The sequence below is a fragment of the Cardiocondyla obscurior genome, linkage group LG06 (assembly GCF_019399895.1).
Source record: "Cardiocondyla obscurior isolate alpha-2009 linkage group LG06, Cobs3.1, whole genome shotgun sequence".
NCBI lineage: Eukaryota > Metazoa > Arthropoda > Insecta > Hymenoptera > Formicidae > Cardiocondyla > Cardiocondyla obscurior.
The window spans coordinates 3,929,407-4,418,183 of record NC_091869.1 but is presented as its reverse complement, the minus strand read 5'-3'; the positions used below and the strand labels follow the sequence as shown (position 1 = coordinate 4,418,183).

At 43.1% G+C, this 488,777-nt stretch overlaps 35 protein-coding genes, 5 long non-coding RNA genes and 1 other non-coding gene across 74 annotated transcripts; 22 read left to right on the top strand and 19 right to left on the bottom strand.

Annotated features, from left to right (window-relative positions):
* Positions 1 to 19,278: 19,278 nt before the first annotated feature.
* On the bottom strand, positions 19,279 to 24,011 carry LOC139103602 (putative glutathione-specific gamma-glutamylcyclotransferase 2). The gene is made up of 4 exons (XM_070658446.1): positions 22,682 to 24,011; positions 20,697 to 20,732; positions 20,344 to 20,609; positions 19,279 to 20,232 (listed from the first exon to the last, which is right to left on the bottom strand). The coding sequence occupies exons 1-4, from the start codon at positions 22,838 to 22,840 to the stop codon at positions 19,977 to 19,979; spliced, it is 717 nt and encodes a 238-aa protein (XP_070514547.1). The 5' UTR covers positions 22,841 to 24,011; the 3' UTR covers positions 19,279 to 19,976.
* Positions 24,012 to 24,235: 224 nt separating this feature from the next.
* LOC139103601 (hsp70-binding protein 1) lies at positions 24,236 to 28,584 on the bottom strand. Of its 2 annotated transcripts, XM_070658445.1 has the most exons (7): positions 28,383 to 28,584; positions 28,076 to 28,256; positions 25,720 to 25,872; positions 25,399 to 25,624; positions 24,899 to 25,301; positions 24,583 to 24,820; positions 24,236 to 24,500 (listed from the first exon to the last, which is right to left on the bottom strand). In XM_070658445.1, exons 3-7 carry the CDS (start codon positions 25,761 to 25,763, stop codon positions 24,290 to 24,292), a joined length of 1,122 nt encoding a protein of 373 aa, XP_070514546.1. In that variant the 5' UTR covers positions 25,764 to 25,872; positions 28,076 to 28,256; positions 28,383 to 28,584; the 3' UTR covers positions 24,236 to 24,289. The 2 variants fall into 2 exon arrangements, with proteins under 2 accessions (XP_070514546.1, XP_070514545.1); XM_070658444.1 differs by lacking the exons at positions 28,076 to 28,256; positions 28,383 to 28,584 and having other exon boundaries at positions 25,720 to 25,906.
* Pll (pelle-like serine/threonine-protein kinase pik-1) lies at positions 25,850 to 28,057 on the top strand. Its single transcript, XM_070658441.1, has 5 exons — positions 25,850 to 25,931; positions 26,113 to 26,238; positions 26,348 to 26,932; positions 27,013 to 27,452; positions 27,520 to 28,057. The coding sequence occupies exons 2-5, from the start codon at positions 26,133 to 26,135 to the stop codon at positions 27,859 to 27,861; spliced, it is 1,473 nt and encodes a 490-aa protein (XP_070514542.1). The 5' UTR covers positions 25,850 to 25,931; positions 26,113 to 26,132; the 3' UTR covers positions 27,862 to 28,057.
* Positions 28,585 to 28,819: 235 nt separating the features above from the next.
* On the top strand, positions 28,820 to 33,323 carry Rbpn-5 (Rab GTPase-binding effector protein rabaptin-5). 3 transcript variants are annotated; one of them, XR_011545917.1, is made up of 9 exons: positions 28,820 to 29,327; positions 29,500 to 29,607; positions 29,690 to 30,135; positions 30,332 to 30,828; positions 30,952 to 31,233; positions 31,316 to 31,535; positions 31,605 to 31,715; positions 31,798 to 32,023; positions 32,100 to 33,323. XR_011545917.1 is itself a non-coding variant. In XM_070658438.1 (8 exons), exons 1-8 carry the CDS (start codon positions 29,285 to 29,287, stop codon positions 31,963 to 31,965), a joined length of 1,875 nt encoding a protein of 624 aa, XP_070514539.1. In that variant the 5' UTR covers positions 28,820 to 29,284; the 3' UTR covers positions 31,966 to 32,075. The 3 variants fall into 3 exon arrangements, 2 of the variants coding, with proteins under 2 accessions (XP_070514539.1, XP_070514540.1); XM_070658438.1 differs by lacking the exon at positions 32,100 to 33,323 and having other exon boundaries at positions 31,798 to 32,075; XM_070658439.1 differs by lacking the exon at positions 32,100 to 33,323 and having other exon boundaries at positions 28,822 to 29,327; positions 29,690 to 30,123; positions 31,798 to 32,075.
* Positions 33,324 to 33,558: 235 nt separating this feature from the next.
* Positions 33,559 to 37,636, bottom strand: Pat1 (Protein interacting with APP tail-1). The gene is made up of 9 exons (XM_070658440.1): positions 37,395 to 37,636; positions 36,887 to 37,000; positions 36,337 to 36,593; positions 35,905 to 36,084; positions 35,564 to 35,819; positions 35,356 to 35,480; positions 35,012 to 35,291; positions 34,771 to 34,936; positions 33,559 to 34,697 (listed from the first exon to the last, which is right to left on the bottom strand). The coding sequence occupies exons 1-9, from the start codon at positions 37,536 to 37,538 to the stop codon at positions 34,468 to 34,470; spliced, it is 1,752 nt and encodes a 583-aa protein (XP_070514541.1). The 5' UTR covers positions 37,539 to 37,636; the 3' UTR covers positions 33,559 to 34,467.
* Positions 37,637 to 38,288: 652 nt separating this feature from the next.
* Positions 38,289 to 40,244, top strand: LOC139103603 (ras-related protein Rab-18-B). The gene is made up of 4 exons (XM_070658447.1): positions 38,289 to 38,550; positions 38,623 to 38,740; positions 38,827 to 39,144; positions 39,282 to 40,244. Exons 1-4 carry the CDS (start codon positions 38,480 to 38,482, stop codon positions 39,441 to 39,443), a joined length of 669 nt encoding a protein of 222 aa, XP_070514548.1. The 5' UTR covers positions 38,289 to 38,479; the 3' UTR covers positions 39,444 to 40,244.
* Positions 40,245 to 40,533: 289 nt separating this feature from the next.
* Positions 40,534 to 44,102, bottom strand: LOC139103600 (protein RCC2 homolog). The gene is made up of 4 exons (XM_070658443.1): positions 43,720 to 44,102; positions 43,076 to 43,316; positions 42,025 to 42,872; positions 40,534 to 41,961 (listed from the first exon to the last, which is right to left on the bottom strand). The coding sequence occupies exons 1-4, from the start codon at positions 43,921 to 43,923 to the stop codon at positions 41,791 to 41,793; spliced, it is 1,464 nt and encodes a 487-aa protein (XP_070514544.1). The 5' UTR covers positions 43,924 to 44,102; the 3' UTR covers positions 40,534 to 41,790.
* An 834-nt stretch (positions 44,103 to 44,936) lies between these two features.
* Positions 44,937 to 46,808, top strand: Rps3a (ribosomal protein S3A). Its single transcript, XM_070658431.1, has 5 exons — positions 44,937 to 45,087; positions 45,580 to 45,683; positions 45,797 to 46,119; positions 46,357 to 46,518; positions 46,603 to 46,808. Exons 1-5 carry the CDS (start codon positions 45,026 to 45,028, stop codon positions 46,753 to 46,755), a joined length of 804 nt encoding a protein of 267 aa, XP_070514532.1. The 5' UTR covers positions 44,937 to 45,025; the 3' UTR covers positions 46,756 to 46,808.
* A 97-nt stretch (positions 46,809 to 46,905) lies between these two features.
* On the bottom strand, positions 46,906 to 53,352 carry LOC139103576 (putative fatty acyl-CoA reductase CG5065). Of its 2 annotated transcripts, none has more exons than XM_070658413.1 (9): positions 53,220 to 53,352; positions 51,394 to 51,627; positions 49,175 to 49,338; positions 48,419 to 48,554; positions 48,133 to 48,332; positions 47,800 to 48,052; positions 47,537 to 47,727; positions 47,198 to 47,455; positions 46,906 to 47,134 (listed from the first exon to the last, which is right to left on the bottom strand). In XM_070658413.1, exons 2-9 carry the CDS (start codon positions 51,610 to 51,612, stop codon positions 46,996 to 46,998), a joined length of 1,560 nt encoding a protein of 519 aa, XP_070514514.1. In that variant the 5' UTR covers positions 51,613 to 51,627; positions 53,220 to 53,352; the 3' UTR covers positions 46,906 to 46,995. The 2 variants fall into 2 exon arrangements, with proteins under 2 accessions (XP_070514514.1, XP_070514512.1); XM_070658411.1 differs by having other exon boundaries at positions 51,394 to 51,630; positions 53,220 to 53,351.
* Positions 51,527 to 57,816, top strand: LOC139103594 (uncharacterized). Its single transcript, XR_011545915.1, has 3 exons — positions 51,527 to 51,618; positions 53,810 to 53,974; positions 57,703 to 57,816. It is a non-coding gene; the product is annotated as an uncharacterized lncRNA (long non-coding RNA).
* LOC139103580 (putative fatty acyl-CoA reductase CG5065) lies at positions 56,729 to 63,128 on the bottom strand. The gene is made up of 7 exons (XM_070658420.1): positions 62,935 to 63,128; positions 62,398 to 62,597; positions 59,523 to 59,762; positions 58,517 to 58,781; positions 58,038 to 58,340; positions 57,754 to 57,961; positions 56,729 to 57,539 (listed from the first exon to the last, which is right to left on the bottom strand). The coding sequence occupies exons 2-7, from the start codon at positions 62,584 to 62,586 to the stop codon at positions 57,239 to 57,241; spliced, it is 1,506 nt and encodes a 501-aa protein (XP_070514521.1). The 5' UTR covers positions 62,587 to 62,597; positions 62,935 to 63,128; the 3' UTR covers positions 56,729 to 57,238.
* On the top strand, positions 58,666 to 64,425 carry LOC139103592 (uncharacterized). 2 transcript variants are annotated; one of them, XR_011545913.1, is made up of 4 exons: positions 58,666 to 59,056; positions 59,438 to 60,555; positions 62,034 to 62,633; positions 63,121 to 64,425. It is a non-coding gene; the product is annotated as an uncharacterized lncRNA (long non-coding RNA). The 2 variants fall into 2 exon arrangements; XR_011545912.1 differs by having other exon boundaries at positions 59,438 to 62,633.
* Positions 64,426 to 65,706: 1,281 nt separating this feature from the next.
* Positions 65,707 to 69,141, bottom strand: LOC139103579 (putative fatty acyl-CoA reductase CG8306). Its single transcript, XM_070658419.1, has 7 exons — positions 68,799 to 69,141; positions 67,875 to 68,126; positions 67,505 to 67,754; positions 67,235 to 67,427; positions 66,882 to 67,121; positions 66,543 to 66,800; positions 65,707 to 66,461 (listed from the first exon to the last, which is right to left on the bottom strand). Exons 1-7 carry the CDS (start codon positions 68,988 to 68,990, stop codon positions 66,323 to 66,325), a joined length of 1,524 nt encoding a protein of 507 aa, XP_070514520.1. The 5' UTR covers positions 68,991 to 69,141; the 3' UTR covers positions 65,707 to 66,322.
* Positions 69,142 to 69,191: 50 nt separating this feature from the next.
* Positions 69,192 to 72,856, top strand: LOC139103593 (uncharacterized). The gene is made up of 5 exons (XR_011545914.1): positions 69,192 to 69,293; positions 69,374 to 69,924; positions 70,302 to 70,526; positions 70,595 to 70,741; positions 72,325 to 72,856. It is a non-coding gene; the product is annotated as an uncharacterized lncRNA (long non-coding RNA).
* A 1,061-nt stretch (positions 72,857 to 73,917) lies between these two features.
* On the top strand, positions 73,918 to 89,292 carry Far1 (fatty acyl-CoA reductase 1). 5 transcript variants are annotated; one of them, XM_070658415.1, is made up of 8 exons: positions 73,918 to 74,093; positions 83,503 to 83,737; positions 84,218 to 84,303; positions 84,445 to 84,685; positions 84,771 to 85,019; positions 86,015 to 86,364; positions 86,520 to 87,116; positions 87,256 to 89,292. In XM_070658415.1, the coding sequence occupies exons 4-8, from the start codon at positions 84,473 to 84,475 to the stop codon at positions 87,395 to 87,397; spliced, it is 1,551 nt and encodes a 516-aa protein (XP_070514516.1). In that variant the 5' UTR covers positions 73,918 to 74,093; positions 83,503 to 83,737; positions 84,218 to 84,303; positions 84,445 to 84,472; the 3' UTR covers positions 87,398 to 89,292. The 5 variants fall into 5 exon arrangements, with proteins under 5 accessions (XP_070514516.1, XP_070514519.1, XP_070514518.1 ...); XM_070658418.1 differs by lacking the exon at positions 73,918 to 74,093 and adding an exon at positions 74,849 to 75,124; XM_070658417.1 differs by lacking the exon at positions 73,918 to 74,093 and adding an exon at positions 77,298 to 77,686.
* Positions 89,293 to 90,199: 907 nt separating this feature from the next.
* On the top strand, positions 90,200 to 95,405 carry LOC139103575 (protein jim lovell). 3 transcript variants are annotated; one of them, XM_070658410.1, is made up of 5 exons: positions 90,200 to 90,445; positions 92,323 to 92,813; positions 92,885 to 93,159; positions 93,257 to 93,607; positions 93,691 to 95,405. In XM_070658410.1, exons 2-5 carry the CDS (start codon positions 92,447 to 92,449, stop codon positions 94,303 to 94,305), a joined length of 1,608 nt encoding a protein of 535 aa, XP_070514511.1. In that variant the 5' UTR covers positions 90,200 to 90,445; positions 92,323 to 92,446; the 3' UTR covers positions 94,306 to 95,405. The 3 variants fall into 3 exon arrangements, with proteins under 3 accessions (XP_070514511.1, XP_070514510.1, XP_070514509.1); XM_070658409.1 differs by lacking the exon at positions 90,200 to 90,445 and adding an exon at positions 90,479 to 90,649; XM_070658408.1 differs by lacking the exon at positions 90,200 to 90,445 and adding an exon at positions 91,020 to 91,861.
* LOC139103595 (uncharacterized) lies at positions 91,757 to 95,984 on the bottom strand. Its single transcript, XR_011545916.1, has 3 exons — positions 95,563 to 95,984; positions 91,988 to 92,155; positions 91,757 to 91,871 (listed from the first exon to the last, which is right to left on the bottom strand). It is a non-coding gene; the product is annotated as an uncharacterized lncRNA (long non-coding RNA).
* A 5-nt stretch (positions 95,985 to 95,989) lies between these two features.
* Positions 95,990 to 100,018, top strand: LOC139103585 (CUE domain-containing protein 2). 3 transcript variants are annotated; one of them, XM_070658430.1, is made up of 6 exons: positions 95,990 to 96,114; positions 96,603 to 96,692; positions 96,804 to 97,143; positions 97,215 to 97,388; positions 97,466 to 97,603; positions 98,073 to 100,018. In XM_070658430.1, the coding sequence occupies exons 2-6, from the start codon at positions 96,604 to 96,606 to the stop codon at positions 98,112 to 98,114; spliced, it is 783 nt and encodes a 260-aa protein (XP_070514531.1). In that variant the 5' UTR covers positions 95,990 to 96,114; position 96,603; the 3' UTR covers positions 98,115 to 100,018. The 3 variants fall into 3 exon arrangements, with proteins under 3 accessions (XP_070514531.1, XP_070514530.1, XP_070514529.1); XM_070658429.1 differs by having other exon boundaries at positions 97,233 to 97,388; positions 97,466 to 100,018; XM_070658428.1 differs by having other exon boundaries at positions 97,466 to 100,018.
* On the bottom strand, positions 99,112 to 105,416 carry Iswi (Imitation SWI). The gene is made up of 2 exons (XM_070658396.1): positions 105,297 to 105,416; positions 99,112 to 105,212 (listed from the first exon to the last, which is right to left on the bottom strand). The coding sequence occupies exon 2, from the start codon at positions 105,153 to 105,155 to the stop codon at positions 102,129 to 102,131; it is 3,027 nt and encodes a 1,008-aa protein (XP_070514497.1). The 5' UTR covers positions 105,156 to 105,212; positions 105,297 to 105,416; the 3' UTR covers positions 99,112 to 102,128.
* Positions 105,417 to 105,913: 497 nt separating this feature from the next.
* On the top strand, positions 105,914 to 108,713 carry LOC139103583 (uncharacterized). The gene is made up of 7 exons (XM_070658423.1): positions 105,914 to 106,129; positions 106,352 to 106,776; positions 106,863 to 107,121; positions 107,211 to 107,389; positions 107,490 to 107,705; positions 107,809 to 108,001; positions 108,163 to 108,713. Exons 2-6 carry the CDS (start codon positions 106,380 to 106,382, stop codon positions 107,958 to 107,960), a joined length of 1,203 nt encoding a protein of 400 aa, XP_070514524.1. The 5' UTR covers positions 105,914 to 106,129; positions 106,352 to 106,379; the 3' UTR covers positions 107,961 to 108,001; positions 108,163 to 108,713.
* Gnptab (N-acetylglucosamine-1-phosphate transferase subunits alpha and beta) lies at positions 108,003 to 111,247 on the bottom strand. Its single transcript, XM_070658399.1, has 7 exons — positions 111,016 to 111,247; positions 110,389 to 110,810; positions 110,101 to 110,312; positions 109,247 to 110,018; positions 109,001 to 109,172; positions 108,717 to 108,904; positions 108,003 to 108,634 (listed from the first exon to the last, which is right to left on the bottom strand). The coding sequence occupies exons 1-7, from the start codon at positions 111,166 to 111,168 to the stop codon at positions 108,325 to 108,327; spliced, it is 2,229 nt and encodes a 742-aa protein (XP_070514500.1). The 5' UTR covers positions 111,169 to 111,247; the 3' UTR covers positions 108,003 to 108,324.
* Positions 111,248 to 111,347: 100 nt separating this feature from the next.
* Positions 111,348 to 143,060, bottom strand: LOC139103573 (putative fatty acyl-CoA reductase CG5065). Of its 2 annotated transcripts, none has more exons than XM_070658407.1 (8): positions 142,957 to 143,060; positions 116,220 to 116,490; positions 115,233 to 115,549; positions 114,115 to 114,362; positions 113,698 to 113,884; positions 113,385 to 113,570; positions 113,052 to 113,312; positions 111,348 to 112,960 (listed from the first exon to the last, which is right to left on the bottom strand). In XM_070658407.1, exons 2-8 carry the CDS (start codon positions 116,460 to 116,462, stop codon positions 112,882 to 112,884), a joined length of 1,521 nt encoding a protein of 506 aa, XP_070514508.1. In that variant the 5' UTR covers positions 116,463 to 116,490; positions 142,957 to 143,060; the 3' UTR covers positions 111,348 to 112,881. The 2 variants fall into 2 exon arrangements, with proteins under 2 accessions (XP_070514508.1, XP_070514507.1); XM_070658406.1 differs by lacking the exon at positions 142,957 to 143,060 and adding an exon at positions 119,979 to 120,404.
* On the top strand, positions 132,273 to 138,959 carry LOC139103591 (uncharacterized). Its single transcript, XM_070658437.1, has 4 exons — positions 132,273 to 132,784; positions 133,487 to 133,603; positions 136,332 to 136,446; positions 137,121 to 138,959. The coding sequence occupies exons 1-4, from the start codon at positions 132,690 to 132,692 to the stop codon at positions 137,151 to 137,153; spliced, it is 360 nt and encodes a 119-aa protein (XP_070514538.1). The 5' UTR covers positions 132,273 to 132,689; the 3' UTR covers positions 137,154 to 138,959.
* Positions 142,345 to 145,114, top strand: LOC139103590 (uncharacterized). Its single transcript, XM_070658436.1, has 5 exons — positions 142,345 to 143,081; positions 143,516 to 143,629; positions 143,706 to 143,828; positions 143,933 to 144,028; positions 144,728 to 145,114. Exons 1-5 carry the CDS (start codon positions 142,990 to 142,992, stop codon positions 144,729 to 144,731), a joined length of 429 nt encoding a protein of 142 aa, XP_070514537.1. The 5' UTR covers positions 142,345 to 142,989; the 3' UTR covers positions 144,732 to 145,114.
* Positions 145,115 to 145,398: 284 nt separating this feature from the next.
* Positions 145,399 to 154,766, top strand: LOC139103568 (RNA-binding protein 33). Its single transcript, XM_070658395.1, has 11 exons — positions 145,399 to 145,535; positions 145,780 to 145,879; positions 148,715 to 149,295; positions 149,409 to 150,280; positions 150,369 to 150,526; positions 150,599 to 150,772; positions 150,848 to 151,147; positions 151,216 to 151,375; positions 151,487 to 151,617; positions 152,418 to 153,029; positions 154,153 to 154,766. The coding sequence occupies exons 1-11, from the start codon at positions 145,525 to 145,527 to the stop codon at positions 154,327 to 154,329; spliced, it is 3,276 nt and encodes a 1,091-aa protein (XP_070514496.1). The 5' UTR covers positions 145,399 to 145,524; the 3' UTR covers positions 154,330 to 154,766.
* A 686-nt stretch (positions 154,767 to 155,452) lies between these two features.
* Positions 155,453 to 157,194, top strand: Gos28 (golgi SNAP receptor complex member Gos28). Its single transcript, XM_070658432.1, has 5 exons — positions 155,453 to 155,610; positions 155,897 to 156,072; positions 156,144 to 156,325; positions 156,475 to 156,543; positions 156,629 to 157,194. Exons 1-5 carry the CDS (start codon positions 155,577 to 155,579, stop codon positions 156,864 to 156,866), a joined length of 699 nt encoding a protein of 232 aa, XP_070514533.1. The 5' UTR covers positions 155,453 to 155,576; the 3' UTR covers positions 156,867 to 157,194.
* A 1,417-nt stretch (positions 157,195 to 158,611) lies between these two features.
* On the bottom strand, positions 158,612 to 167,895 carry Sno (strawberry notch). Of its 2 annotated transcripts, none has more exons than XM_070658394.1 (17): positions 167,744 to 167,895; positions 166,104 to 166,194; positions 165,883 to 165,990; positions 165,573 to 165,803; positions 165,215 to 165,337; positions 164,988 to 165,125; positions 164,549 to 164,916; positions 164,146 to 164,398; positions 163,732 to 164,057; positions 163,375 to 163,655; positions 162,936 to 163,300; positions 162,396 to 162,840; positions 161,861 to 162,244; positions 161,210 to 161,776; positions 160,809 to 161,122; positions 160,533 to 160,657; positions 158,612 to 160,473 (listed from the first exon to the last, which is right to left on the bottom strand). In XM_070658394.1, the coding sequence occupies exons 1-16, from the start codon at positions 167,744 to 167,746 to the stop codon at positions 160,551 to 160,553; spliced, it is 4,104 nt and encodes a 1,367-aa protein (XP_070514495.1). In that variant the 5' UTR covers positions 167,747 to 167,895; the 3' UTR covers positions 158,612 to 160,473; positions 160,533 to 160,550. The 2 variants fall into 2 exon arrangements, with proteins under 2 accessions (XP_070514495.1, XP_070514494.1); XM_070658393.1 differs by lacking the exon at positions 167,744 to 167,895 and adding an exon at positions 166,740 to 167,174.
* An 829-nt stretch (positions 167,896 to 168,724) lies between these two features.
* On the top strand, positions 168,725 to 172,319 carry Set8 (SET domain containing 8). 3 transcript variants are annotated; one of them, XM_070658426.1, is made up of 6 exons: positions 168,725 to 169,039; positions 169,771 to 169,970; positions 170,094 to 170,223; positions 170,302 to 170,651; positions 170,743 to 170,933; positions 171,048 to 172,319. In XM_070658426.1, exons 1-6 carry the CDS (start codon positions 168,997 to 168,999, stop codon positions 171,256 to 171,258), a joined length of 1,125 nt encoding a protein of 374 aa, XP_070514527.1. In that variant the 5' UTR covers positions 168,725 to 168,996; the 3' UTR covers positions 171,259 to 172,319. The 3 variants fall into 3 exon arrangements, with proteins under 3 accessions (XP_070514527.1, XP_070514525.1, XP_070514528.1); XM_070658424.1 differs by having other exon boundaries at positions 168,728 to 169,048; XM_070658427.1 differs by lacking the exon at positions 168,725 to 169,039 and adding an exon at positions 169,056 to 169,449.
* Positions 172,320 to 172,518: 199 nt separating this feature from the next.
* Positions 172,519 to 175,636, top strand: LOC139103582 (tubulin epsilon chain). 2 transcript variants are annotated; one of them, XM_070658422.1, is made up of 10 exons: positions 172,519 to 173,167; positions 173,285 to 173,403; positions 173,500 to 173,732; positions 173,805 to 173,920; positions 174,132 to 174,320; positions 174,425 to 174,676; positions 174,739 to 174,885; positions 174,950 to 175,099; positions 175,164 to 175,338; positions 175,490 to 175,636. In XM_070658422.1, the coding sequence occupies exons 2-10, from the start codon at positions 173,379 to 173,381 to the stop codon at positions 175,634 to 175,636; spliced, it is 1,434 nt and encodes a 477-aa protein (XP_070514523.1). In that variant the 5' UTR covers positions 172,519 to 173,167; positions 173,285 to 173,378. The 2 variants fall into 2 exon arrangements, with proteins under 2 accessions (XP_070514523.1, XP_070514522.1); XM_070658421.1 differs by having other exon boundaries at positions 172,519 to 173,403.
* Positions 175,345 to 177,223, bottom strand: Vps60 (vacuolar protein sorting 60). Its single transcript, XM_070658435.1, has 4 exons — positions 176,935 to 177,223; positions 176,448 to 176,765; positions 176,138 to 176,365; positions 175,345 to 176,053 (listed from the first exon to the last, which is right to left on the bottom strand). Exons 1-4 carry the CDS (start codon positions 177,001 to 177,003, stop codon positions 176,003 to 176,005), a joined length of 666 nt encoding a protein of 221 aa, XP_070514536.1. The 5' UTR covers positions 177,004 to 177,223; the 3' UTR covers positions 175,345 to 176,002.
* A 2,680-nt stretch (positions 177,224 to 179,903) lies between these two features.
* On the top strand, positions 179,904 to 309,993 carry Orb2 (cytoplasmic polyadenylation element-binding protein orb2). The gene is made up of 8 exons (XM_070658397.1): positions 179,904 to 182,715; positions 194,764 to 194,875; positions 250,359 to 250,412; positions 290,022 to 290,282; positions 290,382 to 290,494; positions 290,588 to 290,980; positions 291,211 to 291,321; positions 291,487 to 309,993. The coding sequence occupies exons 1-8, from the start codon at positions 181,618 to 181,620 to the stop codon at positions 291,601 to 291,603; spliced, it is 2,259 nt and encodes a 752-aa protein (XP_070514498.1). The 5' UTR covers positions 179,904 to 181,617; the 3' UTR covers positions 291,604 to 309,993.
* A 480-nt stretch (positions 309,994 to 310,473) lies between these two features.
* Pex11c (Peroxin 11c) lies at positions 310,474 to 312,563 on the top strand. Its single transcript, XM_070658433.1, has 5 exons — positions 310,474 to 311,261; positions 311,334 to 311,615; positions 311,732 to 311,910; positions 312,004 to 312,072; positions 312,172 to 312,563. The coding sequence occupies exons 2-5, from the start codon at positions 311,385 to 311,387 to the stop codon at positions 312,377 to 312,379; spliced, it is 687 nt and encodes a 228-aa protein (XP_070514534.1). The 5' UTR covers positions 310,474 to 311,261; positions 311,334 to 311,384; the 3' UTR covers positions 312,380 to 312,563.
* A 1,378-nt stretch (positions 312,564 to 313,941) lies between these two features.
* On the bottom strand, positions 313,942 to 321,372 carry Orb (polyadenylation element binding protein orb). Of its 6 annotated transcripts, none has more exons than XM_070658400.1 (12): positions 321,123 to 321,372; positions 319,129 to 319,435; positions 318,796 to 318,938; positions 317,340 to 317,599; positions 317,079 to 317,208; positions 316,671 to 316,992; positions 316,310 to 316,539; positions 316,103 to 316,195; positions 315,833 to 315,998; positions 315,631 to 315,758; positions 315,481 to 315,561; positions 313,942 to 315,360 (listed from the first exon to the last, which is right to left on the bottom strand). In XM_070658400.1, exons 1-12 carry the CDS (start codon positions 321,141 to 321,143, stop codon positions 315,190 to 315,192), a joined length of 2,052 nt encoding a protein of 683 aa, XP_070514501.1. In that variant the 5' UTR covers positions 321,144 to 321,372; the 3' UTR covers positions 313,942 to 315,189. The 6 variants fall into 6 exon arrangements, with proteins under 6 accessions (XP_070514501.1, XP_070514502.1, XP_070514505.1 ...); XM_070658401.1 differs by having other exon boundaries at positions 317,079 to 317,196; XM_070658404.1 differs by having other exon boundaries at positions 316,671 to 316,848; positions 321,123 to 321,370.
* A 469-nt stretch (positions 321,373 to 321,841) lies between these two features.
* Cdc16 (cell division cycle protein 16) lies at positions 321,842 to 325,378 on the bottom strand. The gene is made up of 11 exons (XM_070657876.1): positions 325,168 to 325,378; positions 324,830 to 325,090; positions 324,611 to 324,763; positions 324,386 to 324,550; positions 324,109 to 324,268; positions 323,792 to 324,044; positions 323,634 to 323,713; positions 323,468 to 323,557; positions 323,012 to 323,321; positions 322,535 to 322,890; positions 321,842 to 322,355 (listed from the first exon to the last, which is right to left on the bottom strand). The coding sequence occupies exons 2-11, from the start codon at positions 324,932 to 324,934 to the stop codon at positions 322,051 to 322,053; spliced, it is 1,977 nt and encodes a 658-aa protein (XP_070513977.1). The 5' UTR covers positions 324,935 to 325,090; positions 325,168 to 325,378; the 3' UTR covers positions 321,842 to 322,050.
* A 118-nt stretch (positions 325,379 to 325,496) lies between these two features.
* Positions 325,497 to 336,738, bottom strand: LOC139103246 (ovochymase-1). Its single transcript, XM_070657722.1, has 12 exons — positions 336,142 to 336,738; positions 334,818 to 335,851; positions 334,547 to 334,703; positions 334,153 to 334,424; positions 333,838 to 334,055; positions 333,499 to 333,614; positions 332,189 to 332,288; positions 328,681 to 329,075; positions 326,979 to 327,293; positions 326,491 to 326,759; positions 326,177 to 326,340; positions 325,497 to 326,012 (listed from the first exon to the last, which is right to left on the bottom strand). Exons 1-12 carry the CDS (start codon positions 336,477 to 336,479, stop codon positions 325,809 to 325,811), a joined length of 3,582 nt encoding a protein of 1,193 aa, XP_070513823.1. The 5' UTR covers positions 336,480 to 336,738; the 3' UTR covers positions 325,497 to 325,808.
* Trnah-gug (transfer RNA histidin (anticodon GUG)) lies at positions 332,613 to 332,684 on the top strand. Its single transcript has one exon. It is a non-coding gene; the product is annotated as a tRNA-His (tRNA).
* Positions 336,739 to 338,221: 1,483 nt separating the features above from the next.
* On the top strand, positions 338,222 to 359,063 carry LOC139103330 (uncharacterized). Its single transcript, XR_011545856.1, has 3 exons — positions 338,222 to 338,311; positions 345,466 to 345,648; positions 357,366 to 359,063. It is a non-coding gene; the product is annotated as an uncharacterized lncRNA (long non-coding RNA).
* Nanos (protein nanos) lies at positions 338,734 to 344,722 on the bottom strand. 3 transcript variants are annotated; one of them, XM_070657883.1, is made up of 4 exons: positions 344,295 to 344,722; positions 341,744 to 341,966; positions 341,228 to 341,374; positions 338,734 to 340,927 (listed from the first exon to the last, which is right to left on the bottom strand). In XM_070657883.1, the coding sequence occupies exons 1-4, from the start codon at positions 344,410 to 344,412 to the stop codon at positions 340,903 to 340,905; spliced, it is 513 nt and encodes a 170-aa protein (XP_070513984.1). In that variant the 5' UTR covers positions 344,413 to 344,722; the 3' UTR covers positions 338,734 to 340,902. The 3 variants fall into 3 exon arrangements, with proteins under 3 accessions (XP_070513984.1, XP_070513985.1, XP_070513986.1); XM_070657884.1 differs by having other exon boundaries at positions 338,734 to 340,886; XM_070657885.1 differs by having other exon boundaries at positions 338,734 to 340,890; positions 344,295 to 344,721.
* On the bottom strand, positions 349,196 to 449,835 carry LOC139103327 (broad-complex core protein isoforms 1/2/3/4/5). Of its 6 annotated transcripts, none has more exons than XM_070657879.1 (10): positions 449,039 to 449,835; positions 447,306 to 447,596; positions 379,830 to 379,957; positions 378,536 to 378,884; positions 361,290 to 361,439; positions 354,120 to 354,392; positions 353,524 to 353,613; positions 353,287 to 353,329; positions 352,713 to 352,974; positions 349,196 to 352,573 (listed from the first exon to the last, which is right to left on the bottom strand). In XM_070657879.1, exons 4-10 carry the CDS (start codon positions 378,764 to 378,766, stop codon positions 351,973 to 351,975), a joined length of 1,650 nt encoding a protein of 549 aa, XP_070513980.1. In that variant the 5' UTR covers positions 378,767 to 378,884; positions 379,830 to 379,957; positions 447,306 to 447,596; positions 449,039 to 449,835; the 3' UTR covers positions 349,196 to 351,972. The 6 variants fall into 6 exon arrangements, with proteins under 6 accessions (XP_070513980.1, XP_070513981.1, XP_070513978.1 ...); XM_070657880.1 differs by lacking the exons at positions 447,306 to 447,596; positions 449,039 to 449,835 and adding exons at positions 415,985 to 416,222; positions 418,529 to 419,642; XM_070657877.1 differs by lacking the exons at positions 447,306 to 447,596; positions 449,039 to 449,835 and adding an exon at positions 441,823 to 443,361.
* A 345-nt stretch (positions 449,836 to 450,180) lies between these two features.
* Positions 450,181 to 454,230, top strand: Cog7 (conserved oligomeric Golgi complex subunit 7). Of its 2 annotated transcripts, none has more exons than XM_070657874.1 (11): positions 450,181 to 450,472; positions 450,730 to 450,819; positions 451,369 to 451,554; positions 451,625 to 451,756; positions 451,847 to 452,030; positions 452,104 to 452,297; positions 452,373 to 452,864; positions 452,950 to 453,070; positions 453,137 to 453,310; positions 453,379 to 453,837; positions 453,913 to 454,230. In XM_070657874.1, exons 1-11 carry the CDS (start codon positions 450,266 to 450,268, stop codon positions 454,074 to 454,076), a joined length of 2,403 nt encoding a protein of 800 aa, XP_070513975.1. In that variant the 5' UTR covers positions 450,181 to 450,265; the 3' UTR covers positions 454,077 to 454,230. The 2 variants fall into 2 exon arrangements, with proteins under 2 accessions (XP_070513975.1, XP_070513974.1); XM_070657873.1 differs by having other exon boundaries at positions 453,904 to 454,230.
* Positions 454,231 to 454,397: 167 nt separating this feature from the next.
* Positions 454,398 to 487,364, bottom strand: LOC139103323 (uncharacterized). 3 transcript variants are annotated; one of them, XM_070657872.1, is made up of 8 exons: positions 486,529 to 487,364; positions 465,403 to 465,555; positions 463,852 to 464,086; positions 459,710 to 459,827; positions 459,366 to 459,519; positions 459,129 to 459,288; positions 457,377 to 458,997; positions 454,398 to 456,944 (listed from the first exon to the last, which is right to left on the bottom strand). In XM_070657872.1, exons 1-7 carry the CDS (start codon positions 486,558 to 486,560, stop codon positions 457,576 to 457,578), a joined length of 2,274 nt encoding a protein of 757 aa, XP_070513973.1. In that variant the 5' UTR covers positions 486,561 to 487,364; the 3' UTR covers positions 454,398 to 456,944; positions 457,377 to 457,575. The 3 variants fall into 3 exon arrangements, with proteins under 3 accessions (XP_070513973.1, XP_070513971.1, XP_070513972.1); XM_070657870.1 differs by lacking the exon at positions 486,529 to 487,364 and adding an exon at positions 485,890 to 486,471 and having other exon boundaries at positions 465,403 to 465,948; XM_070657871.1 differs by lacking the exon at positions 486,529 to 487,364 and adding an exon at positions 468,846 to 469,870 and having other exon boundaries at positions 465,403 to 465,948.
* Positions 487,365 to 488,777: the final 1,413 nt, after the last annotated feature.

Genomic DNA, 488,777 nt, shown 5'->3' with positions numbered 1-488,777 from the left:
GTCTCGTTCGCGCGCGGTGGCGCAGGCAGGGTGGTTCTCGCGGTTTCTCGTTCGCTTACGCGGCCGTTCGTGATGAATTAATGACGCTTTGTTTCGGCCAGCCTTATCTAAGTGACACCCGCGGCTCGTTTCAAGAACCGCAACGATATCAGCTCCCTCCCGGACCCCACCTCCTCCACCTCGTCGAGTCCTTCGGGTCTCGCCATTGCGCGCGTACAGACTCCAAATTATAACGGAGCAACGCGTGCGTGTAAATGCGAGATTATATTGTACGAATTACGATGTGTAATAAAGCTGTTGTCATTTTTTGTACTTACACCCTCCCTCCCCCCCCTTCTCCCCGTCGCCCCATCCCTTCGAACGATTTGATACGTTTCGCTATCGTTGAACAGTCCCCGTTGTTCTCTGTCCCCACTTCCCAATAGATTACCTTTTCCCTCTCGGCGATGTTGCGAATTTTTAGACTTCCGGATTAGAATTTTTGTTTTTTCTCTTACCACCGGCGATGCGTATATGTTCGCGAGAAAAAGGAAAAATGTCGTTTCCCCGCTGATAGTGGCCTTTTGTTCGACGACGAGGCATTGACGAAGATTGTAAAGACTATCCTAGGCGTATTATACTTCGTTTTTTTTGTATAAAAATATATAATAATAAAAAAAAAGAAGAAGAGAGATGATAATATGCACACAGCGTATACATACACGACATACACGCAGCACATCTGTATATTTGTAGTAGGACTATACAATTGCGATTATTATTAATTATTAATATTATTATTATATGAAACGTGTAAATAGATGAATTGTCAATATAACGATGTCACGCAAAAGAAGTGGACGATTAATGATACATTAATTAAAAGTGAACTTGTGTTGTCTCATCTTTCTCACCTTTTTTTTCTAGCAACCAAAAGTAATTTTAATTTCTGTAAAATTAAAATTTTTATGACTCGCACAAGAAAGAAAAAAAAAAAAGAAAAAAATAGAAAAGAAGATCTTTAAGCTGCACTACTACGATGTCGCTCCCACGGGAAGCGCTCAATTTCGGGACGCTGTATTAGTCACCCATCGAGGGAGCTTTCGAGGCCAGACTGATACACGCTATTTCTGTATCCGTCGGTCGCCACGAGCCGCGTTTAAGGAGGCAGGATACGAAATGCAGAGACAACGACAAAGGCCCGCGCCGGCGAGAGTCACGCCGTGGAAAGCTCGAGCCGCCTTCCGTCGGGCTTGTGGAAAGATCGACGGGAGAAAGGAACCGGTCAAACGATGACGCCGTCGAACGGATCGAAGTCGCGGGGAGAAAATCGTGAAATGACGCGGGAGAGATAGCGGCGTGCAACTTTTATGATAAGCCGCCGCCGCGACTTTTATGTAACTTTATGCGAACCGTGCGTCCTCGCGTTTCTTCCGACCGCGAGAGGGATCAAAACTAGTTCCTTACGAGGCGTCTCCTCGAAAATCGACACGAAAAACGTCGGATCGAGAAAAAATTTATAGAGATAACGTCGCGAAATTCCCGAAATTATCTCTCCTCAAAAAAAAAAGAAAAGGAGAGCGTGAAAAAACTGAATTCACGTTAGAGGAAGCTTTAACAACGAGCTGGTACCGCTCCGTTTATGAGCACCGCGACGCATCGCCGCGATCATTACCTACTAATTGCGAAGCGTTGAAGCGTGTGTTTACACACGTGAGGATATATGTTGGCCAACGCGCTCGGAGGATTTTATTTTCTTTTTATCCTTCGCAATGGTAACGGGAATCCAAACTGTCGTAACGCTTCAGCTTCGGCAAATGAAGTGATTTTTATCTCGCGCCGCGACGCGTGGAAGTTTGCATCGGGTATAATTCTCGATATTACCTCACGTACCGTCGGCGCGGGGTATTTTAATTTAAAATAAATAATTACGTAATGATAAGAGGAGAGTTATGCGATCGCTTCGTATCGGAATGCCGGACTTTTTATCTCTCTCTTTCTCTCTTTCTCGGGAGCGATCTCGTTGCTCATCTTCGCGGTAAAAGGGCTCGGGCAATCAAGCTTGACGGGATCATCGTGCATTCGGTACGCTGCAGAAACCAGGGAACCTCGTGAAAGCCGCCGAGAGAAGTCCGAGAGCTACCCACGATTCTTCGTGTCGTTATGTGCGCGATGGTTATTACTACTGCCGCCGCCGCCGCTGCAAGCCCATTACGATTACCGTGGCATTCTTCGCGTTTGTCTTCTCTCCCTTTCTCTCCTACAGCCTCCGCCTCCTAGATCTACCTGCACACTCTCGTTCTGTCTCCCGACAACGCTCTATCCGACCGGACTCGTTTCAATCTCGTTCTCGTTGGTCTCACCCTTGCCCCGGCGGCGGATAAAGGTGACCGGACGTTCAAACGATCGAGATTCATCTCGCGAAATTGATCGTCGTTCGTTGTTCGCTCTAGAGATTATCGCATTAGCGCGAATGAATTTCTCTCTTATTTTTTTATTTTTTTAATTATTTTTTTTAATTTTAAGTTCGAGAAACATGACTAAGAAAATTATAAATGCGACGGCCGTGCGGTGTACACTTTTTCGAGTTTGCCTGGTAAGGGCGCGACGTCCCGTCCAATCTAGAAAATCAACGAGGCGAAAGCGCCGAATTATGGTAGGAAGAGAAAACCGACAGACCGTCGCAAACTGTCGCCATCGATCAGTGATAGGGTTACGACCGGCCCTTCGCAGTCCCCGTTGCGCTCCAACGGCCACGAAAACCGACCGCACCGACGGACATTATCCGTATCGTGGTACAGAATTCGGCGCCTCCGTCCGATCGGTCGCGCCGGATGCCGATCCGAAGCAGCGACCTGAAAAATTACTTCGTGTCGTACATAGTGATAGCTGTCAACGAGCATTACGGCTGCTGTCGAAAATAAGAGAAAAAAAAAAAAAAAAAAAGAAAAGGTGTTTTTCAGACGAGACAGTTCACGCGAATCTCTAACGTTTTTTTACATTTTTCTTCGATTATTAACCTTTGTTTCTTTTTTTATATTTATTTCATCGATTATAAAACTGCTAAAAGTGTAATTTAATAATAAAGTATCGGCGGAATATATATTCTCCAATTGGACGAATGTAAAAAAAATGTTGATTAATTTTTACAGCCGCGAGGGAAGTTTACGGTGTCTCAAGATATTTTTCTAACGTTGATTACTGGTTTCAGGTGCGCGCGGCTTCCTCATCAGCCAAACCCGGTTGAAATCCTCCGTTTCGCCGATGCATTCATTTGAGCGAAGATGAAGCAAGACGAGACTCGCAGACGGAGGAAAGAGGAGGATGTGCTTAGTGCCGCCTCACGTGCTCGTAAACTCGGCACTCGGCGATGTGCACCAAAGCGGTGGGCAAGTGAAAGTCCTTCGAAAGACATACAGAATCGAAGGAGAGAGAAAGAGATACGAGTTCATCGTACACGCGTGTGCGCGAGCGCGTGGCCTCTTACTTTTTCGCACTTGTGCATTACGCGTGTGCAGTGCACGTTGCGTTCTTCCGAGACTGCGTATAAAAAAAAAACTCCCGTAAAAAAACAACAAAAAGAAAGAAAGAAAGAACTGCTTGTTTCTTCCCCCCTCTCCCCAAGTAGCACAAGTTTAACAGCTGCCGTTTATCTTACAGCCCGCCAGAACAGCAACATATTAAATAATAAAAAAAAAATAAATAAATTATTATAAAATAAATTATAAACACATCGAGCGGAGCGCAACGCGAGTGGTCGTTTAACTTTGATATTTTCCTACCCACGGTTTCATGGGAATGTTCAGCTACCTGATGTGCGCCCCGGGGAGCGCGAGATTTTCTTATTGGGAAATATCAGATTGAATTTTCGCGCGTGGTAATAGCGGCGGCAGTCGAAAATTACTCGGCCGTCCCGTTAATCGGACTTTCGCTCTTTGAAGTCGCGGGCGGCGGCTCCTTAGACCCGCGGATCTTATTAACCGAGCGATTTCCTTGTCTAATCGCCAGCGGGATCGGCGCGATACACGTAACGCGCACGGGATGCGGCCCCGCATCTTCGCGCGGGTCGCGTTACGAGGCGCATCCCGCGGTATAATCGAGTTAAACGAGCGCGCGCGTAAAAAACAAAACGGGAGCACACCAGCCTCCTCTCTCTTCTCTTCTCTCGCTCGTCCGGCGGGTTCGGGAACGCCATGCGAAACTGTAGGGTCGGTACCGGCGAAAAAATTAATTGGGCGGATGTAATCCGACGATTCCCACGATTCGACTATGGTACCGGGCGGCAATCTCTCTCTCTCTCTCTCTCTCTCTCTCTCTCTCTCTCTCTCTCTCTCTCTCTCTCTGTCTTTCATTTTTTTTCCCCTCTCTATCGCTCTCTGGCAATGTGTGCAGGTGGCGGACGATGTAACATACGAATCGACGATCCGGTCCATTATCGTCACTCGCTCGTTCGCTCGCGCAAATCGCCTCTCCTCGGGTCTTTTTGAAGCCGATCGGGCCGGCCGCTCCGATTGTCTGTATGCTGTGTTTCGATCGACAAACGGAAATCCGCGCTGTCGCCGTCCCACGATACGCCGCGGTTACCTCAACCGTGATTTTGTAAACGAACAACGCGCGAGTGTCTTCCTGGCGTTCGAGTTATATTTTTTAATTAAATCCAGGACCAATTGTCGCTTGCTAATGCACGATAATATTCGATCGTTGAAAAAATCTATCGGTCAGCTTAGTCGCGAAAAAAATTAAAAAGAAGGGGAGATTAAAAAAGAATTTAAAAAATTAATTAAATAGAAATTAAAAAGGATTAAAAGAAAAAAAAGAATAAAACAAAGGGATAACGTCGAGGCAACGAATTAAAATCCCGCCGGAGGTGTATTGCGGCATCCTTCGCGTTTAATCGCTCCTCCGCGTCTCGTCTCGTCTTCTTACGGCGAGAGATCTCTCGGATCGCCGTAACAGTAATTCCTAGAAAATGATTATGGGCGAGCATCGCGCGTAGGTGGCTGGCGAAGGATTTTCCGAGAGGGTGAAGGCGCACATCTCGCGATGTAAACGTTCACTCGCGTCCGTTCTTGCGATCCTCCGCTGACATTTGGAACTCCGCACACCTTCGCGCCAAGTATGCACGACTCCGACCTCCTCCACCAAGTCGTCGGTCACCTCCGCCCCCGCTCCCATCTTCCTCCGTTCCTCTTTCTTGTCGTGTGTTTAAACGATCGGGTCTTAACGGTCTGCCATTGCCGCTGCCGGCTTTTACCTACATTCTGCGAGCGCGGCGTGTACGCCGCGACGCGTTAATGATACCTCCAGCGGGATGGCGGAACGTCTTCCTTTCGCGAGTACGCGATAAAATAGGACTTGATAACAACGTACCTCGCGCCGAAGGTTATACGAAGATAAATGTCCACGTGCAAAACTGCCGCGTATTTAATTAGCAGATGGCACGTACGTAAAAAAATTCAAAGTGCCTTAAAAATAAATTTAAATTTTCTTTTTTTTTTTAATTTTTAAAATAAGTTCGATCTTCGTCTTTTAGGATGATTTTAGATAAATACAAAAGATTTGTGGAAGAGAAATTCGCAAGAAGTCGAATCATTAACGACTCACACTGTACTTTACGGCGAAGAAGAGGAAAAGGGGGTTAAGGGGGAGGGGGCCTCCGGCACGTCAGAAACCACCGCGAGGCCAGCTCTCGAGGCCTCCGCACACCTTTTTACGACCGCGGTTAAAAGAACCCGCACCGGACCCGCCGGCGCTTCGCTACCTTTTGACCCCGCTCGGTGCCAGATGCGAGGAAATGGTATTTCGGCCGCGCTGGACGATGAGCGCGCAATCAGAAAAACCATCACAGCCGAACGACTACTAAAAGACTTGAGCTGCGCATTTACAAAATCGAAAGAATAAATCTTGCATAAAGAATAAAATAAAATAATATCAAAACCTTTCGCGTTATACGATTCAAGCAGCTCGTTACGTTCGCCGTTGCTTTGCATTTTAAGTTCAACGAATCCGGGTAACGTCTGCGTGCTTTACTCGTACCGGGTCCATTTCAATCGCTCGCACGTCGAGATCGACAACCTCCTCGGTATCATCCCGTCTCGTTCGCCTTTACAGTTATCCGCGCATTGCAATATCCCGCGTGCAACGAAATCGCAATCGCGCCGGCGATTTAGTCAACGTTTATTATATTCCACTCCCCCGCCCCGGCGATTTTTACCGCGCGCGGATATTGATTTTCGCGGCTTCTACCTGCAAAAGCGCGAGCCCGCTAATCCCGCCGTTATCGAAATTACTTCTATAAATTAGCATGATCTCCGACCGTTGGAAATCACGCGTGCTGCCGCGGGGTCGCGGCTCCCGGGACCTCTTGCCGCTTTTTCCGAAGCGAGAAACCAGCCCCGACCTCGGCGAGATGGTGCCTCGCTACCTTCTGACCTCTCCGTACCTCTGCCGATGCGCAAAGAGGAAAGTCGATTTTCCTCCTGCCTCCCGGCGGTCCGCGGAAGCGTATGGAAATACGTTTCGCGGGTATTACAAGCGGTTATTAAGTTTAGATTCCGACGCGTACGCGCGTTCACGTGTGCCGGCACATATGAAGATATATGATGGACACGGAAGCTGAATTTACAATTGCCCCGAACCTTTTTCCTCAATACTTGGCAAATTGAAAAAGCCAATCCGGCCCCGTATCATTTTCCTTGCGCGCGATTATAACATCGAGAGAAAAAGAGAAAAAAAAAAAAAGGGACAAAGTTGGTATCGTTCTTTTCATTCTTGTTATTATATTATATTTTGTTTTATTTTATTTTATTTTTTTTCTTTAATATAAACTGTGGATAGAAAAGAGGGAAATCCTTTTTACTCCCCGTGATATAATGGGGAACAATAATCTATTTATAAGTCCACGACTCCCCTTGCGCGTACGTATATAGATCCGATAATGCAAGAAGTATATCGCGCACGTAATTCCTTCTTATTTCTCCGTGTTTATTAAACGCAACGACTTTATTATTCCGTCGTGAATTACAGTATTAAAATTCAAGTCGTGCAGTTCGCGGTGCTCAGTTATCCGCCGGGGGGAGGGTAGGAATATATCGGATGCATATCTCGGGCTCTTTCTGGGCCTGCCGTTAATTAATCGGCGACACGCGCGAAGTTTCTCCCGCGGTACGTCGCGCGCGGATCGGGAGGATATATGTACCGCAGCATCCAAGTCTTCGGCGGAGGCCGAAGGTGTACGCGGTACGAAACGGTACGGCACGGTACATTCACCAATGACCGAGTGGCACGGATCCTCTCTCGCATCCTTACCTCGCCTCTCTCATCGCCGCCGCGCCGTGAATCGTGTGCACGTGAGACGAGACAAACGTGTGTTCGCCCGCACACACGCGTGCCCTACGCGAGAGCGCGGCGAGACGAGAGCTCGTTCCGCGGGTTCCGTGTACGTACATCGGCGAGAAGGCCTAGGCGTTCGGTATCGCCAGGTTTCCAGCCGAGCCGCCGTCGGGCGATACATTTATTAATAGTCGCCGCTTTGATGATGACGCTCTCCCGATTGGCCGGCGATGGCTCTTACTCTCCCCCTCGGCGTGCAGCGACCGAGGGTGGAATGATGCGGATACCGGTGACGCAAAGTGTATGTACACCGAGGCACATCACGTACCTCTTTGTATCGGGAGAAGGAGAGGAAAAGAGAAAGAGAGAAGTGCAGAGATGAACGTTTCGATCAGCCTAATATTGTGTCACCCGCGGTGTCTACTGAGAATTATATGAAATGATCGCCGGCTGAGTACGTCGCGCGGTGTCGAGTGGCCCATGTTCGGCCACAGTTGACATCACCACTGAGTTTAATTATCGAAACGTCTTTGTCGCATTATCGCTTCCTGGTTGCCCGCGGTGATGCGCCGAAGCACGCGGGAGCTCTCCGGATTCGATAATCGCGACGTATACCTTACGCATCCTCCTACCTTTCGCAGGAGCTCTCGCGCTTGATTTTTCCAACACGCGGGACGTAATACCGGCTTATTTCTGCCTCGTCCAGGCCCTCGTTAGGACCGCCGTTTCCTACGAAACGGCGGCGCGATTCGCGAAGCGGATTCGCAATCGCGGAAATCAAACGGAATTCCACTTGCATTGCGTTACGCCGCATTCTCTTTGATCGGAGCCTCCTTGTACTTTCTAATTATGCTCTCGCTTCTTGCACGCGCGTAGGTGCCTCGGTAACGAAGCGTCGGACGACGGCACGGCACCGTGATATATATGGATATATATATATTTTTTTCTTTTTCTTTCTTTTTTCGTAACATTATTTTCTCGAAAGCCCACTTCTCTCAACACCACTATGGCTTTTACGAGCCTGTTACACGAGACTCTTCCCCATGAATGTGGCTCGCTTCGCCCATCGTGATTCATTAATTTCACAATTCCATTGAAATTCCCGCCGGGATCTTCATCGAGGTATTATTAAGCGCATTACGTTATTTGAAAGTACATTGTGTTACGTGCGAAATTATATCACGAGGTATTTAGCCGAGTTGCACGTGCGAGTCTTGACAAAATTGGATATTAAAGATACCGCGATGAGGGAGAGAAAGAGATGGTAGCTGCCGTCGAGTTTAAGCGGATTGAAATTCGAATATGCGAACGAGGAGCATTTCGTGTTCTATTTAAAAAAGTAGCAGCACGTTAAATTTTTGTCATTTTTACTAATAAAATATATCTTTTTTCCACCGGGTTGTCTTCGATTTCGGCCCAAGAAATTGGCTAAGATGTAAAGCGAGGTCCTTTTAATTCTTCGGTCGATCCGAAATATTATAATTAAATCGAACAAAAAAAACGAATAGGTAGCCGGGAGGAGGGAAGGGGATGGGGTGATAAGCGAGCGCAAGCCTACGTGCCGCGCGCTAGGTATATTCCCCCACTACTCCCACTCCCGCTTTGTCCTTCTTCAGCGGTCGCGCGAAGTACACGTACGCACTACGCTCTCACAGCAACCGCGTGCTCGTGCCGAAAGTAATATTCATTTGCGTATTGCGTACAACGAAAACCGCCCAGTACGAGAATTATCCTCTTCTTCCTATTTTCCGTGTGAGAAGAGTACGTGCGATACTCCGTGTGAGGAGAGCACGTGTCGCAGCCGGTTTGTCGGTCGTTCCGGGAGTTTCGCAAAGTATTCGGGCGTAATTTTTTAGCTTTATTCTAAACGCGAATGTCGGACAGGAACGCGTGAAAGTGATGAATAATTTTCGCGATTGTAAAATCACGGTCGGGGTGTTCGCGAGTGACTTGTGCGCGGAAGGATGACTCGACACGTCCCATCTGAGAGGAGGAGCAGGCCCGGGACGGGCATCCTGCATCGGCGGAGCAACTTTTAGGTAAGAATAATTTTTTTAAATATAATCTTTAAAAAAAAGAATTTTTACCTTTTTTTTTTAATAATTTTATTAACCGTACTGGCATGTCTACATTAATATTTTTTTTGTATGTTACAGTCACCGGCAGAATTTCACAACTCCGCTGAAGCTCATGCAGATTGGTAAGTCGCATAATTTTGTTTTCCGTAGTTTGGAATTGAGGTCTCTTAGAAAAATAGTGCGCGCGTAGCGTATATTAAAAATTTTATTTAAATAATTATAACAATAGAAAATAAGATTGCATACAATCGAGGTTGTTTTACCGAGCTCGTTATTAAACGAAGTGGCCATCGCGCCGGAACTGATTACGGAATCGGCGATGCCTGTTACATGAATAAACTATCGTCGCGTCGTCGCGTTACGTAAGACTACCGATGCATAGGGACGCACGGAATCGCCAGGGCACGTTGATGACTACCTCGAGAGACAGTGACGACGATGACGATGCGGCAATTGAAGGTGAGGCGAGATTACTCCGCTGCCTTAACAGGATCCGTTAAACAAGCGAAAAAGCCAGCCGCCTCGAGCCGTAATTAGCCGCAATCAAATTATTTTGCAACTTATCTATCTCTCGTTCTCGGCGCGTTGATTCACCTCGTAAATCACGCGGTTATTATAAATAAATAACGCGGCGGCACTTAAATATGCGCAGCGCGAGCTGTTTAATTTATTGTTCGCCGAGGCCTTTTGTTTTCAATTCCAACTTCTCGTCGTTTAACCTTCGCGGATTTGATACGTCGTGACTGCAACGTGTGCTCGCGATCTATGCCGATTCCGCTTGGCGGAAAAACGAAACACGGTGCGCCTCCGGCGAGTCTGGACGCCGACGCCGAGGGTGGGCGCGAGCAAGGAACTCGCCGTCACGTCGTAATTCTCCACCTTCGACAGCGCGCCGTTATTGTCCGCGACTTCGCCTCTCGATGGCACCGATCGATTCCTCATCGTGCAACGTAATCGTCCGATTGTGACGGCGGCCGAGGCGACGGTACACACGTTCGCCACAATCCTTCGCTCGGATCTACGTCGCGTCTAACGTCTAGACTTCGCTCCGTTTGGCACGCGAAAATTATCAGGAGCTGTCGGGATTTTTTTTCTTTATTTTAGTCTTTAACTTTTTTAATTTTAAACAGCATCTGGTACAGAATCAAACATCCAGGAATGAAATTCAGTATTAAACTATGTAAAATAGCAATGATAAATCTCGATCCGCGACTTCCCGTTCACCGCGCGGAATTATTTTCTGCGCCTCGTATTCTTGTCCATGAGATTAGTCATAGCGCCGTAAATCTCGTTTGCGAAATCATTGAACAAGCGCGTATGCGTACGCGTGATTCGATCTGTCTGCTCAGGGACAACAATTGATTTTTATCTCCGGTCACCTCGTGCAACCGTGGTTTTTCCTCTCACGGTGGAAATCGATGATACGTAAAGGCGCGTCCTTCGTCCGCGCGGCGCAAAGGTAACAATATCGCGGGTGACGTCGTACGTATATCTCTTTCTCTTCCCGCGTTCCCTATATTAAAGACCACGCTCGTATTTATCCCACTCTCATTGTGTCCGCACGCTGCAATTTTCTTTCTCCCCACGGTGGAGTTTCCTTCTTGCGCTGTCGCGCGACTTAAGAGCGCGACGGGCTCATCCGGCTATTTTCCTTGGAAAAAATGCCGCGAGCGAATTTCTTCGCTCCGCGCGTTCGCCGCATCAGCCTTTTTGTCGTAATTTCATTTGACCGTATATATAATTTACATCCTTCTCACAGCCGCTGGAATTTACGTCGCCCGAACAAGCGTGAACGCAATTATTTCACGTGTCATTTGATTTAAGATATTAGAAAGCGCGAAACTTCCCGGCGTCGACGCAAAGAAAAATAATAATGATCGTCAGCAGCGCTTTATTCGTTCCCACTCAAACTGATTCAATAGCGCTCGAGTGGGCAGCGGAAAAATCCTTTATGTAACTCTTTATTAAACGAGGCACAGTACCCGCGCGTTGGTACTTGCCATTAAGCGGTCCTCGCTAATAGATAACGGCCAACATTTCTCTCCTGATAAGCCTCGCAAATTAACACGATTGAGCTTTGCCAATAACCCAGACGGGTTCCCGTCTCATCGCCACTCTCTCTGTCTCTTTGCCCCTTTTCCTTCTGTCTCTCTTTCGTCTCTCTCTCTCTCTCTCTTTCATCTTTCTCTCGGTCTGGTGAAATCTCGACTGGTAGCTGCTGTCTCTCGGACAAAGTAATCTAGAGGTTGTCTACTTTGGAATAGAAGAATTCACCTGACTAACTCCGTGACCCCGCAACGCTACAGGGAGAGAGCAGACCCGGATTTCCCATTAGGCTAATCATTAGGCTCCGCAGGCGCACGATCCTAGAGCATATACCTAATCTTCGTGAACACGCCGATTAAGGCGAAATTACCTCGTCCGCGAGACACGGCCCCGGGATTTTATATTCTGACAAAAAAATTTGCATCCCAGGGCGGAGCGTGTAATGCACGTGACACGATCGCGTACTGCGTTTACATTTCTTCTAAAGCATTTTCTTTTTTTTTCTCTCTATTTCTATTTTTTTATTTTTAATTATTTATTTATTTAATTACTTTTTTGGATCGAGATATTGAAAGATACGGAAGTATAGAAATAAAATGCATCTATTATGAACAGAATATTATTATCGATTTTTAGAAACACACGTGTTTTCTCGTGAATTAAAGAAATAACTCAAATGTTTTTTTTTTCAATCGGCGACTATTTTTTTTTTAAATTAATTTTTTTTCTTTTAACTAACTATTTTTAATTAACGTCGCAAAACGCGCGTAGGCGCAGAGAACTTTGCTCGTCGAAATCTCGATCGGTTCGGCACTCAAAATTCACCTGTTTGCGAGAACATCTGTTCGATCCTTTCGGGCCGCGAAGGGATTCTAATATCCGCCCGTTCATCCGGCTGTGCATGCGAGATCACGGATCGAGGGGAAGAGTCTACTTTGCGTAAGATAAAAAATGGTAAGCCAGGAGCGCGGAGATCCTCCTAATATAATAATTGACGATGCGTGTATAGGGTTCCTCGCCTCGTTCGTCTCCCTCTCGTACGGGCGAGAAGCGTTTATCGAGCGCCGAGAGAATTTAAACGCCGGAAGAAGAAGAAGAAGAAGAAGTATCCCGTGTTGCTTACGGTAGATATAATTGCTCCAATTGGGAGAGAATCTGACTCCGCTCTGCCTCTCGAATCTTTAGTCCCGTAGAAACGTAGGTTCGAAAGTTCCGTCCGAGAGAGATGTTCTCCAAGTGTTCTCCACGACGTTGTAGGTCGCAATGACGTGAAATAAAATTCAAGGTGTTCCATCGAATGAGGAAATGTGACGTTCTCCCTCGCAGTAGCACTCCAGGGAAGCTCGTCGCTGGCGATGTCGCGTGAAAGTTGCTCGCTTCCTCCTCCATCGTTTCTCGCGTTGGTACTGCGTTCACCACCACGTTCGCATGCAACGAGACCGTCGGCCGTACGATGCAGCGTTAGGTCCGCTCGGTTTGCCAATCGCCGGGATAGAACTACCACCGACACCGAGCAATGACCGACTTGACCGTGCTAGAAAGCCCGGCTGCGAATCCAAGCCGTAACCCTAGGGCCTAGGCCAATCCGTGACCATGTCACCTCCGTCTTGAACGTTCGCGTTAATCTTCTTGCCGTCGGCCGTCTCGATTTTCGCGAAAGATCGCACCTCGGTGCTCTTCCCAGACGTGCGGTGCAGCGTTCGTGCTCGCGCATACCTGTACTTATCTCCATGTAACGTCGACAGAGTTGATTTAACGAGCCGTTGGTAGTGACCACGGTTCAAGGGTCCGAATCGCCAAAGTTGATCAATTAAAATGTTTCAATCGGTTAAATACTGTGAAATAAATGTTACCCGAAATATTCACTCAATCCCTGTGACTTAAAGTCGGTTATATTTTTCTCTAACGCGAATATACGTAGCGTTGGCGTCTCGAGTGCTCGCTACTTCTCCCGACGAAGTAATTGTCGTGATTCATCAGAGTGTATTCAGCCTTGTGGAAGTCAACGTCGCTCGATAGGCAAGGCGATCGGCTTTTTTGGCGCGGATACGGGATTAATTAGAAGGATCATCGAGTCGCGGGGATTAGGCGCAGAAGCATCAGTTCCCGGAGCTCCTCGCAAGGAGCGGCGGCCACTTGAAACGGTACCGGACGCGGACACCGCGTGCGGCAGGTGGATGACGCAAGCAAGGATAACTCTTCTCATGGTTATCCCCTCTTGGGCCTTGTCTTTTCTTCCCGCGGAGGGACATCGCAGCTGACACTTCGCGTCTCTCCGTCTATCCGCCGGTTCCACTTGCCTCACGATCCGCGGACTATGGGTGTGGATTGAGGGAAAACACCCGCCGAACGTTGAAAATAAAAATAAACTCGGGGTATCGAAACTATCGGAAAAAATATCTCTCTGTCGACGTTCTAAAATCTCGAAGATAATCCGAGCTATTTCTTTAATTAATTTAATTTTTCAGAGCTCGCAAATAATTTTAATTACGCAAAACGCATATAATATATCTCGAGATAAGAGGCAGCGATAAAAGAAATTTTATTCTTAACACCAATTTTTTTAGACATAGAAATGCCGCATAGATGATGCACCATTCGGCACGCACGCGAGGCGAAACACCGGTGCGGAGATTATTACCAATTAACATTAACGCGGCTTCACGTGCGCCGAAAGGTTACCTATATAGCCAGTATGCAGAAAGTAATAAAACTCAATAATATTGATCGACGGAATAAGCCGTGCAATTATCCGTTAGTTCGAAGGCATATCCACGCCGAGGTCCGTCAAACGAAATATTTCGGAGAGCTCGCAAGGCAACGTCTTCTGCCTCGTTAATCAGCGGTGCTAAAAAGAACCGGCTAAAAGAAGCGGTTAAAAGTATATAATACTGCCGTGAGGGAAGGGCCCCCGCTTTCAATTAGTTAAATCGAGGCGTGTCGTAATTATCGGCGATTTCATATTGGACTGTCGCAATGAAGAAATACACATATTACGCGCAAACGCGCGCCCACGGAGCGAGGCGTACACGATCCACTTTGATAATCACGTAGCGTGTAAAACGATATCAAAGGGATAGAGTTTCACGAAGGTAGCAGGTGATAAGTGAAGTAAGTCCCCGTCCCGTGGATTTATACGCGACGCCTCGTGACGCAAGTTCCCACCCAGATAAGCTATTCGCTCGCGTGCATAAGGAGATTGCGTATTTTTAGCTTTTCTCTTAATTCTCCCGGTCGACGATCGGAATTCTCCGCTCCGCGATTCCTCGCCACTCGCATCAATGCCAACCCCCTCGCGAGTCTTTTCACCTTGGTTCTCCCCCGAGGCCTCAACGCAATCGGCCGCTCCGGAAACGGGCCTCGCTCTGCTTAACAAAACCGCGGATACGACTAATCTTCGCGAATCATCAGCTCGGCCCCGGCCGAGGTGTACGTCGATCATTAGGCGCGACACGCGAATCCGGAAGCGATCCAGTTCATACGATCGGACGTGATGACTTGTCCGCTCGCGTTATCGATCGTCCCAATTCAATCCGCCGTATAATTTCGGAGAAGAAACTCGCTCGCGCGCTCCAGACACAAAAACCTTTCGCCCTTTTTTTTTCTTTTCCTTCTCTCTCATCTCTGTTATCTGCGCGTATACGTATATACGTATATATGTACGTACGTACGTTCGTGTACGGCCCACAAGAGAGGCACGAATGCAGTTAATTGATGCACCGGCGCAGTAATGGCCGCCGTTAAATGATCGACGAGGTGCACCGCAGTCGCGGGATAATGACGGCGAGAATTTCAGCTAAATTAGGCACCTTTGTGCGACGACCGGGCCGAGCGCTTTTTCTTTCCCTTTGCCGCCACGGTGAAACATCCCGTACGTTTCGCGCCGCGACATTGAATTATTAATTAAGCCGTAGCGGCGGGCGTGATTAATGCGACGTTAAACACCTCGCGGATCGGACAAAATCGCAAGTCCGATTAATCGATGCGCCATTATGCGCGCATAAACGATACAAAAGACGTACCGGCGGGCGCCGATGCGTTAATTATGCACGCCGGAGGGGTGGTTTTCGCCCGGCAAGGGGGATCCGCGCGCTTTATTTGCACCGGCCGCATTAACGGGGACAAACAATTACGCGAAACGTCACATTAACGCGATTGCTACGCTTGCGACGGTGCCGTGGAAATTAATTTCGACAAATGGCCCGATAATAGGCAGCCCCGGTCTCTGTTTTCGTGCATTATCGACGTATCGCCCGGCAATTTATTTCCGCTCCGTGTATTTAAAAAATTAAAAAAAAGAAAACAAATTTATATTTAATCGCCGCAATAATTTTTAATTCCTCTTCGAATCGCAAAACCGGACACGATGCATGGGAAAAAGTCGCAAGCTGCAACGCGGCGCTCCGCGAAAATTGGTAGGAAATAAAAAAATACCTCGCGCGGCGAAAGTTTTACTCTGTTTTTTTCTCTCTCTCTCTTTCTCTCTGTTTTATTTTGCGACGTGTAATGATAAAGAAACGCGTGTAATTGCGGCGAGATGTATGTTAATGCACGGTTTGATTCGTGTATTTATGATCCGCGGGAACCCCGGCATTGTCTCGTGGCTGCACGTTTCTCAGAGAGATTTCTCTGAGACGCTCGCAACCGTTTGCGTTATATTTACAAAGCAGTGCAGTTACGATTAATTGCCAGCGGAGTGCTACCATTTAACCGCGCGCTTTGCATTATTCCCTGTTGCAATTAATTAATTAACTTGAAAGCGTTTTCCAGTTGAAGCTCCGAGTTGAACGATTACTTTAATCTTTGACTCGTATGTTTTTTTTTCTGATCTTTATGCTTGATAAAATATTTTCATACATTTTTATTTCAAATTTACGCAAAAATAATTTAAAAAAAAAAAAAAACATTTAAAATATTAGCTGAAATTACTGGCTGCCGTATTAAATTCATATTAGATAAGCCACTTTTTTTAATCAATGAGGAACAAGCGAGAATAAGGGAGATACAAGTTACAATAATAGGCTATTTGTTAGCACGTATTTTCATACTTGAAACGCGGAAAGACATTTTACTGATCGTACCAGTGAGCGATGGAAGTCGTCACGTTGCATAGTGGAACGTGCCACATTTTACGCTTCCTGAGCCGGTGCATGGCCTTAACGAAGTTTTTGCCGCCGCTGCCTATGCATTTTCATGCGCGGGCGCGATCGGCATTGCCGGATCGTTGGTTTGTCAATCGTTGACAAGCCGTTCGAAACCGACGGTGTAAAACCGATCGGTTTTATGTGTAGGACGTTTCTTGCGCGAGCCGAGCAATTCGCCGCGTAGCCCTTGAGGAGCCGTGGGTGTCAGCGTCGCGTGTGGCACCTAATCGCGGTGATTTTCCAAAGAACCCGACTCACTTTCCCAAAACGGCCCTCAATAATTGTAGGCACATAATCGACCAAAGTTTATCCCTGATTAAATCATACGACTTCGACTCTTCAAAGCCACTGCCGGGCGGCCTGGCGCGACTTTGACGTCATGCTTCTCGCATTCCACTGCGAGTAACCGAGCGGCACGCAGTTAGCGTACAAAATAATTAATAAAAATTCAGGTAATATTTATTTCTCGCGGCACAAAGTGGACCAGAGAGCGAATCGGCATCGCGAGAAAAAAGAAAAAAAAACAGCCTGAGCAACGATAAAGTCCTCGCGTCTCATTTTTTCTTTTAAACAAAGGATTATTTCAACTTTTTTTTTTGCGAAATTTAATACCAAGTCCGCCGAGTTGCGCGCAGTTTACGCGGCAAACTTTTTTGCAATTTTGGGTGAAAATGTAAAAGAAAGGAGAGCAAGAAATTCCTGCTTACACCGTGACGACACGGGCCGGGTCCGGGGGATCTTCGTTATTATTTCAGCGAAACGAAGCGTGTACACCGTGCACGCTCGAGTTGGCTCGTGTGCAAGTTGTTAACTTCTTCGTGCCAGCTATATCCAATTTGTTGCATGCGGCGTCGTCTTCATTCGCTTTTCACAGTAAATATCATTGCAACAAGAGGACAGGGACGTTACGTATAAATTTCTACGCGACACACGCGGCTGCCACTTCGGGGTATAACTTCTGATTAACGATATTTCATAAAGCGCGTGATTTTATAATTGTACTTATATGCGTCTATTATTAATTTGTAAAAAGTTTTCAATCGATTCGCTCGGTCCCTTCTCAATGGCAATTACAGGACAGTGGATGCACTGTGCTACCGAGTAACGTTATCCCTGAGATACCTGGCTGGTTCTAACATCACGATGCGTGACGGACGCCGGTACATGTCCATTCTGTAAAGACCGTGCGGGGCAAGTCGTTATTATTTGTCTGAGTCGCGGCTGGAAATAGCTTCAATAGCGCACAGGCGGATTTCTCTTTATCGTAAGAAATCGACGCGGCTAAAACAATGTTCGGCCTGACGTAATAGCTGAAGAATCGGATTATAAATTGACGTAACGCGCCTTCGTAAGAGGCCGGGGTGAATTAAAATCCGTTCAGAAAAAGATATTCAAATCGCTGTCGAAATCGTCGCCGATCCGCGCAAAGTCTTTGTCGTGATAAGCGAGAGAAAATCAAACGCGATTGTGCAAATTATATAAAACCAACGCGTAAGATTATTACTCGTGTTTCCAATTTATTTTTTATCGGGGGAGAAAAAAAGAAAAAGAAAAAAAAAAAAAGAAAACGCGTGAGACACAAACGTGACGCGTAAGATTTCTTCTGCGTTGCAAACGCGGGTCGCAGTATCCTTCCTTTTTTTCCGCGGTGTCGCATGAGAAATGTCTAAACCCGTTCTAAGTCAGACTGGTGCCCATGAACGTGTGACTTTGAGGTACACCAGAAACTTAAGTTGCAGCGATTAGATCTCATCTAAATTGTTGCCTTTTTTTCGCTCTTTTCTACGGATCGCACACGATTGAACGTTAAAACGATCAAAAGCAAAGTTATATTTCTCCGTTGTATCGCTTAACGATTTAAATTAATTGTCACAGATGAGATTACACCTAGGTACAGTCTGCGGATTTCGCGGGTTGCCTTCTCGGCGAGGCGCCCGGCGTCTTCGATAGATTCCAAATCGATAGCGCAATTATAGACGTATCGTTGAAAGAACGACGCGGGGCGGACACGGGCTGTTCCGTTAGAATACTGTTATCGAGCGTGTGCTCCAGGAAATCTCTTTCTAAAACCTGAATGTTCGAATTATTACGTAAAATAATGGTAGCTAAAATGCAACGCAACGTTCCGTAGGATGGTCAGTCTAATATTCATGGAGAGTCTAAGCGGCTGAATGAATGGCCGTTTCGCGTTACGATTTACCGTTCACAAAAATTTCTTCGCGGACGTTTTGAGAAAATCGAAATTTCGTCGATGCAAAATGCATCGTCGTCAATTGGTGTTACCAATTAGAAAACTCGAACGTAAAGTTTTTTTCTTAAATAATATCGAGATAGAATAATATTAATAATACAAATAATTAAAAAAATATGTTGTACATTGAACAAGATAAGTCACACGTAAAAAAAATTTAAACAATTGTTGCAATAATGTTAAAGAAGATAGTAATTTTATCGATGCTAAGATCGTAAGTTCCCTAACATATCAATCTATAGTTTATAATATTTTCTCTGATTTATCGACGTACGTTACAAAATTGGCCGAGTCTTTTATCTTACACAGGTATTATCTTCAATGAATTGATGTTCAAAAATAAATCGTGCAGGGATTATTAATAATTATTATTTACATATTCACAGAATTTAAAAGTTATTTGTTAAAAAACAATTTATATTAAAAAAATTAATATGTACAAACAATATAGAAAAGAATTCGATATATATTTACAACGGTACAGTAAGCAAATTACAAATTACAAATTCAAAGAGTCCAAAAAGAGTTTCAGAGTTATATGTTTAAAAAGGAAAAACGTAAACGGCTCATTAATATTTAACACCTGTGAGTATCTCTTCCTTTCTTCGCGTCTCAAGTTTAGGTAATTTTCGCAATCTTAAAGAAAGGATCGTTTCGCTATTTTTATTTACTTCGTGACCTCCCACGATTCTCAGCGTATTATTTTGGCAGGCGAGACAATATCGTCTCATATTTAATAATACATATTAGAGAGTAAAAGTGTTACAAAATAGCGAAGAAATTCGATCTAGGTGTGCACGTGTCCAGCACGTTGCGCGATACAAAATTAACACAGCCGCCTCGTAAGCTTCTCCTAAGGGAAATATATACCAGCGGTGAGATCACTCTCGAAAACCTTTTACAACTGGCTTTTTTTTTATATTTAGACGCTCTGTGGCTTCTTTTCCCTTACATCTCTCTTTCTCTTACCACTTGCCTTCTCGATATCTACGAGACCAGTGTTCTCCACAAAAGCGCAAGGTCACGCTCGCGCGTGCTACTGCGGGGATTTGTTCCCGAATCTCTTTCTCTCGTGCGAAAATAAGTTTTCTCTGCGTTTCTATCGCACGTTCAATTTGCGACCGACGAATACCGGATGCGGGGACGTTACATTTTCACGCAGCGTAAACTCTTGGACGGTATCCGCGCGCTGAACTGGAAGGAGTTCTCGCGAGGTCGGCCTTCCTCCGGCAGAACGGCCGGTTCCGCGTCCTCGTCGAGGTCGATGGCGAAGTCGCGATTTCCCATCAGCGTCGTAAGGCACAGGTTCCGCTCCTTGATATGCGAGCGCACCAGAATCTCCAGCGTGAAGAGGTGCTCGTCGTGCGCCTCCGGCAGATAACGGTGCATGAACTCCGCCAAGCTACGACAACCAGTCAGACACTCTCATTACATAATTTATAACGTTATCGGAGGCCCGCCGAACGACAATGAATACTGATTAGGCCGTCTGGTATTAACGAGCGTCTCTTACCGTAAAAGATATTCGGCGTTGTGTCCACTCGGACCGGAGCTTTCAATAATTTGATGCGCGATCGTCTGCAAGGACGCCTCGCCGAGCCACTGTTCGTTCTCGTTGGTGGCGATGTAAATCATTACAGGAAACTGCTTCTCCCCGTCCCGGCTGTGAAACGTCGCGATGGTCGACAGGTACCCACCCAAGGCGCACTCGCGGTTCTCCAGATAGGATAACGCGACGCTGTCCTGAAGCTGAAACGCCCGCCCGTAAACCGTAGTTTGCTAGCAAATAAAAAGGATCTACATTGCATGTGACTTCCATGACTCAAATCTTACAGAGGGGACATTGATTATGACCGAATTAAGTACCTCTTTGTCCTTGATCAGAGTTGCGACTCGTCCGGGCTGCAACAGAAGGGAAACGGTGATAATGGAGATATTAAATTATTTCGGGAGGGTTAGATTGTAGATTAAATTAGTACTTTATCGAAAACCTCGACGCTCAATGACTTCCGCTTGCAGGCCAATTTTTCGTACAGCAGACGGATCTTCTTTAGTATTTATTGACTGATTATATATACGTTTGTATATCACGTAATACAGACTTGTATGTAAGCAGAAAGCACGTATCGCGCTGTTGCGAAACGCGACATACGAAACAAAGAATAATCCGCGACACGAAGCTTATCTCTCATTGAAGATATCAGTTACTACTGGTTCTACGGCTATAGCCATATATACAATTTCACGTAATTTATACGTAAGTGTAATGCAAAACGCATTACCGCAACGTTCATCCCCTTCCTCTCTTTCCCGTAAAAGCAAATACAACTCTTGCAATTGTACTTCTTTACAGGAATATTTTTACCGAAATATTTTCTATAATTTCATGTGTTAATTAACTACTTTCTGCTAAATATCTACGCGCGATGCCGATCTCTAAATAATTAATTACTAATTATATCCGCAAATTAATAATAATTTTATAAATGCCAAAAGCAATGTTTCCGTCTCGCTTTTTCCGTTCGAAAAACTGAGACAGATGACTAAAACTTAAACGAAGTAACAAAAGAATTAACAAAGAGCTCGCTTAAAAAAAAAAAAAAAAAAAAAAAAAAGTAAAAGCATCCGAAATAAATAAATCTTGAGTGTGCTCCTTTTCATTTTTGCGCACGCTACGTTAAAATTCGGCGTCCTTCAGACTCGCCGCAATTTTATCGAAATCACGTACGTATATTAACACTCTTATCAGACAGACAAACGCGCTTGAATGATCAATGTCACAGTAAAATGTATCGCTCGTCTCGGAATTGTCCGCCTGGGCCAGGGCCAGAAAAAGAATACGCGCGTTGTACCCGACAAGCGCAATAAAATTCGGATATTAATAGAGTTCGCAAATCACTAAAAATAAAAATCACGTGCGAAATGTATGGGACATATTTTTATGCACAAAAATATATTGTTAACACTGAAATTCCACCCGTCAGAAGTAAAACGAACGTGGCAGATGTTAACGTTCATAACAAATTAAAAAAGAAAAAAAATTTGTTTGCGTATTAATGCAGCATACGATATAGAATCAATTAACATTTTCGATTTGTAAATGCAAAACAACGGCGGCGAATGCGAAATGCGTTTTTTTTTTTTTTCCTTGATAAAGTGCACATTTGATAATCATAAGTAATGATTAGATAGATCAGATTGCTCCTACTATTTTATTACAATGATAGGGTCGTTGCCACGCGGGTGTTTGCTTTATCCAAAGTCCGGACAGCTGCTCTGGTCTTTTATTATCACGTGAACCGAAGATGAGCAGCGTCAATACGCGAGAAAATGACGTAAAAAACGATATAAATGATAGAAAATATTAATAGAGAAGTCAAATTATATCTCGAAATTTCAACAGAACGCTTAACTGCATCGTATCGTAACACGTAGTAAAAGTTATACGAAATTTTAGCGTTTATTTTTTCAATTCCATTTATCGTACGTGAAGAGTAAACAATCATGTTTCGAGCCGCATAATTCATAATTTCACTTTCTACGATCGTGATGCACGCGACGATTTTCGAAATAAATTAATTTAATTTTTGATTACTTTTCAAGCGCGAAATTACGCCGTTCGGTAATCACGTCGATCGCGACGATCTTATCGTCGAAAAGAAAGGGACTGACAAGTGTGAGTCGTGTGTAAAAGACTGCGAAAATTTAGGCGCAGTTTTACGTCGCAAAATCGAGTTTGTTTCTTTGTCAACTTGCATATATTTGCATACAAATTTCTGGAATGTACTGCGAATAGTCATCGACAGTTTGTCGGTAATAATTAAAGACAGATTGAAGGAAGTTCAGCTTACCTTTTCGATCGTTCCACGATGCGTGGTGTTACCTTGCCAGAACCGCCTACTGAATCCCTTCACATAGCCGGTTGTGCTCTTAACGTATGAGAAACCAGGGTACCAACAGAGTGATCCGTATCCGAATATCCAAAGTTCGTTCCCTTGCGTGCTATTCATCTCTGCGTTTTCTTGGGGATAAAGAAAGAAGCCGAACAGCAAAACGGCTCTCTGCTTTCTTATTTCTTTCTTTGTCCTTTTATTTTTCGAAAACCGTGTTTCTTCCTTATTTTGCCTTGCTTTTTTCACCGTAGTCCCTTTATTTCATCCGTGACGCATTTCTGATAGGAAGCTCAGTGCTTCAACATTTTATATTCTCAATTTGTGATCAAAAGTTCATATGTGTCATGATAAGATTCATATATCTGCTTTTACTAAGATTATCTGCGAGCTCTTCTTGTAATTGCTTTTTTCATAACTACAAGACGTCAATACACGTTTCTCTAATGTCTTTTAATTCGCCATCTCTCCGTACCTCTCGATGAAAAATTCATTTTTATTTGAGGATTTGTTGTCCTTTCTTCTTCTAAATCAGTAATTTTCTTATTTTAAAACGGAGGTCAATTTTAAAATTTTATCCTAGTTTTGATCGCGTCAATCACCGACAGTTCTTCTTTCGGATCTCTATCGATCACCGACCGAGTTCCAGACGCATCGATGACGAGTTTCACTTTCGGTACGAAGATCGTCGAATGATCTTGATCATTGCTGGCGCACGGGTCTTCGGATCTCCGCAGGTAACTCACGGTGACTTTAATTTTCTAATTTATGAGATTGCTCGAATGATCGGTGGAATACCGTGGCTGTGAGATGCTCCTTTTTTGTTGTCATTCTTCCTGTCCACATATCTGTTCCACGGTGATGCGTTGGATCTTCAAGATCGATCTCGGGTAACTTCGGATCGAAATAATCGGTCTCTCAGCAACTGTTTCGTGATCTTGAACAGGTGTGCACTTAAGTGGTTCAAAGACATTTGGGAGATTCCAGAAGAAGAGCACTTGACAGACAAGATCCGTTGGGAGCTGTCGGTTGACTGTACTAGCCGGTTAACATTCGGTAAACTAGACTATACGCGCGCCGGCAGGAGGAAAGGAGAAAGACATCAAGAGAGAGCTCGGCGAACTGAGGGAAGACAGAGAAAAGTAGTGGAGCACACGCCAGTTGAGCTCGTGGTGGGGATGGATGATGAAACGAGCCGCCCGATTGACGCACCGGATGTGCGTGAGCATTCTGCAAATCGGATTAATCCAGAGGAACGTTACTTTGCACCGTCGAAATATGTGACGGACAATCGGTTCGTGCGCACGTGTTTAAAATGCAGAAAGTTACGCGCAACTCGAAACGTGAAACATTTGAAAAACAGACTCGTTTCGTCAATTTTAGCTTGGGATAAACATTCGTCTTCGCAACATCGACCTGCAGAATAAAATCTGGTCGAATCGTGCTTGGTACTTGTAATATAAATTAATTTTATTTGTGTTAAAATGTATATACCTGTTACGTATTCCTTCAGAGTTAATTAAAGACAGGTGTTTTGTTTATTTAGAAGAAAGTTGCAGTACAAGTTCGTTATCTTTCTTGATTTGTATCGGGTTCGGAAAATACTTTATCTAGGAGGTCAGCGCACATGTCTATCTCGTCCTGGTTTTCCATAGGTTTTAGTTCCGTTAGCAATTGCTCCAAGGTAGATCTTAAACATAATTGCGATCGGCGACATTCTTTCAACGCCGGCAGAAAGTTGTCGTTTACCATACCACTGAGCACTCTCAGCAATTGTTCCCTGCAATAAAAATATTTTATTTACATCGCAGGAAAAATGTTAGAGATTATTATATTCTCTGGAAATGTCACACGTGCGTTACCTAACTGTCGGCTGTAAATTTATTCTACCAAGCAGACCTGCTGCTTGCTCAATGAATCCCATTTTTATCAACGTATATTTAACGTCATTCGCATCGTCCCTACTGCACAAGCTAGAAAGCAAAAATGCGGACTTGATCTGCAGCTTTTCTACTGGACTTTGCATTGCTCGCAAAAGTACAGAGTAACCATCATTTGCATCCATAAACTTTAACGACGCTGGATGTCCTCTGACTATGCCTATGTTTGAAACATAATTAATTAATTAATTAATAATATAATTTTGAAAATTAAATCTTATGTCACTTCGTTACTTACATGATACTGCGTACAAAGCTTTGATTCTAGATTGTTCAGATGGATCTGTATCGATCATAGATAATAAAATGGGAAATACTCCAGCTTCTAGTAACTTGTTTTGACAGAAAGGATTATTTTGCGCTAACTCGGCGATAATATCGGCTACTCGCCATCTAATATTGCTGTGTGAAGAATTTAAGCATGGCTGAAATATTGAAAAGCCCCCAATTTTATAGAAATCATTGGCTATGTCAATATTGTCCACAAACTCTGCCATTCTTTCTAATGCATTTTCGTACTCGGACGAATCATCATCAGCTCGCAAATTGGTTACATTAGACAAGATTTGTACAGCTTTTTGCAATTCGTCTATTACATTCACTGTTAATGACGACAATGCCTCATTTAAAAATGTTTTTTTCTGCAAAATATAAATTTTAATATTAAAATATTAATTTTATTTCAAATACAAGCCACAAGCATATTGAAAACGCGTATAAATTTGAATTATATTTTACCTCTTCATCCAAGGGATAAACCGGTTTACTTTCCGAATTTTCTGACTGTGCTGCATCCATAGCATACTTAAGCAATCCTTGTAAATTAGTCGGTTGCCTCGGTTGATTTGGTAACGGTTGCGATGGGGTTTGCTCAGTACTACTAGAAGTTGATGGTCCTTGAATGGACAATGGTCTGGCATTGCTGTTCGACTGGCCTTGGCTGGCATCTTTTTTTGACTCACGACTGAAACAAAAGATCACGTGCATTTTACACATTTGTACGAAACACAAAAGGTTAAGTTCAGATTAATTGAAATAGCAAACAACGTTAATACATACTTGCTCATATTGACGTTACTCTGTTTAACGAATAATGTGCCCATTAACTGAGTAACACCGCTCAAAAATCAATTTCCTCGCGATCAGTTTTTACCTATTCGTTCTGATTCACCGCCTCTCTTTTTAAGGGAATACACATGTCGTTTCATATTCCTGTATCGTGAAAAAGAGACAAATGGAGACAAACGCAGTTTACTGTAATTTGGAGTAAAGTAAGTGGCGGCTCGCAACGGATTTTATTAGAACTAAAAAAAAATTAATAAGAGAGAGCTAGTGTTAAGGATATTTTATCTTTGTTTACCGCAAAATATCTTTTTTCTTTATTCGTCAACAATTATTCTAACCTACGAACAAAAGTTTTAAACATTACAAATTTTGTGATACACACAACAGGGATTTGACAAAATTGCGAAATGGCAACGACGGGAAACATTAAATACATTTATCATTTGCCGTTTTCCGAACGATCGGTATTCTGCAAAATTATGAATCAAAATGATAAGTGGGAGGAACTGGCTGGTAAGTCACAAAAAAATTAATTCGTATATTTAAACTTATGTTAAATATAAAACTTCTGTCTGTGATTGATATTTATAATTGCACTTTCATATTAATTTAATATTGGTAGGTACTTGGATGGGATATGATGTCTTAACAATACAGAGCTTGAGAAAAGAAAAAAATCCTACAGATGAACTCTTGACACTTTGGGGCCATCAAAATCACACCATAGCAGAATTATTTGTTTTATTATCTAGTATGCAGCATTATCAATCAATGGTACCATTATTACCTTTTGTTGAACAAAGATTTCATCCTCTTTTATACAATGGGGAAGGTAATTTTCAGCATATGTCACGTAAACAAATGGTTAACAAGAACACTAAAGATTTAAAAATTGGAATGCAAAATTTTAATCAGTGTGCACCACCACAGCAGAGTATTAACAAAATGCTAAATCAACCAACAGCTCGAGTAGGCATTAGCCCGAGCAACTCTAATAATTTGTTAGTAGTTTCACCCATAGTTGCAGCAGGTTTTTCACCATCTCCGCAAAATACTGCGAGTAATGAAAAAAAAATTAACGAATCACCGCTGCCAAAAACAGAAACTACTTTGCCACACGCAAGTTATAGTGAATTGGCTATTGCCACAGACGGATGGAATCAGCATAACATATTGGGAAAAGGTGGCTTTGGAACAGTATACAGAGGTATATTATTTAATATTTGGACGTAGATTATCGGAAATGTAAAAGATCCATTATTTAAGCTTTATTTATATATGTTATAGGTGTTTGGAAAAATACTGATGTTGCAATAAAAAAAATTCGACCGAAAGGATCGGATTCGGATGAAAGTTACATACTGCAACTCCAGCAGTCATTAAAAGAAATAAAGATTTTAAATTCTCGCGCTCACGAAAATATTTTACCTTTATATGCATATAGTTTAGGTGGAGAGGCACCGTGTTTGGTTTATCAGTTGATGAAGAATGGATCTTTAGAGGATAGATTATTATTAAGACAAAAGACTAAACCATTATCATGGATGCAAAGACACGAAATTGCTAAAGGTATAGCACGAGGGTTGCAATATTTGCACACCATTGGGGAAAAACCATTAATTCACGGTGATATTAAAAGTGCGAATATCTTGTTGGATAAAAATTTTGAACCTAGGATTGGCGATTTTGGATTAGCGCGAGAAGGTCCTGAAAGAGATAGTATGAAGGTAGGTAGTTGTATCACGATTGTAATATTGTTCTTTACTGGTAATGACAACTGTTAACAATTATTAGATCAGCAGAATTCACGGAACTCGGCCCTATTTACCAGAAGAATTTTTACGCGATAAAAAGTTGTCCACAAAAATAGACACTTATAGTTATGGCATAGTTTTATTTGAGATGGCAACTGGTCTTCGGGCTTACGACGAGTCGCGACCCGAAAAAAAATTGCTGGGAGATTTAATTGAAGCTTGGAAAGATCAAGATCTTTTCTTGCTAATGGACAAAAAGGGCGGGGAGGAAAACAGCCAAGTTTATAAGAATTTAATATCTATAGGAACATGGTGTGCCAACGGATTGGCACAAAATCGGCCCGAAATGGAACGCGTGTTTCAAACATTAAATGACTTATGAAACTTTGCAACGATTGCGCATATGGCACATTTTTAAAACGAATATACTTACGTATACTCTAATTGTTTATAACGATTAACATATTGTGATAAAATATTTACAATGGGATTACATGCATGCATATACGTATGTGGATAATGTTCATATAATTTTATATATTGTATACATATATTCAAAATATATTTTATGTTATATGTTAATAAATTATACTTACCCCGGTTCTCCTCCTCCTCTTAGAATGCTTTGGATGTCTTACTGATCCTACTTTGATGAGTGCCTTTGACTTGCTTAGATCCTTATCGAACATCGATGGTCTTTTCATCATTATTCGTCAAAGTGCCGATGTCCGTTAATATCACTCCTTCGTCTAATTGAGTAGTAAATTGCTGCAGATACTGTATATACAAGAAAAAATTAATTTTATTTACTTATTTTTTACTTTTACAGGTGTTATCTCTTTCATTGCGCGTTTATTTCTCTGGAATATTTTGTCAAAGACATTCTCGACTTCTGCAACTCACCATATCTGATCAGCTACGAGAATCGTCATTCTCTGAAACGCCAAACTCGAGCAAAAGACTGTCTTCCAACTGTTTACAACTCTTGCAGCAAGTTCTTATTCTCGCTAGTCTCGAAAATTAATGTCTCACGTCTCACGTCTCACGTTGTTCCTCAATATCTAGTTTTCAGTTTTTATTCTCCTTAATTTGTTTTATTTTTTCAGTCTTCCGTCGTGTGTGATGCGCGATCGCTTCTATACCATTCCATACGCCTCAAAATTCAAAACTCGAAACTCTCGATGGGTGGCTCTTAGGCGACACGCTATTCGTGCAATTTAGCCGAGGCTTCGATTCTCGAAAGTAATATGGCGGCCGTTATATACAGAGTTCACTGAGGTGCTGCTTGTCATGGTGGATCGAGGCGCACCTTCTGCACCTTCCCTACTTCCCTTCCCTTCGAGAGGAAGGGGGACGTTTCGAAGGGACCGCGGTCCGTATCTTTGGGGGGTAAGAGCTGAAGGAACAAAATCGCGAGCCATCGTGAGCGTAAGAGGTGCAACCGGGAGGAGCAGTTTCGCCGATTGTACGTAAGTGACGAACGTGTAAAACGCGTCGTCACCGAAGATTGCCGTTGGCAAAGTGGACGACCGTCTGTCGTCGGTAGTCATCAGGTCTTGATTTCGTCATCGGACATTTGGGATCCTTATTTTTGAACGAGCCTCTGTATTCCGAGCATCTAGTCCCGTTGAAGTCAATATGAGCCAGTGACATCGCTGGCCAACGATATGCCGTCGTCGTCGTCGTCGTCGAGAGGCGGCTACCAGTCCCAACTTGGTCTCGAGGTATGCTCACCGAACTCGCATCCGTGGCAGTGACCCATCCCGGCACAATTGTCGCCCTCGTTCACGTAAAGTAATCCAACGATGGAGAACCAGGACGAACAAGCGGTGAAAGCAAACGGAAACGGTAAGTTTAATTTCATAAAACTTCAGGTCTTGAGACACTGAAAGAAAAGAGAGATATTTAAGTGCGAGAGTTGAGTTTGTCAAGTTTTTTTTTTCTAAATGCTACATTTGTCAATGTCAGGACTTCCTTGTAGTGCAGTTTAATTTAATTAAGAGTGTTTGTTATTATTCAGAGGATTCACAGGCAAAGATCAGCCAATTGGAAGCAGAAAATGTTAAGATGCGAGAGGAATTTAATGTACAAAGGGCCAAGATGAAGGAGCTGTTCCTTCAGAAAGAGGGTATGTAGTATGTGTAGCTTGTAATTTTGAACAAGTACATCTTTAGCAATTATGATAATAAAAATTTAATATGTTTTTAAAGAGGAATTAAAACGAAGGTTGGAGGAAAATATGGGCCTGCAGAAGGAGAATCTGAGACTGAAAAATGAACTGGATGAAGCTAAGAGCCAACTAGTTGTTGCAGATCTTAAAGTACAGAACGATATAATGATAGAAAAAAGGAAAGCTCAGGAGGAAATAGCATCTTTACAACAGGTTATACATGAAACAGTAGAGGAATCTTCCTGTTCAAGAAAGCAATTGATCAATGAAGTGTCTAAATTGCAAGTGGCTCTTTCCAAGCTTCAAGAAGAGAATGCACTGCTAAAGACACATTTGCCGCGTGATCCGCCTGCAGATGGACCACAAATTTCGTTGTCTACAGTGACTAAAACATTAGCTAGAAAAGTTGTATCACAGTTAGGCGCAGATTCCTTGTCTTTAGGACCAGATAATTTAGAAGAAAGCATGCGGAAGGTAAAAAAATATGTACGTAAATCTAAAATTGCATGCTACACTTTTTTCTTTTCGCAATTGTTAATAAATTTATATTTGTCATAATATAATCGAGCGTTACTAACATTTTTTTTTTTGTACTAAACTAGCAATTACAGCAAGATTTGCTGTGATATTCGTAAAAAAAAAAAAAAAACAAAGTTTGTTTAAAAAATTACAAATTTTATAGGCGCAAGAAGACGCGGAGGTTTTACGTTCATTGGTTGTGCCACTCGAAGAGGAGATAAATGCTTTAAAAGAGAAACTAAGGTCAACAGATGACGAGTTACAAAAATGTAAAGAAGTTTTATTAAAGAGGCGGCAACAGGAACCTGGTTCTTTCGAGCCGTCGTGTGATATGTGCGCGAACTACGAAGCGCAATTAGTCAAAGTAGAAGCGACTGCCAAGGATTTAGAGAAGCAATTGTTAGATTCTCAGCGCATGCTGCAAGCTCAAAAAGAGGATTTGGCTAAAGAAGTTGAATTTCGAAAAGAGATGGAGGAGAAGTGGAATGAAAAGAAAGAACAGCATAAAATCAAAGTTGCGGAGCTCACCGTTACCTCGCAAACAGCACAGTTAAATTTATTAGAAATAAAGAAAACGTTTGAACAGGTTCAAAGGAGTGTATCGGAGGAACTTTGTAAATTGACACGAGGCAGAGAAGACGTACAGAGACATCTCATTGCGTAAGATAATTTTTTAAAATTATTTTAGAAATATTACATATGTATAAAAAATTAATTATTTAATTAATAATAAAAGTTGATTTTATAATGCATTATTAATGAAATTTATTTCGAATTTTGCAGACTTCAAATGGAAAATGAAAATCTTGTGGGTAAACATAGTAAACATTCACAACAGCTTCAAAGTGAGAGTATAAATATGCCAAATACTGTTGAAGAATTACATATGAGCCTTTTAAAAGTGCGCGAGGATTTAATTACAGCCAAAGTAGCTCAAGAGGTTGCACAAGAAAAAGAAGAGACACTGCGATATGAAGTTACTTTATTAAGAGAACAAATGGAGCAGGAGAGTCGGGTTAAGGAACAAGATAATGCTGTATTGAAAAATGAAATAAGCGGATTAAGGTAAGCGATACACAATAATTATATGTGCAAGAATAAAATGATATGTAATCGATTCATAATACCACGATATCGTATTTTACAGAACGCAGTTAGATAAATATATAAGAGATCATCGCGCACTCGCCGAGAAAGAAGAGAAACTTGATCGGTTAGAAAAACAGCTACTCGAAATACAAAAAGAGAAAAAAGATGCAGACTTAGCTATAACTGAATTGCGTCAAAGAGTTATGAGTTTACAACAAGAACTAGACACTAGCGAGGCCGTACAGAAAGACTTTGTTAGATTATCACAATCATTGCAGGTAATGGTAATAATATGAACAATAAATTTAATTGTAAAGATATAAAATATTAATTCAATGCTCTTACAGGTACAATTGGAAAGAATTAGACAAGCAGGTAGCGAAGTAAGATGGCAACACGAAGAAGATGTCGAAGAGTGTCCCAGTTGCCATACTTCGTTTTCAGTTACAAAAAAGAAGGTAAGATAAAAAAATGCAGAATAAATTATTACTGTCATATATTATACATAAAACAGTATTAAAGAAACATAATATCATGCAGGTACATTGTCGTCATTGTGGCCATATATTTTGTCAATCTTGTCTCTCACACGTTGTGAATAGTGGGCCGAAACAAAGACCATCCAGAGTCTGTGATGTTTGTCATACTTTACTAGTGCAAGATACCGCACCATATTTCAGCCAAGAACCTCCACATACACCTGATTAAAATGTTCTAAAATTACAGGATTGTAATGCAGTTTAATGAGATGTGCAATATCAGTCCGGTAATAAACTGATTAGTACGTCTCAAAAATATACTAATTATTGAGGTGATTAACAATGACTTTGCTTTATTTGTAGAGAGAAAGAAAAAGGGGGAAAAAAATTTAGAAATGTTGATAGCGTAAAAATGGAATTTAAATAATATTCCTATTACCTGAAAATCGGAGTGATACAACAGATATCGTGTAAATATTTGCATAATTATGTACTACCTAATGGTTACTGTAATTTAAACAGATTAAAGCTTTTGAATGTATGTGAATTATTCAGAAGAATCGTAAGTATTTATATTACATTATCTTATCTTTATTTAATTATGGATCTTTCGAATATTTAATTAAAAATTTTGCAAATTTATGGAATAGATATCCAACTTTTTTTTAATGGAAACATTTTTTGTTTCCTTAATTTATCTCTATATACTTTTTTTGTATATAAAATGAATTAAATTAGTATTTTTAATTGTTATTGAAGCAAAATATAATGTACAATTATTAAATTTTTTATCTTATGACAGCTAACTTAATACAATCATTAATAATGTAATGACAATACAAGGACAATAAGAACTTAAGGTGTAGTTGAAAGCGCGCATGTAATCTATTTAAGTTCTCTGAAATCACAATTTAAATTTATATATTATTACTAAATAGATTATACTTTGTCAACTATGCCTTGAGCGCCTGCTACCCCATGTATTGTCTAAATTTATCAAAGAGGCTTTATTATCTATTTAATTGTACAAGTTTACAGTGAGTGACTACTACCCTCATTTGATATCGATTCGAAGTGCCTGAATAATTTTTAAGATTAAAATTATACAAAATTGATGAACACTTGTAAATAATTAATGAGAGTGTGAAAAATTTATTATTTTCAAATAGAACAATTCAAGAACATGCGCGCGTTTATAGTTTTTAATTATCTATTCGTACAGAACAGCTGTATAAGTAATTATAATCGATAATCATGTTCTTGTCGATTACAAAAGTAATTGTAATCGTAATTGTAGGGACTACTTTTTTTTAGAGTTCTGGCATAGAAACAAAATGCTTAAAATTTAGGATATACATAAGATCTATTTTTAAATTTAAATGTCAAATTTTATGAGGTGAGAAGGTAACTTTATATAACAAAGCATCCGTTTCAACAAATTGTTCACCGAGTTTTAATAGCTTTAATACCTATCTTTTCAACTACATTACTGTTATAAACACAGGCGCATGTATTTCGAATATTTTTTGTTACTTAAAAAATATGATTATTGTACTCTTGAAATAAACAATGAATTAAACATATAAATGTGTTCGATAAGCAATTGTAACAAAAAATATTTTATATGAAACCTGAGCAATTTTCTTTAAAAATTAGAACTGTCAACAAATAGCGTAAAGTATATATATATATATATATATATATATATATATATATATATATATATATATATATATATATATATATATATATATATATATATAAATAAATCAGATTAAAACATTGACAAATTTATGTTAAAATGATATACGTAAATACAAAATATTTAAAAAAAGATATATTATTATAAGCAAAAATTTTTAATACATCGAGATAAAACGTAGATAAACATCGAATTTAATATAATTCAACATAAGCACAGTAACTCAAACTAAAAAAAAAAGAAGCTCTCAATGTTTACATTGCATTATCGTGACTAATAAAAATTTATAAATTAATTAACATTTTCAGCATTGCATAAATTCGAATTAAGGCTCCTGCTGATTAGATTATAAAATTTGCGTTGACGGTACAGCGTCATAAAAAGGTAAAATTATGAATTAAAAGGCACAAAAAAAAGAATTAAAAAATTATGAATAAAATAAATTTATTCTTGTGACTTACAATGATATTTTTTATTTTAGTGCAGTGTTTTTATATTAAAAATAATTACAGCATTGAAATATACCGAAGACTCTTTTGTTATAATTTAATACGTGAAAAAAAATACGTATTTCACTTTGTCAAACTTATTTTCTATTGATAAATATGCAATTATAAATCGGTTACTAAAACAAAAAGAAAGTTTTCGGTATATTTTACAAGTTTAATCCATCAATTACAAATTTTTTATTGAAAAACTTGTATTTTAATGTACGCCACAAGAATTTTTAAGACATATTTCCTCTCTTTTTACGTCGTCAATCCAAAATGGTTGAAGTTAACAGGAGCCTCAATATTCTTTGTTACGTGATAATGATACTACGCATATATTATAAAATATCAACATAAGATAAATAGAAGTATTATTCGTACGACCAGATCAGTTTACTTGTCAATTTAAGTTTTATGAGTTATAACGGCTTGTTTCCCTACTTTATCCCAAAGATATTTTGAAAACGCAACAAAGATCGGTAAATCGCTCAACATACAATGATGAATAAAATTTGAATTAAACACACTTATTGATATATCACATGGAAAAGAACACATTCATTACGTTTGTGATTGGCTGTGGACGTTTTTGTACATCAATCGGTGGTTCTTCAGATTGAGCGTGTTTATCTCTAAGCTCCTTCCAATGGTTCAATATGTCTGTGTATTCCAATATCTTTTCGTAATCGTCTAATTTATTGTACACGTGTAAAAGTCCTCGATAATCATATTCTAAACCACTATAACCCTTTCCGAATAATTTCAAGCCTATCAAAATAAAATTTTGCAAAATGTAGTTTCGTATTATGATAAATACAATTTAAAACACGTATATACTTACTGATTGCGATACTACGATGATAAAGCTTCTCGGCGTCTCTGTATCGACTCATATGGAAATTGTATAACGAAGCTAAATGTCCTATACTCAAACCTACTTCGTAATCATCAGGTCCTAATAATTCTTCTTTAATACCAATAGCCTTTAGATGCATTGCTTCTGCTTCCTAAAATAAAGTACACGAGTAAATAAATATATTGCGTGTAGATATACGTAATTTTTATCGTGTATATTAACACACCGGAAACTTCCTCATACTCTGATAAAGCCGACCCAAGTTTCCATAATGTTTCGCTGTTTGTACATTCCTTTCACCGAATGCGGTTTTCGACATTTCCAGAGCAGACAAATGAAGATTCTCGGACTTGAGTAAGAGATTCTGTTCCGACAATGGCGTAGACGCGTTATCTATAGCGATTTCCTCGAGGATAAGCGCTTTTATCCTTCTAGCGCTTGCAAGCATCAAGTGATTCGGAGGTAAATGTCTCTCCATTATGTCTATAGCTATACCAGCATGATCACTGCAAAACGAGAATTAGGTACAAAGTACAACACGATGGGTCAGATGTAATTCCAATGGGTTACCTTGCGTCGTCAAACCTGCCAGAGCTATATTCATGCACGTAGAGAGCGTAAGCTAAGTCTTCATGTGCCAAGGCAACATGAAGATTAGTTCTGCCGAAAATAGTTCTTCTAATATCTAACGCAGTCTAAAACACAAGAAGGTACCGCTTTTACAATCTCCTACGTAGAGGTTTATAATAATATGAAAGAGATATCGAGCATTAAATACCTTGTATATAGTTACACTATTGCTGATGCTATCAAAGTTTAGTAAGAAAAAGCCGTAGTCGATAAGAACGTCGCTATACTTTGGATGATCCGTATCGAATATTTCTCTTGCAAGGTACACGGCTTCCTTAATCAGTAAACCTGCTTTTTGGAACTCTCGTTTTACTACACACGATTTCGCAGCCTGCCGTAAAACGTCGACGATAACCCCCGCGGGAAGCGAAGGTTTTAACTGTTTTAACGCTTCTACACTCCATCTAAGTAATAATAAGTAAGATTAACGTCAAAAATAAAAATTGTTCTAACTAAATAAAAAAATTAAAATTTTAGGTAAATGTGCACCTGTAAGCTTCGTCATATTCACTGCGTATGTAGAATAGTACGCTGAACTCAGCAAATAGGGCAGCGTGATTACTATTATTATACTGCTTGCTTTTTAACTTTTCTATCGTTTCCAAAGCAAGCTGGTGAGTCTCCGCAGCTCCGTCGAAGTCACAGTACGCCGCTTGTGCATGTAACAGTCTAAAATAAGGCAACGCAATATATTAGATCTTTCAAACAATTTTTTTTTTAATGAATAACAACTGCTGATTTTCAGCGTCGCGTCTTTTTTCGTAAAATTTTATAATTTTGAAAAAATAATTAAACAAAAAATAATAAAAATAAAAACATTTAATTCGATAAAATAATCCCGAAAACGCGTGCAAAATAAAAATATGTTTCATGATACTTGCAGATGTCAATTGAAAATTAATACATATCGACGGGCCTTACTTGTGACAACACTCCAACGTTCTGCACCAATCTTTTGGGGTTTGATTGTGATCCAAGCATAACTGCTTGCAAGTTAACAGTACTTCTTCACTCTCCGAGTACCAGCCAGCGTCGCTAAGAAACCCGCCGAGTCTGAGACCTAGATTTATTAATTTGTGAATTTCTTGTGATATCTGGCTCTCTCTCGCTTGAAAACAGCACATGTTGTAACTGATAACCAGATGCTTCGCTATCCTTATCTTATGGTCCATCGGTGCCTTTAATTACGAGAACACACGAAATGTAAATACTTTTCAAACTTCAAGAAATACGAATACAATCCATTGAAGATGACATCAACCACACTCAGATTAACATTAGAAATAAATTGACTGAATAATACCTGTACTTAGTGCAAACGCGAGTGATTTTCTATTTAACATATGGAAAAGAAGACTGGGTTAGGAATTGACATTTTACTTCAGGTAACTCCAGTTAATCTAATGATTGATTAAAGAGATCCAAGTCTGGTTCATGTCATCCTTGAGAATTTCCACGTGGTGCTGCTCACCTGGAATATTCTCAGGAGGTGTAGCCGCCGATTGGTGACCTTGAGCATCTTGGAGAAAGTCTCCAGATCGCTTAATTCCGCTCCCAATATACATAGTCTCCTCTCTCTGTACAGCTAAAAGATATCAATGAGATCAGATCAGTGAGAGATAAATGGAATTGTCAAACGTTAGGCATGCACAGTGATATCAATCGGAGCCAACGAAAGACTGTCGTTTTAAGGCAGTCGGCTAAGACCAAGCGTGTCAAAGCTGGCTCGCGCCGTCAAGCGGGTTCTCGGCGACTCGCGAGGGCTCGCGGAGACGAGCGATCGCGCGTCGCCGTCGGGAAGCCCGGGTGGCCCAGGAACAATGGCACCCCCGTGGCCGTTGAGGGTGGCAAACCGAGACGCAAAAGCGTGACTGTCATCGCGGTCGGGTCCGATTGTCTCTTCCTCCCCCCCGCCCAGTCCCTGCGCCCGTCACCGTCGCCGCCGGAGACGACGGTACGGCACCTCGACGTCTTCTTACCTGGTAGTAAAGATCGAACCGCACGCTCTTGGGCAGGTCGACGAGATATGGCTTGTAGATGCGGAACTTGTCGACCACCGCGGACACGCACAACTGGTAGAGGCTGCGCGTGGAAAACAACCGTGGCTCGCGTCCATCGGCCATTTTCGCGAACGGCCTTTTTTTGATTAATCACCAACACAATCTCGACGTTGTAGCACCGCGCCGTGCCGCGCACCGTTGTCGCCCACCGCTGTCGAGTAGCGCGCGCGCGTGCTTCATGCGCTACACGCGTGAAGCGTGGTCACGCGCGTGTGTGCGTACGCGACTCCAAGCGCGCGACGGTACGTCCGTACACTGTGTTACACTTGCACGCAGTAATTCGCCAGGTCATAGCGGCAGCTTATCCGGCTGATTTTGATCCTCGCTGATCGCGCGAACACCCGAGCCGCTCGTTAAAGCGATCGGGATAAGCTAATAACGCGAGCGACACGAGAATCGTTTAGAAAATGAATATGTAAAACGTAAAGCACCAATTTTGTCTTTTATAATGGTTTTTGTTATCTATTTCCCACGACAAATACGTTTTCTTTGCAGCAAATTAATCGAAGTGTTAATTCTAAAACATATTTTATCATCAGAATTTCCTTTTAATTTTAAGAAAACCTGTTACGATCCGCCACCGTCGCCACCGCCGGTAGTACGAGTCGACAACGAGTCAGATCGACGTTATTTTCAGCAATTTTTAGTAATACATCTCAATGAGTGGGTATGTAATTTCTTTTTATTTTAATTATTTAATTTTAAGTAATAATTAAAGAAATTTAGATTTTAGAAAATTCGCCGCCAGTCGGCGACTGTCGTCGCTCATAAATCGAGTAGTACGAATCAACGGTTGGTCGTAATCATATGAGAATACATATATGTATACAGCATTTATACATGTGTGCCTGTCATGTATGTACGTAGCGCAACACAGTGGTCAATGCCGTCAATGGTGTTTAACGTGCGCAACGTCGACGACGTTACGAAGTGTTCGAAGAAGCAGTGTCTCCTTTTTTTTGCGCTAGATTAATATCAGCTGATTTATCTAAAGACAAACCATCATGGATCAAGAGGACTACCTGACGATACTGAAAATTCTCATGATAGGCGAGTCCAACGTAGGAAAATCGAGGTAATTCGCGAAAGGCGACTCAGTCCCGTGTACGTATGATGAAACGCTAATTCGTTATAATATCGTTTCCAGCATACTTCTGAGGTTCACCGAAAATGAATTCTACGAGAACATGCAAAGTACGGTCGGCATGGACTACAAAACCAAGCAGGTTACCATCGACGGCAACGTGGTGAAGCTTGCGATTTGGGTTTGTAATTACGCCTTTGTTCACGATGCGAATATAATGTAATCTACGTGACGTATTGCAGCTTTATCAAGTTGTTCTGTTTACAGGATACCGCTGGTCAAGAGCGATTTCGCACTTTAACCCCCAGTTATTACAGAGACGGCCAAGGTGCTATCTTAATGTATGATGTTACAGATCGGAATACCTTTGTGAAACTAGAGACATGGCTTAATGAATTGAATACATATTGCAATAAAACTGATATTGTCAAAATGGTAGTGGGCAACAAGATAGACCTGCCAAACAGAGAAGTAAGCACAGAGGAAGGCCTACAATTTGCCAGAAGGCACCAGACTTTATATATTGAAAGCAGTGCTAAAACAGCAGATGGTGTAAAATGTTGTTTTGAAGAACTTGTACAAAAGGTATACATAGAATTTATAATTTCATATATTTTTAAGAAAGATTATAATTATATTATTTATAATTGTTAGAAGATTGTACTTATAATTGATATTTTTGCTCATTTATGTTATGTGTGATATATTATTTTATGTAATAGATCATACAAACACCTGGTCTTTGGGATTCTCATTCTTTGCAATCCTACAACAATGGTACTATGAGTGGTGCAAGACATCGAATGGGCAAACGAGGCATGCAATTAACTAATGATTATCAACAACAGGATGCATATTCAAATTGTTACTGTAGTATGCTGTAATGGACTGTGGAAAAGTACATGTGCTGCAACAATAGTGTATATTCATGTGTTAAGTTTGAAGATCTTGTCTGAGAAGTAGATATTGAGGGAGGTGGAGTATATCAAGAGGGTCAACTAATAAGTCACTTCTTTATACATATTGTATATTTAAATTATACAAAAATGATTTTAAAAAGACAGCACTTATGTACACACTTTAACATATAAATTATCCTTGAAGATTAAGTTAAATTTTACATAAAAGTCTACAATGTCGAGCAAAATTTTGTGTTTATGTAAAATACATAATTTACAAAGACTAAGAAAACACTGATAGATATATAAGATATTTATATGGATTATAATCGGTAGTATCTATCGACTAGATTTTGTACAAATAAATTCAAACACTTTTATAGTCTCTTTTGATTGTGCTTGTCGTTTTACATTTTGCACAGTTTGTGTGTTTAACGCATATCGTTGTACATTTTTAAAAATGTGTATTATATTGTAAAAATGTATTTAGAGATGTTATTTCCTTACTTTGTTGATTGTGTTAATTCCTAGGTGTTATTATATATACATGTCTTTAAAAAAATTATATATTACACCGAGAAATTAACGAGTATATATTTTACAAATATTTCAATATCACTACAACTAATTGTAGTGATAATATATGCCAAAATTTGTGCGTCTTGGTTGCACAATGTGATTTTTTGTCAAAAAAAAAAAACTTTGTAAAGCATAGACGAAAAAAAAAGCTGTATCACGTACCAGTTATGAAATCTTTAGCAATAATAAAATTGTGTATTCTGCTTACATCATCACTGATTCATAGGCATAATTTTAACGTGCTTATTCATGACGCTAAATTGCTTTTATTAAAAAACTATTACTTGATTACAGTTTTGCCAAAGAAAAGAGGGTTACTTCTTTTGATACAAAATATTATAATGTGCATACTGTAAGGGCAAGTTCGAGAAATATAATCTATGTATAATTTATTCATTTGTAATTAAAATAATTTTTCTGTGTGTGATATAATTATAACGTAAAATATAAAAAACTATAAAATTTAATTTTTTTAATTGATAAATGTTGAAACAATTTTCTTAAAAATTAATAGGGCAGAAACTTCCAACCCAATTTTTTAAAAAATTTGTTTATTTCATATTTGGACTTGTACATTTATCGCAAGTTTATCAGAAGAATATTTCGGTGCAGAAATCGCACGAGAGTATTATGTGGAACGGAATGGAATGAATATCTGAACATCACAATAAAAGATGTTGATAATACATCTTGGCAGTGATTGGAGTTGTAAGTATATTAATATATATATATTTATATATATTTATATATATTGTTACTAAACGCACTTTCTGATTCGTTATGCTTTATTGCGTACTCGACCAAACAATTTTTAACCTATCTACGATAATTGTACACAAAAAATGTCTCACGAGTTATTTCAGATTAAAAAAAATTACAATTTTTTATTATAAAATATGCATAACTATGTAAATTTACCAAACTTTTCGTTAAGTTTAAATTAAGAAATTTATGACTTTTCCAATTCTTTTTTAGTTCATAGAATATTTTTTTTTTTTTTTAATCTTTCATTCATAAAATACTTTTTTAATAATATAATATTCATATTACGTTCAAAAATAAAATTAAATATATGTGCTTGTTTTAACATAAGCAATATTTTACATAAAAATACTTATTAAATTATTTTCCTAAGTTGTTAATAAAACGCAAAATTTTAATTCATATACAACCGTTAAAATACCTAATTGAATTGTTCACTCGCATTAATCCTATTCAGAGATTTATCTCTGTACTTGTATTGTAAAAAACGATTCCTGCAGATGTAATGATTCAGGTACTACTGTGATGAATCAATGATATAAACTATTTGAATCGATTAAGAAAGCGATAAAAATGAAGGCAGTTACTGCTGAATTCAATCAGTTCTCTTTCCAATTCTTCAGCTTCTCAATAAATAGCTATCTCCATTCCGATGAAAATTGCAGCAAACTTCAATAAAATAGCAACGTATCAAAATATATTTTTGCATCTATCTTGTTTGGTCTATTATCCTGAGCTGCTAACAGAATGGGTTTCAAATGTCATACAGATCGACTTTTATTCGCGCGTTAAGTAAAAACTGGAAGTACAAAGTAGAGTAATATCTAATATTATAGTTCTTTTCTGGACGTTTCGTGGCGACCTATTGTTATTCTCGAATACGTTATTAAAACTCGTCAAAACTGCTGTGGCTTGTTGAAGGAACTTTCCTTCTGGCTCAATTTATATAGCGACGTAATAGAGACCCGTTTATGCAGTCGAAGAATACATTTTAAACCGAGTATACTTGGAGCTTATTAATTTTGGCCCTTTCTTCCTCGGTATCGTCTCGGCAGATCATAAGCGTATGAGACAGACCACACGTAACGGCAGTAATGTATAAACCTTCCAAAGCTTTTACCTCCATCGGAGTTGTCGACGACTTTCGCATTTCACCAAAACCCTAAAAAAAAAAAAAAAAAAAATCGTAATAATTTATACGTTAAATAAAGTATAGATATCTTACCAATTCTCCAAATGTAGGACTGGCGCCCCAAGCGATAACAGAATCATCGGCTGCGACCACCACGCTTGTTTGCGAACAACCGACGCATCGAATCTCCCAACCAGATAGGTCTTGAATAGGCTTGGGATACATGTTGGCTTCGCCGGTGCGTTTAGTCTGACCAAACATCAAGGCAGAGCCGTGTATGTTAATCGCGATACTGTATGTGCTGCCACAATGTACCGCACGGACACCGCGGTTGGGTGGCTCCAAAAACTTAATCAGACGTGGTACCAATTCGTCGCGTTGCTCATTGTGGCCTAGACGGCCAATCCCGCCGAATCCCCAGGAGAAAGCGCGGTTCTTGCTGTCAATTGCAACAGTGTGATAGTGACCGCAGCTAAAGTCCGTGATCTCAACACGGTCCATCGGTGTCGCATGGCCGTCTTTACCCTTCTCCACGTACAAAACAATTCGCTTAGGCACTTTCTCATAATGAAATGCCATTTTTGTATTTGTGATAAAGTATTTGCCGTCGGTGTTATGACCCAAGGCGCCGTACTCCGGGCATCCGAAGGAATGCATGCCACCTTTGATGTCCAGAATCATTGAAAATTCAGCGCCGCATCCTACTTTAACTATCGGTGGTCCGGAATACTTTACTTTGGTGGCGGTCACAATACAAGGATCATTCTTGCCGACCCCGCATTGGCCCAGTTTATTGTCGCCAGCGGCAAAAACTAAACCACGGCTTGTTAAAAATAAAGTGTGATTGCGTCCACAGGATGCCCCTATTACTGTATGTCCTTTTAAAGCTTCGACTTCGGTAGGCTCGTCGCGACGCTTTGTGTCTCCAACACCCAATTGACCTATGCAAATCGTGTAGTTTCGATAATAGTCGAATAAATGCAATGGAATAAATTGCAACAATTGCATATTTAAATACAATTAAATGCTAATATATTCAACAGATGCTAATATATCTATTTTAAATTAACTTCTAGAATACTGAACGTAAAAGTTTATTACTGTTCTAAACATTTTTTTTTATGCCGCGTTCTATAGACATTACCTTTATCATTTCTACCAAAAGTCAAGCATCTGTTATCCTCAGTAACGACAATGCTGTGGGATGCAGCGGGACCAGATGCAATTAATCGTACTCTCGCGTTGTTCAAGTTTTTAAAGGTGTGCGGCGTCCACAGGCTACGTCCCACATTAGCCTTTACACCTTTAGGCGGTGCCTTGCGACCAGCCATCTCCCAATTAGTAAGGCCACACATGAGCAATGTTCCAGGCTTGCCCCAGCCACCCTAAAGGTAAAAAAATTTCACATTTTCTCTACATACCTTTAATACTATTAACATATTTCGATTAATCTATGAGCTAAATTTATAATTAACGACTGGAATCAAATCGACTATATTCGAGAATAATTTATAAAGCGATGCCTAAGTATGTATCAAACTTGTTGAACACAAATTAATATATTCTAGATAATTAAATATTACTATATAATTAATAATTCTAAATAAAAAAAAGAAATAATTAACAAAAACTAGTGGTTCCCAGATTAACTTGATAACGCTAGGCAATCGGATTTCAATCGGCGCGGCCGTTCGCGTCGCGTCGTGTCGCGGGACCGGGCGCGTCGCTCGACCGCGGGCGGGGGGACGCGTGAGAGCGAAAGAGGGAGGAAAACGAGGGCATTATCACCTCTGGAGCCGGCAGCTCGGGCATGTCTGAGACGTCTGCGAGGGGATCCTCGGCTGCGGCGTCCTCGCCGTCGATGTTGGATCCGGCCTCGGCATCTTCGGCTTCGGAGTCGTGCTCGCTGGAGATGTCCTCTTCGTCGTACTCCACCTTGCGCACCTTCGCGCGGCTCTTCGCCTTGCTTGTACTTTTTCGCTTGGTCGACATAGTTTCGCGGCCGAGACGGCGCTCTGGAGAACGGGGCGTCGCGCGATCCTCGGTGGCCTCCTTTTCCGGGCCTGCTTTTTTTTCCTGGTGCGAACGGGCGATCGGGACCAGGTGGACGGTGCTCGGCGGCGTCTCACGCTCGCGGCCGCCGCGGTGACATTTATCGATGTAATGGCGCTGAGGGAGCCGCGCCGCGTCGCACCGCGCCGCCGATGGCGGATCGACAACAAAAACGCAGCCACCTGGTGCTCAAAAATCATAATAAAACCATGCTCCCGCGATAAGTATATACATATACGCGTATATACATGCACGCGCGCGACACCGCAGTTTATGATTGTAAATCGCGTTCCAACCGTTTCAAACCGTTCCGGAAGATTGGAACGCCCGGGACGCCATGAAACTGGATCGTTGTAAAGCGGGAAAGTTCGATCCTGACGGTTTTCAGCCTGTCGCGTCTTCCCGAGGTCGCAGCCGAGGTTTCCTGGACAAGAGTCACCCGTCGCCAACGTTCGAGAAGTAGGAAACTCGAGCGGAGCGAGCGGGTATGTCGATCAAGGCCCATTATTGTAGAGGTTAGGTTCGTGTGCGCAACAGGTTACGCCGTTATGCGAGAGCGCTTATGGCATGCGCTTATGGAACACGGTTCTCGCTCTGTTTCAGGTTAATTCGCGCACCGGCGAAAATCTAGCTTTGAATCTATATTTCTGCGGTAAGGAACATTTTCAGCTCTTTTACGGTGCTTAAAAATTGTTTTACAAGTTGTTTGATTTATAATTATACATTATTTTTACAGATAAAACTGAAAAAGTTCATAGAAATTTAATGAACCAGTGAGTTAATGCTCCGGTAATAATACATAATATAATATATAATATTTATTTTTACTACATTTATAATATATGTATAATCGATATAATACTTATGTATTTTGCTGATAATATAGGAGAGTTGGAAACGTCGACTGCTCTAATCATGTGAACGTCACGCAGCGACGCCGACTGCGCCGACATTTCTTTTCACTTGAGTGGTGACTTCCGATTTCAAGCTCCCATTCGTGTTCCGTCAGGAGAACGTTTCTTTTCGTCTGTGACACGGAATCATGGCGGTCGGCAAGAACAAGGGACTTTCGAAGGGTGGCAAGAAGGGCGTGAAGAAGAAGATGTAAGTAAATAATGCATCGCGAATGTAGCCTGTCGTCTCGCGCTTACGATGGGCTTTTCGTCGCGTTATCGTTTTGTATGATGTCCTTGGTTATGTCTGATCTTTCGCGTGCCCGGTGCATATGTGTCGACATAGAGAATGCTGTCGTTTGTAAATGTAACGTGATGACACGACAAACAATCGCATCTTATCTTGATCGCAGTCAAATGCGATGAGAATTAATTGTTCTAAATCGATTCCGTGTTTAAGGATCACGCCAAGTAAAACCTAGCCTAACTACTGCATTACGTACTTATTGGTAGCTTGTGATATCGATATTACAGTTAATTAAATAGAGACATTAATTTACATTAAATATAATGCACTGCTTTATTTCAGAAACGTGAAAAATAAAGGTGTAGATTAAAAAAAAAATGGAAAAGTTTAAGTTTGACTATTAATATATTGTATGTTATACATATATTTTTTCTCACACAAATTTCGTTATTTTAGTGTCGATCCTTTCACTCGCAAGGACTGGTACGATGTTAAAGCACCATCTATGTTCGCTAACCGACAGGTTGGGAAAACTTTGGTTAACAGGACTCAAGGAACAAGTAAGATTTTATTTGAGCTTTATAATTAAATCTGAATATATTTTGTTAAATTATATAATGCATAATTATATGTAAAATAATGTTTGTTAAAATTTATTAATTTTATTTTCCAGAGATTGCCTCTGAAGGATTGAAATTCCGCGTGTTTGAAGTGTCCCTGGCTGATTTGCAAAGCGATCAGGATGCAGAGAGGTCTTTTCGAAAGTTCAGATTGATCGCCGAGGATGTCCAAGGTCGCAATGTATTAACCAATTTTCACGGTATGGATTTAACAACAGATAAACTTAGATCAATGGTGAAAAAATGGCAGACCTTGATTGAGGCCAATGTAGATGTGAAGACCACTGATGGCTATCTGCTTAGAGTTTTCTGCATTGGTTTTACAAATAAAGATCAGCTCAGCACAAGGAAGACATGTTATGCTCAACATGCTCAGGTTTGTATTCTGATGAATTATTTGTTATGTTTTATGCAATTCCCTATCTATTTAATTTTTTAATAATTAAATAGTAGGAGATATTGCGTATATTAATGCTGTTACTTACCACGCTACTTCCAATTTGGCAAGTAGTGAAATTTAAACATGCTACAATAATATTATAATAATGTATATTGGATACTTTTAATTAGTTTTTTAATTTAATTAATTTTATAATGTATAAATTATTTTTAGGTTAAGAAAATCAGGCAGAAGATGGTTGAAACGATTACAGAAGACGTCACTAAAACAGATTTGAAAGGTGTTGTTAGTAAATTGCTTCCGGATGCCACGGCTAAGGACATCGAAAAAGCTTCGCAGGGAATTTATCCTTTGCACGATGTCTACATTCGTAAGGTAAGAATGCAATTATAGTTGCATCAGAATGATTTAACGCTTCTTTAAAAAGTAAAAAGTAACTAATAAAAAATAATTTTTCAGGTAAAGGTATTGAAAAAGCCGCGCTTCGAACTCAGCAAACTATTGGAGTTGCACGGAGATGGTGGTGGTAACAAGAGCGAGGAGACTGGCGAAACTGGTTCCAAAATCGACAGACCGGAAGGTTATGAACCACCAGTACAAGAGTCCGTTTAGGATGGATGTTTGAAACTTTCATAAAAATAAAAACCAGACGTTTGTGTAAATAACACCTTTATTCATACATATATATTTTTTACCCGTATTTAGTGCACGCCGTACACTAGCGTGCACTACAAGGTACCGCTATTAACCCATCGTGTCCTTGAGATTAAAAAAAAATTGCACGATCGATAATTGGATCGAATTTGAAATAAGTTCCATATAACGATGAAAGATATTCCTAATTTGTATAAATTACGAACTATTCATTAATTTTGAAATATACGTCACGCCGGTTGTGAGCAATGTTCTAAAAGTTTCACTCCAGGACGCTAGCAAGTAGATTATGAGCAAGAAGAAGAGTATCTTCGTGATTACGTCCACCCAGTACATGCTATAACAAGAAAGAGCCATTTTTAGACCGATACATATAAGAATGCGTTATTTTTAAACTTACACTCGTAAATGTCGACGAGCAGCCGGCAGAGTATGCTCGGGCTCTTTCAGGACGTAAATCCTAGCTGCTCGAATACAATCTGAGAAGTATGCATCTATATCGAGATCATTGCCATGCACTTGATATTTTTCATATTCTACATTATTTACTCTTGCCCTCAGATCTTCCACATATGAGTTCTCGAAGTCCCACTGGTTATTGGCGTAATATTCAAAAACTTCAAATCCCTTATTTATACGACGTTGCACATGGCACATACTGCAAGATAAAAATAAAATTAATAAATGTAAGCACTTTGCACATATCGATTTATACATTTAAGGTTTCGCGACGACTTACATCGGTTTATAGCCCGCCAAGAAGAGGAGCGCATCGATAATATAGGCCGGAATCATGTGGAAGAGCAATATACAAATATTGTGCATGAGTCGCGACGACTTCAAGCTACCACCTGGATACCAGACGACTCCATTAAGAGGGATCTTTTCTGTTATTTTTCGGCCGCGTTCTATTATTTCTCGCCAGGTAACCTGCGAATAACGGCGGATCTCATATCGATACTGTTAAAAGATACGCACGCCAATATATTAATTTTTATCTACCTTAAACTCGTTACTACTTGTCATATTATAAACACGTTTGTCATAATCCTTGAAATAAATATAGTTCCACACGGCTAAGAGAAGACCATTAACGGCAATGTCGACGGGCAAATAATCAGCGTAACCATTTTCGTTACAATACATCGTCCTGATTACTCCCTTCCCGGCTCCGATCAGAAGTCCTGTTGGTCCGTTGATATTATCCGTCCATCCAGGTATTGGTTCTTTATAGATGGGAATAATTACGCTCGGCCTAACGGAATGCATTATATAATGAAAGTATTTAACATATTCTAACATTTCAGCATCTGCGAATGAGACGTTCTCCCGTACCTCATAATTAAACATGGGATATGTGGCATGGCTTCTTCGACGATGCTCTCCGATAAGGCTTTCGTGAAAGCGTACGTATTGGGCAGCTTACCCAAGATTTTATCCGTCATAGCTTCAACCACGTCATCGTCCATCCATTCAACGCACTTAATTACTTGATGAGGATCCGCGGGCGGGGGATACGTTCTCTCGCGCAAGATCTACGAGAATTAATAATTGTTCAGTTTATCTGGAAATACATAAATTTTTCTGGATATACAAATACATCCAGGAAATATATACTCACTTTTTCTTCGAGATGGCAGTAGGCCGTGCTTATATGAACAAACAGAATTAAGTGTTTCATTTCTTTGGCCAGCTCTATCATTTGCTTCGTGCCACGTGTATTTAGCAGCACCGCTCTCTTCAATAATTCGTCGAATCTGAAAGGTTGGTAATTAAGTGAAAAAAATTTAATTAATTATTAAGAATCGCATTTGTAGATTTATTGATGCGGGATAGCGAGATAACGCTATTTTTTAAATTTATGAATTGAGAACATAAAACATTCTTAAATATATTAAAATAGAGCTACAACTAGGTAATGAGATTCTTCGAAGTGTTTTTATAATTGTGCAACCACAAGATTTATAAATAGTTATGCAAGGTGAAAGAACAAAAAAAAAAGATTACGTATAGCTATTTCGAGAATAGATCTTGAATAACCGGCGGCTGTAAATTTTGTCGACGAGACGTCAACGAAATATGACTGAATGAGATGGCAGGTTGCCTGTAAAAATTTACCGGGCTCCTGCCGATCCTCTGTAGATCCTCTACCATTTCGTAATCCAAGTGAAATATGTCACTTAAATCATTACGAAATGACAGATTCTGTTCGATTTTCTCTGTCAAGTTACATCTGTTTGAATACGTATAAACTTTCAATGCAAATTAGTTCGCCGCGATGCTCGACAAGTTACAAGTAACATTGTTTGAATTTCAAAACAGTTCAGCGTCAGCTCAGGTGTAGCAAGTTTTCTTTTTTATAATTCATTAATTATACCTAACGGTAGCCGCTGCGTGGTACACGAGAGTAACGTTCTCGATAAGCATTTTTCTATCTTCCGGGGACAGCCCAAGTCCTGGAGCAGCCACATCACCGCTGATAGCTGTTACTGTTTTTTCCAGTTCCGGCAGGCCCCGCTGAGTCTTGACTTTCTCGAAGAGCTGCAATTTTAATTTCAAGTGAATCGTTCGTACGCGCCGGTCGTATGAGGGTCGCATAATCGTGCATTATACAAGAGCAAGGTGAGAGCGGGATAATTGCGGACTGGCGAAGAGATAAGAAAAAAAGTCTTCGAGGATGTGAGTATAATCATATTATATCATTATCACGCATCGTTCCTAGAATATGGTGGTTACGGATAAATTGTAATCAAATCGATCCTTGAATATTTTTTTCGCCGCTGGTAATTGAGATAATATGTTAGATTTTCCTTTGCATAACGATATAGAAACCACGTGCGATTTTTATGTGTGGCATATCAATTAGATCGTTATTGTGCGACATGTGGTTTTTAATGTCACATGATTTTTAATGCCACGTCGATTTTTTCACAGTATAATGGAATATATTATATAAGTCAATTATATAATATAAGAATATGAAGATAAAAAACGACATTATTTGGACGCTGCAGTTTCCTATTGTAAATTGAATACTTCCTTGAATGTAATTTTGTTTTTTTTATACTAATCAAAATACTCTGAGAAGTGTTTTAAAAGTGTTCTTGTATAAACAAGAGGAAGATTACAAGTGTAAAAAAATTTAAAAGTGAAGTTAATTACTTATTAGTTAAGCGCCAGAGTAAAGTATGAATTGTGAAACTTTAATCGATATAATTTTCAACAATTCTACTTTATTACTTTTATATATGCAAAGGATCAATTAGTCGGATAAACGGAATTATGTTAAGCAGTCTGTGCGTTGTGTGTATAACAGTTTTTATCATACTCATTTACAGGTTTTATGCATGCTAATGCATGATTGTCTGAAAAAACGCGTAGTTATATATATTAATAATTTATCTGATCGTAACAATACGTGTACGAAACGTCTCACAGTTTGCTACGCTTTTTCTTGATGATAAGCGAACCAGAAAGCAATTTTTCAATGAACACGTAATGAAATTCTCAAGTTTCACCCTGAAGCGGTATGTGAAAATTATTCCGTACTACCTTGGCATACGTTAATGATGTTTACCGAGATTTCATATCGCTGGGAATATGACAATGATAATGACAATCGCAAATGAATAGTGATTCCACAGATTTTCTGCACAATTGAAAGTTACAATGTCTCATTAATTTACCGCGGTAATTGTGTCATGCGACACCGTCGAGTGAGTTATTTAATAGCTCCAATAGATCGAGTTTTGAATGGAAAGACGACGCAAAGTGTTGCCGTGGGTCGGATCAAAATTTTAATATTTTTTTTTTTTTTTTTTTTTCAGACAAAGCCACGCAACGATTGTCTCGCCGATACAGTTGAAGGGAGCGAATAAAATCCGGCCGGGGCGCAACGCTTTTCGCCGTTTTTCCTAGTGAGAACAGGTACATGCGGGAAAGCCATATTCTAATGACGTCTAATTTGCAGGAATTTCATCGCACGAGCGCGTATAAGGCGGCGTGTTTACGGTATTGCGTTAAAATTCGAAAGACGTGACATAACGCGCGTCGCGCAATCCGCACTTTCACCGTGGCCGACGGGAGCCGATACCAATAATCGCCATCTCTTCCCTCGCTCGTATTTTTCAACGAGACGGAGGCCTTGACTTGGTTTCTTTCGTCATGCAAACGGCCCGGTTGCTGCGCTGCTGATGGTCCGGCCCGGTCCGGTTAGCTGCACTTTCACCGGCGAATTTTATTCCGCGAAATATCCAAAGCGCGCGCGAGAGGAAACGCCGTTTCACAGACCTCTCAGCTGCACCACGCGCGATCGTAAGGCAACAATGATGCAACCCGCGGCGCAATAGCAAAGTCATAGTCACGCACTTTCTCTTTTTGGCGCTCGGTCGCGCGGCCGAGGTACGGGACCAAGGTAAAATGTGAAAATTTTTCCGGGCTACGGGATGACGTAAAAGTACCCACGCACGGCCGTTAAACAATTAATTCACCGGCTAGAAGTTAATCGTACGTACGGCAGCGCGGTATTTTCCATTGCGTTCTTTTTAGAAAGCGTCGTGGCATCTTTTTGAAAGCGCGAGGGAGATACAAACTCACCGGGGAATTGAACAGGTCTTCCAGCCGATGCTTGGGATCCTTGCCCTTCTTCGTTCGGATGATTATGTAGATCTGTCCGACGTCAGGTATGCACCGCAGTATCTTCTCGATTAACACTTTTCCGAGGAATCCCGTGCCGCCTGTCACCAGAATTTTCTGCCCGGCGAAAGTCTCGGCCACTCTGTCCGGCGCTACGCCGTCCGTTTTGCTCGGCTCCATCGCGAGGTAAGGGTCCTTCTTTAAGACACAGAAAGCGTACCGCGAATAATCGTATCTGAAATTATTATCGTGGTGCCGCGCGCTTCAAAGTGCCCCGGGAATCCCCGGCGACGTGTTTGCCCGAAGAAAGATGATTATATTCAGTTTTATGCGGAACGGAAAGTGTTATCTGGGGCGTATTGCGCGATGCATAATTAGCACGTGCACGGTGCCTGTACCAGCGACAGACGCGCTCGTTTTGCTTTACGGGGTAATTAAGTATTGCGCGACCGTGCACAATCAAGTCGAAGGGAAGTATCGTAGTTATTGAAATTGGATCGCGTTATATAGTTTTGCAATTGTAACCTGGTGCCCGTGTCGCGTTGAATATTCACGTGAAAGAACAATGGAGTGATTGCCATGACAAAGTAGTAAAGACTAATCGAGGTTCCTTTCCGAACTGATATCTGAATGCGCTTTATTGTTCGCGAAACTTGGTATACAAAGAGATGAAACCGCGTCTGTCGATTAGCGTAATTTTGATTGTCACACTGAGAAACAAATTATGTTAAAATAAACCTTTCAACTAACCCAGATTTAGTTAATACAATAAAATGTTTAACAAACCAAAGTAAATTGTGGTCTGCATGGACAACAATTAATTCGGTTAAATAATAATTTTGTTGTATTAACTTATTCTGGGTTTAGTTGATAGGTTTAGTCTGTTTAACGAAATTTCTTTCTCAGCGTAGGTAAACCAGCGTGATAATCAAGTGGCTGATAAATCTCTGAAAATTGGTGGTACAAAAAGTATTTAGTATTAAATATATGCCACATGAAAAAGTATATCGTAGAAACAGTTTTTTTTTCTTTTTTTTTTTTTTTAAAGAAAAGTGTAGCATTTAAATTAATTTTATTTCTTTAATGAATTAAATAACTATTAATTAAAATATATAATATATTTTTGAAACGACGTTTTTATATTATCAGATTTTTATTTGAGGATCTGCGTAAGATGATTTTAAAGTAGAACTAGAAGAACAAAGAATCGACCTGCTTTGTTTTCTCGCTACGTATTATGAAAATAGTTGCGACTTTGATAGTTTGCGTTATGAATAATTTAAGCGCTATAAGCGACATGTACACGATACGTCATAACAACGCAAGCAGTTTCCACGTATAATCTTTTTTTTTTCTTTTTTTTTCTTTCTTTAATCCCGTGGACTTAGCGTTGAAACTTCTGGATTTCGATCGCATATCCGACTATAGAATACTAATTGTACAACAAACTAATGTACAACCACGCAATGGCGTAAATTTAATTATACGTTTATTCTCGCTCGCATTTTAATTAAACGTGAAAGCGATCTCGGGCTAACGAAAGCGTCTCTAGAAAGCATGAAAGGATTTTCCTGGATTTTTACCGAGCGGCTGAAAGGTTGTTATCGCTTCTGATTAATTACTATTAACAACGTGCAAAACCGTCCCCCGTTTGCATCCCCTCGTCGCTTTATAAAAATAAAAAAAAAAAAAAACCCCGTAGGGCACGTTTCCCAGCAGGACAAAAGTTATCAGCTCGATCTCTCAGCTTGTTCCTCGGCGAACTGCGTATGTTTGGCACTCCTTACCGTGAAAACGTTCTTCAATTGTGCGTGGTATGCACGTCGGCGACCGCACGCGCACTCACCCGCGGATCGAGGGATACTAGAGACTCAAAGCCGCGGCCGAGTGTGGCGAACACGATACGCGATCGGATCGAAGACCACGGGGGTTTATTAGCTTCGTTGCCGTGCACGCAGCACTCACCGCGAGAAGAAACGGTCGGCGAACGAATGCGACTTGGGCACGCGGCTGGAACTGTTCCAGGCCTCCGCGGCCTCGGATTCGGCGGCCATGCTCGGCCGGGTGGTGCGAACCGGTCGTCGTAGACTGGGAAAGTATCACGTTGATTCGACTTGATGCTTTCGCATTTATTTTCATAGCGAATCGCACACCATACGGCTTAGGTACACGCACGGCCTCGCGCGTGCACGCACACACTTGCACACCTCGCCCGCAGATCTATCTCTTCTTATGTAACGCACGTTTACATTCGCGAATATCGTTCGGCAGCCTTACAAACCGGATCCCTCGTTTATTTCCAAACGTGGCCTCTAAAGAGGAAAACGAAAGGAGCGTCTTGTCTCGCCTGATTATTTATTAATTTGTTTAATTTTAGGAACCTGCTGACGTTGAAATCACCGAATCCCGCTGCTCAGTCTAAGAGAAGACGGAGATGGACTTCGCGACGATAGATTTCGCGCCCGACGCCTTTCGATCTCCTCCAAGTTGCTGCGCGCAACATTCTTTCCCGTGGCACGGGATTACGAAATAGATTACCGAGGTATGTAAGTATGATACAACCGCTTTTTACGCGCGGGGAAAGAAGAAAACGATCGTTTGGACCAAAAACGGGTCAGTGGCGCACAATATCGCGGATTACGGTGGAGTGCTTTAGTAAAAAACACCCTTTGTGTCAAGGTAAAATCGTCATATGCACTTGAACCAATTTGCTTTTGCAATTTTACCCCGAGGCTCTTTGAAGAACTCGGCGAGCCGAATTCGCTATTAAATAACAATTAGCTGGATAAAGATCTAACGAGATTTTTTTTATAATTATTGCAAATATTAATGACGCTGTTCGTTATCAAATTTTTTTTGAATATAAAAACGAAATTAATAATTACGTAATTTTCTAGACGCTGATTACGATTAAATTACTTTATTTTATAATAAAAAAAATAAAATATATACATATATGACGTTGCAATAAAGATAATGTATTTTAATATACTTTAGAATATTACAATAGATAATTTGTTAGAAAAAGAAAATTTTTTGCGGACAAAATCAAACAGTCAGGCGAATCTTTCAGCCATTTGGTCTCTCGTTTAAACAGCGTAATTGCTCGTACCAATTTAGCAAAGGAGTTCGCAAATAAAATAAAAAAAATGGAAGAGGGTCCGCGAGAAACCGTGTGTTTGAATATCGTAATGACGAGCATGACAGATTAAATTTCGCGAAGAGGTGAGAAACGGTGCCGCGAGTTAAAGGCTTTCCTCAAGTTATGTCATCACCACACCGATATCTCTTTCCCTTTCTTTCGTCTCTTTTTTTTCTTTTTTTCTCTCTCTTTTTCTCCCTCTTTATCTTTTCCTCTTGCATTGTTTATACGTAGGTACTCGAACACACGGGAATCGTATTAAAGATATTTAAATATACGACAGAAACTCCTTTTCGCAACTACATCTCTCCATCCTTGCTTTCCCAATGCCGTTGAAAAAGTACACGCGAGTCGTGACGAAAGTTTCTTTACGAGCGGTCACGTCATTTGTAGTAAAGGCTATTTTATTTATGCCGCGACCTGTATATCATTTTCCACCACCATATTAATATGTGCGAAAAGTGAAAATCATACGCACGCAGTCGGATCGGAAACGAAAAACCGCAGAGTGATCGAACCGTGATTTATTTCACCGATTTGTTATAATTTTTTTTTTTTTCTATATTTTACTAAGAATTACTCTTTTTATATGAATAAGCATTGCGCGGCAAAATTTTCGTCATCGGATGATTGAAGTCGATTCTGTATGCTTTTTTTTTATTCAGGAAATGTTTACTTTATTTATAAATGATCACGTTTGAGATAATATTTATTATTATTTATAAAAAAACTTAAATAAAATGATTTATACATACGTTATAAAATTAATCGGCACATGACGTATGCTATGACATTGCATTCATTAGCTTAGAATTTCGATGAAATAAAATAAAAAGGAAAATTATATTAAAATTACTTAATTAGTTTAGGTGTAGCAAAGTTGGAAGATATTAATATTAGTATCGGCATATTAAGCAAAATAATAAGAAAATACAAAACGGTTTGAGAAAAATAATACAATTCTATCGCAAAATAATATTGTATGAAACATATATATTGTATAAAACATCCAGATTGAACTGAATCCGAATGACGAAGCGGGCGTACGTTCTCATATAAAGCACCTGTTTCTTTTTTTTTTTTTTTTAATGCTTGTTTCAACTTGGAGAAAGTATTTGATTGAGCCATAAGGCTCGTTAAATTTTTGTTACATTACTCTCAGTTATTACGTTGCATTGATCTTTTCGCAGTCTACTGTTTAGTCGTCGAGAGATTAAAAAAAAAAAGAAAGAAAAATGTTTAGATTACGTGTGCGCTGTTAGCATTTTCTAAGTGATACTTTGTACGTTTTTTAATTACTTTCCCGTGTTGTTTGATTTATAATTAATTCCATTGTTCTCTGAGAGAGATGTTTAACGATACGCATATAACGATACGCAGCACATAATTTAATTGACGAGACGTTGTCGAGTTCGCAGCGGATATAGTAGCGTATTGATAGCGTATTACGAAATTTGATTAGAAACTACTGGCAAATTGGCACTACTTGAGTATGCATTAAGCTCGTGTTTTATCGATGGTGCCCGCTAAACATAATCTGACAGCAAATTGACGGCGGAAACCGAGAACGCAGGTTTTGCTCCACTTCTGCGTGAAATTGTCGTCGAGTATATTAAAGACTTACATTTCTGTCAACGTTCTATAAACACATTCTACGTACGTACACACTGCGTGCTCGAGTTTGCGATTTCCTTGGTAAAATTTACGAGCAAACGTTTTACAATTAAAGAGAATTTGTTTTTCGCGGACCTTTGAGTCCAGCACGGATTTTAAACACACGACGATGTAGATATAACTTTTTTTTTTAATTTTTTAACCCTTTGCCGTTTGAAAAAATATCTTGTTTCATATTAATTATATGTATATTAACTACTTCAACAAGCCACATACTTGAACAACAGCTCAAGGCTGTGTCTTAACGTCATTCAACGTATTCGAGGTATTTCGTTAAATACTTATTAACAAGCTGTATAGATATATAATATGCAAACTTTATTAGCGATTGTAAAATTACATTACAAAAACAAAAAAAAAACAAAAAAAAAGAGAGAGAGAGAGAGAGTGAGTCTTTCGTTTTTCAGGTTTTCTTGTTGCGGTATTATGCGTATATAATTGCGAGTGTTTCGTTTTTTTATTATTATTATAGTTATCGTAGCGTGTAAGATATAATTTTCAAGTATTGGCACGTTCTTCATTGTTGGTGAATTACACATGAATATTTCATGCAACGTAATTATCACCGTAAGATAAAATCGATTAGACGTAGAAGTGCAAAAAAGAATGTTTATATTCTTTCGAATTTCACTCGAGGAATAATTTTTCAAACTTGATGTTTGCATTATGTTCTATTTATTTAAAAAAAAAGTTTAAATAAAAGTTTTCGTCATTAAACTAAAAATTCAAGGAAGCATTTTGTAATACAGACTGAGAATTATTTTTTTTTTTGCACAACTATGTTTAATTGCATATCAAATACAATTATTATTCTTAATCCTTTACGGTTCAAACTATTTCTCGCAAACGAGCTGGGATTTCAAAGATTTTGTTTCTAATTTCACTCGGAGTTCTTAAAAAAATCTAGTTTAATTGTAATATAGCGTGTGGATTTAAAAGCTTGGAGAATTGCGTCACCATAAAGGATTAAGCAAGTTTTGTACTATATGCTTAGTCAGTCGACGGGACTAGCATCGCTATAATGGGCTTAGCAGAGATTGTCCAGGTGTACATTATCCAGATGAAGAAAATCCCAAATATCAGTTTCAACATACAGTCCGCGAAGTATAGATACTTAAAAACCCGTCTCGCACGCGGTAGCGTCGAAAGGTCATCTTTTAGATAATATTTTCTTGTACCTAAAATATACGCTAACAAATATTCGTTCCAACGAATAAGCTTCGTGTCCATGTAAAATGTCTCTTTATCGGAAGGACACAGTTGATCTTGAAGATCACGCAGATTGTCATTGCTGCAATTAAATTTAAGAAAGGATAAATTATTAGTTAAATTGTAACAGAACGATTAAAACAGAAAAAGTACGTTCTGACGAGATAGATAGATTTTAATTTAATTTTCGAAAATTGTTAGCTCAATTTTGTGAAAATCTCACGTATTCTTTTTTTATTTTTCAGGTGCAATTGTTCCAGCGAGTCAGTGAATGTTTAAGGAATTCAGCTTCTTACCAAAAGATCCACTCTTTCATGGTGTAGTACTGGAGCAACTCCAATCCCGAGTTCACTCTGTTTTGTACTCGAACTAGAAAAGGCTTGTTTCCGGTGACGATTAATAGAACGTCCAACAAGTAAGCGGGTATAATTTGAAAGAATGTTACGGCGATCCAGTGCAAAACTTTGGAGGAAGTCAATCTTCCGCCCGGATACCAAAGTGGCTCTGAAAAAAAAGTTACATCGTTACGCGTTAGATGCACCTCACCTGCAGCTGTAAATTAATGGTAATGCTTCTTTACGCGAGAATGGATTCTCGAGTACGTGCTTCTTCCCGATTTTTAAAGCGTCGCCCCAGGAAATCGGATTCTCCGGATTCACCGTGGCGTTTAAGAATATCGGCTTCGTGGACTTTTTCGTTCCGACTAGCCAAGACAGAGCAATTGTCGCGTTTACGGCCATGTCGCAGGGTATTATGTCGCTCATGTAATTTTCGTTGCAAAGCATGGATCGTATCACCCCTTTACCCGCCCCGATCATTAAGCCGGTCGGCCCGTTCATATTGTCCACCCAGCCGGGTACTGGTTCCTTATAAGACGCAGTTACTGCAATTAAGACGTTAACATTTTATTATAAATACAATATAAAAAGTAAGTGTTTGGTAAGGAAAGAAAAATATTTTATCGTTTATCCGTGCAAGGTTCTCTTAAATATTGATGTAAAAATTGTTTTATGAAACATACTCAGTTTGTGAAAACGTTTTTAGAGGAAGAAGTCTTACCTATCGACGGACGCACAACTCCTACGGGTAGGCCACATCTCGACACGAAGTCCTCGCTGAGTGCTTTACTGTAGGCGTACGTGTTCGGTTGTTCGCCTAACAGTTTCAGTCTCATTGCCTCCAGGGTATCGTTCGTCATTGTATTAACCATGCAAATTACATTTTCCGGAGAAATACTGGTTCGGTAAGGTCGTTCCTCCAGCACAGACTCGCCGCATTGACAGAAAGACGTCGAGATATGAATAAACGACTCGAGTAGGGGCATCTGAAAGGAAATTGCGCTGTACTTTTTTACCGTGTCATCTTTATAGTCTCCTTCTTTTTAATATCAAGTTTTATTTGCAGCTGTAGATGTTGCATGATTTTTTTTTTCTTCTGCAATAAGCGATGGATTATTTTACCGCAACAAGATTGTGCCCTTTGACTGAGAGACTCAATTTTACTATCAGACTGACTGATGTTAATAAATTTAAATATATAGGACCAAAGATCTGACTAATTACTTTGTGGAAACATGTAGGACGCCCTAGAATTCATGTGGTATGTGGTGCAATTTCTTGTATTAAAAAAAAGTCACTTTTTTTTTTGTAAAACCGCGTTTGAGCAATCGCTAATGAATGCAATTAAGACCCAACGAATGTTATTTGTGCATTAGGTGCGGTGCATATTTGTAACGCGTTGTCTGGCTTTTATTTCGAAGGTCATCTCTTTTAACTTCAAATTACGCTTGTTAAACAATTAGCATTCATACGCAATTAATTTTATTTTCTTTTATTTTACTTTTTGAAAAAAATGACTTACTTAGAAATTTTGCTCAGGTTACAAATAACTTTAACTTTAATTACACGTAGAACTTCTTTTTTACGATAGACATTAATTTAAGCCTTTTTGCAATTAAAATTATATATTTTTTTGTTGCAGTGTCGTGTCTATGTGACTATGTGGCTATACAACTTCGCTTTGAGCACTGGATCGGTTTCTACTTTTAATTAACGGATAATCTTACCTGTTTCGCTAACGTGATGACGTTCACGGTGCTCACGGTGTTACTCTTGACGGCGTTTTTCAATGGTAGATCGAATCTGACGTTAGCGGCCATATGAAAGACGACGGAGACCGTGCTGATGAGTCGTTCTTTATCTGCGATATTCAAAGCGAGCCCTTCGTCGGTTATATCCCCGAAAACGACCACCAGCTTCTTCAGCCGTTCTGGATACCGTTCCTTGAGAATTCTGAACGGCTCTTGCTGCGAATGCAATTACGATTTAGTGAAAGAACTTTTTTCCACTAAACTATTCTCACTTGCGATAATTTATACGCAATGCGTAACCGATAATTAGCGCGATTGACTCGACAATTAACTCAAAACAGCCGGGCAAAATGAGCAGACGGCAAAGACCGATCGAGCGACGGCAATTTTGTGCAATCTATGTAAATCGCGTCTGCGCTTGTTGCAAGTATGTAAATATCCAAATAATATTAAAATGCTATTCGGAGTACGACTTAGTCGTGGAAGAATGTTTCCCGTCGACATTATCGAAAGTGAAATTAATCGGTGGAAAACACACGTGCGCGGTGGGGAGATCAGAATCCCGAACGCTGCCAAGTATCTTAATCAACGTCACTCGATCGGGGTTTCAGGGTCGCGAGCATCGTCGAATAACAACGTTTTTTACTGTTCCAGAACCGCTCTCCAGAGAAAGGAAAAATTGGAAAAAAAAATGAAAGAAAAGAAAAAAAAGGAGCTTTGACGCACCTCTTCTCCTTTTCCTTTCGAGAGACCGCTCGAAGGAAACGATTCAAACGTGACGTTGGAAACGTTCATCGATTTCGCACGTGATTCAAGGATACAAAGTTCTTACCAAACTTTTGTCTTCACACTTCGATGACGGGCGCTCGAAACGGCGATAGATGACGAAAGAATTTGGAAAATTCCTAACGAGAGGATCTATGTCAAGGGGATCCGCAAGGATGCACTTCGGTTCACCAAGGAACACGATGCGCTTATTACTTCTTGTCGGCGTTTCAAATTCGTCCAGGTAAATTGTAACATCCCTTACTAATGTCGCCTTTGCGAGAAATCGTCGCGTAAAAAGGAAGTGAAAGGCCTTCGGGGATCACAATGCATAGTTACAGCTTCACGCGAGATTAAAAAGTTGACGCGGACAGCCGCGCAGTGACATTCCTCGATTACCACACGTAAGTCAGTAAGGCGAATGCCTCTCTTTATTCCAATCGGCGGTTCATTAAAGTTTAGAAGAAGCGATTACTCTTAGCGTTTTTTTTGCGGCTCGCGCGCCACGCAATCGCTGGACCTTCGTCGTCCTTAAACGGCGAATTGTCGTAAAAAGCCGGGTGAGCAGTTTGTGAAAGCTCGAGCATGCGATGAGGGGCATTAGAATTATAATAAATCTCAGGTGGGAATAATCGTGCGATCGGGAGAAGTATGTTGCGCCGCGCATTGCTTCACCGATCGGTCGAAGCTATTTTAACGACGATGCACGCGCATCCGAAGAGAGATCAAGACGCGGAGCCCGTTCAATTATCCGATGTTAGACGCGTATATCTGCGGCCGGGATGTCTTCACTTGCGCCGGTAATTGTCCCTTTCTCTCCCCTCGCGACCCCGAGCGCCAGCCAGGTTGCATTTACATACTATGCACTTACACAAGATACACCGCAAATCGGCTATTTATTTCTTTTCTCGAAGTGCATGCGCATAATACTTGCTCGAAAGACCATCCTTTTCGAATTATCGGCCATTAAGTCCCGCGAGACGAAACGCCGAGGGGGAATTTCTGCGATCGCGGATGTTTATTCACTTTGGCGTGAGCTAACTTTTGTAACTGTAGAACACGCGGTTTTTTTTTATATATATTTTTTTAGGAGGTCTGCCATTGACCGGCAAACTCCATTAGCCGCGAATCGAAAAGTTTCAAGTCATTTCCTGCATGAAATCACTTAGTGCTTGCTAATTGAGAATTTCGAGGAACGTCCGAGTACATTTTTCAGAGACCGGAAAAGGTAATAATGAAGATGAAAGATCTTTGTTCGCGTCGCGATCAAATTTGGATTAGTTTGTAGACTTTGATGCAACGTTCGTTGAAGGCTTAATATACAAATAGATTTAAAATGTAGTAAAGAATAAAAAATAAATGTCGGGATTTCTTTACGACGGTTGAACTAGAGTTTAGCTTAATAATAAAGCTTGATAAAATTTTTCTTTAACCGTGCAAAGTAACACACGTGTGACGACGACAGATCTGAAGAATTTCTATAATTTTCACATTGGCATACCATCGGCGGTATTATGATATTAAAAAAAAAAAGAGTTGTACGATCCGTTCACACGTGCAGTATCGCTCGTCAGAGGTAAAAGATGAATAACAAAGGTGAATGGAACATCTTGAAGAAACCCCGGGATTTATAATAATCAATATTTAATTAAACTAAAAGTTTAGGAAAAAAAGAATTTTTTTTTTTAATTTTTGTAATAAAAATTTATTTTGAAATTTTAGCGGCGAGCCAAGAAGTAAAAATCAATTAGATAATATAGATTGACACCTTTGTTTAAAAAATTATCACAATGAAGTTATTTATACGCGATGATGTAGGCATATTTGTTCTATTAGCTGAAACGGCGATTACTACACCTTATGACAATATTTAATTTGTTACGATCTTACGTTTGCTATTTAATTGACCAATTTTAACCGATTATTTTCGTAAAAAATAAGTATTACATTCTTCTTTTGTAATAATAGAAAAAAAACTTCCACTAATAGTAAACTCGTTCAATCTTATGTCTAAATTATTTTAAATTAAACGCAATTTTTTTAAATTAATTTTTTTTTATTAAATGAATGAAATTGTACACGTTACCTGTAATATGAGTTGCAGTCTAGCTTGTGGATCGCAGCCCTTTTTCTTTCTAATTAGTAAATAGATATCGCCGATATCGGGACAGCTAAGTAGAAGTTTGGAGACTAAAACCTTCCCCATGAAGCCAGTGCTTCCAGTGATGAGAATGCTTTTGCTGGCAAACCATTCTGGAATTGATTTTGTGGTCATCTTCGAAAAACCTGGGAAAGTGAAAACGTGAAAAAGAAGGCACGAAGGTAACGTACTACTTCCTGTTTTATTTATAATAATTATTATATATAATTTTATTATAACAAAGACGTAGGGAAATATAATTTCTGAGGATACATAATTATATGTCGGAATATTTAAAAGAAAGAATTTTTTTTTTTTTTAATAAAAGTTGCGAGATTATTTTTTAGAAGATGCTACAGAATTTTTTTTTCGTTCTTCAGCTTGAAAGATGTGTAATACCGTATCATATTTGTATAATATGACTATGTTTCATATATATCTGTCACATCACACAAATTCATCAAATACATGTCGAATAAATACCTTAATAAAGCACCTAAGGCCTCGACAAACTTTTTGGTCAGGTTGTACAGAAAATGCAGCTGTGTACGATCGTTTCGGATATCGCACTTCGTCCGCGAAATAGACCGTGCACACTAAACTAGCAATCAAAACTTGAAAGTCACTTTAAAAAATCCCCGCGTTCTTATCGTTCGTTCTATGTCGTAGGGACTGTTCGCGCGGACTGATGCAGATAGACCATCGACGACGGCTTTATCCCTGCATGGCTGGCCGCTCCGTCATACCCGAGCCTTTCTTGATCTCGCCTTCGTCCAGTGCTAGTGTCCGGTCGACGGAAGGCTTGAGGGCGGCAGCGAGTTTTTCCAAGGTCTCGCGTTCTCTCTTTTACTTCCCCGCCAGATGTTCCAGCGATGGGACCAAACGAATCTTCTGATTTGCTTTTCGTTCACGTACTTAAAAAATTTGCATAACGTGCGTGCAATAGTTCCCACGATCGGCAGGCTGGTCCCATCCTCCCTGGTTCACCCTGGCTGGAGAACGCGGTGGTGCTGCTATGTCGCGCATTCAAGTCCGGCGGGGAGTGATTTGAATTCTACAGGTGATCCGCGATATCGCTAGATCACATAAAAGACGCACAAAGTACTTTGGGACTTCCCCACCTTGAGACTGCGACCTTGCGGCTGTGTACGGGATAACACATAGCGATTAACGTTTATGCCATTTTTGCGGTCTTGCGGATAAAAAAAGGTGCTTGTCTTCTTGATTTCGACAGGTACCATTTGAGATTTGTCTCGTTGCGTTGCGAGATGTTCTTTTTTTTATTGGGAACATTTTATTTAAATTCTCTTACAGATGTTAAACGTCGAAAAGAATAATTACGCTTATGTGAAAAAAAATATATCTGTATTTTTGTACCGACCATACGGACGGTGATTGATGAAGTAAAGTTTTAGTTGGACCGTCATTGCGGCAGGAATAACGAATCGTCATATAGTAATGTTACTCTTGTAGCGCGCAAAATTGCGGTTAAATTTACGTAGTGTTAATTTTTTTTTGTATCGATTCATTAAAATTCAAGATAAATCAGTAAGGTAATTAGCAAAAATTGTTAAAAGTGAGATTGAAGCATGGAAAAGTATTGTCATGAGGAGCGTATCTTTTGGAAGATGTACAAGTGAGGAAAAAAAAAATTTCAATTCAAGAATCTAATTCTGTATTAAATCAATCGAAAACTTTACAGGAGATCAAAGTTCACACACACATCGTTGCGAACTGGTCCCAACCGTATAATTATGCTGCTTATAATCTTTTCCACGCTTCTGTTACTCTATTTCAACTGGTGTCTATTAGTCGACCAGTTTTTTTCAGGTCATTACGCATTATTACGTGCCATTACATGGATTTTAAATCATGATGAAATTGAAAAGAGTGATATTAAATTTTACTTGCACTTTCATATCGCGAGCTTTATTTATAAAGAGATTAAAAGAATTAAAAAAAAAAAAGAAAAAAGTCTCAGCTGATTGTGCATACTTTTCGAAGTAGATATAGCACGTAATAGTAATAATATTAAATAATAAACAATAAAATTGAGCAATAATCCAAATAAAATTAAAAAAAAATTAATTACAAATTTTAATTGTTTTTAATTCTTTTTTAATTTTTTTTAAATAATAGAGGTCGACAAAATGCGTAAAAAAAATTTTTTTTATAGCTATTTTGTGTTAGGTAGATATGCGCAAATGTGGCGCAGTAGTAAGTTTACAATTCTACATTCTTAAGGCGAAGGAACCGCGGTTGATCGAATTTCGAAAGCAGTGGCTCTTAACATGAAAAGTATGTGTGTTCACATAATATATCTTATTAATTTATGCAACATGAGCGGCTCGGGAAAACATTAATTTATTCCGACGTACAGTCAATTTCTCATTTCAAAGGAAGTAAACGTATATAATAACCACTTATGCGCGTGATAGCCGCTCGAATGGAGCCGTTTAATTAACGATTCGGAAAAGAATTTCCGTGCCTCTCAGATTATCATTAATTTATATCATCCAGCGCATTATGGTATGGAGAAAAAAAGTTAGCATGCTTTTATATATAATATAGTGAAAGGAAAATCCCGTATATCTCGTCTCTGACGTCATGTGCTACACTGACGAGCATAAATGCCTTGATCATCTTCGTATGAGGGAAGAAAAAGGAGGAAGTATAAACGAATAATAAATATTAAACGTTACGCTTCACGTGGCTGCACGAACAATTCGACATTAAATGATATTATATCAGGTCTGAAATTTACAACTCAGGCAAACATTTATTCTATATGAGATTTACTTGTACGTTTCTTTTTCTTTTTTTTAAATAAGTTTGCTTAATTTTTTTTTAAACATTTTGAAAATTGAGCGTTTATTCATCAATATGATAACAAAAGAGATAATTATCTCCTGTATATTAAACAAATTTATTCATGTGAGTAATTTCTTAGCATAATACTAATTCTCATGCGCATGGATTTAAATAATTAGATGTTGATTTAATCGTATCTTATTGAACTGGGTATATTGTGCGGAAAAAAGAACCGATGATCAAAGATTAATTTACACAGTAGCCACTCGTTGACACGTATGTATTGGAACCCTTCTTGTGATGACGTTATTAAATGACGCGATAATAAAATTTACGGTAAAACGAAGAAAAGTTTGGAAAGCCATTTGAAACAGTCTTTAAATATCTCGGAAAGAAGTAAGAATACGATATAAATTATAGTGTAAAAAAATGAAAACTTATCGATTATAAATTTATTAAATTTTTATTAACAATGTTTGCATGTTGAATTTGTGACAATCACGTGCAATTTGAAATTTCGCAGTACTATAAAAATTCAAGTGGTTCAATATTCATACCCATTACCAGTTACATTAAAGTTTTTTATTTTTAATAACAAACCAATTTAAATATAAAGAAAAATTTTCCTCCCCCAAAACATGAAGAAATTTTATAGAGGTACTGTTAATAAATGTGTTTTAAACCCAGAAAGACCAACGAACAAAAAAAAATGATTACAACAAATGAACAATAACTTGTAAATGAGTAATTCTCTCTTTCTCTTATTTACGAATCATCTTTTCAACTAAAGTAGAAATCTATATTGTGCAATTGCATTTAGAATATTGAGACTTAAGTTACATATAGCGAATAATAACATATCAGGAATATTCAATATAAAAATATGCTATGTTTCGTCTTCTCGTCCTCCCCCTTTAAGATGTAACAAGTCTACATGTAAGAAGTATATAACGTATGTACGTGCAAGCATATTCATAAAAAATAATCTGTACGTGTAAGTATTCTGTATATAATTAAAAAAAATTAATGTAGCGTTTTAAATTTAAGTATAGAATTAAGTTTATAACGAATCGAAAAGTAAATATGTTACTGGTACAACTAAACTCGTTTTTGTCCACGTTGTAGCGAATAAAACTTTGACCAGCCACCAGATCAAGCCTAACAAAGCAGCTTGTAAACCCAAATTAGCGATCATAAGTCTGAAACAAAAGGATTTTTGTGTTAATACATAACTGTAATGCTTAATTAAATATTAATTGATGTATAAATAACATACGTACATTTTATCTTTAGATCGTGCTTTCGGCAAAGATTTTGGAGATTCATTATGAAGGTACGTTCTGACACCTTGTATCAAGTTTGTGAAATATTCTTTCCAAACTAACGGTCTAATATCGAGCGTGAATATTTTTTGATCCTCTAATGACAATGACTCGTGTAATTGCAGCAAACGTGGATTGTTAAATCTCCATTCTTGGAAGATAAACTTCTCAAGACGCCCCAGCGACTTATTAACATTTGTATGTAAACGAACCAGACTAAAAGTAAGTAAAGACATTTGTTAAAAAGACATTTTGTGACAAATTAACGTATATTTTTTATAAAATATTTGACCCTACATAGGACGGCCACCGCATAATCTTGTGATTGTATCCAAAATATAAGCGGGAATAAAGTGTACAAAGATGGCCGAGATTCTGAACAGCAAGAGCGACGGCAGAAACTTCAGATATGGATACCAAACGGCACTCCGTAACGGATACTTATGTAAATAGTTATTAATGTCATTTTCTATGAGCTCCCACTTGAAAGCTTTACACGTGCTAGACGTGCAATGGTACACCTTTAACGCTTTGTCGCTAAAATTACAAATTATGTTATAAAATTTAAGTATTCGAAGAAAGCGAGTATCTTTTATCTTTTAAAAAGTAAAATATATATTATAATATAAAAATTCTTTTTTCAGAGTTACCTGTCACGATCGACATTATAAGCTGCGACAATCAGACTGTTCACTACTACATCGACTGGAATGTAATCGTAAATAAGATGCTTTGCAACTGGCAGTCTTCTCACAATACCCTTACTGGCACCTAATATGAAACCCTGTGGTCCGTTCTTTGATATCGTCCATCCAGGAACTGGCTCTTTCCATGCACCTGTTACTAAATAGGTAAATATGTACGAGTTAGTCATATACAACAGTCATGTAGCTATGTTTAGTAATTATATATAAACTTACTCATTGAAGGACGGACGATAGTCGCTGGAAGACCTCCGTTTACTATTTCGTGTTCGGCTAAATGCTTGGTGAATGTGTAAGGATTTGCATGATTATTTAATATTTCTGGCGTTTTGGAATTTAAAGTAGCGTCATCCAACGTGTCAATTAGATTGAGAAATGTTTTTACGTCCGCTGGTGCTGGGTAGACGATCTCGTCGACATCGTGCAATACTGAATTAACATAAGCACTGGAAACATGAACCAATGCCTGAAAAAATAAATGTCATAAGTTGCAATATTAATACGATCATCAATTATTTACAAAAATATGCGTTTAAAAAATGCAATTAATAATAAATGCAAATTTTCTTTCAGAATACTGGTTAACCTTAAGATTTTTAATTTCTTGGCAGAGTTGAACGATTTTGCGGGTGCCTAATAAGTTAATATTTGTTGTGCTTCTTAAGTCAGCTTCAAAGTCCAACGTAGCAGCCGAATGGAAAACAATTTCCACCTTATTTATTAAGGTTGCTCGATCTTCCAAAGACAATCCCAAATTTTCCTCACCAACATCTCCAGCAACTGCGATAAGCTTTTTAAATAAATCCGTTTGCTTATCTTCCTTCAATCTGTTAAAAACCTGCAAGAAAAGAAAATTATGATTCGGTAAGAAAAATTTTCCTAGAATAACCACCAAATTGGTAGCAAATTTGATCAGAAATTGCTAGTAAATTGATGGTAATTTAGTTTATTGACAAAGTTTGTATAATATAACTCGAAAATAAATTGATAACAGAAATGTAGAGCACAAATTCCATTTTATTTACATATTTAGATATTTTCTGTCACTATTGAACACTTATATAATATGTGCATAGATTACCAATTTTGGCAGTGAATTTTAAAATGCCTATACAACAAATACATTAAATTAATTTAATTGCTGCTAACAGTTTGTCATTTTATTAAATTTGCAGCTTGATGACAAATCATTACACTTTCACAGTGCCCTCAAAACAGTACAATAGCTGAATCTAAAAACAAATCCGAAAAGTAGCAGTAAATTTTATAAATGTAATGCAAATAGAAAACTATTGAAGTGTCTTAATGGAAAAATAATGGCTGAATAGAGAAGGTGAGCAGGTTCTGTAGTTTCATAACCACTTAATAAATAATGTGTTCCACTTAAGTGCTGCCGGATCTTTTTTTTCGTAGACTTTTTGTTGGTAGAGCTAACAGTGAACGTCGCGCGCTCACCAAACTTCGGAAAACGCGAGAGAGATCGCGATTCACGACGTCCAGCCAGACTTACAGAATTCTTCGTCAGTTCCTCCAGCCTTTCCGTGATCTGCTTTCCTTTCTTCGGGCGCATCAGCAGGTAGAGGTTCCCGATGTCAGGGCAGCATCGTAGGAGCTTCTCAATTAGGCAGACGCCGACGAAGCCGGTGCCGCCGGTGATAAAAACGGACTTGCCGTTATAGAACTCCGTTACTCGGCTTGTCATTGTTGAAGACGCCAAAGCTGGTCGATCAAAATTAATTGTTTGTTGACGATGGAGGTGTTACCGGTGCCTTACGTGTGCTCGCAGAGGCACGGCTGATTCACTCGGACCTGGGACAAGAGGATTAGATAAACAGGGGGCAACGTACGCGGCACTACCTGTTACACGAAAATCGGTTTCGACCGCTCGGCGCTGCGTCAAGTCGTCAACTCCGGTAAACGACTCACTTCTACCTTCTACCAGTCCAGTCGATGCGCCAGCCGCCACGCTAGAACCTGCGCGTGGAGCGGGAAGGAGAAATCATCAGTTAGTTTTTTGCTTCTCGGAGTATATTTCCGCAGACGAGAATTAGCTTCCGTCCAATTTACATATTTGATTCTTTTTAGGTTTCTTTGACCTAAAAAATGAAGAAAGAAAAAATATATAAAAGGGAGAAAAGGTAGAAAGCATGAGTCGCTTTTTTCTTTCAAAAATAAAAGCAAGCGAGATTAAGGTTATCTGTGTCTTGATAATGATGCAAATTTAAACAACAGGTGGTGTAGGAAATTCGAACGAGTTCTTTTGGAATTTTTCAACCTCTTTTTAATTATTTAATTAGAAAATGAATTGCTTTCCTTGTATATTTTTAAGGTTAAAATTTTAAATAATTTTTATTTGAAATTTGTACTTTAAAAAAAATATATATGTATATATAAAATACGTCTATTTCAGTTATCGAATTTAATTATTTGTTTATTGAAACATTTTTCTTTTTTATTTCCGTTTGAGATGAACGAAGTGCGAAGTCCTTAAATCCTGTAATAATGAACGATCTTTGCAATTCTCGTCGAGAATTGCTGCGGAGATATAGCCTTTCTTCAAACACCTGGCGTAAAAAAGTAGACAATAATTATGCTGAGGCTTGAGGTGGTTTCAAACCAGCTTGATTTTGTGTCATGTAAGTATTTGCATGTGCGGCAATTCTCGCTTCTTTTTTTTTTTTTTGCGCGGACTTGCAATACTCGCGGAAGTAAAGGTAAATGAATTTGCACAACGTGCAGTTTTCATTAGCGTCTTTTACGACATACCAAAAAGGAGGGAAAACAGAAATCAATGCTCGTCTTCGTGGACTCGAAGATTCCGCGCATTGCGGCGACACAAGAAATGTCACAGCTAGATATATTAATTTTTATTCAATATTATGTTAATATATTAACATACATATGCATATATATAATTTTAATATTTTTGTTATTTAAATTTTATATTTATTAATATTTACTTTAAAGCTTGACACTTGTATTTATGTAACATAATTTTTTCTGTATCTTTCAGGTTGCCTTTTGCGTCTTTATTTCACGGAGTATCAAATTATATCTACATCATCACAAACAGAATTATCTGTATAATTTTCCCACAAATCGATCTACCGTACATTTTTCTGTCTTCCACTACATTTCGTTGGACACTTTCACGTATAATGACGGGAAATTATCTGCTTTCGCCGTGAAACTGAGGAGAAACAACGATTCGTAAAAATATCGATGTCACCTCGGACTGGTAAGTCATTGTTTTTACAGATTGGCACGAAAATAAATGAATTATTAAAGTGACATTTAATATTACAGGTTCGGAATTATTAGTCTTACGATTATATTGTGTAGAGAGAAAGAAAGAAGTTACATGTCGCAACGCTTAAACGACTACAAGTTGCGTGGCAAAAATACAGAATTCATCAAAATTACAGAGGCGTAATATGTGAAAGCGTGTTCCACGTATGTATATATACATATATATATATAAAAAATTAGAAAACGGTATATAAAATAGCAAATAGGGAATTTATCTTTTTTATTTTCGCGCCGCTATGAAAACGTAAATGTAATTTATCTGCATTTATCGACTGTGTTTAGTAACATGTAACGTGCATTCGTTTACACAGAAATTGCTGCAGATGTCGCAACATATCGTTCGTTTACTCAAACTGCAAAAGTCTTTATATTCTCAATTTAAAAAAATTAATTAATAAATTGTAAAAGTGACTGCGAGGCTGTTTGTCATTCGTGGTCATTGTACAATACATATGTCTTATTTGCACAGCCATTTTACAATCAGAGGTCCTGCTCTGGATCATTTGGATGCTCTGCTAGCAGTTCTGCGTATACGAACGACTAATAGCCAATGGTATATCATTTAATAATAATATTTCTTTGTTAGAATTGTTTGATCATAAATCAGAACTGAATTAACTGTTACCAATTATAATTAATTAATTTATATCATTGATAACATTAAATTATTATTATTTTAAAATATATGTATATACAATATATAATATTACTGAGTAAACGAATGCACTCTGCACATCTTAAGGGCTTTATCCATACAAACTTGGGTAGGTGCATAAGCATATGCAAAAAAAAAAATTAAATATGATTGATCTATTGTTAAATACATAAAACAATTAATAAATCAATTTTTTTTAGATTTTTTTTAATGCACAAATTTATGTACTTATGCAAGTTTGTTTAGATAGGCCCTTAAGCTGCACATACATATCAGTCGTATACGATTAATTGCAAATAATTCGTTTTTTCTTTGTTTTACACACGAGCATGTGCGTAGTTTTAATTGCGTTATTAAGTATGGCTATTAAGATATGTAATGGCGGTATTATAGATATTGAAAAACGTAATTCAGTCGTAAATGCAGATAAATTAAAATTGCAAACTTAAGCTAAGTATAAAAAAAAAACCTTCAACAATGTGCTAAGTCATGATTACATTATCTGTCAAAAAAAAAAGTCTTTTACATTAGTATCTAATTACAGGTATTGATCTATAAATAAATGATATTAAACCTTTTTTCTTATTTTACATGAATATGTTTTAAAAGATTGTAGAATACAGGTAAGCGCATTAAATGCAGATAAATTAAAACTGCAAACTTAAGCTAAGTATAAAGAAAAACCTTCAACAATGTGCTAAGTCATGATTACATTATCTGTCAAGAAAAAAAGTCTTTTACATTAGTATCTAATTACAGGTATTGATTTATAAATAAATGATATTAAACCTTTTTTCTTATTTTACATGAATATGTTTTAAAAGATTGTAGAATACAGGTAAGCGCATTAAATTGATTAGATACGATTAACTTTATAAATATTAGAACAAACTTTGCACACATTTTTTTCTTTGAAAAATTTAATTGCAAACTGTACTGCATCGTAACATTTTTTTTCTTTTTGATAACTGATACAAGAAGTGAATTAAAAAGCGAGATAACCAATTAATATCAAGATAGAAGAATAATAATGAATTTGATTTTATTTTTGCTATTATTTTGTTTTTTTTAGATTGGATATGCATATGGAACTAATGGAAAAAAAACAGCATGCATCATGGCAAAAACAGAGACTTCGGTATACAATATTATGACTTCCACGGAATGTAAGTATAATTTACATAATTACACATACTTACGTAGATTAACACATTGTCATATCTTAAAAATATATACTATATGTGCCCTCATATTGCACGTGTGAACTGCACAATTCACATTTATTTTAATTGCTAAAAGGCTTAATTATTTTACATAAAGTAACTATAAGTTAACTTACTATGACTAAAACTGTTATGTAAAGTTTTTACTAACAGGCCTTGAAACTTATAATTTTGAAATAATTATGACTTATTTGCTTACCGAATTGTTTGATGAGTGTTTCGGCAATTTTATTCTATGCATCTTATCAATCTTCGATTCTTGCACTCATCGAGATATTCGAAAAAGACCGGATAAAAATGAATTATTGATTTCAATTTTCTTGAAATTGAAATTTCGTATTTTTCAGTTTGAGGAATCACAGTTACGCATTTGTTTTGCAGCATTGTTGATAAGAATATTAAAATTTTATTTTTAATGTAATGTAATTATTGAAATTAACTGAAGTAATTATTTACGTACAAGAATAAACGCAAAGAGCTTAATATTTGGATTAAATATTGTGTGTATAATAATTGGATTAAAATAATACTTTATAGGAATTCATATGTATGTATCAGTGCACATACATATAAATTTTTTTGTTCTTATATTGTAAGTTTTGTAAAAAATATTTTACATTAATTTCTTACGTTGACAATTTGCGAAAAGAAATGTGACACTTTAAAAATTCATTTTTGATGGACTTGAAAGCGAGTTCAAGATTTATAATTTTATTCGATTAAGCAAACGTTATTCTGCAATTGCAAAGACTGTAATTCAAAACAGGTAATGATAAATAGTGCACGTCCGCATCGCGAGTTTTTTTTTTTTTAATATGCCTAGCCTTGTGGAATGAGGAAAATTCCCTTTTTTTTTTTATTTTTTTACGCGATTAACAAAGAATTAACGCTGAGAATGTTTAAATAGTTGTATATTCTTGAGAAATAAGTATTATAAAATATAAAATGCGAAAAACTTTGTAAAATGTCATACAAAGACGGTGCTTGTTCACAGAACATAATAGCGGATTGTAGCAAAAAGTGAGTATGGTTTCTGTTATTCTACGACAATTTTTGAGCAAGTGTGTCCACTTTTTAATAATGCTTTTGCCATACGTATTCTCGTAGTTTGACTTGAATTATTCTTATACAGATTTTTCTACAGATTTAAATAATACGCGCCAATGGAATGAGACTGAGAGATCGGACATTGACCTTCGGCTGCTGTTCTAATTGCCGCAGTGAGTTGAAATTACAATAATAGAATTTAATTCCGATTAATATTTCGGACAATTAATTGGATTAAACAGCTCGATTACACGACGAGATGGAGTGGAAATAGAAACGATGGCGCCAGGAGAAAAGGGCGAGATATCGCACGCGCGCGCCCGCTCGCGGTGCGAGATGCGCGGAAAGCGTGGCTACCTTTAGGCGGCGCGCAGCGGTTGGCCGGCCTGATTGAGGGGTATTTGGCAGTTGATCGAAGATGGCGGACGTGATTGGCACGCGAGGGGCGCCAGCTGAAGTGCCGCGAGTACGCGATAAATCGACGATTCTGTGTTAAAACGGCACTGCCAGCGGTAGACGTGCACGCTGTGGCCGCCGCGAAGCTCGTCGAGTGTGGCTCGCGACCGACCAGGTAAGCCGCAACGTTTGATTCCCTCGCGACGGCCTGGCGGAGAAACGTGCGAAATCGCCGCCGCGCCGGCCGCGCCTACTGTATCATCTACTACTTATCCGCCTTCGCGGTCTATTTCTCCTTGGCCCGTCTACGCGCGGAGAGCACTCCGTGAGCTTTCACGGCGCGCGAGGTGCTGCGGTACGCCGCTCGCGCGGCGGCCGCGGGGTGGCTCACTTCCTGGATCGACCGAGGGCTAAGAGAGATGAGCAGCCGCTCCCCGCCCCGCGAGAAATGGCCACCCGGTTGGACTCTCCACGAGGTCCGTGCGCGCTCCGTCGGTCGCGTCGCGACGACGACGACGACGACGACGACGACGACGACGACGACGACGACGACGACGACGACGGGAATCGCAGCAGCGGTAATAGACGCGCGCGGCCGCGCCTCTCGTCGCGCCGGTTTTCGCCTCGCCCTCGCCGCGGTCGTCGCTGCCTCGCCGTCGCCCTCTCCCCCGTTCCTCTCCTCCCGTCGAGCGTTATCGCAGCCTGACGCCTTATCTCAACGAGGTGCGATCGACCCTTCCCCCTTTGCTTTTCGTATCTCGTTGAAAGTCTCACCCTGAACCGCGTTTGGCCACGTCGGCTCGGTTCGCGGTTTCAGTACGAAATTGGATGTAAACAATATTAAATGCCACTCGAAACGGTCTAGTGAAGGTGCGAGCGCCGGGTGGGCGGAGGAGGAGTTGGGGGAGGGAGACGAAGGGAGAAAGAAAAATAACAGAATTGCGGCATTTGGAGCGCTTTGGCCGCAGCCTATCGACTTTGTCGCGTGGCTCCGATAGTCCGTCAAGCCTTCGTGTCTCCGTGCGCTCTTATCGCACGATTGTTTGATCGAGAAGAGGGTTTCTAACCCTTTCGCCATGGCGGAGCTGCCTGTCGCCACTGGGATCTCGCGAGGCATTTACCGCGCGGCTGCTCCACTTCGAGCTGCTCTGTGCAAATAAATCCCAATTTACCGTCTTATCGCGTGGAAAAGAAAAATAATGAAGGGTGAGCTTAATCTTTATCCAAGTTAATTTGCATTTAATGAAGACAAACGTCCGATATTTCCTTCGTTTTTTATTATTAAAATTTTTTTTTTTTTTACAAATATTTTTTTTTGTAACCAAAATGTAGCTGTTGCTGTTTTTTTTTATTTTATTTCGCAAAACCTACAGCTGTATAATTGGAGTTGAATTTAGCAAAAGGGTTAATTGCCGACCTAGTAATGTTCCGGTAGAAGAGCGGGGGATGATGACGAGGAACTTGAGCCGCGATTCAGTTGATTCCCGTATAAGTTTGCAGCCTCCTCTCGTCTCCCTTGGGTGCCCTCGCTGCGGTCGTTCCTCGCGAGATCTTGCGGTTAAGGAAATTTTTTATCTCCGGGCCGAGTAAGTCCGCAGGGAAACCTAATCGATACATGGCGCGTCACTTCCACGCAACCCTCCGTGACAAGCCGAAATCTCGGGCTGCGAGGCCTACATTCTATTAGATTAGCGTAATCATAAATATTGAATAAAATTAAGTAAATTTATGTAATAAACCGATTTGTATACCTGCGGTTTTTTTGCATCGTATATAATTAATAATTATTTGCGGTTGTTTAATTTAATTATGATTCAATAAGAAAATTAACACAACCGCGAACGCGAACGCGTAAGATTAGTCCAACGTATAAAAAATAATCTATGACGTCAACTCCGTAATGTAGATTTTTAATTAATTCTCGCGATTATTTTTTGTTGCGGTGGTCAATTAATTGAATTTAGTATCGGGAGATGGCATGTATACAAGATGCAGAAATAATTCAGTCTCAATTTAGTGTGACCGCACAGTTATAAGATACAGATAGAAATTTTATTATTTTATATTATTTTATTATTAATTGAATTTATCTCGCGGGGACACTTTTCGTTAAGACTCTACTTTAAAAAGCGCGTAATTAGCACTTGATCTTAAAAATTAATTTATTTAACATGTTTCTTAGCAATTTTATGCAATTTTTTTTTGTCACGTACGCACTGTGCATATTTCGAATACTCTCCAGATTCAAGAAAACATTCGTATTGTCATAAATTTCGTATAGAACAATTTACTTTTAATTATATCTTACACTTTCACGTATTAACGAAACACGTATACTACTTGTAAGAATTATGAAAGATTTTGGTGCATTTCATAGTTATGCGCAATAGTGACGTGATGCAAGGGTTTCGCAGCAGGTAAAACTGAACAGTGACGTCGACAGGTATAGGGAAAAGACCAAGAGGATAATCAGACGGGTTTAATAGTGTTGAATCATATAGCTATACACTTCCACATTTAATGAACCATGTATACACTCATAAGAACTACGTCAGATTTTCTTGCGTTTAATAATTGCGTAGCAGTGACGTAGATGCACTAGATTAAGGAATTTGTAGCAGGTAAAACTGAACGATGACGTCGACAGGTGTAGAGAAAAGTCCATGAGGAAAATCAGACGAGTTTGATAGTGTTGAGTCATATAATTTACACTATCACATTTAATGAAACGCTTATACACGCGTAAGAACTACGTAAGATTTTTTTGCATCTAATAATTATGTGCAGCAATGACGTGAACGCACTACGCACTAGATTAAGGGTTTCGTAGCAGGTAAAACTGGACGATGACGTTGGCAGGTAAACGGAAAGTCCGAGAGGATAACTAGACGAGTTTGGTAGTGTTGATTCATATAGCTTACACTTCCACATGTTAACGAAAGGTGTATGCACTCATAAGAATAACATAAGATTTTTTTGAACTTAATAATTCTGTACGGCAGTGACGTAAATGCACTGGATGAAGGGTTTCGCAGCAGGTGAAACTGGACGATGACGTCAACAAGGTATAGGGAAAGACCCAAAAAGATAATTAAACGAGTTTGATGGTGTTGAGTCCTGTAGCTTATACTTCCACATATTAACGAAACGTGCACGCACTCATAAGAACTACATAAGATTTTTTTGCATTCATCAAGTCTGTGGCAGTAGTGACGTAAATGCACTGAATTAAGGGTTTCGTAGCAAGTAAGACTGGAAGATGATGTCGGCAGGTACAGAAAAAGATCTAAAAGGATAATCAAACGAGTTTGATAGTGTTGAGTCGTATATCTTACACTTCCATATATCAACGTAATATATATGCACTTGTTAGAACTGTGATGTAAAAATTTTATGACGTGTATTAGTAATAGGCGTATTTTATAGTTTCAAAGCAGGTAAAACCAGTAGACAAATTTTCCTTCGCGATTTTTACGTTGTTTATTCCTTCTATTCGGATTCTACGTCGATATGTGTTTCAAAGTAAAGGAAGAGGGGGAGAGAGAGCTTACTTATAAAAGACGCGGGTTAGTTTCACGTGCTCAGTATACGTCTCATTGCTCGTCTCTAACTCGAGAAAACTCGACTCATCGCGTGTCTTATTTTATTTTCTGATAAAAAAAAATTGCATTTTTATTCCGTTTTGTGCGTTCGTTTACGTGGCAATTGTCCGAGGTCCGACACAGTTCTTAACTATCACGGATGTTCTGGAGATAATGCGACAGCCGGGTAAGCAAAGACATTATTTCAACGTTGACGTGGCTCCGATAAGATTCGCAATGACAGAAGTACTTCGACAATTTTAATAATTGATTGCAAAGTGAGCTGCGAGCGGCCGGTAAATTTGTCACGACGTTTAGATAGAGCGATAAATGATGTCTTATTACATGTGCGCGAGTTGGAACATGACACACATACCGCTCATTATCGCGCAGGCGGATGAGTAATATTCCGCCTGCCGCCTAATATATCGCTGATCAAATAATTGATCGTTCTCGTTGATAGAATTGTCTGCACGTAATCAGCCGGGACGTTCTACTTCCCGAAATTACGTTTTGCATCGCTTCTCGAAAGCGTTTGAACACCTGTCGGTCGCCGTCGCGTTGTATCAGATTAATCAGATCGTCTCGGAATCAAATCAACCTGGACTTTATCGCGGTATCGTGTTTTTCGACGGAGGGGAAGGGAAGGAAGAAAGCTCCGCGGCACGTTCGTGGAATTCTCGTCTTGCCAAGCCGGTCGAAATCTTGGACCAGCGCGAACGTCTCGAGACTTGACGTGGGTCAGGAACGCTGACCGCGATTTTCACCGAGTATATGTCCCGTGCACCTTCACGTCTTCGCGATTGCCGGCAGCGGTGGTATCGCATCTGCGATGCTGCGGCTCGAGAAAAAGAGAAAGAGGAAAGAGAGAGAGAAAGATCGCATGTTCCGTCACCGTCGTTTTTTTTTAATGTTTCAACTTTTACGTTCGCGTGACACATGTTTTTTACGTTTGCAAAACACACGTTCGCTCGGACGCGCAAAAGAACGATGAGTTCTATAGGAAATCCTGTACGCGATTTATTAGGTGTCTTCGTCAAACTGGTACGCGAAGAAATATATTGTTCCCGCGTATCTGCCGGATCGAAAATGATTTACGTTAAGATAATGTACGCGTCTGTTTAGAAATTTGTGAGATAATCGTGATGTATATCTTATAATCGTATTTACAAGAAGCATACCGTTATCGCGCCGTTTGCTCATATTTATGATAATATGTGTACTTCAGGATAAATTCGCAGACCGTGTAATCCGATGTCAAAGTCTAAATAAGAAATCATGATCGAGAAGTATATCGTTTACACTTTGGGAACGGAACTGGAGACTGATTCCTATCGCAAGCGCGCGTGTCGCATCGAAAGAAAGTCGCCCTTAGCGTGCCGCACGATGCCCGCGGTCGTTTTTCTAATCGCCAATTAGATAAGGATGTCTTTCCAGTCACGTCTTAGCCACGCTCGGACGCGTTTTGGTAGCCGGCGCGTCCCGCTAACACACTTCGAGCGCGGCCGGATGCCAGACTTGTGCTATTGGCCGTTATTAAATGCGTAGCTGCCGTGCGGCCGGCAATTCCCAACAATTCGCGAGGAGAATTCGGATGCACCGCGACGCTGCTGAGACCATTAGCGGGATACCGTTATCGGCGCGCTTTGATTCGCTAAGTCGGTTATCAAAGAGCGTGAAGTAAAGCAAATACACCGAGATAACTCGCGCGCTTCCTTCTAGTCGTCGTTTGAGAAGAGCGCGCAACACCTGCCCAGACGGAAGCCGTAGTTTTTCGCCGCGTTTACCAGCCTTGGTAATAACGTTTCACGACGATCTTTGCTCGCTCGTTGACCTCCGTGTAAACTAAACTTCCTCGACGGGACGTTCTGACACTCTGGTAAAACCGTATACGAAAAATTATACTTTTATACGTAGCCTTCATGTATGGATCCATTTTTATGTGGGATACCTATTGTGTAGACTAATGAAGTAGCGCGCGGCTTGATATTGTACGCTGATTAATTAAGAATCAGAGTCTTGGCGACGCGAAATATTGTGAAAGGTGATTTACAACTCGGTGAACGAGAAGGTAATTGAAAACTCGTTGCTCGTCTGTGCGAATCTTCCACGGCTGTTCGCTCACACGCTCACATTTTTACGAAAATTATTTTATTTCAATATATATATATATATATATATATATATACATACACAATTTTATTTGCCAACTTATATCATATATAACGATACAAGTTGGGAAATAAAAATGAAAACGCACACGATCATCCGCTCACACTCGCACAAAATATACCCGAACTAATATAATAATTCTAAGAACCTGTAAAAAGAAAACGGCCAGGAGCGTTACGAATAGTCGCAAGTGTATCGCGTTTTACGAAATTCTGAAAAGGTTAAAAATTACATTAACTTTCTATAAATTTTCGGGCGCAGCCAACCGCGGTTTGCGTACCTTTGCTACACCTACGTCTTTAGTTTTTGTATCTAAAATTACGCGTCAGAGTTTATTATACATATAAATCATACTACATCAAAGTAATCGATTTAATTCACATTATTTTTATTTTTTTTTCCCATACAAAACCATTACGTACTTATAATCACAAAAAAAAAATTGAATACATATTTTATAACGTTTTATAACGTTACGAGTTGGATTGCGCGGAATCGATCATTATTCATAAGCGACTACAAAAAAGAAAAGCAATTCTTATGAATATTAGGAATATTATGAATAATTTGTCGTGATTAGCAAGTGACAATTTATCTCGATTCTTTAACTATCTGACAAATCAACATACTTCTATCGTTTAAATACAAATTCTTATCTGTCGTATGTTAAATCTTTCTAAAACCGATCAAGTGTCCACCTGCTTAAACTCCAATAATTTGCACAACTTTCCAAAATGCCAGTATATTATTAAATTAATCTTATCACAAAGATACAAAGTATCAAATAGCGCACTTCAAATGTATCTTCCTTAATTATTATTCCTCGTATAAATTACTCGAGCCGTGCCTTTCAAACGGCGTATAGAAATAAAAAAAGCTTCGGCAAATGTATGCAATTGTGAAATAAATCAGGTGTTCGATCAGGTGTTCGCGTGAAAGTTCGGGAACCGCGATTACGAATTCGAGGAAGAGCGTGCGCGACGGGGCCGGGTGTTGATCCCGCTGGTCGTTGTCGGGGCCATCGGGAAGGGCAGGGACGTCAGGGAAAGTGATCGCCGAAAAGAAATGAAGCGAATCTCGAGTGGCCCGATCGGTTTCGCGGTCGCGGCTACGATCGTGACCATGGTTGTGATCACGCTCGCGCTCGTCCACTCCTCGCATAACGGGTTTCCGTGTAACGGGCCGGCCGGACGCTCGGTTTCTCCCGGTTGCATCGCCTCGGTGTCAGGACAGTGACCTAGAATTCCTCTCGCCTGCATCCGCCTGCATCTGCCTCTACACCGCCGCCTGTTCGCGCGCTCTTTCTTCTTCTTTCTCTTTCTCTCGGCGAAATTCGCCCACTGTCGTCGCGCCCGACCGTTTTATTGAACGTTGTATTAAATATAATACCTTCCCGATGACGAAAATCGTTAAGCGGCGAGGAGCAAAACGTATTGAGATTACATGAGCTGATAACTGTGTATGACATCAATCACGTCACCGCGTCTGGTTATTTTTTTTTTTCTTCTCTAATTAAAGTATTAAGATTTTTATCGTTTTTTAAAATTTTTTCTTTTTTTGTTTAATTAACCGTGTAATTAAGACTCGTTTAAAGTGTGCATTTCTCTGCACATGTGTATAAGATAATAATTTGTCATCGCGTTTTCTTTTTTTCTTATTCTTCTTCTATATAAATATATTTTTTTTAGTGAAATTTGTTCATATTGTCCGGTGGAGAAAATTATAAAAATGACTGATATGTAGTATTATTATGTAATATTACTATATATTTTTGTAATTAGATTTACATATATAATTCTGCGCGAAAGATTGTTTTGCTACGATCAGTGAGTCGTTAGCCCAGCTCTTTCGTCGCTGCGAAATCGGCGGGCGTTGCCGCGAAATTTCATCCATCGTTTAACGCAGTCACGTCGCGAAAAATTGCTGGTATACCGTTTATCGCGCAAGACGTGTCACGGTTCGATTCGAAATGAAAGTCGCTTTTTAATTGTGACGTTATCAGGTGACCGAATAGCCCCGTAAAATGGGAACGAGCCACGAATGGGGAGGGGGGGAAAAAAAAGGCTTTCCCGCCTCGTTGCATAGGTATCTCGTTTTCGATAACAACATTCATTCAAAACGGGCGTGAACCGATTTCGACACTCACATCCCGAAAGACCAGAAATTTTCACATGCAAAACAGAAAAAAAAAAAATCAAACTTGGCATTGCAAAACAACGTCATTTTTCTCGCTTAATGTCCCGCGAGAGTTTCGGCGACAAATATCGAAATTAATTAGAACTCCGTTAATTATTTTTCTTCTCTCAGTGAAACTAAAGTAGTCTCAGTGAAAAAAAAAAGCATTTTTTTTAACGAAATCGGCGACAATAAAATATCAAAATAGAAAGAAAAAAAATTAGCCGCGAATAACAAATAATCTTTTTAAGTTTAATTTACTTTATTTTTTTTTCTTTTACAAAAATATTTTACAGACACTTAAATCATAATAAATCTTCGGCCGATGCGATTAGTCAAATTCGTAATTGACTTGTTGGCCCTGAACTTCTAAACGAAGAAGCCTCGTCGGGTAAACGCCGATAAAACAATTTTTATTCTCTCTTTCGTTTTCGAGGCTCTCAATGCGCTGTATAGCACATCTGTCGCGGCGGATCGAGCTGCTCTACGACAGTTACGTAAATTTAAGTTGCATTGTGAGCTCACGCACGCCAGCGAGTTGCCGGCAATTATCCGCACGTATAATAATGTCGACGTCGAAGACATAAAGTCGGGGTCGAGACGGCATCCTTCGCATCGCGAGACCACGGCAATTCAACGCGATTCCTCTCGTCGCGGCCCTTCCCTCCTCGTCGCCCCCGCTTGGGCGGGACCACCTCACCCTTCCGATCGCCGAGCTTGGCGAGAGGAAAAGGGAAACCGGCTCGTGGCTATATCGGGAACAAACAGCAACGGTTACGTCGTAAAAATAACGTCACGCCGATGAGATAACGTGGTATTTTTTCAGCGGTCGGTCGCGCCGAGGGCGAGGACCCGCTGTATCTCTCAAGGTCGATGAACCGATCCCGCCGATTCTGATCTCGAGAACGGGCCTTTCTTTCGGATCCCCTTTTCTCCCCTTGTCGAGTCGAACGTACCCCCGTAACACCCTTACGGCACGTTAGACCCGGCGCAAATCGGTTGGCAAAGCGCGCGCTCGCACGCCCTTTCGTGACGGACGATTATCGATCTCCTATCTGTTCTCTCTCTTATTACACCGCTCCGGAACGACCGCGTGTGCATCCGACAGGCGCGTGGCGTTACATGTAGTGCGATATATAATTAAAATCCGTTTTTCTTTTCTTTTTTTTTAACACTTTAAAAAATATCGCGCAGTTGACGTCAGATTTAATAAGTTAGAAATGAATAAAAATCGATTAATGTGTGTTTTGCAACGTTATGAAACCCACTTTGCTCGGCTGAATTTTTTTTACACGTCTAATTATTTTTATTGATTTTTTTGCATCTCGTCTCGCCTTAAAAAACTGAAAAAAACTATCGATTAATTGCATAAGAAAAAATGTAACTTTAAAACGTAATATTTTACATGCGGAGGTCTGAAAACGATGTTGTGATTACAGCGGAATATATTTGCAACATAAAGATTTAGACTCCGAAAGAGCTGTAATTAAACTTTTTTTGATTCTCAATTAATTATTAAAATCATTCATTGACGTATAACGTATTACAGACATGATGCACCCGCGTCTGTCCAAGGCGGTATTTAATGCATTAAGTTTGATATCTCAAAGCTGATATCTAAAAAGAACCTCGCCCATTATTTTCTTCTTTACGCAGAAACGAGCTAGTGCCTGGCAAGGACGCGACATGAATTCGACCGATGCCAGATCTGATTGCAGACCGCTTGAAGAATTACGGTGCGTCACATACGAATGCGAAAAAGAAACGTCGCGGATACCGCATTCCCGCCTTTGAGAGCCACCTCCGTCGCTCCGTCGCTTCTTACCGAGAGATCGAATAAAGCAGAGGCGATCGCGAAAGAGAATTGAGCCGCCTTGTGAACAGAAAACAGGTAAAGCATATTAATTCGCGCCGACTGCGGACTAACAATATCTCGGCTTCGCCGCTTCCGTTTCGCCGCGCGATCCCAAGATCTTTCTCACACACGTTCCGAAATCTTGCGGGACTACCGCAGAATCGCGGACAACGAGGCTTGGAAGGGCGGAGTCGGCTGCAGTAGCTTACGAAAAAATCAGATTAATCGAGTTTAAGTTTTATCAATGTTTGTTCGGTTTTATATTCAACGTTTTTGTCAAATATAAGAGATTCGTTGATAAGCTGATTAGCGACAAGCCGATAAAATATTTAATAACTGCTTTTGAGATAAAATGTCATTATAATGTAATATTAAGTTGTTTTAATTATGTTTAAGCCTGCAGATATTACTAACTACAATATTCATTTATCAGTACATTGAGTTTCACATATTTAATTTTTATTATGATATTACGTGTTTGGGATCTAACATTAATGTAAAAAAAAAAAATTGTAGAGACTTGGACTGTTCTCATTGTGGCAACTGAGGCGTGAAGTATTTTCTGGTTTAAAGTAACTGAAAGATTCAACGACATAATTCAGGTACGATAATCGCCGCACTAAGTAAATAATTATGTATTATTATATTAGTTGACTAGTCAATTATTAATTAATTAGTGAGCATTTACGTAATTATTAACTATTATTTGCTTTATTTTTCTAATCTTTAATATATTTTTAAAGGACATATTCAACAAAGAAGATTGATGATATGATCACGATGGCCGGCAGTGAGTACACGTCTGTAAAGGACTTTTACAGAGACAGATCGATTTTTATAACCGGAGCTACAGGTTTTATGGGCAAAATTCTCGTCGAGAAGCTGCTAAGATCGTGTCCGCACATCAAAAACATCTATCTTCTAATGAGACCTAAAAAAGGTCGAAATGTGCAAGAAAGATTGCAGGAACTTTTAAACGGACCGGTAATAATATCATATAATAAATAACATCTCGTTGCTTTGGTTAATATATCAAGAAATTAAAGTTACGTATTTCATCTTTTGGCAGGTTTTCGAGAATTTGCGACGGAACTCTCCTGACGAGCTTTCCAAGATCATACCTGTAGCTGGTGATATTACAGAACCGGAATTGGGTATCTCGATAGATGATCAAAATACATTAATACGGACCGTGTCTATCGTTTTTCACTCAGCAGCCACCGTGAAATTTGACGAAGCTCTGAAGCTATCAGTGACCATTAATATGTTGGGGACAAAGAGATTAGTTCAGTTGTGCAACCGTATGCATAATGTGGAGGTAAGAAAATCCTATCGTTAAACCGTTTGATTAAAATTATCGAACTCGTCGCGCCGAGCCATGATTGATTTTTCAATCATAAATCAAACTTGTATGAATAAAAAACAAATTGTCTGTGGCGATTTTGTTTTTTACGAATGTGCTCTTTACGAAAGATTACAGTGTCTTTTGACTACGGAGGGTTTACATCTCTATTTCATCTCGAAAGATACATCCTCGAGGCGTATCTCCTCGAAAATCTTTCGAACGCTTCGTTTCGTTTGCTCGTCATGTACGGCATCGATTTTTAATTAATCAACAACTAATCATCAACTAATAAGTTTCTGCTTAAATACATTCAGTTTGTGTCAGCAAATTTTGAAAGGTAAATAGAGCCGGCTTATATACGAGTGTATTTGTATTCTGCACTCTCTAATTGTCTAATTGCATCGCGTGATTGTCGTAAATCACTCACTGATCGTCTACCGTTTAAAAGATATCATGTGTTTGTTTTTTTTTCACAATGGCATAAATTAATCAAGAATTAACGCGAATAAACCGCGCAATGTAAAGAGAAAAAAAATGTAAAAGAATACAAGAGTTTTAAGACACTTTAAAACGAAAAAATCTTTATTATAATTTTATGCACACGCATTTTATGTTAAAATAAAGCGAAAAAAATGTGGCTCGTAGACGATTGTCTTTGATGAATTGTATGATCTCTTGGTTTTTTGTGATAATCAGTGAACAAAGCAAATTTGCATTTTTTGCTGGATCTACACTGAATTATTCATTAAATAATTATTGATGATTAATAGGATATTAAACAGCTCTATTAATTTTTTTATTTTTAAGTATAATTTAATAAGAGAACGTTTTTCTTCACACGTTTTTGTGCATTATTAAAATCGCACATTCGAGCGACATGAAGCGGAACATGGACATTCGTATTTTGCATTTATATAAATTAAATTTGATTTGCAAAACGTTTATTAAATTTTTATGTTTAATCGCAGGCGTTTATTCACGTGTCAACGGCGTATTGCAATTGCGATCGAAATGACGTCGCCGAGGAGATTTATCCGGTGGGACGGGAACCTGATCAGGTGATCGCTTTAACGGAGTGGATGGACGACAAAATGTTTGAGGAATTGACCCCAAATCTGATCGCCAGCCGACCAAACACATATACATTTACCAAAGCACTGGCCGAGCGAATGCTTCAGCGGGAAAGAGGTTCTTTACCGGTGGCGATTGTCAGGCCATCGATCGTGCTGTCATCGCACAGAGAACCGGTTGCCGGCTGGGTGGACAATTGCAACGGCCCCACGGGGATTATTGCCGCCGCTGGGAAAGGTTTCTTCAGGTAATGGACGTTCATAATTACCAATCGCAGTATCGATATTACAATAGAACGAATACTGTCGTACCGATATTATTATTTCAGTATCGCTAATGATCTTCGCACATTGTTCTGGTGTGAATAAATCTCACTTATAATTTGCGATTTTTCCTTTGCAGAACTATGCTGTGTCACGACGACAAAGTGGCGGATCTGGTACCCGTTGATATTGTAATCAATCTAATGATTTGTGCGGCATGGAGGACCGCCACGCAACGCACCGACACCATCCCGATTTACAACTGTTGCACCGGTCAGCAGAATCCGATAACTTGGAAACAATTCGTCGAGCTGTCGTTCAAATATTGCCGACAGTATCCGATGAACAATGTGATCTGGTACCCGGATGGTCGTTGCCACAGCTCCGTCTTAATAAACAAATTGTGCGTGACATTTCAGCACATGTTACCTGCGTACATCTTAGACACTCTCGCCTGGCTTCAGGGTTCGCAGCCTATAATGGTTCGCGTGCAGACAAAACTTTCCAAAGCCGCTAAGTGTTTGGAATATTTCAGTACGAAACAGTGGAATTTTAGAGATGACAACGTTCGACGATTGGGTGAACAGCTTAGTCCGGAAGATAGGGAAACATTCATGTTTGACGTCAGGCAAATTGACTGGCCTTCGTACTTGAAGCATTACATTTTGGGAATACGACAGTTTATCTTGAAAGAAAATCCGGACACACTGCCAGCTGCTCGTTCAAACATCACAAAGTAAGACATTTAAGACATATCGTTTTAATCTTTTATTTGTCAATTTTTAATAAATGTACTTTTTTCTATTTATCCTTCTATTATTAATAAATACTACGCGTAACATTTTTCCAATTTTAATTTATTTGTGTGTTTATAGATTGTATTGGCTTCACAAGGCAGTGCAACTTGGGATATTGATAATAATGCTACGCGTTCTGCTGGTGCGCAACTCTGCAGCGCGAGGAGCCTTCTTTTCGCTGCTGTCCATCGTACTTCGTATATGCCGCTTGATTGTTTGACGGCTCAGAACGGACCCGATCGATGATCGTGATCAGCGTAACGCAAGGCGGCCGTTAATTAACAGCCGTTATTTAAAGGTGCGATTTGTTCTTCGACCTCGTTGCTCAGCCTCCTCGACGATAAAGCGCTACCTGCATACCCATCGACTGGCCTTTTCGACATTGATAACCGCCGAGTAATAACGGCTGGTTACAGATACTTGATTCCCGAAAGAGTGCCGGTTGCTAATTCGATCGGACAACAATTCCATGATGGAACTGTCCCCGTGAGAATATAAGTACGCTCCAACACTTTGCATATATTATAATAATTATTATTACATTGCCGATGTTATTCCTTGTTGTCTCGTGCGAATCGTCGTCCGTGGCCGTCATTCGAGTTCTCAATATGGCAACGTAATTATCATTGCGTGTTCCATTACGCTAGGATAAAAATATACGCGCATTTTCACGATTATTCCGTTAGCGTCATTGTACATCGATATACTTTGCACAACGTCAATTTCTAATGAATAAACGGAGTCAAGTTAAATCGGCACGTTGATGTCGATATCGCGAGCCCGTTTCTTAGTCCAGCTAGTCACTTTTCAATATGATTAAACATTCGGGAGTAATTTATCGTTCCCGCGACACGACGGATTAAGGACTCGTCGTGTCCTTGTCGGCGATTCGACATTCATTTACCTTTTCAATCTGTAACGTAAGATACTTAGACAGATATTTTACTGCGATCGCGCGTTTGACTCGTGATTAACGAGATTGTAATCGGTGCGTAAATAGCACGTGCAGAGAAAAAACAACTCGATCGCACAAAGACGACTGCAGAATACAACAGGATTTTAAACAAATGTAACAAGAGCACGGTGTCGTGTGTGTCAAGTCTACAGCTTGTTTCTTTCTTTTTTTTTTTTTTTAAAGAACTGTCGCGACTTAAAACTTATAAAATTTGTAAATTTTAGAAAAGTCAGCATTCTCACGAGAGCTCGTCTAAAAAAAAGAAAAAGCTACAAGTCACTTCGATAAAATATCTCTACGTATCTTACGCATGTTACCGTCACAAAATCAATGTTAAGCGAATTTTCAAGGCATTAGCAATTCACTGAATTGTCTCGCCGGAGTCGGATTGATCAGTCTGATTCGTGCGACACGAATAAGAATGCAAAAGCTCGCGTTCCGTCGTATCAACTTGCCATAATTTGACACAATCGGATAGCAGATTGCCAGCAGAAATTGAACGAAACGGAGTATATCATATAGATTAAGGAACAGCAGATTCTGTAGCCAATTTGTTATCGCTCTTCGATAAGAGGTCCCATTGCGTAACGAAAGAATAACTTTGCAGTCTGCTTTCGAATTGTCTTAAGTATTTTTGGCGTTTTTATTGTCCGAGGGTGCGTGCGCGACCTCGCGTTTCGTATCGCCGAGCCGACAATTCGTCGTTGCCCTTGCCTTTGAGATGACGATGCTACACACTGATGCTTTTATTCATACAATTAGCTGTTCATACTGATCATGTTTTTGTGTAAAATAATTTATTAAAAATCGGAGCGGGGTATCTTCCGCTTCTGTTAAGATTGATCGCGGAAACATTGTCGTGCTTTGGAACGAAGAGATGCACTTGGGGATAGACAAGCGTGAATTAAGAGAGATATCCGTTGCTAATTAACAACTCAAAGACCGACAAATAATCTTGATTTCGCGTCAAGGAGCAAAAGAGGGGTAGTGCTACGAAGGTCATCTTCTACTAGTCTCGTCTGTATTGTTACTCGGTTACACAGTGCATACAAAAAAAAAAAAAAAAAAAAAAACAATATTTAATATTTATGTATAATTAAGTTAATTAATATATTATACTATGCTATTATACAAATTAAATTAAAATTGATGAATCATTACATATGAGTTCTTCGCTACCTTTCCTCGTTCTAGAAGCAAGCTTCGGTAAACGAGAACCCCGGAAGCGGTCCTGGGAGTTATAATCTAGAATTCGACTTCGGGCTCCCCTAGGTTTTCTATAGAACGCGCAAAAGTGGGCAGAGACCGGCATTGAACAGATGAAGCTCGAGGGAACCCGGAATGAACAGCTGTTGCGGTTTTCGACGTCGCGTCGAGATCTCCAAACAGCGACTCTCATGAATTCTACAGCCGGCCTTTATGCGCCCGTCCCGTCGGAGTTAACTGTGTGAGACGCGCCGGAAGACCGGCGGAATGCTCGCCCGCGTGAGTTACGTTCGGTGCCAAAAATACGACGCTCTGTCGCGACGTCGAGCGTCGTTCGTCACTCGGTGCGCGCGCGAGCGGGCGCACGTGCTTATCGGGCTCCGGGCTGAATCTCGCAGTTTCCTTCCTACAACGAGGTACCTCCCCCCCCCCGGGGGAAAATATCTTTCGGCGAAGACGTTTGCTCTGCCGGAAGCGCTCGAACGAGAGGGAAGGAGGGGAGGAGGAAATCGGAAACGCGAGGCGTGCCAGAGAAGCAAGCCGATAGGGATTCGGTCGGCGATGCCGGCGCTACTCCGATCGATCGGAATTCGCGCGTGTCGCGCAGACGGCACTTCGGACCGGACATCGTCAGGTCGGTTAGTAATCCCGGAGCAGTCGGACGCTGGGTGGAAGCGAGCGGGCAGGAGGGACGAGGAGAATCGGGCACGCACGCGCGCGTACGCGATAGCGGCGCGGGCCGAGACGCGGGCACGGACAATATGCGTGCGACGACCGGTGGACGCGCCGTCGCCGCACATGCGCGCCCCGACGCGCCCCTGTTCGTTCACCGATTTCGATTTTAGTCACTCCCGGGTTCGGCTTCGGGGAAAATCGTCCCGGTGCGGCGTAGCACGGCGCGCTTCCACGGTCAGGCCACGGGCCACCACCCAATTCGCGTACGCGAGATCGACCCGCCAAGCGGCACGTAACCGACGAAACGATCTCCCGAGCTCAAGAAGCTCACGTATATCCGACGGCCGGCGCGCGAGACGACAATCGGGGAGGCCGTCGAGGGTGGCGCGTTGGGCCGACGATCTTCGGCCCTGGTGATCTCACGAGGATAAAGTAAGAGAACGAAGCGAACGCGGAGAGGGAGACGGAGAGAGAGGGAGTGAGTGAGAGCGAGAGAATAAACGCGCGGGCGCGAAGAGGACGCGCGACCGTCGATCTCCGGAATTATCGACGGTATCCGTCGTCGTCGCCGTTGAGGCAGCGTGTTATCCGATCGCTCGCGGTATCGTGCGGCCGCGACGCGCTCGAGAGAGAGAGGTGAGACCGATAAAGCGTCGTTCCGCGCATCGATCGGGCTAGTGCGACCGTGTACAAAACGATATCGGAGGGGGATCGGCAACGTCATCGTCGTTCCCGCTCCTCCTCGTAAGCGAGGTTCTGCGTTCGGCCTGCCGTCGGCTCGCCGCTGACGGGCTGAATGATCTTTAACGCCGAGTTTCGCGACGCTACGTGCCGGGCGCACTTGTTACCGTTGCCGTTTCGCAGCCGGCGATTCCAATGCGACGGCGAGTGCCGCTGGCCGGGTGACGCGGGACAAAGAGTGGCCGCGAAACGCCGCGCTGAGAGCGATACCGTCGGGGGTCAGAGGGGAAGACAGCGCGCGGAACGGATCGTGCGGACGCGACGATCTCCGTCCGAAGTGCTATGGGGGAGATGAAACGCGAGAGAGAAACGCGAGATGCAGGCGTATCCGCGTGCAAGACCCGCGCACACGCGTCTAAGGGTCGACCCCGCCGCGCGCGAAGGGAGAGGTAAAGGGACAACGACGGAGAAAGATGGCGCGTGCACGCGCGTGGAGTCGGCCAGCGGCGTAGCGACCTCGGGGGCGAATTCGATCGCGAATAACGAATAATGGGACGCTCTAAGGGCCGCGGCGAGATCCCGGCGACGTGAGAAAGCCACGATCCGACGAGCTCCATTCCCGACTACTTTTTGTTACGGAAATATTACAGAAGTTTTACGGAAATTTACGAGACACTCGACGTGTTTTGTCAAATGTTTCGTTAATTAAAAATGTCACTCGGAGATGATCGTTTGTAATTCGTTGAACACTTGTTAGAACGAGGATGTCTCTGGAAATTGTATTTATAATTGACTGTCAAGCAGACAGTCAAAGTAGCGTTTTTCTTTTCTTTTCTTTGACATGCTGCGGCCCTTAGAACGCAATCGCGATAAACGAGATCTAGTTCGGTATTATTGCCGTTCTTTTTTTAACTAATTCGGCTTTCTATCGTTTACTTTTCCTGTTTTTTTTCCCTTTTTTTTTCTTCTTTTTTTTCCTGAAGATTCGGATGCGAAGCGATGAAAGTAAACATCATGTGCGCCTCGCGCCTCAAGAATTCAAATAGAGATTTATTGATCTTCGCCTTTCGGGAATTAAAGAGGAGAACGCGAAGCTATGTAACTTGTATTGTAGAAGGGATCGACAATTCTTGCTCCAGTTTCCGGATCCGCGATTAAATTCTCCAGGTACTTTCCGCTGTAAAAGCTTATCTTTTAATTCGTGTTATTTTTAGTAACGCATAAAGTATAATAAGTAGCCTACGTAAGAATCTCATTTTCTTTTTTCATTGCAATTATTTATTCTATCTTTACCTATAGGCTGGACGATGCGACTGTTAAGTGACGCAAGGATCGTCGGAATCTTCCTCGTTTCAGAAATTAAGATGCGCCGTTAATAATTCCCCGTTGTGTCCCGGCCGTCGATGAGAGAGCCCCGCTGGCACGGCGTTTGTTTCAATGTAGCAGAGAAATCGTGCGTTCCTATAAAAAGCAGCTACGATTATCATTTAGGCGATAAGGAGTTGCCGCCGTGACCGCGTAACGAGAGCCGATAAAGCGCGAAGACGGTCGTCGACGGGAAACGCTTTCCGATTATTAGCTAATACTGGGTCATTCTGGGAAGATAACATGCCGTTGTCAAATTGCAGGTGGTGACCGAGCTCAGCGAATCGCTCGGGGACGGGGCTCACCAGCGGACGGACCGTGCGGGGGCGAGGAGACGCGCAAACAGCAGTAACGGCGACCACGGCGAACGTCCGGGGCAGCGTGGCGATGAAGCAGGAGCCAGAGGACGAGGACGATTACCTGGGCGAGTCGAGCATGCCGCCTGCGTCGCCGACGCCGCCGCCGGCGCCGACGGCCTTGCTGCCACCGTCCTCGTCCTCGTCGACAACCACCCGCTACGCCGTCACGCATCGCGTGCGGTCACACGCACGCAGCCTTCGTGCGATGGCGAACCCAAGTGCGGTCTGGGCGCACTTTGATCTTTGCGCCAACGACCCGCTGCGTGCCCAGTGTCGCATCTGCGGTGCAGTCGTCGTCCGGGGCGGCGCAAACCCGCGGCAGTGCGGCACGACGAACTTGCACCGACATCTCAGGGTACACCACGGAGGCAGGCTAATCGGCAGACGCTACCACGGTAAATGTCGCGTTCGCGAAACAAAGTTTTAATTCGTGTATCACGTTACTAATGTAATTATACTTTTTCAGTCCTCCAACCGACGTCACAAGGTAGCGGTAGCACGAAAGCCATAAGAATCGCCACGCAGTCTTTGGTAAGACCCCACCTTCGCAATATCGAGCCGGCGCCGCTATCTCAACAGCAACAGGCTCACCAGGCTCAGCAGCAAGGGTCGCAACCAAAGACTCTCGTCCTAAAAACTATTCCGTTGAAAGTGAAGCAAGTCGCGCCTACAACTATCAAGATGCCATCGCGGCAGGCCAATCAAGGACCCCACAATGTCGTGCATCAACAGCCTACGGAAGTACGTGGTGTCTTCGCGAAACGTTGCATCTTTTACAAGATAAAAATATAAATAAAATATGTTTTATTGAGCTAACGTTCTTTTCTACGTGTTGTAGGTTTGCCTGAGGTGGAACAGTTACCATAGTAATATGCAAAACAGCTTTCCGTCGTTACTAGACACGGAACAGTTCGTCGATGTGACCCTAGCGTGCGAGGGACGGTCCTTGAAATGCCACAAGATGATCTTATCTTCCTGCAGCGACTACTTGGCGGACCTGTTACGAGAAAATCCGTGCCAACATCCCATTATTCTAATGAAGGATTTGAAGTTTTGGGAGGTGGAAGCGTTGGTCAAATTTATGTATCGCGGAGAAGTCAACGTCGCCCACGATAAGTTACCGCAGCTGCTGAACGCCGCTGAAGCGCTGCAAGTGAAGGGGCTAGCTGGCCCGAGTCCCTCGTCCCAAGTAAGCTTATCGCAGATTTATTTCCATGCGCTCAGATTCGTTAATAAAAATTTTTAATTCACATTTCTCCTTTTTGTTTACAGAATACGAAGTCACCGCTACTTATACCTCAAACGAAGCCATTGTCGTCTCAACACGTAGTTCCTAGAAGTACCACAGAATCCAAAGAGAATAAAGCGTCACCCTCGAGGGTGTCGATGTCTTCTAGTCCTAAGCGTGCACAAAAGCGACAGCAGTCCGAGCACATAGAACCAAGACCCTTTACCAAAATACGTCTACAGCGGCCTGTAACGCCCACATCGCCAGGTGCGATCGTGAAGCTAGAACCTTTAGATATACCTCTTAGTCCGACGGAGATATTCCCAGATAGCAATGAAGACGTTACGCCTTCCTCGGAGTTCGAGAAGCTTATGAGTTTACACGAAGAGGATGATCCGGGTGGCGACGAACCGAACGACAGTGACGAAAGGTTGCACTTTTGCGAACTACCAGCTCCGCCGGATTTAAACGATAACGAAGACCAAATGGAGTTTGTACCTACCGATTTCCTAGAGCAACAGCAAGACATTGTCGATGAGCCAGAACCGAGTAATAAAGATACCAGTAAAAAAGAATCTCCCGAATACGTTGCCATTGGCGAGGACAACGAAAACGATCAGAATGAAATACAGTCCTCGAGAGAGAAGAAAGTGACATAGTAAGATACAAAAGTATCTTATAATCTACGTAACGATCGAATTGTACTATAAATTTTAATGGCAACTAGTATAAGAACACCTGCAATTTGTTTTCTTGAAACTCTCTCAAGCCAAGAAACGCATTCTTATGATAAATTGAAGTGGGTAGCATGCCGGTGATTGGTGTGCGAGAATCAAGTACCAAAACGAAGAGATTGTTATTTTTGGAATCTACGTATTGAAAAAGAAAAGAAAAGAAAAAAAAAAAAAAAAAGAAATCTTCGAGAAAGCTATCTTTTTAATTTAATTTTCCTGTTAATTAGAGATCTCTAATACAATAGCATCTTATTATGTAGAGCTCCAAGTTTTGAGGAAGGTACAACAAGATTAAGAGATACCTCCGCTAGTCCAACGCGTCCTTTTTTTTTCTTTTTTTACAACGCGTGTATATTTATTTAAATATCTTCTACGTATATTAACTTCATATGTATATATTAAATACGAGCGTCTGATTGTAAGCCGTGCATTTATATAAAAGTTAATGGTATCATGTTTGCGATTATAACGACGTGCGTAACTGATAATTTAAATTTATTGGCAAATGTGGGATATTATATTACGAAAATTCAAATCTTTTAGATTCTAGAATTGTGTTGTGTAACTTAATTTATCCGCGAAAGCGATGGGAGTGTGTCATGTGACGTTTCGTTGCGAATTGTAATTATTTATGTGTCAGATATGTGTCGCGTGCTATTGTCGTCGCCGATACGTGCGACCGAGAAAAACGTAGGTGTAAAATTGTAACGTGTGGCGATACATCTCACAAGTGTAAAAGATTTAAAAAGAAAAAAAAGGAAAAAAACCAACAAAAAAAAAAAAGGTATTGGTTACCACGACAAGCGGCGTTTCGAGTAACCGAAGAATTTCATTGCATGTACAAGTCAGATCTTAAGGATAAGAAGATTTTATGCGTGGACAGATTGTAAGTCTTTACGTGGATGTAAATTACAAATGTAAGCTTCTTCCTGTTCGTTGACGTGTCGCTAGATGCGGATATGTGACATCTTTGATAATTGACTTAGAAAATAAAGTGCTGACCGAAGAAGGTTTGGAAAATTGAATTGATTCTGGTCTTTTGTGTTCAATATCAAAAAGCAAGCGTAAAAAATTATTTTTTGATTATTTGATAAATAATTTACTTAATAAATTTTCTAACGGTGACTCAATTATGCGCTCGTGCAGGTGGCGGAAAAATTCGAAGTAATCAAAGTCACAAACCTGTGTCAATCCCGGTGTTTCTCAGCGCGGAGGCTTCAAAAACGTTCGGAAAGTATTCTTAGCTTAGGAAGAGTAAATTGATGGCACGAATCGAAGGCCCTTGCCTCCACCGATGGCGCCATTCCTCATCGACAACCGGAAGCTCGTGTCGCATATTACCCGGTCTCGGTGGTAATAAAACCAATGGTAAAACTTCTGTCTTACCATCCTGTTACCGAGGAAAATCCGCATTTATCATTTTTCTTCACTTTGGAACTTCACACTCTCCTCAATATAAAGTATCCAGTCGCGCGTAATATTTAACGTCAAGTACACACAATATTGCAATATGAAAGCAACATTTATCTCTCATTTTGCACATACATGCGCGATGTAAATACATTACGACTTCGCGCGCGACTTGCCAGGCGGCGCCAAGCGCCGCGCGTCCACCCCTCCCTCGTTGAACTGTCAAATCGACGAGTGTTGTTTGTATACGAAATTTATCTCGGCTGTTTGGCGTCGCTGGCAAGCCCCAAGTGTCCCGATCGAGATAGCCTGGTTCAGGGTCAGGTGGGTGCCGGCTTTTCAACACGAGCGGCCGACCGAGCGGTCTAAAGACCGGCGCGATTCGCGTCGACGGTCTGTCGTTACCGCGAGAGCTGCCCTGCCACTCTCCCTCGGGCTCGCTTATATTCTTTTTGCCCGCCGACCAGTTCGCCTTGTTTCCTACGCGACGCAAGGATCGTCAGTCGCGACCGATCGGCCGCTCGTTTATATCTCCTCGACGTCGTCGCGGCGTTCTCGCGCGGAAGGGCGCGCAAGGGCCGCGACCTGCTGCCCTCTCGTCTCCCTTAACCTATATTAAAGGATCAATGACTGAACGCTGTCGCGCGAGGAACGCGACGTCCGTCAGTCCCGCGTTTTGGCGGACCTGGACCACTAAGTGAACGGAGCTCATCGATGAGCGTCCGCTCCGCGTAAACGTTCGGGTCGATCCGCGCGTTGAATATTCCTGGCGCTGTCGGGAAGACGTATTAATAAGCTTGATCCTCTTACAGGATGAGTCGTACTATGGACGAGAAGGAAGAACTGGTGAAGAAGGCCTTATTTAGTTTTGTTAGGAAGCAGGTGCCCACCGCTCAATTGAGGTATTTTTTCTTTTTTATTTTTATTATTAATATATATTTTTTTTTCCAGTTTTAATGCATCTTGCTCTGCAAGTGAAAAACACTGACATGCGGACGGATCTTCTGTTTCAGCTTAATAGACGACATCGTGCTCAGTTATGTAGTAAGCATGGTGGAGGAGAGTGCGCTGGAGGAAAACCTGGATGTGGACGGACTGTGTGAAATGGTGTCTGCTTGCTTGCCTGAGTTTTCCACCATTGAGAAAGAGGCTGTGTCAAAGTGGCTGCTCGACGTGGAGAGCAAGCTGAAACAGGAGACCAAAGAAAATGAGAATTGCCAGTCGCACAGCGATCCGTTGAATCACATCAGCTTGGCAGCTCTCCTGCCATCTGGCACTCAAAGAATGCGAGTCCATCATCTTTCGGAAACAAGCGACGCTGGGAGCGATTCGAGCGGGGAATATTTTTCAGAAGTAAGAGAAACGCCAAGTGCATAATATTCGTGAGAATCGTCGTGGCAAATGCCTTTTTGCTGACTTTTTAGGAATCTTCCTGGCATCAGGTAGCGCTGTTGCAAGAAATGTTTCCAGCAGCAAGTCCTGCTGAAGCGAGACACTGCCTAGCAGTGGCTGGTGGTGATATAGCGAAAGCCGCGCAGCTCGCGTTACATCGTCAAGAAGCGGGTCAAAGCATCGTGAGCAATCTTACATTTTTAACGGTGAGATTTCATCATTAATGATTTCGCTTGTCTGACTTAAAAAGTGACTTGCAATTTTTTGCATCCGCTCGTTTCAGCCGAACGGCCGTAACAAAGCGAGGTTGAATGACGAGGAGCTGAAGTCTCGTATCATAGCGCGATACAGTTACGTCGATAGGGACGACGATTGCCGCGAGCATCGTCCGGTAGCACCGAAGACGGAGCCCAAGAAGCTGGTACGGTATCTCGACAATAAGATCGTAAGTGTGAAGGGTGAACGTTACACGGAAGTACGAAGAGGCGGCGAGGACGAGGACGGTAACGAAGGCGGTAGGAAGAGAGGCCATTGCCGTCCGTAACCAGTCCCTTTGCCTCCACCCCCTGATCCACCCCCCTGGAGGCATCTGCGAGATTTTCAATTGAATCTTTAACTTAGATTATTTCCATCTTATACTCATATATAAAAGTATAGGCGAAATATCGAATTTAAAGGCGTTGCTATTCCATTGGCGTTTTATTTTTCGGTAACGCAGTCTGCACAATTCTTGGAATCTCCTACATGTAACGTTCACTTATCACCATTACGTGGCTGTAGTGGTAGTCCATCTTTTTTTTTTTTTTTTTTTTTTTTTTATAATGTTATTCATTCGACCTTATTTGCGAGTAATCATTTACTGGATATTTTTAATATTTTATTTCGTATAGATTGTAGCTTTACGATCGAGTGTGCAATGGCCGTTTATATGAATATTTATAGCTCGAATATGTGGAATTATTCAAATGCGTTGTGATCGCTATTAGTATCAAGGTATAGTTATTAAAGATTTATAAAGAACAATTTATTTTAGCATATAATAAATTAATTATATAATTATTTAATATTAAGACGTCGCTTCCACAGTCAAATATTCTTTTTCATATATATTTATCAAGCTCGTTATTATTTTTACATAGCTAAGATTCGACTGTAAACTAAATGCAGGTTTAATTTAGAAGGCTATTATTATTTGTGCATTATTATATAAAAAAGAATACATGAATATGTTTTATTATTTAAGCGCGGCTGGCTATTGTGAACTCGGCATTTGACTTAATATCCATTCCTTTTATATCTACAATATTCTGATAATAGTCATGTTACATTTTTTAAGTTTATTTATTTTATATAGCAGTAAGAATATTTTTCACATAGAGGGAAAGATCCCTCAGAAACAGAAAATTCGAATTTTCTTATGAGTTTTTCTTTTCAATAGAAAATATATTTTCACGTTTATTTATATATGACATTAGAGCACATCGTACGCAAAGATTTTATATTGTATTAATTTTATTTGTATTAAATAGTAAAAACATTTTGTTTAAACACGAGATACCACCTGTTTTCCGGTATCTTTAAAACTCAGTAACGTTACTCAAGTGCTCTGTTTCTGATGGAACTGTATATATTGCGCTAAATAGAATTATTTGATTACACGATTATTTTGTAAATGTGTGAAAAATTTTGTAATGTATATTTTGTATCGTCGTGACTGTTTTATTTATGTTATATGATTTTTCTCGAAAAATAACTTGTTTCTCGTTTTTCTGCATTAATAGCGGAACGAACAAGCGATAGGGCCCGCAATTATACTAAAGATTAAAATTGAGATTGAACTGGAATTCAACAAATCAGAAGAAAAAAAAGAAACCCAATATCTAGTTTAGTAAATCCCTTGCTTCGATTCGTCAAATTTCAATTAAATCTCAATTTTAATCCCAAGTCTGTCACGGGTTAGAGGTGATTTATGAAAATATACCTGAAATATATTTAGCCAAATAGCAGCATTGTCATAGTAGCGTACTGATCCTTTTTCAACTGCACTATAGGAAAATGTACTATTTGCTAGACGATAAAAACAAAAAAAAATTTTTTTTCCCGCACGATTATTCAGGAGTTCAGAAATAATTGTTCGGCAATTTAGTAAGTCAATACTGTCCTAGCGATGTAAGAAAACGGCTGCCGCGAGCGAGAGTGTACGTGTAATTAACGTTTATCGAATAATCAAAAATCGGAGGGATATAAATTGTAAAGAAAAGAGGAAAAAAAAGACAGAAATTATTCGACAGGCGCATCTTCAGCACCGTGCGACTGTGTCAAACGAAAGCACTGGTATTGCTGAACGATCACTAAATATTGTAGATTTCGAATAATATATTGTAGTATACGTACTTAGACGAACGCGAAAATATTCGCTAGGAAATATTCATCTTTTAGATGATAAAGTCTGCTTGAAACCGCCATACAATTTGCCAGTATTATTATCCTATTATTGCAGCTGTCGCAGACTCTAAGGGTGTAGTAAAAAAATATAATCATTGAAGCGTTAGGAAATCATGTATAAAATGATATAAAAACCGATACTTATTTCGTGATTCTCTACGATGCTCGCGTGAATGAACGGGAAACCGAACACTGCGATTTAGATCGAGATTTATTCTATATTAAATTTTTTTTTCCTTGTCTTGTAAACGGTTGTAATTGATTTACAAATCGAGGAAGCGACTTGTACTATACTTGCTTTAAAATATAGCAGGGAACGTAACTTGTAAAGAAAGTTTGTAAAATTATTTGCCGGTTATTAGTTTACAATTTTTTTTTTTTTTTTTTTATATCTACGTAACCGATCTTTCCACGAGTTTACTCTGTAAACGTATGAGTGTAACGTAACTCAAATACAATACATGTCTTGTAATGGGCCGACTCTTGCCATAGATGATTACATGCGAATTATGCTATCGATAATTATGTACTCATCGTGGATACATATTTGCTGAAAACTAAATGTTGTTCGTCGATTAAACCTGAATTATACCAGTTCCACTTATAGACTGTAGGAACAATTCCATAAAATTGTTAAAGAAACGTGGAAAGAGAACCGGAGAAAGAGCAGGACAAATAACAGAATGGATCACTTTAATTTTAAGCGAATTCTCCACTTGTCCTTCTGTGTTGCATATAAATAAGCACTGTGGTTATTAATTTTTAACTCGTTATAGATGTAAACTCTTGAAGTTGTGTGAAAGTAAGATGTAACGATTGTAATTATAATTGTACTTGCCTTTTAATATACTCCGATCACATCATGTCTAGATCACAATTAAAATTCTTAGTAACACGAATTCTTTCTTTTTGGCAATCTTTTCGGTGCCGTTGTATTGCGAACGTAATATTTATATCTTAATTTTTCTTACGGCTTTTTTCAATCAAGGTAGGGCACAGGAAGGTAGCACAAATATGTAAAAGTATGTAATTAAGATCGTTATATCCCGCGATGCTGCAGAACTTCGAGGTCTTAGGAACAATTAAAACAAACTGGACATTAGAACGATTTAGTTTCTAACTTGTCAGCATGCGTTATGTCCACATATGTGATCATCCGCTTTGCGTGCAGAATGAAGGAGTTTTGTATCTAATTAATTTTCATATATGCCACCCGATTATTCTTTTTTTTTTCTTTGCCAATAAATATGATGCTAGAATTACAAGTGTTGATACTTTTTAGACCTTACTTTCACATTTGCAATTAGGCACCGAAGAATAATTAAACACGGAATCGTCAAGCTTATAATTATCCGGATTTTCTAAGCACTGCTTTCGAATAATTGTGAGAATGATGCACTGCGATCAGTGAAAACGTCTCGCGGGAAACGTAAAGACGACACGCACTACCTTAAATAAAATCATCTGTAATAGTACGATTTATTTATTATCAATATTTTAGTTTTTATGCAAACTCTTATTCGATGTGTGTACGCGTACATGGTAAACTTAAATATAAAACTGTCTAAATATGCAGACTTTTTTAGGAAACGCCAAGGAATTTAACGATATTAAAGGACTAACCTTCGAATAAAAAGTGATAATTTTTCTCATTAATATCAATCCGCGATTACGCTTGAAAAACTGGAAGAAATTTATCCACATAGTGTACTTTGGAGCGAAATTTGGCCATAAATAACCATTAATTCATCGTTAGAATAGTACAATAATACTTCGCTCGAGAATTATTACTTAATTTCACAATTTTATAATACGCAATCTATGAATGGAGCGCTACAAGTTAATAAACGATTCAAATGAATAAAATTACTTTGATCTGACAAATATATATGTATACAAAATAATGCTGACTTTTGAAACGAATAGAAAAAAGAATTTTAATAACGACTTACTTGATAAGACCGAAGAAATAAATAGGGTACTTGTTCTTACGCTTTCTCTCTCTCTCTGTCTTTCTTTCGTTCTCTCACTCTTTCTCTCTACCTCTCATCTCGTGGTCAGGCATCCATGAGCATATAAAAAAAAAGAGAAGAATATATAATAACATTCGCTTTGTCAAGTTCTGTCAAAGTTCACCAGCACATGAAACGTATAATTATTGACAATTTTGCAGCATCAACGAGACAAATTTAATTTCACGAGTGCATTTTCAGAGATTAATTAAACGGTCTGGAACATTTTGCGTTGCTTGATGAGGCCTGATGAACTTGGCAGTTGTTATCTAAAAATGTGTCTCTTTTACAATGAAACATGGAACGGTAGGTTTAGAGTCACACGTGGGGTATGTTCGTGGTGAGAATGAGTGAATTTGTAATTATAGAAAAGAGCGTCTTGTGTGAATACCCGTGGTCCGTACTTCAGTCAATATTTAACGCGCGAGAGCCGTGAAAAGTGTCCTAAGAGTTCGTGGTCAAGCTCGTCGATGCACTCGGAATTCGTTTTTACTTCTTCTTTTTTCGCGGCTTGTCCTGGGGCGCCGGCAGGTTCTCCTTTCGCTTCGACGTCGGCTTTGTACCCATGTTGCTACCTTTCTTCTTCCTCTCCTGACGCTCGCGCTCCTCGAGCTCTTGATTCTCACGCTCGATCAGGGTAATCAGGGTGTTACATCGGCGCTGCAACTCCAACGCCGTGCGCGACTTGACGAACCAGTCGAAGCGGAATTGAGGCGCCGACCTGACCGTGGCGCGTAACTCCTCGTATACGTTCTCCTTATCGAATCCAAGCTTGTGCAGCATACAAACGAGGAATCTGTCTTCCTCCTCGGTGTAGTTTTTGCCCTTGTTTGTGCCATAAGCTATCCTGAGCTGGTGGAAAGGCGCGCGGTATCTAGCCATCTTCGCGTCCAGCGCCTTCTTGATGCCGGCACGTCTTTGTATCTTGGCCTCGCCGCGCTCAATCTGCGCCATCACACGATCTATATCCTGGAGCTCATGGCAGCGTTCCCAGAACACAGCCGAGTACTCCATAACTTCTTCCGGCGTCTTGCCCTCCACCTCTTTCGCAATGTTCTCGATATCGTCGCGGCCGTACTTCTCGTTCGCCTTGATAAACTGATTGAAGTCCCGCTTGGTCCAGTTGGTAAAGCCCTGCAACAGTAATTTTTCCTTCTCGGCGACTTCCTCGTCGGTGAGCGGCTGGGCATCGTCGATCTTGCGCTGCTCTTCTTTTTGAATTCGCGCAGCATCCGAACCGAGCTCTGGATTCTTCGGTACCTTGTAGCCGACCGTTTGTCTAAAGTAATAAATCTCTTGATCTAACAACTCGAAAAGTCTCGGCGGAAAGAATTGAAAGTCCTGTACTATCGGTTGCTTTGGCGGCCTCGGTGCTTTCGGCGCTTTTGGCTCTGACACTCTCAACGCCTCTCTGAAATACGCGTCGACGGCGTAATTCGCCTTTCGTTCACGTTTTGGCGGCTCGATCCAGTTTCCTATTCCAAGAATTTTTTGTTTCTCACGGTAGTCCTCACCCTCAAATTGATACACGGAGTCCGTTGGCGCGTCGACAGTAAAATTACGTAACGACGACTCCCCGAGGCTTTCGAGTTTCTGCTTCATCTCTTCTGTCTTCGCCTCACCTTTTTGTAATATAGTGTCTATGTCTTCGTCGGTAATGGCACTGTCTTTGGACGCAAACACCTCGTTCGCACCGTGCCTGATCATATTCAGCATCTCGTCTTTGTTTAATGCAGTTTGTTTGGCGTCGACTAGCCGTCCCTGTTGAATAACGAGTTTATCCAAGCGTAGTTTTACCTCGGCTCGCTCGACAATTTTCTCCTCCACGGTGTTCTCTGTTATAAACCTGAACACTCGCACTTGCTTCTGTTGACCTATACGATGTGCACGGTCCATCGCCTGCAGATCCATTTGCGGATTCCAATCGGAGTCGTAGATGATGACCACGTCGGCGGTCGCCAGATTGATACCCAGACCACCGGCGCGAGTTGACAACATAAAAATGAATTTCTCGCTACCAGGTGCGTTGTACTCGTTTATCTGCCGCTGCCGATCCTCGTGAGCGGTGTTACCGTCGAGTCGACAGTACTGAAAACACCTCCAGTGGCAATAGTCCTCAAGGATGTCCAGCATTCTTGTCATCTGACTGAATACCAAAACGCGAGATTCTTGCTGCTGCAGCTTCGGCAATAATTTGTCAAGTATCACCATCTTGCCGCAGTTGTAAACAAGATGCTCGTCCGTGGTATACGGCGGCCCAGGTTCAGCGCCGTCGAACAGGTACGGATGGTTGCAGCATTTTCGCAGTTGCATCAAAATATTCTGCAGTCTCATTTTCTCTATCTTTCCTGCGCCGTTCACGATATCTATGTCTTTCATCAATACTTTAGTGTACCACTCTCTTTGCATTTTACTCAAACCGATGTACACCTTAATTTCTTTCTTAGGCTTGAGTCCCTTCTCCACCTCAGATTTTAAGCGTCTCAAAAGAAACGGTCTTAAAACTGCATGCAGTCTTTCAACCAAGGAATTGTCACCTAGAAAGCTATTTGTGTTGAACCATGAATCGAAATCATCAGAGCTGTTGAATACATCCGGTAGAAGAAAGTTCAGCAGAGACCACAGCTCATGGAGGTTATTTTGAAGCGGTGTGCCAGTCAGAAGGAGACGGTTGGTGGTTTTAAATTCTCTGAGGATCTCTGACAGCTTGGATTTTTCATTTTTGATCCTGTGGGCCTCATCTATTACCATATAGCGCCAGTTGAATTTTTTAAATACAGACTTTTCCTTAATAACCATCTCATAAGACGTCACACATACGTCCCATTCCCCAGGCATCATTACATCCCTAATGAAAGTGTTCCTGGTCTCGGCATCTCCGATAAGACAGACGGCTCGAAGGCTAGGACACCACTTTTTAAATTCGTTCATCCAATTGGCGAGTGTAGACTTGGGTACAATAACGATGTGAGGTCCGGGGATGCTTCGGAAATGCTTCATGTACCCAAGCAAAGAAATAGTCTGCAGGGTTTTACCAAGACCCATTTCGTCAGCCAATATACCATTTATACCATTCTCATACAGCGATATCATCCAGTTCAGGCCGCGTATCTGGTAGTCACGCAGCTCACCGGACTTAATGTAATGAGGCGACGACTCGAAGCGCGTGGTTGGCGCCACGCTAGCGTTGCTCTCCGCCAGCAGCTCCTCATCCTCCTCCTGTTCGGTTTTACGATGCCGGTGGTCACCAGGATCGGACTTGGGGTTCTCCTGGGGCTGCTTCCTGGGCCTGCCAGCCTTGATTTTCAGCGGGCTGCCGGCCTTGTCTTTCTGGTTATTCGTCATGAAGTGTGAAAAGATCTCGGTTTGCTTCAGCAGGTAGTCGAAGCGCTTGCTGCGATCTGTCTCGAGCTTTGTCTCGAAGTCGCCGCCCCTCGACGACGTCGTCTCCGCCGAGGACCCGTTCGAGTTGTCCCCGGTGTCGCCGGTGTCCGCGTTCTCGTCCGGCTTGGACATCTTGCCCGCCGCGGCTCTCTCTGCTTGCACAGCTTACGATACTGCTTCGGTTGAAACCTGCGTCTCGCGTAGAATGCTCACGCCGAGCACGGACGTAAGTAAGTACCGTTAATGTGCTACGTACAAGTCGCCGGTGATTACCTCTTTAATCAGTCACGATCGTTGCCGGCGCATCAGGTGCTCTTCAACGTGCTGTACGCAAACACCGCGTCAAACACCGCCGTGTATCGCCACTAACCACCATCTTGCACCGCACTTTTCTACGCGTGCGCGACGGCGCCGGTCAGAACCGTGCCACTCGCCCACCAGGTCCGGGTAATGAACAACTGCTTCACTAACAATTCACTTTTTTACTTCTAGTCACAATTAAATTATTTGTCGCTTACTTAAAGCACTTATCAGCTTAAACTTTTGCAGGCAGCAAGCAGGACACGTTTATCACGAGAACATTTTTCACTGTTAATTAATAGTAATTACATTTTGGTAAAATTAAAATGTTCAAGTCTTCATAATTAATTGGAATAATTTCAATAATTTAATGTTGCCGTGCGAAGTAAAGGCTTTGAGTGCAATTAAAAATGAACGGGGCCGAAGTAAAGGCGTCTTCCCCATTTTTAATACGCATCTGACGACGCAGTTACCGTCGCGTCCGCGGCGCGGCAGTGCGTTGGAAAAACCCGCGGTTTCGGACGACGACAGGCGGCGATCCTTCTTGCTCCTGCAACTAAGAAGGTATCAAGCCAACGGTCGCGTCGGCTTTGCATATTCACGCAGCGCACGTTAGCAGTAAATTCTTGCCACCGTTTAGCTTGGCGCCTCGATTCGCGACTTGCGGGCGAAAACGTTGGGAACAACTGCGAAGCTTCACCAAGAACCTGCACTACGCTGCATTCCTTGCACTCGCCGCGAAAGTATAGCGTCCTCGATCGTTTCGATTAATTTAGCCGGCAATTATTCGATCGACGGAATTCGAAGTAAGAACTTTTAATTAAATCGTTTCCTTCGATCTGACTTTCGTACTTTAACAGATCAATGGCTCCATCGGCGTAAAATGAATATTAATCTTATTATTAAATTATTCTTTAAAAAAAAATTCTTGTGTAACCGACGACATTTTGTTACAAAAAAAAATTGTATGATTGCAATTTTGTTTCTGATTTGAGAAAATCAATAATTGATTGACGTTGTTTTAACAGGAATTATGCTGAAAGCGCTTCGTTTGGGATGAGCCTCGCGCGCGAGTGCGCGAAGCTCCGAGTCACCGGCGAGAGTTTTCGTTTCCCGGACGACGGAGACCGTCGTGGAAGCACAACAATCGGCCGAGCCAAGTTCACGCTTCGCAGACAACGTTGTTGCACCGCAAAGATGTCGTACATTGAGCAGCCGCCGTTTGGACAGGAGATCGCGGTGCCGGCCAGGCTGCCAATGATCCTGAAGCAATTCTGTAAAGCTGCGATACGCACACAGCCTTACGATTTGCTCAAATGGTCCGGCTCGTATTTCCGCGCATTAGCCGAGGGCGAGGAGCCGCCGGTCAAGTCGCGGCTGGAGTATCCGCCACCAAACACAGCCTCCGGGCTAACACTGGGTTTTCTCAGGGTGCTGCTGCGACAGTTTGGAAGTACGAGAGTAATCATCGAAAAGATCCGATAATTTTTCTAGATAATAATGCAACATTCTAATAATTCGGGGTAATTTTTTTTCTAGATTACAATAAGACGCTGCCGGTCGAGATAATTTCACATCGCTGGGACTGCCTCTGCTTGGATCGCAGGCATTTCAACCTAATTCTTCAGATTGGGCGATTTCGTCGCACTTGCGAGGTGAAGAAATTCTTGGCCGTAGCGGTGAGCCTGCTCGGCGCCAATCTCACCGAGACAATGATCATGGTTTGCCAACTATTCACCCACGAGCCAGACGGCGGATCCGCAATGATTCCGCTCACCTTATTTATGGAAATATACGAGTAAGTTCGGCATTGCGATGCTTCAACATCTTTTTCCGTTTGTAATTATTGATTGCGACTGTTCGATTAATATTTCTTGAAATAAATAGGTATTTAGCGGGACTCGCGTGCGACGGCAACGAAAAAGATACGCTTGATGATGCTACAACGGATCATACCATGGGTAAAGAAACCTTCGTCGATCACACTTGCTCTATAAACAGCCAAGATACTGACGTGGATATTAATTCAGAATTAATATCCAAAGACGAGGTTGATTTGTCAAAAAGTACGATAGTTGTCTATTTTTTTATGTAGTTTGCGCTCGTTTATTTTAACTTATCTTTTTAATATCTTTTATTAAAATTTTTTCTGATTAATTTTTGCAGCTGATATATCAGAGCCGATAGAGAATAGTTCACTTGAAAAGGAAACTATCAATTTAGAAGAAAAAGGCGACGAATATTCGATTAGTCAGAAAAATAATGAGCAAGATAACAGTGATATGATTGGTAAAAAATTTTGTGGCGTGAAAGATAACGATGGAAGCATGTTTTCTGGAATGGAGACGCACATGAAAGTCACGTGCTATCCAAATGTGCCAGGTAAACAAATGTTTTTTTTATATATCTATATATATACGGTATGTCCCAACACTTATAAGAAATTAAAACAGATTGAACAGACAAGTTTTAAATTAAAATGTAGGTATCGGACCTCGTGTGTCAGCTGAGCGGATTGCAAATGTAACAGCTTGGATGCTGGAATGTGCTAGGTTGCAGGAAGGTATGATCGGACCACGAAATATCCGTCACACGAACTGCCCATCTTTGCACGAGCGAGCGATGCCAAGGTCGTGATAATGCTGTTATTTCATAATGAATACGAAAAACGCCATCAGGTAATGTGTGCATTATTCACGAAATTATAATTGATTTTTGGACGTAACTGCCATTCTTAAACGTTCAACGTTTTATTACATATATATAATCAAACTTTTTATTAAAATGCGATTATAAAAAGTGTTTATTATATCACAGATATATCGTAATCTGATTTTAGAATATGTCGAATCAAAAAACTCTTACGGATTGTTCGATGAACATTTTTAACCTTATTTAAACTTTAGAAGTTAACATTGGTAGTATTATATTGACAATTAATATTGTTAGTTTTATGTTTGGGCTCTTTGCGTATAGACAATTTGGCTTCGTTATTAATTATTCACACAAGAAACGTAGAGAATTCTCGAGTTCTGCACAACCTACGTATGTGGTGATAGAATACGTGATAGAACGTAAGCATAAGGAGTAACGCCAGAAGGCACAGTAATAGGTTTCTAGCTTTCGCACGATTCGCTCGCCATTCAAGAAGTTCGTGTAGATGAGAGAAACGATTTCGATATTGCAATGGTAATTCGAATGTGCTTCGCAGTGGATACAGCGAACGATAAAAGTCGTTTAGGAGGGCACGAACAATCTCGTTTTCAGAGTGTCGAAGGGGATCGATGTCATCGTTCAAGCAGATAAATTTCCTGAAAGTGTTAATGAACATGTAAATCGTTCCTATGTATTTAAGATAAATGAAAGATTATAATATATAATATAAAAGCATACTTTTGATCTCTTCGAATTTCATCGAGTAGCTGCACTGTTAAGGAAACGTTGCTAGTTAACATCTCGAAAATTTCATTTTTCCCAGCTTTTATTATTTCATGCGGATATCGACTAGTTTTGCCGAACTTCGATTGCATTTTTTTAGAAATTGATTCGCAGTTTGATATCAATTCCTTGGAAACTATTGGCTGTGAAAAGAAAATGTTGCAATTATATTTTTTATTTGTTGTTAAGTATTATTGCATTGAAATAATAGAGTGCACGATTTCCTGTGTCATACTTACGAGAGTAGAGTCCAGATATCTTTCTCCAGACGGAACATTAACGGCTTCTGGAAGATCTGTACGACGCGAGCAATTTATTATCTCGTTTTCAAATTCCATGACTAGATTATAATCGAGTGGCAACGGGTACAATCTCGATAAAAGCGTCCTTATTTCCCTGTCCGACCACGTGCTAAAAGTATCGGCCGATTTGTAGCGTTAGTTATTATAATTATATGTAATTATAAGTGACACGTTGTTTCTTACCGGGATTTGTCAGTGTCGAATATATCGAATATTTCTCCGACGGGCATTCTCCGTTTTTCACTGGATAAAAAGTAGAAATAGGAAAATCCGAATTGCATGTCTTCGGGATCTCTCACTTTGTGACTAGACGTTTTCTTAAATTCAAGTTTAAACTTCTCCTGCATGCTATTTACAATCCATTTATCAATTAAGTGCGGCATGTGCGCAGGTACTCTCCTTCGTTCTAGGCCATAAACGGCGTTATATATTTTATTAACGTATAATAAAGACTCCGCATATGTATCTAACCCTCGTACATTACGTTTCCACTGATTCGGATATGCAAACTTATCGAACTTGGCAGAGTTATTCGATTGTGCGGCATTCATGATATTGCGGTAACGTTTCAATCGTTTGATACGATATGCAATTTTGCCAGAGGCGTTAAAAAATTTAGAATATATAGCTTTTAAGTTTCTCATAGATTTATAGTCTTCTTTATCGTTAATTTTTATTCCTCGTATTTGCAACTCCTTAGAACTGCTGTTTTTAAGATTTTGAAACGTTCGGATTGGCTTAAAAGTAGTATTACTGAGATTATACTGTGATGTGATTATTGGCGTATTTTTTTGCGATGAACGAATTATGTTTTTATTCCGTAAGATACTTAACAATTTTAGCTCGTTATTATTTTCGCGTGAATCTAGGAAATACTTATACGGGTAGTCATTATCATCATATTCTTCCATGATTTCGCTATCTATAGGAATATCAGTCGTTTGGCAGTCTCCACCTATGTACAAAAATACAGAATGTTTCATTCAACATAAGAAATATTACTTGTGTACAATATTATAAAAAAATAATTCAGTCACCGTCAAATTCGCACAGTGTCGTATTACAAGCATAATCGCACGATCCATCGCCAACCCAAGCCCAGGGGCAAATCTCAGAGCAGTCAGGTACCCACCACGCTAGATATATCTTCTGCCCGCCTGCTTGAGTTATAAAATCCTCTGGCCATACTTCGGCACCTAGCATAACATCGTCATTAAAATATAAAAACTTATCCGAGACGCCTGGTATCCTGCAAAAAAAAAAAAATATTATTGCGTCTGAACGTACATTTCGTCTACATAATGTACTTTATATTTTTCAAGCACCTATGAATATGACTTTCAATAGCGGGACTAGAAAAAGTTGGCAAATCACTTTTATTGAGAAAAATATCTTCGTGAGTGATCAGGGTCACTCTGGGATTGTCCATATCCAGCCAACTGGGTATCTGGCCATTGGTGACAATGTATACATGCCTCACCCAGGGTGCATACATTTCCAACGAGCGTAATGAGTAACGCAGCTCATCTTTGTCGCTGAATCTCGAGGCCCTGGCGTTAAGATCTGCAATGGGGACATGTTTTTGGAGACTGTGCAGAAACGCTGGGTCGGACCCGTTTACCCAGGTGTAAACCACGTCAATGGGTACGTGCTGGCACAATTTTTTTTGAAAGGATTTCCCCAGAATATTGTCGTTGAAGGAGTGGAAGACCGCCTCATACTTTTCCTTGCTCCATATCAGCCATACCTGCATGACAAACTCATGAAACCTATTGCAGTCTTTGGATATTGCGGCATATAAAATATCACGATAACGTGCACGTGGCGCAAAAGCGTCGCATTAAAAATATCGCGCGACTTGGGAATAAATTGTCACGACTGCGTATGCAGCACGACGTGCATAAAACGGAAAATACAATGCACGCATTAAAAAGGGGGAGCGTTGTTCTAACCTCTCCGAAGTGCACCGTGCCGATGAATATGCAAGTAAACGCTATCAATATCACGAGCAATGAGTACTTATACGAGAGCAGATCGTAACACCGTCGCTGTATCAACTTCCATGTGCTCATTATACTGATAAAGGCGTTAGATGCAATGAGCATCGCTAATTAATCGACGAGTGGCACCATGCGGCACTACAATGCGTGCCATGCGTGATGCTTCGTAGTGCGCACCTCAAACGCATCATAAACACTGGCCAGGTTACGAATATTTCCGAGCAGTGAATAATTCCGGCAGGGGCAAAAATTTAAGATATACTTTTAAATTAATGAAACTGGCCTTAATTACAAATATGTTTTATTTAATCGAAAGGTATTGTACAAGTTTGGATACTTGATAACGCATTAATGGATATAAAAACATCTTTTATGATGTTGCTTAACAAGAACGTATTTTTCATTAGTTGTCCATGCTTATCTACGATACGTTGTTAAACGCAAAGAGAAGTGTAGTTGTTAATTAGGTACCCTGAAAAAATTCGCCCTCAGGTACACGCTTAATATACGCGCGGAATTGGTCCTAAGAGTTAACGAACATTCGTGGCACGATTTTTTATTTTTTTTGTTCTTTTTTTCTTGTTCTTTTTTTTTTTTTCTTTTATCAAAACTGTCGTGCCACGTTTTACGAATAGATAGAATTTATTTTCGACCAGCAATTACTTTTCCTACCGACCACGTATTTTCGCTGAACGCCAGACGAAAATCAACGAATTTATACTAACGCGATGCATAAACTACACGTGACAGATAAATCGACGTTCGTAGCTTGCAACATTAATATTTAACTCCGTATAAAAATCAAATTACGGATATGCGAATTGCATTGCGAATCGTGTTACGGGTTGTAATAAATTATTAATATATTTTGTTTGCTTTGATACTTGCAATTCCTCATTTCGCGAAAGGATAAAAGCCTTATCGCTCGTCGCGCCCGAGTGTCTAAAAAAATATTTATATATATTTCTTTTTTTTTATCTGCTTTTCACCGCGAAGAATTTATCCATCTGTTCCTGAGAGTGAGACACGAATATAGTTTTCTATTTTATTTTATATTTTATCGTGGTTATTAGAATATTTGGGTTAGCAAAAATAATTATTTTCTTTTTGATAATAATTAATAATAGTATAAGCCCCCTTGTTTTGTTTCAATATATTGGTTTTTTCTTTTTTTTTAGAATATTTGATTAAAATCAGTCTTTGCAAAAATAATGTTATTATTATTTAAAATCTATAGCTCTTCGTACTATGCGTAATTTGGTTCGCATATACACGTGACATGCTCGACGCATTTGGTCTGTGAACGCTAAAAAATGTGTCATATATTTTTTTTTCTTTTTCTTATGTGTGTGTAAACTTTTAATATCGTAAGAGCCGGACCGCGATAGTAAAATTTAAAATACGATTATTTAATAAAAGCCCGACATTTCCCCGACTTAATTTTTGACTTGTTTAAAATACATTAATTTCTAATATATTTTCGTTGGTGTAGTAACGCGATAACTATTAGAAGAATAAGTGTTTCGATGTAGATTCATAAATTTAAGATTCATAAAGATTCATAGAGAAGTGTTCGCAAATCTTTAATTCTATCTTTTGATTCCGAATATATTTAAAAATAGCTGACATATATATTTCTAAGTAAATCTGCTTAATAACAGATTGTTGCCTTTTAATGTTTGATTAGTGCTTGATGATGGTTTCAATTTTTCGAAGGACCAAGTACGAGTCATGTCTCTTTCTCTTAATATTTTCCCTTACGACTTTTCTATGGCATATCTCGGATCGAGCGTATCGCGATTCGGATTCTCGATGGCATCACCGACCGACGCATTTGATTATTCCTAATAATGCGAACGTGCTGAGCACCTTGGTGAACTTTTGCATCCAGTACAATCTGCAATACACCAATACAATTTATTATTTCCGCAGCTTCGCGGAGGCTGCGAGAGTTGCGAAACGAAAAGCGCGAGACTGGAAAAACTTACTTCGACAGTTTGTTTCGGGCGTGCTTTAGCGTGTCTAGATTGTCCTTTAAGATATATTTCCGGATTCCTAACATGTACTGGTGCAAGTACACGTCCCAATCCATATTTTTAATGTCCAGGTCGAATTGGTCCTTTTCTTTCGACTCGTTTACGATTTTAATCAACTCTATCATGTTGCCCGTGTGAAACTTCCACTCGTTCATAGCGAAGAACTGGCCGGTTTTCGCCGCGCGTTCGAACCGCTTGGTTATCTTCAACATTCTGAAAGGAAACGTCACCGTAGTCTTTGTCCGTTGTTAATAAAATTAACCCCCGACGAAGCTAATTACTCACATGGGCTTGCTACCTTGGACCCTCAATATAAGATCTACGACAAACGCGGGCAAGTAGTGCAACGTGGCCACCATGATGGCGTGAATAAATTTATTCGTTCTAAACGTGAAACCCGGATACCACATCACGTATTTCGACGGTGATTCTATTGCGTGTTTCCTCACGAGGCAGCCAAACTCGCCCCATCTGTAAAGATTCACGGCAAGGTGACAAACACTGTTTAACGTAAAGCCAGAAAAAAAAGATGTACAGCTCCCTATCAAATTTTTGGATTTTATTTATTTAATTGGCGATATCGTTGCTGCATACTTACGTAATTGGATGCATGTTACCGCTGGTGCAGTTGTAAATTTTTATCAAGCTAGTATTTTGCATAGCGTTCTGCCAGGCTGCGCAGATCAAGGTATCGACAACAAAATCGACAGGTACAACGTCCACTACTAGGCTCTCCTCGCACATGATACTTCTGACGGTTCCTCTTCCGATCTCCGTCATTATACCTACATATCAAACAATCCGCCGTGACAATACTAGTATTAATTAGAAAAAAAAAAGAAAAAAAATTATTGATTATTAGCATCAATGACAACTGTTTCTGGAAAGTTTTTAATTCGCTTGTTTTAATTTTTTTTCTCTTTTTTTTAATTAAATATTTTCTTTTTTCGGTATTAGGCGCTTGTAAAATTCTTACAGCGCGGAGGATATTTAAATTAAACAATTGCGATTGCACCTGTAATGCCGCAGGTGTTGTCTATCCATCCTGGGAATGGTTCTTCGTACGCGGCGCAGACTATACTCGGTCGTACGATCGCAATCGGTAGGCCTCTTCCTTTAGACAGCACGATTTGCTCCGCCAAACCTTTAGTATACGTGTAAGTATTCGGATGCTTGCCGATCATTTTCTTCTCTATTATTTCTATCATCTCGTCGTCCAGATTCTCGCACATGTCGATCACCGTGTACGGATTCACCTCCGTGCTGTAACGTCAGCAATATATCTTTCAATTAGCACGCTTCCGGCGCTCCGTAATTCCCACTAGACTCGATTCAAGACAGAATTTTATTTCTGTCTTGTTATTTAATATTATTTAAATGTTTAAGAGACTGAACATTTTTTTGTTCTTCCCTAATGAGCTAATTTAAAGGAAGCTGCGGAGGGATTTTTAATTACTTTCTTAATTTGCATCATAAATTAAGTCGAATAAAACGCGACATGTGTCGCGTGCACAATGGAATAACGTACTCGCGATTTGAATATCATGTTAGAATAGCATATATTGAATATCATATCACCGCGGCAAGCTAGAAATTGCCAGTAAGAAACAGCATTTTTATCGAATGTACTTATAGTCCGGTCATTAGGGCTCCCTTCCATTTCTTTTATCGGACACTGTGTTCTTGAAGTAAAGCACTTTACTCGTTTTTATGATCCATATATTCCCATTCTTAACTTTAATTATGTAAATAGCAATTTAACGCGTTACAAGAAAATTTGACGTGGGCTGAATGAAAGATTTCGTACTTATTTTAACGTTTAGAGATACCTTAATTAGTGACGAGACACAATTAATTTCAGTTTCACAATTAATATATTTTCTACTCGCTAGACATTACAGGGCGCGCGGTTTACTCAATTCTTTTTTTTTCCTACATGTTTTCAAATAAATTTTTTATTATTAAACGCGCGTAGTTATCGATAAAAGCGCGGTTCGGAGAGCGTAAAGAGTTACAAGATGGTGCTAATCTCATGGAACGAGAAATTTCCGCTAGGGGAGGTAACGTAATCATAAATTTTGGAGATCGATTCGGGCCAGAAGGCGACGCTATCGGAATGAGAATTATACTTACATGTATATCGATTCTTCAATCTCCCGTCGGTCGGCATTACTGTAAGCCGTGCTGACGTGAATGATGCTGATGAGGTTGGTCATGCGCCTGCACAGGTCCAGCATGCGATCGGTGCCCAGGGTGTTGAGATTAACTGCCACTTTGAGCGGCTCGTCAAAGCGTACGGTGGCCGCGCTATGGAACACAATATTCACCCTCTGTATCAGCATATCCCTGTCCGCGGGCTGTAGCCCGAGATCCGGCAGACCGACGTCGCCCTTGACGGGAAAGATTTTGTTCATGGTGTCCGGGAACTCCGAGCGTATCCTGTCGAATACCTGCGAACCAGCCCGCATAGAAAAAAAAAAATAGCGTCGCTGTCGTAATAGCGCAATTTGCGGTAATCGTGGGAACGGCGACAAGCCCAGCCTTTCGTCGTGCATTTCGATGACAACTTGACACTTTAGATATAAAGCCACGGGTGAAATATTTAGCTCGCCGTCCTACGCGAGGTTGCGCGGGAAATCGATATTACATTAATTTAACAAGTGCGTACGCCGCAAGGAATCTGGCGCGAGTGCGATAAAGTTGAACTTACAAGGAGGAGGGCTACCCAATAATGTGAGCCTTTACGTCAAAAGTCGTCGTAAGTTATTCCGAGTCACGAGACAGCACGGAATTATCCAGAGGCGAACCGTTCCAAAGGCGCTCGTTCAATTTTCAGATGGAAATTTCGATGAAATAAGAAAAAAATAAGATAGCGCGCAGCTCACAGAGGAAAATTAAAGGAACGATTGCTTAAAAAGAGTTTGATCCTTATAGTCAATGCTTAAATTTATCTCGGGACCAAAGCCAACGAATTTTTATTTTCCGGCAATTTTCGAACGGCTCGAAAAATATTTCTTTTCCTCGAACGATAGTAACAAAATAGATGAAACTTGCTGGACGAACAGCTGAGCGTTAAATGCGACACGCAAAGAACAAGCAAATGCAAATGTATGTACGAACAGGGTTGTTGAGCAGCTCCTTAAAACGGTCCTCGACAGACTGGCCCCTTTTTGGACGGATGAGAAGGAAAAATGTGGCCACCCGAGGACACGAGCGCAGCAGTTTTTCCAAAAGGACCTTCCCCAAAAAGCCGGTAGCGCCGGTGATAAAAATCACTGTTTCTGCAAAGAAGGCGTCGATCGAAATCCTCCTCGAGTCGGCCTCGCCGTGCTCCGAATTGGTTTGTGTGTTCGTCAAGCCCATCTTGATGTCCGCTTCAAGTTTTATACAACTGTAAGAATTTATATTAACGTTGGAAAAAAAAATAAGGCCTATTTATGAAATTGGATAACATCGCAATAATTAAAATTAAATAACACCGCCTATTTACTTAAACGTAAAATGACACTTAAATAATTATCAGTAATTCGACATTGCATTTTAGTTATCTTTGATGTATATACTTATCTATTACGAAAAATTTACTAGAGCTACTGTATATGATATAAAACAAATAGATTTTAATTACGATTAAGACGATAAAAATGCAAATTAATGATTCACCGGCGATCTAAAAAAAGAAAAAGAAAAAAAAATAGGAAGAATAACATAATTTAAACGCAATTTTATTGCGCACGTTGTATTCATTATTAATGCATTAATTGTGGCGCTCACATCCTTGACCCGAGACATCGTAACTCTATCGCGTAACTAAAATCGATATAGCCGTGGTGACGGTCATCAACCGACGTCGGAAAAAGCTCTGATTAATATTTCACGCGCGAATATAGTTTTGCGGCTATAGTTGCAGCGAAATGTTACGTATATCATTCGGAAGCTCCACTTTACCCCGGCATGACGTCACTTCGTGAACCCGTGCGCAGCGTGGCTTTCATTTGAATTTCATTCAAAAGTGACTATTAGATATTCCCCACATCGATCGAGCGGCATATTTTGAAACGCCGTGTGCTCATGGCACAATTAAGAGCGGGTCGCATCACCAAGGCCGAGTTTACGTTGAATGCTTATCGCGTTGACCATTACTCCGCCCGATGCGAGAAGATAACTCACCGCGCCGCACTGCGCGGACCCGAGATATAATTACAAACAGTGTCTCATGATATAATTACAAACAGTGTCTCAAGATACAATTGCAATCTCGCATGACTCTTATCATCGAGCTGTCCGAGACAGAGCACTGACCTAACTTACGCTGGACACGAAACGCGAGAGTGGGACTTAGCACTTGCATGTGCATATTATAAATTTAAATTTATTTTGACAGAAGAAAATGTATGAAAATTTATACGCGAAATCAAAAAGCAATTCGTTCTTGCATAAAAAATAATAATTATTATAATAATTTGCTCATTATGTATAATGATAAATATAACAGCGTTAAGGTATTAATTAGTTTAATAGCTTTAAACGTATGTTTTAACTTGTAGTTATTTCTTTTTAAATTTTAATTTGTACTTTGAGAAATTTGAACACCCATTCCGACGATCGGATTTATTTAAAGTGCGACTGCAGTTTTTAATGTAAAAAAAATAAAATAAAATAAAAATAAAAATCGCGCGTACAGCACGTAACGACTGCTGGTTGCGCTGATAATTAATGACGGGGCCGATCACACGCACTTAATTTCGCGTAGCTCGCATCGCACGTAGACGCGCACCCGACGAAACAAATCAGTTTTGAAATGCGGAGGTTAAGTCCGATAATGCACTCATGTTTTTTTAAAGCGTGAATTATCTTCAGTGACCTTGCGTCGTACATCATGGAATTTGTCTCGACGGCGTTTATTTATACATAAGCGAAAAACACATTTTATTTTTTTTTTATGGCGCCGACGGACCGCGGAGAGTGCACGAGATCGGTCGTCCGGCAATAATTAATAAATAAGCCAGTGCGCTTAGTTCGAGCGATCAAAGTCATAAGTTCTTCTTGTTAGATCGTAACGAGAAAATCAATTTCGCGAATGATACCGGATCTGGGAAAATCCGATGCCAGCCGGTCTGTCACGCCGAAGGCCGCTCGATTGAGCCTAATAACGACACAGACTGATCCCCAGGTCATAAATCCGCCGAGTGTGGAAATAAAAAAAAGAAAAAAAAAAAAAGACACGTTGACAGCAGAGTAACTATTTTACACTTAGCTTAGACTCGCGGACTCGCGGAGAAAAATTTCTCACTAAAATACCTCAATAGTTATCAACTTCGACAGGCGAGTGGATTGATGAGTGGCTCTTTTTCGATTGATCGTGATTACTTTGTTGATTAGTTGGTTCAAGTGGACGCGGAGATAATCGAGCTCGTGTCAAGCGAGCATTTCGTATGCATATATGCATATATTCATATGACACTACTAGACAAGAACAAGCGATAAAAAAACATTTATTCAACATTAAAATTAATCTGTGAGTTACAGTCAATCGGTGCTAGGTTAATTAGGTTCGACTAATATTGTAGCATTTATATACGTTATTTTTCAATGTTTCAACGTTTGCGAGCACAGATGTATGTCCTTTGCACGGGAAGGATTAATTTCGCCGCCGGCCTCGTCGCTGTGGAATTGCACGTGGTTGTACCTGGGAGAGCGATCGATCGACCTATACACTCCGAATATCGATCGGCCGACCCTACCAGAAGTTACACTTTCCGCTTACACATACGTGTGTAAATATCAGTGTAAATCTTGACTATTAAGATTAAAATTAAACGCGATAGTCTCGAGGCACAGCGTAGAAAACGTACTTTTACCGAGTGAAAGACTAAGGCGGGATATCGCCTCTTTTCTTCGAAGGAAAAAAAAGAAGCAGGAGGAAATCTCTTCTTTTTAAACAGATGAAAGTTTTCTCTATCTCGAAAAAATTTAGAATTTCTCTCGGCGAACATAATTTCACGTCCCGTTGGCTTTCCGTGAAATTAATTGTAGCGCAGCGATGTGTCCCTTGTTTTTTTTTTTTTTCTTTAATTGCGCGAGAAAGATGCAGATCCCTTTCGTGTCCATGTGCATTTTAATATTAATAATAAACGACAACTTCGATCTGCGTTCTTCAACGTGACGCACTGGGCAACGAGAACGAGATTCGCTGGCGGAAATTTCGTCCAATTTTTTTTTTTTTCTTTTTTATTGTGCTCTTATCTTATCGCGATTACAGGCGGTTGTAATGCAGCGAAATTCTCAAATCACAAGTAGCGCGCCGCGAAGTATAGTTTGCGACGAAATATTTCTCCTATAACGCGGAATCGTGCCGTTTCTTTCAATCGAGAACGTCGATAAAGCGTGCCACTGGTCTCAATAGGGGTGGAAATCGGACGGCGTGGTTGCGAAAGGTCGAAATAAAAATAATACGAGACAGTTTCGAGACGGTTCACCAGAGCGGATGTTAAAAATAACGTAGAGGTTAATTTCTACATAAGAAACATTAACGTCTTAATTATCTTTCATTATTATAATTATAATTATAATAATTTTTTTTTTACTTTAAAAAACAGGAGAAAATATATAAGAGCTCTGGTTCGAGCTCAATATTAAAGTTAGCAACCGTCGAACATTGTCTCACACTAAGCTCCAGAAGTCTTTAAACCACAAGAATATTTTTGTGGACACTTTTGCTAGTTTTTACAGGATAAGTTTTAACAGATAACAGAAATGCTTCACCTAGAATCGCGATGACGCGAGCACTTTCAGCGCGCACCTGTCATAACACAGAGCCGCTTACGGGGCCGATACGCGGGTTTCGTCACGTGTGTGCGTGTGCATGTGTCTACTCACAGGGTCTCGTGCGCGTTAACAATTTCCGGCGGATCGGTCCGCTCGGCGGTCGGCTCCACGACGCACCCTCTGCTCCTTTCTCTCTTCCGCTCCGGCTGCGTCGAGGTGTCTTCCGGTCCGCGTGGTTCCGCGCCGCGGGTCCCGGAGCGCGCCCGCGCGTATTTCGACGACCTGATCTCCACCGCCGGCAGAAACGCGAGTGACATCGTGACCTCCCCCGCCCGCGGATCACAACATCGGTGGCTGCCCGGACGAGGGGGGTCCCGGGCGCGCCCGCCACGTGAGAATCCCCGGAGGGGGTGGTCGGCGAGGGAGGATTTAAATTCCCTAGCGATTTCGCGCGGCTCGCCGTGTCGCGTTTCACCACCGGACTCGTGGTCCCCGATCAGCCACCTGGACCTTTTCGCCTATCGCAACGGACCGTCCCAACAAAAGGCGCGGCGATCCCCCAGCCTCGTCACTGTCGCGTCGCGAACTGCCGTGTGCGACCTGTACGTCACGTTACCACGTCGACCACGACGGCGGAAATCACGTGCTCGCACGCATGGGGGAGTAGCCCGACCTGCGTGAAGGGTTGCGCGCGAGGGGGTTAAAAAAATGTAGGTGCTCTTTCTCCCGACCGAGGCCGCAAAATCGATCTGCGCGCGTTCTTGGCTGCTTCGTCGCCGTTCGCACAGATCACGTTGCCTGCGATATTTTACTCGGGGCGCGCAAAACCACGGCCGTAAAATAAAACTAACGGACGTCGAGGTCTAAACGAAAAATCCTTTTGCTGATGAAAGTCTTACATGTGAATTTTCGACGTCTGGAAGCTGAGCTTTTGCAAACGTTGAGGGAAAAATAAAGAAAAAAAAAAAAAAAAACTAATTTGAGAAAATCAGAATAGCTGCAATTTTCTTCAATTTATAGATATGCACTTTGTCAATTGGGATACTCACCGCGAAATTACGTCAATACCTCACGCGTGATTTTGCACGCATCACAGGTATTAACGCTCGAAGAGTGTCATTAAAGAGACTCGCAGCGAAATTTAGATAACGCTTATTGCTAAGTATCGAAGCGCGTGCGGTCGGCACAATCATCCGCTGATAGCGACTGAGTAGCGGCAATTTATTATCCTCATTATTACAATTAATTAAAAACGGAAAAATTACTTAATTGGTTGATTTAAATGCGAAAGTATGGCGTACCGGACGTAGTGCGCTGCGTGCCGGGCCAAACTCACTTTGAAGAACTTCCCGCTCAACACTTCAGGCACCCATGTCGTCACGCATTAAACGGAAGCTGTAATTGAATCTGCTGGAGGCAGCTGCTGTCGTAAACTCGATTGCAATCCGAGTCCTCGCTTTGTACGCTCGCGGAGTTATTTTCTGACAACATCCGCTCGCGTCCCGTCATGGGAAAACGATTTTATCCGTGTACCCGGCCGTGTTTGTAATCTACATCCGCGCCGACGGCTTCGCACTGACAAGACGGCGCGACCCCGATGCGAAAACGGACGATCTCTCTCTCCCCCAGAAGTCGCTCCGTACACCTCGACGCTGCACAAGTAACGACGGGGAAAAAGGGAAGAGAGGAAAAAAAAGGGAAAAGAAAAGGAAAAAAAAAGAAAAAAAAAACATTCAACGATTTACCTGGCGCGGCTGCATTCTTCGGCCTGCGATACGGCGAAAGAGGTGGGCGAAAACAAGGGAGGGGAAAGAAGGTGAGAGCAGAACGATAAGCGACGCCACTTTCCTTCATCTCCTGCAACGAAAGTATTATGCAACCCGCGGGCCCCTCCGCGCCCGGGCGAACGCGGAAGAACTTTCTTCGGCTGCATTTACGCAATGCACGCGCAAATGCACTTGCCTTCTCCTTACCTGCGCCGTGACTCTCGCCGTAAATCGCGAGCCGTAAAACCGCGCCTGTTCGTCGCACTGCAACTTCTGCAACTGAGACACGAGCCTGATACATGTCTATTTTATAATATTTTTTAGTATTGAAAAACCGCTCCTACTACCGAGAGTTTAATTTTGACGATTGCCAAGTCATGCCCGCGCGAATTAAACAATTTTGCAATAATTTCGATGTAACGCGTACTTTTTTAATCTGCCGACCGCACTTAGTTACGTCGACAGTCGAATTTATTTCGTCGATGTTGGAAGTGATAATTAAAAGGGCCAAGATCCGTGCAAAAAGTTTGATAAGTATCGAAAGGCCGCTTTGGCTTTTAATTAAATTTTTATTCAATTCAGGTTTATTAGATAAGATATTATTGAAAGGGGAGTATTCCTAAAATTTTTTATTTAAAAGAGTTATTTTATGCAGCAAGTTGTTTACGTATTGTGCTCCGTGGAAAGACATTTGCTTTATAAGCGTGCAAAACTTGAGATCGATTGCTTTAGCGATTATTAAATTATCTCTTTTATTAATCGAGAAAATGTAGCTTCGAGAAAAATACATTTCGAGGGCAAAGAATTTTCCGCGTAACGATTTTATACTTGCCGACAATCGCACGTTATTTGATGCGGTAACAAAAAAAAGAATTTGCGTTCTTATTTTAGCCTGTATCTGTAGTATTATTTCGATCGTGCCGATGGATCAAAACCATCTGTTTGAATATGATAACTCTTGCGCTACACATGTTATTTCACAGATAACTGCAGGGAATTTAAAAAAAAGAAAAAATAATAATTTATTAAAATCTGTGGAGGATTTTGAGAAACTGTAAAACGCTTACACCTTTCTGTTTCCCAAAGAAAGTAATTTTTCTTCAAAAATTACTTCTCCCTGCAAATTATGTTATTAATATTTTTAATATTTTAAATTTAAATTTAAATGTCTACAATATTGGACATTGCTCAAGACATTTCTATTACTAATTGATATATTTCTTTTGTTTTTTTTTCTTTTTTCTTTTAATCGAATGTCTTAACTCTTCCGAGCAAAAGAGGATAAAAGACGCACTCTTCTTAACTCGCAAATAAAATCAAGCTAAATTAAATTTAAAATCGAACCTCGCTGGAAGTTAATTCCAAGTTAGTAATCGAAGAAACAGTTTTCACCGTAAGATTTCATTTTCAATCGTTAACCGCTGGAAAGCTATTAAACTTAATAAAGCGGAAGAAAAGTTAATCCCAGCGTGACGTTCGCCGGCGTGTACGCGAATTGCGACTCGGAATAGTCCGGATGCGATTTCTCAATAACAATAATTTCGAAAACCGACGGCGCCGTACAGGTGTCGGCGTTTTCGCTCTCGTTTCACGTGGGGTCCCACTTCGTAAATGCGTATTCGCAACTTCGTCGAGTGCGCGAGGCAGGTGATGGAGATATCGTGGCACAATTACGCGCGGCTATTTCGAAATCACCGGCGTCTGGTTACGCGCGAAATGTGCCGGGACGCAAACAACTAACGCAGGGTAGAAACAACGCGCGTCTACGTCAGCAAATCAATGGGACTCGCGGCATTTGCGCGGCCCGATAAGCACGCGGCACGCGCCGCGCCGCATTATCTCTCCCGGAAGAAATCGAAAATATTTTTCATCTCCGCATCGTGAAAGGCCGCGCCTCCGACGGTGCGGCCTGGAATTCCGGATGTCGAGGTGTTATTTATTTCTAGACGGAAAGGCCGTATCCTCTGTGCCGTATCCGATATTCCGCCGTATGCGAGACGGTTCTTGAATCACGAGCAAAATAATGCGCACGAGTAGCGAGGAATTTTTAAATCTTTTTCGAATCTCTTCTATTCTCGAGAAACAACAACTTCTGAAGCGCCTCGTGAGATGTAAAGGGTAGCAGGGGAGGTACAATGACGTTAGATCTGGTATGCCTCCATCGGCCGGTTTCCGAGAACGCGATTCATTTACATGCGTTATTTCGAGCCCGCGATACCATCTCGAACGATTAATCATTTGCTACAAGGATATCGTGTATGCATTATGCTGTTACATATTATTCAATGAAGCACGTAACCCTCTTTGAACATAAAAATTGTTTCTTGCTAGGGTACGAGGACGATCAAAGTACGTGCGGCCTTTAAATAGATTTATCCCGATTAAATTTTCACGTTCAAAAAATGCGTGTTTTCGCATACTCGCTATTTGATTTTTCGTATCTGCTATTTTTATAATTTTTTTAAATTGTTGATAACATACGAATGCATAGAATTAATTAGGATTCATTGTTATACATATATACAAAGTTTAATTAAAAACATTAAAAAAATTTTTACTTACAAGAATTAATATTTGTATTAATAAAACAATAAAAATTATTAAAATTAGTATAATTAAAAGAAAGTGCGTTCACGCTAATCTTCGAGTGTGCGCGCGTAAATTTTTTTCTTTTTTTAAATTGCATCTCTCGGACTTTCATCCGCGGTGAAATCTCGCTGGACGTGACATCATTAAAAAAAATTGCGGTCAAATCGAGTATTTTGATAGGCGCGCAAATACGCGCGATACGGCCAATTGATCGCTCTCGATGGCAGATTGCATCCGCTATCACTGCTATCTCTCCGATTCATTTGCGTTTCCCTCTCCCTCGTCTCGTTTTTCACCCTCCTCGTTCACCACCCTCGCGCGAAGCGTTCCACGCCAACAATCCGCTAATTCCTTCGAATTTATTACATCATTTTCATTCATCCGCGCCCACGTTCGTGCGACAGCTTTTACAAGAGCGCGTCTCCTCCTTTTTTTATATATATATATATACTTTCGCTCCTTACGTCGCTGGCGATCAGCTCCTTTCTCCTCTCCGAGCGACATTCGCTCTCTCACTCGCGCCACTTGAAAAAACCGAGATGATGTAAGCGTCGCAGACACATCGATCAAACACACCTGATCACCACGCGCCGAAATGGAATGACGCACCTGTAACACTTACGGAGAAGCGGCAAATTTCTTTGCTGTCTCCTCTTTTTTTTTCCTTTTTTTTTTCTTTCTTCTTTTTTCCTTCTCTCCGCGCAATGATCTATCACGCGGGTTTCCCATCCCCTTCTCCTCTGAAAGAGACTGACGTCCGATTATTTCGCGCGTAAGACACTTCACAGAAGTGGCACGAATTCCTCAGCATCCGCCGTCCCCGATTTCATCATGCTTACGTTCCGATCGAATGAAGCGACGCGCATCGCTATTAAACGAGAGGACCGCGGCTATTTTTGGTCCAACGCGACGTCACTTCTTCCGCGTGAAGTCACACGGAATGAGAGGATCCCGGAGAGTTGCTTGACCGAGCATGGACTCGGAGGAATTTCGTTTGAGAGAGAAATACAAATTAAGGATCGGGTAATCAGGAAGCTCTAGCGTTTGCCAAGTATCGCGAGCACGAGTCCGAGAGTTTCGCCGGGGATGCTTGCACGGGCTCGCAGTCTCGCTTATCGCGCAGTAATATCCGATGCCACTTATCAACGTTTTTGCCGGTTAATCGACTTTCGCACGAGACTCTAATCCCGAGCCGCTCGTGCATCTCGTACGCCAGGCACCAAAATAGAACGGGTTATCGTGCCGCGACCTAACGCTCGCGGCGCCGAGAAAAATAGCGCGGTTATTAGCGTCTCTAATTAAAATGGGGAAGGAGGGAGAAAAAAAAAATCTCCCGTTATTTTCCGCTGATTTGGATCATCAAGCGTTTGCGAAGCATCCACCTGTACTTTGCAGATAAAAGGAAAGCAAGGGTGGAAACCGTCGAGCGCGATCAGCAGCGTTTACTCCTAAAATCTTTCTTTTTATTTCTTCTGCAATTAATCTTTTTTTCTTTTTCTTTTCCGTTTCAAAAAAAGGTATTTTCTTTGCTCTTACGCTTCTCATGTACGGTTACCATTGAGTCGTTTTAGATGAAATGTAATGAAGTGCGCTCAATGATAGACTCAACTCTCGCGGCGAGTGCGCGGACGCATGAAGGAGCCGGTTTTTGCGACCTAACGATAGGATCGTCTATGGTGCTTTCGAGCAGTGAACGCGCGCACAAGGTGCCATGACGTAATGGGAAGTTTCGCTAACGAGGCGGCGCGTATCGCCGATGAGTACCGCGTCATCGCGCTTCGGTATATCGCGGCGTTCGCGCGTTAACGGCCGGAAAGGGATGATCGGATCCGCCTTGGCTCATAGCGCTTCTTTTTCGAAATCGGCCAGACGCTCTAATGCGAATCGCGCGCGGCGATGCTGGTCTGCGCGAATATGAATAATGCTAATTCCACGGCGAACGGACGGCCATTTCATTAGCCTACTTGGCATTGGAGCCTGGACGCTAATTCGCACGGTCATTGAGTTAATGCCGTTCCTCTATATCGGTCATAGACATTTTCAGTGCTCCATTACCATCGACAAGTGGAACAATGACATTGCCGCGAAACGCGGCGGGAATCGCTTAAGAAACACCTTCGCGCAACCGGACATCGAGTTATAATTATCGGCCGCGCTTTTCTTATCCTCTCGGACGTGTTGCATAATCGGAGGGGAGTAATCTCCGGCTTACCCGACGACGGCGAGACCGGCGGGAACCGGTAAGAAAGTAATTGATACGTAACATCGGCGAGGGAACAACAAATAAGTATCGCCCAGACGCTCGGAGGGGCCGCTTATCGCGCTGCGATAGCGATAATTCAGTTTGACGCGTTCGTGCCTGTTTGTGTTTATCTAAATTATCTGCTTGAAATCCGCGGCATAGTAAAAGCGTAGTTTCTCACTTCGCGTCGCCACGGGGATGATAGAGGCGCGAAGCGGAGGCGCGATACGCGCCGCTATTTCGTCATTTCATCAATTCCTCCGTGCTTAGTCATTGGTATCTCGACGGCAGGCCGAACGCTGTAAATTTCCTGCCGATATCGGCGCCGTGACGGGCAAGATTGTGGGCCAAAGTAGGCGTTTGATGCCTCCTTTCCGTCGGCTATTGATAAAATGCCGATCGTATCGGGGTGACAAATTATGCTACTTTTTAGCGCGACGCTCCGGCGAATAAATAAGCAAGCGGCTCCTTCGTCTTGGCACCTGTTGCATCCAAGCTCGCACCGAGCTGATAATTCTGCCGCGTTAAGTTTCAAGCCACGTTCCGAGTCGACATTGTGTTCTTTTCTTTTAAATGCGTTATAAATATTTATCACGTTGCTGCATATATACATTTTTTTTTTATTTTTAATTTTTAATTTTTTTAAATAAATAATATTTAAATCTTTCCGCCGCTAAAAGTTTTTTTTTTTTTTAATAAATTAAATTGGGAAACTAGATCAGATTCGAAATGTATTACGTATGAAAAATAATAATATTCGCGTATGATCAGTTAATGCGTCACACTTTTAATCGTTGAGCTTATCATTAAGACGACAGAAATCTCTTTACTAATCTGCCATCGATTTTACGATATCTAAGTAGAATCAAACGGTCTACTTTGCACGTATCGATGACTAACAATAAGTAGAGAGTTACGTGTACTGTATATAATGTGTGTGTATAAAATTGTACAAATTACGTCGTTAACTTCTGAGAAAAGAAATTGTCCCTATCGCTTCTGCTTTCCTCTTCAAATTTACGTATGTCACTTATATCTCGTTTCACGAGAACCGAGTAATGACTTTTTAGGAATTTTATCGATTGGCTCGATTCAGGAAACCGATTAACACTTTCGGAGGGAAACAATATACATTCTGGAATGTAAAACAAAAATATTTGGCTTCGGTTTGTCTCTCCCGGGAAGAGAGATATTTCGTTTGCTTTCGGAGAATCTTTCGCGTAACGAGCAATCAGCATTCTACGTAGATGATTTCTAAGTTCATAAAGACCCGCAGCGACTGAAAAAGAAAGAATTAAAAAAAGAAAATAAAAAATACTTACTTTATCAGTCATTTTGTTTTACTTGATCAAAAATGTAAATGTTAAAGTTGTTTTTATCTGCAAATTTGATTAAATATTAATGTTGTTTTTATTCATAATATTTATATAAATATTAATGTCACTATTGTGCGTAAAAAAAAAGCGTGTTTTATTTAATATAAAATTTAATTTTAAGTTTTACTTATATTAAACTTGTGGTTACTTCGATTTTTCAACGTATTCACAAATCGAGTATAAAAAAACACATCGAAACTCTTAATACTTATATTTTTCAAAGTATCTCGCGAAAATTCGGAATTATGCCAATAAATTCGAGTCTGATTAAAAATATCTTTAATCCCGGCGGTATCAAATATGATAAAACACATTTACATCTTTTCGCAATTTAGATCGCTACTGTTATAATCTTTTAATTTATTTTAAATATTAATGTTTTTACTGTCTAAATACAGATCACTAATTATTCAGATTTACTTATATTGTTTGTTGACCGAGTTTACATAATTTTATTCACTTTTTCTCCCTTTTTTTTTTTTTTTTTTTTTTTTTTAATAATACGGAAAAAGTGATAACGGCATTAAAAAGTTAGTTGAAAAATACGAAATGGAAGAGAACACGAATAATATCTAATGTAATAACGCGAAGTAGCGAGACCGCCAGGGACAATTCCAGCACGCTCGAAACATAATCGTGCACGCGAGCCGAAAGCGCGCGGATATGCAGATGAGAAATACGAAAACATTAATATTTACGGATTCCTTAGCGGGCTGCGCCTACGTTCACCCTCCAATCGGTTTCTTGCTCGAGTTCCGATACGATGTTTCACATCTTTTATTAAGTAAAGCGCTTCCACGTAAGCGTAAAACAGGACGGATTTTCGCGGCGGCTGTTCGAGAGATTCTCGTTTTCCAAACAGTTTCAGACATCGCGGAAAATTTTTGCCACCGAAATATCAAAGTATGCGCTGCTGCAGGCCTGATCGGGCTTACGGCGATGCGTGGTTGAAGGCGACGTACGCGCGCAAACATGCGATATATGTAGTATCGCATAAAAAATATCGAGTGAAGTCGTGGGAAGAGGCTAAAAAAGTTCGAACGGTATCGCACATTGTGCACTCGATGTTTCTCCTTTTTTTTCATGATTATCTCAAGAACAGACGGCAATGAGTTGGTTTTATTACATCAATTACCTGAGTACTTGTCGTAATTCCGTTATGCAGGGACTTAATGATTGAATTTAATTGACGACGATAGTTTAAAAATAAATTAATAAAAACGGATCTTGTGTCATTTTTTAATTTTTTTTTTATTTTTGGTGTTAAAATTAAAATGGAAAACTTAGTTTGACGATAGGTGATAAAGCTAGTATTATCTTACGCTTGCATTGTCTCGGAGATGTTTGTGGGAATTTGGGCAAAGTGCAAGAATGCATCGCAGGTGACTGGCGCGTGATTCATGATGGGAATAAATTACCGCGAAGGAGGCTGCCGAGCCGCACAATACTTGAAGAAGCAATGCAAAAAAAAAAAAAAAAAAAAACGAAAGATATTTTATAACGGCTTTTTCATGGCGTTATTGTCATTTCGAAAAGAAAAATTGCGCTAAAGAATAGCAATAATATTAGTCGATGACGTCGCTTTTATCGGAAGATAATCATTTTTTAGAGACTCTTGAACTTACCGTGCTGGGCTACAATATCCCTGCTTGGATAAAAGTTATAACGTAATTATTATTATTAATTATTAATTATTATCCATGTGTCAAATAAAAAATAAAGCCCCCGCACGAATTTTGATTAAATCAATTAACAATTATCCATCGGATACTTTATCCCCAATGCGATTGGAATTTCCCAAACTTTGCGGGCCCATGTATCGTGATTTCGCATCTTATTCCGGTGGCGAGCGGAAAGATGACGTGCACAATCGCGGTCATATTATCGAAGCTTCACGACAAAACGTTCGGTCCTTATTTTTAGTCCGAAATTTATATATCGCGGTGCGCGGCGATAAGCGGTCGTGAACGCTCGGCAAGTATTAATTTGCGCGTCGACCCGCACGGGATTTTTGCGATTTAAACGCGATAAGGTAGCCTAACGTAATCGGCGGAGAAGCTCGGGTAGCGAAGTATAACTTTGGCGTTCTATAATTGTCGTATATATAATTATTTATCATTATCTTCGAGGCGCCGCGTTTTGTCGTGAATGCGATACGGAGTCGCGAAACAAATCCGCGCAAAGTTCACGGCTTTCCGTGCGAAACCAGCTCGACGAGCCACGTGCTTAAATGTTGATCGGCGTTATATACGAATTAAGAAGCCAAAACTGCGCTTCGAATTATTATTACGCTTGCGACAGCTTCTCGTTTAGAGTTAAATAATTCAAATAGTACGCGGGGATTGTCTCTCGCGAGCTTCTTTCCTGCGAATCGCAGACGTCTACGATACCATCAATCTTCCGGAGTCTTTTGAACTATGACGTCGCTCGGCAATTACGGCGAATCGCTCTTTATGCGTGTGTTAACGCTTTGCGAAACTTCTAACGATTAAGTGTAATATCGTGATAACTGACGGCCAATTGAAGCGAGCATACAATATTAGCGTGGCGAGTTGAAAATAGATCGGCAGTCATCGGGAGTAGCCAAACTTGATAACCGCGCGTCTGCAAATAGACCTCGGGGGATTGCGAATGTGCCTGTCATAAAATTGTATGTCATATTTCCTAGTAGCGGGAAGGTATTTCCCTCCCGTGTGTGTAGTTTACATTTACGTAAGCCCGGGAACACTTGAGACGAGTGCGACGGAACTTACCTTCTTTCACGGAGCCGCGTTGATCCTCGGGAAAACGAAAAGGGAGTCGCGCACCCGTCCAATTTCAGTTTCGACGATGAGTGGCACGAATTTGTTCCCGATGACGGTAATGAAAGCCATCAGTTGCAGTTGCGCGTTCGCACCAAACTGAGACTCGATCATGTCGCGTAAGCAAATTTGTACACCTTTTTGAGCGCAAAAAAGTTTGTCAAAAAGACGAAAAAATGTTTGCATAAATAAAATTCTAACACAAAAAAACTTGTTTTACTATTAAATAATTTATGATTATAAAAACTTATACATCTGTGTCAAAATGAGCTATAGTAATCTTGTATGACAAGTTTACGCCTTTTTTTTCAAGTATTAATGAAAGGAGCTTCATCGAATAATCAAGAATTTTTCTTTAACGTAACTTCTTCTCTCGAAGGTTTAATCAAAAAAGAAATTACTTTGATCTCTATTTGTTCTACGTATTACTGAAAAAAAAATTTACAGATTTAAAAATAAAAAAAAAATATATATATATATTTACGTGTGCGGAAAATAATTTAAAACCTGGTTAAATAAAAGAAGCGTTTCTAATCGTACGTTTCTTTAACATGCTTTTTGCAAATTTTTTCCGCCCAAAGAGCATTAATCTTGCAATAAAAAAAAAAATTAATAACAATTCGTGAGAGATAAAATGAAAAACGAAATATGAGCAATTTCGAAATGCGCTGCAGACAATAATGTTTTTGTATTAATTTTATTATCTCTATATGATATTTATTACAATAAAACTTTATCAATGATAAAAAATATAATAAAAAAATATTAAAAAATAAATAAACAAAAAGATTGCAGCGATAAAAATAAACATAACAAATATAATAAAAAAAAACTTAAAAAAAAATTATATATATTTACAGAATATAAACTAAAAAGTAGAAAAAATTTATCTTACTGACGATATAATAATTTACACCAAGATAAGTTAATAATAAATTTAAAATAAAGATTGGTAAGTGACTTAGGATCACAAGTTTACCTCATACAATTATTTATGAAATAAAAATCAATCAACGAAAGTCACGACCGTTTAAATTAAACAATTAGAACGTATCGCTTTTGTTGAAATAAACGACGGGGTCATACTTACGAAGCTACAAGACGGAATCTTAAAGCGAAACCTTTATCCTACCTTCACTTTAGCGATCTGGATAGCGCGGCGTCGAGCGTTACGCAGACTCGCGTAATTTGTGCATTACACAAAGGGCGTAATTAAAGTTTTTAAGTACGCCCCGTCGTAATTAGTTTCAAAGTACTTGGCCAGCACCGCCTCGAGCTAATTCCGAGTCCGGCTGATTTTTCGCGCCCAAGGAGGGCACGGGAAATTAATATACGGACCGGAAGTAGCCACGGCGCCTATCGCGGCGGAATAATCGCCGGCTGGGACGATATCACCGTGACGTTCTCATTGAACTTTACATTGTCGGAATTATCGGATGCTCAAGTACCGCCTTATCGATTGCCTGTACGATTGCACGAAGCGCACCCGGGATCCGATCTGGGATTTCGCGGCGTGTGTCACGCACGTCGATCGACGTGTGACGTGGGTCCAGAGGTACCAAGAAGAAGAAAAAGGCGGCTGGCCCGGGGGAGGAGGGCCGGGAAGGAGGGGAAGAAAGTACATCCGCGAGTTTAGAAAAGAGGGCCGTTGAGCGGGTATACACATTGCGTAAAAAGCGAGGGTGGATCCGACACCGATGAAGTGGGAGACGGGTCTTCGTCGTGGCGACAGCGTGGGGATAGGGAGGGCGGTAACGCTGGGTATATATGCCCGATGCGGCCGAGACTAGCTACAGTTCACCAGGAGGCAAAATCAACGTAAGAGGAAGGATCGGGTGCAACGCGCGATCGTACTCGTGGCATCAGTGATAAAGAAATAGGAAGTTCGTAGAGGGACTATTCGGGATCGAAGGAGCCAGGCGCGGAAGAGAGCAGGGAATAGAAAAAGGCCACCGATCGGTATCAAGATCGCTCGCGGATTCTCCCCTAGAGCGATCGACTCCAGCTCCCGCACGTCTCGTCGGAACTTCGCCGTGGTGCGCGCCAAGATGAATCTCTCGTTCAGCACGCTGATCCCGTGCGTCCTGCTCGTGGTCCTGCTATCGGAAACGACGCACGCCAAGCCGTACGACTATCTTATGAGGTACGGAGAAGAATGAAATTAGATCCCGGCGGGGGGAAGAGGAGTCTTGAGCGGAAAAATCGCGGCCGCACCGCGCCGTACGAACGCGTATAATCAGAGAGTCCGCACGGTTCGGAGTACCATGAGGCAACTTCGTAAAAAATTGCGACACTCGCTTTCTCTCCGAACGTCGAGATCCGAATTTCTGCAACCGTCGCCAATTTTCACGATGACCTTACGCGGTTGCCGGATGGCTCTCGATCGATATCGCGCCGCTATCCCCGCGTGCGAAATTGGATTTATTTGAAACAATTTCATTGGTGCAACAGATCCGCGATCGGCAGCGCGATTAATTTAATGCGGGGGCTACGTGGAAGACAAAGCGGCGTAATACCGCGTCGTACCCGGGCGTTCTCGATCGCCCGTGAACGAGGCGGCTGACTTCTTCCTCTCTGAAACTTTGCACGCGATGATAACGTGTTTGCTGAACTTAGCCTGAAGCTTTGTCGCGTACGCTCTCGTGAGATTAACGCCGGCGATTGAGGCCTTTCTTTCTTTCCGCCGATATTAAAAGCCACTGCAGCTGCGGACGGCCACGCGGATCGTGAAACTTTTCAAAGAATAGTCTTTAAAAAAAAAAAAGAAAAAAAAATACCCGCTCTCGATCTCCGATATTAATACGACGAGGGAATAATTTTAATAGCGTGTCGATGCTTGTTACAGACGCCAGAAACGTCAATCCGATCAGAGGTTGGCCGAAATCGAGACGCTCCTTGCGCTGCAAAAGCTCAAGGGCATCATTGTTCCCGTAGGACTCGGTGTAGTGGACCCTGCAAAAATGTAAGTTCGCACCCAATCTATTTCGAGAATTAACAACAGAACAGAAAGAAGAATATAATCGATTCACAATCAGATCGCTCAAATCAATTTGTTAAACTTCCAAATGTACTTTCGACCCTAATTGCTTTCTTTTATTTTTTTTCTTTCCTCTTTTTAATTAAATTCAAAATATTTTAAAGAAAAAAAAAAGAAATGTTATATATTGTCCAGGTTTAAAGTTTCGTCGTTGAAAGTCGTCGAGCTCAATTTAATTGTCACATTAGTAGCTGAGACGAGATTAAACGATACCTAATCGCGAGAAAATTAATCGCATTACGATAAGACTTAATATCGTTAGGGTTTGTAAAATTTCTTAACGCGCTTCCAAGCCAGAATCGCTCGCGTAAAATTTTCCGTCACACTGAACCGCGCTCCGAAAGGGCGAGAGAGATTTTTATCGAACGTCATCGAAAATCGCGCCGCGATAAGCGTTACATCATCCTTGTTATAACTCGCGTAATAATTTAAAAGCAAGCGGCTGGCGAGTCCCGGGGGGCCGTGTTCGCAGATTTGCCGGCTTTTATCGCGCCATCGCGAGTAATACAAACGGGGTTAAATAGTCACGAGAAAATTAGTCATCGCGATAAACGTGCCTCCGAGTGTTCCCTCTTCGCTCCGAGAATCCATCCTCTTCTCGAGCGTATGCATATTGCCGGCCGATACGATATATTCTTCCCCCCCGGGCATGAAAATTCACACTTAATCGTTATCAGCGGTTACATTTAATTTCTCCTTATCACGGATTTTTAATTTTAACAGCAGATAAAGAACGTTTTATAAATAAAAGAAATGCCTAATAGATGCAACGTTCCGCGTCGTCGCGACGCCGGGATGGATAATCGCGGCTGCACTTGTTGCGTCATTGTCGAAAGTGGGTCCCTTCCTCGAAAATACACTCGTCTACGTCAGTCAGATAAATTAATAAGGATGAATGAAAGGGCGGGGAGGACAGGCCAGCGACGTAAGAGCTCGCAATCTGGCGATATTGAAAAATTAATAATGCACGAAAGGTAAACGACGTTCCAGGCGCTCGGAGTTCTCCGAAGAGCGCGTTTCGTTTTCTCGGGGAAAAACGTCGAGGGAAAAACGTGCTTTTCGACCGGCAGTTAAGTTTAATATTAGTAATCCAGTTCCGCGACATCGACGCGCGCTGTTCGATTGTAAAAATGTCATGAAACAAGGAGGGAAAAGAGGCGCGCTTCACGAATTACAGATGCAACGCTCGCTGCATAACGTAATCGCATCGGGCTGCGATCGACGAGTAAAGGAAACTGGGATGAAACGTGGTTTTTTCCGACGATAGTAGAGACGTCGAATAGAACCTTTAACTGGGTTACTTCTTGTCGAATGCCTCGTGAATAAATTTCACGATCCAGATGTTGTTCCATACCGCCCGTCGCCGCCGTGGCAAGGGCCGCTTACCGAGCGGCGCGATACCGCTTACGTCTCGTTACCGCGCGTAAATTAATTGACGATATTTACAATGTCAACGACGTGTCCGACGCCCGCGTGCGTAATTAACGCGCAACACGAACGTCGCCGGGCGACCGCGCCGCGTGCTCCCACCGATGATTGACAAGCCGGCGCTCGAGAGTTGACTTCTCTGCTTCGCACCTTCTATCGTTGCGTAATCGCACACAACAGCCAACGCACTCGAGGAAGGTGGCGTGCTGAATAATGTACGCAAATTAAGTAAAATGGCCCAAGGGTGTGGTGTTGAGAGAATCTCAAAAAGAGCGAAAGCGTCGCGCTCACGTTAAAAGTCAAAATTCCGCGTCCCAAATCCAAATTACACGACGTCAGAAAATTTTTTTTTAATTATAATAGTAATAATAACAAGAAAAAGCAAGAAAAATAAAATAAAAAAAAAGAGAAAAAAAAAGGGAATTGAAGAGGGAACGTATTTATCTATGATCTCTATATCGGGTTTCGTATATTCGATCAGAGCCGCGAGCGAAGAGCGACGCGAAATTCAAGAGGACTCGACCTACGTGCGCGATATTACGGCCGTCTCGTTAATAGTCACCCATTATTACGTAGAGACCTCTTTCCCGCGTATCTCGGCGACGTTATCGGGACGGCAATTAATTGAGCCTCGATAAACAAATTATGCGACGACAGATACTGCCGCGCGAGACGCGTAATTTACGCGCGCAGCACCCGCCCGCTGGCGATAAACTTCGCGCTATTACTTGGCAGATCCTCGCCGATTGCATGACTGTTGCATGACGATTGCATGACTCTTGCGTCGGATGGCGTTATCTCGCTTTCCTTTCGGCACGTAAGCGTGATCGTGCGGATTTATCCGGCACGTGGCCGCTCGCTTTCCATTTCTTACGAATTACGGTCCGTTAACGAAGAAGGCGAACTCAACGGAGGTCGGGAGAAATTTTCGACGACCTGCAGATTGCCTGCCGTGAAATCAATAACTATTGTATTTAGGTTTAATGAGGCGGGAGATAAAAGACGACGAACAGTTCTCCCTAAAACCTGCTTTTTATTTCGAGGCACAAGGCGCAGTCTAAAAAATTGCGACTCGAATTATAAAATTATTTTTAACGGATTTCTTTTTTTTTAATTCTTTTCTTTTGCTTATTTTTCCTGTTCTTTTGTGATAATAAAATTAATGAACGATTGACGAGTTGCGTTCGATTTTTTCACATCGACGTCTTCCCTGTTATGTTTGCAGAGGTCGCAAACGGAGGTCCGTCTCACACGATAATATACGCCAACTGAAGCACATCTTGCTTCTCATTGCTCAAGACGCTCAAGACCAGTACAATCAAATTGGCTCCTCATCATGGGTATGTACAAGAGATATCGTCCTGAAAATCGATGCGTGCATCGTGTAATCTGCTTATCGCGCCCTTGTTTCGTCGCAAATGTTCCTAACTTTTGCGGGAATGATAAGAGCGGTCCGTTATCGAACGGGCCTCCTATCTTTACTCCATTATCGAAACGCGGCGATCGCGAAGCCTCGGGGTGCAATTGTTGCCTCCCTTTCCAAGGGATTTACTCGGGTATTCATCGTGTCGAACGACAATTCACGAAGAAAAATTGACCGGACCGGCGACGCTCGTCACTGAACTCTAATGAACTACGGAACGTAATTAGCGCCAACGCAAAGCCTCTGCAAAATGTGACGTCCGCTTCGTCGGTTCAGTTCTCGTCGTTGGTTCATCTACTGTTCTTTTAATTTTGTAATTTATTTTTTTCTTCTTTCTTTTCTTTTTTTTTTTTTATTTTCCTTTGATACTTGTTTCCTCTTCCGCTTTTTCTTCACGGGATAAGCAGCGTGCGATAACGCGAGACGTGGGACGACTTGAATTACCGTCGCGTTTACATCTCGTGGGCGTTTACGCGCGATCGACGTAAGACTTTACAAGCGAGACACGATGACGCTATCACCCGCCTTCGTAATTGCGAGTCTCTCCTGGCGAGATCGGGACTAATTCTATTTTCTCCATTCTAATTGCAGAAAGAGGATCCGCGGGACTATCAGTTGATTTAATTCGGAGGCTCGGTGTCGCTCGAGAACGAGGCGAAAGTCAGGAAAGTGAGGCAGAACGGAGACAACGGGGGAGGAACGGGCGTGCAAGGAAGAGAGATAGAAAGAGAGAGAGAAAAAGAGAAAAAGAGAGAGAGGAGAAAGGAAGTAAAAAAATAATCAATTTACAAAAAAATCAAGGTACACACGCTGAAGCACGCGGACACCCGTGCACACGCACATTTGATTTCATCTCTCAGCCACGATCCGTCGACGACGCGCCACTACGGACTAGCCTCCGTCCGAGCTTCCCGAATTCTTTATAAGTCTACGCCTTAAGGAATAAGTAGTTAATTATCGACGATCACAATGCGGGAGACCTGGACGGCATCAGCGGGGGATAAACGCGCGAATTACCGTGCAAAGTACCCTTACACGAGGCCGGGGCTGCGCTCTTAATTTAAGTATTCGAGGCTTAACGAGAAAACAGTATTTTACATGTGAACGCCGTATTAGTATTCGCGATAGCGTGACGATTCGCAAGACGCGCTGCTCGCCCAGAGGCTCCGGCGGATTCTAGGTTCTGTTCGCTTTCGTTCGCGCCGATCCGATCCTCGCGAAGGATCCCGCGGCAAGATGCGACCTGGTTTCGCTTTGACGTCGTCGGATTTAGCCGGCTCCAACGGCGCATTATGCGAAGCGCCTGGATGAAAGTCTCGCTAAAAGATGCAAAATCGTGGTAACCGGCTTTTCTCGGCCGCGTTCGCCTCTTCTAACTTCTTCTTCTTCTTCTTTCCGCGCGACTCTTAAGCAATCGCGGCATCCGCGTGATCGTTCGGCCTTGATACAAGCGAGCAGCTTCAATTCCTCAAAAGTTGATGTCTTACGACACGAGAATCTCAAGTGCGTCATGTAATTTTTATTTCGTCGCCGATCGGCTGAATCCGACGCGGAGTTTTCTTGCGTGATGTAACTTTCGATCGTATTGTCTCTGGATCGCGAGATGTGAGCGGAGAACGGTCGGAGCCCGCAGCTGCGATCGCGAGCGACGTCCGCTGAGAGAATCTTGCGACGACATCTTCAACGTTCCCTTCGATTTAAGGCAAAGATTGTTTCCCGCGGACGATTTAGGTCGAAATTGCAAGTCTGCTTCGCGTCTTTTTTTTTTTTTTTTTTTTTTCTTTTTTTTTTTGCGCACGAAGTACTAAGATTTAACGCTAATCGTGGATCTTAAAGCCCTTAGGTCGCGACGCGAGCGGCACGTATTGCATTCCGGGCTCAGCCATGAATTCTTACTTAGTTTTGTATTTTTTTTTTCCTGTTTTTTTCTTTTTTTTGTTGTTTGATAACGACGAGAGAAATGATAGGTATAGTTTAAGTTAAATTAGAGGAACGTATCAGCTCACCGATGGGATCCATCGCGATGGCGATGGGCCGAAAGAAAGCCACGATGAAGTTTAATGTGATGTTATCTCAACCAGTTTGAGGCGACTTTAATTTACCTTAATTTAAGTTTGATTTTTGAAAAAAATTACTCTAGGCTACACTTAGTATTAATTGGACTTGACTCGTGCTACGCGAGTCCACGTTTCTTATTTATTATTTATTTGTAGCGCCTACTGTTTTACGTATTTATTTATTTATTGTCTATTTATTTATTTATTTATTTATTTATTTGCCAGACATTGTGCGCGAACGCTAAGAGAATTTGTTCCTGCATCGGGTGTCGACATCCACGATTTCCTTCCCATTTATTAATCACGTTGAATTTCGTTCAATTTTAAATGTATACGCAAATGTGAATGCAATAAAAGGAATTAATCGACTATTTATGCAAGTTATTTTGGTCTTAACTTTTTTTTTTTACCTCTCCCATTACATTGTCGTAGGTTACGTACTCGGACATTGTCCGAGCGACAGCGATCGCCATTATTTATTTCGACGACGAGGAACGAAAATAAATACTTCAGACTAAAACTTGATAGACTGACCTCCAAAATTCAGGCCTATCTTAATTATTTTTAATTTTTTGAGAGACTTAATTCTGAACGTCAGCGAAGCAGTTCGTTATTAGAGACGGAAGTCTGTGTTTCCTTTCTTTTTTCACATTGTTTTTTTTGTTAATATTTATTACAGAACTAAAATGCAGAATTATAATTTTCGTTTATATTACCATCAATTTTAAAACTCGCCTCTATCTATCATCTCGTCTGCGTTTATCATTTTCATCATTTTATATCATTTCTTTGTCTCTTACATTCTTATCTCTATTGTAGTTTTTCTTTGCTTTTTCGATATTTTATAATACTCGCATAAATGTTTACCTGATATTTAATTATTTATACAGTCATCGGATATAATTATGTAACTTTCACGAATTGATTTTCCTAAAAAGATTTTAGTTGCGAAACTCATTTAGATAACAATATTTTTTGTCTTCACCTATTAATCACGCTGTTACTTTAAACTGCGAGATTGTGTATCTAGTAAAAGAAAAATTAATTAATTAATGAAATTGATGAAATAGTCGTGCTATTAGATCTCATTTTCTGAAAAGCGTATCTCTGTCACTTTCGCGCGGATGAAGCGTCGTTCGAACGCTGATGATCGCTATTCGTCAATTTCGCGATACGTGGGAAAAAAATTAAGCCGTCAAATTCGCGAAAAATTGGATTATAACTCCCTCTGCAAAAACAGAGCGGAATTACACCCTTTCTGTCGGTAAATAAAATATATATGGAATTTCTCTTTCTCGCGCGTAACATGCAACTTCATTGCCACGTTTCATCACTGTATCATTTCGCATTAGCGCAAACGTTTATGTATCGAAATAAAAATCAAACCTGCCCATTATTATCGAAATTCACACGCGCAAAGAAGAAAAAAAAATCTGTTTGATAGAATAAATAATTAAGGGCTGACCGAGTCGTTTTTAACGCGAGAGAAAGGCAGAGAAAGACGCGTCATAAACGATGGCCCGCCCGCAAATATTAGCGTGAGGTATTGCCAAACTCGCGGATATCTCGCGCCAGTCATAAAATCACAAAGATGTAATTATTCGGCAGAGAATAAGGACCCTTCGACCTGTCGGGGAGGCATCGTCGGGCCAATTATACTTTATACCACTTGCCGCGTGGAAAGGAGCAGCGGCACGCCACGTGATTCGGCCGTGGCACACAATAATTAATATCTGAAAGAAAGATTAATTTCCATCGTCACGAGCGACGAGTAAAAAAGTTCATCAAGCAGAAGTTATAAATTGCTTGAAAGTTTACAAAAATTATACTCGTCGACCGCTCGCTCAAATGATTAAAGAAAGGAAAAAAAAAAAAAAGAAAAAAATGATAGCGAGCAAGAAACTAGCAATGAATCTGATCTTACACTTGAAACTGCTTCAAGGTATAAAATCTAGCTGAAGAAACGATGACAGTTGACAACTTTATACAATCTCGAGCGCGAGAGAACGGACTATGAATTAATAGATAAATTACTAAACGAATTAATAGACCGTTACTCGACTTATCAAATAAAGAAAACATTTTTACAATATTTATCACATAACGCGGTTAATAAAATTAGATGGTAGTGTAATTTACAATGTTTCACGATTATTAACGTCTTTCGCAGCTAATCGTTTCTATTCATATTTCCGCGACGCCTTTCTCGCCGACGTATGTTCCACCGCCGCGCGCGGCGCTACGATGTCGCGAAAATTACTTGAAAATTCGAGGGAGTTTATTCCACTCGGCGCGGTCGAAGTTCTTCCGAGCTCTCCGCTCGTGCGGACGCGCGAAAAAAAATAGTAAACACAGGAAACGAGTAACGCAATCGCCTTGATAAATCTAATGATCCAATCTCAGCGAACGGGGGACCGCCTGATCTTGACTTTCGATTTACACCCAACGCGCAGTCACCCGGTACTTATCAGCCCGCAGATACGGCGCTCATTAAACGAGCTCACTTGCGTGGGCGACCCGCGTTTCGCAATCATCCGACACGCATGTAGCAACATTACGTTACGTACAATTAAAACGTAAATTGGAGCGCGCAATCGTCTTTTACTTTTTTATTCTTTCTTTTTATTATTATTATTCTTTTGCTTTTTTTTTTACAGGAACGCGAGTGTCAACTAAAGCTGTCGCTCGACCGGCGTGTTTTGGCACCGTCAAATCGAATCAATGAAACTTATCACGCGAATTATGAAATTCATACATATCGTCACCCCTTTCTTCTCTCGTTGACGTCAGAAGGAGTCTCGTGAGCGCGAAAGGTTTCGTCACCTCGCGCCGCGTATCACCGTTAATTTGCCAGCGCGGATCGCCGCAAAGGGAATTAACGGGGTACGGACTACTGATCGGAGGAATTTTAAATTGAAAATGCCGGCGCGTGATTTTCTTTCGTCGAAGTGATGCGCGACGTCGAATAGATAGAGGAAATACCAGCCGACGCGCATCTCCGTCGATGTTCTAAAGTTCGTCGCAGCATCTCTGCTTCCGTATACGTCTCCGCGCGATAAAGTTTAGCGCGAAATATAATAACGTGATTAATGCCGGAAGTGGGAAATTAAAAATGTCGAGTCGTAACGATCAGCGGGCACCAGAGTGATTTTGCTATGACGCAAGCTGCCGCTACTCGCCGTCTAATGGCGTCTAATTGGTGCGCGGCTTGCGGAAAGCTCGCGCGCGAAAATTCAGGAGGCGACGAGAAATTGTACGCAATTTAACGGTTAACGTGATTGCGGCATGGGACGTACGATAGGGACGACGAAATCGCAATTCCCACGCGACGGCCGCATCGGGAGGCTTGCATCGCAATCGCCCGCGAAGCCGACTCATTAGCCCAAAAGCCGTTTGCAAATTTTCTTACAACACAATTTGGCCGAGCGCTCGTAAATCGAGCTTAATCATCGGATGCGGCACATAAATTATTTACATTATCTATGGCCAATCAAAGTTTTATATCAAAATGAGGTCAGGAGTTCATTTTCTCGCCTCTACGAAATTGCCAAAGTGGCATGCGGCACTCGATGCGGATTTATAAATTGGATTCCGCATGCGGTCTTATAATAAAACTACTGTTACGTACTTTGCCTTCTCGTCTCTCAAGAAAAAAGGAAAAAAAATATTTAAAAAAAAATATAAAAAAATTAAAAAAAGTAAAAATAAACATAAAAACAGAAAATGATCGATCATGCGACGTAGAAGGCACACTGGTCTGAACTGGAAAATCCGCGGTTACCACTAGATTTCCTCGACGGTGCGAGGAAAATGATTCCGCGTTTCGTCTACGCACAGCGCTAAGGAACTCCTTTGAAATCGCCAAGTTCCTTTAAAACAATAATAATAAACAAATAAATAATAAAAATTAATTCATCGCGCGTAATGGCGGAGCAAAAGAAGAAACGAGAGACGTAGAAGACATCGGCGGCTCTCTTTCATCATCGCTATGCGCGATTATTAATAACTCAATTTGGAGGACACGTCAGACGGTCGAATTGATGGCGAACTCGAATCGCGGCGTTGGAATCCTGCTCGTATCGTTCGGAGATTGCCCAAGGAGCAGCGCCCGGGACAATTCGGCTTGATGCAATTTGCCAAAGGGGAACCGAAAGGCGGGTGCAAAAGCGGCCGGGGCCCGCACGTGCGTGTGGAGGGGACCAAGGATCCCGATATATATATGACGGTGACGTTCGCCACTTCATAGTTTACACACAACGAACCAGGGAACCCTCGACGATCGCGTGACCAGTCCGTAATACTGCGATCTCGCCTGGAGATTCTGGAGAACGCTCGAATTCCTGACCCCAGTTCTTTTCCCGCGAGCTTACCTTCACGGACCGGAAGTCCACACAGCGCTCGAAATGAAGAGGCATTACTTGATGGCGACCTGCGTCCTCGTAGCCGCGCTCCTGCTGCCGGCGCTGGTCCACGGACGTCCTGCAACCCAAGACAAGTAATTGATTAATTTTGATTGGCTTAACTGATTATTTAATTATTTTTATGCACACGTTGCGCGGGAGAAGTCGACTGACCGCGCGAAAAATTGGAAGATCAGTGTTCTAGAGAGCACAGTCCAGCCCCGCGCGTTTTTCCATTTCTCGTTTTTTTTTCTATTTTACATAAGGTTTCTCATGTTCACCACGAGTGTTATTACGTCAGAATAATATTATAAATGAGTTGAGTGTTGTTACATCATGCTGGCTATGAGCGACATGGGATTGACCCTTTTCACCGCGCAAGTTCATTAATTCTCTCGCGACGCGAAGAGCGCGTCGACGATTTTAATTGATTTCTGAATTAAAAACGGAAGCTAAAATTTTTTTTTTTTTTTTTTACTTTGCGCGTTATCTCACTCGATATCTCATTTTTGTTTTTTCCATTTTGCAGTAAGTCGATGTTGAACACGTTGGAGTCACATGTCTCGCAGCACGAGAATCTCTCGCGAGCGAAAGTGATCTCGCCTCCGGTCGTCCCGGAATATCTGTTGATCCCGACTAAAACGTGAGTTAAATCAAATCTAAGTGTCCTGTCGGTTTATTTTGTTGAATCCAGCGCGTAACCGGCCGCATGTTTACAGCCGACAGAGACGGTACTCGGATCAAAGACGGGCCGAGCTCGAGGCGCTAGTGACTTTGTCGAAAATCAACGGCAAGCGGTCGCTGACAACACGAGGAAGCAGACAGCTGGATCCCGAAAAGATGTAAGTAAAAATTTTATTTAAAAAAAATAAGAAAAAAACAAAAAAAAAGTATGTTGTATATGAAATGACAACTTATCAATTTAATCAAATTATAATAATTGCAGTGGACGGCGAAGGCGGTTTGCGGTGGATCGCGCCTTTATCGGGTCAACGTTCACCAAAGCGAAGCGCATCGGCGACGCCACGTATCCTCTAATTAGGTGGGTGTCCAGCGCAGCAATTTATTATTAGATAACGCGAGGAGCAGCGGATCTCCGTCGCGCGCGCGCCGCGTCAGCAAAAAATTGAAGAACGCGTGCGAAAAATCAAGGACATGGCGCGGCGTAGATCACGTATTTTTTTCAACGATCCCCATCGCGCGAACGCGGGCGCGCGCACATGCGTGAATTGCGCTTCGATAAATACGCAATTGCGTAGGTCGTAAATTCGAAAAAGAGTCCGCCGATGCCAGTGAAGAACTACGATGCCGAGAGTGACGCAAGGTTACCGCTGTATCAGCGATGATAAGTCATCCGCGGATTCCCGAACGAGCGCCCGTGCCGCCGTCCTTATCGCGGGGCGCGCGCGCCACGGCGTTTCGCAACTTCGCATTTCGATTCACATCAAAAGAAATTATCAGCAGCGACGATTACGTCCCGGGACGAAAGACCGGGAGAAAGAAATCAGAATTTTTACACTTTACACTTGATATTTAATAATCTTTATACGCCGCGGAGCTTAATGAGTCTAATCGCCGAGTAGATTAACTTCTATCTCTGGACGAATTATAACGACGACTTGTACGCCCCGGGGAATATATATTTACATGTTAATGCTTGAATATTTTGATGTTTTTCCGTTTAATAAATATTAATGCGCCTTGTTACGTTTTATATATATATTTTTTTTTTCTTTTGCAGTTGAGTGAACTGGCTGATAGCGTCCAAGTGCATTTCGCGCCACCGCGAGGGAGCCTGGCACACAAAGGGGATTCTTCGATACATTTCCGCCGCTTTGACGGAGCGGCTACTTAGCGAGAGAAATCGTGGAACGAAGATTATGTTACGTAGCGACATGGGAAACGCGTGAAGATTATCATAGGTTCTTGAGATCGCGTATTAGCTATCAAAATTGCGTAGCTTTGTCTGGGGAAAAAAAAAAAAGTGTTTATATATAGAAGTTTTGATTTCCTCGTATAGCTTTAGAGGCTGAAAGAAAGATATGGTTCAACTATTTATTGCTAGATTATTTATTTATTTATTATTTATAAATGGATTATTTTTTTGAATAAAAGTTGATTAAAACCACGCGCAAACTCGTTTTTTTTTCTTTTAACGAATCCTCCTCTTCTCGTCACATTTTACGATTATTATTTCAATATTTTTATTCATATATTATTTAATAATTGTTTAAACCCTGCCAATTATGCCATATAACCACAATAATTAACTAAAATCTATTTTTTCTTTTTTTACGTACATACATTATACATTTTAAAACTTGCGCCTCCGCCATCGTAAGCCAGAGACGGAAGTTTTAGGTGTCGCCCGCGTCGCGGTTCGCAGCCATTTCCTCCCACACGTGTTCCCTCCGAAGGCACTGATTTCGTGCTTCGTGTTCGGTGTCTACTAGTGTCTACCTACCTTGGTCTACCTTGCTGCGTCTCTCGGCCAGCCACAAATCCTGCCTTCGCCCTGCGAGAAGCCCCCAGCCGACGATGTCAGACCAGTAAGTGTTTCCCGTCTCTTGCTTGCCGATTAATTTCGGAATTCCGTTCGCGCGGCTCGCCGCCGAGAAATTCGCCACGGTGAGCGGAGTCGAGTACGAGGCCGAGCAGGTTAGGTCCGCGAACGCTCTCGCGACAACGACGCAAATTATCACTTCGACGTGGGGTAAAGGGAACGAGGGACTCTCTTTCGCGTGGTTAATTACATTTCTTCGCGGTGGAAACCTAACTCGTTGTTCGTTTCAGTGACGACACCCTGCTGGACGAAGATCTCGGGGACGAGGAGTACGACCTGGGTAACGACGAGGAGGAAGCCCTTCTAGCAGATGACTATGAATTGGAAAGGGTAAGCATGCCGTTTGCCGATTACTCGGTCGGATGAAACCCAACACCCCCCCGACACAATCGGCTCTATCAATCACGCTCTCCTCCTTTCAACGACGATCCTTTGTACCCGGACGAGCATTGTCTTTCATTTCTGGATATTTACTTGTTATTTACAGCCTTGTTTGTCATTCTAACTTTCGTTAAGTTAACTTGTGCCCCGGATACCTTCCGTAACTATTATATGTAATTACTATGTTCGTAATGATGAATTGTACATTTAGTAGCCAAGCATTCCCGAAAGCGGTTAGGTTTTTTCTTGGGATATTTTATTTTGGTTTTTTTTTTTATTTTTTTTTTTTAATACTTCAGTATCTTAGAGAGAAATTCCAGTGCGAATCGGGCGATGATATTGCTTTCAAAGCAGCACCTTTTAATAGAGTAATGTTTATGATATATATATGATTTACACACATTTTTTACTGTCATTTGTTAAACAGCTTTAATGCGTTTTGTAAACAAGTTCGAAAAAATACGAGTCGTGACTCAAGTGCAATACTAAGAGCTGTTTACTGGGAAACTATTGTTAACAGGAACTGTTATCAGAAAAAAGAACTTGATCTTCACTTGCAGATTCATCGCACATGAATCCAAAGCTTCAGACATGTGTGATATATGAGTAACTGTTGTACACACATGCATATACATATTATATATATATATCTGTAGTTTAATACATGTAGATGTATTCATATGTGCTACATAATGCCTGTCTGGCTGGATATTTTCTCAGTAGCCAGAAACAGATATTCCAGATAAAAGTATATGACTTACGCACATATACATACACACATATGACACAGAACTGTGACTGAATTCTATGAGATCGTCCGGTGGTTCATTGCGAACCGTCCGTTTCATCCGAATATATAAATGTTCGTGAGTTTTCACAAAAGTAAAGCTGTCATATGAAAACTGTATGCTTGATGTAAGCATGTAATTTGTGCTGGACGGTTACAGTTACACAGGTGGAAGGAATACAGATAGCTGCTGATAAAGTACGATTTTAAAGATACAAAAATGTAATATATAGAATTAATAATATATTATATAAATTGATGAATATATAAATTAATCAAATATATAAAAAAAAATTTTTAAGTAAAAAAAACAGTAAAAGAAAAAAAATATATAATTTTTTCCTCTTATGATAAGCTTAATACTTAAATTTGTCTTCAAGTTTTGAGATACAATTTAATGCAAAATGCAATATTCTACGTATTTCCTGGCGAGTATTGCGTTGGAGGATGTTAATTAACGTCAATGCTATATGTATCTATTTTACCTGTTTTACGAGTGCGATTGTAAATTAAGAAAGTCAAGCGGAATCATTGATAATTAAACGGAAAAGTGCAACATTCGAACTACGACTGATTGACGGTGCAACTAGATATTTTATTGATTGCCGACGTAAATTTCGATGATTATATTTCACTGTGTCCCTTAAAAGACACCGATGTTCTGAAATGGTTTAACGTGAAATAATGAATATAAAATATATAACTGCGTTACGTAAAAGGCAAAAAAGTTATTTCTGTTAAATCTTTTTTACTTACAACATTGATATATTAAAAGACTACTACTTTTACGTGAGAACGAGCTTTTATTTTATATTAGTTCCAGCATTTAATAAAGTTAATATAAATAATTAATAAGGAAAAGAGAGGATGTTGATATTTATAGTTGAACGAGTGTTTCTGTATCTCGCATTTGTGCAAAGAAATCTTTATGATGACATAAAATTTTGCGTTAAGCCATTCTGATATTTTAATCTTACGGACTTTGTCTTCTCGATTGCCCGTAACGTAGCGACTGTGGAAAGTTATCACGTGCAATAATCTTAATGTGAAAATGTATCGCGATTTTTAGTATTAAGCCTCTTAATTCTGTTTGATAAACAGATGCTGCAAGAAATAATTCAGTTATATCATTATTCGGTAACAAGACGTAACATACAGTCCGATTGCATTGAACTGTTTCACAAATCGATGGAAATTATGTAACGTGTATTTCAAAATTCAACGTAATAGAAGTACAAGATCAATTATATCGAAGTTCATATTACGCGCGATAAAAAAAAATTTCCTTTCCCCATTTGTGAATCTCTCGTTGAAATAAAGAAAGAAAGAAGAAAAAAAAAAAGAAAAAAAATTAGAGCAAACGCCGCGAACTTTGCAAATTGTCTGTAAATTTTACTGTAAACAGCTGCATGTGTATTGAATCGAATTATAGCTGAATTATATTTGTACTGCACTGGTATGTACGAGATTTATAAGCATTTTTTCTCGCGAGGCATAAGCAAAATTTTATCACGCGTAACTCATGGAACGTCATTTGATTGTTCTACGATGCATTTTTCCTACGTTAAATTTCTTCCTTCAAATTTTTTTTTTCTTTATTTTTTTCACCGATACACGTTACAACCGTAATATACATCTTTTTCGCTGATGTATATTCGGACTTGTCGCAACTGTGAATTATAAAATTTATGTTCCACTACTGTCGTTAGAGATAAGAGCATGCAAAATTCATTAAGAAGGTGAAAGGTCGAGAGGATCACGTTCCACGTGTGCCGAAGGGATAAAGTCGCACGCGTGAAAGTAGAGCGTGTGTTAACGTAGATATTTAAGCCAAATACGTTTATGTTTTACAAATCGTAACGGAGGAAAGAGTTCCATTATACGCACGAGATACGCTTTAGATACGTTAATGATAATGCAATAGATTATATAAGATTATAATGGATGAATTATGTATTTTACTTTACAAATGTCTGGCAATTTGATTCCCCGAGCAGCAGAATAGCTATAAGGGAGAAGAGGAAACAGACGATGTACTGGACTTAGGAGTCACGGACGCGCTCGACGATTTAGACGCCGAAGATGAAAATATAGAGTTTAGTAGAGGCAATACCGATAAACATAGCGATAACGATTTCTATAAAGACGGAGAACACCCGGGGGCACAGTCAACGTCGTCGTATTACGAGCAAGACGAAAATGCAGAATATGCGAACGAGCGCGAGGCGTTACCTCAAACCAGCAGAAATTCGGAACCGAATAGCGTTAACGTTTCACATATCGGCAAGGGCGACCTGCGCGAGAAGTTGCAGAAAAATGTGCAGAAGAACATGTATATCGGCAACGGGCAAGGAATGGAAGACGACGACTGCGAAGAGGCGAAAGAAAGACGGAACAGATTTCAAAATGAGCGCATAATAATCCCTCCGAAGATGAACAATGATATTCCGGATACCTTGGAGAACGTTCTCACGTCGGAGCCATCCAGGGGCCAGTTCAGAGGAAGAGGACGAGGTCGCGGGATAAGGGGAAGCAGAGGGGGAAGATTTATACAAAATACTGGAAACTTTAATCCAAGGTAACGTTGGAATTTTAATAACGGTGGTTTAAAACGATGCTAATAAACGATGCCATTTTACTTACGCTGCCTTGCGTTTTTTGTTCATTTTAAGACAGTTTGTTATCTTGCAGATTTGGTACTATACGGCCGGGGTTTGAAAATCAGCCACCTGTGTGCAGACCGCCGTTAATAGAAACTAGACCACCGTGTGGTCCTCTCCATGGCGTACCAAGTAACGTACAAAATCAGCAGATAATATTCCAGCAAGCTAGTCCACAACAACCCTTTCAACAGCCCTTCGGCCCGATGCAAGGGCCGCCGGCTCAATTCGCGGAGAACAGGCCACAGTTCAATCCCGGACAGTTCCAGGGCCCTTTAGGACCACGTCCGATCGGCTCGAGACTGCCTGAGTACGGACCCCGAGGTCCCATTCCCGCCGGATCCATGCAGGGCCCGAACTACAACTGCCCGCCGAATCAGCCGCAGTTTCACTCGTCGATGCAACCTCCTTTCCAAAATCCAGCCGGCATCATGCAAGAGAACCGACCGATGCAAGGCAATCAGGGACCTTTGTTGCAAGGTAATTCGGGCGGCGGGTCGCTCCTCGGTAATCCGAACATGCTACTACCCGGGAATCCGCCGAATATGTTGCCACCGGGGGGAAACCTACCGATGCCGCCTATGCAGGGATTCCCGCGCCAGCAGCCTGCTCAGGGTCCGCCCATGCAAAATCTACCGCCAAACATGCCAATGCCTAGTCAGCCGCCCTTTGAGAACAGACTGCCACCATTTCAAGAGCCACAGTTCGAAGGTCGCAGTACTTATGATACGAGAGCTGGTTATCATCCCGATCAAGTACCCAATAGCCAACAGTTTAATAATACAATGCCACCTGTACCGCAACAGTCCGTATCTAATGTGTCACAAAGTGTCTCTTTGCCTCCAGGCCACAAAATTTTAATCAACCCTCATTTCAGAGGCACTGTGCAACCTGCGAATGACGGTGAGTTCTTCTAGCGAAAATTATACTGAATTTAATTTATTACTATTTCTGATATCGTATTTCTTTTCTTTATAACAAATGCATTTAGCTCGATTGGCATGGGATTCTAATCAGCGAGTCCCACCACAAGCCTCTCACGGCGGACAATTTCCACAATCTCTCTCGTATCAGAACCAAGGGCCGTACAATCAATCTCAGCAAGGTCCATCGCAATACCAGCAAAACTATCCCCAGAATAAAAGTGATGTGAGTACAATAAAATACAACGTAATAAAATTAATATATAGATAAATTGCAAGTAATTAAATTTTATTATAGGATCCTTATGCGTATTTTTCTGACGTGTGGCAAGAAAATAGACCACAAAGACCTCAAAATATGAGCCCAACCAAGCATTATCCTGCAGATAGCAATTACACTCGCGAAAGTAATTATAACGATGGTAAATATAAATCTGAGGGCCAATGGGATCAAAGGGACAATTATCAAGAGGTAAATATTATAATTTTTCATTAATATTTGCATTTAGCTTGCTCAATTTTAAAACGCGTATTTTATTGTAATCAGGATCACAGAGTATCTCACCAGAATTACAGAGAACGAGATTTACCGTTACGAATAAGAAACGATCACATGCAGAGAAGCAGAACGCCACCGAATACGTATCGCAATGATTCTTACGACCAGAAGATCCCTAGACCGATGAATGTTCCTCCTCGCGGAATAAATAGGCCTCCACAAAAAAGAATTTCTGAATCCTCGGATAAAGGACCGCGAGACATAAGTCCGAAACGCAGTAAGCCACCTAATAGAAATCTTCAAGAAGTGCGAAGAGTAGATACAGTAGACGATACCGTCGCTAACAAGGTAAACTTTTCGTTCTGCATACAATATTTTTCCGCGCAACGTATCCTAAATATATCATGGAATTGTAGGAGGAAGATAATGATCCAGAAATGCAGGAATATCGCAAAAAAATGGAAGAACAAAAGCGTCTTCGCGAGAAGTTGTTACGCGAAAAAGAGAATAGACGTAAAATGGCCGCAATAGAGAAACAAAATGAAAATGTGAAGACTGATTTGAGTATTACTACAGGTAAATTATGTTATCAATTTTGCACTTATTACGTTGTACAAAAATTAGCATACTCCCTTTTTGTTTGTGTTATAACAATATGATAACGACGACAAAAAAAATTTTTTTCAGCAAATGAAATTACGCAGCAAGAAACGAAGACTGTATCGCCACTGATAGGATTCGTAAACGATAGCACTGTCAAAGCTCGCCCTGGTGTCGTCAAAGGACGCAGTCGTCCTGTTAATACACAGAGCACAGAGGTACAACATTAAATGTATCATTATATTGCAGTCTTGAATTTAATTCTTAATGCTGCAATAGAACGAGACAATTATACAATATATCTCCTTTTCTCTTTGAATTTATAAATTTCTTGTATGTATACACACGTATGAGTTCAAGAGTATTTATTCGTGTATTCTTACGTCTATAAAAGAGATATTTTATCAGTAACAAGTTCTTGCATCAGTATAAATTGAATAATGATAACAGAAATATAAATACGCGATCCAGTGATACTCATTAAGTGATATTTTTAAATGCATTTCATGACACTTGTAAAATATTACATAAATTGTATATAGATGCATTTATGAAGCATAAAATGCATGAATGTAGATTATTTTCTAAACTTAATTAAAATTATTCTATAATATTGCAAAATTATTGACGATTAACAAACAAATTTTAAATTATTTACCATTTCTTAAACATTTACTATTAAGTGAGTATAATTATATACATTTTTAATTAATTACATGAGTTTTTATACGTACAATCAGAAGTCACTGTATATTTTTATTACGTTGTAATAAAACATATTTTTTGAATAAATTTCGTTTTTTATTTCCTCTGAACTGAGACGTATTAAACTTGACGAATTTAGAAATTTGAAAAATTAATTAAACTCAGTTAAAATGATTTCTTTTGATGTTAAAAAATGCATATTAGAATTAAACTCCGATTTTTACTGCTTTTAAAATTATTACTATTATTTTTTAGTAACTTATCTTTCGCGTGATAAATTTTTGCCAAAAATAATGTGTTTTTTTTTTTATAGGCGGCAGATAAACCACCTAACGTACGAATTATTAGAACAATACAAACCAACGATTTATCTGACACGAGTGGCACGAGAAATAATTCCGGACAAGCAACTAATCAAGCCAGCGATATTGTACACACGAGACAAATAATGCAACAGTCTGGTATCGGGCGAAGAGTTGTGATACAGAAGCCTCTTTTAAATTCGCAAAAGGTCGCCACTACGATACAGAAAACTGTCTCCAATTTGCAAAAAAGTCAGGGATTACAGCACAAAATGTCTAACATGCAAATTGTACAGACTCAGAAAGTTTTACAAAACCAGGGCAATATGTTACAAAGATCTATGGTTGTCGGTTCGAAAGCGACTGTCGTCAATCAAAGAATAGTAGCGCATAAAACACCAGGTACTTTGCAGAAGACCGTGATTAACGATAGTGCAAATGTTCACGGCCAGAAAATCATGAATACACCGCAAAATGCTCAGCGCATTGTACTACAAAAGTCTGCAGTTCAGGCGAAAAAGTTACCCGAGATAAAGACAAACACAGTTACATTAGAAAATTTAGCCGCGAGCACGTCTGAGGCCCAAATCAGACGAATGTGTCAAGCCATCGGAACCATTGAGGTGACTATCTTTACTTGAAAAATATTCACCTGGCACATTAATTTTTATTAATCCCCTCTATCACTTTTATTACGCACTTTTTATATGCTTTTTTTTTATTTTTTATTCTGAAAAGTAATACGGTAAAAAACATTAAGATTTAAGTTTACTTAGGTTTTTAAGGGCTTATAGTTAACTCTGCATGCATTTCTTTTACGTATTTGTATGTGAAAACCATTAGATTTATTTAATCAACTATTGCTATTAATAAAATGTATTGCTATAAAGTTTGAAATTTAATTCTATAAACAGTTCACGAAATTTGGATTTAAAATACTAAATAACTACTATTCTGTTATACTTGCTTGACTGACTGATCTTTTAGTTTTTTTATTTTAAGTTTTAGCTTCTTTAGTTATGCTGTGGTTGATCCCAAAGATATATTACAGTTATCTTTACATTCCAAAGATATGTTTTAGAAATAAAAAGTATTTTAGTTGTAGCTCGTATACTTTACTGCACAAAACGTGTTTGTTTTGTATGGAGTTTTAAAAATGTTAAAACCATAAATTCTTTATTTTGTTACGTACTGCATGACAATTATCTTCTTAACAATGTGAAGACTATTATATTTATAATATAAAAATCAGTATTTGTAATATTTTTCTTTTATATATATATATATATATATATATATATATATATATATATATTTTGAATATTATTATTGTTTCATATTAGATGTATTACACATATGTGATATCAAACTCTCTGGTTACACGCATGCACACAATTTCAGTGCATATTATATTCTCAGTATTATTTTTCTCTATGTATAAAATAGTGTTTAAACATCTCACTAATAAGTAACGAGGCGAGTGAATAGAGATTTGAAACATCTAATGCAATGAGAAACATTCATAGACTTTATAAAGCAAATGCCAAGAATGTCTGTTTGATAATAACGCACGATCAATTTCTAGTTTTTGAAAAGTGTGTGCAGCGTAGATAAGCCACCTAGTTTAAAGATTTGCGTTCCTTTTTACTTCTTATACATACACACATATTTTTATACGTACTTAAAATAAATGGTAGATACTCTACGATTTAATAACCAGTGTTTTCTTTATTCTTCGTGTTATAGAGCATACGCATGGGCGAGGGTAGTGCAACTATTGTGTTTAAGACGCAATCTGCCGCCATGGTGTTTCACAAGAAATACCAGCGTAAAATGCTCGATCTATCGCTGATAACCGTGCGCCTAGTGCCACAAAACGCGCCCGGGAACAAAGCAGTTGCAACGATTGCAAAGAAATCCTAAGGAGAGAAACCGAAAGAATGTCGGAACGTCCCTTCAATATATCTTTAATGTTAATTGGATGTGAACCGCGAGCTCCTAGATAATACTTCCTTTTCAAGGTTCGTCGAGCCTGTTTAATAGTGATATACAAAATATGTATCTATATTTTATATATATTCACACACACCTACACGTACACATCCGCATACGTATATATAAGTATATATACACAAGTATACACTGAAATTTGTAAATGATAGAGAATTCAGTTTCCAATGCAGCAATTGTGCAAATGCAAAATTTATGAAACATTCAAACACATTTCCCGAGTGCGATCAAGTATTCATGGATTCATCTGTAGATACGATGAATGAAAAATTGTATATTTCGTAAGATAATATGTATAATGATTTGCATATAAAATAAAGTTACTCGTAACAATATGTTAATATAGAAAATGTATTTTATTCATTTTTTACCTACTTTTTATTTATTTATTTAATTAATTTTATTTATTTAATTAATTTAATTAATTAATTAATTTTTTTTTTTTTATTAATTTTATTTATTGGAAGAAACTATGCCCTATGCGCGCGTTATTTTTTGGAAGATCCCAATTTGCGTGCGTTATTACATCCGAGGACATTAATTAATTATAATAATTTCTTTACGATAATTATAATTGAGTGATATACAGTCAATGGTGTGTGTACTTACATTTGTATTTTTCAGTTCGATTAGGTTACGTTATCCATTCATCCATCCATCCATCCATCCATCCTTCCTTCCTTCCTTCCTTCCTTCCTTCCTTCCTTCCTTCCTTCAGTGGCAGTTTCTGAATTATCTTGACGTGTTGTAGCACTTCACATCATTCGACACTATATTACACTGCTCTGCTTTTTTTTTGTAATCACGATCACTAATCACCAACACATACTCGACAGTCGAGCAACCGAAAGAATGACGGTGTATTACCGCGACGATTTTTTCCGATTAAAATTAAGTCTTGACCTAAGTCTCGCTAAAAAGTTTGGTTGACCGTCGCCGAGTTATATTACTGAATCAGTCTGACCGTTGTCGATTCATACTCCGAGGTCAATTCGAATGTAACGGTGGCGGCGCGTACTGGACTTTATTAGAATTAAAATATATATATCAGCGGTCTGCAATCAGTCCCACAACATTGCTCGTCGAGGCACCGGGGGTGAGGGTGTTATGTGACATTTTATGTGTCAATTTGAACGCGTGCGTTTGTGATTTCGCGCTAAATGGCTAGCTCACTGGGCACGATCGACTGGGAAGGTAAGACCCGGCCCGACGAACCTACGGCGAGATTCTGCCAGCGTCATTTGCCGCGTGAGAAAAATACTGCGCGTTCTTTATTTATATTGTTCGAGTGTTCCGATGACACGAACGTCGTCTTTCTACACGTCATCCCAGATAACGATGTACTTTACATTATTTGCAATCTGCTTTTATAACCAAAAAAAAATTTAAAAAAAAAAGAAAGAAAGAAAAAGAGACTTCCTGTCGACTTCGTGATCCGTGTATAAAGATAGCAGCTGAGTCACGCAAGCCGTTGTTACAGATCTAAGGAAACAGGCGAGGCATCTGGAAAACGAGATCGACGCGAAGCTGGTGGCGTTCAGCAAGCTTGGCATAAACACAGGCACGAGACATGCCAGCACAGAGGAGGTCCCTCTCCTGGACGAGGAGCAGGTATTCGAGAACATGGCGTCAGAAATCGAGACGCTACTATCCAAGGTAGATCTCTTGCTTCTTTTACTATACATACACGAGAAGACAACTGTCGTAATTAAACACAATGTGTACAGTTGTTCTCCATAAACGAGAGGATGAGTGAATTACAGCCCAATGGAGCAGCTATGCTGCACACGATGCAGCGTCACAAGGAGATCTTGAAGGACTATAAGCTAGAGTTTAACAAGATTAGAAATAACTTTACTGCTAGGAAAGACCGCGAGGACCTCCTAGGCAGTGTTCGAAAGGAAATTGAGTATGTACAATTGCATCATATAATATATACATATATATATATACATATATATATATATATATATATATATATATATATATATATATATATATATATTGATCGTAGTTTGATGGACATTAAATTAATTTTATTTGTATATAATTATATAGCAATTACAAGAGTGCAAGTGGACTAAATCGACGTGAAATGTACCTTAAGGAAAACCAACATGTTCACAAGTAAGATAAGATTGACGAAGTACATTCTTGATTAGTCTATTAATTCGTATCTTGCTATATATTATTATATACAACCTTGTTTTAGCTCCGATCGATTGATCAACGACCAAATAAGTATAGCAATGGAGACGCGGGATCACCTGATGACACAAAGACAGGCGTTCAAACGTATACGAACTCGATTCAACGATCTCTCCACTCGGTTTCCCGCGGTAAACAGCCTGATGCAAAGAATAAATCTACGCAAAAGAAGAGATTCCGTTATACTCGGTCTTGTCATCGGTGTCTGTACGTTTTTAATGCTTCTATACGCCTTTCATTAGAAGGTACTTCCATCCTCCTCAGATATCGGTTATTTATACCGTGAATTTTTGCAGTACATTTCGCAGTAAAAAAAAAATAAAAAAAATAAAGTAATAAGAGGTATTACGGAGATCTTATAATACGTAGGAAATTTTAACATAATAGGGTATGTAAGATTGTATATATATATGTGCGTTGCGCGAATAATGAAGCAGCTCACTTACATTCAAAGTGCACGAACGGGAGTCTGTATAGATTTTTTTATACCGAAATACAAAACGTGGAGTTATTGTAAGCGAAACTCAGCCACGTTCAATACCTTAACTGAATAAATGTTAAAATATAACAGTCTATCTTTTTCATTATGTGAATTTAATTGTATTCCCGAATTGTTTTAGAAGGAAATTTGTGTTTGCATAGTCTATTCACGTTGGTTTTCTTTATTACTAGGTTTTGGTAGATAAATCTTCAAGAACTGCGATAAAATCATTGTATTTTATATTTTTATAAACCAATTGTTTTGCATTTTACGTTAATTGATAATAACAATAAAAAGGAAAGGATGAATCTGATACAGTTTTTTTTTTGTTATGAAAAAAATGAGCTGTTGATCAATCGGCTCGGTAATACGCAAAATGGGGGGGGGGCTTGAAAAAGGAAAAGAATATTTTCGAACACGAAAACGGTGAGTATCGCCGTCATTTAGGATAAGAATTGGTTTTACATACACAGAGACATTTATACATGCATATATACATGCGGCACACTCGCTCTCACTCGTGAGTCATCCGCTAAAACACAGCACAGTACGAAAAAGGAATAATCACTAAAAAAAAAAAAAAAAGCGCGACGCCTGTTTCCACGTGTACTAGATACCACATTTATAACTCGCATCTAAAAGATAGGAACTCGAGCGAGATGTGTAATTGTAAGAAAAATATCAAATACAAAACGCGTCCCGTACATTCTAAAGTTTCATTCTTACAGCCTCAATATATATATTTACATTTAGTCAGTTTCGTCAAAACTTATAAATTATGCGTTGCGATTTTTCATAAAGAAATCTCCGCTCCTTTATAACTTATTACCGCCTATCGAAGGGTCATGAGACCAGGCTTTCAATTAAAGCATCTAATATCTGCGAATTGCATCAACTACTTTTCACGTTTCTAAAATAACGCAGCGCAATTAATATCACAATTTACAAATAATTTGATAACAGCTAAAGAAAAGCTTACAATGAGTCTTGCTTTAACGCTTAATGTCATTTTCCCTTGCTCTTTCACTGATCGTCATGAAAGAGTACTTAATCGGACTTCTTTTTTTTTAATCTTTTTATAAATGTAATATGTAGTTACTCAGAGAACCACGCGGTTTTCTCTATCGTGGAACAATTTTTCGTGAAATTAACTGTGGAAACAGGTGGAATTTCTCTCTCACTCTCTTCCTTTTTCTCATCTTTTCACTCGGACACATCACATGCATACTATTAAAAATTAAATCACTAAACTGAAGATTTAAATCACGCCTTGATTCCGTTTAACTTCTCAGACAGTAATCTACGCTCTAAATCTCTATTTTCGAATTTATTATGCCATTAGAGATGATGGATCGCGAGGCTCATTATTACCATTCGTTCTTCGAATCTCGTTCAGACGTACAAATGGACAGGCAATCTACATTCAATATACATACAGACCTGGCTGCTAGTTAATGCATCTGAATATAAATATATCGGCTGCGTGTACTATTTTCTTCAATCTAATTCTTTTTTCTATTTTGTTTTTTTTTTTTATGTTTTAAGGCTAATTAGTTATAGATGGAGATCGTCGAGAGATGAGGCATCGTTTCTCGGATAATTTCGAAAAATATTTCATTGAGGTATATGAGGAAGGTATCAGACACGAGATGCATTTTTAACGTCTTGTTTGCGTTTTGCAAAATACAGACAAAATTGTACGACACACTTATTCGAAGAATGGGATGGACAGAAGATTACGATTTTATATAAAATTATAACTTGGGAATATCTCATAAATATTTTACTCTCATACATAAATATTTTATGTATAGACTACAATTATTCTATTTTTTTCCCTTAACAAAATAATAGCAGTCTAGAAAACAACTAAGCAACTTTAGTCGAAATCTACATAAAAAAATTTCACATTATGTGTGTGAGGGACTTTTCTCGACAGTACATTTAGCGATACGTAAATTGAGAAATATAGACGCATTGAAATTTATTTTTTAACTTATTTGTGTTCCGTTGTAATAATAAAAGATGAAAAAGTTAAATAATAATGTACAATGTACTCTGCAGTTGTAATAAGTCACGTCTAAGTTCTATGGTAGAATCGAAAAAGCACATCCGCGATACCCATGTGATTACCTCGTCTCTCCAGATCTAGATAATATTAATGATAGTTTTGTAATGGTAGAGCACTAGTATTAATATATAGCTGTAGTAATTTATAGTAATAATGGTAGCTATAGTAATAATAGTTTGTGTATGTATATGTGTGCGCGAGCGTTTAACGACTCTTTACTTGTCGATTTGTCGAACTATTAAACAAAAATCCATAATTTTTTTTCATCTACATCTCCGTATTTTCTGAAAAGGATCGATTGTTTCCATCGTCTCGTTATTTTTATTAAGTCCATTCCTTCGATATTTATCACGTTTAACTGAATTTGTTAACACGATAATAACAGTCGATGCTCTTCGAATGTGACGCTACGAGTCAGCTAACAATTAAAACTGTTTCTAATTCGTATAGATTATTCATATGATCAATTATATTTCCACCAAGGGAAATACGTGCTGTTTTTTATAATTTACGCGATTACACTCGCTTGTGGAAAGTCAAGACAAGTAGAATTTGCAATCTACACATACCACACGCTAAGTCCGTTTCTTACAATCTCATGGGCAAAAATATTAACGGTATGATAAGGTAAAAAATAAATTTCGTCTTATAATAATCGACATGGACATGTTATAAGTGTATACATATACGTGTGTGGATGTATGCGCGCTTGCGTGTATTGTATAATAAGAGTATTGTAAAATTACCGGAAGTCCTTTTAACAAAATTCTTTAGGGCATTTCAAGAGAAACCTTAATACCAAAATATCGAGATTATAATTATTTTTTGCATTAAAATTTTTGTCCTGAAATGTTCTAAAGAATTGAGGATTAAAAAGATTTACAGTAATTTTAGGCTACTCTATTACATTTGAAGGGGGAAAGAAGAGTAAAGGTCCTAGTTATTTAAAAATCTATGCTGGTATGCGGTGGACGCATGCTACAATTTCTCGCAAACGATTGCATAGATATAACAAAAAAATAAGCAGCAAGATTCTAGCTTTGTCGATCATTAATCGGATTATTAATCGGAAGCGTTTACTCGTACTCGTCACACTAATTAATAAATTCAATTTGGAATTTACTTAATGACGTATCTTAGGTTCCAAGCAAATACGTGGACACGTGATTTACGGCTATGTTAGTAATTTATTCCTCTTCTCGTGTATCGTTGGAAAAAAAAAAAAAAAAAAGAGGAGTCTTCCTACAATCGCGGCACGCTACATCATGTCGAGAGCCTCGCTTGGTCCTATTTATATCTATAACGATAAAATAATTTTATTAACTTAGTCAAGATTATCAGAAAAGATAATCTTACCCTCACAACGTGCAACGTTTAAAATGTCAGTTCCTCTGTCTTTTCTGCGTCAGAAGAAAGTGCTTGGCGCAACGACTCCATGCAAGATTTCGGAATAAGCGTCCCGACAATTTTCAATCCTTCATCTGTCACAAAAATGAAAAAAAAATGTAATAGTAAAAAAGTTGTAACACATTAAAATCTTGGCAAAGTATATCAAAATATTAGATAGCTATTTTGTGTATCCGTTTCCTATGGAACACCCTGTATAATAATTTTCAAATGAGTTTGACTTACCTGTACGCACTCGTATAACTTGCATCTTAGAGTTATGAGCGGATCGTGTGGCGAGCACGTTCTCCACGCGACTCCAAACGCTCAAAACTGAACCGGCTAATACATTATAGGAACGTCTTCTTAGTCCTACTTCACAGTCTATACCAAGAGTGGCATTTTTACAATTGCCGCTCCAATATGCGTGCGAACATGTATTTACGGAGGCCTCGTACTGTTGTACCCAATGTGGCTCCGCCTCGTCTACGCTCACTTTCTTGTATTTTTTCTCTAATTCGCCTAGAGTCTCTTGTCGTAATTGTAAACCTGTATTAGGTCTAACAAAACACAATTATTAATTCGTAACATTTAAGAATGTTAGTGTATATGTTTGTTAATACATAAATAGGGTTTAAAATTAATACCTGTATATCATATAAAACTGATCTTTTTTGCTTTCGGATTTTTTCTTGCCGCTGTCCACTATAACTGCAAGAACGGCTGTTTGTTTGCCATTACGGATTTGATGGCTCAGATAGAAACCCTCCTTACTTCCAGTCAACTCTGAGAATTTGTTCATAACCTCGGTCCAGCTCATACCGCGCTCGACATGGACTACGTGCAATTCTGTTGGCGCCTTACCGGTCGCGTGTTTTCGCAGGAATCGGAAAAGTCGCACTCTACAAACGTTCTCGCCCGATGTACCGAGATCGAGAATACCCATGTCGAAACGACCGGTCTTCTTAGCTTGTGTCACAATGGCGTTAAGTGTGTCGGTAAAGTATTTGAACACACGATTTTGCAGATCAACTGGCATTCCCAGAATGCGATTCAGGAACTTTGACATATTATTATAATCTTTATCGAGCGTGAGTACGCCAGGTGTGCTTTCACTGTTGCAAATCAAACCGACGCCTACTAGAGCATCTGCCACATCTTTGAAGAAGTCACCGTGATAATCTTGAGGCGGTGGTACCAACGGCGGTTCATATCTGGAATTATTAAATCGAATTAAATGCTCACAATCTATTTAAATTATTTTTTTTTTGTTTAATGCACTTTTAACTGATACCAACCCCATTATAGTCTTCATTGTTGCTTCTAAAGCTGCTCGACCATATTTATTATCGATGTTAAATTGTGAAAGATCTCGAGTTTCTGTTGCACGACGATCACCGTGCGTTAACGCACCCAGACTTTCCAGACGTTTTGCGACGGTTGAGGCGAATCTTCTTTCTCCGGCTAAATCTGATATAAGAAATATGTATTCCGGTGCGTTAACTTGATTTGATCGATGCGTACGTCCAAACTGCTGTATTGCTCTGTCCGCACTCCATGGCAATTCGAGCGTGATATGCACACGTCGCATTTGGTTTCTAGCTCGCCTGTCACTTTGTAACGATATACCACTACTGGCCGCTTCGGAAATTATGGCTACAGTCTTCTCTCCGTCCATAAACCTGTCGCATTCAAGGATATTCAATATTTAACTCAAAGAATAATAATTATGTTCAAAAATATAATCTTAATAAATTTTCGAGTCATTAAAAATTAGTTTAAAAAGTAAACGAAAAGTAATTACATAACAAAATTTATTAATTTAATACACACCTTTGCTTTTCCGTTAAATTGAGAGTTTCTAAGGGAACGTCCACTTCTGACCTGGATTCATATTCTATTCCACCATCTTCCCTTTGCACGACGCGACCCTTTCTACCTGTCATTTCCGCAACATTTTCCGGTCCACCAAGTTCGTCTATCAATTGATCTAATGTATTTGGCGGTAATCGCTCTCCGAGAATCTCAATTTGGGCTAATAATTCTTCCTTCATACTGCAAGCCCGTTCAATAGCATCTCTAGGCGGTGCTTGATTATTAGGCAAACCTCCACTCGTTGCGTTCATAGAGCCGCTATTTGCCGTATCGCCATTGCGTTTATTTTTGTTATTAGACTGTTTATGCACTAGCATTGATTGGATTTTATCCTGCGTACTCAAACGTTTCTTTGCTGGTTTCTTCTGTTTTTTGCCTTTTTTCTTTCGCCTATCCCAGGGATCTAAACAAAACAAAATAAGAAATATAATTCTTTTTCAATTCTAACCACAAAATAAAAGTCAAATTCGAGAATAAAACTGCAAGATTGACATTTACCAACATCAGAATCGCTATCGCTGAAGAACGGATTGAAATCCGAGCTGGCGTTGCTTTCTTCTTCTGTGCGGTGATCATCATCACTTTCAGTGCCACTTATTTTGTATTCAGAATCAGAACTGTGAGCGCCGTTTCTCTCCTCATCGGATATCTCTTCTTCAGATGACCAAGAACGCACTTTCTTCGTAGCACGCTGTGCTGCTTGCCGAATCGGTTTTCTTTTGCTACCTCCCGCGGAACCGCCAGCACCGTCTAAGTCATCCTCGTCCAACTTTAATTTTGGTGGTTCTAAACCGAGAAGACGCTGAATACGATTACGATCCGGCGCTGGAAAATGTTTTTCCACTAACGTTTGCAAAACTCCTCTGTAAATAATTAATATATTAGTGAAAATAATTTATATTTAAAGTTTTTTTTCAGTTAAAAAAACACCACTAACTTTGCAGTAGAAACGAAATCGCTCAGCTCGCCATCGTCACGTTCTAACTGCTCCAAAGTACGTGCTTCGCCGGTAGATTGTAGACCGATCACCACACATTTACCACACTTTACCGCTTCGCGAGCTACAGACACCGCATGTTTCACTTTTGCGGCAATACAAAGATACTTAAAAAAACGTTGATGCGACGACCAGAATTGGCCCCACATTGTTTTTTTCATGCGATTCTCTGCGTCGATCAATTCTGCCGCTTCCTGAAACCTCTGCATTGCTTCCACCCACTACATTGAAACAGATCGAAAATTAAACGACATCCAAATGTTAACAAAATATTTTTAACGTTAGATAATAACTTACCAATCTCACTGAATGATCATAAATCTTGGTGAACTCTTTAGAAAGAGGTACTTCTTCGATTTTGAAGGCAACACCGTGAAAACTCAATTGCCGAGCAATATACATGCCGCGCAACTTCATGTCCATCGCTACGATTTCCATCGCTCCGACTCCGCGCTTTTCCACGGCAGTGATAAAACCATTGAACTCCGGGAAAGGCGTGCCCTCACCCCACATACCTAATCGTACCATGTAGGCCATATTGCGAGGCTCAGAGGCGCCAGTTGCACTGGCATATACAACTCTAGCTTTCGGAAGCTTATTCTGAAGTTCCAAGACCGTTAATCCTGTAAAATTTTATATTATTAATAAGATAATTAGAAGCTATTCACGTAACATTTAAAAATTATTTTTGCACGTGAACATTGTTCTAACCTGTTTTAGTAGGTTTTGAACTTCCAGTAGGGCACAAATTCTTCGCCCGATGACATTCGTCGAAAATTATCAGACCGTCGAAATCTTCGCCGCACCATTGTAACAGTTGTTTCAATCTACTTTTATATTTTCCACCACTTTGCGACGATTCACCGATTAATGCAGAATACGTACTAAAGATTACACCTTTCTTCACATTACCATTCACAGCTGACGAGATTTTTGCGTATTTAAATTTATTTAAAGCATGTACCTGTAAATCGTTAATTATTGCGATTAATTTATCTTTAATAGTCACTTCAAATAATTAAAATGTTTAATTAATATTTAATGCAAAATTAAACCATTGGCATTTGACAATATCGGTATATATTCAACACACTGACTCAGATGAATTACGTACTTCTATTTTTGATGCACCTATGTCCTTCAAATCGCGCTCAGCGTCGTATTTGAGATCATTTGACACCGAGACCCAAATGGCACGTTTTCGACCTTTCAAGTAATTCTCAAATATAATACCGGCTATAGTCCTGCCTTTACCAACACCTGCACCATCGCCAATCAGAAATCCGGCGCGTGTACCATCCGGCAAGAGATGTTCGTGTTGTTGAGAAGCATATGTAATGGACTCTAATTGAAGCGCAGAAAGCGCACCGGATCGTATTGTCTCTTCTGGTATAGAGACCTTGTACCAAACATCTGTCGGTTCGACGCTTGACAAAGATGCCGTTTCCACAACCGGATCCGGATGTTTTCGTCCAAGTTTAACTGTTAATTATTATAAATTTTAATTTAAAGTAAATAGTATATAATTAATATAAAATAAACACTGATCGTACGTTTTGTTGGCATATAATCGGCATAAGTTTCAGCGACACCCATTTCGTCATCGTCTACTTCTTCTTCTTCTGCAATATTTGGTTGCATTAATTTTGTTGGATCACCTACATTCATCCACATCTGTGATACTGTCTTTCCTATAACAAAGTAAAACGAGCCAAATAATACGAGCTTATTTTTCAAGAGATTCTTTAATCAGAGAAATCTCTCGGAATATTGCAAGTACCTGAAAGTCCTGACCAATTGGGATGAATTCCACTCTGATTAAGAAACTGAACAAAAGGATTAACACCCATGTTCATCCCAGACATACCCATGAAACTGCCCATCAAAGCATTCATATCCATGCCTAAAAAAATATTTTAAATATTACCATAACATAATTAACACATATTTATAACAGTTAAGTTTCCAAATTAAAATCCAAATTAAATAAACATTATAAAATTTTATTTATAATTCGTATATGATGCATGTGCATAAATAATATTCATACATACATCTCATAAAAAAATTTTTTTTTTAAGAAATAATTAGAAGAAATGTTAAAATATATACATATATAAAAAAAAAAAGATTCATACTTGACTGAAGAAAAGCAGCGGGATTAAATCCTGCAAGATTTGATAATCCAGCTGGAAAATTAGGATAACCACCACCTGCTAACTGATTCAATTGATTCACTTGTTGACCAGTGCCAACAAAACCTGGTGGGTTACTTTGAGAGCCTCCTACACGCACCATTTCGTAACCTGGTGTTGCAGTTTTCGTCACTAATCCTCCAGGAATTTTGTTACCAAATTTTTGGTTTAATTCTGAAAATAATTGTAAAAAAAAAAAATTTAATAAAATAAAAGAAATGCAAAGATTCAAAGTGCTTTAAATATTATTTACCATTTAATGCCCCATCCGTTTTATCCAAAGGACTTGATGGCAAATCCACAGGTTTCTCATCTTTGATACTCCCAATTACAGCAGCAGTTGCAAGATCTTTACCACCACCTGAAATAAAATTATATTAGATTCAAAAATACAAGCAAGAAGTACAATATATTGTACAAAATAGGACTTTTAAAATATTTTAACAAAATTAAAAAATATTAATTTATACTTACCAGGTACTTCAATCTTATCAGGATCTTCTTCATCATCAAAATCACTTCCACTGGTATCATCACTTACTCCATCGTCATATTTTTTCGTTGCCTGCAAAAGTACATTTTATAATCAAGTTTTTATTAAAAAAAAAAAAAAAAAAAAAATTAGAAAATATATTAAAAACAACATATAATTAATTTATAATACAAGAATGCTTGCTTGCGATAAAACTATAGTACACTATTCGCTAAAATCAAAACTATACAGTAAATATAGATTCATTAAATTAATTATTAAAATCTTATTCTGTTCTGAATTCCGACGACGTCTTGATCGAAACATGTGTTATATACAAATCTATATCAAATTCCTTAGTATTCCCCGTACAAGAGTGATGAATTATAAATGGGACGACAGCTCGGGATACGGAATCCCGCTGTCAAACGAAAAAAAAATAAACGAAATTGTAACACACGAGTCTTTAGGTTAGTCGAATTTTCTATACGAATGAGAGAAACGAGTATCACGTACAACAGTGATTACGCGTGATTCCTTCCCGGCGGGAAGCGCGTGCTCTGGATTCAGACGTGTACCTCGCCTCTCTCACGCTCCTCCTTTCAACCGTTGTCTCGAGGATCGTGAAAAAAACCTACCATGACAAACAGAATACCGCAGGACTCCGCGCGCTATCTCGTCGCGACGCGTAGCGACGCTGGGTCGACGAGGGCGAGGGTGACGATGTACGAGCGAGGTATCTCGCTGGTGTCTTCGACAAGACGTCCGCGGGCGCCCCGAGACGAACGAGCGACGGGATATCTTTTTCTTTCTTGTTTTTTTTTTTTTTCTTCTTCCCCTCGACCCGGTTCAAGAAAGCGCGCGTGCTCCCTGCGTCAAGCGAACATCGCCGACAGAGTAACATGCGACGTCGTACGCTAGTTACGAAGTTGACGTGGTGTACATTAGCGATCCGTAACCGGGTCGACTCATCTCACGAGGGGGTTAGTCGTCGGTTAAGCGACACACGCGTGATTCACATCCCAAGAGCGCGTTCGCTCGACTGCACGGCTACCGCCATCTTGATTCCCGTCACCCATCTCGCTCGCGCAACACCCCGCGTCGCTCTTCACCAATAAACACCGCCAACGATGCGCCGCTATTCGGATACAAAAACACACGCGCCCGGTTCGAGTTGCGTGCCGCCGTCAATGCGCGGCGCCATCGGCGGACGACAAAGGCAGCTCATAGGGCGCGCGAGAGGCGAAAAATTGTCTCGTTTTCGAGACTGTTAGCTACAGGGAAGGGTGGGAGGGAGGGGAAAAGCGAGCGAGCGCCAGATTCGTTTTTCTTCTTCGCGCGGACAACAGCAGCTCGAATTCGAATTCGAGAAAATTTACGGGGTCGATAGCGGCACGGAAGTCGCCCAATGTCGGCGCTTCCGTGAATCGAACGCTTTCCGCGACTCCTCGTATAATTTTTAAATTAGCAATTACATATATATTATTCGCGAGCGTCCTGAGATATTTGCGGTAAACCTCCGATTCGAATTAATCGCGATGTATAGATCACGGACGTGACGTATTCGAACAATTCACACTATTATAAAAAAAAAAAAAAAAAAAGTATTAAATATGCATGTTTTATTGAGCAATGCACGTACCATTTCAAACGGGCGATTCCAAAATTGGAGACGCGTCCAAGTGCTTTCACGTTTCGGTCAAACTACGTTAAGCCGCTCGGCGAAGATGGACGGTCGGACCTTTCTAGCGGTGTTTCGAACGGCAGCCTGTTTATTCGAGCACGTGTATACGCGGTCACAATGCGACTGTGACGATGACACCAGACGACACACTGTTATATCACCGTAAACGAGGTGCCTCGAAGGCTGCTAACTTTACGCGACTTCGCCATTTCCGCGCGCGGTTGCGCCCCTTTTGGGAAACACTGTGAACGTAATAGAAAGTGATAACTTATGCGGGTACAATACTAAATTCGGAACGGTAGTTTCGGAAAAACTGACGGTATCCCTGCGTTGTAGACGTGCATAAATGTTAAGGGTCTAAGGAACTGCGGTAAATTATAAAATCGGCGTCGCGTTGCAAGTAAAGTACACGATTATTTGTCAAAACGTTCTTAGGAGTCGGTAAGGTTGATCCTTGCTGTTTCCTCTAGACTCGCGAGACTGAGCGTCGGTTTTCAACGATAACGTTGCACATCATGTAATGACGTAACTACCGGTATAAGCGCGGGGGTGCGGAAACGGAGAACGTACGCTTGGCAACCTCGCCGATGCGTGCGGCGCTGATCGTTAGTCAATTTAAAGTATTCGCGCTAAAAAGAAAAGAAGCCCCATCGGGCAAATTCGGCGCGCGGCTCTAATCGGCGTCGCGCGAACGCACGAAAATCACGGCTACACATTACGACACTTCCGGCCATGCAGGCAACCGATGCATTCCGCGCGTGCATCGTCCGCCGCGGCGCGTTCGCTGATAAATCCGTCTAAAAAATAATAACGTCTCGCCAAGCGCGCGGCAATCGATCGGCGCGCTGCGCGCCGCCCGTAGCGTCGCGTAGGGAAGCGCGCGCGGACTAACCCGGTATCGGAGCGCGATTTTAAACGTATCGAGAGAACCGTTGCGATATATCGTTGGCTCAAAAGCAAAAAAATTTCAATCGTAACATGGCGGAAAATAAGTAGCGGAACGTTGCTCGGTTCGGCGTTGCCCGCGGTATCGTTCGTCGAGTTCGCGTTTGTGAGAGATCGTGAGCCGCAGTTCGCGAAGATCTCGTACGTGGTGATTCGTCTCACGAGGAAGACGCAGAAACGTGCCGCGTCGCGTAAGTCTATCTTCGTGAGTCGTTACCCCCGTTTACTCTGTCGCCGTTTTTGTGCCTCACAAAGCCCGATTCGCCATGTATCATGCGACCCGTGCGTCGTCCCGCCACGGCGTCAAAGGTACGAGAGGTAAGAACGCAGGAATACCGTAATTTCGAGAGTTTCGCAGCCGGTCGTGTCCGGAGGTTATGTTTTCGGTAGATCTCGCTTCCTCCTTGGCTCCATTGCAGCGACGCTCTCACCTCCCACCTCTCTTTTTCTCTCCATATTCTTAACTTTTCTTCTCCCCTCCTTTTCGTCTCCGTCTGTCTCGTCCGCTCCGTCCGCTCCGTTCACTCTTCCTCTTTCTCTCTCTCTCTCTCTCTTTCGATATTTGATCGCGACCCTTTCGTTCTGAGTTTCAACGCGCGACATTTATCGCGGTTCCAATGTCGAATTTTGTAACTTGTTAACATCACAAAACAAAGACCAGTAACGTCCGTCGTGGCTCTACGTTTCGGCGATGACGACTCTTTTAACGCCCATAAAACGTGAGATTGACACTAAGAACGTCGGGTTTAGAACACGAAACTAATATGGAGTACGATAATTGGGATGTCACTTTTATACTATGATTTCGCCTAGAGCGACGACTTAGATTGCCTTTCACCGCGATTTCTTGCAAATTGCTTTCGCGTTTTTTTTTTCTTAAGCAAGAACTTCTTGAATTATTTATGCCTTTCATTTAAAGGTTTATTAGCTTTATAAAGTAATTAGATTTTTTAATTTTAATATACATTAATTAATGATAAAATGTTTAATATGTGTTTTGTTTAATTTGAAGATTTAAATGCTGTTAATGATTAATACAGGAAGACGAAAACAAAAAGCAAATATAAAAGCAAAAACATCACCTGTAGTTAGAGAAAGTAATGACATTGTAATTGTGAAAAATGAAGACAACTTGGATACCACCATCAAACAAGAAACAAATAAATTCGAATCAGTGAAAACGCAAGTTGTGCTAAAAACATGCAAATCTCCTGCATTTATAACTTATTCTCATAGTAAAGTGAGTATCTTATGTTAACATTTATATCTTTTTACCGATTTTTTTATTAATTTTTATAAATAATAAAAAAAATTATGTCTATAATCGCACTGTAACACTTGACTTTTATATTAAATGCCTTAGGAGCAAAATGGTGAAATTACAAAAAGGAATGGTTCACTTGCTGATTATTTATTCAATAATACGCAAACTGTTTCTTGTGTTCAAGTAAAGGAGGAGATTACTTCGTATACAGAACAATTTAAAATTGACGGTACATAATTGCGGTTTTTTTATATACTTTGATTTTTTTTTATTTAATTTGATAATATGAATAAAGTAATTTTTTTAGAGACACCAGTAGCTGTTCCAGTTTGTACGCCTTCCACGCCACATAAGATAAAGATGCCATCGGAAGATTTAGATGAAGGTGCTACAATTACTACTAAAGAAAAGCAATCTGTGATTACATTTCTGAGTCCATTACATGTTAAAAAACCGGCTTCACGTGGACGTAAAAGAGGAACTAATCAGCCTCTGAATCATCGTTCGCCTAAATTGCCAGATACTAAAACCAATCATTCGATTACCGACTACTTTCCAGTACGTCGTAGTGTAAGAAAAAGTAAAAAGGTGGTATTAGAAGAGAAACAACGCGATCTAGAAAATAAAGTGCTTCGCCAGGTGGAAGATGGCTTAAAGGTAAAGATTTATGCTTAAATCCGAGATTTAAATTTATCAATTTCATACAAATCAAAGTAATTATTGATAATATATTATTTGTTATGTGCAGGTAAAAATCTTTCCGGGCAAAGGTCGGGGTATCATAACGACGCGAACGTTTGCCAAAGGTGAATTTGTAGTGGAATATATTGGCGAGCTGATCAGTCAAGTTGAAGCGAAAGAGCGTGAAGAAATATACGCACAAGATCAGAATACTGGATGTTACATGTATTACTTTCAACATCGTAATCAGCAGTATTGGTAAGAAGAGTTTGAATCTTGACAAAATAATTGTTTTTGTCACAGAAATTTGTAATAATTTTAATTGAAATAAAATAAAAGTCAATAATGTTGAATATACAATGTGATTTTCAGTGTTGATGCAACCGCGGAGACTAGGAAACTTGGCAGATTAGTGAATCATTCAAGAACAGGTAATTTGATTGCGCGAATTGTCGAGGTTAAATCAATACCACATCTGGTACTTACGGCGAAGGAGGATATACCGATCGGAGTGGAGATCTCGTACGATTATGGAGATCGAAATCGTGAATCCATTCGTCATCATCCATGGCTGGCATTATAGCACTTCCAATTCACTATTTATATATTACATTATATTGTAAAAAAAATTAATTTGTGTTCCTCCTATGAAGGAATTGGTATAGCACGTTTTTTGAACTGTACAAATTATTTTCATTGCGAGCTGCGGTGTCTTTACAAGTCACATCAGACTTTGCGGATTTTTATACTAGTGAATTCCAGATATTTTTTTACGTTAATGTACAAAATTACTTTGATTAGTAGAAGAAAATTAAATTATTATTATTTTATTTTAATTTTTTTTTTTGCTTATATCGGAAGAGTAAAATATGATTTTTACACTGTAACTAGCTTTTTTGATAAATGTGACATAATTTATTATATCTAAAAAACGATTTCTACCACAGAGAAGATATATTTCCGCTTGAATGTTAAACGTTCAAACGTTTATATGCAGTATTATCAATCAAATCTTCGCATTCGGTAATTTAATTGCATAATCATAAATCGTAGCATGTGCTTCATCCAATCTCAACTTTTGTCTGGTATTCAACAGAGATTGAGCTTGGATTTTCCATTATTAGACCAAGAGTTCCTAGTTGAAGCGATTGTGATACATAGCTACGAAAATGACGTATCCCTTTCTAACGCTTCCGATAAAGTGTAATGTATGTATATATAAAAATCACATAGCGCTACCGATAAAAGCGATCTTTTTGTTTAAGTATTTGCGACACACAATAGCTTTGAGTGCTTCACTGCCACATATTTAGATGCGAGAGTTTTATTTCTCGAAAAATAATTGTACATAATCTATACAAGTAACATGTGCAAACATTATATTTCTTGACTTACATATTCATCTGTGATTGTTCATATATATTCATATCTTTTAATAATCATAATTATGGAAAAGAAATATAAGAAAATAGAGACAATCGTTGTATTATCATCGTCATTTTCTTACCTATTTATAGTATACGAATGTGCGTTATTATTTGATATTATGTGTTGTTTCATGTACCGCTTACATTACCGCTAGTATGTTACTCTATTGATCTAATTTGTAATTTATGAATAATATTCAATCCTTGTTAAAAACAATTAAGCCTAACGTATTAGTTTTACCGATTTCGTTTTTTTGTTTTTTTTTTTATTTTTCAACTTTGAATAGTTCTGTGAAAAATAGATTTATATGTATAATACACATGAATAAAAACATAGCAGGCCGTTTTTAATGAAACACTTTTTATAGGTAATATCACCGCATGTTCTTTACTGCACGCGAAAATTAATTCTTAAGACTTAGCACATTGTATACGAAATATATACACGATTTATTTAAAGTTACAAAATTTGTTATATTCTTGCATTTTGATGCTCTCTGAGATTTATCGTTTTGTAATTCCATAATAAGTTCATATACAGATGAATGTTATTGATTTAACTGATTAGCACATATAAAGATTCACTCGAAAAGACCACAGACTTGCATAATAAAATAACCCTTGTCGTGAAGCTGGAATAAACAAAAGACGAAGAATTTTTGTTTTAAATAAGAAAAGGGAATATAATCGAAGAAGAGAAGAGTGCATACATACATATATACATATATATAAAATATTAAATGACTAAATTATCATCGAGGGTTAAAATCAGATTAGAGTCTAACTAACAAAATTTAGTTTTGAGAATAAAAAGAGAATTTATTAAATAATAACACGCTGTCCATAGTGCGCGTTCGCTCTCAGTCCTCGACGACCGATACAGCACACGTATTGCGTACGCTTTGTGTGAGACTCAACGCACACCACGCTAAGATCACGTATGCTAGCTGTCGCCACAACAACTGCCCATATGTCTTTTAGTGTATGTAGTACACCTCGTGAGATGTTCTCTCGTGCTACCCGGACTCGATGCCGGAGCAGATATCTTTAAACCTGTTGACTGATGTAAGCAAATATTTTAATGCAAATTTACACAATAAAAACAGTCTTTAGCATCTTCTGGTGTCTTTCTCTTATTCTTTTCCTTTCTATTTCTTTTGTTGAATCCTGAATATATTATAGTATTTCATGAGAAAATGGTGCAACAGAATAAAATAATTAGTTAAATTTGTAAATGACGTCTGATATCGAATGATAGACGTCTAAAATCAGAATAATGAGCCAGTTTGTTACGATACAAGGTAAATTAATACATCGTGCAAATAATCTTTTTAAGTGTGCACTAAATGCAATGTAGAGCTAAAAAATAAATTTTTTTTTTATTTTATATATTTTAGTTGGTCAATGTGGAAATCAAATAGGATCAGCTTTCTGGCCATTAGCCTTACATGAATATGGAATTCAAACTACCACCGGTGGCGTAAATTTTCTCAAAGTACAGCGAGATCACGTCAAACATATTAGCGATCTGTCTGATGCATTTTCCAGTTTCTTTTATGTCCCAAATGACAAAAGCCACTTTAATTTTCAAGATATAGCTGACTTGAATGTGGCGAAAGTTAAAGCCAGGGTGTGTACATTTTTATTTAATTTATCTGCACTGGTACATAATAAAAGTTTTTTATATTATTTTTGTAAACAGGCTGTCTTGGTAGATATGGAAGACAGTGTGGTATCCAGATTTCAGCATGGTCCACTACGCCAGTTATTCGATCAAACGTGTACTGTAACAAATTATCCAGGATCTGGAAACAATTGGTAGATTGAAAAGGAAATGGCTGTATTCAGGGGAAAATGCTTTACAACTGTTGAAAAAATCGTGAATCTGATTGATATACGTTTTTAATTTTAGTTGAATTTAGAAGTATACGTCAATTATATTCATAATTTTTACACAGCAGCTTTTTCCACTAAATGTAATTAGTATCAAATACCGTAGAACTTTGTAAAGCAGTAACTTAATTTCCAGGGCAGTAGGATATTACGTTCACGGTAGAGAATATCAGGATCGTTTAGAGGAAAGTATAAGACACATGGTCGAAAAATGTGACCGTCTTCATGGATTTTTATTGATGCACTCTTTGGGAGGAGGCACTGGTTCTGGATTAGGAACGGCAACCTTAAAATTATTAAAAGATAATTATCCTCATGTAGAAAGGTGCTTGTCAACTAATGTACATAAATATTAAAGTAATTGGATTTTTAAAAATGTGATGTATAATTTAAAATCACAAAAACTGAAAATTAATTACCATATTTTAGAATTGTATCGTGTGTATATCCAGCAAACACTCAAGACACTATAACTGCTCCTTATAATACTTTACTTGCAACTCAAGAGCTTGTGGAGCATGCCACCTGTGTATTTCCCGTAGAAAACAAGGCACTTTTAGATATATGCAATAATCAATTAAAAAAGCGAGACAATACGGGCCAAATGAATTATAATGCCTCTTGTAAACCATTTCAAGATATGAATAGCATTATTGTCAATATGCTTTTACATTTAACGAGGTAACTTTTGGATTTTTTATCAAAGACTTATGCGCTGTAAAAAAAAAAGTAATTTGTTTTAGTGGTTCCAGATTTCCAGGAAGCTTAAATATGGATATGAACGAAGTGGCTACAAATTTAGTACCTTATCCAAAATTACATTATATATTTAGCAGTATTAGCCCTGTAACTGTATCTGCTCCAAATATGTGCACCACGCAAGAAACAAAGTACATTAATTGTCTTTTTAATTTTATTACTAATGAATAGTAAAATGTTAATTCTTTATTTAAGATTACAGGATGAATTGTTCATGAATGCTTGGTCTCGAAATAATCAATTAATTAAATTAGATCCACTTCAATCTACTTCTACTATTTTTGCTGCAGCACATATTGCAAGAGGACACACTACTTTAACTAACATAAAGCGAAATGTTGAAAGGTATAATCTATTTTTTTTTAATAAATATATAGCAGCGTGTAATTATCTTACATCATTTTTGTAGGTTTCGAAACAAAGCAAAGTTTACTTCATGGAGTAAAGATTGTATGAAAATAGGATTATGTTCTGTTCCTCCAGCGGGAAATTCATCGTCATTATTATGTCTTCTTAATTCATCCGCCATGTCTTTATTATTCAAAGATATAATCCGAGAGTTTTCTAAACTATATAAAAAAAAGGTACAATTTAATATAACTTTTTTTTTTAATTGGTTTAATTTTTTTTTACTCTTTTAAACCTATAACTGAATAAATACAAATTAGATTTCAATATAAATTTAAACATTGTATGATATAAAAAATATGTTTTTTATTATAAATTGTATTCTAGGCACATGTTCATCACTATACACAGATACATGGATTTGAAGAAACACATTTTATTGAATGCAAAGAAAATATTCTTAATTTATGTGATTGTTATGCAGAAGTACAAAATCTGGAAGAGACAAATGTCTCTAGATTGCAAGTAATTTAATCATTTTATTTAAAAAAAAATTTGAAAATAGAACTTATCGTATTTTATATCATTTGCATTTGTAACAAAAAAATTTTTCTGTATTTATAATATTTATTAATTTATTAATATGTACAATATAATACTAATTTAATAAAAATAGTGACTTTGAAGAGAGTAACAAAAATCTATTTAAACAAAATTAAACTAAATACTTTTTATGCAAATAATGTCAATAAAATATTGTTAGAGCATTACTTATATCGCACGAGTGTTGATTAGAAAAGCTGTATACCTTATTCTTGAAGGATTGTACGTCTTTGGGCATGCATGCGAATATTTTTAAGCTTATTTCCCTAGTCTATAAATTTACATTTTTTCTGCAATTTAGCTAGCAGGTATCTGTGGCAAACCAAATTCGTCAACTGGAACACCATCCTGGAAACATATTTAAAATTAGATTTATTTTATTAATTAGAAAATTTGAATAATTTCAATTTCGCCTTTATTAAAAAAAAAAACCTTGTTTTTTATAGAACTTGCTCCAGGTTCTTTGTCTGGAGCACTAGGTGCTTTAATGGCATCATCTAAGAAACTAGTATCCTCATCCAGTGCAAGGTCATCACCAAGAGCTTCCAATTCTGCTGCTAGTTCATCATCATCAATTTCTGGCATTCCATAGCTACGACCCATTGCTTCTTGTACCTCGTCGGCTTGTTCCAACATATCTGCTAAATCATCTTGCATATCCTATTAAGAAAAACATAGTAAATACATATTTAATTAAAGGTATAACAAAAGTTTGAGTTATCATAAAATATCTTCAACATACTTCAATCTGATCAATATTAATATTTTTAAATTCCTTTTGCATTTGCTTGACGCCTTCTTTCATTGCAACCACGGTCGATTGGGTATCTTTTAATGTCTGAGTAGCATAGTTTGCTTGTTCCATGTTGAATGCCTGCTGACGTAAGTTATCTACCTGAGCCTCATACATCTTCCTCTGCTTCAGCACACGCAGAGCCTTGGCTTTCACTGCGTTTTTCGCTGGCCCATCTCTCATCTTCACCATTTGATCTTTGTACTTTTTTAATTCCGCATCTAATTTGGCTATCTTTTTTTCTGCAGAATCCGCTCTACTATCGACCTTGAAAAATATGATATATTAACTACCAACAGGTCTTTGCTAGCTCAAAAAATTATAATAGAAATTGTTCGCGATACAAAGACGGGATTGACACAGTAGTGTGCAGTATAAAAAAAAAGCAACAGAACAATTAATTGTTATCTATCGACAACGGACTTGACTTTCTTACCCCGGCAATGCAATCTGTGATGCTTGGTGGCGGTTCCTTAGGTTTCGCGCGTCCAAAAAGCCTATTCATTTTGAATTAACTGTCGACCAGAAATGCACGAGATAATTGTAACGCAGGATATTTTCCTTGCGCCGAAACGTCAAAACCGTCAAAATTAACCGCAGTGATGCAGACAGACGGGAATGAGTAAGAAAACAAGCGACGTGACTGAAGTACTCAGAATGAGAGTGCAACGACGACGTTGCGCTAGACACTCGCGGACGTCGCGAGCGCCGCGGTCAGATGACGCTCTATGCGACTCTATGCCATTTTGTTTCACTCGCCGTTTGAAATTCCGGTATACCGGTCGCCTCGAAACCATCTCCGCTGAAGGACTCCCGAAAATTCAGAATCCGACGAGAATACGCCTCTTTTTGGTAACGTAGCGATTATGGCCGAGACTAGGAAGCAATATTTGCGTCGAGGCGACGTTTCGCGACACAGTACTTGAAGAAAACGAGGGATTGATGATCGCGTATCTCTCCCTCTCTCTCACTCTCACGCGAACAAGGTAATAAGATTTTATAACGAGCGCCTTTGATTTTCCTGCCGCCTTATTCTCGGTTTTCTGCATGCTTCTGTCGCGAAGAATCGAACTCTGATCGAAATTCGAGCACGAGCCAAAAAAATTGTAACTAAAAAAAAAAAAAAAAAAAAAAATTATATTCTTCGATAATTTAATTCCGACTTTTTACTTCGTCAACGCCATTTCAATCGCGTTCTTACGATGTTAGATAGATGCGATTGTGCAATCGTTCTTGCGAATCTAATCAGTCGAATGCGGCTACGCGAGGGGAAAAGGAAAAGAAAAGAAAAAAGAAGTCAACAATCATGCTAACATCGAGGGAATCGGCCTCGCGATTTTATCACCGTTATCGATGACGTCGCGAAGAAATCCGCCAAGGCGATTAGATTATTCCGCTCGGCGCAAACGATCAAGAGGTCATTCTATTCCTTTTGTTAAGCGCGCGAGCGCGGGTTTATGAACAATGTGGGCCGCATCCGACGCCAGTGTCGGCGGCCAGTAAATCCAGTAATTCGCATCTCGTGGCTAATCGCGAGAGATTTACGGCCGGCCTCCAACGGCGAGCCGACGCCGCCCCTCTTTCCCCGATCATCCACCGCTTCCCGGTGAAGACGAGCGTAATTACCGACGGACGCGATTACCGACGCGGCGCGTATTTCGCGGCGTACGAGCCGAGTACACCCGCGACACGCATGCGTTCGTGATCTCCTCGTTAGCCGCTGCTATAAATCGCCCCCGTCGTGATATTTTTATTTACGCGCCCGCCTCTAATCCTCCGTACGCCGTGCGGAGGCTGCACCTCGTTTTATCTTGCCTTCTCTCTCGCTCGGTCGCCGCTCGGTAAACCGAAACCGGCTCCCTCGGCTCTTATCGAACGCCGCCGCTTATCAAGCCGCCGCCGCCTCGCGACGCCTGCGTCGATCGTTGTTGGGAAAGGTTTGCGTTCTCGCAGGTATACACGGCGACCGCGTTTCTTAATTTTTTTGATACAGCGACACCCTTTAATCGAGGGGTTCTTCCTTGACGGCTCTCGTCCTGGCCGCGAGACGAAAGGAAATCCCTTTAGAACGCGAAGGTGAAGCTGAAAAACTTCACGAAAGGAGCCTCGCGGAGAGGGACTTTATTAAGAAAAATATTACTGGCGATTTTTCACCCTTAAAACCTGCAAAGAGTATCGAGATTTGTCTCTGGCGAAAACTTTGCGAGAGATTATTTTTATTTATTGCCTATGCTTAATCTCTGCTGTCTTACTTTCTTTAATTTCTCAATGAGTTCTTAAACTTGAGCAAAAATCGATTATCTATTGATTTGAAGGCAAAGAGAAAGAAAACAGCTCTTATCTTTACAAAATAAATTTGATTGAATCATTATTTGCTTGTTAAATTAAATTTTTTATGCAGTCAAAACATTTTAGATGCTTTTATTATTTTAAAACTTTATTCCCCCTATCTGTATTTTTATTCGTGTTGTCTGAAATCACAATTATACCCCTCTATTGTGCTCCTCCACCACAGAATTAATAAAAAAAAAATTCATCAATTTTCTACATTAAATTACTTTGCCCCAATTATTTTTTTTTTTTTTATCAAAACAGCTGAAATAACATTCAATAATTTTCAGACACCCCGTATAACTGGAGGGCTGCAAAGAGGGTGGTAACGGGATGGACGCAGCTATGGAGGGAACGAGGCGTCGCGGTGGTGGTTCCGGTGCGGCCGCGATGGCGGTGGCGACGTCGACGTCAGGGCGCCTGCGTGAGTGGTGTCGACGACGGCGACGTCGATGACGACGACGACAACGGCCACGAGGAGGAGAACGATCAGCGTCGGAGTACGGCGAAACGTACACGGCACGATTGGTTGCCGGACGAAGATCGCGCCGAGTGCGCACGGCTTGACGCGCTGCACGCACGGCGATACTTATACCCGACCGGGCTGTGGCATGCCCCGACCCGCGGCGCGGCCGCAGTGCTCAAAAAGTCAGCACGACGCACGAATCGCACCGCTGCGGCGCGCGCGCGCGCGAGAGGTACACACGACGACGACGACGACGACGACGACGCAGCAGCAGCGGCAGAAGCAGCAGCATCAACAGCGAAAGCAGCTACAGAGGAGAGACCAGAAAGTCGCGCCGTCAAAACGCGCTCTGCTGGCTGGAGTTTTCCGGGCCTCCTCCTTCTCCTCTTCTTCCTTCTCCACCTCCTTGCACCTCCACCAGCCCTCTTCTCTCACTCTTCCGCTCGGCTCGGGCGTCGAGCGCGGTCGACGGAGGTGCGAGGGCGTACGCGTGACGGAGAAGAAACAGCAGAAGACTTGGACGACAGTGAGGCACGAGTGTCGTCGAGGGAAAATAGGGAAATAATGCGAGCCGACCGAGAGGAGGCAACGACGGACTGTCGTACCTCGTAGAGGAGGTGGGAGAGACCGACGTACGTGTGCGGTCAGAGGTGGTGCACGATACCGCGTGTAGGCGGGGATCGTCGGCGGAGGTGTGGAAGAGGCCTCACGGGTCGCCGCGCCGCGCGCGATTACCGCAGTGTGCGAATCCGTTTCGTTCCGTTCCGCTCCGATTGTCGCCCGGGTGGAGAGACACGTCGCAGTCCGCGAGCGCGGTGCGGTGGTAGTAACCCTGACCTGATCCCCCGCGCGCTTGCACACTCCTCGCAGGCGCGGGTCCGTGTTTGCGTATCGCCGCAGTGTCCAGTCCACGCGAGGATCGCGGCGCGCGTGTGTGTCTGTGTATTGTGTATGTGTGCACGCGCGGGCGTGCAATAACCACCGCGCCAAGCCCCACGTCCGTCCGCGCCGCGTGAGCGTACACCTCACGTACGTAAAACGAAGCTTATCGGCGATCGATCGCGCGCGCGCGACAGGCGATACGCCGCGACGCCGATACGCGGAACAATTGGCGATCGACGAAGGCGACACGTCGCTGGTGGACAGTCGGTTTTGCGAGTGTCGGTTCCGCGAGTGTCGGTTCCGCGAGTGTTGGTCCGCGGGGGATTCCTGCCTATCGTCGTCCTCGGAGCCAGCCACCCTCCCTTGTTCGCCGCCGGGAGGGACTCCCGCTCGAAGTCCGGCGTGATAGCTGAAGTCGTCAAAGTCGCTCGCGATCACCACGTGAAGGACGAGATTCGTTTCGCTCTGTCGGCCCGAGGGGTGGCGGTGAATCGTACCGCGAATACGCTATACACGTTCTTCCCTCCCTCCCTTCTCCTGTTCTCCAGCGTCTCCGCCTGCGCCTCCGCGATACGATCCGCGGAGCGACCTCGTATCGTAGTCGCGTGTGTGTGATAGTGCCGAGCGAAAGGTCGCGCGCGCTGCGCTGCGTATTTGGGAGGATTCCAAGTGGTCCAGCGGTGCGTACCCTCGCCGTGGATCAAAATTATGTTCACCAGAGGATAGCCTGTGAAAGAGACGTGCACACGGCGAACGCGAACGGTATTCGGACCGAGCGATCGAACGCCAGAAGCAGCTTCGTAACGGGTAGCGCTTCGTGTAGGAGCGCCGCGACGACGATGACAACGCGCGTCGCCGAGTGAGCTCGGCTCTCCGACAGCCAAGAGGATGCCACGGAGACAGGGTCGCTGCCGAATCGTACCGGAGCGACGCGGTATCAATTGGAAGCTCTAGAGCAACGTTTGGAAGAGTGCGCGATCGGAGGAAGACACGAGAACGAGATTATACCCGTGCCCTGGGCTCCTGAGGAAAATAGACCGAGGCGTGAAAATTGAAAGCGAGAAACCGGACAAGGAGGAGGAAGAAAGAACAAAAAACAGATCACCAAAAAGAAAGGCGAAAAGATAAGACAGACACACGAGAAGGATCACCGTACGATTTTTTGATTACCGAAGCCTCTCTTCGTGGGTGTTTTTACGCGTGCGACCGTGGATCGATAGCTTGTCCCGTAAGTTCGTACCGAACAAAAGTCCGAGATACTACGGCGTGTTACGCTACGTGGAGTACGCGCGAGATTCTCTTCGACATTCTGAAGATTCGAGTAACGAGGCCCGCGGAAGACGAGTGAAGAGCAGTTTCCGAAGGGGCCTAGCTGAAGGTGCCAGTTATCGCGACGTCGACATCGCGAAGACGCCCGGGCGATTGAAAGCGCTGTGATTTATGGGGGATTATAGCTCGACGAGCCTCTTCTCGAGTATCCTGACCAGCCCGAAAGCTAGAACGACTGCGAGTAACAGCAGCAGCAGTAACTCCAGTACCGCCGTCAATATAACGACATCCACGATGCAGGACGATCTGCTGATTGAGAAACAAGCCGCCGGGAAACCCGCGCCGCTCTCTCCGAGCGGTGCCCTCGACACCGTGGCTGGGCAGGACAAGTCGAAGGACGTGATCGAGGCGGAGAACATCGCTATCACACCGACGACGCCCTCGTCGACGGATAAGGACATCACGTGCAGCACGACGTCGGCTCTGCAGGGCTTCGCCGATCCCGGTGGCCGCGTGCCCAGCCTCTGGTCCGCACCGGATGACGGCAGCTTGCACACCGCGTTACCAGTAAACGGCTCGATCGCCGCCTTTCAAAATTTTCCAGCCGGTGGACCCGCGGGTCTGTTCGCTAGTACTGGTGCCGCCGGCGCCGTTTCTGGCACACGGCGTGCAATCACGGCGAGCCACAACTTCTCGCAGCAGCAGCAGCAGCAGCAACACGGTAACGCGGGTGCACCAACTGGCAGCAGACCACACGGCGGTCTCCAGGTGTCGTCCGCGCAGCAGCAGCAGCAGCAACAGCAGCAGCAACAACAACCGCAGCACCAACAGCAGCAACAGCCGCCTCCGACGTCGCATCCGAGCGTCTATCTGCCCGGCAAAGGGTACGCCGCGTGGTCGGGCGGATTGCAGGCCCCTCAACAATGGGGTGCGGGACCTCAAGCAGCCGCCGCCGCTGTTGCTAGTCCAGGCCTGTCTCCCTGGAACCGCGGTAGATCTGTACCCAATCTACCGCCCCTGCACTCGTCTTTGCACGCCGCCGCAGCGGTCGCAGCCGCGGCCGGTTTGCAAGGCCGCAAGCCAAGTCCGACGTTCCCGGGTCACCCGGGTCCAGCAGCGGCGCATCCATCCTGCATCAGCCCGGTCAAGTTCCGCCGGAGCACCTCGTATCCCGGCAAGGGCAACATATACGCACCCCAACCAGCGCCGACTTTCGAGGTGACCGCCGCCGAGGAAAGGGACCTGCTGCAGCTACCACCGTTCCAGCAAGTGAGTTTCGCCACTTTTGTGATATTGCATGGGGTTTGGAAAACTGAAGCTACGTAATTACGTCGACGACGACGGCTTATAAACTTTGCATAATTAACACATAGTTCGATTTAATAGTAAGATAATTTATTTTCGCAATTCTAAATTAACGCCGCGAACGATTTGGAACGCTGCCGCATTCGATGCGACGATTTATTTATCTGCAGAGTGAATCATTTCACGCCGAAATGACGCTCTTTTGTAAAGATGAATCGTTTTACCTGGTGGAGGGCCAGATTTCGAAAGATTTTTAACTAATCGACTCTAGTTTGCGTAAAAAGATATATCACTGATATCAGTAATTAGTTAAGAGTAAATTAACGATCCATATAAAAAATATTACGGGCGACGCGCCGATCGCGCAGTTATCACAGAAGGGCGAGCTAGATTATTTTTCTCTCCACATGCCGTTCGGCTGGCTACTCAGATCACGGTGGAGAAAGGAGGGACTCCGATCGTTTGTTGTTTTACTCGAGCCGTTCGCTCTGATGGCACGGACTCGTTGCCTCAACTTTTTTTTTTTTTTTTTTTTTCTTTTTTTTTTTTCACAGCCGAGTAACATCGCGTTATCGATCGCGAGTTGAGGCAGGCTGTACAGCCAAGGGTGCTCGCTTCGTGAAACTGCAATCATGCGGTCTTTCGTCGTGGAAGGCGCGCGCTGTACCTCCCCGACTTCCGCAGTTTCGCGTTCTTTTGGTACGCCACGGTACCGCGCCGCACGCGTCGTTCGTGCCACCTCGAGTTATGCAACTGCTCTCTGTGAGAGAAAGGGAGCGCGAGAAGCCTCGTGCATTTAAATTTAGCCAGCACAACCGGCTGGTTTCGGTGGTCGCACGGTCCGCGCGCGATACCACCGTTTTTAACGATGCGATAACGCCTGAATCAGCGAGCTTGCGGCCCGTTTCCCGTCCGCGCGGCAATTTTTACGCGGCGGAATCCGGGTTATCTCTCTCGCGTTCTCGTCGCCTCGCATATCTGGCCGCGCGATAACGATACCTCGCGACCCGCTAAGGAGGGCCCTCCGCCGGTTTTTACGTATCGAAAGTATTCCGTCAGTCTCTCACTTTTCGGCGTAATCACCGCGACGCGCGCGCGTAATCTCCGCCGCGTTCCGCATGCGCCGCCACGGCCGATCAGCGGCTGCGAATATATACGTATGTGTATATATATGTATATAGAAATAGAAAAGGAATAGATAATGGAATGAATGGCGTGCGGGACGAAAATACAGGTCAGCGTTTTCCTCGATTATATTTTTCCACACCTTCGCTCCATTTTTGCGTCCGGCGCGACGACGACGTTGTTGTATCAGATTTAACGTGATATTGATCTTAAAGCGTTACATAATTTTTTTCGCGGCACAGTTGCCAAATGAGTAAATAATTTCTCAATTATATTATCCCGCTTTCGCGGCACTGTGAGCTTAATTTGAGTAAATCCTATGCAAGATCACCGCGTACTCCGCTGATACTCTTCTATTGGGTAAAATCCATTTATATTATCGTTATTACTTTTATTTATATCGCGGCCTTTGTGACAGATCTCTCTTCGCGCTCAATTCGAGGTATTAATAATTTTCCGTGATAATTTTATGAATATCAAAATAATGGCCAGGTAAAGGCAGCTGAAATTAGTTCACTAGGTATGTTTATTAAATTATTTAACTTATTTAAAAATTATCTCCTTTCGGGAGATTGTACATCTATTAAACGCGCGAGTGTCCATTTATTAAACGCGCGGTTGTGCATTTTGTAAAATATATTTTTACATTTCCGTGATATTTTAATATTTTAAGCGATCGTTAAAAATATCCGTTTATCGTAATCGCCGGGCAAAAAGTATTCGGGCTCTAATAATGGACGGCGTGCTGGAAGAGAAGGGCACGAATATTCTTATTTAAATATGCATAACCGTTGGCCCTTAAGTCCGTTATTTCCGAACGAAATACATTTACCACGGCAGATAAGAGTTATCGGGGTTGCCATTAATAATCGATTTTGTTCATTTTTCGTTATCTATCTGCGCTATCTGAAACTACTCCGCTGATACTTATTTTGTCGTTCAAGTCTGACCTAATTCCTTACCGACGTGGTAACTCCAACAGTGTCTAACAGAAGTTTAAGCTCAGCTATTTTAGCCGCTGCTCGAAAATAGATCTGCATACTATCCGAGAGAAATGGCGGGTGTCGTCATGCCTGTCGTTCAGCTATCATATCTGCGTATATCTCGCCTTAGCATTTATATATTTATACGCGGTACATTGCTTCCCATCTCACCGTGATCTCTTAATCAATCATGTTGAGTAACGATACCTATTGTGTAAAATCACGCAAAAAAAGGCAACCGCAATACCAGAGTATGTATTTTAATCATCGACGTAGTAATCAAATAACGTCGATATAAAATTACGCTATGAATACTTGAGACATGCAGCAGAAACTTTAAAACTAAAGAACTTCTGAGATATTATATACATTTTTTATCTTTTTTTTTTTAACGTTAATTAGTTGTTTAAGTTTAACACCGTTCGCGTATTATTCGATTTTTATTCTATTTTTGTTATTTCGTGCTGACTGACAAGCCATTGTCTCTTGTTATTTTTTTTTTTTTCTTGGCCGATATACAAAAATTCAGCGTTTCGTCAGATTTATATTGGTCACACGACTACGTTCAAAGGAATGAACAGGTGAGCGTCTCATGCATTGCGAGACGTTCATCGATATCAGCAGCCTTAACATCATTGATTTGACTGTACGTCGCTGAGAACAATTAACTCGTACGCAAACAGTCCGTGAATATGATCCATATGCACCGATTCAATTAAACGCTCCCTCCACTAGAAATCACAAGATATCAATCTGTTCTTGTCAACAAAATTTTTAATTTTTTTAATTTTTAATTGACGTTTTAAAAACTAACTTATTTCGTCGATTTTTTTAGTTGCAACTTACAAAAAAATTACATAAGACTTTTTCGGGAATATGACTTAAAAAATGTATCTCTTTTAAATCACGATTGTGGGATATTAATAAATAATAAAAGAAAAAACTGAATAGTCACAGTCCTTCGTCCGTTTTCCGATCTTTTCGCCGCGACTTCTCGATTCGTCTCGCTAATGCAGCCGTTCGTTCGAGCGGTCGATGGATATCACACGGGTGCAAGTGTATTGCGAATTAGAAGTCGCGCGCGCACGCGCCCAGGTAATGCGGCAAAAGCGCCTAACAGAGCGAAGAAATGCCCGAGCTCGAAGTCCGATAACTCATTGCCCGTCATTCACCTTGAGAGGGGAAATCGGAGCACGTGCAGTAGGTCGCCTGGCCGATATGTCGAGGGGACCAATCGCTGTACACCCACCCACTGACACATGTACGATCGCGGTTTGTGTTGAGGAAGGGAAAAAAAAAATCGTTACGTGGATATGCGTAGAGATAACGATTAACAACGTCGTCGCAGTCACGCTCAGCTCGCGCGGCGGGTACGAAAACGCCATTACGAAATGCATAACTCGTCCGGTAAAGTAACGATCGGAACGGGACGGAGTTTCCTAATAGAGGTGGCCCTCGCGCGTCTCCCAGGGTCAATAACGTCTTTACTTATTTATGGTATTTTATCGTACTACCGAAAGAGTAATAACGCTTGCGAAACGCGGACGGCGATCGTTAGGAAAAGGGGAAGAAGCGGCCCGCAATATGTCGCACGAAGGTCGCCCTCGTCCCGGGGTCGAAATTGATCTTCGATAGATCGAAGGTGCGAGGCTAATTTTACTTCTCGTGTACCCGCAGCTGGAAGAAACGCGAAGAGCCCTTTTTTCGGAGGGGGGGGGGGAAAGAGGTTTTTATCCGCGCGGTGTTAGCCGCTTCGACAGTTCCTCCGTGTGCATTCTGCCGAATGAATTTAAAGAACCTCGCCACATACCGGCCGTCATTAAACTTTCCGCGATTTCATTGTCTGTGAATTCTCTGATCCGTGCGACGAATTAAAGAGAAGTTTCCCTTATCGAAAAACGTTGAAGCTTAACGCCCGCCTCAGGACTTGATCTTTGATAGACAACCTCATTGAGATAAACTCGTTTGAAGTTATGACGCAGAAAATTACACATTAGAAACTTATTCTAAATAAACCTTCAAAGATAAAAGGAAAACGTAGCGTAAATGTGATCTAATTTCTAACGGGAACTTTTATCATACTGCGACCTCTCTTTGCTATCTTTTGTGCGTGTGACCTTAATTTTAGTATTTTTATATCACGTTTTTAGCGTGGATACTATCGTCGAATGATAAGGTTTGTCATGTTTTTTTTTTTTTTTTTTTTACGAGCGCTACTTAATGTCTGTCCTACCTTTTTTCCGCATAGATTTTTATTTTACTTAATATGTTAATTATTCTTAGAGAGAATTGAACGTGTGCGAGAACAATATTCCTTCGTGAAATAAATCATCTGTCATGTACGTAAATTTTTCTTGCATCACGGGAGGGAAGTCGCGTGTTCGTACAACCGAAATATTAAACCAACATGCCTCGCGTGACTCTCAACGCAACTTGAAAAAAAAAAAAAAAAAAAAAAAAAATGGCAACTGTGGTATGCATAGTATGTCGGTTAGAAGTGTTAATTACGCTGAGCTGTCTGACAATACGATGCAAATTTGTCCTTGAAATAAGTACTAACCGAGGGTAAGACACACAAGGTATCCCCAGTTCGCCTCGTTAGTCGAAGCGAACTCACTTCGCCTATATTTCGATAACAACGTCGATAAATTTATATATAAATACCGCATCTTGAAATCGAGAACCTGATATCAGTCTTCAACAACTCAATTAAATATTACTAAAATAAAAAAAAAATTTTCTATCCACGTTTATCGTTGAGATTAAATTAATATTTTTATATCGCGTCTGTTGATAGATAGCACACAATTTGCGCGAAGCGATACCCTGACGAGAGTTAAAGTGAATTAAATGTGATTTCGGCTGGATTCTCCGAAAGCCACAATTTCGCGAATACGTAATAATTCCCTTGATTCTCTCGGCCGCCGAATCAAATGCCGAGAGAGCGAGAGTAGAAAATTGAAGAAGGAAAATTTTTTCGAGCATGCCGTTCCATTATGCCGTGTAGATGTTAACCTAATTTAACCGCCGTCCTATTTGAATTCCGGACTGCGCCGGTGCGAAGTGACCCAGTGCGGGGGTTTATAGGTTACTCCGGTTCCCTGCGATATAGATTTTTCGCGCGGGGTGCGTCCTACCGCATAGCAGTTCGCAAGAATCTCCACGCTCGCGCCCTACCTTCCCTTACGCAAGATACGCGCGCTTTACGACGCAAGAGCTGCGCGATTATGCGAACAAACGACTGGAAGGTATCCGCGTATGTCGGCCTACACCGCCGCGGCAGCTTTGTGAAAATTATTCGCTTCCACCGGCTGAAATAAAAGAAAAGTATAAGTTGGAAACTGCGAATCACTGCGCGGAAGTAGCACCGGCGATAGGGGTCTGTAAATCTAACGGTATATATGAGACGTCCATAAAACGAATTCTAATAAAAAGTCTAAAAATAATTTAGGCCCTTGTCGTAAAGTCGTGAGGATTTATTTCCCCGGATTTATTTCCTCGATATAAAGAAACACGGCGAGGTAACGTTGATCGCGCCGAGTGGAGGCGCGAAGGATAAAGTATCAGAGGATCGCGCCGCTTCACTCTCGTGATATTCGCCCTGATAATGGACCGAATTCAGCAGTGATTGTCTCGTATTGACAGGTTATTGCACGCGCATATTTCATTGAGGGTTTCTCATGCCTTACGTAATGAAATGCGGCTAACCGCCGGGACAGACACGGTGACCGCCCAGTATCGAGCGCCGGGAATTACGACGGCTGTTTACCCAGGTCTTCCAGTTACATCCTGACGTTTAGCTCGATTCGTTCGATACGTTATATAATTTCGCGGTCCCGATCCGTGAACTTAATGCGCCGGCAGTGGCCGCTAGCGCGAGCATGATTTTTTGATAGCACGAAACGACGGAGATAGCATCGGCCCGTGTCACGATATAGCCGTACGATCGCAATACAAATCCGAGCGTACACGCAAGAAAATTTCACATTATTACACAAATCGCTTGTAATAATGTCGACGGAATTAAAGCAACGGCGAAACTCAAGAAACTCTCGTGCGATTTATCCTCAATTTATTTAAATTGAAAAAGGTGTAGTAGATCTTTTGACGTTTGGTGTTTTGAGTTTTGCAAAAAAATTCCTTCAAAATTTTTCAGACAAACTTTTTGAATTCTCGCTATTCAAATCGTTCTGACATCTTTTAACAATGTCTCTCTGCTAATTAGAATTCTGAACTAGGAGTCATCTACTAAAACAATTGAAGTTAATCAAGCTATGTCAACGACCCGTCATTTCCTTTTAATTTACGATATTTACATTAAAGCGAGAGGAACGGCTCCATTATTATATGTGCTTCTAGCTAACGAAGGAAATCGGGTAAGAAGGATAATTGTATATAGACTCTTTACATTTTTCGAGTTTCCACCGACAAATTCTTTAAGCAAAAAATTATTTTCCTCGTTTTTCCGCACGAAGTATTTTAATAGGAAAAATCCTGAGGGATCGCAGGAGAGATAGGGGGAGGGGAAGGTCGAGCAATCAGAGTTATCATTCTGGATCACAGTCTTTGGCACCATTGTGCATCTAAATATTCCGGATATGCATTAGGCAGTGAGCCTAAACCGGCAGAAGCGGAACTATTGTCTGCAGAGAGCCGATATCAGAACGGTACCCGCCACATTCTCCACCCTTTGGCCGCCATCGCGGCACGCTGATGCCGCCGCTTCTCACTCCGTGTATGTGTGTGTGCGTGTTCCTCCAACCCCTTCCTCGTCCGCGAGCTCTGCTCCATAGAGGTGACCTACTTTGCGCTAGCCGGCTGGAACCGTCGCTTCCGCACACGCCTCGGGATTCAGGTTATATTGCACCCTCTCCGCGTGCCATCCGCACCCTCCCCTCACATTTGCGGGGAGGACTTCGCACGCTGCGTAATCGGATCGGATAACGGGCAACGTGATTACGGTCATGAGGCGGGAAAAGGATGTGACTGCGGCAGATCGAGTTTTTCATTGACGCCCCGACATGCGGCAGCCGTACCGTCGGTCCTAGATAACGACTTTATCTCTTATCGGGTAGTTCTTTAATTCCCTGGTACGCCCAACAAAGTCCGACGTCGCGCGATTACACGGAAGCAGGCACCCGATCCACTGTGCGACGCGATCCCCTTTGAAATTACAGCTGGATCAGTTAAATTAATTACATTCAAGCTGCGCGCACATGGGACACGCACGTGTAATAAAGTAACCCGCTATTTCGGTGGCAAACGACGAGCAAGACGCCCGGGGATAAAAGCTACAATTGTAATACGTCGCGGCGGATACTGGCGGAATGTCGCGGTCTCTTGTTTTATCCCTCCCGGCGTGATGTAATACATTATCGCTCTCAGCCTCTTTCCTCCCTCCTCGCTTTTTGTACCATTCCTTTTACGAAGACGACGGCGTCGCGCCGTCCGACGTAATAATTACTTGTCGCGAAATTCGAAAGGAGGAAAAGAAAAAAAAAATTTTGCTCCGCCAAATAATGGATATTCCATCACAATGCAGATGCGACCACCCCTTCTTCCTATCCCCGAATGCGGGATGCAGGCTCGCGCGCGTGTAAACGGATGCAAAATAGCGCGGATGAGTGTCGCGAGGGTGGATTACAAGCGCCGTTGGACCGAAAGAAAAGAGGGGCCGCACAAAAGGTGGCAAAGATGGTCTCGATGGGATGAGAATTTTCGCGTCTAGACTAAAAAACTGTACGAAAAAAACGCGGAACCTGAGAGCGCCTGCATACACACGTGAATATATTCTCGTCCTTGCTACGCGCGGTTCTCCCCTTTTCCGCGTTTCTCTCCCCTTTCTGGCTTCCTCCCGGCCTTTATTTGCCCTCCGTGAAATTAATCGTCGTCCGACTTCCTTCCGGCCGCTCATTTTCCTACGCGGCCCTCCGTAAATTGCCATATAGATTTATTTTTCCCGTAATTAATCGCGTGTTTATCTGGGGTAAGAACCTAATACGCTCTAAGTGTATCCTAACGAACATTTGATGGCTTCAGACCGCGGCTCTCGTGCGTAGATATCATTTCGGTGGCGGCCCCCGCTTTATTTGCTAACGTGAAGGCACCGTAAAAGTAGTAACCGTGGTATACGGGAAACATAATTTTATCGCTCTGCAACACATGGCGGAAGTCACGTACCCCGCGCCGGGCGCGAGGATCTGCCCTTGCCGACTCTCAAGACGGCTCCATTCGCGTACGCGACACGTGCGCACGCGAAAGTATCGAACGGTATCTGTGTTAAAAGGACGCGAGCGACAAAATTTCTTCCGCCGCCCCGGCGAGAGAGCGTGCATCGTAAGCCGGGAATGTCGCACTGGTCGTGCGGACATTACGTCACAGTCCGCTGCCGCGGAGACTGCGCACAACGGATGGACACGCGGTGTCAGCCCCTAGAAAATTTACGTGCGTTTACACCCGTGTTCCCGGACCACTCCTGGATTACATTCAGCACCTCTGCCCCGCTTGCTATAACTCAATCCCGACCTGGTCGGGGACGTGTCCGTGACAGGCCACGGGTCATTCGTAAACGTAGGACCGGCGGAGGGACGACAGTATTAGCGCGTATACATCCACCCACTCATCCCCCCACACACACATACATACATACGTAGAGCGTATAGATGCGAGGGTCGCGAGCGGGGAGGAGGGTGTCTCGTTCCTTTTTACGAGCCACCAACTTCGGAACTGGGCCAACCGCGACCGCGCGCGCCTCACCGCCATGGAGACGCGCGGGGTTCTGGGTCGAACGGAATACTCGCAACTGACATACGGCAGGGGGGTTGAATGGCGTGTATGCATCTTCGATCGCGGAGAATTGCCGTGGATCATCCGTTCGCCGAGCGAGTTCGCCGACGATGTACGCGGGGAAATGACGCGCAAATGAGATAACGAATCGCCAGTGAGAATGCATTCCCGTGAAGTACAGCGCTGCGGTGTTTTCCTCGCGCCTCCTTCCGGATCACCCAATTCCACGGCGGTGTATCTCTCTCCGTCTATCTCCCCGTTCCGACCTACCCTTTCCGCGGTGAAGAGAAAACTTGCGCAGCGTTCTGTTGAAGCGGCGGTCATCGAGATAACGGCGGTGGCCGCGGTCAAGACGGTATTGAGAATCGTCAATACTATTCCCCGACTTCATGGGAGATCCCTAACGAGCTACGCGAATGGAAATTACAAACGGGAGTACTACGGCGGGCAAAGCCGTGCGAGGGGTACGGAAGCAGCGCGGTGGAGGAGAGGTACCGCGAGAGAGTTAATGGAAGAGGGGATGCACAGCGGGAAACGGGTAGGGGTGGTACCGGGACGGAGCCTGCACTGCACGGAGGTTACTGTCGACGCCCTGCCGTTGCTTCCTGGTTTCCCTATATTGATTTTCCACCCCGAGCCGCGGGCCAGAGAGAGACGGAGTGGAGCCGAGAAACGTTTCCCCTCTACATGCACGCGGTTGTGTGCGCGTGCACGATGCTCGTGCGGGCGCGTGGGTGCGCGCGAGCGCCCGCGTGTGTGGGTGTACGCGACCGCGCGCGCAGGCACGGAACGACCCGGGAGAGGGAAGCAGATTGGTACCCAGGTGAAGTCCGGGGGGGCCTCCGCGTGCACGAGGAAAAAGAGACACTAGGACCGGGAGGGTTACACGGGCGGCGCGAAGGAAACGCGTCGAGATGAGGAGAAGGTGGGGCCACCTTTTGCACCTCCACCGGCCATGCCGGAACGTGGAAAGATGGGCACGATTATTCGACATCGGGGGGTCCACCCCTTTCTCTCCTCCCTCTGTTCCATTCGTACAATATATACCTGGGTATCTGTCTCTTCCCGCTCGCTCTTCACCCCGCCGCGTTTGACCAAATAAGTGTCACGGCCGTTTCCTTCCAGGACGACGGCGAAGGCCGCATTTTACTCGCGCTGGCGTAAATTTCAATATTGGTATCCCGGATGAGCGAGACGCGCGAAGATTATCACACGCTGCGCGAGATTTATTTTGTATCAAGTAAAGTTAAGTAAACTATCGCGCAAGATTTATGATTTGTTGAGTAGTAAGAGCGTTAATACGTAATAAGATATTGTATGCTCGCATGAGATACCTTACGCGTACCGAAGATTAAATGTATCTAAAAGTATGCTTTATAAATAAAAAAGAAAAAAAAAACTTTGACGAGTTGGTATCTTTTTATATCCTTTTAACTTCCTGCTACTAAGATTTCAAAGTAACGTATTAATTTTTTAGTATTAAAAGTCAGAGATTATTCATAGCTGCACACTTTGGGCAGATGTGTAAAATATGGAACATTTATAGCTGTCATAGACGTTTCCGGACATTCTGTCCACTCGACGATGCTCGAAGGGAGGGCATTTATTTGCGCGAATAGACGTTTCTTCTGCACCGCGCCATCGCCCGTTATTTTTCGTTACATCGGCCGTTCTTCTCAATTGGTCACCTTCAAAGGCTCCCGGTTCTCCTCCGTTATCATGTCTCACACATTTCTTTTCCCCATAACTCCTTGTCTGCTTTCTTCACGAGACACTACATACGCGAGAAGAAATCAGGGCAAAGAAATTGCTGCGAGAGGAAGACGTACTCGCACGGATTACTTCTAATAAACATTTCCTGAGCGCGGAAAAGAAAAACGTTCTTAATTTTAGTACTATTTAATTTGCTTAATGCTGATGTAGCTTCTACCTTTTAACATTATCGCATTATTATTTAACGTAATTAAAATTTCTTTTTATTGCTTAAGAAATAATTTATATAATTTATAACACGAAAAATCTATTATATATTATATAATCTATTATATATATATATCAGGTCCGCATAATGACGCGAAATTGGTTAAGATTAACGGACGTTGCTGAATAAGGGCGTATTGACCTATTTGGAAAAATTGTTCATTTTCCGGGGGCCGGGCTTTTTATCGGACTTTTCGCGCGACACAGCCAACAATCCCGTGGCGCGATGACCGAAATAAAAGAGGGCCGCTGCTAGGCTTTATCAAACTTTCGCCGGGCGAACACCGGCGTTTCGGCCGCGCGATAGCCGAAATAAAAGAAAGGAAACGGATGTGCATTAAGGGTGTGGCGCGACGGCGGGGATGGACTTTTGAATACATCCCTCGCTTTAACTGCACTTCCCCGATTCGTTACAAGTGGCCTATTACGGGCCTTTCTCTGGCCCGTCTTTTATCCCCGCGCCTTTCTTGCCCGCCGCTCGCGGCCGGCATGCTTCTTTCTGGCAGATACTTCCTTCCACCGCCGCGAACCTTACCTTCTCCTATCGTTTTTCACGAGCTCTCCGCTTCACTTGTCCTCCTCCCCGAGTGCACCCGCTTGGTTTACGCGGTATTCCATCCAGCGCTCGCTCGACGCTAGAAAGCTTTTTCCTAACCAGAAGTAAAGCGCCTTATCTCTCGAAATAGCTCGCGGCGGAAATTGAAAAATCCAAAATTCATAGAGTCTTACGCGCGACTTTTTGTATATCATAGCGCGAGCACGCTCAGGCTGCTGTCTCGCGCGAAACAATCGTCGTAATGGTGGCGCGCGACCATCACCCGCGCGAAATTAAGTGAAGCAGGCAAACATTTTGCCGGCGCGAGCCTCGCCTCGGAATTGAGATCGCCGTAGCGGCCGGAGATTCTAGGTATCCCGGCACCGCATATTCGGGACGTACACTCGCGAAAGCTCGCTTCCACGAAATCGTAATAACTCGTAATCTTTGCGTTTACCGTCCACTCGTCCAGTAATTGCTTAAAATTACTTACTTGCGGCGTCGATGTTCAGCAAACAGTTATTTTCCGCAAAATGTAACGCAATTAAGTTATAGAAGCTATTACGCATATAAAGCTCACGATGCCTTTTCGTAATTTTCCAGGATCGCATGACGGCTAATGGAAACTCACCGTTAGATAACATGAGGACTTTGGAGCACTATCTGAGCGACATAATGCGAGCCGGCGCGGCGGATACTCCGGAACATCTGAAAGGTAGGACTCATATCTTCCCTAAGCTGCGTGCAATTTCAACGACGCATAACGCGGGCGCAATATCCGCAAAAGTAGCGGTTTACGTGTTAACACCGTCGGTCCCGGGAACGGCGGAAAATCTCTCGAAGTCACGCGTCGTAGCCTGCAGAGAGTTCTACGCGCCTCCGTTTACAACGGGAATATGTTAACAATTCTACGAAACGTCTTACGAGAACTGTTACACTCTCACTAAAAACTTCGGTCTAGCTTCACCCTTGAACTTGCGCCTCGAATCCGGGCGCCGTAAATTAGGACATCGTATAATACCGCGATTAATTAGATTTTTTATTACGACTGCGAAGGAATAATAAAAATATACCCGCGGTGATTTCATTAGACCGCTAAATGACTCGTTAATTATCGTCGATAAATAAATTATCGCCAACGAATAAATGCACTTAAATATGACCACAAAAAAAAAAAAAAAAAAAAAAAAAATAGGGCAGCAAAATCTTCCGTGTCATCGAACTCCGCGCATTTTAAAATAGAACGGGATAGGATCTCGATTGTGGATTCTCCTCAAACGATTCGGCGGAAAGTGTGATGTGACGTAAACTTGGCCGGCTGCCACAGATTTTGTATTATTGCGCGATAACGTGACGGCAGCGAAAGGGAACGCTCCCGGTGTAGCTTCGCGGATCAATTGGGGAAAAGCGCGTTTCGCGGCGTATCGCTTAAGCTCTCGCCCGTTATCGACCACTCCAATTACACGTCACGATAAAATGTAGCGCGCTGTCCGCTACGTCTTATTTCTTTATGCCGACGTAGCCGTTCGTGATCATGCCCTGCTATATATACACATATATATTTTGCGCATCGATCTCTAGTCGTAACGTTGCATTTAACGTACCGTTTGATTACGTCGCTTCGAGTCTACGTCTATTACGCGGAGAGTGCACTCGAGGTCGATCGCCCCGATATGAACCCGCGTAAACGCGCGATATAACGATGCCATTGAAATTGAAGAGCAATTAGCGCGCGAAACCGAGCGCGGAATCCGCGCAAAAATGTTTCCCCAAGGCCTTTCGCGAAATTTTTATCTCACGGCGGATGGGCACGTTTATTCCTGACGTTCGGTTACGTTCGGCAAATCGGATCGAACGAATAGTTTTGGATGTACCCGGGAGATTCGTCTTGACCGATCGCGGACTTTACGCGGACGGTATTCGCGAGACGTTGCGCCGCGACGGAACGGCGGGCTTCGCGTGAATGGGCCTCTTGCAAACCGGGAACCATTCGAACAACCCAGCCTAGCCCCGAGTGATCACTCGACGCACCGTCGGAACACTCTGCGCCCTCCACTCGACGGGATTCTACTCACTTTACGTCGGCACGTAGAGAGACGACGCCGTACAACGGCGCGGTGCGTGCATACGTGCGAACGGACGGATGAACGGACGTGCAACGTGTTGAGGAGAACGAGAGGGCGAAGGGTGCGAAGAAAGGACGACACGCGTCTCGTCTGCATCGCTCTCCTCTTCCACCCCTTTTGCTCCTCATTTTCTTTTTTGTGCCCGACCTGTCTGCCGGAAGAGAAAGGGCGCGAGAGAGACGGGCAGCCCGGCGAACCCCTCAGACGAGCGTTCTCGCACTCCGTAGTCAAGGGCAAGGGTGCTATCGCCGAGAGTCTACTGTGTCGGGTACAAAACCGTACGAAACCATACGACGGCCAGATGAGGGAGGAAGAGGCGGGTGGGATGAACGGGACCCCCGGGGGTTGGGCACATCGTGTAGCGCGAAAAATCTCGGATTTTTTTTTTTTCCCTAGCGAACTTCAAACGAACTTATCTACTTGATCCCGAAAGGGTTCATCGCGAAGGTCTCCTTCGCTTCAGAGAAACGAGCGGTGGCGCAAATAAAAGAGCGCCGAGCTTAACGGAATGCCTATATTCCGACGTCGTGCGGATTTATCGATCGCGCCCGTGCTTTTAGAGAAGACAATGCGAGCGCCGAGGAGGTAGCTACCATTGACGGGTCACGAAGGGGGTAACCTGGATTACGCGGGGTGTATGATAGCCGGGTATCCGTATACCTCGCGGGTGCATTACTGAAGTTGCCGGGAGCATTCAACGGGAAATTAGGACGATGTGATAGAGCGCTAATACACCCTTTCACATTATTGTCGGAATTATTCTCTCCCCCCCTTTTTTTTTTCTTTTTTCCGGGAAACGAGGAACTCTTATAAATGACGTAAAAGGAAGGTTTGCCGTTTGAAAAACTACTACAGTTTATATTCATCTCTCTCATTCAATTATTCTTTCCCGTTGTAACGATAATAATTCCGCTCATTATATTGCGTCTTTCGAGAATCAAGCTTTTTTTAAATTACATGGCGCTAATGATTGAGAAAGTATTGAAAGAGAAGCGCTACTCGCGGTACATCCGACGGACCGCCACCTTTACCGTTTCGTATAATTATCTCGAAAATTGCCGGGATGACGTCAGTGGCCTTCGAGGCGAGGTCCTTTTGTTTTAATTCGTTGCGCGTTGCAATTAAAATCTGATCCGTTGGAAAATAAAGTTAAGTAACGATGTGACGTATATATAAGAGAGGCCCGTCGATGACAGGGTGGATGTCGGCCTTCCGTAAAAGAGGAAGATGTGCGGAAGACGCTGAGCGACAACACTTAAGAAAGCGGACGACAGAAGAAGTGATTGATGAGCGAAGGACTTGCGAGAAAAGAAAGATAATATCGCAAAAATATATTTTCTACAAATAAAGATTTCATCTAAAAAAGAAACTTTTTGCAAGAAACATCCGAAAGTCCCGGAAAAGATTATTTATTATCAGATCACTTCCGCCGTTTCCTTTGTTGAAAAGAGAGATGTAGAGATTTTATTGTTGCCCGATTGCTGCCGCTTTTATTTTTATTATTTTCTACCTTTCTTCTTCTTTTTCTTAAATAATGTCGATAATGTAAAAAAAAAAAAAAAAAAATTATAGTCTGCGGATTTATGACAGCAGGCAACGTTCGGGTGTTATTCAACTTCGAGCAAAAATATTTCGAGACTACGCCAAGTCTTGGATAACTTTGTTTTAGGAATTAATTTTCCTCGCGGCAACCTGTGCGCAAGTACAAAGTAATCAGCTTCAAGCATCGCCTATCCCGGATTATAAAGTTTCAAATTCTCCGAGTTTATCGGCGCGTCCGGTTTCCGGTGTACGGCACGTCTATTAGGAGGAAAACTTCATTGAAGTTTTGCGGCGGGGCCGGGCGAGGTGAGCCGCGAAGATGGTTTCCCGGGGAAGATGCTTTCGCGAACGGGCTTACCGATGTTACACCCGGATTTTCTAAAAACTTGACCTACTGCCACGATGCTAAAAGTGGTACGACACATTTTTCGAGATGGCGTCGTAACAAGTGCGCTCGGCGCCGTTTCACAATGCTTCTAAGAGGAGGGCTTTTCCGTTAAAAGAAAAAGCTATTCCAGCTACAAAGTTAGCTTAGCTCGCACCTTTTTCACTTCGAACTTTCCGCGTGAAATAATGGCACCACGATTTATCTTAGATAACGCTCCCTTTTTCGTGACTACGATTAGGAGAACAATCGGGGGAGGAAAGACAAATATCCAAACTGTAACGAAAGACTTAGAGAGTAACATTTGAATGTAGCACGGTGCATTTTTATCGCGACTTGCTCTTAATATCATTTTCAAATATTATTTCGAAATATTAATTGCTCGTGTACGCGACGACTAATACGGCGCAGGGCGTTCGCTATTGATAACGTGCGGAGAGAGCTAGGAAAAGTTTGTCTTGGTCCTTTAATAAATGTAGTTTCATTCATGGATACGCGAGCAAATCACCCACGGTCACACCTCTGAATAAACGGCATTTAATATACGCTTCGCGCGTCCTTGAACAGCTTTGAAATTTCATTTTCTGACCTATATGTGTAACTGTCATGTAATCAGTTGGTAACACGACGGGATTCGCAGAGGGTGGTTTCAACAGCCGCGTTTTCCAGCCACCTAGGGCTTCATTGGATTACGCGTTCCGTTCCCCGGTCTCTCTCTCTTTCTCCCCTCGCCTCTCGCGGTATTCCTCAATAGGTTCTTTCTCTTTCTCGCCCCGTCTCGAGTTGTATGCACATAATTGAAAAAGTGAATGGCTAACGAGAGTGCGGCACACGTCCGCGACCTTGAGAGAAAACAATTGATGAAACGTGCCGCGCGCTTCCAAATTAAACGTTGAAAGTTTTCTTAACCGGCGCGGAACGCGAAGGTGTTTTGTGAGGAAACTATATGCAGCGAGGAAACGCGAAATACGGTATTTGAACAGAAATCTAGCGCTCGGCGAACCGACGAAAGACGACTCCGGCTTTAATACTATTTTCTTATTTACATTGAACGTATTCCGCAAGACGGCGTATAAATAAAGCGCAAAACCGAGCCTTCTATATTTAATGCGAAAAATGCGGGCGTGTGATAATATTATTTAATAAATCAGCGGTGCTATAACATAAATATTCTATCGCTCGGGCACATTTCGCCACGTCGGAATCGAGGAGCTCGCCCCGATGTGGACTCAGCCGCAAAGTCGAAGGGAAGCTATACTCCGCAGATTTAAATTTGCCGTGCAAAAACAGGATAATCAAATTTTTCTTTATTCCGCACAAGTGGCACGGCGACGCGATCGGTTTTCGGTAACAGTCTCGATGTACATGTGGAAAATTAGGTTCGCGAGGGGTATTATATGTACCGCCGTTACGCGAGCACGTGCCTCCAATGCGTCTCTATCGATTTTGCAAAGTTCGACTTGGTTCCAAGAACGCGTAGATCGTTGAAGGTGGAGGTGCGAGGGGTCAATGAACTCCCCGGTTTCTACGATCCGCTGTAAACTCGGTGCGCGATTTTATTGATTTTTCACAATCCGACGCGCTGCTTTTCCAGTTGGCGGAAGTGACTGCGCGCCCTTCTGTCCACCCCTTTTCCTTGAATTTAGGGAGAAGCCTACCGGAGGAAGAATCGCGTGAAGTCAATGAACTCGCCCCTAATAAAGCACTCCTGTTGCGAGGAACATCGTTCCGAACTTCGGTAAACTCCCGGCGAATTTACACACTTTTCTCTTATCACAAACGCTCTTATCACGACACTCGCATTTCTGCCTCGGCTATCGGCTTAAGTGGAACTTTAAAAAGAAAAAAAAATTAAAAAAAAAAAACTTTGAGAGGAAGATCCCTTCGCGGAGACATTTTATTTGCTTCCGATCGTTTATTTATCAAGACCGCCCCAACTCCCGCACGTTTCCCTGAAAATAATTAAGAAACTTCCATTCTTCTTAAGACGACGAGCCTCCTTTTACGGGGTGAAAAGAGATAATTACGGATTGAGGTCGCGCGACCGTTTCATCGGCAAATCCACGACGTGCCTGTCACGAGGTGGCGCCATCCAGATACGATATTGCCGGAGATTATATGAGGAGCCGAGGATGCGGACGGCTATCGATCGTAGTCGATATGAGAAAACTTGGCGGAAGGACGCCAGGCTAAGGTAATAGTCGGGACGCGACTGGTTTAATAGGGTCGATCGGTAGCCAGCTCTCTCTGCAGTTTTTCTTTCGATTCTCGAATCCTCGTTACTTCCTCTCTCGCCGGATGTTCCGCGAGGAAAAATATTGGATTCGTTTGTAGAACACGGACCGTTTCTTATACAGGGTGTCCTAAACAACACGCCGCTTTCGAAAACCGGATAGGAAATTAGAACCGAAGACGAAAAGTTATATATGATTTTATAAAACTGTCGATTGTTGAGTATTAAAAAAAAAAAAAAAAATTAAACTGTGACTTATCGAATTTATAGCTGATATTTCTCACACATATTTCTTTAACATTCGCCGCCGATATAATTTTAAATGTCGCGCGGGAAACGAGCAGCTCTAAATTTAGTTTGGCCGTGAAAGAGACCTTGTCTTGGCGCATCGTAATATTTTAAGATATCGGAACGGTACGTCTAACACGTATTCTTTTATTTCGACAAACGGCAGTTTCTCCATCGCAATTTATTCCCGATTCTTTAATCTACCGAATGACACGCTAATTACTCAGCAGTATTTGACGATATCAAGGCAATTTTTTTGTGCCGCGCGAGCGAAAGTGTCGTAACTTCCTCCGCGACACAGAAGAATTGCTTCGCTCGGGAATTACATTCCGACGTTGCGATACCATCTCCCGTAAACTCGCGGCAGATAAAGCGGAGAGTTATTCGCTATCTCGGCGCGCGCGTTTTTGGAATTCTCGCGGAACGTCGAAGATTAGATAGTTCGGGACGCTCGAGAAATAAGAGAGAAAGAAAAACGTTGAGGTTCTCAGGTATTAACTAAAGTTTTTTTCTGAAAGTCGATCTTATTAGAATCCATGGAACACCCGTGAGTTCAGCTCGGTCGAAACTTGGCCGCGTTAGTCTACTCGTTATCACCTTATTCACCTCGCACATATCATGCGTCGTTATCAGGCATTACCTCATTTTCTTGAGACCACTATCAAGCGTTGAGTCTCGCCGCGAGTTCTCCAAAAGAGTTAAGCCGAGTATTAACAACTAGCTCGCGTTATAACGTCGTGCGTTCAGCCTTCGCACTAACAGTTACAGAAACAAATAGAAGTTTGCCGTATCGCGAACAAATCGCGGAGTCTAACGTTTGCGGTCTCAATCAGATCAGATTGCAAGTTAAAAAAAAAAAAATAGCCAAATCGTAGACACCTGGTCGTCGAAAATTAACCTAGAGTTTAAGAAAATATACCGACGACGTTTCGTACAAATTAGCCTGCCCTTACTCAATCCCCTTCGCCCTGGAGAACGGCGGAAGTGACGTTTCCCCGTCTTTTGGAATGCGGAACGCCTGCGCGCGGTTCGATAACCCGTTTCGGTCATTTGTCACCTTCGGTCTCGTTCCCGGGAAGTCTTTTATCACGGGAACGACGTCGTGCTTTTTCGGGTGGGTTTTCGCGTTTCGGGCTTCAGGAATTTGCGAGCGACGTCACGGCGCGGCGTCGAGATAAGGCGCGCGATTGCGATCTTGTCGAGGATATCGATCTATCTAGGAGGCGTCGGAGCGGCTCCGAGAGGAAGATTAGCAGTCGCGCGACGGCGCGCGATCAGGTTGCCTCCTGCTAGGAGCCCGGGCTCTCGCAGTTTGCGTGTTTCCCGACTATCGACCGAGTGCAGGTTGCTTCCAGGTGATCGACGAGCCAGAAAGGAGGAATTGCTGCCATCTCTGAGAAAGTACCGAAAGGAGATACGCTCGTTTGACGCTTTTAATTAAATGTACTTTCGCGAAGTGGGAGAGGATTATAATGAACGAGCCCTCGGGGCCGTTCATTTTTCGCGCGAAATTTTCTACCGGGGCGAAGAGCGCCCGGGCTCGTTCTATCTATCGAGAATAGTTTGAAAATATCGAGATAAATTACCGTAGACAAAAAAGAAATTTATACAAGAACAGCGAGACACAAAAAGACGTCGATTTATTTGAAAGAATAAAAGAGGGAAAAAAAATGTGGTAATGTGATTTTTTTTTTTGTTAAAACCGAGTATTAAGTTGTGGAGGAAAGCGCGACGAGAACGCTTGCACTTTTATCTCGTGCCTTTTTCGCGAGTTCGCGTATACGATTCCGCTCACGCAAAATAGAACAAGGGCTTATTTAGAGCCGGATGAAGTTGGCAGTGCGCCTATTGACCGAATGCCACCGCCAGCCGCATTGCAGTGACCTGCGACAACGTGCTTTAAAAATCGCGTCGAAAAAAGAAGGAAGGAAAAAAAAAAAAGAGAAGAAGAAGAAGAGCTTGTAACCGACGATTTCGCTGTTAAATATTTAATTGTAGACACCAGTAGATATATTTTCTCTCCAAGCGCGCATTATTTAAGAACTTGCATAAATCGAACGTTGAATCACTGCTCGGCGACACACTTTCTTTTTAACGGTTTTAATATGATTAAAATTAAATTCATCATTATTTACGCGTTCACGTCATAATACCGAAAAATAAAAAAAAATTGAGAAAATCTGTCGCTTTGAAATTAATATTTGACGGAGGGCAGAGTCGCCGGCAATGAAAAGCTCGTGTTATTACTCGTGACGTATTTTTTCCGACAAATTATAAATAAACATTTGACACATGCGGTATTCGACGGGGTCTCTTCGCCCTATGCCATTAGTGGCCGTGCATTTAAGCCGTTATGTAGCTCGTCGTTGAAACAAAGCTTCGCAAATATCCCGGAGGACAAAAGACCCCACATCAAAGAATAAAAAAAAAAAAAAAACTTGGGGGGAGAGAAAGAGCGAAGGGAGGCGAGAAAGGATGAAAGCACCGGGCGGACGAATAGACGAGACACGCACAAACGAGATGCGAAATCCTTCAGGACGGCGGAAGTTCCCTTTTTCCCTTCGACTTTGCGCTCCCGCGTGTGTCGCCAAGGTTAAGTTTGAGTCGCCACTCGATATTTCGGATTTTTCGCGTCTTCGCGTTTCCGGTCGACTTCTCGTCTAGCCGCGAATCATTTGAATTTCTCGGACATTCCGTACGAACCTGCGAAGCGAGCGTTCAGGCTCGTGAAATCAGCCGTGGCAAGTACAACCGAGCCGTTCTCCGCTCTTTCTATATTTTCGTCCCGCACGTCGTGAGATTGATTTCCGCGTGTTTGTGAGTGTGTCAACGTAGACGTCAGCCGCTTCCAATCGCGGCGAGTCAACGGCTGAGGACGTCGCGCTCTTATTACACGTGGCCCGTAATAATCGGCGGGTCAAACGATCGGGCGAAAGTCACGACACGGCTTATTCCCTCGAGAGTTCCTCGACCCGCTCGAGGGACCGCAACGTTTATTTCCGCGGTCCTGCAAAACCGCAATGGAATGGTGCTCGCCGTCCGCGCGCGCACCTCGCAATCGGCAAAACACGAATGCAGTTACGATTCTTCTCAGCGACTCGCGCTTACTTATTTGTTAGCACAATAATTTTCCGAAACATTAAGTTTCGAATATATAACGCGATTACGTGCTCTTAAAGAACGAGGAATTTGAGCTCAAGAGTTCTCTCAGAAGCTGTTCTATACTGATTTTAATTCCGTAATTATTCTATTACGAAATTGATGTCGCGCCTTCCGTAGAATTTTATCAGTTTTTATCCCGCGTACTTTTTTAATTTTGGTTTAGTGGAGCACTGTTATGCGGCATCGGTTATTGACGTAAGTTCCAACGGTTACGTTTTGCGTTATATAAACGCGTATTCGACGAACCGATCGTAGGACGAAGCGGACTTGGCGATTGGTGAACATCGAGGTTTCAAAGCTCGATTAATTGATACTTAATCGTTCGATTACGCGAAAGAGCCGCTCTACCTCGGGCTTTAGCGCACCGGATTCATTAGGGAAATTAATAAGCAGCGTCCTCGATGCGCCGTGCATTTGCAAATAGCTTCTTTCCCCAGGCACTCTACGTCGCAATCGAATACCCGACGGGATCGATCTCCATCGTTCGCCGTGAACTAAATCGATATCGGAACGCTCCGCGAGAGCGGACTTCGTAATTTAATAAATACATACACACACACACAAGAGATTTATAACGAGCGTTGGTAACTTTTAGATACGAGTATCGAGCCGAGCCGTCGATGATTAAAAAGAAACAAAAAAGGCGAAAAAAGAATTAAGAGAATTAGGTTCTAATCGTTTTTTATATAAACTAGAAGAAACTATGCGCGCGCTATTTTTTAAGAAACCCTAATTACAAACTAAAAAAAAAAATTATATGACTTACCAATTTGCACTTCAGCGGAGTTGGAGAATTCTGCCGGTGACTGTAACATACAAAGAAAAATATTAATTGTATTAATTGTAATATTTAATTAGTACGTCCAGACAAAGACGGTACTTCCACCAGGTCGTCCTCGATCTCAAAAATCGCGAAGATCGTCTTTGCCTGGACATATTAATTAAATATTAAAATTAAATCGAACCTCAAAATCGCCGACTCGACAGCCGACGTTGACTCTCGCTTGGCGTGAAGCAAGCCAAGCGAGAGAGAACTAATTAGCGCCGGTTTTAAGCGGTAACAATCAACAGCTAATTATATTATTACCCGATTAATGTCATATTAAATTACGATTATTCTTTAATTGTTATTATATTAAATACAGTCGCAGTCTTATTCGGTAGATAAAAGTTTGCGCGTGGGTTATATTCTCCTACGTCAAGTAACAGAATCGAGGAAGGTTACGTAAAACACGATCTCAAGATAAAAAGAGACAAATAGGAATGGGCCGAGTTACAGCCTTTCGGATCTTCTCACTTTGTCAATCTGGCGATAGTATCTGATACAGCGAAGGGGCGCAAACGGGAAAATCAGAGTGTTCCACCCAATCGGGGCGCAATTAAGACTTTTTTTTTTTTTTTTTCTTCGTTGACCGGACTCTCCTTTCCCTTCACGGCGCTCCTGTTTCCCATATCGTATTTCGGACTCTCCCGTTCCTGCACTTACCCACTCCGCATCCCTCGGAGTCAATTTCTTCGTAGCACGTGAGCGGCGATGCTTTCGTCTTCTTTTCGCGGCCCGAAATTATCTCCGTCGTCTTTAATTGTATTTTCTTCTGTCGTTAGCAATTTATCTTTTCGTTTTCCCGCCGATTGCCTTCTCCCGCCGCTTTTTCATCCGCCTTAGCCTCATTCCCTGACCTCCCCCCTTCCCGAGTGTGGCTGATAAAGTTTTAATACGCTTACGTAGAATTGTGTTCTTTCTTACGCTTTCTTGGACCGTAATATCGGCAAACAGCTTCCCGCGATTACACCTTCCACCGCGAGATATATAAAACCTTAGAGATTGAAACCTGGAATTTCTTACGTATCTCGATTTTCTTAAAATATTCGTCATTTACTCGTCCTTAAGATTTCCTGCAATGATCTTCATTTAAAGATTGCATAGTTAAGAATCGAAAATATTTAACAAGCCTATCCCACTGCAATTATTATACCGTTATCGCGTGAAACTTGATCGAAGCGACACCATGTAACCTTAGAGCCGTAGACTGCTGTATTAGCATTCTTGCTTTTGCCCGGCACGCGTACGATTACGCACATAAAAAGGGAGCTATAAATGAAAAGAAGACGGTGGCGATGGTGCGGGGAAAGGAGGGGTGATGGCGGAGGGGCCGATAGGCGGCGGTATCTCGGCAAAGGGCAAGAAAGTAGAATCGCGACGGTAAGAAAAGCATGGATAGAGCCCGGAGGACGGCGCGAGGTGCGGGAGGGATGTTTTCAACGATATCGAGGTCAGCGCGAGATGCGCGATTAAGTTAGGGCTGCAGAGTGGCCTGGTAGGCTGTAGATTCCCCTCATCAATCACCCCCAGCCCCGCCGCCTCGCGCTCCTCTTTTCCATGCCCGGCACCATAGACCAGATCCATCAACGACGTCATTTGCGCGTATCTAGGGGTGAATCCGCCGGCGTAGGGCATTGACCCCCTTCCCTCGCTACCGGCTTTCCTAAGTTCCTTTTTCCCTCCCCCTTTGGCCTATCCGCGGGTGTTGCTTTAAGGCCGTTTATCGTCCCCTACGGTTGTACGCCGGGAATGACCGCCTTCGGGCACGGTCAAGTTTTGTGCGCCTCCAGAGAAATTAGCCAGCATCCGCGTTGCATACGTACGTGCAGGAGGTCGCATGCATTAAGGTCAAAACGCGATCTCGAGCACTACGGCATATCTTTATTGCACTTTTCTGCATTCTTTCACGCAACGGGATCGCGCTATCTTGCTTAATATTACCTAGGTACGCACGAGTGAACTTTTCCGAACCCGCCGACGCGGAAATTTTTCTCCCGAGGGACATTTCTCAATTTGCATTCGCCGCGGAAGAAAATAATTCGTCGTACGATCGCAGTTTACGCTGCGGTATTATGTAATCCCCGTGAAGCCGCACGCGATAACCATGAGGTTTCTCAATAGCGGTAATGCTTTTAAGGTGCTGTCGGGTTGCTCTCAAAATACGCAAAAGTTTTGACACGCCTGGTACACCGGAGTGCACTCAGCTTTTTCAGCGCTCGGGGTGACCGTTTTAAAATTCAGAATGCACGAATTTATTATTATTTCAGGCCAAGATAACGCGCGAATCAATACACGAATGCCCTGCTGTATTTTAATACGGCTCTATTTAGACATTAATTATAAGCTTTAAAAATAACGACTTTAAAATAGCTTTCTCGCGTCCAGGGCCAGTCAATTAATTAGGATATCAATTTGCACCGCCCGATCAATCTTTTTTTTTTTTAACTCTCCTCTATGTAGATTTTATTCGCGCCTTGTGATAGCTAGCCGATCCGCGCCGTAAAAAGTCATTATTTCGAACAAAATTATTTTTGTTTATTAACTGTAACTTCATCACGCCATTTGCGGTGTTGATACATTTGTATATACAAACATAAAACAGTTAGCGGTTAGATATATCATGTTCGTCACTCAGACTTCATCGAGAAAAATAGATATCCCTCGAAGAAGCCGAACAAGTAATAGAGCTCTCAAGGATAGCGCGCAATATCGTAATTCTGTTACCTACTTAACGAAAACATGATGCGAGCCAAGCTAACAGCATTAGGTCTCGCGCAACACGATAAAAGAAACGGAACGATAGTGAGCACGATAACGGCGTAATTTTCACACGCGGAAATAAAGTAATTGACTGAAACGCGGCGAAAATGCAATCGCGCGCGAGGCTTTTGGTCTTCAATTGCAAATTGAAGTAATTTTAAATTAAAATAATAATTAAAAATTAAAGTAATACAGTTAATGAAAAGATAAAGCTTTTTTTTTAAATAAAGATTTAATTAAAAAAATTTATACTCACCTAAAAGTTGCTCTGCCGATGCAGGATGCCTGTCGCAGGCCTCCTTCTTCTCTCAGAATATCAGACCGGCCTTCTTTCGAAGTGACCAGCTTCCTTTTATAGCGTCTGGTCTTCGTCCTTGCATCTGCAACAAACCCAGATTATTAATTAAAATTACGCAAGTCGGTGCAAACATTTTTGAAATAAAAAGACCGCCTCGGAGAAATAAACGCATAAATAAGGATATAATTTACTTTAAGGAAAGTAAACGCGTCTTTAGTTATATTTAATGGTATCAACACGGGAGAATTTGATTTATATGGCACGAGGGAGGACATTATCTTAGCGCGGAGGCCGAAATCCGAATCGAAAGTGTCGCAGCATCGATCCGCGGAAGCAGAAAGATCGGCCCTGTGACCGCTCCGCGACACCGGGGATTCTATTAAATCGTTATCAAGCGGCGCGGCCCATAAACCACAACGGTGCACTGCGCGTCTAGAACGACCGGATTGAAAATCCGTAGATAACGTGCCGGATCCGCAGATGGATCGGCCCGAGGCCACATCCGTTGCCGAACGACGGGCGTTCCGAGCCGTTAGCCTCTGGCTCCGTAACTCAATGGTATCAATTTTTGGGCGTGTTTCATCTTATCGGCTTAGAACAGTTTTTTTTCCCCTCCCCCTCCTTTCTTTTTTCTCTTTTAAATCTAGAGCGACATCTGTTTTCCAATAAAGGGCGGCCCTCCGTCCCGGTGAAACTCGCGCCGATAAAATCGCATCCAGCGACAACAGCTTGCTCGCTTGTCTGAAATAACTTACGGAGGCTGGACGCGATAATTACAATTACGTTAGCGCGTGTGAAAAACAACGCTCGAGCTTCTCGGATAATATAAGCGCGTCGATTGTTATGTCCGACAGTCAGAGCCGACCAAACCGAGTCGGGCTGAGACCTCGACCGAAAGCGGCAAAGGCCCGGCGACCATAATGCATCATCGCGCATCACGCTACAGCTGTTTTGGCAGTCAGCTGGTCCGGCTCGCGCACACGCGCGCACTGACGACGCGGTCAGATTAATTCGTGAACTCTTAGGCGTGCGTGTATATGGTACGTGCGCGCAGCACGCGACGAAATATGCAACGGCAAGGCTGAACGTAATAGCGCAGGCTGAAGGATGAGCGCACGCCGCGATAGTCTAAATTTAGATCCCCGACTCGTTACTTACTTCCGCTTATTTTAGCTAAAGAGGTCGACGTTTCGCCCGAGGGATCGCTCCTTCTCTCCTATGCCATCCTCAACTTGGTCTCTCTCTCTCTCTCTTTTTTTTCTATCTTTCTCGCTTTTTTTTTATTTCCATGTCTCGGCCTCGCTCGTTTTCACATAATTTCCCGCAAATCTCGTGAATAAATTACCGAGAAGCTGTCAATTAAGACGACAGCTTTCATCAGTTGTGCAAAAAAGATCACGATCGCGCGACCATTGAGGAAATGTGTTAATTTTCAGAAACGGGAAGCTCACAAGGAAAAAATTTAATTATACACTTTGATCGACGAATAAACTATAATAGTGAACTGTGCAAAAATAATATTAATGGGGAGATTTTATGTTAATATTGCACTTATGTTTTTTCTATTTATTTTACTTAAAAAGAAGGAATAATTTTATTGTTTCGTCACACATTTAGACGCAGCTCAAGTTTTCAATTTCAATTTCGTAGTACGATTATATGAAAAAAAAAAAAAAAAAGATAACGTTTTGTTCGCCAGCTCCTTAGAAATTTGCGCGTAACATGTAAATTATTAATGGTGATACACATTTTGAAATTCGCCGTTGTTGTCTTTTTTACGTAATCGTTTCCCCACAATTGCAAAGTCATACAGGCGTGCTCGCACCTTATATGTCGACCGTGTGTACCGATTCTTTTGCACTCGTTTGCTGCAAAACGGCCGCGCTCGTATTTAAACATTTTATTAACGGCTCCGGACGATCGTTACCAGACCAGTGTTACGAAACGTATCGTATTGTCACACTGGACGATTTATTGGCGTCGAAGAAAGCGTAACGAGAGAGGTGCGTCAAAAAACTCCAATTCTCAACTATCCTTGAATAATACAAAACGCATCTTGCGATCGGGTAGCAATATGAAATCACTGCTTTTCATTTTTTAATAGGGATTTCCTAACGAGACCTTTAAAGTTGCATCTCAACGTCCTGCTCGCATTATCCGGAGGAAAGTCTTAACAACGTTAAACGTTCTTACGGTGTTTGAAAATAATTTAAAAAGTTTTCGAACGTCAGATAAAGTTTGCGAGATATTTTATAATTTCCGCGTCCTCTTCATTATTATTTTCAATACGAGGAGTTTCGTCGGGTGCGCCTACGACCGGCTGCTGAATTATTCAGCGAAGATGCGCGAAATTATTGGGCCAGTGATTTTAAACATCGGTCGCTTAGTCGATGACAGATTTCATTTCCCATCCCCGTTTACGAGACGATCTGCTCGCGAGATTTGTGAAAGTATCCTCGGGACGTATCCGCTCAAATAAAATGTAATTTTGACGTGGTCGATGCAGGAAATTGTTAAGAGAAAGAAAAAAGAAAAAAAACGAAGAAAAAAAAACAAAATAGGAGAGAACCGCGTGTTACGCGAGTTTCTCAGCGAATTCACTCGCGGACAAACCACAGCTTGGTTCGCGAATCTTAACGAATTAATTAGTCAGCTCCTTGCTCTCTCTTTTTTTCTCTCTCTCTTTCTCTCTTTTCTCTCGCATTTTAATATTCATGCCGCACTTTTGCAACGGGATAGACTTTTATTGCGCGTCGACTGGACACGAGGTGCTGACGGAAACCCCGAAATTTACGACGCTGTTAACCGCCGGCCGATAATTGATATCGAAGACGTGTCCCGGGCGTTTCTGTGAGCCCAGGTCGAACCGTTGAGATTCATGAACCGTCTCGAGGACGACAGAATAATACCGCTATACTAATACTCGCTAAATCTCCCTTCTCTCCCTCTCTCTCTCTCTCTCTCTCTCTCTCTCTCTCTCTCTCTCTCTTTCTCTTTCTCTCCTATGCGATGCGCATGCAAATTTATGCAGCTGCGGCCGTCTTGTGGGTTCGCTCGTAGCTCGTTGTGCCGGCGATTTTTTCCGCTGCTTGTTCTTTCTCTCGGCTTGTTTAACCGGAGTGTGTGTGTACGCTGCCGCGAAATTAGGAACATTACCGCGATGGAAAATTATATCCCGCGGATGCTTAGCTCGGTGATCGTTCCACGCGCTCGACGCGAGCCCGATCACTTCCTCGACGGGTTCGTTCGCCTTTTCGTCGACTTTTACGAGGAGGTACCTTCACAAGGTCCGTGGAGATAGGCGATCGCGTTTAGAGTTGCCCGCTCGTTGTCGTTGTTATATAATTTACAACAAACTCGGCCAGAACCCGGCAAGTGTCGTCGATCGACTTCGTTTCCACTTCCCCGCGGCTCATATTTATGAGTGGAGTGCGTAGTACGTGACATTAACGATACTGGCGTCACAATTTCGTTTTACGGCCGGCCGGGATTAGTCGTCGGGCGATAAAAGCGAGAAACTTTTCGGCGGAGTATCGCAACGACGCATTATATTTATAAGCGCGACGGAGGGACAGCGGATTGCGCCTGTTATCTCAATCAAAAGAACAGCGGGGCGTTTTGCAGATAGAGCGAGTAAGCGCTCCGTATCTTCGCCCGTCTCTCTTCTTTCCTCTCCTCGCTCTCTTTCTCTCTCTCTCTTCAGTCAGCCGGGACAATTTTAGTTCTCGAACATGCACGTGGACTCTATTTGGCTCTGTTGTTATCTATTTATACCACTAATGCCCAGATATTCAGCCGCTTACCACGCTGCAAGAACCGGCGTCGTTTATGCAAACGTATAAACCGAACTTAATTCAATATAAAGGGAGCGGTGCTTAAAAAACGACGAGGGAACAAACGGGTACTCTTATTATGTCTCTGACTTTCCCGGCAATTAATTACGTCGAGCCTTCCACTGGGCGAAGACCGTTTATACATAGGCTGCCATTTATGAAAATGTCATTAAAAAAAAAAAAAAAAAAAAAATTGCGAGCAAAAGGGTGCCCATTCTCTGCCCTTTGCTCGTCTAGGGAAAGACCGACCGCCGCGTTAAGCCTCGGAGGAGCATCGCGCTCGGGATACTCGCGATTCGCGCTCGCATGGCTGGTTCGACCGCACCACGTCATTATGTAACGAGTGTGCGTCACAAAACACGCGCACCGACGCACACATTGCCGATATTGACACGGACTCGCGCGAGCGAGCGTGTCGCAACGAGCGCGCGCTAATAATTGTGCCGCTTAACCTTGGACATTGATTAAACCATCCTTCATATCGGTACACCTCTCGCGCGTACGCGTGCACACACAGACGGGATCACGGCGACGTGTACGCTCCCCCGTGCTCTGTAGCGTGGTTAACGATACCTCGCGAGTACGGGACTTGAGATTATGCTCCGCGGCCTGGAAACGAGTAGGAACTTTCCGCTGCGCGGCGGTGCTTTTCGCGTTGCGAGATGAAAGACGGGGAAGGCTGGACCAGCCCCTAAAGACGCCGGCTTTCCCGAGTCTTTCGTGAGATCATCGAGCTAACAACTCGCGCTGGCGATTGACGTTTGGTCATGCATCGACGTGGAAAAAAAAAAAAAAAAAAAAAAAACAGCTTCGAATTTTATCAAGCGAAACCGTCGCTGATCTACAATCCGTGGGCGATGATTTTGTAAATGTCGCCGAAGTACCGCGCGGATAAAATTGCAATTGATGATTAATCGTGACTCTTACGTTATCGCGCGCAACGTTGCGTCACTTATGTCATATAACAGAACCACGACTAAATAAAATCTCTCTTTTATATATATATATATATATATATATATATATATATATATATATATATATTTTTTTACTCTAGTCCGGCTATCTTTAATCTGACGGTCACAAACTGTGTCTAATATCGTATAATAATCTAATATAGAAAAGAAAAAGAACAATGAGAAAATGACGCTGTTGCACTCTCATTACCAGCGCAAACAAATTAATCGTGTTTTTAAGCAACGCGACGCCTTTGAAAGGAACGAAAGAGCCAGCGGTCGCTCTCCGTATTAGCAATATCGCGCAAGACCGACAAATTGAAAATATCTCGTTTTCCTCGCGCGCATGCGAGATCGCGGTTGCATGCGAAGGGAGAAATCAAGCACGTTGCGTGATAGACAAAGCCTCGGCTGCTCTAGCACGCCCAGTTCTCTCTTTCACCTCGGCCGACGGGATGCGTTTTACGAACCCCTTTTTGCACGCTCCGATCCGGGTTTCACGAAATTATTACAAGCCGAGAGGGTGAGACGGCCATCGCCGCCGAACAAATGAATGCACGGGGATGGGAGCGGCGGCTCCACGAATACGCAGATGCGTTAATGGTCGGGAGAAATGATTCATATTTTTTTTCTTTTTTTTTTTTTTCTTTATTTTCCGCGCGGACTCTTGGCCACCGACATTACGGACAACGTCGATCTCTTTGCGCGCTGAATATCCGGCGTTCTTTTCGCTCGCCGCTTTCCCCTCGCCACCAACATCGCGCGATTACGCCTGATGTATTATATCTTCGCGAGAGAGCGTCTAGAGAGCGAGAGATGTGTCGAACATATGCGACGTCGTTTCGAGAGATCCGCAACAAATCGCTGGACAATTTATAGGACCCGACGCGCGCGGCGCGTAGGGAAATAAACCGCAAATTTATTAACACTCGGGAACGTTTTATTTTAGATGAACTTCAGTTTCGGTAACGGGAGGGAAAGGTCTCGATATCTGCCGCGTAACTACGATACGATAGTTTGTTCGACACAACAAAGCACTTTTTTCTTCTTCTTTTTTTTATGATTTTTAGTCTAAATTTAATTAATTCTGGATTGTAAACAATACGTTTATGAGAAAGCGAGTGATATGTGGAGCAACGATTACTTCCGCTTATCTATTTGAATTATAGGCTGAGTGACGATTTGGGAATGTTTTCAGCCAATATATTCGCACCCGTTGACTCTCTGTAATTAACTAAACGGAAAATAAAATTTAATTACAATATTAAGTGCGGAAATATAGCGCGCGCGGTATGACTCGCACGTTCCGTTCGACTGAAACGTAAAACGCATTGGCGAGTATTTACGCGATGCTCGTTACGATTACCTTTAGATAAGGCCTCGCAGATACGACGCGCCGCTGTTCAGCATAATGCTGAAATTATGTCTTTAACTCACCAATCTTTTCTAATCGTCGGTACGGAATTATATAAGGAATTGTTTGTTTGTTCTAAGAAACGCGACATTAATTGCGCGCGATACCTTCGTTCACGTCTCCACACGGTATCACGTCCGACAACAAATGCGCGCGGTTTTTCGCCGCGCAAATTGGATTTCCTGCGAGAGCGTCGGATTAAAATTGCACGGCCACGTTTTGCAATCAACGCGTCAATTGTTTAACTACCCGTCGAAAATATCTATTGTGATACTCGTCCTGGGCTTTGCATGCAGGCTGCATCGCCGCGCTGCGTTTCATATACGTACGTTTAATTTGCATGATTAGACTCGTTGCAATTTTATCGCTTTATATATATATATATATATATTCTTTTTTTTTCTTTTTTTAGTATTAGTTTCGCGAGATATTGATCTTTCCGATCCTGAAATTGTCTTCTCCGCCTCGTTAGAACTCCAAGCGTCGAGTCTAATATCGAGACATCCGATATCGCTACTCGCGAATTTGTCGAAATACTGGCAGCGGCGTTCTTGCGCGGTGTCACGTGCAGAAACTCGCACGCAAGCAGGCGTATTCACGAGCAGACAACCTTGAAGGTGTTATCAGGTTGCTTTGCGTAGTCGTCATTATCACCGCCGTCGCCGCCGTCCGTTGACGAGGAAATCATTTTTTTTTTTTTGCCGGATCACTTTTGTCTCCGGCCGATACCGTCCGGTCGGGCAACTCCACGCCGGTCGTTAATTAGTTAATTAGAGCCTGTCGCTGAAATCTATTAATCGAGGGAGTACTGCTAACGCGAAATGGCCGCTAATTAATGCCCGCGCGGCTTTACATGTATTATAATACCGCAAGATTGCACGTCGGCCCGAATAAACCGCAATGTGATATAGCGGGCTATAACATGTATACCGATTATTAGCGAAATGTAAACGATATTTGTTCGGTGCGCGCATCCAAGCGTTCGATATGAGTACAATATTCCGATCTCGGCTGCGCTGATCCACGCGGTGTTAATTTTAATTTTCAGGAATGACATTTAAAAATGATATCGCTTAACGAGAGCGTCCGATCATTAACGTTTCGCGTCGAACGACGTCGGCGAAATCGATATGATTCCGCTTACGTAGGTGATATTTCGGAAAGACCGAGATCCAGGATTTAATTCCGCGTACGAAACGCTCAATTTCCGGAGTCGTTCTAACCAATTAAATATTAACGTCGGTTTAATCGCAATTCTGATTTTAATCAATGTCGAAAAGGCGAGCACACCGCAGTTTTTTTCTCTTCCGCTGTTCCGCGTTTCAGTTTTATCCGCGAAATGTCGAAAGAGAGAGAGAGGGAGAGAGAGAGAGAAAAGAAAAAAGATACTGACTTATTTTCAGACTCTTTTCAGTTCTAGTTACTTGCGTACTTCTCCTTTTTTTTCCTTTTTTTTTTTTTTACGTAACAGAACTGATAAGTATTACCCTCGTTTAAAATTCATGACACCGCAATGAATTATACGTCCGTTTAAATTCGAAAAAATTTTAAACGTCAACAAATAAAAGGTATTTGACATTTTGAAATACGCCAAACAGTATCCAGGTATTTTTCAAATTCGCTGATAGCATCATAACATTCCCAACGAATTGAGCGTTCGGTAATGCTGTTGTAATCATTATTTCGTCATATTGCACCAAAGCGTACGGCTCGAAAAGTATACAATAAGTACACAATCTGACCTCATTGCAATGCCTCTTGAAATAACGCGGCCCGTTTCGCCGAGGGGAACAAATCTGGCCCTCGCGATTGATCCCGGCAGCGCGAGAGCGGATTTCGTCGGCGCGTCAATTCCGCGATTCTATTTAACGTCGAGATTATCACGTCGGAATCCTCGCTCGCCTCAACAGCTGGGCTCCCGCGATTGGGCATCGATGAACGGGAGGAAGCCTAATTGGCGACCATTTAAATTCGCGTGGAGAATCGACGTCGGGAACGGGGATTGCCGGGGGGGTGTTCCGTCGAACACGCACGGCGGGTAGGTAGACAGACATGCACGCGTTACTAATATCGAGTCCGCCGGGACCGTGCATGTGCGTGTTTTTGAGTCATCGTGTTTCAACGCGATCCGCCGAGTACGGTGCGTGTCCGCACAGGTACACACGCACAATTTTTAGCCGCGCGCGCGCGTGCCCCGATACGCACATGCGTAACAGGGTTTTCTATCTTTTTTATCTCTCCGCGCCCCTCGTCCCGTGCCACCCCACCGTAACCCCATAGCAACCACGAGCGTCGACCACCACTCGAGGACAGTGACGTAACGATCTCGTCATCTCGCCTGCAGTAAGCCGTGGAAGGTGATTAAGCCTGCCATATCGCGACGCGAGCGATGTAGATAAGCGAGTACGTGGGCTCTTTGAAAAATGGATAATTGAACATTTATTAAAAAAAAAAAATAATAATAAGAATAAAATAAGATTAAAAAAAATAAAAAATAGAAGAAATACAATTGATTCGTGTACAACGAGCGAGCACGTGACTTACTTGAACGTTTAATTTTTTTATCCATCCTGATATCCACGTGTATCTCTCCCGTGAGGGCTAATTACGCGTTAACGGAACCCGGAGCGTTAATTTAATTATCGGAAATACATCGGAACTGCTGGAGAAGCGTGAGTCTCTCGTCTCGTGATATCAGGAGAGAAATAAATACGGATTTCGCGGCCAGCAGTAAAGATTTAACAAGAAGCGTTATCGCGCAGTAAACCCGAGTATTTCCGCGGCCGATTTACGGTCCTGAGATACGTCTCCCGCTCCGTATAGCGTGACCCCGTCCTTCTCCCTCGTTCTTTCTCCGTTCCGCTCGTTCTCTCTTCTCTTTCCGTCCGAGCGTTCGTTCTCGCTCTTCACCGTTCGCTCCCCGTCCTCTCTTTCTCTCTCTCTCGCGCGCGCGCTCCGTCTCGCCTCGTCTTCGTCATTGTCTCCCGCTGCTCTTCCATCGCTTCTTCCACGCACGCACGCAGGCACGCATTCACGCACTCACGCACGCACACGTGCGCAGTCAGCCGCTGGCACATGCACCATCCGCCCGATAGTCTCTGCTTTTTTCCCTCCCCACTACACGCCGCGCCCCGCTTCCTCCCACGCCTGGGGGCCGGGGACCATCGCGGAGCGGCCATTCCTCCACCGAGCCTCGAGTAGCGCGCATCGTACCGCTGTTCCACGCGTCGCCGGTCGCAGAAGGCAACGCCTTGCCCGGGGAGAAAAAAAAAGGCAGATATACGATAAAAAAACAAAAAAACACTAGACACCCCGCGCGCCCCCTATCTCGGGTCGTTCGTCAACCAACGCCGGAGCGGGGTACACCGAGTGGACGACGGTCATCTCGATATCGCACGGACCGTGGGTGAGGAGAGGAAGAGAGAACGTGCCACGAGAACGACGGCCAGTGTCAGCCGAGCACGGCCGCCAAGTCAGCCTTCCCGCGCGCCGCCGGGCTCCCCTCGTGGTAAAGTAACCTGCCTGCGCCCGCAGCGACGGTGGCAACAAACCTTTTTACGTTCTCAGCCGTGACGGCGGACTCCCGGCTGCCGGCCGCTCTTGGCGGCGCAGTCTCCTTCGCGCGACCGTTGTACGCGGTTCGTCGGTAGTGCCGACTCGCCACGGATCGTCTCGAGTCGTCGAATCGTCTGAAGCCAGCCGAAGAAAACACGCAAAAAGGGACGCAACGTGGGTAAACGACGCTGCCGAGTGAGCTTTCGTCGGAGGCCAGATATCGAAGTGCGAGGTGCAAATTGTGTGTGCGCGCGCGCGGGCCACGAGGAAGAGAAGAGAGAAGAGCGTGGGGTCGCCGGATCAGCGGAAAGAGAAAGAGAGAGACGAAGAGAGAGAGAGAAGAAGAAGAAGAGACGAAGAGTGGCGGCTACTCGGAGCGCGCATCCATGACCCTCGGCGGTGACTTGACGGGATCGTGAATGTCGCGATCGTCGACGGCGTCGCGGGCAACAGCTCTGCCGACGCTCTCCTCGTCGGTCCGCGCGTGAGATACGTGTGCTCGCGTGTCGTCCGCTCCGCTGTCGTTTCCCTCGCCGCGCGGCCGTTTATCATCCGCGTGTATGTGTGTGCCGAGTATATTATTATCCCGCGGCGGACTTCCGACGTTCTGAGCCGAGCGCCAGTTGTAACGCGTACGCGCCTCGGCAGAGTCGCTACCAGCCGCAGCGAAGTGAGTTCGAAAGTGTCGAGAGTGCCCGCGGTGCTGACGGACGAACGGAGAGAGAAAGAGAGACAGAGATTCGAGAGGAAAAGAGAGACGTAACTAGGGGAGAGAACTTGCTGATCGACGAACGTGAAGTGAGGCACAGCAGCCGTCGGGGGAAGAATTTACGACGCTCAGCTCGTCGACGGACCGGAAGTTACCGGGAGACCCCGAAGACCCGAACGCCCGTTTTAGAAGATGTTCCGAGCGTACGGTACCGCGCCGGCCGAGACCCCGGGCGCCGACCTTTACTCCTGGACCACGCCGATCTTCAATAAAGGTGCGCGAATCAAGCATTTTACTCCGCGCGTATGATTTTTCGCGCCGCGCCTCGCGGTGTGACGTAATCGCGCCTCGCAATCCGTTTTCGGATCGCGTCGAGATCACGGCCGGCCACGTGACTGCGCCGTTTATTTTCCCTCCCGTTTTTTTTTTTCTTTTTTTTCCTCAGCTTTTCCGTCGCTCTCGCCTTCCGCGCTCAGCCGAGCGATATGACGACACGGTGCAGTATTACGCCGCTAGCGATGGCGACGTCGTTTTTCGAGCACGTGACGCGGCCCTGGTGGGGTATGCTAGGAGGAGGCCGGGAGAGGGCACCCGGGTGGAATTGTTGTTGGAAATTGCCCCGCGGCGTAGCTCCGGCTAAAGCGGTTCCGCGTGCCGGATTTCGCGCGGAGGTGTATCGATTTCCGGTCCGCCCGCCGGGCGAACGTAAATAATATCGCCGGAGCGGCGGGCGAGAAGCGGATAAACGAATCGCGGATGAAATTTGCGAGATTCCGAGGAAGAAAAAAAAAGAAAAAACGCGATTCCGGGCGACGGTAATCTTCTCGGCGCGGCGGCTCGATTTAAAAATACTCGTTTCTCGGAAATTGCATATACGGCTGCTACCTTCGGTCGCGATTGATTTGAAAGTTAATGGATGGAACGCGCGCGAAGAACCTTGGAAATTTGCGGTGATCGCCTTTCCTCTCGCATATCTTCTCCCGCGGCGCTCGGATATTATCCCGCGGATTCCTTTTTCGCGACACCCGGAAGGTCTTCGCGCGAATTTCCGACCCGCTCGGGATCGTTATTAATAAATTAACCTCGTTATCGGAGCGTTACTCAATCGGGCACGTTTGTCCCGAGGTGAGCGTCCACGGCTCGCCGAGGATGCACGCTAAACGGCCCCGGCTGAATCGCCATAATAGATTCCATTTGCGCGAAGATACGACAGATATTAACGTTACTCTTTCGTGATTAATAGACCGTCGATCTATCATCTCGCACGTGATTTTGCTCGCGTGCCAAGTATCTGAACGCGAGAACAAGGCTGCAAATGCGATACGGCCCATCCGAAGTGCCTCCGTTCGCATTTTTGCCGCGTCGAACAACGCGTCGTCTCACGTTGCGATAGCTCCTTGAAACGTTACTCCATCGGAGCCGACGTCACCGCGCGTCAGCGCCACGACGAAACGCTTAATTTACGAGCGAGCAGTCGCGAGAACCTGGGTGGTTTGGAAAAAAATTCCCTGTCCGTTTATTCATCAGTAACTATTTGTCATAATCGACGTGGCTTACTAGCGGCGAGTATCCGTTCCTCAACAGAGATCGATAAGCCCATTTGTTATCGCGGCATTATTAACTCTCGACGAATAGCGGCGTGTTTTTTAAGAACCCACTTTTGCGTTTGCCTCGGCAGCTTTTCGAAAATCCCTACGAGCCGGGCTATACTTCCGCTTTTCCGTATCCAAATCCGCTTTCTCCGCTTTCGTCACTTCCCCGATAACTCTCGATATGCTTCTCGAGTTTCGTAATCCACGTTTCGCCCCGTTCTCTCTCGCTCTTTCTTTCCATTATAGCTCCCGTTTCTCCTGTGTTTTTTTACCCCCCTTCGTTAATGCTCCTCCACTTTTCGGTCACTCCGAAGCACATCCGGATTATCGATCACTTCCGGACGATAGTCGCGAGCGCCTGCGCCCGAATCTTTTCCGCAGAGACGCGATACGTCATACGAATAAAGCATCGCCGAGGGGGAAGAATCCCTGCGGGATAATTGCGGCCTGCCGTGTGCTCGAGGACTCTTGTCTGCCGTATAAAGGCGGGGCCCTTTAAACTTTAAAGGTACCTGGCTAACCCCTCGAATGAGTCAGGTGTCCCGTCACCTGTCCCAACCGCACGCACCTCCCTGCCGCGTTAGATATTGATAATCCTTTCAACGAAATGCCTCCTCCGTATTATTTTCAAGAACCAGTCTGTTTTTTACGGCCGAACTGGTTCGTGGTTTTATTTTCCGCCGTTCAGAGGGGAAAGGGGGAAATAAACTGCGAATTAGTTCAGCTGTAAAAAGCAGGCCCCCTGATACCTTTCTCGCGGAAGCCTAAACTCGAGCGACGCTCACGCTCAGAGGTGAACGAAGCTAGAGAATTGAAATTTGTATTCTACAATCCGTATTCTTCGACGTTAAACGGTCTCCCGCAATGGAATTTGTTTCTACAAGTTGAAACCCGATGTGGAAATTGCGTATCGCTGGTCTCGCCGCACTGAAATAGTTTTCATTTAACAAGCCGGTTTTATCGAACACGGTTTTATTATCCCTGTCTTCGCTAAATATTGAAGGGGGAATGATTTTATCGTTTATATCGATCTGTGTGCAAACGGTACCATGTATTCGCGCAATTTAAGACGTAACGTTTTCACTTGAACATTAAAAGTAAAACGTAAATTAACAAATCGCTCGTATGCATTTTGCAAATATCGCGCGTGTTAGACGGATGATATTTTATTTTAATATTAAACGCTCATTTTAATATATACGCTGACAGCGTTACATAATTATTCGAATTAAAAACCCGACAAGCGCGATAGTATCGGCGTGCCTTCCGATAGTATCCCAGCCGCAATATTTTCGCGTGCAATAATTCAAATATATTCGCGTGCGTGATCGGTGAGGGGGGTGTATTCCGATATGTAGCTGCTTGTTGCGCTTGAACCTTTTCCGAGATTTCATCCCGGTGTTTACGTTCAATTGACATTTCGTCCAAAGGCCAATCGCCGACGGATAACGGAAACTTGCGAAAGGCAGACACCTGATACGCCAGGTAGCGAGGCCGGTCGCGCACGCAGCTCGCACGTGCGTAGATACGCTCGCGGGTCCACGGGGACGCGCGCAGAGAGCCAGGCCGGAGAGTTGGCTGGCTGGCTGGCTGGCTGGCTGGTTGGTCGGTTATTTCGTTCGCCGGCGGAGAGTGCCTTGACCTGGCCTGACCTGCGCAACTTTGCACCCTACCCTTACCTACCTACCTACCGGCCTCCCTTCCTCCTCCGTTTCGACCTCCGACCCCTTACCCCTCGGTACCCTTCTGGTGGCGGTGATCCCTTTCCAGCAGTCGACGGCCCGCTCGTACCCCACGGGAAAACCCACCCTTCTCGCGTACCTACGCGCCACGGAACGTGGAGCGATGCTCCTACTGGCTCATCCTTTCTCCGCCCTTCGTCATTCTGTCATTCCTGCGACCTAGGAGGGCTTCGTCTAGCTACAGCTCGGCAAATGTTACCCCGCGATACCTGATTTTTCAGAACCCCCGAACGCAATTATTCCGCGCGAGATGCGCCGTCGGATGTGGGACGCGCGCCCGTCTCCCCGTTGCATCGCGCAAAAGAATTTCTCTGTTTCCAGATCGTTTAAGAATTACGCCTTCGACATGAATTACGGGATCTTCTCTCCCTCGTTTGTAAATTTCGCGGAGTCTTGAACGTGACTAATGCCCGGGCGAGTGAGATAGCCGCCGTTTGGCACCGCGATGGAAAGAGAGCGGGATGATTTTCTAATAGTGAAACGAATTTCATTCCGTTGTACCATCGTCGTAGAAAGTAATTACGCGCAAAATTTCCCATTAATTATAACAGAATTATTTATAATGACCGAGACAGATAGCTCTCATCCAGTATTTAGCCAGCCGTTGCTGTAACGAGCGTTTTACGTGCACCGCTCCGTGGAACCTGATTACATTTTCATCCTCGCGAGCATTTTTCTCCGCGCAAAAGTCGAAGACGCGTATACGTATCTCCCATTGTCTCGCAATGTCTCCCTGGCTTAAAGCTCGATAAATTCTCCGCGAAAGCTCGCGATTTTCCCCGACATTACGCTTAATCTAATTAGAAATATCGCTAACGGGGTACGTTTTTCAGAGAAGGTGAGCGCGTTTCGTAATACCAGCGGCGTTACATAAATTCTATTAATCCGATTTGAAGGAGTAAACACGCGTCTGGCACGTTATTATTAAATGTAAAATACATGACGTGTTCTAAATTTAGCATTAGAAAGTATGTATTAACCTCGGCGCGCCGTCATTAAATAATACTCCATTTCACGGCGCGGCTGAAAGCGAAGCCCCGCTATTTCCAGCCCGTGGCCCCACGGACGAGGAGAGAGCAGGTGCTCGTTTAATTTTGAAAAGGTAGCCCGGCCACTTTCCCTTCTTTTCCTCCCCCGTAGTTTTCACCCTTCGCTCTCGCGCGTACCCCCTCAACGTACGCCGCCCTCGTTGAGACCGTTGTACGCACGCGGTGCGGGGCGAGGAGTGTCAGGGGTCACACGCACGGAGGCACACTCACGCAAATTCGCTGGCCGGAGTTAGAGCGAAGGGGCTATGCGCCGCGACGACATCCCCCTGTAATCGATAGTGTCCTGGCATCGTTTGTCTGCGTCCGCCGCTACCGGACTAGCTTGACAGACAGAAATGGGACGTGTTTCTCTTTCGCCGGACGCGGCGCGCCGGGTGCCTCTCGCGGACAATTGAAAATGTCATTGCTATTGCCGCGCGCATTTCCACCTGCGACGAATTGGAACATAAAGAAGACGGAGGCGCGCGAAAAACGGCCGCGTGGGCGCTTTTCACGGCCCGGCAACGTTTTCTACATCACCGGATAGTTCGACGGAATATTATGATAACTTGATGATGTCCCGTAATTATTATTTCAGTCTAACGCGACCGTATCCGGTAATATTTGAACGCGGCTTCATGTAATGTCTCTTATTACAATAAATTTTTAAGGACACTGCTAGCTGAGTATATCTGTAATTAAACCGTGCAGATCCGCTTCACGAAATTATACATGTAGATCGGCGATATTTATATCAACTATGCAGACCTCACACGTTGCTCTAGATCTAGATGCAGACGCGCGTCCGACGTCGCGTTATTAATATTATGATTGCCTAGAGTAGTACAATATTTATCGATGCAATTTTATTTTTTTTCTTATCGACGTTAACGAATCTTGTTTGTCCACTCGCTTGTCGCAGATTTTCAGATAGAAATCGCGATTATCTTATCAGGCATATTTTGTCGAGACGCTCAGTTATTAACGTTGAAAAAAAAAAAAAAAAAAAAAAAAAAGTATTGAACGGAAGCGAAGATAAAGTCACGCGTAATTAATCACACACGCATCGAGAAAAAAAAATTATTTTGACCTCAACATAATAAATTTTATGTTTCTATTTTGCGCTGATTAAACTGTAGTATATATTTGTAATTAAGAAATATCGTGAAATACAGCGGAGGTCAAAACTAAATTTTTCTCTCGGTGCCCAGATCCAGGATATTACAGCTGGAAATCGACAGAGGTGCGGATGGCGAACCCGGCGCTCCGTGTATATTTTACGATGCCTCTCGACGTGCGCAAAAACTTCGCGACCCACATCCATCACGGCGCGATAATTAGCGTCGTCGCGGATTGGCTTTCAGAACCAATCGTTTGCGCTTCCTCACGATCGTGAGTCGCTCGCTGCCCGCCGTCCGGATTTACCAGGGTCTACTCGAGCTGCTGTCGCTGCGAGTTTTTCGACGACGCGTCCCGATTTCTACGCCGGATCGATTATGCCGATGCGGAATGAAAACGGGCCTTTCGTTACGTTGCGATAGCGCGCAGTTCCGTCGCCGCGAATAAACTAAACGTGCACTCGCGTATACTGCACGGACGACTTTCGAGCGGGTACAATTTTCGTTCCAATTCCGCCGCATATTTTCTAATTGTATGCGCCGTGCGGAAACGCGGGGTGGAAACAATAGTCGAGGCATTGCCAGCGAGACGCGACAGTCGTTGCGTTCGCGCTTTGAATTGCGAAGTTATTAAACATTTTTGCACTGTGACAGATGGCCGTTAAACCACGCAATTCGTATAATTGCAGCGAATGATAATTAAATTTTTCGCACGCGATAATTAATGATTTAATTAAATTGATAGGCGGCGCAATTTTACGGGCAAGACCCGTCGCGCGGAAGGGAGAAATCAATGGACACGGTACGCGCCAACGTTAAATGAGAGCTGTCCGGATTTCTATACAATGTAGCTTTCGCGTATCACGGGAAATGACAGTTCTAGGTCGCATCGCGTATAACGACACGGCGCGGTAGCACGGTTTTCGTGAAAATTATAACCTACCTGGGAAATGACACTTTTAGCGGATAATTCTCCGGAACGCCAAACGTGTCATTTGCTAGTCGGTGTAGCTCTTGCTTTATTTTATTATTCTTTTTTTTTTTTTTTTACACGGCAGTACAATCGCGTGCGCGCATTGTGCCCGCGAATAATGAGCCGAATTGCGGCATTTCGCCTCGCAAATTATTGTCCGGCGTTCTCGCCATGCTAACGTGTTTTTCTCCAATCGGTCGAAAAAGCCGACGACTGCCGGCGGCGCGTCCGCAAAACCGCGACTTCCGCAACGTATGTCGCGAAATTGTTTGTTCCCCGGACGCGCCGCGCTCGTGTCCGATTTATCGGAATCGCGGTTGCGCGCGTTGCAACTGATGATTGCCGCGAGTGATACTTTTCCATGTCTCCGTTTACGCTTTGCCGCGGTGGGCATTTGAGCGCTCTGAACCGACGTAGATCGATTGACGTCAACGAGTTACGCGCTGTGATGACATAATGGCCGCATCACGAGATCGCTCTCCGCGCTGGTGTGACGTACGACGTACTTGTTCTTGCCGACCTATTTTCGCGACCTGTTCTGTGCCGTCTTATGAATATTCATTTTTAATTAATTTTTGCAAATGCTCAACACGTATGAGTGTTTCACGAATTAAATGTATTAAAATTAAATATATTTTTTATTATTTAATAAGTATAAAATTGTAATCATATATTGGAAAATAAATTTTTTTTTGTCAGATAAATTCGATTATTAATTACATGCCACGCTAAAATTATGAAATTTTTTTTTTTTTTAAATTACTTTTAATATTTTTATTTGTCCAGACTTTCATCGGAATTTCACAAAGTTACAATACATTGATACCAGCGATATTTTTTAAATAACACGAAAAAAGCGAAACTTCTACATTAGAATTCCTTCCCGGAATAACTGTTGCTGCTACGAAGTTTTGCGTTATTTATCCAAGTTATCGGACTAATAAAATTCCAAACAACTCTCTAACAATTACCTCGCGGCAAAGTTTCCCCTTTAGAAATATCGATCGTTGTCCGAATATGGCATCTTCGACGAGAGGTCGACGTTATCGCGGAACTTCGATAAGGCATCAGTTTTAATTCTCGGTTAATAGCGCATAGTGTCGTTTATAGACGCGTAATAAAGCCGCGTGAACGTTAATTATTTATGCGTTTCGCCTTCGCGAATGTGTCTGGGCCGTGTGTGGCCTGTCGCGCGCGTAACGCGAGTACGTGAAACGGTTTGTCCCACGTGGTAGGAAAACGCAGAAAGCCTTTTCCGCCGATTAGCGCGATACGGCACAAAGAAAGGCTTTACGGCTTTCATAATTCGCGGAAAACAACATATTCCTCTTACCGCCGCCATGCAATTTCACCGTCGCGCTCTATAAAGGCACGTTAACGGCATTTTCATGCCGCACGTTAAGAAAACTGTGATATTGTTTCACGTTAAAAGTACGGTGCAGCTCCGCGTCACCGGCCCGAGGCGGATTTCGCCTGCGAATCGCGACGAATAAAGGCGCCATTCTTGCCGGGTTGTTATAAACGTGCGATTTATCGACTGAATTATTGATCGAATTATCCGCTCGACTCGGCGGAAAGTACACCGTTTTCCGATTTTTCATTAATAAAGCATTACACTTAATACATCGTGATTCTCTCGCGCAATATTCGGTTGATAATAGAATTTCGATTAATTTATTAATTAGCGCTCTTATAACGTCAAGAGGCGCTTCGGCTTTTATTGACGGTCGAACGATTGAATAATGAAACTCGACGCGAGTATTATCGCAATTACACGAATATCGTGCTTTATCCGGGCTGACGCAACAGATAAACGAAATGATAAAGGCCAATTAAAAATAATTGTATCGATCGGCTGGGACACTCGTAGAATTAGACTACATACATTCCGCGGGCTCTACACGTGCGACACCCGCCGGGAAGACTGATGATTGCCCCAAAACGATTCGGGGATTACGTTTAAATAACAGCCAAGTGGGGAGGTCTGTCCACGCGACTCGTGGACGTCTTTTGTCCGCGTCCGAAGCCGATATTCTTTTCCGCTTCGACGGCGTATCTCGTCGTTGCGAGTTTTCTCCCATTTCCTTTCTAATTGCGTGCCCGAGATATCGCTTTTCGCCTTTCGCGCGACGAGGGCACGGACGGAGGAAGGAAGGATGGAAGGTCGGTCGGTCGGTTGGTCGGGGGTGAGCGCGAAGGGGGGCAGCGAAGGGACGCCAGGCAGGAGGAAGAGTTATCACGGCCGGGCTGTGCAGGAGAGCAGGTAGGGGATACGCATGTCAACTAGAGGGCATTCAACTATCGATCGCATAGTTTCCGCCACCCTCAAAGAGAGAAAGAGAGAGAGAAAGAGACCGCTCTCGCCCTTCGCCGCTCGTACTCGCCGTCTCTTCTCGCGCTCGTTCTTGGAGAGACTCCCTATCGACTTTCTTCCTCTCCCTCTCGCCTCTGTAGATGAATCTAACACCGCGATGTGCATCGCGCGGCTCCTCCAGGCCTTCGAGTCTCCCTTTTCTCGTCCCTTTTATCGATGGCCGTTACCTCGACCGCTTCACTCATCCCCCGCCGGCTTTCATCCGCTTCTCGCCTGTCGAAGGGCTCGGGTTTCAAGACGCGCGAAAAGATGAGCTCTCCCCGTCGGAAATTCAGCCCGCCGATATGATACTATATACATGCAAATTTCGTTCCACATACCGCGAATATAATTGACTGGAATATTCTGAGATGGATTCACGACGAAGGCGCAACAAAATTGATGCTGCAAACCGCGTCTTCGAGCATCCCCCAACGCAGGCAAACGCATCGCTCCGGATCGGCCGCCGTAATTAAGAGACCGGCGGTACGACATTCTAAATATAGACTTTATTATCTTGCGGTTAATGCGAGCACGAGGCATGCGTACAGGCATGTATGTATCAATTTAGACCGCGAGCGCTTCCCCGGCGCAAAAGACGGACACGACGCGGAGATTCGCGGTGGATTTCTTTCTAACAGATCGAACGGCGGTGCACACGCCGTGACTTGCTTTGCCGGGAGAGATCGTCAACCGGTGCGTTTATGTTTGATTAGTATCTTAAAGCATGGCGTTACGCGCCAATAAAGGAGCACTTCCGCAAATAATACCGAGCATAAAAACTCGCGGCGAGCCGTGCTAAACCCCGCGCGCCCGCAGTCGAGAGCAATCACGAGCCGCCGTAATAGCGCGCCTAATGACAGCGGAAGGGCCGTGAGGAGGAAGCGTGGCGGAGGGAGAGAGAGGTACCCGTTCCCGGTGGGGTGAATTTTAAAGCAACCTTGGAGAGAGAGTGCGTGCGACATACAAACTCGACGTGCGTATCGGCGGAAAGGGCGACGGAGGTACCGTAAAACGACCCGAGAAATCGCTTGATCGCGCCCGGAATGGACAAGGGGGGTACGTAAGGGGGGAAAGGGAGGAGGGACTCGCCACGTATGCGGGCCAGCTGATCGACACGGCGCACGTGTAACGGCCTACACGTCCGTTCGCGGATGCATTTTGTTAATGACATGTACGAGCGTTGTATTTAAATTTAACCGCGTGCCCCCCTCGCGCTTACGTGTCTCCGAGGGGGTGCCCGCATCCCCCCCGATCTTACAAATCGGCGGGCCACGTGGCGGTTACATTTGTCTTTCACTTTCTCGGCCCCTCTCGCACCTGCGGACCCCCGCTCTCCCGGGCGAACTCTTATACGGACGATAATGCTGATTAAATCATAGTTATTTGAGGTAGGAACTTTTACGCGGTCGCTTTATAGTAATGTAAACTCCTCGCCGTAACTCACCGCGTGCCGGCGGTGTTCGGTGGAAGTTTTCCTTAAAAACTAATCGCCGCGGTAATAGTCGGGGAAATGTGGTAATATCTATAATCGCGACCCGGGCGTAAAAATAGGGAGCTCGACTTTCACTATCGGCGAGTAAAATCATATACGTTGAAGGAGAGAAAGGGAGAATTAATGCCGCACTCCTATTATACTCTCGTGCCAAAAAAAAATTTAGCCATCCTCGTATTTACTTTGTGTCGAAAGACCCGAAGGAAATCGTGACCGCCGAATAGGTTTGCATGTCACGGCGATCCGCGGTAATAATGTAATCTGCCTGCGAAAAAAGTCCGTATTTGTATTCTGGACCGTGACGTGGTCATCGCGCGGGTTGTGTAATGCAACGTTCGTCGTCCCACGTACAATTTTATTGCGTTATCCTCGTATGCAAACGTGCCATCCGCAGAGAAGCTAATTGCCTTCTGTGAAACATCGTGCCCGCGCGCGGATCGTGCAAAAATGATGGCTCGCAAAGCGTCGCGCGCTTTTGCAAAACGCGTCGGATCGCCGGAAATAAATTTCCATTCGATTGTTCTTTCTGCGAGCGTTCGTCTTCGTATCGTTTGAAATTTAATCGCGTATTAAAATCGTAATAACGGTCGCATCGGCCCTTTTTGCATCCTCTCGCGATACATTATCGCGGCACACGTCAAGCGTTCCAGAGCAGTGCTTGGCAAACGATTAAATTACGTTTCAACTCGCGCCGAGACCGCGCCGGGAGTTCCTCCGTCACCTTTACGCTTTGTTAAAACAATTCGGCTCCGTTAAACGGTAACGTTTCTCTGCGAGCGATGGGTCTCGTCCGACTTTTATCAAGTTACACGGGCGCGCGATATACAGAAATAGCGCTTTCCCCTTCGGCACACTCCCGGTATGCAAATGGTCGGGGATCGCGCAAAGTTTTCGACGAAAAGGTCGACGCGCAGGTGGAGTCCTTTTACGTCGACCCCGGCCGCAGTCCCGTTCATTTGTATGTACCGCGAGTACGGATTCTGGTTTCCTCCCCTCAACCGTTTCTCTCTCTCTCTCTCTCTCTCTTTCCCTCCGCCGGCGAGTAAAACGTGGGAAGGCCCATTGTGAGATAATTCTACACACTAACGGTTAGAAGCGCGTGCTCGTACGACCGGCTTCCGTTTGACCGAGTTCGTCCCGAAGCGCAATCGTTCGGACAATGCAGGCAACCGAGCAGGAAATTAAATTACACAAAATCTCCGTGTCAGACGCGCGCATATAACATCGCGACCGTGATAATTAATTGTTCTCGTCAAGACGCGAGACGGGGAAGCCGGGCCTGGGAGTAATCGCGTCCCCTTCGACGAATCGCCGGTTGCCCGGTTCCTGCGCGAAAATCGAGATACTGCCGTGGTATCTCGCGGAGAGTTGAATGAGTTCGCTCGTTGAGCAAGACGAACGATATATTGTTGTTAAATCGCGGCGTGCCCGCGATTTCGCCGACTCCCCGCTGCTGTCAAATATATCGCTGACGCCACCCGTTGTCTAATAATAAATCAGCATTACGAAATAAATCTCCAAGAAGCATTCTTTGTTCGACAGCGGCCGCGAGTGCCAATTAATCATTCCGCTTATAAGTAACTGCTGTCGACTTTATAGTGGACATTACGTTATCAAGATTTATCAAAGAAAAAAAAAAAAAAGAAAAAAAAAATTAAATACATTAAATTATACTACGAGCTCGTAATTTCGTACCGGTCGCAACCGCATCCGGATTTGCACAAAGAGAGAAGCGACAGCGGTGTTCGAACTGTATCGACGAGCGTCTTGGAGTCGAGCGAGACCGCGCGTATCGATTCGACGTAAAACGCAGGGAAAGAAGCGACGGAAGAAAATTGTCGAGTACTGTTTTAATGCGACGGAGGCTTCACAGATGACTAAATCAACAAATCGATAGGCCACGGTAGACCGATTACAGAGCGCCGGCGACGGCGGACGAACGGGCAGCGGGTCTAAGAATAATATTTCCGATTCGTCGTCGGGCTGGTTTCGCGCGCGGGCGACATAAAGCGGCGGTCGTTTATCCTTACGGGCCAGCCGGTGGAATGACTTTCTACGTGAACCCGCGGCGGCCCCCGGCGCGACTGCCGGGCGTAATGAAATTGTAATTCCCGAGAAGCGGGCATTACAACTCCAATAATCGATCGGCGTCGTGGCGCAACGCCGTGCAGATATGAGGCAACGACGCCGGTAATGCGACGTGATTTTCAAAACGGTAGCCTATCAGCCGGCGCGCCGGAGTCACGCTTGCAGGCGCAATAAATTCGCGGTTGTGATTCGCAGACGCGTGTGCCGATCGTTAGGAATTACGTGTTTCTCGAGTGACGCCGCGACACGCGCCTCGTTAGCAACCACGGCGTTGATTAATCCGGACCGATCGACGGTTTTAAGGGACGGAACGGAAAGTCCGAGCGAACACGCGTTGGGTTATTAACTATACCGTCTAATTTTCTGCGTCGATGCATAGGTGCTTTAATTGAATTTACCGGCAGGTGAAGGGGCGGCCTAGTCTGCCCGAAACGTTCCGCGTCTCTGCGTGGTCTTTCTCGGCTCGGTCGAGGCCGGTCGGCGGCGACGCGCGCCTTATTCGCACCGGCGGCCTTTAGCGCGCGCTTTGCACGCGCGTGTGCGTATATACGCGCGCGAGTTGCACCGCGTCGCACATACGCGACGAGCGTGTCCGCCTCTCGCGCGTTTCGTCTCGCGAAGGACGGGAATAGAATCGAAACCGGCTGCGACCGACACGGGCGCTCTCGCGCTCAAACCGATGGCTTCTTTCCTCTCTTTCTCTCTCTCTCTCTTTTCTCTCTTCCTCCTGTCGTTTTTTTCTTTTTTTTTTTTTCCTCATCTTTTAAGTCGCGTCCAGCGTCGCACTCGTCACGGCGCAGCGTTCGAGAGCTCGAAATGGCCGCGCAAGAGGCATCCTATGAAGCGAGACGCGGATCCGCCTTTGCCGCTTTCTCCCTATTGTCGATTGCGCAATACCGATGGGATAAATTGTCCTTAAGAACCGCGCGTCGCCGAGCAAAACGCTCCTTAATTCGTCGCGAGCGAGACGGGGTCTGTCGGATTTAACACCTCGTCGATTCTAATTGCGGCTGCTTCGCGCGGTGTACCATTATCCATTATTAGGCCTCGGCATAATTGAATTGTCAGTTGTTAGTAGAACGCAATCTCGGTGCAATTTGTCTTTTATCACGAGCGGTCTCTAATGCCTAGCCTAATCGGGGAAAATGCACGACTCGGAAAAACACGATTTACGAAAAAAAAATAATAATAATAAAAAAATACCGGAGATTACATACCGGACTGGACGTTTAGCCAAGCTTGGCTGTGTAACTCTCGTAATTGCGCCTGATAAGGCTCCCATCGGCTGTTAATCACCGGCATTATATTGCGTTTTATTTGCTGCCGCGCGCCGATCGCGACGTAATCTGCCAGCATCGCCAGCCCCGTCGTATTACTATTAATTGCCAATCACGCCGGTGTCTTCCGCGGTTGATACTCTCGTTGAAGTCGCGTGGATCTCGACGACACTCTCGCTCGGTCTCGCTTTTAGATTTAACCATAATTTTGTGACATCTCGAAGGATAAACGTGATAAGCTCAATTATTTATTCGCAATCGACTCGATCAGATTTATCGTTAGAAAGATCACCGAATTACAACTAAGTCGAAAGGCGATATTCTTCTCTCAATGCAGTCGAGACTCCCTCGTGCGTTAAACGCGGATCGCGATTTCTGACGGCGACGTGTTATTTTCGCGAAATCTTACGCACAAAAAGAGAGAAAGAGAACGCATCGGTCGGCCGTGCGACTGTATGAGTGCTTTTAAGATTCCGAGCTCGAAGAAGATGCCGAGCACGCGAAGAGAACTTTTCCTTCGAAACGCGGACGCTCGTGGAAGAGGCCTCTCGGCAGCGATAATACGAGATCCGCTCCGATTTTCCGTCCAACGACGCGCACCGCCTGACACCGTCGGGATGCTGCGAGCGCGTGCCTCTCACACGTCTTCATCCTCGACGGCGCATCATCTCGCGAACGCATCCACCTGCATAATTCATCACGGCGCGAACTCGACGCGGAAATTACAATGACGCGCGATTTGACAGTACAATCGGCGCGGTAAAAGGCCGGCTTAACAGCCATCCGCGAAGGCGCCCGCTCAACAGCGAAGGCACGTTTTTGCGTTTAACGTCCGATTGAATCGGCGAGATGACTGGAATTGCCGTCTCGTCGCTTTAGCTACGATCCCGCGCAGTTGAAGCGCACTCGAGATCGCGCCTCGACCGAATGACTCCTTCGACCCGTCGAAATCCACTTCGTGGCCGGCCGTTATCTTTTATCTTGTTATTTTTCTGGTGGAGAAACGTGACGCGAACTTGACCACGATAACGGGCTAGCACACTTCGATAACGCGACATCCGCTTCGTCCAGAAAAGTTGGTTGAAGTCGCGATAGGCACGTCGTCGTTCGACGAAAGCGCAGGTCTCGCGAGACATGTCGGGATGAGAGAAAGAGAGAGAGAGATGTATGAAGTGTACTAACGCCGGGGATTTTACGTAAGGCATCTTCGCAATAACGGTCGGATTACGTAAAATGGCAGGGCGGGCACCGCGTGCGCGATGACAATAATAGCGACTTTTTTCGCGAGGCCTAATCGCCGGCGCGCGATGCCGGCTGCAGGAGCGCCGTTCAGAGGTTAACAATCTTAAATCATGTAACTTCAGCTCGCGCGCGCGATCGGCGCGTAAATACTGAAAGCGATAACGATTGCCACTTGCGACGCGGCAGCCGCGGCAGGTTCCACTTCGAGTATTCTTCGCCGTCTCTCGTCACTCCGCGCGGCTATTATTCACTTTTACGTCTCCCCTTTCTTCTGCCGCGTCAACGCGGGATTTTCTCGTTTCCCGGCGCCGCTTCTTCCATCGCTTTCCTCATTTTTGAACCGCCTCGTATGACGAAACCGTAATCTTACCTAACTGTTTACATGTCGCAATCCATTCCCCGAGATACCGATATCGCAGTATTATCTCTAACGTTACACGTTCACGAATGCCGCACGGTTTTGCTTTATTTTACATTTATTTGTCGCCGCGCAAATTGCTTACCGCGGGAATGAGTTTTTTCTACGTCGCAATAAATAGCGCCTCGTCGCTCTTCTCTCCTCGCGCGGGTTCTTGCTGATTCGAGGCACCGGGGTGGGACCTCGGCGTGGTCGTTGTTCCTATTTTTAGCCGGTCCCGTCTTTTCTTTCCACGTACCTTTCCGGCGAACTTCCTATGGCCGCTTCCTTTCTTAGTCACGCGTGCTCGGCGAGTACGCTTTCGTCAATTCGGCCGAATCACGAGTCTAATGGTGTGTTAATCATCCACGCAGGAGGATCGCATATAAATATGCAATACGCGTGCTCGCTTCGTTCTCGCGGGATTATCTGAATATCGCGAGGGATATTACTTCACGCAGAGATAGAATGTATTATGACGTTTGCTGTTATCGCACGCCGAGTCTTTGCCGAGTCTTTACCGAGAAAAACGGACGAAACACTCGATCATTCCGGAAATGATATTCCGATTCGAGGAAAATATTTTTGTATTAAAAAAAAAAAAAAAATTTGGACTCCTCCTGTGTTTCCGCGATCGCGTTAGCGACGTTGTCAGACGGATGATTTAATGATCACGCGCGGAGCCAGGCATCGAAGTCGCATTCCGCGCGGAGTCCTCGAATGCTACGCGATTGCAAGAGCGCACCTTGAGCATGCGGCAAATGGGCGTGGAGATTTCCTCTCTTTCCTAATCGCCGTCGCCAAGTTGCAGCAAAACGAAATTGCGCCGTCGCGTACGTTTAAGGCCATGTACAAATCAGCCGTAAAAGGAAACTGCGAAATCCTTGATGTCCACCGTTCGTAGAGAAACCCCCCTTCTCTCTTTCTCTTTCTCTCTCTCTTTTTTCTTCTCTAACATTTAATCCCGTTCGTCGATTATGCGAATTGCGAGGCACGCCGTATAGTCGCAAGTTCCGAAGTCGGGCCGTTCGAATTTCGGTGCTTCCGTCCATTGCGCGGCTCTTAATCCTATTGCAACTCGATTGTGGCCGGCACAATCGGCATAATCCCATCCCAAGCTCATGCAATCCAGCACGGGCTTACGGGATCCGGATGAAATTTCGGATGCTACTCCTGGGGCGCGCGGACGAACCCGAATTTCTTGACCCTTTCGGGATTACCGCGACCGTCGTGTACGTACTGACAATCACTAAAGCGCCCAATCAACGACAATTAAGAAATCGCACGATCGTATCCTTAGTCGCCGTCTCGTAATTCTACGACTTGTCGTATTACGTCACGGCCAACGAACCTTAATCAGCGGCTCGCGCAAACCGCGGGGACAAGTTATTTTCACCGGCAGCGCGAATTAAGAAAAGTCGGCGAATCTCGAACAGAAAAGATTAACTTTTATTTCTTACGTCGCGCACAAGTCCGGGCGCGCTATTTCAGCGACAAGCCCGCGTTTTCAATTCCGTGGAAACGCGCGGACGCGCGCGATGGCAATCAGCGGGCGCCTCTTACTCGCTTAATATGCAAGTGACACGCCGCTGTCGCGTAGAAAGTCTCGAGAGCGTTTTCAAGAGCGGCGTATGAATATTAAAAAAGAAATTAATTGCTATCCGCTGTCTCTCGGGAAGGGTACTTCTCGCGAAACCCTCGCGCCTCTTCCGTCTTCTACGCCAAAGATCGCCGACAACGGAGATGCTATCGCACGGTTATCAACAATCGCTCGATCATTTCGCGTCGGGAATTGCGTGATGCAACGCGACTTGGCGTTCCAATGCTGCGCGCCGTTCTTTCCGCCGACTATGGGCGCGCGATTAATGGCAGCGGTAGCATTTAATGAAATAATGGTTTCCTCGCGTCAGGTCTACCTCTCGTCGAAAGTTCTCGCGATAACTCCCGTTTCGAAAGAGGCACGTCGGATCCGCGCGGAAATGCACCTGAGACGCGACCCGGCTCGCGATATATTTCCTATCTGGCGAACTCATCTCGAGTACAGACGTGTAAACACGAAGCAAGATTTAAATCTACGCGGAGCATGCCACAAATAAAATCTCTGATGCTTTTATATTGTTATTAAAGTGAAAAAAAGGAAAAAGAGGCGAAAGAAAGTGCTGGTTATACCCGAGCAACTTGTAAAAGCAGTTGTACTTTTGCACGTTACGTTTAAATCGCTTTCTATTTTCTCATTTTCCTCACGGAAATCGATACATTTTATTATTATTATTATTTTTTTTTTTCTTGTAAAAACCTCGGACTCTGTAAATCATTTCTAAATCGTCTCTAAATCATCGATGAAATATTAAGTATTCGCAACGGCTTTTTTAATCGAGTATTTTATGTCGTTTTTCTTTTTAATGGCGACGGAGGTAAAATTAACGGCGGTGCAGAATGCTGAAGTTGCTTTCCGGTCATTAAGCACCGTCTCAATTTATTGCACTTTATATGAAACCCTCTTCCGTATCTATTTCAATGATTGGCGTAGCATGCAGCAGTGTGTATCATGCATTGACCATATGTAACGCGACTAAATGGGTCAATATGCACATCCGTATATCGTAGTTATGACACTGATGATTGCCTAATTGAATGAACTATGATCCACCGGGTGTCTTCAGATTTAATAACCCAATATTGAGCACGCCATTGTGTCCTAAACAGGCCTGTATCGAATTAGCCTTTTTGTCGCTCAAGACACAATGCTCCCTGCGCGCATTTTGTGCCCGCCGTGCTCGAGTTCAACAAACGGCAAATCGGCCGTATGAAAAAGGGTGAACGTCGCGGCATTTCGTAAATCTCTTTATATATATCACGATTTATTATTTAAAGTCGATCTATATTAAAATTGATACGCAGTTATTTCAAACGGAGAGGAGAAACTTTGTCCCCCTTTATATGGACTCCGTTATTCGTGATTATTATTTACCTAAATTATTATGTATTCTATTTTTACCGGATGATTGAATCGTGAGCCAGCTACTTTTGCGAAGCAGCCGCGCGAAATTCGTTACCGTCACGATGGGCTTACGCGCGTTACGTAAGACACGTTATCCGCGATCGCGAAAAGAATCAATTAGCCGGCCCGGCAAAAAAAACCGGCGTGACGACTTTCGTTGCGTGCCATCGAAACAAAAAGTACGCATGAAAGTAAGGTCACTTTCGGTGGCCGCGGGCACGCGGGAAGTAGTCCATCGCGGGACCGCATTCGAAGCCAGAGGTGGATTTCTAACACTTTCACCGGACGCGATCACCGATTTGTTTGACAGATCCAGATTACGACACGCTTCGCGGACTTAATCCGATTTCGTTCAACCCCAAAAGATTTATGATCGCTCGTCATTCTCGGCCGTGTTGCCTGCGGCTCGTCGTATAGTGCCCTTTACTGAACACATCCTTACTGATCTAATTTTATTTCGCTTCCTTTAATTTTATATTAATAAAAAAATTTTTTTTTATTTTGTTTTATTTTATTTTATTTTTTTTTTTACGAAATTTACCTAGCTGAGGTGATTTTACGAAAGATAAAGTTTGATTGGATATTACGGCATGGCACGTTGCGCGCATAGAAAGCCTTACTCCAAGGTTAATAACTCGGTTTCCAGTCACCGCGGAGATTGCGTTACGACATGATCCCGCGGCCAAATGTTTTCAGACGTTCCCGACGCCTCCGGCTAATAAGGATCGATATCAACCGTTGTCGACCGTCGCATTCCACACGCGAATATCCACCGTCTCGCGATATCCGCATTAATAGCAAATTACGAAACAGGCCGGCACGTGACCGCCGATGCTACGCTCGCTCGAAAGTGCGCCTGAATCATCCGATTGATTTCTTAACGATTTAGAGACCTCTCGCCGAGAGCGGCCGATCGATCAAAGCTACCGGAATCCGTTAATGACCGGCGATAGTATCTTTCCAGTTGCCAGTGTTCTCGCCTCGCGTGTTTTATTACCCATTTCCGCGGATATACACGCCTCATTCACGCCGTCGATCGCGTGAAGGTGACCACCAAGTCCTAAAAGTAGCCTCGCACCCTGAGAACGCAAATTATCAGCTCGTTTTTCAGCCTTCAAGTTCAAGAGTAACGCTAATTCCTCGACGGAGTACATTTCTTGATTTCGGGACCAAAAAAAAAAAAGAAAAAAAACGGAGAAAAAAAACCGAGAGACCGGTTTTCCATAAACGGGCGATTAATAGCGTTCGCGAATTCCGTCAGCGACCGCGCACGTCCGACGCAACTATTACAAGGTTTCGAGAGGGACCTTTGTCGTCGCGGGCTCACGCATGTTGCGTGTGACAGTCGCGACGCACGTCGCGGGAACGTGCGGTAGTAACGAGATATGCGCGCGACCTTCGACCGGAATGGCACCGGACCGGACGTTGCCTATCGATCGCGTCGCGGGCCTTATTAATCCGCGTCAACAGCCATCGTTAGTGCCGCCAACTTCGGCTTTCAGCGATATAGACAAAGACGTCGACAAAACGCGGCTCCGCCGTTCTCGGCGGCGGTTTACCTGCCGGCCAAGCCACGCTGATTACACTTCGCCCTTAAACGGCCCTCGACCGTGTTTGAAGTCGTTACAAAGGGCGACGATTATATTATCCCGGGCCGGCGTTTCTGGGCGAGGCGAACGGAAGGCGGGAGCGGAGTTACATGCAACCATTACTATATATCCGTGACTACTTGTTATTTAGATAAACTATCACTCGTGAAGCGGGTATGGAAATTTTGCGTAAGACCGTGTTGTAGGAAGTGCGGTTAATTAAAATTCAAATTCACGACTACGGGACGTCGGGCCTAACTGCAGGTGCGGACGATGAATTTAATTAATACGGTATTAATTGAATTAATTATTAAGGGACTTATCATGTGGATAATTCACGCTTCGATGTTTGCGCTTTGCGATTTTTTTAAAATTTATTTTAAATACCAAAAGAAACTGTGCGCGCTCTATTTTTTAAAGAACCCCAATTACAAATAACGGGAAAAAAAAATTATGTGACTTACCAATCTGCATTCAGCGGAGTTGTAGAGTTCTGCCGGTGACTGTAACATAAAGAAAAATATTAATGTAGACGTGCCAGTAAATTAATAAAATTAATAAAAAAAAAAGTAAAAATTTTTTTTTGATAAAGATTTAATTAAAAAAAAATTCATGCTTACCTAAAAGTTGCTCCGCCGATGCATGATGCCCCCCGGGCCTGCTCCTCCTCTCAGATGGGACGTGACGAGTCATCCTTCATCGCGGCACTGGACACTCGCGAACGCACTCCCGTAAAAAAAAAATCGTACAAAAAACGCCCGAAAACTGGCGGCACTCCCGAAACGACCGACGAACCGGCTGCGGTTCGTATTTGTATAGTTTCGGCGTGCGACACCTTCTTCCACTTTTTTCCAACGGGAATGTCAGGCTGGTGCTCCTTCGACGAAAGCCTTCCTCTGGATTGTTATCTGAAACAAAAAAAGTTATATTTGATTAGTAAAAATAACGAAAATTAAACGTGCTGCGTTACAAATAATTACAATTATTCTATGTGAAATATTCACTTAATAGATACCCGACACGTACACGTTATCGGTCGCGAAGGTCAGTTCACATCATCTAATATTGTATAATAATATAATACTACGCACGGTGGCCGAGCCGGCCGGCACATACCTTATACGTTTCACGTAATCACCGTGCGAGATGTGTATGCCGCGCGTGCGACCAACCTCTACTCTCGGTCACTACGCAACCATAATACTACGTTAACAGAGATTTTCAAACCTCGCATTCCTACACCACGAATCTACACCTACATCTCTCCAATCTATCGCGGATTGGTCGATCGAAGCCCTTTTCCCTCGAGCCCGATTGTACTCGTTGATGCCTCGTTTACGGCAAAGAGACGCAAATTTAATATACGCATATACGAGGTTTTCACTTACTTTGTATCAAAAAAACGTAATTGCCGGTACGCACAATTAATCTAGGAAGATAATTCACCCCAGATTATGTGCCTCTGGCTCACCGATTATGCGTAGATTTTTAATACGTACGGAGCACGTGCTGCGTACGTATTAAAGGGAGAAACTCGCGCGCGGCATGTACGCCGCTCACCCTTACCCCATCCCCCCCCCCGGCTACCTGTCCGTCTGTTTCTCTCTCTTTTTCTCTTATCTCTACATAATTTAACGCGTTATAAAAAAATTTATATGCTGAATATTAATTACAAATTATTTTAAATAGAACAAGTATAGTGGTACGTGCGAGGCATGATCTCGCGCGTTTATATTTCTCATCTTTTGATATCTATTTTCGCGTGAAGCAAGCCAAGCGAGTCTCGCAATGTAGATTTTACAATGAAGACTGGAAGTTATTTAAAAGAGGCGGCTTGATTTATCGAAACCGTGGGATTTTCGCGGCCATTCCGCGTTAAATAGACCACATCGGTGCACCGTTTAATCTTCGATCGGCTGCCAAAGTACCGTCGGCGCATCGATGCCAGCCTGGAGCCGGCGAATGGATGCGCTCCAAAGAAAACGGGGATGGAGAAAATTCGATTGTCCGCGCGAACTCATTGTGACAGGCACGCCGAGTGAAAATTGATTACGGCGGAATTTCTGCCAACGCCTTTCTATTCCAACGCTCGCGGATAATGACCCGTCGTCGTCAGTTTCCGATTAAAACCGTTCCGCGGAACCGAGCCTCGAAACGCGACAAGCTTGCAGGCGAAATAAAATTCATGCTGCCCAGTCGAGAGATTCGCGAGATTGCTTCGAGATTATTTCCATATTTATGACTAATTGATAGAACTTTTCTGCTGAAAAGCTCGATGATTTGATTTAATTTCTTTCTTTTTTTTTTTTTTTTTTTTTTCTACAATTTTAATTAGTTATTTTTGATACTGAGATATTGTCGTGTAATTCTCCGGGGTTTACCTAACGACTGTAATTCACGTGTATTCCCCGGCTGCATCGTCATTGTACGCCTGACGATACTTGACCGCCGAGGGCGAAAAATTGAATCAGGAAATGATCTTCTGTCCACCCCTCCCTCCCCGCCCGTCAATTATTAACTTCATTCGACAAATAGCGCGGACCGCAACAATGGACCATTGTATCCTTCGGCCATTATACCCTTTGTTTTCTCCGGTGCCAATGATCTCTCACCGCGCGCGGACCATCTCGGGCCGAGGCGAAGGCGAAGGCGAGGAGAGAAAAGCGGAGAAAACCGCCGCGGCGGCGGATCGACAAAGAGCGAGAGAGCGGAGGGAACAATACAGGAACTTGCCGCGGGATAGTCCGAAGGAAGGAGAGCCTAGCTTCCACGCGGGTTCGCCACGGCTAGCATCTGTCGTTACTCGCGCCGTGCGAGTACGCTATTACCGCGCTTAGAACGCGCTGGCGCGGCTTTCAAGCACATGTCAGCCTTCGTTTGTCATCGTGACAGTTTACGGTGTTCGCTCGCTCGCTCGTTTGCAACTCGAGCCCGGATCGTCCCGCGGATCTCGCGCGCGACTCCACTTCCGTCTTCTTATCGCGCGGTCCTGCAACTCTCGCGCGTCATTGTCTCCCTTTTTTTTCTCTCTCTTTCTTTCTCTCTCACAATATTCCGCGTTCCATTCGGTCCACGCGCGCGCTTTCATCTCGTCGATGATATTTGTCTTTGGTCTTTCGCGCGTCTCCTTCCCTCTCTGTCTCTGTCTCTCTCTCTTTCTCTCTTTCTTGCTTCTCCGATCGCTCTCTTGCTCGTTCGTGAGAGAGAAATTCCCTCCTGATGGCCTGCCTCGACGCCCTCGATCTGCCACACGTGGTTTACCTCCGCCCCGAGTCCGTCGCCGAGAATAACCGGTGCTCTGACCGTTTGACATTTCGCAAATTTCGAATGCGACTTATTGAGGTTGAATTCCAGTATCGATTTGCGTAATAATAGATGCCGTGACGTGCATTAATCACTCGAAATGCTCGCCCCGCTCGCAACGAATTCACTGTTATAATCCGTTTAAACAACGCTCGCTTTAATTAGACGGAATCGTATTTATTGCGTACGAGCTGGAGTATTTATCGTTTGTTCTAATTCAAACAAGAATTTTGCGCTTTGTGACGGTTTACGGTCCGGGCCGTTAACAATTCCGCTGCGATAACAATGACTAATCTCGGAGCACGTACATGCGTGTGCCGATAAAGCGCCGCAGATAAGACACCGTCGTCACTTCCTCCCGGAGCTCCATTTCGTAAGAAATATTATTTCCCAGTCGCCTAATCAGTTCGCGAATCGCTTCTTCCGCCACGGCGCCCGGTTTCCTCTCATCGGCATCGACGAGAAAGTATTTGTTCGCCGGTTATTAGCGCGCCTGGCGAAATCGGTTATCGTTAAAATTTCCGACTCTTGTCGCGAATAACAGTAACAAACGCCTCGTTTCCGCGTCAGCAGGAATCGCCGGCTGATTTACGCTCGCGAGCGTAACAACGCCCCGCGCCGCCTTATCTCTCGCTTACATCGGGCGTCGCTTCGCGGTTCGAGAGGCCTTCCGCGAGAATTGCATTTTTTAATCAGGTTTGATCGCGGGGAAGTACCGCGCGCGGACTCTCGCGCAATTGCGACGCGCAAGGCGGAAAAAAAAAAATTAAAAAAACACGCGATTCCCGGCGCGCTGAGATAAATACATGTGTCGCCTTTCCATGCACATCCGAGAAATGTCAAGCGCGCGCGTTGCGCCAGCAACATTCTCGCGAGCGACGAAACGATTCCCGCGTTTTCACGCCGATAGCTGCGGCGCTTCGGGACCGTTCGTACCGAGAATCGAGTCGCCAAAGAATAAGTCTTTGCCGAGGTTTCCCCTCGAGATACCAAAAGCTCGTTTCGCGGGAACTTATCCGCGCCGGTGATAAAAAAAGAAAAAAAAAGGGGGGGGCAGCGAGATAGCGTTTTTGACGACGAGATTGGAAGTTTCACGATCGGGCGCGGCCGGTTTATCAAAAGCGTGGATACCGGAAGGCTCGTCTCGCATGCGAAAGTTCGCGAGGGTTCTTTGTTACGCAGGTCTTAAAGTCCGCGGGGTGACGTCGTCGAATTCTCACGGTACGAGACACGCCGGGAGAAGGAAGATGGCACTGAAGAGGAATCGATTTGTTATTAAAGAGAAAGGAAGTGAATAATTATCTCGGTTGGATTCACAAGTGTCCGCGGAGATGCTGCGAGAACCAGCCAGCAATGGTGCGCGAAAGCGTTAATGAATCCGGCGAAATAAACGCACGAGGGAACCGGGAAGGCCACTCAAAATTATGCAGAACGTAAAAAACAATGATAAAAATAGTTACGACATACGGGGAGAAACAGTTTGTGGACCGCGTTACTTGTCGCGGCGTTAGAAATCTAGCGGCAGCTGAGACTGGAAGATGTAAAGATAATCTGTCTAAGGTGACAGGATGATAATGGCTGCCCCATGAATAAAAGATATATTGGCAAACAGATAGACGGGAGACGTGATTGGCGTGATGATTCTCGTTATCGCCACGGGCGATATCTCATGATTAAGACGCGTATATAATGTATTTTCGAAAGTGATACATAAACGCTCGGGAAACCCTGCCTCGCGACGTCGTCGAGAGATTACCGAGCAAATAGCTAGGTTTCTTCAGAAATCCTCCAAAAATGCATAGGTAAAGTGGAAAGTCAGATAACACGCGATAACGCAAATCTTTCCGATACAGGCAGATTTATGTGCGAGGAGCTGTTTTTCCTGAACGATAACGTCGTGGTGATAGCGACATCGCTCGTAGCTCAGGCGGAATAATTTTTCTTTTTTTTTCCTTTTTTTCAAATTCTTATAGATACACTTATCTCGGGAGAGAAGTCCGACTATTTAAGTCAACTTTTTTTAAGACTCCATTAAATTATTTATCCACCAGTTATATCCCGGCAATTTTTCCTCATTAACTGCCACGTCGAACTTCTCTCGCTTGTCGCGTTTCGCATTCAGAAACGTGCGACAATTATAATTGTGCACCCATGTTCGTAAACGACTTGCAGCTTGCATATAAAACATTATAAACCGCGTTACACGGCGGTTTGATTATCGCCGCAACGCTCTCGCGATAACGAGGGGGTTTATCGCCCAGTCATCGACGCATCGTGTTGAACGCGGCTGAGTATTCCATAAAACCCGGCGTTCCGTGTCGGACGGAGGATTCCTACATCCGTTTGCCGAGCAACGGTGCCCCAGTCGTCGGCACGGCCGATTAAGCCGTGTGTACAGCTGTGAACGGCGGACGCAAAAATTCGATAGCTCGGCATCGTCCAGATAATAGCACTCTCCGCTCGGAACCGCATTACGGGGGGGAGAGAGGAGGCCGCGATTCGCATTTAAGACGAGCCGTGCCACGAGAGCGAGAGCTCTCCTCTGCGTTTACATATCGGAGCACCGTCGGTTTGCATCTAATGCATGGATCGACATACGCCGAGAGCCTCGTAAATCCACGGGGAATCCGGGGGCCCCGCTCCGATCGTTATCCCGGTAGCCGGGAATCGTTTCAGAAACATGAGTTCACGACCGGGCGATTCAAGCGAAAGACGAAAGGCGATAAACTAGATAGCCGACGCCAGCGATTCAGATTCGAAGAAGCGGCGTATTGAAAGCAACGGACGAGGCAAACTAGGCAACGAGGAACGCGAGAGGTAAAATTTTTCGCAGCCGACTAGAAAATCGGTAAAAAAAACTTTCGAGAGAGTTTTTCATCGTCGCGCTATTTCGTTGAAGAGGTTTACGTGGCTTTCGGTAAACCGCGCGCGAATTGAACGATTCAGTTAGAGGCTGAAGCAGCAAACTTCGATGAGTTACCTAGCATTGCTCCTCGACGATGGAACTTCCGCGTTCGAAAGCGTGTCTCACGATCGCGATCCGCTCGACAAATTCTCGCGCGAGGACCGCACACGTGCCTCGCGCTTGCAATCGAAGTATCGTTTCTCCGCCGATTCTCGTTAAGTCGCGCGGCAAATCTCGCATGAAAACCGCGATATCGCAGATACACGATCGCGTTACTTTCTCGCTTTTTTTTTCCTTCCCTCTGCTTCACCACTACCGGGTGTTTCGCAATCGCGCCCGCAACCGTAAAAGTCACTCGAGCAAGATGATCTTTTATCGAAGAGAAGAGGAAGAAAAAAAAAAAGAAAAAAAAAAGTAGCTGTGTCAGTGAGCTGGTTTCCAGACGAGATCAGCGTCAACGAACTCCCGAATTCAATCCGCGATAAAAAGAGAGAGAAAAAAATTTCGCGTAACGTCTCGGAGTGTTTCCGATAGCCGATAAAAACGCTGAACCTTTGTCGTTTATCTCGGCCGAGCGCGATTTAATACCTTGCGATAGACCCGCGACTTTTAATTGGCCCGGGACGGGCGAAATTCGTATCACTTTCCTCGAGTGATTCAACGCTACGTGCGTTGATTATTCCCCCTTTGTTTACGGAGACGGAGGAAGAAATCAGGCGGCGTAAACAACGCCGGCAACCTCTCGCATAGTAATTCGGGGCCGGTCGCTCGGCGTGCCGAGCGCGAGAAGAATAATCCGCGGTGGTTTTTAGCCGCGGAGGAGAAAGCGCGCGCGCGGAAATTTTATCCAAACGGACGGCGTCGCGGGGGATAGGGTCGTTTGGCAAAAAGTCAAGTCGTCATGGTCCCGTGGACTCGGACTATTTTTTTCCCCTCGCACGGAGGGGAAAAAGTAAGTCATTGACTCGCTCGCGTATCTCGTTTACTTCACCGAGGTCCTTCGTGGGAGATCGGAAAAACGAACATACCCTTCGACGTAACGTATCGAGAAGCCTGTTATGCCCCGGGATCGTCCCTTTATCGTCGTTATCCGATGAATATTCGGGGTATCGCTCCTATCGACGTAGCTCTCGAGCGAAGAAACACTCGATAAGCCTTTGGTGCGAACGAGAGTTCTACATTGATAGCGAAGAGGAGAAATGGGAGAGGTAGATAGAAAAAAGAGAAAAAGAAGTGAACGCAACGAATCGAGGAAAATGGACAGAAAAAAAAAAAAGAATAGAAAAAAAAAGTACAGACTTATTGGCCGACGCGATCGATTCCTCGAGCCGCGAATAACGCTTTCGCGCTGACGAAATTGCAGGAAGCCGACAGCAGTACGCGATTTCTGAAATCATCTCGCCGCGAACGAAGAGAGCTGGGGGGAAGTCGACGTGTCGTCACAATTGTAACACCTCGCATGAGAATACGCTTTCGAAGTCCCGTGCACATTGCGCGCTTTAGCACGTTTCGCAAATGCGTGGTCCCTGCAGCGTGCAGACTCTCCACGCCTGTACCTTTCGGTACTACCAATAATTAGGCAGATGGCAAATCGCGTATTAATTTGCGCAATTGAAAGTTGTTTAAGGCATGACGCAACGTTGTCAGGAGATTGCTCGAGAGTGTTTGAACCGCGCGCGCCGCTGAACAACTAACTGGACCAGGAGGTTCCTCGATCGTCGATGCGCGCGCTTTTATTTCTGCTTTTTAAGTCCAACGATGTATTTATATCTTCCGGGTACTTCGACTCGATCGAATTAAACATGTTAATATTAGCTGAAGAGATAGAAGCTGATACCGCGAGCGATACCGCTGGTGATACCGCGAATAATACCGTGAGCGCGTCTCCGCTTTTGCAACGCGAGCGCGCGAAACGGCTACCACGTTGAGATAAGGTCTCTACTATCGCAATAATGACGGTGTAACCGGAGGTCGACCGAAGCCCGGTCGTCCCAAGGAAAAGGAACATCGCCCCGGCTTCCTTTCCGCACGGCCACACGTAGCCACGACGATTACTGGTACTTGTCAGCCGTCGCGATTTCGTAATTAAGCGCGTCTTAAGACGGACGTTCGCGGATTGCGGATTAACAATTAGCTTTATGGCGAAATTTATTGCGCCTGTAAAAATGTTTATTAAGCAGCGGAGAATTTTATTTTAATACAGCCGATCGCAAAATTTCTGTACCTTATTACGTTTGTTATTGCCAATTGACGGCGATGATCACCGCCGCGAATCCAATCAAGCCCCTCCCGCCCCGTCTCTGATAACCACCGAGCGGGAAGCGATAGCCGCAAGAGAGCCGGCGGCTTTAATATCAATAGAAGAAAGTAGGTTTATCGAGGAAACATTTTTATTATTCGATGCGGAACACAAACCGCGCGCGCTCGGTGGTCTAATATTTAGTGGAAACATTAATGAACTAAAATTTATTTTTATTTATTTATTTTTATTTTATTTTATTTTAACTATTTTATTTTAATCTCATTGGCGATTTTTTGCCTCGTGATTTTTCGACAGTTAAAATCCAATTTGGTGTTCCTGATAAAAATTTTTTTTTTTCTCTCCCCTCGTTATTAGTGCCGCGCGAGCAGGTTGAGCGCACGTGCTGACCCGATTATCGATAATGGGGATCGGTGTGTGAATAGACGCATCGTGAAAGTAAAATCCGCGGTGCAAATTGACGGGGAATAATGTTACTGCCAGGCGGATCTCTTCTTCGGCTCCGTGTATCAACCTTTAAAGAGCGCTGCGACGCGATTTCGCAAAATGTGAAAACGATGCTTCCCCGCTCTCGCCTGTCTCATCGCCATCGAGCGCGCGATCGCAGACAGGCGGATTCATCCAAGCGGTTCGTCGGGCTGCGTTCCGCAGGAAAGAAAATGAAAAACTACTCCACGACTGTTCTACAATCTTACAACCGGTTATAAAAATAGCACTTTTGCTGAACGCAACCCCGCGCTGAGAGAAAAGTAGAGATAAAGTTTTTTTTATATCCAATTATAATTTTTAGACAATCCTAACGATAATTATGATTGACTCAATTATATTTATAAATTACTCAATCACATTTATTGTTAAAAATATCACCGAGTCATAACCGATTTAAAAAATATATTTTCCTCTCGGCGGGATATCCGCTGTCGACGTTTAAGGATTAACTGCATAACTTTGATTGATAAACGCCGCAAGAATCGGGGAAACCTGATTCTCTCGCAGCTTCGCGTCGGAATATTTTAATTGAAAAACGCGCGAGTCTCGAGATGAACTTCGCTTCGAGATCGATCTCGTTGAAAATACCGCGTAATAATTGATCGATAGAGCTTCCCCGTTTGCATTTTTCTTTTTTGCGAGATGTTCGCGGGAACGTGCAGCGATTGGCGTCTCGATAATTCCGCTAATGACTCTTAACCGTGGCGCACGCGACGCGAAATGATATCGCCGCTTTATTTGCCGCGCGCAAGTTCGTTGACCGGGAAACGTTTTTGTGCTTGCGCTCGCTATTATTGTAACGGTGAAAGAAAATTAGTCACGACGTGGCCTGCGGAGGGAAAACGCCGTCAGGCACGCGGCGGGTCATGTGCCGTAGGGCGTCCGCGGAATTCAAATTGGGATCAATTGCATAACGAGATCTCATTTCTTCTGCAGATCGGCAGTATCGATCAATTAAGTCGAATGTCGAAGATTGTCGACAAATACCTGATCCTTCCGCTTAATCTGCTTCTTTCTCGTCAACATAAATATTATAAAATTATAATTGACTCTAAAATTTTTTTTTTTTTTTTACGGCGCATTCGTAAGCGTAACTACTTCTAAACTAAGGTGGAAAAATGTAAGTCAAAGTCCAGTAAGAATCTTAAGGCCTATTTGTTAAACAAGCAGATGGATACACCTGACAAGGGACGGGCGCGCATATTTTGCTCGAATTAATACCTTCGTTTTGACATTGAAAAAGGCAGCTGCCTGTATCAAAGTATCCGTGACGAATCTCGCTGCTGTAGCGAACGTCATAAAAGATTCTGTATAATTTCTCAGCGTGAATCCGAAAAATCGTAAATTCCAATCACGTCAGTCAAAGCAATTTTTATTATTATTTTTATTATTATTTTTTTTTAAACTTTTTTGAAAAGAGTGTTTTGACGGCTGCGGTTAGGTAGTCGACTAACTTACGAGCTCGCCAAGCTCTCAACGCTTTCTGCGATCGATCAATTGCAGAAATATGCTGAACGGGGAGGGGAGAATTGCACAGAGGAGATACATTATGCGGTATTGCGTGACTAAATCTTCAAAGATCTGATAACGCGTTTTCGCCGCGGCGGTCAGGCTCGATCTTGTTTACTCTAGCTGAGAAATTATCAAGACGGCGTAGCGGAATACTAATACACGCGCGAATCACCAAGTGGAACCATCCCAGAAGGGTTCCCGGAACGTTCGCGCTACCAATCGCCGTTTAACAGGATTACCTGGTACGCGCGGTTCCCGCGTTCGTAATCCCGGTTGTTACTCGCGAGACATTCCGCATATGTCGAGGAATCCCACGTTTCTCGGATCACGCTAATCTTATCGCGCGCAGACAGACAAACAGAAATTGTACCTTCCCCCGTTCGGAAACCTAAGATACTTCCACGCGCGGATTCCTGGACGGTTGGAAAATAGACCGAAGTGAAGTCGAACTTAATATCTTAAAAAAAAAAAAAAAAAAAATATTAAGCTGCGAGAAATATTTTTTAAATTTCAACGTTTAGCAATGTTACTAATTCTACCATATGTCCACTACTCCGTAAATTTTTTACGAGATACATATCGGTAATCAATATCTCCTGCTTATGATACTCGAGATAAATCTAATCAATAAATTTTTATTACGTATGTATAACAAATCTACAGACGGACAAGTTCGCGCTAATTACCGTGAAAGTCCCCTGAACGTCACGCTCTCACCTGGGGACAAAAAAAAAAAATCGCGTGTCGAGGACTAAAATCTTTAACGATGAGCGCAAGGGAGGCGCATCGCCGGCGATGAAAGCGGAAGGTCGGCGTTTCGACGTTCTTAAATCACAATGTTCCATCGCGGACGCTCGCGTGGACTTAAGGTACGACTCGGACTGAGGGCTCCCAGGTTCAAAGGTTATCTTATGTCATGGGAATGTTCGACGAGGCGTATACGCGTTCATCCTAGGCGCCGAGCTCGTGATGCGCGCGAGCGCTCGACCGCTCATACACGTGTGTGTGCCTCACGCGTGAAACTTCGCACATACATTGTTTCGAAGCGAAGACCGTGTGCTCTGTAACATTTTCTTTTTTTTTCTTTTATCTGACGAGATGAACATGCGCGCATACGAATTTTTCCTCAATTTCGAAAGCGAGGAAAAGACGCGCTATTAAGGACGGTGAAAGGTACCGAATCGGTTGTGAGATGGTTACTTTTCACTCCGGGATAACGATATCTAATACGATAACACGAGAAATTAATGAGTTCAATCAATTCCTAGCTCTGCCCGCGTCGTTTTGCAGCTTAATCGCGCATCGCGCGATTATTCTATTCGCTCATGTTTTATGTGGTGTTTTATGTAATTTCTACATTAATCGAAGTGTAATAAATTCATGTTTTCCATTGTTTTAAATATTTATATAACGCAGCGCGTTTTGCGGTATTGCTTCTCATGCAAGTCAGAATGTCTCGTATAAATTAATACGATTGTGTAATATCTCGATTTTGCGCGTTTAAACGCGACAAATAAATGGGAATATAAAACCCAACGCGATTCCCGTTTATTACTCATAAGAAAAGAAGAAAAGACAGACGCACTTTTAATCCCGTCGTGGTTTAACGCCACGTTGACGGGGGAATTTTACGCGTTTTATATGGTCAATACGCGTGACCCTTCGTAATCATTTCTTTCCTCACCTAATACCTAGATATTAAAATAATAACTATTTTTCGTAACGGCGTATTCTCTATTTTCTGTTCCAGGATTCATAAACTGCAACACCGCCAACACGTTGCAGTCGCTCGCGCAGCTGCATGGTGAGTGAAAACTAGTTGTTAATCCCTCTCTCCCCGCCTTCATCCCCTCGCGCTCGGCATTCCGCGTTACGTTTATTGCCAGAAGATGATCGCCGCAGGTAGGGGAGAGCCGCCGCGCGGTCCGCGGATTCAATTAAAATTTATAGTTACGTAATATCCCTCCGGTGCAAGAGCGGCTGCCTTCCTGGCGGCGGCAATCGAGGAAACGCGGCCCTCCTCCGCGCGACGTTCACTTCCTCTTTCTTCATCGTAATCAACCACCGGGGAAGGACCGTGCCTTCCCTCCCCCTCCGGCAAACCTGTACTTTGCTCCCGTAGCAGAGTCGTGCCGTCGCAAAAATCCCGGCTTTGATTTAGCCCGCTCTCGTCGTCGCTCACCGTGAATTTCACGCCAGAGTGAAGGGGGTTCGTTCGTCGCGGCTTTTTGCTCCCGCGAGTCGAACTAACAAGCGCGCGTGTACATCCGCGGACCCCCGCGCTCGCACAGATCGACAAGCACACCGGCCCCGTAAATCGTTATGTAAAACGCTGAAAACCTGTCTGCCCCGCTCGTTCTCGCGCGACCGCGAAAATATGCGCGCGCGCTCGTTTGGGCTCGTTAACATTTTTAGCGCCGCTGTTTTAGCGCGATACTCTCGAGCGGTATCGACGTCTCGACGGGTGATGCTCCCCGAATCGTCGCGGTGTTTTGCCTCGCGACGGAAACGCAGTCTGAATTTTCTTCAGCGGATCCGCGTTGCTTTTGGGAAGGAGGGTTGATAAACACATCAGAGAACTTTAATTAAATCCCGCAATGCGCCGCTGCGTCGTCGATCTTCCCCGCGCCGAGCTTCGATCGTAAAGACGACGTCCTGGTGCAATTTCTCCTCGCGGTGTTCGTCATTAACACCACAAAGGCTCACCAGGAACGTCATTCGCGCGGATACGAGAGGAACGGACTCACTTTCGTAACGTCGCGAAAGAGAATCCAAAAGTAATTGCCGCCTTTCTCACGGAGTCGTTTCTGATTTCATTCTCCGGTTATTTCGTGGAGGGATACATCTCTGAACACGTCGACCGCGCGTCCGCAAATATGCTGCGGATACGGCGAGACCCCCACGTCTTCTTCTCGGTCGAAATTATTTTTATTCATTACGCATTTGCGGGTTTAAAAGCAAGATTATCGCAGAACGCTGTTTATCCGGCCACGTTGCGGTACGCAAGATTTTTTTTTTTTTAATTTAACAGAAAGATATTCTCCAAGAGAAAGAAAATACAAAAGCTTAATGTTAGGATGCAGACTTTTTCCATTTTTAATATATTCCTTGCGTGTATTATGTGTAAAAAAGAAAAAAATTTAGATAAATTGCCCCGCGTGGTTAGCTGCCAACGAAAATTTATTTAATATGTAGCACGAAAGCGTTTACGTTCTTTTTATAGCTCATTAGCCGCGCGTCAGCGCGCGCAGCGCGTATCCGGGAAATCTTGTCTCTTAAGGTCGAAATTAATCGACGGACGCTTTAACGGACGTTGTCATTATGCAGCCGGCATTAACGAACGGAAAGAAACAAACGCGCTCCTAATATCTCGGTCAGAGACTTTTCACCCGGAATAACCGCGAGACAAACACGAGTAGGCTAATTAACTACGCGGCGCATATAGGGACCCAAAATGAGACCTCGCATTTGCACGCACGCAAATTGAATGCATATTTATTGGCGTCGATTGAATGAAATTCGAATTATATTTTGTGTCCATTATTTCCGCAAAAGAAAAAAAAAAAAGAAAGAAAAAGAGAGAGGAAGTGAGAGAGCTTATTTTAGAGCTACGAACATAACAAAATATTTTAAAACGTTTTAGCTTTCAATCATCCGTGGATTTTATTAAGCCGTTCTATCTTTACGAGTTTATCGACGACGCGTCGATAAACTTTTGTTTTGTTTCATACCGCAGAGATAACTGATCTGCAAAGTCATTTAGGTTTAATGATTCATTCGTGCTTGCACACACACAAACACGCACGCGCGTGTTTTTTTTTTTTTATTTTAATTTTTTTTTTTTTTTGCGACGATGGTCAAAGAGAGACGAACATGGGATTGCAAATTGATTTAAAAATAATCCGAAACGAATCCGAGTACGTTGACGATAAATCTACGATAAAATGGCTCATTTTTTATCGCCTAATTAAGGGAACTCGCTTCGTCATGCCGCTCTGCCCGTCGGTGCTCGTCGGCTGCCGTGACTTCGCCCTTATCTTAATACCTCGGCGACGCCGGTGCACGCAGAATAAATACGCACGTGTCCGCGATACGCGTGTGCACGGGAGTGCTTCGCGGGCCGCGACGTAACATGTTTATTATACATATATGAGAAGTCACGTCCTACGTGCCGCGCGCATGCATAAAACAGCTACGGCGTGTACACGTAGGTCGGCGGTGCCGATGTGTGCAGCCTGCACAGTCGCCCGTATTACCATACATATTGATCCAGCCTAGAAAACGCCGGCCCGTAGAAATCGCCGGACATTGGCCCCAACGCTTTTCGACAATATTGTCCTGGCTTCTCAGCTCTTTTTTTCTTTTTTTTTATCCTTTCTCTTTCTCTCTCTCTTTACGGTCTACGAACCGCCTCGGAAACGGCATTCCCGGCGCCGGTACCAGCCGCCAGTGCGTTTCCGCAATACCGTGCGCGTCGAGTACCGCAAGACGTCGGGAGAGGAATGCTCGGAACAAACGGAGATCATCGCGGCGCGCACCTTTGTCCTGAATTCGCACGACGTCCGCTGCACACGCGACTCGGCGCAACGTTATCGTTCGCCGTATCCGGAGCGCACTCTTGCAAAAAGTCTGTTATTTTCCTACACGCGAAGAAACGCAAGTGTGGAATACGGAGATAGAAGGAGGAGAAGGGCACAGGTTCAACGAGAGACGAGCGGTGCTTAATTTGTTCTACGTAACTCGCGCGAATTGTATTTACTCGGCGTAGGCCGTATCAGGAGGAGTTCTCACTATCGTATATTAATTGCGGCACTATCGCGATGCGCGCGGTGTTTACCGAGAAACGGAGGCGTTGCGTGCGCGTAATAAAACGCGCCGGCGGTATCGAATGGAAAGGAAATGTTAAAATCATCGGGACACGAGCGGAATCTTCCTTTTCGCACACGTCCGGTTGAAAGAATTTCGCTGATGACGTCCGATGACACCGCGTTTCGCAGGTGCAGCGCAAATTCCTGCCCGCCGCACGTGATTGCGTAATTCGTGATCCGTATCCGGTTTTAACGAGGCTACTCGCGACAGTCTCGCAATATGCGCGGGTTCGATTAAATTATTATTATTTATTATTATTTTTTTTTCTACTTTTATCTCTCTTTTTTTTATGAGCTATGCGCAAGAGAAGAAGGGGGTGAAAGGGGAAGACGATGATTATTAAAAATCGCAGCTATAATTACGACATGTGCACGAGAGAAGAACACCGCGCGGGAAGAATTTATTTTTATGCGCAAAACGTGATTAGCGTGCGGGAAAGCCGATTAACGCCGCGATGCTAGGAACTCGTGACGCAATTTCTGATAATAATAAAAGCGGTAAGCTCTGCGAAACCTCGCGATAGGGTGTTCGACTCGACGCTCGAGACGTCGTGATTGTTGCTTCATCTCCCGTTAATTGGACTAATAACTTTTTGTGGCACAAGTCGCGATCTAAACGAAATTTAGACATCGCTTCTAAATCAATATTTAAATTAATATTTCGTATACATTTTCTCGAATTCCTATCATAAATTTACGGAGATTACGTTCCAAGATTTACCGACGGCGCTTTTTCTTTCCGCGTTTTTTTTTTTTTTTTAAATTGTTTGTTTTTAATTTACTCTTAGGAATCTTTTATCGGCGTGCTCCCAATGTCGTTTCTCTTGTGGGAGGAGGGAACGAAACGCGGCCTGAAATTATGCCGGCACGCACGGGGAACCGCACGCGTGACAGACATGCCCGAGGTCCTCTGGTGATGAGGACGACGATTGTTCGTCGTGACGCACGAGACTTCTACGGCGTGGAACGCAGCGGCGCATACACGGGGCATTTCGTAATTGATACAAAGGGAAAGAGTTTTCGGTCGCGACCTGCATCCGCGTTGAAATGCAGGCGAGGTAATCTCGTATATCGCGCGTCATCTTCGTTCGCGACCTGATTGCCTAGCCGCGACGCGGAAAAAGCGCATATGTCTTGTTTTTTATTAGGGGGAAAAAAAAAAAAAAAATACATATATATAATTTTTTTTTTTTTACTACGTGGACGTGATCGCTTTCTCCACTCTCTTTTCTCGCATCCGACATTCAACTGCTCTTCACGTGCGGCAGCTTCGCGCTTTCGGAGAATCGACACGGATTTCAAAAGAATGGTCGTTAGGTTCTCCACAATAGTAAGCGCGGGTAATTAACTTCCTGGCCGGATTCGACGTTACCTTAGTTGAACACGGCGCGGGATTGTGCAAGAACGCGCCTTTACGCCTTGAACTAGCGGAACAGTCCCGCGGAAATTTCTATAATCCGACGTTACAGGTTAATCGTGAAGTAACAGGCCTCGAATTAACAATGGACGCCTCGCGAAGTCGCAGTTATTTAATCGCGTTTGCGCGCGGCGTGAATCTGGCATGAAAATCACGTACGTAGGGGGGAAGAAAAGGGGCCTTTTGTATACAGTTACATTTTTGTCCCGTCTCATATCTATTCTCGTCGAGCGCGGCAGATCCTGTTAGGCTCGCGGGTCCGTCGTAAAAATTACAATCGCCAAAGTCGCGACGATTCCCTCGAGGTGACTTCTGAGTGGCACAAATCTCGCGGGAAGAGCGGTCCGTTTTCGCAACGGCTGCATAACTACCGACGGAATGTCACGCATAATCGGCGCGAACGAGGTAACGCGTGCCCGCTAACAATCCGCGGGCCTTTGACCTTTGCCGAGGCATAAACTCGTAAATCACGTTACGGCGGTGTCGAGCGAAATTCACGCCTGCGGCCTCGCGGGGGTGGTAGTCCACGGAGAGAATTTTTTTTACCGAGAACTATCACATGGAGAAAAAAATAGTGTACTTGGAATTACACGGGGAAAAAATTTTTTACCAAGATTTATTACGCGGAAAAAAATTTTCTACTACGAATTACTGCCGTAATTGTGGAACGTATATATCTTGGAGTGATAAGTCTAAAATATTATGGCAGACCATGCCGACCAGCGTATTTAATCTTTTGATTATAAAATAAACAAATATAAATTTATAATTATGAATAAGGAATAGTAAATAAGAAAATTTTCTCCTGGTTGTGGAGATATATCCGAAGATCAAGTGGTTTCTCTGATCCGTCTAATTATGACGTCTCGCGGAAAACATTTTACCCGTTACAACAAGAGGCCTCTTTTATTATCTCGCGCGCTCATCAGAATCGCGAGGCGCGTCGCGGTTATTATCTCCTCTCGCGCTCGTTATTCGAAGGAGGAAAGCCGGACGAAGTAGGCGTGCAACTTGTAATTATGATACCTGCACCGTCTCATGATTGTCGGCCTTCCAATTTCACGCTGCTCCGCGTGGACCAATTCGCTGCTCACCTCCGCGGGTGCACAGTGGAACCGGTGACAATGCGCGAAGCACGGATGCAACGGTGCGCTATGCTTTTCCGTTATTCTTAACGTTACTCGCGATTCCCTTCCCTCAAAATCTTTCAAGAGTCATCACGAGCGGTAATTAGCAGATTCGCGAGGGACTCGCTGTGACGAATAAAGCGGAAGACGCGCTTTCTTTCTCTCGCTTCCGCGTCTCATTTTCGTCCCGGAAATCGGAAGGACGCGTCGAAATGGCCGCTTCCTCTCGCGTCCCGGCCGGGCTGCGGTCTCTTTGTCGTCGCGAGGTAGGAAAGTCGATAGGTATGCATAGGACATGAGGACGCGACTTACTAATCCGCGCTCGCCGGAGTTGGCCGGCGTTGCATATTCAGCGGATGCAGATTCCGGAGGCTGCGCGGACCGCAGCCGGTGAAACAATACATTAATTAGCCGGGCCTTTTGCGGAGCAAAGGGGCTGCTGCTCTCTCTCGCGGCCGCGTATTCCCGCTTTAGCGAAGCCCCCGGACCCGTGCGGAAGAGAAGTCCCTGCGCTCCGGTTTTAGGCGGCCGGCTCGTATAACTTCCTCCTACGTAACCCGGCGTTTCTCGGCGTCGACCATAAATCCGGGGAACGTTCAATATTTATGGGGCCTGCGGTGGCTCGGTTACTTTAATCTCCGTTAGCCAGGCAGAATACTACCCTGCGACGGACGACTGCATCTGAACGCGCCGTAGATGTATGCAGGTCTCGCGATATGAATCTACGTGGCAGCTGGCTTTAAGGCTCTCGGCTACGAAAGACGTCGCCGCGAGGCGCGCGCACAAGTACCATAAAACCGGAAAGCGAAATAAATCGGGAAGTTATAGCGCTCGGCACATATCGATCCGAAATTAATAGTGGGAAAATAATAAATTTAAAAATAAAAAATAAATAAAAAAAAAGAAACCTTGGACGGTTCGTATATCTTGGCGTGTTTTATAGCGCGACAGATAAAATGAGGAGACGTAAAAATTAACAAATATATTTGCGGTCGCCGATATGGACATTTTTAACGAAGCGCACATTAAATTATACATATTAAAGATAATAGCTTTGTTATTTCTAAAAGTCGTCAATAACGCTAAGCGTCGCCTTGCAAGGATGTTCTACGCGGCGTGACGCAACGCGCCGCAAGTCGTCGGCGGTCAACGTTTCAAGAAAAAGAAACGCGCCTGTCCGTGCCCGTTTACGTTCGCGTATCGCATCGCAACGAGTTTATTGCAACAGCGCGCGGAAAGATACCGTAGCCCTGGCGATTCGAGAAGCGGCACTGCGTGTTTCTCGTTCCAGTTTCTCGCTCGAAAAGTCCCACGCGAGAGTTTCCGCCGCCTCGCGCTTTAATACCGCGAGTACCGAATCTCGCGACATTCGAAAGGCGTGCGCGATATACTGTATCCCAAAGTTCGTGAATCGCCTGGCTTTTTGATTGGCGATTCGCGCGCGAGCGATGCTTCGTCATCCCCGGCGGAGTAATGAGAGCCCAAAGCGCGGCGGTAAATTACAGTATTTCGTCGGCTTGATTAGACCCCGAAGACGCCGAACGTAAGAACGCGCCCGTCGCGAAGTTCGTTATCTCGGCGAGATGCGCTTCGGAGCCGGAGGTGCCGATTAACACGGCGGCGATGTTTAATTAAATCGGATGCGCCGTCGCATCTCTGCGGGGGATTACCATTTATTTTATCGGCTACCCTATACTTAACGGCGACACGCTACGTATCTATCTTTCTTATTTGCCTTCGTGGACCGTGCCGTTGACTCATCTATATTATTTGCCGTCACGGATTACACGTTACGCGGTCAATAACGCCGTAATATAATAACGACGCTTTCGTCCCGTGCCGGGTAGGAACTTTCGTCCCCGTTAATGGGACACTTCGATAAGTATCACAGATGCCTGATACGAGCGGCTCGAGACGTGTCCGCTTCCGAGTGAATTTCACGGTTATTAGTGCCGCCTGATCGACCGATCTGGCCGGATTTTACGACTACGATCGAGCCGATGGGCGACGTTGCGCAAACCCGGCGGGAGCCCAGGGGTTTTCCCTTGTCCCACATTCCCTACATCCTTGACGCGATTTCTCGCAACCGCCGTCATTTCCTTACACAATAGATATTTATCTATTTATCTGAATTCAACGCCAGGCCGTGAAAACGCTGTCGCAACGGATGATTCACTCTTCCCGCGCTTGTCGCCGCCTCACGGGGACATTTTACTAATTTTCCCGGCGACACATATTTTATATTTTATTAGAACACCGAGGGGAGTTTATGCTCCGCCGATGCATAATGTCCGTCCAGGAACCCTCCCCTCCTTAATCTCAGGATGTTGGCCTGGTCATCCTTTAGTATAAGACTCGCAAATAACCGGAATAATTTAAAATCGCGTGATCCTGTACGACACTCGCCGAAAAAAAATTCGACAAACCACCAGCGATTTGTTTATTAATTAATTATCGACGGCGACGAAACTTGATTCTCCTCTCGATTCTTATCCGGAACAAAAACGGCAAACATTTTTATTTAGTCACGTCAGCTAACAGCTTACGATCACTACTAAATCTAAGTTTATTTCGGCGCTTAGCTGACCTACGTTAACTCCGCATAACTGACCTGACTAATTTTGTGCTCAACCGCGAGCTACCGCGAGTCAAGGTGATCACGTTATCACCACGCAGACTTGCAACCATCGCGGACTAAGGTGATCACGTGAACACCATGCGAGCAGGTGCACAGCGCGAGCCACAATCTCTAATTCCCCTCGCTCGTTAACGCATCACGTCGTATAAAGAAATTTATTCCGAACGTTATATTCACTATTACTTCTGATGCATAACGAGATTTTAATTACTGAATATACATATCATAGCGCTCGTCGGCCAAATCCTACTTCGACTGGGCTCCGATTTAATTGACGGACGATTAACTTTCGGCCGACCGTGGAATATCTACACACACCCCGTTAGCAGCAGCAAAGATTAATATCCAATCGGCTTATTCGGGGTTCGGTCGAAGAGGACCGAAGCTAATTGCTCGCGGATCAATCGCCCCCCGGACACGTGGACGTAATTAATTCGTACACGAGATTAAAACTTACTTTAAAGCGTTACACACTTTTTGCAAGTCCTTTCCGCATTCGTCGAGGAAGTATCATCGTACCAGGATACATCTTTTCGCCGCCGAACATGCGTATTACTTCCGATAAGAACGAACGACTCCTCGCTACGTGCTGCGGGCTCGGCCGCCGGAAGGAAGAATTAAGAAGAGAATGCGCGGGATAGTACCTTCGCTACTTTTCCGGTTACCCTTATCACCTCATTCTTCATTCTCGTGATCGAAAAATGTATCATTGAGGGTTACCCTCCCAGATTACACGAATAAATATCATATTTTATAAACGTAAATGTTCATGTTTTATTTATTTCAAATATATATCTGATGAATCGCCGTGGTATTTGTCGATTATACGGTTATTGCGGCCGCGTAATCAATCGATATATAGTAGACTCGACATGCCCAGTGTAAGATCAACCGTGTTCCGGATTTAACTCCGATGAACGAAACGTGAATGCCGTAGCTCATGCGTGCCTAAACCGAAGGAGACCCGGCCAAGCAGCGAATACGATTTTGCTCGGGAGCGGAAATTGCTAAGCGTAACGTGAATTAATCGATCTCGCAATCGTGAGATGATGCCTTCATGGCACGAAAAAGAATCTTCATCCGGAGAAACAAATATTCTAAATTTATAACGTTATTTAGATTTTTTGCAAGAATTTAAATGAGAAATATTCTATTTATATCCGTCGCATGAATGTCGGACCGACTCCGCGGGCGATAAGGACTTCTCGCCGTTTCTCGCGCGACATAGTTTATACTATCAAGGGGCAATTAAATTATTTATCAAGCATAAGCGATGAAATATAACGAAGAAGCTTCCGAATTACCGACGAGAGGTTTTCTCAGTTAAGAGGAATTTTAATTATATTTAAGTTTCATTCAAGTTCTTTTCTCTTCTTCCACTTTTAACGCGCGATTATCCTGCTTCCTAGAGGACGACCGAGCCGTACCTTTGGCCAATTAAGATCGATGATTGTACTCGATATTATCATACCGCGGCGCAATTAAAGCCAATTACCGCAAGTCCCATTCGCGTCGCTGATCACGTGGCACAATTTGCATCGTGAGCTACTTTTACTGCGCGAGAGAATAGGCGCTTATCTTGGTGACGCGTGTGCCGTAATGCCTTCGCGCATCTGTGTGCAGAACAGATGCACAGGATCTGTTTCTAACTCGGGTTTCTCTCTCTTTCTCTTTCTCTCTCTTTCTATCTCTCTTTCTTCTCCCCCTCGCGCTAAAGAATAGCCCCTCGATACGATACGATCGACCTTGATAACACTTGCGAAGCGAGTCGTGTCGCCTTGTACGAGACAAGCCTCCACGAGTTCTCGTATTCGTTTCGACGGATAGACGATACCGCGAAAGAAATCCCGTCGGAGGTTATCGAGCGAAGTGCGGTTAAACATTGAAAGCGCGATCCGAGATCAAAAACCGTGCTCTGCGCGGAAATGATTGCACGTTTATTTTTTAAGCGTGAAAACCGACGATAACGTGAAAGACGTGTTTCTTTTTTTTTTATTTTTTTATTTTTTTGTTTTTTTTTTCGTCTAAAATTAAATGCGACTTTTATCTGTTTCCGAGTTAAATTCTCTAGGTCCGGTATCGCGACACGTGCGGTGAGTAAAACGATATCTAAAGTTCCTCACGTGAGATATTAAGGTCTTAGCGGCGGGCACGTTTCCCGTGCACACGAAGCATTAATTATTGTCGGATTAGGATCAAGTTTCAGATCAAAATTCCTTCTGCATCCGTAGAATGTGGCGTGAAACTCACATGACTTCCTGCTTAAGGCGCTCTTTTCATTTAGAAGGTTTATAAGCGGATAATCGGACGCTTGTGATTAACGACCTCTCTTTCTCCCTTCGCTCCCCGCGCGCACTCATCGCCTCTATCGAGGGATCGCAAGCGAGAACGCGAATCTCCGTGCTCCGGTCATTCGATCGATCTGGATGAAGAAAAAGCGCGCGGTAACGGTACGCCGGGACTTGTTACGAATCGTCCGCGCGGATTGCGGCGGGACGTATCCGCGATATTTGCAATCGCGCGGATAATGGGGCTCTTATGACACACGCTCGGTGGACAAATAACGTATCCGTGGAAGTGTTTGACGTTTAACAACGTTTGCATGGGGAAGCGCGCGTTTTCTGAAGCCTGCGCCGCGCGATAAATTGGACGCCGTGCTTGAGACCGATCTTGAGGCCCGAGAAACATATTCTCAATAGTGAGAAAAGAAACTAGATTGCTCTGTAACGCGAGAAAGATACTTCTCGACTTTACATACTATATTTAGTTGATCGTTTAAACCGAGCGACTGATTCTCCTTCGTAGGCTGTTTGAAAACTTTGGTTTCGCGACCAAGCGATCAGCCACTTTTTTTACGTTTCGTCAATCACTTCATTTTGGCGGGTCGCAACTTTCTCGATTCGCGAAGGAGAGAAAAGAAATTGCGCAAATCTAAAGAAAGGTTGAAACTGGTATGAGAGGAACCAGCTCACGAGATCTATGAGCTAGCGAGTAACGGAACGCGTTCGGTATTAAGAGCAGCGGCTACTTTCGCGCTCGAGAAGTAGCCGGCGCTCTTTAGGCTTCGAGAAAAAAGGGGAGGAAAAAAAAAAACAAGATCCTCGCGACCGACACGTTCTTCACGTCGCCGCGTCGTGGTCCGAAGTGGAGAAAGTCGCGGCGCATGTACAAAGTAAATCTCGCTTATCTTATCTAAGATACTTCCTGCGTCACGATCGCATCTACGATCGCGGTTACATCCGCGCTGAAATGTTAGCCGCGAAAAATCCCGGCTATTAATAACGACAACCTCAGGCGAAATCAGGCGCTAATGGCGCGCTTCCCCGGTCGCCGCTCTTCGGCACGAAAGCGATAATAACGACCTTGCGTTTCTCGTCATCGGGCTTAAATTGATACAAATTAATCGCGGCAATTGATCCCTCTACCTTTCGACCGCTCGAGAATCCTCGAAGCGGCGGAAACAGAAGAAATAAAAATTTCCAACGTCTCGTCTGCCAGACTTTTTTGTGAGGCTAAAGGAGCAATAGAGAGAAAGAGAGAAAAAGAGATGCGACGTGATACATTGCCGAGGGTGTTCGTAGTCCTGGAGTATCGCTGAAATGTCGTGCCCCACCCCCTTTTCTCGTGTCTCCTCTTTCTTCTCGCCCGCGACCGCCGTGCACGCGACGCCCCGCGGTTTCGGTTGCACAAGACTCTCTCGAAAGGTCAAGAGTGCAACGTGCGCGGATTCCCTTTCTTCGTGGCACCCGCAGACGTGCGGGCCCACCTGCGCTACCTGAGCCGCGAAAATCAGTCAGGCACGTGTACCGGATAGATGGATGGATGGATAGATGTATGCAGAAGAGCGGACATTCTTTGCGCGACGCCGTCGTTTCCCCGGCGACCTCCCTTTCTCTCGAGACGACTCGAGCACCCCTCGAAGCCTCTTTTTACCTTTCGACGGGACACCAAGATAGCGAGACGTTCCTGTTTCTCTTAATTAGAACGCGGTGGAAAGTCGCCGGGACGTGAACTCACCGTTCCACAAATATACGAATCTCAAAGTTAAATAATTACTTTATTGGCGTTATTAAGATGCATATATACGTCGCGATAATATTCCGCGAAGCGATTAAAATTGTTAAGCGACTGATTTGAAAGTGAAATAAAAATCGGCATGGGAAAGCGGGAACGGTTGTTTTCTGGCGCACAACTTTCTTTCCGTCGCGTATTAATTTCAGATAAGCGTCCCCTCCCCCTCCCCTCTCCCTGTTATCGTCCCGCATATTGATCTGGACGCGAAAGTAAAACGCAACGAAAATCGTTCGTCGCGGTGGGAAAGCAGTCTCAGGGTGATTCCCCCCCGCTGGTGGTCAAAGGGACCCGGCGAGATTTTTCGTCCCCGGGAAGTGACGCGAACGTGCGGGTCAGGCCGTTGAGTTCTCCGGGCCACAATCTCATCCTCGATAGGCTCGTCTTGTCGGCCGTCCGTCAGACGGACTCGTGTTTACTGCCGTTTGTAAATCACGCGGCAGACAGGCAATTAGCGGAACCGGCGAAAAATCAGGCCTCGGCGTGGGAACGCTTCGCGGCGACATAGAATCGCGACGCCGACGGCGTTGCTCGTCGCCTCGTGTGTTCTCCGCGACGACAAATCCGCGATATCGTCATCGGTCGATTCCGAGAAAAAGAGACTCCGCACAATCGCGCGCATTGTCACCGAGAACAATGCGATCTCTCGCGACGCGCGCGGAAGAAGATCGTCGTCGCGTGCGGCGCCTGGTTGGTCGCGGGAAACTAATACACGTGGGAGTGCACGGGCGCCAAGGTGATGGGAGATTTATAGGGAAGTTCAAGAATTCGCATTGTGACGGAGTCGCCGGGACGAATTGCGCTTAACGGTGCATCGCGCCGAATCCCATCTCGCCTAATTACAGAGCTACAGGAATTATTGAATCCAACGGGGCCGCTGTGGTAATTACAATGTATTATAGATATCTCTATAAATGAACGGTGTTTCATTTAGATCCGCCACGTGAGTCTTTAATTTTCCGCGTCATTAGGCGCCGTTCTTTTTACAGCACTTTGCGTCGGGGATTTGCGACGGGAGGACGAAAAGGGCGAGATGTTTGTAAGGAGTGAAATTAGGTGGAAAAGAAAACGATCCTCGCTCGTGTGAAATCTAAATCGACTCGATCGCGCGACACGAAATGTACCGCGCACAACGTCGCTCAATCATACTTCGCGTCGGTCCCGAACTTTTTGAATCATATAGTTGCCACTCATTACCTCGTTTTTTTTTTTTCGTTTTTTTTTTTTTTTTTCGGTAAAACTCACAAGGAACAAGTTTGTTATTGCACAAGCGACGGGCGCGCGGAAATGTAAAACAAATCGGATTTTAAATTAAAGACTCGCTCGCTAATTTACCACCGTTTCAATTCACTCCGCTGACTTCCTAAGCCGTCGCGGAGGAGTTTTCTTTTTATGCAAATTTATTATGCCTCCGTCGTAGCTGGATTTTAACTTTAATTTAAATTACCGGCCGGTTACGTTTATTCGCCAGCCAAATGTCCAATTTATTTCGACTTTCGAATATCGCTCGTCGTTAAAAACTAGAATTACTTAACATATTTAATAAATATCCACGCTCGCTTCTCTGGCGTGTATTAAAAGCTTCCCCGATTCTTTCTACGGTTTTATTGATCCGGTCCGATTCCGGCCGTTCCTAATCCGGGGTATTTCGCCGGCGAGCAATTACGCCGATATACCTCATAAATAATTATATTACTTCCGGAATACCAGCTTCTAATGTTAATTCTATTCACCCTCCGCCGCACTTATCCGCTGTTAAAATACGTCTAATTCCCCCGAGCGACGCGTCGACGGCGTCGAGGACGAGTCGCACAATCGCGCAGCTGACGCAGCCCTCTCATCGCGAACGCGGCGGCAGAGGGGTGGGCCACCCTCGGGTATGAGGAAGTACCTCGTCTAGGCCGGGATAGCGCCTGGGGTTGGGTGAAAAGGGTCGGTACCATGGAAGTCGAGAGGCGACGGTCGCGAGGACGGCGACGGGCGCGGGAGAACGCCTCTTGAGACGCGCACTCATTAATTCGCAGAATTTTCTAAAGTCGCTGATAAGCCTGTAATTACGAATTCTAGCAGGTATACGTGCGGTTGCCACGACGCGAACGACTGAAAGTCAGGCACGTCAAGACTGCGATCCGCGAGAAGAAGAAAGTGACCGCCGTGTCGCTGGTAACATTTTAATTGCCGCCTCACCCTCGTCATTAACGTTGAACAGGAGAATGGCGTTCGACCTGACATTATTACTTCCTCGGTCTTACCGCAGAGCGTCTTCGGCGAAGTCCCGACCGCACCGGGGGCGGTATTAATTAATTATACGTCCGTACTTCAATCGAGATCGTTTAGGCGAGAGGAAACCTCTTCAAGGAACACCGCGAACGAGAACGCTGACATTTCAAAATACGATAACGCGTCGTGATTCTCACACGACCGCGGGATTGAATACGCCGCGATAACGCTGAGCGAAATAAGACGGACCGAAGGTAAAAGTTTGCGGGAAAGTACAGTGATAGGAAAGTAAGTTGGAGCGAACGGGAACAAAGTTAGCGAGCGAGCGAGCTTTTTCAATCAATCTCTGATTCACCCTTTAGCGCCATTTACTCACCGTTGGCGTAGTTTTTTTTTTTTTTTTTTTTTTACTTTGCTTTTTTTCTTTCGTTCGTGCGAGACTTAATGTTAATGTAGCAAATTTTGTCGGCACAGCAAATATTTTTCGAACATAAAATTGCTAGAAATATTGAAACTGCCATTCCATAAATTTAACGATTGTTTTAATAATTCTTGCGAACGACTTAATTACTAAATATTATTTTTCCACGGTGTAATAATAGGTTACATACTTTTCTCCAAACTCAATATTGAGTACTTCTCGATCACGTATTTATTGAAATAATTTATAACAACTAAAGCCCGCGAGGTCGCTCGCCTGCGATCTTTGTTCGTGTACTCCCGCTCGTTACCTTTTCGCAGAGTAACGCGTTATAAAATAATTAAAACCCGTCAAATATTATGTAAAAAAAATTTTTTTTTTAATTTGTTATGAATCTGTAAAACTCGTAGATACGTAGCCGTGCTTTTTGATCGGATCGATCGTTTATAATTGACAATACAGAAAAAAATATTAAGTACAAATTAATAAGACGTAAAAATGTACAGTAACGTCTGGTAGTTTATAAATATTCAACGAGTTTTAATATATACTTTGAATAATATTTCTAAGGTCTTGCGTGTCCCGTGATCAATAAAATCGTGAATCGCCCGAGATAGCCGAGGATCGTTTATCGAGCGGCACGCGGCCATTCTCATCTCCTCGCTGCCGCGCGCACCGTTATACATCCGGCGTGCTCGCTCTTCGTGAGAACATCGTCTGCTTCCGATCGCACAGTAGCCGCCACGCTCCTCGAAGCACGTTCCCGGCGACGACAATGACGCGACATTCCCATCGTCTTGGAAGGAGGCATTTTCCGCCTGGGCGACAAAACGGCGGCGCGGAAGGGCGATCGTTCCTCGCGTTTCCGGTTCACGGACGTTACCGCTAGTCCGCTGCCGGTCCATTTGCGCCGATCACGAGCATGCGTTACGTGCAATGAGCTCTTCCGAGGAGATTCCGAGTAACCCGCCGTTCACCGTCTTTTTTTTTTCCGGCGACTGCGACCCCGATACGCCGGTCAATTAATCGAAACGGGAGATATCGATCTGGTTAACATCTAGCACGTAGCAAATCGTTGACCGAAACGCGTGATTGAACCTGTCAAAGACGAGTAGCTATTCATTCGAGTGGTACATACTATCTCCGCGGGATATCTTACAGCCACTTTGCGCGGCAACTGTGGGCCTTTATAGATTTTATTACAAATTGATACCTTCCGCGAATTTTCAGGGTTTAATTTTGTACCTCGCGACGACGCCGTTGCTTGCGCGCCCTTTCGAAAATCTAAAGTCCAACATTCTTTTATTAAATCGTTACAGGTCAATACGTTCGCTGTAAACGCGAGTGACACGAGCACTATCGCACCCGCATAAATCTTCAATCGTCCAAACAGAATATCTTTCAATCTTTTTTGTTTTGTTTTTTTTTCCTCTTTCCATCACGGACGATGGCATAAAGATAGCTCCGCGTTTTTCTCTCCGGGCTCTCTTCTCCATTCGAAGTCCACGGGGGTTATCTCCTCGGTGCAATGCTTATCCCGCCCTTCACGCGTCACAAATTCGCGTCCGCAGTCGGGGGACTTTGTTCGCCGGTGTTTTTCACCCTCTCCACCAGCGATTCATTGCGACGGGCCGCTGTAAACCGAATACGACCCACCTCCGCGTCGACGCGGCGCTCTTTCGAGGGTTATAGCAGCTGGAAGCGCCGTCGTCTAGCCGAACGCGATCGTTTCCCCCTCACTTCTCGCAATAAAACTTTTTTGCTACGAGCAGATGAGCCGACCTGATTTACCGCGAATCGAAGTAGAACGCGAGACAATCCACTTTTTTCGTGTCCTTTCGACAGGCGACGATGAGCTTCGACGCACGCTAGAGACGTAAAGTCGCGGAATAGCGTTAAATCAACAGGTTGCCCCGTTTAATTAATTTCCAGATTATACATAAACATTCTATCGAGATATTTATATTCGTGATAAAATAATACGAGATTTGCGTTAATATTCGTTGGCTGAAAACGGTAGGTCAAAGGGAAACTGTCCGCGCAAAAACTAATTACACGAAATTCGATTTAGGGCTTTTGTCGTCGCTTTCGCGGGAATTTTATCCCCGAGCTTACGGGCCGCATAAAAGAGTTTGCGTTTAAACATTTGGATCTACCTACGTGCGAATCGCTTCGGAATATAAGTGTGCCGCCGAGGCTTTAGAAAGAATCTCACGTCGCCGAAAAAAATTACAACGTCTCGCGGACGCACTGGCGATACAAACGAGCGCGTTTTACTTTATTTATAGCGCGGGACAGGCCGCACAAAGTCGCCCTGCGACATCCGCCGTCTGCGACGAGCCGTTTCCGTAAATCGTCGCGCCGTCTGGCAAATTGAATTTCTGATGTCACGAGAGAGACGAGTGCCCATTTGACGACCGACTGCCTTCGGCTAGCAGACAGGACAGTCCTTGAGAAGTCAATCCCTTAAAGCTTATCTAAAATTAAATCGCTGGTCGGACGAATGACAGAAAGAGAGCGTGAGAGAGAGAGAGAGAGAGAGAGAAAGAGAGAAATCGAGAGAAAACGGAGACCAGCAAGTGGAATTCCGGGATGCTGCGTGTCCGTCTCGAGAAAAGAGAGCTCGTCGTTTCCACGAGACAACGTTCATTATACTCCCTCAACAATAGACGATTATTACGATAAACCGGGGGAGACCCTCCCCGCTTCTCACCGCTGTCCGAATTGGATTAGCCGCGCCGGATCCTTGATCCTCGCACGTCGCCGTTCATCCACCGTGCGATTCCGGTCCCCAACGGAAAGGGGAAAATTTTCGGCACGCCTTTATGAAGATAAACAGCCGGACCGTAGCTTCGGCTCCGGCTCGGCGCGCAACGTAAATCGCGTTACGCGGCTTCAAAGGTCGGGCGGATCTAATACACACATCGTGCGAGCCGGTTTTATCTTCGAGCCAGGTAATTAGTTCGACGAGCCGTAGCGATATGACGTAACGAGCGCGATCGGTGTGCTTTATCAATTAGCCGCGACCCCTACTGTTCTCGCAAATCGAGTTTTCCATCAAACGGGACCTTGCGAAAAGAGACGAGTTTGCGGAACATTTACTGCCGGGGGAGAAATCTCGTACGATAATTTTATCTTTGCGAAAATATATACTTTGATTCGGCGCCGACTTGAAGCAGGATTTCACGTCGTCGTCGGGGGTTTCGTCAGCGATTTCCAATGCGGTCCTTTAGCGGGTATAACACACGAACCGTCGGTATCCGTCAAACAATGAAAGTGCGACAGTGCAATTTGTCGCGCGTCAGCCGATATAACAACGCGCAGTCATTCCACTGCCGTCGCGTGAACCACTGCGGGATCGTAATTGTTTTTCGGGCCGAATCCGCCGGTGACGAGACGTCTGGCGGTTTATGACGGTATCAAGATGAGAATTCGCGGCGTCCGCGCGGGGGAGGAATCGCCAAGAAAGAGGGTGAATTATCGCGTGGACGGAGCCCGCGCGCATTTACATGCCGCTCGTAAAAACTCGCGTGACCAGCTGTCAGTTCCCACCCTCGAAAATCAGGCTTCGACCGGCTCCTCCATCATCCCAGTCCAAATGACTAGGGAAGGCCGCACGAAACTTTCTAATTTTACGTTGATTAAGACCGGAGCGCGACCCCTTCCCTCCTACCCCGACTTTCGAGCTCGAGGAAACTCCGGCGCACTCACCGTGTCGAAAAGAAAATCTTTAGCCCTGTCGGCACTCGATCACCCCGATCAGAACGTGGCGAGTCTCGTCCGCGTCATTTCGCTCACCCGGAAAAGATCCGTTCTCATCGATCGTGAAACGCTAAAGTGCGCAAACGTAAAAATGTCGCGGACATCCTCTTCGGTGGCTCAAGAAACCCGATACCCTCCGCGAAAGCTTGTCATGAAGTATCCGGGATTCCTTTCCGCGGTTGTTCTTTTTCTTTTTTTTTTACAAGACCACGGAAATCGCTTTTTCGCTTTTGACGTTCGCGACGTGTGCGCGAGCGAGGTCGTGCGAAAGGCCGCCGACGGCCGCGACACGTCCACTCGAGAGAGAAAGAGAGAGTCGGTCGGGTTTTCCAAACTTTCGGAGAATGCGGTTAATTAACCGCGCGTCAATTGAACGTTCGACGGACGTCAGTTGCGACGACGGTCCAATTCCACCGCGCGTCGGTGGGAGGACGCGATAATTCCGTCGCGGGAAAGGCGCTCGATGAAATAACGTGGGGCCGGTCATTAATGAACTTACGAGCCGCCGAGCTCGCCGGAGATGGGGGACGAGCGTTGAGAGTGAAAGGGAGGAAACTGTTGCCGCTTTGTGTTCATTCCGATGCGGAGGGATGGAAATGCCCCGTTCGTCGGCTTTGATTCAGCTGAGTTCTCGCGACTCCCGAAACGCGCGTTTTCTCGTGTCGATCGCCGGACGCTGCGAGAAATCGGAAGAGCTGTGCGAAAACATTTCTCTTTCAACGTGGAATAGGTAAACGTTTCACAAACGTCCAGCTTTTTCGCCCGCTCTGGCTCTCCGTGCGTTGCGTACACGGGTATACATTTGCCGTAGACGGTTAAGTCGAGTATAGAGCAACACTCGAGATTGTAACGAACTCTAATTACGGATTCTAATTACGCTCAGTGTGTCACTGGCGCCGTTCGTCGGCCCTCCCTCTGGCGCGCTTAATTAAATTGGAATTAACGATTCATGCCGTTATTTACGACGTCGTTAATAATTTTCAGGGCGGACCCTGGGGGAGCTTTCGAGCGGGGGAGGGTCGCGCGACTTTTCCGGGGTAAGGCGCAGGCCGCACTAATTATTCCCGCGTAATTACGGGGCGTTACGAATTCATGGCTCGTGGGCACGCTTCGCCCTTTCGCGGAGCGTCTGAGAGCCGGCGCGATACGGCTGGCAAGGTATATAATGCGGGATATTTAATTCTCGGGGATACATTTCCGCGCGTACCTGCGGTGGAATACTAAAATTTGCCAAGATATCCGTCGAGATTTCTTCGAGAATTTACCAAACGCGCGGCGCACGTGACGCTTTATCAGCTCCCGTGCAGTGCGCCCCGTGGGTTTAACGACGTCGTACCGCGCCGCACACGCATGATACAGTCGCGTGACGATAGCGATCATGGGAAACTAAGAGAAAGAATGGAGCGAACCGGCGAGAGTAAGAGAGGGCAAGTACGTTTTAATGCTGTGTTAAAAAGATAACAGAAACCATATTATAAATCAATTCAACCACATATATATATTTTTTTTTTTAATATTAAATTCGGTAATAAACTACTGCGTTATCGTAAAACGGACGATAAATAGTGCATCGTCCTTAATAACTACTTAACGTTCACTCATGCTTCCCAGATCCGAGCTCGCGTCGCTTTAATTAAATGGACGCGAAGAAAGGAAGGAAGAAAGAAATGGGAAGAGGTGCCCGTAAAAAAATTAGGTATGCGCGTAAAAGGGCACGGAGGAACGACGCTACGACAGCAGGCAGGGGTGACGGAGAAACGCCAGGAAAACACGATGGGGTTAGCGGAGGTCGCGCGAGGGGAGCCGCTCCCCGGAGGGGATAGATGCCTGGAAAAGGGCATTCACCTCGGTACGCGCACGCGTTTCCTCTCTTCCACGCTTTATGTGCAGCAGCAGTAGCAGCAGCAATAACGCATACACGCGCGCGTCCCGTACACGACGTCGCGCCGTAGTATTCCCTTTCGGCCATTATACATATTTCGAGGAGTAGTAGTTGGTCAAATATTCACCCGGGGCATCCGCCGAAACAGGGAGAGGAGAGAAAGCCTTCTCGTTTTTCGGGCATACCCTTCAATACACTCTACGGGGCACCCTTCCCCCCCCCTAACTCTCCCCCTTTCTTCGCGACGCCAGCCTGCCGGATGGCCGTCCGCATCCCTGTTCCATCCGAGATTCGCGAGGGGTTTGTTTTGTTCGGTACGCTCTACCGCGAGTCGATCAATTTGCAAATTAAAATAAAAAAATAAAGAGAGAAAAAAATCTTTTCCTTAGAAATATAAAAAATTATTTATATAAATAATTTTATTTCTCGCGATTGCCATGGAAGAGGTATATTAAAAGGCCAGAAGGATATCACAATTTCACGGCGTCTTATATATTATATAACGTTATCTGGAATCCTATACTACTAACATACATATCCGAGGGGTTTCACGATCCGCAGAAAGGCGAGACGTGACACGCCGGGTGCGTGTGCGAGGTCTCCCCGCTAATGGAACGCCCAAAGCACGTAGGAACGATTCTTCATCCCGGGGTGCGTTTTTCTGCCATTTCCTCGACGCTGCCTCGCGCCCGCGGCAGATAAGGGGGAATTAAACGGCGACGTGCGCGCCTCGATTCGGCCGCGTTAAACGGGCGACCGCGATTTATTTTAGCCGGGCTAGGATCCATTAATCGTCCCCGCGTGAGAGCGGCGACGTTGACGAGTGGGTTACATTAATGATTTCCCGCAGCTTCCGCTCGTTAATACGCTCGCGGAGTCCCGACGAAAGAATTCCGGGAATTGTCGGCGAATGAACCCACCTGCCGTGGTGCAACTCGAGTGTTTCCACGGCCGACCAACGATGAGAAAAACCGTGTGAAAGAAATTAATACATCGACGCGCGAAATCCGTTTTATTACACGAGCAGTTGAGTCGCCTGTAAAACTCGCGATAACGTCGTTTCCATTAAACCCGCGAGCCGTGAAATTGCATTGCAGCTTGACAAATAATAATCGTTAACGGCCGGCGCGATGGCTGTAATTTAGAGGGGTCCGATCATCGTTCGACCCATCTCCATATTTCAGGCGGTGGGCAGTTAGCAAAATTGACAGTTTGCCACAGAGAAAGAGGGAAAGAGAAAAAGAGAGAGACTCGCAAGGGCCATTGCGGAAGTTTCCAGGATTTTTCCTGAGCGAAGGGAAAAAAAAAGAGAAAGAAGGAAAGAAAGAGAGAGAGAGAACTTAATTTTTATTACCCGGGCAGGACGGTACTTTCTATCGCACCTTTCATCCGTTCGACACGGCCGCTTCTATCGCTGGGGAAAATCGTGCGATTCCGGCTCGCAACGTTTCTTAATAACACGCCGGCGTTTAAGTGCACGCTCGTATCTGCGTCGCGGCCATCAGCACGTGCTCGTGACATGTGTAGGCCCCTATATCGGGACGTGCATAACGCTATCATTCACCGTGCACCCACGTATATCAGACCCAGCCGGTCGTATCGCCTACCTGCTCGGCTTTATCGAGCCTACAAGCCGTATCAAAAGGTTCGCTGCCTTCCTCGAGTTTCGCGATTCGACGAAACGGCGATTACAACCGGTGCTTTTAAGCGGCTTTTAACGCTCGAGCGCTCTATCTCTAGATCTGTTGCATCAATAAAAGGAAAGGAGAGGCACGGTGGTGCACGTTAACGCCGTCAAATGAATCTAACTATCATTGTGCACGTTGAGGCTTGATGAACGCATCTCGAAACGTACTTCCCGTCCGTATTCTATTTCCACCAGCACATCGCGCCGCTTTTGGACCTCGTCGTGAGCGCATCATCATTGTTACTTCGACTCGGCAACCGATTTGCCACGCATAATGACGCGAACGTGCGTGTCTCTCGCCAGTTCGGAGCTCTCTGCACCCAGGGCTCACCCCTTCCCTCCCCCCACCCACTCGCGCGCGCGCCGTAATTTACCGCGCTCCGCGAAAATTACAGTTCCGGAATAGTCGCCGGCACCCGGGTGACAAAACTGCAGCGTGCAGCACGGCACGGTGCAGCCGAAGAGAGAAAGGGAGAGGTGCACGCGAACCACCCACACCCATGCACAGAAGTTACGTACGTGCGTGCGTTACGTGCGCAACGGGGGGGGGGGGCAAGAGGGGGACAGGTCGGTGGAAAGGCGTAGCGGGGGTGCGGAGCCGGGGCGCGGAGAGCTACCTGTAATATTGATCCGCAAGCGAGCGTCCCTCTTCCGTGTATATGCGTGCGCGTGTGTCGGAGGGATGTTCCATAACTGTCGCCGGGCGTTGAAACGAAAACATCGCCTTCCGTGCGTACCACCTCCGCCTTCGCAGACGGCCCTTGGGGGGCCCTTTTTTTCCCCCTTTTCATTTCGGGGTGACCCGCCGATGAGACACCCTCGTCGAGCGAGGGGCGCGCGACTCCGCCGTGGTCGCGGTCGGTCTTGCGAACGCCCCCGGCTCGACGAGAAGAAAAAAATGCAGCTGGACGCTCGCTTATTTTATCGAACTACACCGATTCTTTAATATTCTCGCGGTATACTTCACGTTCCAGAGACAGAAATGCGTTTTTTATATACATATATATAATAATTTTTGTATTAGATATTATTTTTATTTTATTCAAGAGTATTTGAGATTAAAAGTAAGCTAAACGAGACTAAACGACGAGTGCCAATTAATTCAAAGGGAAATACTGAAAGTATAATAATTCTTTACGAAGATTTAAAGAGAGTTTACTTAAATATCTTTTCAGAAATTTACGAAAAAAATTTTTATGAAATATAAACATATTTGAGTTTAAACTTGCTTTAGTGTTCCTATATAAGAATATTTGAATCAGATTTCGGTGTTATAATTATACTTTCGCGTTTAATCCCTAGAATCGAATTTTCGGAAGATAGTTGGGAAGAGAAACGAAGGCAAAGTGCTCTCTCGCTTTCTCCTTTTCGCGTAGCGCGCGATCGACCGCATCGCATTGACGGATCTATTATAGAAAAAGGCAAACACACATGTCCACGTCGTCCATATGTCGAATGTCCCCTATCCTCGCGCATTTTCCTACGGTCCGCCCTAGCAATTAAATCCGAGTTCTTTCGTCCGATGCTCAAAACCGGTAGCCTCTTTCTTTCTTTTTTTTTTTTTTTTTTTTTTTTTTTTTTTTCCTCTCTCTTTTTCTCTTTAATAAACGCCGACGCGTGACGCCGAATCCCTGATACGTGAAATACGAAGGTGTTTATTACAGTCACCCTACGGCATCCTCTTCACGACCGCGAGCGATTCTGTGCCTCGAATCGTCCAAGCGCGGAATTATCCCGTCGACGTTAATCGCGTTTGCGTGCCTTCTTTCGCGCAAATTAGCTGTCCGTTTTATTCGTCACGCCGGCGGGAGCATCGAGACGACCATGCATTTCTCGCAGGAGACATCCCCGAGATACGTAGTCGCGCGGGTTAAAATGACGAATGGTAACGACTGCCTAGAAATAGCTTCGCCCTTTGACCCGCGGTCGCTCGGGCCGTAGCTCACGCTCGGCGATCGATCGGCACGAGGATGCAGCCCGCCGCCGAGAGGACACGCAGCCTCTCCGTCGCATTAGCATACAATGTGTGTTGCCCCATGTTTCCCCCTTCCCGCTTTCGTGTCCGAGAACGGAATTGAGACGCCCGTACGTTCTCCCGCGGCCAATTAGCGGCAATTTGGCCCGCGTGGAATCTTCGCGCGAGGCCTTCCCTCTCGCTCGAGCACGCCGGTTATCTCGGCTATCATTTTCAATCCCGGCGATGGGAGAGGAGCGCGGAGAACGTTCAGCTTTTTCGACGCGGAATCTATTACCTGTCGACTCTGGTTTGTCCGAACGTTCTGTAACTTCCTCGTCGCTACTTGTGAAACCGTAACACATACGAGGTGTCGTTTTTATATTTAATTTTAGGTCTCTTTAATAAATATCCGTAGAATAGATCCTTTTCATTTCAGTCTTTCTCCGAAGGTTTTTGAATGCTATTTTATTTAAACATTAACTGAGCCACTTTTCTGCTCTTATTCATTTCTCCACTATTTTAATTTCTGACGAAGCTGTCGTGGAGCCACGGTGTCGCGCTTATAATTATTTTGGAAGCGAGGAACGAGCTTTGACCCGCGGATTTGTGTCGAATTTATATTTCGTTTCTCAACGTCCCTTTTGGATCTGACACGGGGTATTTTCGTCAGTCTATTCCGCGCCACCGAGATGTCATTAGCAGATCGATCGATTTCCGATAATCTCAGGCGAAAACCAGCCGAAATTAACGCTTGCCAGAGACACCGTTTCGGTTAAAGAACCGATAATGAGCGCGTGATGTTTTCCACCGAGCGTCTCTTACGCGAAGAAAATTGTATATTTAAAAATTCTATGCTGTCACTAATTGTGAACCATTAAGAAATTATAACATTAAATTACTACTCTAGTATTAAAATTTTATTATATATTAATTATTTTATTTTTAATTTATTATTACTATGCTAGGATTTAATCTGTCTATGCTGACTGTTACATTTGAACTTATAATTCCACTATTACCGCGGCATCATGATAACTCTCGATATAAAATTTTCTACGTCTACTCGACAGAAAGAGAGAGAGAAATAGAGAGAGTCTGTCCTCCGTTATGTAGTAACTCAATAAATTCCGCGTGGAAATTGCACGCGCCGTAGGGAGAGGAGGGACTTCTGTTTTCGCAACAACCGGTCGTCCTTAAGAGCCGTCTTTTTAGATGTAATTCCGCACGAGGAGGGCACCCGCTATGCACACAGACACAAGGAGCCCGTCAATCGCGCGTAGGTATTCACTTTCCTTCGCCTTTTCCCGGACCCGGTGTACCGTTCCCCGACATACAGGTGCGTGTACTTAACGCGACACGTGCGCGCGAATAAATTGCACGTCGCATTATGCGTCGGCGTTTTTTTGCGCCGAGTTCCCGGAACGCGTCGCGGCGCGGACGGCTCTTCAAAAGCGTAGATCGCCGTCGCGTTAATTTAGTGTCACTTCTTGCGACGTGCCGACGCGACGTTATCGCGAGACCATCGCGAATTTTCCAAAGGCTGCCTCTCTGCGAGTGCAATCGAGAGAGAATGGAAATAAAAGTGCAACATCGCGACGAACGAACGTACAAAATTGCGACGGTCGAAAAGAAAAACCCCGATGGATTTGAAAAGGTTACGAAAGGGTTAAATTATTCGCTTTTTGCTACTTCGACTTCGCGTTGCGGGCCTAAGACTTTTCGAGACGGGACTACAAATCGCGCTCACGACTTGCAATTAAGTTGGACGCGCCGTCGAGCTTGACGAGACTCCGAAGTCTCATTAATTCAAGCCGACTCGCCAGCGTGTAACGAATTGACGCGGCAGGCGCCTGCTCTCGCGCGAAAGAAAAACAAAAAAAAAAAAAAGAAAAAGAAAGAGGATTAGCGTGAATAATTTTTCGCCAGGCGGCGGAAACGAGGTCATCGAAGTCGGGCGACGTTGCGCCCCGGTAAGACATCACGGCCCCTGAGGGTATATCCCGGCTGAAACACGAGCGGAAGCTAAAGCTCCTCGAGGACGGGGGTGGCGGACGTTTGTAAGGCTTGCCGGAGCCCCCTTTCGCGCTGATCCCTTGCCTCTGCTCGCCCGCATTCCGATCACGCGTGCAACGATCCTCGTTTCGTTCGGCGCGACTCGATGGCGATCGTTAGAGCCCGGGATCTAACCGAAACGGTTTCGCGCGCCGACCTGCCCAATCATCGTTAATCCCCCTGAGACGACTCTACCCTCGAGCGTGGATTGAAATCACGGGGGGTGGGAGGGAGGGGAAAGGGAATCATCTCTTACATCCCACGGCCGCTCCCCGGCTTAAGTTTTTCCCGGCGTTAAAAAATTGGAATTTAAACACGTGCGACTTGATTATCCGGAACGTCGAAACTGAGCTTGGGTATCAACCGCGCTTCCCGCGGGGATTGCGATTGTAGATCGTGGGATTAGCATAAAAATTGAGGCGCGCGTAATGGAACGAAAGAAGAGCGCACGCGAGTTGTAATTTCTTAATTACGGCGCTTATCGTATGATATCAGCGGCGATAACGCGACGGTATCAAGCACGCGATGCGCGCCGGACGTGTGGGCCCTTAAGGGTGCATCGACAAGAAGGTTCAGTTACGCAACGTCGCGCCGCTCTTTAATTCAATTGCAAAGCTGACGCTGTAGGTTTTCGCAGCTCCCAGGAAAACTGGCTCGTTTAAATGCCCTAATAACGAGCCTAATCGGCTTGGAGACTTAGATCACGCGTGTACATAGCTTAATTCCGGGCACCGTCACATTCGTTACCTGACGTCAGAAAGACATTACGACTAACTGCATCGACGAGCGCTGATCTACGATTGCACGAGCCTCTCTTTCACCGATTCAAACGAGATTAACTAAATAAAGCGTAACGACCCAATTCCAAATATATGTATCGGAAAATGGGATACACCGCGATCGCTAAAGCAGATTTGATCTGATTTCGGATCACTGACGAACGGTGCTATTCTGTCTCTCTTTCTTTCTCTCTCTCTCTCTCTCTCTCTCTCTCTCTCTCTCTCTCTCTCATCGTTTATTCGGGCGTTTTTCCACGATGTCCCGCGTTACAGGCACTTAATCGCGCAAAAATCGACGAGAAAAATCCTCGGAAAAACAGAAACGCATCATCGACCGCCTGGTCGGTCCGTTTCTTCGACGTATCGAATATCTGTGTCCGCGCCCGTGTTCCCGCATTTCTTTTATTTTCCACACGAGAGACGCTCTTTTCTGTGTCAATGGATCTCGGCGACCCTATGGAATACCAGATACCCCCGGCAAAATTGATACTCGCGTCGCACGGTATATCTCACGCAGTTTGGTAAATTCGTTTACCGGAAATTCAGTTTGTTCTTGCAAACGTTAATAATCAATTCGGAAAAAAAACTGTAAAAACATACGTTTTTTCGAGGGGAACATTTAATTACTCCGCTAATATTTATTCGCGGTGATAAAAAAGGCGCCACCCGAGGAATTCGCCGCTTCCTCCCGCTTGTTTCTCTTTACGTTCTGCCTTTCTGTTGTCACGGAACCAACACGAGAGTACCGAGAGAGAGGAGGCCTCTCGCGAGTCCGGCGGCGATGCGCTGCAACGTACCAGCCAGCCGAGCTGCACTCGGTGCACGGGCAAATCGATAGAAGACGGTCGGACGAGGGTGGGCAGGGGCGCGGAGCCGGGCGCAGGGGTGAAAACCGGGTAAGGCGCCGGGATTAGAGTGCCGAACCGGGCTCTAAAGTCTTTCCCCTAGCCCGCGCCCTGTCTATCACGCACACGTACGAAACCTACACCGAGAGCCGGGGGACATTTCCACGTTCCTCCTCGGTACACGCGATATCCTCCGACGTGTTTCCCCTTGCGGCTCGGCCCGCCCCGAATCCAGCGGTGCGGGCTCTCCCGTGCCCCATGACTCTTGGAGCCACTCGATCTGACGCCGTTCCGACACTTATCATTCGAGCCAAATTAACGTGCAGCCTGCCACGTGTACTTTTTTCGAACGGCGAGTTGAAGAAAAATTTATTCGCGCCTCTCCAGTATGCAAAATTCAAGAGCTATTTTGAAGGCTAAAATACCATTTTTTATTACCTCTAATTACATTTTTTTTTCTTGAAGAATTAATTTTGGAATCAAGCTTCTTTTATACGCGTTAGAAATTTAAGTTTTAGAAAAGAAACTTGTGTAGAAGCTTTAAATTATTTCTTTCCCTCCCTAACAATAAGATCTTGAGTAACGAGCGTCGTCTATCAAACTTCGCGATCGTTTAGGTGTCGCATCGATGAACAAAAAAGGATTTTCTTGTCGTAGATTCGCATTACGTATCGCGAAATCGAGCGTCGAGCTCGAGTATCTCTCGTACGAACCCGCTTCGGAATAGTCGGCCTCGCCCTTGACGATCGAAGCTCCCGTCCGGAGTTACAGGATGATTGATGGCAAATCGAGGCCCGGGAAGCGAGCCGCGGGACTGGGCCCCGGTTACGTCGTACGTCTAATCAATATCAGCGCGCCGGTGCCAGTCACGTTCCTCGGTTGCTAGTATCACGAGCTCTCTCTCTCTCTCTCTCCCTCTCTCTCTCTATCTATCTATCTATCTATCTATCTATCTCCCCTGGTATGCGACCTAAAGATCCGAATTTGTTGACCCGTGACAGTGGAGTGCGTTCCCGGTTCTCCTTACATCACCGATCGCGATCGGGGCCACGAGGGCCGCTCGAAATTCCGCGGTTTGCGGGAAATTTCAGCGCTCGAGGTACGGCAATTGCAGTGTAAACGGGGCCCAGAACTCGCTCTCGCAAATTGAATCCTAGTTGCAAACTAGAGTTTAACCGCGGACGGAAAATTATCCGAGTTCGAGAGCGCATAAGCGCCGCGCGCGAGCGTCGCGCTAGCCTCCATCTCGTTAATACCCTCACGCGGAAGACCTGATGGACCCACTTCGACGTCGTTTCAAGAGCGGTTCGCGGCGATAAAGAGCCGGGGGGATCCTTTCATTGCTATCCGCGGTCATAAATTCAACTACGACGTCGCGATGATTTAACTCGCAACGCCACGCCGAGTCGAACATGATAAATAGCAGCGCGGCTTAATCTGCCGGCCTTTCGACGCCGCTTCCCGGCGCGAGCGCGTTTCGAAAGTTGCACAGCTGAATAGTACCATCGCGGATAAATCGGAGATATAAATTAATTCAGGCGAAATTAATTAAGAGCGATCGAACATGTCCGAGGGAAGCGTAGCTAGGTTTCTAGCCGGGCGACACACACACATCCACACACATACGTTTCTCCCGCGATCGCTTTCACGATACGGCCGCGAAAGATGCGGCCGCGTAGATCTATAATTTCCCTCGGCTCCTCGTCCGGCTCGTGGCCGGGTCCGAGTGAGTATCGACGTGACCTATATCACGCGCTGACCGATATCGCCCGTTCTATAAATAAACGATCCGAAAACGAGCGCGGCCGAGGTAATATTCGCCTGCGTTCCGCATATTTCTGGTTATCGTCGTTGTTAGCGCTCTGTTTCGGCGAAGGCGAACCCAACAACATTTCAAATTGAATGTAAAATTTTGCCGACGTAATAGCGCAGCGCTAATCACTTATTTACCGTCACCATGCGCGCTTTTCTACTTTTATTCGCAGCTGCCGCTTTGGCTTTGGCGACGTGCTCTCCTTTCAGTTATTACAATTAGACGATTTTTTTAAATTGACAGGTAGATGTTTGCGGTACTGTAGCGCGCGCGGAACGTACGTAGCATTTTTACGAGAGTCGATCTCCCGGGAGCAAGGGAAAGAGAGTGGCTGTTCGCGAGCTCGATTCCATTACGTCGATGACGACGCGGCTTCGTCTCGCGCTGACAGCGCGCCGTGACATCACCCTCGAAAGACGAGAGAGAAAATGAGGGAACGGGAGAAGAACAGTGCGAGCCTTTGTTGGCCGATCGTACTCTAAAATTACGCCGGTAGTCGTGTCGCCCTCGCAAACCCCCTTTGTAACCGAGACTTCCGCAAAAGTTACCGAATGATTGATAGCGGATCACGAGAAGCGCGAGTGAAGCTCTGGAGCGTCTCTCTTTCTCTTTCTCCGCGTTTTCGTGCCGAGTAATCAATCCCGCACGACGAAAGGAAGCGAAATTCCACGGCGGAGGAGCGGATAATAGCGCGGGCCTGAAATGCGAAAACTGCGCCACGAGTTGTCTTTGAAAAGCGACGATGCACCTTATCGTCGATCACTGAGATCATTACGACATATAGATTTAATTAATTTTATTTTTATTAGAAGAAACTATGCGCTCGCTATTTTTTAAAAGACCCCAGTTACAAATGACGAAAAAAAAAAATTATGTGACTTACCAATCTGCATTCAGCGGAGTTGTAAAGTGCTGCCGGTGACTGCAACATAAAATGGAAAATATTAATGTAGACATACCAGTATATTCATTAATAAAATTATTAAAAAAAAGGTAAAAGTTGTTTTTTTATAAAGATTTTTTTTTAATTTAATTCTCACCTAAAAGTTGCTCCGCTGATGCAAGACGCCCGTCCTGGGCCTGCTCCTCCTCTCAGATGGGACGTGACGAGCCATCCTTCCGCGCACTGGACACTCGCGTGAACCGCGACCGTGAATCTACTATCGCGAGAACAAATTATTAAGCACTGACTTTCGCGCGAATCTACACGACACTCCCGTTTTAATAAAATCGCATAATAAATTCACTCGCCCGATTACTTTTCGATTTTCGCGAAATAACGACCGACGAACCGGCTGCGGTTCGTTTAATCATTAATGTCGGCGATAACGGCACTATAATTTCTGTAACAGAAAAAGAAATACAAAATGGAAATTAGTGATGTGCTGTAAATTAGTCAGTCTTAAAAAAAAATTTTTTATGCGTTTTTAAATTATTTATTAATTAAATAATTAAAAAGAAAGTTTCCTATTATTGAAAGAGCGATAGGTTATTAATTTTATGCAAAGCCGAAGTGATCCTTACCTTCGAGTTGTTGCGTCGATGCCTGATGCCTTTCCGAGGCCTCCTCCTCCTTTCAAGATGTCGGGGATGTAGAGCATACCAAGATCCTGTAACACAAAAATTAATATTAAATTACAGGAGCGTTCAAATTAATATTTATTGAAAAATATTAATATTAGAGAAATAAGAAAAGTAATTCTTACCGTGGAGTTTCTCCGTCGATGTACGATGCCTTTCCGAGGCCTCCTCCTCCTCTCAGAATATCTAGGGGATGCGGTACTTCAGCTTCTCCTCATCTGAAACAGAAACGAGAACGATTATTAAATCACGATATTTGTCGGTGCGTTCTAACCGCGTACTCGACCGGCAACCAGCTCGATCAAGGTTATCACGTAAATACCGCGTGTTGTACCCCGCGACCGCTACTCAACTTCGCTCGCTTTACACTGATATGCGTTGCACAAAGAAATATATACCGAAATATTTTATCCCCTTTCTATCCCGAACACAAAAAAGAACATTTTTGATCGGATTGCTCGGAGCTTGACCCGAAGAGGGTCCACAGCGATCGTTCGACGAGCTAAGATAACCGCAGGTGTGCGTATGATACGTAATCAGGGATAGAACTTACTTTAAAGGGACGGGAACTGTTCGCCCGTATTCTCTGTATGGAGGGAAGAGTAGAAGATGCGATTCGTGCCGGGATATGTCTCCGTACAACGAATAATCGCCTCACTTCCGGTGCGACCGCGTGCTCTCTTAACTACGTGCTGTACAGTTTACCTGTTCCGAATGAGTATGGTGGGGGAAGTCACGTAGCTCGCGCTCACCGCTAGCCGCCTACCGCTCGTATCCTCACCACCTACCTCCCTACCTGCCCCTCTCGCGCTCCCCTCGTACGTCTCACCCTTACGCAGTTTAACGCGCTGTAAAAGAACTTATTCTATTACAATTAATCGCCATTTTTACGTGGTGGATTCTAAAGTCATTTTAATCGTTTGTTTAATTATTTGGAATTTTTTTTCCCTAACTTAACAAGGCAACGTTTTTAAAATTTATATTTTAGAAAAAGAGATAGATCTCTGAAAATCAAACGTTATGTTCCGTATATCATTCGAGGACCGTCGATCGGCATTGTCGAAATGACAGTTTCAAATTAAACGCGGCTAAGTTATGAAATTAACGCGCGCTCGGTACATAATTAACTGGTAATAACGCGCATCGACACATTGCAGTCGATTTGCAGCCTGGTGTATAATTAAGTGTTGCGCGCCGGGACGTGCTCGCGTAAACCGAAATAAATCGATTGCTTAGAATGCACTTTGCCAGCCCGATAAATTACGCAATAAATCACTTTGCGCGCGCGAGAAACGACGGCGTTACATGATCGCGTCATGCATTAGCGCTATTAATGCCCCCCGGGTCCCCCCTTATCCTCCCTCCCACCCCGGAAAAACGGCAAGGTTGCGACTTTCTTTCGCGCGGCGAAGACGCGCGGACAAATACCGATTCCGAGGCAAGTAACACGGCACTCGGCCCGGCTGATTTTAGATTCGCGCGAGCGGACACGCATTATTCAACGCGCGTTGCGTAACGAGCGTCCGAGGCAGAATTAGAACGCATTGTGCGAAGACAGGAGAGCCCGCCGCGCGACTGCATACAACCGCCGTACAACCTCAACTTTTCCGCGGCGAGAAAATCTTACACGATTTCCGGGCCTTTCGAACACGGCTCTGGAATCGGTCTTCCGTCCTCTCCCGATTGAAAAATCAACGATCCTCGACGGCGATCAGTGCGAAAGTTCCCCAATTTGGTTGAACCTTGCGCCTCCTCACGAATCTTGGGCGGTTGAATAATGAAAAGGCTTCCGTTTAGGCCACGAAGTTACCTTTCCTTCGTGCAATTTGACTCGATTGGATATGTACATTGCAAACAGTGTTCGTTTTTATTTCATCCTTCCTCTTCTTTAATGTTTCGTGAGAAGACGAGAATTCGAAACTTGGAAACCGTAATCTCGCAGCGGCTCGTGCGACTTATTACATAAACCCTTCCCAAATTACAGCTGCATAATTACGCCTGTTGATGCTGGTGCGAACGACGCCTCGCGAAATTCCCAATGGACATGAGTCTACGAAACTGCCGCCTGTAATGCCGTCAATTTGTGGCGCTAAATTACTGCTCTAGATTTCTGACTCTACCGGCGAGTCCCCTTTACGATAAATGGTCGAGCGCGCGTGTGTCTTTCAGATTCCGCTTACAATGAGAGAACTTGACGCTCGATACGATTTTAGAGTTAATGAAAACTGCATAATTTAGACGCAATATCCCGTCGAATCCGAAAAGACACGCAGCGAAATTTCCTCCGCACCGTAACGGAACGCTTTTAGCAGATTTTTTATGGCGATTATAGAAGAAAATCTCGCGATGTTCTTAAAGGAAAACTTCCTTTTATACCTTTCTCCTCTTCCCCCCCTTCTGTTTCGTTGAATTATGTATATATCGTTACGTTATATTAACATTTATCGAGATAATTATTATACAGTTGATATGATTAATTTCGCTATTATTAATTCGCTTGTATTAATTACATCAATTATTCTTCTCATTGTCAACGTTTATCGAAACAATTATCAATGTTATACCTCTAAAGCTCGTCGCACACGGACGGAAAAAATTTTGCGCTAAGACATTTAATTATATTTCTGTGGGACAGCTAGAAAAACTACAAGTGATCAATTATTAGTTATATTTACACGTCGAGAAAAATATATTACACGCGAAAAAATAGTAGTAATTAAAATTTACAAATTAATGAAAGTTAAGTAAGAATTATTCTCGCGGCCGAAAGCGAGTTAAACGAACGAACCAGAACGGCATCGTGGAAAAACGACGACAATCTTTACGTCTCTTTTTCAAGTAGGAATAGTATATACGTATATCACGACACGCGTCGGGATTTAAATGATTTAATTCGGGAGCGATCCAGGCATTCGTTAAGGAACGGGCTACACCTGCCGCGGTTCCAGACGTCTTTCCCGCAGAAGTGGATAGTCACATGGCGTCCCCTGATCATTGTCATACGAATTTTCATCTCCGCGCGCCGAATTCATTTCACGACGAGATACGGCGAACGACATAAATGCCCCCCGATCTCCCTCGCCTTCGCCCGTTCACCACCTCGACAAGAGAAGTCTCTCTCTTTCTCTCCCTTTTCCTCTCTTCTTCCACCGTCGCGGCAATCAGATTGAATGCGCGTCATCATCGTTCTCGTCGTCATAGCCGGCTTCCCGTTCATTCGCTCCCGGCTTATTCCCTTTTTGCTGTCCCTCGCCCTTTCTCACCCTCCTCCCCCCGACCGCTGCGTGTTTCCCTTAGTGACGCGAAGGTGAAGCGCCGGCCGACGACGAGGGGACGGACGAGAAGTGGTCTGATTGTGAGAGGCGGGGCCCGATTTTTGCCATGCAAATTTATGAGAGTAAAGAAGGGCGGCAGAAGGAAAACGGCTTTTGTCCCCCCTGCGTTTTGACCGGCGGCCCGATCAGAGGTGGACGCGCACGAGGCGCGTAATGCGCCGCGATGGGAAAGTCATTGATCCCGGCAGTCGGGACCGCGGTCCAGAGTGGGTCGGTAGCATCGAGATCGATGGCTCGGCTTAACGATGGACTTCCGACTAATTTGTAAACTACGCGTGACGCGCCGCCGAGCAAGAGGATCCCCCGCGCCGTTTTCTCGAATCAGAGCGCGCGGGAGAAAATGCCCGGCCGGCTCCGTTCGAAGCACGGACGCTTCCCTTCACGTCAAGATTTCTCTCGTCTTACGTGTCACCCCTTTTTATATATATTATATATATTTTTTTCTTTTTATTATGATTTTATGCGAACTTTAAGTAAAAATCCGTGGAGCAGTTTCCTTAGGGAATAGCGATTATCTATCCGCCGATGCTTCACCGTTTCACTTTCCCTCCAACGATTAATCCTAAAGAAGTTTCTGCGAACTTTCCCTCGGCACCGCTTTTGCAAATATACAACGAGGTTGTGCGCGGGAAGATAATCAGTTCCGCGGGATGTATTTTAAAAAATTGTAATTGCTTCGGAGATGTATCAGGTCTTAAAATACTTTTCAGTCGGAGATACTTTTATAAATATATATCGAGTGGGCGTTTTCAATTTTTTTTTTTTTTGTTTGTTACCTCGACTTTGCATTTCGATGAGATGCGGGAGATCGCGAAAGCTGGCAAGGGAAATGTAATATTATAATCATTTAGAAGCTCTCGCCGATTGAAATCTGGATATTCCGGAGAAATGAGTTCAGAGAGCCCTTTATAATCCGCGTTGCCTATTTACGCGAGCGAAGACGGGCCGGATATCGAGATGCAAATGCTTCGGCGATAATAACGTCGAATAATATCGCCGCGAGCCGCGCTCAATACTCGATTTCAATGATCGCGAAGTCGGGCGCCGTGCATGCGCCCGGTGTGCGTCCACAATTTTGCCGTTACATCGATTTCTCGTTCTCAAAACCGCCGCCGAAATGCCCGGCGTGACTGACCCAGATATCGAACACGGGCGTTTTCTCACACGACGAAATCGGCGGAGGCTTTCGAAACCGAATTTCGAAAATTTTCGAAGCGCCACGTGCCGCTTGCAGCGCGCTGGCGTAATCGTTATTCGCAACGACGTCTAGAGACGTGCAAATTAATTCTCACGGTGCTGATTAGTCGCTCGATTCTCGCGCATTGTGAAGAAAATTTTAGACTAAGTCACTGGTGTCACAGCAGACGTGAGTCATTAAAGAATTATAATATTAAAAATCAAAATAATAATAAAAATAATAAATTGTATTAAAATAAAAAATTAAAATTAATAATTAAATAAAATTAAAAGAAAAAATAAATATTATGCCAATGTTTTGATTTATCTATGCTAGCCATTGTCTGCCATAGCATTTAGCTTTTAATTAAAAAATGGTCCAAACTTGACACCGTAAAAATTCATCGTTTAATATTTTTCTTCGTGATCCGCAAGATCGCCGAGAATTTTTTCAGAGCGCATCACGCTCATCGTTCGCGGGCTCACGAAGTTCGTTTACGTGTTATCGATTCGCGGACGAATTATAGACGCGCTCGGCACGTTATTTATTATGCTAATGTGAACACAGCACGAAGTTGAGAGCACGAACGCGAGCAGCCACGTCGAGACGTGGAACATAAAGTACTGCTCGTACAAAGAATCGAAGCCGCCGAGATGCAACGGTATTGTAATATAAAATTGTTATGTCACAACGGTGAGAGAGAAAGCCTCGCGAAATTGATTCATGTGATTCTCCTACCGAAATAAAATTAATAAAATTAATATAAATAATTAACCGCGAGCGGTCGGTTCAAACGCAAACACGAAGTGGGACAGCAATAATTAAATAAATTAATAAAATTCTTTTTCGACGAGGTATTCATCAAAGGAATCGCCTTCTCGCTTTTGACAATTTAATTTCTCTGGCATTTTATTTCTCCAAATACCAACGTTTTTATTCAAACAAACGCATGTTATTTTCTCAATTAAAAAAAAAAAGAAAAAAATTCCCGCGACCGTTACAAAGTCTCTCGCGTAAGTGGCGTATATGAAAATCATGATTATACGATATAAAAGTATGATGTACGACACGAAATTGCCGCAAATTCTCATGCCGATGTCGCCAGGGGCGATTAAAATCATATAAATCCAATCGGCCGTGCTTTTAAATGTCCCGTCCGATTACACGTACAAGTTAGCACACGCCCGTTACGCATCAGTCGATCCTTACGTAACTCCGAAAGTCGCATCCGCGCCGGTAATTTCGCAGCAGCTTCCCTCGCGAGTATTAAACGTCGATGTGAAGAAACGATTGATGGATCATTGACCGCAAAAAAAAGCTGCTTCTATCTTTAAAAAATCGCGTTAAACGAATCGAATTCATTGTTATTTTTCCGCGATGCCGATTGTTTTTCGCTCGGCTCTCGTAAGAATAAGTGTCGGCTTAATTTTTATATTTTTGGTAATTCTTATCACATTTTTTCCCACTCGAATAAAATATTTTTCTCCAAAACGCACTATGCGAAAAAAGATATGTGACTCACCGATCGATGCGCAGCAGTAGAATTAATTTCTTCTAAGAATTAAACTGCTACAATTCTGTAACAGAGAAATAAAAAAATTATAGAGACTGTTCGAATTAATGTTTATCATTAAAAAAAAAAGAAAATAATAATAAAAAGATTACGTGTCTCTAATTAGTTCTACAAATCGACAATTAGGAACACAGTTATTTATTTTTAGCGTTGTAATAATCTCAAGTTCGATCGACGCGTGTTTGCAATCTTGGCGGCATCTAAAACCGCACTAATCAGAATCAGAAGTTTTGCGGCAGTAGCAAAAGTTGCATTTCTGCAGCCATTTATTGGGCCGCGTGCGCACGAAGCCTCACGTCAAGCTCCGGAGATTTTTCTCCCTTCGAACCCCCTTCGGCTCCCGCAGGCGTCAATTAGCGCTCGATTTACGTCGGCCCGTCAAAACCCGTAATTTTCCGCCTGCCCGCGACTCTAGGACGTGCCTCACTCGAGGCAAAACGCGCCCGGCGCATACGCCGACCTATATGCATATCTCTCGTTTGCCCCGAGTGCATGTAAATCGTTATCAGCTCTCGCGCGATAGAGCCCCGGCGCTCGGAAAATAAACAACGCCGCGTCCATCGGCGAGCAGATAAACGGGCAGAACGAAGGAGCGGTGCGGGGCCCTTCGCATTTGCGTTTCCAGCCCCGGTTATCATCACGCGGCGCGGAAAAAGGCGAGCGTCGCGACGGGGCGCGCTCGCTTGTTCCGGTGCGAACCGATGACGGGTTTCCCGTGCCATTCATGCGCGTTTCACCATGTTTGTCGCTTCTTCTTTTTTTTTTTTTCTCTCTCTCTTTTTCTTCCTCGCCCTTAACAACGACAGGAGAAACAAACGGCGTCCCGTCGGAGTCGATAGGTGCAGTCGCGCGCGCGAATCCCTCTGTCGCTTATCTCGATCGCCAATCGAAGGCATGGCGACGTTTATCAGACGAGCGAGATTCCCCGTCCGGAGAAGATACAGTGAGTTCCTCCCTCGTTTCTTTTCCGCTCTCTCCTTTTGGAGAATCGAAAGGCCCTTTCCTTCGCGGATTCGCGGTTACCGAGCTCGGCGGTCCGCGTGAGCAATTAACGACCGGCCGTTGATTGCGCGCCAACGATTCTTCCCACAGCTTCTTCCTCTCATGCTCCTCTGACGCAAGCTGGACCACCGCGCTCCGAAACCGACGGCCCCTGTTAAATTACCGGTGTTTGCGCTATCGAGCCTCTTGCGGAGGAACCACGACGCTCAACTTTCGAAGCTCCCCGTTTTTACGTAATTTAATGACTATATTTAACAAAATAATGCGTGGTAAATTGTGTACATTACAGTTTGGTATTTACGTAACGCACTCAGAGTCGGGTATCTCTTATCGTCATCTAAAATGCGTACACGCGTTGAAAATCCCCTTCGCTGTCGTTGGAATTTTTTTTAATATTCCGATAAGTTATATATTTAATTAGCTATTTTAATCCGCCACCCTTTGATTTCAAATATTTAAATAAACCGCATAATTTAGCAGGTATTTCGACAGCTTTTGGAAGGAATCCTCGATTGCACGTCTGTCGACTTTTCTAAAAAATTCGGCGCTAAATGTGTGCGATATAATTTCGGCCTCTCGTAAAAATGAAGTAATTTATCGCCCGGCGTTTCGAGGTAACTGTATCCTTATCTCTCGGGTTTAGAGAGCGTCGCATTGCATAATCCAGCTTTTACGAGGCTGTATTTCAGCAATGTGCAGCACAAAAGCTTCCGGTGCGACCAAAAAAAAAAAGAGAAAAAAAATGAAAGAGAGAGAGAGAGAAATGAAAATAAACTTTTGTCGAAAGAGCGCGTACGTGCAATTCTTCTCTTGTCTCTCTCACGCCGCGTACACGCATGACTCTCTCGTCGCTCGTTACGTGATTTCGCGCAATTGCATAATGAATTCCCCGGCAACGAACGAATGTCAGATCCGGACCTTGATTCCCGCGGACTGCTCCGTAACGACCTTCCGTTTCGCCAGCGTGAATCGACTGGTCGGCGCACGTGGCTCAAACTTCCGGCCCTTTGTCGTTCCGCTCACAGAAAAGCACGTGGAATATTCATGTTATTCATTAAGATGTATTTTTTAATTTTTTTTACGCGCTGATGCCGACTGCTTACCTCCAAATTTTTCTTCCAATTTAATTTTCTTCGTTTTAACATGGAATACTCGAAGGTTTCTTGATAAATCCAAGTAATGTGAGAAAAATATTTTGTGCTTCAGGTAAATCTCCGTTCTTCCCGAGCCTCGAAGAGCAAGGCAGTACCCTGCTGGAGGATCCAAACGCGCCGAGCCAGCTGGACGGCGTCGGGGTCGGCGTCGGAGTAGGCGTCGGCGTCGGCGTCGGCGGCGGAATAACGGCGTCCCAGGCAGCCCCGTTATCGTCACCAAGTCGGAGCAGTCCGCATAGTCAAGGCAGTGAAACTGGCGAGCGCTTTTCCAGGAAGGTCTTCGTCGGCGGATTACCACCCGACATCGACGAAGGTATGTATATTAATTAATGTTACGTCTTCGACGGACTTACATGCAGAGCGAGTCGTGATAGAACGATAACGTAACAATTCACATTCGTTTTCCGAACAGACGAGATCACCGCCAGTTTCCGTCGCTTTGGCCCGCTCGTTGTAGACTGGCCACACAAGGCAGAAAGCAAATCCTACTTCCCACCGAAAGGCTACGCATTTCTGCTGTTCCAGGTATACTTTCGGCCTCTTATTACTTTTGTTTTTCACTTTACGCCATCCGGATTGACGAAACTGATAAACTAATCGAACGCCGTTGTATTTCAGGACGAGGGCTCGGTGCAGCAGCTGATAGACGCCTGCATCCAGGACGAGGACAAGCTTTATCTTTGCGTAAGCTCGCCTACGATCAAGGACAAGCCCGTACAGATCCGACCTTGGCGACTCAGCGATGCCGACTTTGTGCTGGACGCCTCAATGCCGCTCGATCCACGAAAGACGGTCTTCGTCGGCGGGGTGCCGCGACCGCTCAAGGCTGTCGAGCTCGCGATGATCATGGACCGGCTCTACGGCGGTGTCTGTTACGCCGGTATTGACACCGATCCCGAGCTCAAGTATCCTAAAGGTGCCGGCCGAGTCGCCTTCAGTAATCAGCAAAGCTACATAGCTGCCATCTCAGCCAGATTCGTACAGCTACAGCACGGCGATATTGATAAGAGGGTAAGCAGAAAGCTACAATTGCGTCCTTTTACGTGCTCTTTCCGAGCGAATTCAAACGAATAACTCTAAATGAGATATTTCTGATGAAAATAAAAAATAATTTAATTTACAAGATATTAAAGATAAAATTTGAACAAAGTACGACGCCGTTCTGTGAGCAGCTATTTTTTCTTTCGAGTATTTCGAGTGTCTCGTATCTTGTCTGATTACGTTGATAATGTTGCCAACAGGTCGAAGTCAAACCATACGTTCTAGACGATCAGATGTGTGATGAGTGTCAAGGTCAACGTTGCGGGGGCAAGTTCGCGCCATTCTTCTGCGCCAACGTCACCTGCCTACAGGTACGTCATAATCGGTTGATTTATTGTTAATTTTTTTTTATTCTTAATTTAATTAGGAATTGACAATTTTTACACGAACGTTGTGGCGAAAGCCCGAGTCCGTTAGAATTAAATTCTACAAATTTCGAGATCTAGAAATTAAATGGTAATACTGTCTGTTTTTAGTACTACTGCGAGCATTGCTGGGCAACTATCCACTCCCGACCAGGTCGGGAGTTCCACAAGCCGCTGGTGAAGGAGGGCGCGGATCGGCCTCGGGCCGTGCCTTTCCGCTGGTGTTAACCCCAGCTGCGTTGTCCCTAATTATCTCGCAGCCCTAGCTAATTAACTACCACCTCTACCAATATCCCCCCCTCACCCTCCCTTCACGTGCCCCAACCAACCGTCACTTCCCCCTGCCCCCCCTCATATTACTTACTTACTTATCTACAACAAGAACACAGCCTCAAAACTGCTATTACTACTACTACCACCACTCGATCGTTACGTACTACCACTACTCTACTCTATTACCACTTATTACTATTACTACTACTACCACAACTACTATTCTACTACAAATTATTACTACTACTACTACTACTCCACTGCTACTACTTCAAGTTGTACCGGTTATACTGGAGGAAGAAACCAGCCGCTATTGCCCGTCAATCGACGAGAGGCTCTTGGCGTCGTTCCGATTTTCGACTTCGTATCCGTAACGGCTCGCTAACAGCCGTCAATATGATCGTCGGATCAAGCTGTGCCGATCTGGATGACTTTGCTGAAGCGAAGACAGATTTTGCAGCCAACGAATGCGCCAGAAGACAGCAAGGAAGAGGAGAACGATCGGATCCACGCCGAGCCGACATTGTCGAGCTGGAAGATAAAGAAAACGAAGAAAGACACACGCCAAGACACAGGATACGAAAAAGAAACGGACACGGATTTTCAGTATATCGATTACTCGTACACGTATAATCCTAACTGTCTGCGCTGTAAAATGCACCGGTTTTGTCCGAAAGATCGAGTATTGTTAGTTACCGCAAGTCTCGAGGAGCGAGTAAGCGAGCTGCCGCCGCCGTTGCCGCCGCCGCCCTCGTGTACGTACTCCGCGCCGATTGTCAGCACCGAACCTCCTCGAGCGTTTAACGGATTTGTCTCGTGCTTGCGTCTCGATCCGTCGCGGATCGCCCCTCCCGAGTTCGATTACCGCGCGCCGAGAGAAACCGAGGAGTTTCTTCTCGCGGCGTTTGCCCAAGTCTTGCAGGATTTTGATTTTGCGAAGTGCAACTTGGGTGGACACGGGCGAGGCGACTCCTCGACGAATGGGACTCGTACTTTCCCGCCGACGTCGTCCGTTTGTACGAAAGCCGGACGAAAGCCCGCGCTCCGAGCAAAGTAGTGATTCCCGCGTGACGAATGTTCGTAAGAAACGCGAGTACCTGATCCGACGCGAGAGTGTGTTGCCAGAATGAACGAATGGGCTTGAAAGAGAGTGCGAATAACAAAGTAACCGAAGGAGTAAGAGAATGACAGTGGAAGCGGCGAGAACGGAAAAGACGCGTAGGTGGTGAGGGCCGGTGGGGAACCCGAACAAGAGCGATAGGAAGAAGATAGAGACGAATTGTTCGCATTGGATGTTAATCAATAATGAAAAAAGCCACGCTTCAACCCGCTGTGTAGGTAATTCTCTGTATCAACGGACACAACACACACACGACATACACACGGTTTTCTAGTTATTAAGAACTTATTAAAAGTATGTTACATAGATGCGCCGCGTAACGCCTTTCTCGTGCGGACAACGCGGTCGCGCGCTCGTAGGGTGACACTTGAGAAAATAATTTTTTACTAATTAACTTATTCAAGTGAGAAAGAAATAACGTAGAAAAGCAAAATACAAAAATGAAACATAAACGGAGGGGAAAAACTGAGCAAGAAGAGGCGTCGCACGGGCGGCGAAAGGTGAGATGAACGATGGTCGCGGTAATTCAACACTTGAAGCGCGAGCGTGCGTGCAAACAGCTGTATACGACATCGCGGCGGTGTGCTCTAGGTTGCCCGAATCTGCCTAGCCTAATATCCGCGTGCCGAATTTTCTGTACATTTTTTTTTCTTTTTTTTTTCGGAAACCGGTGACCTCGCTCAAGTTAAACATCGCGAGGCCGAGCCGCAAGTGTTGCCTGCGAAGGAGAAAGAGTCCACTATTCGTTCGCGGCGAACGTGAGAGCCGAGAATCGCCCGCCCAGAGTTCACTATTACTATGTGCAATACGAACGGCTACTCTCCGTATATTCGGAACGCAATTTCTCCTCCCCGGACGTTCACTCGGTAAATCAGCGCGGAAATACTCCACGAGCCCCTGCGCGTTACTCTTTCTCGCGAAACGAGCGGCGTACCTGATGGATTCTCCCTCGCGGTAAAACGATTCACGCTCGGCTTCGCGGGGAGGTAAGATAAAAACGAAAGGATACGAAACGGGATGCAAGAGGGAGGGGGGAAGGTGTAATTTCTCGAAACCAAAGTAGCAATAGGAACCGTGAATCGCGAAACACCGAAGCGGTATTAATAGAATTGATCGTATCTAAATAATTATTGTCTTTATACGTCCAATAAATGATTTGCAAGAGTGTGCGGCGCGTCTTGAGAGGGTCGCGTTTCGCGCGGAGCATATAGAAAGTGCCGTATGTTATCCGCTCTCTTGTACATAAGTACCGATCCCTCTCTTTTAACCGATTAACCGGCGTTTATTAATCGCGGCCGCGAGTATGCACGTTTTCTTAATCCTTTCAAGACGAAACGGTCATCTACGCTGGGTGTATATAATCAAATCGCCGTAGTTCAAATAAAGGGAAAGAGTTGAGGCGTAGGATTTTTATTCTCGAAGGGTAGTATAGAGAGAGTCTTGGCAGATCCACAGGATCCTCCGTAAGTTTTAAACACGACGCCTCCCGTCGCGCGTTCCTTCACCGAATTCGGGAAGCGATTTCGGCAACGTTCAACCGACCTTTCGACGCGTTTTAACCGGAAAACGACAGCAACTTCCCGTTGTCGTCTCTCATACGAGAACACATTAACATAGGCTACTTTTGATAACTAACCGAGTAATAGAGGAAGCGGGCTTAGTTCTAATACCGGACGCTCGTCACCTCCCAGTGACCCTTTTGTTATGCAAAAAAGGCGTGTCTCTTCACAATACTTCCGACAATAGCCGGGTCGTTCCTTCGCGAAACGGCCGAAAGGTCGCGGGCTCGGGAAGCGTCGTGCTCGGAATTAGTATGCAACGTTGTGTGTTTCGCTTCGTAGATGACAAAAAAAAAATAAAAAAAATAATACCACATTCTGTACGTAGCAGCAGCAGCAGTAACAGTCGGAAGACGTAGTTTAAACCTCGCATGACGAGCCTCTCTCGCGATACTCTTCTTCTGTACACGTATCGGACTTTGTACAATCCGCGACACAAACACACACACATGCAAACACAGGAGCACACAGCACATGGGCGATTGCGCGATACATATATGCGTACGGATCTAACGAGGGCAGAAACAAAAGGGAATAATCCTTACATACACATCTATATATACACATATATATTTATTTTTTTGGTACTCCTTTTTGTACATATATATCTGGTCTCGCCGCGCGTAAAAAAAATGATAGGAGCGGCGTTTATCAGGGCACCGCACGGGAGGGAATGCGTTATTACTAGACGGATGCTGCGTGAGAGGCGGCCGCGTTCAACGACGACCCTCCGTCCCTTCGTCCGAGACGCGTATTCGGCCCGCGGAACGCACGAGATAACCGCGAATGGGGGAGATTGATAAATCTAATACGATAAAAGCGAAGGAACCTTTGTCGCCGGCTTTTTGACTCGCGCGCTCTCGATTAAGGGACTTTATTCGAACGAAGCGCGGATGAAATTCTCAGATAAAATACGAACGAAGAGAACCGTAAGTTAGGAACGAACGAGTCGCGCGAGAAGAAAAGAAAGGAGGTGGGCAAACTAATATGTAATTATATACGTATGTTAGTAGTAGAGCGAGTACGTTGAATTTCTCTATCCATTGCTATCTCTCACAATAGTCTAAATAGACACGATTGATTTTGATTTTCAATGGAGGCCCGGGATCGTTTCGACCGAGAGGAAAGGATCGGCGGGAGAGATGTGCAATGACCACGCGAGAACGGAGGAATTTAGAAGAGAGGTGCGAACGTTAGTTAGTGCAATTTTACATGCGAATCACTGAGCGAGAGAAAGAGAGAGAGCGAAAGTGAGAGTGAGAGAGAAAGTGTCGTAATCCGTGCGGCGCACGTGGGCGGTAATTAAATTAATTGAAACGCAGAGCCGCGATCGGGCATATCCGTGTTGTTATCGCGGGCAAATTTATATATATGTATATATATATAGGTATGTATACATACATATATGTACGTATATCAGAAAAACCCCGGCGTGCTCTCGCGCGCCCAGGCTCATATATTAGGCGAAAAATTCTTCTCGTATTACACACACATGACTATCACGGAGCACGATTGTCAAATAGGCACACGTGCGTGATCACACTCTCGCATGCACACATGTATACACACACATACACACATGCGGGCACACGCTCCACTAATCAATCGATATAATTGTGTAGCGAAACTTACCTAGGTACCAATTCACCTAAATCAATTGATAACTAAAAATATATATTGATATATACATATTATATATATAAATATATATTATATATATAGAAAGAAAGAAAGAGTAGCGTCGTGTTCCAATGCTTGATCGAGCGAGCACTTGGACAGAGACCGAGACCGATTTTTCTAGACAAATTTTTCTATAATGTTCAAAAAGCGGATAAAAACGTGCGGGAAAAAAAAAGAAATAGACGAGTGAGAAAAGGGAAAACAGGATGTGTCGTTTCCGTTAAAACGCCACTGCGGAGCCTGTTTCGGGAGCGCATACGCGAAAGTACACTTAATTCTGACTAACACACATACATACACATATATGCGGTATGCAATGGACACTCGCATACAATTAAAAAGCGCAAAATTCGTAAATGCGAGTATACGAACTTTTTCACGTCGACAGATTCTTATGATACACAAACTTTCTTTTCGACTCTCACGGACATGTTCTATCAAACACGTAACGTTAAGTTACATTCGTGTCTCTTTGGATATGGGTGTCTAGTTAAATGTTCAATCTCATTGTGTGTCGGGTCGTTGCGCGGGTTTCAAGCTCCCTATCCCCGATTTTCCCCCTGCCCCTTCGCCCCTATTCCCCGACTCAGCGTCGTGTACCTCTTTGTGCAAAACACTTATTTTTGTGCTAGCGATTTATAAGACGCAACGAAGGGGGAAAGAAACGTTAAGTGTATTCCGTGCGAGAGCGTTCGGGCTCGTCGTTATGGATTCCCGTGAATCGACCGAGATTCTTCGCTTTAGGCTGACACGAGCGCGATACTACGATCACGATGACAATACGCCTTGAATTTTAATGACGTAACGAGTAGCGATCCGACCTAATTATCGGTTTCCCGAATTTCGATAAGGGAGTTTCGTTGCAGCTGCAATCGTCAACGAACCCTCGACCTCGCGTTGGCCGCTGACGAGTTGTTTCACGTCGATTCCGGTGAATCTTTTACTCTGAGCCGCCACCGGATAAACTCTTTTCGAAATTGAAGGGTTCGACGCGACGAAGGAAATCCAATATTGGAAAGAACCGTTTTCTTTTTATGTCCGAAGGCAAGAAAATAAACGCCAATTGATCGAACGTCGCAATTGTGGACCTATCTCTCGTAACACTTCACAAAATAAATTCAGAAGCGTTTCTCGCGCCGAGCCCTTCAAATTCGCGTCTCTACGGCGGCGATCTCCATTTTGGCGTAAGCACCACGTCTAATCTCGTCCGGTATCTTCGTTTACACGTTTGGTTCGAAAGAGGAAAAAAAAAATCAATGAGCGACGAAACCGTGATCTATATTTTTCCGGTGGATCATCGATTTCATTTCGACGATGCAACGATCGCGAGATCCCGAAGAGAAGTGCATCGAACATTGAGTGCGCGCCGGAACGTGAGAAAATCGTACGATCGCACGAAGCGAACATATCACTCCGCCGATCGGTCAAGACTGGACGGCGGTGCTGTCGCGAGACTGCCGACTCCTCCGGCTCTTCTAGTTGTCGCGAAGTTTGCCGCACAGCTGCATATCTCCGCGGGATTATTTCGCTGATCACTTTTGCTTACCACCGTCGCAAATAATGCACGTTTTTTTCCGAAAAATTACGCGCGACGCGCGCGTCTTGACTTCGTCTCTCGCAGGCGGATTGTTTCGCTAGTTGAAATTTGTTCGATAACCAAGTTTGTGAATGAATTCACAATTAATCGTTACGTTTTATAATATTTAACAGATAATATTACTAGCTAGTTTGATTGCAGTTTATATTTTTTGTTTTTTTTTCTTTTTTTAATTTTTTTATTACTTGATTAAGCAATTTCAGAGGTTTTTTAAACACATGCCTTTCCGCAAAAGCATTGTGATTCGCTATAGAAGTATTGTAATCGCGTCGGCTAGAAAATTGTAGGATAATTAGGAGGCGCGATTTAGAGGCAGAAGTTTTACAATAGATTTATAAGAAGGCATTTTAACGCGCTTTATACTTCGCTATTTCGGTACGGAGAACTCACCTGTTGTTTTATCGTCGAACGCCTTTCTTTCCGCTACAGGAGCAACTTCTCAGATTCCGCCGGAACTGGAAATTCTGATCGTCGTAGATTTCAACGAGCTCCAATTGTCAGCTTTTGGACTGATCGCGGCGCGGCGAGCTAAAAAAAGGCGAGAAAGAAAGTGAGAGAATAATATATAAAGCCGCGAGAACGCATATATATGCACACACGGCATGCACACGTTCACACACGTACACACACACACACACACACATACAGCCACTGTCAAACGTCTCTGTAAGCGTGGCGCGCAATGAATAGTGAAACGAAGTAATCGCGAGACTACTTCCGCGATACGGAGCTAAAACGTTTGAGGTACGCCAGTAACAAGAAAAAAAAATAACAAAATAATAATAATATGTTAGGTGTGATTCTTCACCTCCTTTGTAATATGTGTGATAAAGCATAATATATAATAATATAATGACAATTATATATATATATATATATATATATATATATATATATATATATTATATATATATATAAAGTACTAATATATAATTGATAATAACGATTAAAATATCTAATATATTGTGACAGACTTTGAAAGGAAAGAGAAAAGGAAAAAAAAAAGAGGAAAAAAGAAACAAAGAAAAACAGAATGTTGAAGAAATAAAGCGAATGCCGCGCGATACGACAGTAAAGCGAGAGAAAAAGACGATTAATACACGTGATTAATCATCGAGATACGTGGCGCACGTGTGGGGCCACGAAGGAGGACTAGACAAATATCGGATCTACTGTCGTTCGTGTGACTCGCGTATAATTAAAGATAAACGTAAAACGCAAGCGATAAGAGGAGCGAAGGAGTTGGAGAACGAGAAGGAACGCTAGTGAGAGGGAGAGAAGGGAAGAAAAATTGATTAAAAAGAAAAAAAAAACGTGGAAAGGAACGAGTAACAATGGTAGTCATTTACGATAGATTTGTATTTTTCAGTGTTGAAAAGTTTTTTATACCGCTGTTATATTCTTGTCTAAATATCTTAGTTCAGAGAAGTTGCGCGAGTGCGTGTCTGTAGGACATTTCTGTATGTCTGCATGCGCGAGTGGGTGTCTGTATGCGTGTTGCGTGCGAGCGAGGGGGTGCGTGTGAAAGAGAGAAAGAGATAGGCGCATAGGGCGCAAAAGATAGGAATAATCTGGAGAGAAAAGTGCCGAGGAAAAGAGAGATCATGGGATCAGAAAATCAACGAGAGAGAGAGAAAGCGAGCTTGCGAACGGCGGAAGCTGCGTGAGTTTACCGTCGAAATTCTACGCGAGGACTTGTGCCGACTAATCTTGAAAAGAATCGCGAAGACAAAGCGCGATCTTACGTACAACTTATGTAAAAAAAAAAAAAAAAGCTGTAAAAATCGGCACTGTTGCACGATTCCTCGCGTGAAAAGACCTCTCGCGAGATGCATCTTCTCATAGGCTTTCCTTTGTGCGAGAGAAGGAGAATCTCGTAACGAGAGGACTGATAGAGCCCATCATCGTGAGAGCGAAATGTCGCGGGAGAGTGAAAGAAAAAAGAGAAGCGAAAAATGTGTGCGCGTTGCATAAGTAGAATTCCTAATACCGCGCGACTTATCATGCGAGAGAGAGAAAGAGAGAGAGAGAGAGAGTGTGTGTGTGGGTGTGCGTGTGTGTGTGTGTGTGAATGCGAGAACCGCGTACACCTCCTGCTCATCCTCTGATGTACCGTTTTCCGAGTACGATTTAATTAATTAATTAATTTTTATTTTTTTAAATAAAGTTATTATTCTTATATTTTACGATGCTATATAGATAAATCTTACAGTGTTTTGTAAATAAGAGAGCGATCACCATACAGATCATCTTGCTCTTTGTTTTTTCTTTTTGCATACAAGTGCGCACACTGCACACATACGACACGCAAGCGTATATACGTATGACCGGGCTCCGGTAAGAAAATGCCGCAACAATTGTTTTTTAACATGCGTAACGAGCTCAAGGATTGCAATAGCTTTTATATAAAAGTACCGTTCATTTTACGATAACTTTGCCAGTTATCACATCGGAAAGTCGCCGCAGAACTTTTATCGTCCTCCTCTTTTCCCTCGTACACGTATACGCGCGCGTGGTCTAGTGTGTGACAAGTGTTCCATCTCGCCTTTTGAGATTTTGATGTGAGATCGATCTCGAAAAATTAGATTAAACTTTTTACTTTTCCTCGAAAGGGTGGACTCGGGAGATCGCTGTTATACCGAAGTCTTCACACGACACGCAAAGACGTCACGTAGTCGACCGGCGCAAACGTGGAGGGTGACGGGCGAGACTCGCACGACTCCGTCGCGATGATGTATAATGAATTTTGTAAATTTGTATTAAAACGCATCGCCCGTCGGCGCTTCCACGCGCGCGAAGACCGGTCCCAGCAGATTTCGGTTCCCGGACATAGATGCCTTTTTCCCGTTCCGCCTCCGACGCGTCGGCGGGCGCCGTTCTTCTATTTTCTGTTCTCACAAGATTTGTGTAATTTTACGGAATATCGACGTCGCGAGCACGCCATCGCGACGGCGGCCGATTTTCACCGTTAGCCCCGAGGTACTCCGCAACGATTACCGCTGCGATTTACTGCGATCTATCACTACGATTAAGATTATTATCACTATTATCAGCCACTGTTATTACGCTAGAGTCATTACTTTAGACATTTCTACCAAAGAAATCGGAGTACACGCGCGACACACACGTACACATTTTACACATACACGGATACATACACACACGTGCGCGCGATTCAAGACGGGAGAAAAATCAGCACAGATTCGAAGGCTGATCGAGAAACCGCGACGAGAGAGCTTCGCCGACATCCTCGAGATCTCTTCTCGATTTCTTGTAAGAGGAACAGACCACCGAAACGAACGGGATGTGTCTTAATTACCTTAAGACATACTCTATGAGTCGCGCCGGAGAGACGTCGAGGAACGTCGATACGGAAATTAAGTGTTGCCCGCGGATTTAGGAGGTCCGATTTTTCTTGCTGCAAAAGCGGACTCCAGATTCGCGCCGATTTCGAACGACTTGGGCCTCGACAGCGATCGAGATCTCCTGTTCTTTTGTTTTATCCCGTTAGTTGATTAGTGGCGTACGTTGAATGCGAGGGCCGCCTTTGTGTTCGCGGCTCGGCCGATTGCCCCCGCGCTTAGTATAATTCGAATTAAAATATGTAGATGTGCGTTAAATATATATATATATATATATATATATATATATATATATATATATATATGTGTGTGTGTGTGAGAGAAAAGGAGAGCGAGCGAGCGAGCGAGCTGTGCGTGTGCGTGCGTGCGTTTTTTCCGTGCGTGTGTGTATGTGTGCGTGAGCGGTAAGCTTTAACTATTAAAAAAACGGCAAATCTTAGAGCGTGAAGATAACGCAATAAGCGTAACGCTGATAAGCCGAGCAGCTGGGCGCAGTGCAATGAATTGTGTTAATCGGAGACGAGACGAGGGGAGGGTCAAAGTGTACCACCCATCCCCCTCTGATTTCTTCTCCCCTTTTTATTATCTTTTTCTCGAGGGCGATCCACCGGAAGTGAACATAGCCCAGCGTTAGGCATAGGCGCGGGAAGGGAACCGGAAAACGAAATCGACGAGCGTCCTGGCGTCCCCAGAAGCGAGCAAAACGAGAGAGAGAGAAAAAGAAGAAGAGAAATCGATGATCGGTTGGGATTGTTTCTCGGGGGATCAGGGCGGAAGTGAAGATGAGGCCGTCTGTCGACCTCCCCGCGCACCCCATCCCCGCGTATTAGCGGTTCGCTGTCCCTTTCTAGTTAACAGTCCCGTCTCTTACCTGTAGCCTACACACGTACACGTGTACGTCAGACACACACAGACACACACATACACACGTGTACACGCATACGGGCGGAAAAGGTGGGAATTGAGTTAAACCGGGTGCGTCGGCGTGCCCGGGTAGTCGAATTACCGCGAGGAAAAAGTATAAAAAGAAAAAAAAAACTTGCAGATAGACCCTCTTAGGTGCGAAAGTAGCGCGTTTTTTAAATACTATCTCGAATTTCTACGAAACCTCGATTAGCGAATCCTGTACCTGCATTGACTAGGAAAAAATAACCGCGACGACGTGGGCGGTTTTCTTTTTTTTATATATACATACGATATATAGAATAATTACCGCGTCGAGAAGAGGGAGGAGGAGGGAGCGAGCGTCTCGCCACCGTGTATTTCGTCAAGTATTTGTAGAACCGGCTTATTGTTACTAATCTTTAATATATATATTTAAAATATTATATATAAATATATATATTATATTGCGTGTAATTGTGAATACGAATTTCTATGATCTTGTAATATATAAATTATATATACATATATATTATATATATATATATTGCCGCATTACGAGAGAGATCGGGGGGTGCAGCTTCTGCATGCCGGGCTCACCGAGTCGTGCACCGAGTTTCCGCAGTTCTTCTAGGCACTGACCCGCAACAAGTAGATCAATTTTCGGAAAAAGGAGGACGGAAAGCGTGCGCGTACGTGTGTTTCATGAGCCGCCAGGCTCGCTAATAAAATGTCTATTAATCTCCCGCGCGGATGCTTGCCCCACGTTTTGCCCATTTCTGGGTGATCCGGCTGACGCAACGTCTGTCCCGCGAATTTTCGATTCGATCCGCGACGGTGTCGTTCTTCGATTTCCCCGGCGTACTTTAGATAAGTTGACTCGATGACGATTCAATCGAACTCGAGGCGGCGTGACTCAATCAGCAGCCCTTGCAGCTTCCGCTGGAAAGAGGAGCTCACTCGGAAGGCAAATAACCCGGAGCCCTCTTTGCGTAACTTCTTTCTGACTCGGCGAGCGACGACTCTCTCTGTGATCGAGTCTCTTCGCTCGTAGGCTCTTTCTCGCGTTTTGCGCGCTTAATCTCGTCCCCCAGGGTTTTCACGTGGTTATTGAGAAATATAGAAGGCGCGTGGTCGATATTTCCGAGAAGAGAAGCAATGACGAGAATTTAAAAGTTGAATATTCGAGAAGACAAGCACTTTGCAATTAGTTAAACGTTTTCACGAGACTCGGGTCTCTAGAGGAAGACGAAGGGGCGATATTTTCCCAGAGCATTTAACGTATAAAATAGCGTTTCAAAATTGAAAAAAGAAATTTAATGTTCGCGAGGAGAAGATAAACTATTAGTTACGTTTTTCACGAGATATTTTAAATCTTTAGGAAGAATAGACTCAATATTTTTCTCAAAAAAAAAAAAAAAAAAAAAAAAAACAAAAGGAAAAAACAAAAAAGAAGGCATTTAAGATTTAAACGTCGGCTCTCTCGGCGGGGAGAGCGTCCTTCGAGGTCGACGAGGCTCGATGGAAATAGCGAAATTAACCGGGATCGCGTCGGGGTGACGGCGATCCCACGGATTCAGCGAATGGCGAGATGATTGTATTATCTTCGGGGGAGGGAGGGGGTGTAGGCCGCGTTGGAGAACACTGCTATCTCGAGTTCAGAGATCAAGATCGTTTTGTCTTCGGCCAAGATCGATCGGCGGGACACGTGTGCGATGCACGGCGGCGAAGTTTATCTGTCGCGCGTATTACACCCCCACACACACATACACCACCCACACAGAGAAAGAGAGAGAAAAGCATACAGCACTCTTGACATGACGAGGAGTTTGTTTTCTTTTTTCCCTTTTAATTAATGTCTTTCGGGAAGGAAGTATAGGAACCTAGTGATTGATTTAGGACGAAGGGGGTGAAGTGAGAAATGCGGGGGATGAATGCGGGATGAAAGTAGGCGAGATGTATGCGATGTGCCGACTCACTGATTGTTCTTAGCAGCTAGCATTGTAGCGTGTCGATATAGGAATACTAAACGATATAAATCACACGAGAGCGCGTCCGCGGCTCTGCCAGCTTGAAGGAGATGAACAACGGAATAGACGTGGCAGGTCGCGACGCGCAATCGTCGCTAGCCAATTTGCTCCAATCGATCCCTTTTTTTGTACCAATTCTTTTTTCTAAATAATATCTCTTTGTATTGTAATGTGTATTCCATATATGCTTAGAGCGAAGCGGACTTTTTGTATCAAACACACGCGATACTCGACGCGCGCGCGTCTATCACGAAACACACGAGTCTAAAAGAGAGGAGTTTTAAAACGAAACAAAAAAAAAAAAAAAAAACAAAAATATAAGTAGCGAATTTTTTTACGACCATCGAGACGAGATTCGTCGGGTCGATTGATGATCCTACAATTAGCTCGTGAACGTAGGGCGGCTCTTCGATGCCGCAGTCGCGAGGGATCTCTAATAATAATAACAATAATTATTATTGTAATTACGATAAGGATAATAATCACACGCGCTCTAATGAACGGGATGTTCGGACAGATGAGGACGAGTGGACCGATCGGCGGCCGAGGATCATCGGATCGTCGCCGGGCTACGATCGCGGGACGGATTGCTCGTTTGACGAACGACGCGCGACGAACTAACGGCTGTGAAACGACAGCGGTCTCGAGATAAAAAGATACAAAAAAAATCAAGAAAAAAAGAAAAAAGATCGTAAATTCGAACGACGCGAAAAAATTCTTGTAGACCCAGCACTTTCGGGCGCATTGTCTCCGATTCCCGCGGAATCGATTGACGGATGCCTCGATCGATCCTTCCTGAGCGACGACGAGAAGAGCAAAGGGAGAAGGGCGGGAGACACGCGGATAATGAAGTAGCCCTTTCCGCGTGGTAAATATTTTTTTATACGACCAGTCGTCTGGACGCTGCATTTCGGGGAAAAGGCCGGGAACGCACGGCGAGGTCAAGGGAGGAAAATTCTTAAGCGAACGTGACGAAGGGACGGCAAACGGGGTGCGCGCGGTGATCGAGCGCGAGCCCAGTCGCAGGGATGATAAGCGCGTTAATTCTAGGACGATGATTTTTTACCTTTTTCTAAAATACGTCAATCGACTTAAGAGTGTTAGTAGTCACATGTTGATGTTCGATATATTCGCGGACTTTCGGTATAACGGGGCGCGCGTCTGGCAAAGGAAGAAATTTTCACAAGCGTGCCTGGGGTGCGTGAGTGCATTCGAGAGAAGGCAAAAAGTGCGGCAGCGAAAAGTGAGCGAACGCGAGAAGGCGATCACAAAGTCGCTGCACCCGCGTTTGCACGCCGCAGATGTCGAGAGAAACCACGGACGTCGACGAGAGAGTCGTCGCGTTCAAGCTGGCGGTCCAGCCGCGCCGAAATCTTCCGGATCTCATTTTTCTACGGGGCGAACGGGCCTCAGTTCTTCGTGTTCTCTCTGTTTCTGTGTTCACGTTCGCGAACTGCTGCTGCTCTCGTGAAGCCAGCCACCGAAAACGCGCGATCGAAGGTAGCGCTTTAAAAAAGAAAAATTAAGGGAACTACGTTTCTCGAAACGGCGCTTTTCTTGAAGGCACCAATCTTTAGCATTTTACACCGTCTCGCATGTCTTGTAATTAAGTAACGGAGCTCATTGTCGATCGAAATGCAATTGCATTGAGGCTCGATGGATTATGTGGTCGCGTGTGTGGAGATATTTATATATATAAATATATATATATATATTTTTTTTTTCTTTTTATATTTTACTTTTGTATCTCCGCCTGAGTGTCGTCACACGCTGATCGAACCTGTTATTTTCGATAATTGTGTCAACACTATTTTTTTTTATAATTAAATTTTTATTAGGTCACAACTTAATCGCAAAAAATCAGCACCCGCAATTAATGTACGATAATAAATTATTTGGGAAACGTTTTAATCTATCCGTCACCATCCGGTCGTTTACCCTTGACATCTGCATGTCATCTGCGCGAAACTATTGTTCTTATGTTTTTAATTAACAGATATTTTTTTAGTAATTTTTTTTTTGTAATTTAATATACATAAGCCAGTTTTTTAGTGATTTAATATACAAACGGAGTACCACAAATTTATATTTTATAACGATATCTATTTTTTTAATTAATAAATACTTTATTAATTTAATACATAAACGCGGACTGTGTGTATACTGTGTAAAAAAAATGGAGAAAAACAAAAAAAAACAAAAAAAAAAAAAAGAAAAATTGACAGTTATATTTTATAAAAGTGTTTTATAATGTAAAACCCTTTTTATTTACGAACCGCACGTTGTACCGAGAGCACGTGCGACAAAAAGAAAGCAGGCTATGCAGTTTTCCGAGCTCCCGTCACCGTGAGAGGGCCGGTAGCGCAGTATTATTTACTCGTGGAGAAGGCGAGGAGGACGGAAATCGTTTCGCATTTACACCTCTCAACCTCGAGGGATCATGGAGTTCGTGGCGAGATTACTGGACCGCATCTCGTCGTACGAAGATCTCGTCGCGCTCGTCGATCCTCGCGATCTCTGATCACTCCCGCCGGCTATGCTCAATTTGCCCGTTAACCCTTAACGGCGAGCCCTCGACCGGTCGTCATTGAAGAAGCCGAAAGAGGAGCGCGATCTAAGGGCCAAAGGGCCGGATCGTATTCTCGAGCGAACGTCAGATTTATTTATTTTTTTTTTTTCTTTTTCTACGCGATCGTAAAGAGCGAAGGGACCACCTCGCTTTTCTTCCCTTCTTTCGGAAAACGATCGCCCGAGTCCGAAGAAAATCGACGTAGGGAAGAAAAACCGAAGTAGAAGGGACGAAGGGAACGTGAAATATCCTACAAGAGCCACCGCAGCAGGCCAACGAACCGGGGAGCCCACGCAATATGTTATCTCTATCCGACGAAACCTTCGTATAAATGTAAAAGATAGCCGTGATTGATCGATAATCGTAGTTTAATTAGCGCGTAACATATAATAGAGTTTATTTTTTGGTCGCAAAATATTGTTATAAATATACTTAGCCGAGAGTGCGGGGTGTATGTTGCGCGTGACGTGACGTGACGTGACGTGCGTGCGTGTGCGTGTTTGTGCGTGCCCTTCGTGCGAGAGAAAGGGAATGGGAAGAGAAAAACACCCCAGAATGGAACGTGCGAAAGTGCCACGCGTGTGTAATACATGAGTATGTATGTGCGTGCAATTCGCCGCTGCGATTTAATTCGTGACGAGTGTGTCGAAATGCGCGGCTCCGAAAGAGAGTGCACCGAAAGAAAAACCCAGTCACTTTCGGACTGAGCTGTAATTTTACAATTTAGTCAACTAGATTGCTGGTTGGAGATATAAAACTATAGTTAAGACCGGAAATGACTGTATTTTCTCTCAGTGATAGAGTCAACGAGATTCACCAGCTTCTCGTCTCGGCAACCTGACGATCGCCGTGTACGTTGACTCCGAGAATTCATTCTCAGAATAATTGGGGGAGGAGGGACGTTTTCGTCGCGCCGGTCCAGCCGATTTACAATCGCTTCGGGGGTCTGCTCGGTGCAATGGGGGGTGGCGTCTTTAACGAACGTTCTTAACGAGAGGGTCGCGATAATAACGGCTGCGCTATCACGCGTCGTTTCGCGACGACCGCTGACGAAAACTCCTATCGATCCTCGCGCGTTTAGTGCTGACGCTGGGAAAAGGAAAGCTCGCAATCTGTATGCCGGATTATTTCCCTTTTGTCTTCTCATGTTTAAAAAAAAAAGGAGAAAAAAAATTGACGAGATATCCGAGAGCGTAGCCGGTGCTAAACGCGAGAGATTCCCCGCGGACACGCGACGAGATCTGGAGCCGCGCGGAGAATATATATTGTGGCATTAATAACGTTAAGGTATATCGGGCATATGTGCGGGCAAAGGGGAGCCGTGATGCGTGCGGTTTCGCGTAGGATAAGTTTTTTTTTCCTCCCCCACTTCTCTCCTGTTGCAAGTCGAGCGAACATTTTTACCGTGGACTTTATAGCGCAATTGCTCGCGGTCTTCGCCGCGAGAGGTGTCGTTGGATCTTTTATTACTTCTTTCAAATTATATGCGTAACTTAGTCGAGTCGGTGCGTAAGCCGCGCGACGATTATCCAAGAGTTCGAGTTTCTCACGTTCTTTTCTGCTCTTCCTTAGCCGCGGCCGCCGCACGTGGCACGGCGCGGATACAGCGGAAGCAGAAATCGTCTTTTACGCTGACGTAGCATATTAATAAATGTGCATGTACATATAAATGTATAGACCTACGACGAGAGGCAGCACGCGTGAGAGAAAGAGTGTGTACGAGAGCGGCTAGAAAGAAAACAAATATCGGATGAACGGAGGAGAGAAAGAGAGAGCACTGTTGTCGAGTGCGCGGCGGGGCTTTTTATCGCCTTATCAATGCCTCCTTGATTGATTCTGTCGGTGAATCCTGCTCCGCGAATTTTAAAAATTAAATCTTCGTCAGCTTTAAAAAAAAAAAAGAAAAAAAAAAATACTCGGAGCTATTTTATTCTTATCTCTCGAAGCGAAAGCGTCAATTTTTTCTGAGATTGCGTTGCTAGAAACGTGACTTATCTTTGGCGGGTGAGGCATCCGTTAATTAAACGGTCGGCGATAACGAGACTTTCCGCGCGCGCATGCACATGCGTAGGCAACGACATTGATATTTATTAATTATCAGCGTGCGACATCCCGACGATTTTCCCGGGGGTTGAAACGACGGGGAAGACCGTCCACCCTCCGGAGGACCGCTCGCGGAGGGATGCGCCCTGACTCTCGTCTCGTTAGAAACGATTTATCAGTAGAGTCGTACTTTCATGCTCGTTTCTCGATCACACTTACACACCGTACACTCACACACACACGTACACATTATTATAATTACCCAAAAAGTAACTTGTACTATGTAACTATTACTATTTTTATGAATTTTTGTACATTTTTCTAATTATTTTGTATAATAATCGTTAGCGGAAAGAGAGATAATGGCAGAGTCTGACACCCACCTCCCCAAAAAAGTGTTCAAAGCGGAGAAAAGGAGCTACATCGACGACGAAAAGAAACATAAAGAAAAAGAGAGAGAGAGAGAAAGAGAGAGAGAAACATAACGAAAAGGGAGAGCGAAATTTCGGCGTGAGTGTGCCTGCGATTTTAGGCGCGAATTTACGCGCGAATTTTGTGCGAATTTGCGCGCGATTGTATGTGTGCGAATTTGAGAATTTTGAGTAAAAGAAAATGTGTTTGAGAGAGAGAGAAAAGTAAAACGAATAAGAGCGAAAGAAAGAGAATGCGCGGCAGAGATGACGAGCGAATGAAGTTCGCGTGCGTGTGCGAAACTTATTTGCGAAAGTAGAAGAAGCGCAAGAAAAAAAAGGAAAAAAAAGAGAAATAGTAGGCCACGAATGTCGACAATGTAGTCCACCGTTTGTCTGTGTAATCTTGTCTTAATCTGTCTCCTTGTCTGTCTGTTTGTCTGTCGGTTTGTCTGTCTGTCCGTGCCGCGGTTCGCAAGGAGATGAGAATCCGCGAAGATCTCTCGAAAGACAACGGTACTTTTTCTCTGAAACATACGACGCGATAACGACGAAGACGACAAAGACGACGATAATTTTTATGTTTTGTATTAAAAGTAAAACGCGCGACGAAGTTTCTTTGCGAGGAACCCGCGAAAGATATATATATGTGTATTTATATAAAAAATTTATATGCCTACATGAATATATATCGTAGAAAAGAAAGTGAGAGAAGGTGAGGAAGGAACGGAGACACGAAGAAGAAGAAAGAAAGGGTTAGATTATCCGGAAAGTATAATTAAAAAAAAAAAAAACACGATTAAATAATGTTCAAAACGACGATAAAATAAAGTAAAAAAAAAAAAAAAGAAGAACAAGAAAGGAACTGGTAGGAGCGAAAAAGATTCAAATAATTCCGCAGGCTTTCCACAGGCAGACGCCGCGAAAGGCGAAAATGTGCGAAGAAAGAGAGAGAAAGAGAGAGAGAGAAAAAGAGGAAAAAAAATGATCTACTTCGTATTTGACGACGTGTTTGTTATAATTATAAGAGTCACCTTTTCTTTTCTTTTCTCGAAATGAAATGCTATAAAATAGATCAATTCTTTCATGGATACATGGTGTCCTGTGTTGCTTTTGATCCCGTGCCGCAATTCCTAAATCCTCAGCGTGAAATGCGTCACAGCATTCCGGAGCGAAAATCTCGATGCGGCCTCGTCACAAATTTCTCCGCCCTCGCCCTTTCTCTCCCTTTTTCCTCCCCGCCGCATCGTCGCGCGCGCGATACGTAGCTCGTACTATTATTCTTCTACTCTTACCACTCGATATTTATATGTGCAACTTTTTTGATTTTGTTCGTTTCCACCCCTTTTTAGTACTTTAATAAATGAGTTTGTTAAAAATCATCCGACGCCGCTGCGTTTTTGTTTACTTCTTTCTTTTTCTTACTTTCGAAGGTAAACGTTGGAATAAATCCAAATTCGACGAGCGCTTAAAAGTTTCAAGTCGAAATTCCCGTTACGAATCGTTCCTCTCTCCATCCTCTCTCTTCATGGGGAGGGGGGGAAAGAGGGAAATCAAGCGATTACGCGAAAGATAACCGGAAGTCGGAAGCGGAGAAGAAGAGGCAAATGATATGTCTACATATTTCGTTTTAGAAAAGTTGCGGGATTAAATATTATACGTGTACTCGTCAATCTCGTAAAAAGCAACTAGATCTACGGTATTCTGTTTGGCGCTAAAGTAACGATAAAATGGTGCGGTACTTACGGGACGCCGTTGACTTTGATGACTCCAAAGTAAGTCCAAAGAGAATACCGCACGTCTGCTTCATCTATCCCTGGTTAATCGATCCACGATGAAGGCCTGGCACTTGTCGCGCACATCCAAAAGCACTTTTTTATCACAAATAATTAGCGTATAAATCGGAGCGGGACGAATCGACGCGGCAACGCGGATGGAAGAACGCGACTATTGGCGCCAGGTGGCGCGTCAACTAGGCGACTCATAGTGGATCTGTTCCTTCATCAGTGCGTTCCGTCACCGGCCACTGAACATACCGTCCTCCGGTTGTTATCCGGGCAACCCGCACGAACTTACCGAGCTCTATAGGCTCAGCTGATCGCCTTGATCGGTACACTTCACCTGAAAGGCTCAAGGCATATGTTCCTGGACTTTGAATCGCTTTAAATATATAGGTGAAAATTATCTCCACCGCGGTATCAGTGACTGACGCGTCGCATTGGTGTGCGGCCGACCGGTTTACGAGGTCGGACTCGATCGGTGACGATGCTGATTTTATAGGAATCGAAACTTTCCCTCACTTGACAAGAGTGATAAGACCGAGAGCACGAACGAGTTTCCCGGATCCGGATATTAATATAAGTAAGTATTTAAGAGAGGTTTTGATTCCAATTTTAACCATTATTAATTTATATTTTATAATTTATATTGCAGCACATTGACAGTCAATGCTGCAAGTTAAGTTGTTTAGTACAAAGCACAAACATGGCTCTATCACTTATGGACGACTACCTGGAAACGTATTCCGGCAGAGATAAGATGTTAAGAACTCTCTCTTATGCCGCAAAGTTTCTTACAGTATGCACTTCATCTGAGAGCACTGAGAAAAAACTTAAGACTTTTGGAAGCCAGATGAGTGAGTGCAGAACAATGTTACGCTTGCTGGATGATCTTCCAATGTTTCACTTTGCATTGACATATGGCTGGGGAAAGCAGGTTGATCTGCCAATTTAATATAAATTAATTCTGCCACAGTAATATTAAGAATATCATATAACATATTACATTGTTTTTCTAGAGCCATTTATATTTCATATGTAATCTAATACTAGGAACCTGACTGGTTAATTAGATGGAGCCAGGTGATGCAAAATGTTGTAGACGTTATTTATTCTCCTATAGAGCACATTGCTTGGGCTGGCCAGCATAACATAGTATCAATCAACAATGAAAAATGGGATTTAACCACAACTTGGTTTTGGATAATTTCTTTGCATCTTTCTCTATTTAAGTATGTAAAACTATTTTCGTATATGTTTTGCTAATTATTAAGAAATATATTATTTTGAATTAAAGTAACACAAGTACTCAATTATTATTTTAGAACATTGAGATTATTACAGAAGCTCCAAAAATACAAAATTGAATTGGAAAAAAATAAATCTAACACACAGTAAGTATTTTAATATTGGAATAATAGAACAGATAAAAGTAACTACTACAAAGTAACTACAAGTTTAATATATATAATTTTTTTTCTATTTAAATATAGAACCGTGCTGAAAGATCTTGGAAAACAACGGCAAAATGCGTTATTAGCATGCACCCGCAGTGTCTTGGATATTTCTTATGCGATTAGTTATTTACCCCCCGGAGTACTTTGGGGAGGCCGTTTGAAAACGTGGCACGTTGGCGCACTCGGTACTTTATCGTCGTTAATTGGGCTTTACCAAGCTCTAAGTCGGCAGATAAAAAGCTGAAAATGTTTCTAATGATTGGTGAGGGGAAAGGGAAAAAAATTTTATTGTAATTATGAAAAGTATAGTTGAAAACTATTGTGTATATTGTATGTATGAATATGTACGTGTTATGTATATTATAGATTACATTGTACCACATGTATTGGTAATAATTTGTATTAATAATTAAAAAGATATAAATCAAGATGTATTTTTTGGAAATTATTTAGACTTTAAAAAATCGTTTTATTAATTTGAGTAACATATACATAACAGACATTCAATGAGAGAGAGCATTTTATCGTCAATATCACGTTTATCAATTATTTAATACATTACTAAATTTTTGTAGAGACTATTTATATAAATAAGAGCCATTGTTAAACTCTTGTTTAAAAGTTTTATCATTTATAAAGGTTTGATTAAATAACGTTAAACGCACATACATTGTACACAATTCTCGATAACTTTTGAACATTATTAATAAAAGCTAAAATAGAAAAGAGGCACTTTTTGTTTGAATTAAAATTTAAGTACTTCTTGGACTTATCCATGATGCGACGTAGCATCATGACTTTCTAGTCGAAGGTTGAATAGGTATTATATGCATACTAAGGTATCATACAGTTTAAAAAATAACTTACATCTGCCATTATAAATAAATTTATGAAAATTACATTAAAAGGCACGGCATAGTGAAACCTTTTCGGAAGGCATGCTGCACATAATTAAAATTTCTCCCCGATAAAATTTTTTGTCGAAATCGGAATCAGTAATATTGCTGTTATATTATTTAGTTTGTAGATTAAATATATTTTGAATATATTCGAAGCGTTTTGGCCAAGTGTACACTCACCGTCAGGAATGGCTTTTATGGTGTTACGACGGCGGCAAACGTACGTGATCTTGGCGTGGTGTCCGTCGAATCTCACATGAAGCGCGCGCGTAGATGTGTTGCGGAGCACCGGTCACAAAGGACTGAGGGAGAACACCGCTCAGCACTACCTCTCTCGTCCTCGTCGGCCGAAAGATTGAGAAGTCACGTACGCTAGCCGCCGTCGCAGCAAATGCTATATCCGCCTTTCAGTGTACGTATATTATATTTGTATCAATGTATTTTATAAAGCACTTTTCTCAATAATTGCTTATATATGTAGCAACCACGTTATCACTTGTGAATTATAGACAATGAGATATATTTAACAAGATGTATAAGGAAAATTATCCACAAATATTTCGTAGAGAATATCAGTTTCATATCAATTCATTATTATCATTCAAAGTTTTGATTTTAGCGATGCAGTCATATATTGCACTTACAGACTAAATATATCATCCATATTCGATAAATATTCTTTTACTTGACGTGAGTAAAAAATAATATTCAGAACAATTCCTTTTTAAATCAATAATTAAAGTGATTTTTATGAACGTAAAATTAGTTAAAACTTAGTTTGTAAAAAAAAAAAAAGATATTCCATGTTGTCAGTGTCACTTATCACCGAGGCTGAAAACAAGTTATTGGTGAATATAAAAGTGGAAAATGGCGAATAAAAAAAAAAAAAGTAAAAACAGACGTCGGGTATCTGCAAAAATCTGGTTTTTAATTCACAACAAAATTGTATCAAAACGGGAGAAACGCGAATGAAAGATGAACCTTATTCAAAGAAGAGGTGCAACACAATTGTACATAGTAAGAAAAAAAGAAAAAAAAATAAAAACGATTCAATATTCCTCTACAATCCGCGCCAGAATCGTAGACCCATGTACTTCTCGATTTCGTCAACCGTTAAACAATCTATGTGAGCGAAATATGTGTGACAGCCGCTCGCTTCGGCCAATGATACAAAAATCCAGTCCGATCGCGATCAATAACGCAACACAAGTTTACGTTACGCGACGATCGACTGTAAAGATACATTGTAATCTAACGTAAAATTAACGATGTTTAACGTCATTGACAAGTATCGTAATGGAAGAACGATTAGCGAGTTATATTATTATATCATTCACGATAAGTCTCCCGTTATATCACGTTACTATCGGATCACACGCGCAATGTAGCAATGACAAATAATTATCGCATAATTATCTCGCCACTTTAGAATAAATTTTTAGCATTATTGTAAAAATATATAATTAAGCGAATGTACTTCTAACATGATAAACGCGTAGTGATGGCAATGCTGTTATAGACTTCCTGACATATCTACAAGTTTTGTTGAGCCCAGCTCAAAATTGCCATAACGGAGCTCTATCGTCTCGCGTAAAAATTATTGTCAAAGCACAATACAACTTTCACGACTCTAACGAAAAAAATGTGTATACACCTGAGTGTACATATGTGCATATACCCTTAATGCACGATCATGTATGCCATAATCTACTATTTTGGCAAGATAGTATTATTTAGCGGTAAAAAAAAAATCGATAAGAGAACCTGTCTCTAAGTAAACTACTAAATAAAAATATATCGCTTTTCTCGAACGTAGTAAAAACTGCGTTCGCAAATAGGAACTTTTTTGGAACAAACATGATTTTTAGTATTCATCTTGTCCTTTCGCACGCACGGTAACGATAATGAACCAATCGTTGCGCGTTCGCAAAGCTCAAATCGGCGATGTAATTTGGGATGTCCCCGTATGGTCGGACTAGTCCTAAGCTATCCGCGGCTACGCGATAAAAACTAAGTCTGCACCCAATTACCCGATGGACTAGGTCAGGCGGCGCAACGTCGGTTTAACCGGTAGAGTCAAAAAGGAGCAAAAAAAGGAGAGAAAGACAGCGCGCGAAACAAAAAGCAATATCGCGCGCGTACATAATCACTTCCTTTAGATCATCGTCGTGTTTGACATACGGGGGCAGTTGTTTATTCCGAAATTCGGATTTAATCCTATAACTTGATTCGTTTTCGAGTTCCGTGTCAAGGGTGTGTGATGCGACATCGAGTCCACGGAATGTTGCCACTGCCAACAGCTGCGACAAAAGTATCGAAAACATGCCTGAAAAACAAATATGTATGGAATTAAATATATACGAGAAGAAATATGCGAGCAGAAAAAAAAGCATCTATAATTCTAATTCTGAAGTAAAACCACGTAGGAATTAAAATTCTTTCATACCACATCGCGACAGAAATAATGTCCTTGTTGTACAACACATACGGAGCATATCGATTCTTCGATGTACGGGTCCACTTGTACCTGCAATACAAGAACGTATATAAGCTTTATGTTGAACACTTTAATCGCACATTATTTTTACTAATATACCTTTTTTGTAAATTTGTCAGTCTTAATTTCTATGAATGAAGCGGTGATAGCTTTAAAATACGATTGTTTCGTACTGAATGTAACACGACCAGACCCTATTGGATATTTATACTTATCCGTGTCGATACCTAGAATAAATTTTTTTATTTGTGCATGTTAACTGCAAAAGAAATTATTTGTATGATTGTTAAATAGCAATTACCTGCATAAATAACTCCATGGAAGAGATCATCCATAACTTTCGCTAGTCCTGCAGCAGTTAACATTCCGTGTAACGCGCCAACAAATACCGTCTTATGTGCGTCGAGTCTTTGTGATGACGATTTAATATAATTGCTATTCTCGAGAGTCCATGGAATAACTTGTACCTAAAATAGTAAAACAGTTGCGATTTAAATCTTAATATTTTTTTAGATATATATATATATATATATATACATATATATATACATATAATATTAAATTAACATACGTCTTTTGGTTTTGAACGCTTAGATATAATTTTGTAATACCATCTTTTTCCATTGGTAATATCGTGAGTGCAACAGGACAGCATGGCCCTGACCTGAAAATAATTTATATAATTTTATCTCAAATTAATTCGTAATTATGTATAAAATTTCTACAATAAATATTAATCAAATCTATATTCAGTACACAAATATAATCTAATACACACCTGTTTTTCTGATTCGAATATAATGTAAGCGTATCCTTTTGGCTGAGCAGACGGTGCCTTTGCGGGCCACTCCACGCGAACCGGTCCAAACTGTTTAAATGTTGAAATTAGAATAGCTTCTGTAACATCCCATGGTACACCTCCCAGAAAAACTTTTGGAGAGTAAGCAACTGGTTCCTCGGTGCTTTGAGGTAAAAAGCCACTCCATGTGCACGTTGGATAACAATGTGCTGAAATTAACAGAGCAAAATAATACATAATTTAATTATAAAATTATAATAATGTATATAAATTATACATTTATAATAAGAGATAATTATATTTTATAATTTTTTATACAATGATATATATTATAACATACCAGCAGCACTTCGGTGGGATCTTGCTACCCGATCGAGTGATACTGGCGGAGGCAATCTACGCGCCGCATTTCCAAGACCAGTACAGCAATTTTTCTCATGGTTCACGAGAGAATTGAGAAAATTGCTGCGATTTTGTCCGATTCCGTGATGATGATAATAATGCGAGCTCGTTGAATTCTGTTGTAACGATGATAAGTACTTTTTTACAGCCATACGTTCAAATGCCGTTCTGCTGCTCGGGCACGCGTTTGTCTTCGATATTAAGGAATCCAGGGATGGTGGGAAGCAGGAATTCGACGAGGAATTCAGCGACAAACAATTCTACAAACGAATATTATTGACAAGTACATTTACAAATTAGCGCAACACATCGAACAATGAAATATTTTTCTAAAAAGCATTCTTACCATTATTATATCAGATAAAGAGCCATCCGCGCTGCCAATACCACTGGTCTCCGAATCGGCTGGTGAATTGGAACGCGAGCCGTTACATCCCAGAAGATGAGAAAACTCTAATGTTGGGCTGCCACAATCACTAATGTCAATAAATTACTATTCATATACAAAATATATATTTAAAAATATACTATTTCACAAATTTTGCACTGTCATTTGATATACTTTTTCGATGCTTTATTCTTGGACTCTTGTCAAGTTTATAATTACCTGTATGGTGTAGAGCAGCCTCGTATAGGACGGCCAAAATACGAATCAGTGGGCGATGATGAGCCCGGATACTGGAATGACAGTCGGTTGGTTGGCGAAGACGGCGTGTTTGTGCTGTTACTGGCAGTGGACGAGTAGCTGTAAGGATCCGAGGTGAAGCTGCTAGGTGTGCTCGGACTGCCGGGAGTGGTCATCGAATTCGGTGAGCTCGGAATATCCAGGCCTGAGGTATTCGAGCAGAATCCGTGATTTAGATGACACTGCGCACACAATTATTAAATTAATTATTTATTAAATCAAAATAAGAAGTTGTTCAAAGCAAATTTTTATTCATTCCCAATCCGTGCTGGATTTTACACGTCAAAAAGATAGCAGAAAAAGATGAGAAATATTCTGCGCTCATGCATCTCAGAGTACTTGGAACACGTTCAAATTGAAACGTAATATTACACGACAGTACAAGAGAAAAGCGGGAGAGAAGCGCAATGTTTCGTCTGCAACTTTGTCGACTCGGATTAAAGAAAAACGAAGCAATATGAATTCTAACAGAGCAGTTTGGCTAAGAGAAACGAATTTTCGACTGTCAAAATTGTTTTAACGTGTCATACTTTTTATTTCGCTCATTAAAATTAAATCTAAATCTTTATCGAAAGTCTGCTATAAATTAACATTGTTGTTCCTTGATATTTAAAGTATTTAAATATTTAATAGTGTACATAATACCTAAAAAAAGAAATAATTAATATATTAATTACAAAATAATCGATTTTGTGTTTGTCACGAAATAAAATAAATTAAGAAAAAGCATGTAAGTTCTATGATATAATAATGTAACACAATATTATCCGAGCAATGACAGTTAGATGGAATCGGAAAAGAAGAATGAGATAAGGTAGTTGGAGTTATTCCAATAGGGATGTTCATTGTTCGCGTTATTGCACCGACGAGTAAATGCCTTTACGCTACCCAATATGCTTTATGCCGCGTTTGTCATCTTTATTACTATTCTCCACAGAAAATTTGCAATTCATCAAAGTTTAATCCGGTGTATTTTTATTTCATAGCCATAGCAGAAAGCAACTAGCAATAACGCCGGAGTGGCAGTTAACGCTTTGCGAAACATTCTCAGTGCGAAAACATAATGCAACAAAATAATATAAATGTAAAACTGAGCGAATACACACGTATTTTATGTAACTATACTGCTTTGTATCTCAATGATAATAAGCCTTATCACGATGCGTCAGTTCTATTGACTCCTACTGATCCACCTACTCCAACACTATTATCCGGGTGTAATAAAAACCGTGTTAAATATCTTTATCGCGAATAGTGCTGGTTCTCAGTTCGAGTATCATTCAAACGCAATTGCAGCAAGGCTTCTCGTTACTTTTAACAATGTCATCAATGATCACGGTTGCGTCAAAAGAAACCTCAAGAAACCACTCGACTTTACCTCGTGCTGTGAAGATCCCTGCGTTTGGTCATAACTACCGTATTGATAGTTACGGTAGCTTGAAGAGCCGATTGCCGATTGAGTTCCCACCAAGGATCCTCGAGGTAAGCCCAGCCCGAACATATCTGAAATCGCACTGTCGTCTAAAAATAAAGAAATAAGTAATTAACATCCTTAATTATTATTACAATCGCGGGAAGAAGCATAAAATTAAGCAAAGTTAGTACAAGAACAATTTAACATAGAACAGATTCGTTTTACAAGAAAATTGAGGGACTTTGAATTTAATTCCTTGAAATCATAAGAATTTAAAAGATGAACTTGACGTTTTACCGTCGGTGCTGGCGTTCTTGTCCGATTGAGAAGAGAAGGCGTCCTGGGAGAAGCTGGGGAGGTGTGACGGCGACGGCGGCGACGGCAGGTCGAGCAGCAGATTGTTGATCGATTGCAACTGGTGCAACCTCTCGCATTCCTGATCGCGCTCTTTGCCGAGGGTCTGGCTTAGTTTACGCAGCAGCAGCTTACCGCGCTCTCGGGTCTGCGTCGCATCCTGGTGCAGGGTGTCCTGATGGTGCATCGGTGCGTTTTGGTCGTAACCGTCGTCCGTCTCGTCGACCTCGTCGCTCAGCAGAGAAATGTCCTGCAAAACAATGCTCGCTTTACTATCACTGGTTTCGCACGTGCATCACATACCGGTCCAGGTGAAATCCCACCGCGATAATTCGGCGGGACGGCATCCGCCTCGTTCAATTTTTTTTTTTAACCGCCGAAGTGTCCACGAAAGATGACACAGAAGTCGAGCTTCTTTTTTTTACCTCACTTTTATTGCCCAGGCAGTAAAAGCGTGCCGTAAAACCAGCGTACGTGAATGGAAATTGGGATGCCGTGAAACCGATTTCTCCGAGAAAGTAATTTCGGCGAATGGTTCTCTAAAGAGATTTCCCGATCAAAACTTGGAAACTACCGTGGGCGCTTTTATTTGAACAGCTCAGGAATCACGAGCGATTCAACGTAGACTGAGTTTATAAACAGAAGACGATCGCGCTTGTATCGGGATGCCGGTCGCGTCCGCTAGCGCGGGTCTCCTCGTGATCGCTGGCGGCGGGAAGAGCTCACGGCACGTTTTACCTCGTAGAAGAAGACGATCGGCGTCAGGATCCCGTCTCGAGCGAGTGACGCCGGTGGACTATGCGTCGAAAACAGAGCCTTCTCCTGAAGGACGTCGCTTGTGGAATTCTCAAAAGAAAAAAGCAAAAATTCTGCGTTGGAAGGGGGAACAGCCGAACGTCGGGAAATACATTCCGCTGCTTTCCCGGAATTTCCAACCGACACGCTAAGTTCGGTAAATCCTTGCGCCGTTCCCGGACCCCTCGCCTCACCCCTTCTCCCCCTCTTTGCCCCCCTTTCGTAAAACTTCTGGACATTTCTACATCGATTAGCAGGAATCCTCGCGAGCGACATAGAATATAGCTTACAATAAGAATTACAAATGTACGAAATTACGATAATAAAATTTTAAATACTAATTACAATAAGTATAATGGTTTTTTATTTTGCGGTTGAGACCTCTCCGTCTGCGTCGAAGTAATTAGCGCTATGGGCAGAATATTATGCGGCTTGGTAGCTCGTCGGGTGGCTTCCGGACACGTAATTTCTTTCTTCGAGACATTCGATATGTTTCAAAAGCCGCTTCTTTGTTCGATGAAAAATAATTCCTGGTTGATAAGAGTTTCGCGGAACTCAACTCAGGGTGTAACGAACGGCACGTGCTCTCGCGCAAAGGGCCGCGAATCGACCGACCCGGATTTCCGCGCGCCTTCGGGATTCCGCCCTCCCTCTTGGCGCCACGAGAGGACCCGGAAGATCTCCCGTGGGAGATCGAGGCCCCGGACGAGCGCGCTTGAAGGAATTCGCGCGTGCTTAGCGCACAGCCTGCTTCCTCGGGCTGCGTCGTGTTTATTTACGTTGCGAGGCATTCTTTCGCGACGTGTACCGCGCGGAATAGGTCCGTTGCCGAAACCACGAAGTGATCGACAAAGAAAACCTATGCGAGGAAAAGCTACGATGGGATCCAGAAGACTCCTTTCGCCTCTAATTCGCGAATGCAACTTGGTCTTGAATTTTCTCCTCCGTCTCCCCCCTCTCTATCTTTCTTTCTCTCGTCTAATTCCAGCCGAAAAGTACTGCTGTTCGCAAAGAGATTTTGCGCGCAATATGTAGCATAGGACGGACAAACTTTACAAAAAACTGCAAGGCGAATTGCCGGTATCAATCCGAGTAACCAATTAATAAATCGCATTTAACGGTTCTCGCGACAGTGGACTTACCGGCTGCATCGGAGTAGGCATGTTCACGTCCCGTCGCGGGGAAGCCTCAGAGTACGCGATGATGCAGGAGGTCACCTCGGCCGCAGCTCGCTCCCTCACGGCCTCCTCGGGAGATGCGGGCGAGTAGTACGTAGATGCCGATTCGATCTCGTCCGCCACTAACAACAACGTGTGACTGAATGACTGTACTTCACGCGCTGAGTGCTCAGCGAGAAGTTACGCGCGAGTGACGAGGCGAACGCCGGCGACGGCAAGACGGCGAGGGGTGGCTGCTCGAATGCTTCGAGATCACGCGGGGGACCGCGGTGGGAGATTTTAACAGAACGCGCGAATACGCGGAACGCGTGACGTCCGCCCCCGCCCGCGCCGCGGAAGTCCGCTGCCCCGATCTTCCTCTTTTGTCGACGACACGACGGCGGAACCGAGACGCCCACTCCCCCTCGCCCCATCCCACCCCCTTGGCAAGCTAAAGATCTCTGCTCCTCATTGCCTTTCCTCCTTCCCTCTTCCCGCCGGTCTGTTTCGATTTTGTGCTGTACCGTTCTGTAAATTCATCTTCTCTTTTTTCATTTTATTTTTCTATTTTTTTTTTTATCTTATTTACTTTTAGAAAAGCTTTTCTTGGAGATATTGAATAAGGAACTTTTAAGTCGCTTGAAGTGAAATCGACGAGTCTCCTTTCATGAAATATTTATAGCTGATTTTTAATTACTAGATCGTCGCTCTCACGTTCTTTATTTTTGCGACCTATTAAATTTATTACAGAATGATACGGTATCGGCGAAGTACATCTTCGCGAAAAGCTCGTGATTTTGTAAGATGTATAAAAATTAGAGTATATATAAAAAGTAAAGTATATACAAGCTATTTACAATCATTTTACTATTTAGAATATCGCCATTATCGCGATAAGAAAATTAATTGCAAGCTAATTATATTCTATGTGTGCTGTTGAAGAGTCCAGCATTTCAACTTCGGAACTATCGCCGTTTGAATAATTAACAGCTAGCGTCTGTTGTTCTAGCTTGACGGGCGTGTTGGTTTCCCCTTTGCTGCCGGAGTTCTCGCCCCAGCTTCCGGAGAACAGGTTCACTCTTAATTTATCGATATTTGGACCACTTGTGCTGCTACCGACGTTGCTAGAGTTCTCCACCGACAGTCCAGTTTCATTATTTTCAGGTATCCTAGACTCATTTTCCTCAGATTTGTATTTCGGTATCTCCGTTGGTGCATCTGGAAAAGCGTGCTAATATTACAATTTTACCGAAAAAGTTTGGAAATATAATTTTAATTAAATATTTCAAAGCATTAATTAGTTTTACGTTGAATTAAAAAATTAATGTTCTGTGCGCCTCATGACTTTTCTCTTTTTAATTTTTTTTTTATAATACTTATTCAATATAAATATGTACTAGGATATGGTGGTGCCTCTTCAATCAGTTGTTCCATGACGAACGCCAACATGGTTGCTGTAAACGTGTCGTCCCTCTTAAGACCTAACGCCCTGTGGAAAGCATCCGCTGCTTCCTGGATATTACCCATTAACGCATGAATAAACCCAATCGACGAGTAAGTCGAAGGATTCAGAGGGTCTAACACTAGCGCCTGTTGATGGTACTCTAATGCCTCGTCGTATTTTTTCATTTTTCTACAAGTGTGGCCCAGATTATTCAGCAGTGCTTCCCACTTACTGGGTAAAATCACGTTCCTTAGGTCGCCCTGAATACTTTTCATAGCTTCCTTAAATAATCGTTCTGCATTTTTGTAACTGTGTTTAACAAAAATAATTCTCGTGATAATTTATTGGTAAATTAAGCGAGCAAAGATTTATAATCTTTGTTATTTAAATATAGATCAATTACAGCAAATAACTGAATAAAGATACTCACTCTAAATTATAAAAACATATGACACCCATTTCGTGTATTACGAATGGATCATTCGGTGCTATTCCTTGAGCTTGCTGAAAGAATTTGTCAGCCAGCTTGAGATTATTCGTCAAACCGCATTCTAATCCAATATATAAAAGCGGAAGATGGCAGCCTTTCATCAATTGCGACGCTTTGAAATAAGCAGCCATAGCTTGATCGTGTTCATTTTCAACCGCGAAGGAGTGTCCGTATGCCAACCAGGCAGGGCCAAATAATCTGTCCAGTGCGGTAGCTTTTGCTAAATACCTTCTTGCCTGATCACTTTTGCCTACAATGCAATGGATACACTTCTAAAGGATGTAAAATATTTTTTCTTATTTAATATACATACCTATATCTCACAAAATTCTTACAACTATTAAAAAAAATTTTTTTTTTAATATATCGTTTAAAAATATTTTAAATGAAACTTACCTATGGTATAATAATAGCATCCAACTGCAAACCATGCTAAGGCCATTTCTGGGTATAAATCAACTAATCTATGTGCTAGATAAAACAGAGCTGAAAAATAAAATTGCATTATTCCGCATGATTCATTTATCGTAACAACATGTACGTATCGTAACAATGTATTTACCATTGGTTTTTTTAAGCTCGACTAAACAGGCAATGTGTACCGGAAGACACGCATTGTGGTATGGATCTTTTTTCAAGATTCTAAACATTAGAGATATTATCGTTACATTTCATTATGAGATACGGATTAAGATACATTTGATCGAAAATGTTACGTACTTCTCTGTAAGTGAGAAGCATTGATGATAATCACAATTGTAATATAATCTCTCAGCTTTAGCAACCTCCATGTCTAAATTATCTGCTAATTTTTCAGTGACGCTAATTCCCATTACACTACACGTAGTTAACGACTGCTTTGTATTGGGTTCTTGATATTTCTTTAATTTACTGTCATACAACAGACGCAAAAGTTCTGCTTCACCTTTCGTACATTGGTCAGCAAATGGTAAGGATTCCAGCAGTTCTTTCTCTAAATAAACATAAAATATACACAATTTATACCAGAAAATTAGATTACATTTAAGAACATATACCTTCAGAAGCTGAAAGCATCTGATTTTGCACCAAGGCTTCAAATGCTTCATATGAATAAACATCACATTGTAAGGCTTGTTTGTAACATTCTGTTGCCAGAGCTCTGTTATCCATAGCCTCATATACTCTTCCCTTTACATATAATATTGAGCTTTGAACCTGTAAAAAAATGTTTATATATTAATCACTGTAAATCTTAATACTATTAATCTCAAATTTTAACATGACTACATATAAATATATGATATTATCACAGATCTATTAACGTTTTCATACATTTTTTGGAGCATCCTGAAAAATATCAGTGCGGGCTGCAAATGTGATGCCTGCTTGTGTTATGTTTGTGCATATCTCAGACTCATTAATAACTTGAAGTGCATCATTGTAATCCTTGGCTTCCAACAAGCATCTCACAGTTAGGTAGTGACACATTACATCGCTCTAAATTAATAATAACGAAATAATTATTACTTTTTTTGCTAACAGCAAGATCAAAATTACCTTTTCTAATCCATATCTTTTTATAAGATGTGCTGCACGATGATACTGTTTCATGAGGTACATACACTGGGCCAGAGTGCACACATCTTTTGGATCCTCGTTGCTCAGCGATACTACTTTGTCGGCCCAAAACAAAGCGGCACTGTACAGGTGCTGAAAAGTATATACGAGAATGAGCAAGGAGAGCCTGATGAGAAATTCGTGTTGAACAATACTCACCAAGTCGATGTAGGATTTAACTAGTTTTCGACAGTTTTCTAGATCGATGGTTTTGTCGTCCAGCATGTTATGCACGCTGCTATTATCGCTGTCACAATGAGACATGTTTATGTCGAGTTTTGTGAGGTTAAGATCAAGACAGATTAAATTAAGTCCGCAGATTCACGTGGAAGCGCAGTGAAGGTAGGACAAGTTACGAATAACCTTCCGAGAATAAAGAGGGTTGCAGTAACGGATCTTTCCATCTGCGACTTGTTGCAACTGCAAGGTAAAATTCGGAATTAAATTGAAATCTGCCTGATTAATTAAAATCTGATTGATTTTATGTTATGTATTACTGAAAATAGAATGTCTAATCTTGGCGTCAGTTGATTCGTACTACTTACACGATTTGACGGTGGCGGCTCGTAGCATATTTTCTTGGAACTAAAAAAAATTATATTATTTTATTGGTCCATCGTGAGCCAATCAAATAATAGAATTTTTTTTTTTTAGTTCCGAAAAAGATTGCTACGAACCGCTACCATCAAATTTTAATTAAATTCTGAATTACATTATCTCATGATCGGAAATTAGAAGAGCCGCTATCCTTTTTATTTACAAAAGACTGTTGTAAAAAATGTGTTATCAGACATTTTTAAGATTAGAGTAAAGAATAAACTCAGTATTTTTCTTTTAATAAAAATTGATCATTTTTATGCGTCATGTACAAAATACCACTGAATTTTATAAATCTTATTCACGTTTCGTTACGCTTATATCATTTTCAATGTAAAATAGTTTTTAATGTTAGAGAGATTCATAGAGTTCTATATTAACGTGTAACCATGTCAAATATCACAATAATTTATCGAGTAATTTGATGTAAAAAGTTTCAGTACTTATACATAAATTTGCAATAAATGCTTTGTTCTTTCAGAAATTAAAAAAAAATTGCATTTGTGACACTGACATTGATATGTCAAACAATTAAGAGTTATCAGTTGGAATATTGATAGACACTGTTGTCCAGATTGTAGAAAGCAATTATTTCGTCGATCCATCGTCGACCGACAGCTATGTTGGCGTAAACACCGGGAGTTCCATTCTCGCCGCAGCCAAGTCCCCAGGCTACAATGCCAGCTTGAACGTATCTGCTAGGATCATTCTTCAACGGGCATACAAGGGGACTTCCACCGTCGCCCTGTAACAAAGAGGAATTAAAATCTCATTTTTCTTATATAAAATATAGAAAAACACCGTGTAAAAAGTCGTCAACAATTTTGTATTCTCGAATTATCACTAAGTGTTCTATTTGAAAGTTATGGAATCTCCATAGTTTGATTTCAGATAATAATTTAGATCAACCTTGCAGGTGTCTTTTCCTAGTTCTCCACCGGCGCAGATAAAGGTTCTGTCTAGAACAAAGTAATGTCCCAGCCTCGTGGTACGCAAGATGTCCTGACAAGAGTTGTGGTTTACTACAGGAAGTTCCACCCTCTTTAAGATCACTTGATACCGTCCTTCTTTACCTGCAATTAAATATCGTCAAATAAAATTATCATGTAATACGTTTTGCAAATGTAAATAAATTTGAATCGTTGTAATGAGTCAAATATATCTATATATATTATTATTTTAACATTATTGTAGAGAATATTTATTCAAAGTAAAAATCATACCGAATACGTCTTTTCCCCATCCGCTGGCTAAGCACCTGGAGCCGTCAAAGATCTCATTTGTCGTCGGTAGACATACAATATCAACGTTTTCCGCGTAGTCAACCGGGGTCTTTAGGATCAAGATAGCGTAATCATTAATAAGTGAGCCTGAATGGAAACCGTCGTGAATTATGACCCTTTCGACGTCGCGATCTTGATGAGCATAGATCTCGTTCTTCGTTTGCGTGTCCCATTCTCCCGCGCGAACTTTCAGCTCTTTCGCCTGCTTCCTATTAATTGGAATGCGTTGTTAAATTAAGAAATAAACGAATGACGATGCAAACAGAAATACAAAATATATTCCCGCGTTTAAACTCGACGCATGTACGAAATATATATTTCTACATTCAAGTATACTTTTTAAACGTCTGTTTTTTAATTAAATTTTAGTAGCTTAAAGCTGACGAATGTATGTAAAAATACTGCTTGTTATCGCAAAGATAACTGACCCATTGACACAGTGAGCCGCAGTGAGAACGGCTTGTCTATGAATGAGAGATCCGCCGCATTGGTAAACATTTAACGTTTGGCTGCTGCTTTCACCAATACGTTCTTCCTTCAAAATAGCCACCATCCACGGGAACTCGCCGAACTGGGCCTCGTTATCGGTTTGCCCGGTGATCCTGAAACCGACTCCTTCAGGATTTCGACGTCCGCATCCAACTCTGTCGGTCGTCGGAGGCGTGATCGGTTGATCCGGAGGTTGTACATTCGGCGCTTTGCAGCAAACATCCAAGTAATTCTCGCACGCTCCGGGACCCGCTCTAAATGTAACACAACGTGATCGTGACAATGTACGAATAAATTATCCTAATTAATCTCATCATGCAAATAGATTCAATTATTTATTCGCATAAATAGTATATTAATAAAGCATAGTTTACTTTTTAATTTTAACAATATTTTAAGAGCAACGTTTCGTTAATAACTCATTGATTCTTTTAATTAATTTAATTATGCAGAAAAATGCAGAACTATTTAGACATTAAGTAATCATTGAGAAAAAAAAGCAGTTATAATCTGCCATAATTATTTCCTTCCCTACTTCGTTATTTGTCAAGTAAAATTATGTTTTTAATAAGTACATTATATACTATTTATTGTCGATCTCAGAGGAATTTCATTGTCCAAAGATAGTCTCATGCGGCGAGAATAAGAGGCATGCTAAAAACAATAAACCAGTGTTTCAGTTATATGTATATGCAATATATATATTATATTATTATATAAAAGTATTAAATTATATAATAATATAAAAATTAAATAATTTATATAGATCTATATATATTATAGTTTTGTTTCCAAGTTGCTTTTCAACGATCAGAATACTTCACAAATAAATCAATTGAAAGACACGACTTCTCTGACCTATAACAGCGCAATGCTTTCAATCGTCATGTAAAATTTCATTATATCTAATTTCATTACATTACTCATGAATACGCGGCACTGTGTTCATGATTGGTCCTCGCGTAACAAAAGAAATTGCATTCTGATTTAGCAACATCGGCACGGCGATGCTTCCGTTTTCCTTGTAACGCTCACTCTCCGTACACGGTTCTAACTACTTGCTAACTACCATGCCATAATTGTACTCAATAACGTTATTTGTTGCTACGGAAATTTTAATGTAAACAATTAATAATATTATAATTTATCTACTAACTCGTTTAATGCTAATTTTTATAACAAAATACTTCAACTTTTCAGAATAATTTTTTTTTTAATTATTAATTTTTAAATTAACACTGTTATATAATCAAATAAGAAAGAACCAGTGGTTTTTTTTTTCTTCTAATCATTAAAGTATAAATGTAAATGAGAAACTACGTCAATAATCGCTATGTACATTCTAATAAAAAATAGAATACATTATAAAATACCATTACCAAGTAATTTATTTACTAATTAGTTGAAAATAGAGAAGGTCAATGCAAGAAGTAAATTCTACCACAAAAGAGCTACTAGTTATTCTGAAATACCCGAGGTCAGCTGTTGTTAAAAAATCTCAACCTTGGTTGTACTATACTAAAGAGAGCGTTAATCGTTTGCGTTTACCATTAAAAAAAGTTTCGCATGCCATCCAAAAAATTCATCGCCAGTCGATCGCATAAATCAATCGAGACTGATATCTTTGGTCAACAAACTCACCCAGGGGGCTTTTTCTTTTCACCATCCTTATCACCGTCCTTATCAAAATCGGACCTGATATCAATGATGCCGATGCCGTCTTCCACGATCTTGCCTTCTTTGCACTGGTAATACGGCACGCATTCGCAGTCATCCGGTTTCACAGGCGTCTGGTTCTCCGTGCCAAGGTGGAGGTTGCTCGGAGTTGTGGAATTTCCATTCCTGAAGACCTCCGATATCAGCTTGTCAATGTCTTGGTCAGTTTGCGGCACGGACGGAATTGGTGTCGTCGATGAGGCGAATACCTCGGCGATGAGATCGCTGAGGCTACCACCTCCGTTTTGCTGCGCCGCGGGCAAAGCCGTCACCAAAGTCACGCCGACCAAGGTCAGCGCGCAAACCAGTCGCAGCATGGTCTCTCACCAAGGATTCTCGGCTGGTTACCTGGAGCAGACATAAAAAAAAACGGTGTATCAAAAGCAAGTCGCGGAACGACTGTCGCAAAAATTTTTTTTAACGATTCTGTGATGACTCTGCGTAAACCTGCCGTAAAGCTATCAGAGGAAATACCCTTTTTCGCAGCTATAAATAGCGATGACACGGCCAATGCCTCGCTCTGGGTTCAAACAAGCTGGAGGAGGTAAATATGAGTTAAGTGGCTCGTAAGATTCTTGATCACATTGCTTCTCGCGTGATCATTATCGTGGCAATTTAGTCCTTGGTGATGCTCGGCTATCGTTGAGATCTCTGATGCTGAAAAGGATTTACAGATAACGCTTTTGTTGATTGAAATTCAATCAGAGAAGACGAATAATATCTGGTTGATAAAATGTGCTTTAATTCGTTAAATTCAATCTATTTTCAATCGTATAATCTTTACTCTTGATACGTACCTAACAGATGATAACTCATCAACGGTTTTCCCGCGTTAATCATTTCAAAATTAATATTTCAATTTAAAACACGCTGCTACATACACGTCGCAATCCCAATAGCATAACTCTAGACGTTTGATGCTATCAAATAATAAGCATTTCCTTCCAGATATTTCCACAACGAAGATGCGCACTAATATGCGTCATCGTGTGAAAATATATTTTATTGCACAAACACGCTAGCGATGAAATGCAGTGCAAAACTAGACGTGGTTCTCTATTTATTTCGAGCACAGCCGACGTTTTATAGCAATTATCATTTATTTGATAACCAACAAGTTGAAATTATAAGATAGACGTGGCACGTTGTGTAACAGTTTCGAACACAAGACATTTTTCACGATACTTTTATTTAAAGCCACCTGCCATTGACCTTCTAGCACCGGATGATCACAAGCCAGCAAATCGACATACTTTGTTAAACCGGTATCATTATGTATAATTTATATTTAAGAACTGTCCGAAATTTATGTTAGGGAATTACGAGGAAACATCAGCTATTTTACAATCGAAGAGTTTTACATACTGAAATTATAAAGTCGCTATTACGATGATATTGCCATAATCCAACGCGATCTTGTATTAACACAAAGAAATTAATTCGGTATTGTAGCTGCTGTAACAATAAAAACGTTTGTTTTTAATTTAAATTGCCAAAATCACGTAGTGTTAAAAAAAAAAAATACCTAATCTATAATATTCAAACTCCAATTTCCTCGCTCTGGAATAAATGAGAGAACGGTGAATTTCACGTGCACAAACACTCACAATGACTGTTGTTCAGAAAACTCGAGCTAGGTGTGTCTATTTGAATCGAATTCACTTACCAGTAGAAAATTTCAAAACAGGAAACAAACACCTTCCACTCGGAGCTGCGATGCCCGATTAACGCTCGGCTCTGAGTAGAGGAGATTCGTGATTTCTTCTGTACATCCAGGATCCCTACTCCAAGTGCATTTATCATTAATCCTCCCCACTTTCCTTCAATATCATTACCCAAGACTTGGAGAACCGGCAATTCCCACCTATACACTGACTGACTGACATCGAAGACCTACGTTATTTTCCTGGAAATACCAGAAGCGAGACTCATGAATACCCTTAGTACGAAAAAAAACCCCATTCTCATGACTCAAAGGGAAACAATTCTATAAAAAAAAATACATGCATTTATTGACCCAACTTACCACAGTTCAATAGCATCAAAGCGAATCTTTATTAGATTGATAAACTAGCTTGATAAAAATGTTTGTTCATGTGAGATTTTTAGAGACCGCTTATAAGTTCTTATTTTGTGACTCCCAGTCATCTTATGCAATACATAGAAAAGTAAAAAGTCTGGAATTTTTGTGTTAAGGTCAAGTATATGTAATTTTTTCCTCCATTCTCTAAAAGGTATCGTGACAACAGACTCTGCCAGCATAATTTTAAACGATGCTGTTCTCACTGTAAAATAAAAAAAAAGAAAGAGAAAGAAAGAAAGAGAAAGGCAAGTTAATAAACCATTACTACAGAGTTATAAACTGAAAAATAATGAGTAAACTATTATAAGTATAGGTTAAGTTCACTTACTAAAGTTATACGGATCGCTATCAGATATTAATTCATTCAGTTTCTTTTCTGCGCTTCTTCTTAATATCTTAGATTTACAGATTGCGATGTGTGCCATTTAAATGTTCTCGAGTTAACAAGAAAAACAAACATGTAATAAACAAGCGAATCACCCCGACGTGTCCAATGCCCGTTAGAGGAAAAGCCTGTTAGAAAAAATTAATGCGGTTGATATGTGTTGCTTAAACGTCACGATGACGCACGTCGTTCGCCAGAGATTCTTCAGTTTATTGTGCCGTTTAATTTTACATCTAACGACACGAAATATAATCAGGTAATGCCGCGAAAACGTTTCACTTTACATGCTTAATTCAGTTGAACGTACTCACCAGTTCTAGTTTTACTTACCGCAGTATAAAATATTTGCCGCGCTTACAACAGCGGGAGGAACTTTTGCGATGTTTAAAAAAAATATGAAATGCAAATAATTCGTAGGAAATAAGATTTACGAAATCGAGGATTCACGCTCTTCGAGATTGCACAATTGATCGAGAAGCAATTTCGTTTGTTCGCTCATAAAACGCTTTTGCAAAAGAGATTGACAAAGCCGCTGTTTTTGCATCACTTATAATAACGAGTTTATGTCCACACTCGTGTGATATAAATTATTATGCGAGTTACGAATGTTAAAATATTCTGCAAAGTAACCCACAAGATGTTATCGCTATAATTATAATTAATTATTAGTAGGAAGTCATAAATACAATTTAATTAAACAATTGTTTATCGTCGTCGAAAATGCAAATATATTAATGCAATTATTTTCCGCACGCGTTTTCGTGGTAGAAAATCTATTGAAACGCTTCGCGGAATCATCGGAAATCTTTCGAGAGAATATATTCAATTTCACAATACTGAGGCATTGCTCAACAATGAAATTGATCATCTCTCTCGAAACGCATCGTTCTGGAATCTTAAATTAATTTTATCGACTTGACCATGATTCCCCTCTCCAAAAAAATAAAATAAAATAAAAATCATACGATAAGCATATAAGCAGAGTTCATGATATTTGATGCGATAAATGCTACATTTATAAATATTGCGATTTTGCTATCATCGAAGACTTTGAACTCGGTGAAACTGCACTATGAAAAGCACAAACGTATTAATACAATTAATATAATTTGTCTGCCGATGGGCATTGTATTTTCAATTTAATGTATAAATGCATAATGTTTTTTTTTTTTTTTTTTTTTTTTTAAGTGATATGTATTTAAATAAGAAAAACATTAATTTTTTAATAAGTTAAATTTTTTAAATATACTCTATTATTTTAATGCAAATATAAATTTATATATTTAACAATTTATTATTCATTATAACAAACAAAAATTATTAGAAAACCATTAGGTTAACGAGAGTCTTTTACTCGATTCTCCAGTTCTAGAGTCAAGTCTTCCAATAGCCGTGATCGTCTAGTGGTTAGGACCCTACGTTGTGGCCGTAGTAACCCAGGTTCGAATCCTGGTCACGGCAATGTGAAAACATTGTCACGGTGGAAGTTTTTTTTACTTATTAATAATTTATAACGTCACTAAACTGTATAATTAAAAGTTATTATTACTACGCGTAGTTAGGTGATTAATTTTTTTTTTTCTTTTTAATAAAATACTTTATTGATTTTTGTTTAAATACGTTTATATCTGTATATTAACTTCATTATATTACGCAATAAATCGCATATTTATATTCAGTTTGTAGAAAATAATGATTTTTAAACGTGTTAAAATTTGAGCAACTTATACATATATGCGAAACGTTTACCTTGAAACTAGAACAATGATATGCTTGACCCACGAGTCTTTCCCACGCTCATCGTGCTGCGATAAGACTTGTGTTACACGGCTATCAATACTAGCTGACAATAAGAAAAATGTATTCAAATATCCGTTCTCTGAGAATGCGTTCGTAATTTTTATAAAATTCAATTTTGAATCCGGCTCTGTCTTGGTTCTTACAAACGTAAAAGAATGTGATAGCGATTGAGTGTTAATAATAAAGAGACAAGAATAATTATATATATATATAAATAGAGGAATGTTTGTGTCATTTACTAATCACAGCGTAATCAAACGATTTAACAAAACATAAATACTCGAAGAAATTATAATAAATAACGTGTAGAAAAGAGATAAAGTGTATAAAATACTATTAAAATATTATCGCACTTAATAATTAGCCTCGTAATAACGATAAGAGAGTTATGTGATTATTAGCATACATAAACATACGTGATTGCAATCGTTAAATAAAAAATTTCATTAAATGCACTAGAAATGCGACTCGTCACTATACACCGTAAGTAGCACACTGTTGGTCTATCCATTGACGATGCTGCGACACGCTGGCGTATACTGCAGGTACATTAAAATCTCCACAGCCAATACCCCACGATACGATTCCAGCCTGAAATAAAGCGAATGTTTGAAGAAATAACGAAAACATATTTTATCAATTTTATATAAAATAACATAATATTATTATAAACAATCTTATATATTACAATATTTAATTCTGAGTTTTTTCTAATGTGTAGAAAATATTTTATTGTTATTTTAATAAAACTAATAAATTTTAATAAAATATATTATGATTATTTCACTATTATCTTTATTATAATTTAAGTCACCTGAAAGAACTGTCCCGTAGGGATTTGACAAATCAATGGACCACCGCCGTCGCCTCGGCACGTGTCTCTACTCACTTCGCCACCAGCGCAAATAAATGATCCATGCAGTTCAAAGTATTGGCCTAATTTTGTGCTTCGTAAACGCGTCTGACAAACTTCTCGATCGACGATAGGGAGATTCACTTTTCGCAGCTCGGCTTGATACTGTCCATCGGGTCCTAAAACATGGTTGTAAGATTAAAATTTTTACTTTATTTATTATTTCACAAGCTCGAAGAACGGAATAGGAGTCGTAGGCTTACAATTAAAACTCACCAAATGAGTTACTGCCCCATCCAATTCCGTAGCACCTGGTCCCGGCCAGGAAAACTATGCCTTGATCAGGCAGGCAAATCGGCAAGGCGTTCGCTCTATAACTGACGGGTTCTGTCAAAATAAGGATAGCTACGTCGTGGAAGAGTCCGCCGCTATAGAACGACGGGTGCGTAACTATAGCAAAAATTTTTGCTTCTTGAATAGGTAACGGTTGCGTAGCGTTCGCTATGTTCCACTGTCCAAAGCGTGCGATTAGATTCTCGGGCTTTTGACTGTTAGTAAAAAATCAAAATAAAGAAAACAGTAAGAGCTGATTAAAACGAACAGGAATACGAGACGTGTTTTGGAAAATCTCACTTAATGAACGTTCTTGCCTTTTTTCATCGATACGTACTTCGCAACGCAATGAGCGGCGGTGAGTACGGCCCCGTTGCTAATCATCGAAGCGCCGCATTTAAAAATATAAGAACCGCTGGATTTTAAGAGAAGTGCGACCATCCACGGGAACTCTGCGAAATATGTTTTGTCGGAATCAGGAGGAAAAGGCTGACCTGCAAACAATCGTTATCGTTCGAGTTCAGAGTGGACTAAAACAAATATATTAAATTTATATTTTATTTAAATGTAAATAGTAAAACTAAAAAAGAATAAGGACTCGTACTTACTCGGGGCGTAACGGTTGTCCTGGACACCACAAGAATTTTGTGGAATCGAACGATTAGATGGTATTTTTGTAACGGAACTTTTAGACGAAATGTCAGTCTTGCGAAGACCCTGAAGATCGATTCCCGCGAGCCGACAGCACACTTGATCCGCCGCCGAGCACAAGGTAAATCTCGAGTCAATTACACCGAGACCGTCCGGACTTATAATTACGTTTTCTGCGGAGCAGAACCATGTTTTCACGCAGTAGCACTCCCACGACGTGCCAGAGTTTTTCAATGGACCCAAATTCGTAAGCGGCGCATCTGAAGTAGGCGTGTTTTCGCAAGACGGTATGCTCGATGCCGAACAGACGGTTCCTTGAGACAAGATCTCAGAAAACCTCGGATCTATCATGCTGCCGCCACCGGGTGTGATGACGATTAAACAGGTGTAACATATAGTTAAGTTGCCGCATACGAAGCAAAGTTGCGTTTGTCCAGGTGGTACAGGCGTAGCTGTGGTCATCGTAGTCATCGTAGTCATCGTAGTCATTGTGGTCATCGTGGTCATCATGGTCGGAGGATTCGTTGGTGGCTGCGTCGCGTTGACTAGTCTCGTGCAGCAGACTAGAGTACCCGGACACAATCCGTATCGTGGATTTATTATACCTTCACCAGAGATGGTAACTATTCCGTTAGGATCGCATAGTGATATCACTACACAGATGCAATACGGAAGCCCGGTGGGAGGATTTGGCGACGGTGAAGATGTAGTTGGTGGTGCGGTTGAAGCTGTAGTTGGAGAAGTCGGTGGTACAGTTGGAAATGTTACTGTTGGCGGCGCAGTTGAGGGTGTAGTTGGAGGTATCGTTGGTATAGTTGGAGGTATTGTTGGTATAGTTGGAGGTATTGTTGGTATAGTTGGAGGTATTGTAGGTATAGTTGGTATAGTCGGAAATGTTGGATATGTAGGTGGGCGTGTCGGAGGAGCAACTGTAGTGTTTCGCGGATAACAGCAGACTTCCAAATCTCCAGTACATTTCCGCTCTCCAGCACTGCACATAATTGTTTCAATTATTTATACTATTAAACACTTTTAATTTCATTAATAAAAAAATTAAACCTTAATTTATCTAACAGACTAAATATAATAAAATCTCACTAACAATAATAATAATAAAAAGAAGAATAAAATATTTAGATAAAACTAAAATAACAAAATTAAAATTTGGAACAGTTAGATGGTCAACTAGAACATAATTAAAATTAATTAAAATTTACTTAGAGCGACTGTAGTACTACAGATTAATTAACTTAATCACGTCAAACTTGATAATTAGCTCACCGCGGGTCGATTATCCCTGCTCCATCGTCGATGATAGTCTGATTACCATCACACAGATAGAAAGGTACGCAAATGCAAGTTCTAGCCGGAGCGGGGGTGGTCGTACCGATCCTGTCTAATTTCTGGTACTTTGGCTTGTGCTTGAGAAGATGTAGAAAAAAAATAGACGACGAATCGGTGAATGGTACCACATCTTGACTTTGAGAGAAAACTATGTTTCCACGTTGAAGCACGGTCGGCTTTTCGTCCAATTTAAGTCCACCAAGATTCAATTTTGCCGAGGTAATCATGACGCTGATCGCTATCACGACAACTATGTTCACCAGAAGCCACGACATGACGGTAGATGGTCACTACCTGGTAGCACACAATCTATTGAACGATTTTTAGCACGAGCGCGTGTTATGTATGCAGGATGTGCCTAGTATTTCCCGGGTTTATGGGGAACGTTCAGATGCAGATATGACGGTAATAGCGTGTATTACCTTTTGTCACACGACCAATTTTCGAAGGCGAAATATAATGGCAATGCGTCATTCCTCGGCATGTATTTAAATATGTGTAAAGAGAGAAAGAGCAGTGGTTTGATTAAAAATAAAGTAGATAAAGATACCACGATAATGATATAGAAAGATTAAAAAATTTCAATCTGCTATATAAAATGTAAGCAAAAGTTAAATCGATAGTATAACTTAATGAATTAAAACTACTTTTAAAATATAAAATTGATCAATGTTCGAGTAATATGATTGTGTGACCATAAAAATATATTGTAAGAAAAATATTAATTAGATAAATATGAAAAGATTACGAAATAAAAGTGATAATGACGAGTACTGTGTAATATTAATATTCATAATTCATGCTCAATATAATTATTCCGTAATATGTACGAAGGACGATTCGTTTAACTGCTCAAATACAAAAGATGTGACCCACATACTCGATTAGGCAACTCCAAAATAGTGTGCCATCGTCCCTGCAAATTATATAACAAAATTTTAGATCATTAATTGTATTTTTACACGGCTAAATTTTATAAACTGTAGTAAAATTAAATATAAAAATAATTTAATAAAAAAAATAAACTTACTTTGTATCAAATGCTTATTGATGACGATGATGATAGTGTTATCAAATGCTTATTAATTCGTGCATTAAAAACAGCGAGTTTGTAATCTTCTTTAGTTAAAAAGTAATACAAAAAAATGTAGGTCGCTGAGTGAATTATCAAACTGATCTATGTATGTACATACATACATATGCGTTATAGACACCGTGAAAGATCCAGTCACGCAATTATTAACGATTCGTTTTCAACCTGTGCATATAAGGGTGTAGAAAGCATTATAGATTCGTGGAAAATTCTGCTACGTCACATATAACACATTATTATTGAATAAAATTAAACAGGAGTGATATTAATTGCCATTATAGTGAGAAGAATACACTTTTCAAATGCATGTATTTTTTATGAATCATGAGATACTACAAAGCGCGCTTTGCGCGAGCTATTTACATATTATTTTACTCTTTCGTAAAGAAAAAAAGCTGTTTTACATTTAATAATTTTCGGTAACGAACCACGGATGTATACTCACAATACTTACATGATACTTCAGCACCTCTCGTTTCTTTTAATATATATAATTTAAATATACATTCAAAAACCAATTAAATTGATTAAAATCATTACTCGCAGTATCAAGTGAACGAAACGATGGAACGTGCAATCAGCTGATCGCGAGCTGCAAAGTTCGGCGATTGAGGTTCCGCAAACACTTGAAAAGTATCATGAAGTTAGGAAGAGTATGTTGGTGGCACGGATGAGCATCGTTCCTGCCAATTCTGCGGCTATGGTAGATTTTTTTTTCTCTCATGGTGGTAAGGAGTAGCACCCATTACAAAAGAGGCGTGGCCACGGAATCGGCGGGAATACGCCACGAACCCTACCGCCAACTTACTCTTCCTAACTTCATGATATTCATCGAACATTTTCGAAGCTTCGGCCGTTGAGTCGGTTGAGTCTTGCAGTTCGCATTCAGTTGTTCGTTCAATCGTTTAATTTAACTCGTTTGGTGCCGCGAGTGATAACTTTAAAAGTGTAATTGATTTTGGGATGTACATTTAAATTATATAATCAAAGGATCGAGAGACGCTGAAGTATCAAGTAAGTACAATCTGTGGTTCATTACCGAAAATTATTAAATGTAAAATAATTTTTTCTTTCTGAGAGGAACGAGTTAACGCGCTTTGTAATGCAGTTGTATAAAAAGTTTGGGAAGCTTTGTTGTATTTAAAACAGATCGCGCGATAAAGCCTGGTTTTTATTCTTTTTTCTCTTCGTCAGGTTAAATTTTCGCTTTATTCATAATTAATTTTGTAAATGTCAGTTAATTCTTACCCGTGCTCTCAAATCGTTATCACCTGCTGGTGCTTTTAATCTCGAGTGTTACTGTACGGTTTTGAATTTCTCTAACGTCATCTCACTCCTCATTATGAATCAGTCTGGTGTATTATGACGATATTGTGTAAGCACTGCGTAATTCTAGGCTTTGGCCACGTATGCTATTAGCATACAAGAAGCAAATCTTAAAAAAGTAAGCACATTTATTTGCACTGTTAAGTAGTAGATCTCGTATTACAAATTACAAAAATACTATATTCTAATATTTGAAAAACATAACACTTGGCGCATGAATATAACATAGTATGTCTTATAACTTCTAATAGGAACATCTTTTAATACTTTTATATTACAAAAATTTGTTATCCAACATTTCATAAACATAATATTTGGCGCATTAATAATAATAAAATAATACGTCTTAATTTCTAATAGGAATATTATTTAATCTTTATATTACAAAAATTTTATTCTTATTTTATATACTATTTAACATTTGGCAAAAAAAAATGACAATACAAATTTAAGATATCGCATTATTTTTATATAATATTTTAATATGTATAATCATTTTTCTGTCTTGCGGTCAAAATAAAATCTTAAAACATTTCAATTCCTAAAAGAAGTTAAGATAATACACGACATTGTGAAGCAGCTTCACAGCAGGAAGACTGAGCAGAAGATCATTACATCAGATCATTAATAAGTCGTTTTCTTATGGAATTCTTAAAATTCGTAAAGATTAAACATAATTTTTAGAAATATATTTCTTTCTATTGAAATGAATATATTACTCAAATAATGTAAATTTTAAATGAAAGAGATCAAATCTCTCTTTAATCCTCAAAAATTATTTAAACTTCGAAAATTACATGTACAATTATTTAGAAAATAACATTTAAATTATTATTAATTAAAACTCAACAGTTATCACTGATTAAATACACAAGATCAATTTTTAATATTTTTGAGAGAGAATTGAAATGTTTTAAAGACTGGGTGATTTATAACAAATACTTGTGACGTGATCAATTAAATATTGTAAACAAATTTGCGAAAATTATTTAAACGTTAGCCGCTTTTTCTTATTGTTAGGGATTGAACCAACGTGTGCAATGCTAAATCATGGAATATCGCACTCTGAGTTATCTTCATTTAACGTTTTAAAATTGAATTAATTTCTGGTATCTTATGCTATGCCTTATATTCTACATTTGAACACTTCATATCACTTTAACGAAAAAAAAAAAAAGAATAAAAATTTATTTAATCTCACTGAACTTTCAGTGTTAACAATGAAGTGTAAATAAAACGCTTCATACTGAATTAATAATTTTACAAAAAAAAGAAAAGAAAAAAAAATAAAAGCTATACATTTCTTGTCACAAAGCTGTCTTCGTGTAGCTTGGTTAAATTTGATAAATGCGCGAATTAATTTATCAAAAACTTCGAAAAAGAAAATTTACATAATTTACATTAACAAACTTTTCAAATAGCAATTACAAAAAAAATCATACTTGTCGAGGAAGCTTCAGAAAGTTTAATTCGCTTATTCTTAAAAACACAAATGTACTAGGCGGAAAGATATAAATATATATAACAATCAAATAATAAATGTATAGTAAATCGAAAAAAAACCTAATATATAGCTTGCAAAAAAATAATATACGTACATCATTAGTTTATAAAAATAATGTATTACATACTAATTATTTCTTTGGATATCTAACATACGTATATTTTGTTAATGTACGTTTCGCTATTAATTACCTCTTCATAAAGATTCAAAAAATTTAATTTTTATGGTCTCTCTTGAAAATAAGAGTCGAATAATCGAATAAAAATCGGAATTAATTCTTAAAGCGCTGCTGAATCAAATTATGCAACTGTTGAAATACTCGTCGAGCAGTCTTTAATCTAAATCATAAACATTCATTTCTTCAATGAAATTTTTGCCTCATCAAATAATAAGACAAATAGTAAGAATGCGAAAAGTGAGTTGTTTCATGAATATTAAAATTGTAGAAAAAAAGACTATAAGGATAAAAGGAATGCGAGAGATATCAAATTATAGAACTGATAAAGTCAAATTTCGATCTCGATTTAGAATAATTTTTCTTTTTTTGCCACATTCGCGAGAATGCGAGATCACGTCGGTTGTTAATTTACAGTCACATTTACAGACGAAGGTAAATGTTAGGCTCGGATAGAAACGTAGTGTATAATAATCTAAAAAAAACTAGATTGTCTGACTTGTCGATACTTAAACGTAGTCGAACGTAGCCTCTATCAGTAGTTGAGATCGATATGTCCTCAAAAGGTAGCTCACTTCTTACTCCTTCCTATTAAAAATCTTACTTAGAACGCGTTGTGGAACCTCTATTACATATATGTAATTATTAAATTATATATACATATATACGTTTAAATAATAAAATATATATTTTTTTTTAATTTATTGGGACATTTTCTACTTATTTACAATTTCTTCAATCTCTGTACAATTTGTACATTTGTATAATTACATTTACATTTAATTAAAGAGCGTGTAAATTAACTATTAAAAAGGTACAATTACGTGTTCTATTTTCCTTTTGGTTTTATAGTAAAAATTGAAGTTCATTATTATGCTAAGAGAAAGAAAATGTCCCAAATGTAAAGAGTGTTAATAATTCTTACTTGCTTTGACGTTTGCCCGTTGCGTTCCTTAAAAGTTTAAAGGCATTCGCTGTGCTAATGCTATTGGGATTATATGGACCCTTAGGACAGTGTTTAACCGTATGTGCGTCGTCACCGCACGCGCCGCATATCGGACATGTATAAGCCCTACAAATAAAAAAAAAATGTTTTATTTTAATGTAAGAGATTCGGGATCGGTTGTTCCAGCTTCTTAAATCTTTCTATCAAGACGTAAACACATGTAGATCCTATTTATTTAGAAATAAAGATGAGGATAGACATATGATTACTTGATAGATAAATTTAGAAAATTGGAACAACCAATCTTTAACGTTAAGAAAAATGTAACGTCACTCTTATACTTTTATGTAACAAGCAATTCAACACAATTCAAATCAAACCGTTCCCTGAAAGATTGTATTTAAGCAAAAGATATTCGCGAAGGAAAAAAAGATCTCGGAATATATATATTTTTTTTTTTTTGGTAAAGGGAGAAAAATTAGTTTTAATTTTTACCTAAGAACAGGACATCGGACACGTCCCTCGATGTCTTTGAGCAAATGCTTCCGGTAGTACGTCTCCTCCTCACCGTTATTTTTGCAGAACACGCATTCCGTGGGCAGTGGCTTTTTATTTTTCTTTCGCCGTGATGTGATCTGTCTTGACACGTCTGCGTTTACATCTGGGCAATATTCGAAGTCACGGCCGTTGTGCCGAAATTCTTCCATTATCTCCTCAACTGCGGTAGAGCAAACAAAACATTTTTAGGTGATTCTAGACGTCAAGGGTGCTTTTTTCAGCCAGCGGCGCAGGCGACACGGTGCATTATTTTATTCCTGTTCAATAATCGACAACGGCAAGGATGAAGTATTCACCGTGTTGACTTGTACCGCTGGCTGGAAATTACCTCAAGTGAAAGGGAAACAAAGGCGCTTCTTTTTACAATTAAAACAACGAAAGACGGAGAGGGACATGTAACACGTGTGCTTTTTCGCATCTCGAAATCTCGGTCCCGAAGTAGTTTTTCACGCGCAAAGGGAATCGTCACTCGATAGACCGTTTCATTTGTAAATACAGAGCGCCCGCTCTCGAGCCGAGTGTCTTCAAATGTTTACCGGGCACGGTAATCGAAACTGTCGCCGTTGAAAATCGGAATAAACATATCTTTGCGCGCACCTCAATAGGCTTTTGTCTCCTCGCTGATAAAATACAAAACCTCGCGGTGTGTGGCCGGCGATCACAAGTGACCGTCAAAGGCGACCGAGAGAATGCACACGTGCTGAGATAAGGCACCGCGATGGTCTCAGATAAGATCGACAATTAGCTATCGATGAATACCGCGAAAAGGCAAAAACCGATAAACCGAAGAACAGATACGGCTTCTTTTCTTGCAGCGATAAGTCGACTCTTAGCGCTGCAAGTAATTTCAAGCATCTCGCTTCTCTTTTTTTTTTTGTATATGAAGAGAAAAAAAAAGAGAAAGAGAGAGAGTATGCTTCAAATCATTTGCAGCGTTACTGATCATACTCAATATATCAGTTTGCTGACAAGAGTTCTTTAGCGGGTGACGAAAAATCTTGGGATGACAATAAGATATACCGTTGACGAGATAACGTCGGAAATAAATCAAGAGAGATAGAAGAAGCAATATATACTCTTATGTTTGTTATTATTCGTATCTCGAGTGAACATGATGGTTGTTTAACGAACATTTTCACCATACAAACTTCTAGCATTCAAATCTCCGGGAGAGCGATCGATTGGGCCAACAATGAATCGAGCAACAAATTCATAATAGCGTTAGTTTGCGGGAGAAGAAAATTATTTACTGTTATTCAGGACGCGAGACTCAAATTTCTGTATGTCAAATTTTCGTTCAAGAGAAGTTCGATTTATCTAAATTCTAGAAGAGCCGCACTTTAATTAACATAATTTAATTAACGCGCAGTTTATAAAATGTCAGAAAAATTCTTGTTGCTGGTCCATTACCTTTTGCATTGCTTCTTCTTTTTTTTTTTTTTTTTGGTATTTTTTAATTGCTCGGAGAATCGTGTTCTCGCTTTAAATTTAGTTTTTTTTTAAAGAAAACTTTCGAAAAAAACGGAATGCCCTGGTAGTTTTCTTTTTTCCGTTATTATTTTCGTGCAGTAATTACTTTCGAGTCAATGACAATAATAATTCTACAAATGCTTCTTGGAAAGTTCATGAATTGCGTGTCTTGCGTGGAAAGGAAAAGGGCGAAGAATGCTTTTTCAAAAAATGACTTTTCTCAAGTGTACTAAGATCCGAAACAGACCGTCCTTCATGCTATGTTTTACCATGACGAAAGATGAAACCTTTCCTTTTCAAAATGCTTTAGTGTCATTCTTCATTCTTTTTCTATTTTAACATAAATTTATATACTTAAATAAATAAAGATGGGAAAAATTAGAAAGGCACCGAGACAAAGCGAGCATACCTAGAAAGTATCGTGCTTCATGCAACAACGTATGAATCATACAAGGATGATGAATTTTCATCGAACATCTACATACATACTTGCATCAGATCCAAGCTGATGCAAGCTTTCAACTAGAACGAGAAATCACTACATAAAAGAAGCGTTCAAAAAAGAGAGAAAAAAAAATTCGACAATGACATTAATATCGTTGACTTCTTGTTCCACCGTGGCCTTCTACGTCTCGTAAAAAGCATTGTACAACACATAAAACTTTGTATCCCTTTTGCTTTCCTAATTTTAACTTTTCTAGAAGCTACTTTTCTAGAAAAAAAAAAAAAAGAACGCTAGAACTTCACGAGCACACGCGTGACTGATCTAAATTGACTTGAAAAAGAAATAAAAAAAAAGTAATAAAGACAGATATCAAAATCAATCAGTAATTAAAGCAGTAATTAAGCAAGTGGTCAACGAACGCGGATTGTCAAGCAGGTCGGTGACGGAAACGTGTCGGGACCGACGGCCACAACGTTCGCTACCGGCGTCGATTCAAAGTTATGACTATCAGCGTGTTAGATTATATCTCATTCCGCGAAGTAAATATGAAAATCCGGATCGACCGGTACATACCGTTCGGCATTGGCCTCGTGTTCAGGGTAAGATCGAACAGTCGCTTGATCTCGTCGTCCAGACTCGGGTTGAAGGGAAACAGAGAGTTCTCCTCCAGCGTGGGCAGCATGCTGCACATGATAATGCGTCGCGCAAAGTCGCGCGACACGGCGGTACACAGACGCAATTGCGTGATCTGGCACAAGATCGTGACACCGCAGGTACGCACCAGTCCTACGTAACACCAACGGTCGATGGCAAAGCCCAGCACTACTCACTGTCCAGTCCAGCGACTTACGTTAGTCCCAAAGTCAGTCGACGTCCCAGAGTATCCGATGACCGCATCCGTCGGAGTGTTGCGCGCGACTGCCGGCGCTGCGGCTCAGCTAGCCTGGCTGCCACACAGCTACACAGCTGAAGAGGATTCTCTGTTTTACGACGCAGAGGGGGATTCTCCTTAACACTCCTTACCTCTTTCGCCTCGGACTTGCGGCCACTTGCGACGTTAGAAAAGTCCGCCCGGCACGTGCAAAGGAAAACGTTGAAAATACCATGCCTCGCTGCTGCGCCGTAGAGGTGGTGGGGGAGCTCGCCTCACTTCGCCTCGCCTCTCCTTTCCTCTCATTCGCTTCTCAGACCCCGGACTGCGACGGTAAACGAGTTGCGGCGCGCAAAAGAAAAAAAGAAAAAAAAAAGAAATAAAACTACAAAGCGGCAGCACATCGCTTCCGAGGTAAGCCGGCCGGTGTTTATTCGGCTTCACCGATAAGGAACATAATAGGCGCGGCACCACTTCTCGGAAGAGGCCCAATGGCGATTGACGCACTTCTGCTTTCGGGGGAACGTACTTTATCTGGATGACGCGATAATCCGATGACAGGACGATAAGGACGAAACGGTTTTGTAGACGAAAAGCGAACGATAATAGATAATGGCGTCGCGTTTTCGTTACGAAGACACTTAGCTTTCGAGTATTTTTCCGGTTAATTGCGGATTATTCTAGCGACGCTTAATATTCTTTTCTTTCTTTTTTCTTTTTCTTTTTTATTTATAACTGTGATCGTCTTTTATGGCGGACACGTTCGACAGTGTGATAATTACTGTCATCTAGCTGTCGTCCACAATTTTGTAAATATAAATACTTGAGAATTTTTAATGCAATATATTTACATTATATTCTTTTATTCCGTAGGTAGAAGGTTTCTCTTTAAATCGTGAGCCTCAAGTTGCCCCGTGTATGTAAACACCAGCTATGGTACGCAGCCCGCGAGGGAAGTAACACAGCAAAAGTGACAACACAGTTTCTTTGAAAATAATGGATATACCGACTGCCGTTTCTTCTTGCGCCGCTAATGTTACTCGCCATGTGAATCAGGTAAGTGCTTAATTATTCAATTTATTTAGACCGTTGTATAGAGATAATTTTGCACTAAGCACCGAGAGGAAAATATTATTCACTTTACGACTCAGCCATAATTTTATGTCATCTCCAAATGTGATTCAGTCAATTGTAAATGTAACGAGGTGTCAGTTGAATATATATTGTTAAAATTATAGTTGAGTCTGAAAGTAATATTAAAAAAAAAAAGAGAATGGCAGAAAGAGGAGAAAGGAAGTCAAGGAATTTGCTTAAACGTAACACGACGTGTCGTTCTTTTTGTTTCCAAGCGAGCGATGTCAGAGATCAAAAAGGGAGGGCGAATGGGAGGGGAAAGGGGAGGAAAACTGAGAAGGAAAGTCGGCTTCACTAATCTTCATCTTTATTATTACTGTGTAAATATGTAGGCACTGAACAAATAATTTCATAATTTGTTTACAAACATTTACACTTACTGATCTTCGTCTTTTGTTCAATCAATGAATATCCTCCGCAGGCCCCCAGCCGGCCGGCCAGGGTTTCGTCTATATGCGTATGTACGTGTGTATATCTCGCCGTCTACACCCGAGCCTTAATAATTCTTAAACGGTAAACATACCGGTTGTCGTCTTTGCGGCATTGCATGCGCGCAATCCCAACGTCTATAAATTTGCGACCTCAATAATTACTTTATTAATACATACATATACATATACATATATATATACATATTCATATATATATTTATATATATATATATATATATACCTCATCAAATACATACACATATATATGCATGTATATATACATACTTCATTTTGTGTATGCATACTTCAATCTCTATCCGCTAAGTATATTGTTCTGCTAAGCCTAAAGTTACCACGTTTATTAAAGGTATATATATCTCTCTATCTATTATCAGAGAAATGAGAATTAAAATTAATAGCAATCATGATAACGTGTCAAATATATACGTCGTGCGGGCGGGACGGGAAAGGAGGCAGGAGGGACGGTCGGGGACGGGGAAAGAGAAGGTACTAAGAGATAAAAACCCAAATTCTAGCTTTGGCTAAGAGACTGACATTTCGCGTTCAAGAAGCGCGACGTCGGTGCCGAATTCGCGCAATTCGCCCGGCATCGCCTTCCCCGGCCTTGAAATGTCGAACTAAATGAAGAGAGAATTGGTACAAAGTCTTGAGAGATAAAATGAGCTCGAGAAAACGCGCGAGTGTGGGTCGATCTTCGCGAATGTGTGCGTGCGCGCAACTCGCGTGTCCATGTGTATGTGTGTTCACGTGCGTGTGCGTGCAATGATCGCGCTTATCGATGAAAGAATGAAACTTTACATAGGATATTCGAGGGTGTCCAAAGTGACGTCGGCCAGGACTCAGCCCTTTTCTCCGTGTCTCAGGTATAAAACTAAAGGAAGCGGCCGGTGGGGCCTTTTTGTAAAAACTATATTCATATACTTTGTTTATCTCTCTCTCTCTCTCTCTCTCTCTCTAACTCCTTTTTTCTCGCTATTGCGCTCAGGTGTGTGCACGTGTTTGTAAGAAATATTTTCTTTACACTGCAGGCAGGTATGACTGTCGTGTTATACGTGAGACACTTCGGATGCGTTATTCAACGCGAATGCTGTGACATTATCACCGGTGACGATGACGACGATAACAATGACGATGACAATGACGATAGCAATTGGTTGCGAGAGTCGTCAACAAGTTTCCTCTCGCGTTTATTTAATGATCATCTGCAGACGTCAATGTCGCGGTGGTCCGTTTTTGGAATAGCTATAATTGTTATAAATATATGTATATATGTGTGTGTGTGTGTGTGTGTGTGTGTGTGTGTGTGTGTGTGTTTGTTTGTTTGTTTGTGTATATATATATACAATATACATATATATTCATATGTATATTTATATATGTATATATAGGTCCATGCATTTTTTTTTCTCCTTTATGCGCGTGTAATGCAACGTGTACGACAGTGAAGAGCGTGTATACTAGGAATGTACATAGTGTACGTAAAGATATTTAATTGTGTATAAAACGATGATACATACTATTTACTCGTTACTCATTTATATCAAACACATAGTTATGATATCGATTTTTTTTAGTCTCATGGTACGACGGTCCAGGGCGCACGGCGCGTCGTTTGCCAATAGGCGGCTAATAGTCTTGTTGCGTCTTCGTACAATGTGATCGCGCGGCCACGCGTCCACGCTGACTCGCATTCTCTCTTTCGCCCTTTTCGCGAGGAAAAAAAAAAAAAAACGATCGCGTGGCTATGATACAGGAATCTCCAAATGAATGGTCATCAGTCTTTGAGCATACAATTTGGCGTAGCGCGCGCTTTCTGTCGCGTTTCTTATCTGAGCGTTTTGTACTTTTGAATTAAAAGCTTTCGCGTTTGACGAGAACAAATTTCGCGTGCTACCACAGGTAAATTCAGAAATTTGCAAATGTTTCAGATCAGTATGTAAATTATATTTATTATAATTATTACATATGTATAATATAATTTTCAGGTAAAAATAGAGAGAACGAATACATATAATTTGCAAATTTGTATAAATTCTAAAACATTTACAGGTTTCCAAATTTGTCTGAATTTTTCTATATATAATTTTCCTATGTATATATATATGTATATATATATATATATATATATATATATATATATTATATAATATATATATTATATTATATATATTATTATTATAATATATATATTATATATATATATATTATATATATATATTATATAAAAGTAAGCGAGAGAGACGTCGCCGTTACATGTGTCTAAGCTCCATTGGGATTTCCGTGGATAAAAGAAACTTAAAAGACCTCGATGCCAACAAAAGACAATAATAATATAAATTACGCATTAATAACAGTAAAATTAAAATAATCCCAGGATTTGATATTATCTTTTTTGTTCCACGGCTCGACGCTCGAAAACGTGACCATCCATCCGGATACCAATATACACATATACATGCATACGTGCATATATATGTATATACCGATTATTATTATTAAATATTAATACTTCTAGTCGTATACTCTTGTTAGAGTAAAAGTGGTCTCGCGCGTCCCAGATATAAACATACCCGAGCGCCATAGGCAAATACAGTGTGTATCAGCGCATGTATTTTTGCTTCCATGATATGCGATAGATACTAACCTAACGAAACTTGTCCTTACATTTCTCATTTGGTATGTCTTAGTCTTATTTTATTTTATTATTATTATTTTTTTTTTTTTAAAGAAGGAAAGTAAATAGAAGAGAAAAAAAAGATAGAAGTTACTCCTTCACTTAATACAAAGTTCCGATGAATAGACGATGAATCTGAAAGCCATTAAATTAAACGGTGAAGATGAACAGATCTTTTTCCTTTCTTTTTTCCTCTCCTACAGTTAAAGAGATACAAATAAAATTATCGTAGATCGTGCGATGGTATTGCGTATATAAAATTGTACATGTACATGCGATAAAAATAATCGGGCCGACCGCTCATAAAGCGATCGAGAAACTTCGCTTTGCTAACGTTTGGAAAAAGAAAAAAAAAACAAAAAAAAACAATACCTCGTGTTAAATATACAAAGTAGACTAAAGAAAGTACTTAATTCGTCGGATAAGTCGTCGGCACGTCCGCCGGAAATACTTTCTCTCGCAGAATCCACAACTGTGTGTTTGCACGTGCATGCCTGTGTGTATCTCGTATCTGAGTGCGCCGCACACTTAATCGAGAGTCTTGATACCGCTTATCGTTACGTTTTTTTTTTTTTTTTTTGTGATTTTCTTCTTCATTTACCTTAGTAGTCAGTCGACTTCGGGGTCCGTTTAGAAAGAGAGAGGTACATACATGCCCGCATTCGCGTGTCAAGAGCAAAGAATACGTCTCTTGATCTTTTTTTCCGTGTTTAATAAACATCGTACATCGCTATATTTACACACTTTACGATACACGTCTAATCGTTTCGCCTCCTCCACTCGTTACAATGGAAAATCTTTGCGGCCACGGAAGCCACGTTTCTCTTTCTTTCGTTTTGTTTTTTTGTTTTTTTTTTGTTTTGTTTTATCGTACTTCGTACAATATTACTCCGTTCGTTCGGATTACTTTACAAGTACCTTTCGCGATAATGAACTCCCTTCTTTCGTGCAACTAAGTCTTATATCATCAAAAAATATCATCGGAGATACCTCTACTATACTACTAAATTCTTACTTAGTTTTACCTTCAGCGAACAGGAATACTCATTTCCAGTCAATGTCTCATGGAGTACGATTATTGTATGTATATATTTATAGTATATATATATATATATATATATATATATATATATATATATATATATATATATAGCGCTGTCTGGGAAATTTTTCCCGATTATCTAACTTAACATAAACGTCGCGCCTGCGAAAGCTTACGAAAAAAAACTAAACTAAACAGAATCGTGAATTATACATAAATAGGGGGGAGCAATGATACAGTGCAAAGCATTACCGTAATCATTGTCCATTGCGAATATCGATATCGCTTATAAAAAAATTTAATTGCCTCGGCGTCTTAATGTTTCGACTCTTTTCAATGAACATTATATTATATTACTTTTAATATAATATTATTTTCATATTGCACAAGTCCATTTATGTCTCGCAAACATTTTTGATATTAGTTATCAATTACCATTCTAATAACAGTTATTAAAAATATTTTCTCGTAAAAAAAATATTTAAAAAAAAGGAAAAAAAAGAAAAAAAAAAAGAAAGAAATATCTCGTATATATTATACATAAGCAATAAAGATTTTTTGTAGAATAAAAAGCACCGCTATATGCAGCATTACACATTAGTGTAAAAGAGAAACAAAATAGAATGATACACCGCTATTATCGTGTTCCGTTACATGCACAAGGGATTGTCCCGTTAACGTTACGCGAATACTTGGCAAAGAGGCGAAGGCGCGATTTTCATACGACGCGCAAAAATCGCTACCACCGCAATGCCTTCTCCTCAATCGTACCTTGCATTTCTAAAACTTAGCCATTCTAATGCACCGTGTTTTCTAAAAATATCGATAACGCGCGTAAAATGATATTTTATACATAAATTTTGTCAGCGAGAAAAACCAATTTTCAACGTTAAGGCTTTCACATCACGAAAGTACATTTAAATCATAAACAATTTACTATTGGATACATGCAGCCTGAAATGACGATTTTTTTTTCTTTCATTCTTTCTTTCTCGTTCATTCACTCGCTCAAGCTTTCATTTTCTCACTAAATACTCTTTTAAAATACAAATGGCTGAGAATACTATCTACAATCGCCTTCTTTCTCAGGTCTTCCGTTTCATGCATGTTTCCCTGTGTGTGTGTCGCGTGTCGCGTATATCGAGTGGACGCCTTTTCCAATAGTACAAGTTTTATGATTTAAATTCTCGACTTCATATACGGGCATTAACTGAAACATGATCCTAGCGCGATCCTAACGACGATCGCACGTGGAGCATACCTAACGTCGAAGGACCGTTATTCAGCTTTCTTTCTCTCTCTTTCTGCCTTCCCCTCTCTCCCTACTATTCTTCGTTTCTCTCCGTGGTGTGTATTACTATGATGGGTCTACTTGTGGTGAATATATTGTCGCTCTTTACCATACAGACATATGCGGCAGAAAATAGGCATTCTTTGTTGCGATAATACACTCTACGTCGTTACTCAAAAGGAACTTCGATTGAACTTTTTATTATACGCTTTATCTTTTTGTTTTTTTTTCTTTTGCTTATTAAATTTTTTTCGGTTTTATTTTTCCTCGCAAAGGCCAAGGTCGTGCGCGTAGGCGCGTTTGCCGACCTATATGAACTGAAAGCCGAAATTGAAGTTAAAACGGGAAAAATTTCAATACTAACTCCACTTGGAGAAGTCGCGACGTTAATATTTTCCGAAGCACGTGAAAAATACCCGCAGAAGTGTTGCCGACAGGTCGTGGTCGCGCGGAAACTCGCGTTTCGAAGGCAAGAGTTGGTAGGGTTTTCGCCTGGCTTGTCCTGCCGCAGCCACGATTCACCGTCAATCGCGAACGGTCGCACGCGAGATTATCTGAGGTTACGCTTGCGGAAAATCTGGCGTACGTGGAGCAGCGGTGTCCAGCGCCGCTCCTCTTCTGCCTGCTTAGCCATCTACTTCAAATGAAAATTTGTGAGAAAGCGAGTAAATACGTTGGAATAGAAACTACGCGGGCACTGTAGGTCGGATCTATAGCTGGCTCCGCTTGGCGCTACGCTGCGCGGATGATGCTGGTTCGCCGTGGGTGTCAAGTAGGGTCTGAATAGTTAGGGTTTGCTGTTGTCGTTGTTTAACGACAACGGGTCGGCGAGCTTCTGCTGTTGCTGAGATTGCTGCTGCGATTGCTGTTGGGATTGAGGCTGAGTAACTTCGCTGACCGCCCCTCCGCTCATCAGCTTCGCGTTATTGTTTTCCGTGCTCGACATTTTCGTGTACTCTCGTTTGCGTAGCATGTTCTCCGTCTTGACGATCGTGATGTCCGGGTTGTTCTCCAACACGGACGTGGTAGAGCACTTTGATACCGTCGTCGGCACCTCGATGTACCCACCACCCTCGCGCTTAACCGTCGTCGTGGTAGCCACATTCGCGTTGATCTTCTGCAGGATGTCGTTCACGGAATCGCTGTTCTCCGTCGTCGTTGCTTCCGTCGCATTGTTGTTGCTACCGCTGTCAACGCTGCCACCGGATACTACGCTCAGGTCGCCAGCCAACGAGATTCTGTCTGAGCCCTGCAGCGTTGACAAATAAGTCGCAAGTGTGTGGACGGTGACGTTGAGGAACTCGGCGGCCCGGAATAATGTTATCTCCTTTCGCCGTAATTTCGCCAATACTTCTGCGGGACCCGGTTCAGACCAAAAATCCCTTACTCTGAAAATACGTTATTATCTCGATTACTCCAGTGAAGCTACACCGCTTCCTTCAGACCTCTTCTCACTTTACCATTACTTTAATTTACGTGTGCAATTTATTCAAGATTTTTAAGTGTAATTTTCTGCATGTTGATTACCTGTACGGGTGTTTAAGGCAACCATAACTATCGCGGTATCTGCCATAAAGAGTGCCGTAAGAGACGCCGAGGATCTCGGCGGCAGTCTTCATCTCTAGCTCTTTGCTCTTGATGGCATCCATAACGCGGCGCGTGAACGGTTCCTCCCAGAACTCCTGTCGACGTCCCGTCGTTAGGTAATCGTTCATCTTTATTACATCTCGGAATTGTTCGGGAATCGACAGATTTGTGGCGTTTGAGTTTGACGGAGTGCTGCTGGCCGCTAGAATCAATTCAAGTTACATTTACAACACCTACCGTGAATGCTGTGTCTTTTTAATTAGTACGAAAAAGATTTCTTTAACCATTTAGAATTATGTCAAAAGAAACGTTGAAAATAAAGGAAGTTCCACTCTTTGCAGGAATAAAAAAAAAAGAAATTAAAAAAAAAGAAAAAAAGGAGATTATGTAAAAACGTGTAAAGTAGATATAGATTTAGTGAAAGACAAGATAGACTAACTAGGTTGAATTTTGAGACTGGAAAGAGGCTACTCTCATCGCATAGAAAAGCACAATCGTAGAACGATCGGGTTACCTTTCTTCTCCTCGGATGCCTCGTCCTTGGACATGTAGGACATCTAAAAAAGTATTAAAAAAAAGCGCAATGGTTAAAACTTGAACGGGATATTCACGCGGAGGGTAATCTGGGTGGCCGAGAACGCAGAAAAAAAGTAGAACGACGCTTCTTTTAATAGAGTCAATTTAATTACGCGCAGCTCACGTTTGCAAGCGGAACAGGGAGAGAATCATATCTAACGATAATTGGCCTTACCACCGGCAGTGGCGTTTCGTTATTCTCGTTCATCACCATCTCTCCGTCCTCCCAACTCTCATGGTCGCCGCTCTCGCTCATCATTTCCTCCTGAGAAAAGGTTCGACGTGACACATTAGAGTCGTGCGTGGGTATCCCCGCATACGTGCGATACCCGCCGCTGCGAGTCTGACAAAATTATCGCATTTTTACATTTAAGACTACGGACCGTGGCGTTCATTTCAAATACTCCGTGCGAAGCTCGGTCCTGCTGCAGCGTAGATTTTTCTTTTTTTTTATCCTTCCTCTCCTCGCGTTCGTTCCGCGCCTTCGTGCCGAAACGCGGAATGCTTTGCAGCGCGAAAGTCCGAAAGATAGATTAAGTTATTTTTGCGGATACAACTGTTAAGTCCTGGACTATCGTTTGGAAGAATTTATCTGAGTTGGAAATAATTTGAACGATCGAGCCAGCGTAATAAGACGCATCTAAGTATCTCTCGAAGTAATGAGTCCTTTGGAATTTTTTTTTTTTTTTTATGGTGAGTTTAAAAATTGATGCTGCAGCAATGCCAAGTTCTCCACGGAACGTTTAGTCCGCGATGATAGGAGACACGTACGTTCCCAGTGATGCAAGTAATTTTCGGCGTAAAGACATCGTGCGCCGACGGCGGGTCGTCTAGAGGCGGACGACCTCTGCGTCTCTGTTTCGGGGGTGGCGGCTCCTCGGTCTCGCCCTCTCGCAAAACCGTTTCCACGCCGGGCGTACCGGTGCCAGGACTGTGGCCGGTGTTGTTCAGGTCGTTTTGTGTGGAATCGCTGCGCCAGCTCACCTCGGCGAGCCCCTTGATGTGTAAATCCTCAGCGGTTTTCAGCAACGACGACAGCCTCGTCTGCAAAAAAAAAAATGCACGAAGGTAATTCATTTTTCTCCCCGGCGTTTCATTATTCTATTTAAATTATAATCGGAAGCCACGTGCGCAATTATTAAAGTCACCATTTTAATGAATTCACTTAAATTAAGTGATTATCAAGTACGTTAAAATTATTGTTGTAATTTCGCCAAGAGAAAGGGAGGATGGGGAAGAATGAGGAGGAGGGGGAGGGAGATGCGAGTGAGGTTAAAGGTAAAAGTGCAGAAAAAAAATGTAGATAGATATGTGTAGATAAATATGACTTATGCAACTGCGAAACTCGTTAAATCCGCAGTAAGCTTTCCCGAGGAAAATTGAAAAATCTGATTGCTTATTTATATGAATAAGTAGAACGAAATATTTACCGAGCTGCATAAACCAGAATGCGTTGTGATAACATACGAACTAAGCTAAACGCTTAAATATTAATATTTTAAGATAATTAGAGAGAAACCGACATTTTTATTATTTTTTTTTTGCAGCTATATTAATCCATAGCATGACTACAGAACGCACGTATATCTCATATAAATATATCTTCGCAGGATTTTTTTTCCCTCAAAGTATTTCATCATATAATAACTTACAAACAAATATGTACATTAACAAAACTCTTCTTAATTTAATTATATATTTTTCCACGTCAAAATCAATCGAGGTTAAAAAGTATTAATTATACCGTTAATGATACAAAAACTGATGCATTTAGACAGAATGTTTTTTAAAGACCGAAACGTGCAGAAGGGGAAAATATAAAATATGAAAGACAAGCTCATTACTTTCGGGTCGCCGACACAGACCGCTTATTTATTTTCATCAGCATTATTTTCTCTCGCAAATACCCTTCAGATCTCTCCCTCGAAAAAAAAGAAAAAAAATAAAAAAATACCCCCGGTACTTTAGCGGAGCGGGAATGGAGAAACTCGCGCGATGCGCCGGATAAAAAAGGGGAAAATAAAGTCGAGACGAGCGGGTGCGGAGAGGACTCGCGACAACAGGGGCCCCAATTATTATTTGCTAATTTTCACCGGCGTGCCGCCGTACGCTCGCTGTGCGACCGAATGCTAAATAATATGGGGAACTTTCTACAAACGGCCGCGCGCGCGGCTTTCTATCGGCCACGGCCGGAATTGGAAAAATGCCTATGTGGGTCAGCCGTCGACGCCGTCGCGGAATAACGTATTTCAGAAATATCGCCGGCTTTCGTTTCTCGCTTGTGCGGAAACTAAAGGGGGCGAGGGCGGTGGCGGGGAGCACCGCGCGTAAGAAAAGGGATCGTGGGAAGAAAGGACGACGTGCCCCGCGTGACGTAGAGCAATCCGAGACCCGTTCGCAGATCTCCTACCTCCGTTCCGATTGCGAGCTTAAATCGTCGCCGATCTCCGATCCGGGATCGGGCCCCGGCGATTTTCACTCGGCGATTTTTCGCGGGATCCGGCGCGCGCGACACAAAACGTGCCGGTGAAAGCTCTCGCGGCTGCCTCATCACGACTAGAAATCAGGAAGAATTCGTTCTCCTCGGTGGAAGATAGGCGCCGTCAAAGATTCGCGAAAAGAAATGACCCCGCGCCGGCCTCGCCGCGAGGAACCGAGCCACCGAAGCTGTCCGCTTCTGAACAGATGGAAGATTTTGAAAGTTACTCGAGACGATTTCTCGAAAATTTTCCCTCGTAACGTGCATTTTTATTCAATTACACACGGCTATCGGAGTGCCGTATGAATTGCAGCAACTAAGAGCCGAACTTTTAAATTGAAAACAGACGAAAATGTGACTTATTAACTATAAACGTTCGAAATTGAACGGCCGAAAAAAGTCGGTAAATAAATTCCTTGAGGAAAAGTTTAGATTCGCATAAAATCCAGCGGATTATACTGCGTGTAACATTACAAAGTGCACGGTCCGCGTCTACGTTAAAGAAAATTGTTTTACATAAATCATTAACAGAAACAAACTTCGGATGTACGGACATTGTTTTACATGCTTATTTAAACACTTACACTAGTTACAGATTCGTCATATATTAAAATAAATTACATTATTCGTCATACATTAAAATGAATATTTAATATAATATTCGAAATATAATTTCTTATTTCCCGCGAGAGGCATGCGAGGCGCGCGTGGGGGAAATGAGAGGGACACTGGTGGGGGAGTCGAGGAGAGAGCGAGCGAGCGAGCGAGCGGCCGACTTCCTTCTCCCACTTTCTCACGCAAGGTTGCACGTGGCGCTTCGCATGTACCGGAAGTTATACGCATAATCGACGAACGAAGATGTAATCCGGTGAAAATCACCTTCCCAACGAAAAGCTCTATACAGGGAAAGCACGTGCGAACAGCTTTTGATCTGTCGAAGTAAGTAGAATTGCGTCTTGCGTGTTAATTACATTCGCATTTCCGTGGCGATTATCTTGATTCGCGAACGACCGATGTAGGCCCTCTTCGATCAAGCCCCGAGCAAGCTGATCGAAGATGAATATTTAGCACTGTTAAAGCGTCTCCGTCGGCCGTGTGCGGAAACCTCACGGCCGGCAAAAATATCGTTGGTAGTAATGGTAGCAGTGTAAGTGAATCGTTCGTAGCTTGCGCCGCGACCTTCGCGACAGTCACACGTGCAGTTAATCGGACTCGCTACGCACCGACAAATTAATACGCTTTATAATCGTAATCCATATATTAGCTGACGCGGAATTTAACTTCTGTAATTGATAATCCGTGTGCAACCGTGTATCCGTGTATCCACGTAGCGAATACGTCGCACGGAATAGTTATAATTTCCGTGTAAGACGTATTTGTACTTCATAAATTCGTTCTTTGGTAAGTCAGGTTACTTAATTTCGTGCGTATTGAAAAGAATTCGGTTCGTGAGAACGATCTCGTCGAGGTGGGCGACTTCAATATTCTCGGAATATTAACCACAATGTTAATCGAATAAAATACTTTTTTTGTTACAGATAAGAGATCCGGAGAAAGCAGCCAAGGTGCCGTCGTCGCCGACATTGATTAAACGAATCGTGGCCGGGCTTGTTTCGCGACTGCCACACAGGGTCGCGCGATTCTAATTAATTATCCATGTTTTTTGCGAGGGTCTCCTATGTGAAAAAGGAATCCGGCCTGACAACTTAAGAGGAAGCCTCGGGGAGGCGTCCTGAATCGGAGCAACCCCAGAGTACGAATCATTTTTTATTTTGAATTAAACTCTTCGTTATTTATTGAAATGGCCTCATTGTTCAAATAAAAATTAAAAGAGACATTAAAAAAAATTTTTTTAATAGTTAACATTATTGAAAGTATTTCTACAATTAAATTTTATTCTTATTTGTTACAGGATTGTCATCTTCTGCTTCTCAACTACTCCTGCATTTCTTAGCCGGAAAATGAACAGAACACAGAGGCATAGCGGAGCTCCACACATACACGGCCAAAAACGAAATCTTATTTGATGAATAAACCCTTCGATACGATTAAGCTCCTACGATTAACGATCCGCACGTCGATAGTATTTCCGAAACGTATACTTGGCGTAGAATACTTTTATGTATTTAATATGTAGCGATTTTGATTCCCATTCTATCCTTTTGTACATCCTTTTAATACGTGGATTACTTTTGTTTCGTATCATAACGTCTTCCCTCCCTTAATTTTAATCTTGCCGCGATAAGTAAAGTCTCGGGAGTCTATCTAATTAACTCTTATAAAGTCTGTCTATCTAAATCAAAATCCGGAGAAGCCAACGTAACCTCGCCGTCGTTGTAATTAATATACAAACTGCAGCCAGTTTGTCAGCCGTTTATCGCGAATGTCGTTCGATAATCAGTCGTATTTTGCGAAGTCAAGTAACGCGAATACCGTAAAGTCTCGCACGAAAGAGGTTAGTAGAAATAATAATTCTCGCGATTGTAAATTTACGCGATCGCGAATTTCGGGAGTGTCTCGCGTGGAGTGAAGCCCAGGAAGGGCATCGTGGCTCAATGGAGCAGCTCTAAGGTAAGCATCAATTTTATTTCAATAAAATTAAAATATTTTTGGTTATTCATCGAAATTGTTATATTCGATATATATCGCTATCATCGATCCGTATACGTGCGGGGACGCGAGGGGCGCGGTTGATATTTGTGACGACAGTGCAGGCAACCCTTCCTCTTCCTTTCCTACCGGCACTCGACCATCACACACACACACAGGAGACGCTCCGTTTGCAATCAAAGAATTTCGCACAATCGGTGGACAAAGACACAGAATCCGGCGTGAATTATCCTTCCGTACCAATCCTTCACACGTGGAGAGCACCCATCCCTACTTCTTTATTGTTTTAAGTAAGTTACGTTCTCATTTATGTATACGTAATATTCGCTTCTCCGACACGTAAACGGATGGCCGATAAGTATAGTCAGAACTCGGGGGAAATGGGTTTTAATTGACGAGAATCGTGATATATCCGGTAGACATGCATTTGTGGTAGAGTAAGAGTAATGATGAATATAATATTCGGTTTAAAAATTCTTTTGTATAACGTGTTGTGAGGTGAGCGAGAGTAGAGTTCGGTCGCGCGGGTAGAGGACGCGGCATATTTACGTTATAACACTGGAATGCTCCGGCCGGCCGTGAGTAGAGCGCTTAGTGAACTGTAAGTAATAAAACACGTCGAAAAGCACAATAGAATAAAAATATTACTTGAGACGATTTGGTCTTTGCGATCTGTGATTTATACGCGTAGAGTAAGAAGCGAATAGTTCACACAGAATAGATATATGTAATTACTTGAAACTTAATATTCTAAAAATGCTAACCAGCTTGAATTTTTCTTGTTTCAGACAAAGATTTAGACGAAAATCAACGCACTTTCGATCGAAGGAGGTTCAACCGGACGTTCCCTACATTCTGAGAGGAGGAGGAGGCCCAGGATGGGTATCATACATCGGCGGAGCAACCCCAGGGTAAATATAATTCTTTTTTTACACTTTACTAGCTCGTTTTAGCGATAACTTAATTTTTTATTATTTAATTTAAAGGCCAATTAAAATCGCGAATAATTTTTTTTTAACAATGTTCAGAATATTAAAATATCTACAATTTAATTTTTAATTTATTTGTTACAGATCACCATGATAAACTCCGCTGCTGCGCATCAAACTGTAAGTCCAGATTTTTTATTTATAGTAGTAGTAGTAGTGTAATTTGTAGAAGTAGTTTGACTTGAAAATGAAAAGATGTTTCTGTCTTTTTCGACTATCTGCGACGTAATCGTTTTTTTAATTCGTCAACGTATTATTATAAATTAATTTTCGTAATAAAAGTTTAACCCAAACCCAATATAATATAAGATAAAATAAGACATCGTGGATACATATCCAAAGAGATATAATATTGAGGACGTATTAAACCGTGGTTACGAGTTATCGTAATCTAATGCAAAACAGACAAACTGACTCTTGTAGGCATCTCGAACAAATCTCAGGGGAACGTGTTCCTCTCGAATATGCCGCCCAGCAATCTCGAAAAACTGAAAACGTAATATCGCAAACAAGATGCCGGCTTCGTTTCGTTCTCATTAATAAAACCAGATGCAAGGAGCGGCGCAATAATATAAATATAAATGGGCTTTCGAGGATTATCCGTAGCTTTATTATTATATTCTCCGGGAGCGGGGCTCTCTTTAATCCACGACTAAAAAGTCTCAAGGATTACGAGAAAACAATTAGCAAAATGTATAATACCGGACTCTTACCATTTTATAAGTGCGCATAAATAATATATACGCGGATAGTACACCGCGATATTATATTTTAACGACACATTTGTGAATTGTTTGAGAGTTAGCGATTTTATTCGGTGAAAATCGACGCAGGGAAAATCAACCTCGAAACCATTAGAATATCGGACATAGCTTCGCCTCTATCGACCACGCGAATGAATGTAACCGCCAAGTTTACTTTTTGTTTTCAAACTAGGAATTTACTCTGACAGATCGATATTCCTGACATGTTACATACCGCGGTCTTGTCATAATACATCTTGACGCGCTCGAACTCGCGATTGTCGTCGGTGAGAATGAGAAATGCTCGCTTTTTTTTTCCTTCTTTTTTTTTTTTTGCAAGATAATAGGCACCGTAAAGTTCTCTCGTTAACCATGACTGTCACAGAGCGCGGCGGCTGTTATCTACGCGAAATTGTTGTTATTGGAAAAGTGCTGAGGAAGGCGGGGATTTATTGTCTGAAGAATGGGGGGGTTTTACTGCTTAACTTTATTTCACGGCGACGTAATAAAACGCCTGCCGCAAATAGCAACATTAATGAGCACGAAGTGAAAATATATCTAAGATACGACTTAGGGGGGAGGGGAAAGAAGATTATCGCGGTCGACAATATTTAATTCGCGTTTTATAGATACAATAAGTGTTACATCTCGCGTTCGTCCCCCTTATCCTATCTGTAAAATCAATCTAAAAATTTGATTGGAATCTCGATACAGAGACACTTTTACAATTTATTTTAGGATAAACTGCGAACTTTACATATTGCCACATAATCTTGATTTCTTCCTAATTCGACTTACAAGATTACCGCGTCACTGTTCCCTCGTTTCTATTTAGAATCTAGCTTATCCTAGCCTTATATCGCGCGACTTATCTAATTTACGGCTAATTTCATTTAGAACAATTTAATTAAACATCTCCATCTCCTTCCATCCCTTATACTTTTTTTCGTTCTCTCTCCTCCCTCCCTCGCCACCACTTTTCGGACTTTTATTAAAGATATTTTGAAAAGTAGCGTCTCTTTCTAAATTTTTCTTCGAAGAAAATTTGTCCTGCGAACTGCTCGCTGAATAAAAAATCTGGCGCGACGGGAAATCGTTTATAGAAAGTGGTAACACTCACGTGGTCGATGTTGATCTCTCCCTTGTACATGAACTCGACCAGCACTTTGATGTCCGAGAATTTGACGTCACGCATGATGACGATGGGGTCCTTCTCCTCGTACTGCGATAGGATCGTGTCGAAGTATGTGCTACACGCTGACAGTACAACCTGCGAACATGCGAACCGGCGCAATTGTTAATCATTTATGCGGCGATTTTATCTGCGAAAAGCGTGAAGGCAGTCGTGTAAATAACGCGCGAAGCGAGGAATGAGCGATTTAAATTTCACATGCGTTATGAATAGCCGCGCGAGGCGTTACATGTCGGACATTACGATAACAGCCGGGTTAATTGCGACTTAGTCGGCAGCCCGGCGAAGATAAGTGGAACGCGAAGATGCTGCACTACCTTCATTTCTTTATACATATATATTTAAAAAAAATTTTTTTTTTTTTTAATTTTCTCTCATATCTGACGTTTCGCTGAAATTATGCGCATTCATAATGTTTCATTCAACATGTGCACGCACGGTCGATGAAAAATTCATCTGTCTTTCAATTCACGATATTGTTACGCCGTTTGTTTGCCGAGGTCAACCCAAAGATAACTGTAGTTGCGTCATCCAAATCGAATCACAGTAGAGGAGGGTTGATTGTGGAGCGCAACGTGGTTACCGAAAGCACGTGAGCTTTTGCGCTTGCCGCAAACGCGCGTTGCGTCGAGATTCATCGTGCCGGAAGTAAGCCTTGTTACCGTCGTATGAACTTCACTTTCTATGCACCCTGATTAATTTTCATTAATTGACGCTGCGCGTGACACCGGCAATTGAAATCACGTGCTATTTGTCGAATTTATAATTAACGTAGAGTAACATGTAACGCTATCTGCCCTCCCCTCGTCTTTTTTTTTTTTTTTTTTCCGTAGTTTGCGGTAAACGTCACTTCGGTTTCGCGTTACGCAACGCTATCCAATTTATTTGCTTCGGCGAAGTAAGGACACGCGCGCGTCGATCCGCACAACGGCGACAGCCGCGCGACGCGTCGATCATTATTAATTACCGGCGAAATGGAATTATCCGGGAAGTCGTATTGACGCGCGTAACGAGCGTGCTGGCGTAATGTATGGATCGGGCGTCATCCGATAAAATATGAATTCCTGGAGCATTCGGGGGATTTTTGCGAGACCGTCTCCCCCGAACTCCAGCCGTCCGGACGTAAATATCTGGCATGAAAGTCAATGAGGTGCCCTCCTTCAAGAATTCTTACTCCGCGGCGTGGCATATCGTTTATAACCCTTCCGAGAGATTCTCCCCCCCCCTTCTTTAAAGAAAATTTATACAAAGTAGTGTACGTCTTTGATCGATGGATTTGTAATGCCCCGATTTCGGGACGGCATCAATTTTCGCGGCGCTAATCTTTCGCATATCTATTTCCGCAATTTTTCGCAAATTTGGCGAGATCGCCTGTCGCGAATATCGAACGTTCCATCGCGCTGAAGATATCGCGGACTCAAATTCGTTTTTATACCGAGCGACTTTTTGCCGCGAGCGTTCTCCGAGCTACCGTAGGATCTCACTCGACCGTGTGTTGTTTGCGCTGCAGCCTTCGATTAATTGCGCCTCTTTTGTATGCTAATTGGCCGATGTCGCTGCGCGTATTTCCGCGTACACACGGCACGGGAATAGGCAAATTAGTACGAGATCTTGCCCCGACGAATGTCGTGGGAGTTTCCGGACAGTCGGGTCTTCTCTCACTCCGCAAAATATCGTCAGAAAGGCGTCACACGGCACGAGTTTTTCAAATAACCGCGAAATTATTCAAATTTTTAAGAACGTAATCGTTATCACAGAAGACCCCACAAATTTCTTTTATTTTATTTTATTCCAAAAAACTTTTTTATACTTTTTTCAATGTTGCGGCATTTCTTTGTCTTTTTTCCATCTGGAATAATGATCTCGATACAAGAATAGAGAACGCATTAGAGAGTCTGTTTGACTCTTTATGCTGCGGGCAGCGTCTTTTTATTTCGTTTTCAAGACGTATCAGCACACGCACGCTTTTCACTTATATTCTGCCCTTTAATTTTTTTTTTCCCGCGTGGTCGTTCTTCTTGTTAATCCATCGAGCCTCTCAGTTTCTCGCTAATTTTTCCGTTCCCTCCATCGTAGACGAGGGGTGCCAGGAGAACCGCGAGCGGCTAGTGTCTGACTTGGCCCCGCCCAGTCAATAGCCTGAATATTTAATGTTAGAAGTTCCGTATTGATTTTCGCGATTTTTACGTCTCCGCAAATAAGGCCGTAAAAGACCGTCTCGCGGGTGAAGACCGGGGGGAGGGAGGGGGCTGTAGGGAGGAGGAGGAGGAGGCAGAGGTGGAGGCGGGAGGGCGGAACACGGGGGTGACAGGGAGAAGAGAGACGCATAGACGCGTTACTTTTCAGTGCCAGCTATATAACGCTTTTTATTATGCCGGGGCGCTTTTATGGGGAAATACTGCGATGAAAAAAGAGGAAGACGTCGAGACGAGCGGGAGCGGGAGGAAAGGGCAGAAGAAGAAAGAAATTGCACTGCCCGGGTTTCATATCGAGTCATTACGATCCTCGGGCACTTTCACCCCCCCTCGGCCCCTCTCCCAGCCACCGGCTTCCTCCCACCCACCCGGCCCTCCCGTCGTCCGCGACGTCTTCTGACATTAAACTTTTTATCGTGCATAACGGCGCTTCGTCTTTCGTCAAGAGTAAAAAAAAAAAGAGGAAAAAAAAAAGAAATATAAATGGAAGAAACCGGCGCGGCGGAGAGAACGACCCTGCTTGCGCGGAAAAAGAGGGTGCTTCGTCAAATTTGTCGATCCCCCTTTGCTGGTCTCTTTCCTCTGTCTCCCTCCCTCGTCGTTTCTTTCCTGTTTTTTTTTTTTTTTTTTTTCTATAACAAACGCGGAAGCATGACAGACGTGCGATCGATCCCAAGACGCTTTACGGTGAAACGCGGCAGCGAAACGCGGAATACCGACGGAAATTTACATTCGTAATGGCGCGCAATAAATATTTATTCGACCGGACATTATTCCAGTTATTTATATGAATCGATATAAAAGCGTATCGCGCGGGAGGATGAGCGGGGGAGCCGAGAGGGGGTTGTAATGACGAGTATTGCCCGCGGCGCAAACGTTCGATGCGAGGCGAGTTGGTATTTGCGAAAAATCACGCTGGTACTCTGAAATTTTAATCTTTACGATTTTTACAATTAAGCGGCCCTTGCGCAAAAACAACGCTTTCACATCCGGAAATCCCAATACAAAAAAAAAAATTAAAAACAAAAAAAGAACGAGAGTGTAGCCGTAACAATTTCGTGCACGCCCGAGAGAGAGATAAAGAATAATTTTCTATTATTCGTGTTTTACATTTTAGATTACGTTATCTGTCGCAGACATCGAATAAGTAATGCTCCGTTATTTTGCATATTCTAGAAAATCGACTTTACGTGTGGTGGCAAAGTCGGACGGGATTACTTATCCTAGCCCTCCCTCCCTCCCCCTCCCCCCGAATTTCCATCTTCCGCGGATTATGCCGATACTCGCAAATCGGCGAGTTCAGAAAAGTCGGAAAGTTCTCGAAAGCGCCGGCAAGATAAGAAAAACACGACGCGTTATCGCGTTGGGAAATTCCGCGTCGGGCGAAGAACGGAGGCATTGATATCGAAATCTGCAAATATCGATAAATATCGGTGCTAGGGAAAGAGTGACGATCTCGGGAAGCAAAAACCAGCGAAATATCTCACTTTCCGCCGGAGAAAAAAAATCATGACGTTTATTATGCCGGCGCTATTGAAGAAAATATACGCCGTTTAAATCAAGAAAATTAGTAAATAAAAAAATATATAAAATAAAAAAAAATTTCCAAGCGTGAAAACAGGTGCGTGAACTCTCTATGGACACGTGGCGAGATTATTTATATCGGCAGAATGGGTTAGGGAAACTTGGTCTATCTTCCGAGTGTCAATTTTTGCGTGCCCGGATCTAGGATACCGCTGTAATTATCAATTGTAATTATTTATCGCTGTTCGGTATCGGCGACGGACTTCCCCGCTAAAAGGCGCGCTCGTAAACGTCCAGAAAGACCATAACTCATAACGTCCGTAACTACGTCCCAGGGACATTTCACTTGCGCGGCGGAGTTCGTTATAAAAACGAGATTACTGGCCCCCGCCGGCAGTTATGTAATTCGATCGATAGTTTAGGCGTTTCCCGTTTCTGGCAGACGAACGACAGTGCCGGTAGAAGGAAAGGAGAAGGCGGAGAGCGGGCGGAAGAGAGTGAGAGTCAGAAAAAAAAGAAAGAGAGAGAGAGAGGATGAGGCGGCAAGAAACGGAGAGAGGAGAGGCGGGATGGAAGGAAAAAGGGATACCCTTTTTGTGTCTGACGCGCGGGTGGGATCGAGACAAGAAACTTAACGAACCCGTTTTTTTTCTTTCTTTCTTTTTTTTTTTTTTTCCAAGGCGCCGATCCTTCCCGGAGCTCGTCCCGGAGCTTTGCGCAAATCGTTTTCGCGAACGATTGTCTAACCGCGATGAACGTGTCACTCTATACAGCGCGTTCTTATTGTTTCCCTTCGAGCGCGGATTGTTCGAGCTGCGACTCTTCCCTCCTGAAAATGACAAAGTGGCGACGCAGAGAAAGCAGAATAATTGTACGTCAGGCGAATAATAATATAAATTTGTAATCGAATCAAAATAAAGCGCTTCGCACTGAAAGCCGATTTTCAGGGATAAAGAAATGGCGAAATCTTAAATTAAACTCTCGATGGATCTTGCTTCAATAGATCTTTAGTTAATTAGGTAATTAACATCGACAGTTAACGGTACGTTTTTAATGAGAAGAATTAAATGATAATTCAAAGGAATAGGAAGAATAAATTGCAATTTAAAAAAAAAAGAAAAAAGAAAAAATAGTGTAAGAGTCCTGTCGGCAGTGTGCAATAGTTCTTCACGCGGATCAAAGGATCCTCGCATTAATTTGTCGCGGATTACGGAAATTACATTGTACTGCGAATCGAGTCTAGCTCAACTGCATTATCATCGATAAAGGAAATGAAAGCGATTCGGGATTCGAATGTTGAATGAGAATGGCTGACGTGTTTCACGACAACGGCAAGACTAGACTAGCGACAGGAATTCAGATAAAGAAGCGGAGAGCGAGATCTCGCGTTCATGCGCTCGTAAATCGGCCCGGGGCTGAAAAACGGCCTTACATAATTCCATAAATAATGCATACGCGCGATTTCCATTTCAGAGGCCGACCGGTATCCTTCTTCCCGCGGAAAGTTCATCGTACGCGTCGCCGGCGAGACAAAAATTAACGAAAACCGTCGGATAGGGTCGTCCAATTTTTCGGTCGAACATAGAGCGACATTTTTCGAGAGATTGCGTGTTTACCTTATCACGGATAAAAACTCGCGTAAAACAGACGCCAATTAAAAAAAAATTAAAAAAAGCAAAGTTTGAATAATTGTGAGTATCCTTGTATTATTCTCGCTGTACAATGCAAAAGCGCTGGATTGCGAAAAAGAAAGGGATAAAAAATAATGTAACACGTGGCTGCAAGAGCGGCTGACTCGAGTAGTCGACGTTTCAACCCTCCTCCCGCCTCGGTTTAATAAAAGATTGATGTGATGAATTGAAGGCTCTGAGTGAAGGAATACGAGACGATAATCCATTCCGGGAATTCCCACACGTTTAAAAAAAAAAAGAAAAAAGGGAAATATACCTACCTACATAAAAAAAAAAATAAAATAAAAATGACGAGTAAAGCTTTTTTTTTTTTTCGATCGAATGAGGAAACTCCTATCGTGCGTGCGTGTCTGTAATTTTGGTTTCCGAATTTATTTCCGCTCGTAGTTCAGCGTGGGAAAAAAGGAAAGCCGAAAAACGATTGCCGCGATAGTACCTTCCACATGCACAAAATTGCACGATCGATACCCGGTAACTTGTTTTAAGGAATTTCGGTTCGAGTCGCGAAATCATGTTCGTGGAATGTTAGTGGAGAGATGGTAGACGGTGCCACCAAATTTCGATTTCCCGGAATTATATAATAACGTTTATATACGCTACGCGACACGTTTCCATCCCGGAAACCTTTCGCGAAACGAATTCGCAAGCGTGGAAGGAAGGTTGAATTACGGCATATGGATTACGGTCCTTGCTAATTTAATCGTCGCTATAGCTCACTTCCGGTCTCTTGAAGTTGTGCACGCATAACAGCCGTCGATGCGGTTAGGACTTGGAATTTCTGAGAGAGGTCATACCGTAAATGCAAAAAGGAATAAGATTTGTGAATTTTTATTGTTACGTGAAATAAGCGAATAAAGAGAAGAGAGATAATAAAAAAGGAGATAAATGAAGAGAGAGGAAGCCGGAAGTAGGTATACAGAGAAAGAAAGAACACTATATTCTTTATACCTAATATGCTTGAATAAACCGTCAAACATACATATGCATGTTCGTACGTATACATATTTAGTGCGCGTGGTTCGTAAAAAATCGTAAAACCTTTGTATTTTAATTTTCGCTTTTTTATTAAAAAAAAAAAAAAAAAAGTTTTTATCCAATTTTATAAAATATTTTATCAATAACGCTTTATTATTAAAATTTTTAATCGCGTAATTAAGATGTCAAGTTGAAATTCCAATAATTGTATAAGTGTCAATGATAGCCCATTTAGTACTAACATGTGTTATACGTATAAAGATTAAAATATAATGAAATAGAAAAAAAAGTAAAAGTAAAATAAATATATCAAAGTAAAAATTAACACGTTCTGAAATAAAATCTAATCGGTTAAGGTTTATCTTTCTTTTTTCTTTCTTTTTCTGCAGTTCACGTTTCTTAACTTTACAAATTTAAGAACTTATCAGTAATCTTCGCGGATATGCCTTCAATTAGGAAAGTTGCGTGCATTTATATCAACCTGTCGACGGTATCGGCGCGACGATCTCCGATCCGTGCTCCCAGCCGTTTTAATCTCGCGGGGACGAGAAATAAATCTCGCCCTCGTCTCGCGTATCCGCTCGCAATGACGCAAGAAATTTTCTTATCTGCCGCGGCGGATTTTCTAATAGCGCACGCGGATCGCGCTGTTTTGCCGCGAGCGCGTCACGCCCGGCGAGTTTAACGAGCAAGAAAATGCGCCGGTGAGGCCTCGCCGTCGGCTTTCAGAGCGAACGAACTCCGAAGTATGCGCGAATACCGATGCATCGGACATCCGGTGTGCGTACACACACTTTCCGCCTGCACGCAGCGTGCCGCGTTTCTCATTTACCGAAATCCGCGCCGCTCGTTCCCGAATCGAATAATCCCCGAGACGTCTCCAATTATCAGCGGCGGTGTTATACAGCCGTGGGCCAAAAATCGTCAGTTTTCAATTTCATCTTATTTTTATTTATCGACGATCCCTGCAGGTTTGAATCTGTTTCTCTTATTTTTCTTCTCCGTGGGAGGTTTATTATTTCGGGCAATTTATACTCCGGTAATTAAAGCCGCGAAAGTTGCAAAACTCCATCGAGGGCGGATTATATTATAAAATTACGTAACCGCAAGGAATTTTTGTAATCCTCCGTATTTTGCATTTGCATTTTGCATGTGTGTTTTGAAATAACCTACTTCTTCCGCGCAATGCACTACTTTATCTTTCATCTCCTTTTAATTCCTACATTTATAACTTTGCGTTGTATTCTTTTTTTTTTTTTTTTATTGCACGAGAGAAGCAGAACTCACGTTCTCTAATTGCAACGCGGGCGGAGTTACAAGTGTAATTTCGGTCTATATTTCACTGCTTACAGGTAAAAATGTGTAGCGGACGCATAACGTTTGGCATTCCTTAAACTTTAAAATCCAACCGATTTAATTAAATCCGCGTGCGCGGGCGGCCAATATTTTCGACCCTCGCAAAACTCGTATACACAGTCTCAAACAACATGTCGCTTCTGAAAACTGGATAGCAAATTAGATTTGAAGATGAAAAGTTGTATATAATTTTATAACATTCTCGATCGTTATTACGAGAAATATTAAAATGTCGAATATAATTTTTTAAATATTGTCGCTAGAAGATTCAAAACGTCAGCTTTGGATCAAATATAAAAGATAAAACAAAAAAAATCCAGTTTTAATTAGTGTACTCGAGGTTTCGATTTTTCTCCCCGCTTTTTTGAAAACTCCACCTCTGTATGGTTTATGATTTTCACGATGTATCTTTCTTTTTTTTTTTTTTTTTTTCCCACGTGCTAATGGCTCGTCGTCGATTTTCGCGGCGAAACGGAACGTCGCGAGCCGCGTGCACGTGTCGCGTAATGTAAATGAACGTTGACACGGGCGGGACGTGTACGCGAAATGGCCGTTAGTCTAATGTAAAATATTAAGCCCCGATAAATATTAGAGCGCGCATGAGATACGAGCGAAGCAAATTAATCTCTCACGCCGCGCACTGTCAACGTGCGGAGAAGGGCTGTTTGCGTTGTACGGGGGGAGGAGAGGGTGAGCGGGTGATTCACGTGTCAGCCCTTAGGACGAGAGGGGGCGGGAGATATATCCGCTTCATCAGCGGGTAGAGTAAAATAGTCGAATAGACGAGGTGGGGAGATAAAGAGGTGGAATGAACGTCGGTGAATGAGAAGTGAGTCAGCGAGCGAGAAACGACGAGCGTACACGTGTATGTGTGTAGCGAGACGAGGGAGAGAAATGTACTCACCCGCCCGTACGAAAATATCGATTATACTTTTTTACGAGTTCACCCGCGCCGACGAGTGTTAATTTCGCGAAACGATCTCTCCTCCGCCACGCGTCGCTCGTAAAATCCCATTAGCGCACGTGCGGAAGCTCCTCGGTTTCGAAAACTCGAGCGGATAAGAGCTACAGGGTTATCACCTTTTTCTCGGTACCCCGGTGTATCGTTTCGAGAACACCTTGATAACGCCCATGAATGGATTCAATAACCCGAGGACTGACATTAAAAAATTATTATTACTTAATTAAATATTGTTTAATAAATAAATTATTGATATTTTGCCGGCTCGTTCTAAATGGGCCCCGGGAAAATTGTAATTCAGTTAATTGTTTAACGCGCGGGAAGCTGAACGGAAGCGGTTTTGCCTGGAAACTTGGACTCGCGCATCTTTTAGGTCGATTCCCAAGTAAAGCCGGCTTCGAATTCGAGAGCGCGTATTCCGGGCGGGAGCGTCAAATCGTATTATTACTTGTGCAATTAGCGGGAGGCCTGTCGCGTTTTTAGAACGCAGGATGTCCGGGTTTAACGACCTTAGCACCTGGCAGCCCCCTCGGTACGCCGCCGGCACATAATTACCCGCAACGCACCGGGGTAATACCCGGTGTGCATCTTGAGAACGAGACGTAGATATCGTTACGGTCGAGAACGCGCGGAATCCCACTGTCGTTTTTTTTCCCCTGCTTCTATCTATTTCTCTCTCTCTCTCTCTCTCTCTCTCTCTCTCTCTCTCTCTCTCTCTCTCTCTCTCTCTCTCTCTCTCTCTCTCTCTCTTCGCGCGGTCGATACGTAACTAACTAACATTAACACACATATTCCGGTCGGCCCGTAATCTTCCCCCGCTGCGAATGACCGAAATATCGCCTGTCATCGGGTTCGAACTCCGCCCTACGTCGAGACACGATCATCGTTTTAGGTATATATTTGCTACGTGACGTCAATCGACCAGCCAGCGAATAAAAAAAGCCTACGCTTTGTGGGGCTCACTTTGAAGATATTAATACGTATATATGCCTCGAACGTATCATTATATTTAAAACTGCTTTTTTTTTAAATATTTTATATTTCTCTTTACTTGGCTCGTAAAATCTCCTCTTAAACAATATAATTGTACAAACATGTTGCACATCACTTTTTTTTTGTTTACGTGGAGGAGCGAAAAACATCTCGCACGCATAATTTATGCACGGAACGCACGTTATTGAGTGCATTATTTTGTGATATCTGTAAAGATACTTTGTTAGCCGCGGATAAACATGCTCTCGTTCTTTTGGAGCGCAGAATAATTTTAATTTGGTCCTGATCTAACGGAGATAATGGAGATACATACTTCACCCGCAAATATATGTCCCTGTTTTGATTTTTGCATAACGATAAGCCGCTTTGATAATTCGCGAGTCGCTGGTTTTTCGCGAACGGTAATCAATTCGATCTAGGGTATTTTGCGTTCTTTGACATCGCGACGTAATATTTATAAATCGGAATTAATTCCCGCGTCTGTCGCACGGCGGGCTGCACGATCGGGCGAAAAACTGTTTCCCCACAATGTCATCATAATAAATTAGTTCTTTCCCGCGAATGTTTGTTTCGCGCTTCAATTGCGTATCAAAAGGCGAGCAATTAAATTGTAATAAAGCCGCGGCCGGCAGCGGGCAAATAAAAGTTTACTCCGCGAAAATCACATATCGTATTTTTGTATTATTTAAAATTAAACATCGCGCATTTATACCGCCTTTTAAGGATCCGCCGCGAAGGTTCCTCAAATTCTGTGGCGTTTCGTGGCGAAGAACAAACCGCCCGCTCCGAATATATTTAATAGTCAACGATAAAATCTTACTCCATCTCGTTCCTTTCTGCTTTTGTACGTTTGAAAAGAAAAAAAAAAAAAAAAAAAAAAAAAGGACTTCTCATTATACGCAGAAATAACCGGTTCCACTTATAGCTACTTCTAATGGAAAAGAAACTGGAAAAACATGTCTGGTTAAATGGTTACTTTTAATAGAAAATGGATTCAAGTATCGTGAAATCTACAAAAGCAGTTATTTAAAAATAGGTCGGTTTAAAAGGGAGCTTTAAATGCAATTTTCGGACGGTCATTAGTAATCGCAAGTCCGATAATTATTCGTTACAGGTGACGATTTGATTAATTAGCGCGCGCTCGAAGAACAAATCCGTTCAAGTACGACAGAGAGGTTCGCTCTCGTCTCTCTCACTCAGACATTGAGTAATTCAGTCGGTTCTGGTTTAGGTCGTTTGCGCTAAAAAAAGATTCCCGGAAAGCATTATCACGGTTACAACCGCGGGTGGGGAACCGCGATTAACGAGACGTAGTCATCGGAAAAAAGCGATACGTTGCATAGTCCAAATGGTAACTGGTATTTTTACGCTCCCGAGAGTCTCGACTTAGAAAAGAACCGCGTACTCTTTGGCTGATGTTCCCTTTCGATGACGCTGCGTTCCGCAGCTGCAATTAATAACGGCGCGATAAGACGTGCGTGTCGCTTTTTGCGATTATTTTAGAGAATTACGCCGCTCGCGGAAAAAGTAAAAATGCAAGTCCAGCTTTTTGCGTACGCTTTGCGACTTTTTCTCAACCTGTGACGTATATAGATCTTTCGATTAATAGAATTTTTTGTCGGTCCGAGTAATAACTGGAAATTAATATAATTTCATACAAAAAAAAAGAAAAAAAGAGTATTAAACGTAGTCATCTGGATGATACATAATATAGTTGTTTATCCGCACACTTGAGCTCAATGATAAAAGTTGATGTCGCTGAAAGCGTAGGTGTGACGACGAGTGCTTTACTGAAAGAAAAGCTACGTTTCGCTCGCGTAACAAACACAATTCGTTTTCGTCATATTTTTTAGCAATCGTTTAATTCGAGCAGCATCTCGTTACAAAACGCAAGAATACGTCACCGCGGAGTATTTTTATCAAGCGCGATATCGCCTGTGCCGAGATATCCGACAACTAAAAACACAACTGAGTTGTTCGATCGCGGGCAACGTCGAAGGGTCCATTTATTCTTCCGTGCCGTAGAGAGATTCCAAATCCCGAGGGCGGAAAAATTAATTATTCCCGCAGAACGCGCCTCGCGTCCTGCCGTGTTTCGCGCACATCAGCGCGGTATCAAAAGCGGAATCAAGCGAGGACACGCGAGAGAATATTCTGCGCGAGCGAATGTAGGATTTTCTTGTTGCCGAGCCTCTCCTCTTTTTTGGACCTCGCATCGTTTAAAGCATCTGAAAAGTGCCACCTCTCGCTTTCCTCTTTTTCTTTCGCTCGCCAGGCAATCGTGCGGGATAGAAATTTTCCGAGAGCTCGGCCCGGCGGGAATACAAGACGAGTACAGGGCGATAACCATCGTACGAAGTGTGTCTATCTCTCTCCCGGGGAGATGCGTTTTTGCCGCGGGTTTTGCAATCGTATCGAGAGGAGCCGACGGACGAATCTTCTCCTTTCGAAAGTTCCGGATCGCTCGATATTACGAAAGTTTCACGGCCTTTTTTCGCGCCGCTCGAAGTAAGACGAGCGACGGCGGCTATAGTTTCACCGCGTATATCGTTCTCGCAAAGCGCGAGTCTTTTTCCACGGGCAGCTACGTCGGGGTTTATTCGTCTCACGGCGGACTTGTTAACAGGTAAAAACCAGTCGCACATCAATAATGGGCGCGCTAAATCTTTTTTTCCCCGGCTCGTTACAGTTCCAGCCGCGAGTGGCGGAAGCAATCTCCCGGCGAGATTGGTAATAGCTAATTTTAACGAGATAGGTGATAATAAAAAAAAAAAAAAAAAGAAAAAGAAACGAAAGAAAGAATGTGTGTGCGGGTAACGATAAGTTTTCATTTTAAAGTATAAAAATTATAAAAATAATATAAATTGTACATGAAAATAATAAAGGTGATGTGACATCGGGAAATAAAGAACTCCCTTCTCAAATTGCGAGTAAAATCGATTCACAAAGAAAGCGGTCGGTCAATTAAAACTGCCGATGCGCAACAGACAATCCTTTGAATTCTCAGCTAGGTAGTTCACCGGAATTCTTTTTCCCCGCCGCTTGTTTACCAGGGCAGAGCGATCGTTGACCAAAGTTAGTTAAATGAGGTTATCGACCTAGAATAGTTCATAAGTCGCGGAAACAGAAGGGGAAAGGGCCTTCGAAAAGCTGCGTCATCAAGGGCCGAGCTTTTCCCGCGGCCGTCTCTTTCCTTTCACGAAATGTGTCTCGCACGCACAGGCGAGCCGGGTGCAGGTGGTGCTAGACGAGGAAACAGCTGTCCACAAAGCCGCCCCCTGCCCCCGTTCGTTCCCCTTTCCCTTTCCCTTTTCCTTTCCCTTTCCTTTTCCCTTTCCCTTCGACGCTTGGCGCGCTGAACTTCTGTCGCCTCGACAGTCCCTTTCGTTTTCGTCGCCACTGTCGTCACTACGGCGTCTTGAATGCTACGCGATATATATTAGCTCCTTCAGCTCAGGTGATCTCCTGTCGACTTAATTTTGCCGGGCAAAATTCTTTTTTTTTTTTTTCTTTTTTTTTTCCTCTCCCTCTCATATATATTCCGTTTTCCGTAGTAGCAATTTCCGACTCTTCGAATAATCTTCTTGCGATTTGCATACCTTGGCAATTTTCGCATATTCAAAAATGCACGAGGCGCCTTTCTCTCGTCTTACTTGCCAATTTCAAAGGAAAACGTGAAAGGCTATTTTATTTGCAGTATCCTTTATCGGGCCCACGCATGAATACAGCCGCAAAAGAAGCGTTTGAATTCCGGACGGCCGGAATTTCGTTAAAGCTCAGGGTACACGGGTACATTCCCGAACATCCCCCGTCTTAAATATTAACACTCTAATTAAATGTTATCGCGCGCGAGGTCACCGGCAGGCGTCGCCGAAGGTGCGACGGCACCCCGGCCGGCCGGTCAGCTTTCGCCCGGTGCAAAAGGGGGGTACAAGACGCAAACGAGGGGGTCGGGGACTAGCTAGGCGAGTCACCGCGACGCGCGCTTACGGGGGAAAGAAATGAAAAAGCCGGCGCGCATTGTGCCGGCGGCGGCGTCGGCGGCATTCTAAATTTAGGAGGAAGTATTGATTTTACAATTTGGACCCCTCCCAAAGTAAAAAATAAACCAAGCCGAACGTACTCTACTTTGATAGAGTGCCTCTCCTCTGCGCGGCTCGTTTCGACGCACAGGCCGCCGGAGAGAGAAAGATAGTGAGAGAGAGAGAGAGAGAGAGAGCGAGAGAGGTAGACGCGAGGAACGAAACGGAGCAAGAGGAAAAGGTGGAGAAGGAGACGGAGGAGAAGGAGGAGAAAGCGGCGGAGGACACAGGGGGGTGAGAACAGGGAATGAGGAAGAGGGAACCGGCGAGGGGAAGAAACAGGGTGGAAGCGCACGCGGGAGCGGCCGCGGAAGGGGGTAATAAAGAGGAGGGAGGGATACTCCGACGAGCGAGGGGCGCGGGGGCAGGGGTGAGTGGCGAAATGCCGTAGTTCCACCCCGGTAAGAAACAAAGAACAGAAAATTGATCGTTTGTTAAGTTTTATGTTTCTACGAGGCAGGCGGCGAGGCTCGTTCGTCTCTCCGTCTCCTCTTCCAACCCACCTCTCTGCATCTTCTTTTACCCCTTCCGCCGTCCCTTTTCGAGCCTTGTCCTTCGTGCCGTCGGCAGATCTCTCTTTCCTCCTCTCGTCGCGACGTGCAATAAGACGAATCGAGGAAATTCTGCACGACGCGCTATGGGAAAAGAACCACGGAGCACGCAAAAAAACGCGAAGGGGGTTGAGAAGGTAGACGGGGCGAGGGACAGGTAGAACCGAGCCGGCGAGAAGGGCGGGAAGATAGGGGGAGCAAACGGGAGACACGTGTACGCGAAAAAGAAAAAGAAAAAAAAAGAGCAAGAGGTCCGGGAGTCTGTGGACGGGATTGCATTCGTCGTCTGCTACAGATCGTCCGGGTTTTTTGGCCGGGAATAGAATCCAATTATCAGGAGTCGGGTCGTCTCCATCAGGTCGAACGGCAAGGGGCGAAGGGGTGAGTGATCGCGATGGCACTGCCCTTACCGCAGCTCTCCAAGTTCTCCTGCGTTTCATCTCCACCTGGACACTCGTCACGTGTCAATCCGACGATTTCACCCGGGGGATCCGATTACGCATCTATAATTAGCGACCGATGAAATAACGTGCGATCTCCCGCTCGCGGAAATTGTTTTGAACATCAACCGCGATTGATGATGCAGGCAACCTATCGAGGCCCCTGCACCGTAATCCGGATCACCGGTTCTAATAGTGGGCGTACAAAATTTTACGTATGAGACAAGCGCATAAATAATGCTATTGGAAACAGTCGTGCAGAGTTGCGCAATACAGAGCTATTCTATATTCGCGACAGAATCGAAAGTCGTGTCTCTTTATAATTTAAAACCGTTTATTTACGATCCGATTTTATATTTAAGACTTCTTTAAGCTAGATTTTATCTCGAGATCTCCAAGTCATAAATGACTTACATCATCGTGTGCCTCGAAACTGCTTATAAATCACGAACATATGTAATACATCTGAGAAATGTAAAATAAATAATATGCTCGATAAACTTTAAATCAATAATGCGCAACCAGCGTTTAATAATTTTGTTAAATAAACTAAACAATAGGACGTGACAATAGATTCGATTTGCATTGAAAGGAAATTAGAATTCGATATTATGTGAGTCAAAAGTCATTACCGTTCCCCAGCCAAACATATCGCGATGTATTATCTCAAAAAGACCATAATTTCGGGAAGTGGCTTTTTCTCTAGGCAAACTAAATATTCCCTTGGTATTTCCCTCTAGATAAATCCCATCCAGGTCGTCTTTGATGCAGAGAGTATCCTAATGTGACTCTTTTCATCGTAATATCTGCGTTCGAAGAAGAAAACTGATCAGCGAGCACTTAGTGGTCCTTGGTTCTCTCTTTAGATTCATTTCTGGATTTAAGTGCAGATATCAATAGCGTTAAAAAAAAAAAGAAAATCCACTGGAGCGCTCTGATTGATTAGTTTTCTTCGCTAAACGCAGCCGTCGCGAACGAAGAGTCACGCCAGGAAAACTGTCGCGCGAAAGACATCCTAAACATGATTTGTCAAGAGGGAAACGCTAAGGGGAATATTCAGTTTAACTGGAGAAGAAAGGGTGCCCTCTGCACGATAGATATCCCAGATGCGATTTATCACAAAGACGTGCTAAAGGGAATATTCAGTTTCGCCAGAAAAGAATGCTACTTTTCGATATTACGGCCTTCTCGGGCGGGCGATATATCGCGGTACACTCGCCCGGCATTTTTGGATTCGGCAATTTCGAAAAGTGCTCACCTCCGAGGGAAAATAACGGTCGATGCGAATTGCCTTGCACATACATAAGTGCGCGATGAGAAAATGTCATTTTCGCGATGCGCTTGAAAAGAAATTGCAAGAGACGGAGTTTGACGAAATTTCGGGGACGGTTAAAACTTAGCCCTCCGAGGACCTCCGAGTTAGGGAAAACTGAGTTATTTCGTCGCGGCAGCCGCATTTTGACGAGAAGCGAAGTCGCAAGGACGCGGCTCTAATTAGCGACGAACGAATACGACTCGGTCGCATACGCGCGCAAGCACCGCCGCGCAGCTTATATCGGCTCGATTATTTTAATTGAAAATTGACAAGATAACTCTCGCGATGCGGGCGCAAGGGGGCTGGGGCTCGTTTCGAGCCGGATTCGAGATGAAATATCGAGGAAAATGGCAATTTTATTATATATTTCCCGTAAATCGAATTGTGAAATTCCACTTATCGAGTTTCAGTCATAAATCCAATTTCACGTTACAGCGAAATTCCGGAAATCGAGTTTCCACGTATCCTGAATCACTCGCGACTAATTTCTCCATTTCGCGATAGGACTTCTTATATCGCCGGTGCCCATATCGAACCAGCGGCGTCCGCGACACGCGTTTTCCGACCAACGGTTATCGTCACGGCGAATCGCTAATCGGCCCGCTAATGCACCCATTCATGTTTACACAGCGATCGAGCACGCGTGCGATATCAAGCAGCCATCAGTTACGAATTAATCGTAGGCGATTAGAATAATTAAAGAAATTGCACGCACTAATTCTTACTAATTTTCTTTAAAAAAAAATTTGGTTTTTCAAGATAAGATTATTTGAAAAGTGTGCTGTAGTTTTAAGTTTCTCTCGCTAAAGAAATTTATCCATCAATTCCAAAGTTAACGCCAGAAGATATTAGAAAAGAAAAAAAAAAAAAAAAAAATAATCTACTTTTCTCCCGCATATGCATTTCTTCATATACTTCGTTTGCATTCTGTTTTTTCAACGAAGCAAAACAAATTCGAAGACACTGATAATACGTTGATAATAATTTCAAATCGCGATGTCGTGACTTTTTAAGGCACGCGCGTGTGGGATAATGGAAAAGCGCCTCGTTGACGTTCACGTCATTATCGCGATGATCTCTGCTCTGTTTACCTTGTGCGCTCGCAACGTTTTGCCCTCGCAAGCGAGCGTGACGTCGCAGTAGGCCTGCCGCTCGAGCAGCTGCGAGAACATGGTCTGCAGGTTGCTGTGATGGTACTTCCATCTCAGGCAGTACTGTTGCGGGAACATGGTGGTGGATGAAGATGAAGAGGATGACGATGCTGAGCCGGCTGCCGTAGCGGGTGTCGTCGCGGGTGCTGTACGGCCTCGTTGTTGAAGCATGCGCGGCCCAGGCGCCGCTGCGAACTCCTCCTCGACCGAGCCGGCCACCGTCGCGTACGCTTCCGGTTCACCGTACTCTCGTCGCCCACCCGCGTTTCCTCCTGCGTCCCGCCAATGTCTGCAACGTCGCGAGAACGGGTGTCAAGGGCCGCCTCGGTATCGGTTCGATTTTCACGGCAATTTCGAGAGGTGTCAAAACGGACTGGCCCGCCGGGGCACGCAATTCTTTCCAGACCGACAACGTTTATCTAATTATCTCTCTCTGGCTATCTGGAAATTTTTTTTTATCGAAGATGTTTGCGTTCTGATAAAAAAAAAAAAAAAAAAAAAAAAAAGAACTTGGTCGACAGTTGCGTGGAAAAATTAGAAACTTATTTTTGATCTGAAGATTAATGAATTGTTGGAATAAAAGATTTAAAAAAAAAAAAAAAAAAAATTGTAGGCGAACGGCGAAACAATCTGTGCGTTTCGTAAGTTCGTGCGACCCTGCGCCGGAACACGCGTTAGATATAGCCCGACCGGTCATTGTCGCACCGGTATCGGGCCGGCAGGAAGTTTACCGTCGCCAAAGGAAGGAAAGAAGCCCCATCGGATAGGATAACCGTGCGTGAATGTTTATCGCGTTATCGTTCCTTCTTTATTCTTCATTCCGATAGAATGTTTATGCTCAGGAACATATCGCTTTTCGTACCGTTACTGATACTCCGCGAAGAACACTGAACCCTGCAGCGACATTTTTTTTTACATTCGACTAACGCAGATAGCGTAATTAATTTAATTAGTGCAAAAAAAAAAAGAATAAATAATGCAAGATGTGTTTTATCACAAATTTTTTATCGATTTAGCTCATTTTTATGCAACTTCTAAATGACTATAAAAGTATATTATTTTACTATTAAATTTAAATATCAATACGAAGTTTAAAACAAGATGGCTTGGCGAGGATTCGAAAAATCTCGCTTTACCTTAATTTGAACTTTAATTCCACTTGACAGATCTTTCGCGCGGTCTCGCGTGTCTTTGCGGAGATCTCGACGGGCGATTGCTCATTTTGACTACTTACTAAGCAAGTGTTCGAACCCGTGGCTCAGGATTAGACTCGAGGGAATGCTCGTTCTTCCCTCCGCAATTCCCGCGCATAAACCAGGTTCTTGGGAGCGATTTCCTCCTTCGGCCGGCAGTTCAGCTCACCTGTAACACAAACAAGCGCGTTCGTTTTATTACACGTTCCGGAGTGTTGTAACATCGATTAGCACGCGACCAAGATCGACGTGCGATACGACGAGCGGCGCGTTCTCGCATGTTCGAACGGAGACGACAGTCACCGGCGGATTATAACCAGTGAATTATAACCGGTAGATTATAACCGGTGGATTAATAAGATCGACAAGCGCGATTGGAGGGCCTAGATTCATTCATTTCGAGTTGCTCGACGATAACGGTGATGGGCAATGCTCGCGGGAGATATTCGCATTAGCGCCTGTGCGGCGCGTTAAACCGGGGATTTGAAACCGCTAGAATTTCGGAATCAATTTTCAATGAGGCATGAGGAAGGTCGTGTTTCGTACGTTCCCACAGCTACCGCGGCACAAACTCGACAAAATTATATTGGAAACGTGTAAAGACCTGGAATTTCGGAAGGGAAACTTCTTTAATTTTCATTTTTTTTATCGCTCGCTGCTTCTCTCTATTCACCGGTGTATAAAAATAATCTTTCCCGCAACATTTTCTGAAAACGTTACATTCCAGCATCATTTATCGAGCGTAGAATTTCAAGCGTTATTTCTTCGCGCAATGATTCTTTTGCTGCTTAGCAAGGCTTCAATAAAGTGTCCTGACAGTAGTAATATTTTTACAACTTTTGTGCCTTTATAAAATAATTAATAAGTAAATATAATAAAGAAAAAATGTTAAAATAATTCAGAGCGCACCAATTTCATTGGTATTTTTAGACCGCCTAAATCTAATCTAAAATATTCTAAAAAAAAAAAAAAAAACTGCGTATTATCGCAGATCTTAGATCAATTTAGGTTAAAAATAATACTCGCCTAAATAACGAGCTACGTATTTTTGTCCGGTTATCAGATTAAGTTTATAGGATTTCGAATTCAGGAGAGCGACGTGGGGGAGGGACAAAATTCGGCCGATTTTATCAGCGGGAAAGATAATCGGATGTAGATCTCTTCCGGACTGTCGGCGTACATGTGTATAACGTCGATTAGAAGGATAACGGCGCGGCCGGATAACGACGCCCGGCAATTACAGTCAAATCGATTTCTATCTGCGCACAACTCGTCGATCGCACCGTACGCGCTGCATTCTCTCCCGCTTATTTTTTTCCTTTTTCTTTTTTTTTACGGGGAATCCGGACTTGCTGTAATAATATAAACCGGAGAAACTACCCGGCGGCGAGAAACCTTGGCAAATAATGCGCCAGGGAGCTTTCACTGCCGCGCGTTTTCTACGAGAATTTTCGATAGCTCCTTTTTCCCCGGCGTAGCAGAACTTTCACGGGCAGGGACGAAAATAAATCCTTTATTCGCGCCGGTGCGTCAAAACTGAGAGTCGAGCACAGATTCGTAGGAATTGCGCGGTCGACCGACCGGAGGTAGAAACGATTCGAGCTCGAGTGGTTCGAGCTATCCATTCAAAAAGCGATTGCTTCTCTGTGGCGCCCTTAGTGATCGGAGAAATACTTTTCTCTTCGAAACACAAGGTCTGCACCGATCTGGACCTGTCGGTGCTCGTTAATGAATAAAAATTGATTGTCACCTGTTCTGAAGTTAAAAATATTGAGAACGGTATTTTATTAAGTATCAATCAATACACGCGTAATTAGAAGACGGCCTTTTTAACCCTTTTTTTTTTGTGAAGCTGATACACTATACATATAACAGCAAAAAATTCTGAAAAGAACGTCTCGAATCTCCATCTTGTTAAATATTACCAATTGCATTCCTCTTATTATAGGTAAATACAGAAATTGCTTTATCAGGAGATTGAGACTCTATTGCAGCTCGAAACTTTAGTACCACAGTCGCGTCGCGTCGAAGTAATCAATTAATCAGCAAGCTTGATTATAACACTGACAATATAGAAAATTTCTGTATGACCTGAATATTTCTTTGGTAGCCACGCTTACCGAATCGAGGCGATTCATCGGCGAATTGTTCTCCGCGGAGAATAAAATTTCGCAATTGTTGGAAAGAACGAGATATTTAATAAAACGCTTTAAAAATAACGCTTTCATGCGTAGCGAGCTAATATTCTTTGTATGTAGAGAGAGAAAAAAAAAATATATATATAGTAACTTTTAAATCCTACCATAATTTTCTGATATATCAAACGATAAATATACCGAGTCAATTATAAACGTAATCGAATCGTTCATATTTATCGTTAGAAATCCTATTTAAAATAATATTTAATTAATACATCGGCAATATGCCCGTAAATATCAATTTTTCTTCGAAATTAAATGGTTTAGATTTTTGATAACGTTAATTAATTTTTTTTATTTAATTAGATTTAATATCTACAATATAATTTTTTAATTTTTCTGTTACAGATCAAGAGGAACTCCGCTGCTGCGCATCGTTCGGTGAAAAATTAAAGTGCCGCACGCCGATATCAGTTATTATACGAACCGCGGCCGGTTCGTCGGTCGCTTCGGGGGAGCCGCTAGTTATCGGACGTTTTTTTACGATTATCTTTTCACGGGAGTGCCGAAAAATAACGCGCGAAATTTTCGCGATTGTAACTTCACCCGGTCGCGTTCGCGAATGACTTGTGCGCGGAAGGATGGCTCGTCACGTCCCATCTGAGAGGAGGAGCAGGTCCGGGGGACATCATGCATCGGCGGAGCAACTTATAGGTGAGCATTAATTCTTTTTTTCATAGAAAATCTTTATAAAAATAAAGCTTTACCTTTACTTTAATTTTAATAATAATATGTCTACATAATGTGTTTTATTTTATGTTACAGTCACCGGCAGAACTCAACAACTCCGCTGAAGCTCATGCAGATTGGTAAGTCGCATGACTTTTTTTTCGTAATTGTACTTTTTTTTCTACGTATAGATAGTGCAAAATGCCGCGGATGTAGAACAATGTAATTGTCATGCCGTGATGTAACCCTCGACGTGAATAGCATTTAAGTCCACTTCTCGCCGTATCGATTAACATAAATATCGGAAGCGACTTGATGCACGCGGATATCGGGCGCAGTATCGACAGCCGCCTATCTCGTCGTAATCGTTATCACTGTAATTTCGTCACCTAAAACATTTACGACCGGTGTAACCGATAACGAAAACCGATTAAGCCCGATTACGTGCCAGAACTTGATTCCGCAAATCCGGTATCTCGCGTAACCGCGTTTATCCTTGGCACTTCGTTACCGGAGTGAATTTTTAAATCCATTCACCTTGCCGTATCCCGTTGCATTGCGCAAGGCACGCCACGCTGAAGTTCACATCGTCTTAGGTCGTAACGCGGTTTAAAAATATGTTTCGCGTCGTATTAAAAAATAAAAAAATGATTTAAAAAAAAACAAACAAAAAAAGATTGGAATAATTAACCTAGGCATCGCCAGCCGTTGAAGGAGATTTTTACGAATTACATAACTGCGCGGAGAAATGTAATTTTGTAATCCGATGTTTGTAATAGCGCAGCATCATCTACAAAGATCATATTTTTTCACCGCCGTCCCGTAGAAACGAACCGAAAGAAATAATCGGGAGAGAACGTGAAATTTGTTTCCTTCCAATATTCACATTTACATGCGTACATACGTATACATATATACTATATAAGGGAAATGTAACTGTTTCGTATTTAACTTGTCATTTGCGTGATTTTCTACAGCGTTTTGAAATGCCGCGTATTCGGGAGGGAGAAAAATAAAGGAAAGAACGGAGAAAAAGGGAAGGGAGGGAAAAAGAGCTAATCGAGGTATGTGCTCCGCAAAATTAATTTCCCAGTGAGAAAAACGCGCCCTTTACATTTTACATCTCGCGCGTGATCACGCGGACCTGCCTAGCGGGAAAACAGCGCAGCGACGTCGATCAACGACGCTGATGGAGGATTGTCAGAATGTTAATTCGTGGCGGGCAACGAACGACGCCAAGCGAGGCGATTGCATTATTGAGGTACGAGCTGGTCGCGATAATTCGCCGATTAGAGTCGCGACCGCGGCGTCCGGGAAAACGGGAGTGGCGCGCTCGTAAAAAGAGGAGAAGGAAGACGGTCTTAAAGAAAAGCCCGACTCTATGCGCGTGTGCTGTGAGAAAAGTATAGTTGCTTTTGGTCTACAATTTAATGACATTTCTAACCTCACATTAAATAAATTATGTCTATGAAATATTGGTACTTTTAGCTTCAACTATAATTTGTGTATGATGTTACTGACCACAAATATAGTTGAATAAAATATGTGGCTAGAAATTCGTGGCTGGAATTATCATAAAATTATAGTCGAGGAGTAGATTAACATTATTTTATATAGACATACTTGATTTAACTATATTTTTAATTTAGAAATATTCCAAAATTTTGGCCGGATCCAAAATATTTTTCTCTCACTCGACGCACCGTGAAAGAATAATTCCCTCGAATGTAGTGCATATGACGCGTCGCCTGGCTTCGCTCTTTTATACACTATCCTCGCGCAGGAACGTTGTAAACCAGGCGAACGATGCCCGATGGCGCATAATCTCTCGTGTACTTTCTCCCGATGATAATAATAATAACAATAATAATAATAAGAACGTGGATAAATAATCGCTGCAAACGTGAGCGTGCAGGAAATCGTTCGTATCATTGCAAGAATAATACCGCCTTGATTCTTTTAAGAAACAATCAAATAAGAGCAGCGAGAACGCTCGAATAGTTGCATGAATATCGACGTGAGTCGCTACAACCGGTCTTTTAGCGCAAGTACAATTTCCAAGATATTATTAGTTCGCAGATTAGTTCACTCGCGTTTATCGAAATACACGACTGAGACTCGACTATTCTGTATTTAATTGTATTCGATCAAATGTAACATTTCGGTTACGTTCCCACGTCCCTCTTCGGATTCTATTTCTCGAACGATGTACGAGTTCGCAGTGGCGCAATACGCACCTCTTACACGAAGATTTCGATAGAGTCCCTCTGACGTCGTCGACATACACGCGCAACAGCTGACTCGGCCATTTCGCCAGTTTAATGGTTTTCCGCTCGAAAAGGGATGCCGGATGTCGGAGATTTTTGTCATAATTCAGGGACCGCCGGTAGAGAAACGTGGGCGAAGGAGAGAATAGAAAAGAGGGATACTAAGCGACCGTAGGTATTCAGGCTTCGGCGCGAATGCGAGGAACACCGCGAACGGGACCTTCATCCGGTACCCTAGATTCCTCCGATGGCTTTCTATTGTATTATATTTGCGGATCGCGCAAATAGCACCTTCCGTCGAGAAAGATACGCCTTTTCGACATCCCTCGCTTTCTTTTTCCGTTTACTTTTCCCTTCGGGACACGAGCGATTTGGCAATAACGATAACAATTAGCAGGCGGCGATACCGTGTTGTCTTACCGTAGCCTCCTCCGCGAACGACGGCAGGTTCGAAATTAGAAATTGTAATTCATCGACAGTTTTGTCACTCGGTGATATCTGCGTTTCCGCGCGGCGTACGATCGCCTCTCGTTTCACAAGAGCGCTAATGCACTCGATGGGTAATAATTAGCGATCAATCACTTCTCATTTCACGTCTACGCAGCTTCGAATGAAATCAGCTTGAATCCTGTAATTAACGCTAACGCCGCGGCGCACGGCTTCGTCTTTCTTACAATAGAAATTAATTCGACGGAAAAGAAAATCGACGATCCGCTCTTGCGCGCGGGCAGCGAGGGGCGCGTCGTTATTTCGCATTCGCGTACGTCGCGGATGATCAAACGCGATTACGCGTTCATTAATTACCAAATTAATTACCTTACTTTATATTTATATTAGTAAAGATAATGAACACGATTACATATATTTATATTAATAACCTAATAATAATTATCGCGTGGGCATGTCTGGCGATCAATATCACGGTGCTAATATTAATCGACAGTAGCTTATTAGCGCTAGCCGGCGCTATTTTGAGAACGGTAGCTTGCAAATGATCGACCTTGGAACTCGTGGCGTCATTCGCAAGCTGACGCCCACCCTCTTCGACAGCTCCTCCGCGAACGCGGTGCTCTCGTCGCGAAACCTCCCGTTTTTAATCGCCCGTCGTTTTTCACACGATCAACCGGATCCCTCGGAGATGTTACGTCCGTTGCGGTGCATTAACATCGTCGATCAACGGTCCCACCGTTCTCGCCGAGATACTGTTATAATTCGCGTAATAGACGCATCTGCATACGGTCGCTGCGCGATCGTAAAAATAGCCGGAAGAATATTTATAATAGGAATTACTGTGGTGTCACGATGGTCGTGGATCATCGAGGAATTCACCGAGAGACAAGTATAGTTATTTTCGGCCTCAATTATAATTTTATGATATTTTTAATTATCAAATAATATTAATTCAATTAAATTTGTAAATAGAAATATTATAAAATTACAATTACGGCGAAAAGTAAATATTCTATTTTCTCGGTGAGATTAATTTATTGGACTAATATTTAATATCTGTGCCAACCATTGCCTGCCACGGCGTTTAAACTTGCAGCTTCGAAATGGTCCACGACTGTTGCGGCATTGTAGTTATTTTTATTGTTAGTGTACATTCTCTGTGGCTGTATCGAGTCGATTATGCGATTTCGTTGTAGGGAAATTGTCCCGACAGGATTCTCTACAAAAAAAAAAAAAAAACCCGACGACGTCGCGCGGTTGGCCGCAAAATAAATATTCCCGTCTTCGAGAAATATATCACTCGCGGTCATAAATTAAATACACGCGAGGCCCTATTAAAATGTTTTATTACAATTTCATTGGAGTTTCGTTGCCCTGCGATTGTGAAGACAAAACGCAGATGAATATATATACGTATGTTAACTTGATGGATTTAAAAGATACCACCAATTAAAATACAGTTAATCGAAAATAAAACTCCCGGCATTATCCATCGGCGGCGTTATCTTCTTTCCTTAACGATTTTACGATGGCCATTAATACATTTTAATCTTTCGTCGCGAAATATCATCATCTGTCGAGTTCACGTCGCTATCACCATTATCTAGACTGACGCTTATCTGGAATCGATATATGAATAAATCACTCCCATTCCTCGTTAGCGTAAGTGATCTCTAACCTCCTCATTAATTACCGTTATCTTAATTACTGTTAATACCGTGTTGGCGGCATTAGTTATGCGGAATTCTTTCGCGGGGGAATGCCTGCCGTCACGATTGCCGGTCGACGCCGCGATTCCAATAACACGACATAATAACGGGAATGCACCGAGGTAACAGTCGCGAGTAGAAATCGCGGCTGGAGAACGCGATTCCGAAGCCTTTTTCGAGGATCCGTTAAGTGTCTCGTTCCGTCTCCTAGCTAACGAACGCGAGCGAGCCTACCGTTAAGACGTTAGTTATCCCGGCCGCGCGATTCTTTCCCGATGTTCGTACGAGGATCCCGCATGTAGGAGCGACGACGCCGCGGCATAACGGTTCCCGCGGTCGCCGCGTTGTTCTCGCAAGATGCACCGTGCGAACCGCGATCTACATCTCGCCTGATATATCCCACGAAAGCCGGCGATAAGATTTCGCCTTGGATAACGGCGGCACTTTTCCATAGTCGAGGTGCTTTCACGGAGATTTTTCTTTTTTCTTTTTTTTTTTCATTTTCTTTTTTTTTCCTTTTTCTTTTTTTTTAATTCCGTTCTCGCTTGCCGATAAGGGCTTTTTCCTTTCGGTAGGGGGAGATACTCGAGAATCTGTAATTTCACCCCTCGCTGCTGCTTAACGAGAGTAAATAAGAGGTGACGGTAGAGCTCGTGCATATTTATCGGCGCTAATGCGTAATGAAGAGGAATAAAGGAGATGAACTATATAAATTGTCGGTTATCGACGAACAAAATGTTTCGAGATTGTCTTTTGTTTATTGTCCCGGTACGCGTGTGTGTCGAATAAAATCGACGGCGTTAGTCGAGTTGCGATAAAACTAGTTTCGTACCCATCACAAATTTCTTATTGGCTTGCCGTTAATTATTCAGGTTACATTAGGCAATAATTCAAGACGTTTTCAATGCCACGGCGAGTTAATGAAAAAACTAGCGCTCAAGTTTCGCGCAATTTGCATTTAGATTCCAGCACGACAAAGCCGTTTAATTCCGGCTTTGAACTACACTGGCGTAAGTCGCTTATCCGGAATTAATAAAAAAAGAGAAAAAAAATAAATAAAAAATTATGTTAGATATTATACTACTGAGGCTGCAATTCAGACTGAAATAAAAGAAAACTCGCCGAGGTTTACGTAACTGATTAACATATAATAAACGCTAATGCAAGATACCTTCTGATATCATTACGAGTGTCCCGGGGATTTGACGGAAAAAATAAGAAATATTATTGGAATATATCGCTCGTTATTTGCATTTAGATTGTAATGAGACGAGCCATTTGATTCCGTGTACATCTCATAAATATTCAACGTCGCGCATTAACGCGAGACATCTGCTCCAATAACGCGCTACGAACGTCCTAGATATGCGGTACAAAAAAAAAATAAAAAAAAAAATAAAAAAAGAGAGAGAGAGAGAGAGAAAATGTTAGAAATATCGGTCTCGATTTGCATTTGCGTCGCAATAAAGCCGCACTTAATGCATTTTGTATTTTCAAACGCCGGCCGCTCGCAGCGTCGATAAATGCCACAATGTCACCGCGTTCCCATGGAGTGACAGGCGTTTTTCTCCCGCCGGTGTTTCCGCGAAAACGACGATCGAGACGACACGCGAGCCAGCAAAGACGCATTGCGATCTATCATCGCCGAGATAGACAGATCGATCGGGCAAGGGAGACCGCGAGTGGGAAAAAGATGGAGAAAAAAAAAAAAAAATTGCATGAGTAAAATCAGCGTAACTGACGAAACGTATATTATTCCGCTTTCCGTGTCGCGAAAAATAGGGAAAAAAAGAGCCCGGAGGAAAAAAAAAAGAAGAACTTGTTTACCCGTGCAATATTGCGCGCGTGTCGTAACGCGAGCACGACGTCGGAGAGACGGACGATACTCTCGAGATTAAAGTGCGGCCTCTGCGCGAGAGCAAAGTAGTACGTACAGCTGATCGCTCGCCGTGCGCGGGGAAAATTTGGCACTAATTGTAAGAATGACCACAAGGTACTCATAGACCATCTAGGAATTGTACTTTAAACGCCACGGCATTCAATGGCTGGCCATGACATTTAATCTTATTTAATCTTAATCCTATTTAATCTTATAATTTCTTGATGGTCCACAAGCTCCCGTGACATCATAGTAGTTCTTACAGTACAAAATTTTCTTCGTTCGTTGTGTCATCTGTATCGCGGTGAACTGGTGACATCTTTTCTTCAATTTCTTTTTCTGTTTTCCACCAACGAAGCGACGAAAACGGGTGATAACGCGGTTTTATCGCGCGCGCAGATAAACTTCGGCGCGTACGTAGCGGAGGTCGATCTTTCCCTTTCCGTCGCTCTCCACAGCTGATCGCCTTCTCTTTCTCTCTCTCTCTCTCTCTCCTTTTTCATCCGCCTCTCGGTCGATGTTGCTCGCTCTCTCTTTCTCTCTCGCGAATGCGAGAGGGCGTGTAGCCCGACGCTTTTCCTCGAGCACGCACGTGGCACGCGCTGTTGCATCCGCCGCCGCATCTCGGCAGGAACGGATGCCTTTGACGATTAATTAGCGTGTACCCGGTCCACCGCAGAGGTTTCCCGGGATCGGCAATGCTTCACGGTATTTGCACGAATTTCCGTAATGCGAATGCGAATCGGCCAGGCATTCGGGCTATCAAATCGCCGGGTCGCGAACAAGTGGCCGCGGCGGCGGTACGGCATTCCGCCTGCCGTGATATACGTCTCTCAAAAGAAGTTTGTTTTTCATGCAAAAGCTAGCAATTTATGTAATCTCGCGTTGTCACTCGCGATAGCGCCCGCAGGCGAGGACCTTGGAAACTCGACTCCGCTCCTTAATCATCCGAGTGCTTGAAAAATAATTTCTGCTACTAGAAATTTATTGCACGCCGCACACCGTCGAAGTTGCGTTGCCAATAGGCTGTAGTGCATCGTCTCGACGCGAAAGGATTCTTAAGAGTAAATTATGAAGCTGATGATAGAACGAGAAGACGAGATATTGTATATTTAGAAATACTCTAAGAGAAAAAAAAAGAAAAAAAAATAAGGCAACAAACGGTGTTTTATACAAATGACATTTGCACATTAATTTTAATTGTAAGAACTAATTGTAAAAAATAATTAGTATTTTTCGTTTGCACCGTTATGTTTCTATTTTAAAATACCGAATACTGTCATTTAATCAACGTTTCAATTTCTCCGCGAGTTCCACGTTTTGTTAATAAAGTAAAAGGTACATCGCCGATTGAAGATTAGAGCAGTGCTGATACAAGGATTTACACGCCGGTAAACATCTGTGCGTGATTCTGTCGGGGCAGTAAGTCCCCGCGACACGCGTTCATTAGCTCTGACCAGCTCGAAAAGTCCGCGCATTTTTGCATTTAGCCATTGACACATTATTATTATCGGGACCTCCCCCCTTTCTTTTTTCACAGAAAAAAAAGGCAATCCGCACCTTTCGTTGATTAATTTTTACGTCGATGCGTTTCTTTATCTCGCATCCCGAGCTATTTCGTTACGCGTTCCCGCGGATAACAATGGAATATGAGTGATGTGATGTCCCGGAAGTCGAGCTTCGTTCGCCCAGAAGCTCAACTTCCGACGCGTTTCACTTAAGGACTTACGCGCCAATTTCGAGAGGCAGTAAGCGTACATTTTGCGAGTTGAATCTCGCTTTTCTACGAAAGCTCGGTAATTTCTTTACGTCGCAAGGATAGACTTTGGTTTCTCAGGGATGCGAAACGCGATTTTTTAAGGACGCGACGGAGGGATTACTGTGCGTTGGCAAGTCGCGAGGGTTAGGGTTTCCTCAGCAAAACGCGGTGACCTACTATGACTACTATTGTTGCGGAATTGCCGCGTGTCTCTGACTATTTCTTTCAGGATTTTCCATCTCTTTTTGTACTTTTCGGTTTCCCTTCTCCCCTCGGTTGCCCTGTCTTAGGTCGATGACCTCTTTGCATCGGTTTTCGCCAACTACCCCTATTTTACGCCCCCGTAGTCTCCGAATATGGCTCTACACGTTGCCGAGAATATGTTCGAGAGAACGTATTCTCGGCGATATTAGATTTATAACTCGAGAAGATACTATTCATACATTATCCTGAAAAAAGCTGACGAATTCCAAGTTGCCGTTATTAAAATTAAAAAAAAAACTTCCGTTGATCATTTTAATCAATCAGGGAAATAATTCACTGCATTATTCGTCGACGCGACACGTCATTAAATTACGAGCGTGTGAAATCTGAAGTCAGATCTGAGAAGATTGCAGCGACCGATAAACTCGCGCGGCGATAAGTCGGCGGCCTAAGCAGTTATTAGTGAGACACGTGTTATCGTAATTAGTGACATTAGTTCGTTACCGCCGTACGGCCTCATTATCGTCGGCGCGACGCAGCGCGCTAGTAAACGTAAATAAAAGCACACGCGGGGCGGGGTCAAAGCTACAATGTATAACGTGCGTCATAAATCGTCGGTTACGTATAAAAAAATAAAAAGAAAAATACCAGAGAGAAGCGCGGAAAAAGGGGGAAAAGAAAAAAGACCGGGGGGAAAAAAGAAAAAAAAACCAGTCAGTCGGCGAGGCTTCACGCTCGGTGCTCGACCGCGGTACTTCGCGATTAACGCAGGACGCTCGCGATTAATTGCGGCGAGCAATTGCATCGCGCCGGCCCCGATAAATTTGCGAAAAAAATATTTCTGTAAGACCGTGAGTTTCGGCAACACTTACGCCTTTATCGCTCGCTCAGCTTTTCCTCTCGGTGAAATCTCATTTTTATATAAAATGCGGCCTGAGTTTCATTAAAAAAATAAAATAAAATAAAATAAAAAAATTTTTTTTTTAATAAAATTCTTATTTCTGCGTCATCGATTTCTCCGCGAACAATAAAAACGACGCAGTAACTCTTTGGAAAAGTCGAGGCTCGGGTTCACTGAACGCATATTCGGTAGTAAGCGTTGATAAGAAATCCAACGACGCTGTTCTTGAACGTCAAACGTTTCGCGTTCAAAATGAGACGCGAGGTAAAAGTAATAAATAAAAAAAAAAAAAAAAAATTTTTTTGTAATTATTTTGACATGTTTGACGTTAAATGTTTCGTTAAGTTACAACTGCAATGGCGATTCGCGTTGACGTCGAGACCGTGTCCTGTTAACGCGACGCACGTAGACATTCCAACGCGACACAGAGATCACGAGAACTGATTACGCGCCGGACGGATTCGCGCGAGCCCGACGCGGCTGCTCGCGAAACTGGCAGCAGCACCCCGATAGTGGACAATGCGTCTCGCTAACTGCTCGGCGCGTCAAAGCGAGAATTCTGGATAAGGAGAAACTCTCTCCCGCGCGTGCAAACAATCCAGAACGTCGTCTCGCGGCGAGATTTGTTACGTTCTGGGTCATCGCCACCGAGTCTCGCGAGTTATACGATATACTTCTGTTTACGATGACGTACGATCGAGAGACGCGGCGAGATAAAGTGAGGACATGCTTGCTTGTTTAAAGCTCTTTTGTGTTTATTTTAAAGAACTGTCCGAAGATATTCCGATAACCGGATCCGCCGTCGTCGGATCGCCGGAATTACATCGCGCACTTGCAGAATTATCCGCCTCGCGAAAAAAGCTTGGATTATTGGCGAGTGGCTGCAAATTGCGCAAACAAAATGGGAAACGCTCCCGTAATTGAGGAACTTTAATTTCCATTACGAATGACGGAGGAATTCTTCGAGTTTTAAATCTGTCATTAGCGCAAAGTGAAATTTTAATAGAAGTTCTCCTCGCCGCAGTCTTTATTTATTATTATTATTTTTTTTTTTAATGAAAATAACGCCGTTGCCATCAATTTGAATCTCAAGAAATCTAGTATCGTAGTTTTCACATTGATTTTCGAGAAATGGGTGGGAGAAAAAAAAATGCATTTACTTGTTTAATCACGAGTGCAGGTTGTTGTTTTCGTTAATTTTTTATATTTGCAAATTTGGCGGATTTATTAAATGCTTGTAACTTCGAAACGTCGCGGGAAGTCCTCGTCGTTGCGCTCGTGAACGAATAAAAGAGCCCGCATAGTCGATAAAACAAAGCTTGAACTTTCTCTCTCTCTCTCTCTTTCTGTATTCGAGGAATACAATCGGTAGGAATCGATACGTTACAATTGTCTTATCAAAGTCACATTAATCTTGAAGCGCCATTAATAATGATGTGACTGCATGGATTATTGAAATCTATTTTTCCGTCCGTCTCTCGGTTACCGGGAGTTTCGCTTTGCGAGAATTTTTCAATGACATTAAACGGTATTAATGGATAATGATATCGATAAATCCTTAAAGGGCCCGCGAGATGTTAAATAAAGAATGTGAAGCAGTACAGCAATTTGTTAGAAACATATTGCACTTTAGAAGCATTTGAATTATTCGATGACGACACGTTCAAGAAGAAAAATAGCATCAAAGAGTTAAGAAGTGAACCATAGAGAAAGGCGTGCTAAATGGACGATTGAAAAAAAAAGAGACCAGACTTATTAATCCGCAGTGTGAGCTGTATTTTCTCAGCTCGCTCGCGCTTTCAAAGAATGCGAGTGCTAAATTTTGCAGAGCAACATTCGTAGCTTGAAAGTCGATTATCCAAAAATTGCACGACTCTAACCCAATTCTTTGAAAAGAGCAAATTAAATAGGAATAAATCAATTATTAAAGGCGTTCTTAATCCCCGAACTTATCCCGAGTTCGTCTAAATGTTAAGCGAAACATTTAAAAAATAGGTCACAGGATAGTTTCTAAATGTAATTACGTTAAATATATCGCGTGTTTATAAATGAAAAATGCTCGGCCAAGGCCGGAAAAATTGAATTTTTCCGTTCTACTGAACTTTCTAACTCCGAGATTTTCTTTTTCTCGAAACGCTGCCTTTCCTAAACAGTCGTTCTAAATTTTTTTTTTCTTTTTTTTTCTGAAAAATGTTAATGTAACGCTTCGCGGCGTAGTCTCGAACGTACTATCGAACGTCAGGAGGTTAAATCTCGCGGGTTGAAAGCCGCATTTCCTGGCCAATGACCAGGCAGAGAGCCTTCATGAAACATGAAGCCGGCCGCCAAATTGTTTTTCCGCAACTCGACCTTGCCAGTTTCGAGGCGGTCGGTTGATCGATCGCCGCACAGTTAACGTAAGAAAAATTCGCGAAAATCGCGCACTCGCGGGCATGAATTTTTCAGTGTTGTGACGGAATCTTTCTGCGGCGCGAATTAATAATCGATCTCCTCGAAGCCACGGCGAAGAGCGAAGGCCGAGACCCGTCGATCTCCTTCGCTCGTCCTACATTCCTAAATTCGTATAAGCCCGGGGTAATTTTAGTCGCGAGAATATTACAGCAATTTTGGAATAACGCGACCGTAACGCGTCCGCATTTAGCAGTCCCCGATAACGCCCGCCGCCGCCAATGTCAATGGTGCTTACACCGATAACGGGCACGATAATTACGGCTCGTTCCGCACTAATCCGACGTGACGAATACATTTTCATTATTTAGAATTTATTTTCTGCTTCCTCGATGCCGGCGAATTGTTCCGATTGGTGCAAAATTAAATTTAACCGGCCGGATGGCCCACTTCGAAATGCCGATCTTAATTTTAGTGACGGATTCCTTGATCGATGAAGAGCATTCGCGAAATCTAAATCGACCTGATACCGCGCCGGGGCCAAGGGTGCCTGGTGCACGTCACTGAAATATACTTTTCTGGATTCCTCAGAGTGTGTCTGCTAAATAATAATACGCAGCTGCTAATGGAAACCTACTTCGCGCCGGCTTCCCCTAAGTAGGTTTCGCGAAAGGGAAAAGTGTGTCATGCACAAAAGCCTTTTTTAAATCGCCTTAGAGTCCCGCCGTTGTTATCATAACAATCGCGATATCGCCGGGCATGCGAAAATAGAATGCGTTTGCGCCGAAGACAGCCGGCACCTTGGAAATATACATAGATGTAATATGAAAATTTTATTTTTCACGTTCCACTTTTTCGAGAGCATATTCTAAAACGCGTCCTAAGTGCCGCCGTTCAAACAATACTTTCGCGGAATATTATTCGCGTGGTTTCAAATTTTTTAACTTACTTTTTCTGTTCTGAAAACGGTTCTCGTAAAAATAAACGTCCTGGCGTCGCAAAGAAAAACAAAAAAAAGCCAAAAAAAAAAAACAGCGATTGACGTACGAATAAATGCATCGCGCTGTCGCGACTATTCCCAACAATGCCCTCCTCATTACCGAAGCGCGACATTTTCATTATTATTAAACCCGGCGAGAGCGACTGGCGGAACCGGCGAGCGAATCGGCCCGAATCGCGGAATACTATTATGGAAGACAGGCGGCCGCGCATTATAATATCGCGACAATAATTTACCGTAATTTAAGGCGCAAAATTCCCCCGCCGAGATTTCCATAAAGTTGCCAGCAACGTTTACGTTAAACGGCGGCACACGTCGCTCCGCAAACACTCCTCGGGCACAAATGTTTGAGCTTTTCCGCGCGGTTCACGAGACTTCCATTGACGCGGAAATTCATGGTACCCGATATTACACGAAAACGGTTCGCCGCGGGAACAACACTCCGATTTAACGTTGTTCCTGAGTTGATAACAATAACCGGCGTACAATGGAATAATTACCGTGATTATGATCGTCAAAAATAGAAGTCGCTTTGGAAATTTTTCATTTCGGACCGGCCTATTAATATTTCTGTCGAATCACATTTGGCACGTGAAAAAAAATTTAAATGTTTATAAAGATTACATTTTACATTTTATGATAAAAAATTTAATTACATTATTTCAATTTCAAATGTTTGAATATCACAAAAAATTTTAATTATGCCCAACTGAATAAAAAATGAATTAAAAGGTAAATTAAAAAAAAAAAAAAAAAAAAAAAAAATTATATATATACATATATACAACAGCTTTATGGGCGTTCATAACTCTCTCGCGTTATAACGTCAAATACGACGTAATTAAAAACGTAATAAAATTAAAACTTTTAACAATCTATTTTTCACGGGGAAAACTGTCGTTCTTCTGAAAGAAGGTATTCGTATTGCGAGAGGGTTAATCGGATTCGGAACGGAATGCTATCTCGGTACAGGCCTGGAGCTCGCGATGAGAAGATGAGAAGTCTACCATTCCCTCCCCGGTTTGTCTCTCTCCCCATTCTATCGCTCTTTCTTCTTCCCGTACCTCGGTTTCGGTTCTCGGCGTAGATATAACCGGTTCCCGTGGTGTTCACCCGCTTTTTGAGAAAAAATTGAACCAGTTTGTAAAACGAAAAAAGCTCTCCCCGCCATCCGTGGGCGCCCCCTTCTCCCCGCTCGCTGTCTCTCTCGCCACAATTCTCCCTACCTTTTATCCTTCGCGCGGCCGACTCATGAGAACCAAAGCGATTCCTGAGCCGCCGAGACAACGGAATTTCGACGTCGTCGTCGGCGGTGAAAAAGTCGCTATCGCGATTTCAGTCGCTCGCAAAAACCGCCAAGTTCTTTTTTGAAAATCACAGAACGGCCGAGGGAATCGCGAGCGCGGCATAATAATCCCGCTGGTTTTCTTGCCGGGTTAAATTTGCAAACTCGATTTGAAAACGTACAAACGTCGGTCGTGGCGAATAGGAAAAACAAAAAAATATACGTCTTATTAATGTACCTCAAGATTTTACAAATCTCGAACGTAATTCTAACAATAATAAATCTGCCACCGTAATTTATATTATCATTCGCGAACGACAGTCCAGACTCTTTTTCTGCCCACCCTTGAAACGCGAAGCGAAAGCGTCGGCTAGGTATTTTATCCTGTAACTAAGACAGGGGAATCTGCTGGACGAGACCGAGGGAGGGACGGAGGCTGCCCTCGCTGTCGTCCAAGCGGTAACAGAATAGACGGTGGAGGAGACATTTCGCATTTTCTCAGACGCTGAAAAAGCCAGGCTCGGAAGGCGCGGCGCGTTCGCTCCCGCCGCGACGCAGGCCGTCTCGGCGCTCTTCCCCGCGGCGGTGGCTATTGATTTTCGAATTGGTTCAAAATTTCCATAATACCGCGACGGCGGCGGCGGCGGCGAGGGTACGCCGAGTACATCGGCGGGGTCGACGGGTGGGAAGGAAGAGAGACGAGCAGACGAAGAAGGAAAGACGAAGAGAGAACGAGAGAGAGAGAGAGAGAGAGAGAAAGGGAAGTGACGGAAGGGGTGAGCCGCGATGAAGGGGGACGCGGCGCGAAGGGGATGGAGTCGCCATCGGCCTCGGACGGTTTCGAACTTGGCAAAGTTCAGGCGGCTCAAAAGAGACACCCCTCGGCACCTAGTCCTTTCGACTCGCAGCACCCCTCCGTGATTCACCCTCTCGGCCTGTCTCTCTCCCTCTTCCTCGCTCCTTCCCCGCGGCTTGTCTCGTCCGCGGCTCACCCTCGACCGCCTCACCCTTCCGCACCTCTTTTGCCCTCCGTTGATCGCAGCGGAAATATCCATGGAACGACGACGACGACGACACGAAGCACTCGACCATGTTTCTCCTCGTTTTACGATATCGCCGTAACGACGTAATGATTTACCGGACTAGCGTTGTTCCTTTTAGTTTTTTCTCTTTGCAAAATTGGCTCGCATTCGTTAATACTAGTCTGTTACATTCACATTTGTTTATATTCGTACATCTGGCGTTAGGTTCATCAAGTAGACTCTCATGTCCGTCACAAAGTTATCAAGTACAAAAAGGGCGACGGGGGGGAGGGGAGTAACGAAATTAGAGAAGGTTGGGAGGAACAAGGTGATAAGATTCTTAATTAACATCGTCAAAGTCCCGTTTAACGTTCGAGTGATAAAAAGATTAGCAATTTTCAATATGCAGTCGGAGAACGCATAAACGTAACGAACGTCATAAAACCGAGCGTTCAATTTTACTCGAAGGCGTACCGGGTATCCCATGCGCCTCTAGCTTTCTCCTCGCTTTCATAACGCCGGTTCATTTTGCAGCGCAGAAAAACGTTAAATAGAAAAAGATACTCGTGACAAATGAACATGACGTGCGACGCACTCGATTGAAGTTTCGAGTAAAATCGCTGAAAGCATGCACGCTGTTCATTTAATAGATTTCGTTTCGACTGCCGGATGTAGCCGCCGCTGATGTATAATTGAACTAGGGAGCTAAGCAACGAAATTCTGAAAAGCGCTGTGTCACTTTACCTGCCGATCGCGGAGACGACTTAAATTCCGTAAGACAAAACGTTGCAAACAGAACTTTGTGCCGTGGTAAAGCATCTATCGCGCGAGTCTGTGGCTTCTTTACAAGCTGAATGAAAAACGTGTTGTACTCGTACAAGCATCCCAAAGAACTGAGATAAACGCAGCAGGCTAGCCAAGCACTTCTTTCACCGCATTTTTCATGTCCTTTGCATATTTCGTTTTCCATTGGAAAAAAAAAATGGGACAGCTAATATTCTTTTTTCCCAAAAAAAGGGTCGTGTCGCACACAAAAGTACGTTCGTAGGATGTGAGAGGTGAAAGAAGCGACCAATCACAATTGAGAAGTCAAGTAGCTATTTTTGAATACGAGGAATATTAAAAATTTTTACCTACCTAAAAAAATTTGTTACGGTACAAATTTAAAACAAAAAAAAAAAAATTTGATACTTAGTAAATTTTTCTACAGCGTGTCACGTATCTATTCGACGATGCGTAACCATCGTTATGGAACGAAATAATAACAGCCAAACACGAAAAGTAGCATAGAAAAAAGAGAATTAAAATTATTTTACTGAAACTTTATGAAATCTTACGAAAAAAAAAAAATATATATACTAATTTACAGTTTCTTTTCGTGTCATCGTGTATTATTTCCTTCCTTCTGCCTTGTTTCCTGCTTTTTCAAAAAAATGGGTATCCTAACGAGCAGGTAGTGAAATCTAGTGAATGAAAGAGAATGCTATTATAACAGTATACAGATTGCTACGAATCACGACCTGACCTATGCAATGTGCTCGACCACTTTCGTGTGGTCGTAATGATGCTGCAGTTGGTACACAACTGTAATATTTAATAACAAAACCTACGATTCAGTCATCTACTTTCGAGTTCTAATTTTACATTTTTTCCTAATTAAAATTTAATTTTTTTTCTCTCCTAAAAAAAAAAAATTAAATTAAATAAATAATTAAAAGACCAGGACTTGCTTAATATAGATTCGAATATCTTTAGGTTTTTTTTATACACTTTTTGCGATTTTATTACGTACATATATTATTAATTTTGATAAATCTGTTATTGAAACATTTTTTCTTGACTATTAATACGTAAAATATTGTGCAGTTTCAGAGAAAGCACTTAACGATATTTGAAAATAAAAAAAGTGCATTACATATAATGAAAAATAAAGTGAAATTTTTCTCTTTCTCTCTCTCTCTCTCGATTTTTCTGCTAAACGATATTATACTATCGTTCTTTGTAGCAAAACGTACTTTATCAAGTTTATTTTTACAGAGAAATTTAGAATCTTTTCCTCGAAACGAGGAAAGTTAAAGGCCCATTTAAGCGAAAACAAGAAAGTTGGCCGAGCGAAACGGCAAGTTCGGAATCTAGATCGATGATCCGATTTATTAAACGGTAGATTACCGAGTCCGTCGTACGGAAACAGACTAGAAATTTTGCGGTCGAGAAAAGTCCGGAGTGCGCGTGTCAATTTTCCTTAAGCGACAACGTATAATTTTCAGACCCGGCTGCGTGTTAATATTCGACACTGAATAATAACTGTAAAATGAGTATTTCAACACTCACTTTTCCAAACGTCTCACGTTACGCAGAAGCGATCGGAAAAGAATTATAATTATAAATATAAGCGGGAATAAAAATGGAAAAGCGATGCTTTAATTCGTCGTGATTCGTGTCGGGAATGATTGATTTTCGCCAGCTAATTTATTTACGCTAACAAAACACGAGTCGAACATGGGCTCTATTCCACCAGGATTAAGCTTTCTCCGGTAAAGGTCAGTTACAGTTCGCGCATGTGAAATTTGATCGTTTCGCTACTCGAGATAGACTCATCCATCTCGCTACGATACTTTCCTCGTGGGGCCCGACTTTCTTTGTTAGACAAAGGAGACTGAGACTTTCGTGTAGATATTTATTGTCGACGTAAGCATCGATTCTTCAACGCGTGGGATGCAGAAGCTGTCGCGCTTTCTCCTACACTTAAAAATTCCCTTTTTCTTTCTTTTTTTTTTTTTTTTCTTTTTTTTCAAATCTGGAGTAAGAGTTCTTCGCGAGCAAGAATTTAATTAGACACCGGTCTTTTCGTAACTTTTTTAATTTCCTACATTTAATTTCCTACGTTAAATATTTTGGCAAGCGAGGCTCTGATTAAAAATTATGCGCGATTCCCTCGCTTGGAAATTAAGACCCTCTTCTATATACATATTTATATATCTTAGGTCGCGAGAAACTGTCAGCTCTTCTTACCAATTTTTACCTCCTCATATTATTATCACAACTCATTTCTGCTTCGTTAGCAATATGTATATTTATACATCCTTTGGTAAATTACATTCAGATTATGATTTAACAAAATCTTATTTTCAAAAGAGGAGACTGCTAAAGGCTTTTAAAAAATTGTGTTACTTTCCTAAGACTCTTTTAGTTTCGGTCTCGGTCTCGGTTTCGGTCTCGGTCGAATATCATACACACTGGTTTTCTATACCTGAACCTTCAGAATTGGATTCTTAACATTTTTCTGGGAGCTTTGGCAATAGATCAAAAAAATAAAATAAAATAAAACGATTCAAAGATTTTAAACGAGGAAGGGTGTGCGAAAAGAACGGGAAGAGGTATTTATGCTGCAAATGACAAAGAGGGACGGGGGGACGAGGATGGGAGGAGATGAAAAACTGGGGAATGTTCGAAATAGTTGAATCGGAGACTCGAGCAATTTAAAACACGCGGGAATGTCTGTCGCATCTTAAACGTCAAAGTCTCGTGACGGTCACGATTTTTCGGCGCCGCGTCAAAAATTGTCAACGTTGATACGAAGGACAACGGTGCGGAAAACGTACGAATCCTGCACTTGACAAGTGGCCTTAGAGCCGGTTTCACTAAGGTCGGCTAACTCTAGCTGCGGATAATGAAATTTTATTTCCTCGACGTTACGTAAGAGTAACGTCGTGTGTGTAACACGCGGCAGCGTGTACAGTACTGTGCAATAAATAACGCTATCATAATTAGCACCGCGATCTAGAAATGAACGGTGATTAGAAGCGAATTACAGTTGTTAAAGCAAATAGTGATAATAAGAAGCAATAGCAGAAACCAACCTTTTAGCAGACGAATGATAAAAAGCGTGTACTAGTTTCTACAATTTGCTTCGCGCTGGAAGTGCTCAGTCCCGCTTTATTAACTGATTTGCATATGCATATCGAAATAGCGTGAAATTAAAAGATATCTTTAATAATGATTCAATCACAAATTTAATTTAATTGTTAATTAATTGATTAATTAAATTAATTAAAACTGTTAATAATAATAACAATAATAATAACGCCAACTGGCTTAAAGCCGATTTCGACCTCGATTATTGGGCGTTTCAACTCGCAGATTGAACTTAATTAACTTTAGCGTCACGAAGCTGACGTTGGCGGACGACGGTTGTCTCTTTTCGGGCTGAAGTACAAAGACGATGTGACGACGGGCGGAGAAAAAACGGAGGAGCGGCGGTACCCGAGCTCATGAGAAAGACAAGCGTATGGCCGTTCATTTTCCTGGTACGCTAATGCGAATGACCGGTGGCAGAGAGCGTCTTAATGCACGTTGATGAGAACATAAGCAGTCGGTTGCAGCTGTCGGCGTAGTAAGCGCCGCCGGCCGTCCACCCGTCAAAAGCAATCTACGTGGAATATCTAAATTATACACAGTGTCCCGGAACTACCGGGGTGGCGTTTTCCACCCTTCTCGATTCGGTTTTGCAGCTCATTCGCGATTGAGTCCGCGGACGTTTCGCAAACGGCGCGAGAAAATATTAGAGAACTAAACGATCGAATTGAAGGCAAAATATTTGGCCAAGTTGCGCTTTTAAATAATTGAGAATTTAATTCAAAGAAGAACAGGGGAGAGAGAGAAAACTTCGACGAGACATCATTTATTAATATGACCGGCGTATTAAAAAAAAAAAAAATTTTTAATATAAAACATTAATGTGTATGAACTTGTATCTGTTGAGTTTTTTAATTAAACGTCAGAAATAGAAAGTATACAATTTCGAATATGAAATAGAAAGATATTTAGAAACTTTTTATAATCGTTAGATACTATGTCGCACGCACGGAATTTTTAGTCGGCGTCGCGTTCGGTGTCGCTTCTATTTTTTTTTTTTTTTTCTTCCCGTATTATTCCTAAAGTTTTAACGATACGGATCCGTTGTTTTGAGACTTTTAACAGCCCTGGCAATCATCAAAATCTGAGGTTGACGTTTCCTCGTTGCACGTTTGGCGCTAAATGCGCGCTCGAGTATGCGTGACACAGGCGGAACAGACGCGTAACTAACAGCGAGTGAATAGCCATAGACACCGGTTCAGAAGCGCTTCATTATGCCGCCATGAAACAATTGAGTAGAACTATATTCCGTCGCGTGCACCGTACCATCCGACGAAGGGACCGAGAGTGCGTTTCATGCATTCGAATATTTAGCGCAAAGTGCTCCGTCGAACTAGTTATCTCGCGCATGCGAGAGCGATATATCGTCCCTCCAGAGCGCAAAGAGGGCTTGACATGACGCAAGAGTTTTCCGGAGATCCGATTAAAGCAAAACCAGCGTAATTTCTGCACGTTAAACCGCGTGTTAAACAAACGGCTAAAAGCTTAATCCGAGGATCGCATTTGAATATCGCTAAACATCATCGTTGACAATTTCTTTACATCTCGATCGATGATCGAGAAATATTTTTCGTGCTCTTGAACGAATTTTTCCATCTGCGAGGGTTCCCAAAGAGCCTTATTTTAATTTATGTTACAATAAAAAAATTAATAATAATAATTAGACATTTTGTTGGTACTCGCAAGACGAGCGTATCGGCTTGTTACACATCGATATTACGTTTTACCTTTCAATCGCGGCGCAGTTTCGTTTTTGTATTTCGGTGTCTAGCAGGACGAGAGAAGTGTGCGCGCATCAACGCGAAAATGAGAAAGAGAAAGAGAGACTTGCAGCTTTCCATTTATAGACGCGTGCTTGACGCGAATCCACGGCGCCGCGCGCTGTAAAAAGTCAATGATGATTGGAATACTTGCGCGAGAGCGAGCGAGCGATGGCATTCAATCGACATCAATATACACGCGCGGTGGGACGCGAATGTAATTGAAAAGCCGCGCTCGCTCGTTCGCTCGAACCGCGAAACGAAACGGATTTACAGGGTTTGCGGATTTTTATTGCCGACGATTATTAATAGGTAGCCGGAGTTTCGATTAATTAGAAATCGCGGGCGCGCGCGCGCGCGCGCACGTGCATCTCTTAATGGCACATTCGGATTCCTTTGTCCGGATCCTGTTGCCAGGCTGTCCCCTCTCGACGGATATAATCGATATCGCGTTGCCGCGCGAAAGTCACATCACGACTCATCGTTGTGCCTAATGACGTAGCGAGATCTCGTTACGCTGTTAAATTGCGTCCGCACTTTAACAGCGTAACGCTGGGACGTTTTCGGATCCCCGAAGTCGGATTTCAGCTGGCTGCGAGCGTTACGCTGGCGTGTTAAAAAAAAAAAGAAAGAAAGAAAAAAAAGCACTACGAGAATATTTGAATGAGTTGATTTATAATTCGCTAGTGATAGTTTTAATGCAATAATTTAATACAGTACATCTCATTATTCCTAACACGGTCGCATTAAGAATAACACACGTAGAGCGAGATTTTTATTTTTAATTTGCGCGAAACGCCGCCATAGATTCTTAATTCGGAGTTGACTTTGAATATTTCATTCCCGCGGCTCGTCCATTTTTCACGTGTAATCTCTCGATAATGAGAATGTTTGAAATGAAATTTTTACCGACGTAAATTCCGCCTGGAATTAATTGAAAAAGGTTTTATTACCTCATTTATATTTATACACCTATTTACGTTATCCTTAAAGCTTAAATTGCAATTAGATAGCCTCCTAATTAAATTATTAAAGGAAGATCATCTGCGAACTTGTTAAATGGACACTAGGCGATATCAGTATTCATTATTATGACGAAATACTAAAGGATCTTCGCGTCATTCCTTGATGGAACGTTCAATTTTTTTTTTTTTTTTTGACAAAAACGCGAATTTTCCGAAAACAATAATCTATTAGGCGGAAATGTAATTAGCATTGTAATGTATAAATCAAACGCCCGATTCAAATTTCAACGTGAAAGTAAATTGAAAAAAGCAAGCCTTTCTGCGTTAATTACAAATAAAATTTAATTTGCCGAAAGTTTATTTATTTCCAGTCGCGATTGCAGCATTTAATATTGAAGTTTAAGCGCGGATGTGTTTATGCGTTTAGCTCTTCCCGAAAGAAAAAATTGCCGTAAAATTCTTTTAGAAAAACGTTATTAAAAAATAATACGTTAATTTGGAAGTGAATTCGTGCGGCATGCGTAATGTAGAGACGCGGCATAGTTTTGACGTAAATGGCCGACTCGAAAACTGCCGGCCGCAAATTATTTGCGATATTTAAATTATATCAACTACATTTCGTGCACTGCGTAACCAGAGAACGCGATTCGAGTTACGTGAAGGGAAAGACAGAGAGCACCGAGGGCGAGAGGACAGCGAAAACAAGAGTATAAAGATGGCAAACGAGGGGAATTGATCAAAGCGGAAGAACAAAATTCGTCAGAGTAGAAAGGGAAATGAGAAAAAGTATAACAAGGGGGAATAGAAAAGTACACGGACGAGAAAAACGGAACAGACTTGCGATGAGAGAAAGATATTGTTACTTTTAGAGCCCACCATAATTTTATGATATTTTTAACGATAAATGTGATTGAATTAATTATACATATGTGATCGTTAGAAATATCATGAGATTATGTTTGAGTTCGAAGCTATCTTTTCTTTCGATGCAGTACCACCAAACGGCGAATGTAAATCGTAAAACGAATACCGGACGTTACCGTGTCGCAGAATTACTTTAAAAAACTTTTAATTTCAAGTCTCAATTCGAGGTTCAATTAGAAGCGAAACTCGTAGGACCACTCTTATCGAAACCGTGAAAATCCTAGAGAACAATATTTCTCGACGAGGAACGTCGCTCCAGTTTGCTTTACTTCGGACCCTTTTTGCATCGCGAAAATGTGTGTCGAGATTTTAGAATAGCTTTAGCTGGATTACCGACAAGTAGTGGGCCCCATTACATTTTACCGGAGTCGCTTAATTAAAAAAATTTATTTTTTATTATTTATTTTTTTTTATTTTTACATTTTTTTTTTAATTTGAGGGAATGCCGCCTTCGAGGTGCGCGGACGGGAATGTACAGGTGTAGAATGCAAGGTGGAAAGTGCACACGTGCGGAGGCGGGGCGCGCGTGCACGTAAAGAATCGCGTGCACGCGTGGATTCGTCCGGATTCGACTGGAGCCGGGCCGGCTGCACGTTTTTCGAAACACAGAAAAGTTATGAAATATCGCGAACGCCGGGCGAAACTTTTAATGCGCCGCGGTCCGGTGTAGTTGGCCCTCGCCTCACCCTTATATAGGATATACACCTGCCTGCGCGCGAGACCTCGTCGCTATACAGAATGCTAGGCAAGGCGGGAGAAAGGGGGGAAGGGGAGGAGAAGGAGAGACGCGGTAGCGTGCAACTTTTTTATTAAAAAAGTTTTTCGAAATAAAAATCAGACTCTCGTAGGGCGGAGAGATACGGCCGCGTACACACGGACGAGTGTACGGACAGATGTAGAGGCGCACACGTACGAAAGGCTCGCGAAAGTGCCTTCGAGGAGCCGCGCTCGAGAATCCGGGGGATGATGCACCAGGAGCCGAATATTGTAATCCAATCGAGGGAAAAAAAAATCCTCTCACGTTGACTCGAAAAATAATATAATATTATCTTACGACGTGTAACTTTTTCAAGTCTCTCAGAAACTCCCTTTTTTTTCTTTTATTTTCAAAGAATCGTCTTCAAAGAGTCGCCTATCGAAGGCACCGTAAATTGTGAATGGCTGAAGCGATTTTAATAAGAAATACTTGCGACGTATATTTTTCAAATTAATCAAAGCTTTAAATACGCCGAGATGTTCCAGAAAAAAATTTTTTTAGATATACTTGTCGGGTATTAAATTATTATTGCGTCTGTACGATCGAGACGAGTAAAAGCCGCAAGAAATTAGCGACAGAGTCGAAAGAAGGTCTCCGCGCCGTCGGCGATTCCATTCAAGAACGTCTGCGAGAGTAAGGCAGAAACGTATATTACCAATTTATATTACTAATCTAGCCCCGGTAACTCGACGGGGACCTGGGGAGGTTCGGGGGCGTTCTTTTCCTCGGGAGGAAAATAATTTCGTTCGCGGATGGTTAACGAGAACGACAACGATCGACTCGATGTTGCCCCGTTCTGCAGAAACCGCGCTCTCTCCGTCACTCCTCTCTCATTCCGTACATATACATGCATAAAATATATAGATATATATACAACACACCCACTCCGCCTTACCACCCTAAAATCCTCCGCCCGATTTTAATCTCCGACCGACGGAGCTTTTAGCTACCCCTTCGCGCGCTTTCGCTCGCCGGGGTGCAGAAAAAAAGTAAAACCGCTCGGCGGCAGGGGACGCGGGGTGAAAAGGGGACGGCTCGCCGCGTCTTCTTCGGGGCCGCGCGGGCGCTCGCTCTTCCGCACAGGAAACATTTTTCTATCATGTAAATAAAATTTTTTCCGATAGCCGCCGCTCGCCCGTTTTCGCGAAACAAACAAACAAACCACTCGCCACCACCGAGCGAGCGTATCGGGGGTTGGCGAGTGCCGCGTCCGCCAGGAAGCCCCTCCTTCCCCCCCTTCGATATGGGTCAAACTGAAACCGCGCGGCCACCCCCGTGCCCCGTGCCGGCGGCGTACCCTCTCGCGCGCGCCTCGCACAATGCCCGCGCGAACACAGGAGAACACGCATACGGACACCCGCGACACAAACAGGTACGCACGTGGGGCGCGCCTACACAATCGGAGAAACTGCGAAAGCGACGGGGCGTCGTAGTCGCCGGCGGGGAGAGCGCCCGGATGGAAGAAGAGAACGAAGAGGACGAAAGCACGAGACGGTGGAAGAGGGCGAACGGCGGCGGCGGCGGCGGCGGAGGTGGCTCGTTCGGGGGATCTTTATCAAAGTCAACGCACGCCGGTCACCATAGCAACGAAATTGGATTTTTTTTTCCAAGTTTTTTCGGCCCTTCTCGCCGGCGCCCATTCCCCCGAGACGCGGGGGAGAGGCGGGGAGAGAAGGGCAACGGCGGCAAGGGAGGCTCGACGGAGGAGCCAGCAGCGGCGGCGGCGCAGCCAGACCAGACGGGGACGAACGATACGGAGAAGGAGGGAAACGAAGGAGAGAAACGAAGAGAGAGAACGGGTATCGAGAAGGTCGGGGAGACTCTGACGAACAGCGACCGGGGAAGCCAATAATTCGAATTGAGAACAGCCAATGGCCGTGCATCTGATTTTTTGTCGTATCATCGCCGAGGTCGTCCGCCCTCTCCCGCCGTTCGTTGCGCCGCTACCCTCCGCGCCATCGTTCGTCCGCCACCCCCGTCCTCCGCCGCCTCGTTCTCTCCCTGACCCTCTCCCGCCCCGTCGCCGTCGGTCGCGTCGACGAAAGGGGCCGCGCTCTCTGCCTGACTTTTTGTAAAAACTCTCGTCCCCCGACCCCGCGCTCCGCTCATCTCCGCCGCCGCCACCGCCATCACCTCCGCGTCCTTCTCATACTCTCTCTTCTCTTCCTCCTCCTCCGCCGTCGCCTTCCTCCGTCTACTCTCTTCTTCCTCCTCCCCCGCCCCCTACGCCACCACTTTTTAACTCTTCGTTGTCCCGGCTCTCCCATGGTGTTTTGCCGTACACGCTCGGTGTGCCGGCGTAGATATATCGCGCTATCGCGGCGAAGAATTTCCAATATGACGAGCGCGCTGCGCGGGTACAATCGCCCTCGATTTTCTCTTCCTCCGCCTTTTCCTTCTTTTCTTCCCTACCCGGCCCTTCCCCTTTGGACGGCATCGCGGCGTTATCGCGAATTCCGAGAGAAGGGCAGCCTGCAACCGGTTGCTCGAGGATTATGCTTGCCGCACTACGATGACGATTCGTCGAGTGGGCACATTGTTGAATTCCGTACCGCGTACGCGATGAATAATCGCATATTGTCACGTACAATTGCGGAAAGTGGATACAGTCGGAGAAGAAGAGAGATAGAAAGAGAGAGCTTTCGACGAAAAAACACCGTAGGGATTCTGATGTCGCCGTTAATATTTTGCGTCAAATATAAAACACGGTAAAAACCGTTTCGCTGAAGCACTAGGAGTTTAAATAAGCCAAACAGAAAATCTCTCTTCTGTATACCGATATTTAAAGCCCTTAAAAAAAAAAAAAATAATAATAATTAGTTATAGTTTAAGAATTAAATCCTAATTTCACGAAATTAACAGTCCAGATTTTCTGCCCGGATAACGTTGCTTATATTCGGTTAACACTCGCTCACGTTTCAGTTTTATCGCGGTATTGCATCACGTTGCTCTCCCGTAAGATCTCGCGAGATTCTGGAGACGACAACGGACACATTATTCATCCATTTGCGTTTATAACCGTTCATAAGCAAGATATGAAAACTGCATCTTAATATATCTCCCATATTTCGAAGAATAATGTGTCTCAGCTCGCTCAGGACTCCCGCCGGTTACGTCTCGCGCGGCGAGACGCAGAAGACGAACCCGAGATGGTAAAGAAACGAAAGAGAGAGAGAAAGACAGAAAAAGAGGGAGAGAAAGAGAAGGGCAGACTAGACGATTTTCAGCCCATCCTCGCAAAATTACCATCCGAGAGGTGGTTTCCGCGTAACGAAGTGCGGTCGCCGCCTCTCGCATTTCCGCACGCTTCCAGGAAGAACGACTTCTGCGAAACTTTGCCGGGGAGCTTCGTGTCGCACGGCGGTAACGGCGCCGGCCAGCCCGATGAAGTTGGATAAAATTCATTTCGCAATTCAGCCACCGACAAAAACCGAACCGCCGGTCGAAAGACGACGTTGCGAAAACCCGCCAACTTACGTCTAAGTTCCCTTGATACCATCCCCAACGAGCCCCCATTTGCGCCTCTAATTCGTCGACGCCGATTGTCGCAAGGCGCCGAAAAAAGCCCGACGTGTTAATCCCAATCGCGAGGTAAAAAAGTCAGAAAGTTGGCAGGAATAACGAGCAGCCGGTTTCATTACGAAATCATATACCACTTTTTTTTCCCCCCCCCCTTTTCTTTCTTTCGCTTTATTTTCTCCTATTTCGAAAATTAATTATGCTCACGATGCAAATGTTAAAACGACATAACTTGAGATAAATATAAGAAGTTGTTCGGTATTCCGAATAAAGAATTTATCGCCGCGATTAAATGTCGAAAAATCTGAGAATAGACGCGATGCAAGTTAATAAGGAAATAAAATTGACTCGCTTATTTGCGTATCGAGTCGCGTCACTTTATCGCACCGATGACACAAGTGGTTAGGTCGGTGGGCGATACACGGCGAAGAGCTAGAGTTTTCGATGCCAGATATAAGCGACCTAGAATAACAGAGCACGCGATAATGTCAGCCTTTCTCGGCGAACTCGTTAGACGCATCGATCCCCGCGATTCATTATTACGAGGGCCGTTCTAGAGCAACGAAATATTTTCCCCGCCCCGCAATTGAACATAAGGTCGATTTCTTCTCAGAAAAGATTAGAGAGAAATTATTCATTTCGACTATTTGATCCGTGCGATAGGAATAGACGGAGCTTTGCTAATTAATTGAGGACATTTGAGGCACAAGAATTTGCAACTCGGCCGGTCGCATAGAGAAAATTTTATATCAAGTCACGGTGTATATTTGTAAACCATTAAGGAATTGTACTCACTTTCAGACCCTGCCATTATATTACGACACTTTCAACGATAATAGATATAATTGTCCAATATTTATAATTGACTCGATCACATTTAAAAATATTATAAAATTACAGTTGAGTCCGAAAGTCATTAAATTTTCCTCTCGGAGTAAAATTAAATACTACGACAGACAATAACTAATCGTAGTATTTAAACTCATAATTCCATGATCCGTGACTACTAATTAATTCATATTATGGTATAACGTTTCCTGCGCGCGTATTTAGCGCAAGAGTCTTCGTCTTTTCTTTTCTTTTCTTTTTTTTTTTTTTTAGCGCAGAGGAAGCGATAAAGTTTCGCTGTCACGACTCGTACGTGTCTTCGGTCGACAGCGACATTGTTGAAGATGTTGTACGAAGGAGTTAACGTTTGTACAAATATTTCCGTAGTTTTTTTTTTTTTTTTCAAGAGAACTTTTTTTCTCGAGTACGCGGAAACGCTATTTGAGCGCCGGCCGAGTCGAATGTTATGCCAGCTTGAGTTTCGCCGGAACTCGAGAGACCAACGCGGTGAATCGTCCTCTCCAGGATCTCGCGAGTATCATGTACCGACGTGCGAGGTACCCGAGCTCCCCCTCGTTCTCTCTGCCCCCCCTGTTTCCTCTATCTCGCCGCTGCCGTGGGTTCAAAGCTCGTGCGAGAGTGCGGGAACTTCCGGTGCGATTTGAACGCATTCCTCGACGGCGGACCGCGAACTCGGCGAGTACCGCTCGCACGGAAAATTATTATCCATCGCATTATCGTCATTACGTATCTTCGCGAGTCATTTGTTTCGTTTCCTGAAGGCTTCTGCTAATTTTTGTCTTTTTTTTTATGAGTTTTAGTTTGAAATTCCGCTTCTTGCGCACTCGATCGCGAGCGGCGAGAAAATGCGAATGCGTAGCGCGTGGAAATGAATAGAGGGCAAGTGCGAATTATTATAAGAGTAAATTATACGTTGTTCACTCTAAAATTCACGGCATTTTCGATTCGGTATCGCTGGATCATTGTCAAAGTCCCGTTTGGTCGAATCTGTTTATGAAAATACGGCGTGTAAGCAGCGCACCTCGCACGTGAGATTCGTAGACGCGTCGTGTGCGAAATGCGACACCCGACAACCCGAGAGTCCACGTGCGAATGAACGGGAAAACGTGCGGCCGACCCTCGCCCGTGCGCGTGTGAAGCAACATGTAACGCATAGATGCGCCGCGGAGGCACCCAACTCGCGGAGGCACCCGTTCGTTCTCTGCGGCTGCGATCCTGATCGGTAACGTCTTCGCAGTGCTACGAAACGCGCGCGACGACAAAGGCGCACCTCCTCCGCCCAATTTACGACTTAATTCGTCGGAAACGTTCCCACGTGTTCTATCTTATCGCGGAACTAAATATAAATTTCTAAAAATAGCGTATAAAATAAGATAAGGCGACGCGGCGTTGTTGAAAAGTATCTCTCTCAGCGGAGCTTCTCCGCCGCGCCGTCGAAAACCGAAGGCGAAACTTCCAACGACGTTTCGATTCCCGCGAAGGAAAGCGCGCCTCGTCAAAATCTAAGAATGATCTCGAGTAAAGCTTCTTGCCATCGCCGAGAAGTAAACTCTTGTCCCAAAAATAATACCTCGATAATACAGTGATAATAGGTACACCGATAGGACGCCGATTATCAGACAGCCGCGACGGCACGTGGGTCGGACGCCGTCGAACGCGTCGCGCGGAGATTGTCCGGTTTTCAACCGCGAAGGGCTCAATTTTTCCGCGATATTATTCATAGGGCATTACCGGTATACCGCGTACCGGCACGGAATCACCGGGCCGCACGCATACGCCATTATGCACGGCAACTTGTTCAACGACGCCCACTTGTTCGAAGCCGCCAGCCCCCTTTTGTCGACGTACAAATGTGCCGTAATTAGAAAAGTGTACGTGTAAGCGGCGTGTTCGTTGACACTACCGTTGCCCCCTCGCGCTGCCCCCTTTCCCCAGTTTCCTCTCTCCCTTCGACCCCCCTCGGCTCTGCGTGGAAGAACGCGGTTACATTCAATATTTTATGCATCACGCTACGCGAAGCGTTGCGCGCCGCTGCGCTCTCCTCTCCTTCTCCTTTTTCTTCTTCTTCTTCGCCGTTATTATTCGTGTCAACCATCTGTGTAAGCACGGCCGCGTCAGCCACGATCAGCTATAGTCAGTGGATGAACTCTCATTCGCATCGATCGATCGACTCCTCAATTCCCCCCCGGTGTCTCCTTACTTAACGTTCTGCACGCGACAGTCTTTCTTCCTTCTTACTTGAGCGATAAAATCTTTCCGCTAGGCAAAAACGATTTGTCCCGGCCTGATTAGAAATGAGAGATTCAAAGTCTACCGCCCTCCCCGCCCTCGTATCCTCGCCGGCGCAAGTATAAAGCTGAAAGCATTTCCTTGCAAGGCGCCCTTTGGTAAATAATGACGTAACAAGAAATTAAAAATGAAAGGTAAAAGTAATAAATAACGAATTAAAGGAATTAAACGCTGCGCAATTTAAATCATATTTGATTTAATTAAATTTTCAAGAGAATTTACTGAGTTAAAAGTTGTTATTAATATCGACTATTATGTGTGCACGCATGTAGAAAGTTATTGCTCGAAAACTGTTTGGCAAAACAAGTGGCGATAATGCAATTTGGAAATTGTGTATTGCTCAATTTTAGTGCTGTTGAGCGTGAAAATAAAATCGCAAGGACGACAAATTTGTAATGCGAAGTTGCCTCGCTCGGTTGAGCCCTAGCGAATTAAAAATTTGCGTTCCGCCGGCGTAGAGCTAAGCTGATTTTCGGAGAATCGGTTGCGCCGTTAAAATGCAACAGGTTTTCGAGATGGGACGGATCCGAGTTCCCGATCTTACGGAACATTCCATCGAGTCGATCAAGGCCTCGCCCTTTTCGCACGGTCGAGCGGAGAGCCCGCTTTTGAAATTCTCAGCTCGCGCATGTAATCCTTATAATATCGATATCCACTCCTCTTTCGCGCCACCGCGCCGCTGTTTATTTTAACAATTAAACAAGAGCGTCGACAATTGAGCGGCCGATCTTACTTCAATCCACGGCGATGAAGAATTTCGTACAGCGTAACACCGTCAATTTCTCTCTTTTCTCCTCTCGCGTCACTTCTTGCGAACCGTAATTCATGAAAAGTTTCCGCGGTAATCTCGTTACGTTAAGTGGATATTATTTTAATGAACACCTCCGTCGGCCGGCAAGAAGTTCTTTGTTTGCGTAAAATATTATTCATTAGATACCCGGATTATTACCATAATCAAATGCGGCATAAATTATGACTAGAAAATAAAATGCATCGCGCGCTTATTCACGCGGACGTGTCAATGGTTCCTTTAACGCGCGGCTCGCCCCCTCGTGTAGCTCTCCCCCTTTCCCAACCCTCCCTCTTTTTCTTCGCTCGCGTTTATGGTAGCTCGCAGTCTCGGTTGTTAGACCCGTTTATCTGTCACCGCCGCCGGTTCCCGGCCGTCATTCCCATCGTCAGCGAATCATAAAATCTCGCCGGCCAGATATACGATACAATTCTACGTCTCTGCCGTATAGTATACGACGCAATCAAAGCGGGCATAATGAAAAGCGATGCAGTATCCTCGTAAACAGGTAATAAGACGCCGCGGCGCGCGCGTTTAGCATCCTTGAGAATTGAAAATACTTATCTGACGAATTTCAATCGGTAATTTTGCACGTGGGAACAGATGGTACCCTGAAAACCTAGCAACCTTTGACATTCCATTGTGCCATATTTTAACACGTTTAATGCCGACGCTGCACTTCATTTCTCCCTTCCCCCTGTCGCGTTGCGCTGCGCTTTATCTAGCTGCATTTGTAATTATTTCGTTAGTATTTATACTGCGTAATTAGCGCGCGCTATTATAATAAGTGTAACACAATGGCAAGCGGTGTATTTTAATATTACAAATAATCTTGTTCCTCCGCGTTTATGATTCTCTCTCTCTTTCTCTCGTCCTTCCTCTTTGCTTGTCTTTGATTAAAATACGTAGACCCCCTGGTCTATAATTGTAACTCTGATATTTTGCCTCCCTACATTCCGCGAGGGATTATCTGAATATTAAATATTCTAACGATGTATTCCTGGAATCGGAAAATCTCGTTTACATCAACAGAAAAACGGGACGGATCGCGGCACAAAGTTCTCTTAGCTCGGTAATTGCGAAAAAGAAAAGGAGGGAGAGAGAGAGAGACAAAAAAAATGCCGTCGCAAAACGCGCGTGATCGTTTCTGCAATGTTATACTTCTTGCCCGAGTTGCGTATTACTTCTTTCGCGGTTTCACCTATTTACAGATCGATATCGTTCGGTCAGTGACGCGCGTGATTACGGCACCGGCCGCCGTTCGAAATGTCAATTACGATGCATAGCTTCCCACGATTTTCCCTGCCGGCGCGATTCGACGTGGCTCCCTTCACCCCTGTCGATTAAAAATTTCTCCCCTATCCGCCGACGGATCAAGCGGCGTCACGCGACATCCTATCTCTCCCTAGCATCGCCAGGAAGGGAAAAAATCGAATCGAGCGCGCCGCGGGCCCGATCGATGCGCACAGCTGGTTTCCTGCTCCGCACACACAGCCGGTCGTCCGTACTACGCACGTGCGTGTGCCTCGGCGCGCTCGCGTGTGCGTGAGTGAACGCGCGAGCGCGACGCCGGAGTGCATACGCGCTCTCACGCACGCACGGTGACGCGGCGTGCCGCCTCGCCGTGTGTGCGACGCTCGGATGCGTGAATGCGTACGCGTAGCATGCCTCCGCGAGCGCGCACGTGTGTAGGTCCGTTCGCCTCGCCTCCACCCTGCGCCCCACCGTTTGCCCCGCTCCGACAAGATCCGCGCGCGATTGGCCGCTGCACCGTGTGCCCTTCGCTCCGACCCTCCGCTCGCCTACGTACGACCCATTCCATTCAGTCACCCGTACGGATTCGAATGTAACTACGATACCACAACGCTGCCCTCCCTGCACCCTCCCGCGTCCGCGCTTGCCCCGTCTTCTTTTTCTGTCGCTCTCGCGAGAACCGACGGATTCCTTTTCTCTCTCGACAACGCGACTCCGGTCGGTCCTCCTCCCGTTCACGGCACGCACGCGGCAGCGGCATGCGTCGCGGAAACGCTCGCACAGGTTTCCAACCTGACCTACACGAGCATGGCCAGGGACGAGATATTCCGACGCAATGTCATTCGCCGGCGGCGATAGGTGGGCAGACAAAGATGCGGTTTCCTTCGCCGGCGCGTTGCCTTCTCTCTTTTCCTAAGCGCGGCCCGGAGGGATGTTTGTCGAAGACCCTAAGCCATGATCATCGCTTCGCTTTCCGATCCCGACCGTTGGCGGTACTCTTAACTCCTCGAGGCTTCCTCCCATTTATTACCGAACGCAAATTCGCACGTCGAAAACAATATTCCGGATAATACTCCTTCATCTTCAATTTTGTTCGGGGGGCTACTTATTTTTATGTATTCTGCTACAGTTTAAAATAAATACATAGTAACAGCTTAAGTGTAAAAAGAAATAAAAAGTTAAAAAGTAAATAACAAATAAAGATTAAAAATGTTTACGCCACCGCTTCGTTAATAAATAAATTAAAAAAAAAATAGACCGACGTAATTAATGTTTGAAGTAATCATCTGCCGGAGGAGTCTCTTCCGGTTTATTTTATAAATATAACAGTCGGAAATAAAATTCCGAAAACCCTGTGCCGGTTCGGCGATAACGCGAATGATACCGGGAACCGTACAGTTTACGACGGACGCCGGGGAAAGAAACACGATGACATATGGTTACCTATGCTGTTTCCTCGAACTGCTGGAAACCGGCTCGAGATGTTGAAAGACGACGATGGGACGTATCGGTCGATTTCCGGATGGTTCGCTAACGCCGATCAGTCTCGTGATTCAGCACGCGAGTCACTCTTCTCGCCTCGCGAAACTGCACTCGTCGCGCGAATCAATTTGCGTCACTGAACAAAGTCTTTTCCCGGCTTAAGAATACCCAGGGCGAAGGATAGAACGGCATCGCTTCTCTAATACATAATTGCGGAGAATCGTAGTTGGAGAGCACAACAAAATCTCTGCTTACACGCGAGAGTGATAAGCCCGATAAAGCGCGTGGCGGAGTTATTAAAGAGACGACTAAAAGAGAAAAGAGAGAGAGAGAGAGAGAAAGAAAGAGACTGGCAGATGGCGGATAATTTTCACCCCGAATTGGTTTTACAATTTCACGATTTTAATCTTTATCGTCTGCGCGATGAACAGTGGACGCGATATGGGCGTTATCGGCCCTCGAGGGCGGATATCTAATCGCATTTTTATTGACTAACCGTTAAATATATTACGAGGAGAATGTAAATCGTATTCTTGAATCGAGATGTAAATGCGAATGAACGCGACTCTTGTCCAACCAAGTTAACGTAATATTTACAAAGTGACAGGTACTTTTCTTTTACTTCGATCACTTCATTTCCAGTTTACGTCGCGACTGCAAAGTGCGCGAAACGATTCGTAATAATTCACGATTAATTTACTCCTCCGCGAATTGAGTAACAGGCCGTCTCGCTGACAAGGGAGCCGTCCTTATCGTTTACAAACGTTCCTAAGCATCGCAACGCGAGATCGTTGCTCCGGCCACTTGCCGCGAATGGAAAAAGCGACGGTCGTTTTCCGCGTTTTCGCAGTTACTCGCGCGGTACGTTAAAATAGCCGACTATAGTCTCTCGAGGCTCGAAGCTCCGGTTGCCCTCGCATAGATGTGCGCGAACGCACGTCGTCTTCTCCCTTTCTCTCCTTCCTCCACCTTCTCTTTCTCCGTCTTCCTCTTTCTCTCGCGTTCTATCGTTCCCGCCTCGTCTCGCCCGTACCCTTTTGTCCCGGCAGAAGAAACGCGGGTCGAGGAGCTTGTGCCCTCGCCGCCGCTAGGTACGCGAGCGTGGAATTCGCGATTCTATCGCGGCTACAGGCGCTTCCAAAGTCAGCGTATTTCTACTTCATTAAACAATAGATCAAACGGATTTATATATTAAAAAAAAACAAAATCTTATGGGCGTTTTCCGCTTATCGTCAAACATAATTTAACACCAAACGAAACGGATTATCACGGGGAAAAAAAATAAAATAAAACTTTGCACATTACGAAAGAAGTTTCACGCGTGACAATTTTTAAGACAAGGAAACATTTTGTATACAGTTAAAAAATATATGTATTAAGAGATCGTTAGAGCAATCCTAATGTCCGATCGATCGTCTACGTTCGCGGCTTCAATTCTCGCCGGTTGTGAAGATCGATCGATATTATGTCGTGAAACTTTCACCGTGGCGAGGTTCCTTTGATAACGTGAAAAGTGAAACGGTAGCCGGGCGCAACGAGGCCGAGAAAGAGATCGTCGTAGAAGGAGGCTGTTAATAATGCCTCTTATTCATCTCCGCGTTCGCGTATCATTGCCGAAGGTTCGCGGGATGGACCCGCGCTGGCGGGAGGAAAGGAGACATCTGGCAGCGGCAGTTTTCCCGACAGCCGCGGGAGAACGCGTCTCGTCACATTTTCGGCACGCGTTTGCGCACGCATCCAAAGGCAGGCGAGAAAAACATTTCGGGGCTGGAAAGGGACGGGTTTATTGTATTCTGGAAAGAACTTGCCACAACAGGAAGTAATATGCAATAAAAATAAAGCGCGCGCGCGCGCGCGGGCGCGCGATAAGATAAGGCTATCGAGACCAAGTATGCATCGGCTTACGAGACCGAGAAAAATGAGAGAGAGAGAGAGAGAGAGAGAGAGAGAGAAAGGGAGAAAGAGAGAGAGAATGTGTGTGTGTGAGTGAGAAAAAGCGAGAGGGAGAACGAATTTATTTTTATGCCCCGGGATCAATCCCCAATGGACGATAGCAATAATCGTTATATGAAACTGATAAGCCCGTCCAATAACAAAACCCTAGGAACGTAGAAGAAGCGCGGCACAGTTTAAGCCTCGGTGTTACGGCATTCGAGGATACTCGGCGAACAAAGACGGGACCGCGAGGCGGGAAGAAGACCGTAGAGGGAGGAAAAGAAGGAGAGGAAAAAAAAAAAAGAAAAAAGGGAAAGGAATGAAAAAGAAAGAGGAAGGAACGAAAGGGAGGAACTGAAGGGAGAAACGAAAGTTGGCGCGGACAGAAACGAGAGATGCGAGACGATCGCGAGCAAAGGGCACGTGTAATTGGACAGCGAAGGGCATCTCTCTCCTCCTCGGCAGCGCGCGCTCTTCCCTCCGGCGGGGTGCGACGAGGCGCGGCGCGAACACTGCGGGGCGACGAACGGGAAACGCGACGGCGGCGCGAGAAGCAACGTTTGTATATACCTCTGTTCGTACAACGCGGTGGGCTCTCGGCTCCGTCACGCGCGCGGGCTCCCGGAGCGTGAGAGAATTACGGGGTACGCGTAGAGCCTAGGCACGATACTGAGGACCACCGAGCCGCGGCGGCACCGCGCTTTCCTCAAGAGGGCGGCGGAGAGGCGCGGGAGAAGGCACGACGGAAGAGAGGGGATCAATCGGGCGAGGGGGACAGGCGGATGAGAGGGTGGCAGCGGGGTAGCGAGAGGGCGCAGGATAGAGGCAGGGGTAGAGAATTCTCTCTGTTATAGATTAAAATTTTTTACGGGGAAGATATTGATTGTTGCTTTTTATTAATGTAACATTAAAGTGGTGCCCGCGGCAGTGGGGGCGATCGCGCCCCGCTGTGCGCGCCCGCCGCGTGGTGGGGCCCCCCTTCCGACCGGAGCAACGCGTTCGGGTGGGGACGACGAAAGAGGACATGGAGGGATGGAAAGAGGGTACGGAGGCGCGCAACGAGACGAGCCGAGGAGAGGAAGTAAGAACCGACGTGCGTTTCGCGAAACGACGGCGGTAGGGGAACGTAGAGAAGAAGATCTGGCGGACGGGGGTGAAGAGCGGGCGGCCGCCGACGAGGGGCACGAGAGAGCGATTCGCGAGGCACGTCGGCGGTGGAAGGGACCGGGCGGAAGGGCTCGAAGCGGCGGAAATAGTGCCATAAATACGAACATTTTTCGTAGCGTCTTGCAGCCCTGTTTTGACAATCATCCCCACCGTCGTGTACCCTCTCCCGTGTCATGCAATCTCCCCCTCGGAGCCCCCCTGCGCTGCCGCCGCGGCCTACCCGCGTTTGTCCCCCTTCGTCGCGCGTCCCACGGATCTTAAATACGTAGATACACTTACACACGCGGCCGAGCGAGCGGTCCCCCACGCGTACACAAAAAGGGCCGACGTCTCGCACCCTCTTCGCCTCGCCAACCGAGTACCCGCGGACGTTCCCCTTCTCGCCCCTCTCCTTATCTCGTTCGTACTCTCGGCCTATTCTTCTACTCGCTTTGACATTTTTCGCGAGTTAAGGCCTGCACGAACTTCGCGGAAATCCATCTTGCGCTCGCTCCGCCGCGCCCCTCGTACTTACTTTCTTCCCCGCGTATCCCTCGCCACGGCCGAGCACTTTTTCCGTCGCCTCTTTTTCTTTTCGATTCTTCGAGTCTGTTTTTTTTTTTTTTTTACTTTTAATGGGAAAGACGAAGAAGACGCGAAGCGGATCGATGCCTCCTTCAGAAACGACGACGAACGGCGGCGGAAAGACGAGGTTTTAGCCCCCCTCTTCGCTCCCGGGTGGACCGTCTAATTGTCAATTTAGCACGCGGCAACACGTTCAGCATCGACGTGACACGTAGTCGCGTGTCCCGCACGTACACACGGCGGGAGCTGTAATTGAGAGTCGCGGAGAGATTGCGAAAGAGAAAATGATTAATGGCGTCACACGCGGCGCGATCGGATCAGAGGTGAGATTAATCGAGGGAAAACGCTAATACGAGTTCATCGCTCGCTCGATTACGCGTGTAACCGTGTGCACGCGTTAATGCACGCCAATCTTCATAATCCCGCGTTCGCTGTCGCGCCGTCGGTGCATTCTCCGCTCTTTATGGGCGCAATTCCAAGCCGTTAAAACCATTCAGTTATAACCATCGAACGCTGGGCCCTCGCCTCTGCAAGTCGATTTCGTTTCGTTGCTCGTTCGCGTAACTGAACCGCAGGATTCCTTTTTATCCGCCGAGAAAGGCGAGCGACTACCACGCTCTTACTCCGTAAAATTTTTTCATTCGCAATAAAAAAAAATATATATATATAATATTAAATATAAAATAAAATAACATAAAAAAAAAATGTTTTAAAGGCATTTGACTTTCCGCTTATATCTCAATACAACCTCGCGGCGTCTAATAGCAAGGAACAAGTTCTGTTGACTCTCGGATTTCCTAAAGGGTACCTCGGAGGGCGCGACCCTTCACTTCTCGTGGACGGAAAGCATTCTTTCCAAATAGCGTCCAGAAAATATTGACCTTTTAAACACTCACGGCTGCGCCGCTTGAAGCTGCTCTTCTAGGAAAAAAAATCGTCGGGCGCGTCGTCAAATTTTATTTCTCTCCTCGGCGCGTCGGGCGTAAAGGACCAACGGGAAGTTCGGGGAACACGGATCGGGACTTATCGCTTTTGTACGAAAGAGATGTCGATTTTTGAGGGAAGGTTACGTGTCCGTGGAACCACGCGATCGATATTCATTACCGAGTGAAGAGAAGGAACCGTGAAAGTGTTAGGCGCGTTCTCTCGCGACCCTCGTTGGAAGAAAAAAAAAAAAAGCAATTTGCATTACCTTCGTTGTTCCGCCGACCTGTTCGGCGGAAGTTTGAGAAAGAGAGCTGCAGGAAGCCACCTCGAGGACCGCCGGATTGTGTTTCAGCGGCGCTATTTATTCGGCACCCGCCTAGAAGCCGCAGGAAGCGAGCTCGAGAGACCGCGTCACGTTAACGATCGATTTTGAACCGATCTCGCGAGCCTAAAAGCCGGATGACATCAACAGGATGAAATCGAACTGGTGTTCTGGCTGTTTTAACATTTTAATATCCCTGAACGAAAATAGATTTCTAGCAATTTTTAATATCGTATAAATCTCTTAAGAGTCACAAAGAGTTAACTTTGAAAGCGTAATAACGTCATTTAAAGTTGCCAGCATCCTTTTTATAACGAGGTTTCCGATCTCTCTCTCTCTCTCTCTCTCTCTCTCTCTCTCTCTCTCTCTCTCTCTCTCGTTACTTTCTTTTTGTGGTTACATACTGAATTTGAATATATATTTTTTGAGATATTACTTCTGCCTTGTTCGCAGAAGCGTAACATTTCAGAAATTTTAGAATTCGTCTTTAAAGCTATTCGAAATCGGGCGTTCGGATACCGCGGTATTGTTTCCGATGACGCGACACTTCCCTTTCATTGTCAGGAGAATATTTTTACATCCTCAATCCGCGCTCGCTAAATCCTACGTGTCATTCACACGGCGGAATGCCCTCTCAGTTGACACGAGCGTAGAACCTCGTTGTTAAGTATCAAAATGTTATCTGACACTTCCTGTTAAGAGTTTTAACCCGTTCGTTATTTCGATATTAAATTTCTAGCCGGTTTCAACATCGCGACGATCCTCAAGTCTGCGAGTCGCGAATCTAAACCTACGGGCCCGCAAATTAAAACTTAAACGATAAAATAAAATAATAATAATAATTAATAGAACATCGTGCTGCGACCACGTGTAAGTTCGCACACGATGCTCTAAATACGTCGTGGCGTTCGGCACCGTCCATCTTCGTTTTAAATTCGTACGTTTGCACGGACTCGCGTTACCAAACCCGGTTATCTTATCGCGTTGCGGAAAGGAATTTCGACTGCGGCGTAGGCAGGTTGGGCTTCTTCTTGCCACGACTGCGATTAGTCGATCGCCTCTTTGGCGAGCAATCGCACCGCGGGAAGCGAGGGTGAATCGTCGGACGAACAGAGAAAGGGGGAGCGGAGGGACGTTGGGAAAGAAAGAGGCGAGGGGAGATTTATTAAACCCGGAGATGATGCATGATATCGACCGCTTTCTTCGTTCTTGCGGGCGGGTTTCGTGTGGAATTGTGACTCAAACGAGCCTTCGGAAAGTCGCGATTCTTCTTCAATTCCCCCGCCTCAATCAGTCTTGGTTAAACTAACGCGGGGAGCGATGCCGAAGTTCGCGAGCGGCGAAGCTTGTCAAGTGCGAAGGCCACGTTCAAAGAGAACCTACAAATTTGTGAACCGAGTCCACGATGCGCGATTACTATATTAACGTCGCCGAAGTTCTCCAGCTTTCGATGCGCTCGATTGACTCCGCAAAATTTTTTTTTTCCCCTCTTTCGTCTGTCGGAAGACGACCTCGGCAAATTGACTCATGATGCATTCTCGCATTCTCCCTCGTTTCGTTTATAAATCCCTGTGTCCCCGCCTCGGTGCGCCGACGCCAAGTATAATTCTCAAAGACCGACAGCAATTTCCCGAGGAGAAAAAGGCGCGGGGGGACATGCGCGCGTCGGCTGGCCGCTCGATCGATGCGTCATAAGCGATTAATCTATTTAACGTATCCGCGGCGTCAACCGGCCGAAGGAACGGCGAGTAACGACGTTATCGGTTTCCTCTTTAGGGCCACTTGGAGCGAGTAAATTTTTAAATTATAAAAGGGAGACGGCGGTTCGATTCTAATGAAAACCATCCTCTTTGCCGCTTTACCAAGTACTACGCGGAGTGCGTTAATCTGAGGGACATTACGCGACTTGAAACGCACCCGCTCGACGGTTCCGGGCAAACGGAGATTAGCTTGTCGAACGCGTGATCGATTCTTCTCTTAATCCGAAGAATGAAAGAGCGTGAACAATTGTTGCTCGGCGTGACGAAACGCCGCGGCGGGAGGAAATGCATTTGGCACGTTAGATTTTCAGACGAGTCCGGCCAGCCTCGCGGCTGGCAATTGCGTCATCCGCGTCACGTCATCGCGCAAGATTGTATGAGATAACTTGCGATCGGGTTTTAACGAAGTAATTTGAACTTTTGTTGGCGCGCGAGTGGATATCATCTACGCCTATGCGCGCTCGTGCAATCTGCATTCGGGAGGGAAAAAAAAGACGGAGAGCATGGAAATCGTGAGATCGAGCGCCTAGCTCGATCGCGGACTCCTGAAAAACGCCCGGGAGAAAAACGCTAAACGTTGGAGTTTACATTTTTACGTTTATTGAAATATATCTTTCCCACGTTTTTTGTATCTGAAAACCTAAACTTCTCGCACTCCTCCGGCGATAGTTATTTCATCCCGCGTATCTGATTCTTATTTTCTCAATTAAATATTAAAATTGCGTAATAATTTTTTTTCTTTTTTTTAATTTCAGAGAAAAGGAGCAGGACTATCTCGCGAGTGTCCAGTGCGCGGAAGGATGACTCGACACGTCCCATCTGAGAGGAGGAGCAGGCCCGGGAAGGGCATCATGCATCGGCGGAGCAACTTTTAGGTAAATATATATTATTTTTTTTTTTAGAAAATCTTTATAAAAATAAAGCTTTACTTTTATATTAATTCAAATACTAACATGTCTACATTAATATGTTTTATTTTATGTTACAGTCACCGGCAGAATTCCACAACTCCGCTGAAGCTCATGCAGATTGGTAAGTCGCATGATTTTTTTTCCGTAATTTGTAATCTGGTCTCTTGAATCGATAACACGTCGTCGACCATAGATTACTCAATTGTAATAAAGCGTACGCGGACTTTTCGAAAAATAGCGCACGCAAAGCGTGCGCCTGGTTTATTCTAGTTTAGAAAAAAAAGGGAAAAAGAATTGGTGAGATTACGCGAGACAATTCAGTCATAACTGAAATGAGTTAAAAGTGAAGTCGTACGCGAGACAAATTAAGGGTCGATTACGCGGCGCGTCGGTTCTCACGTTCGACGTGCGTAAATACGATCGCGGTTTAAACGGCACGGGGTGCGTAAGTTCCGCCCTTGGGAGAAGAGTAGAATAGGCAGGTTAAAAAAAAAAGAAAAAAAAGGGGGAGAAAAGGAAAATGAATCGTGGCACTGCACTTTCTGGTCTTCCGGCCAGTACGTCCGCGGTATACGAAAAGAGCTCGCTCGCGCGATGAATGGCTTTCCCGTTGCGGGCTGTTGATAATGATGACGCTGCTGTTGGTGTCGTGAGAGGAGTCGCGGCGGTAACATAGTCGCAATGGTAACACGCGGCGGATTTAATTACTCTCGACTGAGGCACAATATTATCGCCGTGACACTTTACTTCTCCCATCGATTCGTATGATTTTTAATTAGCGGCGCGTGCACCTGACAACAGTCATCGGGCCCGGCGGACACGTAATACCGCGGCAAAGCGGAAGCGCCGTGTCATCGGGAAGGAAAAAAAAAAAAAGCCATCGAATTTAATCTCGGGACACGCTGCAATCGTTTCTGCTTACACTGCAGGTTCGCCGTAATTTCGAATGCTTATTACGTACTCCGAGACGCGTGCTCGTCGCGCTGGAGTATTTTTAATCGCGGCACGTAAGATCGCGTACGTCCCGCGTTCGCGTTTAATCACTCGACGGATAATATAATTAATAAATCCCCTCCCCCTCCCCGAGTCGTTATTATCGAAAACTATTCTCGAGTGGATTCAATTTAATGCAAGCCGTCGCGATGGCAGCGCGAGCGCGAGCGCGAGCGCGCTGCGGGGAATTGGTTTCTGTTTTAATAAATATCACGTCACTAATTCTCCACTGTCTCTAGGCTCTGCTTCTATAGCGCTCCAAAAAGAATCGCTCGATACGTATCAAGCGTCCGCGAGCTCCGTAATAAAAAAAAAAAAAAAAAAAAAAGAGGGAAGAGGGAAAGGGAAGAAGGGAAACGGAAAATCGCGTATCGGCTAGCCGGGCCGACGACGACAATCGCGAAATCAATTCGCATTATTCGTTTAAAAGTATGTACCGCCTGGTGACGTCAGCGACGACGAAAGAGAGATGGGGACAAGAGAGAGAGAGAAAGAGAGAGAGAGCGAGAGTAGGCGTGTGTAAAGGGGTGTCGAGCGGAGGCAAGTGGCCCCGTCTGCCTCGTCGATGCTCTCAAACAATCCCTTTCCACCACCGTCGCGCTCGCTCGTGCCACCACTAGCACACACGACCACCTCTTCCGTCGGGGGTGCCTTCCACCCCGACCGCCGCCTCCTCTACCTCCGTCGAGACACCCTCTCTTCCTCCGTTTCGAGCGCGCGCCACCCCTTTATCATTTCTCCCCTCGCGGCTCCGTCGTTTGCGCGTCCCTCGCCGACGTATCGCCGACAGCCCCGTGCGCAACCCTTTTCGCTACCCCTGCTTCTTACGACCACGATTGCGAGCCTCCGCGTTATTTTAAACCGTTTGCGGCGAAGGACCTCTAAAAAAAATCGGGTTTATTTCGTCAAAATTACACAAAATTGTGCGAGACGCGCGGTATAATTATTCGCAAAAGAACTCCTTCCGGTCTGTCACACCTTGCTCGAGAAGCCTTCTTTAAGTAACCACGTCAGCCCGTTCCACACGCGATACATAATTTATCAATCTTCGTCGTGCAAAATGTCAACTCCGACCGTCAGGATTTTCTACTCGATCACCGGCGCGGGGGAAATATATCTTCGATTCGGCTTCGCGCAAAATTCGCCGACCTTCGATCACGCCGCCTTACACACGTATCCGCGGAGCTCATTAAATTTTACAGACGCTCCGTCGCCGTCTTTGAATTTTCGACCGAGTCGATAAGGGCCGCGGAGAAGAGGCGGGCTCTCACTTTCGATCGCCGGGATTATCGACGACTCCCCGCGTTATTACGTCGGCGGGCATTAAATCGCGGCGCCCGAAACGCGCGTTACGCATCCGACACGCATACCCGGCGCGATAAAGCGAACGCGGCCGGCTTGCGGCCACTTTATCAACGGTTTTACGATATTAGGTTGTGGCAAAAGGCTCGTTGCTTTTTCATTTAACGTCGTTTTAAATTTGCGATATTAATTTGCGCCATTGATCGCAACGGTCTGGCGCAACACGTGTAAATTACAAATTTTGTGAACGTCACGCGTTTCTTTTGTAACTTCCGCCGGCTGTTTTAATTACACGTAATACACGAAATGAATGCCGGCGCATATTACCCTGAGCTACGTTTTGTGCATTAAAAGTAAGAGATACAAAAAATAATAAAAAAATAAAAAAACAAAAAAAAAAACAAAAAAGACATAAAAAAGCAACAAAAAAAAAGAACAGAATTTATTATGCATCAGCAAAAAGGGATTAACATAGCGTTTCAAGGGGAGATTTCGGGGCGTTTTTTAACTTCGATTGGAATCAATGCACGCAGACAGGCACAAATCGGATCATTAAACGGCAATATCGAATATACAATTTTGTCACAATAATAAAACTCTCTTTTAAACAAATTGATATAATATATTTCGTATAAAATTTTTTTGATTCGACAAATTATTTGCGACTTTTCGGGAACAAGTGAATTACAGGCCGGCTTTGAGAGACGAGCAGATGAGCTTCGGAAATGCGACGGGGACAATTACATCTCCCGGCTGCGTCTCGCGGAGGGCAAAAATATTGCCTCGCAAAAGCTGACGTAGACGTTGCGCTTTTACATAAATCTTACCGGCTTTCTATCGTCGCGAACGGCGAGCCGGTATTGGTTAAACGGGAGAGAAGTTTCGTTTTTAGCGAGCCAATTCGCGACGGACGCGAACGGGGAAGGGGGAGAGGGGGGACCCCGTAGAATAGGGACGGATCGGTGGAACGGGCGAGACGGCAAATAATAAAAGTAAGGTAAAAGCAATAAGAATTAAAATGTAATATCGTCGATAAGGGAATGACTGCGCCACGTAGCAGCCAATCAGGCGGGACAAATGCGGGCGGGCATAAACGAGTATCTGGCCCCCCTAACATGTGGTTTGCGTATCGGTGCACGTTAACAATAAGTTAAATAAAATGCTGGATCGCTAAAATGTCGCAGGCCAACGTCTCGCTCGATTACAATCACGAGCGGAGATGGCCTTTTCCGTAAGCTGTTTGTTGGGAATTACACACCTTTATTATAAATTTATCGATCGACCCTCGCACTCAATTTGCGTCACATATTTATCGAGCGATTTTTGCAGCGCATGATATTTGCATACTGGTTAGAAAAACGCACAAAAAAAAAAAAAAAAAAAAAAAAAACAACTTTCGCGGTAATAAACCTCTCAAAAATAAACAAAATAAAAAAAAGAGGTATATTGCGTAAAAATGTCGCGCAATAAATTACGAATGTAAAACTTTATATTTTTTTCCTTATGTGCGTTTTATCGCATCTCCGGGCTGGCGAAAATATCTTTGTATATTTTAAATCGCGGACGTGCGGAGTATCGGCTGTAAAAAAATTTTGCCGGGGCGAGAGAGATAGAGAGGAAAAAAAAAAAATATCTCTCGCAAAATGTCGACGTTAAAAAAATTCGCAAGCGCAAAAAAAAAATTTGGATCCTTTTCAAAAGAAATTTATTTGTAAGCACTTGGGAAACTTCATTACTGCTCCCTCCCTCCTTCCAGAAGGCAAACTTCGTCTTTAGTAATTTAGTCGAGGAACAAAAAAAAAGTGGCTCGGCATTAAAATATCGCGAGGAATAAATTATCCGCGGAGGGACGCACCGCGGCTTCGCCCTGACGTCGGTGTAGCTCGAGAGCGAAAAACCACCCGCGGGGTCTCCCGGATCCGTCCCGTAAAAATACGCTCGCCGTTGACGACACCGCCGCCCCCGTTTCAGAACGCGCGCAACACCCTCGCGGGATAAATTTACATCTCCAAGTTGCCGCCGACACATGGTCAAGCGAACGGTAAACGCATCCCGACGAATCCTCGCTCGATGCACTGACGTCACGCGGTCAGGCGAAATTGATTTTTCGACAGCGTAAAGGGGACACGAGGCGAGGGGGAGAGAAGGGCCTCTCACGATCGTCAAAAAGTGCAGATCCTGAATATTTTAATGGACAGCTCTCCGGGACGTGCAGTCGATACCGGGGAATATCTATAACGGCCCCGGTATCATGTGCCTTAATTAAAACGCTTACGCGTTATATTTTACAGATGAAGCTCGACACGAATCGGAAGCGGATTCCGCGTACGCAATGGCGTAAGTGAGGGGGGAAGGTTCCGCGACACGGTGGGGCTCGAATCGCGAGGGATTCCAGGTATAAAAGGCAGTCTTCTCGAGACTGAAACGAGAAAAAGAAACGCGGAACTGTAGAATGCAATAAAGGAATAAATTAACAATTTATTCCGAGAGAGAATAATAATTTATTCTGCTGTAGCATTAAAAATTGCTCTGCGGATATTAATATAATTTCAAAGAAGGGAGGGCAAAGGGAGGACGAGAAGCGGATAAAAAGGAGTGACCGAAGGGACGGAGAAAAGAAACGAGACGCCGAACGAAGAAACGTACAGAGACGATTTCGTTATCCGCCGTGATTGTGGCACTGAGTCACGTCGACCACATTCTCGTATTTTATTTTCCTCAAATTTTAAAACGTTCATATTATCGCAGATCGCAGCATTATTGTATAAAATAGCAGAGTTCGAGAGTTAAATTTGTCTATCCTCCTTATGAAGAAGCGAGATATTCCCTCTCTCTACCCCTTTCCTCTCCGAGATAATTCTGGATGTAGGATAAAGGATCTCTCAAATTTTCCGCGAGGCTTTCCTTCAATGTTATTCACCGCGTTCACACGCGATACGTACATTCGATATCGCGCTTTGTACGAGGCGCGAGCCCCGATATCCGGGTGGCACTTGCTCGTCCTAAATTGAATCGCGCGATGATCCGTTCGAAAGAGCGTTTCGCCGAGAGCGCGCGCGGGTTAGGGGGATCGACAGGTGCTCTTTCGCCGATCCCGGCGGATTGCCGTGCACGCGCCACGCGTCCCGTGGGAATTAATTCCCAAGGGAGCTACGCGCTAGAAAAAACGTTACCGACGCGATAAGCGCGCACGACGATTTCCCCGCAATACGGCGTGTCGGAATTTTTTAAACCGCTACATGTTGATACTTAAAAAAAAAAAAGAAAAAAAAAGGGAAGCATGTAAAACTTTCCAGTTAAATTGTAATAAAATAGTAAGGGAATATCTACTGAGAAAATAAATAAATAAAAAAATAGGTAACGAATGCAGAAGTAGGATGCATCTATTATGCATTATCTTTAACACTGTCTAGCTGTTTCTTTTTTTTTTTTTCATGAAAAATCAGCTCGCTTCCGCGGTAATTTACTGGACACTCCATTATTCACCGCGCACATTTTTTCTATCCACCTTCAGATTCTGCGCTCACAGATTACGCGAAATGTTCAAGCGTATCGAGGCAATTCGCGAGGATTTGCGAAATGTGATTAATTATACTAACGATTATCCGAAAGAATTTTTGTTCGCGTAAAAGTAAAGCTGCACGAAGAAGTAGCGCGTAAATCGGGGAAATTAATATTTTTATATTAAGAAACTAATTGCGGACGGTCACGATTGTCGTGACCCACTTTTGCAGAACTGCAAAACGAAAAGACGCGAAAGTGTTATAGATATTTCATGTTATTTCGACTCGCTTCTTTATTAAGAAGATAAAGCGCTACTTTTCCGCAAAGGCGTTGCTCCACGAAAATATCCGGCGAGTAAATAAATAAATAAATTTTTTACTCTCGATGGAATTCCGACGGAACTTAAGACAAGAAAAAAAATTTTTGCTTTTTTAAGGCGGAACACTTTAACGTAATTTTCGAAACTCCCGTTCGGCTAAACTCCGACTTTCTCCTCTCTTCGGTGCGGCTCAAATATTAAAGTCGCGCTATTTTTGACCCTTTCATAAGTTCACGATCTTTCTGTGCTGAAATTACGTGCAACATTCACCGTAGTTTCGCGATCGACCAAGAAATTCGTCCTCGTTAGAAAATAAAATGCTCAATTAAAAAATTTACTGTATCGCTCGCTAAACTTCCGCGTAGTTGATACGTCGCAAGAAAATTGCCGCTAATTGCCGACATTTTCGTCTGTCGACGCGTTTCAAGTGCACCGTTATCGAAGAGACACCGAACTAAGTCGTTTCTGCAAATCGAGTGCATTTCCAGGCCGGCTAGATATAGCGAATCGCAGGGAAAAAAAAAGCTTCGCGCTGATCGATAATCTAGCGGTAACACCGCTCAGCTTAGCCCACTACGTACGACGTAGAAAAGACTTTTCCTTTTCTCGTTTTACACTGTGGAATCGTTACCCTCTTTCTCCGAAGTGCTGCAAAGTATCAATCTCTTTTTTTTTCTTTTTTTTCTTTCTTTCTCTCTCTCTCTTTTTCTCCGTTCGGCACAAAGTCTTTCGATGAACAGAACTGAACTTTCACGGAGAGAGTTCCGCGAGGAGTAATACGAGGGGTGTCCCGGACAGCGCAGCTAGAAATCCCCGACTTAACCCGAAGAATTTTTTTGCTTATGTTCCCTTTTGCAGAAAGAATTTCAAGGAAAAACTCGTCGCAATTGTTAATTAGTCACATTATTTACCGTGGCAATTAAAATTCCGTGTCAGCGAAGTTTGCTCGAATTTAAATAGATAAGATTTCGTCATTTTAATACCCGAAGTCTTCTGGCGTCACATTATTCGTTACATTTTTCGTTACCTTCTCCAGTCATTGATGGTGAAGCTCGAGATAAATGGAATTTGTTTCGACATCGACTTTTAGTTAATTAAAAAAAAAAAAAAATTGACCAGATTAAATCAGTACCTCCTACATTAATCTAGAATATCTCAACGGGCGCGGAAATGACTGAATTAAGCGTTAGTTAATTATACCGGAGTCGAGGTCGTTTATTAATAATTGGAGTACTCGCACGATCTCGCGCAACGTATAATCGCGGAATTTACGATGGAATCTTCGCCCCGAGAAAACGGTAAATCTTCCGCTCACGTGAAACGCATACGTGTACAATTAGTGGCAATTAGAAAACACGAATCGACTTTGTTTGGGGACGCGGAGATTTGAGAGATCTTTCTATTCCCGGCCGTGCGACAATGCGACTTGGGTCGCGCCGTATAATAAGCACTGTAATTGAAGTAATAATCCAGACCTTCGTTCCCATGATGGTTTGCAAAGACGTTTCAAATGACACCAAAAATACCGTAATGGCGTGCGCTTAATTTTTTAATAATGACAGATAATGCGTAGCGTAGCTTGTTTAAGGCGAAATACCGCTTAATTGCCTTCGGCACATTTATCTTTCTATTAGGTAATGGAAGAACGTTAACTAAGTACGGACAACGTACTACTTTGACATGAAAAATAAAATAATTGCTTTCCAAGATAAAACTCGGTCTAAAAAAAAATATCTATATATACGTATACATATATATAGATGTAATTTTTTTTTTTATGTAAATATATTCCTACGACGTCGTGTAACTAGTGAAACAACAAACCAGGCAACTAATTTCTTAAAATTTTCTCTAATTAAGATTAAGAAATAAAGATTAGAGAAAATTTTCAGAAATTACGTTTCGCGCAATAGAAATTCTATATATATGTATATATATATATTTTTTTTTTTTTATTTAATGTAGAACCAATTATACTGATAATAAATTATCGCGGCAATTAAAACAATAGTCATCGCGTAGCTGTGCTGATACGAAATCCAATCGTGCAGACGAATTTGTAGCTTGCGAGGCGTCGGTTTTCTTGAATTAACAATCTAGATCGAGCTCGGGGATCACCTGCGTTTCTAATACGCAATCTCGCGCCGGCCCGTTTCGCCACGTGGCCTTATGAGCGTTTAATCTTCCGTGGCGTTCATGGCGGGCGGATCGATCGACCGCTATTTGCGTTTTTAATTAACGACATTCCATCGTCGCGCGGAGAAATAATTCGCGCTGCTTATATACCGCTTGCGCCTTTTTACGTGCATAGGCATACGACGCCGGCGGCATTGCTGCTTTAATCGTCGTTATTTTTACCCCGTCGCAAAGAGCCGAGATCGTAAAAATAACGATCCCGCGGGAATATCGATGAATCACGAGCCCTCGGAGGGTCGCAGCCGACGGGGAGGGGAATAAAAAAATATACCGCGGAGTAGCTCGGCGACCAGCTATAATCTAGACAGTACTGACTTCTCATCGCGAATTACATCGATTTGCATGAGTAACCTCTTTTCCAAGAATCCGCTCGATTTTTCGTAGTTTACGGTCAAAGTTTCCAACCGCACACTCGCGAGCACCGATGTTGTGTGTATCGATTAAAAGCGGCATGTACGTCCGAAGGTAACCAAGCGACCGCACGGGCGACGAGGCTTTGTCGAAAGCACGTAATAATTTCGAAACCGAGACGGAACTTGCGGGAAGAAAGTCGCGCTTGCAAAACCGATCAGTCGCGCGGTCCAAGATTTATCTTTCGTTTGCGTCACCGGTTGCCAAATCCGAAACCAAACGCGTGAGCTGTATTCTCGAGAGAGAGAGAAAAAAAAAAACAAAAAAAAAATTCGCACTGGAAAGCGATCCCGCGCGGTCATTAATGACCAAATCAATTCCATTGGAACATAACTCTAGATCCGACAGGTATACGCCAGCCGATCGTAGCGTTCACTAGCAATACACAAAATTTTTTCGTACGATTCGAAAATCGGGGCCTTGATTCGATGTCCTTCGATCGAGAATAAGAGCTGCTTCGTATCGCGCGCGAGCAAGGTGTAACGGTTTCAGACTTTCCGGCATTGCGCCGACAACTTTCACGCAAAATAAATCGGCGTGCGCCTCGGGGATTTCTCTCCCGATTCCATCCCGCGATTTTTTGTCGCGCGCCCCGCTTTTCCGTAGGCGGGCCGCGTCGTGGCGGCGGCACCCGGAATGGCGAGAGCGTTAGTTTTGCTTCCGCACCGGTATTAAATCATAGACCGCGTGGTTTCGCCCGCGGCCGTATTCTGGCGGTCGCGGAATTTTAACCATTTTTTTTTTTTTTTAATATTTTTTGCGCGATGCGCGCGGAGCGGGAGAGAAAGCCGGAGAGCAACTTCGCGCCGCAATCTCGCGCGTTTTGAAATTTAAGCCACTTCGCGCAATTTCGTCACCTACGCCGGTCAGATTTTATTTTTATCTAATCGAGCAATTAACGGTGGAACCTTTGCCCGATAAAAAATACTACTTTCAATCTAAAGTTATACATAGAGTGTCTCGATCAAATTGCCGTTTTCGAAAACTGTAGGAAATTAAGATAATCCAAAAATTAAATCGACGGTTCAACTTAAACTAACTCGACGCTTTTACTTATAGAAATAGACGAACGTTGAACATGATTTTTTTAATATTGCTGCTGGGAGATTCAAAAACGTTAGTTTTGGATCGGAGATAGATGAGATAAAAAATCGTGAAAAATAGTTATAATTAGGATAGTCAAAAATTTAAATCGACGGTCTAACCTAATCTAATCTAACGTCTTGCTTATAAAAACGGGTTAATGACGGGCATAATTTTTTAAACAATTCTGCTAAAAGTTTTATTTGCCGTTAAAGACACATTAAATAAAAGCATGACGCTCACGAGCGTTGCAAACTTTAAAAACCTCTTGCACTTCGAAGTTCGCAGAATTGAATTCCAACGGTAATAATTGTTATCAGCGTGCTCCCGTGATCGTCGATCGTTAATTACGCGATCGAGTTCGAGTGCGCGCGGCGGTCCGTTATGCGTGAGAAAATCTCGGCGCGTTCCCAGCGGCTTGAGTCCCGCATTTCCTCGGAATTAGACGCGTGGAAAGGTGCGAATCGAGAGGCTCGATCAGGCGCTCAACAATACGTGCCGCGTGTGCTTTACCGCTGTTAGAAAGTACATTAGCGGCCAATTATCGCGACCGGCAACAATTGCCAGAGATTCGCGTTAAAGCGCTAATGATAAATCCGTGTAAAATATTCCGTTCACGACGTCCGTCTCTTCTTTTTATTCCCGCCGCGGCCGGGCGTTACTAAAACGTTTGCGTCGACGTTTAAACCACGGCGATTAGGCTCGTTTAACTGGAAATCATTGGAGCTTAACTATACTTTAATCCTTTCTCGAAATAAAAATTGTTTTACTTCGGAGCGCATCAAAACTCCTCGGAAATTTCTATTTCTGGACCCCAACCGAAATGCCAATCAGGTCGGAACTATTATTAATCCGGCGGACGTCGAAGGCTCCTTCAGCAATATATTTCGTCTGTTGAAACACGGTTTGACATTTTTAACAACCAGACGAGTTTGTTAAACTCGTCGCATTGTGTGTTATTGAAACGAGACGCGGGCGCAGTCGAAGAATTGGTGCGCGCACTGTCACCCTTCCGGTTTCGGGGGGGGGTTGTTAATGGGGAGGAAGAAAAAAAAACGTGGAGAAAAGCGGAGGGGAGGAGGAGAGGGTCGCCGAACTTAGTCGCGGGATCGCGCATTGTCGCGGGGGGATAATCTAGAGCGGATCGCTATCGGGTACCGTCCGCCGCACGCGTGTCCCAATTATCGATCGCCGCGATCGATTTTATCTCGGGCGTCATTCCAGTCACGCGCCGACATCAGACACACCCTGACCTGCCCGACGCGACGGGAGCGTTTCCAGCTTCCGAACAATAATCGCGCGCGGCACGACGGCACGACGGGGAATCGGGCGTTTGTAATGTATGCTCGGGGCCTCGCTCTCGGCCGTTGACGATAATTTAGTGGCTCCTCCATTCCGCGCGTAGACGCTAAAAATATATATTTCGCCGTACCGGTTTCCGCGGGGCAGGAATGTCGATGACCTTGCGGCTTTGCAAACGACGAAATACCGCGACGGATGTCCACAAGCAGGCATGACAGAATCCCGTCGATCCCCGAGATGTACGACCCCGATGAATATTTATGTAACGCCGCGGAAGAATTTTTTCGGCATCTCTTTTGCGCGGGCTCCAGTCACGTAATTAACGTAACGTTCGGCTGCAGCCTTCGGCCGGCGCATAATTCGATATGCAAGAACTTTCGCCGCGGCGCAAACAACGATCGGCTCCATTATTTTGTTTGCCTCGTTCCGGGTTTTTGTTTTTTACTTGCGACTTCCATCCGGGAAAAACAAATCTGTCACGACGATCGTTAACTCGCGGCGCACGATAAACGCGCTCAAAGCGATATAAATATTATGCGAGCGCTCCGCGAGCGAATATTTCCGCGGCAAAACAGACGACCGGCCGTTCAACCGCTCTAAAACGAAACATGGGCGGCTTTAAGGAACTCGCTCGGGCACGTCGTTGCTCTCGATCATCATCGGTATTGATCCCTCTCTTCTCGTCGCTCGCTCTCTTTCTCTTTCAGTCTCTCTCTGTCTCTGTCTCCGGCTCCTTCTCCGACGCCTCCGCCATTCATTATTCACGATGGACGGCATCAAAACAGCGTTATATCGCGATATATTGCGTGGCTCGATCCGCCCGGGAGTGCAACGTTCTTACAGAGGAATGCTCCGCGCAGTTTTCACCGGGATGCAAGCTCCCGTGATTTTTCACACGGAAAAAGACCCGATAAATATTCATTATCTATCGCCTGCAAATTCCGGTATCCCGGTGTCCCGAATGTAACGCCACGCGCGGCGGCAATATTTCCGCCCCGAGGAAATTTCGCGGAGGCACGTTTTTTTTCTGAAACGCGGCGAACCGATTCTACAATTTTCCTAATCGTCGAAGGCTTCGTAAGCTTCGTTCTATCTTGCGGAGTCGAGACCGGAGGACCTAAAGTTTCTGGGACATCCCGCGTTAGAACGTTAATCTTAAAATATAACGCGATCCCACGCGTCCCGTTCGCGAATAATGTCAATGTCGGAATAATGACAATAGAGCATCGATCGCGGCCGAGGAAGTGCGGATGGTGGCGAGGGTTATCGTTATCGGCGCGCCGACCGGCGACTCCGCCGCGAGCCGAGTCGGCTCGAATCAAGTCGAGGTCGTTCGCACCGTGGCTCGACGACGAGCACAGGCCGGCATAATGTGCCGGCGCAGCCGCGGCGTGCCTCTTGCAGCCGCGTGACTGCGTCAGAATCGTACGGTCTCTCCCGTCTTTCCCCGCACGCGCCCGCGGCCCTGATCTCGGACAAGCAACGCGTAACGAGGTACCAACTGCACCGTACAACCAAGTTTACTAAACCGGCGACGGCCCGATCGAGAGCTGGGATACTATCGTCGAGCGCTTCTACGGATCGGAGAAGTCGACGCTCGATTCCGGCCTCCGTGAAATTTCCACTGATACCCCGGGTGACCTTTATTGTTGTCGCGTGGCGGTAGTTAATTCCATCGCTTTAATTAGCTGCTTATATATACGCGGTACATTCACAGCGGGCACAAACTTACGGTTGAGGTAGGCTCGAAATTTCGCGTATCGAGGGGAAAACGATTGCGCCGAGATTGATCGTCGGCGGCTACGTGAGCTATCTTCGGCTCTCGTCACAAAGTTCGAAAGTTACGTAAGGTGTAATTTTAATATAATATGGCGGAGGAATAGTATACGAATCTCGAAAGCGGTCGATTACTTTCACATCCGCGCGGATCCCGCGCTCCGCTGGATTGTTTGATTTCGTAAAACGACTGTTGCACTCGTAGGACGAGCGTACCGCGAAAGAGAGATCGTGCAGGGCGAGGAGGAAGGAAGAGAGCTACGTGTGCGGAATAAATTGGCGGGTTTTGAATATGTACGCTACGCCGTGCAGCGATATCATACAATTTTGAAAATATGCCGTTTTTACGCGGCGTAAAAAAAAAAAAAAAAAAAAAAAAAAAATTGTATATTTTTATAGCTCAAAAATTTATCGTCTATTATACGCCCGTCGTTAAAGCGATAACGCCGCGCCACAGTTTGTCCGATATTAATGCGAAATTCAGCCGCGCCGGCTTCTGGTAGAGGCCTCGGCTTTCGAAAAACGCAGAGTTTCAATTTCGAGCTGTCCCCGCGAATCAATTGTTTTTCACGCTCATATTTTGAAACGGATATTTTGAAACCGTAAGACTCGAGCGCGCTATTTTTATCCGCGTGTCATCAATATTCATGACGTTCCGAAACAAGATTTCTATCGTTCTCTTTTTTTTCGTTTTTGTTTTTGTTTTTTTTTTTTTTAATGTTTTTTCCTTCTCTTTCCTTTAAAATCCAGCGCGATCGCATAATGCCGTGTGATATTACACCACGTCGGTATTCGTTTTGCCGTAACAGCGCGGCAATAATATCTCCGGCCCGATGCCATCAGAGAGTGTAAACATTTAACGCGTAACGGATATAGCGTTCCGAGGCATAATCGTGTCCGATTACCGCCAATCGGTTTTTCAATTATATCCCGCAGGTGTAATTGAGTTACGGCCGCGGTGTACGCGAAACCGTCCATTATCCGCTTGTTTACCGATTATCGGCGATCCTTAGGGTGCTTAGGCGCCTCTCTCGTCGCCAATCGATGATTCGCGTCCGTTCAGGACCTACCTCTCAAGTGCTCGGTAGCTCTAGGTCAAATATTACCCGACGTCCGTTTCGTTTTGACGAAGGAAACGCGACACCGCGGTGAAAACGAGACTCTTTTAATTCTTCTCGATGTGTTAATGCCGTTGTCGCGTCTTACAAAAATATGATAAATAAACGGCGACTCGTTGAGGCTCGAGAACGTCTAGCGACTTATGTATTTATATTTTACAAAGAGAAAAACAGAGAGAGAGAGAGAGAGCAAGAGAGAGAGAGAGAGAGAGAGAGAGAGAAAGAGAGAAAAAAATTGTTATTGAGCGACGTTCCTTTTTGGAAAAACCCCGACTTTGGCGCGCGGACTCGCAATGCAGCTCGCGTGACGAGAAAATCACGTATAAGATAGGTGATCGCGGATGACGTCAAGTAGCAGCTACTTTTCAAAGCGTTTTACAATTCGCAGCCGACAATGCGTCAACGTAAATCGTGACGCAAGGTCCCGCCGCGACAACGCAATTCGTGCAGAAAAAAAAGGTTGAAAGTCTTTTTTTTTTCCTCTCTCTCTCTCTCTTCTTCAACGATTAAAAGTGGTTTAATCGATTTTCAGCGCCGACGAGAAGTCGTCGTCGTCGTGTCGCATTACGGTGCGACGCAAAAAGCGACGTTACGGAACGCAAAAGAAAGACGACAAAAAAAAAAAAAATAAAAAGAAGAAGAAGAAAGAATTATTGCGTTAGTCGGAGCCGCTGACGCTTGTCAGCGCTAATCGCGTTAAAATAAATTTTCAAATGTCGCACCGAGCGTCTGAGAACATCGCCACGAAAAAACCAAAGCTTGCCCCGCGTCAATGTAAAAGAAAAAAAAAAGGAACAAAAAGAAAAAAAAAACTATTTTAACTTTCAGCGGCGCGACCCTTCAAAATTTCCCACCGAGAAAATGGAAAACTCAAAATTTTCCTTCGATAGTAAATTGAATTGCTTGTGAGAATCACAATTGCTTTCCACGCGATAACGTGACCTTCCTTTGAAAAAAATCAGGCAGATAACGTTTATCTAAAATATTCTCAAATGAACTCGATCTCGCGCGAAGGAAATACCGCAGGACTGAGCGAGGCTCGTCGCGAATCTCCAGGGGGGGAAAAAAAGAAAATTCATCCTCCACACTCTTTCCCTTTTCCTAACACACGATATTATTACGTCCGATTCGGAGTTAGTCGCGGATCAATATTAGACAACGACACTCTAGAATGATGAGTCTGTTATCCGCGAAGGAGGCAAACACGGCGCGCAGGCAACAGTGTAACGACGACGGGACGTTATTGCGACTTCAATTTGCGCGTCGCTCGCCAGACAAAAAAGTCGGCGAGCCTGCCGTCATTTTTCCCGGAAGCAAAAATCCCCGGTGGCAAAAACAACTTGCCGCGACGCTCGCAGTTTTATTGCGTGGCGGGTTTCGTGGAAAAGCCATCTCCGTTATAATCCCGATTTGCGACGCGGTGAGTCATCTCGCAGCTGAGACTCCGCTCAGTTTCGAAAAACTGCTCGCCAAGAATTTTGTATCTTGGCTTTTCGACCGCGGCACGTGGACGCAATTCGGGCGATCTCGGGCAGACCGGAGCGGGTCAGTCCGCCAACAGGTCGGTTAACTAGCGCTGATCGGAGGAGAAAGAAGGCACAACGGGACGCGAGATCAAGATATAAGGGACGTGAACACACGTTCCATTTGCGTGATATTAAAGTTTCACGACGCGGACGGATCGGGACCTGACCTTTCGCCGAGGAAATTTCGAGGACGCGGAGTCAATTTTTTTTCGAGCCTGATATACATATACGTTAAATACCATAATTAAATATCGAAACGTGAAAATCTGATTGAACCTGAGTAGTGTAAATTTCACTGGAGCGAATTATTTAAATTAAAAAGGAAAAATGAAAAAAAAAAAAAATCGTTATATTTCAAGGGTCAATATTGATTCCGGTTGTCCATTTTATATTTATTCACGTTAACTGATAGTGTGCCAATCATGTGTACTCGCGCTCTCGTATCCCTTCGTAATTTCTTGACGTTTCGGGGCTCAAGTGCAGCGCGAAGCGCTTTGTATTTCTGGTCTAGACGCGATATAAATAGCATGGAAAATTCAGTCAGCGATTAGCGCGCTCAATAACATCAGTAACGTAATGCAATCGATCCCAAGGGCCTGTTGCATCGTCCCCCCTTCCCTTTCCCACAACGAACCGATTCAGACGGCTGTCCTTTTCAAGATCGCGGCTGTGATACTAGCGGAAAAGGAAGTGGTGAGACGAACGCCCGCTCTAATCGATGCCGGCTACGACGGCTGTAAATAATACGTCTTCCGAGTCGTTCATCCCGCGCCCGAGAGTACACTCGTTTCGATTGCGTTTCCGAATCGACGTTATAATGTAACCGGCCGCCGAGTATTGGACTCGCAAAGTATTGAAAAGCTCGGTCAGCAAGCTTTGTGAAACTGGTCCTCGGCTCTCTTCCGCATATACTTTTGAAACGTAATTTTCTACAGGCGCGAAACTATTCTTAGAAATCCCTTTTACTTTGTCACGAATTAATATTTTTAGATTGCTGAAACTTGATTTTATTTTAACGAGTTGAGCAAATCAATTTTTTTTTTCTTTTTTTTGCTCCAGATAATCCAAATCTGAACGGAAATAATTGCCGCAAAACGAGTTTTTTTTTAAACAGCCTCCGGGAGAATGGAGGCCCAATCTTTTTTTATTTGCCAATAGTTTTTAATAAAAAAAAAAAAAAGAAAAAAAAATATTGTGTAACAAACATAAAAATATACCTGTCAAATACACGAATAAGTTTTTTTTTTTTGTTTTTGAAAATCTACAGTTTTCAAAAGAAAATTCGCAAAAACCGCGCATTTCGGTTCTCCCCTCCCGACTTGAGTGTAATAAATAATCCCTCGAGTTACGAGAACGGGCGGATGCGGTGGCGTGAAAAAAAAAGCACGCCGAGATCTTATCGACAACCCTTTCAAACGCCGAGCGAGTATTCGGAGGGAAATCGGAACCTTGCTCAGACGAGACATCGCGCTTCCCAGTAACATAATCATTCCATATAACTACAATTACCTCATTACCGGCAATTAAACACAATTATCCGCCACAACTATTACGCAATATTATAATTATAAAACCGCGTAGCGTCCTCAGACGTTCAAATTCGCATAAATCCGCGGCAAGCCGATTACAATAGCTTTACATTCGTAAGCCGAGTTGTTCCACGTGTGAGCGCCGGAAGCCAAACGTTTCTCTTTGTCTCGTAGCGAAATAATTCGCGCTGTGTAACAGTCATGCAGTTTCTCCAAGATAAAGATGCGCGACGGAGAAGGAGAGGGACGGGACCGAGACAGGGAAGAAGGGAGATTATCACGCTGAAGTTCGCGCCGCGAGAGTCGCACGCGAGAGAGGAGCACTCTCCTCTCTTTCCCTCCCGCGGAGCAGGCTACCCGAAAGGAAACGGGAAACGCGTAAGAAACGCGCGCCACACATTCACGAGCGCGCACACACGCGCGGGAGTCGCCGAGTGCCGCGGGGGCACCACGCCGACCCGTATTATTTTTCTCTCGTCGACGCGCTCCCACCACGCAACCGCCCACCCGCGTCCCTTCCTCCAAGTGTCGCCTTCCGCCGCCCGGAGTCCCCCGGCGCACGCACGAATTACGCAGAAAACGGATAAACAACACGCGAGAGAGCGCGTCAATGAAGACGGCGCGGAGGAAAGCGGCCGGCGGGGGGAGAGGAGGAGGAGGCGAGCTTGACAGCCGCCGTCGTCTTCGGTTGTCAACATCGCGGTACCGCGGCGTGCCGACGAATTTCGCGATCGCCCTCGTGACACGCGCACCCGACGGAAGGGAGCGGAGATAGCGAAAGGGAGACACGGAGGGAAGCCGACGTAGCGAGCGACAGAGAAAGAGGGCACAATTGTGCGGCAGAATGAAAGGGGGAGGGCCGGGGGAAAGCGCGCGCGGGGAACGCTGGACAGAGACATGGAGACGGAATGAAATGGGGAGAGAGAGACGCCGGTCAAACATGGCAGGCGGTGCGCCTCGGAGGCGGAAAAAAACAAGATTTTATTGTGAGCGAGCGTGCGTGCGTGCGTGAGTGCAGGCGTCGCGCGCGTGGGGACGAGGGGACGAACGCGGCGGGGAAACGGGGGCGGCAACGGGAAGGGTAGCGGGGATGCCGAAGAACGGCATCGAAACGCGACACACACCGAATTGCGTAGATTTGCGTAAGTACTCACGCTCTCTGCGGGTCCGGCTCCGCTCGTGCCTGCCGGTGAGAACGCGCCAGCGGGAGGATTATAGTAGGAACGCCGTGGAGAAGCACCGTGTGACGCTGCCGCTCGTTGTCGCCGATGGTGATCACACACACGCGGGGTCACGCACTCTTTTTCTCCGCGAGTGACTCGCGACGTGAGTCCGCGCGACCGAAAAACAACACCCGACGACCGTTCGGCTCGGCGCTCCTTGTCTGACGCGTGGGCCGCCGTGTTTTGTCTCTCTCTCCTTTTCAGCGTGGCGAAGAAACGAGTTGTTAAAGAAAGGAGAGAAAACGGAAATCAAATCGGCACCGCACTGATAACGCGTGTCACGGCTGCCAGTGTATGCGGCAGTTTGTACGGTCACGTTGTACAGTTCCTGTTACTTTGTTTTATCTTTTTTTTTCTCTTTTCTCTTTTTCAAACCGAAACTACCGTCAGATGTTGCTGCGAGACGACGCGCCGCGCGGTCGTGCACATGCGAACGTGCTCCGTGTGCTTCACGCACGAGACTCCTGTCTCACTCGCTCGACGCGTGAGTGGACGATGACGGTGACGACGGCGACGTAACGACGATCAAAATGGCGTTTGCCGGACCGCTCGCGCGCGCGATCAGGTGGAAAATGCCGGAATGCCGCCGCTAGGAAAGATCGACTGACTGCCGAGGTCCGCGGCCCTAAGTGGTTTGACGTTAAGAACGACCGTTGCAGGCTCCGCGGGTGCGAGCGAGATCGCCGCAAGACGACGAGGAGAGGGAGCGCGCGAGACGGAGAAAAAAGACGCCGTGGCAGAGAGAGAGCGGAGGAGCCGACCGTACGAACGAGAGAAACGACGGCTTCGTCACAACTGAGTGGGGGAAGAACAAGGCGCATAGTAGGGATAGGCAGGGGGCGCGCTTGTGTTCCCTCCACCCGTCGTGCCTCCACCGCGCGCCGATCACGCGCTCGGACGGCTTCGACTGCCTTCGATTGCTCTCGACCAAGAGAGCAGCAGTGCCGACTAGAGCGCACAGTTAGGCCTAACGCACCGAAGAGTTAAAATATTTCTTCCCGTCTCCCACGGATTTGTTGAAACAATATCGTAGGGAATTTTTTTCTTTCCTTCCATCTTTTTCTTTGTTTTTCGCGCGTCTGACTTTTGATACTCGCGCGCGAATACTCTAACCTCGCGGCTTTTCCGGCGCGTACGTTTTGCAGCATTACGATTTGCAGCCTCGCAAAGACGGATGTTACGATTACCCCCGCATCTGCCGAGCCGCTCGATCGCTCTCCTCGTCCCCTCTTCCCTCTGACTCTGCCCGGATCCCTCTCACGAATAATGCAGATTCGCTCGCATCAAGGATATCCCTCTCCGCGCGCTCGCTCGCCCTAAGGCGGCCGACGCCGCGGCCGTGGGTGGCTCGCGCGCCGCTTCTTCCCTTCCCCGAGCCTTCCTTCTCCCTCGCCGCGCCTCGTCGCGCCGCTCTTACGGCCGGTGCGCTTCGCGCGCTCGTTCGGCCGTCTCGCGAAGAATTTCTAAAAATCAATATACGCGTATGAGGAAGAGACGGGAGAAGGGGCCGCAAAGCACAAAAAAAAAAATAATAATAAAAGAAGGAAAGAAAAAACATATTCGATATCCCGTTCGCCCCGGCGCGCCTCTCCTTCCTCTCTCGCCCCTTTTTTCCCCTGGACGCGTATATCCTGGCTTTCCTTTCGTTTTTTTTTTCCCCCATCATCTTGCGAGGCGAATTGCGCGCGATCTATCCGCCCCCTTTCGCTCGCCCGCTTCTTTGTGACACGACGCCGCGAACGAGCGATAGAAACGAGACCGGTCGGCTTCAATGAGGAGAACCCGGAGGAAGTTCGAGATCGCGCGCGGGAGAGTTTATTTTCTCAGAAGCGCGCCGCGCGCACTTGCGGCATAGCTTCCGCCGCCGAATAAATTTCATTCAGAATCGCCGGCTCGCACGCGAGTCCTTCCCACCTCCGCTGTCTTCCGCCCCCTTCCTCCCCTCTGTCAGGCACGCGAATAGCAATTAAACGAGTTAACGACATTTCGGCTCATATGTTCGAATAATGCAATACGATCTCCGGTCGCGATCTAATTGGCAGGAATCACCGCCCCATGGGAAAAGATAGAGGTCCAATCGCACCAGAATCCGCTAATTGTCCTCAAACGATAATACGTCTTTCTTGTAACTCATCACGTCGCGATGCCGATCTATCCCTGAAGCTTTGTGCCTCTACACGAGTTATCTCGCCCCACGCAACGTCCCGGCTTTCGAGAATTACTTCAGCATTGAAAGCAGAAGTGGCTAGTTAAGCTCCGGCAGCGTAAGCGGATAACGCGACGCGTTGTTCCACGCGATTAATTTCAAGTGGACCTCAAGCGGGGATTTAATTCCAAGGTTGAAGCGTCACGGCGGAAGAGCCGATGTCGAAAGCTGCGCTTGGAAACTCCGGAGATGCGTTCTCGCGGTCTCCTCTCGATATATTCCGAAGAAACTTGGCGTCGTTCTTGTTTTAGCCGCGGACAGATCTAACGTTCATTTGATATTTGTCGCCTTTGAACGTCGTCGGGTCGACGGCGATTACGATCGCAGAAGCGGAATCGCGGAGTCGATCAAGGCTGCCGGGAGCAATCGGACCAGGGAGAGATATCGCGACCGGATTCTGTTCGATTGTTCGATTCGCGCTTTCACCTTTCTACTTCGGACCCGCTGCTCTTTTTGCCGACGCGCGTTTAGAAGCGACACGCCGCGCGATCGCTCGCCAGAGCACCAGGTGCACAGCTCCGAAACCGATTTTCGAGTCACATTTTGCACATACGATATTTTTTATCCGGTCCGCGCTAAATATAAAAAAAAGCGCAGCGAAAGAATAACTTCGGCGTATAAAAAATTTGGCGTTAATTAAATCCCAGTGCCAAAATAAGCTACAATTCTCAGCCACTTCATGAAATTCTATAAAATTGTTTAAAATAAAATGGAAAAATTATTTCTTCCTCTTTTTTTTTTTTTTTTTTGTATTACTGGTAACGTATTATCAGTTTAATAATTTTTTTAACTTTATATAACTGCGGTTAAAATGTGATTGCTGAAAATATTCTTCGGCGATTCACCGTGAAATATTATCTAACAAAGTGGCAAACGAAATATACTTGCGAGTTACAAATTCTACTCTCGGAAGGTTACAAGAAATTCCAATTTAATCCAGACATTTTTTTCGCGGGCAGGTAAACTCACGTGTTCTCTCTTAATAAACGTACCGGCTCACCAAGCGGCGAACGAAAGGTAAACGTGGACGACACGGTTTCCACGATCGCGTCGCCAAACAGTGTCGAAAGGGAAATTATTTGTTCCATCCCTCGACACACTTTCCAACACGGTTACCTCGTAAAGAACGTCAAACGAATGCCGGAAGTTGCCGCGCGAGATCACGACCGACAGTCGCGTGAAGATACCTTCGTCGTTCGAATTTCACGCTTTGCAGACGATTTCCTTTACGTTGCTCGATCTAGCTTTACGAAAAGGTCTCGAAGTCACGATTGATATTGTCACCACGCGAATTGACTTTATTTTTGACTTTTTTTTTTTTTTTTTTAGAAAATTTAATGGAGACGCGAGAAGGTGAAGCTTGTTCGCAAAATCCGCTCGATGATACATACACACACGCATACATACACACACACACATATATATATATACATATATCGACCTCGTCTTCTGCTTCCGAGACCTCGTGAGTCGTGGGGACGTCTTACGGTCGATCGTTAGCGCAGATGCAGCAGGATTGAGTTATGGGCACCCCGCGCCGCACTCTCACGGCCGTAAACTTACGTCGACATGATTAAAGGTACGGCACTACTTAGCAAAGAGCGTGTATATTCTAAGGAGGCTTTCATTCCGCAAGGGGAGTGCCGATAATGAAGTGTACGTGCAGTTGGAAGTATATAATATATGGTAATTTTCACGCATATATATGTAATATATACATCATACAATGCAGCAGCCCTAACCACAAGTACTCGCCCGTGAGTTTATATGAGTAATTGTCTGAGGCTCTGTTCTTTTTTTTCTCGTTCTTTTTTTTTATTTTTTATTGATATAAACTGAATCAAGCTGCACAGAGTAAAAATTAGCCGAAGCGTTGGTTTTATGTGCGCTGGAAGGACCGAGGGTGAAAAAGATGTGAACAGTCGGCTGGACCAAATGTAATGTATCGCAGCCGCAAAGTGTACAGCACAGTACCGCCCTCCGAAAAAGAAACAAATTAGGGGCCGACACCAAGGATTGCGTGTACTTGTGTGTGGCGCGGGTTAAGAGGAAAATGATAATAGCGAGTCAGCGATTTATCAGCGGTTCATCAGTCGCAACGAAAATCGCTCTGCAGTCTGCAACACTGGGTTTCTCTGCGCGCAGGAAAAGGGAAGAAGTAATAAAAAAAATATAAAAAAATAAAAAAAAAGAAAGAAAAATTGACAAGAGATCGATTTCCTGTGCCACGACATGAAGTACCGGGTGTGTCTCACCCAGTCGCCGGATCGAGGATTTTGCGCGACAAATTATAAAAAAAAAAAAAAGAAAAAAAAAGATATACGTAAGAAAAGAAAACGGGACAACAAGAGATCGATTTCCTGTACGCTGCACAGTCACCGTCGAGTTGCGTTCAGGAGGAGCCTGCTAAACGGCGTGATAAATGCGGGGTCGGCTTTCGAAAAATCGAAATATCCCGGGATACGTCAGAGACGCGAAATCGTCTTCGGAAGACTTGAATTCGAGGTCGCGCACCGATCCGAGAACTTGCGGAGTGCAACAGCCGGCCAACCGCCGCGCGAGAGAACGTCTCGCTCGTGATAGCGATGCACCGAAGAAGGTGTATTAGTTATCGCGTACTTATGCGCGGTAACCGCGAAGAATCGAAACCGGTCCGATTTCGGAGAGTTCTAATTTGAACGTTGCAAATCGCGGGAAGATACATTTTACACTCACCAGCACTCCGACCTGCGACCGTCCCCCGAGTCTCGGTTTCTTTCCAGAACTAAGAACTGAAGACGGACTAACAATTTTTTGAATCCTTCTCGAGATCTAGTTTGGAAATAAACCGTTCCGAAACCGATCGTAAATTTGTACGAAAAATTACACCAACGAAGAAAGGAACGCGACCATCGGCCGGCGGTCGGTCTTCTTCGTGTTTATGGCACCGGATAATTTCTTTGAACTCACCGAAACTGCACCAAATTTCGATCGTCGACCGATGATACAAGGGATCTCGACTTTTCACGACCTCGCGAAGAAGAACCGGCTCGTCATCGCGCATTGGCACCTACTTGCAATTCTCAGATGCTGCCGCTGCCGTTCGAAGAGAGTGCTGGGAGGACAGTGCTTGCGAGAGAGGCGAAAAACAAGTAGAAGTAGTAGAAGAGGAAGAAGAAAAAGAATAAGAAATAGAGAAGAATCGGCGTTACCTGCACGCTAAACTCACCAGGGCAGAGGCCCCTGTGCCCGCCGCTTGTGGGGAATCGGCCTGTGGTCCCGACCGGAAGCGCCCGGAAGTCGCGGTTGGTATCGTGGAGAACGCTCAGCCAATCCCGCGCCTCCTCCTTTAGCGCGCAGGGGCTTGGGATTGGCTGCTATTCCGTCTCAAGGCCGCTGCTGATGCTTCTCCTTTTGCCCTTCTCCCAACAGACCCAAGTGTGCGTTGAGCGCTACATGGCCGCGCAACGGGCCCAGCAAGGACCAGCGATCGGGGTGGCGACTCCGCGATTCCGCCGCTCTGGAAAAATTGCTGGCGCTTCGATCGAATTGTCGAATGCCGCGGTGGCGGAGAAGCGGCGGAATTCCCGGGTCTCTCACGACCCGATTGACGGAGCCACGACTCCGTCGATCGGCATCTGCACGCCTCGTATCCAGCACCCTGAATAGAATGACCAGCTCTAAGTTGCCAGCCCTCGTTACAAGCTTAATTAATAATAACTCTACTTTAATAACCATTAATTAACAACGTTACTCTTCTCTTCTTTTTTCAGTTTACGAGCTAATAAAAAGTTTTTTTTTTCGTCGAAAAGAACAGTCACCCTAGAGTTCTGTGGCACTGCGGGTCTCTTCTTAAACTTTAGTGACTCACTCTGCGGCAATTATAAATTAAACGTGTTTCCTGAGGTTTCATTTCTGTTCCCATATTTAGATTCGCACGCGATATCAGGAAATCCTCAACATTCAGACCCGCAGTGCACGCTGGATACGAGTATCGCGCGGAACATTCAAGGAACATTCGGAAATGCCCGTTGATTGCCCGAGCCGCACGGGATAGACGAAAGTCTCGCAGGAATGGGAACAGAGAAGGTGGGCTTGCCATTCTTGTGGGCAATTTTTTTTTCCACGAGTCCTTATTATCTATCGTTCGCGAATCGACTTACGTGCCGATGGTTACGAACGCGAATAGCAGGCTGATTAATCTACGATGCCAAATTGGAAAAGTGCGGGTCGTTAAAAAAAGAAAAAAAAGAGATATATATAATTTTGTCGCAACGTGTCCAATCGATATATTGACAGCATAATGAGCCAAATTATTTCTTCGATGCCGAGGGGCTCGCATAATTTTGCAAACGCCGTCGTTTAACAATGCGTGAAGTGGGATCTCTGCATGGATGCGTCGAATGCACCTCCGTGCGGGGTGCGAGGCGGCGTGTTGCGTGAGACTGAGTCTAAAATCTTGAATCGCCGATTAGAGGGAAGAGTAAGAAATTCATACGCGCGTCTGCGATTGCTCCGCGCGGAAGGCGGAGAAAATGGAACGAACGTCGCCACGCAACTACGCTTCCGAGCCCCCCATTAATTGATCGGGTCAGTCGTTAAATTTAGCATATGAAACGATACAGGCGTATTACGCGGGTGGACGGGATGTGCCGGTAGTCGCGGGCTTCCTTCGCGCTTCTTCCCTCGAGCTCGATCGTTTCCCAGATTTAATCGTGGTTCTTAGAGCCTTTTAAACCGCCCTAACGTTAACCCGCGGCGAAGTTAACGAGCTAAATTCACGATCGGCCAGTCTGAAATCAGACTTTACAACAAGCCGCCTTGCGATAGGTAATTTTACGCGCACGTTGGCCTGATAATGACGGGTACCTCGAAACCGACCGCAACAACCTCGTCTCGCTTCTTAGCCACTAAGGAAGCGCACGTCTTCGGGTACACCCCGTATAAGTGCATGTAACGTACGGCAATCGGCCATGTGTGCGCACGATTCACGGACTGTCGACGACGGCCGGCCCTCACGACAAACGGAAGGGCAAGGGGGGCTGATGGTGGTAGTGGAGGCGATGGCGGTGGTGGTGCGAGCCAGCCAGCGAGCCACTCCTGGGTCCCTCGTGCACGACAACGGGAAGGCGAGCCACCGCGGCGTGCGGCGCGTCGTTTTCTCCCTTCCTTACTTGGGCCGCGTGCGGGGGTGATTTTCGGGGAGACGAAATTCCAGCTTCCAACTGTTGCGCAAATAACGTGGCGCAAACGCAGCCTCGAAGGCGTGGCGATCGACAAAGGGCTCGGGAACGGCCGATAACGCGCCGTTTTCCATTCCCCCTCGCCCCCGCTCTTTCCCTGTCTCTTTATCTCGCCGTCTATCTCGCTCTCTTTCTCCGGGATCTTTTTTCGCCGCCTCGTTACGCACCACCTGCGGAGTAGGAAGCAGCCTCGCCGCAGAACAAACGTGTAACGAGGCTCGCTCCAGTCCAGGGAACGCGGTACTCCAGATCGCGCACAGGGGGAGGAAGAGGGAGGCCGACGGCGACGACGACGACGACGACGACGACGACGACGACGACGACGACGACGACGACGACGACGACGACGACGACGGCGGCGACGGTGGCGGCGGCTACGTCGGCGACGATAGTGCTGATCACGTTCAACGAAGACGAGGTGGCTGCATCCACGAGCGTACTCTGGAAATCCGAGACACATACAAGTCGTCTCTATCATGATCACCGCTAAACGGAACGCTTCATCGCCTCATCATTCGCTCCCTTTTCTCTCTCGCCCGCGCGTCCCGCGTTTCCTTTCACACGCATGCACACACTCACACGCATACCTCTACTTCTCTCTCGTTTACTGTCGAGGCTGGCCGACGCACTTTTCCGTGACACTCCGCGCACGATAAAACGGACGGCTTCCCACCGTCGGGCTGCGTTAGCCTAGAAACCTAGGCGGTCAATCTCCTCCTTCTCCTCCGCGTCGTCGTCTTCGACGTCGCCCGTCGGGCGCGATGCACCGCACGATCGATCCGCTTCTGAATTTATTGCCGTCCCCCGCTTCTCTCCTAGCACGCACTACGCACGCACGCACGCACCGCACCGCACGGCCGCGATCGCTGCCGCGAGTATTCGCCGTCGGCGAGATCGCGAACGCGGCACCGAGACCGCGACGACGGAAGAACGGGGCCGTCGCTTGATGCGTGACGCGCGCCACTCGACCGCGCGGTACCACGACGACGGCGGCCGCCGGCGGTGGCGGTGGCGACGGACGATAACGGCGCGCGCGACCGTACGTGGAACACAGGACCAGCCGACCTTGGCGCGCGTCGACGAGGGCCCGGATCGCCTCCTCGAAGCGCGTGCGACTGCCAACGGAACTCGGATCGCGGCTCCCTTCGCCATGGTAAGCGAGCGCGGCGTCGGTTCGTTGCCTTTTCCGGTTTCTTATTTTCTCTCTTTTATTTTCTTTATCTTCTTTCTCTTCTCTCTCTTCTCTGTTACCGCGCCCTTTCGCGACACGCTCGCGAGCTTCGCGGTGCTAGGCAAGCCTCGCGATCGCGAATTTTCTGCCTCGAGCGGGCTCGACACTGTAAAGATTCGCGGCCGAAGCGAAGTTTTGACGATTCCACGATTCTAACCTCAAAATGTGCCCCGTTCCAGGACGTCGCCGCGTTCTCCGAAGATTGCTTCGATGTGAAGGAGTGGATCAACCGGACGTTCAAGTCCGCCGAGGCGCAAGAAAACAAGGACGTAAGTTTCACAGGCCGCCATCCCCATTGCCGTCGACACTCCGTCTCCATCGCGCGTCGCCGTGACGACCGTCGGCTTCCGAACTGACGACTCCACTCGCCCGCGATGATAGAAAAAAAGCCCGCCCGTGACTGACTGCCCTCGAGGACGATTTTATTTTCCACACCACCGCAGGGGTTCCGAGCTCCTCGGAATATTTTTGTTGGTTCTCACATGTCAAGTCGAAATTTATGTCGGGACGTTACCGACAGACAATAAATCTGCGCATATTTTTGTGCGTTTGGAATAAATTATTATTATACATTATTTTGTCATTAAATGATTACGCTATCTCGTAATATGAATTTTAACTTTGCCGAAACAATCGAATCAGTTTTTGGGGAGTAATGACAAGGGAATGATTAATTATATTTGAATAATAAGAAATATCAGATACACAAATCCTCATGTTATATATATTATATATTAGTTGCATGTGAGGTACTTGATTATGAGAGTAGAAGCAGCTGTTTTTAAAGACATTTGTGTTAAGCTTTGTATATTTTACAGGCCTTCGTTTCGTCATTAGTTATGAAGCTGCAACTGTATGTGCAGCAAGTTAACAGTGCTTTAGAAGAGACCAGTCAATCTGTTCTCTCTAGCTTGCCAAGAATTTTAAGAGACACTCAGCTGCTGCAGCAGGAAACATTGGCGTTAAAAGAAAAAATGGTTGCTGTCAAGCAAGAAATTGCAAAGGTTGGTAGCTTCTTGAAATATTTATCTTGATGGGTTACGATAATATTAAAGACGAAATAATAAAACGTAGATCGAGAAAGATACGGCCTCCTCTATGGCAACGCTAGAGAAGATCGACAGGATAAAAACGGAATTGCAAACTGCCAAGCAGGGACTGCACGAGGCTGACAATTGGACGGTATTGGCAAATGATGTGGAAGAGGTATGTAAAAGTTCTAATTTCCGTATGTATCTATGTTATATAATAATAATTGTAGAATTTAATTACATTGTGTTTTCTTCAATAAAACAGGTATTTGAATCTGGCGATATCGAAGCTATATCCAACAAATTGTTCAGCATGCAAAAATCTTTGGCGATGCTTGCAAATGTGGTCGATTACGAGGATAAAAAATTACAACTAGAAGGCTTAAAAAATCGTCTCGAAGCGATAGTCAGTCCACGACTGGTCCAAGCTTTTACAGCCGCAAATTTAGGTAAGACTTGCAGGGTTGAAATAAATTCACGCATTGTAAAAGATGTAATAATATTTATTTTTGTTTTATTTAGAGCAATCCAAAATTTATGTGGATATCTTTAACAAAATGGAACGTCTGCCCCAGCTTCTTAAATATTATCACAACTGCCTGAAGGTCTCTTTGGGCCAAGAGTGGAGACGCACCATCGAGCTGGCGCAAGATGAAAATGTTATCTATTGGCTGCGCGAATATTATGACAAACTGCTGTCTTCTTGGCACGATCAGGTATGCAGAAACTGCCGGACCAAAAAATTGTTGCTGCTGCTGCGCAAATGTTTTCTATAACTGTTTGTGTTAAAGGTGAAATGGTGCCATCAAGTATTTCCTAATACTTCGGTAGATATTCATATCGAAGTTTACGCTGACCTTTTGCGGAGCCTCGATCCCGGTATTCCAGAATGCATAGAGGCGGGTTTGAAGCAACATTCCAACGCGGTGCAGTTATCTATTTTGCTCGAATTGAAACAGATGACGAGGCATTTTGCCACGAACCTGAGCGGCGCCATTGAAACGTCGCTTCGTGGAAAACTGCAAAACGAAAAAGTATTGTCTCTAGCACAAGCTGTGTACGCGCCTTACGTACCTTACATCGCGAAATACAGCAAATTTGAAACCGCGCAGTTGGAGCAGCATTTACAGTTTTTGGATTGTTCGCACGACGATCTAAGCGACACTATTAATTCCCTTTCTCTTAGCATTTCACGGATTATGGGCTACGCTAGCGAGGCCAATACACGATGTAAGCTTTTTACAGAAGGTTGTGGATATCCTGGTTTATTACATTCGTTAAACGTAAGTTTGTATTGAAGACTATTTGCTTGTGTCAGCACCATGTTCACAAAATGTACTTTTATATAAAATAATTGGTATTTTGTAGATTTATTTCAATAAATATTTAGAGAAATATCAGCAAGGTTTAAGGCAAATTGAGAGAAAAAAAGTAAAACATGAAGATTGGAATTTATTCCAAATGTGTCTCACGTTGATGCAAAATATAGGTAATATTTATATATATTTTTATATATAAAAATAAGATTATTAATTTAAATTAAACTGTTTTTCAGGTGATCTCTTGCATCAAGTGCAACAGTTTGAAAAGGCGCTCGTGATCGACATAACGGAGGCTAATAATAAATTACAAAACACGAATAGTACCGTTTTCTATCAGTACAAAAAATTATTGTTAACTTCATCAGGATGCGCCGATCTGGACGATCTTGTTGCATCTTTTCAAAGAGGTACGTGTACCTAATAATAATAGTTATTTAAAAAACAATTTATCTAATTTTTTTTTTTTTTTTTGCAGAAGACAAAACAGTTCTTGATTCCATTATAAAATCCATTCAAAAACTCTGCACCGATTTACATCACATCACGTATGAAGTAATTTTTGCGCCGATATTCTCTCAATTATTGCAAGTTCAAAAGGCACCAGGATGGTCACAGGAGACCAGCAAAATGTCCAATCTGAGTTCAGATCTACCCGATTATAGTTTCGCTCCTCAAGAGTACATTACGCAGGTTGGGCAATATTTAATGACGTTGCCGCAGCATTTGGAACCGTTTCTGTTGAGGGACAATCCAAGTTTGACGCAAGCGTTGAAGGCAGCCGATCCGCAATACGTTCAAAGCTCAAACGAATCCGGCTTTACTAGTATACTTTTGGACATTATTGCCCGAGGGACGTGCCAAATGTTTCAGGATCAAACCTTGGGTATCTGTCAATTAAATTCCGTTGCTTGCAAACAGCTTGCAACTGATATCGGTAAGCTTCACGTTATATGTCGATTTATCTGTAATGTCTGGTGTGAATAAAAATTATATTCTACAGATTATTTAGGTAATGTACTGGAGGAACTCGGTTTATGCTTGTCAGAGAATCTCCAGCACATGTCCTTACTGCTGAGACTACCGGCGGAGGATTATCAAAACGGTAGCTCTGGATGCAACGCACGAGTCGTAGCCGCAGTCAGACAAATGCGTAACATTACGTCTTCGGGCTGACACGATCCGCGCTAAACTAGTTATGATGTCGTAACGTGAAAAATTACTTTCTATGTTGAAGCTCACGAGTACTTGTATAATATAGGTATCGTTATTTTGTTACTGTAAGTATAAAATCAAAATGTTAAAATGTATATACAACCGTATTTTCGAGCTTTTCTTCTCTTCATTAAATACACGCCTTACATATATTGCAAGATATTGCAAGAAGTATATTTTACGAACAAAAGGTATCGTTTAAAAGATTTTCACGAGGTGAAAATTCGCTTAACTTAATTGACATGGATTATAGTATTCGCTAATCAGGACAAGTGCCAGGCATTCATCAAACATCGTACTTTAATGTCATTTATTCGCTACATTATGTTTCAACGGAAATACTGTTAACTGATCTCACTCCGTACCATCGGCAGTTTTCCGAATGACACAGAGTGATCTTGTTCCAAACATACTCTTGCGTCTGCGTTTTCTTACGTAATGTATCGAAGTACAGAACTATAAAACAAATTACAAAGATCGCAGCACCATAATAGCTCGGGGGCACAATTTGTGCACCGGAGGCGTTAAATACTTATAAAGAACGAGAGATATTTTTAAGACCTATATAGGAAACCGACCGTTTAATACCGGTAGAGATTCATAGTTGAGCATTTTCTCTTTCATTCACACTCTTATCACATATCCCCGCGCATATATATATATATATATATATATATATATATATATATATATATATATATATATATATGTATATATATTTATATATAAAGTTCAAGACAAGTACGTATTAACGTCTTTCAACGAGTCGTGTTATAAAGATACGGATAAAATGCAGCAAATGCATATTTCGTGCGAACATTACACGCTTGGATCAAATAAAAATATCTACTTTGCATGGAGACCCGCATTCATATATGCTATTTTTCTTTTTCGTTTTACCATATATTTCCCGTTTATACACAATTTATTTATACATCACGAGGTGTACCAAAAGCATTTGCTACATTTTTCTTTCCTGGTGGTATCGCGAACTTTACGTACAATCTATACACACGCAAAATCAACAACTGTTAGTCGAGTAACATGTCGAACGTTCCATTCGACGAGTGTAATTGATACGTTAACACCACGCTTCGTGTCTTTCTAAATTTATATTAAACATATGCAATAAATACGCCAATTTCGTCTAAGATGCGTAATAAATGTTAAAGTACGGCACGATAAACTATATACGAATCTATTAACACATACGACAAATTTAGACAGTCGTAGGACTTGTGCGTAAATCTCTCGTGAGCGTGCGATACACACGTTCGCTCAAATGAAAGAATACTATATTGATATGAATATAAATACAGCTAAAAATTAGTTAAGCACGACAAATACTTGAAATTCATCTCGTGAATTGCGCATGTAAGCTACATTCTAAATTAAGGACGCCTATATAAATTAAGCGTTAAAACTGATTTGAAGTTAAGAGAACGCAGTTGGTCTTCGCAAAACAAATTCATTGTGAAAATACATCCCTAGTATTTCTTGAATGAAAACTGATGTCACGCGCCAACAATACTTTTAACAATTTACCACAATTTACCGTGCATTATGGAACGAATCGTTGGTCCTTGCGCAGAATCGTATCTCTAGAGTTTCTTTTCTTTGTTTTATTTATTTTTATTATAAAGAAATTCACGCGACTTCTCGAATTTCAGATTCCGAGGGAGAACAATTATTAGTTAAGGTCCACACAATACTCTACGCGTACACAATCGTAGTTAGACAGTCCGTCAAACCTGCTTTTTGGTATCCAAAGGAGAATCAGGGGTAAACTGTTCCAGCATTTCGGTAACCTGATGTATCAAGTTAACTTTATCCGAAAGCTGGAACAGCTTACCCTTACATGGGCAATAGCGTGGCACTATTTCATTATGATCTGCGTTCACGCTGATTTTCCTGATTGACTAGAGCTCGCTTCGATCAACCTGTTCGATTAGCGTTCGCAATAACGAGGTCGTTTCTCGCAGCGGTTTCGCGAGTCGTCGGATTCGTAGAGCCTTTTTGTTTTATTGTTTATAATGATCGCCTACGCCGGGGATCAAACGGCGAAATCCCTGATCTGATTAGCAGACTTTTCTTGCTATTTACGACTACGCCGCGATTATGGCAAGTTTCGTTACGATATAATCAAAGCCTATTCGTAAGCAGATATACTGCATGCAATATGTATCGAGTCCTCCCTATCTACGACAGCGTCACTACCGAACGTTAGCATACAAAAGCTAAACTGGACCCTCCCGCGAGGGCTTAAGATACACGTGGGAGATTATCGAATCGTGTAACAACGTATCGGATGGCCGTGAGCAACAGTGCAACGCGATCCGACATAATCGATGTACAAACATTATTAATATGTTTCTTTCTTCTTCCCGAGAGTGACAGGGCTCTCAGAATCTGTCATCAGAATCTCTGTTCACCCTCTGCGTATATCTGATAAGCTCCTTGAGAGTATATGAGAGAAACTCTCTCTTTTTCGACTAGTGGAAACGACTAACAAGTTAAACAAATGGTCAAAAAGCTAAATTGAGAAAGGTACCGGTGCTAGAAACATTATCTTGTATATATCGCGTTGTTTGTTCTTTTCTTTCTTTTTTTCTTTTCTTTTGGCAAATTGATATTCGCTGCTGACTGATCGCATATCGTTATGACTCGTGCGAAGATACAATGGACTCGCACGTTGACGTAGATATCTTTTTTGCTTCATCACCAAGGGACCTGGTCTTATTCCTTAATGTAGTCAGCAGCAGGGAGGTTTCATGCCACTTTTTTCTTGCATGTCTTCTTGCTGCGAGGTAAGGTAGCGAAACTTGTTATCTGAAATATAGGAATATAATGTTATTATAGTTTGTCATTTTTATATTTTATGTAAATTGTGCAATTAAGGTAGTACGTGGTCAATATCCTTTGCCATTTTTTTAATGGTTTTGCCAGTAAATTACAAAAAAAAGAGGCAAAAACACTTGAAAAATTCAATAAAAATTCAATTCGGTACGCGCAATAATTATTATTGTTTCTTATAATGATTAACATTATCTACTTGAAATACGATTTTAAACAAGCAAATTTCATTCGTATAATAAAAAAAAATTATGGATTAATTGTATTATAATGTTATCTCAGAAATTATAGTAACATGCAAAACTAAATGCGTAAATTAGATTAGGTTACGGGTTACGTGTTATGGTTATAAATATAAACTGCAATAAATCGTTGATGAGATTCAGAAATCAGAAAAACAATTCATACGATCTTAATGAAACGGTCCATCTCTTCCGCCGAATTATCTGGATTTCCAATTAGGATAATATATGATGTACAGGAAGTTGGAAAGAATATAAAAGGAGCAAGCTGTTATATTTTACGTTTTAACAAAAAAAAACCGCGATTAATTGTTTAATATAGCTATAATATAGTTTTCCTGTGAGATATCGACAAAATTTTTTTTTTAATTAATGTCAGTGATAATTTCTTTTTTCTTGTAAGACGGCGGTTGTGGTGTTTCGTGAATCGATAAATTGGGCTCGATGTTTTTCTTGCAATTTTCGGACTCTTCTGCATTTATTGCAGCTTCTTCCTTTTTATCACCATCAGTTACGCGACCTGCTTTCGTTTCGTTCACATCTCTGTCGGAATTTTTAACATTGTCATCGCGCTCCGGTTTCAACGGAATCTCCTCCACATTCACGTCCTGTTTTGAGGCAGATTTCGGGAACGCGTCCACAATACTTGAGACTATGCTACCAGATCTCGACGCGGATCTGCTGGTCTCGGAATACGTGGAGCTGGAGTCTTCTTCCTTGGAAGAAGTCTCGTTTTGCTCCTTGTGGAAAGCGTTGTGGAAGATATTCTTCGGGATCGTTAGCAATTTAGATATGCTCTCTTTAGCGCGCGTTCTATTAGATTTCTTCTTCTTCTTCTTCATGTCGGGAGTATGCGCCAAAAATATGTCTTTCGTGGTACTCGCGTTCGATACGGTTCTCAAAGTTCCAGTTTTAATAACCAGCGTTGCTTTCAAAGCGTTTTGTGACTCGTTTTCGTCATTGTTGTCTTCTTCATTACTTATTACTGCCTCGTTACCTGCCGGGGCTTTCGGTGCGGGCCTTTTATGATATTTTCCTGCACGATTGTCGTCGAGATCGTGACACGATGTATTCGGTGCAACGAAAGGTTCGCCCGCAGTATCGCCAGCATAAACGCCAGTTTTAATTTCCTGTACGTGTTCTCTACTTTTGTCAGCCGCGTCCAGTTTTTCCTGGGAGGACATAATGCCTGTCGCAGCTTTATGCGCGTCATCTAATAATTGTTTAAGTTCCACAGCGAATTTTCGCTGACAAATCTCGCCGGTTATTTGCTCCAGATCAACTACTATTTCAGACTTTTCAGGTATTTGGCAAACAATTGGAACTGTTCGATCGCTTTTCACATCGTTGTCAATACATTCGATTTGCTCGCCGGACTCGCTTTGCTGAAAATCAGATTCCCTTATTGAACTATCGATATTTATTTCGTCCGCGCTTTTTGTCGCCGCGGCTGATATCGACAAGTTTTCCGTGGAGATATTCTTAACTTCTATAGTCTGAACTATTTGCATGTCCGCTTGAGCCGGGTCTGTGTCGACAAATTCGCCGCTCAATTCCACCGACGATGATTCATTATCTTCCATTCCCGCTGCGGATTGGATATTCTCAGCTACAGATCCGTCGTTATCGATGCAATCGGTAATAACTGTCTGATGGCCTATCAGTTTCTTATTTTCGGACAGCAGTAACAGAAGCTCGACAGCTTGCTCGGGAGTAAGAACGTTCAGGTTTAGGAACGGTAAGGAGACATTTTCGGGAGGTGTGCAGTCGAAATCCTCGTCCCTGTCCTTCAAAGACCACAAAAAGTACGTGTCATTAACTAAATTGATGCGTGATTTTTTTTTTTTTAATCTTTTTGTTAATGATTGATGTGCGTGATTATTAGTTTCTAAAATACGTTACGCTTTGCCGGGCTTACTTCGGGCGTCTTCTTCGTGGTAGAACGGGGCTTCACGCGTGTTCTCGCACCGACGCTCGACGTTCTCACTAGAGAATCACCTTGAGAAGTCGTACGTTGAGTCTGCAACGCTTCGCCGCTACTGTAACCGCTAGATATGTCGTCCGAGGACCTTATATTTCTGTGAACGTGAAGAGATTCGTTATTGCCAGTGTTTAACGTCGCGGGTCGAGTCAGCGAAGCCGCGTGCTAACGTACGTTAAACTAGCTACGGACTCCCTAGGCCTTGGCTGTCGCACGTCGACATCCACTTCGGAAAAATACATTTCTACTCGGGACGCGTTGCTGCTGGACTGAGTCCTGCGTGGGCTGTAGCCTCTTCTGCCGACGTGCTCTCTTCGGCGAGGTTCCACTAAAAAAGACACCACAGACGGTCTATTAAAATTAAATCTTATTTTTCTTCATTTAAAATTAAGTCACTAGACGGTTCGTTAACGCGTTTAGCTTTTCTGTATTCCAAGAGCAACGATTTATAAAAATGCCACGCGACGTACAAGACACAATCGCCGTAATTAGCATGACACTAGATAGAAATCTACTACCTTCCATGTCCGTCTCGTCGCGCGCGTCGGGTGTGTTTCTATTTTCATCTTCCTTCTCGCCGGTTAGATCACTGAGGCTGTAACTTTTCCTCAATTGTTGCACTAGTCCGCCGCCACCCTGAAAAAAAGAAGTCGTTCGTGAGACATATGCGCCGCAAACGACGCGACCGGCACGTTATTCACTGCGAAAGAGCAAAAAAAAAAAAAAAAAAAAAGAAAATAAAAAAAAGAAAAAAAAAGAAAAAATTAAGTCATCGTGAGAAAAACTCGAGAGAGAGATAGAGAAAGAGAAAGAGAGCCGATTAAGTAAAAGGAAACGAAATAAAAAATCTTACCAACCAAAAAGATGTTAATGTGTTATCTGCCGTCACCCGGTCACGGAAGGCAAAGCTCCCCTTACGATGGATTTCGATCAATCCAAAGGCGATTTCTTGCTTTCCCCCGGACGCATATACGTGTCTTTCTGTTAAACATGCGCTGCCCAGAAGGCGACCGGCGATACAAATGCGTGCAGTATGCGTGAATGACTGTCGCGTCTGCCACGGCGGCCTCGTCTAGCGATTAGTTCTATTAATCGGCGGTAATACTTTCGGAAGAAGATGCGTTAACGTTTTGGAAAGAACGTGATGCTGGTGCGGTAATTAACGCCTACTGTGTGCGAGTTCGCCGTACAAAATGCAGCGGGAGGCAACGCGAGGCGGAACGCGGTAGAAGATGAACGGTCAAGAACAGAGGCCCGGGAGCTCGTTCAAATAATGCTTTTATTTTAAAAAGAAAGGAACCAGCTCGTCATGATAATCAGAATCTTTGGGAACGGGTACAAAAGTCTTACTTGCTAGGACGCTGAACGCTCGCATACGGAAAAATCGCAGGCGAGAAGGCACTGAATCCGCGCGGACAAAGGGCTTGTCTTTGTCGCCGCAAAGACTGATTACGCTTTTCCCGCGTGGCGGTCTTCCGACAGTTTTCCAAGACTACATATAACGCACGTTACACTTTAAACGTCGTAGCAACGCAACGCGCAATTATTTTGTAGAAGAATAACTGATTACATGTACTTCGACCGGCATAACGTACAAGTTCTTTCTCCGTTTCGGTATGAAATAACACCCGCGTCTCTTTTCGTCTATGTCTTTACATAAACGGGCGACGTCGAACGTATTTTATCGGCGCTGGTCCACTCGAAAATGGCAGAGCACGTTCGATGTTCATCGGCGATTAAATGAGATTTGCCGCGATTTTTCCATGTGCTCGCGGTCTAACACAGATCTTGGTAACTTCGCAGGTGAAACGCGCAAACGAGATGCACAACACACGACTAATACTAATGGTGATAACGACGATGATAATGATGACGATTATGTATACGCATAATCGTCCATCTCGATTCTCATATCAACTTATGTTTTGTTTTCAATTTTGCAGAACACATTTTTTAGAACGTGTAGTTTATCGAACATGCGACGTAAAAAAAAAATGCATTTCAAGCTTTGATCAACAAGTGCTTGAATCAAATTATCTAAGAAATTCGTTGTTTTTTTATTTTTTTTTTTTGTAACAATTTTATTTATGATAAAATCGAGAAATTTATCTAACTCTAGGACTATAATACACATATGAGTTTTTGAGAACCAGAACTTCAAGTCCTAGCGCTGGCAAAAATTACTCCTTGCTTTTTATTGCTTATCCGATTTAAATTTTGATTTTACATTAGACTTACATATAAAAATACATGACTAGTTCTGCAAAATTCACACGATAGTTTCAAAAATACTGTGTAGTCTTAGAGTTAATACTAAACGGTCGGTCACAAGTAATTTTTCTCATCGCAACATTACTTATTGAAAAATTGAGATTGAAACAATATAATAATAATAAAAAAAAAAAGAAACATACAATTATCGCAAATTGATTACACAGAATTTCCAATTAACGTTCACAAGTTTTTTTTTTAGTTGATATGTCACAAGGGTTACAAAATATACGATTTTTAATTATTTATTCGTAAACTCGTGCCAAACGTTATTACGCGTTTTAACAATTGGCCTTGTTATTTTAACATCAAAATGTGCGGGATATGTAAAAATATCGAGATTGCAACTTAAGACTATGTTACATTCCAGTTAAGATGCAACCCTTACGATTTCTGAAATCCATTAAGGTTCACGTGGAAAAGTACAAATCGAAATAAGCCTTACAAGTGGAAACGTCTAACGACTTACGTCGGTTGAACGTGTGTACACGATTAAAAGTTCTCCACTACGGTCACTGTAACAGTTAAATCCCGTCGAAATTTTGGTGTCTTTCTAAAAAAACGAGAAATACAAGATTGTACAAAAAGTCTCTTACCTATCAGTGTATCAAACAATCTTTCTAAAATGTATTGTCCACAATTAAATCACACACAATGTAATTTCTATACGTACAGAGGCAATACAGAGAAGAGATTGTTAAATGATAATTTATCGCGAACAGAAAGTTTCATCCCACGCTTTTACATAAAAAATAAAAAAATATTAAATAAAATAAAAGACCAAAGGGGAAAAATTATATAGTAAATTACATAGAAAAAAAAAAAAAAAATTATTTATATATATATATATATATCAAAGTGAGTGTACAAAAAGTTCTATCATTGATCCTCGATGGAGATTTCCTTTGCGTGTAAAAGTCTTTTACTTATCACTCGTAATAATACATCAGATACAAATCATTCGCAGCCTTTGATAAAAATCGTCACGTTGTCGGTCCATCGATCCGCTTCCCAGACTCTAGGAACCTTGGCCTTCCCGCTGTCCACGAATCCACCGAATCGTCGATCCCACTTGCTCTCCGATTAATTGACCTCGGCGTCATCGCTGAAATCCATATCGTAGCTCTTCGTGGCTCTGCAGGCGCGAATTTTCTGTCGTCTGGTGACCTTAGTCGTGCTGCTACGCTCTTTTCTGGATTTTCGCGTTTTCCGCAGAGCTTCCGTTTCGGGCACTTTGAACACTGACTCCTCCTCCAGCAGCTCGTACTCGGTGTTGAGCAGCTGTATAGTCGGCTGCGTCACCTCCTCATCGTCGTCCGTCGAATCGTGATGCTGCCAGTCGACGATCGCGTCCGGGTCGCCTATTAAGTCACCGCACTTAGTATGCGGTTGGTTGTGGACCACGCTGGCGTCCGGATAATCTGGCCCGTCCAGCTGACTGTTTAACCGCGATGTCGTTCTGGGGTTGGCTAAGCTAGAAATCGCCGTGTCTGGTTGACGATCGGGGAGCTCATTCGTCGGGAATGCAATCGGGAGGTTCTATCGTGTAATGCCGAGATTTTTTTTAATTTTTTTTTTTTTTTAGAGAGTTTAAACGACCAGTAACTCGGCATGTTCGTGTTGGTGATTGTTGTTAGGGGTCAGTGGCGGAGTTTGGTCGTGCGGTCGACGACGATTCGGTGTACACAGATTTCTTAAGCAGCGGTTAGGGCGACGATCGGGCGGTGGTTAGGTGCTCGGTGTTTGGCCGTGCGTGGTTTTTGCGGATGACGATGTTGGCGATATTTTTTTTTTGTTTTGCGATTTTTTTTTTGTTTGGTTTCAGATTTTGATTAGACGGCGATGGCGACGGTGAGAGAGGGCGATGACGTGCGGGAATGGGACAGAACGAAAACAGAAAAAATCAAAAACACATAAAATTATTAGTGAGCGGCAATCCAGAGCGGGTCAATAGAAGTTCTAGGTGTGATCAATGAAAGCGAGAGTTCAGGCTGGTTAACAGTACGAGGTTCGAACAAGAAAAGGCATTCCCGAATTCCGGCAGCCTTCTCTGAGCTATAAAACTACGCAATTATAATTAAAATATTATTAAAAAAAAAAAAAAAATTACGCTAGAAATAAATAATCGATCGCGATCATAAAGTATTGTAACGAATTGCAAAATTATTTATCAACGATATGAGAGTTTCCACGGTAAAACTCTTTCTTGAAAGCTGCCAGTATCTCTTACATTTACGTGCAAAGTGTCCCAGGCTTCCATCTTCCATCCGTATATTTTTTAAACTTTCGAATTAAAAATCCACGTGTAAAGAAGAGGGAAGTTCCCAGGACACTTTACATAAAATATCGTCACACTTTTTCGCGACACTCGATCCATGTACGATCTTACCTTGATAGCGGTCTGCATGAGGACCGTGGTGGCATAGTTAACACCCTTAGTACCGAGATGCAGCACCGCCGTGTAGCCCTGCTCAGTCGCGCGTGCTAGAGCTTCATCAATCTCGGCCTCACGGCGGATTAGAGCTGGATGCACGAAGCGCCGATACAGTATGCTGGATCCCTTGGTAGCCGGGCTCAGCAGCCACAGGACCAGGATGATTTTAATCTCATAGTAAAACGGAAACCTATGCAACAGACGTTCGATGTTTCGTGAAATGTTCCACGACGTTCACGCGCCAGTTTCTCAACGTTACTCCGATTTTCGTCTCCGAAATTTTATACACGACACATACGTTTGCGCGAATATACAAATCGCGACCATTGCAGTAAAACAAGTATAACATGTAAATGCGATATATATATATATATATTACAACATAAAAATACTGTATCCGATAATTAATGATTTGTTACGGCGGCAAATTGACGGCTAAAGACGTCATTAGTTCAACGCTCTTGCTCGATCGGGTTTTCCAAACCCACTTGTCACGTTTTTTAACGTAATCATAATGTAACATCGGTAAAAATACCCGACCGCGGGCAATTGCCGCTCCGTCACGCGGCCGCAATCCGCGTGAATTCGATTCGCGTCGCAGAAAATTCGTCACGGGCGTGAAAGTGAGAGCGGCGCGGAGAAATGCGCTGCGCCAGGGCGAGTATCGGGCGTTTTGACGCCAGAAATACGCGAGAACTCGTTTCCTTCTTGGCTGTAACCCGAGTATGAAGGGAGATCTGGCGCGTGGTGTTCCTCGAAGAGGAGAAAGAAAGGAAGAGAGACGGAGGGAGGAAACGACGAGGAAGGACGGGGATGGGTGAAGAGGGACAAGCAGAATCCTCAGAAGTGCATGTAAGCCAATATCTATCTCGTCCGAAATTAGACTTTCAGAATTCCTCGCTACGAGAACGCGGCTTTCAAGACCGCGCGGTTTGCAGCTGGTTTATTGGCCCCTCGTTCACCCTCGTGTCCGTCGTGACTCTAAGATTCATCCGGTGCGTTGTGTTACGCCGCCAAACCGGCGGCAATGCCGTTTCCCTACGTGCACGATGTTTCAAATTTTCCCCCGAGTTTCGATTACCTCGTGAATTTTTTAAACGAAACTTATATTTTTTAGGAATACGCTCGGAAAAAAACAGAAAAAAAATAAAATAAAATTTAATATATTAATGGATTTATATTGTAAAAAAATATATATATATATATATGAAAATATTAATTAAAATACGAGAAAATGAATACCGTAATATTATTAATAATAATAATGTTAATAATTATATCCTGCAAAACGTGCAAATGCGACAAATTCTGACCAGCACGCGAAAGACATTTTTTTTATTACACTTCGCCTTTTAATTACACGGGTCTCTCAATTATTGCATTTTAATCGACGAATACATAACGTAATAATTTTCTCCTGAAACCTGTTCTAGTCTAGCGACAAGTGACTATGTACACAAATCACGCAAAGGCAAAGTTCCTGTAATAAGAATATAAATCTCTTACCAAAAACTGAAGAAGACGTCGGTGAACGTTTCCGCGCACGTAAATAGCGCAAAGACGATCCAGTACATCATCCACTTGACGTATTCTTTGACATTTTTCGTGCGCACCGCCTTGTAGGAGGCGTACGCCGGGTACAAAGTGCCGAAGACCAATCTGAAAATCGGATAAACGAGCTTGTAAATGAGAGATCGCGGCGAGATCACCGCCAGAAACACCGTCAGCAATCCGAGATTGTTCAGCGTCATTTTTATCGGAAACGATCGTAGCCAGTAGCGGCACCAGGCCATCGCTTGTCTCGCCAAAAGCTCGACGATTCCCGCTCTGCCAATCACTGCGATCGGCAAATCGTCCGATCGCGACGCGTCCTTTTCAAAAATATCTATCGTCGATTGGCGGTCTTTTCTCGAGTCCATCGTGATGTTAATTTATTTCTCTCTGTCTCTCTTTCTCTCTCGCGTCGCGAGGTGACGATGACGTTTCTCTAACCGTGAGATCTTGGCTCCCAGAGTTCCTACGGCGATCGTCGGGCCGGCGCGACGATTCGAGCTGCAACACAAAAGAGAAATTATTTGAAGGGTGTATCGCTAACTTGTGCCGGACGGTCGCAAACGCGATTTAAAAGAGCTCAATGGCTGAAAGATTTGATTAACGTGGTACTTTAAGGTCTCGTTAGCGAAATCGATTATCAGACTTGTTAAGGATGAATGAGAGCCCGAGTGAAACAGTTACGTGAGAGAATGGCATAGTTGCTTCGAGAAAATTAAACGTTAACCTAATAAAATATTTGACGTGTGTCAATTAGAATTATAGCGGCAATTAAGTATTTGTATTAAAACAACTGACAAAATATTAATGAGAAATTCAAATTATTAGACATTTCATATCGCTTCTTTCACGTTAGAGGCAACTGTTTTATCCTATCTTATTATCTCTTAAAACCGACGCTGATTAGTTCTTTCTCACTTTGCTTGCTTCATGCCAAGTGAGAGTCAACGTCGGCTGTAAAGTCGGCGATTTTGAGGTTTAATTTAATTTTAATAATTAATTAATATGTCCAGGCAAAGACGGTCTTCGCGATCTTCCAGATCGAGGACGATCCGGTGGAAGTACCGTCTTTGTCTGGACACACTAATTATATATTACAATTAAATCGAACGAGTGTAACGAATAGATAGGCGCGGGGGAAGGTGGGGTGAGGCGGGAGGGGGAACAGAGTGAGAGCGAGCGCGAGCCTACGTGCTGCGCGCTAGGTATTTCCCCCACCACTCCCACTCTCACTCTGTCCTTCTCCAGCGGTCGAGCAACACACACGTACGTACGCGTTACGCAGACCGCGTGCTCGTGCCGAAATTAATACGTGCTTCCGTTTAACGAAACCGCCCGGCACGAGAACTTATTGTCTCCTCTCTATTTTCCGTGTGAGGAGAGTACGCGCGATACTCAATGTAAAAAGAGCACGTGTCGCAGCCGGTTATCGGTCGTTCCGGAAGTTTCGCGAAGTGTTCGGACGGAATTTTTCGGCTTTATTCTGACTGCGAGTGTCGGACAGTAACGCGCGGAAGTAATGAACAATCGTCGCGATTGGAAAATCACGGTCGGGATGTACGCGAGTGTCCAGTGCGCGGAAGGAGGACTCGACACGTGCTACCTGAGAGGAGGAGGAGGCCCAGGAAGGGTATCTTGCACCAGCGGAGCAACCCAGGGGTAAGCAGCATCAATTTTCCTTCCGAGTTACATTCCGAATTACATCTACAATATAATTGTGTCATTTATCTGTTCCAGAACAAGAGGACCTCCGCTGCTGCGCAGCGTTTAGCGTGGAAAAGTACCGAACGCCGAAATTGTAAAAAATACGAACCGCCTCCGGTTCGTCGGTCGCCTCGGGAGTTCCGAATATTGTGCGGGCGTTTCTTTTACGATTAGTTTTTTATACGGGAGTGCGTTCGCGAATATCCAGCGCGGAAGGATGGCTCGTCACGTCCCATCTGAGAGGATGAGCAGGCCCAGGAGGCATCAGGCATCGGCGGAGCATCTTTTAGGTCAGAATTAATTCTTTTTTTAAATACGTAATTTTTATTAACTTTATTTTTATGTATTTTTATTAAAGAATTAAATATATACGCGTTATTTTTTTTTATTTAAACATTAACAATTGTCAGCAAGTCTACATTAATATTTTCTTTTGTATGTTACAGTCACCGGCAGAATTCTACGACTCCGCTGTATGCAGATTGGTAAGCCAGTAACCTGTATTTTTTTTCAGGATTTTCTTTTTCAGGAATATCGAAAAAAAACCGCGCGAAAGTAATTAGTAATTATCGCGAATTTTAAAATCACGGTCGGGGTGTTCGCGAGTGACTTGTGCGCGGAAGGATGGCTCGTCACGTCCCATCTGAGAGGAGGAGCAGGCCCAGGACGGGTATCATACATCGGCGAAGCAACTTATAGGTAAATATAAATTTTTTTTCTTTTTAGAAAATCTGTAAAGAATAAAGCTTTACCTTTACATTAATTTTAATACTATCATGTCTACATTAATGTTTTATTTTATGTTACAGTCACCGGCAGCATTCTACACCTCCGTTGAAGCTCATGCAAATTGGTAAGGCATCATTTTTTTTCGTGGTTTATAATCGGGGTATTTTAAAAAATAGCGCGCGCATAGTTTCTTCTAGTATTGAATAATTTATGGCAATAAACTGAGCATCCAACATGGCACTTTAAGCAGTCTCGCGCAATTTCGACGTTATTATTCACGAAAAATGATAATAATTAAAATATCCGACGGTGTATTACGTTATCGCAAAACAATTTTGAAATGTGATTTTATATCAGATTGTGGGGTTCGCGTGTGAACGTCGAGTATTTTAGCTCGAACGATTTTCTTTTTCGCTTTTCAATGGATTGGTTATTGAATTTAGGATTCTGGAGCAACGCTTTCAATTGAAGTGCGATCGGTCGATCAATGCATGCGACGACCTCGATTGCTCTGGTCTCATTTAAAGGATTGCGCAAGAAGCTTATTATGGAGATCCAATTAAAACGCGGTATCGCCGATCTGTCATTCGTATCTTTCGCGATAAAAAAGAAAAGTCAGTTACAATACTTTATTCCTTTCAGGTGTTATTCGCAGAAAATTTGTATGCACTTGTACTATAATCACCAATATAGTATTTTATGATATATAAATTAAAAACTTAAAAAAAAATATATATTTATACCATAAATTTCGTGTAATTAATGTTAAGTGAAAATATTTTACAACTTAATTTTGAATTAAGAACGCATTTATAGACCTGAGATAGTAAAATACAGTTCATCAAATTATCCGAATAATATTAATTATCCTTCGCTAATAATGCGTCGAAAATATTCGCAGTCAGTTTTCTCGTTGTGCATTTTTCTATAAACTCTGTAAACAAATTCGGTGCTTTTTTTCTTACAATCCAACTGGTTCGCCCGTCAAATTCATTCGCGTCTCGTCTCCTCGAACTCCTGTCGCACGTCGCGTACGAGACGACGACGACGTTTCGTTAATCCTTTTGCCGTGACAAATTCTGACGAGTAGTTTCCCGCTCCGTCACCGCTTCCGTCGTGCGTGTCGGTGTTATTCCTCGGATTATTTCTTTCTCACCGAGCTGCTGCGCGCAGAAAATTTTATATTACAAATTACTGTGATGTCACGGTGGCCGTGGACTCAGGAATCATATTTAATCAAATCTTTAATCAACCTACGTTACGATTGCGTTTAGCGGAAAAAGCTACTTCGTAGCTGTAGTAAAAAAAAAAAATAAAAAAAAGAAAAAAGAGAAATCATGAATCTGATTAGCGTATGTTTCTAATCTCGGCTGAATCTAAAAGCACGCACTGGGTAGAATCGAACTTTACAATGATTGCAAAAGTAGCACTGCTGCTGAACGCAGTCATTGATCTGGCACAACGTTTGAACTTGTAATTCCAAGATGGTCCACGACTACTGCGACAACACCAGAAATTCTAAATACAAAATCTTCTACGTGGGGCGCGCGCCACGACTCGTTCTTCTCGCGTACGCTTCCAGTTACAGACTAAGCGCGTAGCGGCGTCCGTTCGGGCATCGTCAACGACGACGACAACGAGCCACGGAGGCTCTATTTTCGCACCTTAAGCCGCTATCACGCGAGCCAGGGCCTACGAGCGATACGACACGTTGTCTGGAAGACCAGTCCCCGCGGCTATATATCCCTCGCACGATGATTCACTGTGATCGTGCTGACCCACGTTCGTGTTCGCTTCGCGAATTGCTCCATAAACTGATCCAAACATTTCGGGATAAGCTCGATCGAGTCGAAGCTGCTCGCGCGCGTCGGAATAAATAAGAGCAATCAAGGCATCCGTAGAACACGGTTCGCCAACTATTTGGAAATATTTACACCGAAAAGAATTTTATATTATAAATTCCTATGGTAGAGCAGTAATCGTGAACTATCTCGGAATTGTAGATTTAAATGCCACGGCAAACAACAGCTGGCCGTACGTAGTTGATCTTATAATTTGCTTGACGGACCACGACTACTGCGACGCCGAAGTGAAATCTCGATAGAAAATTTTCCTCGCGCGTGTCGAACGTGGACTGGAATGTTGAAAAGCTTATTTTTAAAATTTTAACTTTCTCGTACTTTTAATTTAGAAATTCCGCGGAGGGTTAAAAATGGTATATGCGGGGAGCTTATTTCTATTCGACGGCGAGTAAAAGTCAAAGAGCGCTCTGATTAAAGTGGAGACGGAGAATTTAAGACGCTTCTCCTTGCAGGTCAGGTGTTCGATACCTTCAGAATACGGTTTCAAGTCCAGAGGCGAAAAAGTATTTTACGACCGGCGTATTTAGAACTAGTGCTTGGCTTTTTCCGCGAGTGGGTCATCTCCGTACGTGCCAGAGGGTCGAGTTAATTATATGCGCCAACCTAGATATCGCGCCGGTCAAATTTTATCGGAATAAGGACCGCGATTCAGTTTCCCGAACGATATGTCGCGTTTATTTAAGTTTAGACGAGTCGCACATTTTGCGCGCACTTAATTGACGGTTCTTCCATAATAGAAAGCGCGACTTCCAGCGCAAGGCATTATCAATGATAACAGATATCGCGCTATTTTAAACACTCCACGGTAACACGTACGTCAAATCGGAAAGCATAACGGAAGTATTATTTCACCTGAGCATCACACGTGCGAACGTGACGGTCTCTCAGAAGTTTTGACGGCACTCCGGGGATCTCTAAAGTCTCCGGAGAAATAAATTGAACAACGAGCGGCGTATAACAGTTATAACTTGTGTGTTAGTAACTCCCGTGAATTAGTTTCGCGTATTGCTGATTAATTAAATTTTACGGCGCACGACGAGATTTCAAAGAGTGATAATTCTCGCGTCGCTTCGGCGTGGCTTCTCGCGTCCGCGGCAGGAATTTCCTTTGCAGGAATAAAAACAATGGCTGTTAACGCGAATTGCCAAGTCACTTAGTCAAGTCGACCAAGCGAATTAAATTAGCGCGCCAGTGTCAATTCTCCGGAGATCGAGAGCGACAGAGAGGGCCGCGGTAGAAATTAAAATCGATGTAACACCCACAAACATGGAAAGATGCACCGCGATCCCACTCATCTCAACTTTGTTGGATAAAAAAAAAAAACTCTCAAATACCCTTCTTCCACTTGCGTTAAAAGTATATCAGTGATTCGAATTGCGCAAAAACCGCCTGTTAATTATAGCAAAATAATTAATTTTGTGTGAGAAAGAGCCGTGTATCGAAATGTTAATTGTCATTATCAATTTCCACGTACCTACGTTTTACTTTTAATAATCGAAATACCGATGAGCAACACAGGTGACAATGCGCGTCTACGCGACGCCGCCGTTTGCGGTCGGCGTTAATTAATATCGACCGGCATCGCGGAACTGAATGCAGCCTCCACTCATGCCGCGATCTGCGCGCGAAATCGACTGCAGTCGCAGGTAATTTGACGATTGTCACCAATGTCGCTCCGCGATGAGGATTACGCAACGAAGCAGTCGTAATGCGCATCGCTCGCGGTGTATTATTCACGCCCGGTCGCTTCCGGTTCCGGTGGGCGAGCCGCACACACGAGACGACTCGTCGCCGGATATCGGGACGAAGAAGCTAGCCGACTGGCAATCGCGCGATAAGACCGCGACGATTTACGGCCGTCGCGATTCCGCCGCGGCCATTTACGAAATTGAATGTCCACCTACCGGCCGACGTTCCGGCCGAGATTATCTATCGACCTGATATCCCGTAAAGAAGGACCTGGCGACTTTAACGTCGCCCTTTTTGTTCCCAACGTCATTCGTCTTCGTTCTTTTTTTTTTCCTTTTTCTTTTTTTTTTCTTTTTTGCGAGAGCGCTCGCGTGAGGCTCGCGTTGAAATTCTTATCGCAGCATCCTCTAATCTCTCGCGGATACCGCGAAGAGCGTGGCTTTTGATTCAATTCTTACGCGGCATTACTTGCCATTTTTCCTCGCGTATTTTACCACCGCCTTGAGGTCCGTTTTCCGTTGTAAAGTTTCACTTCTCGCGCGCGATACGCAGCCGTTATTTTCTCAGATATCTCCTTCGTTTTTTAATATAAAAGTTGTCGTCATCGATTGAATTGAAATTGACACGCTGCTTACGATATTACGTTTTCACGCGCGTATCTGCTCGAGCGAAAAGCGACGGAAAATATCTCGTCGTAATTGCTGCTCAAGGCCGCCGCGATGGTCGAAAGTTTCGAAACAGCTGTGGGATATACCGTCAGTTTACAACTCCGGTGACTTGTGAACGACGATGCAGCTTACGCAGTTTTGTTCGCGGGGCTCAAATTGTATTCATTCACTTTTGTTTCGCTAAGCGATTGTGTGCCAGAGCAGAAATAACGCGCAGAACATACGCGTGAAGAAATAACGCGCAAAAGCTGTTGCAAAAGATAATTTTTTTTTCTTTTTTTTATTGCGTTTTCTTTCAGAGAAGCAAATACAAAAATCAGTTAATATGCAAATCACACACATTTTGATTAATTCGATTCACAATGTTTATTGCTGAGAACGAAACCGCGCAAAAGCCCGAAAGATTTCTCAAAAACCGTTTTACAATAAAAAGATTGATAAATATAAAAGTAGATACATGAATTTAGGCGTAGAATATCGTGTGACAAATATCTTAAAATCTATCGCAGCGTAATTTTTATTTTCTAATTTATTTCGCATGTAATGTCAAACGATTCGAGACGTCTCTTCGCCTGGAAATCATTGATCGCAAAGCGGCCGCGATCTTCAACGCTCGGTGAACGATAAAAATTCGTAATCAAGTAACGTTGTTGGTCCCTCACGTCGAAATCAGAAGCGCGACTCACGCTTATTATTTGCACGTCACACAAAATTGCGATTCCGATTGTTAACGCCACGCGCTTTCATGTTTATTAATGACGACATGTAACTTTCCCCTTTATCGCGGATTACGCATGTATACGAAGTGACCTCGATCGCGAGTGCGGCTATTCGTATGTATCGCGAGGTCAAGATCATTGTCGTTCGTTTGCACACAGCTTGAATCCCGCTACACTTCGCTTAACTCTTATCATCTTCGACGTGATAAGGCTCCGGAGGAGCTCGCGTTTCTGTTCACGCCGCTTTTACCATTTTTAAATAAAATGTCAAAGTATAACTACAATAAATTGACTAGACGCAATAAATAAGATTAGAAGTCGTATCTCATTTATTTATGAGAGAGAAAGAGAGGCGAGAAAAAGTCTGCGACACAGATGTCTAGAGCGGAAGTACCTTGCGAGGAACACGTGCAAGGCTACCGATAAACCGTAAATGGAGGGGTGGTCCGAGGTTTTAATGTGCGGAGAGAATGGTTATTGTTTTGCGCTAACGAACGGAATTTACTTCGCCATTATACCGCTAGGCAGTAGGTACCCGTTGTCGTCGTTGTGCGTAAAATAAATTTAGCGCGCCGTACATTTTGCCGCGGATGCTGCGCGTGTGTCCAGAAGATGATCAATGCTTTGAAAATGGAACTTCCGTCATCGCGAAATCTTTCGTGATCGTCGGGTTAATTGGAAATAATTAGCTACTGCGACGAAGAGGTAACGACCAACGAATGTTTTTATATGGAAATTTTTATTAACTTTTGCTCTTGCGCGCCCTGCAATTTGGCGCACGCTCTATATTAATTACTTTATTAGCCACGCTTATTAAGCATTGTATCACACGAGCGCACGTGTGCCTGCGTGTACGATCTTATTAACTATAGTTCATTCATTACCTATAGTTATATTCATTCTGGGACACTGATAGACACCCAGCGGACAACGTGTAGCAACAAGAGCGTGCTGCGTTATTTCGGGATGAGGACATGGAACATTAATTTATTCTAGCAATAAATATAACCATGATTTACGTCATAATTATAAGAACGCTTATTTAACTTATGAAATGTTTAAAAAATGTACGAAATAAACTTTCGTAAATGTGAATAAATTAATTTCGCGTGTGTTTAAATTATACGTTCTTCGCAGGTTTACAATTTATTGTATTAATTAAAAAAAAAAAAAAAAGAAAAAGAAAAAAGTAGTTATAATCATGAGCCGTCAAAGCGAGAATTTCTGGATTTCCGCCAAAATCATGGAGTGTTAGGAGCTGTCTACTCGGAATCGCAACAACTCACGAGATAAATGCCATTCCATTATGCCGCCAGCTCATCAGCCTTGAAGAGCCACATCAAGTACAATAGAGAAAACAAAAGGAATAAATATCAATTTCCTCGTTTCTAGTCGAAGGTCTGCCTCGATTAGAATATTCATTGCCGGTGCCGTATAATTGCAGCGGTTTTACTTTGATATTAAACTTTGATATTAAATAACGTTTAATTTTTCACCGGCAAAAAGTTTCAGCCTTTGATATTTATAACTTGTGTTATTTGTTAGGGAATTAATACCGCAATTTTCATAAAAATAAAAGAAATTTAACTTTTAGCTGCGTATAGAAAAAAAAAGGGAAGAAAATGTTCAATAAATTTTACAATGTATATATTCATATATGTATAATCGATTATAATTTGTAATTTTTAAAACGGCTGCGCGGAAAATAAGCATCTTGCGCAATCTCAGAGTGTAATCTTTCTTGGTCGATTAGGTTACGATTATTTGGACGTGACATATTTAAGAACAAGCATTACTTTTTACAAGCATGAGTTTTAATATTAACATATCTACATTAATATATTTTATTTTATGTTACAGTCACTGGCAGAATTCTTCAACTCCGTTGAAGCTCATGCAGATTGGTAAGTCGCATCATTTTTTTTTTCGTAGTTTATAATCAGATCTCTTGAACCGATAACAAGTCATCAATCTTACTTAATTATAATGACGCGCACAAATCGGGATTTTTCGAAAAATAGCGCACTCGAAGTGTGCATATGGTTTGTTCTAGCAAATATAACATTATATATAGTTATATATTTAATAAACATTATATATAGTTATATATTTAATAAAATATAATTACTTGAAGTTAGGAACTTTCGAGCGATAGTTTTATGACTTTTATGTAATTTTTCGAAGATGAAAATAAGATCACAGATATTACTCTTCATTAGGTAATTTTAACAGTATAATTATCCGGGCAATGTAAGTACGTTTGAAACAAGGAACTTCTCTGTACCTTAACGTCGCTCTCACGGCTTGGATGTAATTTTCAAAGGCGGGGGTAGAAAAACCACGGATACCGTGTTAACGACCGTTACTCGCTTGAAAATAGGCGCGTGGAAATTGCGCGAATAATGCACCGTCGCCGGAACGAGCACAGGTGTGGCTCGCTCGGGTGGTAAAAAGCACGTCATGTCGGTTCGTCCGGCAAAATCTCGTCGAAAAAAAAAATATATATATATAAAAAAGCGGCGGGAATTATCGAGGCGACGCGTGAGTTGCTTTTCCGATCCGGTGTCGCGAGGGAAAAAGAATGAAACGACGATCCGAGTGTACCAGCGATGCACCTCGCTAGATAGTACGAAAAACCGAGACGGAAGAGCGTACGAGAGATGCTATTTCGGAATCGTTGGAATCGTTAAAGGAACGATGAGCATGGCCTCGATCGCGACCGTCTGGCCCGTTCGCCAGCTGATCGTCCGTTAGCAAAGGCAGTGCGAATAAACGTGGAGTACTCGCCGGATTAGAAAGTACGGATCTCATCCGACGAAATGGCTCGCTAAATCTAATAGCCTCCAATCTCTCTTTCTCTCTCTCTCTTCATCACCAGTATCGTTATCTCATCGGTTCTCCTGAATCCGCGATTTATCCCAAAGACATCGTGATTAATCCCGGCCGTTTGAGATATTCCCCGTTGCTTCGTTGCGACCGATTCCCATTAATTCAATTCCGTTTCGCGCATATCTTCTTTTTCATACTCAACACGACATTCCTACGGTAAAATAAAACGCAATGGTAGCTAAAAGGCGGCCGCATCTGCAAAGGAATTACAGGTGCTGCGAGGTACGTTCATTTGTCGCGCGCAGAAGTCCGCCGATCTGAAAACCGCCCGTCGATCTTTCATCCGAGAAAATACTAAGACAGTAGCAACGTTAACGATTTAACGTGGTTAAATACGTAGTTCCTAGGAGCGGTATATACCACCGGCAAAAAAAATATTACATTATTGCGAGGGTGATAAATTATTTACCAAGCCTGGACTTTCTATAATCTAACCTATAGCAACCTACAGCAACGAAACGCAATATCTCGCGCACCTACGATCGCAAGAAATTAAAGTTCCTCGAGTTCGATCTTCGCCCGGGGATCCACGGAAAGTGTATCCCACAGGCATGCTCTTTGCGCGCGATACTGCTCACTTTCTCTCGACCTGATTGTCGCGCTAGTTCGCTACCGCGTTTTTTTTTATTCGCGGCAGTAGCTTCGTGGTTGGCCGATCCTGTGCACGCCCGATCGGCTCCTTTATCGTCACGCCGAAGGCAGCCGGCACCAGCCGTGGTGCAATGACCGGTTAAGTGATTCGACTAACGTATTCTAAGTGCCAGTTCAAAGCGAAGCGCTCGTCTTGCCTCCTCCTTTCTTCCTCTTTGGTCCTGCCGATCAAGTGTTCCTTTTTTTTTTTTTTTTTTTTTTTTTTCCTTCCTTCTCTCTCTTTCTCGGCGTCCTTGCTCCTCGGAATTTTCACAGGTTCCTCGTGATACACCGATCGCTACCGTTGACCCCTCTTCAATCTCATTCGAGGCGCCGTCGCCGATTCAGATGTAAATTACTACGGTGCCGTCGTTAAAAAAGATTGTTATGCGAATCTGTTGTTTGGCTCTGGAGGACATGTCGCCAGTCGAAAGGGGCTGGGATGATCGCTAAATTACCGTAGATAAAAAACGTGAGGAATGGAGCTTGAGTGGCGAATCGACCCGGCGCCTTTTAATCCGTCCTACCGCGGCGGTAACACCTCGTCACTTCGACGTGTAAGTTACACGTTCGATTATTCGCGTTGCGAGTTAATAAATCTTCCATTCACGTTCGAGCGAGCAGTAAACCGCTCGCCGGGATCAAGGGTACGACACTCTGGTGTCTACCGCAGCATCGATGCCCTCGTCAGCGGCATCGTCTTTCTCTCGTATGCGCGGTACTCGGGTAATGACGATGATTAATCACTTCGGCGTGCCGATCGAGCGCTCGCTAGAACCCGTAGGAGACAGTCGTCACGTTTTATTCCATCGACGAGCACATCATCAGTTTCTTCATCTATTCGCGTTCACAGCCACATCCTGGTTACGATAATGCGTTTTATTAAATCCCACGAGGCAAATTTTCAAACTTTAAAATCGCAGACAAAACGATTCACAATCGATTCGGGATGTTGCCATTTATCATTAGATCCTTGATCACGCCTCGAAACTCAATAAAGCAGTCTTGTTGAACAATCTGGAACGTTGTTCTATTTTAAATTCTAAAATCAGACCGTCAGAATAAAACTGTCACGATATCCTAGGAGATCGGTTTACCCCAGCGTTATCGTCGACGTTGCGGGGCTCTTGCTCTCGCGCAGCCTGATTTAGCGATCCCTTAAAATAATCTACAGCAGCATTGTTCTATTTTCAATTCCGCAGTCCGCGCGTTCTGAGATAAAACTGATACACCGCGGGCCGTTGAGCTTGCACTCCCTCGAGCTTCGTGATTCGTGTTCACCGGGGCAATTTTGTCGCGAGGTGCCTTAGCGCTGCCAAACGATCCGGGATTCGGGAAAGCCGCGCGCTTTTGATGGAACCAAGCTGCACTTCTCGCACTTAGACCGGCGACGGCTTTTTGTCTTTCGAGTCTATCCCACGAGCGTCGCGACGCCCCAACTGGAAGCCGGCCACTTCTGCGCTTCGGTTTATATTTAAACGGCAGAGCGCTGCCGGCCACGTCGACGTCGACGTCGACGTCGACGTCGACGCATCGTCTTTCCCAATGCGTCGGCCAGACGTCGAGAAGAGAAAGACAAAGAGTAGCGGAGGAGGAAATGGAGCGCGCGTTGGAGAACGGAACGCGAAATACCAGGCTGAAGGAGAAAAAAAAATCACCGGCGAACTCCCCCGAAATGCGTGATATATTGGCGCTCGTGAAATATCGAAGTGACGTTTAAAAGAGAAATATTATTCTGAAAGGAGGAGCCTGTGAGTTTCAAGAATTCGTATACGTGAGCCACGTTGAACAGACGAGCGTGGATGAAAGACGAGACAGTTTGCGCAATAATTCTCGAATGAGATGTCGCGCTTATTATTTTGGGACAATTTATTTTGCATTTACGCCACGGGCAAATAATTTCTTTTTTCTTTCTTTTCTTTTAATCCAAAATTCGGAGCTCCGACTTGAATAATTGTATTTCTTCTCGTTGTCGTTTAGGTGATTTTTTTCGTAGTTCTATTACACTCGTGGCGTTTTAGCACGAGATACTGTTTCACACGTATAATATGCAAACGATGCGACGCAAGTCGTTGGAGAATTCGTGCTAATAAAAGAACGTATAAATATCGATACGACGGAATCGCGGACCTCCCACGTCGGAGCATATTTACCAGGCACTTTAAACGGCAGCCAGAGGAGCTTGCACATGGTGAACGAACGGTTAAACGTTTACAGCTCAAAGAAAGCGAGATAGCACAGAACTGTCTTTACAATCGACGAAGCGCATAAACATTAATTATTATCGCAATTAATCGTTAAATTATTAAAATACAAATCCACGACTAAAGGCGGCTAACGATATTACTCTCTTTAATTTTAAATATTAAATTAAATAAAGTTTTCATGCATATTTGTAATAAAAAAAAAAAATTTAGAATTAGTCAGATAATTAAATTGCAAAATGGAATCAATCAAGAACTCGTGGCCAAAGTTAAATGTTACAATTCTGAGATAATCTCCGTGCCTCGAACACTTCAGTAGACAATTAAACTTCCTGCAGAATGCTCGGTTCTGCGACATATATGAACACTCGCGTGTAATAATCAGTTTCGCAAATATAGGCTACGTACACCGAATTCAATCAACGCTTGCATATGAATTAGCCCTTAACGCCGGGCAGTTCGCGTTGGACTTTGATCGATAAATATAACAGGAGCGACCGGCGTATCCACCTATGCTCGGTGCGCTTTCATCTCGTCGCGCTGGCGATGCGCTCTCTCGCCGAGGGAAGGAAATCCCGAAAGACGCATTTCGAAGCATTTCGGAATGCTCGGCTTTCCAGGGTACGCCGTTCGCGATCCCCGCGGGAGAAACCGTATTCTCCTTTTTTCTTCCTTTTCTCTACCCACGTCTGCCCACGCGCCCGAACTACCTACCGCCCGCGAAAGAGATAAAAAGACGGGGAAGACGAAGGTGCAGCCGGCGATCTAGGCTGAACGGAGCGAAAGAACGCAGTAAAAGCGGAGGTAACCGAATGCGAGGTCGAGCAAGGAGAGGAAGCGTGATATATGGAGAAGAGTGCGGGCGTTCGCGTTCGTGTCTGCGCGAGAGAGACCACGTATAGCCGATATCGGGATGTAGGGTTTCGGGGTACGCCCAAAGGGTCATCACCCTTTCTTGGCGAACCCTCCTCCTCTTCCTCGCTTATGTACATGCCGCGCTTCCACCGTCGTCCCTCTCCCGTCCGCGCTCCTATCTCTGGTTTCGCTGGACGATCCCCGTCCCGTCTTCCTCATCCTTTAACGGTGCACCCCTGCGACGCGCGCTTTTACTCCCTGGCGCGTTTCCAGAGACAAAGAAATACGATTCGCCCCGCGAGAAAATGGCGTAATTATATACGAGGGCGGGTAGAAGGAGAACGTAAATCACAACGGGGGAGCAACGGGGCGTGCGAGGCTCGGATGAGGAGTACGTCGAAAACGCGATTCGGAAAGGGGTCTCGAGAACTTCGCATACCCTCCGCGGCACCGGGAGACCGCGCAAAACTTCGAGGACGCTAACCAACGGCCGTTCGTTTCCCCTTTCGCGACGACGATATTATTTTTTTTCTCTCCTTTTCGTTTTGTCACCCGCGCGCCACGGAGAAACAGGAAACGAGGGAGCGAGGAACGAATTTCTGATTTATTGGGGTTGTATATCGGTCTCGAGTCTCGCCGAGGGAACTTCCAACCTTCAGTCATCCCGCTTTCGTAATCGTAGGAGAGTGCTGCTGCGTCACGGGCGACTATCTGCGGTGCGCCGAGGTTCAATATCCTCCTCGTTACGACGGCGTCACTTCAGAAGGGAGCCGCTCGCGTGACTCGCTTCTTGATAACGTGACTGACAACCGATGGAGATCCGAGACCCGCGGATCATACTGTGATGATATAGGCGCAATGAGCTCGGCATGATGTCGCCGTCTTTCATAAGATTCGCGACACGGCGCCGCATAAATTTTAATATTTACTATACTTATGCAACGAAAAAATAAGGGTAAAAATCAGTATTTGATATTAAAATAGAAAAAGAAATTTTATATAACGTAACAGTTTTAAATGTGACGATTAAAAATAAAAGTGTATGAATCTAATTTAGTTTCGAATATTGAAAGTTGAAAGAAGAAGACGGTAGGCTAACCGACGCGAAAGAGTTCCTTGGTCAGAAAGAAAGCTGCTAAAGCGACTAGAGAGAAAACGCGACCGAACGCGAGATTATTATAACTATCGTCCGTTTCAAAACGCGATATATTTTTTACAGAATCGAAATGAGGCTAGGGATGCAAATTACAATGCAATCTCGGTGCGTCGAACGGGGATCTTTAGCGTTGATGAAGCTCCCGCTAATAATTGCTTCTTTGCGGTTGGCGCAAGCGATAAAATTTGCCGCGGGATAAATGGCTTTTAATATTAATCTATGATCGCTAATAACGGTCCGCGCGCCGCGAGGCGTTAACGCAAAATTGCAAATCGCATCGCGGGCGACCTTATTTATTGTTATAAATCCGCGTCTTGCAAATTGGCTACTCGAACTGTGTAATTATGAATTTGCGTAACGGAAGTATTAGTATGCGCAGCCCTCGGACGGCGCCAAACGTCGTCATTTGCGGAAATTGATAATTGTAAAATATCGTTGGAATACGTCATTAACAAACTGAGTTATTTCGAGAAATTGTGAATACATTTCACGCAAGCTGGATATTTTAATTGAAATACGTACTGTTTTATTTTTATTTTATTTTTTTTAATTCACCGTCGCGATTTATGTTTGTTACGAAAATACTGCGAAGAAACTTATAAGGAAATATTTGTTAATTTTCTCTCGATTTTCTAATTTGTTCAAGTATTCCACGTTTAGTTCTCCGCAAACGATATTCATAATTAACACGCAACAACTTAATTAGACGTGCATTTCTTTGACTTCCGCGGGAGAGGGGGAGATTTTTTTTCTTTCTTCTATGGGAAAGCGAAAAAGAGCTGCTCAGATCGTAATGAAAGTTCCAACTTGTTCCATTTCCACGCGACTGAGAGGCTACAGATCGCTATAATTAACGAGATGGCAAAATTTCCTTCATATTTTCAAAGCAGAAGCCCAGAGTTTGCAGATTCGATGCTGGAGACAGCGGAGAGAGAGAGGGAGAGAAAAAAAAAAAATTATGCGCCGCAAGTACCCGCGGACTCCCACATCTCGTAATTAGCGAGCGGCATTCTCAATTATTCTAATGAGCGTAATAACATCAAGAGACCGCGCTGAGAATTCCAGAATATAATCGACCACGAATACTACAGCGTCGCGTCGACGCGGCCTTCTCGTCTCCTCTTTTTTTCTTCTCTCCTTTACCACCGTCGTGAAATCTTTTGAAACACCGGAACCCTTTCATGACAATTTCCTTTTGCCGCGAAAACGCGATGTGTCGCCGCCCGCTTTGTAAAATGCTTCCAAAAAAGAAAAAAAAAATATTCAATCACTTTACTTGCAGTTTTTAAATCAAAGCTAGCGCAATGCAAATAATTAATTATTCGCATGCAGATATCTTCAATTTGGTCGATTAAGGAACCGTCGTAGCAATTAAAATTTTTTTTTTTTACAAGATTTAAAAAAAATTTCCTAAAACCTGAGTAATTCTATGACAAAATAATTGTTCTACAGTACATAAAATTTTAGAGCACGTAAATGTGACTGGATATTTTTTTTTATGTATCCGCTCGACGTCAAAAAGTCAACGCACGGATGCAGCGCGCGCGATAATAATGCGGTCGTTATTCCTGATATGCAAAATAGAAATAAATGCTGAATGCGGGTTATGAGATTAACGACGTTCGGTGAGCGGAGTTTACGCGCAAAAATTATAAATTATGCATGATAACGCGGTTTCGTTTAACGACATAATAGTCCCGGCTATCTCGCATGTCGCACGTTTATCCTCGTGCATTTATAAAACTTTTATAATTATCATTATATTAATTGCTTATAAATTAATGCTCCTAAAATACCAATTAATAACTAAATAAAACTAAAGTCACTTGAGAGAAAAAAAAACGGACGGAGTAGACTACGGCAAAGAACTATCACGATACACTAAGGCGTTCGTAGAGTTCGGCTTTAATCACGGATTATATGAGCGAAGATCACGTTCGCGCAACTTTGTCCCATGTTAAGGAATTTCACGCAGTCCACCGTAAATATACGTCTCCCCTCACATTATGTTGCTCTCTCGAACTCGACGAGAAGTGCACGACCGAAGGGAGAGCTAAACAAGCACCCGCAACCCTTCACGCGACGGTCGAGTAGACGTCGAGGGTGTCGTGACGGAGTTGTATGAGGGCGAGAAAGGTTAACGCGATCTCCTGTGCGAGGGTGTACAGACTATTGATTAACTCCGATGGTAGAAGTCTTTTAGTCCCCCCGTCCCCCAAGTGTACGTCCGAGAAAGAGGCATGCACATGTGTATTACACGCGCGACATTGTACAATAATATATTAAAATATATTTAAAAATTACTAGTTAAAAAAAATTAATGAAAGCTTAATAAAAGCCAGAGAGGATAAAGCCTACTTTTAAACGGAAAATATTAAATTGACAGTAAAACGAGCAATAAGTTCGTGTTGGAAATTGATATTTATGGTACCGCTAACTTTTAATAAAAATGAAGATGTTTTTATGCAAAAACTGACGAGACGCTCTACACGAGTATATGTAACATACATCAACGACGGAGTGCCACCCTTCTGTTGCCAACCGTGCATCGATCCAACGAGCGACCAAGTTTCCTCTTAATATACCAAGAACCACGTTTCTCTTTCTCTCCCGGCGTGCTCGTTCCTTTTCGCCGGTGGCTTCCTTTCCAAAAATATTCGTGAAAATGCACGGCACGGAAAGAACACGGGAATATGAAAACAAACGCGCAAAGAGATCAGCTATTGTTACCAGGCATAAGCGCATTCGATATCGAATGCTATTTCTATGCCGATCGAGACGCGATCGTTCAGAAAAATAAGATAAAAAACTAGGTTTTAGACTCTTTGAAGAGCGACAGTTTCAGGTCCAAAATCCCTTCAAAGCCTTCGTTTCAGCGTAGCTTTCAGTGTCATTAAACTCTTCAAAAAGCAATTTTGAGCGAAACCATTTACAGGGATTGTAGGATATTCCTCGAGCAAGTTATCCTTAATCAGAGATGCTCGTAAAAATCTAGTTTGCTTCGCGACGTATTTGAAGAAAAAAAAATAAAATAAAATAATTTAGTTCTAACAGAGAGAAATATTGTTTCGACGAAAATTTTACAATGACGTTAATTACAACAATAAAAACTTTCTATAAATTATACATTTCATCGTTTGATCGAAATAGAAAATTATAATTTGTTATTTATTAACGTAGCTAGCGTACATTTAGATAATTTTCTCCCCGAGAAGTTTCATTGCCAAGAAATTTGCTTGCTAAAAGTTAATTACTGAAATCGATTTTGGGTGACCCGATAAAACTATTATTCAAACGTATTCGAGGCGTCCTAGATGTACTCGAAGAAAACGCGCTTTTAAATTTTCCAGAAAGTCGCCACAAAATGCACAGAAATATACTGATACATAATGGAATATGCACTAAAGGAAATGTATACATAGCGGTTATATGGCGCCACGAAATAGCGGAGACACATTTAGCAAACCGAGTGCACTTTTTACGAAGCACTTCCCGTATTTCGCTCGAGAGTCCTCCATGAGAATGTTTTACGCGCAAAAGTATACAGAATAATATATCACAATACTACGCACGTTTGATATCAAATCAATTAGATTTATTTAATATAACATCACTCATATTTAATCGCAATTATCTGACTTTTCTTTGAATTTAACAAAATCAAAATTGGCGGTATTATTTTCATTAATTTTTATCCTTCGTTCCCGTTTGAGTACGTCTCGGCATTTTCAAGAAACAGAAAGACCGGGGTTTTCTTCGATTAACCGCGTAAAGGACTGGAACGAGTACCGCGAACGAATCCTCATTTACTCGTTGCCGACGTGACGTTTACCTTGTGCCAGAACCGCTTGTGGAATTGACACGTTTCTCCATTTCGTTCCAATTTATTCTCAAGTGCAACGGCGACGGTCGTGAGTCACGACGGGAAAGAGAAAGAGATCCGGGACGGCCGTTTACGTACATCGTCGGCGACGGACACGCGCGTCCGTGCGTGAGCGCTGCTGGATAACGCCGTAAACAAAACGTGCCTCTTAGCGAGAGAGCCCGACGAGTGCAACGACCTGCACCTTTGTGACGTAGCTTTCGGATCAGCTGACGGCGCGAGGACGCGCCGCTTGCTTATCGCCCGCGCGTCTGTCCGATCTGCGACGCCAGTTGTCGCTTCTAAAGCTTAAGTCTGGCGGTCTTAAAGCCTGTCTTGCAGTGGCACAAAGAGCAAAATCACCGAAAAAAATTTATTACTCGCAGATAAACGCGAAAAGGATAATCGAACACGATCGTTTAATTCTTATGATTTACAGTTTACATCTCACTCTTCATGTTATTGCATTTTACTTGTCGATTGAAATTAATTAATTTTGTTGAATTTATTGAAGTGGAATATGTCGCCAGCTGTTGAATTATCTGTATCTCGTTTGTTTCAAGTATCGGTTTTGTTTTGCTTATACCACGCGCCCGATAATGTATTGCTGTATCGGAGAGCTGTATCGCTCCCAAAACGGGTAGCGAGAGCAAATAAATAAGAAGACGAATATCTGCGGCGCCCGTTGTTTCCTCGGCGAGACCACTTGCGTCTCTCGCGGCTGCGTGTCGTAAAAATTCTTTAAATGTCGAGGTTAGGTTGCCGGGAAATGTGTGTCGAGGACTACCACATAAGGTTGCACGCGTGAGAGACCAACGGACTTTAGTCACCGCCGGTATATTAAAGCTTAGACTCTTTATCTTTGCGTCAAAACATTTTAAAAAGAAGACGGAAGAGACGACGTCTAATTAACATAACGTATAACTACATCTGCCTCTCGAAAATCCAGAGATCCTGCTGATAACAGTTTACACCGTATATGCGACGCGGGGAATAATTTTTCCGACTTATTTTTACCGAGTTTAAATAAAAAGGTTGAACGGTTTAGAAAATTTCTTTTGCAAAGCTCGGTGCCGACGTTTGCGAAAGAGTTAAACGTTTTTTTCGCGCGCAAGAGGCGTCTTGCACAACGAAAACGCGTCACCGCGCTCCAGTTTTCACGAGCGAATGCAAGATCGCCGATAATCGTGCCCGCAAATGTCGTAATATCTGCGTTGTGCGGAACGACGTTGGGTTAGGTTGCGTCCTCGGCGCATTTCGTGTTATAAGGCGCCGCTTTCACCCTCGCGCTTGCTCAACGGGGGAAGGGGGAGGTGTTTAAGAACAAAGAGTGGGGTCATTTTAATTAGGGAAGTTAGAAACCTTCTTCATTCTTATCACATTTTCCCTCCCTCCCACCCCGCGTGCCCTCGAACCCTTCTCGCTAACCGACCCTGCGCATCGATTCAACCGCGTTCGTGACATTGATCTCTTACCTTCGTCGACTCCGGATGTTGTCGAGGCGATCGTCCTCTCGTTTCCTCTGCCGGGATCCTCTCCCCCGAGGCAATTTCAATTTCTCCGGTGAAGCTCCGACTCCCACTGCGCCGTGGTCCAACCCAAACATGGAAATACCTTTCGTCGACACTTAGAGGGACGCGATGACACAATCTTCATTGGACAGAGAGAGAAAGAGAGAGAAAGAGAGGCATCCGAGAGAGACGTTCAGCGATGCGTCTGCTCGCCTCGTCAGCTGACGGTCGCATTCGATACTTCATTTCCCTTATCGCGACGGCGAACCTCCTTTCCTTTGTTTGCGACGCGCGGACGGAGGTACGGCGCACATAGCGCACACGTTATATGTATATGCGTACGCCGTATCTATAGAGACAGACCGCCGATCGAGCGAGCGGCCGAAGCGGAGCACCCGAAGCAAAGATCACTGAGTCGCGGATACGGAGTGAAGTTACATCGGCCGGGCACACGTGTGAAGTTACGCGGGCGAAAGTAAGAACCCCGCGAAGCGGGTGTCGCGGACTAAACGGACGATGGCGATGGCCCGGGTTGCACACCCCGCACGGTCGACGCTACCACTTGCGGCACTCGCCGTCTCGCGAGCGGCCGCGGATACTCACATGACCAGACGTGAGACGATCGACGAGATCATATTAGCGTGGGTGCCTGTGGCACGAGCGAGACGCGCGCGAACGGATAGAAACGAGCGACTAAAAGCGGACGGCCGTCTGTAGCACCGCCGCTTACAGATCGGCCATGTTGAACTGGCAGCTGGCGAGCCGCCGCTGCGCGCGTGACGTCACTTAGTGTTTTCGCCACATGATCGCCGCGTTCGAGGCTCGAAGCCGCGACCGACGCGCTCCCGTCCGGGCGACTCCGCTTCTACACCTCGGGTTGTTCCTTGGACGGAAAAAAATGCCTCATTTTCATGGGAGGTGCATGAATAAAATAAATCGGTGCTTTTGACGAATGACATTTTTTATTTTACCAAAAGGTTTAAAAAAAAAAAAAATACAAGATTTATTGAAGAAATAAAAGTTGTCTTCGAATTAATTAATTAAACAGTTATCGATTATTATATGTCATTATTATGTTTTGCAAGATTTGCAATTCTTATAAAGAAATTAAAGGTGGTATTTGCCTTCTATATAAGTTTAAATTTAATGTCAAGCACGTCTTGACAATATCTCAGAGTTATACAGTTTGTTTTAGAAAAATGAATGTTACGTCGAATTAATTAAAATGAAAAGTTGCTGCGTTAAGGTTTCGTAGCTACGCGTGATATATCGCTACGTGAATAATTGAGGTGTTTTGCGCTACGCGATAATTCACGTTCCACTGGAACTCTTCTCAAACATTTCACCTGCTCCAAAAATTGCGACCGTAAAACGTCTTCCGGCTTACCACCGACCGCGGTAAACACACAAATTCTCGGCCACCAAGGAAAGGCAGAAAAAGAAAACTAAAAAGTAGGTTAAGAAGAAAAAGAAAAAGAACAGGAAATTCCCATCAGCGGAGCTCTTTCTGGTACGCCATGAGCGAACAAACAAACACAATTTCTGTGATAAAAGAAAAAAAAAAAAAAAGATGTTAAAGTATTGTCAGAGTAAATAAATATGATTTTTCATCCTATGAATTAAAATCTTTAGACGACGTATCGTGCATTCGACGATTCGATAATTACTTTCGAGAAATATAAAACATATATCTTGTCAAGTTTCCCTGAGCGAATAAAAATGGTACGTTCTTTTTCTTTCCAGGTGCAGGAAATTTATCTTCCAATGTGCGGCCAAGTAATACTGAAATTCGTCGCCTCGAAGTGAAAAACAGAAACACGTGTTTTTACGGGAAGCGTTTCTCCCGTCTGTCGCGGCGGAGAAGAGGAAGGTGGCGGGGAAAGGGACAAGGAACAGCGGGGCTTACGCATGTGTGCACGGTGCGGAACGTGGACACGCGTGACGCGAGTGCGTGTCGTGCGCGGACGGCAGAAGTGGAGGCAAGACTTCCCCCACAGGTTTCCTTCCTCCTTTCGTCTCTACGTCGAGACGACGTTGCGTCTTCTCTGGTGGTAGCCGCACGCGCGACCCCATGCGCTTCGTGGTTGGTACTACGGGACTACATATACCCCTCCGCACGCGTCTCGCCGTCAGTTTCACTGATGCGGCGTTCCGGGACGCGGAGGGGTCAGAGGGTGGAGGCACGGAGAGAGCGCGGGTTCCAACAGCAACGCGGGTGGGGACGGATCGCGGTACGGCAGGAGAGGTTGGCCGGCCTGGTGGGGAACGAGCGCGCGGGCGCGCGCGTGAAGGGGGCGCGGGCGGACGCGCTGCGAGAAGGAGCCGTGCCTCCCTGCCGTCCACCCGCAGTGCGCGCTACGCGATATCACTGACCGGTCATGTGTGTGTCACTCTCACGTTCACACTGGTACCGTTTCGAGTATTATTTCGTTACCGCGCTGGCGGTGTTTCTGGCACCGCTGCCGTCCACCGTCGCGTAGTGCCGCGGTGCCGAAAACTGCTTCCGCGCACCCGGTGCGCGGTCCTCTCGCCCCGCTCGGCGAGTGTCGAAAGTGTGTGCCCGGTCGATCTCGGTCGCGCGCGGACGTCAAAACAGTGCCCGCGGAGACAGAGCAGTGAAGAGGAAGCGATCGTTCCTTCTCTCGGTCGCGTCGCGTCAACGTCGGTCGGCCGACGTCTTCGTCGACGCGAAAATAGGAACGCACAGGTGAAAGACGCGCGGATTTCTATCGCCAAAGAAGCAGCGGCAGGCGCGCGCGCGCGCGAGCGCGCCGAGAGAGCAGCGGGAAAGCGCCGTAAAGTTAGGCGCGAACGACGGTCACGCCACGGACAGCAAGAAAGAGAGAGAGACT

Bases quoted from the DNA above. Each gene is read 5' to 3' on its own strand.
- LOC139103602 (XM_070658446.1), bottom strand. From the start codon at position 22,840: ATGAATAGCACGCAAGGGAACGAACTTTGGATATTCGGATACGGATCA. The intron at 20,733-22,681 runs GTAAGCTGAACT...CTTCTGTTGCAG, and splicing joins ATCGTGGAACGATCGAAAAG to CCCGGACGAGTCGCAACTCT. The intron at 20,610-20,696 runs GTACTTAATTCG...TTTATTTGCTAG, and splicing joins CTCTGATCAAGGACAAAGAG to CAAACTACGGTTTACGGGCG.
- LOC139103601 (XM_070658445.1), bottom strand. From the start codon at position 25,763: ATGGGCACATTATTCGTTAAACAGAGTAACGTCAATATGAGCAA. The intron at 25,625-25,719 runs GTATGTATTAAC...CTTTTGTTTCAG, and splicing joins AGTAACGTCAATATGAGCAA to TCGTGAGTCAAAAAAAGATG. The intron at 25,302-25,398 runs GTAAAATATAAT...TATATTTTGCAG, and splicing joins TTTATCCCTTGGATGAAGAG to AAAAAAACATTTTTAAATGA.
- Pll (XM_070658441.1), top strand. From the start codon at position 26,133: ATGGCAACGACGGGAAACATTAAATACATTTATCATTTGCCGTTTTCC. The intron at 26,239-26,347 runs GTAAGTCACAAA...TAATATTGGTAG, and splicing joins TAAGTGGGAGGAACTGGCTG to GTACTTGGATGGGATATGAT. The intron at 27,453-27,519 runs GTAGGTAGTTGT...AACAATTATTAG, and splicing joins CTGAAAGAGATAGTATGAAG to ATCAGCAGAATTCACGGAAC.
- Rbpn-5 (XM_070658438.1), top strand. From the start codon at position 29,285: ATGGAGAACCAGGACGAACAAGCGGTGAAAGCAAACGGAAACG. The intron at 29,328-29,499 runs GTAAGTTTAATT...GTTATTATTCAG, and splicing joins GGTGAAAGCAAACGGAAACG to AGGATTCACAGGCAAAGATC. The intron at 31,536-31,604 runs GTAATGGTAATA...ATGCTCTTACAG, and splicing joins GATTATCACAATCATTGCAG to GTACAATTGGAAAGAATTAG.
- Pat1 (XM_070658440.1), bottom strand. From the start codon at position 37,538: ATGGCCGATGGACGCGAGCCACGGTTGTTTTCCACGCGCAGCCTCTAC. The intron at 36,085-36,336 runs GTAAGGCCCGTC...GCCTTATTTTAG, and splicing joins ACGTTGGAGTGTTGTCACAA to ACTGTTACATGCACAAGCGG. The intron at 35,481-35,563 runs GTATTTAATGCT...CTTGTGTTTTAG, and splicing joins ATAGTGTAACTATATACAAG to ACTGCGTTAGATATTAGAAG.
- LOC139103603 (XM_070658447.1), top strand. From the start codon at position 38,480: ATGGATCAAGAGGACTACCTGACGATACTGAAAATTCTCATGATAGGC. The intron at 38,551-38,622 runs GTAATTCGCGAA...TATCGTTTCCAG, and splicing joins TCCAACGTAGGAAAATCGAG to CATACTTCTGAGGTTCACCG. The intron at 38,741-38,826 runs GTTTGTAATTAC...TTCTGTTTACAG, and splicing joins TGGTGAAGCTTGCGATTTGG to GATACCGCTGGTCAAGAGCG.
- LOC139103600 (XM_070658443.1), bottom strand. From the start codon at position 43,923: ATGTCGACCAAGCGAAAAAGTACAAGCAAGGCGAAGAGCCGCGCGAAG. The intron at 43,317-43,719 runs GTGATAATGCCC...TTTTACCTTTAG, and splicing joins CCGAGCTGCCGGCTCCAGAG to GGTGGCTGGGGCAAGCCTGG. The intron at 42,873-43,075 runs GTAATGTCTATA...CGATTTGCATAG, and splicing joins TTTTGGTAGAAATGATAAAG to GTCAATTGGGTGTTGGAGAC.
- Rps3a (XM_070658431.1), top strand. From the start codon at position 45,026: ATGGCGGTCGGCAAGAACAAGGGACTTTCGAAGGGTGGCAAGAAGGGC. The intron at 45,684-45,796 runs GTAAGATTTTAT...TTTATTTTCCAG, and splicing joins TAACAGGACTCAAGGAACAA to AGATTGCCTCTGAAGGATTG. The intron at 46,120-46,356 runs GTTTGTATTCTG...AATTATTTTTAG, and splicing joins GTTATGCTCAACATGCTCAG to GTTAAGAAAATCAGGCAGAA.
- LOC139103576 (XM_070658413.1), bottom strand. From the start codon at position 51,612: ATGGAGCCGAGCAAAACGGACGGCGTAGCGCCGGACAGAGTGGCCGAG. The intron at 48,555-49,174 runs GTATAATTAATG...CCAACCTTTCAG, and splicing joins CACGCAGCGGCTACCGTTAG to ATTCGACGAATTATTGAAGA. The intron at 47,728-47,799 runs GTAGATAAAAAT...CGTTATTCGCAG, and splicing joins CAAGTAGTAACGAGTTTAAG to GTTACCTGGCGAGAAATAAT.
- LOC139103580 (XM_070658420.1), bottom strand. From the start codon at position 62,586: ATGACCACAAAATCAATTCCAGAATGGTTTGCCAGCAAAAGCATTCTC. The intron at 58,341-58,516 runs GTAAGACTTCTT...TCTTAATTGCAG, and splicing joins AGTTGTGCGTCCGTCGATAG to TAACTGCGTCTTATAAGGAA. The intron at 57,962-58,037 runs GTAAAGAAGCAT...CTTTTTTTTCAG, and splicing joins ACTCGAGAATCCATTCTCGC to AGCCACTTTGGTATCCGGGC.
- LOC139103579 (XM_070658419.1), bottom strand. From the start codon at position 68,990: ATGACAAGCCGAGTAACGGAGTTCTATAACGGCAAGTCCGTTTTTATC. The intron at 68,127-68,798 runs GTAAGTCTGGCT...CTTTTCTTGCAG, and splicing joins AGGAACTGACGAAGAATTCT to GTTTTTAACAGATTGAAGGA. The intron at 66,462-66,542 runs GTACGTATGTTA...CTTTTGTTTCAG, and splicing joins GCACGATCTAAAGATAAAAT to ACTTATGATCGCTAATTTGG.
- Far1 (XM_070658415.1), top strand. From the start codon at position 84,473: ATGATCACGATGGCCGGCAGTGAGTACACGTCTGTAAAGGACTTTTAC. The intron at 84,686-84,770 runs GTAATAATATCA...ATCTTTTGGCAG, and splicing joins AGGAACTTTTAAACGGACCG to GTTTTCGAGAATTTGCGACG. The intron at 86,365-86,519 runs GTAATGGACGTT...TTTCCTTTGCAG, and splicing joins GCTGGGAAAGGTTTCTTCAG to AACTATGCTGTGTCACGACG.
- LOC139103575 (XM_070658410.1), top strand. From the start codon at position 92,447: ATGAAGCAGGAGCCAGAGGACGAGGACGATTACCTGGGCGAGTCGAGC. The intron at 93,160-93,256 runs GTACGTGGTGTC...TACGTGTTGTAG, and splicing joins TGCATCAACAGCCTACGGAA to GTTTGCCTGAGGTGGAACAG. The intron at 93,608-93,690 runs GTAAGCTTATCG...TTTTGTTTACAG, and splicing joins GCCCGAGTCCCTCGTCCCAA to AATACGAAGTCACCGCTACT.
- LOC139103585 (XM_070658428.1), top strand. From the start codon at position 96,604: ATGAGTCGTACTATGGACGAGAAGGAAGAACTGGTGAAGAAGGCCTTA. The intron at 97,144-97,214 runs GTAAGAGAAACG...CTGACTTTTTAG, and splicing joins GCGGGGAATATTTTTCAGAA to GAATCTTCCTGGCATCAGGT. The intron at 97,389-97,465 runs GTGAGATTTCAT...CGCTCGTTTCAG, and splicing joins GCAATCTTACATTTTTAACG to CCGAACGGCCGTAACAAAGC.
- Iswi (XM_070658396.1), bottom strand. From the start codon at position 105,155: ATGTCCAAGCCGGACGAGAACGCGGACACCGGCGACACCGGGGACAAC.
- LOC139103583 (XM_070658423.1), top strand. From the start codon at position 106,380: ATGAGCCTCGCGCGCGAGTGCGCGAAGCTCCGAGTCACCGGCGAGAGT. The intron at 106,777-106,862 runs GTACGAGAGTAA...TTTTTTTTCTAG, and splicing joins GCTGCTGCGACAGTTTGGAA to ATTACAATAAGACGCTGCCG. The intron at 107,390-107,489 runs GTACGATAGTTG...TAATTTTTGCAG, and splicing joins CGAGGTTGATTTGTCAAAAA to CTGATATATCAGAGCCGATA.
- Gnptab (XM_070658399.1), bottom strand. From the start codon at position 111,168: ATGCTCATTGCATCTAACGCCTTTATCAGTATAATGAGCACATGGAAG. The intron at 110,313-110,388 runs GTGCTTGAAAAA...TTTTTTTTGCAG, and splicing joins ATTGAAAGTCATATTCATAG to GATACCAGGCGTCTCGGATA. The intron at 108,635-108,716 runs GTATGCTTTTAT...TAACACTTTCAG, and splicing joins GAAATTCGAAGAGATCAAAA to GAAATTTATCTGCTTGAACG.
- LOC139103573 (XM_070658406.1), bottom strand. From the start codon at position 120,184: ATGTCACTCGCGTTTCTGCCGGCGGTGGAGATCAGGTCGTCGAAATAC. The intron at 114,363-115,232 runs GTAAGTATAATT...CTGACGTTACAG, and splicing joins ATTGAAGAATCGATATACAT to CACGGAGGTGAATCCGTACA. The intron at 113,571-113,697 runs GTAAGTATGCAG...GAATCTTTACAG, and splicing joins GGTAACATGCATCCAATTAC to ATGGGGCGAGTTTGGCTGCC.
- LOC139103591 (XM_070658437.1), top strand. From the start codon at position 132,690: ATGAATCTCTCGTTCAGCACGCTGATCCCGTGCGTCCTGCTCGTGGTC. The intron at 132,785-133,486 runs GTACGGAGAAGA...TGCTTGTTACAG, and splicing joins CCGTACGACTATCTTATGAG to ACGCCAGAAACGTCAATCCG. The intron at 133,604-136,331 runs GTAAGTTCGCAC...TTATGTTTGCAG, and splicing joins GTAGTGGACCCTGCAAAAAT to AGGTCGCAAACGGAGGTCCG.
- LOC139103590 (XM_070658436.1), top strand. From the start codon at position 142,990: ATGAAGAGGCATTACTTGATGGCGACCTGCGTCCTCGTAGCCGCGCTC. The intron at 143,082-143,515 runs GTAATTGATTAA...TCCATTTTGCAG, and splicing joins CGTCCTGCAACCCAAGACAA to TAAGTCGATGTTGAACACGT. The intron at 143,829-143,932 runs GTAAGTAAAAAT...TAATAATTGCAG, and splicing joins CAGCTGGATCCCGAAAAGAT to TGGACGGCGAAGGCGGTTTG.
- LOC139103568 (XM_070658395.1), top strand. The intron at 151,148-151,215 runs GTAAACTTTTCG...ATGGAATTGTAG, and splicing joins ACGATACCGTCGCTAACAAG to GAGGAAGATAATGATCCAGA. The intron at 151,376-151,486 runs GTAAATTATGTT...AATTTTTTTCAG, and splicing joins TGATTTGAGTATTACTACAG to CAAATGAAATTACGCAGCAA.
- Gos28 (XM_070658432.1), top strand. From the start codon at position 155,577: ATGGCTAGCTCACTGGGCACGATCGACTGGGAAG. The intron at 155,611-155,896 runs GTAAGACCCGGC...CCGTTGTTACAG, and splicing joins GGGCACGATCGACTGGGAAG to ATCTAAGGAAACAGGCGAGG. The intron at 156,073-156,143 runs GTAGATCTCTTG...CAATGTGTACAG, and splicing joins TCGAGACGCTACTATCCAAG to TTGTTCTCCATAAACGAGAG.
- Sno (XM_070658394.1), bottom strand. The intron at 165,126-165,214 runs GTACTTGCAATA...ACTTTGTTATAG, and splicing joins CAATTGGTCAGGACTTTCAG to GAAAGACAGTATCACAGATG. The intron at 164,058-164,145 runs GTTAGAACAATG...AAAATTTTACAG, and splicing joins TTCAAAACCTACTAAAACAG to GATTAACGGTCTTGGAACTT.
- Set8 (XM_070658424.1), top strand. From the start codon at position 168,997: ATGTATCATGCGACCCGTGCGTCGTCCCGCCACGGCGTCAAAGGTACG. The intron at 169,049-169,770 runs GTAAGAACGCAG...TGATTAATACAG, and splicing joins CGGCGTCAAAGGTACGAGAG to GAAGACGAAAACAAAAAGCA. The intron at 170,224-170,301 runs GTACATAATTGC...TAATTTTTTTAG, and splicing joins AGAACAATTTAAAATTGACG to AGACACCAGTAGCTGTTCCA.
- LOC139103582 (XM_070658422.1), top strand. From the start codon at position 173,379: ATGAGCCAGTTTGTTACGATACAAG. The intron at 173,733-173,804 runs GTGTGTACATTT...TTTTGTAAACAG, and splicing joins TGGCGAAAGTTAAAGCCAGG to GCTGTCTTGGTAGATATGGA. The intron at 174,886-174,949 runs GTACATTAATTG...TCTTTATTTAAG, and splicing joins TGCACCACGCAAGAAACAAA to ATTACAGGATGAATTGTTCA.
- Vps60 (XM_070658435.1), bottom strand. From the start codon at position 177,003: ATGAATAGGCTTTTTGGACGCGCGAAACCTAAGGAACCGCCACCAAGC. The intron at 176,766-176,934 runs GTAAGAAAGTCA...ATATTTTTCAAG, and splicing joins TCACAGATTGCATTGCCGGG to GTCGATAGTAGAGCGGATTC. The intron at 176,054-176,137 runs GTTTTTTTTTTT...ATATGTTTCCAG, and splicing joins CAAGTTCTATAAAAAACAAG to GATGGTGTTCCAGTTGACGA.
- Orb2 (XM_070658397.1), top strand. From the start codon at position 181,618: ATGGGGGATTATAGCTCGACGAGCCTCTTCTCGAGTATCCTGACCAGC. The intron at 290,283-290,381 runs GTATGTATATTA...TTTTCCGAACAG, and splicing joins ACCACCCGACATCGACGAAG to ACGAGATCACCGCCAGTTTC. The intron at 290,981-291,210 runs GTAAGCAGAAAG...TGTTGCCAACAG, and splicing joins ACGGCGATATTGATAAGAGG to GTCGAAGTCAAACCATACGT.
- Pex11c (XM_070658433.1), top strand. From the start codon at position 311,385: ATGGCTCTATCACTTATGGACGACTACCTGGAAACGTATTCCGGCAGA. The intron at 311,616-311,731 runs GTTGATCTGCCA...ATCTAATACTAG, and splicing joins CATATGGCTGGGGAAAGCAG to GAACCTGACTGGTTAATTAG. The intron at 312,073-312,171 runs GTAAGTATTTTA...ATTTAAATATAG, and splicing joins AAAAATAAATCTAACACACA to AACCGTGCTGAAAGATCTTG.
- Orb (XM_070658400.1), bottom strand. From the start codon at position 321,143: ATGCCTACTCCGATGCAGCCG. The intron at 316,540-316,670 runs GTATGTTATAAT...TGTTAATTTCAG, and splicing joins ATCCCACCGAAGTGCTGCTG to CACATTGTTATCCAACGTGC. The intron at 315,562-315,630 runs GTATATTAGTAA...CTTGTATTGCAG, and splicing joins CTGACAAATTTACAAAAAAG to GTACAAGTGGACCCGTACAT.
- Cdc16 (XM_070657876.1), bottom strand. From the start codon at position 324,934: ATGTCTCATTGTGACAGCGATAATAGCAGCGTGCATAACATGCTGGAC. The intron at 324,551-324,610 runs GTAATTTTGATC...TTATTAATTTAG, and splicing joins AAAGATATGGATTAGAAAAG to AGCGATGTAATGTGTCACTA. The intron at 323,558-323,633 runs GTAAATACATTG...TTTATTTTTCAG, and splicing joins CGAGCTTAAAAAAACCAATG to CTCTGTTTTATCTAGCACAT.
- LOC139103246 (XM_070657722.1), bottom strand. From the start codon at position 336,479: ATGTCGTGGCTTCTGGTGAACATAGTTGTCGTGATAGCGATCAGCGTC. The intron at 326,760-326,978 runs GTCAGTTATCTT...TCCAATTAATAG, and splicing joins GCGGCTCACTGTGTCAATGG to GAAGCAGGCGAAAGAGCTGA. The intron at 326,013-326,176 runs GTTGATCTAAAT...TCTTTGTTACAG, and splicing joins TAGGAAAAGACACCTGCAAG to GGCGACGGTGGAAGTCCCCT.
- Nanos (XM_070657883.1), bottom strand. From the start codon at position 344,412: ATGTGCAGCATGCTGCCCACGCTGGAGGAGAACTCTCTGTTTCCCTTC. The intron at 341,967-344,294 runs GTATGTACCGGT...GCTCTACCGCAG, and splicing joins CACGAGGCCAATGCCGAACG to TTGAGGAGATAATGGAAGAA. The intron at 340,928-341,227 runs GTAAGAATTATT...TATATGTAATAG, and splicing joins ACGGGCAAACGTCAAAGCAA to AGGTTCCACAACGCGTTCTA.
- LOC139103327 (XM_070657879.1), bottom strand. From the start codon at position 378,766: ATGCTTCAACAACGAGGCCGTACAGCACCCGCGACGACACCCGCTACG. The intron at 354,393-361,289 runs GTGAGTGTTACC...TTTTTTTTGCAG, and splicing joins GAGAGATCAACATCGACCAC to ACGAGGCTGTCGTCGTTGCT. The intron at 352,574-352,712 runs GTAATCAACATG...ACGTATTTTCAG, and splicing joins TGCCTTAAACACCCGTACAG to AGTAAGGGATTTTTGGTCTG.
- Cog7 (XM_070657873.1), top strand. From the start codon at position 450,266: ATGCGTGACGCGCGCCACTCGACCGCGCGGTACCACGACGACGGCGGC. The intron at 450,473-450,729 runs GTAAGCGAGCGC...GCCCCGTTCCAG, and splicing joins TCGCGGCTCCCTTCGCCATG to GACGTCGCCGCGTTCTCCGA. The intron at 453,311-453,378 runs GTACGTGTACCT...TTTTTTTTGCAG, and splicing joins TGTTGCATCTTTTCAAAGAG to AAGACAAAACAGTTCTTGAT.
- LOC139103323 (XM_070657870.1), bottom strand. From the start codon at position 465,815: ATGGACTCGAGAAAAGACCGCCAATCGACGATAGATATTTTTGAAAAG. The intron at 464,087-465,402 runs GTAAGAGATTTA...TCTGTTGCATAG, and splicing joins GACGTCTTCTTCAGTTTTTG to GTTTCCGTTTTACTATGAGA. The intron at 459,289-459,365 runs GTACGTTAGCAC...TCACGTTCACAG, and splicing joins GAGTCCGTAGCTAGTTTAAC to AAATATAAGGTCCTCGGACG.